Source organism: Zootoca vivipara, chromosome 12 (assembly GCF_965207765.1).
Source record: "Zootoca vivipara chromosome 12, rZooViv2.hap1.1, whole genome shotgun sequence".
NCBI classification, from domain to species: Eukaryota; Metazoa; Chordata; class Lepidosauria; order Squamata; family Lacertidae; genus Zootoca; species Zootoca vivipara.
This window is the reverse complement of record NC_142595.1, coordinates 27,372,891-27,921,214: the sequence shown is the minus strand read 5'-3', so window position 1 is coordinate 27,921,214 and position 548,324 is coordinate 27,372,891. Positions and strand designations below refer to the sequence as shown.

At 41.7% G+C, this 548,324-nt stretch overlaps 52 protein-coding genes, 1 long non-coding RNA gene and 6 pseudogenes across 58 annotated transcripts; 15 read left to right on the top strand and 44 right to left on the bottom strand.

Annotated features, from left to right (window-relative positions):
* Nucleotides 1–9,389: 9,389 nt before the first annotated feature.
* Nucleotides 9,390–10,292, bottom strand: LOC148683861 (vomeronasal type-2 receptor 26-like). The gene has a single exon (XM_088655828.1). The coding sequence runs from the start codon at nucleotides 10,290–10,292 to the stop codon at nucleotides 9,390–9,392; it is 903 nt and encodes a 300-aa protein (XP_088511954.1).
* Nucleotides 10,293–11,655: 1,363 nt separating this feature from the next.
* Nucleotides 11,656–15,935, bottom strand: LOC132593114 (extracellular calcium-sensing receptor-like). The gene is made up of 3 exons (XM_088655827.1): nucleotides 15,087–15,935; nucleotides 12,593–12,820; nucleotides 11,656–11,817 (listed from the first exon to the last, which is right to left on the bottom strand). Exons 1-3 carry the CDS (start codon nucleotides 15,933–15,935, stop codon nucleotides 11,656–11,658), a joined length of 1,239 nt encoding a protein of 412 aa, XP_088511953.1.
* Nucleotides 15,936–33,222: 17,287 nt separating this feature from the next.
* On the bottom strand, nucleotides 33,223–34,125 carry LOC148683860 (vomeronasal type-2 receptor 26-like). The gene has a single exon (XM_088655824.1). It carries the CDS (start codon nucleotides 34,123–34,125, stop codon nucleotides 33,223–33,225), a length of 903 nt encoding a protein of 300 aa, XP_088511950.1.
* A 220-nt stretch (nucleotides 34,126–34,345) lies between these two features.
* LOC132593113 (extracellular calcium-sensing receptor-like) lies at nucleotides 34,346–38,353 on the bottom strand (annotated as a pseudogene).
* Nucleotides 38,354–45,688: 7,335 nt separating this feature from the next.
* On the bottom strand, nucleotides 45,689–46,591 carry LOC148683859 (vomeronasal type-2 receptor 26-like). Its single transcript, XM_088655823.1, has one exon. The coding sequence runs from the start codon at nucleotides 46,589–46,591 to the stop codon at nucleotides 45,689–45,691; it is 903 nt and encodes a 300-aa protein (XP_088511949.1).
* A 5,390-nt stretch (nucleotides 46,592–51,981) lies between these two features.
* On the bottom strand, nucleotides 51,982–55,014 carry LOC148683858 (extracellular calcium-sensing receptor-like). The gene is made up of 3 exons (XM_088655822.1): nucleotides 54,184–55,014; nucleotides 52,579–52,806; nucleotides 51,982–52,263 (listed from the first exon to the last, which is right to left on the bottom strand). Exons 1-3 carry the CDS (start codon nucleotides 55,012–55,014, stop codon nucleotides 51,982–51,984), a joined length of 1,341 nt encoding a protein of 446 aa, XP_088511948.1.
* A 7,176-nt stretch (nucleotides 55,015–62,190) lies between these two features.
* Nucleotides 62,191–63,093, bottom strand: LOC148683857 (vomeronasal type-2 receptor 26-like; annotated as a pseudogene).
* Nucleotides 63,094–64,494: 1,401 nt separating this feature from the next.
* Nucleotides 64,495–67,068, bottom strand: LOC132593111 (extracellular calcium-sensing receptor-like). The gene is made up of 3 exons (XM_088655821.1): nucleotides 66,877–67,068; nucleotides 65,655–66,545; nucleotides 64,495–64,737 (listed from the first exon to the last, which is right to left on the bottom strand). The coding sequence occupies exons 1-3, from the start codon at nucleotides 67,066–67,068 to the stop codon at nucleotides 64,495–64,497; spliced, it is 1,326 nt and encodes a 441-aa protein (XP_088511947.1).
* Nucleotides 67,069–82,732: 15,664 nt separating this feature from the next.
* Nucleotides 82,733–83,635, bottom strand: LOC148683856 (vomeronasal type-2 receptor 26-like). Its single transcript, XM_088655820.1, has one exon. It carries the CDS (start codon nucleotides 83,633–83,635, stop codon nucleotides 82,733–82,735), a length of 903 nt encoding a protein of 300 aa, XP_088511946.1.
* Nucleotides 83,636–86,092: 2,457 nt separating this feature from the next.
* On the bottom strand, nucleotides 86,093–88,661 carry LOC148683855 (extracellular calcium-sensing receptor-like; annotated as a pseudogene).
* A 17,687-nt stretch (nucleotides 88,662–106,348) lies between these two features.
* LOC148683854 (vomeronasal type-2 receptor 26-like) lies at nucleotides 106,349–107,251 on the bottom strand. Its single transcript, XM_088655818.1, has one exon. The coding sequence runs from the start codon at nucleotides 107,249–107,251 to the stop codon at nucleotides 106,349–106,351; it is 903 nt and encodes a 300-aa protein (XP_088511944.1).
* A 220-nt stretch (nucleotides 107,252–107,471) lies between these two features.
* Nucleotides 107,472–110,609, bottom strand: LOC148683853 (vomeronasal type-2 receptor 26-like). Its single transcript, XM_088655817.1, has 3 exons — nucleotides 109,797–110,609; nucleotides 108,688–108,915; nucleotides 107,472–107,681 (listed from the first exon to the last, which is right to left on the bottom strand). Exons 1-3 carry the CDS (start codon nucleotides 110,607–110,609, stop codon nucleotides 107,472–107,474), a joined length of 1,251 nt encoding a protein of 416 aa, XP_088511943.1.
* A 7,308-nt stretch (nucleotides 110,610–117,917) lies between these two features.
* Nucleotides 117,918–118,820, bottom strand: LOC148683852 (vomeronasal type-2 receptor 26-like). Its single transcript, XM_088655816.1, has one exon. The coding sequence runs from the start codon at nucleotides 118,818–118,820 to the stop codon at nucleotides 117,918–117,920; it is 903 nt and encodes a 300-aa protein (XP_088511942.1).
* A 3,088-nt stretch (nucleotides 118,821–121,908) lies between these two features.
* On the bottom strand, nucleotides 121,909–127,262 carry LOC132593112 (vomeronasal type-2 receptor 116-like). Its single transcript, XM_088655815.1, has 4 exons — nucleotides 127,071–127,262; nucleotides 125,861–126,751; nucleotides 124,258–124,485; nucleotides 121,909–121,938 (listed from the first exon to the last, which is right to left on the bottom strand). The coding sequence occupies exons 1-4, from the start codon at nucleotides 127,260–127,262 to the stop codon at nucleotides 121,909–121,911; spliced, it is 1,341 nt and encodes a 446-aa protein (XP_088511941.1).
* Nucleotides 127,263–135,041: 7,779 nt separating this feature from the next.
* LOC118094155 (olfactory receptor 10C1-like) lies at nucleotides 135,042–135,962 on the bottom strand (annotated as a pseudogene).
* A 5,716-nt stretch (nucleotides 135,963–141,678) lies between these two features.
* LOC118094521 (olfactory receptor 10A2-like) lies at nucleotides 141,679–142,632 on the bottom strand. Its single transcript, XM_035135033.3, has one exon. It carries the CDS (start codon nucleotides 142,630–142,632, stop codon nucleotides 141,679–141,681), a length of 954 nt encoding a protein of 317 aa, XP_034990924.3.
* Nucleotides 142,633–151,090: 8,458 nt separating this feature from the next.
* On the top strand, nucleotides 151,091–152,044 carry LOC148683851 (olfactory receptor 10A7-like). The gene has a single exon (XM_088654584.1). It carries the CDS (start codon nucleotides 151,091–151,093, stop codon nucleotides 152,042–152,044), a length of 954 nt encoding a protein of 317 aa, XP_088510710.1.
* Nucleotides 152,045–156,155: 4,111 nt separating this feature from the next.
* On the top strand, nucleotides 156,156–157,109 carry LOC118094158 (olfactory receptor 10A2-like). The gene has a single exon (XM_035134209.3). The coding sequence runs from the start codon at nucleotides 156,156–156,158 to the stop codon at nucleotides 157,107–157,109; it is 954 nt and encodes a 317-aa protein (XP_034990100.3).
* A 4,709-nt stretch (nucleotides 157,110–161,818) lies between these two features.
* LOC118094156 (olfactory receptor 10A2-like) lies at nucleotides 161,819–162,772 on the top strand. Its single transcript, XM_088656348.1, has one exon. The coding sequence runs from the start codon at nucleotides 161,819–161,821 to the stop codon at nucleotides 162,770–162,772; it is 954 nt and encodes a 317-aa protein (XP_088512474.1).
* A 5,668-nt stretch (nucleotides 162,773–168,440) lies between these two features.
* LOC118077558 (olfactory receptor 10A2-like) lies at nucleotides 168,441–169,394 on the top strand. The gene has a single exon (XM_088656404.1). It carries the CDS (start codon nucleotides 168,441–168,443, stop codon nucleotides 169,392–169,394), a length of 954 nt encoding a protein of 317 aa, XP_088512530.1.
* Nucleotides 169,395–181,317: 11,923 nt separating this feature from the next.
* Nucleotides 181,318–182,244, top strand: LOC118094520 (olfactory receptor 10A7-like). The gene has a single exon (XM_060282123.2). It carries the CDS (start codon nucleotides 181,318–181,320, stop codon nucleotides 182,242–182,244), a length of 927 nt encoding a protein of 308 aa, XP_060138106.2.
* A 4,197-nt stretch (nucleotides 182,245–186,441) lies between these two features.
* LOC118094518 (olfactory receptor 10AG1-like) lies at nucleotides 186,442–187,371 on the bottom strand. The gene has a single exon (XM_035135030.3). It carries the CDS (start codon nucleotides 187,369–187,371, stop codon nucleotides 186,442–186,444), a length of 930 nt encoding a protein of 309 aa, XP_034990921.3.
* A 2,562-nt stretch (nucleotides 187,372–189,933) lies between these two features.
* Nucleotides 189,934–190,863, bottom strand: LOC118094517 (olfactory receptor 10AG1-like). The gene has a single exon (XM_035135029.3). It carries the CDS (start codon nucleotides 190,861–190,863, stop codon nucleotides 189,934–189,936), a length of 930 nt encoding a protein of 309 aa, XP_034990920.3.
* A 6,200-nt stretch (nucleotides 190,864–197,063) lies between these two features.
* Nucleotides 197,064–198,005, bottom strand: LOC118094516 (olfactory receptor 1E5-like). Its single transcript, XM_035135028.3, has one exon. It carries the CDS (start codon nucleotides 197,994–197,996, stop codon nucleotides 197,064–197,066), a length of 933 nt encoding a protein of 310 aa, XP_034990919.3. The 5' UTR covers nucleotides 197,997–198,005.
* A 2,392-nt stretch (nucleotides 198,006–200,397) lies between these two features.
* LOC118094515 (olfactory receptor 10A4-like) lies at nucleotides 200,398–201,342 on the bottom strand. The gene has a single exon (XM_035135027.1). It carries the CDS (start codon nucleotides 201,340–201,342, stop codon nucleotides 200,398–200,400), a length of 945 nt encoding a protein of 314 aa, XP_034990918.1.
* A 10,698-nt stretch (nucleotides 201,343–212,040) lies between these two features.
* Nucleotides 212,041–213,030, bottom strand: LOC132593109 (olfactory receptor 5AN6-like). Its single transcript, XM_060282122.2, has one exon. It carries the CDS (start codon nucleotides 213,028–213,030, stop codon nucleotides 212,041–212,043), a length of 990 nt encoding a protein of 329 aa, XP_060138105.2.
* A 2,297-nt stretch (nucleotides 213,031–215,327) lies between these two features.
* On the bottom strand, nucleotides 215,328–216,302 carry LOC132593108 (olfactory receptor 11L1-like). The gene has a single exon (XM_060282120.1). It carries the CDS (start codon nucleotides 216,300–216,302, stop codon nucleotides 215,328–215,330), a length of 975 nt encoding a protein of 324 aa, XP_060138103.1.
* Nucleotides 216,303–219,638: 3,336 nt separating this feature from the next.
* LOC118094514 (olfactory receptor 10A7-like) lies at nucleotides 219,639–220,613 on the bottom strand. The gene has a single exon (XM_035135025.3). The coding sequence runs from the start codon at nucleotides 220,602–220,604 to the stop codon at nucleotides 219,639–219,641; it is 966 nt and encodes a 321-aa protein (XP_034990916.3). The 5' UTR covers nucleotides 220,605–220,613.
* A 5,060-nt stretch (nucleotides 220,614–225,673) lies between these two features.
* Nucleotides 225,674–226,630, bottom strand: LOC148683850 (olfactory receptor 10A7-like). The gene has a single exon (XM_088655813.1). The coding sequence runs from the start codon at nucleotides 226,628–226,630 to the stop codon at nucleotides 225,674–225,676; it is 957 nt and encodes a 318-aa protein (XP_088511939.1).
* A 4,283-nt stretch (nucleotides 226,631–230,913) lies between these two features.
* Nucleotides 230,914–232,606, bottom strand: LOC132593107 (olfactory receptor 10A3-like). The gene has a single exon (XM_060282119.2). It carries the CDS (start codon nucleotides 232,596–232,598, stop codon nucleotides 231,651–231,653), a length of 948 nt encoding a protein of 315 aa, XP_060138102.2. The 5' UTR covers nucleotides 232,599–232,606; the 3' UTR covers nucleotides 230,914–231,650.
* A 6,549-nt stretch (nucleotides 232,607–239,155) lies between these two features.
* LOC132593106 (olfactory receptor 5B21-like) lies at nucleotides 239,156–240,118 on the top strand. Its single transcript, XM_060282118.1, has one exon. It carries the CDS (start codon nucleotides 239,156–239,158, stop codon nucleotides 240,116–240,118), a length of 963 nt encoding a protein of 320 aa, XP_060138101.1.
* A 2,616-nt stretch (nucleotides 240,119–242,734) lies between these two features.
* On the bottom strand, nucleotides 242,735–264,154 carry LOC118094148 (cytosolic phospholipase A2 gamma-like). 2 transcript variants are annotated; one of them, XM_060281540.2, is made up of 17 exons: nucleotides 264,052–264,154; nucleotides 262,019–262,067; nucleotides 260,926–260,969; nucleotides 258,269–258,380; nucleotides 257,028–257,170; nucleotides 255,713–255,915; nucleotides 254,145–254,258; nucleotides 253,148–253,288; nucleotides 252,862–252,915; nucleotides 252,306–252,338; nucleotides 251,374–251,502; nucleotides 249,786–249,911; nucleotides 249,517–249,558; nucleotides 248,241–248,333; nucleotides 247,632–247,786; nucleotides 244,448–244,619; nucleotides 242,735–243,560 (listed from the first exon to the last, which is right to left on the bottom strand). In XM_060281540.2, the coding sequence occupies exons 2-17, from the start codon at nucleotides 262,019–262,021 to the stop codon at nucleotides 243,409–243,411; spliced, it is 1,716 nt and encodes a 571-aa protein (XP_060137523.2). In that variant the 5' UTR covers nucleotides 262,022–262,067; nucleotides 264,052–264,154; the 3' UTR covers nucleotides 242,735–243,408. The 2 variants fall into 2 exon arrangements, with proteins under 2 accessions (XP_060137523.2, XP_060137522.2); XM_060281539.2 differs by lacking the exons at nucleotides 260,926–260,969; nucleotides 262,019–262,067; nucleotides 264,052–264,154 and adding an exon at nucleotides 258,510–258,745.
* Nucleotides 264,155–268,885: 4,731 nt separating this feature from the next.
* LOC118094153 (olfactory receptor 6B1-like) lies at nucleotides 268,886–269,937 on the bottom strand. Its single transcript, XM_035134205.3, has one exon. The coding sequence runs from the start codon at nucleotides 269,864–269,866 to the stop codon at nucleotides 268,916–268,918; it is 951 nt and encodes a 316-aa protein (XP_034990096.3). The 5' UTR covers nucleotides 269,867–269,937; the 3' UTR covers nucleotides 268,886–268,915.
* A 7,691-nt stretch (nucleotides 269,938–277,628) lies between these two features.
* LOC118094151 (olfactory receptor 6B1-like) lies at nucleotides 277,629–278,669 on the bottom strand. The gene has a single exon (XM_035134202.3). It carries the CDS (start codon nucleotides 278,667–278,669, stop codon nucleotides 277,680–277,682), a length of 990 nt encoding a protein of 329 aa, XP_034990093.1. The 3' UTR covers nucleotides 277,629–277,679.
* Nucleotides 278,670–281,999: 3,330 nt separating this feature from the next.
* LOC132593132 (olfactory receptor 6B1-like) lies at nucleotides 282,000–282,983 on the bottom strand (annotated as a pseudogene).
* A 2,825-nt stretch (nucleotides 282,984–285,808) lies between these two features.
* Nucleotides 285,809–291,790, bottom strand: LOC118094160 (uncharacterized). The gene is made up of 3 exons (XR_004693733.3): nucleotides 291,679–291,790; nucleotides 290,475–290,613; nucleotides 285,809–286,855 (listed from the first exon to the last, which is right to left on the bottom strand). It is a non-coding gene; the product is annotated as an uncharacterized LOC118094160 (long non-coding RNA).
* LOC132593085 (olfactory receptor 2AP1-like) lies at nucleotides 288,424–289,407 on the bottom strand. Its single transcript, XM_060282052.1, has one exon. It carries the CDS (start codon nucleotides 289,405–289,407, stop codon nucleotides 288,424–288,426), a length of 984 nt encoding a protein of 327 aa, XP_060138035.1.
* Nucleotides 291,791–294,864: 3,074 nt separating the features above from the next.
* LOC118094159 (alpha-fetoprotein-like) lies at nucleotides 294,865–313,466 on the top strand. Of its 2 annotated transcripts, none has more exons than XM_060281537.2 (15): nucleotides 294,865–294,990; nucleotides 295,527–295,584; nucleotides 296,808–296,943; nucleotides 298,035–298,246; nucleotides 299,381–299,513; nucleotides 301,706–301,803; nucleotides 302,689–302,818; nucleotides 303,529–303,743; nucleotides 306,000–306,132; nucleotides 307,035–307,132; nucleotides 307,733–307,871; nucleotides 309,308–309,531; nucleotides 310,352–310,484; nucleotides 312,213–312,269; nucleotides 313,291–313,466. In XM_060281537.2, exons 1-14 carry the CDS (start codon nucleotides 294,906–294,908, stop codon nucleotides 312,258–312,260), a joined length of 1,842 nt encoding a protein of 613 aa, XP_060137520.1. In that variant the 5' UTR covers nucleotides 294,865–294,905; the 3' UTR covers nucleotides 312,261–312,269; nucleotides 313,291–313,466. The 2 variants fall into 2 exon arrangements, with proteins under 2 accessions (XP_060137520.1, XP_034990101.1); XM_035134210.3 differs by having other exon boundaries at nucleotides 313,286–313,466.
* A 2,534-nt stretch (nucleotides 313,467–316,000) lies between these two features.
* LOC118094150 (olfactory receptor 14A16-like) lies at nucleotides 316,001–318,817 on the top strand. The gene is made up of 2 exons (XM_035134201.3): nucleotides 316,001–316,176; nucleotides 317,659–318,817. Exons 1-2 carry the CDS (start codon nucleotides 316,138–316,140, stop codon nucleotides 318,634–318,636), a joined length of 1,017 nt encoding a protein of 338 aa, XP_034990092.3. The 5' UTR covers nucleotides 316,001–316,137; the 3' UTR covers nucleotides 318,637–318,817.
* Nucleotides 318,818–319,755: 938 nt separating this feature from the next.
* Nucleotides 319,756–342,543, top strand: LOC118094146 (albumin-like). Of its 2 annotated transcripts, none has more exons than XM_035134193.3 (15): nucleotides 319,756–319,871; nucleotides 323,215–323,272; nucleotides 324,983–325,118; nucleotides 327,647–327,858; nucleotides 328,758–328,890; nucleotides 330,542–330,639; nucleotides 331,925–332,054; nucleotides 333,312–333,523; nucleotides 334,454–334,586; nucleotides 335,091–335,188; nucleotides 336,259–336,397; nucleotides 338,199–338,422; nucleotides 338,658–338,790; nucleotides 340,404–340,460; nucleotides 342,401–342,543. In XM_035134193.3, the coding sequence occupies exons 1-14, from the start codon at nucleotides 319,787–319,789 to the stop codon at nucleotides 340,449–340,451; spliced, it is 1,839 nt and encodes a 612-aa protein (XP_034990084.3). In that variant the 5' UTR covers nucleotides 319,756–319,786; the 3' UTR covers nucleotides 340,452–340,460; nucleotides 342,401–342,543. The 2 variants fall into 2 exon arrangements, with proteins under 2 accessions (XP_034990084.3, XP_034990083.3); XM_035134192.3 differs by having other exon boundaries at nucleotides 342,397–342,543.
* Nucleotides 342,544–347,555: 5,012 nt separating this feature from the next.
* LOC148683849 (olfactory receptor 14A16-like) lies at nucleotides 347,556–348,509 on the top strand. The gene has a single exon (XM_088656176.1). It carries the CDS (start codon nucleotides 347,562–347,564, stop codon nucleotides 348,507–348,509), a length of 948 nt encoding a protein of 315 aa, XP_088512302.1. The 5' UTR covers nucleotides 347,556–347,561.
* A 12,390-nt stretch (nucleotides 348,510–360,899) lies between these two features.
* Nucleotides 360,900–361,901, bottom strand: LOC148683848 (olfactory receptor 14A16-like). The gene has a single exon (XM_088655812.1). It carries the CDS (start codon nucleotides 361,899–361,901, stop codon nucleotides 360,900–360,902), a length of 1,002 nt encoding a protein of 333 aa, XP_088511938.1.
* A 5,415-nt stretch (nucleotides 361,902–367,316) lies between these two features.
* LOC132593105 (olfactory receptor 6B1-like) lies at nucleotides 367,317–368,297 on the bottom strand. The gene has a single exon (XM_060282117.2). The coding sequence runs from the start codon at nucleotides 368,295–368,297 to the stop codon at nucleotides 367,317–367,319; it is 981 nt and encodes a 326-aa protein (XP_060138100.2).
* Nucleotides 368,298–371,899: 3,602 nt separating this feature from the next.
* On the bottom strand, nucleotides 371,900–372,862 carry LOC118094513 (olfactory receptor 6B1-like). The gene has a single exon (XM_035135024.3). The coding sequence runs from the start codon at nucleotides 372,860–372,862 to the stop codon at nucleotides 371,900–371,902; it is 963 nt and encodes a 320-aa protein (XP_034990915.3).
* A 5,175-nt stretch (nucleotides 372,863–378,037) lies between these two features.
* LOC132593104 (olfactory receptor 11A1-like) lies at nucleotides 378,038–379,308 on the bottom strand. The gene has a single exon (XM_060282116.2). It carries the CDS (start codon nucleotides 379,291–379,293, stop codon nucleotides 378,307–378,309), a length of 987 nt encoding a protein of 328 aa, XP_060138099.1. The 5' UTR covers nucleotides 379,294–379,308; the 3' UTR covers nucleotides 378,038–378,306.
* A 5,912-nt stretch (nucleotides 379,309–385,220) lies between these two features.
* Nucleotides 385,221–387,438, bottom strand: LOC118094152 (olfactory receptor 8U3-like). Its single transcript, XM_035134203.3, has one exon. It carries the CDS (start codon nucleotides 386,576–386,578, stop codon nucleotides 385,589–385,591), a length of 990 nt encoding a protein of 329 aa, XP_034990094.1. The 5' UTR covers nucleotides 386,579–387,438; the 3' UTR covers nucleotides 385,221–385,588.
* A 1,461-nt stretch (nucleotides 387,439–388,899) lies between these two features.
* LOC118094147 (cytosolic phospholipase A2 gamma) lies at nucleotides 388,900–409,092 on the bottom strand. 2 transcript variants are annotated; one of them, XM_060281533.2, is made up of 16 exons: nucleotides 409,020–409,092; nucleotides 407,538–407,610; nucleotides 406,624–406,743; nucleotides 406,312–406,454; nucleotides 405,302–405,500; nucleotides 403,889–403,997; nucleotides 402,953–403,111; nucleotides 400,940–400,993; nucleotides 399,516–399,581; nucleotides 397,975–398,100; nucleotides 396,693–396,818; nucleotides 395,739–395,783; nucleotides 392,661–392,744; nucleotides 391,568–391,722; nucleotides 390,050–390,215; nucleotides 388,900–389,217 (listed from the first exon to the last, which is right to left on the bottom strand). In XM_060281533.2, the coding sequence occupies exons 2-16, from the start codon at nucleotides 407,559–407,561 to the stop codon at nucleotides 389,054–389,056; spliced, it is 1,740 nt and encodes a 579-aa protein (XP_060137516.1). In that variant the 5' UTR covers nucleotides 407,562–407,610; nucleotides 409,020–409,092; the 3' UTR covers nucleotides 388,900–389,053. The 2 variants fall into 2 exon arrangements, with proteins under 2 accessions (XP_060137516.1, XP_034990086.1); XM_035134195.3 differs by lacking the exon at nucleotides 409,020–409,092 and having other exon boundaries at nucleotides 406,624–406,740; nucleotides 407,538–407,824.
* Nucleotides 409,093–415,279: 6,187 nt separating this feature from the next.
* On the bottom strand, nucleotides 415,280–436,145 carry LOC118094149 (cytosolic phospholipase A2 gamma). Its single transcript, XM_035134200.3, has 14 exons — nucleotides 435,898–436,145; nucleotides 433,439–433,555; nucleotides 431,749–431,891; nucleotides 430,379–430,577; nucleotides 429,789–429,897; nucleotides 423,787–423,927; nucleotides 422,094–422,147; nucleotides 421,194–421,259; nucleotides 419,157–419,285; nucleotides 418,850–418,975; nucleotides 418,133–418,240; nucleotides 417,144–417,298; nucleotides 416,077–416,251; nucleotides 415,280–415,631 (listed from the first exon to the last, which is right to left on the bottom strand). The coding sequence occupies exons 1-14, from the start codon at nucleotides 435,919–435,921 to the stop codon at nucleotides 415,474–415,476; spliced, it is 1,704 nt and encodes a 567-aa protein (XP_034990091.3). The 5' UTR covers nucleotides 435,922–436,145; the 3' UTR covers nucleotides 415,280–415,473.
* Nucleotides 436,146–438,222: 2,077 nt separating this feature from the next.
* Nucleotides 438,223–444,178, top strand: LOC118094646 (72 kDa type IV collagenase-like). The gene is made up of 5 exons (XM_088655811.1): nucleotides 438,223–438,289; nucleotides 440,047–440,193; nucleotides 441,505–441,669; nucleotides 442,395–442,556; nucleotides 443,538–444,178. Exons 1-5 carry the CDS (start codon nucleotides 438,223–438,225, stop codon nucleotides 443,540–443,542), a joined length of 546 nt encoding a protein of 181 aa, XP_088511937.1. The 3' UTR covers nucleotides 443,543–444,178.
* A 7,549-nt stretch (nucleotides 444,179–451,727) lies between these two features.
* Nucleotides 451,728–452,684, top strand: LOC118094645 (olfactory receptor 5AP2-like). The gene has a single exon (XM_035135199.3). The coding sequence runs from the start codon at nucleotides 451,851–451,853 to the stop codon at nucleotides 452,682–452,684; it is 834 nt and encodes a 277-aa protein (XP_034991090.3). The 5' UTR covers nucleotides 451,728–451,850.
* A 1,299-nt stretch (nucleotides 452,685–453,983) lies between these two features.
* On the bottom strand, nucleotides 453,984–459,187 carry LOC148683847 (olfactory receptor 10A7-like). The gene is made up of 2 exons (XM_088655118.1): nucleotides 459,052–459,187; nucleotides 453,984–455,677 (listed from the first exon to the last, which is right to left on the bottom strand). Exons 1-2 carry the CDS (start codon nucleotides 459,106–459,108, stop codon nucleotides 454,709–454,711), a joined length of 1,026 nt encoding a protein of 341 aa, XP_088511244.1. The 5' UTR covers nucleotides 459,109–459,187; the 3' UTR covers nucleotides 453,984–454,708.
* Nucleotides 459,188–464,703: 5,516 nt separating this feature from the next.
* Nucleotides 464,704–465,873, bottom strand: LOC118094378 (olfactory receptor 10A7-like). Its single transcript, XM_035134712.3, has one exon. It carries the CDS (start codon nucleotides 465,835–465,837, stop codon nucleotides 464,899–464,901), a length of 939 nt encoding a protein of 312 aa, XP_034990603.3. The 5' UTR covers nucleotides 465,838–465,873; the 3' UTR covers nucleotides 464,704–464,898.
* A 7,588-nt stretch (nucleotides 465,874–473,461) lies between these two features.
* Nucleotides 473,462–475,551, bottom strand: LOC118095184 (olfactory receptor 1E16-like). Its single transcript, XM_088655002.1, has one exon. The coding sequence runs from the start codon at nucleotides 475,065–475,067 to the stop codon at nucleotides 474,093–474,095; it is 975 nt and encodes a 324-aa protein (XP_088511128.1). The 5' UTR covers nucleotides 475,068–475,551; the 3' UTR covers nucleotides 473,462–474,092.
* A 3,387-nt stretch (nucleotides 475,552–478,938) lies between these two features.
* Nucleotides 478,939–483,309, top strand: LOC118094847 (olfactory receptor 10A7-like). The gene is made up of 2 exons (XM_088655017.1): nucleotides 478,939–479,215; nucleotides 481,597–483,309. Exons 1-2 carry the CDS (start codon nucleotides 479,078–479,080, stop codon nucleotides 482,566–482,568), a joined length of 1,110 nt encoding a protein of 369 aa, XP_088511143.1. The 5' UTR covers nucleotides 478,939–479,077; the 3' UTR covers nucleotides 482,569–483,309.
* Nucleotides 483,310–486,841: 3,532 nt separating this feature from the next.
* LOC148683846 (olfactory receptor 10A7-like) lies at nucleotides 486,842–488,019 on the top strand. The gene has a single exon (XM_088655499.1). It carries the CDS (start codon nucleotides 486,890–486,892, stop codon nucleotides 487,814–487,816), a length of 927 nt encoding a protein of 308 aa, XP_088511625.1. The 5' UTR covers nucleotides 486,842–486,889; the 3' UTR covers nucleotides 487,817–488,019.
* Nucleotides 488,020–492,893: 4,874 nt separating this feature from the next.
* On the bottom strand, nucleotides 492,894–497,218 carry LOC148683845 (olfactory receptor 1f45-like). The gene is made up of 3 exons (XM_088655810.1): nucleotides 496,271–497,218; nucleotides 495,590–495,712; nucleotides 492,894–493,103 (listed from the first exon to the last, which is right to left on the bottom strand). Exons 1-3 carry the CDS (start codon nucleotides 497,216–497,218, stop codon nucleotides 492,894–492,896), a joined length of 1,281 nt encoding a protein of 426 aa, XP_088511936.1.
* A 3,397-nt stretch (nucleotides 497,219–500,615) lies between these two features.
* On the bottom strand, nucleotides 500,616–501,572 carry LOC118094640 (olfactory receptor 1f45-like). The gene has a single exon (XM_035135196.3). The coding sequence runs from the start codon at nucleotides 501,570–501,572 to the stop codon at nucleotides 500,616–500,618; it is 957 nt and encodes a 318-aa protein (XP_034991087.3).
* A 6,986-nt stretch (nucleotides 501,573–508,558) lies between these two features.
* On the top strand, nucleotides 508,559–525,416 carry LOC148683844 (uncharacterized; annotated as a pseudogene).
* Nucleotides 525,417–536,982: 11,566 nt separating this feature from the next.
* LOC118095182 (epididymal sperm-binding protein 1) lies at nucleotides 536,983–547,456 on the bottom strand. 2 transcript variants are annotated; one of them, XM_035136232.3, is made up of 5 exons: nucleotides 547,289–547,456; nucleotides 543,240–543,386; nucleotides 540,660–540,824; nucleotides 539,327–539,386; nucleotides 536,983–537,940 (listed from the first exon to the last, which is right to left on the bottom strand). In XM_035136232.3, the coding sequence occupies exons 1-5, from the start codon at nucleotides 547,359–547,361 to the stop codon at nucleotides 537,795–537,797; spliced, it is 591 nt and encodes a 196-aa protein (XP_034992123.3). In that variant the 5' UTR covers nucleotides 547,362–547,456; the 3' UTR covers nucleotides 536,983–537,794. The 2 variants fall into 2 exon arrangements, with proteins under 2 accessions (XP_034992123.3, XP_088511258.1); XM_088655132.1 differs by having other exon boundaries at nucleotides 536,983–537,943; nucleotides 547,289–547,455.
* Nucleotides 547,457–548,324: the final 868 nt, after the last annotated feature.

Genomic DNA, 548,324 nt, shown 5'->3' with positions numbered 1-548,324 from the left:
ATGCTAAGCAACACCCCAACCCAAGAGTCTATTCAGCAGGTTTTATAGCTGTGGTCAGTCAGTCACTCAGTCAGGGCACTGCCCTCCCAGACCAGAGGGAAAATGCCTGCATGGAAGGGAGCAGATCATCCAGGATTCACAAGCAAGATGGTCTCCGGGCAATGACATGTTTAATTCCTATACTGAATAACTACAAACATATTCAATAACATATATTGATGTTTTGAGAGCTGAGGAGAGGGATACTTCTCACTCTATACATTGTCCTAAATCTGAGCTGTTTAGATCCTTTATTTGGTGGGGGTGGTAGCTTGATTTGTGAAGCAGAATTCAGTATCATAACTTAACTGGGTCCTGCTGTCCATCACTCTTCAACAGCATGAGAATCCTGCTTTGGAAGACAGCATGGTGATGGAGAGAGATGCAAATGGAAAGAGGATGGAAATGCACATAAGTCAAGAAACCAATGTTATAAACACCAGGTGACATTCCAAAGCCCCAGTACATATTCAGTGGATATTTGTATACAGGGAGGTGGAATACAAAATGCCTATAATTAATTAACTGATTTTCCTATTGCACAAAATGAACATATCATTGTCTGGAGGCTGAAAATTTAAGATTCCTGTGGACCTTGCAGCAGCTCTCCCTTGTCTAGTGTGTTCAAAGTTCCTGTTTTAGAATCAGAAAGAAACCAAAGTTCAATCTCTTTATTTTCTGCTGCGGAATGGAATATAGACAGAGACAAAGTAGGAAGGAGAAATGATTCCTTATACAAACATTTTCGGTACTTGTTCCCAATCAGGATGTCTGTTCAATGTAATTGGAGACAGAGAAACGAAACTCTGAAGAACGATGGCTCCATAGGTGAAATCTCCACGTTTATAAAACCTGGGATGAATCGGTTTGGAACGCCACTTTCTACACTGAGCTTCTTGAGCTTTGCATGCTATGTGAGGCAGCAGCAGCAACAAAAAAATTACTAATAACACCATTCTCAATTTAAATCTAAATTCTGCTGATCTATTGATATCTACAATATTACTAATGTCACCACTCTGTGTACAAATCTAACATCAGCACACAGTAAAATTCCTTCCAGTAGCACCTTAGAGACCAACTATCAGCACACAGGTCCCTCTATTTGTATGCTTAGAATCTCCATGATAGCAACAGCCTGACATTAATGACTAATCTGCAGATCTGCTGAAGGCTAACAACCAAAAAAACATATATTGACAGAAATCAATCTATCTTGTGGTTCTCTACTTCCTAGTGCTGGTGTAGAATAAAGGTATATTTACAGCATCCATCACAATGTATGTGATTTATTTTCTTATTGGCCACAGGAATTCCTAGGAGAATTTTTCCATTACAGTCCTCTGGCTAATTGCTGGTACTCTATTGTGTATCCTCTGAGCAATTCTTGAACAAGAACATGTACTTGTTATATCTTAAAAGAAATAATACCTGCATGTGATTTGGATAATAAGGGCCAAAAGCAAGAGCAATAATTAAAGAGGCTTGTCTGGAGCCTAGCAGAACAGGGGAAAGAAAACATATTTTTAGCCCAAGTACCTTTTAGTGTGTGTGCCTCTAATTTTAAAGTTAGTAGGATCCAAATGTGAAATGGGGCTGCTAGGATCAAGCAATGACTCACAAATATGCATTCCATTATCAAATATGAAAGTCAATGAATAGGCATTGGAAATATTCCTATGGATCATTGTCTTGATTCATCTTCCTCTTCATATATCTTTGCATATCTCTAATTTATCTTTAAACTATTATTATTATTATTATTATTATTATTATTATTATTATTATTTAAACCCTGTTAAGAGAGGGATGTTAAGAAAAAGTCAAACGTTGGCACAAGGGGAAATACAAGCACATTTTATGGCAAAGGGAGAACAGCTCAACTCCTACCTGCTATCTATCTTTTCTGACTAAGGTGTGGAAGCAAAAATGGTTGAAATGATGAAAGGAAACGTTTCCGGTCCAATATATGTTAAGAAGTGATATGGGACTTCCGGTCTGTCGCGGCGGAGAGAAGGACGCAGGGACTTCGCGTGCCGAAGTCCCTGGCCTCGCGGAGGGGGGGGGGAGTCCGCAGAGCGAGCGGACTCCCCGTAAAAACACCGGGTAGAGAGTCCCGGTGACTCACGCGCCCAGCGGTTGCTCCGTTTTGCGGATCCCCTGCTGCCCGAGAGCTCAGTAGAGCGATCGAGAGCCGGCGGGGTGGAACCGCGGGAGCCATTTTGGGCTATATCTTACCTCCGAGAAGCGAAGCTCCGAGTCCTGACCCGGCAAGCGGCGGATTCTTCCGAACAAAATTAAAGGTTTCCAGAAAGTAAGTGGAATTTCTATTTGGACTCTAAATTCATCAATTGGAAAAATAGGAGAGACTTTAAAGAAACGGAAGTCGGTCTCTTCCTAATGGCAAATTGGGAGGCGATTTAAATAAACCTATGCCGAAAGACATTAAAGTTTTTGGGACGGTGGACCCGAAAGAAAGAAAAACTTTCTTTCCGGCACCCCTTGAGGTACAGCATTATTAAGGGGGAGAGCGCTTTTGACAGCTGTCAAAAGCTGTCAAACTGCCAAAAGACCGGGTGGATTTACTGCATTGCTGTGAACAGTAAAAACTGATTGAAAATGTGGTAGAACTATTTAAATTGGAGTTAAAAATGGATTTGTGATTGAGTTAAGAACAAAGGAAAAGAACAGCCAAAATGGAGTCGATCGTCTAACAGGAAGGAATTTTCCAGTACCCTTTGTTCCCTATCTCCTGTTTGTCTGCGGTTAAGAGAAGTATGACAACAAAGTATTCTCGAGCCTTCCAGGAGGCTGTGCTGAACTACCTACAAATATGGGAGGACATTTACAAGGAACGTCAACATCCCAATTTATCAACAGTTGAGGCTGAAGTCCAAGTTCAGGACTTAGAGGAAAATTTGGATTTAGAAACTGTTGAGTCTGAGACTATGTGTGAGGAAAAACAACCTGATGAAAATCCTGAAGGGGACTTGGACTATAAAAAATATGTTTGGGATGAAGCAAAGCATGAATTCCAAAAGGAAGAAAAACAAGCAGAGCAAGAAAATGGGAAGCAAAGGAGCATGAAGATCAATGGAATTGAAGACCCTGAAGGGGCTAAAATGTGGGGTGGTGTTATTGAGGGTTGGGAAGGACAGGGGCAGGGGGGGACGGAGGCCTGGAGATGGAATTGGGAAAGAATTGGTGTGGGGTGAAAATTTTAGTTAAAAGATTTTGTTTTGGTTTCTGAAAGACGGTTTTCGAAATTTTGGCTTGTCAATGGAAATGCTGATCCAATTGGGGGAAAAGACTTAGGGAGAGGGGATGGAGTGTAAAAAAAGAAAAAAAAGAAGAGATGCTGTATTTTCTGGAGGGAAGAATGGCTGAGGAAAGAATTTTTAAGTTAATATAAATTTTTGTGAGTTAAGATAGATGTTTAGGCAGAAAGCTGCCTACCCTCCTCTCCTTACTCTGGGATACTCAGTGGCAGGGGGTGCCCAGAGGGGGGAGGAGGGGATATAACGGAACCTTGGAAATGCTGTGCCCTACGGGTTCCTCTTGTGGCAGGAGGGGGCCTGTGGGAGGACAGCATGGAAAAGGAGGAGGATTGAGTTAATATTATAAGAAAAGGATTTTAAACTGGAATAGAAAATTCGCCACAAGCAACTAGAGTTTGTTAGGAAAACCAGGAGGAAGACTATCGAGGGAGTCACTATTATAATGTTAAGATAACAAGAACTGGGAAGTTGTAACTTTTCCCTATTTTTTTGTTGTGTTTGTATCTGTTTAAATATGTCTATGAAAGAGCTGGGGAAAACCAATCCCCAGAACTCCTCCATCCCTGTTCTTTCAGTGGCAGGGGGGGATATGGGGGGAGGAGGGAGGGGGGAGGCTAAACCCAACTTATAATTGGACCCCTTTGATTCTTAAAGCACACCACTGGTGGCAGAAGTGGACCGGTGGGTGGAGGGAAAACGAAGGGACAGTGCTATATTGTATGTTTTGTTTATGTTTGTTTTGTTTGTATAAAATTAATAAAAATTATTATATAAAAAAAAGAAGTGATATGGGAGCACATAGCCACTTAACGAAAGGGTAATTTTGTAGCGATAGGACCATTCCAATTTGCCAAATGCTTTTGTGGCATCAAGTAACACCATTGACAATTAAATGCCCTTTGGATTTGTGTGGTAAATCACATTAAATATTCTATGTTTGTGATCCAAAATTAATCTTTAAAAATCTGATCGACTTTTACATATTTTGGAGTCAGGTTTGCTAAGTAGTTTGCTAGAACAATAGTAAATAATTGAGGATTCACATTAATAAAAGAGAATGCCCTTTATGATTCAAGAAGTTCAGTATCAATGTTGGGTATAGTAATAAAACAAGTTTGGATAATTTCCAAGAGTCTGGAATAAGCCCACCTTGTTGAAAATCCACATCAAATTTATTCAAAACTGGTATATGGAGGCCCTGAATGTCAGGGCTATAATCTCTCCCAGTGCTTTTTTTCTGGGGCAGGCAGGGGTACCCCTAAACATTTTGTTAATATCTGTACTTTTGCCCATTTAGTGTACAGTATTTCTTTTTACTGATTTCAGCTATAAAATGGTGATTTTCTTGAGTCACAATTAGAGTAACCCTAAACATTTATAAAGAGAAAAAGCACTACCCTCTTCTTCCCTGATAAAAATATTGATATTAGGAGTCTTTAGTACCTTTCAGGCTTTATTAACATGTTTTACTTTTTCAAGGGAAATGGGTGTTTGCAAATATTCAAAATGAATATTCTAGGTTTCTTTAAATCCCTGCTTTTGTTAAAACAATAATTGGGTGGAAGAATATGAATTTGAATTAAATGATTTTTTTTCAATATTTCATTTATTTCATAACTTTTCACACTTGCTAAGCTTATTGAAACTATTTCATTTCTCTCTTTTTAAATATTTTTATTGATTTTCTATTTTTAACATATACAGTCACATCTTATTTCCTTTTACATATCTTTTAACTCAACAGAGCTATTCGACTTCCCTCCATCTCCTCATCTCGTTTTCGAATACTTACTTCGTATTTCCACACAATTATATCATCACAATTCTACATTTATCATTTATTTCTCTATTTTCTTTCATGTAAACAATTTACTAATCATAAAGATTGTTTCTGAATATTCTGTGTTTCTCATATTATAAGACACGTCTTATATTTATTTTTTCCTCAAAAAAACACACTATGGCTTATTTTCAAGGGATGTCTTATTTTTTTTCCTCCTCCTCCTGCCGCGGCCGGCATTGCTGCTGCGCCTATCACTATGTCTTATTTTGGAGTATGGCTTATATTCCTTGAATGCTTAAAAATCCTGCTATGGTTTATTTTATGGGTATGTCTTAAAATATGAGAAACGGGGAATAATAATAATAATAATAATAATAATAATAATAACAATAATAATAATAATAATAATTTATTTATACCCCGCCCATCTGGCTGGGTTCCCCCAGCCACTCTGGGCGGCTTCCAACAAAACACTAAAATACAGATATCAAACATTAAAAGCTTCCCTAAACAGAGCTGCCTTGAGATGCCTTCTAAAGGTCTGATAATTGTTGTTCTCTTTGACCTCTGGTGGGAGGGCATTCCACAGGGTGGGTGCCACTACCAAGAAGGCCCTCTGCCTGGTTCCCTGCAACTTGGCTTCTCGTAGTGAGGGAACTGCCAGAAGACTCTCGGCGCTGGACCTCAGTGTCCGGGCAGAACGATGGAGGTGGAGACGCTCCTTCAGGTATACAGGGCCGAGGCTGTTTAGGGCTTTAAAGGTCAACACCAACACTTTGAATTGTGCTCGGAAACGTACTGGGAGCCAATGTACGTCTTTCAGGACCGGTGTTATGTGGTCTCGGCAGCCGCTCCCAGTCACCAGTCTAGCTGCCACATTATGGGTTATTTGTAGTTTCCGGGTCACCTTCAAAGGTAGCCCCACATAGAGCACATTGCAGTAGTCCAAGTGAGAGATAACTAGAGCATGCAGCACTCTGGCGAGACAGTCCGTGGGCAGGTAGGGACTCAGCCTGTGTACCAGATGGAGCTGATAAACAGCTGCCCTTGACACAGAATTGACCTGTGCATCCATGGACAGCTGTGAGTCCAAAATGACTCCCAGGCTGGTCCTTCAGGGGCACAGTTACCCCATTCAGGACCAGGGAGTCCCCCACACCCGCCTGCCTCCTGTCCCCCACAAACAGTACCCCTGTCTTGTCAGGATTCAATCTCAATCTGTTAGCCGCCATCCATCTTCCAACCGCCCCCAGACACTCACACAGGACCTTCACCGCCTTCACTGGTTCTGATTTGAAAGAGAGGTAGAGCTGGGTATCATCCGCATACTGATGAACGCCCAGCCCAAACCCCCTGATGATCTCTCCCAGCGGCTGCATGTAGATGTTAAAAAGCATGGGGGAGAGGACAGAACCCTGAGGCACCCCACAAGTGAGAGCCCACCACCACTTTCTGAACACGGCCCAGGAGGAAGGAGTGGAACCACTGTATGACAGTGCCCCCCAGCTCCCAAGCCCTCTAGACGGTCCAGAAGGATGTTATGGTTGATGGTGTCAAAAGCCGCTGAGAGATCCAGCAGAACTAGGAAACAGCTCTCACCTTTGTCCCTAGCCTGCCGGAGATCATCGACCAGTGCGACCAAGGCAGTTTCAGTCCCATGATGAGGCCTGAATCCCGACTGGAAGGGATTCAAATGGTCCGATTCTTCCAGGCGTGCCTGGAGTTGTTCAGCAACCACTCGCTCAATCACCTTGCCCAAGAATGGAAGATTTGAGACTTGGCGATAGTTGGCCATATTAGCCACATCTAAAGATGGTTTTTAAAGAAGCGGTTTAATGACCGCCTCTTTCAGCGGGTCTGGGACTACTCCCTCATAGAGGGAAGCATTTACTACCCCACGGAGCCCATCGCCCAGCCCTTCCCGGCTCGCTTTTATTAGCCAGGATGGGCAAGGGTCAAGGGGACAGGTGGTTGGTTTCACTCATCCAAGCAGCCTGTCCACATCCTCGGAGGTAACAGATTGGAATTGATCCCACACAACTTGACTAGACAGGACTCTAGCACTCCCCCCCCCAGCCCTGCTGCCATGGTGGAGTCTACCTCTTCCCAAATCTGAGTGACTTTATCTGCAAAAAAAAAACTTTGCAAAATCATTGCAGGAGATCATGTGGCCCGTACTGGACCCGGATGGAGCAGGTGGTTCCGCTAAATTGCGAACCACCTGAAAGAGTCTCCTGCTGCTGTTTTCTGCAGATTCGATGGAAACGGTGAAGAAGGTCCTCTTCACCGTCGCCATTGCCACTTAGTAGGCTCAAAGTTGAGCTCTAGCCCGTGTCCGGTCTGATTCAGAATGAGTTTTTCGCCACCGGCGCTCTAGCCGTCTCAATGACTGTTTCAATGCCCTCAGCTCTGGGGAAAACCACGGGGCTGTCTCGGCTCCATGCAATCGGAGAGGGTGCTTCAGAGCCAGGCAGTCAATAACCCTGGTTAACTCCGCATTCCAGCGGGCCACCAGGGAATCAGCTGAAAGGCCATCAACATGGGAAAAAACATCCCCTACCACTCTCTGGAAGCCAATTGGATCCATTAAGTAGCGGGGGAGGACCATCTGAATCAGTCCCACCTCCCTGCAGTGGGGAAGGGTTTAATTATTGGAATGCCCCAATTTTTTTTGTTATTTTGTTAATTTGAAGGTATTCTGGTCAGCTTTATTTTTGTTAACTATCATAACTCCCATTCCCTTATTATAATTTTTAAAAAGATAAGCGTTACTATAAATACAGGAAAACCACAGTTTGCAATGGGGTTGTTTTCTGGGTCATTGGGTGCTGATTCCAGGTTGCTGTGATGTGTTTGTGCATATGTTTGAAAATGCGTAAATTGTTCATTGCCTGTAATATCTGTTTACCTAGGGTGTGCCTTTTCTGTATGGCATGGTTGTGGTGGGTGTGTTGTGGCTGCCATCAGTGTGGTCAGGGGACAGTCAGCTCAATCCCCCTACCTCTGGGAACTTCTGACAATCACGTGTGGATAGTCGGTGCCCACGGAGCAAAATCAGGACCAGGGGCTTGAGGGCGGGTTGCCCTCTTGGCTGACCTTCAAGGGATTTCCCACCCAGGGCCTACCCAGTGGAGAGCAGGCGTGTTGCATGTTTACCTTGCTATGGTTTACTGGGTCGCCATTGTTGGGGCCATGGAGGAATTTTCTCCTGCAAGCACCTACCTCATAGCAATCATCACAACCTGAAGAGACTCATTTAATTTATATATAATTTTATTAAAGTTTTCATATTTTACAAAAATATATGTGTTGTCTCTTTTTTCAAGTTTTGTTTTCTACAGATCAGTTTCCTTTGTTGTGAGGCATTAGCGTTACAGACCGTGCTAAGTTAGAAGGAAAAGAGGGGGAAAGACAGGGAGGGGAAATGGTAAGTGGGGTGGGGTGGGGTGGTTATGCTTCTATTCTTCTACTTTGTATATATGTGGCCGGGATGGTAAGGGGGGGGGGGTTGCTTCAGTGTTACTTCTTGAACTTTAAAGCCCTAAATGACCTCGGGCCAGTATACCTGAAGGAGAGTCTCCACCCCCATCTTTCAGCCCAGACCCGGAAGTCCAGTGCCGTGGGCTTTCTGGTGGTTCCCTCACTGCAAGAAGGGAAGTTACAGGGAACCAGGCAGAGGGCCTTCTCGGTAGTGTTGCCCGCCCTGAGAAACGCCCTCCGATCAGATGCCAAGGAAATAAACAACTATCTATACTTTTAGAAGACATCTGAAGGCAGCCCTGCTTAGGGAAGTTTTTAATGTCTGGTGTTTTCTTGTATTTTTAGTATTTATTTATTTTTTGAACCCTCCCAGAGTGGAGGTATATGGAGGCCTGCAGAGGCCTCCATGCCAGTTTGTTATCACACAATTAAAGGAACAGACAATAACAGGTATTGTTATTACAGCATTGTACTCCAATGAAGGAGAATCACCTTAAAATAAAACTAAGCTCATTTCCTATCCTTCAACATAACATACCTAACAGTGTTGCTGAGATGGTAACATGGAAAGCAAAATCAATGAATTCTGCCTTGCTCTGTCTAGATGAATGATATGGATAGAAAGTGAATAATGGGGGAAAGAACATTCACAATTATGTCATTTTAAGATATTCTTTGTACAATAAATCCACATCCTAATTTATACTTAAGTCAGAAAAGCTTTGAATGAGCTATAAGTAACAACAACAACAACAACAACAACAACAACAACAACAACAAGCAGCACCTTTTGAGAATAACAATGTTCTTCAGTGTTTTCCTCTCCTTATTAGCTGCTCCCTTTTGTTCAGCTCAGGCCTCAACAAGATAATGTAGCATTTGGGGAAGAAGATGCAAGTCAGCAACCCAGCACTGGAGGCTAAGATGGAGAAGATCTCCACAGCCACCATGTATTTCCCTTTGGTGCTCAAGTAAGTTGGAACAAAGGACAACCAAACACTGCAAAACACCAACATGCTGAAAGTGATGAACTTGGCTTCATTGAAACTGTCAGGCAAGTTCCGGGCAAAGAAAGCTACAGTGAAGCTGGCCATAGCTAGCAAGCCCATATAGCTCAGGACACAGTAAAACATGATTGGGGAAGACTCGTTACATTGCAATACAATCTCCTCAGTCATTGACTGGGCGTCACTATCTGGGAATGGAGGAGAGGTGGAAAGCCACACCAGGCAGATGCCTCCTTGGAGAATGGAGCAAGAAACCACAATGGAGCTGGCCAGGCTTTTCCCCACCCACTTCTTCATCCTGGATCCAGGCTGTGTGGCCATGAAAATGAGAACCACAGTGATGGTTTTGGCCAGCACAGAAGACACAGCCATTGTGAACACAAGGCCAAAGGCAGTTTGGCGCAGAAAACATGTCACCTTGTCAGGTCTGCCGATAAACAGGAGTGCAGAAAGGAAGCAGAGTAGGAGGGAGATGAGGAGAGTGTAGGTCAGGCCCCTGTTGTTGGCTTTAACTATGGGAGTCTCATGATGCCTCAAAAATATTCTTAGCATCAGAACTGTGATAATGGAAAATGAAATGGCAGAAATCGTTAAACTGATACCCAAAGGTTCTTCATAAGATAAGAAGGTTACAGTCTTGGGAATACATGCATTCTGTCTCTTGTTTGCATATTGATCATCCGGACATTTTGAACACACAGGCATATCTGAAATAGAAAACCCCCCCAAAAACTGGTTGGAATTATTTTTAACTCTGTAAGTAACACAAAGTAGCTATAGCTGTTACTCTCAGGCATATGCATAGCAGCTGGCAATGTGCTAGATGGCTCTGGATACTAAGTTTCACAAATATACAGATTCATAGACAGTACCAAATCTCATTTGAAACATGGAAGGCACATAACATTGGAGACCTGGATGCATAAAAGGGCATTGCATACACAGTGCTCATTAATTGCATTCACATAATGTGCCTGTTATTCTTCCTTGTATTTGGCTGTGAAGTATAGACATTCTTCTTCATCTGTATCCTGAAACTCTCACCTTCATGCTCTGATATCCACCCTTGGGGGCAGACAATGCAGTCATAACAGCAGAAGGACTCCCCCTCCTTGCTTTTCTTCCTATAACCGGTCGGGCACTTGGGATTACACAAAGCAACAGGCCGTGTCTATCAACAAATCAAAGAGGGAGATGTTAATCTTCAGGAGAATTGTCTTGGAATCATTAAAGTTCAGGAGAGAATATGCTATACAATGCCGTAGCTTACTAAGCAACATAAAGAACATTTTGAATTGTTTGCTTGTTGAATAAATGTTGAAGTAAATGAGGAAATTATGAGGCCTCATTACACATGGTTCAGATGAACTCCCTTTACACAGAGCAGTGTCTATCAACAAATGAAAGGTTGAGATGTTGATCTTCAGGAGAATCATCTTGGAATCATTAGAATTCGCGACAGAATATGCTATACAGTGGCCTGAGCTTACTAAGCAACATAAAAAAACCATTTGAATATATGTTGAAGTAAACGAGAGGCCTCATTACACGTGGTTCAGATGCACTCCCTTTACCCAGAAAGTGTTCCGATGTTCTCTTCAAGAACATACCTCCCTTGGAGTGTGGTCAACCATCTTTCTATCAGAGGACAGGAGTCCCACCCACTTTGGATTTCAGTTTTTTTCACCTAAAAGCCCATACTCATCATAGGATAGTACAGCATTTTGAATTGTTTACCCATGGAATGTATGTTGAAGGAAATGTGAGAATTACCTTGAAAATGAAACCAGTGCAATGGGCTCCTTTGGGCTGCTGTTGGGCCTTCATGTGGCTGCAATAGGCTCTGAAGGACCCCTTAGAGGGCGTGACAGGCCCTGTTGTGCACACACACTTGCAGCCGACCCAATGTTGAGCGGAACCTTGTATGCTTGGTTTCCCTGCATTTCTCTTTATTTGCTGTGTAGAATTTAGTTACTCAGATTTGTATATGCATTTAAAAAAATTCTGCATGAAAATTCATGAGCCTTTTAGTTTGAATTTTTCGTCGTTTAGGGATGCTTGTATGCAATCAACTATCAGGAGTGCTCCCTGGCCCAACAAGTACAGATACCACTTGTCTAAGCCAGGGGTTGTCAACCTGGTCCCTACCACCCACTATTGGGCATTTCAGCATTTTAGGTGGGTGGTAGGGGGTTCTACGGCCCAAGCTGAATCCTCCATCCATCAAGCACTGGCGGGCAGTAAGGAAAATTTACCATCAAGAAAGATGCATTAGTGGGCAGCAGGTATTAAAAGGTTGACTACCCCTGGTCTAAGCTGACACTTACAATACCCAAATACCCACTGTTGATGGCTCAATTGCAGTAACAGGGGGCCTCACTGCCTTCACCAGCTTCTGAAACTTCCATTTATGGGCTGCATACACACAGCTGGAGACCACGCTTGAATAGTTGCTGTTTTTCCTCTTTCTGCTTCAGTTCTCTTCTGGTTCTGGGAGACTGTGATGCAGATGAGGATAAGGAAGAACCTGACTCTTCACTTCCCTGAACTGCTTCTTCCTCCATTTCCTTAAGTCCTTCGCCCTCCAGCTCTAAAGCTTCCTCCACCTCTTCCCTCCTGGCTGCCCGTCCTTCCCAGTCAGCCTCCAGCCCCACTTCCCCCACTGCACGTTCATCAGTGTCCTGAAACTCCCTGACATCAGCATGATATAGACATTTTTGCAAAGCAATTTCTGTCATTCTAATGTCTTTTACAAATAACATTTTGAAGCAGATACTATGCCCTCTTTCTCTCTGGAATAAATTAGCATAGGACTGCTTTTTACTTTTGCTTAGATGAGAGTAGAATTTTCATGCAACGGGGAACCCTCCATGAAATCTCTCCGCAGAGGGTTGGGATGGTTGTTATATGAGCATAGGCAAGCACAAAATTGTGCAGAGGGTTGGGCTTCAAACAAAAAACTCACCCTCATTGAGAACTGGGACACTTCTGCATTGAGGTCTTACCTGATTGAACCTGCTGGGCCACACTATTGCATCCTCTTTGATGCTCAAGAGTTCGTCAGGAGGAGCTTGGGGATCCATCCTTCCAACTTTCACTTTATTGAAAGATTGGTTTGGATATGTGACCAAATTGATAATGTCATACTTTTGAATGAGCTCCCCATCCTGGTCAAAGGAAATCTTCTCCGCAACAGTGTTGTTAAATGACACAGCTTTCAAAAAATGGTAGAGCTAGAACAAAAACAGAAAAAAAGAATCTACTTAAGAAAATGGTTCAGACCAAAAAAAAACCTGCTTCCATGAAGGCCACTGTGGTGGATATTGTCCTCTTGATATTAATAAAGCTAGATCTATGTCAGATTTTTATTATTTACTAGCTGATGGGGCCACACATTGCTGTGGCTCATCCCTATATTTTCCCCCACCCTGTCCCAACCCATGACCTATTTCGTCCATCCCCCCCATCACCCACCCATGCGAGTCCCCACTTCCATTCGGCCTAGTTTGGCCTAGTTTGTAAAGGCAAGCCGAGGTTCTGTGGAGAGTGTGAAGGTTTTCTAGCTGCAGTACCAGTGTAGCCGCTGATAGAGTGCGATGGTTTTCTAGCTGCAAAAGGGTATGCCATCTGTTCCCTTGTTGTCCAGTGGAGGGCGCTATTTTTTGAGAAAATTCTGTTTTTACCTGGCAAAGTTTTGACATGTGTGGAATCTAAGGTGATGTTGGCACTCACATATTGGTACTGGCCGCTGTGTCCAAATTTGAACACAATTGTTCCAGTGGTTTCCGGGGAAAGTGGAAAGTCCCAAACATGGACCTCTTACATTTATATATATATATATATATATATATATATATATATATATATATATATGGCCAAAAGCTTATGAAAAAACCAAACAGGCTTAAAGGTACAAAACAAATTACAATAACAAAAGCCAAGATTTAAATTATTATTTTTATTAATTTATTTATACCCTGCCTTTTTTTCCTAAGTGGGACTCAGGGCAGAAATTTAAACAATAATATGTATACAATAAAAAAAACCTATGTAAACTTTGTATACAAATAAGAACTAAGGATAAGAATAAGAAGCAGTTTGCAAAAAGGCAATAAAGTAAATAATGAATTCAAACAGGATATCATCATGTCTGTGTACAGCTAGATATGAAACAGTGGTAGAGTAGGGAGGGAATATATCCTTTTAAAAAAGTGAATGGAAAATTAATAAAAACTGAAGGAGGAACACAAATTAATAATAAAAATAAAGCTCTGTTAATACTCTCGTAGATAAGTCCCACCATATACATATTTCACATATACCCTTTTATACTTCCCTTTCTCCATTTCTCTTCCACACATACACACTTCTCCCTCCCTCTCTCTCTCTCTCTCTCTCTCTCTCTCTCCAGATGTAGGCAAACCAAAAGCACAGGATCAATCTAATAAACGTCTCCATCTGTAATGAATCACTGTTGCTTCTACCTTGACCTGGAGATGTAATATTGCTGTTCTTGGTCGGACCAGGGCTCTTCTTCTCCTTCAGAGTATGAAACTGAGGGATACAGCTGGGTCTCCTTTATTAAAGCAGCACCTCACAATGTGGGTGAGACCAGCAATTCGGATGAAGCCGATGCTACTATATAGGACTTATTATCTACTTGTTTCACGCTCAGGCAATGTTAGAGATTTGCCTGCGTCTGAAAACACACACCATGAACATCTCTCAATCATAGCACTCTTTTTCATATGCCCTTTTACATTTCCCTCTCTTCATTTCTCTTTCACACACCATACTTGCACCTATCTCTCTCTCTCTGCCCGAATGAATCTCATCCAATCATGCACATACTCACATCAACACACACACCATATTTGAGCATTCAAACTACCATTCAGAAAAGATGCTGAATGGATGAAAACATGCTGGCTAGCTGCTCCAAATGTGATATGTAGAAATTAGCTTTAGGGATGCAAGGGTCCCTATCGTTCTCTCTTCCCCAAAATATGTTGGGAAACTCTCTACACAGAGCAAATCAAGTTCCCATCAACATCTCCACAGGGGTAGTGGGGAGCAAAGAAGCAAAGAGACTGGGTGCTTCTGTCACCAAAAAAAGGGAATCCCTGAATATAAATCAGAAAACAAACAAACAACCTTCCTAACAAACAATTTGCAATTTGTACAGTTAAATGTCACTGAAAATAATAATAATAATAATAATAATAATAATAATAATAATAATAATAGAACAAACAGCCCCTGATTCAAGTTTGGACTATGTCACCTGCCAAGGCTGATGATTATGAAGGCCCCTTAAACAAAAACAAACACCATATGCCCTTTCTGATTTCCCACTCTTTCTCATATGCCCTTTCACATTTCCCTCTCTTCATTTCTCTTTCACACACCAATTTGCATTCAGGTGTACAGTTAAATGCCACTGGAATTGATAAGAATATTTGAACAAACAGCCCCTAATTCAAGTTTCGACTCTGTCACCTGCCATGGCTCATGATTATGAAGGCTCCATCTTTCTCTCTTCATCCCCAATCTCCTTCTGGATCTGGATGAAATCATGACATGTAAGGCATGAGCCACGATATAGACACTATTGTAAAAGCTGTAGCTCTGGCCTGTTACACTCCTTGGGAAGACGTGCTCAGGAAGGCTCTCGAGTTTCTCCTCTCCAGTGCAAGCTCTCCCAGAGTAATTACCCAATACAAAACGGTCCAGAACAATGTCCTGGGATATACAGCGAAATTGATCTGTCCAGAAATCTTTAATAAAAGTATCTCCTTCAGCATTAGAAGGGTTTCTGTTCTGAATAAATTGTCTGAATCCTTGAAGTTCATTAGACTGAAGTGCAAATGATAAAGCTCCAGAGATATATCGCATATCTAAGATAGGATTGAAGAGGTACGTCTTTAACTCCATCCCGATTGTCAGAATAAAGACTTTTCCTTTTGGATTTTGCATTTGGGCCTTGATTCCTAGGTGTAGAAGATGTCTCCAAAGGCACATATTTCTAGTCTCTCCATGGAAGACCAAGACATTGACTTTGCTGTTCATGATCTTATCAGACAAGTACACTGTACTTCTGATATAATTTCTTTTCTCAATATCATATTCAAAACTGGTGAATGAATCAAGAAATGCAAAACAAATACTATGATTGGAAAATTCTGGTATCATCTTTTGTATGAACCATTGTAAAGTCATTCCATCTGCAGCAAACAATCCAATCCATCTCCATTGGAAATGGTCAAGTAATTTGAGAATCCCCCTGAACTGATCAAGTCTCTTTGGAAGCATTTTGTAGAAGGAAGGGATTTCGCTGTTCTCCAGCATGATTGAAGCAGAATCATATATGAGCTAAACATATATTGCATTTGTGGTGAAAAAAATAGTTTACACCCTGATAAAACATTAGTCCCATTTATTTGAATGAATGTGGTTGATAAATTCAGTGAGGGCATTTGAATACTTTAATCAGCCTTCCTTTGCATAATAGAGTCTATCTTTTGTAATTCTGTTTTCCTTAGCCTTTATGTCTATTATATGAAAACTGTAGCTGCTACCCACAATGCATTCAGATCCCTCATATAGTTTATTTTATGTCTGTTTTGTTCATCAGTCATCTATAATTGTATAATTTTTCGTAACTTTTTTCATTTGAAATTTAATAAAAATATATTTTTTTAAAAAAACTAATTTGGGAGGCACCCAAAACCATGACTGAAATGGAAAGTAGTATTAAATTGTATTTTTTTCCTGTATCTTTACACACATACTGTCTTACCTGAGGAATCTTGTAGATAGCAAATATTTGTGGTATAGGAAAGTAGAAATAAGTAATATCCTCAGTGATAGTCAATAAATTTTCATGGGTCCCACACTTAAAATTGGGGAGAAGTCTGTCCTTTGGTGAAATAAAGTGCATTGCAGCAGGATAGGCCCAGCTAGCATCCAAAGTGTTATCATAAATATTGAATCCCAGTGAAATATTGGGTAAAATCTGGGGGTTTTCGTTAACCTCCTTTGCCGCAAAAGCCAAAGCCAGAAGATGCTGATAGTTCTCTATCACTCTACTAAAAAGAAAGTTGCAAATTGTGTCACAAGTATATTCTGCTCTTTCTGAGGCTATTATTTTCTAAAGTAGCAATCCTATAGCAAGATCCCCTTGGATGAGCATCTTAGAATGCAGCAGATCACTGAATCAGAGGGCTGCTTCCTGTCTCAGCTGGTCCATCCTAGCTGAGCCTTGGCTGAGTTGAGGTTGGCTGAGCTGAGGGTCACTGAGCTGAAGCAGAAAAAATGATCGTTCCAGAGGCATGGGTGGGCAGAAGTTAGGATATTCCACTAAGACACATTACCTGGCAAGCCAAAATAGAAAAATCTTATGTTCGCACTGCCAGGGTAGAGGCAGATTTGGGGCAGCTTAACCAGTTTGGTTCTTCTGCACATGGAGCCTCAGGGTGTGCCATAACTATAAACTAAAAACACCCCAACAAAAAGTACGAAACAAATGCTCCAACCTCCGCACAATTGCACACATTTCACACACTAGCAAGGTTATGCTTAAAATAATACAAGGCAGGCTTAGGCAGTATGTGGACCGAGAACTCCCAGAAGTGCAAGCTGGATTTCGAAGGGGCAGAGGAACCAGAGACCAAATAGCAAACATGCGCTGGATTATGGAGAAAGCTAGAGAGTTCCAGAAAAAGTCTACTTCTGCTTCATTGACTATGCAAAAGCCTTTGACTGTATCGACCACAGCAAACTATGGCAAGTTCTTAAAGAAATGGGAGTGCCTAATCACCTCATCTCTCTCCTGAGAAATCTCTATGTGGGACAAGAATCTACAGTTAGAACTGGATATGGAACAAGTGACTGGTTCAAAAATTGGGAAAGGAGTACGACAAGGTTGTATATTGTCTCCCTGCTTAATTAACTTATATACAGAATTCATCATGCGAAAGGCTGGACTAGATGACTCCCAAGCCGGAATTAAGATTGCTGGAAGAAATATCAACAACCTCAGATATGCAGATGACACAACCTTGATGGCAGAAAGTGAGGAGGAATTTAAGAACCTTTTAATGAGGGTGAAAGAGGAGAACGCAAATAATGGTCTGAAGCTCAACATAAAAAAAAACACCAAGATCATGGCCACTGGTCCCATCATCTTCTGGCAAATAGAAGGGGAAGAAATGGAGGCAGTGAGAGATTTTACCTTCTTGGGCTCCTTGATCACTGCAGATGGTGACAGCAGTCAGGAAATTAAAAGACGCCTGCTTCTTGGGAGAAAAGCAATGACAAACCTAGACAGCATCTTAAAAAGCAGAGACATCACCTTGCCTACAAAGGTCCATATAGTTAAAGCTATGGTTTTCCCAGTAGTGATGTATGGAAGTGAGAGCTGGGCCATCAAGAAGGCTGATCGCCGAAGAATTGATCCTTTTGAATTATGTTGCTGGAGGAGACTCTTGAGAGTCCCATGGACTGCAAGAAGATCAAACCTATCCATTGTGAAGGAAATCAACCCCGAGTGCTCACTGGAAGGACAGATCGTGAAGCTGAGGCTCCAATACTTTGGCCACCTCATGAGAAGAGAAGACTCCCTGGAAAAGACCCTGATGTTGGGAAAGATTGAGGGCACTAGGAGAAGGGGACAACAGAGGACAAGATGGTTGGACAGTGTTCTTGAAGCTACGAACATAAGTTTGACCAAATTGCGGGAGGCAGTGGAAGACAGGAGTGCCTGGCGTGCTATGGTCCATGGGGTCACGAAGAGTCGGACACGACTAAACGACTAAACAACAACAACAAGAGTCTGTTAGCAGATTTTGTAGCTGAAGACAGTCACTCAGTCACTCAGCCAGGGCACTGCCCTCCAAGGCAAGATCGGGAAATGCCTGCATGGAAGGAAGCAGATCATGACTCACAAGCAAGATGGTCTCCAGGCAATGACATATTGAATCCCTATATTGAATAATTACTAACATACGCAATGAATTATAGAAATGTTTTGAGAGCTGAGGAGAGGAATTGTCCTAAATCTGAGCTGTTTTGATCCTTTATTTGATGGGGATGGTAGCTTGATGTGTGAAGAATTCAGTATCATAACTTAACTGGGTAATGCTCTCCATCACTCTTCAATAGCATGAAAATCCTGCTTTGGAAGACAACATGGTGATGGAGAGAGATAAAAATGGAAAGAGGATGGAATTCCACATAAGTCAAGAAAACAATGCTATGAAAGTCAGACATTCCAAAGCGCAGTGCATATTGAGTGGCTATTTGTATATGGGGAGGTGGGATACAAATTCCTATAATTAATTAATAGATTGCAAAAAGGAACATATCATTGTCTGGAGGCTGAAAACCGAAAACCTTCCAGCAGCTCTCCCTTGTCTACTGTGTTCAAAGTTTCTGTTTTAGAATCAGGGTTGCAAGGAGCCAAAGTTCAATCTCTTTATTTTCTGCTGCGGAATTCAATAAAGACAAAGACAAAGTATGAAAGAGAAATGATTAGTTATACAAACATTTTAGGTGCTTGTTCCCAATCAGGATGTCTTTTCATGGTAATTGGAGGCGGATGAAGGACACTCTGAAAAATGATGGCTCCATAGGTGAAATCTCCACGTTTATAAAACCTGGGATGATTTGGTCTGGAACGCCACGTTCTACATTGAACATCTTGAACCTTGCATGCTATGTGAGGCAGCAGCAACAACAACAAAATTACAAATATCACCATTCTCAATGCAAATCTAAATTCAGCTGATCTATTGATATCTACAAAATTAATAATGTCACCATTCTAACATCAAATCTAACACCAGCACACAGTAAAATTCCTTGCAGTAGCAACTTAGAGACCAACTATCAGCACACAGGTCCCTCTATTTGTATGTTTAGAATCTCCATGATAACAACAGCCTGACTTTAATGACTAATCTGCAGATCTGCTGAAGGCTAACAACCAAAATAACATATATTGACAGAAATCAATCTATCTTGTGGTTCTCTATTTCCTAGTGCTGGTGTAGAATAAAGGTATATTTACAGCATCCATCAGAATGTATGTGATTTATTTTCTTATTGGCCACTGGAATTCCTAGGAGAATTTTTCCATTACAGTCCTCTGGCTAATTGCAGGTACTCTATTGTGTATCCTCTGAGCAATTCTTGAACAAGAACATGTACTTGTTAAATCTTAAAAATAATAATACCTGCATGTGATTTGTATAATAAGGGCCAAAAAGAAGAGCAATAATTAAAGAGGCTTGTCTGGAGCGTGGAAGAAAATGGGAAAGAAAACATATTTTTAGCCCAAGACGAAATTAATTCGTTCCACGGGTCAATTCGTGTAAGGAATTTTTCGTCTAGCGAGTCCCAGTTTCCCATAGGAATGCAATGAAACTTAATCAATGCGTTCCTATAGGCTCTGGGGGACTGGCGGCGGCATGTGACGGGGCTTCGGAGAAGGTCTCTGAAGCCCCGTCCGATGCCGGCTGTGTGCGAGGCGGCGGGGGGAGAAGTGTGTGTGTCCCCTAATTTTAAAGTAGTAGGATCCAAATGTGAAATGGGGCTGCTAGGATCAAGCAACGACTCACAAATATGCACTCCATTATCAAATATGAAAGTCAATGAATAGGCATTGGAAATATTCCTATGGATTCATAGGTCTTGATTCATCTTCCATGTCCTCTTCATATATCTTTGCAAATCTCTAATTGATCTTTAAACTATTTTTTTTTTAAAAAAATCCCTGTTAAGAGAGGGATGTTAAGAAAAAGTCAAACGTTGGAACAAGGGGAAATACAAGGACATTTTATGGCAAAGGGAGAACAGCACAACTCCTACTTGCTCTCTACCTTTTCTGACTAAGGTTTGGAAACAAAAATGGTTGAAATGATGAAAGGAAACGTTTCCGGTCCAATATATGTTAAGAAGTGATATGGGAGCACATAGCCACTTAATGAACGGTTAATTTTGAAGCGATAGGACCATTCCAATTTGCCAAATGCTTTTGTGGCATCAAGTAACACCATTGACAATTAAATGCCCTTCGGATTTGTGTGGTAAATCACATTAAATATTCTATGTTTGTGATCCAAAATTAATCTTTAAAAATCTGATCGACTTTTACATATTTTGGAGTCAGGTTTGCTAAGTAGTTTGCTAGAACAATGGTAAATAATTGAGGATTCACATTAATAAAAGAGAATGCCCTTTATGATTCAAGAAGTTCAGTATCAATGTTGGGTATAGTAATAAAACAAGTTTGGATAATTTCCAAGAGTCTGGAATAAGCCCACCTTGTTGAAAATCCACATCAAATTTATTCAAAACTGGTATATGGAGGCCCTGAATGTCAGGGCTATAATCTCTCCCAGTGCTTTTTTTCTGGGGCAGGCAGGGGTACCCCTAAACATTTTGTTAATATCTGTACTTTTGCCCATTTACTGTACAGTATTTCTTTTTACCGATTTCAGCTATAAAATGGTGATTTTCTTGAGTCACAATTAGAGTACCCCTAAACATTTTTAAAGAGAAAAAGCACTACCCTCTTCTTCCCTGATAAAACCATTGATATTAGGAGTCTTTAGTACCTTTCAGGCTTTATTAACGTGTTTTACTTTTTCAAGGGAAATGGGTATTTGCAAATATTCAAAATGAATATTCTAGGTTTCTTTAAATCCCTGCTTTTGTTAAAACAATAATTGGGTGGAAGAATATAAATTTGAATTAAAGGATTATTATTTTTTCAATATTTCATTTATTTCATAACTTTTCACACTTGCTAAGCTTATTGAAACTATTTCATTTCTCTCTTTTTAAATATTTTTATTGATTTTCCATTTTTAACATTCATATACAGTCACATCTTATTTCCTTTTACATATCTTTTAACTCAACAGAGCTACTCGACTTCCCTCCGTCCCGTCATCTGTTTTTCGAATACTTACTTCGTATTTCCACACAATTATATCATCACAATTCTACATTTATCATTTATTTCTCTATTTTCTTTCATGTAAACAATTTACAAATCATATAGATTGTTTCTGAATTCCTAACATTCTCCATTTAGTTATTGTAATGCCCCATTTTTTTTTTGTTATTTTAAAGGTATTCAGGTCAGCTTTATTTTTGTTAACTATTATAATTTTTAAAAAGATAACCATCACTATAAATACAGTCAACCCCCAATTTGCAATGGGGTTGTGTTCTGGGTCATTGGGTGCTGATTCCAGGTTGCTGTGATGTGTTTGTGCATATGTTTGAAAATGCGTAAATTGTTCATTGCCTGTGATATCTGCTTACCCAGGGTGTGCCTTTTCTGTATGGCATGGTTGTGGTGGGTGTGTTGTGGTTGCCATCATCAGTGTGGTCAGGGGAGGGGACAGTCGGCTCAATCCCCCTACCTCTGGGCACTTCTGACAATGAGGTGTGGATAGGCGGTGCCCACGGAGCAAAATCAGGACCAGGGGCTTGAGGGCGGGTTGCCCTCTTGGCTGACCTTCAAGGGATTTACCACCCAGTTTTTGTATGGCCTGCCCAGTGGAGAGCAGGCGCGTTGCATGTTTACCTTGCTATGGTTTACTGGGTCGCCATTGTTGGGGCCATGGAGGAATTTTCTCCTGCAAGCAAATTGGCTGGCTTGCAAGTTTTCACCTACCTCATAGCAATCATCACAACCTGAAGAGACTCATTTAATTTATATATTTATATACGAGTACTGCGCATGCGTCGGCGTGAGTAGACACTCACCCATATCACTCCTGGAACTTTCTTAATTAAAAGCCTGAAAAACAAATAATTTACGGCAAACTGATAACAGACTCAAACTGCTGAGAGCCGGGCTGAAGTCCAAACACTGAAGAGGGGTGAGTCTGTGCTTAAAACGGAGATTAATCTGTCTGTTGAGGAAAACTTGAGAACAGACATAACAAGATGGCTAAATCTATTAAGGAGCTGGGGGAGATGATTCAGCGTTCGGAGAAAAATGTCCGTGCTGATATGCAAGAACTGAAAGCAGAAATGAGAAGAATGACTGCTACAGTAGAAAAAGTTACGAAAATAGCAGAGTATGCAAAAGAGGTAGCAGAATCAAACATAAATAAAATAGAGGTCTTGACAAAAAGAATCTCACAAATGAATGATAGACAACGTAGAAGGAATTCAATAATATTTTCATCATCATCATCACTTTTAATTTGTATACCGCCTTTCTATCATACAATACTCAAAGCGGTTTACAAGCTGAAGAAACAGAATCTCATGAAATACAAAACAACCTTATAACAATCTAATGCAATACATAAATATGATAATAAAACATAGCTTTAAAATAAGCAATCAAATAATGTAACGTTCAACAATCATTACAATAGTACAGAATAATATCAGCATATGAAAATTAAACAGAAACCCACTCTTAACATTTACAATAAATAATTTCAAAACAATCAATAAAACAACAGCAAGCCACAGTGCATAAAACAATACAATACAAATTGAAAAATAGAGACTGGAGGGTGAGGCAAGGCAGGTAGAAGGAGGCCTTGCCTGATGGAGTCTCTCCCCTCACAGTTCTTCCTCCAGGCACAGCTTCCTTATGAGGAGTCCCAGGGCTGGAGGGGATGGGGCAAGGCAGGTGGAAAGAGGCCTTGCCTGATGGAGTCTCTCCCCTCACAGTTCTTCCTCCAGGCACAGCTTCCTTATGAGGAGTCCCAGGGCTGGAGGGGGCGAGGCAAGGCAGGTGGAAAAGCCCCAGACACTTGGAAGCTATCTGAAATAGTAGTAATTGAAAAACCACAAAAGGACCCTACAGAGGTGGGGTCGTATAGACCTATCAGCTTATTAAATCAAGACTATAAGATATTTACCAAGATCCTGGCAAGACGACTGGAACAGATATTACCTAAAATAATCAAGGAAGACCAATATGGATTTGTCAAGGGTAGACCCATAGAACATCCTGTAATAAATGTCTTAAATGTGTTGACAAGCAGGGCCAAAGGTAAACTGGCGGCTTTAAAATTGGATGTGTACAAGGCCTTCAATACAATTAGTCAAAAATTTCTATGGAATATCATGCGGGAGGTAGGATTAGGAGATAAATTTGTGGAAGCAATTCGAGAATTGTATAGGGAAGGGAAGGCAGTAGTCAGAGTGAATGAGGGGGTTTCAGATCAATTCAATATACAAAGAGGAGTCAAGCAAGTTTGCTCACTCTCACCACTACAATTTGTGTTGGGGATGAAATATTTAGCAGACAGCATACGAAATTCAGTAAGGAGAAAAGGGTATAAGAAAGGGAAGGAAGAAATTAAGTTAAACATGTATGCTGATGACATCTTATTATTAATCACCAACCCCCTCGAGGGGATAAGAGAGTTTATGATAATCCTGAAGGATTTTAAAGAGGAGTCGGGATTGGGAGTAAATTTGGAGAAGTCTGAAATTTTATTTTGGGATGTAAATAAAGAGGAGAAGAAGGAAATCGCAAAAATGACAAGGATGGATATCAAGAGGGGGAAAATTAAATACTTGGGGGTGAATATAATTAAAAATATTGCAAGGATCCCGGATGTAAATTACAAAGTGTTGAATGATTGTGTAAAAGTGTCATTATTGTTTTACTGTACCTTTAAGAGTCAGGAAAGATCTAGTGATTGGAGTTCTGCAGCTGTGGAGCAGCTCGACAGGTGTTGCTGTGAAGCTGATGATGCAGGGTATATCAGGGGTGTTGTGTGTTGCCTCTGTGCTGGGCGATTTCCCAGTGTGTTCTTGGTGGGTGGTTTGGTTGTGTGGGTGTTTTGTGTAAGCCTAATTTAATTTTTGTTATTTTTACATTCTCCAATAAACCAAGCATTTGTTTAAGTCTTGGTATGACTCTATGTGTAAGTCCGTCAGCCAGCTCCTGCTGATGCAACTCAATTGCTTCTAACCCTAACACAAAGAGGTATGGAAGAAGATTAAGAAGAATATAAAATCATGGAAAAATAAGAATCTATCTATTCTAGGCAGAGTAAGGGCGGTTAAAATGTTTCTAGTACCGAAATTGTTATACTTATTTCAAGTAATTCCATTACCCATTAGGAAAATATGGTTCAAAACATGGAATAACGCATTTAAAAATTGGATATTTGGGAGCAAAAGAGTGAGAACTCCAGACATAGTAAATTACGCACCACAAGAAGAGATGGGATGGGGAATTCCGAACTTAGAACTTTATTATGAAACATTCCAATTAAAAAAAAATTAATAGATATTGGATATAAAGATGGGATTAAATGGAAAAGGCTGGAAAATGAAATAAACAAAGGAATAGGAAGGGAAGGGATATTCAATAGAGACATCAACACAGCTTGGAAGAAGACAACAGGCCCAAGGAAAACTGGGTTAGGAATATGGAAAAAATGGAACATGAAATGGATGCCAATATATTCAAGGTGGATGCCGTTAAAATATATGCAGAAGGGCCAAAGGGAACTGGGATGGTGGAAGATATTAGAAGACCAGGGACTCTATAATAATGGAGAAAGGGATAGCAGGGATGATATATAAACTGATGATAAGAGGCAAAGACAGATTAACAAGGATAATCCAGAACAAATGGGAGCAGGAAGGTATGATTCATGCAAACACGGTACAAGAAATGATGAAGAATATAAACAATATCAAAATAGAAAAGTATAAGGAACTAAGTAGAATTTTTTTACTAAAATGGTATAGAACCCCGGTACAAATGGCGTATATAGTGAAAGGACTTAGCCCCAGATGCTGGCATTGCGGTCACAAAAAAGGATTCTATTCACACATGTGGTGGGACTGCAATATGGTTAAGTAATATTGGCAGAGGATCAGAAGGGTAATGTCTGGATTATTCCAAATAAACATAGAAATTAATAGGGACTTGTTATTTTCGGGAATATTGGGAAATAATAAAGTAAAAAGTAATAATCAAGAGTTGTATAAAATCATGATTTTAGCCGGAATGGCAGTTATTGCTTTAGGATGGAAAGAAAAAGCTAAATGGAATATGGAAAAATGGAACAATTATGTTTTTGAATATGTACAATCAGAAATATTTGCACAGATAGCAACAGAGGATAGGTGGGAAAATAAATGTCAAAAAATCACAAACAAGTGGGCATTTTATAGGAATTGGGTAGAAAGGGGAGAAGCCAACCGGAATATACAAGAACGAATGAACAGACTGTGTACATGGTTAAAGATATGAAGAAGGAAGGCCCGATCAGGGGGAGGGTGGGAAGGGAGGGGGGAGGAGTGGGGGGAAATAGACAAATTGTAAAGATACGTGGAATGAATTTATGTTTTTGTTATGTAAACCCAGTAAAGTAAATAAAAAATGTAATTTTTTATATATATTTATATATAATTTTATTAAAGATTTCATAGTTTACAAAAATGCATGTGTTGTCTCTTTTTTCAAGTTTTGTTTTCTACAGATCAGTTTCCTTTGTTGTGAGGCATTAGCGTTACAGACCGTGCTAAGTTAGAAGGAAAAGAGGGGGGAAGACAGGGAGGGGAAATGGTACGTGGTGTGGTGTGGTATGGTTATGCTTCTATTCTTCTACTTTGTATATGTGTGGCCGGGACGTTAAGGGGGGGGGGGTTTGCTTCAGTGTTACTTCTTGAACTTTAAAGCCCTAAACGACCTCGGGCCAGTATACCTGAAGGAGAGTCTGCACCCCCATCATTCAGCCCAGACCCTGAGGTCCAGTGCTGAGGGCCTTCTGGTGGTTCCCTCACTGCAAGAAGGGAAGTTACAGGGAACCAGGCAGAGGGCCTTCTCTCTCTCTTTTTTTTTTAAAAAAAATACTTTTTATTAGTTTTTCTATATATGCATTGTCCAAACTGGTAACAGGAACAGATCAGTACATAAACAACGAAGAGAAAAAAAAAGGGAAAAAAAGCGTACAAGACTCAGATAACATCATACCATTTTCAAATAAATTTTGATATTTTGTTTGATATTCTACTCTTGTTCTATTCAATTTAAATCGACCTCCTCCTCTCTCTCTCTCTCTCTTGGTTTTATTCTTTCCATAGCTCAGGTTTGGCGCTTAATAAGATTTTTCCTGTCATCAGTTATCTTTCATCTCGAACATAGGTTTATGACCAGGATTAAATTAGTTCCAGTTACATTTTGTAATGCAAGCCTACCGGCGTATCATATCTTACAGTACTCCTTTTGGTAGTCTACAAATTTTTCCCACTCTTTTTGGAATTTGTGATCCTTCTGGTCCCTTATTCTTACCGGCAGTCTCGCCAGCTCCAGATACTCTAGCATTTTCCCTCTCCAGTCTTCTATAGTCGGTATCTCACTTGTTTTCCACCTTTGTGCCAAAACAACCCTTGCTGCCGTGGTGGCATACATGAAAAGTCTTTGGTCCTCTTTTTTTATATTCCTAGTCAAAATTCCTAATAACATTTCCTCAGGTTTTTTTTGGGAAAGTGTATCTTAATAGCCTTTTCAATTCATTATATATTTGCTCCCAATAAATCTTAATCTTTTTACATAACCACCACATATGATAGTAGTTTCCTTCTTTGCTATTACACTTCCAGCATTTTTTATTATTTGTTTTGTTAATTTCGGCTAATTTAACAGGCGTTAAATGCCATCTAAACAATGCCATCATTTTCACGATGTTCTCCTTTAAAAGAGTGCAGGCCGTAAATTTAATCTGATGTTTCCATAGATTTTGCCATTGATCGATGTTAATATTGTGGCCTAAATCTATTGCCCATTTAATCATGCACTCTTGGGTGGCTTCGTCCTTTGTATACCAGTCTAGAAGAAGGTCGTACATTTTTGTTAGCGATTTATGTTTACTTTGCATTATTTCCTGGAATTTAGATTTAGTAGTCTCAAACCCATAAATTTTATTGTCTTTTTTGAACAAGTCTTGGATCTGGTAGTACTGCAACCATCCAATACCCCTTTCTTTCAGTTGCTCATATGATTTGATTTTCCACCCCTCTTCCGTTTCAACAAGTATATCCTCATAGCATAGCCAGTTCAGCTCCATGTTCGTTTTTTTTATAGTCAAGACTTCTGTTGGGGACAACCACCTTGGAGTTTTTCTTTCCAGAAGGTTCTTATTTCTGGCCCATACTTCATAAAGTGGCTTCCTGATCACATGAGATAGGAAGCCTCTGTGCGATTTAACTTTGTCATGCCACAGGTAGCTGTGCCAAGTAAATCTATTGTTGAACCCTTCAAGGTCTAAAAGATCGGGGTCTTTTAAGGTTACCCATTCTTTCAGCCAGACCATGCAGGAGGCCTCGTAATATAGTTTGAGGTCTGGCAGCGCGAAACCGCCTCTCTCCTTTTTGTCAATTAATATCTTGTGTCTAATTTGTGGTGGTTTCCCCTGCCAAATATATCTGGAGATCTCCTTCCTCCACTGCTCGAATGTGCCGACGCCCTTTATTACTGGGACCATTTGGAACAGGAATAAGAGTCTTGGTAGTATGTTCATTTTCACTGTGGCTATCCTACCCCACAGTGAGAGATGTAAATTTTTCCATGTTTCCAAATCTTTTTTAATGTCACTCCAGGTTTTGATGTAATTGTCATTATACAAGTTTATATTTTTGTCTGACAACCAGATTCCCAGATATTTTACTCTTTTTGCCATTTCGATCCCATATTTCCCCTGAAGCTCTTCCCTTTCCTTTTTTGTCATGTTTTTAACAATCATTTTAGTCTTTTTTTTGTTCATTCTGAACCCTGCCAGGTTTCCAAAATTATTCATTTCCTTCATTAGTTCCTCTAAGCTGGTTTCGGGATCCTCCAGTGTTAATACCAGGTCGTCGGCAAAGGCCTTCTGTTTATATTCTCTCCGACCAACCCTTATTCCCCTTATCCCCTTGTTGTTTCTTATTTTGTTCATAAGGACTTCCAACACCAAAATGAATAACAAGGGTGATAAGGGGCACCCTTGCCTCGTTCCTTTAGAGATATTCAGCTCTTCTGTTAAGGTGTTATTTACTATTAGTTTGGCCTTCTGTCTGGTGTATATCGCCTCAATACATTTTTTGAACCTTTCTCCCATACCTCTTTTTTCTATTAGCCTTTTCATAAATTCCCAAGATATATTGTCGAACGCCTTTTCGGCATCGACAAATATCAATGCAGCTTTTTTGTCAATTTTTAAATCCAACAGTTCAATAATGTCGACCACATTTCTAACATTATTCTTTATTTGGCGCCCTGGTAGGAATCCTGCTTGGTCGTTGTGTATTATTTCAGATAGGACTTTTTAAAGTCTGGTTCCTATGATGTCCGCGAATAATTTGTAATCTAAATTTAAAAGCGATATAGGTCTAAAGTTTTTTACATCTGGCAAGTCTGAATTTTCCTTTGGGATTAGAGTAATGTAAGCTTCCTCCCAGGAAATTGGGATCCTTCCTCCCTCCAGGATCTGATTCATTAGTTTCATTAGTAAGGGTGTAATTTGTTCCTGCAGTTCCTTATAGTATTTGGCTGTCAGCCCATCCGGGCCCGGTGCCTTTCCTAGTTTCATCTTCTTGATTCCCTCCTGCACTTCTTCTGTTGTTATTTGGGCATTTAATAAATTGACCTGATCTGCCGTTAATTTCCCCACTCCGCAATTTTCTAGAAATTTCTCTATTTCCTCTCCTTCTTCCTTCCCTTTCTGGTAGAGTTCTTTGTAAAAGCTCTGGAATGCAGTTCTTATATCTTTTGGGTTTCTTATTACTTTTTTGTCTTTTTGAATTTGATTTATATGGTTTTTTCTTTGCCTTTTTTTAATCTGCAAGGCTAGGAGCTTTCCGCATTTATTTGCATATTCAAAATTCTTTTGCTTGATCCATCTCAATTTCCACTCTACTTCTGAGCTTACCAAAGTTGCATATTCAGCCTTTAATATATTTATTTTTTGTTTTAGCGCTTTGTCTGTCGGGTTCCTAATCAACTGTTTTTCGGTTTCCACCAGCTCTTTCGTTATCTGTCCTATCTTTTTTTCCTTTTCCTTTTTTTGTTACTATTTTGTTTTATTAGGAAACCCCTCATGAATGCTTTACCTGCATCCCAGACCCAGTTGAGTCTGACCCTTCTGTTAAGTTAAAATCTAAATATTCCTTAAATGCTTCTCTGGCTTTGTCTACATTTTTTTGATCGTAAAATAACCCTTCGTTCATTCTCCAGCGGAAGGGAGAAGGTTGCTCACCCAACAATTCTAAATACATCGGATTATGGTCCGAGAGGGTTCTTGGTGGGATATCAATTTTGCTTATTTTAGGTCTTAATTCTCTCGACACCCAGATGTAATCTATCCTTCCTGAGCTCTGATTGGGCTCAGAATAGAATGTGTACTGTTTAGAGGTGGGGTTTTTATCCCTCCAACTATCTATTAAATCCAGCCTTTCTATCATATTAAAGAAGGACTTTGGTAATTTGCAGTCTTTGTTAGTTTTTTTCCTTCCAGCTCTATCTAACACTGGGGCGACCACTCTGTTAAAATCTCCCATTAGGAGCATTTTTTCTTCTATAAATTCTATTAGTCTTTTCTCCAGTTTTTTGTAGAAGGCTGCTTTTCTTTGGTTGGGTGCATACAGTCCTACTACCAATAGCCTCTCTCCTTCTACCATGATTCGGGCTGCAATTACCCTACCATCCTCATCTTTAAATACCAGTTCTGGTTTGAACTTCTGTTTTATATACAATTACCACACCTCTTTTCTTTTCTTCACTTAAAGTAGCAAACTCTATGCCTAATTTTTTGTTCACCAAGATCCGGCAGAGGGCCTTCTCGGTAGTGGCGCCCGCCCTGAGAAACGCCCTCCCTTCAGATGTCAAGGAAATAAACATCTATCTATACTTTTAGAAGACATCTGAAGGCAGCCCTGCTTAGGGAAGTTTTTAATGTCTGGTGTTTTCTTGTATTTTTAGTATTTATTTATTTATTGAACCCTCCCAGAGTGGAGGTAAATGGAGACCTGCATAGGCCTCCATCCCAGTTTGTTATCAAACAATTAAAGGAACAGACCTGAGAGTGTCACTCTTGGATGCCATCTGCAAGGAATTGCAGGTTTTCCCCAATTCATGAATTCTTATCCTTCACTTGTTTCCCAAAGCTTCTTAAAGTCGGTATGGTATTGTTATTACAGCATTGTACTCCAATGAAGGAGACTCACCTTAAAATAAAACTAAGTTCATTTCCTTTTTTTTAAAATAATTTTTATTAATTTTTAGAAAAAGAAAACACATACAAAGTATACAACATAAACTCTGTCCCTTCATTTTCCCTCCACCCACAAGCCCACCTCTGCCACCAGTGAGCCCCATGGGTATTGGGGAACAAAGGGGTCCATTTTAAGCTGGGTTTGACCTCCCCCCTCCTTCCTCCCCCCTCATCCCCCCCCTGCCACTGAGAGGACAAAGGCGGAGGATCTCTGGGGATTGGCTTATCCCCCAGCTATTTCTTCACTGTACTGGAAAAAAGAAAAACAAGGGAAAAAAGGGGGGGAAGCAAAAATATAAAAAGGGGGGAAAAAGGAAAGAAGAAAAAAAAAGGAAAAAGGAAAAATATTAATGGCTTCCACGACTCTCCTCCTCCTGGATTTCCCAACCTCTTTACATAGTTATGGCGGGTTTTCTAATCCAATTCGGAATCTTATTCTTATAATATTAACACAATCCTCCTCCTTCTTCATGCTGTCCTCCTCTGAGCCCCCCCCCCCCCTGCCACTGGGGTAGCCCGAGGAGTCCAGCAGTCAAAAGGTTCCATTTTTGTGTCTGGGTTTCCCTCCACCCCTCGCTCTCCCCTCAAGGCACCCCCTGCGACTGGGTACCAAGATTAAGAAGGGGGAGACAGGCAGTTTTCCACCCAAACACCTCCTGATCACCAAAATTATTCAAAAACAAACTCTAAGCATATTTCCTCAGCCATTCTTTTTACTCCCTCCAGAAAGCTCTTAACCTTAAACTATAAAAGTCTCTCCTCCCCCCCCCCAATGTCCCTCCTCCCAATTGGATCAGCATATCCTTTAACAGGCCAAGATTCCGACACCGTTGTTCATAAACCAAAAAAAAGTACCTTAAACTAAAATTTTTACCCCACACCAATTCTTTCCCACATACACTTCCAGACCTCTGCTCCTCCCTCTCTCTGCCTTTCCCTCCCTTCACTAACACCATTCAACATTTCAGTCTCTCCAGGATTTTCACTTCCATCAATCTTCTCTTCACTTTGCTTCTCCTTGTCGGCCTCATCTCTTTGTTCTGATCTTTGTTTTTCATCATCCAACACATATTTTTTATAGTCTGAATCAGTCTCCAAATTGTCCTCAAATTGTTGCTCCTCACACACAATCTCATAGTCAAAATTGTCCTCTAAATCTTGCTCTTGCACCTCATTCTCCTTTTCTGTTGGATTGAAGCATTGCCTTTCCTTGTAGATATCTTCCCATGTTTGTAGATAGACCAGCACAGCCTCCTGGAAAGCTCGAGAGAATTTTGTTTTCATAGTTCACTTGACCACAGGCAGACCAGAGATAAGGGCAGAAGGGTACTGGAAAATTCCTCTCTACGACGTTGTCGGCTCCATCTTGGCTGTTCTTATCCTTTGTCTTTAACCTCATCAGATTTCAAATTTACAGTCCACTTAAATCCTTTTAAAACCTTTTGAATCAATTTTTCCAATTCACAGGAATAAAATCGTCTTTCTTAGTCCTTTAACAATTTGACAGCTTTTGACAGCTGTCAAAGCGTCCTCCCCCTTGTTGCTGCTGAGCCTCAAGGGGCAACGACACTGGGGGCCGGGGAGGTTTGGAAAAATCTTTCTTTCTCTCGGGTCCGCAATCTTGAAAGAAGTTTTCCCTTTTCGGCTTGGGAATATTTACTGCGCCTCCCGATTGTCCATTTGGAAGAGATCGGCTTCCGTTACTTTAGAATCTCTTCCTATCTTCAAATTTAAAATTTTTAAGATCCGAATGGAGATTTGACTTACTTTGAAGAAGTCTTTTATTTCCTTGGAAGAATCCGCCGCTTGCAGGCTGAGGACTCGGAGCTTCACTTCAAGGAGGTAAGATGAAACCCAAAAATGGCTCCCGCGACTCCTCTCCGCTGGCTCTCGATTGCTCTATTGAGCTCTCGGGCAGCAGAGGATTCGCGTCCGGAGCAAACAGCTGGGCACTATGTCACCGGGACTCTCTACCCGGTGTTTTTTCGGGGAGTCCGCTCGCTCTGCGGACTTCCCCCCCCCTCCACGAAGCCAGGGACTTCGAAGCACGAAGTCCCTGCGTCCAACTTCACCAGCGCGACGAATCGGAAGCCTAAAATAAAACTAAGTTCATTTCCTATCAGTGTTGCTGAGATGGTAATATGCAGAGAAAAATGAATGAATTCTGCCGTGCTCTGTCCAGATGTATGATATGGATAGAAAGTGAATAATGGGGGAAAGAACATTCACAATTATGTCATTTTAAGATATTCTTTGTACAATAAATCCACATCCTAATTTATACTTAAGTCAGAAAAGCTTTGAATGAGCTATAAGTAACAACAACAACAACAACAACAAAAACAACAACAAGCAGCAACTTTTGAGAATAACAATGTTCTTCAGTGTTTTCCTCTCCTTATTAGCTGCTCCCTTTTGTTCAGCTCAGGCCTCAACAAGACAATGTAGCATTTGGGGAAGAAGATGCAAGTCAGCAACCCAGCACTGGAGGCTAAGATGGAGAAGATCTCCACAGCCACCATGTATTTCCCTTTGGTGCTCAAGTAAGTTGGAACAAAGGACAACCAAACACTGCAAAACACCAACATGCTGAAAATGATGAACTTGGCTTCATTGAAAGTGTCAGGCAAGTTCCGGGCAAAGAAAGCTACAGTGAAGCTGGCCATAGCTAGCAAGCCCATATAACTCAGGACACAGTAAAACATGATTGGGGAAGACTCGTTACATTGCAATACAATCTCCTCAGTCATTGACTGGGCGTCACTATCTGGGAATGGAGGAGAGGTGGAAAGCCACACCAGGCAGATGCCTCCTTGGAGAATGGAGCAAGAAAGGACAATGGAGCTGGCCAGGCTTTTCCCCACCCACTTCTTCATACTGGATCCAGGCTGTGTGGCCATGAAAACGAGAACCACAGTGATGGTTTTGGCCAGCACAGAAGACACAGCCATTGTGAACACAAGGCCAAAGGCAGTTTGGCACAGAAAACATGTCACCTTGTCAGGTCTGCCAATAAATAGGAGTGCAGAAAGGAAGCAGAGCAGGAGGGAGATGAGGAGAGTGTAGGTCAGGCCCCTGTTGTTGGCTTTAACTATGGGAGTCTCATGATGCCTCAAAAATATTCTTAGCATCAGAACTGTGATAATGGAAAACGAAATGGCAGAAATCGTTAAACTGATACCCAAAGGTTCTTCATAAGATAAGAAGGTTACAGTCTTGGGAATACATGCATTCTGTCTCTTGTTTGCATATTGATCATCTGGACATTTTGAACACACAGGCATATCTGAAATAGAAAACCCTCCCAAAAACAGGTTGGAATTATTTTTAACTCTGTAAGTAACACAAAGTAGCTATAGCTGTTACTCTCAGGCATATGCATAGCAGCTGGCAATGTGCTAGATGGCTCTGGATACTAAGGTTCACAAATATACAGATTCATAGACAGTACCAAATCTCATTTGAAATATTGAAGGCACATAACATTGAAGACCTGGATTGCATTCACATAATGTGCCCGTTATTCTTCCTTGTATTTGTCTGTGAAGTATAGACATTCTTCTTCATCTGTATCCTGAAACTCTCACCTTCATGCTCCGATATCCACCCTTTGGGGCAGACAATGCAGTCATAACAGCAGAAGGACTCCCCCTCCTTGCTTTTCTTCCTATAACCGGTCGGGCACTTGGGATTGCACAAAGCAACAGGCCGTGTCTATCAACAAATCAAAGGGGGAGATGTTAATCTTCAGGAGAATTGTCTTGGAATCATTAAAGTTCAGGAGAGAATATGCTATACAATGCCGTAGCTTACTAAGCAACATAAAGAACATTTTGAATTGTTTGCCTGTTGAATAAATGTTGAAGTAAATGAGGAAATTATGAGGCCTCATTACACATGGTTCAAAGGAACTCCCTTTACACAGAGCAGTGTCTATCAATAAATGAAAGCTTGAGATGTTGATCTTCAGGAGAATCATCTTGGAATCATTAGAATTCGCGACAGAATATGCTATACAGTGGCCTGAGCTTACTAAGCAACATAAAAAAACAATTTGAATATATGTTGAAGTAAACGAGAGGCCTCATTACACGTGGTTCAGATGCACTCCCTTTACACAGAAAGGGTTCCGATGTTCTCTTCAAGAACATACCTCCCTTGGAGTGTGGTCAACCATCTTTCTATCAGAGGACAGGAGTCCCACCCACTTTGGATTTCAGTTTTTTTCACCTAAAAGCCCATACTCATCATAGGATAGTGCAGCATTTTGAATTGTTTACCCATGGAATGTATGTTGAAGGAAATGTGAGAATTACCTTGAAAATGAAACCAGTGCAATGGGCTCCTTTGGGCTGCTGTTGGGCCTTCATGTGGCTGCAATAGGCTCTGAAGGACCCCTTAGAGGGCGTGACAGGCCCTGTTGTGCACACACACTTGCAGCCGACCCAATGTTGAGCGGAACCTTGTATGCTTGGTTTCCCTGCATTTCTCTTTATTTGCTGTGTAGAATTTAGTTACTCAGATTTGTATATGCATTAAAAAAAAATCTGCATGAAAATTCATGAGCCTTTTTGTTTGAATTTTTCGTCGTTTAGGGATGCTTGTATGCAATCAACTATCAGGAGTGCTCCCTGGCCCAACAAGTACAGATACCACTTGTCTAAGCCAGGGGTTGTCAACCTGGTCCCTACCACCCACTATTGGGCATTTCAGCATTTTAGGTGGGTGGTAGGGGGTTCTACGGCCCAAGCTGAATCCTCCTTCCATCAAGCACTGGCGGGCGGTAAGGAAAATTTACCATCAAGAAAGATGCATTAGTGGGCAGCAGGTATTAAAAGGTTGACTACCCCTGGTCTAAACTGACACTTACAATACCCAAATACCCACTGTTGATGGCTCAATTGCAGTAACAGGGGGCCTCACTGCCTTCACCAGCTTCTGAAACTTCCATTTATGGGCTGCATACACACAGCTGGAGACCACGCTTGCATAGTTGCTGTTTTTCCTCTTTCTGCTTCAGTTCTCTTCTGGTTCTGGGAGACTGTGATGCAGGTGAGGATAGGGAAGAACCTGACTCTTCACTTCCCTGAACTGCTTCTTCCTCCACTTCCTTAAGTCCTTCGCCCTCCAGCTCTAAAGCTTCCTCCACCTCTTGCCTCCTGGCTGCCCGTCCTTCCCAGTCAGCCTCCAGCCCCACTTCCCCCACTGCACGTTCATCAGTGTCCCGAAACTCCCTGACATCAGCATAATATAGACATTTTTGCAAAGCAATTTCTGTCATTCTAATGCCTTTTACAAATAACATTTTGAAGCAGATACTATGCCCTCTTTCTCTCTGGAATGAATTAGCATAGGATTGCTTTTTACTTTTGCTTAGATGAGAGTAGAATTTTCATGCAACGGGGAACCCTCCATGAAATCTCTCCGCAGAGGGTTGGGATGGTTGTTATATGAGCATAGGCAAGCACAAAATTGTGCAGAGGGTTGGGCTTCAAACAAAAAACTCACCCTCATTGAGAACTGGGACACTTCTGCATTGAGGTCCTACCTGATTGAACCTGCTGGGCCAAACTATTGCATCCTCATTGATGCTCAAGAGTTCGTCAGGAGGAGCTTGGGGATCCATCCTTCCAACTTTCACTTTATTGAAAGATTGGTTTGGATATGTGACCAAATTGATAATGTCATACTTTTGAATGAGCTCCCCATCCTGGTCAAAGGAAATCTTCTCCGCAACAGTGTTGTTAAATGACACAGCTTTCAAAAAATGGTAGAGCTAGAACAAAAACAGAAAAAAAGAAGCTACTCAAGAAAATGGTTCAGCCAGACCAAAAAAAAACCCTGCTTCCATGAAGGGCACTGTGGTGGATATTGTCCTCTTGGTGTTAATAAAGCTAGATCTAGGTCAGATTTTTATTATTTACTAGCTGATGTGGCCATGCATTGCTGTGGCTCATCCCTATATTTTCCCCCACGCTGTCCCAACCCATGACCTATTTCGTTTCCCCCCCCCTTCACCAACCCATGCGAGTCCCCACTTCCATTCGGCCTAGTTTGGCCTAGTTTGTAAAGGCAAGCCGAGGTGCTGTGGAGAGTGTGAAGGTTTTCTAGCTGCAAAAGCTGCAAAAGGAGTCCCTATCGTTCTCTCTTCCCCAAAATATGTTGGGAAACTCTCTACACAGAGCAAATCAAGTTCCCATCAACATCTTCACAGGGGTAGTGGGCAACAAAGAAGCAAAGAGACTGGGTGTTTCTGTCAACAAAAAAGGGAATCCCTGAACATAAATCAAAAAACAAAACAAAAAACCTTCCTAACAAACACTTTGCAATTTGTACAGTTAAATGTTACTGAAAATTAATAATAATAATAATAATAATAATAATAATAATAATAATAATAATAATAATAGAACAAACAGCCCCTGATTCAAGTTTCGACTATGTCACCTGCCAAGGCTGATGATTATGAAGGCCTCTTAAACAAAAACAAACACCATGTACATCTCTCAAACATACCACTCTTTCTCATGTGCCCTTTCACATTTCCCTCTCTTCATTTCTCTTTCACACACCAATTTGCATTCAGGTGTACAGTTAAATGTCACTGGAAATGATAAGAAAATTTGAACAAACAGCCCCTAATTCAAGTTTCGACTCTGTCACCTGCCATGGCTCATGATTATGAAGGCTCCATCTTTCTCTCTTCATCCCCAATCTCCTTCTGGATCTGGATGAAATCATGACATGTAAGGCATGAGCCACGATATAGACACTATTGTAAAAGCTGTAGCTCTGGCCTGTTACACTCCTTGGGAAGACGTGCTCAGGAAGGCTCTCGAGTTTCTCCTCTCCAGTGCAAGCTCTCCCAGAGTAATTACCCAATACAAAACGGTCCAGAACAATGTCCTGGGATATACAGCGAAATTGATCTGTCCAGAAATCTTTAATAAAAGTATCTCCTTCAGCATTAGAAGGGTTTCTGTTCTGAATAAATTGTCTGAATCCTTGAAGTTCATTAGACTGAAGTGCAAATGATAAAGCTCCAGAGATATATCACATATCTAAGATAGGATTGAAGAGGTACGTCTTTAACTCCATCCCGATTGTCAGAATAAAGACTTTTCCTTTTGGATTTTGCATTTGGGCCTTGATTCCTAGGTGTAGAAGATGTCTAAAAAAGAGCATATTTCTAGCCTCTCCATGGAAGACCAAGACATTGACTTTGCTGTTCATGATCTTATCAGACAAGTACACTGTACTTCTGATATAATTTCTTTTCTCAATATCATATTCAAAACTGGTGAATGAATCAAGAAATGCAAAACAAATACTATGATTGGAAAATTCTGGTATCATCTTTTGTATGAACCATTGTAAAGTCATTCCATCTGCAGCAAACAATCCAATCCATCTCCATTGGAAATGGTCAAGTAATTTGAGAATCCCCCTGAACTGATCAAGTCTCTTTGGAAGCATTTTGTAGAAGGAAGGGATTTCGCTGTTCTCCAGCATGATTGAAGCAGAATCATATATGAGCTAAACATATATTGCATGTGTGGTGAAAAAAATAGTTTGCATTGGTGGTGCTTCTCTGTGTGTGAGTGTTCAGGGACTGCAAAAACATTTGTACAGTGCTGTATTTCTCAGTAAAACACCACACACATATCTGAATGATTGTTCGTACTTTGTAATGCATTTTTATCTTTAGGTTTTTCAAGATTCAGTAAATTCTCTAATTTTACTCAAATACAATTTTAAATCTCACATGTTATACAGAAAACCTCAATTCACACCACTGTCTTTTCAACTGAAATAACATTAGAAGCAACCTTGCAAATTAAATTGAATTGAGATAATTATGATACTGATTTTTTTAAAAAACCATAAGGGCTTTACGTAAGATTCACCTGAAATTGAAAATCCAAGGCAAATAAGACATATTTGGAAGGACACAGGAGCTGTACAAATCAGGTAAAGGCAACCACATATTTATGCATGTTGTATGACACAAAAAAATAATTGACTTTCTACACGGCTTCAGCCATGAATGCCAGAAGAAGCAAGTCCACCCCCATCATCTGGATACTGGGATCCAGTTCTAAGAGCCTTCTAGTGGTTTCCTCATTGTGAGAAGTGAGGTTCCAGAGAACCAGGGAGGGCCTTCTTGGTTGTGGCAGCAGGCCTGTGTAACACTCTCCTGTCAAATGCCAAAGAAATAAAGAACTATCTGACTTTAGAATACATCTGAAGGAAGTCCTCTATAAGGAATGCTTCAATGTGTAGCATTACTGTGGTTTCATGATTGCTGGAAGCCACACAGAGTAACTGTGGCAAACCAGTCAGATGGGCAGCATATAAATAATAATAATAATGTGGTGGGGCATAACACATGAAGAAAAGCTAGCACTGGAAAGGAAAGCCTTATGGAAACTCTAAGACCTATCCTGATTTCTGGTTGTGTCTTTCAGCGGAAGGTTGGAGCACATTGCGCCAACTCTCCTTCCTGCCTGCGTTAGGATTTACCTCTCTGTGTAGCAGCTTTTCCTGTCTTCTGCTTGGTATTCTTGCAAAAGAACATCCTACAGAATTAGCCCCTCCTTCTGATCAACAGGGGGAGGAATGAGAAAGTCACCTTCCTCTTCCCCCCTCCTAGCAGTATGTCTAATAAGGGTTGAAAACACACCCTGAAAAACATTAGTCCCATTTATTTGAATGAATGTGGTTGATAAATTCAGTGAGGGCATTTGAATACTTTAATCAGCCTTCCTTTGCATAATAGAGTCTATCTTTTGTAATTCTGTTTTCCTTAGCCTTTATGTCTATTATATGAAAAGCTATAGCTGCTACCCACAATGCATTCAGATCCCTGATATAGTTTATTTTATGTCTGTTTTGTTCATCAGTCATCTATAATTGTATAATTTTTCATAACTTTTTTCATTTGAAATTTAATAAAAATATATATTTTTAAAAAAATATTTTGGGATGGATCAAAAACCATGACTGAAATGGAAAGTAGTGTTAAATTGTAAATATTCTTTTTTCTCTATCTTTACACACATACTCTCTTACCTGAGGAATCTTGTAGATAGAAAATATTTGTGGTATAGGAAAGTAGAAATAAGTAACATCCTCAGTGATAGTCAATAAATTTTCATGGGTCCCACACTTAAAATTGGGGAGAAGTCTGTCCTTTGGTGAAATAAAGTGCATTGCAGCAGGATAGGTCCAGCCAGCATCCAAAGTGTTATCATAAATATTGAATCCCAGTGAAATATTGGGTAAAATCTGAGGGTTTTCGTTAACCTCCTTTACCGCAAAGGCCAAAGCCAGAAGATGCTGATAGTTCTCTATCACTCTACTAAAAAGAAAGTTGCAAATTGTGTCACAAGTATATTCTGCTCTTTCTGAGGCTATTATTTTCTAAAGTAGCAATCCTATAGCAAGATCCCCTTGGATGAGCATCTTAGAATGCAGCAGATCTCTGAATCAGAGGACTGCTTCCTGTCTCAGCTGGCCCATCCCAGCTGAGCCTTGGCTGAGTTGAGGTTGGCTGAGCTGAGGGTCACTGAGCTGAAGCAGAAAAAATGATCGTTCCAGAGGCATGGGTGGGCAGAAGTTAGGATATTCCACTAAGACACATTACCTGGCAAGCCAAAATAGAAAAATCTTATGTTCGCACTGCCAGGGTAGAGGCAGATTTGGGGCAGCTTAACCTGTTTGGTTGTTCTGCACATGGAGCCTCAGGGTGTGCCATAACTATGAGCTAAAAACACCCCAACAAAAAAGTACAAAACAATACCCCAGCCCAAGAGTCTGTTCAGCAGATTTTGTAGCTGAAGACAGTCAGTCACTCAGTCACTCAGTCAGTCAGTCAGGGCACTGCCCTCTAAGGCAAGATGGGAAAATGTCTGCATGGAAGGAAGCAAATCATCCAGGACTCACAAGCAAGATGGTATCCGGGCAATGACATATTTAATCCCTATATTGAATAATTACTAACATACCCAATGAAATATATAAATGTTTTGAGAGCTGAGGAGAGGAATTGTCCTAAATCTGAGCTGTTTAGATCCTTTATTTGATGGGGGTGGTAGCTTGATGTGTGAAGGAGAATTCAGTATCATAACTTAACTGGGTACTGCTGTCCATCACTCTTCAATAGCAGGAGAATCCTGCTTTGGAAGACAACATGGTGATGGAGAGAGATACAAATGGAAAGAGGATGGAATTCCACATAAGTCAAGAAAACAATGCTATGAAAGTCAGGTGACATTCCAAAGCGCAGTGCATATTGAGTGGCTATTTGTATATGGGAAGGTGGGATACAAATTCCTATAATTAATTAATAGATTGCAAAAAGGAACATATCATTGTCTGGATGCTGAAAACCTAAAACCTTCCAGCAGCTCTCCCTTGTCTGGTGTGTTCAAAGTTTCTGTTTTAGAATCAGGGTTGCAAAGAACCAAAGTTCAATCTCTTTATTTTCTGCTGCGGAATTCAATATAGACAAAGACAAAGTATGAAGGAGAAATGATTAGTTATACAAACATTTTAGGTGCTTGTTCCCAATCAGGATGTCTGTTCATGGTAATTGGAGACAGAGAAACGGCACTCTGAAAAATGATGGCTCCATAGGTGAAATCTCCACGTTTATAAAACCTGGGATGATTCGGTCTGGAATGCCACGTTCTACATTGAACATCTTGAACCTTGCAAGCTATGTGAGGCAGCAGCAGCAACAACAAAATTACAAATATCACCATTCTCAATGCAAATCTAAATTCAGCTGATCTATTGATATCTACAAAATTAATAATGTCACCATTCTGTGTACAAGTCTAACTTCAGCACACAGATCCCTCTTTTTGTATACACAGGTGGCGCTGTGGGGTAAACCACAGAGCCTAGGGCTTGCTGATCAGAAGGTCGGTGGTTCAAATCCCTGCAACGAGTGAGCTCCCATTGCTCGGTCCCAGCTCCTGCCAACCTTGCAGTTCAAAAGCATGTCAAAGTGCAAGTAGATAAATAGGTACTGCTCCAAGCAGGAAGGTAAACGGCATTTCCGTGTGCTGCTCTGGTTCGCCAGAAGCGGCTTTGTCATGCTGGCCACATGACCTGGAAGCTGTACGCCGGCTCCCTTGGCCAATAACATGAGATGAGCACCGCAACCCCAGAGTCGGTCACGACTGGACCTAATGGTCAGGGGTCCCTATAATTTTACCTTACTGTAGTTTTAGAATCTCCATGATAGCAACAGCCTGACTTTAATGACTAATCTGCAGATCTGCTGAAGGCTAACAACCAAAAAAACATATATTGACAGAAATAAAACTATCTTGTGGTTCTCTACTTCCTGGTGCTGGTGTAGAATAAAGGTATATTTACAGCATCCATCACAATGTAGGTGATTTATTTTCTTATTGGCCACTGGAATTCCTAGGGGATTTTTTCCATTACAGTCCTCTGACTAATTGCAGGTACTCTATTGTGTATCCTCTGATCAATTCTTGAACAAGCACACGTACTTGTTATATCTTAAAAGAAATAATACCTGCATGTGATTTGGATAATAAGGGCCAAAAGCAAGAGAAATAATTAAAGAGGCTTGTCTGGAGCCTGGCAGAAAATGGGAAAGAAAACATATTTTTAGCCCAAGTACCTTTTAGTGTGTGTGTCCCCTAATTTTAAAGTTAGTAGGATCCAAATGTGAAATGGGGCTTCCAGGATCACACAATGACTCACAAGGGGAAATACAAGCACATTTTATGGCAAAGGGAGAACAGCTCAACTCCTACTTGCTCTCTATCTTTTCTGACTAAGGTGTGGAAGCAAAAATGGTTGAAATGATGAAAGGAAACGTTTCCGGTCCAATATATGTTAAGAAGTGATATGGGAGGACATAGCCACTTAATGAACGGTTAATTTTGAAGTGATAGGACCATTCCAATTTGCCAAATGCCTTTGTGGCATGAAGTAACACCGGTGTCAATTAAATGCCCTTCGGATTTGTGTGGTAAATCACATTAAATATTCTAAGTTTGGGATCCAAAATTAATCTTTAAAAATCTGATCTACTTTTACATATTTTGGAGTCAGGTTTGCTAAGCAGTTTGCTAGAACAATAGTAAATAATTGAGGATTCACATTAATAAAAGAGAATGCCCTTTATGATTCAAGAAGTTCAGTATCAATGTTGGGTACAGTAATAAAACAAGTTTGGATAATTTCCAAGAGTCAAGAATAAGCCCACCTTGTTGAAAAGCCACATCTAATTGATTCAAATCAAGTATATGGGGGCCCTGAATGTCGGGGCTATACCCTCTCCCAGTGCTTTCTTGGGCAGGCAGGGGTACCCCTAAACATTTTGTTAATAACTGTACTTTTGCCCATTTACTGAACAGTATTTGTTATTACCAATTTCAGCTATAAAATGGTGATTTTCTTGAGTCACAAGTAGAGTACCCCTAAACATTTTTAAAGAGAAAAAGCACTACCCTCTTCTTCCCTGATAAAACCATTGATATTAGGAATCTTTTGTACCTTTCAGGCTTTATTAATGTGTTTTACTTTTTAAAGGGAAATGGGTATTTGCAAATATTCAAAATGATTTTCTTCTAGGTTTCTTTCATTCCCTGCTTTTGTTAAAAAATAATTGGGTGGAAGAATATAAATTTGAATTAAAGGATTCCCCCCCCCAATATTTCATTTATTTCATAACTTTTCACACTTGCTAAGCTTATTGAAACTATTTCATTTCTCTCTTTTTAAATATTTTTATTGATTCATTTTCCATTTTTAACATTCATATAATATCTTATTTCCTTTTACATAACTTTTAGGTCAACAGAGCCACTCGACTTCCCTCCATCTCGCCATCTGTTTTTCGAATACTCACTTCATATTTCCACACAATTATATCATCACAATTCTACATTTATCATTTATTTCTCTATTTTCTTTCATGTAAACAATTTACAAATCATATAGATTGTTTCTGAATTCCTAACATGCTCCATTTAAATATTGTAATGCCCCATGTTTGTTTGTTTGTTTTGGGAAGGTATTCAGGTCACCTTTATTTTTGGAAACTATTATAATTCCCATTCCCTTATTATAATCTTTTTAAAAGATAACCGTTACTATAAATACAGGAAAACCCCAATTTGCAATGGGGTTGTGTTCTGGGTTATTGGGTGCTGATTCCAGGTTGCTGTGATGTATTTGTGAACATTTTTGAACATGGGTAAATTGTTCATTGCCTGTAATATCTGCTTACCTAGAGATTGGTGTGTGTGCCTTTTCTGCATGGCATGGTTGTGGTGGGTCTGGCATGGCCGCCATCATCAGTGTGGTCAGGGGAGGGGAGCTCGATCCACCTACCTCTGGCCACTTCAGACAATGAGGTGTGGGTGGGTGATGCACAAGGAGCAAATCACGGCAAGAGCCTTGAGGGCGGGTTGCCCTCTTGGCTGACCTTCAAAGGATTTCCTGCCCAGTGGAGAGCAGGCACGTTGCATATTTACCTTGCTATGTTTTACTAGGGCGCCATTTTGGGGGCCATGGAGGAATTTTCTCCTGCAAGCAAATTGGCTTGCAGTTTTTCACCTACTTCATAGCAATCACCACAACCTGATGGGACTCATTTAATTCATATATTTATATATACTTTTATTAAAGATTTCAGAGTTTACAACAATACATGCATTGTCTCTTTTTTCAAGTATTGTTTTCTACAGTTTTGTTTTCTACAGATGTGGCCGGGGCGGGGTGGGGCGGGGCGGGGGGTGTTGCTTCAGTGTTACTTCTTGAAATTTAAAGCCCTAAACGGCCTCGGGTCAATATACCTGAAGGAGCATCTCCACCCCCATTATTCAGCCCGGACACTGAGGTCCAGTGCTGAGGGCCTTCTGGTGGTTCCCTCACTACGAAAAGAGAAGTTACAGGGAACGAGGCAGAGGTCCTTCCCGGTAGTGGCGCCTGCCCTGAGAAATGCCCTCCCATCAGGAAATAAACAACTATCTGACTTTAAGAAGACATCTGAAGGCAGGACTTTTTAGGGAAGTATTTAAGGTATGGTGTTTTATTATATTTTTAGTATTTATTTATTTATTTTTTGAAGCCGCCCAGAGTGGCTTTGGAAACCCAGCTGGACGGGCAGGGTATAAATTATTTATTATTATTATTATTATTATTATTATTATTATTATTATTATCTGCTGCTGGGGAGGTAAATGGAGGCCTGCAGAGGCCTCCATCCCAGTTTGATATCACACAATTAAGGGAGTGCCTGGCGTGCTATGGTCCATGGGGTCACGAAGAGTCGGACACGACTAAACGACTAAACAACAACAAGAGAACAGAAAAGTGGAAGGGGAAGTGAAGTGCTCCTGCAATTGCATTACCTGAGAGTGTCACTCTTGGATGCTGTCTGTAAGGTATTACAGGTTTTCCCCAATTCATGAATTCTTATCCTTCACTTGTTTCCCAAAGCTTCTTAAAGTCGGTATGGTATTGTTATTACAGCATTGTACTCCAATGAAAGAGACTCACCTTAAAATAAAACTTTCATTTCCTATCAGTGTTGCTGAGATGGTAACATTGAGAGAAAAATCAATGAATTCTGCCTTGCTCTGTCCAGATGAATGATATGGATAGAAAGTGATTAACGGGGGGGGGGCAACATTTCGCAAATATGTCATTTTAAGATATTCCTTGCACAATGCAATCCACACCCTAATGCATATTTAAGTCAGAAAAGCTTTGAATGAGCTATAAGTAACAACAACAACAAAAACAAAAACAAAAACAAAAACAAGTAGCAACTTTTGAGAATAACAATGTTCTTCAGTGTTTTCCTCTCCTTATTAACTGCTCCCTTTTGTTCAGCTCAGGCCTCAACAAGATAATGTAGCATTTGGGGAAGAAGATGCAAGTCAGCAACCCAGCACTGGAGGCTAAGATGGAGAAGATCTCCACAGCCACCATGTATTTCCCTTTGGTGCTCAAGTAAGTTGGAACAAAGGACAACCAAACACTGCAAAACACCAACATGCTGAACGTGATGAACTTGGCTTCGTTGAAACTGTCAGGCAAGTTCCGGGCAAAGAAAGCTACAGTGAAGCTGGCCATGGCTAGCAAGCCCATATAGCTCAGGACACAGTAAAACATGATTGGGGAAGACTCGTTACATTGCAGTACAATCTCCTCAGTCATTGACTGGGCGTCACTATCTGGGAATGGAGGAGAGGTGGAAAGCCACACCAGGCAGATGCCTCCTTGGAGAATGGAGCAAGAAACCACAATGCAGCTGGCCAGGCTTTTCCCCACCCACTTCTTCATCCTGGATCCAGGCTGTGTGGCCATGAAAATGAGAACCACAGTGATGGTTTTGGCCAGCACAGAAGACACAGCCATTGTGAACACAAGGCCAAAGGCAGTTTGGCGCAGAAAACATGTCACCTTGTCAGGTCTGCCAATAAATAGGAGTGCAGAAAGGAAGCAGAGCAGGAGGGAGATGAGGAGAGTGTAGGTCAGGTCCCTGTTGTTGGCTTTAACTATGGGAGTCTCATGGTGCTTCAAAAATATTCTTAGCAACAGAACTGTGAGAATGGAAAATGAAACAGCAGAAATAGTTAAACTGATACCCAAAGGTTCTTCATAAGATAAGTAGGTTATAGTCTTGGGAATACATGCATTCTGTCCCTTGTTTGCATACTGATCATCTGGACATTTGGAACACACAGGCATATCTGAAATGGAAAACACAAAAAAACCAGGTTGGAATTATTTTTAACTCTTTAAGTAACACAAAGTAGCTATAGCTGTTACTCTCAGGCATATGCATAGCAGGTGGCACTGTGCTAGAAGGCTCTAGATGCTAAGGTTCACAAACATACAGATTCATAGACAGTACCAAATCTCATTTGAAACATGGAAGGCACATAACATTGGAGACCTGGATGCATAAAAGGGCATTGCATACACAGTGCTCATTAATTGCATTCACATAATGTGCCTGTTATTCTTCCTTGTATTTCGCTGTGAAGTAGAGACATTCTTCTTCATCTGTATCCTGAAACTCTCACCTTCATGCTCTGATATCCACCCTTTGGGGCAGACAATGCAGTCATAGCAGCAGAAGGACTCCCCCTCCTTGCTTTTCTTCCTATAACCGGTCGGGCACTTGGGATTACACAAAGCAACAGGCCGTGTCTATCAACAAATCAAAGGGGGAGATGTTAATCTTCAGGAGAATTGTCTTGGAATCATTAAGATTCAGGAGAGAATATGCTGTACAATGCCATAGCTTACTAAGCAACATAAAGAACATTTTGAATTGTTTGCCTGTTGAATAAATGTTGAAGTAAATTAGGAGATTATGAGGCCTCATTACACATGGTTCAAAGGAGCTCCCTTTACACAGAGCTGTGTCTATCAAAAAATGAAAGGTTGAGATGTTGATCTTCAGGAGAATCATCTTGGAATCATTAAAATTCACGACAGAATATGCTACAAAGTGCATAGCTGCCAAGTTATCCCTTTTTTACAGGGATTTTCCCTTATGCTGAATAGGCTTCCTCGCGAGAAAAGCGAAAACTTGGCAGCTATGCAAAGTGGCCTGAGCTTACTAAGCAACATAAAAAAACAATTTGAATATATGTTGAAGTAAACGAGAGGCCTCATTACACATGGTTCAGATACACTACCTTTACACAGAAATGGTTCCGATGTTCTCTTCAAGAACATACCTCCCTTAGAGTGTGGTCAACCATCGTTCTGCGGTTCAAATATCGGCTCAAGGAGAAAAATTGATGATTGTGGGAATTTATGCACCGAATGAGAATAAAGCAGAATTTTACAAGAATTTGGAGGAAAGATTGACAGAGTTTATGGATCAAAAGATAATTCTAATGGGCGATTTCAACGGAGTGACAGTGCCAGAATTGGATAGGACGAAGTGAAGGAAGAATGAAGGAAAATTACCAAAGTCCTTTTTTGATTTAGTAGAAAACCTGGGCCTAGTGGACGTCTGGAGGTTGAAACACCCGACGACTAAACAGTTTACTTTTTTCTCAGAACCAAATCAAAGCTCGGGGAGGATTGACCATATATGGGTTTCTAAAGAGCTAGTGCCCAGGGTAAATAAGACAGAGATAATACCACGGACATTGTCAGATCATAATTCAATACTTATGGAATTGAAAGGAAAAGACCAAAACTCTTTCAGGTGGAGAATGAATGAAGATCTCTTTGAGGATAAAGAGGTGGTAGCAAAAGCCAAGGAAGTCCTGAAAGATTATTTTCACTGGAATTTACATAAAGACACCAGATTGGACATAGTATGGGATGCAAGTAAAGCAGTGATGAGAGGCTTTCTAATACAGCAAAACAGCTTCCTGAAGCGAAGGAAAGATAAGAAAAAGGAAGAAATTCTGAAATGTCTCATGGAGAATGAGAAAAATCTGATTGAGAAACCTGAGAATCAGCAAATTAAGAATAACATAAAGATGCTACATACACAATTCTCTATGTTGATCAATCAGGAGATTGAGTGGAGAATAAAGCAAATGAGACAAAAAAAATTCGAATCAGCAAACAAAACAGGAAAACTGTTGGCTTGGCAGTTAAGGAAACGTCAAAATCAAAGTATAATAACTAAAATAAAAACAGACGAAGGAGTGATGGAAGAACCAAAGGAAATTAAGAAAGCCTTTCAAAAATTCTATAGAGACTTATACAGCAAAAGGAAAGAGGATGAGAAGAAGATCAGTGATTATTTAGGAAAATATGGTTTGAAATCAATTCCAGAAGAGGAAAGAAAGAAACTAAACAACAGGATAACGACACAAGAAGTACAACAAGCAATAAAAAGAATGAAACAAGGTAAAGCTCCAGGACCAGATGGACTTTCAGCGAAATATTACAAAGCATTAAATGGACAGTTGGTACCAATTTTAGAAGAAGTGATGAATGATATCCTTGCAGGAGGAAAGATCCCAAATACATGGAAGGAGGCGTACATAACATTGATTCCGAAACCTGGTACAGATGGGTTGGAAGTAAGAAATTACAGACCAATATCATTATTGAACAATGATTATAAATTATTCGCAGATATAATGTCTAAGAGGCTGAAAGAAGTCTTGAATGAGATGATACATAAAGACCAAGCTGGTTTTCTTCCTGGTAGACAGTTAAAGGACAATGTTAGACATATAATAGATGTAATAGAGTACCTGGAAACCAAGATAGATAAGCCAGCAGTCTTGATGTTTGTGGATGCAGAGAAAGCCTTTGACAATATATCCTGGCAGTTTATGAAGAGAAATTTGGAATCGATGGGAGGGAAAGGTTCATTCTTGAATGGGATCGAAGCAATATATTCAGAGCAAAGAGCAAGATTGATAATTAATAATACATTAACAGAATATTTCGACATCACAAAAGGAACCAGACAAGGATGTCCTTTATCTCCATTATTATTCATCATGGTCCTGGAAGTATTACTGAATAGACTAAGAGATCTTTCTACAATCAGAGGAATTAAAGTAGGTGCAAAACAATTCAAAGTGAAAGCCTTTGCAGACGATCTAGTTTTGACATTGGAAAACCCCGATGAAAGTGTTGCAGGAGCTATAGAAGAAATCGAGAAATTTGGCCAACTTGCAGGTTTTAAATTAAATAGACAGAAAACAAAGGTTATGGTGATGAATATGACAAAGGAAGAAAAGCAAGAACTACAACAAAAATATGGATTCGACGTGGCAAAAAAAGTACAATACCTGGGAATATGGATGACAGCAAAGAATATCAATTTATATAATGATAATTATGAGTCAGCATGGAGAGAAATAAAGAAAGATTTAGAAAGATGGACTAATATGAAAATGTCATTCTTGGGAAGAATAGCAGCAATTAAGATGAATGTGTTACCTAAGATGTTATTCCTATTCCAAACAATACCTATTGTAAGGGGAACAAGACAATTCAAAGAGTGGCAGAAGATTTTGACGAGATTTGTCTGGCAGGGGAAAAAGCCAAGAATAAAATACAAAATTTTGGTGGATAGAAAAGAAAGAGGCGGATTCTCCTTGCCAGATTTGAGGTTATACTATGAAGTGTCTTGTATGTGTTGGATAAAAGAATGGATAACATTAAAGAATACGGACTTGTTAGATTTGGAAGGTTTTAATAATAGATTTGGATGGCATGCATATTCATGGTATGATAAAAAAATCTCATAAAGGATTTACAAATCATGTGATAAGAAGATCTCTGTACGAGGTGTGGGAAAGAAACAAAATGCTGTTAGAAACTAAAACACCATGGTGGGTATCTCCAGCAGAGGTATTGACGGTTAAGAAAGTAAACATGGAGGGGAGGCGGGCCACGTATGAGGAAATTTTGATAAAAACTGATAAAGGTTGGAGGTTGAAACCATATGAAGAAATTAAAGAGGTGTTAACAGGATGGATACAATATCACCAAATAAATGATGTACTTAGAGAAGATAGGAAACTAGGATTCGAGGATAAAAGGTCCAAATTTCAAATAGAAGTGTTAGAGGGTAAAACAAAGCTTTTGTCAAAAATGTATGATTTGTTGTTAGAATGGTATACAAAAGATGAATTGACAAAAGAGGTGATGATAAAATGGGCAAAGGATTTTGGGCATAATATCGAATATGACGCGTGGTTGAAATTATGGAATCAAACTTTAAGATTCTCAGCATGTACTGCCCTGAAGGAAAATGTATATAAGATGATGTATAGATGATATTTAACTCCAGCAAAACTGGCAAAAATGTATCTAATGAGTGGTAAAGCATGCTGGAAGTGTAAAGAGAAAGATGGTGAATTTTATCATATGTGGTGGACATGCGATAAAGTTAAAAGATTTTGGGAGATGTTATATAATGAATTGAAAAAGATGTTTAAATATACCTTTCCAAAAAAACCGGAGGCATTTTTGTTAGGGATAATGGGAGGAGAGATTAGAAAAGAAGATCAAGTATTGTTTATGTATGCGACAACCACGGCTAGGACATTGTTAGCCCAAAAATGGAAACTTCAGGAATTACCAACAATTGAAGAGTGGCAGATGAAAATGATGGACTATGCTGAATTAGCTAGACTGACTTGCAAGATCTGAGACCAAGGAGAGACAGGGTTCCAAAAAGACTGGAGTAAATATGTGGATTGTATGGAGAAAAACTGTAGAAGTTTAAAAACACTTGCAGGATTGAAATAAATCCTACGAATTGACTGAAAAAAGACAATAAGGAACTGCAAAAAATGGAATTAATAAGAAACCCGCATGAAGGGAGGGGGGGAAGTCATAGCTCGGCAGAGCAAGGTGAAAGAGGAAAATATAAGATGTTTTGTGTAAAAGATTGTTTTTTCTTTTGTTTTATTTTAATTGGTTGTTAATTGGAAAATTGAATAAAATTATTTGGAAAAAAATAGAGTGTGGTCAACCATCTTTCTATCAGACGACAGAAGTCCCACCCACTTTGGATTGCAGTTTTTTCACCTAAAAGCCCATACTCATCATAGAATGCTGAAGGAAATGTGAGAATTACCTTAAAAATGAAACCAGTGCAATGGGCTCCTTTGGGCTGCTGTTGGGCCTTCCTGTGGCTGCAATAGGCTCTGAAGGACCCCTTAGAGGGCGTGACAGGCCCTGTTGTGCACACACCCTTGCTGCCGACCCAATGTTGAGCCGAACCTGGTATGCTTGGTTTCCCTGCATTTCTCTTTATTTGCTGTGTAGAATTTAGTTACCCAGATTTGCATATGCATTAAAAAAAATTCTGCATGAAAATTCAAGAGCCTTTTAGTTTGAATTTCTCGTCATTTAGGGACGCTTGTATGAAATCAAGTATCAGGGGTGCTCCCTGGCTCAACAAGTACAGATACCACTTGTCTAAGCCAGGAGTTGTCAACCTGGTCCCTACCACCCACTATTGGGCATTTCAGGATTCTAGGTGGGCGGTAGGGGGTTCTAGGGCACAAGCTGAGTCCTCCTTCCATCAAGCACTGGTGGGCGGTAAGGAAAATTTACCATCAAGAAAGATGCATTAGTGGACAGCAGGTATTAAAAGGTTGATTACCCCTGGAAGCTTCTGAAACTTCCATTTATGGGCTGCATACACACATCTGGACACCACACTTGAATAGAAGCTCTTTCTGCTCTTTCTGCTTCAATTCTCTCCTGGTTCTGGGAGACTGTAATGCAGGTGAGGATAGGGAAGAACCTGACTCTTCACTTCCCTGACCTGCTTCTTCCTCCACTTCCTTAAGTCCTTCGCCCTCCAGCTCTAAAGCTTCCTCCACCTCTTGCCTCCTGGCTGCCCGTCCTTCCCAGTCAGCCTCCAGCCCCACTTCCCCCACTGCACGTTCATCAGTGTCCTGAAACTCCTTGACATCAGCATAATATAGACATTTTTGCAAAGCAATTTCTGTCATTCTAATGCATTTTACAAATAACATTTTGAAGCAGATTCTATGCCCTCTTTCTCTCTGGAATAAATTTGCATCGGACTGCTTTTTACTTTTGCTTAGATGAGAGTAAAATTTTCATGCAACGGGGAACCCTCCATGAAATCTGTCCGCAGAGGGTTGGGATGGTTGTTATATGAGCATAGGCAAGCGCAAAATTGTGCAGAGGGTTGGGTTTCGAACAAAAGACTCACCTTCATTGAGTATTGGGACACTTCTGCATTGAGGTCTTACCTGATTGAACCTGCTGGGCCACACTATTGCATCCTCATTGATGCTCAAGAGTTCATCAGGAGGAGCTTGGGGATCCATCCTTCCAACTTTCACTTTATTGAAAGATTGGTTTGGATATGTGACCAAATTGATAATGTCATACTTTTGAATGAGATCCCCATTCTGGTCAAAGGAAATCTTCTCCGCAACAGTGTTGTTAAATGACACAGCTTTCAAAAAATGGTAGAGCTAGAACAAAAACAGAAAAAAAGAAGCTACTTAAGAAAATGGTTCAGACCAAAAAAAACCCTGCTTCCATGAAGGCCACTGTGGTGGATATTGTCCTCTTGATGTTAATAAACTAGATCTAGGTCAGATTTTTATTACTTACTAGCTGATGGGGCCACACATTGCTGTGGCTCATCCCTATATTTTCCCCCACCCTGTCCCAACCCATGACCTATTTCGTCCACCCCCCCCATCACCCACCCATGCGAGTCCCCACTTCCATTCGGCCTAGTTTGGCCTAGTTTGTAAAGGCAAGCCGAGGTGCTGTGGAGAGGGAAGGTTTTCTAACTGCAGTACCAGTGTAGCCGCTGATAGAGTGCAAAGGTTTTCTAGCTGCAAAAGGATATGGCATCTGTTCCCTTGTTGTCCAGTGGAGGGCGCTATTTTTTGAGAAAATTCAGTTTTTACCTGGCAAAGTTTTGGCATGTGTGGAATCTAAGGTGATGTTGGCACTCACATATTGGTACTGGACACTGTGTCCAAATTTGAACACAATCGTTCCAGCGGTTTCCGAGAAAAGTGGAAAGTCCCAAACTATATATATATACACACACACACACACACACACACACACACACACACACACACACACACCATATTTGAACATTCAACATTCAAACAACAATTCAGAAAAGATGCTGAATGGATGAAAACATGCTGGCCAGCTGCTCCAAATGTGGTATGTAGAAATTAGCTTTGGGGATGCAATGGCCCTTATCGTTCTCTCTTCCCCAAACTATTTTGGGAAACTCTCTACACCAGTGTTTCTCAACCTTTTTTGGGCCACGGCACACTTGTTCCGTGAAAAAAATCAAGAGGCACACCACCATTAAAAAAGTTTAAAAATTTAACTCTGTGCCGCCCTATATTATAATTATGACTGTAAGAAACACTTGCCAAATATTGCACTGAGCTTTGGGAAAGAGGAGGAGAAATATTGCTTTCCGGTGGGTTAGTGCTGATTATTGGCGGCCGCCAGGCACGTGACAATGCAAATCGCCCTTCTCGTCGCCGCACGTCGTGGCACACCAGCCAGTGTCTCTAGTGTGCCGCGGAACAGCGGTTGAGAAACGCTGCTCTACACAGAGCAAATCAAGTTCCCATCAACATCTCCACAGGGGTAGTGGGCAACAAAGAAGCAAAGAGACTGGGTGCTTCTGTCAGCAAAAAAGGGAATTCCTGAACATGAATCAGAAAAAAAATCCTTCCTAACAAACCATTTGCATTCAGATGTACAGTTAAATGTCACTGAAAATAATAATAATAATAATAATAATAATAATAATAATAATAATAATAATAATAACCAGCCCCTGGTTCAAGTTTGGACTCTGTCACCTGCCATGGCTGATGATTATGAAGGTTCCTTATTTCTGTCTTCATCCCTGCTTTGCTTCTGGATCTGGATGAAATCAAGGCATGTAAGGCATGAGCCACAATATAGACACTATTGTAAAAGCTGTAGCTCTGGCCTGTTACACTCCTTGGGAAGACGTGCTCAGGAAGGCTCTCGAGTTTCTCCTCTCCAGTGCAAGGAGAAGAATAAGTTCTCCCAGAGTAATTACGCTGTAATAAACTCATACTTCCCATAACAGTATCCTGGAATTTGCAGCAAAATTGATCTGTCCAGAAATCTTTAATAAAAGTATCTCCTTCAGCATTAGAAGGGTTTCTGTTCTGAATAAAATGTCGGAATCCTTGAAGTTCATTAGACTGAAGTGCAAATGATAAAGCACCAGAGATATATCGTATATCTAAGATACAATTGAAGAGGTACGTCTTTAACTCCATCCCGATTGTCAGAATGAAGACTTTTCCTTTTGGATTTTGCATTTGGGCCTTGATTCCTAGGTGTAGAATATATCTTAAAAAGATCATATTTGTAGCCTCTCCATGGAAGACCAAGACATTGACTTTGCTGTTCATGATCTTATCAGACAAGTACATTGAACTTTTCACATAACTTCTTTTCTCAATATCGTATTCAAAACTGGTGAATGAATCAAGAAATGCAAAACAAATACTATGATTGGAAAATTCTGGTACCATCTTCTGTATGAACCATTGTAAAGTCATTCCATCTGTAGCAAACAATCCAATCCATCTCCATTGGAAATGGTCAAGTAATTTGAGAATCCCCCTGAACTGATCAAGTCTCTTTGGAACCATTTTGTAGAAGGAAGGGATTTCGCTGTTCTCCGGTATGATTGAAGCAGAATCATATATGAGCTGAATACGTGTGATGAAAAAAAATAGTTTACATTGGTGGTGCTTCTCTGTGTGTGAGTGTTCAGGGACTGCAAAAAACATTTGTACAGTGCTGTATTTCTTAGTGAAACACCACACACATATTTGTATGATTGTTTGTACTTTGTAATGTATTTTTATCTTTAGGTTTTTCAAGATTCAGTAAATTCTCTAATTTTACATCAAATACTATTTTAAATCTCACATGTTATACAGAAAATCTCAATTCAAACCACTGTCTTTTCAACAGAAATCACATTAGAAGCAACCTTGCAAATTAAATTGAATTGAGATAATTATGGTACTGATTCTTTTTTTAAAAAAACAACAACAACAACAACACAAAAACATCAGGGCTTTACGTAAGATTCACCTGAAATTGAAATTCCAAGGCAAATGAGACATATTTGGAAGGACACAGGAGTTGTAGAAATCAGGTAAATGCAACCACATATTTATGCAGGTTGTATGACACAGAAAAATCATTGACTTTCTACATGGCTTCAGCCATGAATGCCAGAAGGAGCAAGTCCACCCCCATCATCTGGATACTGAGATCCAGTTCTAAGAGCTTTCTAGTGGTTCCCTCATTGTGAGAAGTGAGGTTCCAGAGAACCAGGGAGGACCTTCTCGGTTGTGGCAGCAGGCCTGTGTAACACTCTCCTGTCAAATGCCAAAGAAATAAAGAACTATCTGACTTTAGAATACATCTGAAGGAAGTCCTCTATGAGGAACGCTTCAATGTGTGGCATTACTGTGGTTTTATGATTGCTGGAAGCCGCACAGAGAAGCTGTGGCAAACCATTCAGATGGGCAGCATATAAATAATAATGATAATTATAATGTGGTGGAGCGTACTACATGAAGAAAAGCTAGCACTGGGAAGGAAAGCCTTATGGAAACTCTAAGACCTATCCTGATTTTTGGTAGTGTCTTTCAGCAGAAGGTTGGAGCACATTGTGCCAACTCTCCTTCCTGTCTGCATTAGGATTTACCTCTCTATGTAGCAGCTTTTCCTGTCGTCTGCTTGGTATTCTTGCAAAAGAACATCCTACAGAATCAACAGGGGGAGGAATGAGAAAGTCACCTTCCTCTTCCCCCGTCCTAGCAGTATATCTAATAAGGGTTGAAACCACACCCTGATAAAACATTAGTCCCATTTATTTGAATGAATGTGGTTGATAAATTCAGTGAGGGCATTTGAATACTATAATCAGCCTTCCTTTGCATAATAGAGTCTATCTTTTATAATTCTGTTTTCCTTAGCCTTTATGTCTATTATATGAAAAGCTGTAGCTGCTACCCACAATGCATTTGGATCCCTGATTTGGTTTATTTTATGTCTGTTTTCTTCATCAGTCATCTATAATTGTATATTTTTTCATCACTTTTTTCATTTGAAATTTAATTAAATATATATTTAAAAAAAACTAATTTGGGATGCCTCCAAAACCATGACTGATATGGAAAGTAGTATTTTTTCTGTATCTTTACACACATACCGTCTTACCTGAGGAATCTTGTAGATAGCAAATATTTGTGGTATGGGAAAGTAGCGTTTAGTAACATCCGCAGTGATAGTCAATAAATTTTCATGGGTACCACACAAAAAGTTGGGGAGAAATCTGTCCTTTGGTGAAAGAAATTGCATCGCAGCAGCAGAGGACCTGCTAATATCCAATGTGTTATCATAAATATGGAATCCCAGTGTAATATTGGGTAAAATCTGAGGGTTTTCGTTAACCTCCTTTACCGCAAAAGCCAAAGCCAGAGGATGCTGATAGTTCTCTGTCACTCCACTAAAAAGAAAGTTGCAAATTGTGTCACAAGTATATTCTGCTCTTTCTGAGGCTATTATTTTCTAAAGTAGCAATCCTATAGCAAGATCCCCTTGGATGAGCATCTTAGAATGCAGCAGGTCTCTGAATCAGAGGGCTGCTTCCTGTCTCAGCTGGCCCATCCTAGCTGAGACTTGGCTGAGTTTAAGTTGGCTGAGCTGAGGGTCAATGAGCTGAAGCTGGAAAAATGATCGTTCCAGAGACATGGGTGGGCAGAAGTTAGGATATTCCACTAAGACACATTACCTGGCAAGCCAAAATAGAAAAATCTTATGTTCGCACTGCCAGGGCAGAGGCAGATTTGGGGCAGCTTAACCTGTTTGGTTGTTCTGCACATGGAGCCTCAGGGTGTGCCATAACTGTGAACTAAAAAACCCCAACAAAAAGTACGAAACAATACCCCAGCCCAAGAGTCTGTTCAGCAGATTTTGTAGCTGAAGACAGTCAGTCAGTCAGTCAGTCAGTCAGTCAGTCAGGGCACTGCCCTCCAAGGCAAGATGGGAAAATGCCTGCATGGAAAGGAAGCAGATCATCCAGGACTCACAAGCAAGATGGTCTCCGGGCAATGACATATTTAATCCCTATATTGAATAATTACTAACATACTCAATGAAATATAGAAATGTTTTGAGAGTTGAGGAGAGGCATTGTCCTAAATCTGAACTGTTTAGATCCTTTATTTGATGGGAGTGGTAGCTTGATGTGTGAAGGAGAATTCAGTATTAACTTAATTCAGTACTTAACTGGGTACTGCTGTCCATCACTCTTCAATAGCATGAGAATCCTGCTTTGGAAGACAACATGGTGATGGAGAGAGATACAAATGGAAAGAGGATGGAATTCCACATAAGTCAAGAAAACAATGCTATGAAAGTCAGGTGACATTCCAAAGTGCAGTGCATATTGAGTGGCTATTTGTATATGGGGAGGTGGGATACAAATTCCTATAATTAATTAATAGATTGCAAAAAGGAACATATCATTGTCTGGAGGCTGAAAACCTAAAACCTTCCAGCAGCTCTCCCTTGTCTAGTGTGTTCAAAGTTTCTGTTTTAGAATCAGGGTTGCAAGGAGCCAAAGTTCAATCTCTTTATTTTCTGCTGCAGAATTCAATATAGACAAAGACAAAGTATGAAGGAGAAATGATTAGTTATGCAAACATTTTAAGTGCTTGTTCCCAATCAGGATGTCTGTTCATGGTAATTGGAGGCGGATGAAGGGCACTCTGAAAAATGATGGCTCCATAGGTGAAATCTCCACGTTTATAAAACCTGGGATGATTCGGTCTGGAACGCCACGTTCTACATTGAACATCTTGAACCTTGCAAGCTATGTGAGGCAGCAGCAGCAACAACAAAATTACAAATATCACCATTCTCAATGCAAATCTAAATTCAGCTGATCTATTGATATCTACAAAATTAATAATGTCACCATTCTGTTTACAAATCTAACTAATGCACACAGATCCCTCTTTTTGTATACGCAGGTGGCGCTGTGGGGTAAACCACAGAGCCTAGGGCTTGCTGATCAGAAGGTCGGCGGTTCAAATCCCTTCAACAGGTGAGCTCCCATTGCTCGGTCCCAGCTCCTGCCAACCTAGCAGTTTGAAAGCAAAGTGCAAGTAGATAAATTGGTACTGCCCCAAGCAGGAAGGTGAATGGCGTTTCCGTGTGCTGCTCTGGTTCGCCAGAAGCGGCTTTGTCATGCTGGCCATAACCCTTTAACTTTGCCTTACTGTAGATTTAGAATCTCCATGATAGCAACAGCCTGACTTTAATGACTAATCTGCAGATCTGCTGAAGGCTAACCGGGGAAAAAATCTATCTTGTGGTTCTCTACTTCTTAGTGCTGGTGTACAATAAAGGTATATTTACAGCATCCGTCACAATGTATGTGATTTATTTTCTTATTGGCCACTGGAATTCCTAGAAGAATTTTTCCATTACAGTCCTCTGACTAATTGCAGGTACTCTATTGTGTATCCCCTGAGCAATTCTTGAACAAGAACACGTACTTGTTATATCTTAAATGAAATAATACCTGCATGTGATTTGGATAATAAGGGCCAAAAGCAAGAGCAATAATTAAAAAGGCTTGTCTGGAGCACAGCTGAAAATAGGAAAGAAAACATATTTTTAGCCCAAGTATCTTTTAGTGTGTGTGTCCCCTAATTTTAAAGTTAGTAGGATCCAAATGTGAAATGGGGCTGCTAGGATCAAGCAACGACTCACAAATATGCACTCCATTATCAAATATGAAAGTCAATGAAATAGGCATTGGAAATATTCCTATGGATCATTGTCTTGATTCATCTTCCATGTCCTCTTCATATATCTTTGCATATCTCTAATTGATCTTTAAACTATTATTATTATTATTTTAAGGTTTGGAAGCAAAAATGGTTGAAATGATGAAAGGAAACGTTTCCGGTCCAATATATGTTAAGAAGTGATATCGGAGCACATAGCCACTAAATGAACGGTTAATTTTGAAGCGATAGGACCATTCCAATTTGCCAAATGCCTTTGTGGCATCAAGTAACACCATTGACAATTAAATGTCCTTTGGATTTGTGTGGTAAATCACATTAATTATTCTAAGTTAGGGATCCAAAATTAATCTTTTAAAATCTGATCTACTTTTACATATTTTGGAGTCAGGTTCGCTAAGTAGTTTGCTAGAACAATGGTAAATAATTGAGGATTCACATTAATAAAAGAGAATGCCCTTTATGATTCAAGAAGTTCATAAAACAAGTTTGGATAATTTCCAAGAGTCTGGAATAAGCCCACCTTGTTGAAAATCCACATCTAATTTATTCAAAACTGGTATATGGAGGCCCTGAATGTTGGGGCTATACCCTCTCTCAGTGCTTTTTTTCTGGGGCAGGCAGGGGTACCCCTAAACTTTTTGTTAATATCTGCACTTTTGCCCATTTACTGTACAGTATTTCTTTTTACCGATTTCAGCTATAAAATGGTGATTTTCTTGAGTCACAATTAGAGCACCCCTAAACATTTTTAAAGAGAAAAAGCACTACCCTCTTCTTCCCTGATAAAACCATTGATATTAGGAGTCTTTTGTACCTTTCAGGCTTTATTAACGTGTTTTACTTTTTCAAGGGAAATGGGTTTTTGCAAATATTCAAAATGATTTTCTTCTAGGTTTCTTTCATTCCCTGCTTTTGTTAAAAAAATAATTGAGTGGAAGAATATAAATTTGAATTAAGGGATTTTTTTTCAATATTTCATTTATTTCATAACTTTTCACACTTGCTAAGCTTATTGAAACTATTTCATTTCTCTCTTTTTAAATATTTTTTATTGATTTTCCATTTTTAACATTCATATAACAGAACCTTTAAGGTCACAGAACCTTTAAGGTCAACAGAGCCACTCGACTTCCCTCCGTCCCGTCATCTGTTTTTCGAATACTTACTTCGTATTTCCACACAATTATATCATCACAATTCTACATTTATCATTTATTTCTCTATTTTCTTTCATGTAAACAATTTACAAATCATATAGATTGTTTCTGAATTCCTAACATGCTCCATTTAATTATTGTAATGCCCCATTTTTTTTCCCCGAAGGTATTCAGGTCAGCTTTATTTTTGTTAACTATTTTAACTCCCATTCCCTTATTATGATTTTTAAAAAGATAACCGTCACTATGAATACAGGCAACCCCCAATTTGCAATGGGGTTGTGTTCTGGGTCATTGGGTGCTGATTCCAGGTTGCTGTGATGTGTTTGTGCATATGTTTGAATATGCGTAAATTGTTCATTGCCTGTAATATCTGTTTACCCAGGGTGTGCCTTTTCTGTATGGCATGGTTGTGGTGGGTGTGCCGTGGCTGCCATCATCAGTGTGGTCAGGGGAGGGGACAGTCAGCTCGACCCCCCTACCTCCGGCCACTTCAGACAATGAGGTGTGGGTGGGCGATGCACAAGGAGCAAAATCAGGACCAGGGGCTTGAGGGCGGGTTGCCCTCTTGGCTGACCTTCAAGGGATTTCCCACCCAGTTGTTGAAGGGCCTGCCCAGTTGAGAGCAGGCATGTTGCATGTTTACCTTGCTATGGTTTACTGGGGTGCCATTGTTGGGGCCATGGAGGAATTTTCTCCTGCAAGTAAATTGGCTGGCTTGCAGGTTTTCACCTACCTGTACTTCATAGCAATCGCCACAACCTGATGGGACTCATTCAATTTATATATTTATAAATACTTTTATTAAAGATTTCAGAGTTTACAACAATACATGCACTGTCTCTTTTTCAAGTATTGTTTTCTACAGTTTTGTTTTCTACAGATGTGGCCGGGGCGGGGTGGGGCGGGGGGTGTTGCTTCAGTGTTACTTCTTGAAATTTAAAGCTGTAAACGGCTTCGGGCCAGTATACCTGAAGGAGCGTCTCCACCCCCATTATTCAGCCCAGACACTGAGGTCCAGTGCTGAGGGCCTTCTGGTGGTTCCCTCACTGCGAGAAGGGAAGTTACAGGGAACCAGGAAGAGGGCCTTCTCTGTAGTGGCGCCCACCATGAGCAACGCCCTGCCATCTGATGTCTAGGAAATAAACAACTATCTGACTTTTAGAAGACATCAGAAGGCAGCCTCGTTTAGGGAAGTTTTTAATGTCTGGTGTTTTATTGGGTTTTTTTAAAAGTATTTATTTATTTATTGAACCCTCCCAGAGTGGAGGTAAATGGAGGCCTCCATGCCAGTTGGTCGTCACACAATTAAAGGAACAGACAGGTGGAAGGGGAAGTGAACTGCTCCCTCAATTGCATTACCTGAGAGTGTCACTCTAGGATGCTGTCTGTAAGGAATTACAGGTTTTTCCCAATTCATGAATGCTTATCCTTCACTTGTTTCCCAAAGCTTCTTAAAGTCAGTATAGTATTGTTATTACAGCATTGTACTCCAATGAAAGAGACTCGCCTTAAAATAAAACTAAGCTCATTTCCTATCATTCAACATAACATACCTAAGAGTGTTGCTGAAATGGTATAATGGAGAGAGAAATCGATGAATTCTGCCTTCCTCTGTCTAGATGAATGATATGGATAGAAAGTGAATAATGGGGGGAAAGAACATTCACAATCATGTTATTTTAATGTATTCTTTGTACAATGAAATCCACATCCTAATTTATACGTTACTTAAGTCAGAAAAGCTTTGAATGAGCTATAAATAACAACAACAACAACAACAACAAGAACAACAACAACAAGCAACTGTTGAGAATAACAGTGTTCTTCAGTCTTTTCCTCTCCTAATTAGCTGCTCCCTTTTGTTCAGCTCAGGCCTCAACAAGATAATGTAGCATTTGGGGAAGAAGATGCAAGTCAGCAACCCAGCACTGGAGGCTAAGATGGAGAAGATCTCCACAGCCACCATGTATTTCCCTTTGGTGCTCAAGTAAGTTGGAACAAAGGACAACCAAACACTGCAAAACACCAACATGCTGAAAGTGATGAACTTGGCTTCGTTGAAACTGTCAGGCAAGTTCCGGGCAAAGAAAGCTACAGTGAAGCTGGCCATGGCTAGCTAGCCCATATAGCTCAGGACACAGTAAAACATGATTGGGGAAGACTCGTTACATTGCAGTACAATCTCCTCAGTCATTGACTGAGTGTCACTATCTGGGAATGGAGGAGAGGTGGAAAGCCACACCAGGCAGATGCCTCCTTGGAGAATGGAGCAAGAAACCACAATGGAGCTGGCCAGGCTTTTCCCCACCCACTTCTTCATACTGGATCCAGGCTGTGTGGCCATGAAAACAAGAACCACAGTGATGGTTTTGGCCAGCACAGAAGACACAGCCATTGTGAACACAAGGCCAAAGGCAGTTTGGCGCAGAAAACATGTCACCTTGTCAGGTCTGCCAATAAATAGGAGTGCAGAAAGGAAGCAGAGCAGGAGGGAGACGAGGAGAGTGTAGGTCAGGTCCCTGTTGTTGGCTTTAACTATGGGAGTGTCATGGTGCTTCCAAAATATTCTTAGCATCAAAACTGTGATAATGGATAATGAAATAGCAGAAATAGTTAAACTGATACCCAAAGGTTCTTCATAAGATAAGTAGGTTATAGTCTTGGGAATACATGCATTCTGTCCCTTGTTTGCATACTGATCATCTGGACATTTGGAACACACAGGCATATCTGAAATGGAAAACACACAAAAAAACAGGTTACAATGATTTTTAACCCCTTGATTCTCAAGTGACAGGAATACAATAATGAATAAGTAACACACACTAGCTATAGCTGTTCCTCTTGATTATCTACACTGCAGGTGGCACTGTTGTCTAAACCACCCACCAAGCCTCTTGAGCTTGCCAATCACATGGTCGGCAGTTTGAATCCACACAACTGGATGAGTTCCTTTTGCTCAGTCCTAGCTCCTGATCACCTAAGAGTTTGAATGCATACCAGAGTGAGTAGATTAATAGGTGCTGCTGTAGTGGGAACGTAAATAGTGTTTTTGTGGTCTCTGGCTTCCGTCTCTATTTCCTGTTGCACCAGCAACAGTTCAGTCATGCTGGCTGCTGTGCTTGATGGCTCTAGTTTCATAGCCACACAGATTCATAGACACTAACAAATCAAACGTGAGATGAACGTCACAACCCCAGAGTCGGTCATGACTGGACCTAATGGTCAGGGGTCCCTTTACCTTTACCTTTACTCATTAATTGCATTCACATAATGTGTCTGTTATTCTTCCTTGTATTTGCTTGTGAAGTATAGGCATTCTTTTTGCATCTGTATACTGAAACTCTCACCTTCTTGATCTGATATCCACCCTTTGGGGCATACAGTGCATTCATAGCAGCAGAAGGACTCCCCCTCCTTGCTTTTCTTCCTATAACTGGTTGGGCACTTGGGATTACACAAAGCAACAGGCCGTGTCTATCAACAAATCAAAGGGGGAGATGTTACTCTTCAGCAGAATCATCTTGGAATCATTAAGATTCAGGAGACAATATACTTTACAGTGGTCTAGCATCCTAAGAAACATAAACAACATTTTGAATTGTTTAGGCCTACTTGTGGAATGAATGTTCCAATACCCCAATCTTGTTGCCGCTTCATACCCCTCCCTCTAGGAAAATCGCGAAAGAATTCTGCCCAAGGCCTGACACCGCCAAAGTTGTGACGTATTGCTACGGGAAAGGCAAAACCTGCCAATGCAGAAAAATTCCTTACCGACCCTTCAACAGCGGCCGTGATGTAGCATAGCATGTGTACCTGTAGAGAAAAGGTTAACCTGCAAAAGAACATGAATGAGGGTGTGGAGGGTGGAAGAAGCTCTGGAACCAACTGGTGCTTGGAGGTAAGATTCAAATTTTATTGTGTGAGCCAGACAGTCCCTCCCCTTACCTGGCCATCCCCTGGAAACACCTCCCCAGGCAGGGTGGACGCTAGGCTTGGGTGGGTGGAGACCCCTGGTATCCTACATGGGAAGGCGGTGCCAGCCCCGAACTACCAGGGAGTCGCCCTCTGAGATAAGGGGGCTGCGCGCGACCACGCAAAAGTCCCCCCCCATTGATGTGAGGAGCGGTCATTGAGGTCCTACCTGATTAAACCAGCTATGCCAAACTATGGCATCCTCATTGATGCTCAAGAGTTCATCAGGAGGAGCTTGGGGATCCATCCTTCCAACTTTCACTCTATTGAAAGATTGGTTTGGATATGTGACCAAATTAATAATGTCATACTTTTGAAAGAGCTCCCCATTCTGGTCAAAGGAAACCTTCTCTTCAACACTGTTGTTAAATGACACAGCTTTCAAAAAATGGTAGAGCTAGAACAAAAACAGAAAAAGAAGCTACTTAAGAAAATGGTTCAGCCAGACAACAAAAAAAAACCAACAACCCCAAAACACTTCAATGAAAGCCACTGTGGTGGATAATGCCCTCTTGATGGAGATAATGTTGCTAAAGCTAGATCTAGGTCAGACTTTTACTGTATTGACCTGAATATAAGCCTCACTTCCCCCCAAATTCCAACCATGAAAAGTTAAAGTGCAGCTCAAATTCGCAGCCTTACGAAAATTGGCTTTTACGATATCGCTGCTGAAACAGACATGCGGTGAAAAGGAATGGGTATTGGTGCCTGCAGAATTTTAAGGGAGCGGCTTATATCTGAGTATTGTCTTTTTTTATTCCCCCCTATCATTCCCTCTTCTGCAAAAGATGGGAAACACTCTACACAGAACAAAACAAGTTCCCATCAACATCCCCACATGGGCAGTGGGCAACAAGAAGCAGAGAGACTGGGTGCTTATGTCAGCAAAATAACAAATCCCAGAACCTAAATAAGAAAACAAAAAAACCTTCCTAATAAACAATCTTTTGTTCTTAACAAACAAAGGATGTCATATAGAGGGGGGAGAAAGGTTGTTTTCTGCTGCTCCAGAGAAGTGGACACGGAGCAATGGATTCAAACTACAAGAAAGAAGATTCCACCAAAACATTAGGAAGAACTTCCTGACAGTAAGAGCTGTTCGACAGTGGAATTTGCTGCCAAGGAGTCTGGTGGAGTCTCCTTCTTTGGAGGTCTTTAAGCAAAGGCATGACAGCCATATGTCAAGGATGCTTTGATGGTGTTTCCTGCTTGGCAGGGGGTTGGACTGGATGGCCCTTCTGGTCTCTTCCAACTCTATGATTCTATGAATTCAGATGTACAATTAATAATTAATTCAAGTTTGGACTCTGTCACCTGCCATGACTGATGATTGTGAAGGCTTTTTCTTTCTCTCTTCATTCCTGCTTTGGTTCTGGATCTGGATGAAATCAAGGCATGTAAGGCATGAGCCACAATATAGACACTATTGTAAAAGCTGTAGCTCTGGCCTGTTACACTCCTTGGGAAGACATGCTCAGGAAGGCTCTCTAGTTTCTCCTCTCCAGTGCAGGGAGAAGAATAAGCTCTCCCAGAGTAATTACCCTGTAATAAACTCATACTTCCCATAACAGTATCCTGGGATATGCAGCGAAATTGATCTGTCCAGAAATCTTTAATAAAAGTATCTCCTTCAGCATTAGAAGGGTTTCTGTTCTGAATAAAATGTCGGAATCCTTGAAGTTCATTAGACTGAAGTGCAAATGATAAAGCACCAGAGATATATCGTATATCTAAGATACGATTGAAGAGGTACGTCTTTAACTCCATCCCGATTGTCAGAATAAAGACTTTTCCTTTTGGATTTTGCATTTGGGCCTTGATTCCTAGGTGTAGAAGATGTCTAAAAAAGAGCATATTTCTAGCCTCTCCATGGAAGACCAAGACATTGACTTTGCTGTTCATGATCTTATCAGACAAGTACATTGAACTTTTCACATAACTTCTTTTCTCAATATCATATTCAAAACTGGTGAATGAATCAAGAAATGCAAAACAAATACTATGATTGGAAAATTCTGGTACCATCTTCTGTATGAACCATTGTAAAGTCATTCCATCTGTAGCAAACAATCCAATCCATCTCCATTGGAAATGGTCAAGTAATTTGAGAATCCCCCTGAACTGATCCAGTCTCTTTGGAACCATTTTGTAGAAGGAAGGGATTTCGCTGTTCTCCAGTATGATTGAAGCAGAATCATATATGAGCTAAACATATATTGCATGTGTGGTGAAAAAAATAGTTTGCATTGGTGGTGCTTCTGTTTGTGTGAGTGTTCAGGGACTGCAAAAAACATTTGTACAGTGCTGTATTTCTTAGTAAAACACCACACACATATCTGAATGATTGTTTGTACTTTGTAATGAATTTTTATCTTTAGGTTTTTCAAGATTCAGTAAATTCTCTAATTTTACATCAAATACAATTTTTAATCTCACATGTTATACAGAAAACCTCAATTCACACCACTGTCTTTTCAACTGAAATCACATTAGAAGCAACCTTGCAAATTAAATTGAATTGAGATTATTATGATACTGATGAAAAACAGCGAAATTGATCTGTCCAGAAATCTTTAATAAAAGTATCTCCTTCGGCATTAGAAGGGTTTCTGTTCTGAATAAATTGTCGGAATCCTTGAAGTTCATTAGACTGAAGTGCAAATGATAAAGCACCAGAGAAATCTTGGATATCGTACTTATAACTCGAGAGGTAGGTTTTTAACTCCATCCCGATTGTCAGAATGAAGACTTTTCCTTTTGGATTTTGCATTTGGGGCTTGATTCCTTGAAATAGGAAATATCTCAAAAAAATCATTTTTGTAGCCTCTCCATGGAAAACCAACCCAATCCATCTCCATTGGAAATGGTCAAGTAATTTGAGAATCCCCCTGAATTGATCAAGTCTCTTTGGGACCATTTTGTAGAAGGAAGGGAGTTCAGTGTTCTCCAGTATGATTGAAGCAGAATCATATATGAGCTAAACATATTTTGAGGGTGTGGAAATATTTTAGTTTAGTTTAGTTTACATTGGTGGTGCTTCTATGTTTGGGGGGGGACTGCAAACACATTTTTACAGTGCTGTATTTCTTAATAAAACATCATGCATATACCTCAATGATTGTTTGTACTTGGTACTTTTTCCTTGGTAGTTTTTCAAGGTTCAGTAAATTCTCTAATTTTACATAAAACACAATTTTAAATTTTACATGTTATCCAGAAAATCTCAAATCACACCACTGTCTTATTAATTGAAATCACATTAGAAGCAACCTTGCAAATTATGTCGGATTGAGATAATAATGATTCTGATGAAAAACATGATAAAATATAAAAATATATTTTAAAAAACTAATTTGGGATCGATCCGAAACCACTTCTGAAATGAAAAGCAGTAATCACATTATAATTATTTGTTTTGTATCCTTACACACATACACTCTTACCTGAGGAATCTTGTAGATAGCAAATATTTGTGGTATGGGAAAATAGGAATTAGTAACATCCGCAGTGATTGTCAATAAATTGTCATGGATACCACACATAAAGTTGGGGAGAAGTCTGTCCTTTGGTGAAATAAATTGCATTGCAGCAGGAAAGGTCCATCTAGCTTGCAAAGTGTTATCATATATATTGGATCCCAGTGAAATATTGGGTAAAATCTGGGTATTTTCGTTAACCTCCTTTACCGCAAAAGCCACAGCCAGAAGATGCTGATAGTTCTCTGTCAGTCCACTACAAAGGGAGTTGCATATTGTGTCACAAATATATTCTGCTCTTTCTGAAGCTCTTATTTTCTAAAGTGGCAACCCTCTAGCAAGATCCCCTTGGATGAGCATCTTAGAATGCAGCAGATCTCTGAGTCAGAGGGCTGCTTCCTGTCTCAGCTGGCCCATCCTAGCTGAGCCTTGGCTGAAGTGGCCCAGTTGAAGCTCGCTGAGCTGAGCGTCACTGAGCTGGAGCTGAAAAAATTGTCATTCCAGAGGAATGGGAGGGCAGGACCAAAGTGGAGGTGAGTTAGGATATTCCACTAAGACACATTACCTGGCAAGTCGACATACAAAAATATGCTAAACTCTTATGTTCCCACTGCCAGGCCTGAGGCAGAATTGAGGCAGCTCAATTGGTTCACTCGTTCTGCATACAGAACCGGAGGGTGTGCCAGAACTATGAAGTAGAATGGAAGGTGAGAGGCAGAGGGCGCCCATGAAAGATGAGACCCCAAAATCCACCACTGACCAGGCTTAGGCAGAGAAGCAGCAACTGCTTTGCTGCTAAATGTGGCTTGGATGTGGTGTATCTTTACCTCAGCTTAATTCACACTGGCCTGCTCTCATCCAGTTTAGTGTGCATAGGAGTGCCCCCCCCTTTTTAATTATTGTTCTTCATTATTATATATTATGTACTCCAAAACACAAGAGTGAGGCAAAGCTACCCTATCAACACCACCACCATCATTCTATTTGTATGCCTTTCTATAGTTAAAACAATGCTCAAGGCAGCTTACAACATAGAATCCTAGAAGACTAGGAAGGAACCTCGTGTGTAATCTACTCCACAGGCATCTCTGGGTGGGCTCAAACCTACAGGATTCTCGTTAACAGCAAGAGAACTCTAACCCAGACAAAATATTGTTCCAAAACAAATTTATTGAAATGCATTGACTGTAAAGTTTTTAAAGTTAAAGTTAAAAGATGAAAAGGGATTAATGGGGGATATGTAAATAACTTTTTAAAACACAATATAAAGGGAATGAAAAATATTGGAAGCTGAGCATGGGTGAAGGGACGTCATAGTGGTACAAATATGGTACTAGAAAGATGATAGATGATAGATAGATAGATAGATAGATAGATAGATAGAGATATATGAATAGTAAAGGTAAAGGGACCCCTGACCATTAGGTCCAGTCGTGACCGACTTTGGGGTTGTGCGCTCATCTCGCATTATTGGCCGAGGGAGCCGGCGTATAGCTTCCAGGTCATGTGGCCAGCATGACAAAGCTGCTTCTGGCAAACCAGTGCAGCACACGGAAACGCCGTTTACCTTCCCGCTGTAACGGTTCCTATTTATCTACTTGCATTTTGACGTGCTTTCGAACTGCTAGGTTGGCAGGAGCTGGGGCCAAGCAACGGGAGCTCACCCCATCACAGGGATTCGAACCGCCAATCTTCTGATCAGCAAGCCCTAGGCTCAGTGGTTTAACCACAGCGCCACCTGGGTCCCACATATATGAATAGTATGTATTGCAAATAATGATTAAAGATGTAATTGAATGTAATATTGCAAAATAAAATGAGGGTAAAAAAGAAAAAAAAACCTCTAACCCATTGGAGTACTTTTGGCACGAGTCATGACAATATTTACATAATTACAAACATGATAAAAGTCATAATTAATAAATAAAACACATCCAAAAACACAGCCAAACTGAAAGAATTTCCACATAAATCAGAGTAGGATTAAATCCAGAGTAGGATTTAATTCTTAATCAGATATAAAAATGAAAATACAAAGAAAATAAAACAACAACAATGAAACACCCCAACAAAACAAGCTAAGCAATACCCCAACCCAAGAGTCCGATCAGCAGCTTTTATGGCGGAAGTCAGTCAGTCACTCAGTCAGGGCTCTGCCCTCTCAGACCAGACGAAAAATGCCTGCATGATAGGAAGCAGATCATCCAGGATTCACAACCAAGATGGTCTCCGGGCAATGACATGTTTAATTCCTATACTGAATAACTACAAACACACTCAATAAGATATGTTAATGTTTTGAGAGCTGAGGAGAGGGATACTTCTCACTCTATACATTGTCCTAAATCTGAGCTGAGATCCTTCATTTGGTGGGGGTAGTAGCTTGATTTGTGAAGTTGTCATAACTTAACTGTGTACTGCTGTCCATCACTCTTGAATAGCATGAGAATCCTGCTTTGGAAGACAACATGGTGATGGAGAGAGATACAAATGAAAACAGGATGGAAATGCACATAAGTCAAGAAAACAATGTTATAAAAATTCCAAAGCCCCAGTACATATTCAGTGGATATTTGTATATGGGGAGGTGGAACACAAATGCCTATAATTAATTAACTGATTTTCCTATTACACAAAATGAACATATCATTGTCTGGAGGCTGAAAATTTAAGATTCCTGTGGACCTTCCAGCAGCTCTCCCTTGTCTAGTGTGTTCAATGTTTCTGCTTTAGAATCAGTGTTGCAAAGAACCAAAGTTCAATCTCTTTATTTTTTTGCTGCGGAATGTAAAGTAGGAAGGACAAAGTAGGAAGGAGAAATGATTCCTTATACAAACATTTTCGGTACTTGTTCCCAATCAGGATGTCTGTTCACTGTAATTGGAGACAGATCAACGACACTCTGAAGAACAATGGCTCCATAGGTGAAATCTCCATGTTGATAAAACCTGGGATGAATCGGTCTGGAACGCCACTTTCTACACTGAGCTTCTTGAGCTTTGCATGCTATGTGAGGCAGCAGCAGCAACAACAAAATTACTAATAACACCATTCTCAATTTAAATCTAAATTCTGCTGATCTATTGATATCTACAATATTACTAATGTCACCATTCTGTGTACAAATCTAACATCAGCACACAGTAAAATTCCTTCCAGTAGCACCTTAGAGACCAACTATCAGAACGCAGGTCCCTCTATTTGTAAGTTTAGAATCTCCATGATAGCAACAGCCTGACTGTAATGACTAATCTGCAGATCTGCTGAAGGCTAACAACCCCCAAAAAATATATTGAAAGAAATCAATCTATCTTGTGATTCTCTACTTCCTAGTGCTGGTGTAGAATAAAGGTATATTTATAGCATCCATCACAATGTATGTAATTTATTTTCTTATTGGCCACTGAAATTCCTAGGAGAATTTTTCCATTACAGTCCTCTGGCTAATTGCAGGTACTCTATTGTGTATCCTCTGAGCAATTCTTGAACAAGAACACGTACTTGTTAATTCTTAAAAAAAAATAATACCTGCATGTGATTTGTATAATAAGGGCCAAAAAGAAGAGCAATTATTAAAGAGGCTTGTCTGGAGCGTGGCAGAAAATGGGAAAGAAAACATATTTTTAGCCCAAGTACAGTGGTGCCTAGCTAGACGAAATTAATTCGTTCCACGGGTCAATTCGTGTAAGGAATTTTTCGTCTAGCGAGTCCCAGTTTCCCATAGGAATGCATTGAAACTTAATCAATGCATTCCTATAGGCTCTGGGGGACTGGCGGCAGCATGCGACGAGGCTTCGGAGAAGGTCTCCGAAGCCCCGTCCGATGCCGGCTGTGTGCGAGGCGACAGGGGGAGAAGTGTGTGTGTCCCCTAATTTTAAAGTAGTAGGATCCAAATGTGAAATGGGGCTGCTAGGATCAAGCAACGACTCACAAATATGCACTCCATTATCAAATATGAAAGTCAATGAATAGGCATTGGAAATATTCCTATGGATCATTGTCTTGATTCATCTTCCATGTCCTCTTCATATATCTTTGCATATCTCTAATTGATCATTAAACTATTATTATTATTTTTAAAAAATCCCTGTTAAGAGAGGGATGTTAAGAAAAAGTCAAATGTTGGCACAAGGGGTAAATACAAGGACATTTTATGGCAAAGGGAGAACAGCTCAACTCCTACTTGCTCTCTATCTTTTCTGACTAAGGTTTGGAAACAAAAATGGTTGAAATGATTAAAGGAATCGTTTCCGGTCCAATATATGTTAAGAAGTGATATGGGAGCACATAGCCACTAAATGAATGGTTAATTTTGAAGCGATAGGACCATTTCAATTTGCCAAATGCTTTTGTGGCATCAAGTAATGCCAGTGACAATTAAATGCCCTTTGGAATTGTGTGGTAAATCACATTAAATATTCTATGTTTGGGATCCAAAATTAATCTTTAAAAATCTGATCTACTTTTACATATTTTGGAGTCAGGTTTGCTAAGTAGTTTGCTAGAACAATGGTAAATAATTGAGGATTCACATTAATAAAAGAGAATGCCCTTTACGATTCAAGAAGTTCAGTATCAATGTTGGGTATAGCAATAAAACAAGTTTGGATAATTTCCAAGAGTCAGGAATAAGCCCACCTTGTTGAAAACCCACATCTAATTTATTCAAAGCTGGTATATGGAGGCCCTGAATGTCAGGGCTATACCCTCTCCCAGTGCTTTTTTTCTGGGGCAGGCAGGGGTACCCCTAAACATTTTGTTAATATCTGTATTTTTGCCCATTTACTGTACAGTATTTCTTTTTACCGATTTCAGCTATAAATGGTGGTTTCCTTGAGTCACAATTAGAATTAGAGTACCCCTAAACATTTTTAAAGAGAAAAAGCACTACCCTCTTCTTCCCTGATAAAAACCATTGATATTAGAAGTCTTTTGTACCTTTCAGGCTTTATTAACATGTTTTACTTTTTCAAGGGAAATGGGTATTTGCAAATATTCAATATGATTTTCTTCTAGGTTTCTTTAAATTCCTGCTTTTGTTAAAAATAATAATTGGGGGAAGAATATAAATTTGAATTAAAGGATTATTATTTTTCAATATTTCATTTATTTCATAACTTTTCACACTTTCTAAGCTTATTGAAACTATTTCATTTCTCACTTTTTAAATATTTTTATTGATTTTCCATTTTTAACATTCATATAACATCTTATTTCCTTTTACATATCTTTTAGCTCAACAGAGCTACTCGACTTCCCTCCATCTCCTCACCTCATTTTTGAATACTTACTTCGTATTTCCACACAATTATATCATCACAATTCTACATTTATCATTTATTTCTCTATTTTCTTTCATGTAAACAATTTACAAATCATATAGATTGTTTCTGAATTCCTTTTTTTAAAATATTAAAATACTTTATTTCAGGTTCTTAAAATTTACATAATACAAAAGATCTACAGGAAACATGAAAAGAAACTGAAAAACCCAAAGAAAAAACCAAATAATCTATAAACAATATACATGAACCAGAGCTCAAATACGAACATAGGCCAAACCAAACATACAAAAATCATAATAACCAAACATAATAATCAGAAATAACGTGTATATATATATATGTACCTACATGCATATATATACTAACTCAAAAAGCTAACTGATTCGCACATTACCCATCAGGCATAATGCGGAAAAAAAGAAAAAAAGGGAAGAGAAAAAAAAAACACAAAAGATGATACAGAAACCAGAAAATCAGGGAGACACACACACACACACAAAAAGGAAAAAACAAAAACCCAAATACTTCCAATTGTCTGCGTACTGATACCTTGTGTTGTAATTTTATCTGTACTTGTTTTACTCCAACTTTCGCGCCCGGTCACTTCCGGGTAGATTTACCTACTTTAACCTGAAATGTATTGTCCATTTGTACAGATTTTAATTTAAGCAAATCACCAACTCCGATTTTAATCCTTCCTTTGTTAGATATTCCTCTAGTAATTTCCATTCCCTTTGGATTTTTTTGATTTGGGGTGTTTCTTATGTAAGCTGTCATCTTTGCTAAATTCATATACTCTATTAATTTATTTTGCCAATCCCATAATGTCGGTATCTCTTCCCCTTTCCATCTCTGTGCTAAAAGAGTCCTTGCCGCTACCACCGCGTACAGTAAGATGTTCTTCCTGTCACTGGGTATACCCTCGGGTATCATGCTTAACAGGAACAGCTCTGGGGTCTTTCCAAATGTGCACTTTAGCATCCTCTTTAGCTTCTCATAAATCATATTCCAGAACCCTTGAATTTTTTTGCACTGCCACCAGCAGTGCATGTACGATCCTACTTGCACATGGCACTTCCAGCACTTATTTGAGCCTTTTTTATAAATCTTTACTAATTTTTCTGGAGTTAGGTGCCACCTATATACCATCTTCAGAATATTTTCCTTTATCGCTGTGCAGGCTGTGAATCTTATACTTTCTGTCCATAATTTCTCCCACTGTGTACAATCAATAACCCTGTCGAAATCCTGTGCCCACTTTACCATAACAACTTTAACTGTCTCATCTTTTAAATTCCATTCCAATAAAAATTTATATAATGCTGCCAATTGTCTTCCCCCACCTTCAATTAATATCTCTTGTAATTTTGATCTTTTTTCCTGGAAGCCAATTCCCTTATGTTTCATAAACAAACTTTGAATTTGATTGTACTGCAGCCAGCTTGCACAGTGATTCTTGATTTCCTCATATGATTTCAGAATATATTGGTTGTCTATCACTTTTATCAGGTCTTGATATGTTAACCATCTATCTTTATTACCTCCCCCCCCCCAGGGCCGTCATCTCGAGGGGCGATGCCCACCACGGTGTCTTCGGTTCCAACAATTTCCTATACTCCAACCATACTCTAAATATTGAATTTTTAGTCACGTGATCTGAAAATTCCTTATAGATCTTTTCATTTTCTTGTAAGAGATAAGCATGCCAGCCAAGAGAGTTCCTGAAACCTTCTAGATCTAATACTTCTCTATTCTCTAATATAATCCATTCTTTTAGAATGACTGCTACAGTAGAAAAAGTTACGAAAATAGCAGAGTATGCAAAAGAGGTAGCAGAATCAAACATAAATAAAATAGAGGTCTTGACAAAAAGAATCTCACAAATGAATGATAGACAACGTAGAAGGAATTTGAAGTTTTCTGGCAATGTCAGAGGACATTGAGAATAAGGACCTGGAAAAGGCAATGTTTGAATGGCTCAAAGAACAAGAAATTGAAATTGAACAATACGAGATTGAGAGAGCGCACCGATTGTTTAAAGCACGAGGAGGTTCCGGACATCCTAGGGATGTAATTATGGCATTTACAAGAGAGAAGTTAAGAGACCAAATCTATAAATCTCTACGGCAGAAAGCAGACCTGCAGTTCAAGCAACGAAAGGTCATAGTAAGACAGGACTTCTCCTCAGAAACGCTGCAAGAGAGGAAGCGAATGCAGCAGTTTGCACAAGCTCTTTACAACCATAAAATGCTTTTTTCTTGGGCCTACCCCACTACATTGGTGGTCTATAAAGAAGGCAGGAAATATTCGGCCAAGAATCCTGATGATGCAAAATAAATGCTAACTCAACTAGGAGTCGGAACACAAGGACAATTTGAGCAAGAACTCTCTAGTGCGGAAGAACTACATGCAGACCAGCTACAAACAGACCATACAGACTCGAGTGAAGAATCTCCAGTACAGAGACAAGAGAGTAAAAGAAGACGGAAGTTGGGAGAGGAAGGAAACAGCAAGAATTAACAAAAATGAATACCAGAGACATTTAAAATGGGCTTTTGTAAAAAAAAAAATACTTAAGGATATAACCTTTCCAAGAGCGAAGGGAAAGAAGCGTGGTTCTTCCAAGATACCACGAGACAGGGATCATGGAGATGCCTATTTGAGTCTCAAGGGGGAAGGGGGGCTGAATGGGACAGAATTGGAAATATAAAATATGTACACAGAGGGGTTCAAAAAATGAAATGTAGTTGGGATAATGGATAGATCCTTAAAGGTTTTATCCCTTAACGTTAACGGGCTGGCTTCAAATATCAAACGTTACAGGGTATCAGCATTAGCAAGAAAAATGAAAGTGGATATCCTATGCCTGCAGGAGACACATAGAGCCACGACAAATAATAGACCATTGTTAGACTCTCAGCAATGGGGACTAATAGCAGAATCGAAAGCGACAAATAAGGCTAGAGGGGTTGCCATTTTATGTAATGCAAATCTTAGACTGGAGGTTCTGAGCCAAAAAAAGATAATGATGGTAGATTTATATTCTTAAAAATCAAACTGTCACAATTTTTTTTCTACAATAGCTAATATATATAGTCCCAACACAAGACAGAAAAAATTTATAAGGAAAACTTTGAATAAACTGCAGCTCTATGCTGAAGGTGAGGTTATCGTTACAGCAGATTTCAACTGGAATATAAAGAATGATAGCACATTTAAACTAGCCAAATGGGGATTAAAGGATGTTTTTGAGAGGGGAAATCCAAATACTAAACCTACCTTCTTTTCCAACAGACATAAGACATTCTCTTACATTGATTATGTGTTAATTAAAGAAGGGAATGAAATCAGCATTAGAACTGCAAAGAGTATGGGAATATGGATTTCAGACCATGCACCACTATTTGTGGAGCTGGGATTGGAGGAGGAGGGGGAAAGCAGGAGATGGCGGTATAATAACCTAATAATGGCAAAAGAGACTGACAGGGAATATATCAGAAAACAAATTGGTTGGTATTTTAAAGAGAATGATGGGTCAGCCAAGATTCCGGTAGTGTGGGATGCTTTCAAAGCTGTTATCAGAGGACACTGAATATTGAAGGAGAATGCGATTAAGAAGAACTGGTACGCGGGGAGACAGGAAAAAATTAAAGAGATTGAAATTCTGCAACAACAGCAACAGGTTAAATTTCAAAGGAGCAGACAGGAGCAGTTAAGAAAGTTAAAACAGGAATTGGATGAGTTGGATATAGTAGCGGTGTGGAAGAGAGATAATATGATTAAAAATGACTTTCAGAGAATCTCAATAGGATCATATAAGAGACTGGCAAACTATTTAAAGAAAAGAAGAGATAAACAGAGGGTGAAGGCCATCAAGACTAGGAAGAAAATACTTACCCAAAGCTCTAAAGAAATAAGGAAAGAATTTGCAGAATTTTACCAAATCTTATATAAAGAGAAAAATAAAAATATTAATAGGGGAAGCTTGGAGGTTAAAATTGGAGAAAGTGATAGATTAAGATTGAATGAGGAAATCTCATTAGAAGAAATAGTGAATGTAGTTAAATCATTTAAGAGCAGGAAGTCCCCAGGACCAGATGGCATCACTATAGACTTTTATAAAGAAACAATTGATATTTTGGGTTTAGAAATGAAAAAAGTATTCAATAATATTTTAGAAAGGGGGAAAGCCCCAGACACTTGGAAGCTATCTGAAATAGTAGTAATTGAAAAACCACAAAAGGACCCTACAGAGGTGGGGTCGTATAGACCTATCAGCTTATTAAATCAAGACTATAAGATATTTACCAAGATCCTGGCAAGACGACTGGAACAGATATTACCTAAAATAATCAAGGAAGACCAATATGGATTTGTCAAGGGTAGACACATAGAACATCCTATAATAAATGTGTTAAACGTGTTGACAAGCAGGGCCAAAGGTAAACTGGCGGCTTTAAAATTGGATGTGTACAAGGCCTTCGATACAATTAGTCAAAAATTTCTATGGAATATCATGTGGGAGGTAGGATTAGGAGATAAATTTGTGGAAGCAATTCGAGAATTGTATAGGGAAGGGAAGGCAGTAGTCAGAGTGAATGAGGGGGTTTCAGATCAATTCAATATACAAAGAGGAGTCAAGCAAGGTTGCTCACTCTCACCACTACAATTTGTGTTGGGGATGAAATATTTAGCAGACAGGATACGAAATTCAGTAAGGATAAAAGGGTATAAGAAAGGGAAGGAAGACATTAAGTTAAACATGTATGCTGATGACATCTTATTATTAATCACCAACCCCCTCGAGGGGATAAGAGAGTTTATGATAATCCTGAAGGATTTTAAAGAGGAGTCGGGATTGGGAGTAAATTTGGAGAAGTCTGAAATTTTATTTTGGGATGTAAATAAAGAGGAGAAGGAAATCGCAAAAATGACAAGGATGGATATTAAGAGGAAAAAAATTAAATACTTGGGGGTGAATATAATTAAAAATATTGCAAGGATCCCGGATGTAAATTACAAAGAGGTATGGAGGAAGATTAAGAAGAATATAAAATCATGGAAAAATAAGAATCTATCTATTCTAGGCAGAGTAAGGGCGGTTAAAATGTTTCTAGTACCGAAATTGTTATACTTATTTCAAGTAATTCCATTACCCATTAGGAAAATATGGTTCAAAACATGGAATAACGCATTTAAAAATTGGATATTTGGGAGCAAAAGAGTGAGAACTCCAGACATAGTAAATTACGCACCACAAGAAGAGATGGGATGGGGAATTCCGAACTTAGAACTTTATTATGAAACATTCCAATTAAAAAAATTAATAGATATTGGATATAAAGATGGGATTAAATGGATAAGGCTGGAAAATGAAATAAACAAAGGAATAGGAAGGGAAGGGATATTCAATAGAGACATCAACACGGCTTGGAAGAAGACAACAGGCCCAAGGAAAACTGGGTTAGGAATATGGAAAAAATGGAACATGAAATGGATGCCAATATATTCAAGGTGGATGCCGTTAAAATATATGCAGAAGGGCCAAAGGGAACTGGGATGGTGGAAGATATTAGAAGACCAGGGACTCTATAAATTAAAAGATATGTTTGATGAAGAAGGGAATTTAATTACAAAAAAAGATCTTTTAGAAAAAATAGGAAAACAATATTGGCTGAAAGTTGAAGTACTTTATGATTTAATACAGTGGTTCCCAACTGGTGGTCCGCGGACCCCCAGGGGTCCGCGAGCTATGCCAGAGGGGTCCGCAAGACTGGGACTTCCGGCGAGGCAAGATGGCGGCGTGGAGCTCCTAAACTCGACCAACGTGCCAGCGCCGCCAAATCAGCCCCCAAACAAGCAGAAAGCCACCCAAACCGCAGCCGCTGCTGCGTGGGAGCCGAACCCTTCCCCCGCGACCATGGGCATACCCACCGCAGGGCAGTTGCCAGTCCCTAGAAGCAGGGCTGGCACATCCAAGCGAGGAACTGCCATTGAGCACAGTGAGCCAAAACACGCGTAATTACGCATGGGATTGCACCCTGGCTGCCCCTTGCGCCCGGGGCTTTTCTGGGGCCTCGTCGCGCCGCGCGGAAATCACTTCCTGCTCCTCTCCTTCACCGCTCGCCTTGCCGGGACTTGGAGAGCCTGAGTTTCCCCCGCAGGCTCCGGTGGTGCTGTGCGCCGTTTTCAAACACAAAGCCTGCAGCTGCGATTAGAGGGGTGCAAGGAGAAGGCGTCGCCTTTAAACAAACAAAAAAAAAACCCACCCGGCTCTTTGCGCCGCCGATAAACACCAGCTATGGGAAGGTGAGTGTGGCGAGAACAAACAACACTTTGTTTAATATGAGAAGCTGGAAAACCTACAAGTCTGTAATGGAGAGGGGTGGCTTGTCGGGAAGGTCTCCGTTAAGGAGGCTGCAATCTCGTATGCACGTTGAACAAAGTCCCTTTCGAGAAGCCAAGCGGGGGATTACTTGCGAGTAAAATCAGGGATCGCCCTGCGGGAGTCAACTTCTCTCTCGCACCCGCTTGGAAAGCTGGGGGTCGCTGTTTTGAAGCCGTCCCAACCACTGCCCCGCCGCCTATTTGAATCATTGTGGGCATTTACTGGGAAAGATTTAGGGCGGGGGAGGGCAGATCTCCAAAATGCATCGCATCCATAAAGTTCCTCTCCCCCGGTTTCCCCCCCCCCAGTCCCCAAGGCTTTCGCTCCGCTGGCTGTAAAGCAAAAAAAAAAAAAAAAGCAGCAGCAGCAGCAGCCAGGAAAGCACGGAGGGAGAAACGTCCCTCAGTCAGCCGTCTCCCTCTGCTTGGAGCCCCGCGCGCGCACATCGCTCAGAGGCAGCCTTTCTCTCTCTCTCCCTCTTTCCCTCCCCCCCTTGGGTTGAAAAAAGGGCAGGCGGCGGCAGAAGAGGAGCACGGGGTGGGGGAGGAGTGTTTGCAAATACTGTATCTCTCAAAAGATCGCACTGATTGGGGCATTGGGGAAGCGTCCTGGCAGACCTCTGCAGCTCAGCTGCTTTAACGTGAGAGATCTCTCTCTCTCAAAAGATCACGCCGGCAGAGCTCTGCACCTCAGCTTCGTGTGTGTGTGTGTGTGTGTGTGGGAGTGTGTGTGTGTGTGTGAGAGAGAGAGAGAGAGAGAGAGAGATCAAAAGATGGTGGGCTGATTAGGGCAGTGGGAAAGTTTCCCAGACTTCACGTCAACACAGTGATAATGTTTTTACTTATTAAGCAAAATAGAAACATTATCACCCCACCCCACCCTCCCCCCATCTACTTTCCTTCCCCTCTCCTCACCAATGTCTCAACAAATGAAACTGATTTGTAAAAATGCTAAGAGAGACATTGCACATTTCTTTGTAAACCAAGAAAACCCTTAATAAAAAAAACACAGACAGCCCTTGAGTTTATTCAACACCCCCACCCCTCTATTTGATGCCACAGTTGGTATTAAAGTGGTTCGTTAAAACGACAAAGGCCTACAGATGAAGAGGAAGATAATGCATTTGATGTTCAAGCAAGTAAGTCAGTGACTAAGCTTACTGGAAAAATTAGAAAATATAGCTCTGATTACTTGGAAATCGGTTTTACTTTTACTTTTAATTTGGCTCTCACTTTTTAATTTTAGGATTAGGAATTAATGGGGGTCCTTGTCACAATAGCGGCTCGATGAGGGGTCCTCGAGAAAATTTTGTTGGGAACCCCTGATTTAATAAAAACAGGAAGAGCAGAGGAGACAATGAGGACAGAAATGAAAATAGATATGGTGTTGAACAAAAGACTAATAATGGAGAAAGGGATAGCAGGGATGATATATAAACTGATGATAAGAGGCAAAGACAGATTAACAAGGATAATCCAGAACAAATGGGAGCAGGAAGGTATGATTCATGCAAACACGGTACAAGAAATGATGAAGAATATAAACAATATCAAAATAGAAAAGTATAAGGAACTAAGTAGAATTTTTTTACTAAAATGGTATAGAACCCCGGTACAAATGGCGTATATAGTGAAAGGACTTAGCCCCAGATGCTGGCATTGCGGTCACAAAAAAGGATTCTATTCACACATGTGGTGGGACTGCAATATGGTTAAGTAATATTGGCAGAGGATCAGAAGGGTAATGTCTGGATTATTCCAAATAAACATAGAAATTAATAGGGACTTGTTATTTTCGGGAATATTGGGAAATAATAAAATAAAAAGTAATAATCAAGAGTTGTATAAGATCATGATTTTAGCTGGAATGGCAGTTATTGCTTTAGGATGGAAAGAAAAAGCTAAATGGAATATGGAAAATGGAACAATTATGTTTTTGAATATGTACAATCAGAAATATTTGCACAGATAGCAACGGAGGATAGATGGGAAAATAAATGTCAAAAAATCACAAACAAGTGGGCGTTTTATAGGAATTGGGTAGAAAGGGGAGAAGCCAACCCGAATATACAAGAACGAATGAACAGACTGTGTACATGGTTAAAGATATAAAGAAGGAAGGCCCGATCAGGGGGAGGGTGGGAAGGGAGGGGGGAGGAGTGGGGGGAAATAGAGAAATTGTAAAGATACATGGAATGAATTTATGTTTTTGTTATGTAAACCCAGTAAAGTGAAAAAAAAGTAATTTTTTAAAATATATTTATATATAATTTTATTAAAGATTTCATAGTTTACAAAAATACATGTGTTGTCTCTTTTTTCAAGTTTTGTTTTCTACAGATCAGTTTCCTTTGTTGTGAGGCATTAGCGTTACAGACCGTGCTAAGTTAGAAGGAAAAGAGGGGGGAAGACAGGGAGGGGAAATGGTAAGTGGTGTGGTGTGGTATGGTTATGCTTCTATTCTTCTACTTTGTATATGTGTGGCCGGGACGTTAAGGGGTGGTTTGCTTCAGTGTTACTTCTTGAACTTTAAAGCCCTAAACGACCTCGGGCCAGTATACCTGAAGGAGAGTCTGCACCCCCATCATTCAAGGAAATAAACATCTATCTATACTTTTAGAAGACATCTGAAGGCAGCCCTGCTTAGGGAAGTTTTTAATGTCTGGTGTTTTCTTCTATTTTTAGTATTTATTTATTTATTTATTGAACCCTCCCAGAGTGGAGGTAAATGGAGGCCTCCATCCCAGTTTGATATCACACAATTAAAGGAACAGACAAGTGGAAGGGGAAGTGAACTGCTCCTGCAATTGCATTACCTGAGAGTGTCACTCTTGGATGCCATCTGTAAGGAATTGCAGGTTTTCCCCAATTCATGAATTCTCATCCTTCACTTGTTTCCCAAAGCTTCTTAAAGTCGGTATGGTATTGTTATTATAGCATTGTACTCCAATGAAGGAGACTCACCTTAAAATAAAACTAAGTTCATTTCCTATCAGTGTTGCTGAGATGGTAATATGCAGAGAAAAATGAATGAATTCTGCCTTGCTCTGTCCAGATGTATGATGTGGATAGAAAGTGAATAACGGGCGTGATGAACATTCACAATTATGTCCTTTTAAGATATTCTTTGAACAATGAAGTCCACTTAATTTATACTTAAGTCAGAAAAGCTTTGAATGAGCTATAAGTAACAACAACAACAACAACAACAACAGGCAGCGACTTTTGAGAATAACAATGTTCTTCAATGTTTTCCTCTCCTAATTAACTGCTCCTTTTTGTTCAGCTCAGGCCTCAACAAGATAATGTAGCATTTGGGGAAGAAGATGCAAGTCAGCAACCCAGCACTTGAGGATATGATGGAGAAGATCTCCACAGCCACCATGTATTTCCCTTTGGTGCTCAAGTAAGTTGGAACAAAGGACAACCAAACACTGCAAAACACCAACATGCTGAACGTGATGAACTTGGCTTCGTTGAAACTGTCAGGCAAGTTCCGGGCAAAGAAAGCTACAGTGAAGCTGGCCATGGCTAGCAAGCCCATATAGCTCAGGACACAGTAAAACATGATTGGGGAAGACTCGTTACATTGCAGTACAATCTCCTCAGTCATTGACTGGGCGTCACTATCTGGGAATGGAGGAGAGGTGGAAAGCCACACCAGGCAGATGCCTCCTTGGAGAATGGAGCAAGAAAGGACAATGGAGCTGGCCAGGCTTTTCCCCACCCACTTCTTCATCCTGGACCCAGGCTGTGTGGCCATGAAAACGAGAACCACAGTGATGGTTTTGGCCAGCACAGAAGACACAGCCATTGTGAACACAAGGCCAAAGGCAGTTTGGCGCAGAAAACATGTCACCTTGTCAGGTCTGCCAATAAATAGGAGTGCAGAAAGGAAGCAGAGCAGGAGGGAGATGAGGAGAGTGTAGGTCAGGTCCCTGTTGTTGGCTTTAATTATGGGAGTCTCATGGTGCATCAAAAATATTATTAGCATCAAAACTGTGATAATGGATAATGAAACAGCAGAAATCATTAAACTGATACCCAAAGGTTCTTCATAAGATAAGTAGGTTACAGTCTTGGGAATACATGCATTCTGTCTCTTGTTTGCATATTGATCATCTGGACATTTGGAACACTCAGGCATATCTGAAATAGAAAACCAAAAAAAACCAGGTTGGAATTATTTTTAACTCTTTAAGTAACACAAAGTATCTATAGCTGTTACTCTCAGGCATATGCATAGCAGGTGGCACTATGCTAGAAGGCTCTAGATGCTAAGGTTCACAAACATACAGATTCATAGACAGTACCAAATCTCATTTGAAACATGGAAGGCACATAACATTGGAGACCTGGATGCATAAAAGGGCATTGCATACACAGTGCTCATTAATTGCATTCACATAATGTGCCCGTTATTCTTCCTTGTATTTGGCTGTGAAGTATAGACATTCTTCTTCATCTGTATCCTGAAACTCTCACCTTCATGCTCTGATATCCACCCTTTTGGGCATACAATGCAATCGTAGCAGCAGAAGGACTCCCCCTCCTTGCTTTTCTTCCTATAACCAGATGGGCACTTGGGATTACACAAAGCAACAGGCTGTGTCTATCAACAAATGAAAGGTTGAGATGTTGATCTTCAGGAGAATCATATTTGACTTACGTATGGAATGAATGTTGAAGGAAACGTGAAAATTACCTTGAAACTAAAACAAGTGCAATGGGCTCCTTTGGGCTGCTGTTGTGCCTTCCTGTGGCTACAATAGGCTCTGAAAAACCCTTTAGATTGTGTGACAGGCCCTGTCAGGCCCATCCACAGCTGTGGCAAACCGATGTTGTTCATGTGGTTTCCACACACACTCACTGCTGCCCCAATGTTGAGTGGAACATAGTTTGCCTGGTTCCGCTTTCTCTTTCTTTTCTGTGTAAAATTTAGTTACCCAAATTTGTAGATGTATTTAAAAAAATTCTGCATGAAAATTCATAAGCCTGTTAGTTTGAATTTCTCGTCATTTAGGGATGCTTGTATGCAATCAGCTAATATGAGTGGTCCCCGGCCTAACAAGTGCAGATGGCACTTGTCTAAGCTGACACTTACAATACCCAAATATCCCTTATTGATGGCTCAATTGCAGTAACAGGGGGCCTCACTGCCTTCACCAGCTTCTTTCACTTTCATTTATGGGCTGCATTCACACAGCTGGAGATTACACTTGCATGGTAGCTGTTTCTGCTCTTCCACCTTCAATTCTCTCCTGGTTCTGGGAGACGGTGATGTAGGAGATGGTAGGGAAGCACCTGGCTCTTCATTTCCCTGACCTGCTTCTTCCTTCACTTCCTTGAGTCCTTCATCCTCTAGCTCTAAAGCTTCCTCATGTCTGCCTGTTCTTCCCAGTCAGACTCCAGCCCCACTTCCCCTGGTGAACATTCATCAGTGTCCAGAAACTGCTTTTCATTTTTGCTTAAATGAGAGTAAAAATTTCATGCAATGGGGAACGCTCCATCAAATCTCTCCTCAGAGGGTTGGGTGGTTGGAGAATGAGCATAGGCAAGCACAAAATTGGGCTGAGGGTTGGGCTTTGATATCCACCCTTTGGGGCAGACAATGCAGTCATAACAGCAGAAGGACTCCCCCTCCTTGCTTTTCTTCCTATAACCGGTCGGGCACTTGGGATTACACAAAGCAACCGGCCGTGTCTATCAACAAATCAAAGGGGGAGATGTTAATCTTCAGGAGAATTGTCTTGGAATCATTAAAGTTCAGGAGAGAATATGCTATACAGTGGCCTGAGCTTACTAAGCAACATAAAAAAACAATTTGAATATATGTTGAAGTAAACGAGAGGCCTCATTACACATGGTTCAGATACACTACCTTTACACAGAAAGGGTTCCGATGTTCTCTTCAAGAACATACCTCCCTTAGAGTGTGGTCAACCATCTTTCTATCAGAGGACAGGAGTCCCACCCACTTTGGATTTCAGTTTTTTCACCTAAAAGCCCATACTCATGATAGAATGCTGAAGGAAATGTGAGAATTACCTTTAAAATGAAACCAGTGCAATGGGCTCCTTTGGGCTGCTGTTGGGCCTTCCTGTGGCTGCAATAGGCTCTGAAGGACCCCTTAGAGGGCGTGACAGGCCCTGTTGTGCACACACCCTTGCTGCCGACCCAATGTTGAGCGGAACCTGGTATGCTTGGTTTCCCTGCATTTCTCTTTATTTGCTGTGTAGAATTTAGTTACTCAGATTTGTATATGCATTAAAAAAAAATCTGCATGAAAATTCATGAGCCTTTTAGTTTGAATATCTCGTCATTTAGGGACGCTTGTATGCAATCAAGTATCAGGGGTGCTCCCTGGCCCAACAAGTACAGATACCACTTGTCTAAGCCAGGGGTTGTCAACCTGGTCCCTACCACCCACTATTGGGCATTTCAGGATTCTAGGTGGGCGGTAGGGGGTTCTAGGGCACAAGCTGAGTCCTCCTTCCATCAAGCACTGGTGGGCGGTAAGGGAAATTTACCATCAAGAAAGATGTATTAGTGGGCAGCAGGTATTAAAAGGTTGACTACCCCTGGAAGCTTCTGAAACTTCCATTTATGGGCTGCTTACACACATCTGGAGACCACACTTGCATAGAAGCTCTTTCTGCTCTTTCTGCTTCAATTCTCTCCTGGTTCTGGGAGACTGTGATGCAGGTGAGGATAGGGAAGAACCTGACTCTTCACTTCCCTGAACTGCTTCTTCCTCCACTTCCTTAAGTCCTTCGCCCTCCAGCTCTAAAGCTTCCTCCACCTCTTGCCTCCTGGCTGCCCGTCCTTCCCAGTCAGCCTCCAGCCCCACTTCCCCCACTGCACGTTCATCAGTGTCCCGAAACTCCCTGAAATCAGCATAATATAGACATTTTTGCAAAGCAATTTCTGTCATTCTAATGCCTTTTACAAATAAGATTTTGAAGCAGATTCTATGCCCTCTTTCTCTCTGGAATAAATTTGCATAGGACTGCTTTTTACTTTTGCTTAGATGAGAGTAAAATTTTCATGCAACGGGGAACCCTCCATGAAATCTGTCCGCAGAGAGTTGGGATGGTTGGAATATGAGCATAGGCAAGCGCAAAATTGTGCAGAGGGTTGGGCTTCAAACAAAAGACTCACCTTCATTGAGAACTGGGACACTTCTGCATTGAGGTCCTACCTGATTGAACCTGCTGGGCCACACTATGGCACCCTCATTGATGCTCAAGAGTTCGTCAGGAGGAGCTTGGGGATCCATCCTTCCAACTTTCACTTTATTGAAAGATTGGTTTGGATATGTGACCAAATTGATAATGTCATACTTTTGAATGAGCTCCCTATTCTGGTCAAAGGAAATCTTCTCCGCAACAGTGTTGTTAAATGACACAGCCTTCAAAAAATGGTAGAGCTAGAACAAAAACAGAAAAAAAGAATCTACTTAAGAAAATGGTTCAGCCAGACCAAAGAAAACCCTGCTTCCATGAAGGGCACTGTGGTGGATATTGTCCTCTTGATATTAATAAAGCTAGATCTAGGTCAGATTTTTATTATTTACTAGCTGATGTGGCCACACATTGCTGTGGCTCATCCCTATGTTTTCCCCCACCCTGTCCCAACCCATGACCTATTTCGTCCCCCCCCCCCTTCACCAACCCATGCGAGTCCCCACTTCCATTTGGCCTAGTTTGGCCTAGTTTGTAAAGGCAAGCCGAGGTGCTGTGGAGAGTGTGAAGGTTTTCTAGCTGCAAAAGCTGCAAAAGGAGTCCCTATCGTTCTCTCTTCCCCAAAATATGTTGGGAAACTCTCTACACAGAGCAAATTAAGTTCCCATCAACATCTCCACAGGGGTAGTGGGCAACAAAGAAGCAAAGAGACTGGGTGTTTCTGTCAACAAAAAAGGGAATCCCTGAACATAAATCAGAAAACAAAACAAAAAACCTTCCTAACAAACAATTTGCAATTTGTACAGTTAAATGTTACTGAAAATTAATAATAATAATAATAATAATAATAATAATAATAATAATAATAATAATAATAATAATAATAGAACAAACAGCCCCTGATTCAAGTTTCGACTATGTCACCTGCCAAGGCTGATGATTATGAAGGCCTCTTAAACAAAAACAAACACCATGTACATCTCTCAAACATACCACTCTTTCTCATGTGCCCTTTCACATTTCCCTCTCTTCATTTCTCTTTCACACACCAATTTGCATTCAGGTGTACAGTTAAATGTCACTGGAAATGATAAGAAAATTGGAACAAACAGCCCCTAATTCAAGTTTCGACTCTGTCACCTGCCATGGCTCATGATTATGAAGGCTCCATCTTTCTCTCTTCATCCCCAATCTCCTTCTGGATCTGGATGAAATCATGACATGTAAGGCATGAGCCACGATATAGACACTATTGTAAAAGCTGTAGCTCTGGCCTGTTACACTCCTTGGGAAGACGTGCTCAGGAAGGCTCTCGAGTTTCTCCTCTCCAGTGCAAGCTCTCCCAGAGTAATTACCCAATACAAAACGGTCCAGAACAATGTCCTGGGATATACAGCGAAATTGATCTGTCCAGAAATCTTTAATAAAAGTATCTCCTTCAGCATTAGAAGGGTTTCTGTTCTGAATAAATTGTCTGAATCCTTGAAGTTCATTAGACTGAAGTGCAAATGATAAAGCTCCAGAGATATATCACATATCTAAGATAGGATTGAAGAGGTACGTCTTTAACTCCATCCCGATTGTCAGAATAAAGACTTTTCCTTTTGGATTTTGCATTTGGGCCTTGATTCCTAGGTGTAGAAGATGTCTAAAAAAGAGCATATTTCTAGCCTCTCCATGGAAGACCAAGACATTGACTTTGCTGTTCATGATCTTATCAGACAAGTACACTGTACTTCTGATATAATTTCTTTTCTCAATATCATATTCAAAACTGGTGAATGAATCAAGAAATGCAAAACAAATACTATGATTGGAAAATTCTGGTATCATCTTTTGTATGAACCATTGTAAAGTCATTCCATCTGCAGCAAACAATCCAATCCATCTCCATTGGAAATGGTCAAGTAATTTGAGAATCCCCCTGAACTGATCAAGTCTCTTTGGAAGCATTTTGTAGAAGGAAGGGATTTCGCTGTTCTCCAGCATGATTGAAGCAGAATCATATATGAGCTAAACATATATTGCATGTGTGGTGAAAAAAATAGTTTACACCCTGATAAAACATTAGTCCCATTTATTTGAATGAATGTGGTTGATAAATTCAGTGAGGGCATTTGAATACTTTAATCAGCCTTCCTTTGCATAATAGAGTCTATCTTTTGTAATTCTGTTTTCCTTAGCCTTTATGTCTATTATATGAAAACTGTAGCTGCTACCCACAATGCATTCAGATCCCTCATATAGTTTATTTTATGTCTGTTTTGTTCATCAGTCATCTATAATTGTATAATTTTTCGTAACTTTTTTCATTTGAAATTTAATAAAAATATATTTTTTAAAAAAAACTAATTTGGGAGGCACCCAAAACCATGACTGAAATGGAAAGTAGTATTAAATTGTATTTTTTTCCTGTATCTTTACACACATACTGTCTTACCTGAGGAATCTTGTAGATAGCAAATATTTGTGGTATAGGAAAGTAGAAATAAGTAATATCCTCAGTGATAGTCAATAAATTTTCATGGGTCCCACACTTAAAATTGGGGAGAAGTCTGTCCTTTGGTGAAATAAAGTGCATTGCAGCAGGATAGGTCCAGCTAGCATCCAAAGTGTTATCATAAATATTGAATCCCAGTGAAATATTGGGTAAAATCTGGGGGTTTTCGTTAACCTCCTTTGCCGCAAAAGCCAAAGCCAGAATATGCTGATAGTTCTCTATCACTCTACTAAAAAGAAAGTTGCAAATTGTGTCACAAGTATATTCTGCTCTTTCTGAGGCTATTATTTTCTAAAGTAGCAATCCTATAGCAAGATCCCCTTGGATGAGCATCTTAGAATGCAGCAGATCACTGAATCAGAGGGCTGCTTCCTGTCTCAGCTGGTCCATCCTAGCTGAGCCTTGGCTGAGTTGAGGTTGGCTGAGCTGAGGGTCACTGAGCTGAAGCAGAAAAAATGATCGTTCCAGAGGCATGGGTGGGCAGAAGTTAGGATATTCCACTAAGACACATTACCTGGCAAGCCAAAATAGAAAAATCTTATGTTCGCACTGCCAGGGTAGAGGCAGATTTGGGGCAGCTTAACCAGTTTGGTTCTTCTGCACATGGAGCCTCAGGGTGTGCCATAACTATAAACTAAAAACACCCCAACAAAAAGTACGAAACAAATGCTCCAACCTCCGCACAATTGCACACATTTCACACACTAGCAAGGTTATGCTTAAAATAATACAAGGCAGGCTTAGGCAGTATGTGGACCGAGAACTCCCAGAAGTGCAAGCTGGATTTCGAAGGGCCAGAGGAACCAGAGACCAAATAGCAAACATGCGCTGGATTATGGAGAAAGCTAGAGAGTTCCAGAAAAAGTCTACTTCTGCTTCATTGACTATGCAAAAGCCTTTGACTTTATCGACCACAGCAAACTATGGCAAGTTCTTAAAGAAATGGGAGTGCCTAATCACCTCATCTCTCTCCTGAGAAATCTCTATGTGGGACAAGAATCTACAGTTAGAACTGGATATGGAACAAGTGACTGGTTCAAAAATTGGGAAAGGAGTACGACAAGGTTGTATATTGTCTCCCTGCTTAATTAACTTATATACAGAATTCATCATGCGAAAGGCTGGACTAGATGACTCCCAAGCCGGAATTAAGATTGCTGGAAGAAATATCAACAACCTCAGATATCCAGATGACACAACCTTGATGGCAGAAAGTGAGGAGGAATTTAAGAACCTTTTAATGAGGGTGAAAGAGGAGAACGCAAATAATGGTCTGAAGCTCAACATAAAAAAAACACCAAGATCATGGCCACTGGTCCCATCATCTTCTTTCAAATAGTAGGGGAAGAAATGGAGGCAGTGAGAGATTTTACCTTCTTGGGCTCCTTGATCACTGCAGATGGTGACAGCAGTCAGGAAATTAAAAGACGCCTGCTCCTTGGGAGAAAAGCAATGACAAAACTAGACAGCATCTTAAAAAGCAGAGACATCACCTTGCCTACAAAGGTCCATATAGTTAAAGCTATGGTTTTCCCAGTAGTGATGTATGGAAGTGAGAGCTGGACCATCAAGAAGGCTGATCGCCGAAGAATTGATCCTTTTGAATTATGTTGCTGGAGGAGACTCTTGAGAGTCCCATGGACTGCAAGAAGATCAAACCTATCCATTGTGAAGGAAATCAACCCCGAGTGCTCACTGGAAGGACAGATCGTGAAGCTGAGGCTCCAATACTTTGGCCACCTCATGAGAAGAGAAGACTCCCTGGAAAAGACCCTGATGTTGGGAAAGATTGAGGGCACTAGGAGAAGGGGACAACAGAGGACAAGATGGTTGGACAGTGTTCTTGAAGCTACGAACATAAGTTTGACCAAATTGCGGGAGGCAGTGGAAGACAGGAGTGCCTGGCGTGCTATGGTCCATGGGGTCACGAAGAGTCGGACACGACTAAACGACTAAACAACAACAACAAGAGTCTGTTAGCAGATTTTGTAGCTGAAGACAGTCACTCAGTCACTCAGCCAGGGCACTGCCCTCCAAGGCAAGATCGGGAAATGCCTGCATGGAAGGAAGCAGATCATGACTCACAAGCAAGATGGTCTCCGGGCAATGACATATTGAATCCCTATATTGAATAATTACTAACATACGCAATGAATTATAGAAATGTTTTGAGAGCTGAGGAGAGGAATTGTCCTAAATCTGAGCTATTTTGATCCTTTATTTGATGGGGATGGTAGCTTGATGTGTGAAGAATTCAGTATCATAACTTAACTGGGTAATGCTCTCCATCACTCTTCAATAGCATGAAAATCCTGCTTTGGAAGACAACATGGTGATGGAGAGAGATACAAATGGAAAGAGGATGGAATTCCACATAAGTCAAGAAAACAATGCTATGAAAGTCAGACATTCCAAAGCGCAGTGCATATTGAGTGGCTATTTGTATATGGGGAGGTGGGATACAAATTCCTATAATTAATTAATAGATTGCAAAAAGGAACATATCATTGTCTGGAGGCTGAAAACCGAAAACCTTCCAGCAGCTCTCCCTTGTCTACTGTGTTCAAAGTTTCTGTTTTAGAATCAGGGTTGCAAGGAGCCAAAGTTCAATCTCTTTATTTTCTGCTGCGGAATTCAATAAAGACAAAGACAAAGTATGAAAGAGAAATGATTAGTTATACAAACATTTTAGGTGCTTGTTCCCAATCAGGATGTCTGTTCATGGTAATTGGAGGCGGATGAAGGACACTCTGAAAAATGATGGCTCCATAGGTGAAATCTCCACGTTTATAAAACCTGGGATGATTCGGTCTGGAACGCCACGTTCTACATTGAACATCTTGAACCTTGCATGCTATGTGAGGCAGCAGCAACAACAACAAAATTACAAATATCACCATTCTCAATGCAAATCTAAATTCAGCTGATCTATTGATATCTACAAAATTAATAATGTCACCATTCTAACATCAAATCTAACACCAGCACACAGTAAAATTCCTTGCAGTAGCAACTTAGAGACCAACTATCAGCACACAGGTCCCTCTATTTGTATGTTTAGAATCTCCATGATAACAACAGCCTGACTTTAATGACTAATCTGCAGATCTGCTGAAGGCTAACAACCAAAATAACATATATTGACAGAAATCAATCGATCTTGTGGTTCTCTATTTCCTAGTGCTGGTGTCGAATAAAGGTATATTTACAGCATCCATCACAATGTATGTGATTTATTTTCTTATTGGCCACTGGAATTCCTAGGAGAATTTTTCCATTACAGTCCTCTGGCTAATTGCAGCTACTCTATTGTGTATCCTCTGAGCAATTCTTGAACAAGAACATGTACTTGTTAAATCTTAAAAATAATAATACCTGCATGTGATTTGTATAATAAGGGCCAAAAAGAAGAGCAATAATTAAAGAGGCTTGTCTGGAGCGTGGCAGAAAATGGGAAAGAAAACATATTTTTAGCCCAAGACGAAATTAATTCGTTCCACGGGTCAATTCGTGTAAGGAATTTTTCGTCTAGCGAGTCCCAGTTTCCCATAGGAATGCATTGAAACTTAATCAATGCGTTCCTATAGGCTCTGGGGGACTGGCGGCAGCATGTGACGGGGCTTCGGAGAAGGTCTCCGAAGCCCCGTCCGATGCCGGCTGTGTGCGAGGCGGCGGGGGGAGAAGTGTGTGTGTCCCCTAATTTTAAAGTAGTAGGATCCAAATGTGAAATGGGGCTGCTAGGATCAAGCAACGACTCACAAATATGCACTCCATTATCAAATATAAAGGTAAAGGGACCCCTGACCATTAGGTCCAGTCGTGACCGACTCTGGGGTTGCGCGCTCATCTCGCATTATTGGCCGAGGGAGCCAGCGTATAGCTTCCAGGTCATGTGGCCAGCATGACAAAGCCGCTTCTGGCAAACCAGAGCAGCACATGGAAACGCCGTTTACCTTCCCGCTGTAGCGGTTCCTATTTATCTACTTGCATTTTGAGGTGCTTTCGAACTGCTAGGAAAGTCAATGAATAGGCATTGGAAATATTCCTATGGATTCATAGGTCTTGATTCATCTTCCATGTCCTCTTCATATATCTTTGCAAATCTCTAATTGATCTTTAAACTATTTTTTTTTTAAAAAAAATCCCTGTTAAGAGAGGGATGTTAAGAAAAAGTCAAACGTTGGAACAAGGGGAAATACAAGGACATTTTATGGCAAAGGGAGAACAGCACAACTCCTACTTGCTCTCTACCTTTTCTGACTAAGGTTTGGAAACAGAAATGGTTAAAATGATGAAAGGAAACGTTTCCGGTCCAATATATGTTAAGAAGTGATATGGGAGCACATAGCCACTTAACGAAAGGGTAATTTTGTAGCGATAGGACCATTCCAATTTGCCAAATGCTTTTGTGGCATCAAGTAACACCATTGACAATTAAATGCCCTTTGGATTTGTGTGGTAAATTACATTAAATATTCTATGTTTGTGATCCAAAATTAATCTTTAAAAATCTGATCGACTTTTACATATTTTGGAGTCAGGTTTGCTAAGTAGTTTGCTAGAACAATGGTAAATAATTGAGGATTCACATTAATAAAAGATAATGCCCTTTATGATTCAAGAAGTTCAGTATCAATGTTGGGTATAGTAATAAAACAAGTTTGGATAATTTCCAAGAGTCTGGAATAAGCCCACCTTTTTGAAAATCCACATCAAATTTATTCAAAACTGGTATATGGAGGCCCTGAATGTCAGGGCTATAATCTCTCCCAGTGCTTTTTTTCTGGGGCAGGCAGGGGTACCCCTAAACATTTTGTTAATATCTGTACTTTTGCCCATTTACTGTACAGTATTTCTTTTTACCGATTTCAGCTATAAAATGGTGATTTTCTTGAGTCACAATTAGAGTACCCCTAAACATTTATAAAGAGAAAAAGCACTACCCTCTTCTTCCCTGATAAAACCATTGATATTAGGAGTCTTTAGTACCTTTCAGGCTTTATTAACGTGTTTTACTTTTTCAAGGGAAATGGGTATTTGCAAATATTCAATATGAATATTCTAGGTTTCTTTAAATCCCTGCTTTTGTTAAAACAATAATTGGGTGGAAGAATATAAATTTGAATTAAAGGATTTTTTTTTTCAATATTTCATTTATTTCATAACATTTCACACTTGCTAAGCTTATTGAAACTATTTCATTTCTCTCTTTTTAAATATTTTTATTGATTTTCCATTTTTAACATTCATATACAGTCACATCTTATTTCCTTTTACATATCTTTTAACTCATCAGAGCTACTCGACTTCCCTCCGTCCCGTCATCTGTTTTTCGAATACTTACTTCGTATTTCCACACAATTATATCATCACAATTCTACATTTATCATTTATTTCTCTATTTTCTTTCATGTAAACAATTTACAAATCATATAGATTGTTTCTGAATTCCTAACATTCTCCATTTAATTATTGTAATGCCCCATTTTTTTTGTTATTTTAAAGGTATTCAGGTCAGCTTTATTTTTGTTAACTATTATAATTTTTAAAAAGATAACCATCACTATGAATACAGGCAACCCCCAATTTGCAATGGGGTTGTGTTCTGGGTCATTGGGTGCTGATTCCAGGTTGCTGTGATGTGTTTGTGCATATGTTTGAATATGCGTAAATTGTTCATTGCCTGTGATATCTGTTTACCTAGGGTGTGCCTTTTCTGTATGGCATGGTTGTGGTGGGTGTGTTGTGGCTGCCATCATCAGTGTGGTCAGGGGAGGGGACAGTCGGCTCAATCCCCCTACCTCTGGGCACTTCTGACAATGAGGTGTGGATAGGCGGTGCCCACGGAGCAAAATCAGGACCAGGGGCTTGAGGGCGGGTTGCCCTCTTGGCTGACCTTCAAGGGATTTACCACCCAGTTTTTGTATGGCCTGCCCAGTGGAGAGCAGGCGCGTTGCATGTTTACCTTGCTATGGTTTACTGGGTCGCCATTGTTGGGGCCATGGAGGAATTTTCTCCTGCAAGCAAATTGGCTGGCTTGCAAGTTTTCACCTACCTCATAGCAATCATCACAACCTGAAGAGACTCATTTAATTTATATATTTATATACGAGAATTGCGCATGCGTCAGCGTGAGTAGACACTCACCCATATCACTCCTGGAACTTTCTTAATTAAAAGCCTGAAAAACAAATAATTTACGGCAAACTGATAACAGACTCAAACTGCTGAGAGCCGGGCTGAAGTCCAAACACTGAAGAGGGGTGAGTCTGTGCTTAAAACGGAGATTAATCTGTCTGTTGAGGAAAACTTGAGAACAGACATAACAAGATGGCTAAATCTATTAAGGAGCTGGGGGAGATGATTCAGCGTTCGGAGATAAATGTCTGTGCTGATATGCAAGAACTGAAAGCAGAAATGAGAAGAATGACTGCTACAGTAGAAAAAGTTACGAAAATAGCAGAGTATGCAAAAGAGGTAGCAGAATCAAACATAAATAAAATAGAGGTCTTGACAAAAAGAATCTCACAAATGAATGATAGACAACGTAGAAGGAATTCAATAATATTTTCATCATCATCATCACTTTTAATTTGTATACCGCCTTTCTATCATACAATACTCAAAGCGGTTTACAAGCTGAAGAAACAGAATCTCATGAAATACAAAACAACCTTATAACAATCTAATGCAATACATAAATATGATAATAAAACATAGCTTTAAAATAAGCAATCAAATAATGTAACGTTCAACAATCATTACAATAGTACAGAATAATATCAGCATATGAAAATTAAACAGAAACCCACTCTTAACATTTACAATAAATAATTTCAAAACAATCAATAAAACAACAGCAAGCCACAGTGCATAAAACAATACAATACAAATTGAAAAATAGAGACTGGAGGGTGAGGCAAGGCAGGTAGAAGGAGGCCTTGCCTGATGGAGTCTCTCCCCTCACAGTTCTTCCTCCAGGCACAGCTTCCTTATGAGGAGTCCCAGGGCTGGAGGGGATGGGGCAAGGCAGGTGGAAAGAGGCCTTGCCTGATGGAGTCTCTCCCTTCACAGTTCTTCCTCCAGGCACAGCTTCCTTATGAGGAGTCCCAGGGCTGGAGGGGGCGAGGCAAGGCAGGTGGAAAAGCCCCAGACACTTGGAAGCTATCTGAAATAGTAGTAATTGAAAAACCACAAAAGGACCCTACAGAGGTGGGGTCGTATAGACCTATCAGCTTATTAAATCAAGACTATAAGATATTTACCAAGATCCTGGCAAGACGACTGGAACAGATATTACCTAAAATAATCAAGGAAGACCAATATGGATTTGTCAAGGGTAGACCCATAGAACATCCTGTAATAAATGTCTTAAACGTGTTGACAAGCAGGGCCAAAGGTAAACTGGCGGCTTTAAAATTGGATGTGTACAAGGCCTTCAATACAATTAGTCAAAAATTTCTATGGAATATCATGCGGGAGGTAGGATTAGGAGATAAATTTGTGGAAGCAATTCGAGAATTGTATAGGGAAGGGAAGGCAGTAGTCAGAGTGAATGAGGGGGTTTCAGATCAATTCAATATACAAAGAGGAGTCAAGCAAGTTTGCTCACTCTCACCACTACAATTTGTGTTGGGGATGAAATATTTAGCAGACAGCATACGAAATTCAGTAAGGAGAAAAGGGTATAAGAAAGGGAAGGAAGAAATTAAGTTAAACATGTATGCTGATGACATCTTATTATTAATCACCAACCCCCTCGAGGGGATAAGAGAGCTTATGATAATCCTGAAGGATTTTAAAGAGGAGTCGGGATTGGGAGTAAATTTGGAGAAGTCTGAAATTTTATTTTGGGATGTAAATAAAGAGGAGAAGAAGGAAATCGCAAAAATGACAAGGATGGATATCAAGAGGGGGAAAATTAAATACTTGGGGGTGAATATAATTAAAAATATTGCAAGGATCCCGGATGTAAATTACAAAGTGTTGAATGATTGTGTAAAAGTGTCATTATTGTTTTACTGTACCTTTAAGAGTCAGGAAAGATCTAGTGATTGGAGTTCTGCAGCTGTGGAGCAGCTCGACAGGTGTTGCTGTGAAGCTGATGATGCAGGGTATATCAGGGGTGTTGTGTGTTGCCTCTGTGCTGGGCGATTTCCCAGTGTGCTCTTGGTGGGTGGTTTGGTTGTGTGGGTGTTTTGTGTAAGCCTAATTTAATTTTTGTTATTTTTACATTCTCCAATAAACCAAGCATTTGTTTAAGTGCCGGAGGTTTGAGAGTTATTGAGATGTTGCAGCCTGTCTTCCAACGTAGTGTTAGATTCAAACAATGTCTTTACACACAAATCTCAATTCAGTATAACTTCCTTCTACCTTATCCTGAATTCTTTAGTTGACAGACATTCATTTCATTAAAATATGCAGTTCTACAAATTTTCCAACATGTTGCTGTCACAAAAACATATGAAATGGGGTTGCAGGTAGGAGGGTTAAAACCCTTTAAACGTAGTTTGCTTTTAGAAGGACTCAAATGTCTCTTTTTCCCCATTCTTGTAAGTTTCCCCAAAAACTAAAGTCTGCACAGTTCCAACAGGACTTGGGGAAAAGATGTTAATTGTTCAAATAAAATCTATTGTCTCTTGCGTTGTGAACTACTTAAGTACATGATTTTTTCCTTTCCTTTTCTTTTGAAGCCAGCTGAAGCATATGAAAACATTTTCTGAGCACCGTTACTGACATTTTGTCAGTTTCCTGTGCGGCGGTAGCCTCATTTCTAGTGTGGTGAATAGCATTTTAAAGGTTGCAGAGATGATTTTTCTGAACCAATCCTCCGCTGTCTGTTTGTACAGCCCTTTTAGGCATAAAATCAGTCTGATGCTTCTTTTGGCTTTTTGGTGCTGTTTCAAGGATATTTAAAAACAGAATACTGGGTGCCTATGTTTATAACAAAGTCCAACAGGTAACTCCTAGGTCACCTTGACCACGGCTCCTTGCCATGCCTGCCAAGCCAACGAACTCTCTTCTGCTGGGACCCCCTTGTCCCATCTTTCTCCGAACACTCTTCCTTCCTCTTTTACATTGACCGAGACATCTCCGTCCTAGCAACTGACCTTCACCAGTGACCTTTGAACCCCTTCTGGTTCCTCACTGGTCCTTGAGCCATTATTTGTTGCTGTTTAACCACTGCCTTTCTCTTCATCTTCTTTCTCACAATGCCTTTCTTCTCTTTGGGGGAATACTGGTTTGCACCACCTTTTTTCTCTGAACTTGTTGTTGGCAGGACTTGTAAATTAAATTTCTTTTATGGCATTCTGAATTTATCTATCATGAATTCTAGGGAAATCACATTTTTCCCTCCTCTTGACCATACTCCTCCCATTTATGGCCCTGTAAAGTATCCCCTCATTCACAGCACACACTGCAAACTTTGCCACACATACCATGCATTGGACACTTTACCACACTCTACCTCCCAGTTTTTCCTTGTTTCCTAAGTATCTGTTTGTCAAGGGACCTCTTCCCTACTGACTACTAACATACACATTTTCCTCCTCCCTTTGCCTCTTACCCAAAGCGCATGGTTTTCCCAGTTGACCTCTGATTAACTGAGTACTACCAACACGCTGGAGATGTGATCAGGATCTCCCTTCCCCTCATTAAAGGGGGCCAATTCCCTTCAAGGTACCTTTCCCCTTTCTACTTACCCCAGCCGGCTTTTCCTGTTCTTCCCTTCCAACCTCGGTCCTTTTGCCTCTTCGTCCAGGGCACGAAAACTCAAGGGCCACCTCTGATCCTCCGGAAAAAGTCTGCCGGTGTGCACCAGACCAGAGGCGCCGTTAGGAATCTGCGCCCTGTCCAGTGGGGCAAAAGGGGACTGCCTCTGGTTCAGGGAAATGCCCTCATCCGAGTCACGGATGGCACCAGAAATGTAAGGACACCAGAAATGTAATATGGATGATTGGCTTCCCAAATTGACCAGACGAAATCTCAGGCAGTTGTACATATTATAAAACAGATTTATTAAAACATTTATTGCAATAAATGGTGGCAGTGAGAATGAGTTTCTCATTCTGCCCGACCCATGGGCATACACAGAGTGCTTTTATACCTTTTTGACAGAGTGAAGATCAGCCTTTCTGCAGTACTTCATCAACCAATCAAGAGAGAGCACCCCAAGATGCAAAGTCACCCGCCCAACTCTACTAGGTGGCGTTATGTACCTGGTACCTTCATACACGTGTCTATGTGGAATTTTACAGGCACAATTGTGGTTGTGCCCTACTTAGAACTTGCGGTGGGCTGCATCCTCTTGCTCTTGTGGTTTATGCTAGAATTTCTTAGAAGTGCTGTGTGTGGTTAGATCTTTGCATTAGATGTGCAAACATGCTGTGCCTGTTTGCTTTCTATCAGAGGCAGAGAGATTTAGAATTGAATATACAAAATGGAGTTCCTCTTGCTCTTTGGGCCTACGTGGCCTGACCAGGATTATTCTGGCCCTGGTCATTGCCACCCTATATTGGTATGACTCTATGTGTAAGTCCGTCAGCCAGCTCCTGCTGATGCAACTCAATTGCTTCTAACCCTAACACAAAGAGGTATGGAAGAAGATTAAGAAGAATATAAAATCATGGAAAAATAAGAATCTATCTATTCTAGGCAGAGTAAGGGCGGTTAAAATGTTTCTAGTACCGAAATTGTTATACTTATTTCAAGTAATTCCATTACCCATTAGGAAAATATGGTTCAAAACATGGAATAACGCATTTAAAAATTGGATATTTGGGAGCAAAAGAGTGAGAACTCCAGACATAGTAAATTACGCACCACAAGAAGAGATGGGATGGGAACTTTATTATGAAACATTCCAATTAAAAAAAATTAATAGATATTGGATATAAAGATGGGATTAAATGGAAAAGGCTGGAAAATGAAATAAACAAAGGAATAGGAAGGGAAGGGATATTCAATAGAGACATCAACACGGCTTGGAAGAAGACAACAGGCCCAAGGAAAACTGGGTTAGGAATATGGAAAAAATGGAACATGAAATGGATGCCAATATATTCAAGGTGGATGCCGTTAAAATATATGCAGAAGGGCCAAAGGGAACTGGGATGGTGGAAGATATTAGAAGACCAGGGACTCTATAATAATGGAGAAAGGGATAGCAGGGATGATATATAAACTGATGATAAGAGGCAAAGACAGATTAACAAGGATAATCCAGAACAAATGGGAGCAGGAAGGTATGATTCATGCAAACACGGTACAAGAAATGATGAAGAATATAAACAATATCAAAATAGAAAAGTATAAGGAACTAAGTAGAATTTTTTTACTAAAATGGTATAGAACCCCGGTACAAATGGCGTATATAGTGAAAGGACTTAGCCCCAGATGCTGGCATTGCGGTCACAAAAAAGGATTCTATTCACACATGGGGTGGGACTGCAATATGGTTAAGGAATATTGGCAGAGGATCAGAAGGGTAATGTCTGGATTATTCCAAATAAACATAGAAATTAATAGGGACTTGTTATTTTCGGGAATATTGGGAAATAATAAAGTAAAAAGTAATAATCAAGAGTTGTATAAAATCATGATTTTAGCCGGAATGGCAGTTATTGCTTTAGGATGGAAAGAAAAAGCTAAATGGAATATGGAAAAATGGAACAATTATGTTTTTGAATATGTACAATCAGAAATATTTGCACAGATAGCAACAGAGGATAGGTGGGAAAATAAATGTCAAAAAATCACAAACAAGTGGGCATTTTATAGGAATTGGGTAGAAAGGGGAGAAGCCAACCGGAATATACAAGAACGAATGAACAGACTGTGTACATGGTTAAAGATATGAAGAAGGAAGGCCCGATCAGGGGGAGGGTGGGAAGGGAGGGGGGAGGAGTGGGGGGAAATAGACAAATTGTAAAGATACGTGGAATGAATTTATGTTTTTGTTATGTAAACCCAGTAAAGTAAATAAAAAATGTAATTTTTTATATATATTTATATATAATTTTATTAAAGATTTCATAGTTTACAAAAATGCATGTGTTGTCTCTTTTTTCAAGTTTTGTTTTCTACAGATCAGTTTCCTTTGTTGTGAGGCATTAGCGTTACAGACCGTGCTAAGTTAGAAGGAAAAGAGGGGGGAAGACAGGGAGGGGAAATGGTACGTGGTGTGGTGTGGTATGGTTATGCTTCTATTCTTCTACTTTGTATATGTGTGGCCGGGACGTTAAGGGGGGGGTTTGCTTCAGTGTTACTTCTTGAACTTTAAAGCCCTAAACGACCTCGGGCCAGTATACCTGAAGGAGAGTCTGCACCCCCATCATTCAGCCCAGACCCTGAGGTCCAGTGCTGAGGGCCTTCTGGTGGTTCCCTCACTGCAAGAAGGGAAGTTACAGGGAACCAGGCAGAGGGCCTTCTCTCTTTTTTTTTTTAAAAAAAATACTTTTTATTAGTTTTTCTATATATGCATTGTCCAAACTGGTAACAGGAACAGATCAGTACATAAACAACGAAGAGAAAAAAAAAGAAAAAAAAAGCGTACAAGACTCAGATAACATCATACCATTTTCAAATAAATTTAACATAATCTTTTTAGCGATTTGTCAGTCTGGTTTCATATCTTATTTGCTCTGTTCCTTTCCTGTTTGATATTCTACTCTTGTTCTATTCAATTTAAATCGACCTCCTCCTCTCTCTCTCTCTCTTGGTTTTATTCTTTCCATAGCTCAGGTTTGGCGCTTAATAAGATTTTCCCTGTCATCAGTTATCTTTCATCTCGAACATAGGTTTATGACCAGGATTAAATTAGTTCCAGTTACATTTTGTAATGCAAGCCTACCGGCGTATCATATCTTACAGTACTCCTTTGGGTAGTCTACAAATTTTTCCCACTCTTTTTGGAATTTGTGATCCTTCTGGTCCCTTATTCTTCCCGGCAGTCTCGCCAGCTCCAGATACTCTAGCATTTTCCCTCTCCAGTCTTCTATAGTCGGTATCTCACTTGTTTTCCACCTTTGTGCCAAAACAACCCTTGCTGCCGTGGTGGCATACATGAAAAGTCTTTGGTCCTCTTTTTTTATATTCCTAGTCAAAATTCCTAATAACATTTCCTCAGGTTTTTTTTGGGAAAGTGTATCTTAATAGCCTTTTCAATTCATTATATATTTGCTCCCAATAAATCTTAATCTTTTTACATAACCACCACATATGATAGTAGTTTCCTTCTTTGCTATTACACTTCCAGCATTTTTTATTATTTGTTTTGTTAATTTCGGCTAATTTAACAGGCGTTAAATGCCATCTAAACATCATTTTCACGATGTTCTCCTTTAAAAGAGTGCAGGCCGTAAATTTAATCTGATGTTTCCATAGATTTTGCCATTGATCGATGTTAATATTGTGGCCTAAATCTATTGCCCATTTAATCATGCACTCTTGGGTGGCTTCGTCCTTTGTATACCAGTCTAGAAGAAGGTCGTACACTTTTGTTAGCGATTTATGTTTACTTTGCATTATTTCCTGGAATTTAGATTTAGTAGTCTCAAACCCATAAATTTTATTGTCTTTTTTGAACAAGTCTTGGATCTGGTAGTACTGCAACCATCCAATACCCCTTTCTTTCAGTTGCTCATATGATTTGATTTTCCACCCCTCTTCCGTTTCAACAAGTATATCCTCATAGCATAGCCAGTTCAGCTCCATGTTCGTTTTTTTATAGTCAAGACTTCTGTTGGGGACAACCACCTTGGAGTTTTTCTTTCCAGAAGGTTCTTATTTCTGGCCCATACTTCATACAGTGGCTTCCTGATCACATGAGATAGGAAGCCTCTGTGCGATTTAACTTTGTCATGCCACAGGTAGCTGTGCCAAGTAAATCTATTGTTGAACCCTTCGAGGTCTAAAAGATCGGGGTCTTTTAAGGTTACCCATTCTTTCAGCCAGACCATGCAGGAGGCCTCGTAATATAGTTTGAGGTCTGGCAGCGCGAAACCGCCTCTCTCCTTTTTGTCAATTAATATCTTGTGTCTAATTTGTGGTGGTTTCCCCTGCCAAATATATCTGGAGATCTCCTTCCTCCACTGCTCGAATGTGCCGACGCCCTTTATTACTGGGACCATTTGGAACAGGAATAAGAGTCTTGGTAGTATGTTCATTTTCACTGTGGCTATCCTACCCCACAGTGAGAGATGTAAATTTTTCCATGTTTCCAAATCTTTTTTAATGTCACTCCAGGTTTTGATGTAATTGTCATTATACAAGTTTATATTTTTGTCTGACAACCAGATTCCCAGATATTTTACTCTTTTTGCCATTTCGATCCCATATTTCCCCTGAAGCTCTTCCCTTTCCTTTTTGTCATGTTTTTAACAATCATTTTAGTCTTTTTTTTTGTTCATTCTGAACCCTGCCAGGTTTCCAAAATTATTCATTTCCTTCATTAGTTCCTCTAAGCTGGTTTCGGGATCCTCCAGTGTTAATACCAGGTCGTCGGCAAAGGCCTTCTGTTTATATTCTCTCCGACCAACCCTTATTCCCCTTATCCCCTTGTTGTTTCTTATTTTGTCCATAAGGACTTCCAACACCAAAATGAATAACAAGGGTGATAAGGGGCACCCTTGCCTCGTTCCTTTAGAGATATTCAGCTCTTCTGTTAAGGTGTTATTTACTATTAGTTTGGCCTTCTGTCTGGTGTATATCGCCTCAATACATTTTTTGAACCTTTCTCCCATACCTCTTTTTTCTATTAGCCTTTTCATAAATTCCCAAGATATATTGTCGAACGCCTTTTCGGCGTCGACAAATATCAATGCAGCTTTTTTGTCAATTTTTAAATCCAACAGTTCAATAATGTCGACCACATTTCTAACATTATTCTTTATTTGGCGCCCTGGTAGGCATCCTGCTTGGTCGTTGTGTATTATTTCAGATAGGACTTTTTAAAGTCTGGTTCCTATGATGTCCGCGAATAATTTGTAATCTAAATTTAAAAGCGATATAGGTCTAAAGTTTTTTACATCTGGCAAGTCTGAATTTTCCTTTGGGATTAGAGTAATGTAAGCTTCCTCCCAGGAAATTGGGATCCTTCCTCCCTCCAGGATCTGATTCATTAGTTTCATTAGTAAGGGTGTAATTTGTTCCTGCAGTTCCTTATAGTATTTGGCTGTCAGCCCATCCGGGCCCGGTGCCTTTCCTAGTTTCATCTTCTTGATTCCCTCCTGCACCTCTTCTGTTGTTGTTTGGGCATTTAATAAATTGACCTGATCTGCCGTTAATTTCCCCACTCCGCAATTTTCTAGAAATTTCTCTATTTCCTCTCCTTCTTCCTTCCCTTTCTGGTAGAGTTCTTTGTAAAAGCTCTGGAATGCAGTTCTTATATCTTTTGGGTTTCTTATTACTTTTTTGTCTTTTTGAATTTGATTTATATGGTTTTGTCTTTGCCTTTTTTTAATCTGCAAGGCTAGGAGCTTTCCGCATTTATTTGCATATTCAAAATTCTTTTGCTTGATCCATCTCAATTTCCACTCTACTTCTGAGCTTACCAAAGTTGCATATTCAGCCTTTAATATATTTATTTTTTGTTTTAGCGCTTTGTCTGTCGGGTTCCTAATCAACTGTTTTTCGGTTTCCACCAGCTCTTTCGTTATCTGTCCTATCTTTTTTTCCTTTTCCTTTTTTTGTTACTATTTTGTTTTATTAGGAAACCCCTCATGAATGCTTTACCTGCATCCCAGACCCAGTTGAGTTCTGACCCTTCTGTTAAGTTAAAATCTAAATATTCCTTAAATGCTTCTCTGGCTTTGTCTACATTTTTTTGATCGTAAAATAACCCTTCGTTCATTCTCCAGCGGAAGGGAGAAGGTTGCTCACCCAACAATTCTAAATACATCGGATTATGGTCCGAGAGGGTTCTTGGTGGGATATCAATTTTGCTTATTTTAGGTCTTAATTCTCTCGACACCCAGATGTAATCTATCCTTCCTGAGCTCTGATTGGGCTCAGAATAGAATGTGTACTGTTTAGAGGTGGGGTTTTTATCCCTCCAACTATCTATTAAGTCCAGCCTTTCTATCATATTAAAGAAGGACTTTGGTAATTTGCAGTCTTTTAGTTTTTTTCCTTCCAGCTCTATCTAACACTGGGGCGACCACTCTGTTAAAATCTCCCATTAGGAGCATTTTTTCTTCTATATATTCTATTAGTCTTTTCTCCAGTTTTTTGTAGAAGGCTGCTTTTCTTTGGTTGGGTGCATACAGTCCTACTACCAATAGCCTCTCTCCTTCTACCATGATTCGGACTGCAATTACCCTACCATCCTCATCTTTAAATACCAGTTCTGGTTTGAACTTCTGTTTTATATACAATACCACACCTCTTTTCTTTTCTTCACTTAAAGTAGCAAACTCTATGCCTAATTTTTTGTTCACCAAGATCCGGCAGAGGGCCTCCTCGGTAGTGGCGCCCGCCCTGAGAAACGCCCTCCCTTCAGATGTCAAGGAAATAAACATCTATCTATACTTTTAGAAGACATCTGAAGGCAGCCCTGCTTAGGGAAGTTTTTAATGTCTGGTGTTTTCTTGTATTTTTAGTATTTATTTATTTATTTATTGAACCCTCCCAGAGTGGAGGTAAATGGAGACCTGCATAGGCCTCCATCCCAGTTTGTTATCAAACAATTAAAGGAACAGAAAAGTGGAAGGGGAAGTGAACTGCTCCTGCAATTGCATTACCTGAGAGTGTCACTCTTGGATGCCATCTGTAAGGAATTGCAGGTTTTCCCCAATTCATGAATTCTTATCCTTCACTTGTTTCCCAAAGCTTCTTAAAGTCGGTATGGTATTGTTATTATAGCATTGTACTCCAATGAAGGAGACTCACCTTAAAATAAAACTAAGTTCATTTCCTATCAGTGTTGCTGAGATGGTAATATGCAGAGAAAAATGAATGAATTCTGCCGTGCTCTGTCCAGATGTATGATGTGGATAGAAAGTGAATAACGGGCGCGATGAACATTCACAATTATGTCCTTTTAAGATATTCTTTGAACAATGAAATCCACTTAATTTATACTTAAGTCAGAAAAGCTTTGAATGAGCTATAAGTAACAACAACAACAACAGCAGCAGCAGCAACAGGCAGCGACTTTTGAGAATAACAATGATCTTCAATGTTTTCCTCTCCTAATTAACTGCTCCCTTTTGTTCAGCTCAGGCCTCAACAAGATAATGTAGCATTTGGGGAAGAAGATGCAAGTCAGCAACCCAGCACTGGAGGATAAGATGGAGAAGATCTCCACAGCCACCATGTATTTCCCTTTGGTGCTCAAGTAAGTTGGAACAAAGGACAACCAAACACTGCAAAACACCAACATGCTGAACGTGATGAACTTGGCTTCATTGAAACTGTCGGGCAAGTTCCGGGCAAAGAAAGCTACAGTGAAGCTGGCCATAGCTAGCAAGCCCATATAGCTCAGGACACAGTAAAACATGATTGGGGAAGACTCGTTACATTGCAATACAATCTCCTCAGTCATTGACTGGGCGTCACTATCTGGGAATGGAGGAGAGGTGGAAAGCCACACCAGGCAGATGCCTCCTTGGAGAATGGAGCAAGAAACCACAATGCAGCTGGCCAGGCTTTTCCCCACCCACTTCTTCATACTGGATCCAGGCTGTGTGGCCATGAAAACAAGAACCACAGTGATGGTTTTGGCCAGCACAGAAGACACAGCCATTGTGAACACAAGGCCAAAGGCAGTTTGGCGCAGAAAACATGTCACCTTGTCAGGTCTGCCAATAAATAGGAGTGCAGAAAGGAAGCAGAGCAGGAGGGAGATGAGGAGAGTGTAGGTCAGGCCCCTGTTGTTGGCTTTAACTATGGGAGTCTCATGATGCCTCAAAAATATTCTTAGCATCAGAACTGTGATAATGGAAAACGAAATGGCAGAAATCGTTAAACTGATACCCAAAGGTTCTTCATAAGATAAGAAGGTTACAGTCTTGGGAATACATGCATTCTGTCTCTTGTTTGCATATTGATCATCTGGACATTTTGAACACACAGGCATATCTGAAATAGAAAACCCCCCAAAAAACAGGTTGGAATTATTTTTAACTCTGTAAGTAACACAAAGTAGCTATAGCTGTTACTCTCAGGCATATGCATAGCAGCTGGCAATGTGCTAGATGGCTCTGGATACTAAGGTTCACAAATATACAGATTCATAGACAGTACCAAATCTCATTTGAAACATGGAAGGCACATAACATTGGAGACCTGGATTGCATTCACATAATGTGCCCGTTATTCTTCCTTGTATTTGTCTGTGAAGTATAGACATTCTTCTTCATCTGTATCCTGAAACTCTCACCTTCATGCTCCGATATCCACCCTTTGGGGCAGACAATGCAGTCATAACAGCAGAAGGACTCCCCCTCCTTGCTTTTCTTCCTATAACCGGTCGGGCACTTGGGATTACACAAAGCAACAGGCCGTGTCTATCAACAAATCAAAGGGGGAGATGTTAATCTTCAGGAGAATTGTCTTGGAATCATTAAAGTTCAGGAGAGAATATGCTATACAATGCCGTAGCTTACAAAGCAACATAAAGAACATTTTGAATTGTTTGCCTGTTGAATAAATGTTGAAGTAAATGAGGAAATTATGAGGCCTCATTACACATGGTTCAGATGAACTCCCTTTACACAGAGCAGTGTCTATCAATAAATGAAAGGTTGAGATGTTGATCTTCAGGAGAATCATCTTGGAATCATTAGAATTCGCGACAGAATATGCTATACAGTGGCCTGAGCTTACTAAGCAACATAAAAAAACAATTTGAATATATGTTGAAGTAAACGAGAGGCCTCATTACACGTGGTTCAGATGCACTCCCTTTACACAGAAAGGGTTCCGATGTTCTCTTCAAGAACATACCTCCCTTGGAGTGTGGTCAACCATCTTTCTATCAGAGGACAGGAGTCCCACCCACTTTGGATTTCAGTTTTTTTCACCTAAAAGCCCATACTCATCATAGGATAGTACAGCATTTTGAATTGTTTACCCATGGAATGTATGTTGAAGGAAATGTGAGAATTACCTTGAAAATGAAACCAGTGCAATGGGCTCCTTTGGGCTGCTGTTGGGCCTTCATGTGGCTGCAATAGGCTCTGAAGGACCCCTTAGAGGGCGTGACAGGCCCTGTTGTGCACACACACTTGCAGCCGACCCAATGTTGAGCGGAACCTTGTATGCTTGGTTTCCCTGCATTTCTCTTTATTTGCTGTGTAGAATTTAGTTACTCAGATTTGTATATGCATTAAAAAAAAAATCTGCATGAAAATTCATGAGCCTTTTTGTTTACCCTCCATGAAATCTCTCCGCAGAGGGTTGGGATGGTTGGAATATGAGCATAGGCAAGCACAAAATTGTGCAGAGGGTTGGGCTTCAAACAAAAAACTCACCCTCATTGAGAACTGGGACACTTCTGCATTGAGGTCCTACCTGATTGAACCTGCTGGGCCAAACTATTGCATCCTCATTGATGCTCAAGAGTTCGTCAGGAGGAGCTTGGGGATCCATCCTTCCAACTTTCACTTTATTGAAAGATTGGTTTGGATATGTGACCAAATTGATAATGTCATACTTTTGAATGAGCTCCCCATCCTGGTCAAAGGAAATCTTCTCCGCAACAGTGTTGTTAAATGACACAGCTTTCAAAAAATGGTAGAGCTAGAACAAAAACAGAAAAAAAGAAGCTACTTAAGAAAATGGTTCAGCCAGACCAAAAAAAACCCTGCTTCCATGAAGGGCACTGTGGTGGATATTGTCCTCTTGGTGTTAATAAAGCTAGATCTAGGTCAGATTTTTATTATTTACTAGCTGATGTGGCCACGCATTGCTGTGGCTCATCCCTATATTTTCCCCCACGCTGTCCCAACCCATGACCTATTTCGTTCCCCCACCCCCTCACCAACCCATGCGAGTCCCCACTTCCATTCGGCCTAGTTTGGCCTAGTTTTTAAAGGCAAGCCGAGGTGCTGTGGAGAGTGTGAAGGTTTTCTAGCTGCAAAATCTGCAAAAGGAGTCCCTATCGTTCTCTCTTCCCCAAAATATGTTGGGAAACTCTCTACACAGAGCAAATCAAGTTCCCATCAACATCTCCACAGGGGTAGTGGGCAACAAAGAAGCAAAGAGACTGGGTGTTTCTGTCAACAAAAAAGGGAATCCCTGAACATAAATCAGAAAACAAAACAAAAAACCTTCCTAACAAACACTTTGCAATTTGTACAATGTTACTGAAAATTAATAATAATAATAATAATAATAATAATAATAATAATAATAATAATAATAATAGAACAAACAGCCCCTGATTCAAGTTTCGACTATGTCACCTGCCAAGGCTGATGATTATGAAGGCCCCTTAAACAAAAACAAACACCATGTACATCTCTCAAACATACCACTCTTTCTCATGTGCCCTTTCACATTTCCCTCTCTTCATTTCTCTTTCACACACCAATTTGCATTCAGGTGTACAGTTAAATGTCACTGGAAATGATAAGAAAATTGGAACAAACAGCCCCTAATTCAAGTTTCGACTCTGTCACCTGCCATGGCTCATGATTATGAAGGCTCCATCTTTCTCTCTTCATCCCCAATCTCCTTCTGGATCTGGATGAAATCATGACATGTAAGGCATGAGCCACGATATAGACACTATTGTAAAAGCTGTAGCTCTGGCCTGTTACACTCCTTGGGAAGACGTGCTCAGGAAGGCTCTCGAGTTTCTCCTCTCCAGTGCAAGCTCTCCCAGAGTAATTGCCCAATACAAAACGGTCCAGAACAATGTCCTGGGATATACAGCGAAATTGATCTGTCCAGAAATCTTTAATAAAAGTATCTCCTTCAGCATTAGAAGGGTTTCTGTTCTGAATAAATTGTTGGAATCCTTGAAGTTCATTAGACTGAAGTGCAAATGATAAAGCACCAGAGATATATCGCATATCTAAGATAGGATTGAAGAGGTACGTCTTTAACTCCATCCCGATTGTCAGAATAAAGACTTTTCCTTTTGGATTTTGCATTTGGGCCTTGATTCCTAGGTGTAGAAGATGTCTAAAACAGAGCATATTTCTAGCCTCTCCATGGAAGACCAAGACATTGACTTTGCTGTTTATGATCTTATCAGACAAGTACATTGAACTTCTCCTAAAATTTCTTTTCTCAATATCATATTCAAAACTGGTGAATGAATCAAGAAATGCAAAACAAATACTATGATTGGAAAATTCTGGTAACATCTTTTGTATGAACCATTGTAAAGTCATTCCATCTGTAGCAAACAATCCAATCCATCTCCATTGGAAATGGTCAAGTAATTTGAGAATCCCCCTGAACTGATCCAGTCTCTTTGGAACCATTTTGTAGAAGGAAGGGATTTCGCTGTTCTCCAGTATGATTGAAGCAGAATCATATATGAGCTAAACATATATTGCATGTGTGGTGAAAAAAATAGTTTGCATTGGTGGTGCTTCTCTGTGTGTGAGTGTTCAGGGACTGCAAAAACATTTGTACAGTGCTGTATTTCTCAGTAAAACACCACACACATATCTGAATGATTGTTCGTACTTTGTAATGCATTTTTATCTTTAGGTTTTTCAAGATTCAGTAAATTCTCTAATTTTACTCAAATACAATTTTAAATCTCACATGTTATACAGAAAACCTCAATTCACACCACTGTCTTTTCAACTGAAATAACATTAGAAGCAACCTTGCAAATTAAATTGAATTGAGATAATTATGATACTGATTTTTTTAAAAAAACCATAAGGGCTTTACGTAAGATTCACCTGAAATTGAAAATCCAAGGCAAATAAGACATATTTGGAAGGACACAGGAGCTGTACAAATCAGGTAAAGGCAACCACATATTTATGCAGGTTGTATGACACAAAAAAATAATTGACTTTCTACACGGCTTCAGCCATGAATGCCAGAAGGAGCAAGTCCACCCCCATCATCTGGATACTGAGATCCAGTTCTAAGAGCCTTCTAGTGGTTTCCTCATTGTGAGAAGTGAGGTTCCAGAGAACCAGGGAGGGCCTTCTTGGTTGTGGCAGCAGGCCTGTGTAACACTCTCCTGTCAAATGCCAAAGAAATAAAGAACTATCTGACTTTAGAATACATCTGAAGGAAGTCCTCTATAAGGAATGCTTCAATGTGTAGCATTACTGTGGTTTCATGATTGCTGGAAGCCACACAGAGTAACTGTGGCAAACCAGTCAGATGGGCAGCATATAAATAATAATAATAATGTGGTGGGGCATAACACATGAAGAAAAGCTAGCACTGGAAAGGAAAGCCTTATGGAAACTCTAAGACCTATCCTGATTTCTGGTTGTGTCTTTCAGCGGAAGGTTGGAGCACATTGCGCCAACTCTCCTTCCTGCCTGCGTTAGGATTTACCTCTCTGTGTAGCAGCTTTTCCTGTCTTCTGCTTGGTATTCTTGCAAAAGAACATCCTACAGAATTAGCCCCTCCTTCTGATCAACAGGGGGAGGAATGAGAAAGTCACCTTCCTCTTCCCCCCTCCTAGCAGTATGTCTAATAAGGGTTGAAAACACACCCTGAAAAACATTAGTCCCATTTATTTGAATGAATGTGGTTGATAAATTCAGTGAGGGCATTTGAATACTTTAATCAGCCTTCCTTTGCATAATAGAGTCTATCTTTTGTAATTCTGTTTTCCTTAGCCTTTATGTCTATTATATGAAAAGCTATAGCTGCTACCCACAATGCATTCAGATCCCTGATATAGTTTATTTTATGTCTGTTTTGTTCATCAGTCATCTATAATTGTATAATTTTTCATAACTTTTTTCATTTGAAATTTAATAAAAAAATATATTTTTTAAAAAATATTTTGGGATCTATCAAAAACCATGACAGAAATGGAAAGTAGTGTTAAATTGTAAATATTCTTTTTTCTCTATCTTTACACACATACTCTCTTACCTGAGGAATCTTGTAGATAGAAAATATTTGTGGTATAGGAAAGTAGAAATAAGTAACATCCTCAGTGATAGTCAATAAATTTTCATGGGTCCCACACTTAAAATTGGGGAGAAGTCTGTCCTTTGGTGAAATAAAGTGCATTGCAGCAGGATAGGTCCAGCCAGCATCCAAAGTGTTATCATAAATATTGAATCCCAGTGAAATATTGGGTAAAATCTGAGGGTTTTCGTTAACCTCCTTTACCGCAAAGGCCAAAGCCAGAAGATGCTGATAGTTCTCTATCACTCTACTAAAAAGAAAGTTGCAAATTGTGTCACAAGTATATTCTGCTCTTTCTGAGGCTATTATTTTCTAAAGTAGCAATCCTATAGCAAGATCCCCTTGGATGAGCATCTTAGAATGCAGCAGATCTCTGAATCAGAGGACTGCTTCCTGTCTCAGCTGGCCCATCCCAGCTGAGCCTTGGCTGAGTTGAGGTTGGCTGAGCTGAGGGTCACTGAGCTGAAGCAGAAAAAATGATCGTTCCAGAGGCATGGGTGGGCAGAAGTTAGGATATTCCACTAAGACACATTACCTGGCAAGCCAAAATAGAAAAATCTTATGTTCGCACTGCCAGGGTAGAGGCAGATTTGGGGCAGCTTAACCTGTTTGGTTGTTCTGCACATGGAGCCTCAGGGTGTGCCATAACTATGAGCTAAAAACACCCCAACAAAAAAGTACAAAACAATACCCCAGCCCAAGAGTCTGTTCAGCAGATTTTGTAGCTGAAGACAGTCAGTCACTCAGTCACTCAGTCAGTCAGTCAGGGCACTGCCCTCTAAGGCAAGATGGGAAAATGTCTGCATGGAAGGAAGCAAATCATCCAGGACTCACAAGCAAGATGGTTTCCGGGCAATGACATATTTAATCCCTATATTGAATAATTACTAACATACCCAATGAAATATAGAAATGTTTTGAGAGTTGAGGAGAGGAATTGTCCTAAATCTGAGCTGTTTAGATCCTTTATTTGATGGGGGTGGTAGCTTGATGTGTGAAGGAGAATTCAGTATCATAACTTAACTGGGTACTGCTGTCCATCACTCTTCAATAGCAGGAGAATCCTGCTTTGGAAGACAACATGGTGATGGAGAGAGATACAAATGGAAAGAGGATGGAATTCCACATAAGTCAAGAAAACAATGCTATGAAAGTCAGGTGACATTCCAAAGCGCAGTGCATATTGAGTGGCTATTTGTATATGGGAAGGTGGGATACAAATTCCTATAATTAATTAATAGATTGCAAAAAGGAACATATCATTGTCTGGATGCTGAAAACCTAAAACCTTCCAGCAGCTCTCCCTTGTCTGGTGTGTTCAAAGTTTCTGTTTTAGAATCAGGGTTGCAAAGAACCAAAGTTCAATCTCTTTATTTTCTGCTGCGGAATTCAATATAGACAAAGACAAAGTATGAAGGAGAAATGATTAGTTATACAAACATTTTAGGTGCTTGTTCCCAATCAGGATGTCTGTTCATGGTAATTGGAGACAGAGAAACGGCACTCTGAAAAATGATGGCTCCATAGGTGAAATCTCCACGTTTATAAAACCTGGGATGATTCGGTCTGGAATGCCACATTCTACATTGAACATCTTGAACCTTGCAAGCTATGTGAGGCAGCAGCAGCAACAACAAAATTACAAATATCACCATTCTCAATGCAAATCTAAATTCAGCTGATCTATTGATATCTACAAAATTAATAATGTCACCATTCTGTGTACAAATCTAACTTCAGCACACAGATCCCTCTTTTTGTATACACAGGTGGCGCTGTGGGGTAAACCACAGAGCCTAGGGCTTGCTGATCAGAAGGTCGGTGGTTCAAATCCCTGCAACGAGTGAGCTCCCATTGCTCGGTCCCAGCTCCTGCCAACCTTGCAGTTCAAAAGCATGTCAAAGTGCAAGTAGATAAATAGGTACTGCTCCAAGCAGGAAGGTAAACGGCATTTCCGTGTGCTGCTCTGGTTCGCCAGAAGCGGCTTTGTCATGCTGGCCACATGACCTGGAAGCTGTACGCCGGCTCCCTTGGCCAATAACATGAGATGAGCACCGCAACCCCAGAGTCGGTCACGACTGGACCTAATGGTCAGGGGTCCCTATAATTTTACCTTACTGTAGTTTTAGAATCTCCATGATAGCAACAGCCTGACTTTAATGACTAATCTGCAGATCTGCTGAAGGCTAACAACCAAAAAAACATATATTGACAGAAATAAAACTATCTTGTGGTTCTCTACTTCCTGGTGCTGGTGTAGAATAAAGGTATATTTATAGCATCCATCACAATGTAGGTGATTTATTTTCTTATTGGCCACTGGAATTCCTAGGGGATTTTTTCCATTACAGTCCTCTGGCTAATTGCAGGTACTTTATTGTGTATCCTCTGATCAATTCTTGAACAAGCACACGTACTTGTTATATCTTAAAAGAAATAATACCTGCATGTGATTTGGATAATAAGGGCCAAAAGCAAGAGAAATAATTAAAGAGGCTTGTCTGGAGCCTGGCAGAAAATGGGAAAGAAAACATATTTTTAGCCCAAGTACCTTTTAGTGTGTGTGTCCCCTAATTTTAAAGTTAGTAGGATCCAAATGTGAAATGGGGCTGCCAGGATCACACAATGACTCACAAGGGGAAATACAAGCACATTTTATGGCAAAGGGAGAACAGCTCAACTCCTACTTGCTCTCTATCTTTTCTGACTAAGGTGTGGAAGCAAAAATGGTTGAAATGATGAAAGGAAACGTTTCCGGTCCAATATATGTTAAGAAGTGATATGGGAGGACATAGCCACTTAATGAACGGTTAATTTTGAATTGATAGGACCATTCCAATTTGCCAAATGCCTTTGTGGCATGAAGTAACACCAGTGACAATTAAATGCCCTTCGGATTTGTGTGGTAAATCACATTAAATATTCTAAGTTTGGGATCCAAAATTAATCTTTAAAAATCTGATCTACTTTTACATATTTTGGAGTCAGGTTTGCTAAGCAGTTTGCTAGAACAATAGTAAATAATTGAGGATTCACATTAATAAAAGAGAATGCCCTTAATGATTCAAGAAGTTCAGTATCAATGTTGGGTACAGTAATAAAACAAGTTTGGATAATTTCCAAGAGTCAAGAATAAGCCCACCTTGTTGAAAAGCCACATCTAATTGATTCAAATCAAGTATATGGGGGCCCTGAATGTCGGGGCTATACCCTCTCCCAGTGCTTTCTTGGGCAGGCAGGGGTACCCCTAAACATTTTGTTAATAACTGTACTTTTGCCCATTTACTGTACAGTATTTGTTATTACCAATTTCAGCTATAAAATGGTGATTTTCTTGAGTCACAAGAAGAGTACCCCTAAACATTTTTAAAGAGAAAAAGCACTACCCTCTTCTTCCCTGATAAAACCATTGATATTAGGAATCTTTTGTACCTTTCAGGCTTTATTAATGTGTTTTACTTTTTAAAGGGAAATGGGTATTTGCAAATATTCAAAATGATTTTCTTCTAGGTTTCTTTCATTCCCTGCTTTTGTTAAAAAATAATTGGGTGGAAGAATATAAATTTGAATTAAAGGATTCCCCCCCCCAATATTTCATTTATTTCATAACTTTTCACACTTGCTAAGCTTATTGAAACTATTTCATTTCTCTCTTTTTAAATATTTTTATTGATTCATTTTCCATTTTTAACATTCATATAACATCTTATTTCCTTTTACATAACTTTTAGGTCAACAGAGCCACTCGACTTCCCTCCATCTCGTCATCTGTTTTTCGAATACTCACTTCATATTTCCACACAATTATATCATCACAATTCTACATTTATCATTTATTTCTCTATTTTCTTTCATGTAAACAATTTACAAATCATATAGATTGTTTCTGAATTCCTAACATGCTCCATTTAAATATTGTAATGCCCCATGTTTGTTTGTTTGTTTTGGGAAGGTATTCAGGTCAGCTTTATTTTTGGAAACTATTATAATTCCCATTCCCTTATTATAATCTTTTTAAAAGATAACCGTTACTATAAATACAGGAAAACCCCAATTTGCAATGGGGTTGTGTTCTGGGTTATTGGGTGCTGATTCCAGGTTGCTGTGATGTATTTGTGAACATTTTTGAACATGGGTAAATTGTTCATTTCCTGTAATATCTGCTTACCTAGAGATTGGTGTGTGTGCCTTTTCTGCATGGCATGGTTGTGGTGGGTCTGGCATGGCCGCCATCATCAGTGTGGTCAGGGGAGGAGAGCTCGATCCACCTACCTCTGGCCACTTCAGACAATGAGGTGTGGGTGGGTGATGCACAAGGAGCAAATCACGGCAAGAGCCTTGAGGGCGGGTTGCCCTCTTGGCTGACCTTCAAAGGATTTCCTGTCCAGTGGAGAGCAGGCACGTTGCATATTTACCTTGCTATGTTTTACTGGGGCGCCATTTTGGGGGCCATGGAGGAATTTTCTCCTGCAAGCAAATTGGCTTGCAGTTTTTCACCTACTTCATAGCAATCACCACAACCTGATGGGACTCATTTAATTCATATATTTATATATACTTTTATTAAAGATTTCAGAGTTTACAACAATACATGCATTGTCTCTTTTTTCAAGTATTGTTTTCTACAGTTTTGTTTTCTACAGATGTGGCCGGGGCGGGGTGGGGCGGGGCGGGGGGTGTTGCTTCAGTGTTACTTCTTGAAATTTAAAGCCCTAAACGGCCTCGGGTCAATATACCTGAAGGAGCATCTCCACCCCCATTATTCAGCCCGGACACTGAGGTCCAGTGCTGAGGGCCTTCTGGTGGTTCCCTCACTGCGAAAAGAGAAGTTACAGGGAACCAGGCAGAGGTCCTTCCCGGTAGTGGCGCCTGCCCTGAGAAATGCCCTCCCATCAGATGTCAAGGAAATAAACAACTATCTGACTTTAAGAAGACATCTGAAGGCAGGACTTTTTAGGGAAGTATTTAAGGTATAGTGTTTTATTATATTTTTAGTATTTATTTATTTATTTTTTGAAGCCGCCCAGAGTGGCTTTGGAAACCCAGCTGGACGGGCAGGGTATAAATTATTTAATATTATTATTATTATTATTATTATTATTATTATTATTATTATTATCTGCTGCTGAGGAGGTAAATGGAGGCCTGCAGAGGCCTCCATCCCAGTTTGATATCACACAATTAAGGGAACAGAAAAGTGGAAGGGGAAGTGAAGTGCTCCTGCAATTGCATTACCTGAGAGTGTCACTCTTGGATGCTGTCTGTAAGGTATTACAGGTTTTCCCCAATTCATGAATTCTTATCCTTCACTTGTTTCCCAAAGCTTCTTAAAGTCTGTATGGTATTGTTATTACAGCATTGTACTCCAATGAAAGAGACTCACCTTAAAATAAAACTTTCATTTCCTATCACTGTTGCTGAGATGGTAACATTGAGAGAAAAATCAATGAATTCTGCCTTGCTCTGTCCAGATGAATGATATGGATAGAAAGTGATTAACGGGGGGGGGGGGCAACATTCGCAATTATGTCATTTTAAGATATTCCTTGCACAATGAAATCCACACCCTAATTCATATTTAAGTCAGAAAAGCTTTGAATGAGCTATAAGTAACAACAACAACAAAAACAAAAACAAAAACAAGTAGCAACTTTTGAGAATAACAATGTTCTTCAGTGTTTTCCTCTCCTTATTAACTGCTCCCTTTTGTTCAGCTCAGGCCTCAACAAGATAATGTAGCATTTGGGGAAGAAGATGCAAGTCAGCAACCCAGCACTGGAGGCTAAGATGGAGAAGATCTCCACAGCCACCATGTATTTCCCTTTGGTGCTCAAGTAAGTTGGAACAAAGGACAACCAAACACTGCAAAACACCAACATGCTGAACGTGATGAACTTGGCTTCGTTGAAACTGTCAGGCAACTTCCGGGCAAAGAAAGCTACAGTGAAGCTGGCCATGGCTAGCAAGCCCATGTAGCTCAGGACACAGTAAAACATGATTGGGGAAGACTCGTTGCATTGCAGTACAATCTCCTCAGTCATTGACTGGGCGTCACTATCTGGGAATGGAGGAGAGGTGGAAAGCCACACCAGGCAGATGCCTCCTTGGAGAATGGAGCAAGAAACCACAATGCAGCTGGCCAGGCTTTTCCCCACCCACTTCTTGATCCTGGATCCAGGCTGTGTTGCCATGAAAATGAGAACCACAGTGATGGTTTTGGCCAGCACAGAAGACACAGCCATTGTGAACACAAGGCCAAAGGCAGTTTGGCGCAGAAAACATGTCACCTTGTCAGGTCTGCCAATAAATAGGAGTGCAGAAAGGAAGCAGAGCAGGAGGGAGATGAGGAGAGTGTAGGTCAGGTCCCTGTTGTTGGCTTTAACTATGGGAGTCTCATGGTGCTTCAAAAATATTCTTAGCATCAGAAATGTGATAATGGAAAATGAAACAGCAGAAATTGTTAAACTGATACCCAAAGGTTCTTCATAAGATAAGTAGGTTACAGTCTTGGGAATACATGCATTCTGTCTCTTGTTTGCATATTGATCATCTGGACATTTGGAACACACAGGCATATCTGAAATAGAAAACCCAAAAAAACCAGGTTGGAATTATTTTTAACTCTTTAAGTAACAAAAGTATCTATAGCTGTTACTCTCAGGCATATGCATAGCAGGTGGCACTGTGCTAGAAGGCTCTAGATGCTAAGGTTCACAAACATACAGATTCATAGACAGTACCAAATCTCATTTGAAACATGGAAGGCACATAACATTGGAGACCTGGATGCATAAAAGGGCATTGCATACACAGTGCTCATTAATTGCATTCACATAATGTGCCTGTTATTCTTCCTTGTATTTCGCTGTGAAGTAGAGACATTCTTCTTCATCTGTATCCTGAAACTCTCACCTTCATGCTCTGATATCCACCCTTTGGGGCAGACAATGCAGTCATAGCAGCAGAAGGACTCCCCCTCCTTGCTTTTCTTCCTATAACCAGTCGGGCACTTGGGATTACACAAAGCAACAGGCCGTGTCTATCAACAAATCAAAGGGGGAGATGTTAATCTTCAGGAGAATTGTCTTGGAATCATTAAAGTTCAGGAGAGAATATGCTATACAATGCCGTAGCTTACTAAGCAACATAAAGAACATTTTGAATTGTTTGCCTGTTGAATAAATGTTGAAGTATATTAGGAGATTATGAGGCCTCATTACACATGGTTCAGATGAACTCCCTTTACACAGAGCTGTGTCTATCAACAAATGAAAGGTTGAGATGTTGATCTTCAGGTGTATCATCTTGGAATCATTAAAATTCATGACAGAATATGCTACAAAGTGGCCTGAGCTTACTAAGCAACATAAAAAAACAATTTGAATAAATGTTGAAGTAAACGAGAGGCCTCATTACACATGGTTCAGATACACTACCTTTACACAGAAAGGGTTCCGGTGTTCTCTTCAAGAACATACCTCCCTTAGAGTGTGGTCAACCATCTTTCTGCGGTTCAAATATTGGCTCAAGGAGAAAAATTGATGATTGTGGGAATTTATGCACCGAATGAGAATAAAGCAGAATTTTACAAGAATTTGGAGGAAAGATTGACAGAGTTTATGGATCAAAAGATAATTCTAATGGGCGATTTCAACGGAGTGACAGTGCCAGAATTGGATAGGACGAAGCGAAGGAAGAATGAAGGAAAATTACCAAAGTCCTTTTTTGATTTAGTAGAAAACCTGGGTCTAGTGGACGTCTGGAGGTTGAAACACCCGACGACTAAACAGTTTACTTTTTTCTCAGAACCAAATCAAAGCTCGGGGAGGATTGACCATATATGGGTTTCTAAAGAGCTAGTGCCCAGGGTAAATAAGACAGAGATAATACCACGGACATTGTCAGATCATAATTCAATACTTATGGAATTGAAAGGAAAAGACCAAAACTCTTTCAGGTGGAGAATGAATGAAGATCTCTTTGAGGATAAAGAGGTGGTAGCAAAAGCCAAGGAAGTCCTGAAAGATTATTTTCACTGGAATTTACATAAAGACACCGGATTGGACATAGTATGGGATGCAAGTAAAGCAGTGATGAGAGGCTTTCTAATACAGCAAAACAGCTTCCTGAAGCAAAGGAAAGATAAGAAAAAGGAAGAAATTCTGAAATGTCTCATGGATAATGAGAAAAATCTGATTGAGAAACCTGAGAATCAGCAAATTAAGAATAACATAAAGATGCTACATACACAATTCTCTATGTTGATCAATCAGGAGATTGAGTGGAGAATAAAGCAAATGAGACAAAAAAAATTCGAATCAGCAAACAAAACAGGAAAACTGTTGGCTTGGCAGTTAAGGAAACGTCAAAATCAAAGTATAATAACTAAAATAAAAACAGACGAAGGAGTGATGGAAGAACCAAAGGAAATTAAGAAAGCCTTTCAAAAATTCTATAGAGACTTATACAGCAAAAGGAAAGAGGATGAGAAGAAGATCAGTGTTTATTTAGGAAAATATGGTTTGAAATCAATTCCAGAAGAGGAAAGAAAGAAACTAAACAACAGGATAACGACACAAGAAGTACAACAAGCAATAAAAAGAATGAAACAAGGTAAAGCTCCAGGACCAGATGGACTTTCAGCGAAATATTACAAAGCATTAAATGGACAGTTGGTACCAATTTTAGAAGAAATGATGAATGATATCCTTGCAGGAGGAAAGATCCCAAATACATGGAAGGAGGCGTACATAACATTGATTTTGAAACCTGATACAGATGGGTTGGAAGTAAGAAATTACAGACCAATATCATTATTGAACAATGATTATAAATTATTCGCAGATATAATGTCTAAGAGGCTGAAAGAAGTCTTGAATGAGATGATACATAAAGACCAAGCTGGTTTTCTTCCTGGTAGACAGTTAAAGGACAATGTTAGACATATAATAGATGTAATAGAGTACCTGGAAACCAAGATAGATAAGCCAGCAGTCTTGATGTTTGTGGATGCAGAGAAAGCCTTTGACAATATATCCTGGCAGTTTATGAAGAGAAATTTGGAATCGATGGGAGGGAAAGGTTCATTCTTGAATGGGATCGAAGCAATATATTCAGAGCAAAGAGCAAGATTGATAATTAATAATACATTAACAGAATATTTCGACATCACAAAAGGAACCAGACAAGGATGTCCTTTATCTCCATTATTATTCATCATGGTCCTGGAAGTATTACTGAATAGACTAAGAGATCTTTCTACAATCAGAGGAATTAAAGTAGGTGCAAAACAATTCAAAGTGAAAGCCTTTGCAGACGATCTAGTTTTGACATTGGAAAACCCCGATGAAAGTGTTGCAGGAGCTATAGAAGAAATCGAGAAATTTGGCCAACTTGCAGGTTTTAAATTAAATAGACAGAAAACAAAGGTTATGGTGATGAATATGACAAAGGAAGAAAAGCAAGAACTACAACAAAAATATGGATTCGACGTGGCAAAAAAAGTACAATACCTGGGAATATGGATGACAGCAAAGAATATCAATTTATATAATGATAATTATGAGTCAGCATGGAGAGAAATAAAGAAAGATTTAGAAAGATGGACTAATATGAAAATGTCATTCTTGGGAAGAATAGCAGCAATTAAGATGAATGTGTTACCTAAGATGTTATTCCTATTCCAAACAATACCTATTGTAAGGGGAACAAGACAATTCAAAGAGTGGCAGAAGATTTTGACGAGATTTGTCTGGCAGGGGAAAAAGCCAAGAATAAAATACAAAATTTTGGTGGATAGAAAAGAAAGAGGCGGATTCTCCTTGCCAGATTTGAGGTTATACTATGAAGTGTCTTGTATGTGTTGGATAAAAGAATGGATAACATTAAAGAATACGGACTTGTTAGATTTGGAAGGTTTTAATAATAGATTTGGATGGCATGCATATTTATGGTATGATAAAAAAAATCTCATAAAGGATTTACAAATCATGTGATAAGAAGATCTCTGTATGAGGTGTGGGAAAGAAACAAAATGCTGTTAGAAACTAAAACACCATGGTGGGTATCTCCAGCAGAGGTATTGACGGTTAAGAAAGTAAACATGGAGGGGAGGCGGGCCACGTATGAGGAAATTTTGATAAAAACTGATAAAGGTTGGAGGTTGAAACCATATGAAGAAATTAAAGAGGTGTTAACAGGATGGATACAATATCACCAAATAAATGATGTACTTAGAGAAGATAGGAAACTAGGATTCGAGGATAAAAGGTCCAAATTTCAAATAGAAGTGTTAGAGGGTAAAACAAAGCTTTTGTCAAAAATGTTAGAATGGTATACAAAAGATGAATTGACAAAAGAAGTGATGATAAAATGGGCAAAGGATTTTGGGCATAATATCGAATATGACGCGTGGTTGAAATTATGGAATCAAACTTTAAGATTCTCAGCATGTACTGCCCTGAAGGAAAATGTATATAAGATGATGTATAGATGATATTTAACTCCAGCAAAACTGGCAAAAATGTATAGAATGAGTGGTAAAGCATGCTGGAAGGGTAAAGAGAAAGATGGTGAATTTTATCATATGTGGTGGACATGCGATAAAGTTAAAAGATTTTGGGAGATGTTATATAATGAATTGAAAAAGATGTTTAAATATACCTTTCCAAAAAAACCGGAGGCATTTTTGTTAGGGATAATGGGAGGAGAGATTAGAAAAGAAGATCAAGTATTGTTTATGTATGCGACAACCGCGGCTAGGACATTGTTAGCCCAAAAATGGAAACTTCAGGAATTACCAACAATTGAAGAGTGGCAGATGAAAATTATGGACTATGCTGAATTAGCTAGACTGACTTGCAAGATCCGAGACCAAGGAGAGACAGGGTTCCAAAAAGACTGGAGTAAATACGTGGATTATATGGAGAAAAACTGTAGAAGTTTAAAAACACTTGCAGGATTGAAATAAATCCTACGAATTGACTGAAAAAAGACAATAAGGAACTGCAAAAAATGGAATTAATAAGAAACCCGCATGAAGGGAGGGGGGGAAGTCATAGCTCGGCAGAGCAAGGTGAAAGAGGAAAATATAAGATGTTTTGTGTAAAAGATTGTTTTTTCTTTGTTTTATTTTAATTGGTTGTTAATTGGAAAATTGAATAAAATTATTTGGAAAAAAATAGAGTGTGGTCAACCATCTTTCTATCAGAGGACAGGAGTCCCACCCACTTTGGATTTCAGTTTTTTCACCTAAAAGCCCATACTCATCATAGAATGCTGAAGGAAATGTGAGAATTACCGTAAAAATGAAACCAGTGCAATGGGCTCCTTTGGGCTGCTGTTGGGCCTTCCTGTGGCTGCAATAGGCTCTGAAGGACCCCTTAGAGGGCGTGACAGGCCCTGTTGTGCACACACCCTTGCTGCCGACCCAATGTTGAGCGGAACCTTGTATGCTTGGTTTCTCTGCATTTCTCTTTATTTGCTGTGTAGAATTTAGTTACCCAGATTTGTATATGCATTAAAAAAAATTCTGCATGAAAATTCAAGAGCCTTTTAGTTTGAATTTCTCGTCATTTAGGGACGCGTGTATGCAATCAAGTATCAGGGGTGCTCCCTGGCCCAACAAGTACAGATACCACTTGTCTAAGCCAGGAGTTGTCAACCTGGTCCCTACCACCCACTATTGGGCATTTCAGGATTCTAGGTGGGCGGTAGGGGGTTCTAGGGCACAAGCTGAGTCCTCCTTCCATCAAGCACTGGTGGGCGGTAAGGAAAATTTACCATCAAGAAAGATGCATTAGTGGGCAGCAGGTATTAAAAGGTTGATTACCCCTGGAAGCTTCTGAAACTTCCATTTATGGGCTGCATACACACATCTGGACACCACACTTGCATAGAAGCTCTTTCTGCTCTTTCTGCTTCAATTCTCTCCTGGTTCTGGGAGACTGTGATGCAGGTGAGGATAGGGAAGAACCTGACTCTTCACTTCCCTGACCTGCATTGAGGTCTTACCTGATTGAACCTGCTGGGCCAAACTATTGCATCCTCATTGATGCTCAAGAGTTCATCAGGAGGAGCTTGGGGATCCATCCTTCCAACTTTCACTTTATTGAAAGATTGGTTTGGATATGTGACCAAATTGATAATGTCATACTTTTGAATGAGCTCCCCATTCTGGTCAAAGGAAATCTTCTCCGCAACAGTGTTGTTAAATGACACAGCTTTCAAAAAATGGTAGAGCTAGAACAAAAACAGAAAAAGAAGCTACTTAAGAAAATGGTTCAGACCAAAAAAAACCCTGCTTCCATGAAGGCCACTGTGGTGGATATTGTCCTCTTGATGTTAATAAACTAGATCTAGGTCAGATTATTATTATTTACTAGCTGATGGGGCCACACATTGCTGTGGCTCATCCCTATATTTTCCCCCACCCTGTCCCAACCCATGACCTATTTCGTCCGTCCCCCCCATCACCCACCCATGCGAGTCCCCACTTCCATTCGGCCTAGTTTGGCCTAGTTTGTAAAGGCAAGCCGAGGTGCTGTGGAGAGGGAAGGTTTTTTAACTGCAGTACCAGTGTAGCTGCTGATAGAGTGCAAAGGTTTTCTAGCTGCAAAAGGATATGGCATCTGTTCCCTTGTTGTCCAGTGGAGGGCGCTATTTTTTGAGAAAATTCAGTTTTTACCTGGCAAAGTTTTGGCATGTGTGGAATCTAAGCTGATGTTGGCACTCATGTATTGGTACTGGACACTGTGTCCAAATTTGAACACAATTGTTCCAGCGGTTTCCGAGAAAAGTGGAAAGTCCCAAACTATATATATATATATATATATACACAAACACACACACACACACACACACACACACACACACACACACCGTATTTGAACATTCAAACAACCATTCAGAAAAGATGCTGAATGGATGAAAACATGCTGGCCAGCTGCTCCAAATGTGGTATGTAGAAATTAGCTTTGGGGATGCAATGGTCCTTATCGTTCTCTCTTCCCCAAACTATTTTGGGAAACTCTCTACACCAGTGTTTCTCAACCTTTTTTGGGCCACGGCACACTTGTTCCGTGAAAAAAATCAAGAGGCACACCACCATTAAAAAAGTTAAAAAATTTAACTCTGTGCCGCCCTATATTATAATTATGACTGTAAGAAACACTTGCCAAATATTGCACTGAGCTTTGGGAAAGAGGAGGAGAAATATTGCTTTCCGGTGGGTTAGCGATGAGTATTGGCGGCCGCCAGGCACGTGACAATGCAAATCGCCCTTCTCGTCGCCGCATGTCGCGGCACACCAGCCAGTGTCTCTAGTGTGCCGCGGAACAGCGGTTCAGAAACGCTGCTCGACACAGAGCAAATCAAGTTCCCATCATCTCCACAGGGGTAGTGGGCAACAAAGAAGCAAAGAGACTGGGTGCTTCTGTCAACAAAAAAGGGAATCCCTGAACATAAATCAGAAAAAAAATCCTTCCTAACAAACCATTTGCATTCAGATGTACAGTTAAATGTCACTGTAATAATAATAATAATAATAATAATAATAATAATAATAATAATAATAATAATAATAACCAGCCCCTGGTTCAAGTTTGGACTCTGTCACCTGCCATGGCTGATGATTATGAAGGCTCCTTATTTCTGTCTTCATCCCTGCTTTGCTTCTGGATCTGGATGAAATCATAGCATGTAAGGCATGAGCCACGATATAGACACTATTGTAAATACTGTAGCTCTGGCCTGTTACACTCCTTGGGAAGACGTGCTCAGGAAGGCTCTTGAGTTTCTCCTCTCCAGTGCAAGGAGAAGAATAAGTTCTCCCAGAGTAATTACGCTGTAATAAACTCATACTTCCCATAACAGTATCCTGGGATTTGCAGCAAAATTGATCTGTCCAGAAATCTTTAATAAAAGTATCTCCTTCAGCATTAGAAGGGTTTCTGTTCTGAATAAAATGTCGGAATCCTTGAAGTTCATTAGACTGAAGTGCAAATGATAAAGCACCAGAGATATATCGTATATCTAAGATACGATTGAAGAGGTACGTCTTTAACTCCATCCCGATTGTCAGAATGAAGACTTTTCCTTTTGGATTTTGCATTTGGGCCTTGATTCCTAGGTGTAGAATATATCTTAAAAAGATCATATTTGTAGCCTCTCCATGGAAGACCAAGACATTGACTTTGCTGTTCATGATCTTATCAGACAAGTACATTGAACTTTTCACATAACTTCTTTTCTCAATATCATATTCAAAACTGGTGAATGAATCAAGAAATGCAAAACAAATACTATGATTGGAAAATTCTGGTACCATCTTCTGTATGAACCATTGTAAAGTCATTCCATCTGTAGCAAACAATCCAATCCATCTCCATTGGAAATGGTCAAGTAATTTGAGAATCCCCCTGAACTGATCAAGTCTCTTTGGAACCATTTTGTAGAAGGAAGGGATTTCGCTGTTCTCCGGTATGATTGAAGCAGAATCATATATGAGCTGAATACGTGTGATGAAAAAAAATAGTTCACATTGGTGGTGCTTCTCTGTGTGTGAGTGTTCAGGGACTGCAAAAAACATTTGTACAGTGCTGTATTTCTTAGTGAAACACCACACACATATTTGTATGATTGTACTTTGTAATGTATTTTTATCTTTAGGTTTTTCAAGATTCAGTAAATTCTCTAATTTTACATCAAATACAATTTTTAATCTCACATGTTATACAGAAAACCTCAATTCACACCACTGTCTTTTCAACTGAAATCACATTAGAAGCAACCTTGCAAATTAAATTGAATTGAGATTATTATGATACTGATGAAAAACAGCGAAATTGATCTGTCCAGAAATCTTTAATAAAAGTATCTCCTTCGGCATTAGAAGGGTTTCTGTTCTGAATAAATTGTCGGAATCCTTGAAGTTCATTAGACTGAAGTGCAAATGATAAAGCACCAGAGAAATCTTGGATATCGTACTTATAACTCGAGAGGTAGGTTTTTAACTCCATCCCGATTGTCAGAATGAAGACTTTTCCTTTTGGATTTTGCATTTGGGGCTTGATTCCTTGAAATAGAAAATATCTCAAAAAATTCATTTTTGTAGCCTCTCCATGGAAAACCAATCCAATCCATCTCCATTGGAAATGGTCAAGTAATTTGAGAATCCCCCTGAACTGATCAAGTCTCTTTGGGACCATTTTGTAGAAGGAAGGGAGTTCAGTGTTCTCCAGTATGATTGAAGCAGAATCATATATGAGCTAAACATATTTTGAGGGTGTGGAAATATTTTAGTTTAGTTTAGTTTACATTGGTGGTGCTTCTATGTTTGGGGGGGGGGACTGCAAACACATTTTTACAGTGCTGTATTTCTTAATAAAACATCATGCATATACCTCAATGATTGTTTGTACTTGGTACTTTTTCCTTGGTAGTTTTTCAAGGTTCAGTAAATTCTCTAATTTTACATAAAACACAATTTTAATTTTTACATGTTATCCAGAAAATCTCAAATCACACCACTGTCTTATTAATTGAAATCACATTAGAAGCAACCTTGCAAATTATGTCGGATTGAGATAATAATGATTCTGATGAAAAACATGATAAAATATAAAAATATATTTTAAAAAACTAATTTGGGATCGATCCGAAACCACTTCTGAAATGAAAAGCAGTAATCACATTATAATTATTTGTTTTGTATCCTTACACACATACACTCTTACCTGAGGAATCTTGTAGATAGCAAATATTTGTGGTATGGGAAAATAGGAATTAGTAACATCCGCAGTGATTGTCAATAAATTGTCATGGATACCACACATAAAGTTGGGGAGAAGTCTGTCCTTTGGTGAAATAAATTGCATTGCAGCAGGAAAGGTCCATCTAGCTTGCAAAGTGTTATCATATATATTGGATCCCAGTGAAATATTGGGTAAAATCTGGGTATTTTCGTTAACCTCCTTTACCGCAAAAGCCACAGCCAGAAGATGCTGATAGTTCTCTGTCAGTCCACTACAAAGGGAGTTGCATATTGTGTCACAAATATATTCTGCTCTTTCTGAAGCTCTTATTTTCTAAAGTGGCAACCCTCTAGCAAGATCCCCTTGGATGAGCATCTTAGAATGCAGCAGGTCTCTGAGTCAGAGGGCTGCTTCCTGTCTCAGCTGGCCCATCCTAGCTGAGCCTTGGCTGAAGTGGCCCAGTTGAAGCTCGCTGAGCTGAGCGTCACTGAGCTGGAGCTGAAAAAATTGTCATTCCAGAGGAATGGGAGGGCAGGACCAAAGTGGAGGTGAGTTAGGATATTCCACTAAGACACATTACCTGGCAAGTCGACATACAATAGTACATATATTATGTACTCTAGAACACAAGAGTGAGGCAAAGCTACCATATCAACATCACCACCATCACTCTATTAAAAAAAATTCCTTCAGTAGCACCTTAAAGACCAACTAAGTTTTTATTTTGGTATGAGCTTTCGTGTGCATGCACACTTCTTCAGATACACTGAGATGGAAGTATATACCTCTGAATATACATGGTCTTTCAGGTGCTACTGAAGGAATTTTTTAAATTTTGTTTCGACTCAGACCAACACGGCTACCTACCTGTAACTAGAATCATTCTATTTGTATGCCTTTCTACAGATAAAAGCATGCTCAAGGCAGCTTACAACATAGAATCCTAGAAGAGTAGGAAGGAACCTCATGTGTAATCTACTCCACAGGCATCTCTAGGTGGGCTCAAACCACCAGCATTCTGGTTAACAGCCTGAAAACACTCACCCATTGCACTACCTTAAGCACAAGACATGACAAGATTTATATAATCACAAACATGAGGTAAGTCATAATGAACAAATAAAATACTACAAAAACTACAGAAGCGAAACGAAATAATTCCCACATAAATCAGCATAAGATATAATTTATAATCAGATCTAAAAAATGCAAATTCAAAAAGAATAGATAACAACAATGAAACACCCCAACAAAACATACTAAACAATACCCAGCCCAAGAGTCTGTTTAGCAGCTTTTCTAGCTGAAGTCAGTCAGTCAGTCAGTCAGTCAGGGTGTTGCCCTCCAAGGCCAGATAGAAAGATGCCTGCTTGGAAGGTAGCAGATCATCCAGGACTCACAACCAAGATGGTCTCCTGGCAATGACATGTTTAATTCCTATATGCATAGCTGCCAAGTTTTCCCTTTTCTCACGAGGAAGCCTATTCAGCATAAGGGAATTTCCCGTAAAAAAAGGGAGAACTTGGCAGCTATGTATATGTAATAAATACAAACATACCCAATGAGATATATTAATGTTTTGAGAGCTGAGGAGAGGGATGCTCCTCGCTCTATACATGGTGCTGAGGCTGAGCTGTTTAGATTATTTATTTGGTGGAGGTAGTAGCTTTGTTTATGAAGCAGAATTCAATATCATAACTTAACTGGGTCCATCACTCTTCAACAGCATGAGAATCCTGCTTTGGGAGACAACATGGTGATGGAGAGAGATACAAATGGAAAGAGAATGGAAATCCACATAACTCAAGAAAACAATGCTATAAAAGTCAGGTGACATTCCAAAGTCCCAGTGCATATTCAGTGGATATTTGTAACGGGGAGGTGGAATACAAAATGCCTATAATTAATTAATTATAATTTTTATTTTATATAACTATAATTAATAGTTAAACTATAGTTAAACTATAACTTTATTTTATATAACTATAATTAATTAATTTTCCTATTGTACAAAAGAACATGTCATTGTCAGAAGGCTGAAAACTTAAGATTTCTGTGGAACTTCCACTACCTCTCCCTAGTTTAGTCTGTTCAAAGTTTCTGTTCTAGAATCAGGGTTGCAAAGAACCAAAGGTCAGTCTCTATATTTTCTGCTGCAGAATGTAATATAGTCAGGGACAAAGTAGGAAGGAGAAATGATTCCTTATACAAACATTTTTGGTACTTGTTCCCAATCAGGATGTCTGTTCAAGGTAATTGGAGTCAGAGCAACCCCACTCTGAAGAACGATGGCTCCATAGGTGAAATCTCCAGGTTGATAATACCTGGGATGAATTGGTCTGGAACGCCACTTTCTACACTGAACATCTTGAGCCTTGCATGCTATTTGAGGCAACAGCAACAACAAAATTACTAATATCATCATTCTCAATGCAAATCTAAATTCAGTTGATCTGCTTCTATCTTCAAAATGACTAATGACGCCATTCTGTGTACAAATCTAACCTCATCGCACACATCCCTCTATTTGTATCTACTACTGTAGGCTTAGAATCTCTGTGATAGCAAAGGCCTGACTAACATAGACGTGTTGTTTTCTACTCCCTAGTCCTGGTGTTGAATAAGAATATTTATGGCATCCTTCATAATGTATGTGATTTACTTTCTTAGTGGGCACTAGAATTCCTAGGAGAATGTTCCCATTACAGACCTCTGGCTAATTGCAGGTACTCTGTTGTGTATCCTCTGAGCAATTCTTGAAGAACACGTACTTGTTATATCTTAAGAGAAATAATACCTCATGTGATTTGGATAATTAAGGCCAAATACAAGAACAACAATTTAAGAGGTTTGTCTGGAGCCTGGCAGAAAATGAGTTTCATTCATCACAGGGATTGTCATGTCTGATAAAATAATATGATTTCCTCCTCTTCTGCCATTCTAGGAAAGAAAACATATTTTTAGCACAAGCACGCTTCAGTGTGTGTCCCCTAAGTTTAAAGTTAATGTGAAATGGGACTGCTATGCTCAAGCAATGACTCACAAATATGCACTCCATTACCAAATACAGAACGCGGGTGGCACTGTGGGTTAAACCACAGAGCCTAGGGCTTGCCGATCAGAAGGTTGGTGGTTTGAATCCCCGCGACGGGGTGAGCTCCCATTGCTCGGTCCCTGCTCCTGCCAACCTAGCAGTTCGAAAGCACGTCAAAGTGCAAGTAGATAAATAGGTACCGCTCAGGCGGGAAGGTAAACGGTGTTTCCGTGTGCTGCTCTGGTTCGCCAGAAGTGGCTTAGTCATGCTGGCCACATGATCCGGAAGCTGTATGCTGGCTCCCTTGGCCACTAACGTGAGATGAGCACCGCAACCCCCGAGTCGTCCGGGACTGGACCTAATGGTACAGTGTGGTGTAGTGGTTAAGAGTGGTGGACTTGTACTCTAGTGAACTGGGTTCGTTTCCCCACTCCTCCACATGCAGCTGCTGGGTGAACTTGGGCTAGTCACACTTCTCTGAAGTCTCTCAGCCTCACTCACCTCCCAGAGTGATTGTTGTGGGGGAGGAAGGGAGAAGGAGACTCTTTACCTCTACCTTTAATTAAATACAATTAAAAGCATGAAAGCAAAAAATGCTTAAAACTCTAACAAGTGGACCTTCATGGTAGAGACCCATTTCTCCAGCTGGGGGGGAAAGTACACACATACCACGCATTGAGTACGCAAGCATATTCAAAACAGCTACTGTGGGTGAAAACGTGCTTTCCACCAACTTCACATGATACTGGCCAACAATTAGCTTGGGGGGTGAGGTGATCCCCATCACTCCCCCCACCCCTGAAGAAACCCTTCCAAACCAATAATTCACAATCAACGTAATAGCATGGCCTGTGACACTGTTTTGGAAAGAATTAATAAAAATAAAGCAATCCATGCAAGCCAGCTGTCACAAACTCACAGTTCCTGCTGACTTCAGGCACCAGATAATATAGGAACCAGCCCCCAGATTAAATTATGGACTATGTCTTATATAAAACATAATAAAACATCAGACATTAAAAACATCCCTAAACAGGGTTGCCTTCAGATGCCTTCTAAAAGTCAGATAGTTGTTTATTTCCTTGACATCTGATGGGAGGGCGTTCCACAGGGCGAGTGCCCCTACCAAAAAGGCCCCCTGCCTGGTTACCTGTAGCCTCACTTCTCACAGTGAGGGAACCACCAGAAGGCCCTCAAAGTTGGGCCTCAGTGTCCGGGCTGAACGATGGGGGTAGAGATGCTCCTTCAGGAATACTGGGTCAAGGCCGTTTAGGGCTTTGAAGGTCAGCACCAAAGCTTTGAATTGTGCTCGGAAATGTACCGGGAGCCAATGTAGTTCTTTCAGTGTTATATGGTCAAGTGATATTTCAAAATGTCAAAATTGATAAAGTAGCCATTTGTATACAGAGAGAGGCATGCTTCCTTGAAATATACCTTTTAATTAATATTTCCTATTTAAAAATCTAAAATGCCAGTGTCCTAAGACTAAAAGCCTTATTTCTCATCTTTCTATTTGCAAACAATGGATTAAATTGTATAATTCAAGCATCTTCTCATAATCCAGTGTGCATAGCTGCCAAGTTTTCACTTTTCTCGCGAGGAAGCCTATTCAGCATAAGGGAAAATCCCTGTAAAAAAGGGATAACTTGGCAGCTATGCCAGTGTGTTCAAATTTAAATTACTTTTCTGAGTTGGAATCATGGTTGCAAAGTTTCACAGCACCATCTTTTAGTTTTCTGCTAAAGAATATGACACAGAAAGTAACAGATTATTAGAGGGAAATTATTCCATATACAAGCACTTTAGGTAGCTGACACCAGTTGGGATGTCTGGGCCAGGTAATTGGAAACAGATCAGCACTTTGATAAACAATGGCTCCATAGATAATATCTCTGGGATGAATAGGCCTATAATCCCACATTCTTGATTCTGGAATATCTTGATTCTGGAATGCTATGTGAGGCAGCAGCAATAACAACAAAATTACCATTAACACCATTCTGAGTACAAATCTAACTTCAGTTGATTAATTAGTATCGATCGTTCTATGTTTAGAATCTCCATGATTGCAACAGTCTGACTTGAATGACTATTCTATTTGCAGATAGTCCCAAGACTATCAATACACAGCATTTTCATACCTTCCTTTATAATATGCCTTATTTCTGTTATTAATGGGCACTGGAATTCTTGAGAGAATTTTTCAAGCGCCATAACAAATTGCACCTCTTGGTAATTACAGGGCACTCAAATAATTTTTGCATATTCTCTGAGCAATGATTGAAGAATGCACATCTGTTATGTCTTAAGGGAAATATTAGCTCCCTGTGAACTGGAGAATAATGGGCAAAAACAAAACTAACAGGTAAAAAGCTGAGTCCGGGGTCTGACAGAAAACGAGTTTTTTTTATCACAGTGGTAAGCATGTCTGACAATAGGGCACAATTTTCTCAGTCTCTGCCAAGACATTTTTGACACAAGCCCCTTTCAATGTGTACCTATTTAGTATTAATCAGAGGAAGACATAGGCTGGAGCTCTACTGACCTGTTTGATGTTATTAGAATGGTATTAATATATGTGTCCAAATATAAATTTCCTGCTATAAGATTAAGAAGAGTTATTAAGAAGAGTCATATTCTGAAAAGAGTAGCTGTGTGTGTGTGTGTGTGTGTGTGTTTATAATTTTTTATTTGGTTTTTCTAATTAATGTTTCCATTCATAATCAAAAATAAAAACAAACACACAAAGATTCACCCATGGAATCTTGCTCCACCCCTCCATGGGTTCAGCTGCTAATCCTTTTCCACTGCATATTTTAAGTCAATTTTTCATTCTCCAATGTATCCATAATCCTTGTTACCAGTGTTATTACAGTCCTGCTAAAGAGTTCAATTGTTTACAGTGATCTCCCAAATATAATATAAATTTCCCCCATTCTTTATTGAAATTTTGTTCTTCCTGGTTTCTGATTTTCCTGGTCATTTTCTCCATCTTTGCATAGTCCATCAGCTTGGTCTGCCATTCTTATCCGGCAGGGACTTTGCCCTCCTTCCATCTCTGGGCTAAAATCACCCTGGCAGCTGTCATTGCATACATAGTCTTTTCTGCTCCCTCAGTATTTCTGCACCTACAATTCCTAATAAAAAAGTGTCTGGATTTTTAAACAAAAGTTATTTTTATACATATTCCCCCAATTCATTATATATCATTTCCCATAATTCTTTTATTACCTTACAGTTCCACCACATATGATAAAAGGTGCATTTCTTTTTTTTTTTTTACATTTCCAACAGATATCTGAACCTGTCCTATACTTTTTTGCTAGCTTAATCAGAGTTAAGTACCAATGATACATCATTTTCAAAATGCTGAAAATGAAAACTATAAGAGTAGCTATATTTTAATGGCACTAATCATGGCTCTGTGCCGTATCGGCAGGTAGTTCCATGGAGAAGAGCTAGTCAACTAGAAACCCACTGGCTGCTGGGATGTGTACTCTAACTAAAGCTTTAGAAAGTTTTGTGTTTCTGTGGCGGGGTGCACATAGTTACACTGCATATCCACTCATACCTGCCAAGTTTCCCTCAGAAAAATACGGGATCAGCAGCAGCAGCGCAGAACCGGAAGTTGCACCGGAAGTTGTCCGGACGCCATATTGGGGGTGGCTGCATGGCGGCGGCCATCTTAGGGATGGCCATGTGGCCACCTCCAAGAAGGCCACCGCCATGCGGCCACCCCTAAGATGGCAGGCGGGCATGCTTAGAAGCTATTTCCGGCACCAGCGACGGCCATTTTCTGGTGCCCATAGATGGGCAAACCGGCACCAGAAAAATGGCTGCCGGCAGGAGCGGATTTAAGGGAGATTTACAGGAGAGGAGCTCAAACAGGAGACTGCCGGGAAATGGTAAGGAAAAATGGGGGTTTCCCGGGGAATACGGGGTACTTGGCATGTATCCACTGCATATCTTTGTTTTTGCTGATTTTTTTTCTAGTTCAGTGAGAGAAATATTTATTGAATAGTTTCTTTAGGGCTCCTTTGAACTTCTGTTGGATTTCTCAGACTGTAGATGACGGGGTTCAGTAATGGCGTCACAATGGCATAGAAAAAAGATAGCAGTTTGTCAACCGATGGCACATAACTTGATTTTGGCCTTAAGTACATGAATCCTGCTGTGCCATAGAAAAGGGTGACCACCAAGAGGTGGGAAGAACAAGTGGAGAAGACTTTGTATCTGTTCTGCGCTGATGGCATCTTGGAAATGGTGTGGAGGATGCTGCTGTAGGAGAAAATGATCGTCCAAAAAGGCACCATAATTGCCAGCACAGCTACTGCAATGACCTGAACCTCATTGAGAAATGTGTCTCCACAGACTAGTTCAAATAGTGGCTGAATCTCACAAAAAAGTGGTTGATGATGACCCCACAGAATGGCAAGCTGAACATAAATGTGGTATGTCCTAGTGCCACAGCTGTCCCACAGATCCATGAACCCACCACCAGCTGGATGCAACATTTCTTGTTCATGACAACTTGGTAGGTCAACGGTTTACATATGGCCACATACCGATCAATGGACATTGATGCCAAGAGGAAGCACTCAGCCACCCCAAAGAAGAGGAAGAATAACATCTGTGCAGCACATCCCACAAATGAAATGGTTGCTTGCTTCACCAGTAAGTTTTCCAGCATCTTTGGGGTAGTAACTGAGATATAGCCAACTATAAAGAAAGACAAGTGTGTAAGGAAAAAAATACATTGGGGTGTGAAGACTGTGTTCAGTGTTTATTGTTGCAATAGTAAGTCCATTCAATAGAAGGGTCATGATGTAGAATGAAAACAGCACTAGAAAAAGTAACGAGTGGAAACTGGGAACATCAGAGAAACCCATCAGGATGAAGTGACTCACAGCAGTGTGGTTCTCAACAATCATTTCCTGTTTAAGATAGTTTCCCTTCCTTTCACTCGGTTGATACATTGTTGTTTGCTGGTTGCCTGCTCTTGGGAGGCTTCCCCTGCCCTCTTCCATCATGCAGATTGAAAAAGAAAGGCATGGATTCCGAGGACAATAATATAGAGATAAAAAATATGCAGGAAAAAAGATAGCAGAATGTTAAATGACACATAAAATAACAGAAAAGGGAAAATACGCTAAATCAAGAAAAGAAAAAAATGGAATTCGAAAATAGTGAGTTGGATCCAGAGAACTTGTTTTCTATTTACAGTATTTACTTGCTTAGCTAAAAATGAAAACAGAACATTTCCCTTTCCCTTTGTTTTCTCTCCCAGTTATGGGCTGGTTCATGCATACACAATGAGTGCATCATCAAGTGGTGATAAGCCATCATAGACATCACACATTATATTCAAACTGATTTACTTCAGCTCAGACAACTATGAATCTTTTCTTTTCTTTCTTTTCTTTTTTAAGGGAACAAATGATTTAGGGGAGGGTGAATTTGTTGTTTTCATTGGAAAGGGGCATGAAGTAGGGAGTGCTTAACCCCCCTCCCATTTCTTTTTTTTACTGCAGACCCAAACACCCAGTGACAATACACACAAAACTCCATATATATATGTTTACCCTGTCAAATTACATTGGGGCAGAGAGCTTACTTAGGAGAGCTGCAGTGGTAAAATAATGAATCAGCAGAGGGTAAATTCTCATCTTCCAGCATTACGTTTGCTCTCTAAATTTCTCCCTCGCAAAGGGACACCCCTGCTTCTGCCCACCTGCACCCACCCTAGTGATGCACTGTAACAAGGCAATCTATATTTTCTTTCTACTCTTTTGGATTCCCCCTGCCCCCAGCCTTCTTTCTCACAGTGGAATTATTAAACTGGATAAATCTGCACCATGTGCTGAAGATTACTGGAGGGGGGGGGGGATGCTAGCAATTAGAATCACAATAGTCTGATTGTATGTAAAAATTACCCACATATGTATATTATATGTATAATATATAGCAAGCAAGCCCCACACTGTACTATATTTCTGCAGCATAATTTTATACTAATGCATACATACATATATTAATATATATATATATATATATATATATATATATATATATATATGTGTGTGTGTGTGTGTGTGTGTGTGTGTGTGTGTATATGTGTGTGTGTGTGTGTGTGTGTGTATTATGCATATATTTATGCATATATTAATACATCCATATATGCATATAGTTTTATACAGTTTTATGCATTATGAAGTGCATTATGAAGTGCATATCTACATTGTATAGGATGTACATACTATGCATAAAGATATATATGTCTAAATATGCATATAATGATGTAGAGGTGGGATTGCTTCTCATTAAAATTAAAGAGCAAGAGGGGAATGAGTAAAAATCAACACTGCAAATTTGCAAAACAGCAGCAGCAGCAGCAACAACAACAACAACACACCCCTGCCTCAGTTTTAACTATCACTAAAAGACTGTAAGAATTGTGGTACTAGAAAAAACTTCGGCTTGAGACTTCCAGCCATTAGATTGACCTTTGGTCTGCCTCTATTCAAAATAGTTTTGAATACATCATAATCTTTCTAGTTGTCAAATATAGTAGAATGAGCACATGTTAGAACTCTAGTGATATTGCAAATGGTTTACAACAGTGCTGCACAAACAGAATGACATAATATCTGATTATACTCATACCAAAAAGGAGGAAACTGAAGTCAGTGAGGGAGTTGAGCGGTGTGGTTAGGAGAAAAATTGATAAATAGATTTCGCTGCAACGCATTGCTTGCCCGTTTGAGGCCCCTCCTTTCCACAACCTGCACCTCTCTCCCCTCGGTATTGTACCGAAGAAGGCCCCTGGCGAATTTCGCCTTATTCACAATTGTTTACTTGACTTACCAACCACTAGGTAAGTCGGAGCTGGTCCTGACCCAATTGGTCAGATGGAATTGGTCCTGCCCAGCGGGGCAGATGGTATGGTCCTGACCCATTGGTCAGATGGAATTGGTCCTGTCCCTTAGAGTGGACAGAAGGATTAACCAAAGCCTAAGCCAACACTCAGAATTAAATTGTATTTTAAATAAAGTTGTGGCCAAAAATAATGCCCAAAAACCAAACCTAAAATATTGTGTGAGTTGTGAGTTATTGGGATTTCTTGGGGGCCTTGTTACGCAAACAGGTCAACTGATGTTACTAGCCAGCTGGACCACTAAAGTCATTACTGTTTCCCCCAAGAGGGAGATATGTTTGATGATAGATGATAGAGATAGATGATAGATAGATGATAGATAGATGATAGATAGATGATAGATAGATGATAGATAGATAGATAGATAGATAGGCAGGCAGGCAGGCAGGCAGGCAGGCAGGCAGAAAGATAGATATTCTACATGGGCCATTATAAGACTTTGAAAGGAGGCTTGGTTTCACCAATAAAAGTTGTAATTACCACCATTTGGCATAAAACAGTGTTTCTCAACCTTTTTGGGGCCACGGCACACTTGTTCCATGAAAAAAATCACAAGGCACACCACGATTAAAAAAGTTAAAAAATTTAACTCTGTGCCGCCCTATATTGACTATATAATTATGACTGTAAGAAACACTTGCCAATTGCTGTGTTGGTTGCAATCTCCTGTAATAAGGCTTCACAAGCCACTGATTTCTCTGCCAGCACAATCCTTTGCACAGCAAGTTTCAGGTTGAGCTCATCCAGCCAGCTTCTTTAAGTTTGTCTAAAACCACCCTCCAGTCATTTGCACTGAGAAACGCTGTTTTATATGAATTGGCATTTGAAAGACAACCCTCCTCACAAGCTTGGCGGATCAGGAACTGGACCCGATGAGCAAATAATGCTAACTAATCTTTACTTGGACTTCGTTCTTTTAACCCATGTGCAACTGTACTTCGTGCCTATTTTATAGTTTTGTTTTTCATCGTTTAATTTCCATCAGCTGTCATAACTGTTCTGTTTTATATACATTATGAATATTTTTTTAAGCTTTACCTCCCCCCCCCAAAAAAAAAATTACAATAGTTCAGCCAGCTATCTCCCTGTCTTGCTATTTCCCCCCTAGGCATTTTATTTTATTTGAATACGTATAGGCCCCCTATTAAGTAGGAAGGAGGAAATTAATCTCCCTCCCGCCGCCCCATGGGAGGGGAGAAGCCTTCAGACCCCCAATTCTCCTCTCCCGCGGCCCGAAGTGGTACAGTCCAGGCAAGGCTCTGGGCTGAAGGGCGCGCAGGGGAGCTGCGGGGCGGCTCAAAGGCGAAAGGTTACCTTGGCTGCTGCTTGCGAGTAATTCCGGACCGCGAAGCCCAGCGTCCGCTGCGCAGCCATGGCGAAGGACGGGCAAAGGAGGCAGGGGAGGCGGAGCAACCTCGATGCGGCTTAAGGGGGGCCGGCGGATCTGGAGCGCGCCTCCCTAGGGGGCCTCCCTAGACTCTAAAACCACCCTCCAGTCGTTTGCACTGAGCTTTGGGAAAGAGGAGGAGAAATATTGCTTTCCGGCGGGTTAGTGATGGTTATTGGCGGCCGCAAGGCACGTGACAATGCAAATCGCCCTTCTCATCGCCACATGTCGCAGCACACCAGCCAGCGTCTCGCAGCACACTAGTGAGAAACTAGTTGAGAAACGCTGGCATAAAAGGCAAAGCTGGTAAAAGGTACAGTGGAAGGAGTGGGGAGAACTTTTGTTCCCTTCCTTCCACCGCTGTCAATCTGAGTGTAGGTCAGTTATGCCAGAACTAGCAAGTAAGTTGCCCCTCCTCCACCTGCTTAACATGTTCTCCCCCCAAATGGGTGATTTCAGAGGATCCGAGTCAGGTTATGAGGAGGGAAGACACAGAGAGCACCTAGCCTTCCTGGATCTTCTCTGAGCCCAATGTAGCTTTCCTTCTTTGGTAGACCCCATTGCTCCAAAACGTTGTAGACACATAAGTGTAAAATTCCCATTGGGTCCACAGAAATACGCATGGCAACTCACACAGTTATTCTTACGAAGTTTATTAAGAGCTAAGCAGAAAATAAGACAAGAAAAGGAAGGCAGAAAGTTGTTTCAACAAAATATTTTTTTTTAAAAAAAGTCAATAGGTTATTCCATGCCTGCTTATGTATCAGTATCATAGAATTGTCTAGTTGGAAGGGACTCTGAGGGTCAACTGGTTAAACCTCATGCAGTAGCTATGTTACTGCAGCTACGTACATACAGTGTTTGGGTCTCATTCTGTACAAAGTAGCAGCATTGATTGCAGACCCTCCAGAATTTCTTCAATGAAAAGAGGGACATCCTATTCTATTATTTACTATTATTAATTAGTGTTGTTGTTTTTGTTGCTATCATTATCAATCCCCTGCCCATCTGACTTGGTTGCCCCAGTCACTCTGGCTGGCTTCCAACATACCGGTAAATAAAAATTGAACAATTTTTTTTTTAAAAAAATATTCCTTATACAGGGCAACCTTCAAATGTCTTCTAAAGGCTGCATTGTTACTTATCTCCTTGGCTTGGGGGGTTGTCTAACTCCATACCTCCAACATTTCTCCAAAGAAAATAGGGACAGCCTAAGGAAAAGCAGGACATTCCAGGATCAAATCAGAAACTGATACAGTTTCTGTAAATCCAGGACTATCCCTGCAAAAAGGGAAACCTGGAGGGGGGGGGGCTCTGTGATCGTCAGTTAAGGGATGTTGAGATGCAATGGGTTATATGGCAACAGTTCACTTGCAAGAGGTTTAATCCAGGTAGGTCTTTATTGATATCTGGCATTGTCCAGACTATCACAAGGCAGTCAGTAGCCAGGAACATAGAATCATAGAGTTGGAAGAGACCACAAGGGCCATTCAGTCCAACAGAAGCGTACTAGAAGTCCAAAGGGAGGGAATTGTTGAATTGTGATTTCATTTGAAAAAATGTGGGCAGTATACCTGCATATAATCCTTTCCTGTCATTTAAAATGTAGAGCAACATGGTGGTAAAGCAATTAGAACACCACAGTTCTAGAATGCTGCATCTATTGCAGTGCAAAAGGGATGTCAGCAATAGGGACAGAAGCACTAGCATCATAACCGTAAAAACACATACAATAAACCCTACATCTGAATGCAGCTTGGCAGAAGTTCCCCCGAGTTTCAGGAAAAAACCTTTCCCATCCCTGCCTGGACTGAACATGGGACCTTTTGCATACAAAGCATGGAATCTACGCTTGGGCTCCAATGGTAATGGATGAAGGGACAGGAAACTTTCTGTAAGAGAATGACCTTCATGTTAAGTTATATTAGCTTCCAAGCTTAATTGAGGATGATTCCCACTTCCCCCAATATTTTTCCATCCATTACCCAATGCAAATTGTTTAGGAGGAATCCTCAAAGCTCACAGAGATATCTTTTGTGGGGAATTTCTAGTGATTTCATTAGGAGGGAATCACAATCTTTCCCCACACAAATTTATTTACTATAAATTATCTCACTGTTCAAGTCGATACAAGCAAGGTTAGATGACTTAAATTCCCATTTAAATCAAGGATCATATATTGAAGCATATTAACTTAATCCCATTAATATTAATGGGGACCACATTTCAACTAAATCATTCTGGATCCAAGCTAATGCTTCCAGAAATTAGCAGGTACAAGTCCCTACCTCTTTTGGAACTCCCACAATATGTCAATCCATTTTTATCACCCAAAGGGTCTTCTAGCCCAGATTCTTCTAAATGCATGTTTTACCTCTTTATTCCTCAAGCTGTATATGAGGGGGTTCAACATGGGACCAATAACAGTATAGAAAAGTGAGAGAAATTTGTCAGTGTTTGGTGAGTAAGTTGAATTGGGCTTCAAATATGTAATACAAGCAGAACCATAGAACAAGGTCACTACAATGAGGTGTGAAGAGCAGGTGGAGAAGGTCTTCTTCCGACCCTCAGAGGATGAGATCTTCAAAATAGTGGTAATAATGCCAGCATAAGACATCAAGATCAGGATAAAAGGCAAAGACACAAAAATCATAGCCGCCACAAAGACTGCAATTTCAACCCTTGAGGTGTCCCCACAAGCCAATTTCAGCAAAGCAGGGATGTCACAAAAGAAGTGGTTGATCACATTGGAACCACAGTAGGAGAGAGTAAATATCATGCTGGTGTGACCAAAGGACATCAGAAATCCACTTAGCCAAGACGCCACAGCTAAAGTAAAATAAACTTTTTGGCTCATCAGGACGGGGTAGTGCAAGGGCTTACAAATGGCAACATATCGATCATAGGCCATTGAGGCAAAGAGGAAACATTCTGATCCACCAAGGAAGAAATCAAAGTAGGTCTGCAGAGCACATCCAATGAAGGAGATGGATTTATTTCCAGAAAGGAGATTTGCCAGCATCTTAGGAACGATGACCGATGTGTAGCAGATCTCCAGAAAAGACAGGTTTCTTAGGAAGAAATACATGGGGGTGTGGAGGGCAGGGTCCGCCAACGTCAGGAGAATGATGAGAAGGTTTCCTGCCAGAGTGATGATATAGAGTGCCAGGAAAGTGAAGAATAATGTACTTTGCAGGTTGGGGTCATCAGAAAGACCCAGGAGGATGAACTGTGCTGGTGCTGTACTGTTTTGTAGAATGTGTTCTTTTCTGTTCTGCATCCTGAAAAGAGAACATAAAGAACTGATGAATTTAGGATATGATGGCTTGGCTATACACAATCTCTTTATATAGATTATATGTGGAACTCTGTTCAAGAACTGCTAGGTTGATCAGGGAACGATCCAAAGGCACATACTTCAGGGTTTAACTTCATTGGAATCATTAGGATTTAGAAGTGTTCTTATAATAAAAATTCTAAATTCTACCTATAGCTTCTGCGTCTTGTTCATATGGGGAGGTATTTTATTAATAATCATTAAAGAGATTTCTTTGAATTTTCTTTCTGTATAATCATCTTTTTTTATTAAACATAGCAAGTGCTAACCTTGATAGGATTGTTCCTAAATAACATTATTAGAAGGCATCATACTTGAAAAATATTCTTTGTTCAAGAAATAATTTACTGTAGTATCTATCATTCATCAGAAGGAATGTACAAAGTGTTTTCCTTCAGAGTGAAACATGCCAAAGGCTTCAAAAGAAAATAATATGGTACTTACTGAAGCCCTGGAAGGTCACACTCAACTCTCTGTTCCTGATGCTCTTGTTGCACTAGAGGTTTCTCAGCCACAGTTATAGAACCACAGCAGTGTGGTTCTCAACAATCATTTCCTGTTTAAGATAGTTTCCCTTCCTTCCACTCGGTTGATACATTGTTGTTTGCTGGTTGCCTCCTCTTGGGAGGCTTCCCCTGCCCTCTTCCATCATGCAGATTGAAAAAGAAAGGCATGGATTCCGAGGACAATAATATAAAGATAAAAAATATGCAGGAAAAAAGGATAGCAGAATGTTAAATGACACATAAAATAACAGAAAGGGGAAAATACGCTAAATCAAGAAGAAGAAAAATGGAATTTGAAAATAGTGAGTTGGATCCAGAGAACTTTGTTTTCTATTTATTTACTTGCTTAGCTAAAGATGAAAACAGAACATTTCCCTTTCCCTTTGTTTTCTCTCCCAGTTATTGGCTGGTTCATGCATACACAATGAGTGCATCATCAAGTGGTGATAAGCCATCATAGACATCACACATTATATTCAAACTGATTTACTTCAGCTCAGACAACTATGAATCTTTTCTTTTCTTTCTTTTCTTTTTTAAGGGAACAAATGATTTAGGGGAGGGTGAATTTGTGGTTTTCATTGGAAAGGGGCATGAAGTAGGGAGTGCTTAACCCCCCCTCCCATTTCTTTTTTTACTGCAGACCCAAACACCCAGTGACAATACACACAAAACTCCATATATATATGTTTACCCTGTCAAATTACATTGGGGCAGAGAGCTACAGTGGTAAAATAATGAATCAGCAGAGGGTAAATTCTCATCTTCCAGCATTACGTTTGCTCTCTAAATTTCTCCCTCGCAAAGGGATACCCCTGCTTCTGCCCACCTGCACCCACCCTAGTGACGCACTGTAACAAGGCAATCTATATTTTCTTTCTACTCTTTTGGATTCCCCCTGCCCCCAGCCTTCTTTCTCACAGTGGAATTATTAAACTGGATAAATCTGCACCATGTGCTGAAGATTACTGGGGGGGGGGGGATGCTAGCAATTAGAATCACAATAGTCTGATTGTTTGTAAAAATTACCCACATATGTATATTATATGTATAATATATAGCAAGCAAGCCCCACACTGTACTATATTTCTGCAGCATAATTTTATACTAATGCATACATACATATATTAATACTTATATATATATATTATGCATATATTTATGCATATATTAATACATCCATATATGCATACAGTTTTATGCATTATGAAGTGCATATCTACATTGTATAGGATTTACATAATATGCATAAAGATATATATGTCTAAATATGCATATAATGATGTAGAGGTGGGATTGCTTCTCATTAATATTAAAGAGCAAGAGGGGAATGAGTAAAAATCAAAACTGCAAATTTGCAAAACAGCAGCAGCAGCAGCAACAACAACAACAACACACCCCTGCCTCAGTTTTAACTATCACTAAAAGACTGTAAGAATTGTGATACTAGAAAAAACTTCGGCTTGAGACTTCCAGCCATTAGATTGACCTTTGGTCTGCCTCTATTCAAAATAGTTTTGAATACATCGTAATCTTTCTAGTTGTCAAATATAGTAGAATGAGCACATGTTAGAACTCTAGTGATATTGCAAATGGTTTACAACAGTGCTGCACAAACAGAATGACATAATATATGATTATACTCATACCAAAAAGGAGGAAACTGAAGAAGAGTGTCAACTTAAAGTGAAAATCTCACCTGCTCCCAAATCATTTACTGAACTGAAGTTAAGACGATCTGGGCTTGATGAGTTTTGACTCTTCACTGTGGCCTTGGAGGTAAGGAATATTCCCCAAAGTTATTTTTCATTTCCCTTTGCATGGTTTTCTGCAACTCTGGGGATTATGTCATACAAAGCTATTAGGGGAGAAGCAGAAGTAGCACGTGCTCTTTTTAAAAATCCTATTTTCCACTTACCATTTATGTTGGGAGGAAATGTTTCTATATCTGTTTCTTAACAGATGCTAGGTTCTCATAAGGGGAATATAATTTGAGCACTTAATGTGCATAACAACTGGAAAGCCATAAAGATGACTCATGGGACCAAACTTTGGGATGAAGGTTATATTTTTTTGAAATATAACAAAAATTGATGAAGTGCCAATAAATTAACCAAATTCAGAAAGTATAGAGAGGGGAGGATATAATTTAACTCTGGCAGAGAAACATCCCTCCAGGCCCCTGTGCATGCAGCAAAGGATGGAGAGGAAATGACCCCCTCCTTGCTTATGGGAGCCATACCTGCCAAGTTCCTGCTGGAAAAATAAGGGATCGGACTGGAAGTACCAGACCGGAAGTAGCACTGCCGCCATTTTGGAACTGGGCGGAGCATGCTCAGAAGCGACTTTTGATGCTTCTCTGCCCAGTTCCAAAATGGCCGCCACACCAGAAGTCGCGCTGCAGCCATTTTGGAACTGGGCAGAGCAGCATCAAAAGTCGCTTCTGAGCATGCTCCGCCCAGTTCCAAAATGGCCACCGTGCCAGAATAAACCGGGGGGAAACAAAAAAATCCGTTTTTTCGGCTGGGGACAGCTGGAAAAACGGGGGTTTCCCGGAGAATACGGGAGACTTGGCAGCTATGATGGGAGCCTTGAATGAAAAACCCAACATGTACACCCAGAACCCACTGTCCATCATTCACCATAAAGTTCTGACATATTCCTAAAAGGTGTCCTAAACCCAATAATATCCTAATATAGCTACAATTTTACTTTTCACTTCCTCACCTAGGCAGAGGCGGAGCTAGCCACCCATGGGGGGGGCAAACATCCCAGGGGGTGAGTGTCCCAGGGGGCCAGGGCAAATGTCCCGGGGGGGCGGGTCAAGCATCCCAGGGGGCGCCGCCCACGGAGAGTGTCCTGGAGGTGTGTGCCGCCCACCGCGAGTGTCCCGAGGGGCAGGGCGGTGATGTCTACCCCCCTCAGGGATGGCACCCGGGCTGGGCTGCACCCATCGCACCCACCTTGTCTTCCTCTGCACCTGGGTAGGAGTCAGTCACACTCCTTAAGTTATCAATCAAAATAGTCCCAGTAGTGTGGAGTAGGTGGGAAAAGGAGGGAACCTAAGGGCCAATTTGTTGGGATGTGATTAAATGTTAGGGGAGTATATATTGGAAATTATCCTTCCTTCCTCACATCCTCTTCTTTGGCACAGCTGTGTTCACATACTTGAGGCCAAGTTCTAGTTATTCAGCTCCTACAGACAAGTTTCTCTCCCTCACCTATACTGTGGCTCCAGCCATGTTCGATCCTGTTATCTACAGCCTGAGGAACAGACAAAGGAAACATGCCCTGAGAAGTTTGTTACCCAAAAGCAGACAGTTTGTAGGCATAGGAAACATTCATTTTGGTGTCTGACTAATTAGACAACCAATCTTTTTGGAAATGGCTACACAACTCTTAAGGGCCAAATCTCTAGGTTATTCTTGTGATCCAAGAATATCCCTTCAGAAATTGGTGATGCCAGAGCAGGGGTAAGGTATCTTTTGTCCTCTGGTTGCTGTTGGCCTCAGTGGTTAGGAACGATGGGAGCTGCAGTCCAACAACATCCAAAGGACAACAGACTCCTCACCCCTGCACTAGGTTGAGACTGCATTTCTTAGTGCAGAAAATATTGATCTGATGTGTAGAGATCTCTCCTATTCTAATTAATTCAAGAGGGTTCTGGAAGCTTCTCTGTGTGAAAGAAACTTCATGATATTTGGGTTATTCCTTCAGAGAAGCTGAGTACAGCTGGTTTGAACTGGTTCTTTCAAGGTCATGTTGACTGTACAACTAAGGCCTGAAGGAGCCTGGGTTTCACTTTCTCTTTCTATCTCTTTTGCTTCTGGTGTGGTGTTCTATACATAGTATGCTTAGTGTTAAGGTTTACACTTATAAGTTATTGTAAATTTAGGTTAAGTCTCCTGCAGCTGGATTTCTTATGTATTGGATTTGTGACAATTATGCTCATTTGCCTTCAGTAGCAGTAAAGCTCTGCAATTGCCTCTTGTCTATTTTTGGGGAACCCTGCAACATGTTTAAGTTGTTACTCTGCTAACTATACATTGGAATCTACTCTGGATCGATATTGAGTAGAATTACATGACAGAAACATGCAGTTGCAGTTGGAGCTGGCCTACACAGAAGCAGCTATCATGCCACAAAAGAAACAAAAGGGCCTAAATAAAAGATCAAAATTGATATTTTAGTGTGGCAGCACCAACACTTTGGAACTTCCTGCCTGTTGACATCAGGCGGGCACCTTCACTGTAATCTATTTTGTGCCTGCTAAGAAACATTTTCGTTTAGACAAACCTACCCAAACATCTAGGGTGTTGATGTATGTCTTATCTGTTCTTAGTTTACTGCTGATTTCATTTTTTGAATATTTTCAATAGTTGATATTAACTGTTTTTCCTGATAGTTTTATTATCTTTGTTAATGACTTTGAAGTTTGTCTTTACAATCGAGCGATGTATAACTTTTATTAAATAAATAAATTAAATTAAAAAAATACATGATATATTAAATTGCCTGTAAAGTTTTCCTCTCCCTTTAGAAACATCAGCAACTATTCATTAGGTCTGTGCATACGGCCCGCACAGACCCACAATCCTGAACTGAATCAGGACAATCTGGGAAAGCCAATCAAGGCAGCCCTGGATTGCCCCAGGGACTGGTGGACTTCGGGTTCCAAATTTCAGCAGCCAGCTCATAGGGGTTGAGGTCCCTTCAGCCTCCCCAACAAAATATTTGAGGGCCCCCCCCAAAAAAAATGTTGATAGGCATTGCCATTCAAATGGTGTGTGTGTGCCATGCCATGTGATCAATGATGTGGGGCAGGATTTACCTGCCCCCCCATATTTTATTCAAGTTGGTATCCCTGGCAGCACCTAAGTGACAACCCCAGGGTGCAAGCATGGGCAATGTCTATAGCAGTCCAGAATGAATACTCAATAAATAGCTGATGTTGCCTAACCTGGCCATAAATTTTGTACAAAGAAGTCAGGATGAATGCTCCATAAACAGGTCATCTAGAAGTGACCTTACAAGCAAGCTGAGCCACCTGAATCCTTACTTTGTTATTTCAAAAGATTTCTTATAATCTCCATGTGTCTGGGAGATTGTGTGTGTGTGTGTGTGTGTGTGTGTGTGATGACTACATTGGTCATTATAAAGAGCAACAGGGGGTGATTTTCAAGAATGACTTAGACCAGGCTTGGTTTCACCAAGAAAGGGTCTAAGTCATTCGTGAAAATCAATGTTGGCCCAATGTGATATATAAGTCAGTAAGAAGTACAATGGAAACAGGGAAGAACTTAAAATTCTGTTCCTTCCACAACTGCCAGTCTGGATAGCCCAGTCAGGCCAGAGCTATCAGGTAAGCTGCCACCACACCTGCTTAGCACCCTCTGCCCCCAGATAGGGGTCATTTCCCCCAGATAGGTACCTACCCAAGGCAGGTAATGAGGAGGGAAGACCTTACCTTCCCGGATGTACTCTGAGTCCAATGTGGCTTTCTTTTATTCATCATCCCCCAATTTAAACACACATAGCATGACTCCAAAATGGTTTAGACACATTAGAAGAAAATTTCCTTTGAGTTTGGTGGAAATAGACAAAGGAGCTGGAAATAAGAAAAACAAAATATTGCTATGTGATATCAGGAAAGAAACACCCCTAACAATGGGCTGGGTTCCATAGCTGCCAAGTTTTCCCTTTTCTCGCGAGGAAGCCTATTCAGCATAAGGGAAAATCCCTGTAAAAAAGGGATAACTTGGCAGCTATGCTGGGTTCACATCCAATTGCTGTTGCTGGTTTCCATTTTGTTTGTATGGATCACTCAAACTGGTAGGCGAAAATTAAAAGCAAATATTATAAGTCAATACTAAGCAAAAGGGGGGGGGAGAGAAACACTAACAGTGCATTCCAGTGCATTTCTACTCAGAAGTAAATTCCCTTGAGATCAAAAAGGCTCACGTTCAGGTAGGAGGATAAAGGAAGCAAAAAAACCATGCACTAAAGTGGTGACATGCAGCAAACTAGCAAATGTGTCAAGAGACCTGTGCATGTCCATACAGTCGTACGTCCCTTCAAGCAAAGGATTTTAAAAGAACTGTCACAATTGATACCTGAATAACATTCATAATGAATGTGGCCATTCCAGCCATCATTCATTGTGATCTGTTTTGGAGCACAGCTCCCAGAGGGAAGAATATGGGCGAATAAAAAATGGCCATTGTGGCTGGTGAAGAGGCAAATACATTGCCTTCTATCACTGTGGCTGTAAAAATCACTAGTGCCACTGGTGAGTCAAGAGCATAGAGCTGGGTGTGACCTTCCAGGTATTCCGTGAGTACGAGATTATTTTCTTTTGAAGGTTTTGGCATGTTTCACTCCTGGTACACTCCTTCTCATGAGTGATACTAAATTATTTCTTGGACAATGATTATTTTTCATGTTTGATGCAATTTTTATTAAAGAAAATGATGTTTATATGAATGGCATTTTCAGTGAAATCGTTTAATCATGATTAAAATAAAACTTTCCCATATTAAGAAGACATGGAAGCTATAGGCATAGTTTAGAATATTTATTCTAAGATCACTTCTAAATCCAATTGATTTCAGTTGAATATTCTATTCTAGCATTGAAAACAATAGGGCTTAAAACTGATGTGCAGTAGCTAGATTTATAATATAAAATTTACACAAGATATCAGTAGTTAAAAACATTTCATCTACTTATATTCCACTCATTCTTCAAATAGTTCATGAAAGCTTAAATATAATCCATAGAAGGTACAATATGAAGGCAAAGCTAGAACAAGACCTGAGTAACTTCTGTTTTTGAACTACAGTATGCTATTTGACTTTGGATAATTCCCTGATCTGCTAGGCACTCTTATAAGAGAGTTCCACCTATACACTATATAAAAAGATTTTGTAGAACCAATTATATCCTAAATTCATGATCATGTGTGTTCTTTTTTGAGGATGAAGAACAGAAAAGAATCACGTGTGTACCAACAGAGGTACTACCCTTCCACAAACACCCCATATACCCCATGCGGGGGGTTGGATTAGATGACCCTTACGTCCCTTCCAACTCTAAAATCCTATAATTCTGAAGTCTGCACGGCCATATGTCACATAGAACAAAGGATGAATGGCTTTAAAGTGGATAACTCAATAGCTACATTAATGCATCTGCCTGCTCAGTCAGTTATTCATTGTAATCTGTCTTTGAGCACAACTCCCAGAGGGAAGAATCCGGCAGAATAAAACATGGTGAAGAGGCAGGTACACTGAAAGCAGCCTAAGATCACAACCTTCTATAACTGTGGCTGAGAAATCTCTAGTGCAACAAGAGCATCAGGAACAGAGAGTTGAGTGTAACATTCCAGGGCTTCAGTAAGTACCATATTATTATTTTTTAAAAGCCTTTGGCATGTTTCACTCTGAAGGAACACACTTTGTACATTCCTTCTGATGAATGATAGATACTACAGTAAATTATTTCTTGAACAAAGCATATTTTTCAAGTATGAGGCCTTCTAGTAATGTTATTTAGGAACAATCCTATCAAGGTTAGCCCTTGCTATGTTTAATAAAAAAGATGATTATACAGAAAGAAATTTCAAAGAAATCTCTTTAATGATTATTAATAAAATACCTCCCAATATGAACAAGATGCAGAAGCTATAGGTAGAATTTAGAATTTTTATTATAAGAACACTTCTAAATCCTAATGATTCCAATGAAGTTAAACCCTGCAGTATGTGCCTTTGGATCATTCCCTGATCATCTAGGCAGTCCTTGAACAGAGTTCCACATATAATCTATATAAAAAGATTGTGTATAGCCAAACAATCATATCCTAAATTCATCAGTTCCTTATGTTCTCTTTCCAGGATGAGGAACAGAAAAGAACACATTCTACAAAACAGTACAGCACCAGCACAGTTCATCCTCCTGGGTCTTTCTGATGACCCTAACCTGCAAAGTGCATTATTCTACAGTTTCCTTGCACTCTATATCATCACTCTGGCAGGAAACCTTCTCATCATTCTCCTGACGTTGGCTGACCCTGCCCTCCACACTCCCATGTATTTTTTCCTAAGAAACCTGTCTTTTCTGGAGATCTGCTACACATCGGTCAACGTTCCAAAGATGCTGGCAAATCTCCTTTCTGGAAATAAATCCATCTCCTTCATTGGATGTGCTCTGCAGACCTACTTTGATTTCTTCCTTGGTGGATCAGAATGTTTCCTCTTTGCCTCAATGGCCTATGATCGATATGTTGCCATTTGTAAGCCCTTGCACTACCCCGTCCTGATGAGCCGAAAGGTTTATTTTACTTTAGCTGTGGTATCTTGGCTAAGTGGATTTCTGATGTCCTTTGGTCACACCAGCATGGTGTTTACTGTCTCCTACTGTGGTTCCAATGTGATCAACCACTTCTATTGTGACATCCCTCCTTTGCTGAAATTGGCTTGTGGGGACACCTCAAGGGTTGAAATTGCAGTCTTTGTGGCGGCTATGATTTTTGTGTCTTTGCCTTTTATCCTGATCTTGATGTCTTATGCTGGCATTATTACCACTATTTTGAAGATCTCCTCCTCTGAGGGTCGGAAGAAGACCTTCTCCACCTGCTCTTCACACCTCATTGTGGTGACCTTGTTCTATGGTTCTGCTTGTATTACATATTTGAAGCCCAATTCAACTTACTCACCAAACACTGGAAAATTTCTCTCACTTTTCTATACTGTTATTGGTCCCATGTTGAACCCCCTCATATACAGCTTGAGGAATAAAGAGGTAAAACATGCCTTTAGAAGAATTTGGGCTAGAAGACCCTTTGGGTGATAAAAATGGATTGACATATTGTGGGAGTTCCAAAATAGGTAGGGACTTGTACCTGCTAATTTCTGGAAGCATTAGCTTGGATCCAGAATGATTTAGTTGAAATGTGGTCCCCATTAATATTAATGGGATTAAGTTAATTATGCTTATGCTTCAATATATGATCCTTGATTTAAACGGGAATTTGAGTCATCTAACCTTGCTTGTATCGACTTGAACAGTGGGACAATTTCTAGTAAATAAATTTGTGTGGGGAAAGATTGTGATTCCCTCCTAATGAAATCACTAGAAATTCCCCACAAAAGATATCTCTGTGAGCTATGAGGATTCCTCCTAAACAATTTGTATTGGGTAATGGATGGAAAACTATTGGGGGAAGTGGGAATCATCCTCAATTAAGCTTGGAACCTAATATAACTTAACATGAAGGTCATTCTCTTACAGAAAGTTTTCTGTCCCTTTATCCATTGCCATCGAAGCCCAAGCATAGATTCCATGCTTTGTATACAAAAGGTCCCATGTTCAGTCCAGGCAGGGATGGGAAAGGTTTTTTTCTGAAACTCAGGGGAACTTCTGCCAAGCTGCATTCAGATGTAGGGTTTATTGTATATCTTTTTACATTTGTGATGCTAATGCTTCTGTCCCTATTTCTGACATCCCTTTTGCACTGCAATAGATGCTGCATTCTATAACTGTGGTGTTCTAATTGCTTTACCACCATGTTGCTCTACATTTTAAATGACAGGAAAGGATTATATGCAGGGATACTGCCCACATTTTTTTTCAAATGAAATCACAATTCAACAATTCCCTCCCTTTGGATTTCTAGTACGCTTCTGTTCCTGGCTACTGAATTCCCTGTGATTGGCTAGACAATGCCAGATATCATTAAAAACCTACCTGGATCAAACCTCTTGAAAGTGAACTGTTGCCATATAGCCAATTGCATCTCAGCACCCCTCATCTTACCTGACCATCACAGACCCCCCAAGTTTTCCTTTTTTGCAGGGATAGTCCTGGATTTACAGAAACTGTATCAGTTTCTGATTTGATCCTGGAATGTCCTGCTTTTCCTTAGGCTGTCCCTATTTTCTTTGGAGAAATATTGGAGGTATGGAGTTAGGCAACCCCCGAGCCAAGGAGATAAGTAACAATGCAACCTTTAGAAGACATTTGAAGGTTGCCCTGTATAAGGAAGTTTTTTTTAAAAAAAATTATTCAATTCTTATATACCGGTATGTTGGAAGCCATCCAGAGTGACTGGGGCAACCAAGTCAGATGGGCAGGGGATTGATAATGATAGCAGCAGCAGCTGCAGCAGCAGTAGTAGCAGCAGCTACAAGAACAACAACACTAATAAGTAATAATAATAAATAATAGAATAGGATGTCCCTCTTTTCATTGAAGAAATTTTGGAGGGTCTGCAATCAATGCTGCTACTTTGTACAGAATGAGACCCAAACCCTGAATGTAAGTAGCTGCGGTAAGATAGCTACTGCATGAGCTTTAACCAGTTGACCCCCAGGGTCCCTTTCAACTCTACAATTCTATGATACTGATACATAAGCAGGCATGGGATAACCTGTGGGCTGATTTTTGTTGTTGTTATTGTTGAACTACCATTTGCCCTCTTGCTTTCTGACTAGCTCTTAATAAACTTCGTAAGAATGACTGTGTGAGTTGTCGTGAGTATTTCTGTGACGCAATGGAAATTTTCGACTTATGTGTCTACAACGTTTTGGAGCAAAGGGGTCTGCCAAAGAAGGGAAAGCTACATTGGGCTCAGAGAAGATCCAGGAAGGCTAAGTGCTCTCTGTGTCTCCCCTCCTCGTTACCTGACTCGGATCCTCTGAAATCACCCATTTGGGGGAAGAACATGTTAAGCAGGTGGGGGAGGGGCAACTTACTTGCTAGTTCTGGCATAACTGACTTACACCCAGACTGACAGCGGTGGAAGGAAGGGAACAAAAGTCCTCCCCACTCCTTCCACTGTACCTTTTACCAATTTTGCCTTTTATGCCAAATGGTGGTAACTACAACTTTTATTGGTGAAACCAAGCCTCCTTTCAAAGACTTATAAATGCCAATTTAGAATATCTATCTATATCTACCTATCTACCTATCTACCTACCTATCTATCATCTATCTATATCATCAAACATATCTCCCTCTTGGGGAAAAAAGTAAGGATTTTAGTGGTCCAGCTTGCTAGTAACATCAGTTCGAGATGTCCTGTTATTGAGCATTCAAATTGATTTCTTTGTACAAAGTTTGTGGGAAGGTTAGGCAACATTTGTAGGAACCTAGGATCACGCCACCTGTCCCAATTGGCCCAAACAGCCAGGCACAATCCCAGGGTCCAACTGACAAGGCTTGGGCCACACCTAGTAACAACTCACCCCATGGGGGTGGCTTAAGGGGCCTGAGTGCAACCAGAACCCTCAATTTAGGAGGATCCCATTTATTGAGCATTCATACTGATTTCTTTGTACAAAGTTTGTGGCAAGGTTAGGCGTCATCCACACTTATGCTTTCTCCACACTTTCCAGACATGGTTGGAAGTTTAAAGCTTCCTTTCTGAAAGCTTCCACATTGCCTTCCCCAGAGCTTCCTCATGAAAGCCCACTCTTCAAAGTTGAATTGTAGCGATTTTCAAGCCTCAGAAAACTCAAATTGACACTTGCTCTGATTCTGCTAGGAAGTGTGGGTTTTCGTGGTGAAAGCTCTGGTGTGTGTGTGTGTGTGTGTGTGTGTGTGTGTGTGTGCGTGTGTGGGTGTAGATACCCACAAGGACACAGAGATTTGAATCTCGGACCTGTGCTTGGAAAATGTTGGGGAAAAGGTAAGTGTAGATAAACCCATTGACAACACCAGCTATTTGCAGGAGGTTATACAACGTGGTCAAGAAAGTATTTTCTCATTTTATTTGGTGGCTTTAGTCTGCCTCAGGAGATAATGAAACCATTGAACTGGCAGAATTGAAGTGACCTGCCCTTGGCACAAGCCTGCGCAGAGTGTTCTGGGCTGCCCAGATGACAAGGCCCCTTTCTCAACCTCGCTCATGTGGTTGGGAGGAAAGTGGCAGTACATTTGGCACCAGCTTAGCAGCAGGAGTTGTCCTAGAAGACAGCTTCTAGGAACCACAGGTAACAGCTGAGTGCAGGATGAGGACCAAAGGGGAACAAACTACCCCAGAAGAATAAGGTGTTGTACCAACAGAGGTACTACCCCTCTCCACCCCATACACCCCATGCAAGGGGTTGAACTAAATACCCTTGGGTCCCTTCCAACTCTAAATCCTATTATTCTATGTCTGCACAATCTTATGCCCCATAGAAAAAAGGATGAAGGGCTTTAAAGTTATTTCAAAAGAAGTATCACAGTGGATAACTGAATTCCTACATTAATGTATCTGCCTGCTCACTCAGTTATTCATTGTGATCTGTCTTTGAGCACAGCTCCCAGAGGGAAAAACCTGGCAGAATAAAACACCGTGAAGAGGCAAATACACTGAAAGCAGCCTAACATCACTACCTTCTACAACTGTGGCTGGGAAATCTCTAGTGCAACAAGAGCATCAGGAACAGAGAGCTGAGTGTAACCTTCCAGGGCTTCAGTGAGTACCATATTATTTTCCTATGAAGCCTTTGGCATGTTTCACTCTGAAGGAACACACTTTGTACATTCCTTCTCATGAATGATACTAAATTATTTTTGGACAAATATTGTTTTTCAAGTTTGATGCCTTTTAATAGTGTTAATTAGGACCAATCCTACCAAAGGTTAGCTCTTGCTATCTTTAATGAAGGAAATGAGGATTATATAGATAGAAATCTCAGAGAAATCTCTTTAATGATTATTAAAACAATACCTCCCCATATGAACAGGACACAGAAGCTATAGGTAGAATTTAGAATTTTTATTATAAGATCCTTTCTAAATCCTGCTGATTCCATTGAAGTTAAATATTGCTGTAGGTGCCTTTGGATCGTTTCCTGATCAGCCTGGCAGTTCTTGAAAAAGAGTTCCACTTATACAGTAATATATTTAAAGATTCTGTATACCCAAACAATCATATCCAAAATTCATCAGTTCTGTATGCTCTCTTTCCAGGATGCAGAACAGGAAAGAGCACATTATACAAAACTTTACAGCACCAGCACAATTCATCCTCCTGGGTCTTTCTGATGACCCCAACCTGCAAAGTGCATTATTCTTCACTTTTCTGGCACTCTATATCATCACTCTGGCAGGAAACCTTCTCATCATTCTCCTGACGTTGGCTGACCCTGCCCTCCACACTCCCATGTATTTCTTCCTAAGAAACCTGTCTTTTCTGGAGATCTGCTACACATCAGTCAACGTCCCTAAGATGCTGGCAAACCTCCTTTCTGGAAATAAATCCATCTCCTTCATTGGATGTGCTCTGCAGACCTACTTTGTATTCTTCCTTGGTGGATCAGAATGTTTCCTCTTGGCCTCAATGGCCTATGATCGATATGTTGCCATTTGTAAGCCCTTGCACTACCCCGTCCTGATGAGCCAAAAAGTTTATTTTACTTTGGATGTGGCGTCTTGGCTAAGTGGATTTCTGATGTCCTTTGGTCACACCAGCATGATATTTACTCTCTCCTACTGTGGTTCCAATGTGATCAACCACTTCTTTTGTGACATCCCTCCTTTGCTGAAATTGGCTTGTGGGGACACCTCAAGGGTTGAAATTGCAGTCTTTGTGGTGGCTATGATTTTTGTGACCTTGCCTTTTATCCTGATATTGATGTCTTACGTAGGCATTATAACCACTATTTTGAGGATCTCATCCTCTGAGGGTCGGAAAAAGACCTTCTCCACCTGCTCTTCACACCTCATTGTAGTGACCTTGTTCTATGGTTCTGCTTGTATTACATATTTGAAGCCCAATTCAACTTACTCACCAAACACTGACAAATTTCTCTCACTTTTCTATACTGTTATCGGTCCCATGTTGAACCCCCTCATATACAGCTTGAGGAATAAAGAGGTAAAACATGCATTTAGGAGAATCTGGGCTAGAAGACCCTTTGGGTGATAAAAATGGATTGACATATTGTGGGAGTTCCAAAATAGGTTGGGACTTGTACCTGCTAATTTCTGGAAGCATTAGGTTGGATCCAGAATGATTTAGTTGAAATGTGGTCCCCTTAAAATTAATGGGATTAAGTTAATATGCTTTAATATATGATCCTTGATTTAAATGGGAATTTAATTCATCTAACCTTGCTTGTATCGACTTGAACAGTGGGACAATTTCTAGTAAATAAATTTGTGTGGGGAAAGATTGTGATTCCCTCCTAATGAAATCACTAGAAATTCCCCACAAAAGATATCTCTGTGAGCTTTGAGGATTCCTCCTTAACAATTTGTATTGGGTAATGGATGGAAAACTATTGGGGGAAGTGGGAATCATCCTCAATTAAGCTTGGAACCTAATATAACTTAACCTGAAGGTCATTCTCTTACAGAAAGTTTTCTGTCCCTTTATCCATTGCCATCGAAGCCCAAGCATAGATTCCATGCTTTGTATACAAAAGGTCCCATGTTCAGTCCAGGCAGGGATGGGAAAGGTTTTTTTTCTGAAACTCTGGGGAACTTCTGCCAAGCTGCATTCAAATGTAGGGTGTATTGTATATCTTTTTACATTTGTGATGCTAATGCTTCTGTCCCTATTTCTGACATCCCTTTTGCACTGCAATAGATGCTGCATTCTATAACTGTGGTGTTCTAATTGCTATACCACCATGTTGCACTACATTTTAAATGACAGGAAAGGATTATATGCAGGGATACTGCCCACATTTTTTTTCAAATGAAATCACAATTCAACAATTCCCTCCCTTTGGGCTTCTCCTAGTATGCTTCTGTTCCTGGCTACTGAATTCCCTGTGATTGGCTAGACAATGCCAGATATCATTAAAGACCTACCTGGATCAAACCTCTTGAAAGTGAACTGTTGCCATATAGCCAATTGCATCTCAGCACCCCTCATCTTACCTGACCATCACAGACCCCCCAAGTTTCCCTTTTTTGCAGGGATAGTCCTGGATTTACAGAAACTGTATCAGTTTCTGATTTGATCCTGGAATGTCCTGCTTTTCCTTAGGCTGTCTCTATTTTCTTTGGAGAAATATTGGAGGTATGGAGTTAGGCAACCCCCGAGCCAAGGAGATAAGTAACAATGCAGCCTTTAGAAGACGTTTGAAGTTTGCCCTGTATAAGGAAGTTTTTCCCCAATAAAAATATATATTCAGTTTTTATATACCGGTATGTTGGAAGCCAGCCAGAATGGCAGGGGCAACCAAGTCAGATGGGCAGGAGGTTGATAATGATAGCAGCAGCAGCCGTAGCAGCAGCAGCAGTAGCAGCAGCAACAACAACAACACTAATAAATAATAATAATAAATAATAGAATAGGATGTCCCTCTTTTCATTGAAGATATTTTGGAGGGTCTGCAATCAATGCTGCTACCTTGCACAGTTGTTGTTGTTGTTGTTTAGTCGTTTAGTCGTGTCCGACTCTTCGTGACCCCACGGACCATAGCACGCCAGGCACTCCTGTCTTGCACTGCCTCCCGCAGTTTGGTCAAGCTCATGTTCGTAGCTTCGAGAACACTGTCCAACCATCTTGTCCTCTGTCGTCCCCTTCTCCTAGTGCCCTCAATCTTTCCCAACATCAGGGTCTTTTCCAAGGATTCTTCTCTTCTCATGAGGTGGCCAAAGTATTGGAGCCTCAGCTTCACGATCTGTCCTTCCAGGGAGCACTCAGGGCTGATTTCCTTAAGAATGGATAGGTTTGATCTTCTAGCAGTCAATGGGACTCTCAAGAGTCTCCTCCAGCACCATAATTCAAAAGCATCAATTCTTCGGCGATCAGCCTTCTTTATGGTCCAGCTCTCACTTCCATACATCACTACTGGGAAAACCATAGATTTAACTATAAGAACCTTTGTCGGCAAGGTGATGTCTCTGCTTTTTAAGATGCTGTCTAGGTTTGCACAGAATGAGACCCAAAGGCTGAATGTAAGTAGCTGCAGTAAGATAGCTACTGCATGAGGTTTAACCTGTTGACCCCCAGGGTCCCTTTCAACTCCAGAATTCTATGATACTGATACATAGGCAGGCATGGGATAACCTGTGGGCTGATTTTTTATTTTTTTATTTTTTTATTTTTTTAATACTTTCTGGCTTCCTTTTCTCGTCTTACTTTCTCCTTAGCTCTTAATAAACTTCGTAAGAATGACTATGTGAGTTATCATGCGTATTTCTGCTGACCCAAAGGGAATTTTTCATTTACGTGTCTACAACATTTTGGAGCAATGATGCATGGGTTAAGATTGGGGTCTCCCAAAGAAGGAAAAGCTACATTAGGCTCAGAGAAGATCCAGGAAGGCTAGGTGCTCTCTGTGTCTCCCCTCCTCGTTACCTGACTCAGATCCTCTGAAATCACCCATTTGGGGGCTGAGCATGTTAAGCAGGTGGGGGAAGGGCAGCTTACTGGCTAGTTCTGGCATAACTGACTTACACCCAGACTGACAGCGGTGGAAGGAAGGGAACAAAAGTTCTCCCCACTCCTTCCACTGTACCTTTTACCAACTTTGCATTTTATGCCAAACGGTGGTAACTACAACTTTTATTGGTAAAACCAAGACTCCTTGCAAAGACTTATAATGGCCAATGTAGAATATCTATCTATCTATCTATCTATCTGAAATATACTCGGAGTCGAGAGTGAATTTCATGCTCTTTATTCAGCTCATAGTCATCAAGGAGAAGAAGAGAAGAAGAATGGCTCTTTTCCCAAACCATCTGCTTATATACATTTTTTACACAATGGGCCTTGCGTGATTGGCTACTTCAGGGCTACACCTGTGGGCCAATCAGGTTGTGGATTGACTTCTGCCTGCAGCCTGGTTGGCTGCTCCTACAGGCCAATCAGGTTGCAGATTCACTTCTGCCAGCCACCTGATTGGCTGCTCCTGCAGGACAATCAGGTTGCAGGTTCACTTCCACCTGGAGTTGGATTGGGTAGCTCCTGCGGACCAATCAGACTGCTGATTCTGAATCCTATTGTTCTAGGATTCAGCTCAGTACATAACACTATCTATCTATATCATCAAACTTATATCCCTCTTGGGGGAAAAAAGTAAGTATTTTAGTGGTCCAGCTTGCAAGTAACATCAGTTTGAGATGTCCTGATTATTGAACATTCTAACTGATTTCTTTGTACAACTGATTCTAACTGATTTCTTTGAAGCCCACTCTTCAAAGTTGAATTGTATCAATTTTCAAATCTCAGAAAACTCAAATTGATATTTGCTCTGATTGTGCTGGGAAGTGTGGGTTTTCGTGCTGAAAGTTCTGGTGTAGGGAAAAGAAAAATACCCACAAGGACGCAGAGATTAATATCTCGGACCTGTGTTTGGGAAATGTTGGGGGAAAGGTAAGTGTAGACAAACCCATAGACAACACCGGCTATTTACTGAACATTAATTCTTGTTTGTTTGCAAGAGGTTATACAACGTGGTCAAGAAAGTATTTTCTCATTATATTTGTTGGCTTCAGGCTGCCTCAGGAGATAATGAATCCATTGAATTGGCAGAAGTGAAGTGACCTCCCCTGGGCACAGGCCTGAGCAGTGTGTTCTGAGCTGCCCAGATGACAAGACCCCTTTCTCAACCTCACTGATGTGGTTGGGGGGGGGGGAACAGCAGTACATTTGGCACCAGTTTAGCAGCAGGAGATGTCCCAGAAGACAGCTTCTAGGAACCACAGGTAACATCTGAGTGCACGATGGGGACGAAGAGGGAACAAACTACCCCAGATTAATCAGGTGTGTACCAACAGAGGTACTACCCCTCCCCAAACACCCCATACACCCCATGCAGGGGGCTGGACTAGATGACCCTTACGTCCCTTCCGACTCTACAATCCTATAATTCTAAGTCTGCACAACCATATGTCACATAGAAAAAAGGATGAAGGGCTTTAAAGTTATTTTAAAAGAAGTATCACAGTGGATGACTGAATTGCTACATTAATGCATCTGCCTGCTCAGTCAGTTATTCATTGTGATCTGTCTTTGAGCACAGCTCCCAGAGGGAAGAATCTGGCAGAATAAAACACGGTGAAGAGGCAGGTACACTGAAAGCAGCCTAAGATCACAACCTTCTATAAATGTGGCTGAGAAATCTCTAGTGTAACTAGGTCGTCAGGAACAGAGAGCTGGGTGAGAATTTCCAGGGCTTCAGTAAGTACCATATTATTTTCTTTTGAAGCCTTCATCATGTTTCACTATGAAGGAACACACTTTGCACATTCCTTCTCATGAATGATACTAAATTATTTATTAGACAAAGATTATTTTTCAAGTTTGATGACTTTTAATAGTGTTAATTAGGACCAATCCTACCAAAAGTTAGCACTTGCTATGTTTAATTAAAAAATGATGATTATACAGAAGGAAATTTCAGAGAAATCTCTTTAATGATTATTAAAACAATACCTCTCCATGTGAAGAAGACACAGAAGCTATAGGTAGAATTTAGAATTTTTATTATAAGAACACTTCTAAATCCTAATGATTCCAATGAAGTTAAACCCTGCAGTATGTCCCTTTGGATCATTCCCTGATCATCTAGGCAGTCCTTGAACAGAGTTCCACATATAATCTATACAAAAAGATTGCGTATAGCCAAACAATCAGATCCTAAATTCATCAGTTCTTTATGTTCTCTTTTCAGGATGCAGAACAGAAAAGAAGACATTCTACAAAACAGTACAGCACCAGCACAGTTCATCCTCCTGGGTCTTTCTGATGACCCTAACCTGCAAAGTACATTATTCTTCACTTTCCTGGCACTCTATATCATCACTCTGGCAGGAAACCTCCTCATCATTATCCTGACATTGGCTGACCCTGCCCTCCACACTCCCATGTATTTCTTCCTAAGAAACCTGTCTTTTCTGGAGATCTGTTACACAACAGTCAACGTCCCCAAGATGCTGGCAAACCTCCTTTCTGGAAATAAATCCATCTCCTTCATTGGATGTGCTCTGCAGACCTACTTTGTATTCTTCCTTGGTGGGACAGAATGTTTCCTCTTTGCCTCAATGGCCTATGATCGATATGTTGCCATTTGTAAGCCCTTGCACTATCCCATCCTGATGAGCCAAAAAGTTTATTTTACTTTAGCTGTGGCGTCTTGGCTAAGTGGATTTCTGATGTCCTTTGGTCACACCAGCATGATATTTACTCTCTCCTACTGTAGCTCAAATGTGATCAACCACTTCTTTTGTGACATCCCACCTTTGCTGAAATTGGCTTGTGGGGACACTTCAGGGGTTGAAATTGCAGTCTTTGTGGCAACTATGATTTTTGGGACTTTGCCTTTTATCCTGATCTTGATGTCTTATGCTGGCATTATAACCACTATTTTGAAGATCTCGTCCTCTGAGGGTCGGAAGAAGACCTTCTCCACCTGCTCTTCACACCTCATTGTGGTGACCTTGTTCTATGGTTCTGCTTGTATTACGTATTTGAAGCCCAATTCCACTTACTCACCAAACACTGACAAATTTCTCTCACTTTTCTATACTGTTATTGGTCCCATGTTGAACCCCCTCATATACAGCTTGAGGAATAAAGAGGTAAAACATGCATTTAGGAGAATCTGGGCTAGAAGACCCTTTGGGTGATAAAAATGGATTGACATATTGTGGGAGTTCCAAAATAGGTAGGGACTTGTACCTGCTAATTTCTGGAAGCATTAGGTTGGATCCAGAATGATTTACTTGAACTGTGATCCCCTTAAAATTAATGGGATTAAGTTAATTATGCTTTAATATATGATCCTTGATTTAAATGGGAATTTAAGTCATCTAACCTTGCTTGTATCTATCTAACAGTGGGATAATTTATAGTAAATAAATTTGTGTGAGGTAAGATTGTGGTTCCCTCCTAGTGAAATCACCAGAAATTCCCCAAAAGATATCTCTGCGAGCGTTGAGGATTCGTCCTAATCAATTTGTGTTGGGGAATGGATGGAAAACTATTGGGGGGACTGAGAATCATCCTCAATTAAGCTTGGAACCTAATATAACTTAACATGAATGTTTCCTATCCCTTCATCCCCTACCGTCGGAGCCCAAGCGTAGATCACATGCTTTGTATGCAAAAGGTCCCATGTTCAGTCCAGGCAGGGATGGGAAAGTTCCCCCCCCCCCTGAAACTCTGGGGAACTTCTGCCAAGCTGCATTCAGATGTACGGTAGGGTTTATTGCATGAGTTTTTACAGTTATGATGCTAAGTGCTTCTGTCTCAATTTCTGACATCCCCTTTGCACTGCAATTGATGCAGCATTCTAGAACTGTGGTTTTTTAATTGCTATACCACCATGCTGCTCTACATTTTAAATGACAGGAAAGGATTATGTGCAGGGATACTGTCCACATTTTTTCACATGAAATCACTATGTAACAATTCCCTTCCTTTGGACTTCTCCTAGCATACTTCTGTTCCAGAAGTGTTTCCATTTGTCTGTGTCAGCCAGTATACCCAGACCCACCTTTCATCTGCATTGACTTCCAACATTTGCAGAGACTAATTTAGTGCTGATTGGCATTCCCCTGGCTCCTAACCAGCTTGTAATTGTCTGGACAATGCCAGATATCAATCAAGAGCTACCTGAATCTTGCAAGTGATCTGTTGCCATATAGCCCATTGCATCTCAACATCCCTCATGATAAAGTTTTCTTATGCCATCTCACCCCTTGCTTTTTCCTGCAAGACCAATTGCAGTCATTAACAGTCATTAACAGTCATCAACAGGTTTACCACTCCTATCAGCCAATCACCCATTCCCACCACCCTTCTGAGTAATACCCCTCCCCACCTTCTGACTATACATAAGGGTCTGGTGACTTCTGTTTCAGTGTATCTGAAGAAGTGTGCATGCACATGAAAGCTCATACCTATGACAAACTTAGTTGGTCTCGAAGGTGCTTCTGGAAGGAATTTTTTTTTAATTTTTTGTTTCAACTACGTCAGACCAAAACGGCTACCTACCTGTAACATCCCTCATTGGATCTCAACATCCCTCATGTTACCTGACCATCACAGGACCCCCCCCCCCAAAGTTTCCCTTTCTTGCAGGGATTGTCTTGGATTTACAGAAACTGTCTCAGTTTCTGATTTGATCCCAGAATGTCCTGCTTTTCCTTAGGATGTCCCTATTTTCATTGGAGAAATGTTGGAGGTATGGAGTTAGGCAACCCCCAAGCCAAGGAGATAAGTAACAATACAGCCTTTAGAAGACATTTGAAGGTTGCCCTGTATAGGGAAGTTTTAAAACATTTTATTAAGTTTTTATATATGTTGGAAGCCACGAGAGTGGCTGGGGCAACCAAGTCAGATGGCCAGGGGATTGATAATGATAGCAACAACAACAACACTGATAAATAATAATAAACAATAATAGAATAGGTTCTCCCTCTTTTCATTGGAGAAATGTTGGAGGTTCTGTAATCAATGCTGCTACTTTGCACAGGATGAGACCCAAAGGCTGATTGTAAGTAGCTGCAGTAAGATAGGTACTGCATGAGGTTGAATCAGTTGACCCTCCGGGTCCCTTCCAACTCTAAAATTCTGTGATACTATGATAGGCAGACATGGGATAACCTGTGGGCTGATTTTTGTTGTTGTTATTGTTGAACTACCATTTGTCCTCTTGCTTTCTGACTAGCTCTTAATAAACTTCATAAAAATGACTGTGAGAGTTATTGTGGGTATTTCTGTGGACCCAAAGGGAAATTTTCACTTATGTGTCTACAACAATTTGGAGCAATGCTGCATGTGTTAAGATTGGGGTCTGCCAAAGAAGGGGAAAGCTACATTGGGCTCAGAGAAGATCCAGGAAGGCTAGGTGCTCTCTGTGTCTCCCCTCCTCGTTACCTGACTCAGATCCTCTGAAATCACCCATTTGGGGGCAGAGCATGTTAAGCAGGTGGGGGAGTGGCAGCTTACTTGCTAGTTCTGGCATAACTGACCTACACCCAGACTGACAGCAGTGGAAGGAAGGGAACAAAAGTTCTCCCCACTCCTTCCACTGTACCTTTTACCAACTTCGTTTTGTATGCCAAATGGTGGTAACTACAACTTTTATTGGTGAATCCAAGCCTGGTCTCAGTCATTTATGAAAATCACCCCTTTTGCCCTTTCAAAAGACTTATAATGGCCAAAGTAGAATATGTAAATCTATCTGTCTATCTATCATCTATCATCTCTCTCTCTCTCTCTCTCCCTCTCTCTCTCTCTCTCTCTCTCTCTCTCTCTCTCTCTCTCTCTCTCTCTCTCTCTCATATCTATCTATCAGAGCTGTTTCCTAGTTCTCCTGGATCTCTCAGTGGCTATAGACATCATCGACCACATCCTTCTGGACCGTCTAGAGGGGTTGGGAGCTGGAGGCACTGTCATACAGTGGTTCCGCTCCTTCCTCCTGGGCTGTGTTCAGAAAGTGGGGGGGGGGATGAGTGCTCAGACCCTGGGCTCTCACTTGTGGGGTGACTCAGGGTTCTGTCCTCTCCCCCATGCTTTTTAACATCTATATGCAGCCGTTGGGAGAGATCATCAGGGGGGTTGGGCTGGGTGTTCATCAGTATGCGGATGAAACCCAGCTCTACCTCTCTTTCAAATCAGAAGCAGTGAAGGCAGAGAAGGTCCTGTGTGAGTGCCTGGAGGCAGTTGGAGGTTGGATGGCGGCTAACAAATTGAGGTTGAATCCTGACAAGACAGAAGTACTGTTTGTGGGGGACAGGAGGCGGGCAGGTGTGGAGGACTCCCTGGTCCTGAATGGGGTAACTGTGCCCCTGAAGGACCAGGTGCGTAGCCTGGGAGTCATTTTGGACTCACAGCTGTCCATGGAGGCACAGGTTAATTCTGTATCCAGGACAGCTGTTTATCAGCTCCATATGATACGCAGGCTGAGACCCTACCTGCCCGCAGACTGTCTAGCCAGAGTGGTGCATGCTCTAGTTATCTCTCGCTTGGACTACTGCAATGCACTCTGTGTGGGGCTACCTTTGAAGGTGACCCGGAATCTACAATTAATCCAGAATGCGGCAGCTAGACTGGTGACTGGGAGCAGCCACCAAGACCACATAACACCAGTCTTGAAAGACCTACATTGGCTCCCTGTACATTTCCGAGCACAATTCAAAGTATTGGTGCTGACCTTTAAAGCCCTAAATGGCCTCGATCCAGTATCCACCTCCATGGTTCTGCCCGGACACTTAGGTCCAGTGCTGAGGGCCTTCTGGCGGTTCCCTCGCTGTGAGAAGCCAAGTTACAGGGAACCAGGAAGAGGACCTTCTCGGTAGTGGCACCCGCCCTGTGGAACGCCCTCCCACCAGATGTCAAAGAGAAAAACAACTACCAGACTTTTAAAGGACATCTGAAGGCAGCCCTGTTTAGGGAAGCTTTTAATGTTTAATAAATAATTGTATTTTAATTTTTCTGTTGGAAGCAGCCCAGAGTGGCTGAAAAAAACCATCCAGATGGGCGGGTTATAAATAATAAATTATTATTATTATTATTATTATTATCATCATCATCATCATCTTTGTATCATCAAACGCATCACTCTCTTGGGGGGAAAAGTAAGGATTTTAGTGGTCCAGCTTGCTGGTAAAGTCAGTTCTAGATGACCTGTTTATTGACCATTCATACTGATTTCTTTGTCCAAATATGTGGCAATGTAGAGCGTCATCCACACATACCCTTTCTCCACGCTTTCCAGACATGGTCTGCATTTTATAGCTTCCTTTCTGAATGCTTCCACAAAACCTACTCCAGAGCTTCCTCATGAAAACCCACTTTATAAAGAAAACTCCCAGAAAACCCAAACTGACATTTGCTCTGATGTGGGTGACATGGGGGGGGGGGCGCGACCCACAAGGACACAGAGATTTAAATCTCAGATTTGTGTCTGGAAAATGATGGGGAACTGAGCATTAATTCTTGTTTGTTTGAGGTTATGCAATGTGGTCAAGAAAGTGTTATTCCCATTATATTTGTTGGCATCAGTCTGTCTCAGAGGACAATCAAACCACTGAATTGGCAGAAATGAGTGGGTGTTCTGGGCTGCCTAGATGACAAGACCCCTTTCTCAACCTCGCTCATGTGGTTGAGAGGAAAACAGCAATACATTTGGCACCAGCTTAGCTGCAGGAGTTGTCCCAGAAGACAGCTTGTAGGGACCACAGGTAACAACTGAGTGCAGGATGGGGACAAAGGGGGAACAAACTACCCCAGATTAATCAGGTGTGTACCAACAGAGGTACTACCCCTTCCCAAACACCCCATACACCCCATGCAGAGGGCTGGACTAGATGGTCCTTACGTCCCTTCCAACTCTTTGTTGTTGTTGTTGTTTAGTCGTTTAGTCGTGTCCGACTCTTCGTGACCCCATGGACCATAGCACGCCAGGCACTCCTGTCTTGCACTGCCTCCCGCAGTTTGGTCAAACTCATGTTCGTAGCTTCCCTTCCAACTCTACAATCCTGTAATTCTATGTCTGCACAGCCATATGCCACATAGAACAAAGGATGAAGGGCTTTAAAGGTATTTTAAAGGAAATATCACAATTGATAACTGAATAGCTACATTAATGCATCTGCCTGCTCAGTCAGTTATTCATTGTGATCTGTCTTTGAGCACAACTCCCAGAGGGAAGAATCTGGCAGAATAAAACATGGTGAAGAGGCAGGTACACTGAAAGCAGCCTAAGATCACAACCTTCTGTAACTGTGGCTGAGAAATCTCTAGTGCAACAAGAGCATCAGGAACAGAGAGTTGAGTGTAACCTTTCAGGGCTTCAGTAAGTACCATATTATTTTCTTTTGAAGCCTTCATCATGTTTCACTATGAAGGAACACACTTTGTACATTCCTTCTCATGAATGATACTAAATTATTTATTGGACAAAGATTATTTTTCAAGTTTGATGCCTTTTAATAATGTTATTTAGGAACAATCCTACCAAAGGTCAGCACTTGCCTTGTTAAAAAAAAAGATGATTATACAGAAGGAAATTTCAGATAAATCTCTTTAATGATTATTAAAACAATACCTCTCCATATGAACAAGACGCAGAAGCTATATGTATAATTTAGAATTTTTATTATAAGAACACTTCTAAATCCTAATGATTCCAATGAAGTTAAACCCTGCAGTATGTGCCTTTGGATCATTCCCTGATCATCTAGGCAGTTCTTGAACAGAGTTCCACATATAATCTATATAAAAAGATTGTGTATAGCCAAACAATCATATCCTAAATTCATCAGTTCTTTATGTTCTCTTTCCAGGATGAGGAACAGAAAAGAACACATTCTACAAAACAGTACAGCACCAGCACAGTTCATCCTCCTGGGTCTTTCTGATGACCCTAACCTGCAAAGTGCATTATTCTTCACTTTCCTGGCACTCTATATCATCACTCTGGCAGGAAACCTTCTCATCATTCTCCTGACGTTGGCTGACCCTGCCCTCCACACTCCCATGTATTTTTTCCTAAGAAACCTGTCTTTTCTGGAGATCTGCTACACATCAGTCAATGTCCCTAAGATGCTGGCAAACCTCCTTTCTGGAAATAAATCCATCTCCTTCATTGGGTGTGCTCTGCAGACCTACTTTGTATTCTTCCTTGGTGGGACAGAATGTTTCCTCTTCGCCTCAATGGCCTATGATCGATACATTGCCATTTGTAAGCCCTTGCACTATCCCATCCTGATGAGCCAAAAGGTTTATACTACATTAGCTGTTTTGTCTTGGTTAAGTGGGTTTCTGATGTCCTTTGGTCACAGCAGCATGCTGTTTACTCTCTCCTACTGTGGTTCCAATGTGATCAACCACTTTTTTTGTGACATCCCTCCTTTGCTGAAATTGGCTTGTGGGGACACCTCAAGGGTTGAAATTGGACTCTTTGTGGGGGCTATGATTTTTGGGACTTTGCCTTTTATCCTGATCTTGATGTCTTATGCTGGCATTATTACCACCATTTTGAAGATCTCCTCCTCTGAAGGTCGGAAGAAGACCTTCTCCACCTGCTCTTCACACCTCATTGTGGTGACTTTGTTCTATGGTTCTGCTTGTATTACATATTTGAAGCCCAATTCCACTTACTCACCAAACACTGGCAAATATCTCTCACTTTTCTATACTGTTATTGGTCCCATTTTGAACCCCCTCATATACAGCTTGAGGAATAAAGAGGTAAAACGTGCCTTTAAAAGAATGTGGGATAGAAAGGCTTTTGGGTGACAAAAATGAATCGACACATTGTGTGAGATCCAATATAGGTAGGGACTTGCACCTATAATTTCTGAAAGCATTAGCTTGGATCCAGAATGATTTAGTAGAACTGTAGTCCCCTTAAAATTAATGGGATTAGGTTAATTATCCTTTAATCTAAATCTCATTGATTTAAATGGAAACTAATTCATCTAACCTTCCCTGGATCTCTGCTAACAGACTGGCTGAGTCAACCCAGTCGGAGGAGGGGGTACAAATAATAACAATAATTAGGCAGTAGAAAGTTTTTATTGAATAAATTTGTGTGAGGGAGGATTATGTGAGTTCCTCTCCTGCTGTAACCACCAGAAACCCCACAAAGATCTCTCTGCTTTGGGGAATGGATGCAAAACTATGTAAAAGGTCCCATGTTCAGTCCAGGAAAGGCTGGAATAGATTTTTGCCTGAAACCCTGGAGATCTACTGCTAGTCTGCCTTCCGAAGTGGGGTCTCTTGCATGGGTTTTGTGGTTATGTCCCACTTTCTAGCATCCCTTTTATACAGCTATAATGGTTGCATTCCAGATCTGTGACTATCCCACCATGTTGCACTATGTTTTAAATGGCACCGGGGGGGGGATATGCCAGGATACTGTCCCAAATTTTGTCATATGAAATTGCAATGCAAAGCTGTCATGGTTTTCTGAGTCAATGCCAGTGTGGTGTAGCGGTTAAGAGCTGTAATCTGTAATCTGGTGAACCAGGCTCGCTTCCCCGCTCCTCCACATGCAGCTGCTGGGTGACCTTGGGCTAGTCACACTTCTCTAAAGTCTCTCAGCCTCACTCACCTCACAGAGTGTTTGTTGTGGGGGAGGAAGGGAAAGGAGATTGTTAGCCACTTTGGGTAGTGATAAAGCGGCATATAAAATCCAAACTCCTCCTCCTCCTCCTCCTCCTCCTCCTCCTCCTCCTCCTCCTCCTCTCCTTCTCCTTCTTCTATGGGGCTACAAGCACCCCCCCAAAAAACAATTAACACAGGAGTGTCCACTAACATTTCACTAGATTTCCAGAAGTACTTCTCGTGTCGTGTGAACTGTATAATGTGAAAATTAAAAAGTCAGTAAATGCTGGGAAGGTGGAATAAAGTGGCATCTGAATACAGCTCTAGTCAATCTAGACCACACTGAGATAGATGGACCAATATCAGACTCAGTTTCTAGACCCCTGCCCAACATCCTACATTGTTCAGGATAGCCCCCTGACCTTCCAAATAAGGTTTTTAATGTGTCACACGTAGCTACTGCAGTGAGGAAGGAATCAGAAGCATCCCTTCCAAGGACTTTCTTAAAGGAACCTAACTTCAATTCCAAGATTAAAAAAAAATCCATTCACAACAGAAAATTCACCCAATTGCCTCAACAAGTGTGCCCATCCTGAATTTTGCAATGTACTTAATCTCTTCCATAATATTGCATTTTTTTCTAATGGCCCTGGTAACACAAATTGGTGTTGAAGAATAAATTATGTAAATAGAAACTTGTATTCATAGTGTGTTATTGTTATTAGCTTGAAGCTGATCCTGCACTTTGCATGTTCATCACTGTATACTACAAAATACTCTGTGCAATCTATTGAGCTCCCATGGCAAATGACACTCTGGAAGGAAGAACCAAATAGTTGTCTGGACCATATGTAACCCTCTCAGGCCAATTACAACATTTCACCCACCCACCCCAAAAAATGAAAATGTTTGGGTTAGGGGGTAGTTTTGTGAAATCCCCCACCTACCAGTTTGTCTGCTGATTCATCAGTGCATTAACTTGGGAGTAAGAACCACTAAACGCAGTGTGGTTTACTTCTGAGAACAAATTAGAACTGCATTATTAATATCAGATTTGCCCCCTCTTAAAAAAACAAAACAAAAATACACTGCAGTGGGACACCTTTTAAAGCTTTGGGTCTACTTTCAGATTTGGACTTCCTCTCAGTGTTCTCCTGGAACTTTCTTATTTTAAATGTGGGTGTTTTTTTCCAGTTCAGACTTTCCTAGAATTGAAAACCTCTGCATTTCAAGGGGGAAAGGTCCAGGTCAACTCTGGGATAGGGAAGACAGGTCAGGGTACATCCAGTTTTTGTTTCACTGTGTTCAAGTGAGTCCTGGAAGACCTGTTCCCTGTCCTGCAGGCCTTTGTCCACCAGGGCCCTGACTGACTCCAGCTACAAAAGCTGAGGCTGCTGAACAGACTCTTGGACAGGGGTTTTGTTTGCGGGTGTGGGGGTACTGTTATTGATATTAATGTTTTGTTTCTTTATATAGGACGTGGGTGGCACTGTGGGTTAAACCACAGAGCCTAGGGCTTGCCGATCAGAAGGTCGGCGGTTCGAATCCCCGCGACGGGGTGAGCTCCTGTTGTACGGTCCCTGCTCCTGCCAACCTAGCAGTTCAAAAGCATGTCAAAGTGCAAGTAGATAAATAGGTACCGCTACAGTGGGAAGGAAAACGGCGTTTCCGTGTACTGCTCTGGTTCACCAGAAGTGGCTTAGTCATGTTGGCCACATGACCCAGAAGCTGTATGCCAGCTCCCTCAGCCAATAACACGAGATGAGCGCCGCAACCCCAGAGTCGGTCACGACTGGACCTAATGGTCAGGGGTCCCTTTACCTTTACCTATCTTTATATAAGATCTTATTATGATTTATGTGGATATTGTTCAAATTGGTTGTGTATTTTTTGATGTTTTGATTTGTTGTCTATGACTACTTTTGTTATGTTGTGATTATGTATTTTTTTTTCATGCTGTAAGCCACCTTGAGCATAGTTTAAACTATGGAAAGGCAACATACAAATAAATTATGTATATTCTTTATGTATATATATAATGTATATATTTCCTTGAGTGGGAAAGAAAGCAGCTATTTTTAATGCAACAACCACTTTGCATTCTTCGCATTTCAAAAAAGCACCTCAGAACAGTGTTTTCTGGGTTGGGGGTATATTGTGGTTGCCCCAATTCAATTTCCCTTTGAAAGAATGTTACTTCAATCCCAAAATCCAGATGGGTGCAAAGAGAAAGGGGAGTATGAGCACTGCTTAAAATAACGTAATATGGGCCCTGCTGGATCAGACCAAAGACTTCCTGTTCTCACAGTGGCCAACAGTGATGGACAAATATGTCTATTTCAGTTTCTCTGAGTTTCTCATTTTACCTGTCTTAAGTACAGCTCACCATCTTTACACTTCAGTTTCTGGTGTGTGTGTGTGTATGTGTGTATTTATGGAACTTTGTCACCATTTTAGTGCATGTTTATCCTACAATACACATATTCATATGCAATTTTGTCTGATATACACAGTCCAGCAAGCAAAGTCTTAGAATATAATTCCTTTTGTGTGTTTCTTTTCCACTAATATATACATTTAAAACTTTATATATTTTATTAGATTTATACCCACTTTTCTTCCATCTGGGAAACTATTGACCAGAAACAGACCTATTTAGGTTCAACAACGCAGTGGCACTGTGGCCCTTTATATCACCTTTTGAGACTATGGACACCTTCCCCTAATATACATTTTTTTGTATACATTTTTTGGGGGGGAGTGGGGAGTTGGATAAGTGAAAATTTCAAGGACTGGCTATGTTGTGGTTTGCATAATGTTATGAACAGAGCAAATCAGGACAACTTGCATCAGACTGAATATCCTTCCCAACCCTTCGGGTACCCCATTTCTAACATTCCTCCATTGTGAGAATTTCACATTTATTTCTATTTTCTGTTCTTTAACCAATTACTGATACACAAGAGGAACTCTTCTCATATCTCATGACAAATAAACTTATTCATGAGCTTGGACTGAAGGGCATTGTTGAAAAGTTTTTGAAGTACACATTGTCTCTTCAGTCACTCCAACCCATAGAGTGGGAACCTATGTTCTATGGACAGGCTCAAAGAGAGAATCATTCTTCTTCAACAAGACATTCTTATACATGTTTAAATCATTTGATCTTTACTTTCCACCACTTCTCCTGGAATAAATGTTCATCAGCCTGTAATTTCTTGGATTCCCGCTGGATACATTTTAAAAATGGTGTTACATTAGCCACTTTTTCGGGTTTGGAAGGGTGGGTTACATAGCGGAAGGTCACATATTGATTTGGAAGAAGGGGTGGGCCGTGTTTAAAACTGTGCCAGAGATCATGGAGAGTAAAGAATGGGATAATGGAACAGATGGAATTATAGTTTGAATGGCATAATTTAAAGTCACTTTGACATTCAGCCTATTTCCAACCCCTTTTTGTCTTTTACAGTGGTATCTCGGTCTACGAACAGTCCTATTTGGGCAACGAATTCCCCAAAACCGGACGTAGGTGTCCCAGCTAGCGAACATTGCCTTGGAAGACGAATGGAACATAAACAGTGGAAGGGCACCGGCGGCAGGAGGCCTCAGTAGGGAAAGCGCGCCTCAGTTTAAGAACGCTTTGGTTTAAGAATGGACTTCCGGAACAAATTACGTTCGTAGACCGAGGTACCATGTACTTGACTTTTCTCTTCAGCATTCCTTTAAAAAAAGAAGATTATTTTGCTTCAGATTCTGGATTAATCAAATATTTGCACTTTTTCACAGTTTAATACCTGAGCATTATGTATGTGACAGATCTTCAAGACTCCATCCGCACTCAATAAGCATGAAATTTCTTCCAGTAGTGTATACCTCACAGCAGAGGATGAGATTTGTCTCAAATACAAGATCTATCCATCCTAGAGATTTGCAAAGCCTCTAACAGCATCCTTCCCATCCACCTGTGACACCAGATTAGTTAAGCTCTCTGCTTTTATGCATCAATTTCTTTAGGGCTTGCATCACATCTTTATTTCTCAGACTGTATATGAAGGGGCTGAGTGCAGGAGTGATGACTATGTAAAACACAGAGGCTATTTTGACATGCTCCTTTGATGCACTGGATTTTGGTCTCAGATATATTGAAAGGACTGATCCAAAAAAGAGTGTGACCACAGTCAAGTGTGAGGAGCAAGTGGAGAGGGCCTTGCGTGTCCCCATACCAAAATGGCTACCAAGGATGGTGTAGAGTATGCGAGTATAAGACACAAGTATTAACAAAAGAGGTAATATCAAGGTGAACACACAGGAAATAAACATGCACATCTTGGCTTGGTGTGTCCCTCCATAAGCTATACTGACTAAGGCTGGCATTTCACAGAGAAAATGGTCTATCTTGTTATGGTCACCAAAGGATTGTTTCAAAGTGAATGCAGTGTTGATGGCAGAAAAAAAGAAGCCACCCACCCAAGAAGTTGTGGCCATTGCAATACATGCCCGGTTGGTCATGATGAGGCTATAGTGCAGTGGAAAGCAAATGGCAACATGATGGTCATATGACATGACAGTGAGAAGAAAACATTCTGTAATGCCAAATGAAAGGAAGAAATACAGTTGCACAGCACACTGGATCAATGGGATGCTCTTTTTCTCAGCCAGAAGGTGAGATAGCATCTGGGGCACCACAGTTGAAGTGTAGCAAACCTCTAAGATGGAGAAGTTAGATAAGAAGAAATACATCGGTGTGTGAAGGCGAGAATCTGCTTTGACCAACATGACTATGAGCAGGTTGGCAATCATGGCTGCTATGTAAATCACATTGAAAACAGCAAAAAGTGCAACTTTGATTGTAGCGTTGTCTGTAAGCCCCATTAAGATAAATTCCTTCGGCAAAGTAGTCTCATTGCTTTCTTTCATTATATCTAAAAGAAAGATTATCATGGTCTCAATTAGCTATAGTCCAACACAGGTTTAGAGACACCATGAGGCTGCCTGATTGAGAGTAAGCCCCATTTAATTCAGTGGAAGATGCTTCTGAGTAGACCTGTTCTGGTTTGCTCTATAAATGCCCATTATTTTCTGTTGGCTTGTGGTCACCATCTTTATGCTGACATATACCGTGTTTCCCCTATTTTAAGACACCATCTTATATTTATTTTACTCAATAAAATAAGCCTATGGCTTATTTTCGGGGGTGTCTTATTTTTTATTAAGCAATCTACATTTGGACCTCTGGAGCCGGTCCCTTGGGGTGAGATTGACAGCCCCGGCGTTGCGGGTGGTGGTGGTGGGGAAGCGGAGGCGCCTTATTCCCTAAATGTATGGATTTGAAAAGCTCTGGCCTTTTGAACATAAGCTCTCTTTTTTTGTACATAACCCTCTGGAAAGTGGGGCTTCCGCTGCCGCTCCCACCTAGATGCAGAGATATCCCGGGGACTTGAAAGGAAGCCGGTGGATTCAGTGGAGGGAGAAGGAGGGCGAGCACCACGGGAATGGACGGGGAGCGGTCATGCGCGTCGCATACCTTTTCGCGGGCTACGTGCCTGGCAAGTGCGGCCAGAGCCAGGCGCGCACACAACGCCACCCGCGCTCCTCCCGGGGCCACCATGCCCAATTCCCATACCCAGCCAACCCAGAGACCCTCCCCTTATCGCCGCTGACGCCACGGGGCATTCCTTTCCCAAAAAGGAATGCTGCAGCAGCAGCCGCCGCCAGTTCCAAGCACCTGCCTCCTCCTGCCACAGCCTGTGTTGCTGCTGCTGGGTCCCGCTGGCTCAGGGCACTCGGCGCTCTCTTCCGCGTGGCGCTGCTGGGTGCTTTGTTGGCCCCAAGCCAGTGGGACCCAGCAGCAGCAACGCCGGCTGCAACAGGAGGAGGCAGGCACCCAGAACTGGCTGCTGCAACGCCGACAAAACGCCCAGCAACACTGCACGGAAGAGAGCACCGAGCGCCCCGAGCCAGCAGGACCCAGCAGCAGCAATGCCAGCCGCTGCAGCAGCCGGTTCTGGGCGCCTGCCTACTCCTGCTGCGGCCGGCGTTGCTGCTGCTGGGTCCCGCTGGCTCCTACTCGTGCGCCTATCACTATGTCTTATTTTCGGGGTATAGCTTATATTGCACAAATGCTTAAAAATCCTGCTATGGCTTATTTTATGACCACGTCTTAAAATAACGGAAACACGGTAATACCAACATTATACTGATTTACTGTTTCCTGAACAATTTCCACCCCCAGTTCAAAGTGCTTTGCATTTAAATATTTATTATTTAAAGCTCTGAATGGTTTGGGAGCTGGATAGCTAAAGGACCCACCTTTATTCACAAATACTTCTCTCTGTGATTCAGTCTTCAGAGGACTCTCTGCTCTAAGTTTCATCTTCATATGAGATGCTGCTGTTGACCATGAGGAAGGGGGGCATCTCATTGATGATGTCCAGGCTTTGGAATGGTCTTGATGATTCACACTCTTATCTTTAGATATCAGCCAAAAATTATCTTGTTTAGACATACCTTTCACAGACCCTCCAAGTGTCCCTATTTTCCAGGGACAGTCCCGGATTTTCAGTACCCATCCCAGTTTCTGCTTTGAACCCGGAATATCCCACTTTTCCTTAGGATGTCCCTATTTTCATTGGATAAATCTTGGAGGGTATGGAGTTATCTGACCCCCAAAGCCATCTGAAGGCAATACAGTATTAAGGAAGTTGTTTAATGCTTAATGTTTAATTATGTTTTTGTATATGTTGGAAGCCACCCAGAGGCAACCCAGTCAAATGGGTGGGGTATAAATAGGAAGAAGAAGAAGAAGAAGAAGAAGAAGAAGAAGAAGAAGAAGAAGAAGAAGAAGAAGAAGAAGAAGAAGAAGAAATTATTATTATTGAGTAGAGTGTCCCTATTTTAATCAGATAAATGTTGAAGGATATGCTTTCAGTAAGCTACTTTTGGACAATCTGATTTTTGCAATGTTGTTTTAGACACAGCTACTTTTCTTTCTGTTTTTCTTGGTACAGTGGTACCTCGACTTACGAATGACTCGACAACCGATTTTTTTTACTTACGAATGGGGGCAATGGCCGCGTGCTTACAAATGTCTTGACATCCAGAAAAAACCCGTGGCGGTTTTAGATAGGAATTTTTTGACTTACGAATTTTAAGATAGGGTTGCTTCGACTTAAGAATTTTTCCGTTTCCAATGCATTCCTATGGGAAATCGCGTTTCCAATGGCGTTTTTCAACTTATGAATTTTTCGACTTACGAAGGTGCCTTCGGAATGGATTAAATTCGTAAGTCGAGGCACCACTGTATTTAAAAAATGATTATTGTATTAAATTATTATTAGGAGCATAGGAATCTGTGTTACACCAGGCACCAAAATCCCACACCAATACGTCCATCCAGTCCTGACTTTTCTGCTGTCCTGCTTTGCCCCCAACATCAACCAGATAAGCTGCAGCCATGTCAGTGCACCTTGGATTACAAAGGAGTGATTAACAATGCAATCTTAAACATGTCTGCTCAGAAGTTAACCTCTTTCAGTTCAATGGGACTTACTCTCCCTTGTTGGTAGGTATACAGGGTTTCAGCCTAAACATAGCAATAAAGGGGTGCTGCTGTGGACATAGCCTGGATAGGATTGTTTAGCCAAAGCTGTACTAATCTTTATATTCCCTCTGACCAATACAAAGGCCATTCATTCAAATGCAAAGGAAATACAATGCAAATGTGAGGGCGTCATTAATTACATATCATTTGAGGATTGAAAACAAGAATAGCAAATACCGAATGTATTCTCTAACCTGATTTCCTTGCCAAACAGCAATGCTTTCTGATGCATGTGAAACAGAGAAAGGAAATGTTTTATATAAAATAATGTCCCTCACTTGGGATTTGTTTAACACATGAATAATACACACAGGGATAACTCGTAAGGATTTGCTGGGAGGAGATTCACATGAGACATACAACTCTGTCCTGAATTTCTTTGGAAATCACAGTACAATTATTTTGGTGTGTCCTGAGGATTTAAGGTTACTTGTGATTCAAGACAATATCTGTGCATCCATCCATTTATGTATGCTGAAGTATCAATCAATATTGGGTCTCTCCCAATTATTACCTGCATGTTAACAATTTTGCATGGTGTTCTCTTAGGTGTCCTAAGGAACACTTGTAGGTTTGGGTGTTGTCAGGGACTGGGCAGAGGAGGAATGGTGGAGACCGCCTCCCCAGCCTGACCCTTCCAGAGAAGAAGACAGTTCAGAATTACAACCACTTTGAACCGTCATAGCTTCCCTTAAAAATTCCTGGAAACTGTACTTTGTCAAGGACACTGAGAGTTACTAGGAAACCCCCTTTCTCCCACAGAGCTGCAATACTTGAAGGATATATTTTTAAATCATTCTGCCTCATGGAACCTTGGACACAGCTTCCAGGCCCTTGTGAAGCACTGGAAGTCATGTCCCGAGGTCTCGCGGGGCCTCAGGGCTGGTGTCTGTGGTCTCATGGGGCCTCCAGTGTGACTTTCGGGACCTTACGAACCACCAGAGGTTACATCTCAGGCCTTGAGGGGTCTTGGGGGTGGTGTCCTAGGCCTCAGAGGTGGAGTCCAAGGCCATGCGGGGCCTCAGACATGAATTCCAGTACTCCCAGGCACTGATGTGGCATGCATGCCTTAACATAATGCCATCCCATCACATTATGTCATGCACGCCGCTGGGACCCACAATCTGGGGCCCAAGTCGGTGCCCCTGCTCAGTACTCTTAACAAGTTATAGTTGCCAGAATTCTTTCAGTGAAATCATGCCTACTTAAAGTGCTTTACATGTATAGTGTTGATGGGACCTAAGAGTGCTTTAAATGTATGGTGTGAATGTGATATTAAAACACATGCATTCGTATCCACAATTCAATGTGGAGCTAAATTGCAAAAGCCACAACAATTAACTAGTTGTTTATAAATCCTAGGAGAATTACACTTAGAATTCCTCTGGCACAACTGTAGGAGATTTAGGTTGAACCTTTATGGTGGACCAGAACAAAGGCTGTTTGTGTCATTGCAATGTTATGCTTTTAGCTGGTGTTATCTGAGTAGTCTAAGGACAGCTTAGAAAAGTAAAGTCATCCTCAAAAAAGTGAAAGTTCGGTTTATTAAAGATGGATCAGAGCCATCTTATGAACCATGTTCTGCAAGGTAAAACTGTAACACAAGGGTGTATGTTCTTTTAAGAATTCCAGTGGAATAATATTCTTGCACATACTCAGCAGAGTTGAAGCATCAAACAACCACCATTAGGGGCTATGAGCCTGTAGTGAGAAAGGGGGATTATTTTACTGAGAGCAAACCCTGAAAATCCTTGAAGCGGGGCTTTTAAATTTCGTTTTAGTTGTGGAGTTATTGGCACTGGAAACCATTTTAAGAAGACTGCTGGGGAACTAAGGTGAGTGAATAGACAATCTCCCCCTTTGTGGCCAGGAAGGCAGAGGTTTTGGTACTGAGAGTAGCAGCCTAAGATAGAATACTGTTAGAATACTGTTATTGTTTGATGTTTGAGAGTTATAAGCTATTTGTCTCTGTATCATTCCTTTCTTTCCAGTCCCTCTAGAGACCCGGGGGGGGGGGGGGGGATAGTGTACAAAGGCATAAAAGGTTTTTTTTTTTTAATAAAAAAAAGTTGCATAACCATTCAGGATAGCAAAGTGTGATTCCTTTCTGAGAACTCACATCCACCCTGGGTGCTACTGTGATGAACAGTTTGTAAATATTTGTGCATATACAATAATGTACATTGATATAGCTTATTAATTATCAAACTTTTCTATAAGAAAATATCTAATGATAAGTGGAGCAGAGATCTGCACTGATGGATGAAGGGAAACCAGAGACGTGTCAGATATGTTACTGGAGAAGAGTTTGTAAATGGTGTTAGATCTAAAGGAACACCAATGAGGAAATGTTGAATATAATTGGAGAAGGATGAGGACTGATGCATGAAGAGGTGACCTTGGGATGTAAGAAGATAGGCAGCTGTCATATCCTGGGTCAGACCAGCAGTCAATCTATCTCAGTGTTGTCAATATTGACTTGCAGTGGCTGTTGGAGAACAACCTTTACCAAAGGTGTTATGGGTTTTGAAGACACTCGAACTCAGGACGCAAGGAAGAAATGTGCTAAGAGGAAGGCACTCTTGGCAAACCCTCACCGTGATCAACTCCTGCCCCTACGTCCCCACTGTGGAAGGACGTGTGGATCCAGAATTGGCCTCCACAGTCACTTACGGACTCATTGTTAAAACCGTGTATGGAAGACAATCTTACTCAGCTACGAGTGACCGCCAAAGAAAGAAGAAGAGCAGTGGCTTCAGGCAGTGTTACAAACAGGGATCATTCGTGGCCCTTACTGGAGATGCTGGGAAAAAGAAATAACGGAAGAGCACATCTAAAGAAGTGAGATCTGGTCCTGGAATTTTAAAGCAGATGTGTAAGAAAGAAGATGAGAGGGATAGGTTTAGTTATAGAGTGAAGGCATAGGCTGACCTGAAAAACATTTGCACAAGGTAGGAAATGGGAGAGTTGTCAAAGATCAACCTACTTAACTAAAATGTGTTTGTGCACGCGTCAGAGAGAACGGGAGACAGAGAAGCATCCAGTAACCTTATGATATTTTTTAAAGTGTGCATTTAAAAACAAACTTGTGATTGTTGTTTTTATTTTGATTTAGTAACCACCCCTCACTCCAAGGTCATAGGGCCAAATCACAACAGTTAAATATTGTTTTTAAAAATGTATTATTAAAGTTAAAGGTTAAAAAAACAGTCTAAAATAATTGTATTACGCTCACTTGAGTTTTCTTTTTTAGTATGTTTTGAGTGTGCACTGTGTACATGCAATTATTTGTGTGCAGAACTGACTGAGTACAAATGGACTTGGAGAAAGGTGGCTGAACAGGCCTACAGACTTAAGCCCCAGTAAAATGTCACTGATGTAATTAATCTCCAATTCCTTCATTCTCTTACTATTGATTTACATAATGCAGTGCCCCTCCTTACAGGGACAGAAATGTCAAGAAATGTTGTTGTTTCTCTCTCCAGATAAGATCACTCTGGTGATACTGTAAGAATGAATGCAACTTCCACCAGCTATTTCATGTTCCTTGGATTTCCCAGCCATTTGGAGGTGCAGATTCCCATGCTTCTTCTACTTTCTGCTGTCTACGTGGTCACTGTAACTGGGAACTCTTTCATCATTGCCATCACTTTTGCAGACACAAACCTTCATTCCCCGATGTATTTCTTTCTCAGCGTTCTATCACTCCTGGAGATTTGCTATACCACAGTCACCCTCCCCAAGATGCTGCATGACCTTGTTTCAAGAGACAAGTCTATCTCGTTCAGCGGCTGTGCTCTCCAGATGTATTTTCTTTTATTCCTAGGAACAGTAGAGTGCTTCCTCTTGGCTGTGATGTCTTACGACCGGTACCTTGCAATATGCCTCCCTTTGCACTATATGGTTTTGATGTCCAAAGGTGTTTGTGTCCGCCTAACTTTGGCTTCATGGCTGTGTGGCATTCTTCTTCCGCTGGTCAATACAAGCTGGGCATTCAGCTTGCCATACTGTGGCTCTAACAAGATCAACCATTTCTTCTGTGACTTCCCACCAGTTTTGAAGCTAGCCTGTGCTGATACATCTCTGAATGAAGCAGTGATGCTAGTGAGCAGTTTGATCATCACTCTGATACCTTTCGTCTTCATACTCATATCCTATGCCTGTATCCTTGGCACCATATTAAGGGTGCCTTCAGCTACAGGTAGGCAGAAGTTGTTCTCCACCTGTTCTTCACACCTCATCATGGTGACACTTTTCTATGGCACAGCCAGCTTTATGTACTTGCAGCCCAAATCCAATTATTCTTTAGAACGAGATAAATTCCTCTCCCTTTTTTACACTGTTATAACACCAATGCTAAACCCCATCATTTATACCTTGAGGAACACAGAGGTGAAAAAGGCAATGAAGAGAATGACAAAGAGGAAAATATTGTTCTAATTTTTATTATTATTATTTTTAGTGGCTGCTGTGTACTTATTAATCACCCTAAATTTGATATCTTCTTAAAGTTGTGACCTTTGTTGTATATATTACATTGGTATATCATGCAATGAAAGTCATAGATGCATAGAATTGTAGATTTGGAAGGGAACCTGGTGGGCATCTAGTCTGACCCCTCCCACAGTGCAGGAATCTCAACACGTAGTCCTCATCCAATCTGAAACCATACCAGACCCTAGGGAAAGGGGTGGTACACACAGCTGCTTTGTATTCAGTGAGCTTAAGCATGGGTGGCAGCAACCTAGATTGTGACCGTGAGCACAAGGGTATACCCAAAGAAAGCAAAGCCATCCTAATAAAATACGGCAATGAGAAACTGAAGACAGTGTGTATTTCCATTCCATCCCATTGAAGGAGCGACGGGGTCTGTTCAACCTGGCATGTCTCTGCGCCAAGACCGGCAAACTCTAAAGAAGCTCTACAGAGACTCCTTGACCATTTTGCCCAAGCCTGCATGGAGTTTGTCCTCTCTATCAACCTGACAAAAAGAAATCCCCTAGGTCAGGACACTGTCACCAGTACTCCAGGCAGATGGTAGACGATTTTGTCTACCTGGCCTCCAGAATAACCACCAACTTTCCCATTGATGCTGTGTATTGGCAAGTGTATTGGCAAGACAGCAATAGCTCGCCTCTCCAAAAGGGTATGGGAGAATATGATGCTAATGTCCAATACAAAGGTGAAATACAAAGGTGAATACAAAGGCCTGCATGTTGAGTACACTGCTTTATGGAAGTGAATCATAGGCAACTTCCACCAACAGTGGCACCTCAATGTCTTCCATATACATGGTGTCAGGAAGATTTTGGGCATCACATGGCAGGAGAGAGTGTTAAACAAAGATATGCTCTCCTCACCCAGCATTCCCAACATGCTTGCACTTCTCAGTAACATTTACACTATTGAAACAAAAATAAAAAAATCCTTCCAGTAGCACCTTAGAGACCGGAGTATAAGACAACTGGGCGTATAAGATGACCCCCAACTTTCCCAGTTAAAATGTAGAGTTTGGGATATACTCGCCGTATAAGAAATACAACCTGGCGTATAAGATGACCCCCGACTTTTGAGAAGATTTTCCTGGGTTAAAAAGTAGTCTTATACGCAGGAATATACAGTAAGTTTGTCATAGGTATGAGCTTTTGTGTGCTCATGACAAACTTAGTTGGTCTCTAAGGTGCTACTGGAAGGCTTTTTTTATTTTTGTTTTGACTGCATCAGACCAACACGGCTACCTACCTGTAATTTACACTATTGGTCATGTCCGCAGAATGGAAGATGACATGATCCCCAAGGCCATGCTCTACAGCAGGCACCCCCAAACTTCAGCCCTCCAGATGTTTTGGACTACAGTTCCCATCTTCCCTGACCACTGGTCCTGTTAGCTAGGGATAATGGGAGTTGTAGGCCAAAACATCTGGAGGGCCGCAGTTTGGGGATGCCTGCTCTACAGGGAGCTGGCTTCAGATACTAGACCTGTTGGAAGACCAATTGTGCATTACAAAGATGTCTGCAAACATGACATGGCAACATTAACCCTGCCATGTGGGAATCCCTTGCAGATGGTCACAGTGCCTGAGAAAAGTCAGGTCATGGATCCACAGCAGTGACCAGAGGAGGAATGAAGGCTGGGAGGAGCGCAGAAAGAAAAAGTGGCATTGTGCACTTGCAGCAGCGAAACCAGACGCCTTAATTTGTCCATCTGCAATAAAACATCTCTCCCCCATATCTCTACAGTCACAGCATGCACTGTAACCCTCCAATAGTTTAACTTTAATCAACACTGGCTATTTAATGAGCAGTGATTCTGATTTGTTTGCAGGGAGCGTAGCTGATGTTGCATCAAAATGTCTGCCATTTCACACAATTCTCCATCACTTCCATTATTGCATTATAATCTTTTATGGGAATTGCACAAAACCTCCCAAACAATTATAATGAGCACTCACACTTCATAATGTGGGTGCCCTTTGCGGGATCGTGCGCGGGACTACAGTTCCCAAGGAGCTTAGTGGTAAAAGGGGGCTGGCTTGCTTCTCAATGTTATTATTCAGAGGCTTACACCCAGCCTCAGGAGTGAGGCTTCTTACTGGGAGGTTGGGACAGCCCCATTTATAAATAGGGGGTGGAGCTGGCAATAGCCAGGCAGTTGGCTCTGGAGATTCACCCTCCCTTTGTTTAATGTTTCTTGTTTGCAGGTTAACTTTTTCTTCCTGTTTAGCGGGTGCTGCTATGGTCTTTGACTGGTTGCTGCTGAAGGACCGAGAAGAAATTTTCCTGCATTGGCAGGTTTTGTCTTCCCTGTAGCAATTCGTCACAACTTTGGCGATCAAGGCCTTGGGTGGAATCCTTTAGTCTTTTCTTCCCTATATGGGGGGGGGGGCATGAAGTGGTGACTCACAAGGTCCCACTCTTAAAGGGTTTATGTATATAGGTGTCACTGGCCATACACTACTGTGTGGGGGGGGGATATGGGCTGGGCTGCCTGCTACACCCCCATATCCCATTTACCCTGATGAGCCCCAGTTCCCCCTGGCTGGGGGCGGGGAGGGATACACCATGCCAAAGGCCTAAGCCAAGGTCTTCCTACATTTGGAAGTTTAATAAAGTTGTGGCCTAATTTTAATTCCATATAACATTGCCAGAGTCTTTATTCCTTCCTTATGATCCCTGGGGGCTGGGGCTGTCGCCTCCTGGTCACGCAATGATGTCCATTCAATAAACTGGCATAGTTTGCTACCTTTTATTTTCATCCCATTGTATCCAATGGGAGGAAGGCTTCCTTTAAAATCCTCCACTAAATATCAGGAAAGGCGCTTTTGTTTTCATCTTTGCAGCAAGAGTCCAGAAGGATATTGGAGAAGGTAGACAGGCCCCACCCTTCCCCTCATACTTGGACTGCAACCTAAGAAAGCCAACATTTTCAGAAGAAATAAAAAATTCCTTCAGTAGCACCTCAAAGACCAACTAAGTTTTTATTTTGGTATGAGCTTTCGTGTGCATGCACACTTCGTCAGATACACACATTTTCAGAAGAGTTTGCTGCTAATGTTTTCTTTCACCCCACACAAATCATTGTAGAATGTCAAGCCCGCTAATTGTATTTGGTGAAATGCTCCCCTTCCCCTTCACTACTCACAAATAGTATGAATAACTTCAAGATACCCTTTTCCCCTCAACCCTACTTTGACGATTAGAGATACAATTTTTGCATGACCTCAAACACAATACTTTCTAAAGAAGTTATTTTACTGCAAGCCATGACTTGTTGCATAATAGTGTGTTATCAAGTGATGTGTACAGGTGCATGACTTGCTTTATTTTTGAGAATTATTAGGTTAGGGCTTTCATCCCAAATATTGTTGTGCTGTCCTATTGAAGATCCAGAATTCCTCAGATTTTGTATCTGAATGTAAAGTGTGCATGTGTGTCCATCTTTCAGTCAACCCTTAGGTTGGTTTGATTAATGTGTAACAGTTGCTGTGGCTTTCAATACTGAAGGGAGTGCTTGCAGGTTTCAGCCAAGGGAGTTTCATGTATTTTTTTAATGAAAAGACAAAACATTTATTTATTTAGACTGAAATCCTATTTTTTTAAAAAAAAACATATGGGAATAAGTCATAGACTCAAAGAACTACAGAGTTCAAAAGGACCATGAGGGTCATCCATTCCAGCCCCTTGCAATGAAGGAATCTTTTGCCCAGTGTGGGACTTGAACCTGCCACAATCCTGAGATTAAGAGTCTCATGCTCTACCAACATAACTATGCACAGATCTCTAAAGTCTGTTGACCCTAATGAGTTCTACTTCTAAGCAGATATGTATTGTATGGTAAAATTGCAAAGGATTACAGCTGAAAAATGGCTGCATGGAAAACGCAGAACATTGCTGTTTTACAGTGACACTGAAAATTTAAGCACAATGAACTTAATACATTATAATTTGATTCACCTTAGAGGTGGGAATCGCTTTCTCTGTCAAGAGTGACATTTCTTCAGGGGTAATCTGTCATGGCCCCCACACCTATGTTGGAGCCCCCACTTGTTTCCGGAATCTTCTCCTTCAGTATCTGTAATCTCTCCTTGCCATTGGAATGTGTTTGGCGGGAGAAGGCAATACTACTATTTTGTAGTATCACATTTTCCTACCCAACAGTTTTCTCAGGGATACTTTCACTTCCCTGTTTCTCAGGCTATATATGATGGGGTTAAACATAGGAACTAAAATGGTATAGAACAAGGAAAGCAACTTATTAATGTCTTCTGTCTCCTTTGACCTAGGATTCAGATATACAATAGTTGCTGAGCCATAAAATAGAGATACAACAATAAGGTGTGAGGAGCAAGTGGAGAACACTTTCTTCCGACCATCTGCTGAAGGCATCTTCAGAATAGCAGAAATTATTTTCACATAAGAAGCAAAGATAAGGAAAAAAGGGATGATCAAGAAAACTACGGCAGCTGCAAACACAATTAACTGGTTAACATTGGTGTCAGCGCAGGCCAGATCAAGCAGTGGGGGTATATCACAGAATAAGTTATTGATTTCATGAGAGTCACAAAAGGGTAAGGTGAACACTAGATATATTTGCCCCGCATGTATAGACATGTTGACAACCAATGATCCAGTGATGAGTACCAAACAGAATTGCTTGTTCATGATGATCTTATAATACAAAGGGTTACATATGGCCACATATCGATCATAAGCCATGACAGTCAATAGGAAGCACTCTGTGCCTCCTAGTATAAGTAGGAAGTAGATCTGGGCAGCACAGCCAAGGAATGAAATGTTGCTCTTTTCTGCCACTAAATTGGCCGCCATATTCGGCACAGTGACTGAGGTGTAGCAGATCTCCAGGAAAGACAGATTCCTCAAAAAGAAATACATAGGACTGTGAAGGGCAGGGTCAGATATTGTAACATAAATGATTAGTCCATTTCCTATTAGAATGCCTGAATATGTGATAAGGAACACAGAAAATAGCAAACCTTGGAGATCTGGGAGATTTGAGTATCCAAGGAGAATAAAGTCAGAAAATGCCGTGTGATTATCTCGTGCCATATTTGGATCCCTTTAGTCTGAAGACAGGGGGGGAAATCAGTCAGCCCAAACAGAATGGTTTTATAGTTCCCATTATCAACACCTCAGCTACTACAAAATCCATATTTATCAATCGTTGTGTCATGTAAGCCCAGAAACAAAATCCATGCCCACACCCAAATATTTGCTGAAGAAGCTATTCTCTTCATCCTGACATAGGTGCATGCTAGGTTAACCTGCAGTGGTAAAAATGCTTCTTTCTGTAAGTTGTTCATTCCATCCTCCCTATTTTTAGCTCGCATCCCCATGCTATGATTGTGTTTTAGTTAGTTTATCCATATTCTAACTAACACAGAAAAAAGTTTCATTCTCCAGAACAGAACAAAATTTCACATAGACAGTGCTAAGATAAATTACTCAATTATGAGTTTACAAAATGAACATTATTAATATTACATTTCTCTTTATATATTTAAATATTGCAAATATTTATTTTAATTGGCATTTGACCTATGAACAGAATATATGCCTTTGATTATCCATTACTATTCTGTCACTTGCCATCCAAAACAGTGTCTGGGGGTCTGTAGAACATGAGGGGACAGCAGTGGGGTGTTACTTATTCTTGTATCTATTGATTCTGCTGTTCTTTCTTCCCCAGATTCTGTATTTTAGAAAAAATAATAATAAAGTCAAAATAAATAACCCATAATGACAACTAGGTTTTGAATCAATCGCTTCAATCTAGCACTGTTACAGGTGCTACAAAACCCCAATTGTTTTAACTACTTTTTAAAAAGGAATACCATGCTTTTGGCTATGTTCGGTCTTAATTATAGTTCTGGTTTGATTCTGGATTGGATGTTTCTTTCTTTTAATATTTGCTGGAAGACTGTTTCATTAATTTGTTTCTTATTGTATGGCATATTGGTGTTCTATGGAAGATGCCTTAAGAGAGTCTTTTCACTTAAGGGCAGCATATAAATGTTTTAAATATATAGATAAATAAATATTTAGTTCTGTGAGCTCTGCACCCAGACGAATATGCATCAGTTTGGAAGCTTGAAGAACACAACAGGAGGAATCTACTTGTCTATAAGGTATACGAAAGGGAAAAGAAAAGAAAAAGACAGAGTGATTCAAAACACTCCTGAAACCCTGATGCAAATACACAGTTAAGCAGAACAAAAGCATCATCTTACCTGTGTTGTGAATAAAGAGTTTCATTTCAACATTTTATTTCCTTGAGGGTCCATAAGAATGCATCATTTCGCTCAAAGAGAAAAGCAACTCGTTCTAAATGTACATGTTACAAACCAACCATTTAGATATTTTAAATACATTTGACAGTTATGTTAATCCAAAGGGATAAGTTTAAGAAAGCCACTTAAAAATAATATGCAATTATATATTTGTATACATACACATATTTAGAACTGCAATTGTGGGTGTTATCTAGGGAAATTGTTTCAACTGTAATGGACTTTCATTAGAAACTCTAATTAAATTTTGGCAACAGGAAGCGGTTCCTTTAGGCAACTTTTCCTGAAGAAGCTTACTCTGATGTGAGAGATCTAGGAGCATTGATGTAGGTTACTCAGAAGTAAGGGTACACATACGTTTGTTATCATGTCAATTTCCGAAGCAAATTAAATAGGCTTAAAAGAAATGTGCTTCACCTATTCAAACACCCTCCCATCAACTTCCCATGGGAATAATTTCAGGAGAGAGAGGCAGGCAATGACCGCCTCAGAGCTTCCAGCTAAACTGCCTTTCCTCAACAACACACAGGACCATTTACCACCAACTGTCCAGTGAGAATTATTCCAGGAGGCAGAAGGCCACCCCAGAAACTGCTTTGGTGGAACTTCCTTCTCTCCCCCCCCCACAGGTCTATTTCGATAAAATGTTAATTTCCTAGAGTCAAAATGAGAGTACCCCTAAACAATTTTTAATATAAAAAGCACTGAGTAAATCCATCCATCAACCTCCCCCAAATGTCTCCATGAAGGAGATGAATGAGAAAACTGAAAGGGCCCTTTCTGTCCACATCAAACACTGTTTTATTGCAATTCCTCTTTATATTTTAATCAGCAACGATTTTATTTGCTATTGTTCTTTGCTGCCTTAGGAACCTTTGGTGGAAAGCTTACTGAGAAACAATGGGTATGGAAAGGTCACAAATCATATTGCCAGAAGCAGGGAAGTGGTAGAGGCATTGAATGCAAGGGATAGGGGAGTGAAAAACAGTTGCTAAAGGGTGGGGGGGTGAGAAGAAGTATAAATTTCAGGTAGGGCTGCCATATTTTGAAGAGCAAGAATGAGGACACATTGGCCGACTTCTAGTTTTAACTATGGATAGCTATGATGACTCTACCCATGAAAAAGAAGATGTGGCCTGGAAAAAAGAGGACATATGGCAACTCTAATCTTCCTTATTATCATTCTGAAAAAAATATACCATTATTGCTTTCTAAAATTTAGGATGCTCTTAGGATCCATCTTCCCCAGATGATGGAAATTCTATTTTCCGAAACTGTCTTGGCAACAACAAAATATTTCAAGTACATTCAAAACATTGTATCACATTTTTTTGCACAGCAATTTCACCAGGGAAGTCTTCACTTCCCTGTTTCTCAGGCTATATATGATTGGGTTAAACATAGGAACTAAAATGGTATAAAACAAGGAAAGCAACTTATTAATGTCTTCTGTCTCCTTTGACCTAGGACTCAAATATACAATAGTAGCTGAGCCATAGAAGAGAGATACCACAATGATGTGTGAGGAGCAAGTAGAAAACACTTTCATCCGACTTTCCGCTGAAGGCATCTTCAGAATAGCAGAGATTATTTTGACATAAGAGGCAAGGATAAGGAAAAAGGGCATGACTATCAAAACCATGCCAGCTACAAACACACTCACTTTATTAATGTTGGTGCCAGCACAGGCCAACTCAAGCAATGGGGGGATATCGCAGAATAAACTGTTGATTTCACGAGAGTCACAAAAGGGCAAAATGAACACTAGATAGGTCTGCACTACATGTATTGGCATATTGACAGTCAATGCTCCAGCGATGAGCCCTAAACAGAATTGCTTGCTCATGATGAGTTTATAATGTAAAGGGTTACAGATGGCCACATATCGGTCATAAGCCATGGCAGCAAGAAGCAAGCACTCAGTGCCTCCTAGTAAAAGCAAGAAATAGATCTGGGCAGCACAGCCAATGAATGAAATGCTCTTGTTTTCCACAATGAAATTGACCAGCATCTTTGGAAGGGTGACTGAGGTGTAGCAGATCTCCAGAAAAGACAGGTTCTTCAAGAAGAAATACATGGGGGTGTGAAGGGCAAGGTCTGTTACAGTAATGCAGATGATTAGTCCATTTCCTATCAGGATTTCTGTATAGATGAATAGGAACACCAGAAAGAGCAAACCTTGGAGATCTGGGAGATCGGAGTATCCAAGGAGAATGAAGTCAGAAAATGCAGTGTGATTATCTCGTGCCATATTTGGATCCCTTTAGTCTGAAGAGAGATAGTCATGACAGAGAAGACACATTAACCAGTGCAAGCAAAATTTCTATATACTTCCCCTACTCACAAATTGTCTTCTTCGAAGCTGCTAGCACAGGGATGCGGAACCTGTGGCCCTTCAGATGTAATTGTACTACAAGTCCTATCAGCACGAACCACTATGAGCAAATGTCAAGGGAGATGGGAACTGGAGTCCAACAGCATCAAGAGTATGTGTGTGTGTGTGTGCAGCTTTCCCATTCCTTTGCTAGAGGCTCTTCTCCTCATCCTAATGTAAGTGGGTTCTGGATTGTTTTCGAGTCATGAGAAGGACTTTGCTGTAGCTACTTCCTAGTTTTTCATCTCCTCCTCCCCACTGCCTTTTTTATTTATTTTTTTTACCTTCTACTACCCGGCTGGCACTGTGGGTTAAACCACAGAGCCTAGGGCTTGCTGATCAGAAGGTTGGCGGTTCGAATCCCTGTGATGGGGTGAGCTCCCGTTGCTCGGTCCCAGCTCCTGCCAACCTAGCAGTTTGAAAGCACGTCAAAGTGCAAGTAGATAAATAGATACCACTACAGTGGGAAGGTAAACGGCGTTTCCGTGTGCTGCTCTGGTTCGCCAGAAGCGGCTTTTTCATGCTGGCCACATGACCTGGAAGCTGTACGCCGGCTCCCTCAGCCAATAACACAAGATGAGCTCACAACCCCAGAGTCAGTCATGACTGGACCTAATGGTCAGGGGTCCCTTTACCTTTACTACCCGGCTAAGTGAAGAGAATGCAGTTCAGGTGGACTTTTCATTAAGTTTGGTATTTTATGCTGATTCTTTTTTAGTTATCTGCTTGGCTGTTTATGTTTTGGGGAATTTAACTGATCCGTTTATGATTGTTTTACTGTATGTGCGAATTTAGTTACTGACCTCGATCACCATGGTGATAAGAGGCTTTTCTGTAGCCCAATAATGAATGTTGGAAACATTAGGCTTTTATCTGTTAGTGGTCATATTCCCTGAGTCAGGGGCATACCTAGGGGTTGGCTAGGCTGGCCACTGCCAAGGGCGCAGGCCCGGTGTGTGGCAAAATCAAAATATCACAGAACTATAGAATTATCATAGAGTCGGAAGCGACCTTGGGAGTAACCTTGGAGGTCATTTGTTTCAACCTTCTGCTGAGTGCAGGAGGTAGAATGTAGAATGCACAATGAAGGATACAAGTGCAGAATCCCTGAGAGATGGTTGCCCAGACTCTGCTTAAAATGATGACAAAGCTAGATGAAAATGAAGTATATGAGCAAAGACCCAAGAATGCAGTCTGGGAGATGAGGGGCACCAGGACCCACATCCCAGTTCTTATACCTGAGAGTCTGGAGAGGCAAAGTCCAATCAAGTATTGTAAATGGAGCAGGGAAGGAAATGTTGTTGTAGCTACAAGAACAGCCTTGACCCTTTTAGAAATATTCCAGACCCTCTCCCTGAATGTTTAGCTTTAATTTGTAAAATCATGTCTCTGGCCCTTTTACTTTTGGAGATTTAAGGGAAAGCATGTGGGCAGGCAATTACTCCTTAAGAAATTAACTTAGTCCTCCCTTCATGTGTACTGGCCAATGCAAGTGTACTGGCCAAAATGTTCAGGTGGCCACTCACAAAGTTGCTGGCCAGACCTGCCTTGCTTTAGCAAGGTGGTGGACTCATGTGGCTTCGCATCATATCCCAGGAACATAAGCACTTACATATATACTTTGTAAAAAGCTATTTTCCTCCCCCAAAAGTGATCTAGTGAAATTACTTTAAACTTGTTAAACTACATGGATGTTTTGTTCAAAGCTTACTTGTTCCGTCTCTCTCGAGTCTCCAATCTCCACTGGCCCGTCTCACCGCAAGCATTTCCTGTTACAGACTACCCAGGAAGGATCAAAAGTAGCTCTGCTCAAACTGAAGGGAGCAGAAAGTTTGTCAGAGAGTGGGGGCTTTCCTACTCTGCAGTGGAAGGGAGGCAAGGGAGCAAACAGAGAATCAATTTATCCTTGTTCTCATTATATTCATGTTTACTTGATCAAATGGGAGGTGCCATTTAGAAGTAGGAGGGAGTATATCTCTGTTGGTTACATCACCTCTTTCTGTGCTATGCAATCACCACACCATGCACCAATGTCTACCTAGTCAAAAACTCAATGACATTCCTTCTAGAATGCTAGTTACTATATGATTCACTTACATAGGAACATATGAAGCTGCATCACACCAAGTTGGAACATTGGGCACTTTAGCTCACCACAGTCAACACAGACTGGCTGTCCAGGGTCTCAGATAGGAGTCTTTCCCCAGCCCTACCTGGAGATGCTGTGGTTTGAAGCTAGGAGCTTTTGCCTGCATAGCATGGGCACACTGAGAAACAGTCCTTCACTAGCATAGTCTAATATTGCAGACTAGGTTCTATTGTGGGTACATAGCCAATCCTACTCACTCTCTCACACACACCTGCACCTGTATGCACACACATGCATGTGCACACACACACACACACACACACGCACACACACACACAGAGAGAGAGGTGGGGGGCATACATGGACATAGTCGTCTCTGCTTCACAAGATGATCCATGCAAATCAACTGAGAAGGAAGATCTATTGCCCGCACTCCACTCATCAAATGATTTTACCACCACCACCAAATTGGTGGAGTCTTGGGAGACATTAAAAATAATAATGTTTGAGCACCCCAAATGTGCATTACAACCTCTGGGCTATAGAATCATAGTAAAGGAAGTGGTCCCCAAAGTGTTGTCATTTACAAAGAATTGTGTGGTATGGCACTCTAAGGTCTTCCCTGGTCTCCATTCTCACAATCAACCAGTGTATAATTAAGAACAGCTCTGTGACCACCTGAAAGTGGTCATAATGTACAATGACTTCCTGAGGATTTGTATGGGGCGGGGGGTTGGGGGATGGCTGCTGTACCAAGGCATCTTTTTTCCCATACAAGGACACTGTATACACAGTGATGCATCCATCCCAAACTGTGATATCCCATCCCCTCATGTAAACAAAGAAAAAACTCTTAATTCTTTATTATACATATTTATTCACATTGTGATTTAAAATTATTGCAAGCTGCCCTTGTGGGCTAGTAATCTGTATGTAAAACAGGTATGGCTATCCTGTGGCCCATATTTGGCCACCAGGAGGTTTTCATGACCCACAGAGACTAAACCTCCCTCCCCCCCAAAAAACTGGATACTTTACAGCAGCCACTAAAGCAGCAGTGGTGGATTTGGGGAAGTGGGACCAGTTCCACTGCACTGTGCACCAAGCCTAGGGGGCGCCATAGGCTCTTGTAGCTATGATGAACAGAAGACGAAAGGTGCAAAGGGAGCAGGACCAAATTTTAACCACACACAGGGTGCCACTGAATTTGAAAGACCAAAATCCACCATTGACAGCAGCAGGTCAAGCAGCTTTTGCAAAACAAGCCTTGCTGTTTTTAACTTCCACATTGTTTCCAATAACCCTTGAGTGTCTTGCTGCTATTTGGGGGTGATTTCGCCCAAGATCCTTTGGGTTATTTCCCTCCAAAATCAGCGTGCATGACCCTCAATGACACTGTTTATTTTCATGTTCAAAGGCCTCCCATTGCCCTTTGTGAACTCTTATTGTTTGTCTTCAGCCACTAACACAGCTCGATAGTTAGGCATGATGCTTCAGCTGTCAAAGAGAGGTGAATTTAAACATGAGCTACCAAATGCATTATGCATCATTGGAGTGTTCTTGGGACAAACCAACACATTGTATCCTGCAGGTGACACCAGCTTTTACATTAAAATTGAAATGGACTTAGTATTGAGCCATGTTCTCTGTGATATAATTGAGGATCAGTGTTAGAGGAAATGAATGCAGAGGGGAAATGAGAGATATTAAGGATGTGGAAAGGCAATATAAATGGATTGAGTTGACTTCCACGTTGAGTGGGCTTCTGGATTTCTAAGGAATGCTCCTTGCTTTTAAGTAAGAGTAGCTGAAACATAAATTGTTGTATTTTTTTCTTCCCCTCCCTCCCTTTTTGAGTGCTTGCCTTTTCTATAGCTGCTTGCCACTGTATGTTCATTTGTGTGAGAGGGAGTGCAACTCCCCCTTGGAAATTGTTCCAATCTTTGACATTCCTCCATCCCAAGAATAGGGTTGCCAGACTCAGTAGTGGACAGGACTTCTGTGCCTTTAATTGCCCTGCTCTCTTTTTTCTTTTCTTTTTAATAATCTATTTTTATTAATTTTCCAATTAAAACACGATTATATCACATTCATTATTTCAAATTATACAAATACATATCAATTAAACCGAATATTATGCCAAATCATATAATATTTTCTGGAGTTCCCATGCTTCAAAAATTTGGGGATTCCTCGCACCCGTCTACTGCCGTCTTTTTCTAAAGTCCAAATCTTCACTCAAAATCCAAAATAATCCCGATCTTTCCCCACCAGTCACTAAAATATTTTCTTCTTTCATCCGATTTTTTCACAGCTGCTGAAATAAGTATCAAACGAGAGTTCACATATATTCTTCTCCTGTGTGAGTTTTAATCGTCCTGCCCCCCCCCCCATATATCTTCTGTCTGGAATGTCCTGTTGTGTCAGCATTTCAACACGGAGCAGCGCCATCTTAAAAAGCTTAGATCACTTTCGCTTTCTTAAGCTTTTTATTTTTAAAACCAACGATCTTTGTAAAATTTACAGCTTTTCCAGGCAAAGAAACAGCAGTCACATTATGCATAGACTCTTGATAAGTTTGTGGCTCTCCTTGCCCTGTAGCTGAACTTAGCTTCAGATCGCTGTTCAAATTCAAAGTGTGTCACAACCATAAATCCACCGAACGCATTCCAGGGACTCCGACCGTCCAGTTAAAGGGGGGCCTCTCTCTTCAGTAGTTTTACAACTTCAAAGGATATGCTCAATAGAATAGTTTATAATTCATTACTCACTCAGGTATTCTTTATCTCTCATTTGTTCCAAACAAACAAGGACGTCCCATCCGGGAAGGTATGGAGTAACTCGTAGAGTATATGAAAAAAAATAAAAAAAAGTTCGCTTCCCTTCTCGTTACGTCCCCATCAATCTTTCTTCCAGATAAAATACAGCTTTGACTTCTCACCCTCAGCAGCACAAATTCCTTGGCAGTAAACAGAGCTTCTTCCCCTCCTTCCGAAGCATGTCCATGAATACGCCTAATTATCTTCTTTAATCATGGAGATCCCGCTCTGCAAGTTGGCGTCCGGGAGATCCGACATTTCATGAGTGCTCTCAGCCCAGGCCCCCCCCCCACTCCTTGAACAGTCGGAGTGGGTTTGGGGGCATCGCGGGCCCGCGGGCCCTCTCTGTAACCCCCGGAGAGGTAAGGGGGTTGCCTTTAACTCCCCTGGCAACCGCCGAATTCCTCATGAAGGTCGGAGGGATGGAACAAGGGTCAGCCATTCCTGCAGGCGGAAGCGGAACTCCTTGCCCTGCTCTCTTTTGAGTCTGGAAACCTTAAAGAGAAACCAGCAGACCCTTTGCTTGGAAATTAAACAAAGGGTCTGCTGGTTTCTCTTTAAGGTTTCCAGATTCAAAAGAGAGCAGGGCAATTAAAGGCACAGAAGTCCTGTCCACTATTGAGTCTGGCAACCCTACCCAAGAAAGTCCAGGCACTGTGCAGGTGGAAAGGGCAGGCAAGACAGTGATGACAAAGAGTGAGCCCACTAGACATTTACAGCAAGCAATTAATTCCAGCTAGTCATAGGTTTGAGTTTTGTTTGTGTCTGAATGCAATTTCTGTTCTCCTTAATTGATGGAGAATGGTAAAGGGGGGGGGCAGACGCATCAGAATTGTGCTAATGATAGACAGGCCATTCCCTCTTCCAGAGAACCATGGGAATTTCTAGTTCAGTGAGAAGAAATGAAATTTCTAGTAGAAAAGTTCTCTATGGCTTTCGCACCAAACTGCAGTTCCTGTGATTCTTTATGGAAGCCATGACAGAGCACACTTATTTATTTTGTCTAGTCATTCATCCACCTGCTCCGCTCACAGATGGTGGCAGTTATTCAACATCTGAAGGGTGATAGTTTCTTAACAAATGTCTAAGGAAATAATAGAAATCATTAAAACAAACCTTGCATTTACAATGTCTAACTGTTAGAAGGAACAGAAATACAAACAACCTCATCAACGTTCATGCTTGATATTTCTTAGCCTGTCTATTATCGTTTTAAGGGCTCCTTTCACTTCCTTATTTCTCAGACTATAGATAATAGGGTTTAACATTGGGGTCACCACTGTATAGAGAAGGGTAATTAATTTATTATTCCTACTTCCCATTTCTGATGAGGAAGAAGTGTTCCCTAAATACATTGCACTACATGTTCCATAGAACAGAGAGACCACCATCAGGTGGGACGAGCAAGTGGAGAACGCTTTGCGCCTGCCCTCGGCAGAAGGCATTGCAAGAACAGTGGAAATTATATAAATATATGAAATAAGGATCAGCAAGAAAAGGATCATCACTACAAAAGTAGCAATCACTAAAAGTGTAATCTCATTCACAGAGGTGTCCCCACAGGCCAGTTTGATTAATGGCACAACGTCACAGAAAAAGTGGTCAATTGTGTTGGAGTGACAGAAAGTTAACCTGAGCATCAACATGGCGTGTATGAAAGCTACAATGGTCCCACCAAGCCATGAACCAGCTACTAGTCCTATACACACATTCTGGCTCATCGTTAGGAAGTAACGCAAGGGGTGACATATTGCTACATAGCGATCATATGCCATGGCTGTCAAAAGGAAGGACTCAGCAGTTCCTGAAAGAGCAAAGCAGTACATCTGTAGAAGGCATCCAGGGTAGGAGATGCTTCTGGTGTCCAACATGAAGTTAGCCAACATCTTGGGCACAGTGACTGAAGTGTAGCAGACCTCTAGGAAGGACAGGTTTCTGAGAAGAAAATACATAGGGGTGTGTAATGTCGGACAGGCTCCTATTAGAGTAAATATAAGACCATTTCCCATGATAGATACTAAGTAGAAGGCAAATATTGCAGCAATGAGCAACGCCTGAAGTTCTTGGAAATCTGAAAATCCTTGAAGTATAAATTCATTCATCTCTGTGTAATTTTCCCATTGAAATTCTTCAGCATCCTCCATATCTAAAAGAAGCAATCACAAAAAAAGAGAAATACTTGGATGCACTGATTTGAAGCACTGGGTTACTTTTTTGTGATATTCCATTTCTCCACTAATCTGTGCAATGAAAAAAAATTCTGCACAATGTTTGTTTGTTTGTTTAACTCAAAATGCCCATTCTAAAAAAAAATGCTCTCAAAATATGCTTAATAAAATAATAATAATATTTTTTGTGTCAAGAGCTGCATTAGAACTTTTTGCAAGGGTAAAAGCCCGTTACTAACAAGGTTCTGAGCTTCATATTAGTTCTGGACTTGTGGTTTAATGTCAGTTCAGATCAGAATTTGCAAAAATCCTCAAGAATCCCTAAGTTTACAGTAGGATTTATAGATATTGATGGACTTCACAATCCATCAGACCCAGTCAGTATGACCAATGATTTCACAGTATGGGGTTGATGGGATGTGGAGTCCAACAACATACGGGGAGCCACAACTTCCCTATGTACCCCTGATTTATAGAGTCTTTACCCTTTCAGCATTCCTAACATTGACCATATTAACAAACCAGTTTCACTTGAATACTAAAGAGAACATGGATCATGATATCAGGAACATAGAACATTTGTTCATTTGGCTGTATTGTCCATCTAGCTAAGTATTGTCCACACTGACTAGGATTTTAGGCAGAAGCTTTTCCCAGTCCTATCTAGAGATGCCAACAATTGAATCTGGGAATATCTCATTCAAAGCAGATGCTCTACCACTGAACTGTGCCCCTTCCCCTAAATTAACTAAGATAAATGGGAGGCAAACATCCATAGCATATAACACACACACCAAAAAATCTTTCTTAAATCTGACATAAGCTCAGCTTTAGAAGGGATAAAAAACTGACCACTATTGTTTCAGGAATACTTTCCGAAATGTTCTCTCTACCAATCAGAAATAGAAAACAATATTTCATTGACGTCTCCCATTGTGCTCTTAATTACTTACAGCTCATGAAGTAGACTGAGAAATTGGAGGATTCAAATCATCAAATCACATTGAATTTGACTGAATTATGTAGAAATGTCAGATTCCAATTTTCTACCCATCTTCAGCCCTTGAGTCATATGAAGATATGAGATTAAGGTGGGAAGAAAAGAAGTATACTGCAAAGTGAATATTACTATTCTATAGCTTCTACCAGGAAAAAATGAAATAAGGTGTGTTTTTGTATCCCTTATCATTTGCTGTCACTGGAGATTCATTTGTTTAGTTCCAAATCCCTGCACACTTTGTTGTTTAAGTACCTAAATTCCACATGGGAACTGGATGCAAAAATTCAGAGATGTGAACAGAGAGAGAGCAGCAAAACAAAAACACCATATTGAGAGGCATAGGTTATTCTGGATACGTCAAAGATACAGTGTTACACATGCATTTGAGTGTTGCTATTTTTACAATCGAGCAGAATGTAAACTTTATGAAATAAATACCTGCTTACTTTTTTATTTTATTTATTAAATTTGTATACTGCCCTTCATCCAAAGATCTCAGGGTGGTTCACAGCATAAAAATGCAGACTAAAACTACAAAGTACATAATAAAAACAAGAGCAAAAACAAAGCAAAATAATGCCCCCTTTCCCAAACACATTTAAAAGGATATAGACTGTTAGTCAGCCAAAGACCTGATGGAAGAGAAACATTTTTGCTTGGTGCTGAAAGATGCATAATAAAGGTGCCAGCTGAACCTCCCTGGAGAGAGTATTCTGCAAATGGGGAACCATCACAGAAAAGGTCCACTCTCATGTTGCCATCATCTGGACCTCAAATGGAGAAGGCACATAGAGAAGGGCATCAGACGATGACTGGGTTGGTTTACATGAGAGACGGTCTTTGAGGATTTGCCGTTCTGAGCCATTTGAGGCTTTATGGACCCTGAAACTAAATGGCAGCCACTGCAGTTAGGGCAGGATTGGTGTACTATGCTCAAACCATGTTGCTCCAGCGAGCAACCTGGTCGCCTGCACCAACTGAAGTTCCCATACCATCCTCAGAAACAGACCAGTGGAGTTGTTGTAGCGAGAGAGTTGTATATTTCATTTAGAGCACACTGCAGGTAAACCAAATCAAGTTTATGTCTCATTTGTTTAAATGACGTAACAAAACAAAACAAAAAACCAAGCACCTGCGTAACTCTCTGGCTGAAATCAATTTTTATATTTTAAAAACTTTCTCCACCTGGATTCTATCATTGCTTTCAGTGTTGTTTTGTTTGTTTCCTCCTTTCCTTTCCTTTTACAATGTGTATAATTCAGTATACATACAGATACTAAGGACCTACAATACTTAGGTATGACTTAGAATAGTAAAGAAAAGGTAGAATTAACTTTACAATCTAGAAAAAAGCTTTTTCCTGACCATCAGCCTCTTCAGATAATCTTTCACTTCTTTGTTCCTGAGGCTATAGATTAAAGGGTTCATCATAGGGCACACAACAGTGTAAAAAAATGAGAGCACTCTGCCAGTTTCCATTGAATAATCAGACTTAGGTCTTAAATATGTTAAAACTCCAGCTCCATAGAACAGAGTTACCACTGTGATGTGAGAAGAACAAGTGGAGAAGGCTTTGCTTCTGCTGGTGGCAGAGGACATCTTCATGATAGTAAGGAGGATATGGGTGTAGGAGATGAGAATAAGCATAAAGGGTAGCATTATGAAAACTACAGTAACAGTGAACATTATGATCTCATTCTTAAAAGTGTCTGAACAGGCAAGACTCAGAAGTGGTGGAAGGTCACAGAAGAAGTGGTTGATCCTGTTGGGCCCACAGAAAGGTAGGGTGAATATGAATGTTACTGGTACCAAAACCACCAGCACTCCAATGAGCCAGCAGGCCACAGAAATCTTCAGACAAATGGTCTTGTTCATAATGACTGTGTAATGCAAAGGGTGACATATCGCCACGTAGCGATCATATGCCATGGCGGCCAACAAGCAACATTCTGCTATTCCAAGGGAACTAAAGAAATACATTTGTGTGGCACAGCCAATGAATGAGATGCTCATGTCTTCCGACACAAGATTTGAGAGCAATTTGGGGATTATTGTCGAGGTGTAACCAATCTCCAAGAAAGATAAATTCCGAAGGAAGAAGTACATGGGGGAATGAAGAGCAGAATTGGTTAAAGTAGCAACGATGATGAAAGTGTTTCCCATCAAGATCACAAGGTACAAAGTCAGCACCAGCAGGAATAGGAGGATCTTTATAGAATGTACATCAGTTAACGGCTCAAAAATGAATTGAGACACAGACGACTGGTTCCTACCATCCATGTTGATAGTTCAAAGCATTATCATCAAGATCTTTTTCCCTCAATGCAGAAAAACTATCTTTTCCCCCCACAGCAGGTTGCATCTAGATAATTTAAATAAGAAAAGAAAATGTAAATAAACGGTACCCAAATGCATGTTGATAATGAATAATGACAGTAAACTTTGCACCTGGTAGGGGTATGCAGCAGCACTTGGGAGGGGGCTGAAAAATGAAGCAAAGTTGGGTGTTTGAGAGCACTTCAAATTGAAGCCTCAAATTCAAGCCTCTTCAAATTGAAGTCTGATGCCAATACAGTGTCCTGAGTCAGATCAGGTCTCCCACAAAGTCTCTCATCACTGTAGTTTATGCTTTATTTTGCACCTTTTAGCTCTTTCCCCCTATGTCTGTGGGCTTTGGCAAAGCGCTTTATATCATCTAATATAAAGCGGGCTGTGGTAGGGCTGTTAAGAAATTTAATATAGGGTTTGGGCTGGGGCCTAGGCCACAGGTCATGCTGAGTAATGGGGGCGTGGTTATTTAAATGCATGTATTGGGATTGGTGGAGGGGGCCCCCATTTAAGATTGTGTCCTCCATTTTCTGAACACTTTTGCATTGGCGTTCAATCTCCCTCCCACCCGCCGCTTTCTTTTGCAGGTTTTAGCCTGGCATTGCTTTGCCTCTCTAGGGGTCACCTGTATTCAGGGGCCCAGTAGGAATTTTTCCAATTGGCTGATTGGCTTTGCCTCTTGGTTTTCGCCTACTGCTTAGCAAATTGTCACAACTTGTTAGGTTGGTGGTTAGGCTTTTGGTTGGTGAATCGGTTGGAAGAGGGGTGTGGCATCCAGATGCCTACCCCCCCACCTTTGTTGCTCCACATAGACGTATTCCGTTAAAGGAATCTGGGGGCTTACGCTCTCGTCCTTACATCCCCGCCATAGGCGGGATGGAGGGGCCAATTATAAGAGTAAGAGCCTTGGGGAACATTCTTGGAAAAAGAGAGGAGAGAATGCCTCAGCTACCTCCTCTCCCAGGGGTGTTCACTTGACTTCCCTTCAGGAAGTCGTAGCTGGTACTGTCCAAGCGGACAGTGGTGAGTCCTGTCCCAAGTGGACAGATGAAGTGAGTCCTGCCCCAAGAGGGGGCAGATGCTGTGAGTCCTGTCCAAAAGGGGACAGATGATTGAGTCCTGTCCCAAGTGGACAGATGAGTTGAGTCCTGTCCACAATGGACAGATGGAGATGGTCCATCTTAGGGAAGGACGAATGGTTTACCAAAAGCCTAAGCCAACACTCGGATTAAAATTGTATTTAAATAAAGTTGTGGCCTAAATTAATGCCAAAAACCAAACCAAAATTTTCGTGTCTGTTGTGAGTTATTTTAAGGGTAATTTCTGGTAAGCTTCGACACACAAAAAACAAAGCTGTCCAAAACTTTGCCTGCAGAGCACCAAACAGTTCTGGATGATATTGTTGTTAAAGCAGAACAGCAGGATTTTATTAAAAAGCAAAATGCTTCATTTTTAAGAATAATATATAAAAAAGAGACCATTCCTCTGTTTGAAGGAGCTAGGTGTAGGAATTCTCAAGCGCTTTGCAGCACAGGCAATATTCGGTGTAAGCTCACCTTACCAGTCCTAGCGGAAGACTTTCCTTCACTCCAGACACAGACAAGAACAAGAAATCTAAGCTGGTCACGTGAAGCAGCTAATGTTTTAGAAATGCGCAAGCAAAAATACATACCACTTGGCACTTCCTAATGATTTTAAGTTAAGAGGAATAAGATACAAACCCTGCTCCCCATTTAGAAAATATGAAAGTAATGTGTTTTTTGGAGTTTCAATTGAATCGTCATTATTTACATTTATTTGTTGCTTTTTGCCATGACAACTCAAAACAATTTACAGTATTTTAGGGGGGGAACCCCTCAATGCATACTGCGACATGGTACCCCAATCTCTGAAAGGTGCGAGATTCCAGGAGTTCGAGGCACTTACCCAGGATTTGGTTTCCTTGGAATGAGGGACAGCAGAGACGATGGTGGGCTTATTTTCACATACAGTGGTACCTCGGTTTATGAACACAATTGGTTCCGGAAGTCTGTTCATAAACTGAAGCGTTCATAAACTGAAGCGAACTTTCCCATTGAAAGTAATGGAAAGTGGATTAATCTGTTCCAGACGGTCCGCGGAGTACTTAAACTGAAGCGTTCATAAACTGAAGCGAACTTTCCCATTGAAAGTAATGGAAAGTGGATTAATCCGATCCAGACGGGTCTGCGGAGTACTCAACCTGAAGCGTACTTAACCCGAAGCATGGGTGTAATTGGTTCCGGAAGTCTGTTCATAAACTGAAGCGTTCATAAACTGAAGCAAACTTTCCCATTGAAAGTAATGGAAAGTGAATTAATCCGTTCCAGATGGGTCCGCGGTGTTGGTAAACTGAAAATTTATAAACCGAGGTGTTCATAAACCGAGGTTCCACTGTATATACAACCTGAGCCTAAGCACCCTTCTCCCATATTCACAGCCTTGGGATCAAACGGCAAACAAACATGGCTCTCACTCTCTGGCTTTTGTCTGCATCTAGCCCAGCTCATATACAATCAACTGCCCTGGTCTTTGTTTTTCCTCACTACCAGCTGAGGTGAGAGGGAGGCCCATGGGGGGTCCCCCCATGTACTCTCTAGCACAGAGCCACTTCATTTGTTATACTCATTTGTTATCCCCTTCATGGATCAATGCCTTGTCGTGGCGAAGGGGCTTGAATAACTCAGAGAAGCTATGAGCTATGCCATGCAGGGCCACCCAACATGGATAGGTCATAGTGGAGAGTTTTGACTAAACGTGATCCACCTGGAGAAGGACCTGGCAAGCCACTCCAGTATCCCTGCCAAGAAAACTCCATGGACAAATTCTAATGACCATACTCATGGCCAATAACTCAACAAGAATCTTGCATGGCTGATTGAACAGTGCAATTCTCCATTAAATTTTTTAACACTTGCAGGACCCAGAACCCCAGAAACTAGAAGGGACTCAGGCACCAGGCAGGCTAACCCTCCAAGTTCACAACAATACATACATTAAAACCAGCATGGGTCATATGCCTCATGTCCATAACTCTCCCAGGAAGGCTCACCTGGCTATTTAAATAATCTATGGCATTTTAAATGAGGGGTAATTTTTTGTTTGATACTATGGTATATATTGTGTGTTCTTATATTGTATTATATTGAGAGCTGGACCATAAAGAAGGCTGATCGCCGAAGAATTGATGCTTTTGAATTATGGTGCTGGAGGAGACTCTTGAGAGTCCCGTGGACTGCAAGAAGATCAAAGCTATCCAGTCTGAAGGAAATCAGCCCTGAGTGCTCACTGGAAGGACAGATCATGAAGCTGAGGCTCTAATACTTTGGCCACCTCATGAGAAGAGAAGACTCCCTGGAAAAGACCCTGATGTTGGGAAAGATTGAGGGCACCAGGAGAAGGGGATGACAGAGGACGAGATGGTTGGACAGTGTTCTTGAAGCTACTAACATGAGTTTGACCAAACTGTGGGAGGCAGTGCAAGACAGGAGTGCCTGGCGTGCTATGGTCCATGGGTCACAAAGAGTCGGACACAACTAAACAACAACAACAACTACTCTCTGGAAGCCTAATGGATCCATTAACTGGCGGGGCGGACCATCTGATTCGGTCCCACCTTCCTGCAGATCTGACCATGGTACTTCTTTTGTTTCACTTTTACTTAGTGTCAGATCACCAACATCTGTAAACACCAGGTCTAAGGCAACAACAATTGTAAATCACCCTGTGATCCTAAGATGAATGACGGAAAAAGAATTTTGATAAATAATAATAAATAAATACATAAGTAACCAATATTATTTGTTTCACTACCTGACATCATGATGACTGGAAAATACTTACCACAGTGTAAATCCACCAAGAGTGATTAGGCAGAAGAGTGAAGGACAAAATGGTCACAGTTCAGTCAAATGTGTTCCACAGCAGAAACCACTATGTATTCTTGCGTCAGAAATGCTGGCTATTTCCAGGAACTATGTAGGTGTGCATTCCACCTCAGAAACACATAATCCATATAATTTATATCAAGGCTTGAGGGACTCACTAACACTGAAATCCTATGCTTATCTATGCTCACAGGTAAGAGGGTATCAGACTACAGCATTAGCCTATGTCCAAGCCATACAGTCTCCTGCAGTACTCCTGTGTTACCTTCTCCCACTAGTATGCTAGTGGATGTTCCAAGTGGATGTTCCAAGATGAGCTGTGGGAGAAACACAAATACTAAGATACTTGACTTAATTATTTTGGGATTAGTGACATATGAAGAATGAAACAAATGGTGTATTTTCCATTCTAAATAGATAGTTGGGTAGGACACTAAAATAATCTATCAGTACAGACATCTACATTTTCTTAAAAGTCTATGCTACACAACTGAAATCATTGCAGTAGAATATCCTATGTCATATACAACCCAAAATTAACACCCCATGTTGTCTACAAAATAACACCTTTATAAACGCACAGAGCTTTCTGTGCTCCATCTGTTCCTCGCTATTCAAAAATTGATGATATCTATGGTACACCAAGGCAAATGTGGTCAGGAAACCTACTACTAATAAGCTAGAAGGGCAGGGTTATTAAAAATACACCCTAGTGTGAGGATTTCTTCCTTTCCTTTATCAGGGAATGCAGGCTGTTTGGAAGAATCATCACCATATCCTTTCCCATAGTCGCTTTTCAACCTTTCTTGCATCTGTTGAGATTGACCCTCTAGAGAGAGATAACTGTGATTAATTGCTTAGGATAGCCAAGAAAAACCATACATATATATTCCTTTGATGGGTTGGAAAAAAATCATTGATCATCTGCCACATTCAAATCTTCAAATGGCTACAATGGACACTAGAGGCTCCATCCTGTTCTTTTAGTTGCTTACTACTATTCACCATAATTGTTATTAAGTATTATTAGTACTGTTTACAGCAGATACTACTTAATATTTATTCATGTAGGATCAAACAGTTGCTTGTTCTGTTCAGTCTTTCCGCCATATGATCCTCTAGCTATATTCAAGATTACTATGTGAAAAAATGTGTGCATTGTTGATACAGACACTACTGGGGGCTACCACCCTTGCTCGCATTGCTAGCCAACCTGGCCTGCCCCCACCACCATCAAAGCCCCTTTCTTTACACCTTGCCAAAATATGCCATCCCCTCACTGATCAGGTGGCACTGTGGCCTAAAACTCTGAGCCTATTGGGCTTGCTGATCAGAAGGTTGGCAGTTCCTATCCCCACCATGGATTGAGCTCCCATTGCTCTGTCCCAGCTTCTGCCAACCTAGTAGTTCGGAAGCATGCCAGTGCAGGTAGATAAATAGGTACTGCTGCGGCAGGAAGGTGAACAGAGTTTCCGTACGCTTTGGTTTCCGTCACAATGTTCTGTTGCTCCAGAAGTGGTTTTCATGCTGGCCACATGACCTGGAAAGTTGTCTGTGGACAAACACCGGCTCCCTTGGCCTGAAAGCAAGATGAGTGCTGCACCCCATAGTTGCCTTTGACTGGACTTAACTGTCCAGGGGTCATTTACCTTTACCTTTTTGATAACCACCATCTCCTCACAACTCTGTCAACCCTCCGATACCCTTGCAAATCTGTCAATCCCCAGCTCTTGCAGCTCCTTCAGCTCCCCCACCCCTCACTATTCTTTCCATGCCCTCAACCTCTCCAGCCCCTTCAACCCCTATCCCATCAAAGCTCATTCAACTCCCTACACTAACCTACCTGTCAAACTCAATCTTGTGGCCAGGGTTCTTCACTGTTTTAAAGAGCCTGCCCTATCTGTTCTTTACATTAAATATGTGTTAGAAAGCAACAGGCTGGCTTTTATTAGCTAGAGCTCACTGGGACTCAGTTCCGGCACCTCTCAGGTGGGTGCCATTGCCATTCTTAGAGAATGAGGAAGGTGTTCATGGTGAGTTCTGGCACCTGCTTTACTAGAAAAATAGCACTGCCTACAATTTAATATGAACCATTCAAAATGAGCCCTCTCAGCCTGTCAGATGGCTACATGTGTACTATATAAGAGCTAAGCAACTTTCAGGTTACCTTCAGGAGCTAAGTGCAAAATGGCAGCTCAAGGGGCACAACTAATTACCAGCTCAACCACGTAAACTGGTCACTGGGATGGTCTGCATATGCACGTAGAAACCTATGCCCGAGTTATTCCACCTCGGGGACTGCAAAGCAAAATTCTAACAGTGACCAGTGAAGTTGCATAAGTGTCAAAGGCAACCAATTTATACACCTATTTTACAAAATCTTCAGCTCCCAAGGCCAATCAGGTGTGAATAAAAAAAAATCCATCTCTGACAACCAGTCACCAGACATATTACCAGCAAAAGACCTAACCCCAAGGGAGGGTGAATATGGAATTCTTGATTCGAGTAGGGCTACTGTTGTGAATTGGACCACCTTTTATACGCCAGGCAGCCCCACATTCCTCAGAAGTCCAGTGATACTGTGGAGACTTCCAGATAATCCCATGAGGCCTTTGACTACCGGGGTCTAACCACACAGGGCATCCAAAGCACCTTGACCACAGAAGTGGTCAACATAGTGGATTTCTCATAATAACCTTCTGTGACAGGCTACATCTAGACACTGACAAAGTCAGGCCAGTGAACTTTATGGCCAATTGAGGATAGGAATCCAGGTTTTTCTGTAGCCAACGTACAAAGACATAACAATCATTTTCCAGATCACTGTTCTGTGTCTGTTAGCTGACCCTAACAGCTGGACACATTGTGTGATGTACAGCTGTTCTTTAGGATAGACACAGACACACACAGAGAGACAGGCACACACACACCACAAGCATCTGGATCATCATAGTTGCCTGCATTTTAAATTCCCCTTGGGGATGTGGATGGGGGACTGTTATGTCAAGATTCTGTGCTTCAAAGATTTATGATTAAACCACTGATGAAATCAACTTCTTTCTTATGTGTGGATGAATAGATGGATGGATGACCTGGAAAATAATTTTATCGTTTCTTCCAGTTTCATTCAGAATACATTTGTTCATAGCATTTTAATATGTTTAAATGAAAAACAAACAATTCTGTTCCATGTAAACCTAAGAAGAAATCTACTACCTTTGTGCAGGCGGCACAACCTATGTCCTAATCAGCCAATTAAATAAGAAGAGAGCAATTAAGGATTAATTAAGTCAGAAGGTAACAACTTTATGTTGCCACAAACACACAAGGCCCATAACCTCAGAGACTTTGTCAAATAAAGCCCCAAGACACCAATTTCAACAGGCTACACTGGACTCATAATAAACAACTGAATTTGAAGAGTGGAATACAATTGGGAGGGTTTACAATTAAAGGGAGGTTTGCCAATTACTCAGTATGATGAGGATTCGTCCTATAATTAGAAGTTGCAGCTAATCTTACAAACATTTGTTTCTTGTGTAAACTTTTTCCAAATAACTACCAAATATTGTCCTCTTACTTTATGAAAGCATATATTGCTGTAACAGTTCTCCAATGTTCATTTTAATTGTAAAGAAACTGTAATTCCAATTCTCAGTCTTTAATAAACATCTACGCCAACTTCCCAATTGCAAACATCAGCTAATTAAAGGGACTAATAGCAGATTGCTCAAAGGCATAGTTAATGAAGTCCTAGAGTTATAGGCCCCAATACATATACTCATTCCTCATAAAACATGGCCAAAGTTTGTGTGTAAGGCGGACACATTTTATTGCGACCCAGATATCCAGGGTGTGGGGCAATCCAGGTTTCAATCCCATTACTATGAAAGAAAGAAAAAGAATCAATATTGCATATTATGCTTGATATTTATGGGAACTTATTTATCTATGTATTTCTTGTCCAGTTCTTCAAATATTGCCATAGGATTACGCCATTGGTCTATATTTGTAAAGTGTTAGGTCCAGATGTAGCTGTGCTTAGAACAGACCCAAAGAAATAATCCTTAAATATCCTTAAGTTTAGTGGATCTTTTGTAAGCATGACTAAGTTTGGATACAACCCAAAATGTTTCCAGCCATGTTAGACCTTTTGATAGCATTTTATGTAAATAGGCTTGAGATTGTTGGTTTTTGGCCAAGCAGTATACAAGTCTTGTTAAATAAAATCACATTTAAAAAATTAGGAAATCATTGTATTAAGACCAGCTGAAAATTTGCAAAATGTCAAGCTGTGTCAAATTTGAGAAAAGATGGGGGAATCTAATGTCATCATCATCATCATCAATAATCCAGTATGGGTTAGGGAATATATTTCATGTTTGTTCAGTTTCCCATTTGCCAGTCTTCATTTCTCTACATTTCTGAATCAGTTTGTTTTTGCTTTATTATTTTCTAAAGTTGTTATAAAACTTCATTTTGGAAAGTAAAAAAGGATGTGCAGTGAAGTCCTACAGTTTTTGGCAATGCTTCATGTGAACTCATAACCAGTGAGTGAGAAGTGGAGTTACACCTTTTTTATGTCAGCATGGTATTGGGATTAGGTGAGGCAGGGGCAAAGGCTGGGCAACTCTAGATTGGTGGCATCCCACATATATGCACATACTTATTGGATGTTACTGCAAAGCTGGAGTTCCCCTAATTTCTCCACCACACAACTCCATCCCCATCCTGGAGAAACCAGTAGCACCACCACTCTGTCTTGCCCGCCCCATGTTATGGATTCATGAGATTGTTTCAGCCACATCTTGAAAAAGATATGGAAAACATGTATTCCTTCCATCATTTATTTATTTTCATGTGCACATTTGAATGCAACCTTCCTTTGATTAAGTCTCCCAGGGCATCTTTCACCTTTTCATTTCTCAGGGTGTAGATAATAGGGTTGAGGACAGGGGTTATCACCGCTGTCAAGATGATTGCCACTTTCTTGAGATCCAGGGATGGTCCCTTTGATAGCCTCAGATACATGAATATGGCACTTCCGTAGTAGATGTGATGTGGGCACCACAAGTGGAGAAGGCCTTCTTCTTCCCAGTAGCTGATGGGATTCTTAGCACCTCAGTGATGATAGAAATGTAGGACACTGTTGTTAATATCAAAGATCCCAGAAGTACAATTATAACAATTATGAAATCTAGAAACTCAGTATAGTGTGTACTGGAGCAAGAGAGAGCAAGGAGTGGTTCAATATCACAAAAGAAATGATTGATGATGTTAGAGCCACAGAATATTAGTTTTGATATAGCAGAAACAGGCCAAATCACAAAAATGAATCCTGCCAACCAACAAAAAACGACAAGCCATGAGCAGAGCCTGAAGCTCTTGATAGAAGCATAGAGTAGTGGATCACATATTGCTACATAGTGATCAAAGGACAAGACAGCCAGGAGTACGAACTCTGCCACTTCGAGGAAGAAATAGAGGAAGCACTGAGTTATGCAGCCATAAAATGATATTGTTTTTGTTCTTGAGAGGAGGTTAGAAAGTGTGACTGGGGTAATGGATAATGTAAATGCTATCTCAAGGATGGACGAGTTTAAGAGGATGAAGTACATTGGCCTATGAAGACGAGAATCAACTAACACCAGAACCATAATGGCAGGGCCGTCTTAAGCATATCTGGCGCCCTGGTGTGAAGATCCCTCCGGCGCCCGCCCCCCGACAGCCCAGCGCCCTGGCAGCCTGCGCCACCCAGCCTTGCCGTAGGGCCAGCCCTGCGTAATGGTCAAGTTCCCCAACAATGACAAAGCAGAAATCAGTCAAAGCAGATAGAAGAAGATGATCACTAGGTGATTGGGAACTGGGATGCCCAGAATAACAAACTCATCAAATGTGCTGTAGTTTTCTGGATGCATTTAGGTGCAAACTGCAAATAAGAAAGGATCAAAATGTCATGAAACAAAAGCAATTGATGAATTAATACTTTAAAAATAGAAAGTCCCACATCTTATCAGCTCTCTCACAGAATTGACCTGTGCATTCCTGGACAGCTATCCAGGATACAAAAATGACTCCCAGGCTGCGCACCTGGTCCTTCAGGGGCACAGTTGCCCCAATCAGTATTATTTTTTATTGACATCTTTATTGGTTTTTCAATTAGTTTACAGCCATTCTCTGGTTTCATGCCACTGGGATAAGCATTAAGCAATCTTCATAAGTAATTAAATGGGCCAAGGAAATGGAGAAAGCAGGCAATCAATTATATAGAAAAAGGTTTGGAATTTGCCTCTTCTTTATTAACTTTACACCAATAACAGGAAAATGATTTTTAATGTAAAGACAAAATGGTATCATTCACTGGTGAAATGTATTATATTAACATGTTAAGCTTCAAAATGTACTGTATTTGCCTCCACAAAAAAAGGCTTCCTTCACACCCATATTCCTGAAATCGCTGGGGGAAAAATGCTGGGCTGAATTCCATGGTTCTGCTTGATATACCTGGTTGTTTAATGTTGAAAACACACATAACAACCAGCTGCAAATGTTCCTATATAGATCAGCACTGGCTGATCTATTATGGGTGGTCCCCCACATAATTCTAATGCACCTCATTAGTCTCATAAGAACACATACAGATTCCATTGATACATCCTTTCCAAATCTCACAGCAGAACATTTATCCCAAGAAACAAAAGCAAAACATTAAATACGAGAGGTCATCGCAACCACATCTAATTTATCAACTAAATGGTTGCAGTTTTCCAAACTGGATTCTCAAAGGCATTGTGCAAGGTGGGCACCTTGCAAGGATTTTCCCCAAGGCTTCATTTACATCTTTGTTCCTTAGGCTGTATATGAGGGGGTTGACCATTGGAGTGAGGACAGTGTAAAAGAGAGAAAACACTTTGTCAAGATGCCTTAGGATGCTGACTCTCGGGACCATATAGACCATTATGAGTGTTCCATAGAACAGGCTGACCACTGACAGGTGAGAGGAGCAGGTAGAAAATGCCTTTTTCCTTCCAGTAGTGGATGAGATTCTTAGGATTGTGGCTATGATATAAATGTATGAGGTCATGGTGAGCAGGAAAGGAGGCAAAGTGAATGTGCAGGCAAAAACAAAATTTGTGAGCTTCATCCAATAGGTGTCACTGCAGGAGAGCTTTAGCATGGCTTTTAAGTCACATATGTAATGATCTATTTCATTGGGGCCACAGAAGAATAACCATGACATTGAAATGGTTGTAATAGTGCTGACCAGAACCCCACATACCCAAGACCCAGCTGAGAGATGGAAGCACAACTGGCCATTCATGAGGGCTCCATAATGCAGTGGTTTACAAATTGCTAAGTACCTGTCATAAGACATTGCAGAAAGGAGATAACATTCAGTTCCTGCCAGGCAAGCAAATACGTAATACTGCACAAAACAGCCTGCAAATGAAATCTCTTTCAAGCCTGTCAAGAAACTCGCCAGCATTCTTGGGAGAACAGCTGAACTATAGCAGATCTCCAAGCAAGACAGATTCCCCAAGAAGAAGTACATTGGAGTGTGAAGGCGTCGGTCAGTCACAATGAGCACGGTGATGAGAAAGTTCCCACACAGGGTCACCAAGTAAATAATCAGAAATACCAGGAAAAAAAGACCTTGCAGTTTAGGGAGATCCTCAAAACCTAGCAGGATAAATTCTGTGACAGTTGTTTGATTTCTCCATCGTGCTCTTCCCATAGGTTTCTTTCTGTGGGGGGGGGGGTAAAATAAACCATCAGATCTCTTTGAAGAGGAGCAGCAATTTAGTCAACAAAGCTAAGACAATGGAAGCTCAATTTTATCAGTCTCCTTCAACTGCTGCAGAAAGTGCATAGAGAGATTTGCCTCACAGTGGGATATGTCTCTGCCCAGCAATGTTTTTGTTTTGCTTTGTTTTTAAACACAGTCCCAGTCCCCATATCTGTCCCCTTAACCAGGGATGGTGGGCCTTTCCTGTGGGCTTTATGACCAACCTTTCAGTGGCTTCATATCAGTGTGGGACCCAGTCACTAAAAAAAGAACCCGTTCACTAAAAAAAGAACAGAAAAGCACTTACGAGTGTTTAATAAAAGCTGTTATGCTGTCAAAATCCCTGTACTGCAGTTTTCTGGAAAACTAGTGGTTGACATGCAGTTTGGTTTTCCTGTAGGATGTTCTCTTTTAAATCACCCTTAATCTACTCAATCTGCTGCCTGCAGTTCCCACTGAAACCAAGCAATTTACGACTCACACTGTCTCTGGCTGTACTACAATACGCTCTAATGTTGGGAGGAAACTACCAGTACTTAAATAAATGAGCCCATTCCGATCTACAACAAGCAGAATGAAGAAACTCCCTTTACAATACTTCTACAGTGTAATTAGCAGAAGCACTGTAATGATCACTGCCAATTATAGAGATAGAAAAATATTACACGTGTTGTTAAATGGCGGTTTCAGTTGCAAATTTATTAAAGAAAGAAAAGCACAGCAAAAGAAAAAAAATGCAAGGAATAAACGGGGGGGGGGGGGTTGTCAACTTACATTAACAATACAAGAAGCATCAAGTCATCCATCTTAATTTACACATACAGATTGATGCATGCCATCCAAATGTCTCAACAGGAATCCAAACAAAGTTGGTGTTTAAACAAAGTACATTCAAATATAGTAAGGGTGTTCAGTTCTTCAGACCATTGCATAATAGAGGGTGAGTATTTATCATTCTGGGTTCCGAATATAAACCTGAGGTACTAAGGGTACTATAGGAATATAATTCAAAAATTCATTAACATCTGCAAATACTGATGATTTCACCAATAAAAAACTGATATGGACAGCAATAACAAATGAATTATTATTATTAATTTTTTCTCCAAAGAGCTCGAAGTGGCACACATCATTTCCCAACTCCTCATTTAGTACCCACAAAAACCCTGTGAGATAGGCTATGCTGAGAGACAGGGATTGGCCCAAGGTCACCCAATGAGCTTTATGGCTAAGTGGGGATTCAAATCTTGTTTTCCCAGGTCATAAGCCTCAATGAGGTATTTCCAGCATTGCAACTCCAGCATCTATCTGAATTAGACAATGCCTTCTTGTAGGGGCATTGTGGAGTCCAGTACAGACAACCCCTGTTTTAGGTTGCTATAGTAGATGTGGAGCAAGGGTGGCATAGAGCTGGGTGTTTCAATTGCATACAATTTCACACATGCACACAATTACCTGGAAAACAACCCTCACACAAATTGGGAGTTGTCTGTATACCCAAAATATTTTCCTTTTCCTTTTTTTGCTCAATCACTCTCAATTTTAGAACTGAAGAAACATTTTATATAGATTCTAAAGCAAATTCCAATTGTTTAGGGTGTTCATTGTAAACAAATGTAAAATGGTACAAAAATATATCTTAATTTCACATATACAATTCCTGAAAGTCTTTTAAGTGGATATGCCAGGGATAGCACATGGATGGGAACTTTAGCATGCAAGGTGCATGTTCAAGTTATGATTCTTCTCTTAAACTGCTCCCATTGTGTAAAAAGTTTTAGGTCACATTATTAAAGCTAAGAATTCCTAAGCATTCCTGGAATTCCTGCATACTTAGTGGTCCCATGAGCGCTACACACGGGGGAGGTTACTTACACTGTCCCTATGCTGTGAGTGCATTTCAATCACATATCAGCAATTTAACATTGTACAATTAAAGCGAAGTTGATGTTCCTTTATCTTCCTTTTTTATTTGACATCTATAAGCATTTTAAATATACAAACTGTATCAAAATTTGAGATGGATTTTTAAGTAGAACAAAATGATGGCTTACGCCAGGCATAGGAAAACTGATGTTTTGGTACTACAACTCCCACCATTCCTAGCTAACAGGACTAGTGGTCAGGGATGATGGGAGTTGTAATCCCCAAACATCTGGAGGGCCGAGTTTGCCTGTGCCTGGCTTACACATTCAAAATGATGACTTGCACATTCAGTTGGCAACTATTTTCATTGATTCTGATCGTTAAAAAAGTGGATCTGTCATGAAGCTGGTGAACTTCCTCAAACCTTTCGACATGGCTTCCTTCACTTCCTTGTTTCTAAGGCTGTATATGAGGGGATTGACCATAGGGGTCAGGACTGTATAGAAAAGAGAGAAGATTTTCTTCACATATCTCAGATCCCTGGACCGTGGGAGCATATAGACTAGCATCAGCGTTCCATAAAAGAGAGCCACCACAGTGAGGTGAGATGAACAGGTGGAGAAGGCCTTTTGCCTCCCAGTAGTGGAAGGGATTCGTAGGATTGTGACAATGATGAAAATGTAAGATGTTAATGTGAGTAGAAATGGAGGCAGTGTGAAGGCACAGGCAAAGATGAATGCAGTCATTTCTACAACATATGTGTCGCTGCATGAAATTTCTTTGATGACTGGGGACAAATCACAGAGGTAATGATCAATTTCATTAGGGCCACAGAAGGACAATGAAGACACTGAAAGGGTTGTACTTGTGCTCACCAAAACTCCACTTGCCCAAGACACGGCTACCAACTGTAGACATAACCTACCATTCATGAGATTGGCATAGTGCAATGGTTTACATACAGCTAGGTACCTATCGTAAGACATTACAGAGAGGAAGTAGCATTCAGCACCTCCGAGGCAAGCAAATATATAAAACTGCACAAAGCAAGCTTTTATGGATATACTTTTCTCCCCAGTCAAGAGACTTGATAGTATTCTAGGCAGGATTGCCGAGCTGTAGCAACATTCCAAGAAAGAGAGGTTCCCTAGAAAGAAATACATGGGGGTGTGAAGATGCCGATCAGTCACAACCAACAAAACAATGAGAAGGTTCCCAGCCATGGTCACCAAGAAGATCACTAGGAAGAGTAGGAAAAGAAGAAATTCCAATTTATTAAGGTCTCCAAATCCTAAGAGGATGAACTCAGTAATAGTTGTTTGATTTTGCTTCTCTCTCTTTGCCAATGGCATCATCTGGGGAAAATCAAACACAAAATATTTAGCATTACAGTATATCATTATACCGGATTCATTCTCATATCCTTAAACTCTGAAGCTATTATTTCTCCAAAGGTTGAACATCAAGACCTTTTCTTTACTCAGTAGTAAAATGTTAATGACAAGTCACTGTGAGCTTTCAGTATTTTGCAAACTAAAGTTTTGATTGATTGACTGACTGACTGATTGATTGTCTTCTGCTATCTGCTGGCCTTTGACATGTCCTGTGAAACCTCATTACAGATGCAAGAAAATCCAACATTGCTGATATTAGCAGGGATCTTACAGTGGGAAGTATGGATATAGAAGAGAACCAGGCTCTTTGTTTTCATTATATCAGTCTTTATCATCAAATAGATTATTTCTTCGAGAGCACAGGGAACTGCTGCCTGGGGATGCTTGACAAATGCAATTTTTGTGAATTCTGATAAAAAAACTAAGCAGATCCACACAGCCCAGACTAATTTACTGTATTTGCTAGAGTTTAGTAATCCACTTGGTTTCATACTTCCTGAATGTTCAACCCATTTGAAAAGTGTGCCGACATCTATTTTAAATATGTATTTATAGAGAAAACACATTTGAAAATACATACTAAATGCAATTTTCATGTGGCTATTAATATAGGAGAGCACGTGTAAAACTGACAGAGACCAAATGTAGACTGATTTATCCAGCTATATCCCTACTGCTACTAGAAACACAGAAAGCAATGGCTGTTGCATGTGCAGTTCTGCCAACAAATTTCCCTTTGTAGGCTTCCAGTCCAAGAAGCCCCCAATACAACATTAACTCAGTGTTGTGGTGTTGTGAATGGTCCGTTCAGTTTGGGGAAATTATTAGGAATCAAAGTGACTATGAAACAAAATGCTGCAGTGCTGTTTTCGAATATAGTTGGATGGTTGGTTGAAATGCTGCACTCTTCCATGCTCGTCCCCCCATGGTGTCCTATTTCAGGATCACTAACCATCCTCGAGCTTTTTGTTTTTGTTTTTTGGTCTGTTTAAGGTCTTCTCATTAAGGGTCTCCACTCCCTTCCTACAGTGTTGTTTTGTATTTCCACGAATCTTCAGACTCTTACAAGCCTGCTGATCCCTCCCTCTCCATAAGTGAAATCAGGCTGGCTAAATAAGGACCTGAACTCAGAAATCACTATATTGTGGTGTGTAACACCACAACAGCTAGAATAATAATGTATAAATCTATTGTACAGCCATTGTAAGAAAAACTGCAAAGTTCTGGTTAAGTTATCTTATCACATAAGGGACATCATAGAAATGTGTAGAAAACAATTACTGAAATAGTAAATTCTGCTGCTACAATATATGTTGATGGCCACTTACTTAGGCAGCTTTAAAAAGACATCAAGCAAAGTCTTATAGAACAAGGGAGGGGAACCTCTTTCAGCCTGGTCACATTTCCCCCAAGTGTCACATACAAATGGGAAAAGTGGGGAGCACAGCAGATGTGTCTTTTTTCTTTCTACAACTGGTTTTATTCTAAGCTATGTACAGCCTAGAGAGAGATGGTATGGCCTGAAGCAAGGCTAAGGGCTAGATGGAAATCTCTGGAGGGCTGCATTTATCCTCCAGGTTTGAGGTTCCCCTACTGAGATAGTTAGTCAGGGAAAGTGTAAGAGAAGTGCCCACATATGAAAACATTTTTTTTTTACCTTAATGTTGAATTTATATCATGACAGATGGATTTATTCTGTATCTCAAGGCTGCATTGTATTCTTCTGTTCTCTATAGAAATGCTCATGACTTGGTTGATCTTGCTCGAAATTAATCTTCATTGATTCAGCAGAACTTACTTCCAGGACTGCAGTCATTATCTTTCATATCACCCCAGTATATGAGCCCAATAATATATAAATTGATTCTGATATAGTACTTAACACTCCTTCCCCCTTCTGTCTTCCCACACTATTCTGCAGAGTTTTGCTTTGGTAGCTGTGATGTCTACCGGTATGTAGTGTCACAATATGTTGAATGTCTCCATTGGGTGGTTATTTATGGACCGCACAGCAAAAGAATATCCCTTGACTATTCTGCTAATAGGTATATCAGTCTACAGAGGATAATATTTTTTCAGAATGAAATTTTGCATTATCTGAGACAGAGATTCATGTGTAATATATGTGATACTCCAAAACACTGTAGAAACAAATGGGGACCCAACAGCTGTAAACAAAACAAAAGAAAAAGAAAAGAAAATCCATAAAGAGATGTTTTGGGGAAAAATGGAATCTTTTATTCCCCCCATTTTCCATTATATAATTATTCTCAGCTGATGTGTGTGACCTGCTTCGGTAGTTGTCAGTGGTTTGAGACAGGGCCCTTTGAATGCTTGCTTAATTTAAATAATGAATCTAACTGTGAAGAAAGACTTCAGTTCATTGGTCTACCCACCTACCCTTTCCCCCCAAAATAAGACATACCCATAAAATAAGCCATAGCAGGATTTCTAAGCATTTGCGCAATATAAGCCATACCCCGAAAATAAGACATAGTGATAGGCGCAATTCTGGAGGGCGCCAAGGAAGAGGCGAGGCTGGATGCGTAATAAAAAAATAAGACATCCCCTGAAAATTAGCCATAGTTGTCTTCTTGAGGAAAAATAAATATAAGACAGTGTCTTATTTTCAGGGAAACACGGGATATTGAGTCAAGAGAGCAGCTAACGTGGAATTTAGAGTGAAACTGAGGATTCTGTCCTCATGGATCTGGTGTTACCTTTGGCATCAAAGCTAACCTTGTGTATTATTTATCAGTTTTGTTTGATACATGAGCTAGAATCCTTTTTAAAGGGGGGGGGCATGCACCTACATTTATAACCTCCATCTCCAAGTGGATGCTGTGGCCCACCTCTTAGGTGGCATGAAATTTGGGAACATATACAACTAAATGTATGTAGTCACACAGGTTACCAAATGATCCTAAGAACAGTTCAAGGTGCCCGTTTTTGAACTACAAAATCACCTTTGACCTGCAGTGAAGAGAGTATCTCACTCTGCAGCACTCTGTCTATGTTAAACTATGAAGATAATGAAGAGAAATACAAACTTTTGGACCACTTCCCCGTAAACAAATCCATCAATAAAAGAGCAAATAAGGTTTTCATTTTAGTCATAAATTTTAATAGGTGATTGCAGTTCGGGGAAGACAAGCAGGAAATAAATGTGCCTGCATGTTGCAGAAATCAATTGCAGGGATATCAAATATGAAAAAGTGGAAACATCTATCCAACGGATACAATTTATTCACACCGTAATTGATTCTTCAGTTCCATTACAACTTAAAACATGGTGTTCTAAAACGTTGAATAGGCTATGAACTTCCTAATAACTCTTTGCAACGCCTCCTTCACCTCTTTGTTTCTCAAGCTGTATATCAAGGGATTGACCATGGGAGTTAGGACAGTATAGAAGAGAGAAAATATTTTCTTCGTGTATTTGAGTTTCCTTGATCCTGGGAGCATATAAACTAGCATCAGCGTTCCATAAAAGAGGGCCACCACTGTGAGGTGAGATGAGCAGGTAGAGAAGGCCTTTTGTCTTCCAGTGGTAGATGGGATTTTGAGGATTGTAGTGATGATGTAAGCATAGGAGGCCATTGTGAGAACAAAGGGTGGCAGGGTGAAAATGCAAACAAATATGAAGGCAGACAATTCTACTAAGTATGTGTCGGTGCAAGAAATCTCTTTTATGTCTGGTATGACATCACAGAAGTAATGATCAATGATGTTGGGACCACAGAAAGATAACTGTGATACCCTAACAGTTATGCCTGTGCCAACCAGGAGTCCACTAACCCAAGATCCAGCTGCCAACTGCAGGCACAGCCTACTGTTCATGAGAGTGGCATAATGTAATGGTCTGCACACTGCTAAGTACCTGTCATAAGACATCACAGACAAGAGGTAGCATTCAGAACCTCCCAAGCAAGAAAATATAAAAAATTGTGTGAAGCAGGCTTTTATAGATATAGTTCTTTCACCGGTCAGAAATACAGTCAACATCTTGGGCAGAATTGTTGAGCTGTAGCAGGATTCAAGAAAGGAGAGGTTCCCTAGGAAGAAGTACATGGGAGTATGGAGATGTTGGACAGCTATAACCAAAAAAACAATGAGGAGATTCCCAGCCATGGTGGCCAAGTAGATTGTTAAGAAGAGCATGAAGAGAACAACCTGCAGATTGAGGAGATCTCCAAATCCCAAGAGTATGAATTCAGAAACAGTTGTTTGATTTTGTCCCTCTCTGCTTGCCACGGGCTGCATCTGGAGAAAACAGAATGCACCACTTACAACTGCAAGTTGGTGTGTTGTCTTGCAAATCAACATTTTAAACCAGAGGAAACTCTCCACAACACTCTTCACTCATCCTTTTGGTGGAAGTGGTTTTGCACTTCCTCGCCTCATTTTGGACAAAGGAAGATGGGAACAGGTTAACCTAGCCTCCTAATGCTCTGGGAACTTTAGGGGAGGCCAGGATGAATGCCTTTAAAATGTCTGTCACCACATAGCTTATTTCAGGCTACCACAGCACCCCTCCCAGCTCACCTTTCATATGCAGCCATCTTTCTTAGGGTTGAGTAGAAAATGTTTAGCTGTTCTCCTACTGGCTTTGAGTTAATCTCTACTTTTCTGCATAATGAGCGTGACAAATTTGTGTTTTGACTTATTGTGTTAATTTCTTGGTTGCAACATGGAGAAAGTGTGTGGGCTGCATACATTGCATATATTTAATGTACACACAGACCCATGGAAACATCTGGACTTATTGGACTAGATACTTTAATTTAAGTTGCTGTTGTACCTTTCATTTTCCCAAGAAATGACAGGCTAACTGCTATTGTTGCTTACTGCATTTAAAATTATGTTTATTACATGTTGGAAAAAAATACAGTATTTTTGAAGCACAAACACTCAGAAGAATCCTTGGAACACAGCTACAATTCCCAGCACCCTTGACAAGCAGTTTCCAGTTTTTGTGTTTTGAGGGGGTGATGGGCTCTAAATGAATGCAGTCTTAGACTTTAACCGAGGAGCCAAGATAAAGTCTATAGGTAACAAAAGTGATTGAAAACAATGATAATTAATGATGCATTCTATTAGTTTTTAATGGAAAGTAGAAAGAAAATTAAGGCCACAATCCACACCCACGTACCTGAGCATAAGCCCCATATACTTTAGAGTTAACATGGTTAGAATTGCAGCATTATTGCATGCAGCTGGCATCTAGCCACAGAAACTTAAACGAAATCAACAGACACTTTAGAAAAAAAAGCAAAGCCATGAGGAGCCCATCAGAACACTGGGAATTACACATCAATGCCTTTCTAAACAATGCACATTGCAAAGTAATTTATTAAGCTGTTTACATATAATGTATTCTTGTAATCTCCCCATTTTTTTGCTGCAGATAACTAAGGCAAAAAGCATTCATAGCAAAGGTCTGTGCAAGGATGGTGCTTGAATGGGTGGAAAGAAGAAAATCCACTTAATGTCCACTTTTCAATTGATTCCTCTGACTTACTTAGTTATAAGATCTTACTGGTATATGGCATGATGACCGTCCTGGAAAACAGCTATTGCATTCTGGGATTGCACAAAATTTTTGAATCACTTCCTCTATGTCCTGCCTCTATCCCTGTAATAGAAACCTTCTTACCCTGCTGCTTCTTTCAAAGACTCCTGCCTTGTTGCTTGCAAATTCATCAGTCCATAATGAGATGATCTCTATAGAATTATTATTTATAATCTACCCAGCAAGGTAGAAAAAGTCCCTTGGCAGTTCTGATAACAAGTGATATTAATGCATGGATAAAGCAAAGGAACAAAAGGAATCAAAAGTTACAGAGAAGAGGAAATCCATGTTCCCTCGACAACAGAAACCTCCATGATTTGGGCAGTAATACATCTCGGTAGTGGTACCCTCCCTTCACATGTCAAGGAGATGATTGCATAACATTTAGAAGACATATGAGGGCAGCCCTATATCGGGAAGTTTTTAATGTTTGATGTTTTACTATGTTTTATATATGCTGTAAGCCGCCCTGCGGCGGAGCAAGCCGATCAGGTGCCTGGGGCGGTGCACGTGCCCTGCGCCCAGGGGTGGGGCCAGCCACCCATGGGGGTGGTGCCAGCCACCTGAGGGGCTGGATGAGCCAGGGCAAGGACACTCTGCAGGGCCTCTGGAGTCTGCCTGCCTCCTCCCACTCAGCCGCCCTACAGCTGAGGGGGAGGCGGCGGGTGGACCATTTAGGGCAGCATGGAGCCTGAAGGCACCCAAGCCACTGTGTCACTCCCAGGAGAGATGCGTGGCTCGGGTGCGATGCAGGCCCTGCAGTGAGTGCTGCCTGGCATTTTGCCATCTCCCTCAGTGGTGACACCCAGGGTGGACCGCCCCCACCGAACCCCCTTCCTCCGCCCCTGTAGCCGCCCAGAGTGGCTGGGGAAACCCAGCCAGATGGGTGGGGTATAAATAATAAAATGATGATGATGATGTCACAATGACAAGTTTGAAAGGGGTTGTTATAATTCAGTTCTTGTTTCTGTGTATTTCAATTAATTCTGCCTATTTATTAATTATACTTATATACCGTAGCTTTACTCTTTCAATGAAATCCACTTAAATACCCAAGGTTAATACTGACAATTTGATATACTGTATATTGGATTAAAAGTACATTTCATTTTCCTTCTGAGCATGGACAAAAATATCTTATAGCGCAGTGAACAATACTATTAAAATACTAGCTCTGCAGCTTTAAAATGCCCTGTCAAAAGAAAGGAACTTGGTGACATTTTTCTGCTACACATATTAAAATTGATATATGGGGTGGGGGTGGGGGTGGGGCTTTTGCACCCACTGTATTCAGCGTAGCTTCTGAACAAAAGCCCAACAAGTACAAAGTGTTTGTGCATTGGTCCATTTACACAGCTGGGCATTATGGGAAACATATGGACACTTGTCACACGTATATAATGAATGTAGGTTGTTCCAGAAATTAAGCTGAATGCATGTAGGTGGTGGAATAAATGATAGCAGGGGTGATTAACAATTACATGTAGTCATCATAACATTTGGAAAGGGTTTGGGCCGTTAGTCGGTAGCAAAATATCCATCATTTCACAAGATTAATTGTTTTTAGTCTAGAGCTTGGCGCTGAGCGTTGTTGCGATCACTTTGCTGTTGAATCTCACTATAAAGAAAGGCTTCAGTTCATTGGTCTGCCCACCTATATAGAGTTAAGAGGGAAGCTAATGTGGAATTAAAAGTGAGAAACTAATTAAAGTTGATACTGCTTCTTAGAGTTGCTAGAAAAGACAGAATACATACAGCAAACACCAGGACTTAGACAAACACGTTTTATTACAGAACACACACACACACCTTTCCTCTTCAAAACCTCAAAGTTGGAAACATGTCTATCTCAGGTATATTAATTTTCATGTGTCTTCTTGTTCATAAGAAAAGCCTGTGTGAGCATGCCAGTGGTCCATGTAGCCCATCTAATCAGATGCCTGTGGGAAACCTGCAAGCAAACCCAAGTACAACAGCTCTTGCCCCTCCTGCAGTTTCCATCAACTGGTGTTCAGAAGCATAATGCCTCCTGCCATGGAGATAGAGCATAGACATTGAAAGCCTTGTACTTAATCCAATCTAAAAGTCAACATATTTCCAAATTATATGATATACTCCTAGAATGGGAGGTAAAGGAGGAGCAAGTGAAGACAGTGATGGTAAAGTGGGCCCAGGATTTGGGGAAAATATTATGATGAGCCGATGGGAACGGCTGTGGAAAAGAGATATCAAATTTACAGCATGCTATAATTTAAGAGAGAATGTAATGAAAATGCAATAAAGATGGTACCTGACCTTGGCAAAAATCTATAAAAACTGTAGTGATGTCTGTTGGAGATGCAACAACAGGGCAGGAACCTTTCTACACATGTGGTGGGAGTGCAAAGAGATAGTGGGATTCTGGGGAAATATCTATCACGAATTGAAAAAGATGTTTAGGTTTTCATTTGGAAAAAAAACCCAGAATCCTTTCTCTTAGGTATCATGTCAGAGGGAATAAAAAGAGCGGTCAGACCAAAATTTATGTATGCGACTACGGCGGCAAGGTTATTGATGGTCAAAAATTGGAAAAGCAGCAGCGTCCCAACTAAAACAGATTGGTTATCTAAAATGGTGGAATACTTCCATACTGCTGAACTAACAGGGAGGATAAGAGGAGATATGGTACAAAAAGTGAATAAGGAGTGGGCTATCTTTAAGGAATACATCAAAAGTTATGTGGAAAAAGTAGAATTTCTGACAGATATTGAGTGAATCCAGAAAATGATTAGCGTGAAAGGAGAGTAAAGTCAAGACAGAAGAACAGATTAAAGAAACAATGAAATGTGTTTAAGCTAATTGGAAAAATAAAGTAGCGTAACAAGAATGGTTGGAAGTCAAGTCACTTGGTGGGTGTCCCTGTGGGGTAGGTGTGTAGGTATGTTGATATGTATAGTATAGGCAGGTATTATATAGGGTAGGTATGTTTAATGCTTTGGAAATAAGGTGTGTTGTGTATGTGTATTGTGTAAATGTAAATGTATGTGTTTTATATGTTAATTTTTTTAAAAAAAAGCCTTGTCCTCCATGAATTTGTCCAATCCTCCTCTAAAGCCATCCAAGCTGATAACCATTGCTGCCTCCTGCAGGAGTGAGTTCCATAGTTTAGCTAGGGGCTGCCTAAAGAAGCACTGTATTTTATCTACCCTAAGTCTTCCAACATTCAGCTTTATTGGATGGCAATGAGTTCTAGTGTTATGAGTGGGGGATTTTATATATATATATATATATATATATATATATATATATATATATATATATATATCTCCACTTTCTCCATGTTATGTGTAATTTTATAAATGTCTATCATGTCACTTCCTACCTTTTATCAAAACTAAACACTCCCAAATGCTTCACCCATTCTTAATAGGGTAGTTGATCCAAACCCTGGGTCATTTTGGTTGCCCATTTTTCTGAACCTTTTCCAACTCTACAATACCTTTTGTAAGGCGAGGCCACCAGAACTATGGATCATATTCCAAATGTAGTCACACTATTGATTTGTGTAATGGCATTATGATTCTGGCAGTTTTATTTTAAATCATTTCTCCTATGAATCCCTAGCCATTATATATCCATTTCCTAAGCAAAAATCCATTTGGTAAAGGGATCCGTTATGTGTAAAACAATTAGAAAAGAGAAAAAATATTTTTCATAACTGTCTCATAATTTAATTTAGTGAGCATATGCAAGTGTGCCTGTGTGTGTGTGTGTGTCAGTGTCATGCTGTAATGTAGAACAGAACCTTCCTGAAGCCCATTTTCAGGGACTTCTTCACTTCCATGTTTCTCAGGCTGTATATGAGGGGATTGATCATGGGGGTCAAGACTGTGTAGAAGAGAGAGAAGACTTTCTTCATATGTATTAAATCCTTTGACCGAGGGAGCATATAGACAAGCATCAGACTTCCATAATACAAGGCAACCACTATGAGGTGAGAGGAGCAGGTGGAGAAGGCCTTTGTTCTTCCAGTGGTGGATGGGATTCTGAGGATTGTGGCTATGATGGAAATATAGGAGGTTAGGGTGAGGAGGAAAGGAGGTAGGGTGAAAATACAGGTAAATATGAAACCTGATAGTTCAAATAAATAAGTGTCACTACAAGAAATATGTCGTATGCTAGAGCTAACATCACAAAAATAATCATCAATTTCCTTGGGACCACAAAAGGATAACCATGAGAGTGATAAGGTTAAGCTTGTGCTAACCAAAACTCCACTTGCCCAAGACACAACGGATAACTGGAGGCTCACTCTGCCGTTCATTAGAGTAGCATAGTGGAGTGGCTTACAAATTGCCAAGTACCTGTCATAAGACATCATAGCAAGGAGGTAGCATTCAGCACCACCCAGGCAAGAAAAGATGAAAAACTGCAAGAAGCAGGCTTGGACAGATATACTTTCCCCCCCAGTCAGCATGCATGACAACATTTTAGGCAGGATGGTTGAGCTGCTGCAAGACTCCAAGAAGGAGAGATTCCCTAGGAAGAAGTACATGGGGGTGTGAAGATGTCGATCAGTCACAACAAGCACAACAATGAGGAGGTTCCCAGCCATGGTCACCAAATAACACAATAAAAAGAGCAGGAAGAGAAGAATTTGTAGTATAAGTTGATCTCCAAATCCCAAGAGTATGAATTCAGAAATAGTTGTTTGATTTTCCCATACTTTCTTTGCCATGTGTGTTGCATCTGGAGAAAATAGCACAGAGAGTAAAGGTAATGGCTTCACTGTTTTAAAGTAAACTTGAAAGAGTCTCACATTTAAGTTACTTACTTATATAACGAATAGGTTTCTTATTTGACCATTTTTGTTGTCAGACATTATTGTTGTTACTACTACTACTATTATTACTATTATGTCTTATTCACACATCCCATTCACACTTCACACAACTAATGTTGCTTAGAAGGGGAAAAAATACATAAAACACACTGGAGTCCCATTGGTAAACAAAATAAGGTTTCTTACTAACAATAACTGCATATTCACAAGGGTGGTTTTGGATTCACAAGGATGGCTTCATATTTTGCTTAAAACTATTTGTAATGGGATCTATTTTGCTTTATCTTATCAAAGTAAAGCTTTCCACTGTTTTTAAAAAGAGCTATTTTATATCGATCTGCAAAAAAAAGCTTTGAAATACATGTTCCTGCTTCATCTTTCCCCCCCTCCAGCCTTTAGCGTTTCTTCTAACATACATTTTCTTACCTCTCTCTGACCCATCAAAAGAGTTCTGTTTTTGTTTTACTGATGCCAAGGGCTACATTAATCTACAATAAGGTGACTATCTCTATAGAATTGTTTATATTCCACATCATGAAGTTGAAAGTGTCCCCAGACATTTATGATAATGAGCCTTTTACATGTGGGTAGACGAAATGCACTTAAAGAAGCAAGTTTTTCCAAGGGGAGTAGAGCCCTTTCCCCTCAACCACTTCCTTTGGGATATGAGCACATAGGGGAGGCAAAAGGACAATTATTGTTGTTGTTGTTGAAAAAGATGGTTCCACTTAATTTCAGGTTCCATATCTGATTTCTCTTTATCATGCATACAACTTGCTATCACAGGAAGCCGGGATGACCACCAGCTATGATGGTTGAAAAGAGGATTAGATTAATTCAAGGAGGAAAAGGCTATTGAGGCTACCAGACAAGATGGCTATGCCTCACCGCCACATCTGGAGACAGTAATGCTTCTGAATATCAGCTGCTGGAAACAGCAGGAGGTGAGAATGTTCTTGCGATTGGGTCCTCATTGCAGGTTTCAATAGCAAACAGAGCTGTGCACAGCCCCCCAGTCTAACACAGGACTGCAGAAGGTGTTGACCCAGTATGGGCCAAACCAGGAACCACCAACCCGACCCCAGATATGTCCCTGGAAGAAGAAGAAGAAGAAGAAGAAGAAGAAGAAGAAGAAGAAGAAGAAGAAGAAGAGGAGGAGGAGGAGGAGGAGGAGGAGGAGGAGGAGGAGGAGGAGGAGGAGTAGTAGTTTGGATTTGATATCCCGCTTTATCACTACCCGAAAGGAGTCTCAAAGTGGCTAACATTCTCCTTACCCTTCCTCCCCCACAACAAACACTCTGTGAGGTGAGTGGGGCTGAGAGACTTCAAAGAAGTGTGACTAGCCCAAGGTCACCCAGCAGCTGCATGTGGAGGAGCGGAGATGCGAACCTGGTTCCCCAGATTACGAGTCTACCGTTCTTACACTACACCACACTGGAGACAACTGTGGCGCGGCTAATGCTTAGTGATGGTTTTAAAGCTCTAATTACACATACAGTTGAGAGGGCTAAGGTGGGAGATGCAACATATCCTTCATCTATCCCAGCTGAGAGCAGGGCCTGGCTGCAGGGAAGGCTTTTGCAAAGCAGCACCCACAGCATTAAACACCCCCTGTTCTAGGTCAGGAGAGTAAGAAGTGTTTCCCATCCCTCCTTAAGTCTTTTCAAATGTTGCTTTGCAATAGCCTTCCCCAGATTTACTTTAAGAAGCAAAACCCTGAAGTCCACAGAGTTGAATCCTCCACTCAACAGCTGTGGAGCAGACTGCTACAGCCTTCCTCCCAGACACCCTGACAGCCCAGGACAGTCTTGATCTGATTCAGCCCTAGTCCAGATTCACCCCCGCCCCACCCCCAAATGCCCAATTTTTCAGGATGCAGACTTCAGCCAAATGTAGTGCATAGCTGTAGTAATAAGGATTAGGGTTCTTTTTAGGCCTGAAGTGGTTCTCTCCTATTGTTATAGAATAGTAAATGCAGGAAGAAGGGAGAGGTTGACATGATGGAAAATTCAGGAAGTATTCCATTGCCAGGGAATTTCCACAGAGGAATTTCCATGCTCTTGGATGTTTGTTTGTTTTTTGCAGGTGTATTGGCAACATGACATTGATTCAATATTAGCATGGTATTCGTGGATTTACCATACATATCATTACACTTTATTTGCATGTGGAGACCTTTTAACCATTCCCCGAAATAAATTCAGACAAGACTCAAATTTTTGATTCGGTTTCTGGCAGAATTTAGGCCACAACTTTATTGATTACAATCAAGTGAGTGGTTGCATAGTCTCTGGTTCAACTAGTTCCCTGCACCCTTGCAGGCAGTGCTGACCCAGGACACTACCATAGGTCAGCCTTGGGTGAAACCTGGGACAGTGGAAAGCAGGAGCCCTGCTAGTCCTCCACCCAGATGTCTCCTGGACTCAGCTCAGGGTACAGCCCCTCACACGGAAGACCAACCAATGAGTCCATGGATTCGCATAGGGCTGGTGAGACCCTTCTGCCACCCCATCACATGAACCAGAGCCTATCCACAACCTTACAAGTTGTGACGATTTGCTACATGGCAGCCGAAACCCAAATGGCACCAGCCAATCAGACCAGTGGGGAAAATTCCTGCCGTGCCCCTGTCCCAACAGCAGGCGACACACGATGGCATAGCAAGGTCAAGCGCAAGCCCTAAATATAGGGAGAGGTGGGCGGGTGCTCCGATGCACTGAGCCCAAAAGAGGAAGCTCAGGGACACATGCATGGGCTTAAATAGAGGTCCCTCAATGTACTTTTGGTGGCATCCTATTGGCCTGATTTCTCCCAGCATCAAGGGACCTCCAATAGGGTGTTGTGTCTATCCAAACGTTCCCACCCACAACACAGGGTCTGGTTGCCAGGTCCCACTGCAACACATGCCCTCTTGTTAGGGAGGACCCGATTAGTCATTCTTCCCCAATGCTAGTGTATTATTGCTGTTCTGGAGGGGCACTTTTGCACAATGCTAGTGTATTATTGCTGTTCTGGAGGGGCACTTTTGCAACAAAAGTGGGACAAAAATAAATAAAGCCCACCCTGGAGCACACATGCTATGAAAAGTTACAGGATTTCATCAGAATGCTATGGGGCATAAATGGATTCGAAACAAAGCATTTCTATCTAGCCCAAAACAGTGTTGAATATAACTGCAGATTTGAGTATTACCTATAACTGCCCCATGGGCAGAAAACAACATGAATGCACAAATAAAAGGATGTCTAGATGCAGAGTAGTTGGTGAAGAGAGATGTATCTCTGAAGTTAGTGTTGTGTACAGAGATGGACAAATACCAAATTACGAAATGGATGTACACTGTATTGAAATAGAGAAAGAAAGAAGATAGGTTTCAGTGGTGAGGTCAGGTTTCACATCAAAGTTCACAGGCTTGCACTTTTATATATCCAATATTAAACTGCAAATAAGTGTGTTTACCTCAAAGTAATGAAGGATAAATCTTCTTTGTTGTGGTAGTAGACTTCCAGAAGTGATTCTCTACTACCATATATTAAACACCACTCATTCAGTGGCAGAATTTTGGTTAAATATTGATTGCTACAATGATTCCTCTCTGCAGGCTCTTGCAATGTATGTTCAGTGCTAAAGAAATGCATGTTGCATTTCTCTGAAATAATCAATCAGATGGGGTTAGGGATGTAATTTGTATTATTCTCCAGGTTTGTTAACTTTTTTTCCTAGGGAGTCCTAGAAAGAAAGAGAGTCCATCTCACTTCACAGCTATTTCTATTTCATAAACAAATAGCCCTTGTGCTGTGCCATGCTTCACTTTTGGATGATTTTGTAATTGCCTCTGCAGTGTTATAAGTTTGTGCAGAACGTCTGCCTGATGTACCCTTTCTCTCCTCCCCCAACCTACAGTGTGAGTGTGTGTAAGGGGGGGGGGGAGATGGAGAGAAAAAACTAAGGTGTCTTCTTGGAAGGGTATGCAGAGAGAAATAAGCACAGATGGAACCAGGACTCAAGGTTCTGGGGTAAAGATAATCAATCATAGCACAATTCATTCAGAGAATAAAACTCAACTGCATTTTTAAAAAACAAACAAACAAAAAACAGGACAATCACGTGATTCTTAATGGGGTAACTTTTGTTCCAATCCTAAGGCAAGGCTTCTAAAAAGAACACACACACTGCATATATTTCTTTATAACATGTTGTTACATTAAGGAATTCACTTTGTAATACATATGTTACTTCAGAAATGACACGACTGACAAACTAGGAAATCTAATCCTTACCTCATTTTGTGCACTGCTAAAAGGTTAAGATGCTGGCAATTAAACTGCTCACAATCCCATGAGGGGGGAAAATCAATGCATGGAGGGTGATGGTAAGTATGATACAACTGTCCCCCTCCATGCATTGAGATGCATGCAAATATCACATGTCCTAGATTTTGTTTGTATAGGAGAGTGAAAGAGTGCAAAAGTCAGATACCAGATACAGACGTACACAACCGTATTAAAGTGGTACTTTATCGGCATATTATTTTATACAGGTCAGACATCTTAGGCAAGTTAATAGAATGGCATCAGGATTCCTAAGAAGTATGCAAGAGTCAGGGACAGACTTTGGTCTTTCAAATTTCAGTGGCACTCTGTGCAAGGCCAAAATCTGGCACCCCACCTCTTACCTTCCACTCTGCTCAGTTGACTACATCATAGTTTCAATGCCTGTCTCACTGTCCTAAATCTTCCTCTGTGAGAGTCCATGTTCTTCTTCTATAAAATGACAAACTTCTAAGCAAAAATATCCTCTGAAAGGGGCTCAAAACCCCAGACACATATAGGAAGGAACAATAAATATTTCAGTATATTTATGAGTACTGTAAATTGTCAGGTCATTTAATCTACTGTGCAGATTTATATTAATATCATGGTGTGATATAGAATATAAACCCCCTGAAACCCTTTTTCATGGCCTCTTTCACTTCTGTGTTTCTCAAGCTGTATATGAGGGGATTGATCATAGGGGTCAAGACAGTATAGAAGAGAGAAAAGACTTTCTTCATGTGTATTAAGGCTTTTGACCGTGGGAGCATATAGACAAGCATCAGACTTCCATAATACAAGGCAACCACCGTGAGGTGAGAGGAACAGGTGGAGAAGGCCTTCTGTCTCCCAGTTGTGGATGGGATTCTGAGGATGGTGGCTATGATGAAGCCATACGAAGATATGGTGAGGAGAAAGGGAGGTAATGTGAACACACAAGCAAATACAAAGGCTGATAGTTCAAAGAAAGTCGTGTCACTACAAGAAATATACCTTACATTAGAGCTAACATCACAAAAATAATCATCAATTTCATTGGGGCCGCAGAAAGATAGCCATGAAGTTAAAATTGTGCTAGCAAAAAATCCACTAACCCAAGACACAACAGATAATTGGAAGCTCACTCTGCCATTCATAAGAACAACATAATTGAGTGGTTTACAAATGGCTAAGTACCTGTCATAAGACATCATGGCTAGGAGGTAGCATTCAGTTCCAGCCAGAGAAGCAAAGATGAAAAATTGCAAAAAACAGGCTTTTATAGATATACTTTCCCCCCCAGCCAGGATGCTTGACAACATTTTAGGCAGGATTGTTGAACTGTAGCAACATTCCAAGAAGGAAAGGTTTCCCAGGAAGAAGTACATGGGGGTATGAAGATGTCGATCAGTCACAACCAACACAACAATGAGAAGGTTCCCAGCCATGGTCACCACATAGATCACCAAGAATGACAGGAAAAGAAGAACTTGTAGTATAGGTAGATCCCCAAATCCCAAGAGTATGAATTCAAAAACTCTTGTTTGATTTTGCCATACTTTCTTTGCCATGTGTGCCGCATCTGGGGAGAAGGGAAGACAAAATAATACAGTTCATGGCTTCATTGTTTCAAACAAAAATGAAAGAAAGAGACTCACATTCACCTAAACTACCTGCACGATAAGTAGATTTCTTATTTGAATCATTCCTAATTAAACCATTTTAATGGTTTCTGTGACTGTTTCTTGCAAAATGTAAGAAGTATACTGTACTTAAGAAAGTAGACTTCAGATTTTCAACACAATGTTTCACTCAGTGATGGAGAATTGTTGTTTGACTATAATTTCCATTATCCCTAATCCTTGGCCATAATGGACGGAGCAGAAGGGAGAGGCATTTCCACAACATTCTGGAACCAATAAGATTGTAAACCTAATGGGAACAATGAGAAATAAGAAAGAAGCATGCTTGAAGGAACCCCGAGGGTTACTTGAGTACAAAAAGGTATTTTTTTTTAAAAAAAAAAAACCTCTTGAAGAATTTTCTTCAAAAAACACAAAACAGCTCACTAGGTACTGAACACAATTTAAAGCTATGAAATGTACAACAACAGTTTGAAAAGAAAATTGGAAAATGGAGAGGGGGTGGATAGTGGAATTCCCTGCTTATGAAGAATGTTTAGATGGAATTGTGAACAGGAGCATTTGTTTTAGGAGGAAGGGGAAACCACAACAAAGTCATATAAGATAATATTTCTAAGTGGTAGGTCACATGCTGAGTAATATATAAGTGTTAAAAATGAGGGTGCCCCCCCCAAATCCATCTATAATAGGATCTATGTTGCTAGTTTTACCTAGAAATTACTATTTCATTTTCACATTTTGAAGCATGCTCCCATTTTTTTCCTTTTTCTCCAGCCTTTAGAGTTTCTTCTAACAAAGATTTGCTTACCTCTCTCTTCCTCTTTGAAAGAGTTCTGTTTCATGGATACCAAGGTCTGCATTAGTCCAAAATAAGGCGACTACTTATATAGAATTGTTTATATTCCGCATCATGAAGTTGAAAGTGTCCCCAGACATTTATGATAATGAGACTTTTATATAGGGGGAAAGGAAAGGAACTTAAGGAAGCAAGATTTTCCAAGGGGAGTATGGCACTTTGCCCTTGACTGCAATAACTTCCTTTGGGATAAAGCAAATAGAATGTCCCTATTTTCATGCGGAATATTGGAGCAGTCTTATTCCTACCTGATGCTCTTTCCCACCCCCAGGATCTCTCTCCCCTCTCAACAGCTGTTGACAGAAGAGATATAGCAGCATGAGGGTGATAAAGAGAATTGCCCCTGCTCTTTGTGGGTCATCACCCCCCATGCAAGATCTTTCTCCATTTCTCCCCCATCTATATATGTAATTAGGGTTTTAAACACTTAATTAAATATTATTATTATTATTATTATTATTATTATTATTATTATTAATTTATTATTTGTACCCCACCCATGTGGCTGGGTTTCTCCAGCCACTCTGGGCGGCCTCCAACAAAGATTAAAATACATTAAAATGTCACACATTAAAAACTTCCCTAAACGGGGCTGCCCTCAGATGTTTTCTAAATGTCAGGTAGTTGTTTATCTCTTTGACATCTGATGGGGGCATTCCACAGGGTGGGCAGCACTACCAAGAAGGCCCTCTGCCTGGTTCCCTGTAGCTTTGCTTCTCGCAGTGAGGGAACCGCCTGAAGGCCCTCGGCGCTGGACCTCAGTGACTGGGCAAAACGATGGGGGTGGAGACGCTCCTTCAGGTATACTGGGTGGGCCAAGGCCATTTAGGCCGAACTCCCAAACTCCCAAACTTATTCAGGAATGGATACTGAGGGGGAGAGGTGATGGTCCTCAGGTTGACCCACGATGGGTAGGGGTGCCACATTTCAAGAAGTGAAAATCCAAATTGGTTGAGCCACATTTTTTGGGAAATCCAATCACTTCCACCATTGAAATCCCAGTAATTTCCGTAATGGCAGCCCTAACAGTGGGACAACCTGATGTCTCCTAGATTGGAGCTAAGGGTGCTCTGCATAGTCCTAGTCTTTACATAATAATGTCATCATTGTTTCCTTTCATATCGGCTCTTAAAGCAGATATGCTTCATCCTTTCAAGGACTCTATGGGGTTGGGTGCAGCCTCCATCTACCTGAATCTTAACTATGTCCATACCATCAACTGTCCCAGAAAAACCAGAACATACCATTTTTTTTCATTTGAGAGCACGGTGGCCATTTTGGCCACAGAGATCTCACCCTGCAAAAATGATTATTTTGGGGGGTTACGATTTCACATGGGTCACTTCACCCAGGAGCACTGCCCAGAAGACACACAGACCAGTTTCTGGCCTGGACATGTTGGAGGATATGCATGTCTACCAATGGGGTTTACTCCCAGGTAAGCCTTCGAGCATACTGGGCCACTCTTCAGCACAGTGCATAACTATTGTGTGGGCCTCCTCCTGTCGTGTGACATCGCATACATGCTGCCTGGCCCCCATCCAATGTTGGGCGGAACCCGGCACTCCTGCTTCTATTCACTACCTGGGAACAGTGATCTTTTCCCCACTGTCCATGAGCAATTGGGAAATGTGGGCGTAACTCCTTGGAATTGGTGGGCTACATTTGGCTGGTAGGTCATGAGTTCCCTTCCCCTGCCCTAAAGGATGATAAAATATTTCTCACTTCCTTTAAATTTTGAGATGAATTTGTCAGTCTAGCACAGGCTTCCCCAAACTGCAGCCCTCCAGATGTTTTGGCCTACAACTCCCATGATCCCTAGCTAACAGGACCAGTGGTCAGGGATGATGGGAATTGTAGTCCAAAACATCTGGAGGGCCGAAGTTTGGGGGTTCCTGGTCTAGCAGAATTTGAAATAGATGTTAGAGTTCTGTGTCCTACAAATGGGACCAAGGTTTCAACTGCCCTCATACAAACATAATCACTTGTTGCTCCCAACCCATCCAAATGAGACTTGGAGAGATGGAGTCAGTGAGTAACATGCATATACAAAGACTTCTAAGCTCTATATGGCATACAGGACTCAGGGCTCATCCACACCTCCATTTGCCCCACCACTGAATTGGAACAAATGACAATTTGGGTTTTCCGTGGATTGCTGTTTGTTCTGATTTAGTGCTAAAAAGTAGGTTTTCAGGGGGAAAGTGGCAGGGCAAGGGCAAAACTGATTGGACCAATGTCTAGAAAGCATAGGACAATTGGGAAAGGATAGGAAAGAAAGGATATGTGCTGCTTCCTGAAGTCCGGTTCAGCTTGCAGGAATACATAACTGAATCTTCCTGCTAAATACAAAGATTAGTGCTTTGATCTTTTCTGCAACTCTTAGGACCAGAAGTAATGTATGAGATAGGAGATGTACCAGGGTTACAGATAGTTCATAAGTTACTTATTAAACTTATGTCAGCTACACTAATGCCACGATCCATAGAAATGAATCATGTAAGAAGTCCAGACTAGCAGCCATCATTACAGCCCCCTCCACAATACACATGTACCTTTGCATGTCAGGACTATTAAAGAAAAAAATGTTCCATTAGCAGCCCAGAACGTGCTGTTTAGCATTCTCTTATTCCACCAGGGAGGTGAGACTTAACCCATCCACCAAGTATCCTCAAGCAGCTTTTCCTCATGTGTAGAGGAAAAGACAGAAGGGTAAAGGATTATGTATCCATCTTACCCCTGTTGCTACTAGTTCTCTAAATAACACAACTGTGAACAAAAAAATGAAAAATCAAACAGTATTCATTTTTCTTGGATTTGAAGACCTCTGTGAATGGCACATCCACCTCTCCCTACATTTTCAACATGACCAGAAAACTTTCTGGGGCGGAGAACTCACTATTCAATGTACATTTGCAGCCATCAGCCCATGCTGCTTGAAGACATGGGGTGACAGAGAGAGATCCATACAGTCCTGCAATCCTAGAGAGAGCAACCACTTTTGGCTCTGGCTCCATCCATCTTCAGCTCTGGCTTCCCACACCATCAGCTGTGTTGTGTCCTATTGAGTTTCCCCCTGCATTTATGGCCATCCATAGTCAAAAGGTATCCCACAATGGCCATATCCTCTTTCTTCCTTATTCTTTTCCCCACACTTGCTTTCTCCCTTGCACTTGAAATGCTGCTATTGTCAGGAATGTGGCTCACCAGAGCGCAGGGGAGGAGTTAGATTCAGAAATTGAGCAGAGAGAGAGAGAGAGAGAGAGAGAGAGAGAGAGAGAGAGAGAGAGAGAGAGAGAGAGAGAGAGAGAGAGAGACTCTGCAGATGAGAGCTGGCTGACAGAGCCGAGAAGGAGCAGTTTGACCCCCCTTCCCAAAGAAGTCACTGTCAGCTCTCAAGAAGCGGGAGAGTTGGGAGGCAGCCAGAGCATTGCTAGGCAATCAGCAGATAAACGTAGGACTGAGAGTGTGTCGAGTGAAAGTTGGGAGGGGCAAGGGAAGCCTCTCAGCCCCTGTTCTAGGAGACTGGATAAGATCAGAGGACAATGGATGGGAAAGAGGGGAAGGATGGAAATTTGGCGTCCTTCCTGCTGTGGAAGCGGCAGAGTTTTAGACTGACCAATTATCGTCAATGTGAGCAGGCAAGAAGCCGTGCTCTGGATGTGTTGTTTTTGTAAATAAACGTGCATGAAACTGCCTGAGAGTCATTACTTCTTATCAGGGCTTGCTTGTCTGCTTGAGATCATTACAGCGATGACAGAATTGTCAGTTCTAGGTGTACTGGAAACGGCAATCCTTGGAAACTAGTTTCTCACTGACTTTCTCTCAGCAGCATTCTACCCACTGCAGTATTAAAATGCCCTTTACTGATCTGCTAAAAGAACAGACTGTTTCTCATGAGAGGACAAGTAATTAATCCAGATGGGAATTAGTGAAACAATAAGTGAAGCAATGGGAAGTTAGTTGAGGATAAGAACAGTATCAGAACAACAGATAGAGGTGACATCAGAGATGTGAATGGGAAGGGAAGGCGGTTGGCATTGCTTGCTCACTCCCTTTTAGTGGAGGAATAAAAATACATCAGGAGTAGACCTGTTTAAGGTAAAGGTTTTCCTATTCAGTGTATGTTTTATACAATGGCCCAGAGCAGAGAAGAAAGGCATGTCTTGCCTGGATGATGGAGCTTCAGATCTTCAAATCGTAAGGTGCACCAGATATTCAAATAGCCGAGGTCCACCTCCAAGGGTCTTCTGGTGGTTCCTTCACTATGGGATGTGAAGTTACAGGGAACCAGGCAGAGGGTCTTCTCAGCAGTGGTGCACTCCCTGTGGAATGCCCTCCCATCAGATGTCAAGGAGATAGAGAACTAGGCAACCTTTAGGAGACATTTGAAGGCAGCCCTGCATTGGGAGGTTTTTAATGTTTGATGCTGTATTGTGTTTTTGTGTTTTGCTGGAAGCCACCCAGAGTGGCTGGGGAAACCCAGCCAGATGGATGGGGTATAAATAAATTATTAGTAGTGCTAGTATTCGTATTTTAATATTATTACGGTTGGATCCAGAGATGTTCCCCCAGACTGATTAAGCTTCTCAGGATTCAACCCAAGTTAAAGGGGGCTATCAAGATGGTAGAATCCTATGTGTGATGTATAGCTTTTATACAGATGGTATATAGGAAGGAAAGAGTGAAAGCCAGGCAATAACATCAGCTGCAGAGCTCCATAAACCTCTGGGTAGTGGGAATAATGTGTGTAGGAGAAAAAGGCAGCGAGAGACCAGCCATTAGTTCCTAAACATATTTTATTAAATTTATGGCATCCTCCACAGACATAAAGGGTTTTGTTTTGTTTTGTTTGTTTGTTTGTTTGTGGGAGAGGAAGAATACAGATGTCACCCTATCAATGCTTTCTGATCTACAGTATGCATGAGACTGCAAAACTAAAGACTTTTTCAGAGTCCTGGCAGAGTACAGTAGATATTTGTCTGTCTGCGTTCACTATGATACCAAACATTTCTATGTCTGCTGCAAGTAAACATTGCAGGAATGCTGCAGAAACTGCGGCTTGGGTGAAATATATTCAGAGCACAATCACTCTTACTCTAACGAGTCCATCATAGAATCATAGAGTTGGAAGAGACCACAAGGGCCATCCAGTCCAACCCCCTGCCAAGCAGGAAACACCATCAAAGCATTCTTGACATATGCCTGTCAAGCCTCTGCTTAAAGACCTCCAAAGAAGGAGACTCCACCACACTCCTTGGTAGCAAATTCCACTGCCGAACAGCTCTTACTGTCAGGAAGTTCTTCCTAATGTTTAGGTGGAATCTTCTTTCTTGTTTAGGTGGAATCTTCTTTCTTGTATTAATTATATGAAATTCTTAGACCATCAACAATACTGTGATGATGTGGAGCAATACATCCAAATCACTTTATGCCGTCATCCACCTGAAAATGATAGTTCATAACTTCTCTCTGTATTTGAAATGAATGAAATGGGGGCAAAGAATGGATTGGATTCTGACTTTAGTCCCATTTATTTCAGTGGGAACTAAGTGGAACTACTTTAAGCATATATGTTTGTAATTATTTTTGGATTCTCTTTGCACTTACTGTTTCCCTAGGTAATTTTATGAGAGACAGGAAAATGAAAAACCAAACAGAGGTTGCAGAATTTATTCTTCTTGGATTCGGAGATCTCCGGGATCTGCAGATTCCCCTCTTCATGTTCTTCTTTTTAATCTACATTGTGACCATGGCTGGAAACATTCTCATCATTGTACTGGTTGTTGTTGATCGACGTCTTCACACCCCCATGTATTTCTTCTTAGGGAACTTGTCATGCCTAGAGGTTTGCTATAGTTCAACCATCCTGCCCAGGTTGCTGGCCAGTTTCCTTTCTGGCAATAAAATCATTCCTTTTAAGGGTTGCATGATACAATATTTCTTCTTTGGTGGCTTGGCTGGCACTGAATGCTGTCTTCTCTCTGCAATGTCTTATGACCGTTACTTAGCAATATGCAAACCCTTGCAATATGCAGCACTTATGAATAGCACGGTCTGTCGACAGCTGGCTTGTGGATCTTGGTTCAATGGCTTTCTTGCCAGTGCCATAGTAACATTGTTTATGTCACAATTAACTTTCTGTGGCCCCAATATACTCAACCATTTCTTCTGTGACTCTTATACAATTCTAAAACTCTCCTGCAGTAATGCACAACTTATTTTTACACTAATATTCCTTCTGTGTTCTGCGTTCACTCTTCCTCCTTTTCTTCTAACTTTGACTTCGTATATCTGCATCATTTCCAAAATTGTGAGAATTTCATCTGTTGCAGGAAGACAAAAGACCTTCTCAACATGTTCTTCTCACCTCACTGTTGTGACCATTTTTTATGGGACACTCATAATTGTGTACATGTTGCCAGAAACCAATGACCTGGTAGACTTGAACAAAGTATTTTCTATGGGTTACACTATTCTTACACCCTTGGTGAACCCTCTCATCTACAGTCTGAGGAACCAAGAGGTCAAGGTGTCAATGAGAAGGGTTCTTCATAAGTGTTGGGTACAGCATAGGTTGAATAAAAACTGATTTCAAAAACACCACACTGGGTATTCTGACCATTTTTTTTTGCAATGCTTTGTATTGATATGTTTAAGATGAATTGTGGTTCAAATTTAACTACCACCAGGAGTTCAGTTTGTGGTCTTTGGGAAACTAAGTCTTAGCACTTGTGACATCCCCCCTTTAAGTTGTGGAACTGGGTTTTGGAACTCTTTTCAATTTTATTATTGTTGTTGTTGTTGTTAATTTAATTATACCTCGCCCATATGGCTGGGTTTTCCCAGCCACTCTGGGATGAGAAAATAGTTTTGTCAATTACATACCTAACTTATGATTCCAGGTAGGGCTTTTTTCCCCCAGCCAGAAATCAATGGAACTCAGTTTCAGCACCTCTCATGTGCAGGGGCATAGGAAGGAGGGTGAGGGAGATGCTGCCCGCTCCAGGTGTCACCCCTGAGGGGGTTACAAAATGACACACCATGGGGGTGGTGCTTACCGCGGGGCCTGGCCTGCAGTACGCCCGAGCCATGTGTTTCTCCTGGGAGTGACATGGTGGCTCCGGCCCTGTGCTGCCCGAAGCGGTAGCACGGGGCTTGCGTCCACCAGGTGGACTCCGTGGCCAGCTCACCACGACGCCCCTGTGCGCGGATCGCCGTGGCGCCCCCGCGGGCCGCTCACCACGGAGCCCCCATGGGCTGCTCACCGCACCCCCACCGCTCCGGGTGCTGGAGCAGCTAGCTACACTTCTGCTTAGGTGGGCACTTATTGCCATTCTAAGAGAACGAGGGAGATGTTCATGGTGAGTTCCAATACCTCTTTTTCTAGAAAAATAGCACTGATTCCAGAAATATGAAGTGATTTGGTCCTCTCTCCCTGTTAGCCCCCAAATCTCCTTGCCCTCAGTTGTCATAACAGACAGAGTTTCTGATTGTGAGGAGACTTTTAAGAAACTGGTGCAAGGCATGCAAGTGTAATTAAGCCAGCGTAAAGTTACAGATCCAAACCTCATTGAGCAGCAAGGCTGCTGCTGCTGCTGTGCTTGACAGAGGGAAAACAATTATTTAAGACTATTTGCCAGGTAATGTGAATGAGCCTAAGATCCAGCCAAAAACCCCACTCTCTGGTCTCACCCGCCTTTGGGGGACTTACACCAGCATTGGCTCAGCCAGCTAAGCCCGAATGAACAAGCAGAGTACAGTGGCACTTCGGGTTACAGACTCCACTAACCCAGAAGTAGTACCTCGGGTTAAGAACTTTACCTCAGGACGAGAACAGAAATCACGTGGTGGTGGTATGGTGGCAGCAGGAGGCCCCATTAGCTAAAGTGGTACCTCAGGTTAAGGATGGTTTCAGGTTAAGAACGGACTTCCAGAACAAATCAGGTTTGTAACCAGAGGTACCACTGTACCTGCGGCTGAGCCAGGGTTGGGAACTTAACCCTAGTTGAACCCCACTGAACCAGGAATCAGCTGGCTGATCCAGAGATCTGCTACCTCCTCCGCTGCTCATCCTGGCAGACCTCGCCATAGGACTACCCCCAAAGAAACTCACTTCAGTTAAGTGTTTATATGGCTTTTGAAGACGAAGCTGTTTAAAAATGAAAAATGAGAATGAGCTGTCAATTTAGCAAGTACTCTGTAGTACTACTTGCTGTCGAAGGCAGAAACTAAGCCATAGGTGATGATTTTGTTGCCATCCAGTGGTCAATCATGAGATAGTTGCCTATTGAATTGTACCAAAAATCAGGGTTCCTTTGCATTGTTTTCTCATCAGCTCAGCAACAGATTGTGTGGATTAGAAACTTTATTTGCATTAGTAATAATAATAATAATTTATTATTTATACCCCGCCCATCTGGCTGGGTTTCCCCAGCCACTCTGGGCGGCTTCCAACAGAAATATTAAAATACACTAATTAGCCACTACCCATGTCAATAAGATAAAATATACTGGGGATAGAGCTAAATAAAGGGAAAGGGACCCCTGACCGTTAAGTCCAGTCGTAGACGACTCTGGGGTTGCGGCTCTCATCTCGCTTTACAGGCCAATGGAGCCGGCATTTGTCTGCAGACAGCTTCCGGGTCATGTGGCCAGCATGACTAAGCTGCTTCTGGCAAACCAGAGCAGCACACGGAAACGCCATTTACCTTCCCACCAGAGCAGTACCTATTTATCTACTTGCACTTTGGCATGCTTTCGAACTGCTAGGTTGGCAGGAGCTGGGACTGAGCAACGGGAGCTCACCCCATCGTGGGCATTCAAACCACCGACCTTCTGATCGGCAAACCCTAGACCACAGTGCCACCCGTGTCCCTAGAGCTAAATAGTCAGCTGTTAAAACTATATACTCTGGAGGTTTACATCAATACAAATGGCAGAACTGATACAGTACATGATCCTTTAGCCACAGATTGTGTGAGATGGTAAATTACTTGTGTAACTGTCCTCACATACCACTGCTGATGGGAGAGACAAGACAGCAATAGATATTTGCTTATTGAAAGTTGGAGTTTTAAAATTGTAATCGAAAAATTATGTATTTTGATATAATCAGACTTCTGTATAAGCTCTGTGGAAGCAAACATGAATGCTCAGGAAATAGGTCATTTGAGCATGCACAAAATTGCAATGAACAAGAATTCTTCGTTCCTTCTGTTTATTTTGCATATGGTACACAATTTTTGTTCGCCTGGTGCAATAGGAAGAAATTAATCAGCAAATTCTAATTAGTACTTAAAACAGAAAAATTATACTTAACAGAAAAGTACATCTACAAGATAATATATACTTTCCTTCCCATAACAACTGGGTGAAAATTATTAAATTTCATAAAGCAAAATATTACCTTTTAATTTTAAAGTCCATTTTTGAAATCTACTCTCTGTATGCTTTTAAAAACATCAGAAAAGCTTTTGTATGTTATAAATGTCTTTTTGTAATTCATGTTCCCTGTATCCTTGATGAACTGTTGTCATCAATGTTGTTGAAAAACTTTAATTTTTAATAATATGGTTGTTGTTTTTTTACAAAGAAAAGGTTAGGATTAAGAAAAGTGGGGGGAAAGTATACTCTTTATAATACAAAGAAGAATGTGTTTTAAAATGTGAAGCAACTGAGAAGAAAAAGGCAACATTCATGGCAAAATACAGTAGCCATGGGGGGGGGGACTTTATCTTTAGAAAATATTCTTTTCTAGAGGAGACATTAGAAGCATGCGGCAAAGAATCATGTGGTACTGAGTATAACTCCCACTTAGAAAAGAGGCGAAAGGAAAATGTTGACCAGAACCTCCAAACTCAAAATTGGAATGAAAAGCTGTTAAGGAACCTGCATGCTTTTCATCGCCTGCAGGATTCTTCCTCTGTTATTCCTCACGTTTGCTTTTGCTGCTTCTAGAAGGTTTTTGACCTCCTGCTCCTTGTAAGAAACTTTGAGGGTGGAATATTGTTCTCTCCATTCAGCTACTTTACCTTTAAAAGAAAGAGGATGTACATAAGCAAGTGCCTTGCTATTCACTTGGAAACACTTAACCACACATGTTCTTCAAAGCACCCATTACATGAATGGATGGGGCGGGGACATGTCCAGTTTATATTATATAGGGTGAGCTATTGACTGTGGAGCTAGTAAGAACGCCAACGTTAATCCCAGCTATCTTAAAAACAAAACAAAACAAAACCTCTTTTTTTCCAGTAGAACTTGAACATGGAATCTCCCCTCCCCCTCAACTTATGAATTGAGTTGTATTATTCTTTTGCTGGTCTTTGACCATATTAAAATTTTAATTTACTTTTTTTCCTCCCCTCCCCCTCAGTTTTATAGGAACGAAAGATTCCTGCTCGATCAGGCCAAAAGGTCTTTCTAGTTCAGCATCCTGCTCCCAGGGTGACCAATTATAACAATTATTGGGTGAGCCACAGGTAGGTAGCCGTGTTGGTCTGAGTCGAAGCAAAATAAAAAAAATTCCTTCAGTAGCACCTTAAAGACCAACTAAGTTTATATTTTGGTATGAGCTTTCGTGTGCATGCACACTTCTTCAGATACGAAAGCTCATACCAAAATATAAACTTAGTTGGTCTTTAAGGTGCTACTGAAGGAATTTTTTTATTGGGTGAGCCAATTTCACAAGGTAGCAATTTGGCCAGAGTTGCCAGATTTATCTTCCAGGGATCAATCAGGTCCAAGGAGATCATTAGCCCTCGCTAAACAATGAAATTTGTTTTTAATTGTCTGTAATGAGCTTCCTAATGCTGTAACCTGCCCTGGGACCTTAGAGTAAAGGTCGGACAATAAATAAATTATCAACAACAATAATAAATGCATGCCCCTTTCTATGCAATCCCCAAACACAATATACCTTTGCAGTTCACCGTATTGAAGAGTGGGAAATGCATGACAGTTGGAGAATCATATCCTTGGAAAATGTAGCAGTCATATGGACTGTCTTTACTCTTGTCCAACTCTGACACATCAATATCAGGAAAAGGAAGATGATTTTTCTTGCAATACAGGGCTGCTTCTTTGACAGTCTATGAAGAGAAGAAAATGCAGGAAAGGAATGTGGAAATTGTTGCCTGAGCAGGACACCCCACTGGTGGTTGCCCAGGAGAAAAATTGTTAGGGGCATAAAATGTCAACACATGGTGCTGCCCCAATACTTCTGTCACTGGGCTCCGTTGAAAATGGCTTCTCCATGTGAACCAGGAAGTGACCTCTCCAAACAATGGAACAACTCTTCTTTTCTTATCTCTGCAGCTGCAATCTCGTGGGTGATGTGCATGCCGGTAGGCAGCTGGATGCATATGTGTGCTCCATCCATTTACCTCCCACAACTTCAGATGCTGGCAACCCACGCTACACCACTGGGGCACCATGGATGATTTGGCTCTGCAGAGAGATGTCACCTCTACACAGAAAGCCGCTTCCGCATTCTACGGCGGCAGAGTTGTGGGCAGCCCGACTGAACCATCGCGTAGGGGCTGCGAGCTCAGCCCCTGCGTGGTGGAGGGTTCCCGCCTGCGTCATCCCCGGGCCGACCAATAAGGTCGGCTGGGGCGGGGCTTGGCAATTTAAAGCCCCCTGCAGGCGGGAACTCAGCCTCTTTCATCCCTGTTTGCCGGAGCGAACAATTCACCCACCCATCCCTCCTTTAGGCTAGGGGACGCTGCTATGGACGTCAGTTGGTTGCCTGGTTAGTCAGGGGCTGGGTAGGACTTTTCCCACTTGGACTAGCCGGGACGGGTTTTTTGCCTACCTCATAGCAATTCGTCACAACTTTGGTTTGGCGGTTAGGTGTTGGAAATTTGCATAACAACAAGATGAAGGAGGGGGCAGGTTACGTCATCAACTGCCCAAATCCGTTAAAGGATTTCCGGGGGCGGGGCTTGGTCCAGAGCCTGGAGACGCCAGGGCCATAAGGCACGCCCCTCCGGTGGTCACAGGAGGAGTTCCGGTAGATGTACATCACTGGACTCCTTACTGGTGATTAACTTCTCACGGACTTCAACACACGGGTTGGAGTCGGATATAGTTTGATAGGTTCCAACGCCTAAGCCAATACCGCTCATCATCCTTAATCAATAAAGTTGTGGCCTTAACCACCCAATTTATAACTTAATTCTTGTGTCTGGTGTTTTTATTTCTGGGAAGGAGGGACATTGCCACTCAAAGGTTTCTGATCTTTCCACTTACAAAGAAGTAGGCGCAGATGCCTGGCCGCAACGCCGCCCACCAGAAAAAGTGAGTGGACATACCAGCAATATCCAGGCATAGCAATTGCCTGGTTGTCTAGACTAAAAGCACCCTTACTCAAATTCTGGCAACCCATCAGAGGCCCAGTAGCCTTGAGTCACCTGTGTGGCTTATTACATTTGTTTCTTCTTTCCACGCCTGGAGCAACACTATACCTGCTGTACTAGCCAACTAACAGTGACTGTACTAGCCAACTAACAGTGACAGTGTCCATCAATATGTAGATGATACCCAGCTCTACCTCTCTTTTAAATTGGAACCAGTGAGGGCAGTGAAGGTCCTGTGTGAGTGCCTGGAGGCGGTTGGAGGATGGATGGCAGCTAATGGATTAAGGTTGAATCCTGACAAGACAGAACTACTGTTCTTGGGGGACAGGGGGCGGGCAGGTGTGGAGGACTCCCTGGTCCTGAATGGGGTAACTGCCCCTGAAGGACCAGGTGCGCAGCCTGGGAGTCATTTTGGACTCACAGCTATCCATGGAGGTGCAGGTCAACTCTGTATCCCGGGCAGCTGTTTATCAGCTCCATCTGGTACGCAGGTTGAGACCCTACCTGCCTGCGGACTGTCTCGCCAGTGTGGTGCATGCTTTAGTTATCTCCCGCTTGGACTACTGCAATGCACTCTACGTGGGGCTACGTGGGGAAACTACACCTAATCCAGAATGCGGCAGCTACACTGGTGACTGGGAGCAGCCGCTGAGACCACATAACACCGGTCTTGAAAGATCTACATTGGCTCCCAGTACGTTTCCAAGCACAATTCAAAGTGTTGGTGCTGACCTTTAAAGCCCTAAACGGCCTCGGCCCAGTATACCTGAAGGAGCGTCCCCACCCCCATTGTTCGGCCCGGACACTGAGGTCCAGTGCCGAGGGCCTTCTGCCAGTTCCCTCACTGCGAGAAGCAAAGCTACAGGGACCCAGACAGAGGGCCTTCTGGGTAGTGGCGCCCACTCTATGGAACGCCTTCCCATCAGATGTCAAAGAGATAAACAACTACCTGATATTTAGAAGACATCTGAAGGCAGCCCTGTTTAGAGAAGTTTTTAATGTGTGGCATTTTAATGTATTTTTAATCTTTGTTGGAAGCTGCCCAGAGTGGCTGGGTGAACCCAGCCAGATGGGTGGGGTACAAATAACTTGCTGCTGCTGCTGCTGTTGTTGCTGTTTCTGTTTTTTCGGATCTCTCTATCTGGCATTTGCGAATCCACCCCTTTGGCATGTTCTTTATTGTCTGGCAAGAATGCTTCCCTTAAAGTCTGACAATGCTTCTGGCTTGACTTGATGGAGGCTGGAGAAGGGTGTGTGTGTGTGTGTGTGTGTGTGTGTGGGAAAAAAGCTTTACTATGCAAAGACAAAATTAATGTTTCTCATTCCACTTTTGCTACTGAAATCTGCTCACTTGCCTTTTGGCAAGTTGTTGCAGGGAGGGGGTAGTCCTACTGGGCTGGTGGCAGCTACTAAGTGTAGTGGTTGTAAAGCATGTGGCCCCTGAAATGTTTTCTAGAAGGCTATTTATAACCTGAGCTGTAAAAAAGAAAAGTTCACCACCTCATTTAAATTGAATAAGGGAGGAAGAAATAGGGAGCAGTGTGGATGGGAGGCAGAGAGGTTAGGGATTGTCAGTCAGGAATTATTCTCCAGCTGAGATATAATGGGCAGTATTCACTTTGTCTTTGAGGTGAGCATTACAAGCCTTTGCATCTCACCACCAATCCTGAGTCCAGTGAGCTTTGCTGCCAGCACTGATAATTAAAAATGAAATCTCATCATGACCCAACACAACAAACCTACCTCAAAAGGATTTCCACTACTGAAGTCAAAGGAAAGAATGAGTTTCACTTCCCGTTCAGGACGGAGTACCAGTGGATAAGCAGAATTCATGGCTATACCAGCATCGGCCAAACGAAGTTCTTTCTTGCCTGTGAGATTCTTGTCTTTAAGGCTGGCTAAGGGGAGAGAGTCAGGTGTTACCTTGATAATTTGTTTTCAGGAGTTGTTTCATATGCATGCATTCCCTGCCATCTGGAGAGGTGGCAGGGCAAACTAGACGCAGTGTGTGAAAACCTCTTGCACAGATTCTGGCCAAGGCTATACAACCCCGCCCTCCCCCAATGACCTGCCAGCCCTATTTCCATTTTGTAGTGGATATTTATTCATTTTTGGCTGTTAAGTAGATAGGCTAATGCTTGCTGGGTCCCCCCGCCCCACTTACTCCATTTCTTTCTATTCTGTCCTCCAAGAAATTCAAGGGCCGTTTCTGGTTCTTCCCCTCCAAATGAGTTTTCATAAGTTGCTTTGAGGCATTTTTGTAGAAAGTGATTAATAAATGCAAAATAATTACAAATAAATACTAACACCACCATCATCACAATCATTAAGGGCATGTGTGGTTTTCCTTACGGTATTTGTAAATATAGTTGGAGATGGTCCCCCATTTCCATTTGAAGAGGCAATAAACAGTTTTTGACAGTATTCTCAATGTATCCCATATACCTGCAAAGTAAAAACTAGATTAGAAATGAACACAATGATGTCTGAGAATTTAATATTATTAATAATAATACTTTTAAGACACATTGAAAGTGTGCCCCCCTTCAAAGAATTGTGAGCACTGTAATTTACACCTTAAAAAGGTAAAGGTAAAGGACGCCTGGCAGTTAAGTCCAGTCGCAAGTGACTCTGGGGTTGCGGCGCTCATCTCGCTCTATAGGCCGAGGGAGCTTACATTTGTCCGCAGAGTGTTTCCGGGTCTTGTGGCCAGCATGACTAAGCCGCTTCTGGCAAACCAGAGCAGTGCACGGAAATGCTGTTTACCTTCCCGCCAGAGTGGTACCTATTTATCTACTTGTACTTTGAAGTGTTTTCGAACTGCTAGGTTGGCAGGAGCTGAGACCGAGCAGCGGGAGCTCACTCTGTCACAGGGATTTGAACTGCCGACCTTCCAATCGGCAAGCTCAGTGATTGCCGGACCGCCCGTGGGCCGGATTGAGAAGGTGATTGGGCCACATCCGGCCCATGGGCCTATAGTTGCCTACCCCTCGTATAGGCTCAGACAATGAGACAGACACAGAAATGCAGGGCATGCCACCTCCAGAATCTAGTAGATTCTGGTAACTGTGCTATCTGAGGGTGACAGAGATTAGCAGAGCTCCAACCGGGGCTTTTTAAATTGCCTAATAAATCTGAAATAATTAACTGTCAGAGTCATCTTGCGTGTGTGGGAGAGACCCAAGCCTTACATGCATCATGATTCATTCACCTAATGGTCCCAAAACACTACACCAATTGTAGGAGGTTGTGGGAATGCTGATCCCTGTGGTAAGTATATCATGTAGCCCAGTTTTATATGATTGGCAAAGGTGAAGGGTGACACTCAGTCCTATTTTGATGCTAATATTGTGTATAATACATATTGTACTGATAAATGTGCGGTCATTCAATGATGTTTTGATTATTTTTATTGTACATGGAATTAATAATTTAACGAGTTGGTGGTTTATAAAGGCCCTTATAAATAAATATTAATAAAATTAAAAGTGAATGGATATAAAACAATCTGTATACTTTATAATCTTATTTTCATATCTGCAGATTCTCATCACAAACCTTTGTGATATACAAATAATTTGCAAAACGTTTGTTGGAAAATGATGTATAAAATGTGTGAATTACTTACTTCTCTTTGTTTCTTCATGATGTGTGAATGGAGATGTCCTAGCTGTCAAAAGCAAAGCATCATAGCATTAGACTAAGGGATAAAATGCAATAAAATGGGTGCACTATAAGGCATCTAAACTGTAAGGTGGTTACAATATGCTTCTTGTAAATGGAGTAGAAGTTGATTAGGGTTCCAGTCCTTCACATATTTGTAGGATCAAACTCCATATCTAAGACTGCTGTTTAAGAGAGTTCTTTGGAAGTTTTGAAATTCATAGCTACACTTACCTGAAAATTCTTGAGTAAACATGTCAGCCAGTGTCAAAAACTGTGCCACTCTTTCAGGCTTGTCTAGAGTGTTGCGTTTACCCTTCAATGAACTTAGGAAGTTGCAGATATTGCTGCCTTCTTGATCTATCAAAGAATGTAAGGTGAGATTGGAATAATGAAAAAAGCATATCCATCTGGTCTAACCAGATTAAAATTATTTTCACGAAACTAAAACCTTTGTAACGCTTGTATTTCACATTTTTGAGATTTCAGCCTTCATTCTCAAATACTACCCCTCCAATTATATTTGGAGGAATTCCAGTATAGCAGGTATGTCCAACAGGTAGATCGTGATCTACCGGTAGATCACTGGACATCTGCGGTAGATCAATGGTAGATCATTGCCCCCCCCCAAGAAGCTGAACATCTGTGGCTCCCCTAAAGAAAGCTCAACATTTTACCTCCTTCATGAAAAAACTCAACAACTCTGACCCCAACCCCCCAAAATGGGCCTTCCTCCTTCCTAAAAAAGGGGGTTAGATCACTGCCACTTTTTAACTCTGTGAGTAGATCACAGTCTCTTAGGAGTTGGCCACCCCTGCAGTAAAGGGAAGAATTGCACTGCCACTTGAAGTGAAGGAACAAGACAGTTGTATGGTATCAGGGGTACCAACCTGAATAAAATATTGAGGGGGCCCAAGCAAGCCCCACCCCACATAATTGATCACCTGAATGTCAATTGATCATTTGAATGACAATGTCCATCAAATTTGGGGAGGGTGGCCCCCGCATATATTTTATTGAGGGGCCTATAGAGCAGGGGTATCAATTAACCTATAGAGCAGGGGTAGGGAGTCAGCAGCCTTCCAAATATTGTTGGAATCTTACTCCCATGATTCCTGACCCTTGGCCAGTCTGCCTGAGGCTTTGAGGAGCTAGGGTCCAACAACACCTGGAGGGCCATAGTTTCACCACTTTGGTTATACAGTGATCAAACTTACTAAAGACTCAGCTACCTGCAGGCAACTCCTCCCTGTATCTCCTCACCTGGGCAACGCCACCCAGAAATGGGCCTGATGTGGGTTTTCTATTGCCAACTTACCATGAAGATGAACGGAGGGGACTCACACACACATACATAGATGTCAGCATTTGGCAGAACAAAGATCCCAGGTCCCAAGAGCACCTGTCAACACATACCCTCTTGAGCTGGGCGGCAATGCAAGGTTGGTATCTCAAGAACCCCCTACTTAATTGGTGCCTACAGCGAACCTTGCAGGGGAAAAAAAATTCTTTGCCTGCATGGTTTGAAACACAGACCAGGGGAAATGCTTCACCTGACACCTTGGCTTTACCAAGTGATTGCCAGGTGTCAGGTGGTTGTCCCGGCCCACCTGCCAAAGTGTCCCTTGGGTGTCGAAGGAGATCTGAATCTGGCTGGTTAGTAAGATTCAATTCTCTATCCTTGGTCTAAGTCATGGGTACAATTTGCTGCCATAATCATATTCCTAATCTCACACACATTATACACTTTGAAGGGGTTGCTGGGAGCATGAAGATCTGTGTAGGAAAAATAGACACCAGTCATTCCTCAGCTTCCTCTTACCTTTAAGAAGTTCCATGATGTTTGTGATGTTTTCATCCTGATGTTCACGTGTCGTCCCTTCCATGGCATGAATCAGGAGCTTTATTGCATGTGAAGCAGCCTGACAATATTTATAGTGAGAACTGGAAGCTTCAAAAGGAGCCCCAAAATGCAAGCAACAAGAAAGGAATAAAGCTTACAAACAGGGAATCGGTGGTTGGATTATTCCAATAGTTAGGATGCAACATATTGTAGAGAATGTCTCAGTGCTGATAAAAATGGGCAGGGCAGGGCAGGCCAGGCTTCAAAATACAGAGAGAATAACATGCTAAATGAGATATGCCTGATTTATTGGATCAACCCCCCCCCCCACACACACACTAGATGCCCCATCCTTATGTCACTGCTGGAATAAATGTATTGCCTATAAGAGAGGTGAGCCTTGACATCATAGACAAATTTCTTCCTTTGGAAGTAAAGGTAGCAATACAAGACACCTCAATTCAAAAAGTTATGCAAATGCACCTTAAATCCATTTCTTTCTGCAACCTTTTCTAACTACCCTCCTCTAAACCTTTGATAGCTATGGGAAATGCAGAACTTGTCAGGGTTTCTATAGTATTGGATAACCCTTGCTGAAATACGGCCATAAGTCAAATGCACTCCCCACCTGCTTTTGCACAATACTTCAGGAGATAGCAATACTTATCTTCCAGCCCAACAAATCTTTCCTGATAACAGAATGTTTTCCTAACTTAAATAGTAGCTTGGGCTGCTTCCTCACAGGCTGACCTTCCTACCTTTGACCCTTTGGTCTGAAACTACTTTCCATTTTGCATAGAGCAAACATGGGCATATAGGTTTGCAAAGCTCCTGAATAAAGAAGGCATCAACAGATGTATCCTTTTGAGAGGGACTGATGGCAAAAAATTCAAGCAATGTCAAGGACTTACCTGAAGCTTGTTCTCCCAGGCGTTTGATATAACCTGAAAATGTGAGAAGTACATTATATTTCCCTAGCTATAGGAATATTAATATTTCCATAGCTATAGGAATATTTTATTAGATGGGGAATCTGTGTTACTCCAGATGTTAACTGGGCTGTATTTTCCATTACCCATAATCATTGGCTATGCTAGCTGGGGCTGGTGGGTGTTTGATCAACATCAGGAGGCCCACAGGATTCCCATCCCTGTGGTAGAGAGAAAAATTGTGGACAGGGTGAAGTGGCCCAGAGCAGCAGGGGACCATGGACCTAACCACTCCCCTCAAAAAAAAAAAGTGTTGCTTTGTACAAGTACAAGTTGTCAAGTGTTGGTAAATTAAGTGAGGGCAGTCTGGCCACAGTATCAAGTTAGTGTTGGAAGGACATAGAAGACCAGATTTTCTTCAGGGTTCCACATAAGCTACACAACCACTTCCACGTGTGCACACATGGGCTGTGCCTTCGGAATCCATACCAGGAAGGAACTTTCCCTAGCTGGGTCCAATAGGCTAAACATACAAAACCTTCTATTTCCTTGATGTTTTCTTTGTGATGTGCAAATGAACTTGCCCATAAGCCTGAAAGAGAAAGAAGGAAATGGAAATGGCATTGTCTATGAAATTTGCAGGACAGCACTATGTTTAGTGGCATACATGAATCATAATTGTATACCACTAAATATAGCAGAGGGAACATGCTTGGTTCAGTGCGGGAAGGTGGGGAATCACTGAGCATGTGAACTGGTCTGAAGTTTAGATACTGCATGAATCAATTGTGTTGCTGCCTCTTCCCCCTGTAAGTCAGCACTACCTCTCAAGTAAGAAATGCTTTTTTCATTCTTCAGTTTTCTCAGCACACCGTTCTCAAATGTGCTGCCCAACAGTCTCATGTCAACAAATGCACCAGGGTGAAAGAATCCAGCATCATGGGGAGTGAATTCAAACCAGATACCTTTAAAAACAAAACAAAAATAAAATCAGTGTCAGAAAGTGTGGGAAACAATTGTTTGCACACACAGACTTCTTTTGCTGTATCAGCTTCTGTATTTGTCGTGTTCCTTTTCGACCACGTCTCACAAACTATTGTTTATAGAAATTCATATTTAGTTAATTGGCTTGCTATGTTCTGCCTCCATTCTTGGAGGCAGGGCTGTCTTAAGCTGGGGTGCAAAGATGCACCCAGTTGCCCAGTCCCAGGCGTGCAGGAGGGTGGACCTGGCCAGCCGGCCGTCTCAGCATCTCGCTGGCTTGGATGCCCCTGAACTCGCGGCGCAGAGCTGCTCACAGCAGAAGAGCCCATCGTGGTGCTCCACCGGCGGGTGGGCTCTTCCCTGGACTCAACTCTCAGGCCCCGGACTCTCAACCTGGGACTCCTGAGAGCCCTGCATCCAGGTGCCCCACACCCCTTGCGCCTATGGATAAGACGGCCCTGCTTGGAGGCATCTGTTCAGCCACTGTGAGAACAGGATGCTGTTCCAGGTAGTCCTTGCAGAAGGACTCATCTAATGTTCTTATGTTAGTTCAGCCCACTGTCTGTCAATTGCATTGATCCAAGGGCAGCCTCCAATAACAGTTGCACGTGATCCTTGGATAAGTTTAACACACATAGAGATTATTGTTCAAGTTGGGTTATAGGCAATGTTAATTAGGCTCCAAGGAGACCCAATGGACAGAGATTTCAAACACAGAGAAGACCCATGAACATATGGATAAGATCCAGGCCCTTTTAAGTTGTATTGATTTCAATGGGAACATTAGGCATCATGAAAAATGGCCATATATAGTTGCTGATTTGTTTTGTTTCTTACCTGGATGGGTTTTACTGGTGTCATCTAATTTGTTTGAATCCACTGCTGCATAGATGGGGTAAGGAACTGCCCCATTAAAAGAGGCCATCCTTTCCTTGGACAAATGACGATAATCTAGCTGTAGAGAAGGTGACTCATTAGTGAGGGAGAATATCATCCCAATTAAGAGATAGGATTTTTCCCAGTTCCAAGCAAGGAAGGCAAGTGTTAAGTTCCTCCTCTGTACCTGCTGCGATTTTGCTAAGTTATAAGCCCTGCCAGCTGATGCTATTAGCGTTTAACAATAAACAAATAACATTTTGAAAGCAAATACATTTTCGATCTCATCTGTAGCTTGACACACACAGCTGGTGAGTGCTAGAAGGATTATAGCCTGCTGAGTTGCTATTCCTACTGAGTATGTTACATTTAGAACAGCAAAACTGATCACTTGGGTACTTCTGCTATGTACCAAGATGAATCAAAAGGCTCTGGACTACCGTGGCTTACCTCTAGTGTAGTGATTCAATATTTAAACCCCACCCCCCACCCGCATCCCCGCTGCCAACTGCACAGTTTCTGGAATTTGATTGTGTTTGATTTGTTTATTTGATAACATGGCTGATATTGTCCAAAGGTCATTGTCTACATTACAAAAAAATGAAATCTGATTATAGCCAAAACAGAGCTACTAAGAAACAAGAAGGAAGTATCAACATACTCAGGGTTTCCTCAAGGTTTTCAGAAGTACATTAAAAAAAAAACCAACAACAACAACAACTAAGTATCCCCTACAGAACACACACCAACAAAACAGAACCCAGTAAATATTTAGAATGCCAGACATCTGGGGGAGGGTGGGGGGGGGTATCCTGAAAAGAAGTATTCCACACTGCAATTTTTGTTTTGTTTTGTTTGTTTTTCACCGTCCAGGTGCTCAGCTTGGCCCAAAGCCCCATGCCCGTGGTGGTGGGCTCATGACCTTAGCACAGGGGGGCTAAAGCAGAGCCCCTAACATCCCCAGACTCATCTCTGCACTATTTTGTTGCAGGTTCTACTTATTCTAATTAAATCACAACACAAATTCTGCTTGTAATGGAAATACCAAGTCACCATTATGCTTATTACTATGGAGATCACTTATATCCATTATCATCATTATCATAATTTTATTATTTATTTTTGTAGAGTAAATATATACGTTGTTTGCCATTTTTGGTGGAATGATGGGAAATCTCCACAAGGCTTCCTGTAAGCAGTGCCTTGCTGACAAGCTGCACCATAAACTGCATCTGGGTCTTCCTGCAGCTCTAAATCAGTTTATTATGTGATCTGTAAGTGGTTGTGTTGCAATTGTGGTTTCTCGGTCAGGAAAAAGGAACATGAGATGTACAAAGAGAGTTGCACAGTTGTTTGGACTGTGACATAGGTGTGTATGTTTTTTAAAAAGCTTTTTAAAAGCTTATACAATACTTTTCAAGTCTCCCTCCCAAACAACAACAACAATAACAACAACAACAACAACAACAACAACAACAACAACAAATTCTGTGCAACCACGAAGTATCTGTGGAAAGGAGGTAGTATACTTGCCTCGTGCAATATTGCATAGAGAATGACACTGCCCCAGAAATCGGTCAATGAGTATGCCTTCTCTTTACTTGGTTCTACAAGGGCATCCAGGGATTTGCTGGGATCCCATGATTTATTTACAAGATTGTCACACATCTTTGTTTCCAAAATAGGGAGCTTTCCCATCCATTCCTCATGTTCATAGATGAATGACATACACCTTGGAGAAAAGACAAAGCATCGTGAACAAATCCTTGAAGAAAGACTTTTGCTGGATGATCATTGCCAATCACTGTAGATAATGCTGAGAAGAAGAAGAAGAAGAAGAAGAAGAAGAAGAAGAAGAAGAAGAAGAAGAAGAAGAAGGAGGAGGAGGAGGAGGAGGAGGAGGAGGAGGAGGAGGAGGAGGAGGAGGAGGAGGAGGAGGAGGAGGAGGAGGAGGAGGAGGAGAGGAGTTTGGATTTGATATCCCGCTTTATCACTACCCGAAGGAGTCTCAAAGCGGCTAACATTTTCCTTTCCCTTCCCTCCCACAACAAACACTCTGTGAGGTGAGTGGAGCCGAGAGACTTCAAAGAAGTGTGACTAGCCCAAGGTCACCCAGCAGCTGCATGTGGAGGAGCGGAGACGTGAACCCGGTTTGTCAGAGGTTCTTGCGGCTACTCTTGAGTAACGACGCTCCACACCTGCTTGTCTTTAAGGTGTTTTTTATTGTGCATTCTATTTACAGTGCAAAGTTCTGGAAAACATGTCTGCTTAGTCTGAGTCAGAACCTCGCAATGGCTTCTTTCTGTTTCACACCCAACATAACAGCTTGGGAACCCCAAAGCGCCTCCCTCTTGTCCTACGGGGTGCCGTGCACCTCAATTCAGGCGTCGGGGGGAAGGGACGTCCTTCTGACTGCTCTCCCATCATTTCCTCCCCAGCTGCCTCCCTCTCCACTCGGTGTTGATGCTCTTTGACGCTGCTAGAGCCTTGTCCCTCCCTCTCTGCTTCCTGACTCCTGTAATCTGATCCGCTACTGGACTTACTGCTCTGAGAGGAACTCAATCTGATAGGGGGTGGGGCTGTTCCCTATAACCCTTCCTCTTACACGGTTCCCCAGATTACGAGTCTACCGCTCTTAGCCACTACACCACACTAGCTCTCATATGGATACACCAAAGACCTGAGTCAATATAAAACAGTTTATGACGTTCCTATGTTGGACAGAGCTCTCTTTATCAAATCCATTAGCCATTAGAGACAACCTAGGTTCTTACTTCTTCAAATGGTTATGCCAGTCATCACTGAATATGGTTTATATGGTTTATATGGTTTATGTCCACTTACCAGGTAGAACCTGATACTCCACAGAGATACATCACAGCACCCAACAAATCCTCTTTCTGAAGTTCTCCCAGAACCCCTTGAAGTGCAATCATGGCCCGCAACCCTCCACCAGATGCTAACAGGGCAACATTAGGAACAGAACTCTAGAGAAGAGAGGAAAGACAAATAACTGTCATATTTTGAAATGTGTCATCACAAAAACTTTTTACAACGTAACACCAAGCAGTAAAACTAGAAACAGATGGTGCATGGTAGCAGAAGACATGGCACTATATATGGAATGGAATTAATACAATTCATTTCATTTTATTTTGCCCAATTTTATTCTGCTGTATGATGTATATTATTTTGTGTTGGCATCTAAATATGGGCCCATGGCTGTAATAAAGTATTTGATTTGATTTGATTTGATTTGATTTGGTGTTCTGCTAACCTGCTAACAAGAGGTAGAGTGGGAGGGGCAAGCTGGCAGCAAGAGCCACCCCTCTCTAGCCACCTGTAAGCAAAAGCAATTTGATCAACAGGGAGTCAGGTGACTGCTGCCATCCCAACCTGAGGTCTGCTACTGGAGAAATTAAGTTCTGTAGGGAACAATATATTCTCTTCCTTCATGAAATATTGATTGATTGTGTAGCTTACGGGAGAACAATGGGAATTCAATTACTGTTAGTTATTGCAATTTAAGCTTTCATAACTCAACTCTAAAGGTAAAGGTAAAGGGACCCCTGACCATTAGGTCCAGTCGTGACCGACTCTGGGGTTGCGTGCTCATCTCGCATTATTGGCCGACGGAGCTGGGGTACAGCTTCCGGGTCATGTGGCCAGCATGACAAAGCCGCTTCTGGCAATCCAGAGCAGCACATGGAAACGGCGTTTACCTTCCCGCTATAGCGGTTCCTATTTATCTACTTGCATTTTGCCAACTCAACTCTACTGTATCTCTAATTTCCTCTCCAAATTCTGCTTCCCGCCATCCTCTCTCCCAGCCTCCCACGTTTTAGCCACCCAGACACTCACTTTGCCTTTTCTCTCTTAATTTTTTCAAGCCCCTTTGCCTTGGTCATTTGCCTTCCTTGTCCATTTTACAGCACCTGAGCAGCTCAGCCAATGACAGGCTGCCCCTTTCCCAAAAATATCAAGGCTTTATGTACATCACTGCCAGCGATTGTGTCGCTATTACCCAAAGTGCGAGCACCGCCGCATCCCTTAAGCATATTGCAATATAAGCCATGAAACTTTACCATGGAGACGTTGACCCCAAGCTTCAGAAAAGAATTATGCACTTTGATTTTTCTTCTGCCAACAGCTGTTTTTTCTTCATAAGATATATCTCTGGAAATCCGGATCACATCACTAGTTTAAAAATAAAAATCAACCATTTCAAAGTTGCTCATTCAAGTGGGAGTCTCCACCCCAGTCATTTGTGGAGCACATACAGACATTTTGTGCTTCGAGTTTCATAGAAACATAAAGTCCACTCACTCTTTCCAGGTGACCTGAAGATTGTGGCCCCTTGCCAACCCTGCCTCCATCCTCAGTAATCTTCCCAGGGGCCCTGCAAAATCTGGAGCTGGGCCTGTTTAAAAGCATGCTCTTTGGACACCAGCAAGAGCATGTTTGAAGCTACTTTCTGAGACAGCTGTATATTTTTCATGCCCCCCCAATATTTACAAGAGTGTCAGACAAAGTTAGTGGACCCTTCTGCTACATCTCATGCTAGAGAACAGTTCTGAAGCTAGGAAACATTTCTGCAATCTTCTGGGGTTTCCCCATTGTTTTTCACAAAGGCAGCCCTCAGTTTCTTCACACAACCATTGGTTTTGCAAGAGCAGTTCTGGTAATCGTTAGTTAGCAAACAACATTTGGATAAATATAACCTTTGGTTTGACCCAGGCATACATAACCTGTGACCTTTCGAGCTGAGTGCAGTTCAATAGACATGCTTGACAGTTCAGAAAGGCTATATTGGCTGCCTGTGTGGGGCTGCAGAAAGTGGATTTAAGCACTCAGAAGTCCGCATTACTTGAGGAAGCACCATGGCTCAGTAACAGAGCATCTGCATCTCCTGTATACCCAGCATCTCCTGAAAGGGCTTGGAAAGAGAACCCTCTCTAAAAAGTCTGGAGAATCACAAGTTGCTCAGTGGAGACGGTACCAGATTAAATCCTGTGGAGGCTTCTAGGCAATCAAAATCTTGGGGGGGGGGGCGCTCACAAATTATCTCTTAATACTGCAATTACAAATACTGTAATACTGCAATACAAATTATCTCTTAATACTGCAATTAATCCAGAATGTGGCAGCTAGACTAGTGACTGGAGTGGCCGTTGGGACCACATAACACCGGTCCTGAGAGATCTACACTGGCTCCCAGTACGTTTCTGAGCACAATTCAAAGTGTTGGTACTGACCATTAAAGCCCTAAACGGCCTCGGTCCTGTATACCTGAAGGAGCGTCTCCACCCCCATCATTCAGCCCGGACACTGAGATCCAGCGCCGAGGTTCCCTCATTGCGAGAAGTGAGGTTACAGGGAACCAGACAGAGGGCCTTCTTGGTAGTGGCACCTGCCCTGTGGAACGCCCTCCCAGCAGATGTCAAGGCAATAAGCAACTATTTTACTTTTAGAAGACAACTGAAGGTGGCCCTGTTTAGGGAAGTTTTTAATGTTTGATGCTGTACTGTTTTTAATATTCAGTTGGAAGCTGCCCAGAGTGGCTGGGGAAACCCAGCCAGATGGGCGGGGTATAAATAATACATTATTATTATTATTATTATTATTATTATTATTATTATTATTATTACTACTACTACATTTTTTGTTTTACCAAGCAACAATTTTAATAAACCAATTTCAAGATCAAATCCATATTATTGTGATCTGTTGATGCGGGGCCCCTAAATGATGTGGGGCCCATAGGCCGATGACAACTCTGCCTATCCGGCACTGTACTAAGCTAGATGGACAAATGGTTTGATTCAGTAGGAGGCAACTTGCTATGTTCCTATCACTGACTGGTGAGCTGTGTTCTGCTTGATAGGACCCACGTTGTACTAGCCATGCACCATCCACTGTTACACAGTTTCCTGTTTTAAACGTTGGTGCATGCATAATGAAAGTAGGAGGCTCCAACCCAAATATACAGGTGAAACTCGGAAAATTAGAATATCGTCGAAAAGTGTTTATTTCAATAACACAATTTAAAAGGTGAAATCAATATATGAGATAGATGCTTGACATGCAAAGCAAGATACGCCAAGCCTTTATTTGTTGTAATTGTAAATATTTGTCGTTGGGCAGGTCAATGATAAATGGAATGTAATTAATGAAATGTAATAGCGATGTTTATTTTTGTTTATTTTTGTAACTATTTGTTTTATTACTCGTGGAATTTCCAAAAGAAAGCATTTGTAAAAATTAAAAGAAAAAGAAAAAATAATAAGTTGCATTACTGAAATAAATGCACTTTTCGACGATATTCTAATTTTCTGAGTTTCACCTGTATGCAGGTCGACTGCAGAGCCAGAAAAAATCTCCCACACACAAACCACAGCTGAATGCACAGAGGGAATACTCTCTGACTGATGACATGCATGAGTAGAGCCAGTTCAGAGGAGCTTTCATGCCATTTGATCGTGCCCATGACATCCTGTGGGCTCCCCAGTATCAGCACCCATCCTCAGTGGGATCACCAGGAATGGTGGCAGCCAAGCAGAAGTGCTACGAGCTGCAAGGGAGGGAGGCTATGATCCACCCAGCTTTCTCTGCTTCCCAAGCAGACCTTTTCTTGCAGCTCTTCACTGCAAGGTAAACTGCAACGAGTGGGCCCAAACCAGACAATATGTCAACACTGGCTGACCTTCAGCACCTGCAATGAATTTGAACTGTTTTGCCTTACCTTTGCTTAAGAGACAAGCTTTCTCCATTAATAGCCTCGTTTTCCTTTAACAAAGGAAGAAACAGAAAGAAAATGTGAGTCTATAATGTTTCGAAATCAGGGTGTGGGACATCAGGTCCTGAGGCCTCAATGTGGCTCCCCAGGCCTCTCCCTTGACCCCAAGCTATACCCCACTCCTTAGCCACCCTTGCTCTTCAGACACAACCCTCACTGCCCTCCTTTAGGTGGTTATTGCCTTGCTGGACTGTGTCATTAACTCTGATAGGGCCTCTCGCTTGCCTGGAGGACGGAGAGGGGTTGTGTGCAGAAACGAGCCACTGTACGAAGGCGCAAATTGAAATGTGTTGCTATTTTGTCTCTGGCCCTACCTACCACTGTCATGTGGCCCCCAGAAAGTTACCTCAAAAGGAATGTGGCTTCAGGTCCCATCCCCCCATATACTTCGTTTCACCAACCCTTCTTGTGCATTGACAGTGCCATGTTTATTTCTTCAGGACTGGCATCCTGCTAATGAATTTGCTGTTGTAAAATAGGATTCGTTGTTGCTTTTGTCTCTCCTTAGTTGGTCCGCTACCCAGGTTTTGCTCACTTGCTCTGTATTTCATTGTTACAGATAAAATATGATTTCATGTTTTTTAAGGTGTTATGTACTGAGCTGAATCCTAGAACAATAGGATTCAGAATCAGCGGGAGCTACCCAATCCAACTCCAGGTGGAAGTGAATCCGCAACCTGATTGGCCTGCTGGAGCAGCCAATCAGGCGGCTGGCAGAAGTGAATCTGCTACCTGATTGGCCTGTAGGAGCAGCCAATCAGGCTGCAGGCAGAAGTCAATCCACAATATATATGGCCCACAGGTGTAGCCCTGAAGTAGCCAATCACGCAAGGCCCATTGTGTAAATAATGTATATAAGCAGATGGTTTTGGGAAAAGAGCGATTCGTCTTCTCTTCTCCTCCTTGATGACTATGAGCTGAATAAAGAGCATGAAATTCACTCTCGACTCCGAGTATATTTCATAAGGTCTCTAACAATTCAACTGATTTGGAAAACAAGAGGGAGAGGAGAATGTTCTATAATGGATAGATTTCTTACCATTTCTCTTCCTGCTTTATTTATTGGGTAACCCACATTTCAATGTTTTCTGCAACAAAGAAACAATTTCACAAAGTCTTCAGCATTTGTCTTACAGGATGTTTTCAGATGACCAATTTATTAAACATTCTTACTCATTTGTTTTCATGGAAATTAGACCATGGCTTGGCACTGGCTTGTTCCCTCATTAATTTAGAGGTGTCCGCACGACATCTTCCTCCTCCCATTATTGTCCCATACCATTCCCCCTTTAACTGCAGACATTTTTGCTCATTGGAAACTACCAAAATAGCTAGGTAATGCACACTGGTGATTAGGACAGGGGGTGTTGGTGATGGTTTTGCCCTGATTTTCTTTTGGCAGCTCTTACTTCCCATTATTTTATATTAAGTCAGTCATCATGTAAATTTCCAGCAAGGGGCTGCTTCTGAAGGCTTTTGCTCTGGTCTTCTGATTTACGCTAAACTAATCAAGAGTTGAAATGTCTATTGCACACACTTTGTTGGATATATAAAAAGAAAATGGAAGATAGAGAAGGGGATTCAAGTCAGCTGCTTTTTAAGGTAAAAGTAAAGGGACCCCTGACCATTAGGTCCAGTCGTGACCGACTCTGGGGTTGCGGCGCTCATCTCGCTCTATTGTCTGAGGGAGCCGACGTACAGCTTCCAGGTCATGACTAAGCCGCTTCTGGCGAACCAGAGCAGCACACGGAAACGCCGTTTACCTTCCCACTGGAGTGGTACCTATTTATCTACTTGTACATTGATGTGCTTTCGAACTGCTAGGTTGGCAGGAGCAGGGACCAAGCAATGGGAGCTCACCCTGTCGCAGGGATTCGAACCGCCGACCTTCTGATTGGCAAGCCCTAGGGTCTGTGGTTTAACCCACAATGCCACCTGTGTCCCTCAGCTGTTTTTTAGCCATTGCCAAAGCTTGGAACGTGAAAAGGGAGATAAATGTCCTTCTGGGCTCTGCAAGCACTAAAGAACTTTTTATTTAAAGCTTCTCTCCTCCTGCTGCCTTAAAAAAAAAAAGTGAACTAATTTGTGCACAATTGGCATTGAGTTGAGTATGTGAATGTGTCCTTCTTTCATATATTAGCAAGCTGAAAAATTGCTGCAAGAAAACATGGGGACTAGAAGCAGGAGGATGGGTGAATGGGTTAGCTGGTAGTTGGAGATAAAAATATGAAAGTAAACTGTCAAAATGTCTCTTGCTCTTCCACTGCTACTCAAATGGCTGAAAAGCAGCTGGTCACAAGAAGTGGGAGGGAGGGAAAAGGACATGAGGTTGGAAATGGGGAAGGGAATGGATCTGGAAAAAGGAACAGCAGTAGTCACCCAGCCATATCACCCCAGCCCTAAAACCTTTGGGGTGATTGTGTAGAAATAAAATGACGTTGCAGCTGCTACCAAAGCAGCAGTGCTTCTCAGCCTCGGTATTTTATTAGGAGAATCTTGCAAAAATGTACACTTTAGTCAAAACTGCAGACAAAAATGTGCTTATTAGAAAAAAATCCACACTTAAACGCTGAAGCATTTCATGAGGGTTTTTTTAATCATCATAAATTGCTGTGGAAATGCAGTGAACTAAATTTAACATTGGAATAACTGGAAACTGAAAGAACTTAATTTGACAAAGAACGTGAGAAAAGACATCTTGTATCCAGTCAATCCTTCTTCCCACAGTTGTCATCCAGGTGTCTCTTGGAAGCTCACAAGCAAAGTGTGAAGGCCCCACTGATGCTCACCCATAATCTGTAAAAACTCATTGGGTGATGACCCTGGGACTAGCTCTCTGCATTAAGAACCTTACAGATTGGTGGTGGGATATAATAACAAACACACAAGCATGCAGGAGGAATTTGTGTGAGAGTCTAACAGCACACTTGTAATCTCTGTGGTGGCAGCTGCTCTCTTATTATAAGAGATTTTTTTATAAAAAAACTCCTATTGCATATGATTGTGTAAAATCCTCTATTTGCTTGAATCTATTCATGAGGAAAGACAGCAATCAGAAAGAGCTGTACTTACATTTCTGTCCTTTGGAGACTGAGAGTTGGATGGACCACGGTGTCCACCTGGGGTTCAGTGCAATGATTCTCCACCCGGCCTGGATAGGTGTTGTGGAACAAGGAAGATATGTGATTGCATAGAGGACCTGAGTCATTTCATGTCTCCAATGGCAGTAGTTTCTTTACATATAAGGTAAGAAGTTTTGCAATGGTTTCTGAAGAGTTACAAGCTATGTGCATATTCATGCATCTTTTCCATCAGCACTTATTTACAAGGGGCAGCCCCTTTTTTTCCTGGTACCTGTCTTTTCAGGTAACTGCAGTTTCTTACATGTCCTTTTCTATCTCTGGAAATTAGTTGGGGATTATAGAGTTTGACCTTGAAGTTATATCTTTAAGGTGTGTGTATTAAGGTGGGTTGCATCTTGTTCTTTGCATGTATACATATAAACTAGCAGCCACCATTTCTCCCCAGAGGCCCATCAGAATGATGCTACAGCATGATATTCCAGTGTTGATGTCATGTTGTCCCAATGGCTTGGGGGAGGCAGGAAGTATGACAGCCACAAATGGGCAACTGGCAGGAGAAAACACCACCACTACCAACAGTAAGCTCCCCATCTTTTTTAAAAAAATTTTTACTCTCCACTCTTTTGGCTCCCTCAGCCTAAAAGCGGAGATGAGCACCACACCCCATAGTTGAATTTGACTGGACTTAACCGTCCAGGGGTCCTTTACATTTTTACCTTTACTCCCCCCTCCAATCAATTAAAGGTACTCAGTATTTGCAATCTGAGAACTGTGTCGTAAATTAGATAGAGGACTTGTTTCAACACTTTTACAGTATATGTGTGTATTATCTAAAAGAAATAAATCATTTTTCTTTCAAATGATTGATTTTCTTTCATTGAGATTGAAGTATTAATAAACAAAAACGCATATGGATAATGAGTTAACTATGTGCAACTTTATTCAAAAAGTAAATCACAGCTCTTTCAATAGGACTTACTTCCTAGTAAGTATACACAGTGTTGTGAGTTGGGGGTGGGGTGGGGGGTAGGGAGGCTGTATGCCTGAGTAACTTCAATTGCTGGAATTGGTAATGGCCCCTAAGTATGGTTTGTTAAGGTAACAAAGGAAGTGGCTCTGTGCCGTAGGCTAATTGGGTATACCCTCTCCCTCAATTCTGTGGTAGTTAGAAGGACAAAATGCCAGAGTTGAGTCATGAGAGCTAGAAGCTAGAAATTAGAAACAGCCTGGGCAGCTGAGAGATGGAGCCATGTCTGATTCCTGCTATAATCCAAAGCTGTGGCTATGGGAAAAGCAAGCACTTCTTGGGGTGTTAATCCTGGGAGCCCCTCCATCATAGGCTCAGGTTGTATATATCTAATAATAATAATAATTTATTTATACCCTGCCCATATATCATATACCATATATCATAAAAACACCAGCCTTCACTGTTCCTCATTACAAAAGGAAGCACTGATCTTGGAACGCCTGAAATCTCGTACCACTCAGAGATAGGGGTAGTGTGCAACAATAGGATTGTAACATGGTTGCTGTAATCAGATGGCTATTTTTCCATCCATGTCATATTGAGGACACATTGGAGGGTGCATCTAACTGAACAATAGCAGATAAAGGTAAGTGGGTTTCCTTATCTGAAAGCATGGCAAGAGAAAGTGGGATGAAATATCTACTATCAACTGTGCAGTGGGAAGGATTCCAGGAGAGGAGATGTCAAATGAAGACCACCTCAGGGCCTGCTCCACCGGCCCCCACCCCTATTCTACCCTGGATTCTGTATCAACTGTGCTGTTAGAAGGCTTCAATGGGAGAATGAAAGGTCTGGTAGGAGGGGGTAGTATCTGGAGAAGGCCCTAGCTTTCTCATATTCTATTCCTGTAGGAAGGATCCTGATAACTTTTAAATGTGTTAATATTGTTTACTGCTTGGTTTGTTTTAAAAACGCAGTTTTAATTTACCTTGTTCACTGGCTTGGAAGTATCTGTATCCTGAACATCAGGTCATATATTAATTTTTAACAAAGTAATAATGGATAATATAATAATATATTTGCAAGGGGGTAAAGCAAAGTGAATGGGGAGGAAGCAATCTGCAATTATGTCAAAGGCAAGTGTAGTATGGATCTTGATGGGGGTGGTAGAATTGGAGGGGAATGAATATGGAAGCAAATATTGTTTATTGTGAAAAAATTCTACCTGGCTTTTTATCTATAATAATCAGGAGGCAAGATGTGATACATCAGGCAAAGAAGCAGCAGCATACACGTTCAGTAATAAACCATCACATTTTTATAGGCACACAATCTGAGCACTTTCCATCCTTCCCACTTAAAACTTTGCCACGAAAGGTACAGTATTAGAGGAGCTCAGGATTTAGTGCCTGGGGGGCAATAAGCCATGAAAGAGTGGTGTTTTCCTGCTACAATCTTGACTTCAAGAGTGTGTGTGTGTGTGTGTGTGTGTGTGTGTGTGTGTGTGTGTAAATGCAGGATTGCAGCTCCTTTACTTCTGATGCAATAGTTCACATGTTGGTTACTTCATATGTAGTATCCTGCACTAACCACAACAGTGGTATACTTCAGTAGCACCTTAAAGACCAACTAAGTTTTTATTTTGGTATGAGCTTTCGTGTGCATGCACACTTCTTCAGATACAGTGAAATGGAAGTTTCCAGGCACTTATGTAGAGAAGGGGTGGGGAGGGGTGGGGATGGGGGATCACTCAGAAGGGTGGTGGAAATGGGTGATTGACTGACTGATAGCTGTTGATGACCGCAAACGACTGCAAATGGTTTTGCATGAAAAAGCAAGGGTTGAGATGGCTGAAGATCGCTTATCATGTATAATGAGATAAGAATCCGATATCTCTGTTCAAACCAGGTCCCTCCATGGTTTTGAGCTTGGTGATAAGTTGCAATTCAGCAACTTCTCTTTCCAGTCTATTTCTGAAATTCTTTTGTAGTAAGACGGCTACTTTGAGATCTTGTATAGAATGTCCTGGGAGATTGAAGTGTTCTCCTACTGGTTTTTCTGTCTTCTGGTTCCTGATGTCAGATTTATGTCCATTTATCCTTTGGCGTAGGGTTTGGCCTGTTTGTCCAATATAGAGAGCTGAAGGGCACTGTTGGCATTTGATGGCATACACAATGTTAGAGGATGAGCAATTAAATAGTCCTGAGATGGTATGTTGGATGTTGTTGGGGCCAGTAATGGTGTTGTCTGGGTGTATGTGGCAGCAAAGTTGGCATCTGGGTTTATTGCAGGCTCTGGTACCAGTGTCCATGTTAAGTCTGGTGGTTGTATTATTGTGGGTGAGGAGTTGTTTAAGATTGGGTGGCTGTCTGTAGGCAATGAAAGGTCTTCCTCCCAGAGCTTGAGAAAGGGAGCTGTCATTGTCCAGGAGAGGCTGTAGATCTCTGATGATGCGTTGTACTGTTTTAACTTGGGAGCTGTATGTGATGACTAGTGGTGTTCTGTTATTTTCTTTTTTGGGTCTGTCTTGCAGCAGGTTCTCTCTAGGTATCTGTCTGGCTCTGTTGATCTGTTGTTTAACTTCATCAGGTGGATATTTTAGAGATCTACAGCAAACCTTTTTAGAACTAAAATATCCACCTGATGAAGTTAAACAACAGATCAACAGAGCCAGACAGATACCTAGAGAGAACCTGCTGCAAGACAGACCCAAAAAAGAAAATAACAGAACACCACTAGTCATCACATACAGCTCCCAAGTTAAAACAGTACAACGCATCATCAGAGATCTACAGCCTCTCCTGGACAATGACAGCTCCCTTTCTCAAGCTCTGGGAGGAAGACCTTTCATTGCCTACAGACAGCCACCCAATCTTAAACAACTCCTCACCCACAATAATACAACCACCAGACTTAACATGGACACTGGTACCAGAGCCTGCAATAAACCCAGATGCCAACTTTGCTGCCACATACACCCAGACAACACCATTACTGGCCCCAACAACATCCAACATACCATCTCAGGACTATTTAATTGCTCATCCTCTAACATTGTGTATGCCATCAAATGCCAACAGTGCCCTTCAGCTCTCTATATTGGACAAACAGGCCAAACCCTACGCCAAAGGATAAATGGACATAAATCTGACATCAGGAACCAGAAGACAGAAAAACCAGTAGGAGAACACTTCAATCTCCCAGGACATTCTATACAAGATCTCAAAGTAGCTGTCTTACTACAAAAGAATTTCAGAAATAGACTGGAAAGAGAAGTTGCTGAATTGCAACTTATCACCAAGCTCAAAACCATGGAGGGACCTGGTTTGAACAGAGATATCGGATTCTTATCTCATTATACATGATAAGCGATCTTCAGCCATCTCAACCCTTGCTTTTTCATGCAAAACCATTTGCAGTCGTTTCCGGTCATCAACAGCTATCAGTCAGTCAATCACCCATTTCCACCACCCTTCTGAGTGATCCCCCATCCCCACCCCTCCCCACCCCTTCTCTACATAAGTGCCTGGAAACTTCCATTTCACTGTATCTGAAGAAGTGTGCATGCACACGAAAGCTCATACCAAAATAAAAACTTAGTTGGTCTTTAAGGTGCTACTGAAGGAATTTTTTTTATTTTACTTCGACCCAGACCAACACGGCTACCTACCTGTAACCAGTGGTATACTTGACAGTGCATAGGATGTGGTTTGTTGCATTACTGTCGGTGACGCCACAGCCTGGCCACTTCCACATTTTTGAAACAATCAACAATAACATCCGTACACTTAGTGCTTCTGTTGAAAGCCGTGTTGGTCTGACGTAGTCAAAACAAAATAAAAAAATTCCTTCCACCAGCACCTTAAAGACCAACTAAGTTTAATTAGTTTGGTATGAACTTTTGTGTGCATGCACACTTCTTCAGAATTTCTTTAAACTCTCTGTTCCTCAGGCTGTAGATATAGGGGTTGAACATGGGAGTCAGGATAGTGTAGAAAACAGAGAAGACTTTGTACAGATCCTTCAGTGTGTCAGTCTTTGGTAATATGTACACTATGATAAGGGTACCATAGAAAATGGTGACCACAATAAGATGAGAGGAGCAGGTAGAAAATGCTTTCTTCTTGCCACTGTTTGAAGGGATTTTCAAAATGGTGCTGATGATGCAAACATATGAAGCGAAGGTCAATATCATTGGTGGCATGGTGCATGCCGATCCCAAGACTGACATCAACATTTCTGTCTGATGAGTTTCACTACAGGAGAGCATTAACAATGGTGAGTAATCACAAAAGTAATGGTCAATTACATTGGGGCCACAAAAATTCAGCTGGGATGCAAAGAATGTTGTAAACACAGTAAGCACAGCACCAAGTATCCAAGGAGCAAAGGATAGGAGAACGCATAACCTACTCTTCATGATGGTTACATAATGCAGTGGTTTACATATTGCTACATACCTGTCATAAGACATCACTGATAAGAGATAACACTCAGTACAAGCACAGGTACCAACGAAATAGAACTGCAGAAAACACCCGCTAAAAGAAATCCCATGATAGCCACTAATCAAGCTAGCCAAAAGCCTAGGGAGGAGTGTTGAGGTGTAGCAGGTCTCTAAAACAGACAAGTTCCCCAGGAAAAAGTACATGGGCTTGTGGAGATGGTGATTGGCTAGGACTGCTGCAGCTATAAGGAGGTTTCCAGCAACTGTCACCAGGTAGATTGCTAAAAACACAACAAAGAGGAGGGTCTGCCATTCAGGAGGAGAACTGAATTCCAGGAGGATGAATTCTGTCACTGTCGTTTGATTATACTTTTGCATTTTTGCCATGAGTTATTTCATCTAGAGACAACGTATTTTCTAAAACAGAAATCACAAATGTAAACATGATGTGAGTGCCACCTGCTAATCCATATATTTAATACTATATATCTATCTAACACATTGTGTAACAATTCTCTCTGATGAAGTTATGAAAGCTGAACTGAGCCATTATTAGAAATATTTTGCTGCTCTATGTCGGGTCAAAATAATGATATAGATACCAGACAGAACGATAAAAATGGCTATGTTGTTGAACATAATCAAAATGTATGTGAGCAGAAGTAGGGAACGTAAACAGAAAATGGCAACATCACTCTGAACACATTTCCTGCTGTTGCAGTTCACTTATTTATAATTTTTATGCCTGATGACATCAGAAGGTCAACACTCTATATAATCCTCATTCGATTTTAGTGAAAAGGCAACTTAGCAATGCCCTCTATAATATTTCTTTATTTGCTCTTGTTATACCAGTGAAATTGGCTTAATTCCTACAACCTTAACACAAACAAACATGCACACAGGGGGTGTGGAGAGACAGATTTATCAGTCACTGTTTCCTATTATTAGGGCTGTTACGCCATATGAAGAAGTTTACAAAATGAGGACAAACCACAAATTAGTTAATGGTTGCTATATATTTTTTTTAAAGGAAAGTGTCTAGGAGGAAATGCATGTGGAGACAGAGATTTATCAAATATGAACATACCTGATAGCATTTGCTTATGTAAATACATGCATTTAAGGCAGTGGAAGTCAACCTTTTTTCGCAAGAGCTATGCATCAAATCCGAAGTGCACACTACAAATATAGTTCCTAGTGTTTGGCAGAAAGTTTTGACCATCAGAGCTGCAACATAAGATTTGTACACGTCTGATGTATTTACAAACTCCTGAAAAATGAAATGAAAGTTTGACAGATTAAACTTCTTGGTATCATCTCTGACTGTTGGTATCTTTCGAAGACTTTACTTCCCATTGCTTCTACGAATCAATGGGAGTTCACTCAGGTATGCTGTATAGGGATTTCAGACCAAGAGGCATATTATGCAGTGGAAATATGCAAACAACAAAGTAAGGCTTAGATAAACATCAGGAAACATCAGCTGCTGCTACAAGTTTTATGAGACTAGATCAAGCACAAAACCAAATAAGAAAGGAGAGAAAACTTTTATGCCTTACAGAACAGAGCCATGAACACCTAAAACAGAATACACCACAGGAACACTAATATCACATTGCTTCAGACTATTGAACAGTCCAGCCCAGTCTAATTGTCAGTAGCTCTTGAGCACCTCAGGTGGGTTGGGGGTGGGGACTGTCTCTGCTCTGTCACTTGAAAATTTTCACCTGTAGACTGAATCTTGCAACGTCTACAATCCTGAGTTATATCCAATCATACAGGGGTGCCAACTTGAATAAAATATTGGGGGGGGGCAGGTAAGCCCCACCCAGCATAATCAATCACATGATGCAGTGCATGCACACCATTTGAATAGCAACAGTCATCAACACTGGGGGGGGCAGCCCTCTCAAATATTCTCGTGGGGGGCAAAGACCCACTTTTTACCTAGGAGTTGGCTCCTATGCGATGATAGTTCTACTCAGAGTTGACACATTGAAAATAATAGCCATGAGTACGGTTAAACAATTTAGGTACTTAATTAAATTGGGTATATTCTGAGTAAAACTAAGTTGAACACAACCCTTTGTCCCTTGCCTCATAGTGAATGAGTACCCATATTTTGCAATGTTTAACCAGTACCATAAATGATCTCCTAACCCCTGTGGTATAAAATAGCAGAATATTTGCAGCAGCTACTGAGAGAGGTCAACACTCCATCAAATAGTAGAATTGGAAGGGACCCTGAATGTCATCTAGTCCAACCCCCTGCAATGCAGGAATCTCAACTAAAGCATCCATGATACATGGTCATCTAATCTCTGCTTAAAAACCTCCAATGAAGGAGAGTCTACCACCTTCTGAGGGAATCCGCTCCACTGTCAAACAGCTTTTGTAATATCCCTATAAATCTCCCTCTCTTTCAACCTCTCACACACAAACCTTTGAACCTTCAAAGTTGTTCTCCCCATCAGTGCTTTGACCTCTTCTTTCAAAGTATCAGGGCAGCTGGATATAGATCCTTTGGTACTTTTCCATTTCTTTCCTCAAACAAAATGTGTGACTACAATAAAGGTCTGCACACAGTATTCCAACCTATTTTTTTTCTCTGACTACATCTGGCAGTTCTTTATTTTTACTCTGTGAATATGTAAATTCTCTGGGCAGTTCTGCCAAAGGGAGTTCCAAGTCAAGTCTCTAGTGAAAGTTCCTTTCAGATAACAAAAGGACAAAGGGGACCTTTCATTGGAATGTATTAATTTCTCACACTTCCCTCCTTCCCTTCTACAGAATGGAAATAAGCATCATGGGGAAGAAGAAAAAACATGCCCCATTATGTGTGACACATGAGGCACTGCATCTACCAAGGAGATTGCAGGCCTACTGCAGGCCTGGCAGAGTAGGATGGGGGGGGGGAAACAACTTGAAAACTTTGTAAACGAGGAAAATCTTTAATAAAAAGACAATATGTGGCAGATGCCTGTGAACTCACTAACTTGCATCCTTCCTGCAAGGTGCATAAGTGTACCCTGGATAGCAACTTTGTGGATGCTTTCACTCTTCTAAGGTTGTGGCTTTGGGGTGGGGGTCACGGTGTTACGAGACAGGGGTAGGTTCTATTGGCGACATAGCCTCAAGAGGAACATCAGGAGATCCTCTGATAACTGGGTGCAGGGTTATCAGGCGTTCCAGAGCATTTTCCAGGTGGCCTACTCCAAACGAGACTACTGGCACGTCAACAACCACATGGGTATTTTTCTCAAGCCTCAGGTCCTGGCTGGGGGTGCTGTAGCTATTGTCTTTGATGAGGTATGTTGCCAGCAGGCGCACCACAATCAGAATTCATAATGGGACCTCCATAATAACATGCTCTGACTTGTTGGATCCAAAATGTACTCAGAGCCCTTTCTTTCTCAACTCTATCTCTACCAGCTCAGCATATTTCTTAGAGTCTCCATCCATGATTTCCTTCCCCTTCTCCAACATCATAACTCCACAATTGGGTTGCTTCACTCCTCCAGGAAACACTGTGGAGGTCCTCTCGATTTCATTATCTATTGCCTCCAGCTTTACCATTCCATTTTCCTGTTCTGAAAATCCTCCATCAGTATTTTTTCCAGGTACTCTCTAACTTCTCCAGCCTCAACTTGTCCTCAACTTTTTATTCACCATTGTATGCATCTCTGCAGTCAGTGGGAAGTTTTTCAGTATTTTCACCATACTGAGTGCCTTCTTTGAGATCCACACAGTCCTTGCTTGTCAAAAGTACATTCCTAGCATTCTTCTTCCACAGCAGCATGGCCATGTAGTTTCATATTACAACCAGCAGATTCACCAGTGAAGTGGAGGAGCAAAAATAAAGTGAAATAAAATCAAAACAACTCAGAGCTCCTCTTAGCTGTTCAGAAACTTTCTTAGGTGCATATATTTAAATACAGTGGTGCCTCGCTAGACGAAATTAATTCGTTCCATGGGTCTTTTCTTATAGCGAAAAATTCGTCTAGTGAATCCCATAGGAATGCATTGAATTTTTTTTAAATTTCTTTTTGCCCATAGGAACACATTAATTGAATTTCAATGCATTCCTATGGGAAACCGTGATTCGCTAGATGAATTTTTCGTAAAACGCATTCGTCTAGCGAGGCAAGCTCTGCTCGAAAAATCCTTTCGTTAAGCGGAAATTTCGTTAAGCAGGGCATTCGTTAAGCGAGGCACCACTGTAATGCTTTTTGTTCTATTTGCTTTTCAGCCCTCTAGTGTCATCTCCTCTTAAGTCGAGCAGTCAGGACTTATTTCAGATGAGCTGTTTAACCAGCAGACAGAAAACCTCAGTCATAATTTATAGCAGTTTCAGAAGTAGTTGAAGAAAGGGAGGTTCAGTCAATCTTTGCCCAAGGACTGACCCCCTAGGGCTATTAAGTGGGGTTTGGACAAGATTGCAGTTCTTCTGCTCACCCAAACAGCTTCATTGAAGGTTCCTCAGTCCCAAAGTGAGAGAGCAGCCCTTCTAGAACACTGGAAGTTAATCCCTGTTATCTCTGTTCCTCAGAGATGATATGAAATCTAATGGCTATCATAAATCACCACCGAATTATCTTTGTCAATGGAGTCTCAAGAGGAGATGTGTAATGAGCCATGATTCCTCCCCAGAAATCTGACCTGATTTTCACCCAACACTGGGGTCTGTCTAAATTATTTCTGCTGCACTCACAATCCACAAAATGCACCTTTCAGGCTCAAAAAATCCAACACTGGTGATGTCTAAATCCTAAAGAGAAATCTAGTGTGACATCTCTGGAGAAGTTGCTCTGCAAGGGAGTGCGGAATGGACCTGGGAGTCTATCTGTTGTATGAGTTCTCAGATATCAGGTTGATACCTGAGATTCCTCTGAGGCAAAGGGTGCACACATTCGGGCTCCAACCCATGGGCGTACCCAGCGAGGGACAGGGGGAGGCAGCTGCTCCCCCTAGAAGCATTTTTTTTAAAAAATGGTTATAAAGTGATGAAACGAAACAAAATTATGTAGGGCGATGGCAAATAATCAGTTGTTTACCACACTGAAATGGTGTAAAAACCGAGACATATCTAGAGCCACCTAGCGACTGGTAGAGGAATCTATTTCAGCGCTGGATAAGGAGTGAAAGAAGCGGGACAGAGCGAATGGTTGAGGTGGCATGCACCTTTCCTGCTGTGTGAGATGCCCGCTTTGCCTCTATCAGGAGGAGACGACGGCATTAAGGGCTGCCACAGAGCAGATGCAGCCGACCACGACCTCGCTCCTTCTGGGCTGTCCGTGCGCACACACGCGCACCGACTTGTACACGTCCAATTCTCCCCAGTTGCTTTATTTCCATTCGCTGGTTTATTTTATCTCTGAACCTCCTTTCCAAAAAGAAAAGTAAGCCAGAGTTGCTTGTCCTATAACTATTTATAAAAAGGCAAGTAAAGGGGCCCCTGACCATCAGGTCCAGTCGTGTCCGACTCTGGGGTTGCGGCCCTCATCTCGCTCTATAGGCCAAGGGAGCCGGCGTTTGTCCGCAGACAGCTTCCGGGTCATGTGGCCAGCATGACAAAGCTGCTTCTGGCGAACCAGAGCAGCGCACAGAAATGCCGTTTACCTTCCCGCCGGAGCCGTCCCTATTTATCTACTTGCACTTTGATGTGCTTTCGAACTGCTAGGTGGGCAGGAACTGGGACCGAGCAACGGGAGCTCACCCCATTGCAGGGATTCGAACCGCCGGCCTTCTGATCAGCAAGCCCTAGACTCTGTGGTTTAAGTTTTCTTAAAATTTTGATTTCATTCGCCTTTTCCGTCCTGAATGACCATGGCTTGCCCCCCCCCCCAGTTTTGATCCTGGGTATGCCCCTGCTCCAACCCCATGAATTCCCCTCACCTCCCCCCCCCTGCCCCCATTTGCTACAAGTCTAAGGTTGTGCCAAATAGCAGTATTTCCTCTGTTGGGTGCTTTTCTCAAACATAGGAGCCAACTCTGAGGGCCAAGCGGCCTTCACCCCGCCCCACTGTACGAAAAGCTAAGAGACTTTGGATTCTCCCCACAGGCCTTGATAGCTTCAGGCTACGAGAAAGCAAGAGCAAAAATCTGCCAACGTGTTTGGGATGTGGAACTGCAACGCCATGTGAACGAGATGAATAAACACCCAGCCATAAAAGATAATGGGAGAAGATTTCGCCCAGCAAAGTATTTGTCAAAATAACAAATACCTAAATACAGACAGGCATTTACCCTTTACTGCCATCTGCTTTACTGCAGGGAAGATTCGCAGGTAAACCATATGTGGAACGAGTCTGCCCCTGTGGTATGTCGGAGGTAGAAACTGCCTCCCACATATTATTACGCTGGCGTTTCTACAGTGACATATGCCGGGTTTTCATTTCCCCTGTTATGCAAAATTTCTCGAATGAATCCGAATCCCAATGCCTAAAATTCCTTGTAGAAGATAAGGACCCTGAGATTACGATAAAAGTAGCCAAATTTTGTGCAACTGCTATAAAACTCAGGGAACAAGCGGTGTCACCACAATGATTAAGGCCCCCCAAGGGCAACTTTAGGCTATATTTTAGCGACCCAGTTTTAATTTACATATTCTAAATGCTGTAATAAATACACGTGTACTGTCCCTGCCATGTAAATTTTAATGCTACACCATTGAGTTTTATGATTTTTGATTCTGTATGTGAGCTGGTCTGTGACCGTAAATAAAATTGAATTGAATTGGGCCTTCACCCCCCCATAAAATATATGAGGGGGCAGCCCCCCCCCAAGTTAATAGCCATTGCCATTCAAATGGTGAGTGTGCAATGCATCATGCCCTTCACCCCCTCAAAAAACATTTCATCAATTTGGGAGTCCTGATTTAAAAAATAATGTTTGAAACAGAAGACCTGGAAGAGTGGGATTATATGCTGCAATAATTTAAGCAATCTGCCCATAGAGATGGGTGAATAAATTGTGGTAGTCTCACAGGACTGCATATGCCAGCTATGTCCCCATTGGCTCCACCCCAGACTTCATTCATTGAGGCAAAAGATCTGAAAGAGAGTATTCACTGCAACTGGGAACCCTGTAAAGTCAGTGCTCTCTACTGTACAAAGGATTCTTTTCCTTCTTTTTTATAAAAAAAATTATTGATATGTGAACAAAAAATTGCAAACATAACAATAAGTAAGAAGTTAAAGAAAAAGAAATTGAAACCATAATGCATCAGAGCCTGGAAGGACAAAAGTAGAAAGATATTTTGTGGTTCAAAAGAGATAATCAAGTATTAATACATACAAGAATCCCCTTTACAAAGTATACATCAGCTGTTGGTTCCATCATTATTAATAATAAATATTTTATATAATCTTAAATGAGCCAGACATTTGCATACAATGGTGGCACTGAGTGAACATGTTCCTCATTATTTTTATAAGAAATAAAATCAAGACACAAAATAAACAGCTCTGCCTTTTAGATATTTAAGTTTATGAGCTATCTTTTCAAGAATGGCCATTTGACAAACTCTTGAGTACCAGCAATAAATAGTATATGGATTGGTAAACAAAATAAATGGCAGCATGGTGGATCAGATTTATGGATGAGCACATGCAAAACTGACACAGGATCAAAACTGAATGATACATCTCTAGTTAGGACACCCTTTAATGGCACATCTTCCTCCAATGCAACAATTTCAATGACAGTTCATGGCAGGGTGGGGAGATATAATCTGCAGCCCCCGACAGTCAAAAGTTGTGGGACCTGTCTTGCATGAGGAATTCAACAGTTGTGAGAAGTTGACACATGTTAATGGTGCCTTGCCATTGTTAGGTATGCAGGCTTCCAGAATCACAACAAAATCTAAACCCTGCAATTCAGGCAGAGCCTTAAATCCAAGGAGGTTAAATTTCTGTCACAGTTGCTGGATTAACCCCATTTCTTCTTCCTATGGTTCATTTTATTCAGTTCTGTAGTCCCAGCAGACTACAAAGGGTGGAATACTAGGTTTTGGAAATGTCTCCACTCTTCTGAGTGACATTATACATGTATATGCTCTGCATCTTTTTTTTTTAAAGCCATCAATATTGTTAGTTTAATTAATTTCACTGGTGGATTTTTGAAATTGCAAGTCACAAACCACTTACTCCAAAGTGCTTCTATTGTTTTCAGTTTGTCTCCTCAGTTACAGAAGCATTTAATTTTGCTGCATTTGGTTTTCTTCCATTGTTCTCCCAGGCACAAATTTGCTGAAGGCTTTTGTGAGCGCTTGCTTGAAGTCTCTGTTCCTCAGGCTGTAGATGAAGGGATTGAACATGGGAGTCAGGATGGTGTAGCAAAGAGAAAAGATTTTGTTCAGATCCCTCAGTGTGTCGGTGTTTGGTAACATGTACACTATGATAAGGGTACCATAGAAAATGGTGACCACGATAAGATGAGAGGAGCAGGTAGAAAAAGCTTTTTTCCTGCCACTGTTTGAAGGGATTTTCAAAATGGTGTTGATAATGCAAGCATAGGAGGTCAAGGTCAGTATCAATGGTGGCATGATGCCTGCGAATCCCACCACTGTCATCAACATTTCTGCCTGCTGAGTTTCACCACAGGAGAGCATTAACAATGGTGTATAATCACAAAAGAAATGGTCGATTTCATTGGGGCCACAGAAATTCAGATGTGACGCACAGAATGCCGTAATTGCAGTAAGTACAGCACCAATAATCCAAGGCGCAACTGATAACTGAACACATAGTCTCCTGTTCATGATGGTTACATAATGTAATGGTTTACATATGGCTGCATACCTGTCATATGACATCACAGATAATAGGTAACACTCAGTGCAAGCAAAACAGCCAAAGAAATAGAACTGGAGGAAACACCCACTAAAGGAAATCCCATGATAGTCACTCAACAAGCTAGCCAAAAGTTTTGGAAGGGTTGTTGAGATGTAGCAGATCTCTAAAATTGACAGGTTCCCCAGGAAGAAGTACATGGGCTTGTGAAGTTGATGATCAGCGAGGACTGCTGTGGCTATAAGAATGTTTCCAGTAACTGTCACCGTGTAGATTGCTAGAAATATAACGAAGAGTGGAGCCTGCAGTTCAGGAAGTGTCTTGAATCCTAGAAGGATAAATTCTGTGACAACTGTTTCATTATCCCTTTCATTTTTTGTCACAAATTGTTCCATTCTGAGACTAAATAAGAGCTGGAACAGAAAGCACAGATTTAAACATTTTCTGAGTGCCATCTGCTTAACTCCATGAATAGAATACATCTATCTATCAACCAACAAACACCCTCTAGATAAGTCACATAGTATATAACTTCTTAGTGATGTAGCTATGAAAGCTAACCAAATTATTATAAATATTCTATGTCTGTATCCTGGATTAACAATTCCTTTTAAAAATATGGAGACTAAGTTAATGTAGAATGAATGACAATGTTGAACAAACTCAAAACATATCTCAGAAGAGATGGGAAACATAAACTGCCATTGGCAGAAAATAAATTCTATCACTCACAATATGTTTTGTGTTACTTAATTCACTTCTTTCTAGCACTTGCATCTGATGACATTAGAAGGCCAACGCCCTATATAATCTCTAATTTTTTTTAGCCAAAGGACTGTGAAGAGCTCCTGAAGTCATCATTTTGGTTGCTATTACTAATTCATATCCATCTTACTGGAAATAGTCCCCCCCCCCCCGGTCTATTCCCAGATATAAATGATCTGAACCTAAAATCTTAATAGATTGGTTATGTTGATACACAAACATAAGGCCATGAATAAGTTAGATCCTTAATTACAATGAGCATACTCTGAGTAGAACGTAGTCGGATGCAGCCCTATATCCCTTGCCTCATAGTGAATGAGGACCCTCAGAACATATTTATCTAACCAGTTCCATAAAATATCTCTTCACCATCACTCCTGCTAGACCCATCACTGTGCTACAAATTCAATACAAAATGTGTAGCAGGTCCTGAGAGAGGAGAGGTCAACACTCCGTCTGATATATATATATATACATACACACACACACACACACACACACACACACATATACCGCTGAAACTGCCCCCCCATCTTCTACATTGATTTGCAGAGACCTTTTTACCTTGAAACATGCTCTCCAAATCACTGCTTTGACCTCTTTCAAAATATCAGAACAGCAGCATATAGATCCTATCGCACTTCTCCATTTCCTCAAACAAAACATCTGTCTACAATACAGGTTTGTGCGCAGCATTCCGGCCTATTTAGTTTGATCCTATCATGCATTTATATATATATTTTCTCTAACACAATGTAAATTCCCTGGGCAATTCAGCCACAGGGAGTTCCAAGCTGATGCTGATTTCACATAACAAAAGGGCAAAGGGGACCTTTCAGTGGGATAAATTTATGCCTCCTCCCCTCTATAGAATAGAAATAAGCATTATGGTAAACACACATGAAATTCCACAAAGAGGAAACGTCAATTCGAAAGATTGCAGCATCTGGTATGGTGCTGTAGATATGACTTTTTTTAATTGAGCAGGTCCTCAGCCTCCAACTGCCTCCTGCCTCGGACTGGTCAGCCTCTTTGATTCTGCAACCCACTCCATATCTGAATATCTTTTTTTTATCCAACATTAATTTCATGCAAACTGCTATGTATTGGTTCGACATAACACAAACCTTGCGTGACCAGGTGGCGACAGCCCCAGCCCCCAGGGATTAAAAATGAAGGAATAAAGACTCTGACAACATTATATGGAATTAAAATTAGGCCACAACTTTATTAAACTTCCCAATGTAACTTTATTAAACTTCCCAATGTAACTTTATTAAACTTCCCAGAAAAAACTTGATTACTGAGGCTGGGCCTGAACCTCCAAAAATTAACACTGAGAGGCCCGTTTGCCAGTAAGCTCCCTGGGAACTGTAGCGCCATGCGTGATCCAGCAAAGGGCACCCACAATGTAAAGTATGAGTGTTCATTAATGAAAAAGATAGTGTGCCGTCTATTGGGAAGGGTGAAAGATTGGCTTTCACATTGGGTGAAAGATTCTTGCATTGCAGGCAGTTGAACATCAAATTACAAAACTAAACACCTCCTCCACACACAAAAATACAGAAATGGTCGCAGAAAAAAACCTTAAAATAATACAGTGGTACCTCAGGTTACAAATGCTTCAGGTTACAAACGCTTCAGGTTACAGACTCCGCTAACCCAAAAATAGTACCTCAGGTTAAGAACTTTGCTTCAGGATGAGAACAGAAATTGTGTGGCGGCAGCTTGGCGGCAGCAGGAGGCCCCATTAGCTAAAGTGGTGCTTCAGGTTAAGAACAGTTTCAGGTTAAGAACGGACCTCCAGAACAAATTAAGGTCTTAACCAGAGGTACCACTGTATAGCTAACACAAAGGGAGAGATAGAAAGCTGGGCCATTCCCATCAGCTCTCTTGAGAGACTACCTTCATTAAGCTTCTCCTTTCTTGGAATTATTGTAATATCATCTGGCCACCATACTAACTACTACAGCAATGTGCAGCCTGAAAAAGAACACAGAGTGCCCTGTTCCAGCAAGGTTAAATATCAGTTCTTGAACTGATCCATTGGAGCAATTCCATACAAAGTGTGTTCTCCTTCATGGAGAGCACGTGTTGCGGTGGGGGCAAACAAGACATACCTCTGTTGCTGGGCGGATTAGTTTGGATGTCCACGAATCTTATTGGGGGACCTCTTGGTCGTTGGGGAGAATTTGATGTTGCAATTTATGATTGACGGCCAAGGGGATATTTATTCCCTGCATGCAGCGTTGAGCTGCCTCTTTCCGCTGCATGCATCGGATCACCCGCCCATTTGGCTGATTGGCCGGTGCCATTTGGTTTTTTTTGCCTACTGCATAGCAAAATCGTCACAACTTGTAAGGTTGCGGTTAGGCATTGGTTAAATTTGGTTGGTGGAGGGGGCATGGTTGACTCTGCCTGCCCCTCCAATGCTGCTGCTGCAAGAGTATTCCATTAAAGGAATCCAAGGGCTCGCCATGCTCTTGTCTGAACCCCTGTCAAAGGGCTAGGGCCACGCAAGTGCCCCTGGGAGCATTTGGGGAGAGAATTTGATGGGACATTGAGTGTTTTTTGCATTTATTTTCTAAGGGTACAATGCTACTAGTTTTTAAAAATCCTTCCACCCTTCTAAGTGCCATATTGCTCAACTGGTAGGGCATGAAACTCTCAATCTCAGGGTCATGAGTTCAAGCCCCAGACTGGGCATAAGATTCCTGTATTGCAAGCCATTGGAGTATCTGACTTGTGGTCCCTTCCAACTCTATGATTCTATGCAAATATATGGACATTCTTTCCTTTTTTAAGTCAATTGCATTTCTTTCTGTAATTATATTTCCATTTTCATTAAATTACAAGTCACAAATTACATACGCAAAAGTGCTTCTATTGATTTCAGCTGGTCTTCTCAAAAGGAAAGTGGTTGGGGGTTGCCGCTTACATCATTACAAAAGCATTTAGTTCTACTGCATTTAGATTCCTTGAATTCTTCTCATAGGTACAAGTTTGCTGAAGACTTCTCTAACAATGTCCTTAAATGCTCTGTTCCTCAGGCTGTAGATGAAGGGATTGAACATGGGAATCAGGATGGTGTAACAAAGAGAAAAGATTTTATTCAGATCCCTCAGTGTGTCAGTGTTTGGTAACATGTACACCATAGTTAGGGTCCCATAGAAAATGGTGACTACGATAAGATGAGAGGAGCAGGTAGAAAATGCTTTCTTCTTGCCACTGATTGAAGGGATTTTCAAAATGGTACAGATTATGCAAATGTAGGAAGTAAAGGTCAGGATCAATGGTGGCATGATGCATGACGATCCCAGGACTGACATCAGTGCTTCTGCCTGTCGGGTATCGCTACATGAGAGCATTAACAATGGTGTGTAATCACAAAAGAAATGGTCAATTACGTTGGGGCCACAAAATTTCAGCTGAGATGCAAGGAAGGTTGTAAATGCAGGAAGCACAGCACCAAGTATCCAAGGAGCAGAGGATAGTTGAACACATAACTTACTCTTCATGATAGCAACATAATGCAGTGGTTTACATATTGCTACATACCTGTCATAAGACATCACTGATAAGAGATAACACTCAGTGCAAGCAAAAGAACCAAAGAAATAGAGCTGAAGGAAACACCCGCTAAAGGAAATCCCATGATAGCCACTCATAAAACTTACCAAGATTCTAGGGAGGATTGTTGAGGTGTAGCAGATCTCTAAAACAGACAAATTTCCCAGGAAAAAGTACATAGGCTTGTGAAGATGATTATTGGTTAGGACTATTGCAGTTATAAGAATATTTCCAAGCATTGTCACTATGTAGATTGCTAAAAATATAACAAGGAGGAGAGCCTGCCATTCAGGAAGCGTCTTGAATCCTAAGAGGATAAATTCTGTCACCTCCGTTTTATTTACTATTTCTTCTTTTGCCATGAATTATTCCATTCAACAACTAAATAATTATTGAAACAGAAACCACAATTGCCAATGCTATATGAGTGCCACCTATTTATAAATATATAATCTTTCTATCCGCAAAATAGTTTGTTAAAAATGCTAAACTGGTCCAAAATTTCAATTCACATTCATTTTACTGTAAAGGGTTCTGTTCAGTTTATTTTCAGAAACAGATGAGCTGAATTTGAACATAAAACCTTAAGAGACACAGGAAAATACAGAAGGAGGGAGGGAGGGAGGGAGGGAGGGAGGAGAGAGAGAGAGAGAGAGAGAGAGAGAGAGAGAGAGAGAGAGAGAGAGAGAGAGAGAGAGAGAGTTGTCACAATTGTTGTATACTATTCTAGGAGCATGTACAGTAGTTGTTTTATCTTTGTTTTTAAAAAAATGGGGGAAGAATTAGCATATATGAAAATACATGATAGCATTTGGTTATGTTAATACACACATGTAAGGCAGTTGTGGTGCAGCTTTTTTGGCAAGAGTGTCACAAATCAAGTCAAAGTTCATAGTACAAATGTAGTTCATAGCAGCTTGGGGAATGTTTGACTATCAGCTCCCCAACCTACAATTCCTACAATCCTGCCATGTTCACATACTTTAAAAACTGAAAACTGAAATGAATGTTTGGCAGATTACAGATCTTAGCAACAGCTTTGACCATTAATATAGAGAAATGTTTACCTTTGTTTCAGGGAGGTGAGAACTGAGCCTCCAGAAAATATGCCTTTGTTCATTTGCTTACAGAAGTCTACAACTTTATTGAGGTGTACTATCTGGTGGAATATTGCAGTTGAAAGAAGCTCTGCTATGTAAGGTTCAAATAAACCCTAGGAAAGATCAGCAACTGCCACAAGTTTCATGAGACTAGTTCATGTGCAAAACCAAAAACAAGCATAAGGCGAGAAAGCCTTGATGTATTCCAGATCACAGCCTTGGACACCTAAAGCACATTACATCACAAGAAAACTAATAACAAGTTGCCTTAGACCGCTGATCAGCCCAGTCCATTCTGATTGAGGATTTGAGCTCTTGAGGACCTCAGGAAGACAAGCTTTCTCTGCTGTATCACATGAAGTCCTATTACTTGGGGACTGAATATTGGAAAGTCTGCATACATGATTTATAGCCAATGCTAGTTCTAATTCATTGACATGACTGATAGAGGACTATCATAGGTCTTTTATTTCAACTGGTTTACCCTAAGTCCCTTTCCCTGAGAACATATTTTCAATTATTTTAGTTCCATAAAGGATCTCTTCCTTATCATTCCTGCTAATAATATCGCCAGAGCTCCATCACCGTGCTATAAAATCACTAGAATATCTGCAGCAGGTCCTGACAGGCACCATCACTCCATCTGATGATTTTGTAATATCCCTAGAACTGCCCCCTTGTTTCACTCTTACACACACAGACCTTTGTAACTCTAAGCATGCTCTCCCCATCAGTGCTTTGACCTCTTCTTTCAAAGTAGCAGGACACCTAGATATAGATACTATGGTACTTTTCCATTTCTTTCCTCGAACAAAACATGACTATAATAAAGGCCTGTACAATACATTCTAGCCTATTTTCTCTAACTACATCTTGCAGTTCTTTATTTTTCCTCTGAGATGATGTAAATTCTCTGGGCAAAACTGCCACAGGGAGTTCCAAATTAAGTCTTTAGCTTGTTTCAGATAATGAACACTTACTTGCCTTGCTGGTGAGCAACGTTTGCAGCCCGATGCTGTACCTCCTATGCAGACACACCACACCATTTGGGCTATGTACATTCTCCTCGGCCACCACGAAGGCTCACGGATTCCTGCCAAAACCAGTTTTCAAATCGGGCCAATCTGCAGTGGCCTAGGGGGGATGTGGTTTGGTGAGCGGACCTGAGTTGAGCAGGCTTCACTCAGGTCCACCTCCGCCCCCAGATATATATCCCAGCCAACACTGTGCTCTTCATCCAGTCGGCTGGACAGGTCACTCACCCTTTCCCTCCTCACATTAATTCTTGCTGCTTTAACCTTTTTTCCTTACAGCTAGGAGGGCTTTGCTTTGGTCTTATGATGGTTGCTGTATTCGGGGCCGGGAAGGAATTTCCCCTGCGCTGCAGGTTTCGCCTTCCCTTCAGCACTAGTCACAACTTGGTGTTTTAGGCCTTGGGCAGAATCTTATGGTTTTCATCCAATCGGGGTGTGGTGAAGTAGTGACTCACCCACCCCCCTGGTCTCACTGGGGGCGATAACAGGGTAACCGGTTAGAGGGGTTTGGAGGGAAATCTCTGACCAAAGAGCCAGTTGCTTAGGGCCAGTGGGCCATAGAGCTTCCCTCAGCATTTGGGGGCCCATCTGCGTAAACCTGCGCTTTGCAATGGACCCACCCTCGAATAGACCCTGCCATTCCTCAGTTCCCCAACAGGTGGCTGAGAGGAAATATATGCTCAATGCCTATGCCAAGGCTTCTCACATCTGAAATCAATAAAGTTGTGGCCATTTTAAATCCCAGACGGTTGTTGTGTCCATTCATTTACCCCCCTAGGTGTGCTGGGTGGGGGGACTATGCAGCTGGGCATGCATTATAAGGACAAAGGGGACCTTGTGATGGAATATTTCTTCTAAAATTGGTAGCAAAGCTTTCTTGCCTCTTCCCCTCTATAGATTGGAATGCAGTCTTATAGAAAAGGCACATTAAATTCTCCAATGAAAACATGTCAGTGGGTAAAATGAATAAAAGTTGGAAATCTAAATGAGAGCTAAAATAAACCCCAACCTAGCTCATGAGGTCACAGAATAGAATTGATGGCAACAGACTCAGCACACAAGTATAATTGTTTAATCTCTTTTATATTGTTGTAGCCAGTCTTGGGACCTTATGGTGGGGGGCTGGTTAAGAAATCTAATTGCTACTGCTACTAAATAACAAGAACAAGAGCAACAAGAAAAACAACAACATTTCACAATGTCTAGAATTAGATTCAAGAGGCAATAGTGATGGACACTGGCTTGGATGTTTTTAAAGGGGAATGTGGCAATTCTTCAGGGGAGCACACTCTATCTGTCAGAATGTCTGGTTTTAATAATTATTTTAACTGTATAATGCATTTTATTTTGTTTTCATTCTATTTAATGTATTTTATCTTTTGTAAAAACTTTTGCTAGACTGAATGAATGAATGCATTTATACCTCTCCAATGAATTCAACACAACATCCAATGCCATCCCATTTCCCCCCTTAAAACAACACAGTTACAGACTGGTAAGAAGCTGTTCCACCAGAAGGGATACACAATGTGTGATATGTATGTGTGATATGTGATTCTGTGTATGTTTCTGAACCACCCCAGACATGTTTTGTTATCTCTTCTTTCATTACCACATGAAAATTCTCTTCCTCCCCATAGTAGAATGAAAATCTTTGGTCTCTGCTGCCTACCAGAGGAGAGGACAGTTCAACAATGAAAAGAACTGCCTAGGGAAAGGGAGGGGGATCTCAAGCACTGGGGATCTTCTAATAGTCTGTACAGCAATTTGCTGGTGATGCTCTAGCTCTGGATTCCCTTCATTGAGAAGGTGGTTCGATCGGATGGAGTACAACCCCAGGCTCCCCCTCTCATCTATGTCTTTTGTTTATCCAACACGGATTATATGTAAACCTTAATGAGAAAGATATCCATTGAGAAGTTGCTCTGCATGGTGATGAGGAATGGAGGTCAGTGGAGGAATCTATCTGCTGCATGAGTTCTCTCATACAGTTCCATGGGTTGAATCCTGAAATTCCCCTGAGGTCTGAGCCCATTGCCATTTGCTGGAAGGAGATTGCTACAAATCTAAGGTTGTGCCAAATAACAGCATCCACTCCATCAGGTTCATGATCTGAAACAAAACGAAATGAAAAATGAAGTAGGGGATCTAGAAGGGTGAGATGGTATAATCCAATAACTTGGACAAATAAATTCTGATGTCATCTTGTCCAGTGCAAAGGACACTCTCTCAAAATATATTGTTTATTTCAATTATGTAGATGAGAAAGAGAGCAATGGGTAGAGAAATATTGTCTGTGTGGTGGTTCTCCAAGGTGGTTCTGTTAATCCCATTGTATCTTCTCTGGAGCAAACAATGCTTGTATCTTGCAGTTTAAGATTATCCATGAGGCCTAATCTAAGCATGCAGTAGAATTTGGAAGCAGACTTATTCCCCAGTCCTTGGAAGAGCACAATTTGCAAAGACCAGCATGGCCAGTGTGAATGAGCAGCTGTAAGGACTTTGCTTTCATCCTCTCTTCCTAAAAGAATATGTAAAGTCAAGTGTCCTTTGTTGAAGTGAGGGGAAGGAAATGCTTGTCTCTGCCACTGGTTACAGGAACAAGACCTATTGAATATATATATATCTCCCTATATTCATAAAAAGGTAAGGCTACTGTCACGTTGCAGTTCATCCAGCTGCCAAAGAGTAAACTGTTCAGTGAAACACTTCCCTCCCCTCAAACATGGCTGCATCAAGGTTTAGCAGGGGGGAGGTGCTTCAAAGAGAGTTTTAGAAAACTGCTCTGTGAAGGCTTTCACTTTTTATTAATCATAGTTGCAGTGAGATTTAATGGAGGGGAGAGACTCTTCAGAAAACTGCTGTCTGAAGTTCCTCCTCCCTTCTTTAAAAGTGGGTAGTGGTTGTAATGAGCTGTGAGGGGTGAGGAAAGGGCTTGGAGAGGGAATAGGGATAGAGATTGGAGAGGTGTAAAGGGAAGGGGTTTCGCCAGGTGTAAATGGTTAGCAGAGAGGTGGATTGGCAAAGGGATTGGCTGGCAGAGGGACAATGGGCAGCAGCCCCTGGTCTCTCTCTCTCTCTCTCTCTCTCTCTCTCTCTCTCTCTCTCTCTCTCTCTCTCTCTCTCTGCATGTGTGTGTAATGCTCTTTTAATTATTCTTCATTTTTTAAAAAATTAAAAGGGCCCTATGAATCTGCAAATAAAATAATAATAATAAATGTGGAAGACTGAGGTGGTACAGTAGGCTTTACCATATCAACCTGAAGATTGGAGGTGTGATGGGTTGCTGTTTGTTCGTTGAGGAACATTCAGTAATGCATCACACCTCCAATCTTCAGGTTGATATGGTAAAGGATGCGTTACTGAATGTTCCTCAATGAACAAACAGCAACCCTGCAAGTTAAAAGAAATGTGAATATGGTTCAACCACCTTCAACACCCTGTTGTTGTTTTCTGTTTCTACGTGACAGGGGGGGGGGAGAGATGCATGCAGTGGAACATTAAAATGTGATATCCTGGGCCTACAGTCTAGAGTGGTACAGTGTCTCCCAGTTTATTCCCATTCATTAGGCTGCATGGATATATTTTGGCTGATTTCATTGGTCTTTTTATTAGAAAGAAAGGTCTGCAAGCTGCAGATCACTACTGAAGAGTTCTACTGGTGTTTTGTTTTTATTTTTTCACTGAGGCTGGATTCCCTGAGTTCTACTCAATGGCACAAAATGGTTGATGGTTGTCCTAAGGGCTTCCTTGAACTCTCTGTTCCTCAGGCTGTAGATGAAGGGATTGAACATGGGAGTCAGGATTGTGTAGAAAACAGAGAAGACTTTGTTCAGATCCCTCAGTGTGTCAGTCTTTGGTAATATGTACACTATGATTAGGGTCCCATAGAAAATGGTGACCACAATAAGATGAGAGGAGCAGGTAGAAAATGCTTTACTCCTGCCACTGTTTGAAGGGATTTGCAAAATGGTGCTGATGATGCAAACATATGAAGCGAAGGTCAGTATCATTGGTGGCATGGTGCATGCCGATCCCAAGACTGACATCACAATTTCTGTATGCTGAGTTTCACTACAGGAGAGCATTAACAATGGTTCATAATCACAAAAGAAATGGTCAATTTCATTGGGGCCACAAAAGGTTAGCTGCGAAGCAAAAAATGTTGTAAATGCACTAGCCACAATGCCAGTCACCCAAGAAGCTAGAGACAACTGAACACACAACCTATTGTTCATGAGAGTCACATAATGTAGTGGTTTGCATATGGCTAAATACCTGTCATAAGACATTGCAGATAAAAGATAGCTTTCTGCTCCAGCCAAGAAAGCAAAGAAATAGAACTGGAGGAAACACCCACTAAAGGAAATTCTATGGTAGTCATTTATAATACTAGCCAAGATTCTAGGGAGGATTGTTGAGGTGTAGCAGGTGTCTAAAACAGACAGGTTCCCCAGGAAAAAGTACATGGGCTTGTGAAGATGATGATTGATTAGGACGACTGCAGCTATAAGGAGGTTTCCAACCATTGTCACCATGTAGATTGCTAAAAATGTAATAAAGAATAGAGTCTGCAGTTCAGGAAATGACTTGAACCCTAGGAGGATAAATTCTGTCACTGTTGTTTCATTATCATTTTCTCTTTTTTCCATGAGTTGCTTCATCCAATAACTAAAAAAGATAAAAAACGGAAAAAGCCAATAGTTGAAAAAAATTGAATGAACGAGAGTTTCACAACTCCCCCCCCCCCGTATGTTTACATTTGGTTACCACTCCAAACTGATGCCAGGTAAGTTGCATTGCAAATGGCCAGTTAAGTTGCATTGTGTGTGAGTTCCTCTTATGAAAGCTCATTGGAACCTTTATTAACACCCCTGGATACTTAGCATGTAGAGAATGAAAAATTCTGTTGCTCAGTATTATAAGCGTCTGTTATGTGATGGAGAGATGGGAAAGTTAAACAGCCACTGGCCACATGCTGTTAGAGATCATGTCTTTCTAGAGCTTATGTTGAATGCAACATTGGAAGAAGAATGGCCCAGATAATCTTCCTACGTGATTCCTGCGGTCATACAATTGACCCATTAGCATCATAGGAGAGATGCATCACAATTAATTGTAAAGTTTACCTATGATGTGCATCATCGACATACAAATATTTCATGAAAGAAAGGTCATTTCATTTTTTATGATATAGATACAAAATTTCACTAGACACATATCATGGTAAAGATGTTCCAGCTGTGCACCTCCACTTCTGGAACCAATGTAGCTTTTAGACATTTTACTGAAAAGCATTATTGTTTAGTCTGATTCCAGGAACAGAGGCAGTAAATTGGAATTTATGAGACTTATGTATGAACATATGAAAATCTCAGCTGATCAGTGGTCCATCTAGGCCAGCATCCCATTTTCCTTCGTGACCAAACAAATGTCTCTAGGAAGTCCACGAGCAGAAATAAGATAGTTATAAATTAACATATCTGGTGGGATATCATCATGTCACTGCATTCATGTGAACAAGAGGTTGTCACCCTTTTCTGGCAACTATAGAAGGACTGAATTTGGAAATATACAAATATAATCCACGATAGAATGGCTCTAGAATGTTCAAAATGCTATTCACACAGTGCTGTTCTTTTCAAACGTAATCATGACCAAAATGAACACTTCACAAATCAAACTTATTGGCAGTATAATTGTCTCCCAACCCCACCCCGGTAGACTTTACCTTCACTTTGAGAAGATGTGGATTGAGCTTTCTGACAATGTGTCATCCATATTTTGTTTCCAGAAGTCAGTAAAACCCCATTATAGCATGCTGCCATGGGATTGCCAGCTAACTACCATATTAAGCTGGAGGAGGAGCTCTGCAAGGCACAAAGAAATAAGGCATAGCAACTGTCTTGAGATCTTATCAGAATCTAGTTCCTGTGCAAAGCAATTATAAGATACAGCAGTGAGGAATGAGAGAGAATTGAATTCAGTTCACATTTAAAGGCAAATGTACATGATTGACAGTTTCCAAAATAATACACAATCTGAAACACATCCATCCTTCAGAATTTGTAGTTAATTTTGCAGTGCAGTTTACCAGCCAAGTAATGTACACAAAAATGCATGTTCTTAGCTAAAATATGTGCTTAAATGCATATATAATTGAAAATAGAATACCAAAATGCATTACATATGGGGAAATTACTTTCCGAAAATGAACATGAGACAAAATTGCATATTAAAATTGTATATTTTGATAAACTTTTACAGGATTTCTGGTAAAAAGTGCAAATTGATGTGGAAATGTGGAGAACAGAATTTAAGACTGAAGAAAAATGAGAAATTGTGAGAACTGAAATGGTCAGATTCACCCATTTTTTTATGGTAGCTATTTGCAAACCAATAATGATTACAACCAAGACAGGAGTCCTTGGCGTGCTATGGTCCATGGGGTCACGAAGAGTCGGACACGACTAAACGACTAAACAACAACAACAAATGATTACAACACATATTTTAAAGCAGCCTCGAGCCACTGATCTTTCTAGTCCCTTCTGACTCTCAAATATAACAACCAGTGGACTTCTATATCTCTATCACCCGAGATCCTTTTCTTTGGAAAATGCTAGATTAAACTTAAGCACTTGTGTCCTTCAACAACATGCAATGGGACCTCACATAATGAGATAGAACTCCCTTAAGTGTGATTCTATTCTGTATTATGTAAACAGTTCTATAAACGTTCTCATTGGCACTCTTTTCTTTGCTGTAAAATCAACAGAATAATTGCAAACGGTTCTGAGAGGTCAAGATCCCAACATGATAATTTTGTAATACCTCTAGAACTCTCTCTACTCTTCTCTCTTTCACACACACACACACACACACACACAGAGAGAGAGAGAGAGAGAGAGAGAGAGAGAGAGAGACTTTTGTACCTTCAAACAAGATTCCTCCTCTCTCAGCATGTCAGTAACCCAGTATATATGGATCTTATGGTATATTTTCATTTCACAAAATGTCTGCCTATGTGATAAGCAACAAAGTGAGATGTTCCAGCCTACACTCTCTGACTACCTCTTGTGGCTATTTATCTTTTTTTTTTCCTGAGAAAATGCTATGTCTTTGGAGACCTCTGTGCCACAGAGGACACTGTTCAGCTTTTGGGACACTCATTTTAGAAAATAAAAATATCTAGTGGGGAAAATTGACTAAAAAACTCATTATTAGAGAAGCAGTGTGTTCATGTTTTTTGTGTACCTTTTAAAATTATGGATTTGAAATGTAGCATGGTAAACTCACATAAAATCACCTGATGAGAATACGGCAATGCAGAAAGAATTACACCAGGAGTCAAAGTGTGATATCTCTGATCTTATAACACTAGGTGATGTGCTCAAATTATTGGCAATAGCATTATTGGAACAGATCACTTTATAGAATTCCGGGTTAGAAGTTGATTCCATACGAAATAGTTAATGGGGATTTGTGCTACACTCCCAGCAGAGGTTTCCCTCTCAATGCATTTTTAAACTTGCCTTTTATCAGAGGAAATCAGGGCAGCATACATGCCCTCTTGAAATGATTTGTTTTATTATGAATAGAGAAAAACATGGATGCAGCTTTGTTGTTACAATCTTTGGTTACACAGTACTTGCATAATAAACACCAAGATTGCTACATATCTTTTAAATGTAGATGGAGTACAGCACAAGTGGAAGTGTGAATGAACCACAAGAATTTGGAGTACAAGGGAGCACGTGGTGAAAGGGGATGGACTGCCCCTGCGACCTGGCAACCAAACCCTGTGTTGTGGGTGGGAATGTTTGGATGGCCACGACACCCTATTGGAGGTCCCTTGATCCAGGGTGTAATTGGACCAATGGGATGCCAATCAAATAGATTAAGGAACCTCTACTTAAGCCGATGCACGTGTCCCTGAGCTTCCTCTTTTGGGCTCAGAACATCGGAACACCCGCCCACCTCTCCCTATATTTAGGGCTTGTGCTTGACCTTGCTATGCCATCGTGTGTCACCTGTGGCTGGGACAGGGTTACGGCAGGAATTTTCCCCACTTGGCTGATTGGCTGGTGCCATTTGGGTTTCGCCTGCCATGTAGCAAATCGTCACAACCTGTAAGGTTGCGGATAGGCTCTGGTTCAGGTGACGGGGTGGCAGTACGCCTAGCCATCCCTATGCGTTGGGTATTCCGCTAAAGGAACCCACAGACTCATGGCTGGTCTTCCCTTTGAGGGGTTGTCCCCAGAGCCTGAGTCCAGGGGACATCTGGGTGGAGGTCTAGCAGGGCTCCTGCTTGTCTCTGTCCCAGGTGTTCACCTGAGGCTGACTTATGGTTGGTGCCCAGGCTCAGCACTACCTGCAAGGGTGCAGGGAGCTAGTCGAACCAGAGCCTATACAACCACTCACTTGATTGTAATCAGTAAAGTTGTGGCCTAAATTCTGCCAAAAACCAAACCAAAAATTTGAGTCTTGTCTGAATATTTTTTGGGGGGTGGTTAAAAGGTCTACACATGCAAATGTTCCTTATGTGCAAGCATATCAGTTTCCCAGATGGAATGAGCTCTGCTCCCCCTTGTTCTGGGTGATCTCCTAGCAATACCTCCTGAACCAAAAAACACCAAATAAATAAACAACACACTGAGAATTTCCTTTAAAATGTAAAAATCCCCCCTCCTGTATGAATACATTGGCCTCCCAAAAGAGGACATGTCCAGGATTTCCTAGATGTATCGCAACCCTATCTGAGCACCCCGACAAACCAACATCACCCTCCTTTCCATATGGTTCATAGTTCAGCTGGAGAGATGCTGCCATATCTCCCTCATCATGGCTCAGTCAGGACCATACCTGCCAAGTCTCCCGCTGAAAAATACGGGATCAGCGGCGGCGCAGCACCGGAAGTTGCGTAGAAGCAACTTCCGGGGCCGCTCTTCCCATGTGGGCACTGGAAATAGGGCAGAGCAGCACCGGAAGTCGCTTCTACACATGCCGGCAGCCATCTTGGTGGTGGCCGTATGGTGGCGGCCCTCTTGGTGACGGCTGCCGCCATGTGGCCACCACCAAGATGGCCACTGGGCATGCGTAGAAGTGACTTCCGGTGCTGCTCTGCCCGATTTCCGGTGCCCACACAAGAGCAGGACCCAAAATGGAGGCTCCCTGGCAGGTAGGAAATCCGGGGGATTTCTGGGATTTTTCTCCATTTGGGAGAACAGCGGGAAATGGATTAAAATCAGGGGGTTTCCCGTGAAAAACCGGATACTTGGCAGCTAAGGTCAGGACCCAGACCGCTAACTTGAGCCTGGCAGATCTTAAGCTGGCATAAGCCATAAAAAGGGAGAATCCTGGGGAATCAGAGAGAATGGACCCTAAACCCATACATCTGGCCTGACAACCCCACATAAATTAAGCCAACAAATAGGGTGGCCTAACACAAACAATATTTGAAAGATTGTTTCCCCTCTGCCATGCTTCCCATGTATGGGATTTCTCCCTATCTTTAAATTTAATTTTAATACACATTAAAGAGTGTAGGTTCATATATTTTACTAGGTCTGCTCTACGTAAAACTTAATTGGATACAACATATTATCAAATTTGGAAAAGTTTTCCAGATATCCCTGGATAGGTGGATAAGACTCCAGTCTGAGTTTTCAGACTCTGTTGCAAAAGATCAAATGTTTACCTTTCAGCAGCCTTGGAAATTAACGTCAGAGACGCACAGCTCTGAACATGCACTCTTTAATTTGACAAAGAGCCAAAGGCCCACTTGGATCAATTCAATTCACCTTTGGACAACATATTGAGAGGGGAAAAGGTTGGTATATGAGTTATAGGGTAACCCAGAGGGCAGTTTGCTTAAATTCTTTGAAGTACGATAAGGCCAATGTCTATTTGTGCTGATTCTGGGGTGGAGGAATAACTTTGGCAGACTTTGTATGACAAGATACCCCCTTGACAAATATAATGTGTAAATATTTTATTAATGTAATTATTAGCAGGGATATTTATTGTGTCCTAACCAAGTATACGACCGTGAGGTGGGTTCTCATTAACCCAACATGCATGTGATAAAGTATAAAAGCTCCTCTACCCCTTTGCTCTTTCTACCTTTCACATCATCAAAGCCCCTAAACAATTCGGAACCATGAAGTGGGTAACATTCATTTCTTTTCTTTTCTTGGCAAGCTTGGCCGAGTCAAAGCACCTACCCAGACGGTACCGGCATGCAGGTAATATGTCGTTTTATGTCATACGATGCCATAAACCAGTTTGTTTTGGTTGGTAAGATTAGCGTTGCCTTTGTGATTTTTTTTTTTTAAATGTGCGGGTTGAACCTTATTTTTAATAGTGATAGAAAAGTAAGTCAAGTGCACGATAAACACAGGGATTACTAATACATACTAAAGTCTCAACGAGTGCAGTCCCATGGTCCATAGGAGGGTGCCCAAGGTCCATAGGATCAGCAGGATTTCCCACTCTTAAGGGTGCAGAGAAAGGAAGGTGCAGCAGCCAATGTCTCCTCCCTCCAAGGAGGGGCCCACTGCTACTTCATTTCTGATACTGAAGTATTGGGCAAGGCTCATGCATCCCAGAGGCATGATGGATGCCTGCATTCTCTTTTTAACTCAATATGGCTGGAATTCTATACCCATTTACCACTGTGTAAAGTCTACCCAACTCAATAGTGTTTTGGTCTGATGATACGTGCAAATGCTTGCACTACTAGAAGCACTGAGTGAAATTTTGATTATTGTATTCTTTACAGGACATCAGGACACCATAGCGCAAGCTACCGAAGTGACAGCTGATGAGTTTCGAGGGATGTAAGTCTTTTAAGGAAATTTCTTTCCAAATGACCTGAGCAGATACAGAGGCTATGAACTACTACTAGCTTAATATTCTGGACTGTCAATAACAAAATTGTATGAAGCTATTATCAAATGAAGCTAGGCACATTGGTAAACATTATAATCCAATATTTATTTGACGAATCAGATTAATTGATTTAAAATCACTTGATAAATAAATCGGGTTGCCCTTCAATTAATTTTTCAACAATTCTAATTATTTATCAAATAGGGCCTTACTATTAAAAACAATAACCCGCAGAGGGTAAGAACTGTCTTAGAAAGGTCACTCCCCATTGTCTCTGATGACCCTAAGGACAGGCTTGGTGTCACCAGTAGGCCCCTTTGGGAAACTGCCAATACCTTACCATCTCTGTGGAGCCCACAATTGTTGGTGTCTTTCATAAGCACACCTGCATTGATCGGCTGTGTCTGAGAAGCTTCTTTTTTTAAGATTTCAGAAAATCTGTGGTGTATTATGCGGTGTCGGGGGAATTTAAAATGGCAGCTTTCCCACCATTACGACCACTTCAGCAAAGAAAGTCTTCTCAACAAGCCTAGAACAATATCTTCCTAAGGCATAACTGTTTAAAGTTATCTTAGTTTAAAGTTTAAAGTTATCACAATCATTTTTATTTAAATGCTACTGTATGCACTACTAGTCAATTAATCTGCACAAACTCATATAATGAATCTGGAGGACTTATTAAATAGTGCAATAATCCTGGCTTGACTTATTCTCCATCAATAACTGGCCAATTACATAAATACTTACATAAATAATACATTAAATAATTACATAATTACATAATTACATAAATACTGGCCAATTACATAAATAAGGTCAGCTCCTTCCTAAAGACTGTTTAATTTCTCTGTCTCATGAGGCCCCTATTTTCCCTCTAATATTTCTCGTTGTATATTTTGAAAACCAGAGCTCGGGTGCATTCCCATTCCTGGTCTGTTACAAACTGAGACCCTATCCATATAGATATGAAGTTAGGATTCCTTGCCCCAATATATATAATGGAATCTTTGCTTACATTGAATTGTATAAATGTCATTTTAATGTCCATCTACCCAGTTGTGCCATTTGGTTTTAACCACTCAAAAGAATGTGCTTGCTCTTAGAAGTCATGTAGATTATTGTTATCACAGAGGTAACATTTTTAAAAATAAATCATGTATGCATTTTCTAGTGCTTTAGTCCTGTACTCTCAAGTCCTGCAACAAGCAACATTTGAAGAGGTGTCAAAAGTAATGAACGATATTGTAGAACTTCAAAAGAAATGTGTCGCTGATGAAAAATCAGACCCAGAATGTACAAAGCCTTTGGTAAGTGTTTGGGAGCTGAATTTAGAGAACATAGAAATGAAACTGTAGAGAGAAAGCAAATATATTGGGAACTGATCTATGCAGATATGTAGCCCTCTAAAATGGGGAACTTATTAGTTTTAATAGCAGGTTACGTTTCTTGTTGGAACATATCCAGGTTTACTATCTGATATTCAGGGATCTAGTAAAATACATGTTACAGTATTTTGCTTTTAGATTATTTTTAACGTTTTATGTTTTTATTTTATGGTTTCTATCATTTTAATGTTGTCACCTGCTTTGGTAGGGGCAGTGCAGCAGACTTTGAAGGAAGGCAGGAGATGACAGATGGCCATCCAACTTCTGCTTAAAAACCCCCAAGGAGGGACAGCCTATGTTTTCAGTTTCTGTCTCCTGGCTCAAAATATCTCCCTCTCCATGTTCACTGGCAGGAACATTTTGAGTCATAGGTTATTGAAAATATTTGTAGACCCCACCACATACCAGGGCAACGTACAACAAAGTTTCCATGTACAAAATGTACAAAGTACAATAACAAGAATATGGAACAATTATAAAGATGACTAGTTCATCTTTTAAAAATTTCAGCAGAATAGACCTACCAACACAAAAATGTCTTCAAGAAATGTCTGATGATTAGCAGCAAGGATGCCTGCTAAATTTCTGCTGCAATAGTATTCCACAACATGGGATCCATGACCCTATATGTCCAACTTATACTTGGAGCTAATCAGGCTTTTGAAAACTAGAGGGCAACTCTTCCAGATGATCTCAGTGGTCAAACAGGAAAATAAGGGCTCATGCATAAAAAATAACTTTATCAAACAAAGAGTCTATCAAGAAATTTGGTATGGGTATTCCAGCGGTTTATAAACCAACTTAACTTTTCAATAGATCTGTCTGCTGACTGTCCTTTAAACCATGTGTAATATAGAAACTTAATTCTATTGACAACTGCCAGTTTAACATTTAACAGGCTTATATGGATTTCCCCCCCCCCCCCAAAAAATGATGTTTTGTTTATGTGGACTAAGCAAGCAGGCGACTGCAAGTGCAATCAATTGAGAGAACACTTTGCTTCCCTCAACCAGGGTACCGTTTTTGTGGATGAATTTTGCCATGAGCAAGAAATTATTGAGAAATATGGATTTTCTGACTGTTGTGCTAAAGCTGACCCAGATAGACAAGCCTGTATTCTGGCCCATAAAAATGCAACTCAAGGATTCATTCCTCCCTTTCAAAAACCATCTTCAGAGGAAGGCTGCAAAGCATTTGAAGCAGACCCACGTCAAACCCTGGGAAGGTAAGTAGAATGATTCTATGCTGTAACTTTGAAGATTTGGTTGCCCTTTGTGAGACGAATGAAACGCAGATAAGATGTACAAGTTTCTGTTTCAAATCATCTAACAGATAATTGCAAATTCTGACTGCTACTTCATGCAAGCTGTCAAAAATGAAAGATAACCTCACCTCTAGGTAGCAGTGCTCCTTCATCAGTGTCCTAGCCAGCCAGTCTGCAATTTATCCCCACCTTCTCCTGGCCAGGGTTCTAGCTTGCTGACCAGACACACTCTCATCTAGGATTTGCCATTCCAGTCTCACTCATCTCCTCCTTTTCTTTCCCAACTAACACTTGATATGCTGTGGCAGCTGAGTATGCCCAGTCCTTACCGAGCTGGTGTGTGGTGGGATATCTGGCATTGTGTGTGTGTGTGTTTAATAGGTAAAGGTAAAGGGGCCCCTGACCATCAGGTCCAGTTGTGTCCGACTCTGGGGTTGCGGCGCTCATCTCGCTCTATAGGCCGAGGGAGCCAGCGTTTGTACGTAGACAACTTCCGGGTCATGTGGCCAGCATGACAAAGCTGCTTCTGGCGAACCAGAGCAGTGCACGGAAACGCCATTTACCTTCCCGCTGGAGCGGTCCCTATTTATGTACTTGCACTTTGATGTGCTTTTGAACTGCTAGGTGGGCAGGAGCTGGGACCGAGCAACGGGAGCTCACCCCGTTGCAGGGATTTGAACCACCGACCTTCTGATCAGCAAGCCCTAGACTCTGTGGTTTAACCCACAGCGCCACCTGCAAATCTTGGTGGCATGCCCATGCTTCTCAATGGTTTTGTTTGGGCTCCATAGACATCTGAATGGATTGCTTGAGTTTGTTATTGGAGGAAGTGATGTGGAATACTACAAATTGACAAATCTCCTGCATTGAAATCTCTTGGATTTAAGTAGCCCAATTGTGTGCACAGTTGCAGCCCGGGGCTCCATTGTGGGAATTTGAATTTATTTGTTTTTCCTTCTTCTTAGTAGTCTTGGATAAATGATTGCCCTCCCTCTGCTTTATATCATCATCTTAATTTATAAAGGTGCTCACTACCACATTTTTTCATGCAAGAAAGTGCAGTTCGTGTTATTGAAAGGCAACTTTTTATCCTAGGTATGCCTATGAAATTGCCAGAAGATACCCTTTCTCAAAGACCTCCACCATCTTTGCAGGAACTGCAAAATATAAGGCGGTACTGACAACTTGCTGCCAGGAAGCTGACAAAGACGCCTGCTTTGCAGAAAAGGTATTCCGTTATCATCCAGATAATGTAGCTGATGGTTAAGGAATTCACCTCTGCTAGGTTCTTAGGATATTTTTTCCTACCTGCTCAGACTACTGGTCAATCTAACCAAATCTTGTCTACTCCTGGGATTCACACACTAGTTGTTGTGGTTGTTTTTTCCTTCCCTGCACCAATCTGAACATTTAGACGCAGAGACCTCCACCCCTAAATAAAGACACACTTGACTCATTTTAGTTTGGTTTTTGGAAGAATTTAGGCCACAACTTTATTGAATACAGAAAGTGAGTGGTTGCATAGGCTCTGGTTTGACTCGTTCCCTGCACCCTTGCAGGTAGCGCTGGCCAAGGCACCAGCATAGGTCAGCCAAGGGTGAACACCTGGCTAGGCGAAAAGCCGGGAATAGGCTATGTTCAACCCCCCCCCCCCGATGCTCCCCTGGACTCAGGCATGGGCACAACCCCCTCTCAGGGGTTGACCAAACCAGTTGAGTCCCTGGATTCCTTTAACAGTGATACCCTTCACATAGGGATGGTGAAACCATTCTCCCATCCCTATCACCTGAACCAGTGCCTATCCGCAACCTTTCAAGTTGTGACAATTTGCTACGCGGCAGGCGAAACCCAAAAGGCAACAGCCAATCAGTCAAGTGGGGAAAATTCCTGCCATGCCCCTGTCCCAATGACAGAAGACACACGACAATATAGCAAGGTCAATTGCAAAATGCCCTAAAAGTAGGGAGAGGTGGGTGGGTGATCCGAATGCACGAGCCAAAAGAGGAAGCTCTGGGTCACGTGCATGGGTATATATAGGTCCTTCGATCCATTTGGTCTGCGCCCCATTGGCCAGATTGAACCCCACAGCAAGGGACCTACTAATTGGGTGTTGTGGCTGTCCAATCTTACCCATCGACAACACAGTTGGTCAGTCTCCAGGTCTCACCACAACACGTGCCCTCTTTCAGGGAGGACACGATTTTATTTCTAAATGCCAAGGATTGGAACCCAAAGCCTTCAGCCTATAAAGCAGGTGTTTTATCCCTCTCATAATTCTTCCTCAGACTTTAGCATTCCCCTGTATGGGGGGAATAACAGAACGCAAACTGTTAGAACCTATGGTACTTCCTGGTTTTTGTGAAAGCTAAGTAACTTGTAATTTACTTATTTTTAAATAAACTTATTAAAAATTCCTTTTGCAATAAAAAAAGCATTGGCCCTGATTAACTGGGACACCCTCCCTCAATATAAATGCTCCAACCTCTAAGCCAGCCCAATGCAAGTCAAAATTCTCTCTCATGCTCTCTCCCACTCTTTCCTGGCCTTCTCTTGCCATAATTGCTCCTTGGTCACTCACTGCAGGCAAAACTAAGTCTTCCAGCCCTTATACTAATACAAGCTTATACAATATTGAATGCTACGTACCAATCTGTCCAGTATAATTTGGTGCTAGAAGCAGTTGTCAATTACCATTCCTATCCAGCTATGTTAGTTGCTCATTTGGCTCCCACTAATGTCACTAGAAGGGAAGGAGATGAAAGAGATAGATAGATGATAGATAGACAGACAGACAGACTGATAGATTCTAATTGAATTAAATGAAACTTAAAAGTGTTTTAACTTGTCCAATAGTATTGCAATGGATGTTGTTGTGGCACTATTATTATTATTATTATTATTATTATTATTATTTTAAAAAACTTTGCATTTCCACCTATCCTAACTTTTTTGGAATGAAAAATAAAAAAATTCCTTCAGTAGCACCTTAAAGACCAACTAAGTTTTTATTTTGGTATGAGCTTTCGTGTGCATGCACACTTCGTCAGATACCCTGAAACAGAAGTAAGCAGACCCTTATGTATATTCGGGGGGGGGGGTTGATGGGAATGGGTGATGGGCTGATAGGAGTGGTAAACCTGTTGATGGCTTTAAACGACTGCTGATGACTGCAATAGGTCCTGCAGGGGGAAAGCAAGGGCTGAGGTGCCGAAGAAAGCTTAATCATGCATAATGAGATAAGAATCCGATGTCTTTGTTCATCCCAGGTGGCTCCATGGTTTTAAGCTTGGAAATTTTTTGGAATGAGTCAAACACATTTTCCTTCTGATTTCCGTTTTTGTTCTTGTCATCATCATTATTGATGTTAAAGTGTTATTATTATTATTATTATTATTATTATTATTATTATTATTATTACAGGCAACAGAAGTCTCAAAGTATCTGAGAAAAGACTTTGCTCGACAAAAGCAGATATGTTCTGTCCGCAGGAAGCTTGGAGAACTGCCCCTGCGGGCTCTGTAAGTTTAGCTGCATCGGGGGTGAGGTGGGGCAGAGTGAATTACCTACCGTGTTTCCCCTAAAATAAGACACTGTCTTATATTTATTTTCTTCAAATAAATAAGCCTATGGCTTATTTTTTTGGGGGGGGCCTTACTTTTATTAAGCTCCTGGGTTCTGTTGGCTCGGGGTGCTCGGCGCTCTCCTTCTGTACGGCGCTGCTGTGCACTTTGTTGGTGCTGTAGCAGCAGCCAGTTCCGGGTGCCTGCCTCCTCCTGCCGCGGCTGGCATTGCTGCTGCTGGGTCCTGATAGCTCGGGGCGCTCCTACTCACCCGCCTATCACTATGTCTTATTTTCGGGGTATGGCTTATATTGCGCAAATGCTTTAAAAACATTCTGCGGCTTATTTTATGACTACGTCTTATTTTAGGGGAAACATGGAACATAGATTAAGTGTTCCTGAGAAAGACAAAAACAAGACTGAAATATATCAATGCAAAGCATGTGCCAATTGCACTTGTTTCTCAGATAGCATCCTTTTGAGGTGTTCATAGTATTATAGCATTAGGAAAGAGCAATGTGGACATCAGAAAAGTTCCTGGGACATGGCACTTTATCTAGCAACAAGAAAGGAAGGAAGAATATGGGGGATTCTCAGGATGCTAAATTTTGTACCCAATGCTCGATTTTGGAGCTTTTATCTGTTTGTGTGGAGCCATTGAAAGCAACACACACAAGCACACAGCCCAGATAGGCAGCATTTCTAACAAAACACACACACACACAACCCACGTTTGATTGTAGGGCACAATATGTTTATCCTACTGATAATACTAGAATTAAATTGTAGATACCATGCATCTCTCTTGGCATAATCACAACATTTTGTATATTTTCTTTTCAGAAAAGTTGCTCAGCTCAGTCAAAAGTTTCCAAAGGCAGATCTTCCCACAGTTCTCAAGCTTTCTGAGGATATTGTACATGCCTACGCAGAATGCTGCAAGGGTGATACTCTGGAGTGCTTGCTTGATAGGGTAAGTTTTGTCAATTTCAATGTAATTGACTTCAACCCAGCAATACATTATTGCTCAGAAAAGCCAGTTGCTTGCCATTTACTGAATTTAGAACAGAGTTGGGTCAGGCAGACATAAGGCTTATAGGACCTATTCTTTTCTGTGCTTATGTGTGCTCATTTATGCACATCATCATCATCATTATTGTATTTATTTTTATTTTGTCTTTTCCCCTGGCTGGGACTCACAGCAGCTTACTGATAAAATAGTAACAGAAAAAAGCATGTGGTGGTGGTGGGGAATCAATAATTAAAAACAACAATGAAACATTCATAAAGTTAAAACTGTACATATATCAGTCAGTTTCCCAAAGCTTGTGGGAATAGAAAAGTAGTCTTTGTCTTTATAAACTCTGCTGTGAAAGAATCGGGTGCAAGAAAATTAACTGCATTTGAATCTTTGTGTTTACTGACCAGAAGCAATAACAAGTTTCATTCCTGTGCCCATTCCGCCTTGGTACCAGTGAGGCCAATGTAAAAGTGATGAATTTATTCCAGTTGAAATAAGTTTATTTCAATTATGGTTTTGTGACTTGCATTAATATCCAGGATAACAATTGTTATATTGCACAATAATAGTGATACGACGACAGCTACTAACTTTCCAAGCCAGGTCCGCCAGATCACTGCCATAAATATTGACCAGATGCTTTTGAACCTCCTTCCTTACAGGCTGACGTGTCAAAGTACATCTGTTCACATCAAGCCACTATATCTTCTAAAGTGCACGACTGCTGTGAAAAGAGCTTGCTGGAACAAGGAGATTGCCTAGCCCATGCAGAAAATGATGACAAGCCTGCAGATCTCTCTCCCACTGTCAGAGAGTTCATTGATAACAAAGAAGTGTGCCAACACTATGCTGACAACCAGAATCTTCATAAGGCAAAGTATGCCAGGGAAATCCCACACAATCTTTCATTCACCCCTACAGGGAGTTTTGAGTTTCAGCTAAACAAACAAACAAACAAACAAACAAACAGGGTGTTGAAGTATGACTGGGGGGAAAATGAGAGACAGTTGGATATAACTATCTGAGCAAATAAATCTCCCCAAACAATGACTGGAACAAAGTTTCAGGAAGACAAGAGGGAGAAGGCATGAAAGAGAGAGTAGAGAAGGAGCAGGCTGGGGCAGGGAAGAGGAAAGCTAAGTTGCTACAGAAGCAAGTACAGAAATTATTCCTCCACTCTGTACACTCAGGGAGAGCAGTGCACAGACTAGGACTTCTGTATGATCACGGTAGTTTTCTGGGAGGGATGAGAGCTCAGATAGTATTTGCTGTTGTTGACAGCAGTAGTAGTTTTTGTAGTTGTTCTTGATATCATTATGAGTCATCTTTCCAAGGCTAATGTGGCAAAATTCAGTAGGGGAGAGGGGTCCAACAGTGACACCTGTATTTTCCCCATATAATATTCCTGGAAGCAACACAATGTGATCACTCTGCAAAATCTCCTCTGTTGTGTAAAATACTGTCCTTGATTTGGATCAGGAGTGTCTGAAACATTCTCTCTCTCTCTCTCTCTCTCTCTCTCTCTCTCTCTCTCTCTCTCTCTCTCTCTCTCTCTCTCACACACACACACACACACACACCCCTCTGAATATTAATTGGGATTTTCATATCTAATGTACATGAAAGTTGAAGTATTGCTGAGATATATTTGAAGTTCTTTGACTTCAAATATATATATTTGACTTCAAATATATATATATATATATATATATATATATATATATATATATATATATATATATATATTTGAACCTCAGACCCGGAATCAAATGTGACCTGCACAGCCTCCATACTGCACCAGATTGGCTAGGGCAATCTGGCAAAAAGGAAGAGGAAGAGGAAGAGGAAGAGGAAGAGGAAGAGGAAGAAGAAGAAGAAGAAAGACTCTACACAGGCCTCACCCCTTACTAGCATCATTTCACTTCTTCCTTCAAGGACTTTTGCCTGGAAGGAATGTGTCCTTTAACTCAATAATACTTTTAGCTTGCTTATTTAATTTATATGCAGAATTCATCATGCAAAAGGCTGGACTAGATGAATCCCAAGCCGGAATTAAGATTGCCAGAAGAAATATCAACAACCTCAGATATGCAGGTGACACAACCTTGATGGCAGAAAGTAAGGAGGAATTAAAGAACCTTTTAAGGAGGGTGAAAGAGCAGAGTACAAAATATGGTCTGAAGCTCAACATCAAAAAAACCAAGATCATGGCCACTGGTCCCATCACCTCCTGGCAAAAAGAAGGGGAAGAAATGGAGGCAGTGAGAGATTTTACTTTCTTGGGCTCCTTGATCACTGCAGATGGTGACAACAGTCACGAAATTAAAAGACGCCTGCTTCTTGGGAGAAAAGCAATGACAAACCCAGACAGCATGTTAAAAAGCAGAGACATCACCTTGCCGACAAAGGTCCGTATAGTGAAAGCTATGGTTTTCCTAGTAGTGATGTATGGAAGTGAGAGCTGGACCATAAAGAAGGCTGATCGCCAAAGAATTGATGCTTTTGAATTATGGTGCTGGAAGAGACTCTTGAGAGTTCCATGGACTGCAAGAAGATCAAACCTATCAATTCTGAAGGAAATCAGCCCTGAGTGCTCACTGGAAGGACAGATCGTGAAGCTGAGGCTCCAATACTTTGGCCACCTCATGAGAAGAGAAGACTTCCTGGAAAAAAACCCTGATGTTGGGAAAGATGGAGGGCACAAGGAGAAGGGGACAACAGAGGACGAGATGGTTGGACAGTGTTCTCGAAGCTACGAACATGAGTTTGACCAAACTGCGGGAGGCAGTGGAAGACAGGAGTGCCTGGTGTGCTCTGCTCCATGGGGTCACGAAGAGTCGGACACAACTAAACGACTAAACAACAACAACAGTTGTATAGAAATGGGTTTGTGAGTTGTGCATAGTGACTAGTTTACTGTACAAATGTACAATTCACATTTATTGCTGCAATTATTTTTGACTCTAGCCCTATACACCCCTGGCAGTGCCTCCCCTCCCTCCCACCCACTGAAGGTTGCTGAGAAGGGAATGTAGCCCTTAGGCTGAAAAGTGTTTCCTTTCAATGTTTATTTCCGTTGGTGTTGTCATCCTCATCTTCATACTTTGTTAATGGGATATTTCCTGTGTTTCAGGTTTGTGTATGAATATTCCAGGAGACACCCAGAGTTATCTCCAGAGTTGCTTGTGAGACTTGGCAAAGGCTACGGGGATTTGTTGGATAAGTGCTGCCCTCTTGAGAATACTGTGGAGTGCCTTGGCCATGGGGTGGGTTATGATTCATCTCCATACAAAGGATATTTGCTTGTTTTGTGATACCCAGAAGACAGGTTGTGAACATTTTGTAGGACAGGTAGAACTAGCGCTTACAAGGCAGGGATCTTTCCTAGGACTACCTAGGATGGAAAGGGTTGGACCTGGGAACTTTAGGATGGCAAAGATGTGCTTTTCAATCCTCAAGTTTTGGGCCTTCTTCTTCCATGTTCCCTTTTGTAGGTGGCTTGCCCCTGTTGGTTTAAGCATGCTGCTGCTAAGCAGTCTCACACAGCCTCATATTCAAAGGCCTGTGCTTGAGAATACCAAAATCCAGTGCAGATATACACCAACTCTTGCAAAGCAACCATTTGGTGTCAGGCATTGCCTATGTTCAGATAACAGAAAGAAAATTTCCTGAGGTGCATGTTTTTAAGCAAAATGATATAATTCACTCCTCTCAGAATAATGCATAGAACTAAATGTAATCATCCTGTGGATTTCACATTTCTCTGAATTGTTTGATCCTGTACCAAAAATGTACAAAAAGGAGCTTTAGAAATGTAAATGTTAAGATAAAATTTGCACTTGAAGACATATTTTGCCATAAATATGACTTTCCTTTGTCGCCTCATAATAGGCTATTGCCACCCTTTATCTCCCTCAAATGGATTCTTCTGGTGTTGCCACTTACATTGTAGGAAATGATGCTGTGAAATTTCATATTTAGCCATTTGTATGTTTTTAAAAATGCCTTTGTCAATCCTCATCTATGTTTACCTTCAAGAAAGCTCTTGTCTTCTTTTGCATCAAAGGCATGTTACAGGGCCTGTTCAAGCTTCCTCTCAAAGCTGCATCTTTTCTTATAGTTCTGTTCTTAAAAATATACATATATCAGAAATTCTCCTTTCTTTCAGGAAGAAGAGCTCAAAAAACACATTTCTGACACCGTGGAAACGATGAAGAAAAACTGTGCTCTGCATGCAACAACAGGAGACTACCTCTTCCAAAATGAGTATGTTTTTTTATTGTCATAAGATTTCCAGCTTGTGAAAAGGGGCAAGATGCTCAACAATTCAAGTGACCTCAGGATGCAAAAAAACCTTTCTGAGACAAAAGAACTTCAATGATTGCCCCCTCATCTATTGAAGAGTAAGAGTTCTAGTTGTTGCTCATATCTCTCTCAGGAATTCACCATCAGCTAAGTAATATGATGTCCTACTAGCTGTGTAACAAAAATCAGGGTAAAAACTATCTGTGTGTTTGCTTAGGTAGAAACAGAAGATGTTGTGGGGATGGGAAGAACTCTTGAAATGAAACTCCTTTTCCCATAGTCCCACCATAGTCCTTAAAAGAAGCCTCACTTGTCTTCTCCAACTTGTGGAAGACAATGAAATTTCCTCATTACTGCAAGGCATGGTTTTTTAAAAGCCAGAACTCGCTGGAACTGAGTTCCAGCACCTCTCAGGTGGGCGCCCTTGCCATTCTAAGAAAACGAAGGAGGCATTCATGGTGCGTGTCCGGCACCTCTTTTTCTAGAAAAATAGCACTGTTGCAAGCCCACCTCAGATGAGCATGGCATCCCAAATGTCCTCTGACTAAGATCTCTTTGCAGAATGCTGGTCCTCTACACCAAGAGAGCACCCGAGCTGACATTTGACGAACTGTACGAGTACACCAAGGGACTCACGAAAGCTGCTTCCAAATGCTGCAACGAAGATGAAGCCCACAAACTGCCATGTGCTGAGAAATATGTGAGCATTTTCTTCTCCATATTTGCCTCTCTGTCTGTCCTTGCCCCTTTCCTTCCCACCCACCACCCCAGAATTCCATTAAGTGTCCTGGGCCCAAACTGTTTGGGGATTTAAATGTAATGACAGTCTATTGGAATCGAGCTGAGAAGTACAGAACAGCCATGATCAGCCCAAGATACTGCAATGTCTCTGGTGAAGTACAAAATGACATCCCTCTTATTCCATTTACGAATGCCCCTCACAATGGCATCAGGCTCTTGCTGGTAACAGGATAGCATTGTCCACTGCATCTAAGGGCACAGGTTAGCTAAGAGGCCATAGAGACAGAGCTGTGCCCATTGCCTGTCCCTCATCACTTGCTTCCTAGGTATGGGCCAGCTAGAAGAGCAACAAATGCTGGAGCATCATGCTCCACACCATGAGACCCTCATGTCCAGTATACCTGAAGGAGCGTCTCCACCCCTATCGCTCCACCCCCCATCATGCTGCCCGGACACTGAGGTCCAGTACCGAGGGCCTTCTGGCGGTTCCCTCGTTGCGAGAAGGCAAGTTGCAGGGAACCAGGCAGAGGGCCTTCTTGGTGGTGGCGCCCGCCCTATGGAACGCCCTCCTATCAGATGTCAAAGAGAAAAACAGCTACCAGATTTTTAGAAGACCTCTGAAGGCAGCCCTGTTTAGGGAGGCCTTTAATGTTTAATAGATTATTTTATTTCATTTTTCTGTTGGAAGCTGTCCAGAGTGGCTGGGGTATAAATAAATAAATAAATAAATAAATAAATAAATAAATAAATCTGCCCCCCCCCATAAAATCCCTTCCTACATTGAGCATATTGCAAAAATCTAATCTACATGTGACATATTACTACTACTACTACTACTACTACTACTACTACTACTACTACTACTTTACTCTGCCAATCTGACTGGGTTTCCCCAGCCATTCTGGGTGGCTTACAGAACATATAAAAGCATAGTACAATGTCAAACATTTCAGGCTGGGTGTGGACTTCATGTCAATGGTGGCTATGGCCCAAGGCGACACCTTTCACAAATTTGCAAGATACACGCACAGAGCATTCGCACATGTGCAGTACAAAATTAGACACATTTGCCATGCACTGCATTACAGTGAGAATGCATATCTGATTATTAAGCTAATGACTGGGAGGGGCAATTTCTATCCCCATCATGACAAAGGACTTTTTGGAGAGGTCGAATGCCCAGCTCAGGGTCAGGATACAGATGAAAATAACTCTACCCTACAGGTACTCTTCACACATCCCCTTCCACAGAGCTAGATTATCACCCCCCCCCCCAAATGATATATACTTCAATTTGCTTGCCTTTTCCCCCTAAACTAAAATGCAGTCTTTCTTCATAGGGGCGTTGTTCAGCTTTTTGACCCCTTTGGTTACTGTTTTCTGAAACTCTTCCAGGTCTCCTTTGTGCTTGGAGAGATATGTCGACGACATGAAGAACATCACATCAACAAACAAGTGTGCAAATGCTGTAGTGACTCCTTAACTTTCCGTCGGGAATGTTTCAGTAGTTTAGGACCGGATCCAGAATATGTCCCTATACCATTTTCTCCCGACCTGTTCACCTTCAATGCAGATTTATGCACAGCTGATGCAGAAGTTCTGAAGCGCAAGAAGCAAAAGTAAGAAACCAGAAGCATGCAGCCCAATATTTGGCTGGTTATTTCAAATCAGTTAGTGTTTATGGACTTTAGCTTTCTTCACCACTTTAACTTCTGACCAAATGCACCTTGCTGCCTACACACTGCCACCCTCTTTGGCTTCTCAGAAAGTTCTCCTATTTGAACGCCCATTCCTTTATCCTATTGTCTTCTCAGCCCTCCTCCCTCAATATTTCCTGGGTTTTTGCCTTTCCTGCCCCTCTGTTCCCTAGGACCTTTCACCTTCCATTTCAGAGGGGAAGCATTGTCTCCTGCCTTGTAACATCATTTCCAACCCTATAATATCCCTAAAGGTACCCCTGACCGTTAGGTCCAGTCGCAGACAACTCTGGGGTTGTGGCGCTCATCTCGCTCTATAGGCCAAGGGAGACGGTGTTTGTCCACAGACAGCTTCCACGTCATGTGGCCAGCATGACGAAGCCGCTTCTGGCAAACCAGAGCAGCATACAGAAACGGTGTTTACCTATTGATCTACTTGCACTTTGACGTGCTTTCAAACTGCTAGGTGGGCAGGAGCTGGGACCGAGCAACGGGAACTCACCCCGCCGCAGGGATTCAAACTGCCAACCTTCTGATCGGCAAGCCCTAGGCTCTGTGGTTTAGACCACAGCGCCACCCGTGTCCCACATAATATCCCTAGTGGTGACCTAAAGTGATCATAATGGCCCATTTTTGAAGTGATGTTTTGAAGATAGGAAATGCTTGGCCTGCTTTTACTTTCTCATCACTTTTCATGAGGCTAACGATTCCATCCTCCAACTTACTCTTGTTGTCATTGCAGGCAGCTTGTCGACTTGATAAAGCACAAGCCCACAATCACCGATGAACAACTAGCGAGCCTGATTGTAGATTTCCAAGGCATGATGACACAGTGCTGCGAAGAGGCTGAGCATGATACATGTTTTGCAAAAGAGGTATTTAAAAAAAAGAAGAAGACAAGTATCCATATCATTTTTTTCTTTCACTGGCAGTGTGACAAGGCTGTGGGCATGTGGTGGAAGATGAATGTGTGGCCCTGAACTCCTAGTCAGTGATGTGTGGCAAACAGGCATTTCTGCAGCTCTCTGAGAAGACACACCTCAGAAGATGTCTTCATTAAAGGGATGCAACTAGTGGGATTGCCTGTTGGAAGCAGCACCATGAGTAGAAGGCATGGGAGACTAGATTAGAGATAATCCACGTGACTTAAATTTCCGCTGAGTATACTCAGTGCTATTTTTTTTCCAGAAAAAGAGGTGCCAGAACTCACCTTGAACACCTCCCTTATTCTTTCATAATGGCAATGGCACCCACCTGAGAGGTGCCAGAACTGAGTTCCAGTTAGAAAAAGTCCTGAGTATACTAATTCAGAATCAAGACTGTGAGTAGATGTCCTTAGGACTGCACTGAATACAAGGCAGAGAAAGGATCAAGTGCAGAAGTATCGTCCAGAATGAAAGAACAGAATACTCAAATGGGGAAAGGGGGAATACATTCTAGCTCAGATGCTTTTGTGTATGGGAAGCATGTGATGGTATACGGTTGTGTTCAACACACACACACACACACACACACACCAACAACAACAACAACCGTTGGCTACAAAATGGTAGGTTACTATTAAACTGGGTTGCTACAGAGAAGACTGAGAGCTACCAAAGCAGTAGACAACAGGGCTGTTCATAGACAGCTCTGACCCATCCTGTGGTCCCAATCTACAACCCCTAGATCAGGCCAACCTACCCTGTGCTGCTCTGTGAACCACTTATCCCACCCTGGATCTGTTCCCACAGTAATTTAGGAGCAGAGCAGACAGTAAGGAAGGGGCAGGAGAAGCTAGGAGCTGTTGCATCTCCTTCTTTCCCCCTCCAGTTGGACTTAATCCTGTGGGGTGCTGCACCTTGTTGAGTGACTTCTCTGCACACAAGGAGGCTGCTTGAGAAGGAACAGCAAAAGTTTTGTTGCTGCTCCACGAGTGGCCTCCCTGCAAGAAAGGGAAGCCACTTGTGAAGGAGTAGCAACCTGTACTGCACAGCTGGCAAGTGGGAGGATCTGACCCTGTGGGGTGCTGCTTTGGGGGACAGGAAGAAGGAAGAGTCTGACAGGAAGGAGAGGCAGGATAGGATTGGCACCCACCCACTCCTACCTTTCCCCACAAAGACATAACTGTCTATTAGGTCACTCCTTTTCATACTTTCTCCGTCTTCCTGCCTCTGGCAGCCCCAGTTCTCTCTGGACAGTCCACATTGCAGCCATTTGGGGCCTGGGTCAACCAAGGCCCAGATTTTCCTGAATCACTTCAATGCAGTTCTGTTTGTCCAAATCTAGTAGACAAGTATTTGGCAATGAGTTTCCCAGAAACCAGGGCCTGGGTCTGAAGGTTAAGGTGTGAGCAAGAGAACAAAAAAAGATATGTTTCTTTGTTTGGATGTGGTGCTCTGGACAAATGGAGTTGTAATAGCTGTTTTTGCTGAACAATTAAAGTGAGACTGTGGGTGATGAGACAGAGTTTTAAGCTCCTTGCTTATGTAGAACTGACTCTCCATATAATTTATGAGAGGCTGTTAAACTAGCATGATTAACTATTCATCCAGTGAAAGAACTATGAGGAATACTTTCCTTAACAATGTCTGAGGGAATCGTGTGGTTTTTTTTCCTTCCAGGGTCCCAAACTGATTGAGAGGACCCGAGCTGCTTTTGGAGAAAACTAAACATCTCAGGTGAGCAGATGTGGAAGAGAGGCTTGTGTGAGGGTGTCTCAGTGATTTTGTACTGATGGAAAGCCCTAAGAAGGGATGTAATCAATAGCTACCTGGTACCTGCTGTGGATGCAGTTATGCACGGGGGTCCATGATTGCATTGAAAGTTAGTGGATTGTTCTTTGTATTTCCAGAATCATTTAGTTCTCTATTGTTTTAGCTACATGCCTGATACATAGCCGTAGCCAAACATGACATTATGGATGTTCGTGTTACATTATACGAGCACACAATCTGCATACAATATCTGTGTTCACAAATAACTGGGGCAAACCCAGTTTGTATCACTCAACAGTCTGTGCACCTGTATAGACAATAACTGAGCTACACAAAGAAGTGTACGCTCTTTCACACAAACATATGAACATTTTACATGTGTAGACACAACTGGTACATGTATACAGTTTAATGCATAATTATGCTATGGCAGAAGGCTGCATATCTGAATCATTTAGTAAGCATGCCTTCCAGATTCATGTAATACACTCCCATTGGAGATACAGAGAAATGCATCTTCTGAGATATTAAAAGATTTTATTATTTCACAGTTCTGAAAGGGAACCAAGGTTTGTAGGGTCTATTGCATCCACCACACATACATGGTTGCAAACACACATTGTTCCTACATGTTGCAGTTAACTGTTTACATTATCAAGTGGACAATCTGAACTCAAGTAACCTGCCCAGCCCCCACATTTTCAACCTGATATTCAGACTTGGAATGGTAGAAGAAGATCCCCCCCCCAAACTCACATCTGAGTCTCCCTGGAATTTATCTTCCCTCATTATGAGTGGAACGTTCTCAAGTGGGAAGAATCAACTCCGTCTTACCGGACGATCTTTAGGTAACTAATATAATGGGACTGTGTGAATTGAGTGAGGTAGCTTTTTATTTTCTAAAATGTTCTGCAGGTTAGCCTTGGGACTTGTTCTCGCTTACTGCTGCAAACCATTTATTGGTTCTTATTTTCTTCTAGCCCAGCAATGGAAGAATCCTGGAGATAAAGTCCAAATATGCTCAAGCGCCCTCGAATGCTTGCTTCATTGTTAAATGTCCCCCTTCTAATTCAAAGGAAATGAGGATGTGATTCTTCCATAATCTTCATCTCTCATGACAGTCGTACTGTTGAGAATGAATAAAGTCTTTAAACAAATACATCCCCTTTGCAGTCCAGTGATTCATTTAATCAGAGCTAAAACAAATGTGCTGTGATTTTGTGCATGGATGCTGTATTAGTGTGGGGGAGTGGGGTGGGTGTAGGACCTTTGGGGGCACTCTGTAACTATGTGTGTATAGAGCAATTCAGCAGGCCAAATTACCTGCTTCTCACCTTCACCCACCAATTCTAGAGCTCCCACCAACATAGATGTGCCAGTTCCTTTACCATTATCTTGTCCCAGGTTCCTTAAGCATGTTTGCAGCCCGACTCCCATCTGGGATGTTCACCATGTATGGATGAATGGAAAAATATTTAGGTGTTCTTGCCCTTCCTAGCTAAGTAAGGCACACCTCTGATAGTTAAGTCTTTATTGACAAGAAAAGCATGTACAGTAGCTTCCACAGTGCTCCGGATACACACTCATACACACTTCTAGCCTCAAGGCGGATGTCCACAGGTCCAGGCCCTGTGGACTAGTTGCAGCAACAGGAAGACTCCATCCTCCACTGCCAGCCTCCAAACCCCGTCCTGATGGGTTGTGTGCCTGCAACCTGAGATTTCTCCTGCGTGGAAGCCGCTGCTTCAAGACCTTCCCGGTTCTAGGAGACAGCAGAATGGGGGAAGGTGGGGAGTCTACTGACCCATCTGTTGGCTCAACAGCCTCTTCTTCTGCTACATATGGCACACTTTCCTCCATCTCAGGCTGCCCTGACTCTCCGTCTCTCCTGGCTCCTGCCTTGCAGGTGGTGTAAAACCCCACAAATCACCTCTCCTGGTTATCTGTCCTGGTCCCTGCCTCCACCCCACACTCTTTGGAGTGCTACCAGTCCTTGACAGTAGGTCAGTTCTACTCATTGTCTCATGTCAGGTTATAGATTGAAAGGGTGGGACTGGATTGTATGCAATAAGATTTCAGGGATAATGTTCTTGTAACGCAAGAAAACCCCTCCCTTCATGAAAACAGCTAGCACTTGAAGCTGAAGGTTCTGCAAATCCATTTTTTCCTGGTCTGAACATTTTCTAAACATATAGCAATTTTATAAGTGTGGAAGCATTCAATAAAACTATCTTCTCCCTTTAGTAAGGGAAAGGAAAGCAGCCCATAATCTCTGCCTTCTGACTCAATTTTCTTATTTTCTCCATCTTGGTCGTAGCAGGATATGAGCTTCTGTTTTCACTGTTTCACATTTCTACACAATATGAAAATATCACAGACAAACTGCAGAATAATTCAAGTGTGCCAAAACATGTGAACAAAGGGCTTTTAAGCCATAAGAGCAAGAGTTGGCACCAGACACAAGCCTGTAGAGAATATTCTGCAAAATGACTCCTTTTTTTGGCTGGGTAGGAACAGGCTGGGAGGATGTTATAGCTCTACCCAAGGGCCATGCAATGCTTCCCTGCCCCTCATATGAGTAAAATAAACTTCTGCGACCATGAGCCCAGTATATCCATGAAAGCTTCCCATGCAGTTGAGATTCTGTGTGGTAGAAGACTACTCACACAAGGGCCTAAGGGCACAGAAGAGTCATATGGTCAATAGTGCATCCCACATTTGAGGTGTAAAATGGATCGGCTGGATGCTGAAAGGAATGCACATGCTAAGAAGGGCACTTGGGATCTTAAGACACATAGTTAAAAAAAAGGAACAAGATAGAGGGAACTCAGATGCTGAGATATTAAGAGATGTTATTATTTCACAGTTCTGAAAGGGAACCAAGGCTTGTAGGGTCTATGCAGGCTTGTAGGGTCTATGAAATCCCCACCATCCTTGACCACTGGTCCTGTTAGCTAGGGATGATGGGAGTTGTGGTCCCAAAGCATCTGGAGGGCCAAGTTTGGCCATGCCTGGCATTGCATCCATCACACATTTGCTTCACTATGAACAAGATTGTCAGGATTTTGGATTACTTCAAAGGCTTCCCAAATTTGTTGGATGAGGGGCGTCAATGGAAGAAAAAACAGGTGTTTTTATTTCGTATGAGCCAAATTTCCTCTTTTAATAGTCTCTATGGACATAACAAACACTCTTGTTGTAGGGATGATTCTGAAAAGCAGTTACCTCGATGGCATTTATTTACATTATTCAGTGGCAAACCCAAGACTGTTAATGGCAAAGGAACAAGAAAGAGAGAAACCCCATGTGACATTGTGATTATTGCTTGAATTTATATCATCTGGTACTCCATGGAATCTTTTTACAATGGAACCTCGGTTTATGAACACGTCGATTTACGAATTTTCGGTTTGCGAACGCCGCGGACCCATCTGGAACGGATTAATTCACTTTCCATTACTTTCAATGGGAAAGTTCGCTTCAGTTTATGAACGCTTCAGTTTATGAACAGACTTCCGGAACCAATTGTGTTCATAAACCGAGGTACCACTGTACATGTAAACAGTAAAACACATACAAACATACCACATACCCATGAGTCTTTTCTTTTGAGTTTGATTAGACTCCTGGGAGGGATGGAAATGAATATGGATAAAATTCATTGCAGCATCTCCTTTTTCTTTCTGCCGGTACAGAGAAAAGTAAGAGAGATCGCCTCTCAAACAGCTGTGGAGAGAAAAGGATATGATACATAGATGAAAAGGCGAATCACAGTGGCTACCCAGAAAGAAAACACAGATCACAATCAGGCAGGAAAAAGAAAAATGTAAACATGCATGAAAATACCCAAGATCTACCTGTAAACAGCTTGGTAAGTCAATCTCATGGGATACTTTTCAGTCTGTTTACTGGCGACCTGATTAATAAAAAGCAAATTTTATTCCAATTTTATTCCAATATTTATGGATTCTCTAGTCAAAAAGTCTGCAAAGTTTAGATATGCAGAAATGTCGCCATATCACCAAGAATGGTACCATTCCATTCAATAAAGAGAATATTCTTTCCAGTGCTTCCTTATTCCCATTGAAGAGACATTGAAGAGAATGAGTCAGTCTAAGTCCCTCTTTGTTTATGCATACTGGAAACCTGACATGGGCAAAGACATACAGGGATTGCCCCCAAAGCCTGCCACTACCCCTTCTTTGTGCATAGTTGCTGTGGGATTATTCAAATACCTTTTTTCAGTTTTGGCTGGTATAATAATAGTGGCCCTGCTTGCACTGGGATAGTTTAGCCAGAGTTGTTGAGGCAATGATACTCCAGTAATGTAATTCCCTTTTAGATCTCTCATCCCCAGCAAATTGAAAGGTGCTCAGCACCAAGTTCCCTGGATCTATTTGTCAGAAATCTGGAAGGTTTCTTACCAAGGAGTACCTCTCTCATGTAGGCTATTTTCTAACCGTTTTCCAAAAAACATTATCCTTCTGAAATTTGGCAGAAATAGTGGCTTAAGGGTCACCTTGTTCAGAACAAAATCCACCTCTGCCTAACTAACTAACTAACTAACTAACACACACAAAAACTAACACAAAGCTGCCCATCACAAAAGATCCTGAATCATTTTCTTGTAATTTGGGATATATATATATACTATGTATACTATGTGAGATTTTCCTTGTGTCTGGTACAAAAACTACAGTTAGGACAGTATGCTGCAGCATCATTGCTAACAAGAGTGAGATTATGTGGGCACATTGCACCTTTGCTCAAATAAGTGTACCAGCTGCCAATTCCTTACTATGCCAAGTTTAAGGAGTTACTGTTAACATATAAAGCCCTAAATAGGTTGGGGTCAGTTTATCTGAAGACTTGCTTGGCCTCACACATTCAAACTCTATAGCTCCAACCTGTGGCACTTCGTAGTTGTACCAATGCCATGTGAACTTTGTTCTTAATCAGGGATGAAATATTCAGAGTAGCACCAATATTTATAACTCCTTGCTTTGAACATCAAATAGAATCTCTCTTTGGACTGTTTAAAATGTTTCCTAAAACATTCTTTCTGTTGACAAGTTAACCCACACATGGAATTTTATGAAGTCTACTAGTTTTAATTTTTTCTTGTTTTATCTGGGGGGGTTTTCCAGGAGGGAATACAATACTCTATATCAAACACTTACATTTTTAACAGACTATGCATTTTGTTGAATAAATAAACAATAATTATTTCTTAAACAAGCAATGGTTAATTGGCGATCTAAGTCAACCTACTTGTTCCATTGGGGAGCATGCATCAAAACATTTTTCTCCTCTTCCTCCTCCTTTCTAAAATGGTTGTGCCCTCTCTTTGCAGGTACTACACAGCCGTACAATGTTCAACCAGTCATCTAGAGTGGTGGAATTCCTTCTGCATGGATTCTCTGATACTCAGGAATTGAAGACATTTCATTTCATTACATTCTTGATCATTTATCTGATTGCTGTCACTGAAAACCTCCTCATCATCACAGTCATAATTTTCAGTCCTCAGCTTCACAAACCCATGTACTTTTTTCTAGCCAATCTGGCATCCCAAGACCTTGGCTCCATATCTGTCTCAGTTCCCAAATCCTTGGCAAATTCGCTGATGAACACCAAGACCATTTCATACAATGGATGCATCTGCCAGGTTTTCTACCTTATCTTCTTCACTGTATCTCATTTTGTCCTCCTTGGCATCATGGCATATGACCGCTACTTTGCTATCTGCAATCCTCTGCACTATGAGACTGTGATGAACAGGAAAGCATGTGTCAAAATGGCAATCAGTGCATGGATTACAGGGCTTATCTATTCCACAGTATATACTGGCAGTACATTCACAATTGAGTTCTGTTCAAATGACATTAATATGTTTTTCTGTGAAATTCCACAGCTATTCAAAATTGCTTGCTCTGACTCATATCTCATTGCATTTTGGGTTCTTTGTGTTGGTGCCTCTCTGGCCTTTATCTTCCTTGCTCTAATAGTTTATGCATACGTTAAAATCTTCAGTGCAGTTCTAAAAATTCCTTCTGCCCAGGGAAAGGGAAAAGCCTTCTCAACTTGCTTGCCACATCTTATTGTAATATCTTTATATTTGGTTAGCGGTTCATTTGTCTATCTGAAGCAAAGCTCTGTGTCACTATCATCAAGTGACACAGAGCTTTTGGATCTTGTTGCTTCTATGTTCTATTGCATGTTTCCACCAGTTATGAACCCATTAATCTATAGCATTAGGAATAAGGAATTGAAAACAGCATTATGGAAGTTGAATACAAATCTCTTCTCCCAATGCTCCCCCAATTTCTAATGGCCAGAAAATGGATTACCTTATATTTTCATTTTAAAAAACCTGTAAATAATTTATAAACATTTATTATACATAAATCACTATTTGCATACCAAATGTAAACCTTTGGAGAACAAACTTTCTAAATAACAACAATTTCTGTATTTGTTTTCTTGTGTTAAAAAGTGGAAACATTTTTGTCAATTTGCTTACTTTGTACTTATTTTCTCACACTGTTTTATGTTTGTTCTGCTGCATTGTGTCAGATTCATGGTAAGTCAGAACTATGTTTTTCAGCTTGATTATATGCATGCCTTTGCAGATGTGGGTCCATATTGGCCTAATAAGCAGATTTCCACCAGCAAGATCCGTGTATCATTGAGTGGGTGTAGTTGTCTTTAGACTCATGTGAGTTGATGGAGACAGCCCCATGAAAAGTGGTGTTTCTGGATTCACAAAGTTGCAAAGATTCTGGCAAAGGAGCTACAAACTACCCACCAAGTCCAATTTTTGCTGTAGAATTGGTAGACCATACCAGAGAAGGGAATATCTGTTTTAGCCTGGAAAGGCAAGAAGGAATCTCCTTTTTTTAACTGAGGACACATTATACCAAATTCTATACTTGATCATCGCCTGCACCTCTTACTAAATCCACTCTTCTAACATAATATAAAATACAGTGAAACATCAGTGTGGGATGGGAACAAAATAAAAATAGAAGGGTTTCTGTCATCAGAAGACAGTTGGTATGGAAATCTCTAGCTCCACTAGACATATCTTTTCTGACTTTCATAGATTAATGAATAAGATTCCAGTCTGAATTTTCAGCCCCTGTTGTGAAAGGGTAAATGTTTACTCTTCAACAGCCTTGAGAACAAATGTCACACACGACACCATTGAACTTAAGCTCTTTAAATTGACGAGGCCCGCTCACATCAATTCAATTCACCTTTGGACAGCATATTGATGGGGGGAAAGGTTGATCTAAGAGTTATCAGGTAACAAACAAAGTTTGCTTTACCCCCTGGGACTCTGATAATTATTAGCAGCAGTATTTCTGAGATTCTAACTGGGAATGTGACAGTAACCCAACATGCATGCACAAAAGTATAAAAAGCTCATCTACCCATTTGCTGCTTTCCACATCCCAGCCCCTCAATAATTTGAAACTATGAAGTGGGTAACATTAATTTCTTGTCTTTTTTTGATAAGCCTGGCTGAGTCTAAACAGCTGCCCAGAAGGTACCGGGATGTAGGTATGTTGTGGGGGGTTTGTGATTTGTTTGTTTTTTAAACTTATTAATTTTGTGCTTATGTATAATATATGCATATTTCTATATCTATCTTTCTAGTTAGTTAGCTGGCTAGCTATTTGGAATGGTCAGAATATTGCTCGCTTCATCATACTATTTTTTAAAAAAGACTAGGGGCTCAGTCCATTGTGAGGTTTTCCTGTGCAGAACTCATTCATTTTTATATGTATATTAAAAAATCCTATTAATTTTAACATTTATCAATTTAAAAGTATCATTGATTCATGAAAAATTGCACAATAAATATGGTGTTTAATAATACATAATAAAGTCATTAAGGCTAAAAGGCCTCCATCCTTTAAGGGTGTCTCTGCCTGGTACCTTTATAATCCTTTTTAGCTCCCTGTCTGTAAAGCACCAGAGAGTTCCACAGTCAGTTCCTCTCCAAACTATGAGTTAGTGACTTTGGGCAGGGCAAAGAGTAAGCATTCTGGGGGCATGTTGCAATATTGCCTTCTCTTAACTCACTAGAGCCAATATCCTATATACCAATCATTTATTGTATTTAACTAAAAGCCATTGCATGGAGCCCAGACAGACCCGTGGTTTTCCACGGAACTGAGGGCAATGAAACAATCGCTGAGATGGCTAGAGCACTGGTTGTGGGTAACTCATTCTGAAGCTGACCGGACACAGGTTAGAGCTCAATGTTGAGCCTACCAAGTGGTGGTAGTGATGGCGAAGAAGATTTTCTTCACCGCCTCTATTGCATCTTCAGAAAACAGCAGCAGGAGACTCTGTCAGATGGTTCACAATTTAATGGAACCACCTGCTCCATCAGGGCCCAGTACGGGCCACATGATCTCCTGCAATGATTTTGCAACAATTTTTGCAGATAAAGTTGCTCAGATTCGGGAAGAGGTAGACTGTTACCTCCAATCTGTTACCTCCAAGGATGTGGACAGGCTGCTTGGACGAGTGAAACCAACCACCTGTCTCCTTGATCCTTGCCCATCCTGGCTTATAAAAGCTAGCCGGGAAGGGCTGGGCGATGGGCTTCACGGGTTGGTGAATGCTTCTTTAAAAACCATCTTTAGATGTGGCCAATATGGCCAACTATCGCCCAGTCTCAAATCTTCCATTCTTGGGCAAGGTGATTGAGCGAGTGGTTGCTGAACAACTCCAGGCACACCTGGAAGAAGCGGACCATTTGGATCCCTTCCAGTCAGGGTTCAGACCTCATCATGGGACTGAAACTGCCTTGGTTGCACTGGACGATGATCTCCAGCAGCCTGGGGCAAAGGTGAGAGCTGTTTCCTGCTGGATCTCTCAGCAGCTTTTGACACCATCGACCATAACATCCTTCTCGACCATCTAGAGGGGTTGGGAGCTGGGGCACTGTCATACAGTGGTTCTGCTCCTTCCTCCTGGGCCATGTTCAGAAAGTGGGGGAGGGGTTGAGTTTTCAGACCCCTGGACTCTCACTTGTGGGGTGCCTCAGGGTTCTGTCCTCTCCCCCATGCTTTTCAACATCTAAATGAAGCCGCTGGGAGTGATCATCAGGGGGTTTGGGCTGGGTGTTCATCAGTATGCGGATGATACCCAGCTCTACCTCTCTTTCAAATCAGAACCAGGGAAGGCAGTGAAGGTCCTGTGTGAGTGTCTGGAGGTGGTTGGAGGATGGATGGCGGCTAACAGATTGAGGTTGAATCCTGACAAGACAGAAGTACTGTTTGTGGGTGATAGGAGGCGGGCAGGTGTGGAGGACTCCCTGGTCCTGAATGGGGTAACTGTGCCCCTGAAGGACCAGGTGCGCAGCCTGGGAGTCATTTTGGACTCACAGCTGTCCATGGAGGTGTAGGTTAATTCTGTGTCCAGGGCAGCTGTTTATCAGCTCCATCTGGTATGCAGGCTGAGACCCTACCTGCCCGCAGACTGTCTCGCCAGAGTGGTGCATGCTCTAGTTACCTCTTGCTTGGACAACTGCAATGCGCTCTATGTGGGGCTACCTTTGAAGGTGACCCAGAAACTACAACTAATCCAGAATGTGGCAGCTAGACTGGTGACTGGGAGAGGCCGTTGAGTCCACATAACACCGGTCTTGAAAGACCTACATTGGCTCCCAGTACATTTCCGGCCTCGGTCCAGTATACCTGAAGGAGCGTCTCCACCCCCATTGTTCTGCCCAAACACTGAGGTCCAGTGCCGAGGGCCTTCTGGCGGTTCCCTCGCTGCAAGAAGCCAAGTTACAGGGAACCAGGCAGAAGTGGCATCCGCCTTGTGGTACACCCTCCCACCAGATGTCAAAGAAAAAAATATCTACCAGACTTTTAGAAGACATCTGAAGGCAGCCCTGTTTAGGGAAGTTTTTGATGTTTAATAGATTTGTTGTATTTTAATATTCTGTTGGAAGCCGCCTAGAGTGGCTGGGGAAACCCAGCCAGATGGGCGGGGTATTTATTATTATTATTATTATTATTATTATTATTATTATTATTATTATCATTACAAAAATATCCTATATACCCCAAAACCTGCTAGCAAACCTTTGTGGATTTGTTGGCTGTTATCATATGAATAGATATTCATATGTATAGGACTGTTGTGTGTAAAAAACACTTCTGTATATATAATAAGGATAAGCACCAGCCTCATGATTAAGCTTGTATATGGATATTTCACTTCAGGAAGTCATCCACCTTCTTCTGAAATTTGCCTCTGGATTCAGATCCGAATCTGCTTCCTGAAAACTGAAGCACATTTTTCTCCATTCACTATTATGGGGATTCAAAACAAATATAAAATACCTTCTCCCTCTGACCACCCTCTTCCACGCCATAGTGTGCTATTGACCTTATACAGCGGAACCTTGGTTTTCAAATGCAATCCATTCCGGAAGACCATTTGACTTACAAAATGTTCGAAAACCGTGGATCAATGGGCGGTTGGCAAAATCCATTGAAAAACATGAGAATCGCTCCCCGGAAGCCTTTCGACTTCCGAGGCACATTCAGAAACAGAAGCAATTACTGGAACTTCTGGGTTTTCGGTGTTCGGGTTCTGAATCGTTCGGCTTCCAAGACTCTTGAAAAGCGAGGTACCACTGTATGGTAAACTGACTTTAACTTTGCACGAATGCCCTGTTTTTAAACTTTTTTCCCCTATCCATGTCCAACTCAATTCAGGAAGACACATCTCATTTGGGGCAAACGTTGCTCTCACTTCTGCATCCTGCTCTGACTCATGACTCTGGCTTTGTATGAAGCTGCTGCCTGCCTCTCAGTAGATAAATGCCAATGGTGTGAGATGCCTCAAATTGAAAATTTGATTTTTGTATTCTTCACAGGACGCCATGACACCTTCAGACATTTCATTAAAATAGCAGAGGGTCAGTTTCCAGGCATGTAAGTCTTTTCAGATGGTTTCCCTTGATATGACCTCCAGTCTTCACATGCAAAAGCAAAAAGTAGTAATAAATACGAAGGCTATTAAAGGGTTAATACAGGCATTTCTCCCACTTACGAGGGTGTCACATTCCTGGACTCCACACGTATATGTGGAATTGTGTAAAATCAGGAGGGGGTTGTTGAGGGAGACTCTGGAGTAACATGGGGGGGGCTGTGGGGACTGGGGTCCTGGGCACAGCTGGTGCAGCCACAGCGGGCTCCCTCTATGCCCCTCCCATCCACCTCACCCCCTGCATGCCCACCCCGGGTGGCACTAGCATACGGTCCATCGCTGATTAAGAGTACATTCTCAACAATGGTCTATTCGTGTTTGTTTTAATTTGCTTTTGCTTTTAACTTGCTCTTATCTTTTTTACTTTATTGTTTGGTTTTTTTGTATATGTATGTATATGTATATGTATGTATAAATTTTCAATTACAGTCCAATCATAGCCTCGTTATAACCAAATTATTATACAATTACTAATATCAATCATTCAAATACCGAATATACTTTTGGTGCCCCCCCCCCCGCGCATACTAGATTTGATGGTTTGATTATTTCTTTATTTCTGCATTCCAACATCTTATTAATTTCAATTACATTCCAGTCAAAATATTAATCCTTTATACAACAGCTGCAATATTAATAACTTCTATTCATGTTAACACATTAAATGAACCACAAGTGAGGCACTCAAATATATTCTTGTTCTTCCTGTGTGTGGCAATTATTTTGTCCATGGTGTTTCTTCCTGTCCTTGTAAAATGCTATGTCTATCTTTTGCACAGAATAAAGTCTTCTCTCAAGTTCAAACCTTAATGACTTTGCAGCTGGTACTGTTCCACCGTTTATGATCTCATCTCTTCCAGCACGTGTCTATTGTTGTTGTTGTTGTTGTTTAGTCGTTTAGTCGTGTCCGACTCTTCGTGACCCCATGGACCATAGCACGCCAGGCACTCCTGTCTTCCACTGCCTCCCGCAGTTTGGTCAAACTCATGTTCGTAGCTTTGAGAACACTGTCCAACCATCTCGTCCTCTGTCATCCCCTTCTCCTAGTGCCCTCCATCTTTCCCAACATCAGGGTCTTTTCCAAGGATTCTTCTCTTCTCATGAGGTGGCCAAAGTATTGGAGCCTCAGCTTCACGATCTGTCATTCCAGTGAGCACTCAGGGCTGATTTCCTTAAGAATGGATAGGTTTGATCTTCTTGCAGTCCATGGGACTCTCAAGAGTCTCCTCCAGCACCATAATTCAAAAGCATCAAATGTGCCTATATTTTACTTCAAATTAAGCTCTAATTAACAGGAGAACCTCTGCTTCTTAATGGTGGCGTAGGATGGTTATCGGCAGGCAAAGTGCTTTTGCACTCAGTACCTCCCTGCCTCCCACATCCCATGCCAGAGTGAGAGCCAAGTACTGAGATGAACTGCAAATGAAGCCCCTGTCCCTGGGGTGAACTAGGAAGATAACCCTCAATCATCCTTGTTTTTCCTTCACCAACGATCTCCTGCTGTCATGGAGCTGCCTCCATTAAGGCAAACTGGAACCGGAAGCTGCTTTTATGTTTTTATATTGTAAACTGCTGTGATGTATATTTTTATGATACAGTGGTAAATAAATATTCCTATCTATAAATAAATAAATAAAATAAATGTGTTTTCCCAGCATCATCGGCTTGTTCTCGCAGAATCTGCAGAGAGCTTCATATGATGAGGTGGCTAAACTGAATGACAATCTTGTAGAGCTCGCCAAGAAATGTTCTAGTGATGAACAAGCAGCCCCAGACTGTGAAAAGCCTTTGGTAAGCCTTGGGACCTAAATTTGGAGGTTATGATTTGAAATATTGGTATGTTGCATAGTCTGGAGTCCTGGGCCATCTTCTGATGGATTATGAAATTAAGTGACCAAACCTGGAACTTTAGACAGAAAACATTTCACTTATAAAGAAACTAGTTTATGTATAGATGCATACAACAGTCATAAATTGGGGGAGTTCCGGTTCCGGTCGCAGGAATGGCTGACCCTTTTTCCATCTCTCCGACCTTCATAAGGAATTTGGCGGTTGCTAGGGGAGTAAATGGCAACCTCCCCACCTCTCCGGGGGTTACGGAGAGGGCCGCAGGCCCGCAGATGCCCCTAAACCCACCCCGACTGTTCAAGGGGCGGGGGGGCCAGGGCTGAAAGCACTTATGGAGGAGCGGTGCTCCCCGGACGCCGACCTGCGTAGCGGGATCTCCATGATCAAAGAAGATAATTGGGCTTAAATTCATGGACGTGCTTCAAAAAGGAAGGGCAGAAGCTCTGTTTATTGCCAAGGAATTTTCGCTGCTGAGCGTGAGGAGTGAGGGAGTATATCATCGGCAAGAAAGATTGATTGGGACGCCACGAGAAGGGAAGTGAGTCTTCTTTATTCTTTCATACACTCTACGAGTTATTTTATACCTTCCCGGACGTGATGTCCTGTTTGTTTGGAACAAATGAGAAATGGAACTTAACTGTGTGAGTTAGACTCTATAAAACTATTGATATGATATGGTTAGAAGCTGTAAAACTGTTGAAGAGAGGGCCCCCCCCCTCCAACTGGACAATCGGAGTGCGGCTGGAAGCGTTTGGATTTATGAGGTGTGACGCACTTGGAATTTGAACAGCGATCTGAAGTTAAGTTCAGCTATAGGGCAAGGAGAGCTATAAATCTGTTAAGAGTTTCTACATAATGTGACAGCTGTGCCTATGCCCGGAAAGCTGTAAATTTTACTATGATCGTCTGCAAAAAAACGTCGAGAAGGAAACGAAAGTGATCTGAGCTTTTCAAGATGGCGCTGTTTTGTGTTGAAAGACCTACGCAAGAAGAAAGCACTCCAGACAAAGAGGATTTATGGGGATTTAGGGGGAGGCCGGACTGATTAAAACTCACACAGGAGAATGAATATATGGGAAATCTCATTTGATGCTTATTTCAGCAGCGGTGGAAAAATCGGATGAATGGATGAAAGAAGAAAATATTTTAGTGATTGCAGGGGAAGATCGGGATTATCATGGATTATGAGTGACTATTTGGATTTTAGAATAAAGACGGCAGTAAGCAGTTGCGAGAAAACCCCAATTTTTTGAAGCATGGGAACTCCAAAATTGTATATGATTTGGTATAATATTCGGTTTAATTGATATGGATTTGTATAATTTGGAATAATGGATGTGATATAGTTGTATTTTAATTGGAAAATTAATAAAAATAGATTGCAAACACACACACAAAAAAAAAACAGTCATAAATTGGGGACATACCGGGTTTAAAAGCACAGAGCTAGGCATATTGGATAAGACAAAAGTCTGCCTAGTATACCTGGTTGGCATATTGGTAGCAAATGTGCATATTGATGATAATATGGCTCACTGCTGAGCTAAGTTCCCTCCTGACAACCTGCCACACTTAATTACATTTTTTTTTTATGCAGGGCAGTGCCTTCCATAACATGTAGCAGTGGAGAAATAGTAATTAATTCCCCATTGGTTCTCTCTCCTGTCCTCGAGAAGTCCTTGCCTGGGATAAAGAAGACTCGCCTTTAATGACAGATGGATTTGCAGGACACACCACTGTGTGGATGCAGGTCCCTAACTGAAAGAGAGACACCCAGGGAGGGGGAAATGGCACTGTTAGACTTGGCTGATCTTGTTTCCTGGGTGAAGGGTGTTTGAGGATGGAGCTTTTTTCTGTCTCCCTATTCTTCAGTTACCGCCTTAGATAAGCCCAGGGCTGTTTTCCTTGGAATAAGATGGCAGAAGAATTTGAAGATGGGTGGAGATCCCCTAAAGAGGAAGTGGCACACAAGAATTCAACAAATGTACAATATGTGCACTTGTGAATTGTACCACAATTGTACAAATCAAGATGTACACTCTTTTACCCAGAGGTGTTCACACATGTGTAACATGTGTATCTGTGTACACAAATAGTTGAGCAAGTACAGTTTATCACATGTAATTTTCAATGACTGCCTTGTCTGTGAACATAGTAGTTGAGTTGCACACTGTTTCCCACAAACACTTATACATGTGCAGAGGAACTTGTAGCTGGTTTCAGTGTAATATGTGAACAAACATAAAGTTGTCTTTGGTCCTATGCATGAAATGTTGTACTCCTGAGGTTTATAAACTAAACTTGAATTTTCCATAAAAGTATCTGGAAATGGTCCTTCTTTAAATCTCTTATAAAATGTAAACTTCCTCATATAAACACTCACAACAGCTTGCAATTTAAGACAACTATACAAATGTACAAATGTCCCTAAAAACATGTGATATTTGATATATTTTGCATCTCTCCTTCAGCATATTGTTTTTCTGGATGAAATTTGTCATGAAGAAGGTCTTGCAGAGAAATATGGATTTACTGAGTGTTGTGGCAAAGTTGATCCAGAAAGAAATGAATGTTTTCTAACCCATAAAAATGAAACTTCTGGATTCATTCCTCCTGTTGTAATGCCAGATGGAGAGAACGTCTGCAAAGCATACCAAGATACAAGAGCTAAATTTCTGGCCAGGTAAGTAAATTGAGTTGATGTACAGTGGAACCTCGGTTTATGAACACCTTGGTTTATGAATTTTCAGTTTATGAATGCCGCAGACCCATCTGGAACGGATTAATTCACTTTCCATTACTTTCAATGGGAAAGTTTGCTTCAGTTTATGAATGCTTCAGTTTATGAACAGACTTCTGGAAACAATTGCACCCATGCTTCGGGTTAAGTACGCTTCAGGTTGAGTACTCCACGGACCCGTCTGGAACGGATTAATCCACTTTCCATTACTTTCAATGGGAAAGTTCGCTTCAGTTTATGAATGCTTCAGTTTATGAACAGACTTCCGGAACCAATTGTGTTCATAAACCGAGGTACCACTGTAGTCATTTTGCTGAACTGGTTCTCCTTTGGGGAAGAATGAAATTAATGTGAAATATATGACTTTCTCCTGCAAATCAGACGCTTGCAAATACTCTCACCTATTTCATGTAAGATGTCAAAAATTAGGTTGGAGCTGCAATAAAATACTTGGTGCCTCTCTCTTCCTTCTCACTGCCTCCATTTTGAGACCATAGCTATCTAGACACAGTGTTTGGGTTTGCAATTAGAGGAAATGACACGTAATGCTACCCATATATATGCTGTCAAATTTCTTACATTGAGGCCAATGGTTAAGCGGCCTAACTGAGTGTAAGATTGCAGCCTGAGTATCCTGTGTGGCAACCGGAATTTTTTTGCCTTGCCATTCTTTTCAGTAACAGGTTGAATAATTGTCCTCCCTCTCCTTAACAACAGCTTTAATTATAAAGGATCTCTTCTTTCTTTCTTTCTTTCTTTCTTTCTTTCTTTCTTTCTTTCTTTCTTTCTTTCTTTTTGAGTAATTGTAGTCCAGATTAATGAAAGTTTCCTTTTTGACCCAGTTACTACTATGAGCTTTCCAGAAGACATCCTGTTGCAAAGGTTGCCATACTCTATAATACAGTTAAAGAGTTTGAAAAGGTACTGCAAACTTGCTGTCCGGAAACTGACAAGGATGCCTGCTTCAAAGAAAAGGTATTTCCTTTTAGCCTACATAACACCTCAATATTTTATTTAAAGGCACATACAGAATGTATTTCATACCCTCTAACATTTCTCTGATGAAAATTGTTGTTGTTTAGTCGTTTAGTCGTGTCCGACTCTTTGTGACCCCATGGACCAGAGCACACCAGGCACTCCTGTCTTCCACTGCCTCCCACAGTTTGGTCAGACTCATGTTCATAGCTTCGAGAACACTGTCCAACCATCTCGTCCTCTGTCGTCCCCTTCTCCTTGTGCCCTCAATCTTTCCCAACATCAGGGTCTTTTCCAAGGATTCTTCTCTTCTCATGAGGTGGCCAAAGTATTGGAGCCTCAGCTTCACGATCTGTCCTTCCAGTGAGCACTCAGGGCTGATTTCCTTAAGAATTGATAGGTTTGATCTTCTTGCAGTCCATGGGACTCTCAAGAGTCTCCTCCAGCACCATAATTCAAAGCACCATCATCATCATCAACAACAACAACAACAACAACAACAACAACAACAACAACACTTCTATTATTTATACCCTGCTTATTTGACTGGGGTGTCCAAGTTACTCTGGGCGGCTTCCAACACATATAAAAACATAATAAAACTATACAGTGCGGCCTTCAGAAGCTTCCTAAAGGTTGTATAGTTACTTATCTCATTGGCTCAGGGATCGTATAACTCCATACCCTCCAACATCTCTCTGATGAAAATAGGGATGTCCTGTCACACCCTCCAACATTTATTTGATGAAAACAGGGACGTCTTAAGGAAGAGTGGAACATTATGGGATCAGATCAGAAATCAGAATGGCTTCTGTAAATCCAGGACTGTCCCTGGAAAATAGGGACACTTGGTGGGTCTGGTATTTCTGCTACATTCATAGGGAGCTGTTTTACATCTTCTTAGAGCACTGGTCCAGGGTGGGATCCTTCAGTCCCTGAAGCTGACTGTGACCCTCCAAGCTTCTCCATCTTGCCCTCAGACTTCTCCCCATGGTACAGACACTCCCCAGCCACCATCACCCTACTGGCTCTGTTTCACAGTGGCTGAAATGTGCCCTTGAATTCCAATAATGCCTCTCACTTCCCAAGATGAAGAATGGAGGTGTGTGTGTGTGTGTGTGTGTGCAGAAAGTAGCCCACTGTACAAAGGAAAAACTCACATTCATTGTTCCACCCACATTGGCATGCCCCCCATAGTTGCCAGAAGGGAAACTGGCCCTTGCCTAAAAACATTTACCCACTCCTGATCAAACAAAATACCACCTACTTTGACAGTTACTTTTCCAGGTTTCAATTAGAGTCTTTCCCTTCCTCTGTTCCATCTATCTACTGTAGAAATGGCAAACAATGAGCCTGAAAATACAGTATAAGGCAGGTGCTTTCTCACTTAAGTGCAATTCCTCCCACAATTCTTTCCGAGACTTTACTGGATATGTTTATCAGAGCAGAAATCAGAATTCTGAAAGCTTGGATTCAACACAAGGGGAATGAAGGAATGAATTCAGTTCAATTAGCTGTAAACCAACTGTAGCTTGGGTTGCCCGTTACTGGTCGGGCCACTATCAGAAACCCTTTGTTTTGCTTTTTCTCCAGCTTGCTCTTTGCCATGAACTAATTTCCATTGCTTTATATATGTTGTTTTCTCTGACAGTTGCCAGCTGTGAGAGAGCAAAAGAATTATGCCATCGGATTGCAGAAGCACACCTGTTCCATCCTGAAAGAGTTTGGGAAAAGATCCCTGAAGTTTCAGTGAGTCTGGGTGCTTTCTCTTTGGGGGTGGGGTGGGGGTGTGACATTAGCTACATGGATGATCAAGTCAGAAGTATTCTTGAGAATGACAGGGACCTTTGAGCACACACACACACACACACACACACACACACACACACACACATATATATATATATATATATATATATATATATATATATATATATATATATATATATCCCTGCTCAGCATCTCTTGTACCCAGCAGTTTTTGGAAGGCCTGTATGGGTTGTGAGATGCTCATAGAATTGTAGCATTGGGAAAGAGCAAAATGCATTTTATTTAACACACACAAAACATATTGCCAGGTAAGCCTCTGCAATCAAAACCATGATGTGCTATAATAAGAGGGCAGAAGCATCTGCTCACATCCATCCCATTCATTTAACGCACACTGAAAGCATGTTCCTTCCCCCACAAAGAACCACAGAAATGTCAGATCAGAAAAGAGCAAAACAAAAACCAAAAACCCAATATTTAACATTCCGCACAGGAATTTAGATTGTGGTGTGCTACTAAAAGGTGCCTGGGGATATAAAAAAAATATATAGTTCTGATGTTTCAGGCAGCAAATTCAATTCACACGTTTTAAACCCTCCTAGGTTTTGTTTTCTCTTTATTTGTTTATTACGTTTGCATCAAATTTATTAGTTTGTGATAGTTTATTAGATTGTGATTCAGCCATTCAGTTTGCACTGGTTTATTAGATTGTGATTCAGCCATTCAAACGTAAATGTAGCCAGTGATATAAATAGGGTCATATGTACACTCTGGTTAAAGGATAACAATCCCCAAACTCTATGCCATAACATTCCAGGATCTCGATTGAGAATTAGGCAGCTTTTCCAAAATTTCCATAGTATGGTCTGCTTTCTGCTAGTGATAAAAAAAAAAGTGTAATGTGTCATGTATGACACTGAACATGACCAGGAGTAAAATTCCTGGGTCCTGGCTTTGTCTACTCACATTAACCAATAAGTGATAAAAAACTTTCTTTCCAGGAAAAAAATGTGATTATCAGGGCACTGAATTACGCAGCCCGTGCCAATTTCTGCAGCTTTTATCTGCTTGTATGAAATAGAAGGAAAGAAACACAAAGCCTTGAATGCAACTGTTCAGAAGTGTGGTACTGCAGGTGTATAGTGGACTATAGGACACAATATGAATAAACTGCCAATGTTGCTGGGAATAAATTCTAGATTTATTTATTTATTTTTGCGTCTGTCTTGAAACAATCTCAACATTTTGTTTGCCTTCTTTCCAGGGAAGTTGCTGAGCTGAGCCGGAAGTTCCCAAAGGCAGATTTTCCTACCGTTCTCAAGCTTGCTGATGATAGTGTACACATCCATGAAGTGTGCTGCAAGGGTGATACTCTGGAGTGTTTGCTTGACATTGTAAGTTTTGTTAATTTTAATGTAATTTACTTCATACCAAGAATAATATGGGTGCTGGCATTGTCTACTCACAATCCCCAGATTGGCCCAAAGCCTTATGGGAAGGATTTTGGCCAGGAAGCAAATTGGGGGCTGTGCATAGCCTTAGTTAAATGACTTAGAGCAGCGAAGAACGGAGGGCTCACAGAATACAAAAGTGTCCTCTGGTGAAAACACCATGAGTCTCAAACAGAGAGTCCTGTTGGGGTGCTCCCTTGCTTTTTTTCTATACTACTTCTTCCTCTTTCTTCTTCTTTGGCGATCACTCGTAGCCGAGTAAGATTGTCTTCCATAAACACGGTTTTAACAAAGGGTCCATAAGTGACTGTGGAGGCCAATTCTGGATCCACACATCCTTCCACAGTGGGGACATTGGTTTCCAGGCGGGAGTTGATCACAGTGTGGATTTGCCAAGTGTGCCTTCCTCTTAGCACGTTTCTCCCTTGCATCCTGAGTTCAAGTTTCTTCAAAGCCCATGACACATTTGGTAAAGGCTGTTCTCCAACTGGAGCGCTTGCAGGCCAGGGTTTCCCAGTTGTCAGTGTTTATACTACATTTTTTAAAGATTTGCCTTGAGACAGTCTTTAAACCTCTTTTGTTGACCACCAGCATTACGCTTTCCATTTTAAAGTTTGGAATAGAGTAGTTGCTTTGGAAGACGATCATCAGGCATCCGCACAACATGACCAGTCCAACGAAGTTGATGTTGAAGAATCATTGCTTCAACAATGGTGATCTTTGCTTCTTCTAGTACACTGATATTAGTTCGCCTGTCTTCCCAAGTGATGTGTAAATATTTTCGGAGACGCCGTTGATGGAATCTTTTGAGGATTCTATTCTATACTACACTGGTTGTTTGACAGAAGATGGAGCTGCTGACCTACTCCTTGCTTCATTTCACTTAAGAGTACTCTAATTCGCCAAAGAATACTATTCTTTCTTCTACCCCAGCTGGGGTCAGGTGGCACCAGGGGCAAATCGGATTCCATTTGAGTGTATACAGCTGTGGGTTAATGCGAGCATTTCAGTGATCAGGCACACCGAGCTGCTATTTGCCTGTCAGCTTGAAAGCTCCTGCCTTAAAATAACCAGTTACAGGTAGGTAGCCGTGTTGGTCTGACGCAGTCAAAATAAAAACTTAGTTGGTCTCTAAGGTGCTACTGGAAGGATTTTTTTTTAAAAAAATAACCAGTTATTTCTGAGCCTCTTTTCTTACAGGCAGATATGATAGAGTATATTTGCACCCACCAAGACACTATATCTACTAAAGTGAAGGACTGTTGCGACAGGGAACTGCTGGATCGTGAAGAATGTCTCATAAAAGTGGGAAATGACGACAAACCTGCCGATTTGCCTCCCACTTTCAAGGAGTTTGTGGTTAAGGAAACATGCCAAAATTTCATGGAGAACAAGGCTACTCTTCTAGAAAAGTATGGTATACAGAATTCAGAATGATCTCAAGTAAACCTCTTAAAGCATACTGGGTTGCCAAGCATTCTGAGGGCATGAGGGCAAGAAGAATGCATATGGTATCAGAAGGGAAAGAGGAAACATAACTTCATTATCATGTGATGGATACTTTGTAACCCACAATTAAAAACCAATCTGATTGCTTCCCATGATTTGCCCCCCTCTGAGGGGAGAGCAAAGTACTTAATAAAAACAAAGTACCTTGAACAGCTAGGTGCACAGTTCCTGTTGTGCTCTTTCCAAATAGGCCAAGAAGAATGGCCCTGGAAGTGACACCATGTGATCATGTAGCATTATTTTCAAAGCAATTCTGCAGAGAAAATAATGGCTGTCCCATGCAATGGTGCCAACTTGGGCCCCAGACTGTTGGTTTCCCAGCGTGGGGGCAGTGGATCTCAACAGAGGCCTGTCCCAGTTGCTGCCACAGCTCTGGCATGCCAGAGGTGGGCAACAGGCAGCGGCAGTTGGCAGTGGAGGCCGGGAACCCACAGCAAAAATTTTGTGGGTGCCCAGGCTCCCAGGGCCCTCTGAAAATGGTGCCAGTGGCCCCATGGGTCTATGAGAGACAGTCACCCCCCTGCCTCCATACAGTGCACCTAAAAACCATGCTACCATATCACTTTGCAAACATTCATAAATTTTGTGGAGATGGATGCTTGAAGTCTAGTCCTGATTTTAATTTGCAGCCCTTGAACCTCGTTTTAGTTTGCAGCTCTCCTGTGGCTGCAATATAGAAGTTATATTGATAAATGAACAAACAGCAGCAATAAATAAATAAATTAAATACCCAACTTACAGCGTTTGCCTAATGAATTGCTATGTTGATGTATTTGAAGTACTTTCAACACTTTAACATCGCAATCACCATGTGTTTCTTCCCTGTGTTGCAGGTTTGTTTATGAGACTGGAAGGAGAAACCCTGAGTTTTCTAAGCAGCTGCTGTTGAGAGTTGGCAGTAAATATGAGGGTTTGTTGGAAAAGTGCTGCGAAACTGAGAATCCTGAAGAGTGCTTTCATCAAGGGGTGAGTTACCAGTATGTTTCATCTCCATGCAATTAATACCGGTAATTCCAGTGAACAAACAGATCCAAGTCCCAGATTTGTCAGTTCACATGGAGGATTGTTATTATTGTTATTGTTGTTGTTGTTATTACTATTATTATTATTATTATTATTATTATTATTATTTTGCAACTGAAGCTTTTATGAAGCTGAAGCTACCATTCCCTATTAAAAGTGATCACCTTAAATACAGGTAACTCATAACGTACACACATTTAACTTGTGTGCATTCAGCTTTACGTGCTTGACAAATCTCTCTCTCTCTCTCTCTCTCTCTCTCTCTCTCTCACACACACACACACACACACACACACAGGGGTGGAAAGGGCATATGGGAAAAAAGACTTTGACAATCCCACCTGCCATTGAACCCAGTGTGTTTTAACTGTATGAGATAGAACCTAACCCCAGCATAAGTTGAGAATCACCGTACAAACATTAAATAGCAGTTCTATTTTCCTTCAGGAAGGACAGCTAAGACAACACGCTGACTATACCCTGGAAACACTTAAGATGCGCTGCAATTTGTACGAGAAAGCAGGAGACCACGGCTTCCAAAATGAGTATGCTCTATTGTTTTCAGATTATAGCTTGTGAATAGGGGTCAGTTTAGCTCGGCTAATTTAGTTTTAGATAACGCTGTGGGTTAAAGCACTGAGCCTAGGGCTTGCCGATCAGAAGGTCGGCGGTTCGAATCCCCGCGACGGGGTGAGCTCCCGTTGCTCGGTCCCTGCTCCTGCCAACCCAGCAGTTTGGAAGCACGTCAAAGTGCAAGTAGATAAATAGGTACCACTACAGCGGGAAGGTAAATGGCATTTCCGTGCGCTGCTCTGGTTCACCAGAAGTGGCTTAGTCATGCTGGCCACATGACCTGGAAGCTGTACGCTGGCTCCCTCGGCCAATAAAGCAAGATGAGCGCCGCAACCCCAGAGTCGGTCATGATTGAACCTAATGGTCAGGGGTCCCTTTACCTTTACCTTTTTGTAGAGACAGAATGCAGCAGATGAAAACTTTTATTAGAGCCAATAAAAAATAGCTTTAGAGTTCTTGAGAACAATTCATCTGAATGGATGTTAACCCAAAAGATGTGGGGTGGGAAGGAGAATCTGGGCATCATGGAAGAGGCGCAAAGTCTATAGCTCGTATAACTTGACACGAGGATGGCGTGGAGTTTAGGCAGACCTAATTAGAGGAATCTGTGCTACGCAGAAAATGGAATGAGTCTGAAGCGAAGTCTGCTGGCCCAAAGATACAACAATGGCTGCCTCCTACCCCCATTTTGAAGGAAAGGAAAAAACCAGTGGTTAACTGTGTTCTGTCTGCACATGCAACATCAGCTAAGTTATATGAACTTCCAGCAGCTGTGTATCAAATCCAGGATAGTGATTAAATTGTTTGTTTGCATAGGCACACAATACTTTGTCAAGATGGGGAGAACTCTTAAATTGAAGCTCCAATGGTCCCACCAGTGGCAGCCCTAAAAGTGATTTGACGTGTTCTAATAACCTGTCAACTTGTGGAAGACAATGGAGTTGTCTGAGTCCTTGAGCATTACTGCAACCCTCGCCCCCCGACAAGGGTTGCACCCCAAATTCTCATTGACTAAAATCTTCTCGGTTATGGTTCTTTGCAGAATCCTTGTCCATTATACCAAGAGAGCTCCCCAGATGACATTTGAAGAATTGTATCAGTACACAATGAAATTTGCAGGTGTTGTTGCCAAATGCTGTAAGGAGAATGATGCACACATACTGGTGTGTGCAGAAGAGAAAGTGAGTATTTTCTCCTCCATATTGGCCTCTTTCCTCCCTCCACATTTCTTTCTCTTTCAGCAGGGTTTATTAAATACTATTTTAAATGTAACGCCTTTGAATTGGGCTCAGATAAAAACAAGCAAACAAATATGCAATAACTAATACTGGAATAATTAGGAATGGGGGAAGGAATCCATTTCAAATTGATTTTTTTACATGGAATTTGACAGTTCTGAACATGTTCTAAAACTTATTTCCCATAATGTAACTTGAATGTGACCTAAAGGACAGGGATGTTTGACAATGGCTTAGATTTGACCTCTTCCGGTATGTCTACAGCTGACCCACTTACATATATGTTGAATGTTTCTTGGCTGGAGAACCACACCCACCCTTGGGAATCCTCCAGGGTCTACATGCCTGTAGTGGGTGTGGCCACCCTGCACACATACCTCTTCCACACAAACATACAGGACAAAGGGTACACACACACACACACACACAGCTCCTCTGCTGATCAGTGAAGATCAGTTGAGGAGAGAAGATATTCCCTGCACATCTGAGAATCTACGAAAGTAGAAATCAGCCCTTGCATTCATATCAAATGTTTAATAGGAGTAGAAGGTCAATTTCATTCCCATTGCGGCTATGTGCTTTTTGAAGAGCTTGAAACCTTTCTGCCCATCCGAGTGCCACAGTGAGGGTGAGATTCACTCTATACCCCTTAGGGCTCTCCACAGTTTATTTTCTAAGGGCCATGTTGCAGCAGACAGAAAACTGGATGGGTGTCAGGCTTCGGGGAATCAGATCCCTCCCCTGGTGGCAGTAAATAAGCAGATCAGATGAAAAGAGCGTTCTTACCAGTTAGTTTCTTTAATAATCAAAGCAAGAGACAAAGGAATGTATATCTCTCTAAAAATGGTGCTGCTCCCAGTTAAGGTTCACCCCCTCCATCCCCATTAATTTACGTCACTCCTATGTCGGGTAATGTGGGCTTGTTGCCACTGAGCTCTCTGTTCTATCACTCTCAAAGCCTAGTCTAGTCTTAGGCGAAGGGGGTCAAGAATGCTGTCCAAGGACACTGAAGTTGCCAGCTGTCTCTCTCTCCTGGCGTTTCCTTTTCTAGCTGTTCCTCACCCAATATCCCCCAGCTTCCCCCCTCTGGACTATGCCCCACTACAAACCACTGTTCCAAATCAATACTGTCCTCCTGCTCTTGGGAAGGTTCAAGAGAAGGGGGGGGGCATCTCCAACCATTCCTCCTCAGTCCAGCCCCTGACAATGGGGGATGTTGAGTTACTAAGGAAAGTTTGGTAGCTTAGTTCACCACTCTGTGCTAGCCAAAACTGTGAAAAAGCATTCAAGACCTCAACAGCCTGTCAACTAGCTTACCATTGTGTAGCTGATCCTTCAGTAAGTGTGCTACCTTATCCAGAACAGGCTGACATGCATACTGGATTGGTTGAAAATATAGAACTTCAGGTGTGTGTTGTGTGATGAAGTCTGTTCATTATTGAATTTGTTCTGTAGTTGTCAGTGCAGCTCCATTAGACTCCTCCCCCCCACCTCCCCCAATTTCATTGATAATCTTCCTATTATTTTTATTCACTTGGCGTCATTTTATAAAATTGAAATAAATTCAATGCATGTGGCAATATGGGATTGTTCAACCTTTTAGCATTTCATAAGCACCGTGTCTTCAAAAGTTACATCACTTGCATTCATTGTATTGAAATAGTGCTTGATTTATGTGGCAAGCAAGTTGCTTTGATCGCTCTTCAGTTAATCAAAGGTCAACATGTTGTCTCTCTTTCTCTAGACAGACCTTTTACTAGGAGAAGTATGCCAGCGACATGAAGTTAAACCACTAAACAAACAAATGCACAATTGCTGTGAAGATTCCTATGAGTTCCGCCGGGGCTGCATTAGCAATTTAGGAGTAGATCCAGATTATGTCCCTGTACCATTCTCTTCCGAACTCTTCACCTCCCACCAAGATCTATGCTCGGCCACCCCAGATGAATTGCTCCTAAGGAAGCAAAAGTAAGAAATCAGCCCAATAATTAGCTGGCTACTTCAAAGCAATCCAATAAATTTAGCCTTCCTCACCTCTGTTCCTAGCCACAAAGACCTGTCCTTTCTTCAGTCTCTACACATATTGCTATCCTGAAACTCTCCACCTTGCTGAAATCAAGAAGGAAACAACACTCAGTTTCACTAGGATGAGAGATACACGCAGCTTATACTGCCAACCTATCATTCACTGTTCTCATTGCAGGCAGCTTGTCCACTTAATAAAACACCAACCCAATAGCACCGCTGAGCAAATAGCAGAAATGACTGGATATTTCTCTGCCATGGTGACACAATGCTGCGAAGCCGAAAACCATGAGGAATGCTTTACGACAGAGGTAAACTTCTTAGAAGGACAAATGTCTGGGACAGTTTCTTCTTCTTCACTGATATCCCAATCAAGTGCTTGATTGGGATATGAGTACCTAGGCCTGGACTCCTCCTCAGTGACAAGAGTGGCAAGTAGCTCTCAGGGTTGTGGGTTGTGGTGGGGACAAAAGAAATGAAGAAGAGAAGCTCCATGTTTTGAAAGTGGGGCTCTGGAAATATAGCGTTGCAATTGCTATTTGTCACTTTTTAAAAATAGAATGAGGCCATGGGTGGAGGAAGAGTATGCTGAAGTATGCTCTGGCATCCAGAGACATGTGTGACACTGACGTCACACACATGCAACGTAAGATGCCACCCCCACCCCCACCCCAGTCTTAGGGGCAACCCAACACCTCTGGTCCAGGAGGATACTATTGTTAGTGGTAACAAAAGCCTATGAAAAGTCTAGTAAGAGCAACGGTGTCATGCTCTTCTGGTTCCTCTACCAACATAGGCCATTTGTCAGGGCAACCGAGGCAGATTCAGTTTCAAACCTGGGTCTGAACCCAAATTGAAATGGGTCTAGATTTCCTCTGGGAATGCCTGCAGCTGCTTTGTCATTACTCCCTTGAGTACCTTGCTGCCAAAGGGGGTATTTGCAACCAGGCAGTAGTTGCTCAATACCGTGTAAATACTGTCATAAGAAAAAAAGAAGCATCCTGATCAAGCTTTCTAGAGAATGTGATGGAAAAGGAGATTTCACCAGTTACAGTCCAATATATTTTGTTGCCTGAAGTTTGCTTGCCTCCAGCATTCATAGCTGTCAAGTTTTCCCTTTTCTCACAAGGAAACCTATTCAGCATAAGGGAATTTCCCTTTAAAAAGGGGAGAACTTGACAGCTATGCCAGCATTACAACCCCCCTAACCCCCCCCCAACTCCCCTAAGGTTTCACAGCACTATTCAAACACCAGTTCCTGCCCTCTTCTCAGCGCCGTCTTAAGCACCTCTGGCACCCTGGCGCCATGGTGCGACGGATCCCTCTGGCACACACACACCCCCGTTTTTCAACGTGGCAGGCAGCTGGGCAGCCAGGCTTGGTGCGTAGCATGGCTGCCGAGGGCGCTGCTGCACAACGGGTGGGCGGCGGGTGGGCTTAGCGCACAGCGCTGCTGCCGAGGCTTAGCGCACAGCGGAGTGGCCGGCCCTGCCTCTTCTATTCCCCCCTGGCAGAACCAAGTCAGAATTTCTCTCTTGAAGAAAAAGAGAAACCGGTATCGCATGTGAAAAGTATGCCCGCCTACATAGGAAGGGATGTAGTTAGGATGGGGTGGTGTGTTTAGCAATGCAAGGCCAAGTTTGGAGGATGAGGTGGGAGCAGCAGGGGCTTAGGAATAAAACATGGTTGTATTTGAATGCACTGCTTTAGAAATATATAATTGCAATTGCCTTTTTTGCTATAAAATTAGAGGGAGGCTGTGGGTGGAGGTTTTTAAGTTTCTTCAAGGTGCCAGAATGACCCCCTGTATCATTCACAATAGGCTACTAGAATTAAAGTGACACAATTTTTCAATGCAGAGATCTATAGTCAGCTCGGAGCTCTTTCTCTAGGAATCTCAAAGGATGTTTGTCATTTCTTCCAGGGTCCAAAACTGGTTGAGCGCAGCAGAGCTGTTTTTGGAGAGCAGTAATAATCTCAGGTGAGCTGATGTGCAAGCATGGTTTGTGTGAAAAGGTTTAACTGATTCTACATTGACAATGCAGGATTAATGTTTTCTGCCACTACCTGCAGTGAAAGTATTACGTATGAAGGGCCTTGCTTAACCTCTGTTCTTATTTATGTTATATCACTACCCAAGGTCTGGAGTATCTATTTATAGCCAGAACATGGTATTATGACAAAATCATGGATATTTGAACCACACTCAGTATGCATGTTTTCATGGTTAACACTTCCTCCTCTAGGATACAGAGAGACTCAGTTTCTGGGGACCCATTTTATTATCTCAGATATCTCAAAGGGGATCATGTCCTGGAGGTTCTATTGCATCTATCACATATTTACCTCCAACAAATAAAACTTTCAGAGTTTTGAATTATATCAGAAGCTTGCACCCAGTTGAGATATACGTGCCAGCTCCTAGAAGTCGAGACGGTTTCAGGCCCCCATGTTTTTCTTTTAGGAGTCCAGGCCCCCTCAATGTTCAGAGGGCTTTTGGCTCTTCCCCCTGACTCCTCGCGATGTTGCATACACAATGTCTGGACGTTGCACAATGTTGCACATGTGACATCATGTGCTTCTGGGTCCCCTCAATCAAGGGGGGGGAGGACGCCTCTTGAGAAGATAGTGCCTCTATTGAGAGGTGTATGCATGTGTGTGTGTGTGTGTGTGTGTGTGTGTGTGTGTATATATATATACAGTCATACTTTGGTTTTTGAATGCCTTGGCTCCCAAACACCACAAACCCGGAAGTGAGAGTTCCAGTTTGCGACCTTTTTTTGGAAGCCGAACGTCCGACGTGGCATCCGCAGCTTCCGATTGAGCGCAGGAATCTCCTGCAGCCAATCGGAAGCCACGCCTTGGTTTTCGGAAGTTGAACGGACTTCAGGAGCAGATTCCGTTCAAGAACCAATGTACGACTGTACACACAATAGGAACCAATGCCTTTCTGAACATCTGAAGGCAGCCCTGTTTTAATGTTTAATAGATTACTGTATTTTATTTTTCTGTTGGAAGCCGCCCAGAGTGGCTGGGGAAACCCAGCCAGATGGGCGGGGTGTAAATAATAAATAAATTATTATTATTATTATTATTATTATTATTATTATTATTATTATTATTATTTCTCATCCCTCCCCTTTTATTATGTCTACAGCCATAGGGAGGCTTCTCCAAACCAAATACTTAAAGGGCCTCTTATTATGCAGTGGCAAACACACATTTGCCAACAAACATAGACTCACAGGTAATCCAAGTATAATACACAGAAACAAAGAGAAACATAGTTCACACTTTACATTTTCAAGTGTACATTCTGGTCTTACCTCCCTCTCAAATTTTCTACCCGGTTGTCAGTAGGGCTGAAAGAAATTTGATTTGGGGCTTTCTAAAACATACCACTTCAGGCTGAATTGCTCTGTAGGTTGCTTAGTTCAGTTTGTCTGTCCAACTATATTTATTCCCAATTCACTGCTTTTTTATGCTTTATATCCTCTCCCTGCCCTTGGAGTACCTTTCATTCTTAAGGCATGAATCCTGGGAAATTTCAGAATAATAGAAGCAGGGGTTTTTTCCCAGAAGGGCATGCCAAATTCTCCCCTTCATTATTAGTAAAAAACAAAACAAAACAAAACCCAGCTATCACTTCTTTTTCTTTTGACATAAATGGATGGAATTTCCCTTATAGTTGTCCATCCAGGGTGAATTTAGTCTGCCAACTTACAAGAAAGTACATCAAGTGTGTGTGTGTGCTGGGTGCCTTTAAATTAAAATTATTGTTGTTTCAAAATAATGGGACTCTGTGGACTGACCACTAGATATCAAATGAGAGGTATCTCATTTTCTCTAAAATGTTCTGCTTGTTCTTATTTGCTTGCTGCAAATAATTAATTGCTGTTATTTTCTTCTCGCTCAAGAAAGGAAGAACACTGGAAATAAAGCCCAAATAAGCTCAAGCATCCTTGGTTGCTTCTTCACTTGTGACACACCACCTTTCTGATTCACAGGAAAAAAGGATTTGATTCTTCCATAAAAGTGTTTAAATAAAATCTTCCCCTGTTGCAGTTGTCTTTTAGTCTTTTAGTTGTGTCCGACTCTTCGTGACCCCATGGACCAGAGCATGCCAGGCACTCCTGTCTTCCACTGCCTCCCGCAGTTTGGTCATACTCATGTTGGTAGCTTCGAGAACACTGTCCAACCATCTCATCCTCTGTCGTCCCCGTCTCCTTGTGCCCTCAATCTTTCCCAACATCAGGGTCTTTTCCAGGGAGTCTTCTCTTCTCATGAGGTGGCCAAAGTATTTGAAAATATATTTTGCTGCTATTCAAACACTAGGACTAAAAAGTTAAATGCCCTTCCTTATCCAACTGTTTTGCCCAGTTTACTTATTTCCTTTATAACATTTCCATTTATCACTCATCAAATAGCAATAGTTTTTGAACTCTGTACAAAACAAAGCAGATTAACAACCACATTACCAATCACGCAAGAATGAAGCAGCATGGAAAACAAATGCAAGTCCCATTCTGAATATGTCTTGTGCGAGGGGGGCGGGCATCTTTCCCAGCAGCATGGCAGCTCTGATGGGAGTGGGAGATGTGGTTTTGTGCCCCATGATGCCACTGTGAAATCCAATATTGGATTTCCATGAGGCCTTCAGGAACATTTTGCCCCATCAGCTTCAGGGGAATTATCTCCTTTCATTGTTTGTTTGGTAGGCATGGCATAGGCCCCCTGGTGGTCTCCTGCCCACGGGGCATACAGCCTTCTACACTTCATCAACTACCTGGATGACTTTCTGTTTATAGGGTAAAAGTGGAAGACACCGACTGCCAGGACCTGCTGTCAGTCTTCCAACAGCTTAGTACCTGGAATGTAGTGCTAAAGGCAGGTTTCCATGAGACCTACAATGGCCTGTCATTCTCAAAAGTATGCTCACCTTCCTTGGTGGGTGCTGTTGTGGGCTGATGCTCCCTCCTTGTCTGTGATCCAAGGAGGGAGACCGCTGGGACTGCTTCTTGGGCAGCAAAGGAAGTCCCTGGGCCAAGCTTTCTGCCTGAGAAGCAGATCCTGCCCATTCACTCAATTTGCCAATCCTGAGCAAGCCAGGGTGCAAGCTGCAACAAACCCCCTCGCCGACGTTGCCGATAGATTATGAGACAAAAGGGTACAGGGGTAAAGCAATCCCCACTTAATTCCTTATGCCTTAAAATAAACCCCTCAATTCTGGGCTTCTCAGTAAAGAGAGTCTGATTCCAGCTTTCGTGGCCTGATCTCACAAACACTCAGGGCTATTTGAATGAACAACCTCCTGCCTACAGAACAGGGACTCCCTCAACTCAGATCCCCACCGTATCAGTCTGCCATATCGCCCAGGCAAACTTGCGGCACTCTAGGTTTTCACCATACTGCCACACCATTCCTGTGTGACTCTAGGACACAAACTATCCCCTTTTCCTTAGGTAAGTCTTGCCCTTTTCTGAGTCTCCACCTCTGTGAGTGAGTTCTAATACGCTGCTAGAATAACCAAGACGATACTCTTAGGCACAAAAAGAAGATGAATTTTATTTTTTTGAGAACATAGGTTTTTCTTTTCTTAACGATGCATAAGTTTACAAGCTTAATTACAGTTATACATTAACTCTGTCAGACTTTAACTTCAAGTTACCCTAAGTCTAACCTAAACCACCACTATCCTGGCCCCACACCATTCTTCTTCCCTCTTTGTCCCCACACTCCCTCTCTCCCTCTTCCAACTGCCAAAATGGTTATTCCCTCCTTTTTAAACCAGGCACCATCCCGCCTCCTAAAGATGCGCTGTCAGTTAAACTGGATTAACTAATCCAGGGTGTAATAAATTTTCCATCCTGGGGCTAATCCGTTACACAAACCACTCCCAGTAGGTGGGCTCAGCCCACTTCCCAGGGATATAAGGAAGGCCCATGGCTTGCCCACGCCAGCCACTTCATTAAAAAAAAACTTGTTTGGACACGGAGTTTTAAAACAGTGACTTGCACCTGGAATGTGCAGCACAAAAGGAAGTCTACATTTTCTATTAACGTTATCATGGCATTTCCCAAGGGCAGCAATGTGGCTAAGATACAACTAGAGAAACACCTCCACATATATGGAAATGACAGACAACCAGCATTATTCCTCTCAGGGGTCACCTGGGGTTTGGGGGACTCCGCCTGTCCACACAATACATACACACCTGGATCTTCAGTGCAGATCTAAGAATTCACTCTTTTCAGGCGGAACAAAAAACCCTTTCAACCTGCTTGCCACACATTTTGTAATATCCTTATATCTTCTCAGTGGTTCATTAGTCTATCTAAAGCCAACTTCTAGGTCTGTATCATCAATGGATCTTGTGCTTTCAGTGTTTTAGTGCATGTTGCCACCAGTCATGAACCCATTAATTTATAGCATTTAGGAATAGGGAACTGAAAATGGCATTCTGGAGGTTAATTGTCAAACATTTCCCACAGTTCTTCTCCAATCCAGTGCATGGAAAATAGAACCAACATTTTATTAATATTTTATTAAAAGCGATAATAAAACAATAATATTGTCATCATCCTACTCTTATTATTAAAAACGTGTTTGGACCTGAGCATTATCTGTAATAATTATGTGTCCTGGCAAAAGTAGGCAGTTAAAAAACCCACTTGCTAATCAGAAGCTATTTCGTGTTCTTCTGTTGAACTGACCCAAATTCTGTAATCATCATCTGAGGCCTTACTTTGCGCAGTCAGGCGGAGTCCCCCCCCCCAGTCCCCAGGGCAGCCCCGAGTGGAATAATGACACAAGACCACGTTTTATGGGATTAAAATTGGCCACAACTTTATTAAAATTCAGGTGTAGGAAGACCTTGGTGCAGGCATTGGGCGTATATCCCTCCCAGCCCCCAGCCAGGGGTGGGGTGATCTTCAGGGCTGTCCAGCATGTGTGGGGGTTGGGCTAACTCTGGAGAACATATGTTCAAGCAGATAGCCCGCCCCCCTCGATCGCCGCCACTGGCAGGGGAGGGCAATAACAGCCAACTGGCATCGCCAAATGCCCCCCCCGGTGCCCCGTTTACGGGAACCCTGTTATCGCCGTCGCAATAGGGCAGGGGGGTCACCGCCCCCACGCCCCTCCCCTTTATGTAAATGACTAAAGGATTCCACCCAAGGCCTGCATCCGCCAAAGTTGTGACGAATTGCTACGGGAAAGGCGAAACCTGCCAATGCAGGGAAATTCCTTTCCAGCCCTTTAACAGCAGCCGGTCGTAGCAGTGCCTGCATATGTGTACACCTGTGGAAGTAAAAACCTGTAAAGCAAGCAGCCTGTGGAAGTAAATAACCTGTAAATCAAGCATAAAATTAGGGAGTGGAAGCTGGGAAAGCTCTGAATCCGTCGGCTGCTTCCCAGGAATGGCTCCTCTTGTTTGTGTGCAGGTAAGCCTACCTGAATCTACCTGGCCAATTCCCCTGGCACGCCTCCCCTTGGCTGGATTTGTCGGCTAACTGAGTGGGCGGCGACTGCAGCCTGCAGCCTCAGGTAGGCAGTGCCAGCTTCCAATCTCCAGAACTGCCCCAGGGATCCCAGGGGGGCTGCACACGACTCTGCAAAATGCGCCTCCCCTTTATGTTGGGGAAACAGTCATTGTGTGCCCCCTCCCATCTGAAATGCTTGAACTTTTTCTCATTGGGTATTCAGTAGAATATGTTTAAACAACAGAAGACACATAATCACTTCTAAATATTTGTTTCAGTGCTTGATTAGACCCATGGGAGTAAAGGTACCAAATATAAACTTCATCACCATTTCTCTTTCATTTCTGCCAATGCAAAGAGCAATTAGATAGATCATCTTTGAAACAGATATAGTGAGAAAAACATGGTAAATGGAGGAAACAGCAGCTCACATTTGGTGGATGAATTGCATGATCAGCGATGGAGAGAGAGAAATAAAATAAGATTAAGTAACCCAGAATATACCCATGCATAGCTAGGTAAGTTCATGTGGTATTTTCAGTTATCTTATTTGTTAACACTTTTATTGATTGTATCAGAAGTTAATTATACTTTGGATACTCTGAAGAAATATCTGCAGGGGTTAGGTGTGCATAAAGCCACCATCTAAACTGGGGCTTTGATAAAGAAAATGTTTCTACCAGTGCACACTCATTTCTCAAAAAGCATTGAAGAAAGCAGGACAGTGGCAGCAATTCAGCATTTCTTCTTTGTTGGTGCATGTCAGAACTATAAGGAATAGACTGACCAGGCTCACAGGGTTTAGAAGGATTGTGATGGGATCTGATGGGGTGGGATCTGATGTTGTTGCTTCTGGAATTAAAAAGTGGCAGTGGTGCCATCAGCACAGGGCTCTGAGACAAAACTCCAGGCTTCCATGTAGAAGAATGAACAGAAGGGCCTTCAAACCATGTAGTGCTGAATGCACCACTTTGGGGTGATATATTATACATTTTCCATCTAAAAAGCTGCACCTCATAAGAACACTGAACAAAATATTAAATTACCCGTACCTAGCTACATCACTGGAAAGGGATACATGAATTACAGTCGTGTTCAACTCTGCTTTTCATTCTGAGAATGACTTGTTTCAGAACAGTGCTCTTGGTCAGATGTGACAACCAACTCACAGCTCTGTTGACGCAAAGTAGTGCTATAATGAGAAATGTTGTCAACCTTTTCAAAACTTGTGTAGCATATCTTAAAATTCCAATTATTTGGAAAGGAAAACATAATTTCATTCTGAATTCATGTATCAACTACCAACTTACACTACCTCTGTTGGGAATAGTGCAGAAGGAACAGCCACTTAGGATCTAGTTCACCCTGCAATGGCTAATTCCTGAGCAAGAATTCCAAAATAGGTATCCCCAGGTCTAATGATAGTTGCTTGACCACTTAGGGGACTTCCTTCTTCTCTAAGGCACTAAGTTCTCAGCAAGAGCCTAATATCCTAATTCAATCTACTTGAGCACTTTGGCATGTCTCTATCAGCACGTTTTCCATCTTCTCTTTTCTAAAATGGATATGTCTTCTTTTCACAGCCACCGAAGAAGCAGACAATGCATAACCAATCATCAAGAGTGACGGAATTTGTTCTGCATGCATTCTCTGATGATCAGAAGTTGCAGACATTTCATTTCACTGCTTTCTTAGCCATTTATTTGATGGCCGCCATTGAAAATCTTTTTATCGTTACAGTCACCATTTACAGTCATGACCTTCACAAACCCATGTACTTCTTTCTGGCCAATCTGGCATTACAAGACCTTGGCTCCATATCTGTCACAGTTCCCAAATCCATGGCAAATTCCCTGATGAAGACCAAGACCATTTCTTACAATGGCTGCATCTGTCAAGTTTTCTTCCTTGTCTTTTTTACTGCATCTCACATTTTCCTCCTTGGCATCATGGCGTATGATCGCTATATTGCCATCTGTAATCCACTGCAATACGAGACTGTGATGAATGGGACAGCATGCATCCAAATGGCAATCAGTGTATGGAGCATTGGGCTTCTTTATTCCACAATATACACTGGGAGTACATTCACAATAGAGTTCTGTACCAATAATATCAATCAATTCTTCTGTGAAATTCCACAGCTATTCAAAATTGCTTGCTTTGACTCACATATCATTGCATTTTTGGCTATCTGGGTTGGAACTTTTGTGGCCTTTATTTACCTTACATTAATAGTTTTTTCTTATGTTCAGATTTTCAGGGTAGTTTTAAAAATTCCTTCTGCTGAGGGGAAGAAAAAAGCCTTCTCAACTTGCTTGCCACACCTTGTTGTAATATCCTTATATTTTATAAGTGGTTCCTTTGCCTATCTAAAGCCAACATCGAGGTCCCTATCAACCATGGATCTTGTGGCTTCATTGTTCTATTGTGTGTTGCCACCTCTTATGAACCCATTAATCTATTGCTTTAGAAATAAGGAACTAAAAATGGCATTCTGGAAGTTGACCGCCAATCTTTCCACTGAGTTCCTATCCGGTTGTCATTGACTAGTGGACAGGTCTTAGTATATGCAAAGTTCCCTCAATGTTATTGAAATGTTTCTAAAATTATAAATATCATCATCATCATCATCATCATCATTATTAAGCTGGGCACCATTTCTCCTCTACATATCAAAAGATTTTGGAACTTGTCACTTGTCTGAAATCTTGCAACTAAATCTTCAGAAAATACACTTCTTTCTTAGAATTTTTTTCACTTGATTACATTTGTGGGGGTAAAATAACTATATAGGGATTCAGTCCAAATCATTTCAGCCAATAGAAAGAAGAATAAATGTGATGACCTCCCAAACAAATGTGGAGAGAGGAACATGTGATAAATGGAGAAAATGACAAATCCCACTGTATTGCTAGAAACCAACAGAACAATGAGAGATGTAAAAGGAACAAATATAATGAATGAATCTATAATCCATGGCCCGTACTAACCCTTCTTTAATTGTTGTTGTTGTTGTTTAGCCATTTAGTTGTGTCCGACTCTTTGTGACCCCATGGACCAGAGCAGTCCAGGCACTCCTGTCTTCCACTGCCTCCCACAGTTTGGTCAAACTCATATTAGGAGCTTCAAGAACACTGTCCAACCATCTCATCCTCTGTTGTCCCCTTCTCCTAGTGCCCTCAATCTTTCCCAACATCAGGGTCTTTTCCAGGGAGTCTTCTCTTCTCATGAGGTGGCCAAAGTATTGGAGCCTCAGCTTCAGGACCTGTCCTTCCAGTGAGCACTCAGGGCTGATTTCCTTCAGAATGGAGAGGTTTGATCTTCTTGCAGTCCATGGAACTCTCAAGAGTCTCCTCCAGCACCATAATTCAATTGTTCAGCAATCAGCCTTCTTTACGGTCAAGCTCTCACTTCCATACATCACAACTGGGGAAATCATAGCTTTAACTATACAGACCTTTGTCGGCAAGATGATGTCTCTGCTTTGTAAGATGCTGTCTAGGTTTGTCCTCCTTCTTTAATGGTTGCTCTTATGTCCATATCTTAAGGATAGTTCAAAGAATTCCTTCTGCACATAGGTGAATGCAATCAGTGTGTAGACTGCAGAGCTTCTCCATTCCACTACATACATGGGAAATAGTCTGAAAAAAGTTATGTGTCAATAATAGTATGTGGAATTCCACAGTGATTCAAAATTGCTTTAGCTGATTCATATCACATTAAATTATGTGTTGTCTGAATTGGCGGGTCTGTGGAATGTTCTTGTTCTAATCAAAATGCCATTGAAAATTGCTTGCCACACTAGGGTGATGACTTTTTCATTTTTCCCCTCAAAAATTATTTCCTGTAGCACAAATGGATGAACCTTTGCCTATTAATGACTAAAATGAGGTATATTCCATTGAAATATTTAAAAAGGTTACGCACAAACCATTTAAAATTTTTGTGTGTGCCGTTTTACCATTTCATAAAATTGTATTAACAATTCTATATATATTTCGTATCAAATTTGGACACAACACCACATTTCACAACGGGGAGTGTTCTTAGCAACATAGGGTATACAAATGTCACACCTGCACAAGGTAAAGCCCCTATTTGGGACCTCAAAACTCAGCCAGCCGTCCCTGCCAGGCATGCTGGGAAAAGAACCTACAGGAGAGGTAGCAAAACATTGTCCTCTAGCGGCATCTATACTGTTACTGCAGCTAAAAAAAGCTTCCTTGCGTGTTTGATGACCCTATATAATGTTGTATATATGTGAATCTAACGCTTGGGTTCAATTTTACATCTGCTTACAGGGACTTTAAAAATGGTCAAAAAACTGATAAATAAAATTTTTAAAATCATTTTGTGTGTGAGTTTTTTTTATCAAATCTCTTCTAAAGTAAGATTTTATCTAATCTTTAATGAAAGCTCATCAAATTATGATACAGGGAAATGAGGTTGTAAAAAAGTCATCACCCTATTGTCACACCTTATTTCATAAGTGGTTCATTTGCCTAGCCCACACCTGGGTCTTTATAAACAATGGCACTCATGATTTCTGTGTCCCATTGCATGTTTCCACCAGTAATGAACCTATTGATTATTAAGAATAAGGAACTGAAAATGGCATTCTGGAATTTGATGGCTAGTATTTTCCCCAAATTCTTAGCCAGCTATTATTCAGCAAGCCTCCATATTTGACCCTGTTTTGGCAAAGGCACACTCACCTAACCAGGGCCGGTGTGTCCATTTAGGTGAACTAGGCAGTTGCCTAGGGCTTCAAAATGGGGGGGGGGCGCTGGCCAGCCTGCCGGGGGGGGGGAGGAAGCCTGCTCTTGCGAGAGGCGGTGGCGGGATGAGTGCCCCGAAAGGAGCGCTTTCGGGGCGCTGATCCTGTCACCACCTCTCGCTGGGGCGGGCTGCCGCGTCTCTCTTCTCCCCAGCTCACTGCGGGGCGGGGGGAGGGAAAGTGGCCCAGATGGAGCCCTCCCTCGCCGCTCGCCCCAAAGCAAGTGGGCGGCGAGGGAGGGCTCTGTCTGGGCCACTTTCCCTCCCCCCGCCCCACAGGAGCTGGGGAGAAGGGAGACACAGCTGCCCCTGCAAGAGGTGGCGACAGGATCAGTGCCTCGAAAGCGCTCCTTTCGGGGCACTCATCCCGCTGCCGCCTCTCGCAAGAGCAGGCTCCCCCCTTCTCTCTCTCTCTCTCTCTCTCTCTCTCTCTCTCTCTCTCTCTCTCTCTCTCTCTCTCTCTCTCTCTCTCCCACCCCTTCCTTCCTTCCTTCCTTCCTTCCTTCCTTCCTTCCTTCCTTCCTTTCTTCCTTCCTTCTCTCTTCCCTCCCTCCCTCTCTCTCACTATTTCCCTCTCACCCGCTCCTCCCTCCTTCCCACCCTTACGCGCTCTCTCTCTCTCCCTCTCACCCCCTGGGGGGCGCCAGAAGGTGATCTGCCTAGGGCACAAAAAACCCTAGCACCGGCCCTGCAACTAACCTACATCTAACCTCAGATATGACTTGACGGGTAGAAATCTTGCTCAGCTGCAAGGGGTTTTTCGAAGGTGGCCTGCAAAGCATTATGAAAGGTAATGCTGTCAGATAATCAAAAGCCCATTTCAAGTTTTTGTGCAAGATACCATGTTGAAAGGGGAGTCTGCAAGACCCTTGCAGGCAAAAAAGGGGTCACCGCATGCCATTGAGATTGCCAGATGAGAAGATGATTGACAGATGGGAAGCTCTGTCTTGGAGCATGATGGGAGGGGGAGATAGCATGTCTGGCACACCATCCAGATCCCCTTTCCTGGATTGTAGGGGGGGGGGACTTGACATTTACTTAATATTTTATTAAAACCATTACAGAATAAATACTTTTTTTAATAAAACCAAACATTTCTGGGTTTTGTCCACTTAAGTTTTATAAATGTGTCTGAAACTGAACGTTATTTTTAGTCATTGTTTCTTCTGACAAAGATGCAAGTGGTTAGAAAACACACTTCCTAATTAGAAACTACCAGTTTTCATGTTCTTCTAATGAATCCCTTTGGTGAATGTTTGTATCCACAATAATTTTGCTTAACTCCTTGAGGGATGTGTGTCCCTCATGAAATTAATTAAAAAGGAATAGCACTTTGCTTTGAAAATTAAGGTTTAAGATGTAGTAATTTTCTGTGTTGATGACTTAGCTGTGTGCTTTTTGGTTACTGTCGGTTCTCTGACTGTTGCTATCTGCTGCCACCTGCTTGTTATTGTTACATGTTTATTTATTACTAGGGACTTTGCTCTTGCACTCAGATCTTAAAGTGCTCTGATTGAGCAGTCCATAGCTCTTCAGAACCCAGCTGTTAGCATTCTAGGTGAAACTAACATAAATTATGAAGCAAAGTGAATCCCTTTTAGTTTCTGCACAAAAAGCTTTGGGACCAAAGTGTTGGCAATCTGGTGGTCTTAATCCACCCTGAACAGGCCACTGTGTTTGTAAAATTCATCCAGGGAAAAGGCTATATTCCCCATTATATTGAATGGAGAACAAACAGATTCATTTTAAACATAGTGGCTTGGAAATCAATACACAGATCAATGTGGAGAGAGTTCAGGGTAACTCAGAAACAGTTTGAAAACAAAACAAAACAAAACAAAACAAAACAAAACAAAACAAAACAAAACAAAACAAAACAAAACAAAACAAAACAAAACAAAACAAAACAAAACAAAACAAAACAAAACAAAACAAAACACACAGTGAAATGACAAATCTTGGGGCCTGTGTACAGTGGTGGAGAGCAGGCGGGGGTGGTGGTGCATGTCCTGGGGGCATGGCATGCCACCTGTGGGGGCATGGCGCCCAGCACGGGTGGGGGGCAGCCGTGATGGCACCCCACCAGGACATAGCTGCCAAGTTTACCCTTTTCTCGCGAGGAAGCCTATTCAGCATAAGGGAATTTTCCTTTAAAAAGGGAGAACTTGACAGCTATGCACCGGGATCGTACTGCCGGGGGTGTTGCGCTCCCCCAACTCCTCTTCCTCCACCAGTGCTTGTGTACATCCCATATGTAGCTCATAGAATTGTAGAGCTGGAAGGGACCCGGAGAATCATCCAGGATGAACCTGAAACCTTGGCATTATCAGCACCACACTCTAACCAACTGTTAAAGGGGAAATGGCCACTATTTATGTATGCTACAACAGTGGCTAGAATTTTAATAGCCCAAAATTGGAAGACTGGAGAAGTACCATCAAAAGAACAAGTCATTTTGAAAAAGAATGGGAACCTTTTACAGTATATTTGCAGAAACAAAAAAAAATGGACTCGTTGGCAGGATTTAAATAAACATTTACAATTTTATTTACAGAGAACAAGAAGTATAACAATGTGATAACATATTATTATATACTAGCTGGCCCGACCACGCGTTGCTGTGGGTCATCCCTGTGATTCCCCCCACCCTGTCCCGATCCATGACGTATCCCACCCCTCCTCCCTCCAACCCCCTGGCTCATCCCTGTGTTTTGGTAGGACACCCTTCTCTCTGTTTTCCCCGGGGAATGTTGTCCCCTCCCCCCTGTATCGCCATACATTGGCCCCTGCACACACATCATGAACATTTTTATACATGTACATTTCTTATTTTATTTTATACATGAACATTTCTTATTTTCTTATTTTTGAAATAAGAACATGAGAAGCAGAAGTTATTATTGTTTAATTTTATTTTGGGGGTTGTCATTTATTTTGGTGGGTATTGTATGATTTGGGTGTTGTTGTGTGTTTTGGTTTGTGTGTGTGTCTGTGTGTGTTTTGTTATTTGGATTTTCTAGTTTTGGAGTAGGTGACCCAGAGAACCTAGAGAACTACTTTAATAATCCCGACCGGGGGCGGGAATCAAATAGCGAAGTCCCATAGCCCCGTAGCAACAGAAGGCGAGTTCCAAAGCACCCGAGCTGTTCGGTTCCATAAAAAACCCAGGAAGTGGCAAGGGGAAGGTAGGACTTAAACTGGGGAGAGAAAGTGCATGGTTGTTGTTTTTTAAAAGACGCGGAGGCTTGCAATCAGTCATAGTATAAAGCGTAGGTTAAAAGGGGCATGACTGCCCTTACTTAAAACCCCTTGCCGTGCCCCCAAGTGCATTCCTGTGGGTTATCCTCCCCCGGGCCTAGTCGGGGCCTGGGGGCCTGGCAGGGGTCTACATAAAACAAAGGCCGTGCTGCGGCCTGCGATCTATGCACTTGCCCTCCCCCCCCAGGTCTAGTGGGGGCTTGGCAGCCTGACAGGGGCCTACATAAAACAAAGGCTGTGCTGCGACCTGCGACCTGGGCGCTCGTCCTCTCCCCCCCCCCCGGGCCTAGTGGGGGCCTAACAGCCTGGCAGGGGCCTAGGGGTCTGGTAATGGCCACCTTGGTGGTTTCAGTTGTTTGGTTGATGATGTCATTATTTGGTTTGTTGTGTGGTGTAGATTTCACAGGAAGGGAGGGGGTGTACTGTGGGAGGAATTCCACTTGATGGCGCTGTTTTACTTGGTGGAAAAGCAGGTTTCTACCTGCGCAAGTGTGAGATTTGAGGGATTTTTTTCCTGCAAACACTTGGGGAGTGGCATGGATCATTGTGTCCAAATTTCAGGACGATTGGTCAAGCGGTTAGAGAGAAAGGTGGAGCCCACACTTTCACAATTTTTACTTTTTTATATATATAGATAAACAGCAGAATGTATCATTTGATGTAACAAACCAGAAATGGAAGCTGAGGGAAGTCAATAGGGAGGGGGAAAATTGGAAAATGAATGTTTAGTAAGGATATTGGATATTTATTATGAGTAGAGAAAATCAACAAAAATTATTTTTGTTAAAAAAAATATAAAAAATTTTGAATACTCTACACAGGTGATCAATAACTGTTTTCTACCCTACAAACGTTTATGAGTCCAGATGGTAAAATAACATAGAATATGTGATATCTGAAGAATTTTCAAACTTGTTGAAGTGGTTTTTAAATAAGAGGGGGGCAGGAATCTGCTTCCTTCCTAGTAGACAAAAAGCTGTTGCAGCTTTGAATAATATTAGCTTTTTTGCGGCTGTTGCATAAAACTGTTGACTCATGTCATAGGAGCTAACACTAGGGGCTGAGGTCCTTTCACCACCACCCCATAAAATATGGGAGGCCCCCCAAAAAATTAATGGCCATTGCCATTCAAAAGGTGTGTGGATGTTGCATCATGTGATTGATTATGTGGGGTGGGGCTTATTTGCCTTGCACCCACAATACTTTATTCAAGTGTTGGGTTCCTCCTTAATCTGGAATATTGACATTAATCAAAAGGCACTCCTGGAACAACATATGATAATGGGCTGCAATCAATCAGCTGCCGAAAAGCCTGGGTCTGGTTCTTTGAAGATATTTGAATTTTGTTGTTGTTTTCTGAAGCTTGAGAATCCTCACACAGCTGGAAAAGGAAGGAGGAGGAAAAGCTGCTTTGTGCTTTCATTGTGTTGTTGTTGTTTAGTCGTTTAGTCGTGTCCGACTCTTCGTGACCTCACGGACCATAACACGCCAGGCACTCCTGTCTTGCACTGCCTCCCGCAGTTTGGTCAAACTCATGTTCGTAGCTTCAAGAACACTGTCCAACCATCTCGTCCTCTGTCGTCCCCTTCTCCTAGTGCCCTCAATCTTTCCCAACATCAGGGTCTTTTCCAAGGATTCTTCTCTTCTCATGAGGTGGCCAAAGTATTGGAGCCTCAGCTTCACGATCTGTCCTTCCAGGGAGCACTCAGGGCTGATTTCCTTAAGAATGGATAGGTTTGATCTTCTTGCAGTCCATGGGACTCTCAAGAGTCTCCTCCAGCGCCATAATTCAAAAGCATCAATTCTTCGGCGATCAGCCTTCTTTATGGTCCAGCTCTCACTTCCATACATCACTACTGGGAAAACCATAGCTTTAACTATACGGACCTTTGTCGGCAAGGTGATGTCTCTGCTTTTTAAGATGCTGTCTAGGTTTGTCATTGCTTTTCTCCCAAGAAGCAGGCGTCTTTTAATTTCGTGACTGCTGTCACCATCTGCAGTGATCAAGGAGCCCAAGAAAGTAAAATCTCTCACTGCTTCCATTTCTTCCTCTTCTATTTGCCAGGAGGTGATGGGACCAGTGGTCATGATCTTGGTTTTTTTGATGTTGAGCTTCAGACCATATTTTGCGCTCTCCTCTTTCACCCTCATTAAAAGGTTCTTAAATTCCTCCTCGCTTTCTGCCATCAAGGTTGTGTCATCTGCATATCTGAGGTTGTTGATATTTCTTCCGGCAATCTTAATTCCTGTTTGGGATTTATCTAGTCCAGCCTTTCGCATGATGAATTCTGCATATAAGTTAAATAAGCAGGGAGACAATATACAACCTTGTTCTACTCCTTTCCCAATTTTGAACCAATCAGTTGTTCCATATCCAGTTCTAACTGTAGCTTCTTGTCCCACATAGAGATTTCTCAGGAGACAGATGAGGTGATCAGGCACTCCCATTTCTTTAAGAACTTGCCATAGTTTGCTGTGGTCGACACAGTCAAAGGCTTTTGCATAGTCAATGAAGCAGAAGTAGACGTTTTTCTGGAACTCTCTAGCTTTCTCCATAATCCAGCACATGTTTGCTATTTGGTCTCTGGTTCCTCTGCCCTTTCGAAATCCAGCTTGCACTTCTGGGAGTTCTCGGTCCACATACTGCTTAAGCCTGCCTTGTAGAATTTTAAGCATAACCTTGCTAGCGTGTGAAATGAGCGCAATTGTGCGGTAGTTGCAGCATTCTTTGGCACTGCCCTTCTTTGGAATTGGGATGTAGACTGATCTTCTCCAATCCTCTGGCCATTGCTGAGTTTTCCAAACTTGCTGGCATATTGGGTGTAGCACCTTAACAGCATCATCTTTTAAAATTTTAAATAGTTCAGCTGGAATATCATCACTTCCACTGGCCTTGTTATTAGCAGTGCTTTCTAAGGCCCATTTGACTTCACTCTCCAAGATGTCTGGCTCAAGGTCAGCAGCCACACTACCTGGGGTGTACGAGACCTCCATATCTTTCTGGTATAATTCCTCTGTGTATTCTTGCCACCTCTTCTTGATGTCTTCTGCTTCTGTTAGGTCCTTACCACTTTTGTCCTTGATTATGGTAATCTTTGTACGAAATGTTCCTTTCATATCTCCAATTTTCTTGAACAGATCTCTGGTTTTCCCCATTCTATTGTTTTCCTCTATTTCTTTGCATTGTTCATTTAAAAAGACCCTCTTGTCTCTCCTTGCTGTTTTTTGGAAATCTGCATTCAGTTTCCTGTATCTTTCCCTATCTCCCTTACATTTTGCTTGCCTCCTCTCCTCCGCTATTTGTAAGGCTTCGTTGGACAGCCATTTTGCTTCCTTGCATTTCCTTTTCCTTGGGATGGTTTTCATTGCTGCCTCCTGTATAATGTTACGAGCCTCCATCCATAGTTCTTCAGGCACTCTGTCCACCAAATCTAAATCCTTAAACCTGTTCCTCACTTCCACTGTGTATTCATAAGGGATTTGATTCAGATTGTATCTTACTGGCCCAGTGGTTTTTCCAACTTTCTTCAGTTTAAGCTGGAATTTTGCTATAAGAAGCTGATGATCTGAGTTACAGTCAGCTCCAGGTCTTGTTTTTGCTGACTGTATAGAGCTTCTCCATCTTTGGCTGCAGAGAATATAATCAATCTGATTTCGATGCTGCCCATTTGGTGATATCCATGTGTAGAGTCGTCTCTTGTGTTGTTGGAAGAGAGTGTTTGTGATGACCAGCTTGTTCTCTTGACAGAACTCTATTAGCCTTTGTCCTGCTTCATTTTGAACTCCAAGGCCAAACTTGCCAGTTGTTCCTTTTATCTCTTGATTCCCTACTTTAGCATTCCAATCCCCTGTAATGAGAAGAACATCCTTCTTTGGTGTCATTTCTAGAAGGTGTTGTAGGTCTTCATAGAATTGGTCAATTTCACTTTCTTCAGCACCGGTAGTTGGTGCATAAACTTGGATTACTGTGATGTTAAAAGGTCTGCCTTGGATTCGTATCGAGATCATTCTGTCATTTTTGAGATTGCATCCCATTACAGCTTTTGCCACTCTTTTGTTGACTATGAGGGCCACTCCATTTCTTCTACGAGAGTCATGCCCACAGTAGTAGATATGATAGTCACCTGAAGTGAATTCGCCCATTCCCTTCCATTTTAGTTCACTGATGCCCAGGATGTCGATATTTATTCTTGTCATCTCATTTTTGACCACATCCAGCTTACCTCCATTCATGGTTCTTACATTCCAGGTTCCTATGCAATATTTTTCTTTACAGCATCGGACTTTCCTTTCGCTTCCAGGCATATCCGCAACTGAGCGTCCTTTCGGCTTTGGCCCAGCCGCTTCATCAGCTCTGAATCTACTTGTACTTGTCCTCCGCTCTTCCTCAGTAGCATGTTGGACGCCTTCCGACCTGAGGGGCTCATCTTCCAGCGTCATAATTTTTATATGCCTGTTGTCTTTGTCCATGGAGTTTTCTTGGCAGGGATACTGGAGTGGCTTGCCAGTTCCTTCTCCAGGTGGATCACGTTTAGTCAAAACTCTCCACTATGACCTGTCCATCTTGGGTGGCCCTGCATGGCATAGCTCATAGCTTCTCTGAGTTATTCAAGCCCCTTCGCCACGACAAGGCATTGATCCATGAAGGGGGCATTGATCCATGAAGGGATCAATGTGCTTTCATATGGTTATCAAATGGTCTCTTTTTTTGCCCTTGTCTTCCCCTGCAAAATGAAAGAGACATGTGTAGCCATGGTTATGTGATTCTGTCTGTCACCATGGAAAGAGGTGGGAGACTTTTGATTTATGCTCAACAAGGAATGTAACAGGATTTTATTATGCCCTCCCCCCTCGACCAAGATTGTATGGACTTTATTTAAAATTATCTTTGGACTAGATCAAGAGTGTGAGGGAGCATTGCAGAGCAAGTCGAATGAACGGCTGCTGAAAGATCTATCGAGAGGTTGAATTTGAGAAAGAATTCTGGTTTAGGCTGTGTACCGAGGAAGAACTCCAGAGCTGAATTTTAATGGTGGAGACTGCACATGTACTCTGTGAGTTATTTATAGCCACAGCCTGTACGCTTGCTGGTGAACAGTGGAAGGAATGGAATGTGACCTTGTAACATCTAGATAAACACTGCAAGAACTGAATGAAGGGGGGGGGGGGTCAGGTTTCCCGCTCGTGCAGAATTCAGTGGTTCTGAGTATATTCTTAAGAGATGCAGCAGAAAATTCTGTGATGTCTCCCTGAAGCAAAAGAAAAGAAAGAAGAGTTCAAAAGAAAGACCATCTCCAAGGGGAAAGAAAAATCAGCATAGGGAAGGGACATGCCACACGCCCTGTTCTGCTCAGATTTGAGTGCACAGTTTTTGCATGAGAAGCGAAGTGAGAAAAGCAACGTCTTACTACCTTACTGTGAAGGTTCTTCAGAGAGAGAAAACATCTTTCTGCTATGGCAACAAGCATTTTATATCCAAGTTGAGGCTAAATTATTTTTAAAAAAACATTAAATATCATTTCTTCTTGATATTTATATCAATACATATCAATTATATAATAATACAGGGTATTAAAAAGATTTGGAAAGGGTGCAAGCCTCAAAAAGCTTGTTCTAAATACAGTCGTAGCTCAGAAGTCGAAGAGAATCCAGTCCAGAAGTCCATTTGGCTTCCAAAACATGTGGAAACCAAGGTGCCACTTCCAATTGGCTGTAGGAAGCTCCTGTAGCCAATTCAAAGCTGTGGAAGCCATGCCAGACGTTTGGTTTCTGGGTTTGCGGCATTCAGGAGCCAAAGCATTCGACTCCCAAGGTGTTTGGGATCCAAAGTATGACTGTATTTGAGAAATAAAAATTAAATATTGTCCAGTAGCACCTTACAGACCAGCTAAGTTTTTTCTGAGTATAAGCTTTCGCATGCATGCACACTTCTGAAGCTTATACTCAGAACAAACTTAGTTGGTCTTTAAGGTGCTACCGGACAATTTTTTTCTTTATTTCGACTGTGCCAGACTAACACAGCTACCTACCCAAATCTTGTATCTGAGAATCTTGTACCGCTCAACTTTTTCTGGTAGGCGGTGTTGCGGCCAGGCATCGGGGGCCCTGCAGTGATCTGGTGGGGTGGAGATTGATGCTCCCCTCATTGCTGTCTGGGCCTCATCACTGGTGCTCGATGGGGCCCCACCCAGGGGTGGCCCCGCTGTCCAATCAAGACCTGTGGGAAGCGTGGCTGTGGGTAATGAAGACCACAGCGCATCCAGGGAGCCCTGCTCTCTTAGCCTTCGCTGGATCTCCCAACCCACCTGCCCTCTTTTTTATGCTTTGCTATGCCTCAAAAGTAAAAAACTGGACTTGGTGGGTGGTTTGTAGCTCATTTCCCAAAATGTTTGCAACTCTGTGAATCCAGAAAGTCCACTTCCCAAGGCGTCATCTCCACTAACTTACATGCGTCTGAGGACAATCACATACAGTCAATGAAGGAGGTGTTCTACTTGCGGAAATCTGCTGAATAGAGATTTATTAGGCCAAAGTGGGCCCACACCTGCAAAGTCACACATACAGTCAAGCTGAAAGCATAGTTCTGACTTGCCATGGACCTGACACAATTCAGAAGAACCAACATAAAAATATGTGTGAAAATAAGTACAAAACAAGTAAATTAACTAAAAAAAAATTCCACTCTGCAACAGAGCATGAAAATAGTAAGATCTATTGCTGAACCTATATAACAGTTTATGAATTGTTAATATTTCCACTATCTAATGGAGCACAGGAATTAAAGATCAATTTCTGGATCTATATAACGCCACATTAATTGCTGTTAATTAAGCAAGTGTGTTCTCAAAAGATTTGGAACTGAAATGAAAATAGTGATTTCAACATAGGTTTTATCTGTATGTTTAAAAATGTTTTACTATATTTTTACAGGAAGAGAAACGTAATCCATGTGGTGGCCATAGCAAATTGGGGAAGAATTGGGTGGGAAAAATTGCAGTCAACTTCCACAATGCCGATTTCAGTTCCCTATTCCGTATACTATAGATTATTGGGTTCATAACTGGAGGCATCATGCAATAGAACATAGAAAGCACAAGATCCATGACTGATGGGGACCCAGATGATGGCTTTAGATAAGCAAATGAACCACTGGCAAAAAATAAGGATATTACAATAAGATGTGGCAAGCAAGTTGAGAAGGCTTTTTCCTTTCCCTGGGTAGAAGGAATTTTGAGAACTGCCCTGAAGATCTGAACATAAGAATAAACTATCAGAGCAACGTAAGTAATGGCTAGAGATATACCAACACAAACAACCCAAAATGCAATGAGATGTGAATCAGAACAAGCAATTTGGAATAACTGTGGGATTTCACAGAAGAACTGGTTGATTTCATTGCAACAGAACTCAAGTGTGAACGTGCTTCCAGTGTATGTTGTAGAATACAGAAGCCCACCAACCCATGCACAGATTGCCATTTGGATGCATCTCTTTCTATTCATGATAGTCTCATAGTGGAGTGGGCAGCAGATGGCAATGTAGCGGTCATATGCCATAATTCCAAGGATGAGCAAATGAGATCCAGTAAAAAGGATGAGGAAGAAAACCTGGCAGACACATCCATTGTATGAAATAGTCTTGGTGTTCATCAGGGAATTTGCCAAGGATTTGGGAACTGTGACAGATATTGAGCCAAGGTCTTGGAAGGCCAGATTGGCCAAAAAGAAGTACATAGGTTTGTGAAGTTGAGGACTGTAAGAAATGACTGTGATGATGAGAAGGTTTTCAATGAGAGCCAACAAATAAATAAGTAGAAAAGCAATGAAACGGAATGTCTCGATCTCCTGAGTATCAGAGAATCCATGCAAAATGAATTCTGTCAGTCCTGATGATTGGTTGAACATTGTGTGGGTATTTGGTACCTGCAAAGAGAAAACAAAGCCATGTTAGAAAGGAGAAGAGTAAACACTCTTTCATTAAACATTTGTTTCTTGCTCATCTTAAAATAAAAAGTATACACCTTTTAAAAAGTGAAATCTCTAAGTGGTTAGTATTACATATTATAAAAATATATAAAGATAAAACCTATAAAAAGTTATTTTATATACAGATAAAAACAATTAAAGATTAAAACTCCTAGACAAAAAAACCCTACCTGTTTGGTTAGCCTTGATGAAAGAAAAATGTTTTCCGTGTTCATACCCAGAGACTTCCCCACTAAATAAAAACACAGTTGACTCAATTTTTAGTTTTGGTTTTTGGCAGAATTTAGGCCACAACTTACATGGTTACATCAAAGTGAGTGGTTGCATAGGCTCTGGTTTGACTAGCTCCCTACACCATTGCAGGTAGCGCTGACCCAGGGCACCAGCATAGGTCAGCCAAGGGTGAACACCTGAGGTGGTGAAGAGCCTGGGCATGGACTCTATCCACTCCCCCAGATGTTCCCCTGGACTCAGGCACAGGCCCAACCCCCTCTTGGGGGTTGACCAAACCAAGTTGAGTCCCTGGATTCCTTTAACGGAATACCCTTCACATAGGGATGGTGAGACCGTTCCCCCATCCCTATCACATGAACCAGTGCCTATCCACAACCTTACAAGTTGTGACTATTTGCTACGTGGCAGGCAAACCCCAAATGGCAACAGCCAATCAGCCAAGTGGGGAAAATTCCTGCCGTGCCCCTGTCCCAACGATGGCATAGCAAGGTCAATAGCAAAAATACCCTAAATATAGGGAGAGGTGGGTGGATGTTCCATTTGTACTAGCAGAAAGAGAAGCGCTGGATCACATGCAAGGGATTAAACAGGTCCCTCGAACTATTTGGACTGCGCCCTATTGGCCAGATTTCACCCAGCAACGAGGGACCTACCAATCGGGTGTTGTGGCTATCCAATAGACCCACCCACAAACGGGAGGTCAGTCTCCAGGTCTCACCACAAACTCTTTTTAGGGAGGACACGATTTAGCCGACATCTAATACAATCCAGCAATGGCCCCTGCCTAATGTTCATAAAGACCCTGGAAAAGACCCTGATGTTGGGAAAGATGGAGGGCACAAGGAGAAGGGGACGACAGAAGACGAGATGGCTGGACAGTGTTCTTGAAGCTACAAACATGAGTTTGACCAAACTGCGGGAGGCAGTGGAAGACAGGAGTTCCTGGCGTGCTATGGTCCATGGGGTCATGAAGAGTCAGACACAACTAAATGACTAAACAACAATGTTCATAGAGCAGGAGTTCAGAGCTTGAAATATAGGCTTAAAGCACTATTATATTACTTGAAACCATCATGAGTCTGATGGAGAGGCTAATTGGATCAGGACTGAGGGTAGGAAGAGCTTCCTGCTGACAACCCTGTAGAGGGGCCCAGGGTGTTAGGGCAGACTGTATTTGGGGCTGAAGAGGCAGAGACGTCACCCTGATTTAGTATTATAGATGAGGAGTCAGATTCCAGGGAGAGTCCCAAATCAAGGCATCCTGGACCGGCTGTTTAGTAGTGGCTACACCACTGCCTCTCTCAATTGGAGAGGGACTATTCCTTCATGCAACAAAGTGTTGAACATGCTCCAGACCCAGGTAGTCAAATTTCTTCTGCTCAGTTTAATAAACCAAGAGGCTCAAGAGGCCATCCTTAGAGTTGAAAGCACCTTTTCCACATCACCAGACTGCATATACTGAATGAATGAATGAATGAATCTTTATTTGCATCAGCCATCAGCCATAGCAACAAAACAACAATGTGATATACAAAGAACAGAAATAAAAAGTTAGTGATATAAAATACACTTTAGGGTCTTGAATCAGCAGTCAAATAGTGGACCTTATTCTGATTGCCCCAGCTAAAAACCTTGCAACCTTTGCTGTCATCTGGTCATCTTGATCTGCCAAGAGAAAGGACACTGTGGCAGTGGTTGGGCGACCCAGAATGGACAATAAAAGAGTGGTCATAATCTCATTCCTCAAGTCTTTATAAAGAGTGTGAGCCAGAAGGGCACGCACCACTGATTTGGTACTGCCATCTCCACAGGGACATAAGCGTTTTTCGTATGGAATCTGTTGGAATTGTCCCTCAAGTACAGCCGAGGGCAATACATTCAATCTTGCGAGGCTAAAAGCTCGTCTATATTTTGGAATTGCTAGGTTATGGAGGTAGGGTGCCAGAGATTCGAAATGGGAAGGTGGAAAATAGTCAGACCATGGGCAAAATTTCCTTATTGTGTCCAAGTTGTTCTGACGCTCCATATCATTTAGGTGCTGACAAATTAGACTGTTTGCTTTACTAATCTCACAAGCAATCTTCAAAGTAGCACTGTGGATGGGGCCCCTCCCTCAACTTGTGGCTAGTTAGAAGGACAAAGGCATAGTTGAGAGCAGAGAGTGAGCTAGACGCAAAGCAGCAAGCTGGGATACCAGAGAATCAGAGCAATGTTTGATGTCTGTTTGAAACATAGGCTGTGGTTCCAGAGAACCTTTGTCCTCTTGAGGTGTTAATGCTGTGTGCCCCTCCATCGTAGGCTTAGGTTGAATATATTAATGGAGCCTGGACAGCTCAGATGGTTAGAGTGTGGTGCTGATAATGACAAGGTTGCAGTTTTGATCCCTATATGGGACAACTGCATAGTCCTGTATTGCAGCAGTTTGGACTGGATGATCCTCAGGGTCCCTTCCATCTCTACAATTCTATGATGTGTATAAATAAAACATGCATCATAAAGACGCCATAGTCTCCGCTGAGCCTCATTCAGAAAGAAACAGAATCCCTGGGGAAGTGCTTGGAGCCCCTGGAAACTTGCACTGCTTGGAGATTGGGGTGGCATGCAACAATGCACACACACACACACACACACACACACACACACACACACACACACAAGTTTCATTATCTGGATAGGCCAGTTTCTGGTTCAGTTTCCACAGGGACAGAAGAGAGACATAAATGCTCCTCAGTGGAGGCATGAAAGGATTAAATGAAACTAGTGAACACAAACCAGCACCCAAAGTTGGGGTGGCCACTGAAGGGGGAATCATGTGGAAAACAGTTCAAGGACTATTTAGGAAGCTCATTGAGCATGGAATGCTGACTGACTGTTGGAAAGAAACAGAGAAACTGAGGTGAGAGGGAATGGAAGGCAGCTGCTGCCTCCCAGAGCCAGAAACACTCCACAAGCCATCTTGCTGCAGGGCTTTCCTGCTGAATACAGTGCCAAAAACATTCAAACATTAGTCTCAAGACATTTCACTGAATCAGATTGTTTGTTCTAAAGAGTCTCAGGCTTCAATGAGTGTTTCCTGCAACAACCATTCAGTAGAGATGGTGTAAGTCAGGCATGCCCAACAGGTAGATCGTAATCTACCGGTAGATCACTGGACGTCTGTGGTAGATCACTGGTAGATCATTGGCTCCCCCCAAAGAAGCTGAACAACTGTGGCTCCCCTTAAAAAAGCTCAACATTTTACCTTCTCCCTGAAAAAACTCAACAACTTTGACCCGACCCCCCCCCCAAATGGGCCTTCTTCCTTCCTAAAAAAAGCTCAACAACTAACTTTGACCTGAACCCCCCAAAAGAGGGTAGATCACTGCCAGTTTTCTATTCTGTGAGTAGATCGCATTCTCTTGGGAGTTGGTCACCCCTGGTCTAAGTTAACCAGTCTAACACTATGAAAGTGGCAACTATTCATTCTGTTTCTTCCACTGGAGCATTGATCTACTTTGGAGCAGCTGCGAGTGGGAGATCACATCTGAAATCATTCCTCCCAGAATGATGCAGTTAGAAAATTTGCAGCTCCACTAAGTGCCTTAAGGGGTGGAGCTCTTGATGTGGTAAATTTACCTCTAGGAGTGGTGCATCAGTCCTGGCTGGGGTGCTGGTTTTTTTGGGGGGAGGGTGCATTTGCTCACACTGCTGAGTGGAGGCACGAAATTCTGACCTGAGAACCTGCTTGTTTGGTAGTACTGTCCTTTTCCACTGTCAGGGGTATGTGTGTGGAAAGCAGGCATCAATTCCCATCATAATCCAAGAGACCACAGTGGTCCCCATCATTCGATGCCTTTTTCCATGTCGTGGGTTTCCAGCATGCTCCAGCAAAAGGAATCTGCAGCTGCTACACACTCTTCAGTGCTCTGTGTGAAATGAGAGTGTGTGTGATGGAACATGCAAATTATTGAAAATATCGAAACAGATATCGGTAACATGTTAACTTCTCAGCACACCTGAACCTTAAAGGTTTGCCCAGAATTGCCCTCAGTATAATTAACTTGTGATAAATTGGTTTTTTATCAAGTTGATAGTAGATAAGCTACTTGAGAAGTAATCCATAAAAACTGACTTACCAAACTATTCATGGGCAGATCCTGGAGAATTTAATACGATTTTATGTGGTGGTGTTTGTTGTTGTCGTTGCTTTATGCCTGCTCATTCTCTGCTTTTTCTGATCTCCCAGTATGATTTGTCTATTCCTTGATTTATCACATCTTTAGCTCTCCATTACTGTTTGAGAGGTGATCTCTCTTACAGTTTTCCGCACTAACTAATGTAATAAAGGAGATGAAGTAATTACTTTTATTTATATTCCGTTTCTCTATTCCCAGGGGTCTAATAAACTCAGAAGAAAATTATCGGGTGTATATGAGGAATGCATGTGTATTTTACTGCTTATGTGTAAAAGTGTTCTATAGAATACCAAATGATAAAAGTTTCAAGGAAGAATCACTACGTCACATGGGATTTCACCTGATATACACTAGACTGAGTGGCAATACAGTATGTGGAGGTACATACATCACTTGGTTCCTTTTTCATTCAGTTTTAAATATTTCCATTATAACACTAAGATCCTTAAAAAATATTTGCAATGTTATATACCAGAAACTTTAGATTGCCATCTATCATGTTCCTTGTTCTTTATTTTTTATTTCTCTTATCTTATTATCTTAGCATAATATCTATTGCTGATTCTTTTAATTTCAACTATTGTATGATACACTACACTAGGTTGCTGGAAAATGGCTTTGATTTTTTTTTATTAAAAAATGTTTGCTTCCACAATCTTTGAATAGAACAGGCCATTGGATATTTTGTATACAGAACCAGACAAAAAGAGACAAGACATATAGACAGATCTTGTGGAGGAAGAAGTAGCAGTGGGGATGAGTCTCCATGGCATTTTGCATTTGTTTTACGGTTGTAATTTTATTATTGATTTATTGCTGTTTACCACCATCATTATTTTTTCTTAAGGTTCGCAGGATACAATTTTTTAAAACTTAAAAATAAATGACCAAGTGTAGCACAGCTCCAGAACCAACTTGATAGGAATTAGCGTATGAATTTGAAAACAGAATTTAATGAACTCATACAGTTAGCATATTTGTTGACTGCTCTCCTTAAGGCCTCCTTCACCTCTTTATTCCTCAGGCTGTATATAAGGGGATTAACCAGAGGTGTCAAGATGGTATAAAAGATAGAGAATACCTTATTGAGTGTTCTCAGTTGATTGTTGTCTTGTAAAAGATACACAGTGGTGAGAGAGCCATAGAAAATGGTCACCACAATGAGATGGGAAGAGCAAGTAGAGAAAGCCTTTTGCCTTCCTGTGGCGGATGGGATGCCAAGAATGGCAGTGATGATGTACACGTATGATGCTATAGTCAGAACGAATGGTGGCAGGGTAGAGATAGAAGTCAGAACAGCCGATACCAGTTTCACCCGACTTGCATCACTGCAGGCCAGGTTCATCATTGGAATGAAATCGCAAAAGAAATGCTCAATCACATTGTGGCCACAGAAGGTTACCTGTAGTATAAAACCTAACAATATTGTGTCTATGAGAAAACTGCCAATCCAAGACCCGGCTACCAGCTGGAGGCAAACCTTGAAATTCATGAGGACAGAATAATGCAAGGGGCGGCATATTGCTATGTAACGGTCATAAGACATTGCTGCCAAAAGATAGCACTCAGTTACTGCTAATAATACAAATGCCCATAATTGCACAATGCAGCCATTAACGGATACACCTGGGTTTTTGCTTAATAAACTGGTCAGCATTCTGGGGAGGATGGTTGAGCTATAGCAGGTCTCCAAGCAAGACAAGTTGCCCAGGAAGAAATACATGGGGGTGTGGAGGTGCTGATCAGTCACAACCAATGTGACAATGATCAGGTTCCCAGCCATAGTCATGATGTAGATAATTAGAAACAGTATGAAGAGAAGAATATGTAACTCCTGGAGCTCTCCAAAGCCACGAAGGACAAATTCTGTAATGATGGTTTCATTTCTCCTCTCCAATGTCAACATCCTTTTTAATCTGTCGAAGGGGAAGAAGAACAATTTGTGCAATCAATATTACTCTCCCCTCATGTTATTCCAGTATTTGCCCCCATCTGAATTAAAGGGATCTTGCCCCGGATTCAAGTCTCCCAATAGTCCTATTCAGGTAGAGTCATACCTCGGTTTAAGTACGCTTCGGTTTGAGTACTTTCAGTTTAAGTACTCCGCGGACCCATCTGGAACGGATTAATCCACTTTCCATTACTTTCAATGGGAAAGTTCGCTTCAGGTTAAGTACGCTTCAGGTTAAGTACAGATTTCCGGAACCAATTGTGTACTTAAACCGAGGTACCACTGTATTTGTTCCTCCAAGTCTCACTTAAATTATTCCCATGGTATAAGAAAAACTGGTTCACAGAGGTGAACTGTTTAGAATTTGAGTGCTTAGATTAACCTGCCTTCTTTTTCTGGAAATAAGGCATCCCTAGGTGAGCTTTATATAATGGCTGAGGGAGCTACTCAGTGGACAGAAACCCGTAATGCAAAGATTGCTGCCTTTCTGCTATTGCAAGCATATTAAGATTTTTGGCATAAAAGCTATACAAATGATAGCATCCTTCTTCCTAATAAGCATAGCTGTCAAGTTTTCTGTTTTCTCACAAGGAATCCTATTTGGCATAAGGGGATTTCCCTTTAAAAAAGGGAGAACTTGATAGCTATGCTAATAAGGTAGCCTGAGACCAACTTGAATGCTTTCAAGTATCAACCAGACAATCATGGCTCCAGAATTTTAGTGAACCCTCTCGCCCTGGATCAGTCAGGAAATGCAACCATGCTGCCACAACTAAAGAACATGAGAAACAAAATAACTTTGTCTTTTGGATGATTCCGAATTGTGTCGGGGTGAAACCACATTAATTTATTGATGTAAGAAATATGTCAAAATATGTGGTTATAAATTGGGTTGGTCAAGTGAGGCAAGGTATTTATTATTTTATTTAACAGGTTTTATATACCATTTAAACATCAAAAACTCTGTGATGGCTGCAAGAAATAGTTATCCTCTGAAATGCAATGCCACCAATAATCTGAATAATCAGAACATGCATAAATTACCAACAGACGCAGTGAAATAATTCAAATAACTCAAATATTTGCACTTGTGGATCAGTGAACTGTCAGCTGTTACCCAGCTTTAGCAAGTGACTATTAAAAGCTTGCACTTACATCAACATAATTTTTTATGCTATATAGCATCTACTTTCTCTCTTACCTTCCAGATATATCCAGATCCAGATGTATCTAAGCAAACACTGCCTTATCATTTATCCACTGAGATTTAGGTGACTGAAGAGGCAGATTGGATATTGGTCCATTTTGGAAGGATAGGAATGGGGAACCTTTGATCCTCCAGATGTTGTTCAACTCCCATCAGCTCCTACCAACATCAGGTTGATGGGAGCTGTAGACCATCAACATTGGAGACCCAAAGCTTCCCCATTTCTACCTTAGAGTTCCTAGATAGGAAGAGAAAAAGGCTCTTGTAGCAATTGGGTCCCTCTATAAATCCTGGTGGTGCTCTAAGGTTGATTGTATACAAAGGAGTACAGGGCTCTTGCATTTTCACAAGGCGTCAACCAAGAAGGAATTGTGATGCCACTGCTGAGCATGTCACAATGCTAAATGGATGATCAAAATCACACCTGAGTCTGACAGCAAATAGGTCATCATGGTGCACTTGCCTTTATATCACAGTGATGGGAATAATCATGCACATAGCTGCCAAGTTTTCCCTTTTCTCACCAGGAAGCCTATTCAGCATAAGGGAATTTCCCTTTTAAAAAAGGGAGAACTTGGAAGCTATGATCATGCATTCAACCTGTGCATGTAATTCAAGGCAGTCAAAAGGCAGACTATGGCTGCTTGATTGCTTTTCAAAGTCATGTTCCTTAGATATTGAGATTCTAAGATTCACCAGTCAATCTCATGGATCAGCTGAATTTAAAACCAGATCAGCTCTTTATGCTCAAAGCTTATTATTTAGGCTACGGCTGCCAAGGGGATGTGTGAGAAGCAGTAGGCATTATGCCCTAATTAGTCTCTTAAGAAAAGTTTGTTTTTAAACACCGTGTTGATTGAGTATCTCTTTGAGGAATAGCTCAATGAAGCACATCTCATCAGGAATGATAATCTGAACATTTCTTAGAACAGACCCAACATTTCTCAGAAGACATTTTTCTGAGAATTGGTTTGAACATTTTTTTTAATCACATGCTGAACCTGACTATCCAAAGAGGGGTTTAAAGCAAAATTACCTGAAATGGCGTATTCTTAGAAGAAAAACTATTCCAGTCATTAGTATGCGCTAAAAATATACGGTATGCATTGCGGTGTAAACTAATGTCCTCCCAATCTTCCTCCCAACTAATCTTCCTCCCAATATTGGCATCTGCGGTTTTGGGGGTTTTTTTTTTTTAATGAGAAACATTACATTTTCAACACACCACCATAGCACAAAAAGGGCATATGAATAGACTGGAAAATGTGAATAGATGTCTGAATCTATGTGAATAGATGTCTGATTTGCTATCCTGAGTACACCCAGCCTGAGGAGAATAAACCAAACTTACAAGTCCTTATAGGTCCTGAGTTGCACTAAACATGCACACAAACATTTCACGTGGCTAGATAGCTGCCACCCCTCCACAGGCTTGTTCTCCAAGCTGGACTGTTGCAGCAATAGGTGGTCACACCTACATTCAACCTTAGGTACCATTATCTGATGGCATGAGCGCAGCCAGCCTGCAACTTCTACTTTTTATTATTCTTATTCTTATTTTCCATTTCCCCCAATATTGCTTCATAACATACTGTATAACAGTGATGGGCAACCTTTTGAGCTTGGTGTGTCAATAAAATAAAACAAAACAAAACATTAACATGAGAAGAAACTGCTGGATTAGTCTATCGAGTGCAGCATCCTGTTGTCACAGTGGCCAACCAGACACCTACGGGAAGGTAGCAAGCAGGAAATAAGCACAAAAGCACTCTAACTGATATTCAGAGGCTTACTGTCTCCAACAGTGGAGCTAGAACATAGCCATCTTGTTTCATTTCAGTGGTGCAGCAATAAAGCTACTAGCACATTTGCAAAGCTAAGCAGGGTCCGGTATGGTTTCAAATTGGGTGGAGGACCGCATGTTGTGGTACCTGCATTGCAAGGGGTTGAACTACATGACTTCTCCCAATTCTATGATTCCATGTTTCATTTGGCTGGTCAGAACAGTAGTCCATTGAAGTCACACTGCAGATGCTTAACAAACACCAGTTCAACCTCCATATAGCATGAAAGGAATAACAATTAGTTCAAAGCAATGTATGTACACAGTGTTTAGTGGTTGCATAACATGTATTTTTCAACACTTAGAAAGATTTGCGTTCATATTGTTCTATTTAGATCCAAATCTTTAAACAGAGAGCTGAAAGTTGAGTGCATGAGAGTCCCCTGAGAATGTTCCATTCAGTTACTTCCAAGGTTTGCACTTCTTTAGTTCAGAAGAAGACCTACATCCAGTACAAAATGAGTTGTAATAGAAAAGGGCTTCATCATTCAGTTTGAAATCATGGCTTTAATAAACTCTTATATGTGCATATTTGTAAGCTACTTTCCTCAAGGCTTCCTTCACCTCTTTGTTCCTCAAACTATATATTAGAGGATTGAGCAGAGGTGTCAATATTGTGTAAAAGACAGAGAAGACTTTGTTCAGCTCTCTCAGTTGCTTGGTGTCTGGCAAAATGTACACAGCGATGATGGTGCCGTAGAAAATGGTCACCACAATGAGATGAGAAGAGCAGGTAGAGAAGGCCTTTTGCCTTCCTGTGGAGGATGGGATGCCAAGAATGGTATTAATGATGCACCCATAGGATACTATTGTTATACTGAATGGTGGCAGTGTGCAGATGGAGGTCAGAGCAAGTGACAGAACTTTTATTTGATGCGTGTCACTGCAGGCAACATTCACTATTGGAATGAAGTCACAAAAGAAATGATCAATAACACGGTAGCCGCAGAAGGTTAACTGCAGTATAAAAATTAACAAGGTCATGTTTACCACAAAACTGCCAATCCAAGAACCAGCCACCAGCTGGAGGCAGATTTTGAAATTCATAAGAAATGGATAATGCAAGGGCCTGCATATTGCAACATAGCGATCGTAGGACATTGCTGTCAGGAGGTAGCACTCTGCTGCTATCAAGAAACCAAAAACCCACAATTGCACAATGCACCCATTCACCGAAACACTTTGGTTCTTTGTTAAGAAACTGGCCAGCATTCTGGGGAGGATAGTTGAGCTGTAGCAGGTCTCCAAGCAAGACAGATTCCCAAGGAAGAAATACATGGGTGTATGTAAGCTTTGGTCAAGCACAACCAGTACAACAATGAGGATGTTCCCAACCATGGTCATAATGTATATAATTAGAAACAGCATGAATAGAAAAATCTGCAGCTCCTGGATGTCTCCAAAACCAAGAAGGATGAATCCTGCCATGTTGGTTTCATTTCTCTCCTCCTCTTTCTTCATGGTTTTCATCTGGTGGAATAGAAAAAATGAGGTGGGGTGTGATAATTGTTTTGTTTGTTTTGCAAGTACAAATACAAACAGGAACAATCATCAGGAGAGTCAATATCACATAAGCAAGGGCTGTATAGCTGAAGTTATAATATCATTTCACAGAAGGGAATACAAGAGTCTTGTTTATTCACCAGGACCGTCTTTCTATGGATTCTTATGCATCCATGATAGAATATACAGTTTGTGGAAACAATGTTATCCTTTCTCATCAATTGTAAGCAACAGCCATTAAATCACAACCTCCTACAGGTAGTTAAGAGGGATGTATACTGCCTTCAGGATCAAAGGCAGTATGCCCATGAATACGAGTCACAGGGAAAGGACAAGAGGAGGTGACTGTTGCACTCATATGCTGTTTGTGGGCTTCCCAGAGACATCTTGTTGGCCATTATGAGAAACTAGACACTGACTAGTCACTAGATAGACCTTTAGTAAGATTCATCAGAGATATCCATATGCTATTGTGCTCTTATTTAACCCCTCTGATGCTAGTTGACAACCCAAAGCTCTCACTGCTAGACATCACCATGAGCTAAACAATTTGGGTAGGGGGCAGGAAGACATTGGAACTTGGAATTTTGTTAATATGTTATTATTAGCAGTGTTCAGGTTATACACGGAGAAGTTATGTATAGAGTATAAATGTGTGTTCAAGCTTCTTGATTTGAGATAAAATAATGGTCCCTTTGTGGTCAACCTATGTAAAAGAAGCAAGATATGGGCAAGACAAGTAAATTCAAAGGTTTCAATAGGTTATTAAGGGCCATTTCTGGAAGATAGCAATGTCAGGCATTTACCATGACCAGCAAAGGGCCAATGCCCCAACAATGTCCTCATTCTTGTGTGTAAACAGAGCCCCCAAGATGGTCAGACGAAGCAGGAGAGAACTCTTGATTTGCACACCCCACTTCAAAGCCCACTCACCAGTTTTATGGGAGGTGGGACAAGTCATCCTCCCATGCATGTCTCCCGAGTTCTTTCCTCCCTTGTGTGAGGCTCCTTTGAATTTCTTCTCCCATGCCTTTTGGACACTCCTGCTTGCTAGTTTACCAGGTGAAGGGGACATACAGTGGCAGGATTTAGGAGCAAATGAAAAGAGAGGACCCAAACAATTACTGCCCAGTCAGCCTGACATCAATACCAGGAAAGATTCTAGAGCAGATCATTAAGCAAACGGTCTGTGAGCACCTAGAAAGAAACGCTGTGATCACTAAAAGTCAGCATAGGTTTCTGAAAAATAAGTCATGTCAGACTAATCTGATCTCATTTTTTGACAGAATTACAAGCCTGTTAGATGAAGGGAATGCTGTGGATGTAGCCTATCTTGATTTCAGCAAGGCCTTTGACAAGGTGCCCCCCTGATATTCTTGTAAAGAAGCTGGTAAAATGCAGGCTAGACAATGCTACCATTCAGTGGATTTGTAACTGGCTGACTGACCGAACTCAAAGGTTGCTCATCAATGGCTCCTCCTCATCCTGGAGAGTAGTGACTAGTGGGGTGCCACAGGGTTCTGTCTTGGGCCCAGTCTTATTCAACATCTTTATCAATGACTTGGATGATGGGCTTGAGGGCATCCTGAGCAAGTTTGCAGATGACACCAAATTGGGAGGGGTGGCTAATACCCCAGAGGACAGGATCACACTTCAAAATGACCTTAACAGATTAGACAACTGGGCCAAAGGAAACAAGATTAATTTTAACAAGGAGAAATGTAAAGTACTACACTTGGGCAAAAATAATGAAAGGCAAAAATACAGGATGGGAGGCACCTGGCTTGAGAGCAGTACATGTGAAAAGGATATAGGAGTCTTGGTAGACCACAAACTTGACATGAGTCAACAGTGTGATGCAGCATCTAAAAAAGACAATGCAACTCTGGGCTGCATAAATAGAAGTATAGCATCTAGATCAAGGGAAGTAATAGTACCACTGTATTCTGCTCTGGTCAGACCTCACCTGGAGTACTGTGTCCAGTTCTAGGCACCACAGTTCAAGAGGATACTGACAAGCTGGAATGTGTCCAGAAGAGGGCAACCAAAATGGTCAAAGGCCTGGAAACGATGCCTTATGAGGAACGGCTTAGGGAGCTGGGTATGTTTAGCCTGGAGAAGAGAAGGTTAAGAGATGATATGATAGCCATGTTCAAATATATAAAACGATGTCATATAGAGGAGGGAGAAAGATTGTTTTCTGCTGCTCCAGAGAAGCGGACATGGAGCAATGGATTCAAACTACAAGAAAGAAGATTCCACCTAAACATTAGGAAGAACTTCCTGACAGTAAGAGCTGTTGGAATTTGCTACCAAGGAGTGTGGTGGAGTCTCCTTCTTTGGAGGTCTTTAAGCAGAGGCTTGACAGGCATATGTCAAGAATGCTTTGATGGTGTTTCCTGCTTGGCAGGGGGTTGGACTGGATGGCCCTCGTGGTCTCTTCCAACTCTATGATTCTATGGTAGGCATTAGTCAGAAGCACATTGTGGTGGATCTATCTTCCTAACACCTACATCACTTCAGCTAATCCAGATTGGGGGGAGGCAGGGCAGCTGTAAGGATGGCTCTCTGGCACAGACTCAGCTGCTCCTGGTGTTTCTCCTCTTACAGTTGGCCAAGTTGGGGGGGGGGGTTGCATTGTCTTGTACAGAATCATTTCCCTGTGCTCAGCAAGTGTTCTAGGTGGTCCCAAGTGGCATCCTTTGTATGATTTCTTCAAAAATCCTCTACTCATTAAGGATTAATAAGCATTGTCCACACAGTAATTATTGTGACTGCTTTCCCACTGAATGTCTTGAAATGAAATTCTGCAAATCTGTTTCACAAAGAGACATTTTGGTATTTAAAACTACCAGGTGTAAGCTTAGAGAAGCCCCTATTTAAATCCCAACAGACCTCCAATTGATTAGATGTGAAAGAGGGCATGGTCGCTTCTACCATGAACATTTCTCAAAAAAAGAATTTGTAATGGGCACAACCAAGCATGTACTAATACTGAAATGTTGCTGGGTAGTGATAAAGTGGGATATCAAATCACCTTGAGAAGAAGAGGAGTTTGGATTTGATATCCCACTTTATCACTACCCTAAGGAGTCTCAAAGCAGCTAACAATCTCCTTTCCCTTCCTCCCCCACAACAAACACTCTGTAAGGTGAGTGGGGCTGAGAGACTTCAGAGAAGTGTGACTAGCCCAATATCCAACAAAGAGGAAAACGTCAACTACTTACCAGTGGTTTCTAATCTTTAGACAGGAACAGTATACGATTGATAACTTTTTTGCAAAGGTATTTTGCTTTATTATGAAATTCCCATTCTTCAGGTAATGAGATGAAGATTTCACTGATCGTACTGATGGATCAGTTACAGTGACAATGGCTGATTCTCTGTCAGAGTCAGTGCTTCTTATCTAGACTGTAATTACATATGAAGAAAGCAAAAAGAAGACACTCACTGGCTAATCTGGCTAATTAACCTCTTGGGATATGCCCATGCTGGAGTGGGGATAAGTTTGAAAAAGGAGGAGGAGCATCACTAAACACTCAACTTCCAAAAAGTCTAAGAGAAACCAACATTATTTATAATAACATTAGAGAAATGTCGGGGGGGGCACACACCATCTCAAGGTTGTACTTGGATGGTGAGTTTGATGAGGTTCAATCCCAAAATAAAAAAATAAATCAAATAGAAAGGGAGAAGAATAAGGAAATGCATTTCAAATATTTAGACTATCCTGTGGTGCAATAGGTCAGTGCATCTGGCCTTTAACCATAAGTTCTTGTTACAGGTAGGTAGCCGTGTTGGTCTGCCTTAGTCAAAACAAAATTAAAAAAAATTCATTCCAGTAGCACCTTAGAGACCAACTAAATTTGTCATTGGTATGAGCTTCCGTGTGCATGCACACTTCTTCAGATGGTTAACCAGAAGGTTAGTAGTTCGAGCCCACCCAGCAACAGCTGTAGACAGGATTTCTGAATTGCAGTGGTTGGACTAGATGACCCTTGGAGTCCCTTCTGACTCTACAATTCTATGATTCTATGTTTTATTTGAAATAGTTCTATCTTAACTGAGGAGCTGAATGTAATTTTAACCTTTAAAGTTCTAAAATGTTTGAGACCAAGGCAACTGAAGGATTATGTCATATTGGTCTAGTTCCCACCCCATGAATGGTGATCTTTACATCTGACCCACCTAACTTGGTCACTCAAGATTCCCTTGGTTCAGAGTTCAGAAGCTATGGTTCTCCCTACCAGTCGGTGGATGGGGGTCTGCTGGGTCTGCATACCCTCCAACCATCCCAATTTGACTGGGACACCCCAGAATTACAGAAACCATCCCTGCTTCTGATTGGATCCCAGAATGTCCCATTTCTGGTCCTGTATTCTCACACAAGTTAGCTGCCTCCTGCAAGAGTGTGGGACCAAAAGATGTGTAGATGCAAACTGAAACACAAATATCATTTGAAACCCACACTTCACTGAATTTTATAAAGCAGTTCTCCTGTGATCTAGTGTGTAAAAAAAAACCCCACAAAAATATGTGCATACTGTATGTGTGTGTACATATGCATGTGAGTAGGCTTGGTGGTAGAGTGGGGATGACCACATTCATTTTTACCAAGCCTACATTTGTCTTGGTCATGTGAGTAATGGGGCTTGGTCAATGGGGCTTGTGTGTGAGAAAGAAGGAGTAGCACTTGAGTCGGTGTGTGGAAAGGTTTAACATTGTATTTAGAGGGAGTGGAGAGGGATATGTAACTAGTAAGAAGAAGTGCATGTGGAAATGATGTGCTTTTATTTATTTATTTATTTATTTATTTCCCGCCCATCTGGCTGGGTTTCCCCAGCCACTCTGGGCGGCTTCCAACAAATACCAAAATACATTAAAATATCACAGATTAAAAACTTCCCTGAACAGGGCTGCCTTTAGGTGTTTTCTAAATGTCAGGTAGTTGTTTATCTCCTTGACCTCCAATGGAAGGGCGTTCCACAGGGCGGGCGCCACTACCAAGAAGGCCCTCTGCCTGGTTCCCTGTAGCTTTGCTTCTCGCAGTGAGGGAACCGCCAGAAGACCCTATGCATTACGTGACTGGGATGTGTTCGACACAGGGGAGCATAATCTGTTTAGGGGCAGAGCAATGGGAATGTTAGAAAGGGGGTTTCATGAATGGTATGAGTATGTGATTAATTGTGTGGCCATTAGGAATGGCTGCAAAAAGGTATTGCAATTGATTTGTCATATGTGGCTTACGATGTTCACCTATAATTTTCATTAGCTACAATACAGAGGGCTCTGTAACATATCTCCAAGGTCTTAGAACATAGCCTAAATGACTTTTGAATGTTGCCTTTCTTAGTGTGTATGAGGTTCACAAACTCCAGATTGTTCCCTTTTTTCTAGCTATGGAAATCTAGTTACCTTACGCAACATCTAAAGATTTGAAGGCCAGAGTTGAATGCCCATTTGCACATATGGATGCCTGCTCTCCTCAGGGCTTCCTTCACCTCCTTGTTCCTCAGGCTGTATATGAGGGGATTGACTAGAGGTGTCAAGATAGTGTAAAAAACAGAGAATAATTTGTTCAGCGCTTTCAGTTCATTGGTATCTGGCAAAACATATACAATGATGAGAGTGCCATAGAAAATGGTCACCACAATGAGGTGAGAAGAACAAGTAGAGAAGGCCTTTTGCCTTCCTGTGTTGGATGGAATTTGAAGAATGGTTGCAATGATGTACATGTATGATGCTAAGGTCAGAATGAATGGTGGCAGAGTAGCTATTGAAGTCAGAACAGTTGATATGAGTTTAACCTGCCGTGTGTCACTGCAGGCCAGATTAATCAATGGAGTGAAATCACAAAAGAAATGCTGAATGACATTGTGGCCACAGAATGTTAATTGCAATACAAATATAAATACTGTTGTGTCCATCACAAAGCTGCTAATCCAAGATCCAACCACCAGCAGGAGGCAAACCTTTGCATTCATATGTGTGGAATAATGCAGTGGTCGACATATCGCCAAGCAGCGATCATAAGACATTGCTGCCAGGAGATAGCATTCTGTTCCTGCTAAAATCCCAAAAGCCCAGAATTGGACCAAGCAACTATGAATAGGCACACTATCGTTATGTGTTAATAAACTGGCCAGCATTCTGGGTAGGATGGTTGAGCTGTAACAGGTCTCTAAGCAAGACAAATTTCCAAGGAAGAAATACATGGGTGTATGTAAGTGCCGATCAGTCACAACTAGTCCAACAATGATCAAGTTCCCAAGCATGGTCATGATGTAGATCATTAGAAACACAGTGAAGAGAAGAATTTGTAGGTCATGGAAGTCTCCAAAACCACGAAGGATGAATTCTGTAATGATGGTTTCATTACGCCCTGCAGGTTTCTGCATCTTTTTCAGTTGAAGGGGGGGAATGGAATTCGTCCAATCAATTTGTTCACTTAAAGAAAGAAAGGAAAAAATAGGGAGGTAGTCAACAGGAAGAAAGAATACAGTATATTTTATATTTTGAAATTTCTTAATTTAAAAGCAGAGCTTAAAATCATGAAAGTATCCATATAAGAGTATATAAAACAATGTAGGGGGCTCAAGCACATATACCTGTAACTGGGTAAAATCTTATGCTTCAGGGAAAACCAGAGCATCGTGATACAGTAAGTCTTTACAAGATATCTGAAGCTACTGATAGCTCCAGCTTCACATTTGGCACAGGGAAGGCCGTTACATAATACAAGGGCAAGAGCAGAAAATATCATATATATTTTTGTCTCTACCCTATGATACTGTGTAGGGTGCACTGCCATGACTAGAAGCTCCCTAGATGATCTAAGTGCTCTTACTGTCCCATGCAGAAGCAAGCAGTCTTTCAGGTAACCTGGTCTTGAATTCTTCAAGGCTTTCTGTGTTAAGATATTGAACAGGGCCCGGTAGCTGATTGTCAGGCATTGCCATTCCTTCAACTCAAGTGCAATAGCACCACTTGCGCTTCTGGAACAATTCCAATAAAAGTTCCACATAAAAGAGTGTTACAATAGTCAAGGCATGAATCAGAGTGACCAAGGAAAGGGCATTGTGGGCATCCCACCCTAAGCCAATAATAAGTGCTGCACATCACAGAGGCCACTTGGCCATCCAGTGACAAAGGCGGATTGAGGATCATTCACCAACTACACACCAACTGTTTATTCAGATGGTGTGGAACCTTGTGTCTCTATCTTGACAAGATTCAGCTTCTGTTTGTTGGTTCTCCTCCACTCAACCACTGCAGCTAGGCACCAGTTGAAAATAGTCGCAGCCTCTCCTGATTCAGATGTAACAGAGAAATGGAGCTGGGAGTCCTCACCATACAGATGATGCCATGCTATGATCTGGCAGCAAATCACTGCTCCAGCATTACATGTCTCACCAAGAATATTGTGTGTGGTCATACAATGTTGAAGTGCTGAAGTGTATGGACAGATGTTTCCACAAGTCAGCTGGTGAGTAGAGTTTGGATTTGATATCCCGCTTTATCACTACCCAAAGGAGTCTCAAAGCAGCTAACATTCTCCTTTCCCTTCCTCCCCCACAACAAACACTCTGTGAGGTGAGTGGAGCTGAGAGATTTCAGAGAAGTGTGACTAGCCCAAGGTCACCCAGCAGCTGCATGTGGAGGAGCAGAGATGCAAACCCGGTTCTCCAGATTAGGAGTCTACAGCTCTCAACCACTACACCACACTGGCTCTTTATTGTTGGAACCACATACCAAATAAGGAAGCTTTGTATGTTCATGTGATCACTGCATTCACAGAGCCCAGAATTAACTCTGTTGCAACTGCATTAAGAGGTTAGGCTTTCCATAATTTAAGAAATACTAAAGTGGTATTATGAACTGTGAATGACCAAAGAACTCAGTTCGTTCCATAGGTGTACCCTTGCAGCCAAAAACTCACTGCCACCATGTCCTTCCCCCCACTCAGATAAACTGCAGTGACACCAGTTTTGGGAGGGCAGCCACCATTGCACTATGCAAAACCATCAGCATCTACTGGTTTTTCTCCTTTCATAACTGGCCACATTAAATTAACTCGCTCTGTCCAGAAAAGTTATCCCTGTGCCCACCAAGATTGAAAATTGGGTCCAAACTGCTCTATAAACTCTCTATAAGCCTTCCTACTGGGTGGCTGGTCAATAAGCATTGGTCACCCAGTAAATGAGTGACTGATATCACACTGAATTTGTTCCACCAAAATTCTGCAAGCCGGTTGCACTAACATTTCCCTACTTAAAGCTGAAAGATGAAAGAAGCTCCTTTTTAATTTGTGACAAAGTTCTTGGCTGATTAGATGCAAATGAGGATAGGACTCCTGTCAAAAAAATGAAGTTGTCCAATAAAAACAGCTGAGCATGTCACAATAGTGTGGGCTGGAGAGAAGACAGAATGCTGCTTCTACACAAGAATTAAAGAGCACAGAAGCCCTGTCCTCTTTGCATCTGATCACCATAGGGAACTTGTTTTTATAGCATGCTGGTTGGAATAAGCATGTGTTCAGTATGTGCTGGAAATTCAAAACTGGAATCTAAAGCAATAGATAACTTGGACTACTCACCTTTGATTTATAATCTAGAGTCACTCTTTAGAACTGATCAGAAAAGGTCTTTTGGTTTGTTATCAATTCCATAATTTTAAGTGGTGAGATGAGTCACGTTGCTGGATCAGTTTCAGTGACAATGGCTGATTCCCCTTCATGCTCAGAATAATTTCTTATGAAGAAGAAACAGGCACTTATTGGCTAATTGACCTCTTGGGATATTCTAATGTTGTAGTGGAGTAATGTTTGAAAAACATCACTGATAATCTATTTGAGGAGCATCATTGTAAAATCAACTTCCAAAGAATTTCAATTGAAGCCCAAACCATTTATGATAGATAATATTAGAGAAATTACTCAAGGGGGCCCCATGCGCTCTCCAGGATGTCCCTGGATAGTGAGTTTGTTCAGCTTCAATCCCAAAATCAAAATCAAGCAAAGTAGAAGAGTAGAAAAGTATGTATTTTTATTTGAAACAGTTGTATTTTAACTGAGGTGCTATTGTAATCTTAACCTTCGAAGCCCTAAGGAGCTTGAGATCAAGATTCATGAAGGAATATCTTATCCTGATCTAAGCTCCCACCCATGGGTGGTGCTCTTTCTACTGAACCCACTTAGCTTGGTCACCCAAGATTCCCTTGGCTCGGTGTGTGTTTATTTCAAGAGCACTGTCACTCTTTTCATGCCTGCCATTCTCTTTATCACAAAAAATATAATATTTTTAACATTTAGATGACAGTTAAATTTCTGTGGCCACAATGTCACTGAGCATTTATTTTGTGATTTCATTCTAATGATGAACCTGGCCTGTAATGATGCACATCAGGTAAAACTCCTATCAGCCGTTCTCACCTCCATTGTAACCCTGCCACCCATTCATTCTGACTATGACATCAAATGCGTACATAATGTCTGCCATTCTTGGCATCCCGTCCACCACAGGCCTTCTCTACCTGCTCTTCCCATCAGCATCTCAGTCAAGGGTCTTTTAAATAAAGAAATAAAAACATGTACTTCAAAAGCATTTTCTTATTATGCCCCAAAGGTGACTGGAAGCATAGCAAAATGCATAAGGGAGAGGAGTAACTAAGGCTGCAATCCTATGAACCAGGAGTGGGGAGCAATTGACCAGTGAGCCAGATGCAATCTCCAGAAGTTTCTCATTTGGCCTAAAGTGCCTCCCCACACCCTGAAAGAATCAAGTTTTTGACTATACAAAAAGCTTTTGACCATTCATAAATGCTTCCCTCAAGCCTAATTGCAGGAGTGGGACTTTTTACAGGGTTCCAACTGGGACACTGGGCATTGCAAGCTCTCCAAACCACAATTTGACTTGATAAAAAAGCTTGCTACTGAAGTCTTGAGCCTAATTGCTATGGTTGGAGGCAATATTCTGGAGAAAGTAGCTGGGAGGGGAGGGTTATTGTATGTGAGCATTTATGTGATGTGGTTGTATCCATTTAAATTAAGGGATCTAAGTTGGCCATGTCCATTATTTACAATGGGTCCATTCTGAGCACAACTAGCATATAGTACATTCCACAGAGCATGTGTATTTGCATCAATGCTCTGTTTGAGTGTGTGATTTATATGGGGGTGGCTATACCTATCTGGTCTTGCCTGCTTTTGTCTTGGCCATTAAAGTAATATATGAAAGGGGTTTGTGACCAAGAAAGATGGGGCAGCACTTTAACCAGCTGTGCAAGAAGTGTGTACATTGTATTTGTGGGAAACAGGGAGGGGTATGTAACCAGTAAGAAGAATATATGCCAGAGTCATGTGATACAGTATGCTGATTTATTATATTGGGGATGTGGTGTGTTAGACCCAGGGAAGAATTATTATTGTGATTATTTATACTTTTAATTTTATTAATATTATCATGGATTAAATTTCTATACTGCTGTTCATCTGAGGATTATAGGGCAGTTTACAATATAAAAACACAAAAATACATAACATAGTTAGAAACCAAAACAAGAACATCCACCCACACGGTTTAAAAGGCCATAAATTGTTTAATTTGCCAAAGGCCTGGGAGAAGAGGAATAATAATAATAATAATAATAATAATAATAATAATAATAATAATAATAATAATAATAATAATATATTTATTCATTCATTCATACCCTGCCCATCTGGCTGGGTTTCCCCAGCCACTCTGGGCGGTACACAACAGAATATTAAAAACACGATAAAACATCAAACATTAAAAAGTTCCCTAAACAGGGCTCCCTTCAGATGTCTTCTAAAAGTCAGGTAGTTGTTTATTTCCTTGACATCTGATGGTAGGGCGTTCCACAGGACGGGCGCCACAACCGAGAAGGCCCTCTGCCTGGTTCCCTGTAACCTCACTTCTTGCAGTGAGGGAACCGCCAAAACACCCACAGAGCTGGACCTCAGCTGAACGATGGGGTTGGAGATGCTCCTTCAGGTACACTGGGCAGAGGTCATTTAGGGCTTTAAAGGTCAGCACCAACACTTTGAATTGTGCTCGGAAACGTACTGGGATCCAATGTAGGTCTTTCAGGACCGGTGTTATATGGTCTCAGCGGCCACTCTCAGTCACCAGTCTAGCTGCTGGGTTCTGAATGTTTTTGCCTGGTTCCTAAACATATTATATGAAGGCGCCAGGGGAGCCTCCCTGGGGAGAGCATTCTGCAAGAGGGAAACCACTGCAGAAAAGGTACGTTCTTGTGTTGCTGACCTCTCACAGAGAAGGCACATGAAGAAGGAACTCAGGTGATGATTGCGGGGTCTGAGGTTTATAAAAAATAGTCTTAAAGTGACTTAACAAGACAAAATGCAAACAAGTAAAACCATTAAAAAGCCATAAAATTTAAAATTAATGTACAATACAAAATGTTCTAGATGGCCATCCAAGGACACAGCAAGGAGATATCCTATCCCACCAGATGAACACCACAGTAGAAGCTACTTTTTCTACGAAAGCTCTGGGTAAAAATAAGTGTCTTTTTTATAAAAAAGATAATCTTTATTTATTGACTTAAATCCATACATAATTTTTGGTACATACACATATATGACATCTTATTCTTCTTTATACTTAATTGACATAGTAACAAACTAATAACTACAATACTTTATCTTCCAGTAAATTAAATCATATAAAAATTAAACATTAACTCAAATTAGAAACAAAAACATAAACAACTTCCCGTCAATTCCCAATGTAATTAACTTTTGCAATATTGAAAGTACTTACACTCTTATCTTATTCTTACTGCAATTTTTTGGTACTTTCTTATATCGTACCCTATTCCTTTCTTTATTAGTATATTGTTTATTGTTTATAGTTTATCCATATCTATGCGGCCATAGAGATTATATCATTGTCACAGTCATTTAAAAATAAGTGTCTTAGCCTGGCACCTAAAAAACACCAATGATGGAACCAGATGCACTTCCCTGGCCAGAATATTCCACAAATGGGGGTCCACTACTGAAAAGGCCTGTAATCACATGGCCAGCCACTGCATGAAACATACAAAGAATGTGTCAGAGTAATGTGATTCAGGACTGAGTGATGATAATATTAAAAGAGGGATAGGTGATAAGTGTGACTAAGTGTGTGAACATTAGGAGAAGGTATTGCAAAAAGAAAGTTGATTTGTTATACTGTATGTGATTCATGATATCCATCTCTGATGTTCATTGGCCAAAATGTAGAGGGTACTGGAAGGAGTACCCAAGGCGTTTGATGCAGCCAAAACAAAAGCAGAATCCTTTTAAGTGTTTTAATTTCTTGAAGAAGAAGCCCTCTCATTCCACTTACAATTTATCTTGAAACAAACATCGACTTTCAAAATAATTGAACTGGAAAGGACCAAGGAAAGTCAAATACTGGTAACTTCCTTGGAAGTTGTGTATGTACAAGAACAAAATTCAATTATCAATTTTCATCTGTATTAATTCATATATTGCGGTTCCTCTGGAAAGCTCCAAATGTGATATATGAGATTCACTATTAATCTCCAATCCAGATGGTACCCTGCTGTATCCCTCCTTAGCTATACAGGGAGAATATTCTGAGTGATGTTAGAATTCAACATGATCAAGCCTCCTTGTGCTTAAATTGTTTAGAAACATCATCATAAGATTTGAAAACAAGAGGTCAATGCACTCTTATGTGAATTACAAAATTGGCTGCCTGACTTTCTCAGGGCTTCTTTCACCTCTTTGTTCCTCAGGCTGTATATGAGGGGATTGACCAAAGGTGTCAAGATGGTGTAAAAAACAGAGAACACTTTGTTCAGCTCTTTCAGTTCATTGGTATCTGGCAAAACATACACAATGGTGAGGGTGCCATAGAAAATGGTCACCACAATGAGGTGAGCGGAGCAGGTAGAGAAGGCCTTTTGCCTTCCTGTGGTGGAGGGGATTCGAAGAATGGCAGCAATGATGTACACATATGATGTTACGGTCAGAATGAATGGTGGCAGGGTGGCAAAAGAAGCCAGAACGGCTGATACCAGTTTAACTTGTCGTGCGCCACTGCAGGCCAGATTAATCAATGGAGTGAAATCACAAAAGAAATGTTCAATGACATTGTGGCCACAAAAGGATAACTGTGATATAAAGAGAAAAGAGGCTGTGTTTATCACGAAGCTGCCGATCCAAGATCCAGCAACAAGCTGAAGGCAAATCTTGAGATTCATAAGTGTGGAGTAGTACAGGGGTCGACAAATTGCCAAGTAGCGATCATAAGACATTGCTGCCAGGAGGTAGCATTCTACAGCCGCAAAAACCGCAAAAGCCCATAACTGAAGAAAACAGCTATAAATAGACACAGTTTGGTTCCGAGTTAAGAAACTGTCCAGCATTCTAGGGAGGATGGTTGAGCTGTAACAAATCTCCAAGCAAGACAAATTGCCCAAGAAGAAATACATGGGGGTATGGAGGTGCTGATCTCTCACAACTAGTACAACAATGATCAGGTTCCCAACTATAGTCATGATGTAAATAACTAAAAACACCACAAAGAGAGGAATTTGCAGATCACGTAGGTCTCCAAAGCCATGAAGGATGAATTCTGTAATGATGGTTTCATTACTCTCCTCTAGTTTCTGCATCCTCTTCATCAGCTTAGCAGCAGAAATGCAATCTGTTTGATTAGCATCGCATAAGGAGCATTACACGAGAAGGAGGCAAACAGGAAGGAATGCACTCTGATTCGATAGAAGAATTGGGCAGCTTCAGGAGGAGTCGGGAGTTAATGTTCCATAGGGTAATACACAAACAGTTCATATCAACCCTGCAACAACAAACCCTGAAAATTTGCCACCTCTTTCAGAGTCTGAGCATACAAGAAAGTATGTTCCGTTTGTTAACTCACCTTCTGCAAATATTAGTAGACAAATAGTTTCCTATCATTAATCCACTTAGGAGATGATAGGTTGAAGATGATAAATGAAAACAGGTATCCAGGAAAATATATCACAATATGCTTATATGGTAAGGAGTGTTCTGTGAGAAAAAACATAAAGCTGTATGTGGTCTGTTTTGATTTTTCAAAGTCTTATTCTTTAAGCAGAGATATGATGTTTCTTCATAGAGCTCTCAGGGATCAGAGCAGTGACAGTACTTGACTCCCTCTTAGTACCCAGGGCTTCTTATATCAGGCTTAAGAAGAATGTGAGAAGCAGCAGGCATTCATGTCCTAATTAATGTCTTAGGAAATGTTTGAGGGATTCTTTGTTTCTGAATAAGTAATAAAAAGTATTGCTTGTAAATCTCTTTGGGGAATGTCAAAGTAGACAAAACAAAGGGTTTCAAGGGAAGGCAAAAGTGTTTGACTACCAGAATTTCTCATGGGATTCCCACACCCTCCCTAGACTGCCACTGAATTTCAGCTGAAGTGAAATTCATGTGCGACCTCTTAAAAGCCGAAGTCAACAGGAGTAGGGTGTGTACACATGCCTGCAATGCCCCCTGCATGCTGCACACCAATGTACCAGCACTGAATTGGAATGTCTGCAGGCATTTTCTAAGTACATTTTGGTGAACATGTTTAGACACCACTGTGCAGTGAGGAAACATTCAAAGCAAGATGGTCAGTATGGAGCACACAGGGAAGCCATGGTTACTATTCTTTATTCAGGCATAGTGTCTGAACATTAATAAGTTGTATCAAACCCATTCACAAAATTAATCATAATAAGAAGCTCAAGAGAGTCAGAAAAACATGCAAATTACCAGGAGGGGGAGAGACTTCAAGAGAAACTAAAATGTGTGGATTTAAAAGTAAAAATAATATGGCTGTGCACCTCCCCTCCATTCCATCAACACTCCCTGGGTTAACTTGGGGACCACCTACTACACGCCGAGTCCAGTCCCAAAGTAGTTTGGAGGGTGGTGTTTATGTTTAATGAATGTCTAATGCCTAGTTAAACATACAGATGAGAGGGGGAGGGGGAAGTAGATGTTGCTCTCCACCCCACTCCCAACTGACAGCAGGGCGGCAAGCTCAATTTTGCAGGAGGCTCTTTGGAAATGACTTCTTTGCAGAGGCAAGGAAAGGAGAGGGTGTGTGTACAGTATAGTAAGCCTGCAATTTACATGAGGCTTCAATTCCCAGGAACCACACACAACCACAAAAACACATAAAGTGGTACCTCGGTTTAAGTACACAATTGGTTCCAGAAGTTTGTACTTAACCTGAAGCGAACTTTCGCATTGAAAGAAATGGAAAGTGGATTAATCCATTCCAGACAGGATTAAACTGAAAGTACTCAAACCGAAACGTACTTAAACCGAGGTATGGCTGTAAAGTCAGGAAGGCTCAGATCATCTTCTCTTCACTCAGATGACCTCCACTTGCTCTCCATGCTCTTGCTAGGCGCTATCTCACTCTCCAACTCTCTGACAATACTCGAATACTCTCCCAGGGTGAGTGCAATAGTAACCTATTCCGGTACTTCCGGGTTTGCCACAGACGTTGGATGAAATGGACCCTAAACGGGGCTGACGCAAAAGGAGGTACAACTGTAGAAGTAGCTTAATCTGAATCTTTTCATACATATCACTCTTAGTACTACACCATTCTATTTAATCCATATAACACATTAACCAGAGAGTGTTATATCTACAATGATATGCAATATGAACTTGTTTGGTCAACAGTATTATGCATGTAATTTTTATCATAATCATTATATATTTCATTATTAGTACTGTACCATCTAGAACAGGCATGATGAACCTGTGGCCCTCCAGATGTTGTTGGACTCCATCTCTGATCAGTCTCAGCTTGCATGGCCAATGATCAGGTATGCTGGAAGTTGCATTCCAAACAACATCTGGAGGATCAAAGTTCCACATTCTTGAAGCAGAGAATCCCATATGTATTAATAGAAAATGCTTGAAACACACATTCAAAAAGAAAAGGAATTCTTCCTGAGCATATGTTTTATATTTAATGCACATTACAGTTTTGCACCCAACCAATACCCAAAAGTGATTTTAAGTTCTCCAGGCAAACAAAATCTTATGAGGAGAGCCAGCTTTTTGAGGCTCGTCACAAGTTAGAAGGCCTGTAAAAATGTTATAACATTTGATTAAGGCCTTTGAGGAGAACCCATAATATCCTTGATCTCATCCAGAATCTTTTGATGATTATTTGCTACATTCATCTTTGCTGCAGTGAGTAGCTTTTCAATTTCTTCATCCGAATACTTCAACTTGAAGGTTGAAAACGTTGAAGTGTATTCATCAATTTTACCTGAAAAACAGGCACATTGGAGGGTGACTATAAAATATCCCATTACTGATGAGTTTGAGAATATTGCATGTATTGGAAAGAGAATTAATACAAAATAAGATAAAAGTGAGGGGACGCGGGTGGCGCTGTGGGTTAAACCACAGAGCCTAGGGCTTCCCGATCAGAAGGTCGGCGGTTCAAATCCCCGCAACGGGGTGAGCTCCCGTTGCTCGGTCCCAGCTCCTGCCGACCTAGCAGTTCGAAAGCACGTCAAAGTGCAAGTAGATAAATACAGCGGGAAGGTAAATGGCAGAAGCGGCTTTGTCATGCTGGACACATGACCTGGAAGCTGTACGCTGGCTCCCTCGGCCAATAAAGTGAGATGAGCGCTGCAACCCCAGAATCGGTCATGACTTGACCTAATGGTCAGGGGTCCCTTTACCTTTACCTTTAAGATAAAAGTAATATCTAGGGTGTATGGAACCTTACTGGAATGGGACGTGAAAGACAAACAAGTAACGGAAGTGATGGTGAGATGGGCAATAGATATAGGTAAACCTATTCAATTAGCAGCATGGGGAAAATTGTGGAAAGAGAATTGGAGATTGACGGCATGTGAGGCAATTAAAGAAAAGGAACCTTAAGGAACACAATGTTCAGCAGTCAGGAAAGGGGAAATGTCTCAGAAAGAAAGGAATAAGGAAGATGAGTTTAAACATGAGGGTGAATGTGCTACCAGAGCAATTTAATGTTGGGAGGAAATGACCCACTGAATTCTTACTTCTCATAATTTTAATCTCTGATCATTAAAAACAAAACAAAAAACCCCAAATGAGCCCCATTCTCAAGTTACCTGGGCAGTTGACCCTGTTGAATAGTGGGAAATGCATGATAGTTAGGCCCTCTCCTTTGAAGATATAGCAATCCAGCGGGTTGTCTTTCTCTTGCTGATCTTTCTCATCTATCTTGGGGAATTTGATTCCATTGACTTTGCAGTAGTCAGCAGCTTTTGTGATGGTCTGTGCCAAAAGGAAGAGAAAACTATTTAATGCATTGACAAATCCACTTGGAAAAATAGCTGCCACTTTGCTTCCTGTGTTGCTTTTAGGGTCTCACAGGGACATAGGAAGCTGGCTTTTATCAAGTCAGATCAACAGCGCATCTAGCTCAGTATTGTCTTCACCTCTTGGCAATATCTAGGATTGAAGGCATGGAATCTTTCTCAGCTCTACCAGAAGATGCAAGGGGTTGTCCCTGGGGCCTTCTGCATGAAAAATGGTGTTCTGCCACTAAGCTTCTATATGTCTCTTTCCTAAACATCTCCCCCCCCCCTAACATTACCTCAGCAACTTGAGAAGTGATGTAACATTGCTCCCTCCTCCAGTGCTCTGTTAACATCAGATTCTCAGTGTTGCATGCATTGATACTTGCCAGCACAGGAGTATAATGACTGTGGCAGATGAAGCCCACCCCCCACCCCCCACCCCGAGAATGGTACAGGAAACTGGTATTGGGTTGAATTAGGCCACAAGTTTATTGATTACAGAAAATAGTAGGTTTGGCTAAGGCTTTGGGCCAGCCTGCTACCTGGAAGAAACCTGATGGGTTCAAACTTGTGCTCAGGAGTGACCCACAACATGGATTGAATGCTATGACCCCACACAGGCTGCCATTTATAGTGGTGCATTGCCCATTGGTCCCCCCATGGACTCCCAGACAGAGTCAGCCCTCCTATACCCCTCTAATGGGGTACCCCTGTGACTAAGGATCCAGCTCAATGCTTTATTTGCCACTTGATCTGGCCCAGCCAGCCATGAGGGCAGCCAACACCTGTCTGCCCCCTTAAATAGGCTGGGGGCAGGCTTCTGTCTTTGATTGGCTAAGCAAGCACTGCCCACCTTTACCTGAGGGTCCGATGTAGCTGGAGGTGGGCAGTGCCAGCCATCACCTCCTCCAGCCACACTGGAATATGGCAGCCTCCTATGTAGAACTACCATGGCCATGCTATGCTGCAATAGCTGCCCACCCAGAGTCCCAGGTGAGTGGATATTCCCAAGCGATGTCATCTATGGAAAACTGGGATAATGCTTGAGAAAAGGCTGCATCATAGTTACCGGTATTTCACAGAGAGAGGGGGTGTTTCTGACAACAATTCATTGGTCTGGAAATGAGTCAAAGAGTTGTTTCCAACTAAGTTAAATTCAGAGTAGTCTCACTGAATTTAATGGTCATAAGTTAGTCACATCCATTACAAGCTTTCACTTCATCATCCTACTCTGAATTCCTGTTGCCAAGAAAAATTAGAAAGGGAGACAAGACATATTTTAGCCTTGTATGCCTATCTGTCTGCCCCTTTCATACAATGAATTACCTGAAAAGGGTCCCCAGAACTGTAGTCAAAAGACAGGATCAGCTTCACATTTCTCTCAGGGTAGAGAATAAGTGGGTAAGCAGTATTTATTGCCAGGCCAGCATCAATCAGAGACACGACATCTTTCCCTTTGAGCGCTGGGACTTTAACATCAGCTAAGAACACAAAACTTTAGTGTAAATGTTTGAACCAACACAAACCTACTGGTGGTTGATTTTTAATAAAGCTCTGGAGAAAGATCATGCAAATATCTTTTGCAAGGCAACTCTGTTCCAGTGTGTTCCAAGGTGAAGCATACTGTTCCTGAGGATTTCATTTTTTCCCCTTCTTAATTTGAAATATAGCTAAAGCTGCCACATGAACTTCTAAGTTCTCCATTAATGGAAAATGCCAGTGGAGAGGAGGAGGTTTGGCTCTATGACTTGTTAGCTGAATCTACCAATTCAAGAATTACTTTACCAGGACTCTCCTTTTTACTTTAAATAAAAGGTCTTATTTGGAAAGGAGTTGGAAGTAGTATTTTACTTTTAAATGCTGTTTGCTAGCTGACTCTCTTAGGAGCAGGAATGCATAACATAGGAAGCGGTCTCACAATGAGCCCCTCTAATAGGTATGACCCATCCCCTTCTGCAAAGTGAGATAATTTGTCTTTGGGGGAGGAGACACGGCCGTCACCACTTGATTCTTTCCATGACAAGTCAACCAATAGTTGACCATCCTTAGTCCAAATCCTTGCCCCATCTCTAAACATATCCCTATTCGACAGTATCCCCATGGCATGATGATGTGGCAGTCGCAGTCCAGTTTTTGAGTGTCTCAGAAGTTGAACGTTTCGGCTTTCAAACACCAAAAACCCGGAAGTAAATGCTTCCATTTTTGAATGCTTTTCAGAAGCCAAACGTGCCACACAGCTTCCATATTGAGTTTCCGGACGTAATTGCATCCGGAAATGCATGCTTCAGTTTTTGAACGTTTTGGAAATTAAACGGTCTTCCGGAACGGATTACGTTCGAAAACCGAGGTTCCACTGTAAAATATAAAAACTTGCAATTATGAGTAAACAATTATGAATGTGATTGCAATACAATCTTACGGTCGTTGTGAAAGAAGTTGTCGGTGCTTCCCCAAGTCCACTTCAGAATACATACATTGGTTTTGTAGATGAGCATGATCCAGTCTAAATTAAATGAGATTCAGAGCTAAGAATGCCACATAAATAAATAACAAAAAATAGCATTTGATAAGGCTTCCTGAAAACCAAAGAAAAGCAGAAGAAAATTATATAAGCAAATACAACTGAACAGTTCACACAGAAGCAAAGAGTGCAGAAAAGATTGGATAAAGCATACACCTTTCAATTATCTTTGAAGAAGTTTCTTCTGTTACAGCACAGGTGATACAACCTGGTCCGAGGCTAGCTTTATTAAATCTGTTTATAGATGATGATAAGTATTTATTCTTTAAGCACCTACTAATCATTGTTTGCAGCTAGAAATAGAATTACACAAAATTGGGAAGCAGCAACTAATTTAATTCCGGAGGCATTGTGGGATAGAATAAAGAACATATCCCTTTATGGAGAAATTAAAAAAGCATCTGAGAGTGTTCAGGAACACAAATATGAAATGTGATTTTGAAACTGTATGGTACTTATTGAGTTCACTGAAAAGGGCAATGCTGCCCTCTCACTACCAGTTACCCATGGCTCACGTTGGGACAATCTGCTAAAACAGGGAGTACATTCAATTCTAAGCTACGGTACTTACAAACTTCATGTTTGACTGTATAATTTACATTTTATATCCATGGAATGTTTCTTGGGGGGTGGAAGTATATGAGGATTTCTTATTGTTCAGTTTCTAAAAATACATATAACAAGTAGGTTTAAAAAAAAATACACCTTTCAAACATATAAAGCTCATTACTATTTCACCTCTCAAACTACCCGGGACAAGACATTACAAAGGATGGGTGCTATTAACCAAGAAGATCTGCTTCTATGTTGACATGAGGTTTTATGCAACACATTTCCTGTTTCAACACAATGGTAATGAAATAGAACAGGCATAGGCAAACTCAGCCCTCCAGATGTTTTGGGACTACAATTCCCATCATCCCTGACCACTGGTCCTGCTAGCTAGGGATCATGGGAGTTGTAGGCCAAAAACATCTGGAGGGCCGAGTTCGCCTATGCCTGAAATAGAACAACAATCATGAACACATCTGCCCCAAATAGAGAAGCACAGCATGAGTTAGGAAGCAGTCAGACAGCTGGGAGTAGTTGGCTGTCTCCACAGTCACTTACGGACTCATTGTTAAAACTGTGTTTATGGAAGACAATGTTACTTGGCTACGAGTGATCACAGAAGAAGAACTCCCCATTCCCCTAACACAGAATGGAATGCTGATAAGACGTTAGCAAAGAGCGGGATGGAGAGAAGCCAACTTGCTCAAGAAGCACAAGCAGGCTTAGAAAGCAGGAGGGGGAGCATTTCCTCACCGGAAGAGGAGGAAATTAATCCCCTGAGCCCAAGGAGTAGACATATGGGAAAGGTATTAGACAGGAAACAAACCCAGAAACGTAAGGAATAGGATATTCTGCAGAACCAGGAAGCACTCCTCAGAAAGGTCAACTTCCTGGAAGCTCTGATAGAGTGTCCGAAACTGATGGTTTGTTTTGCAATAAATCTTCTAGCTAATTATTACTTGCATGCTGTGTTATCAAGGCAGCAGCCTGAGCTCTTGACAACAACCACTCCACTTGTTTCCAGTTGAAATGGAACTGCATTAGTAAGAGGCTTCCTGGATAGAGTCTCATAAGTTATTTTTAGCTCATGCACTTTGAGTAAATAAAGACATATGAAAAATAAATTTCAGGCACTTCCATAGGGATGTTTCAGAGAACAGATGGTCATTGCTACTACTTGATAGCATTCTTGATTTGTTAAGAGCTTAATAGCCTTTGCAGTGCTCATCAGTACCAACCTCATGCTGATATTCTTAATTCTACTTAGAGGTGCAAAGTTGAGAGACAGTGGTTCTCCCAAAGGCACATAATGGAACATTGCTAACTCCAGAAGGTACTTTCTGTTCACATAAGCACAGTTTTGTGCTTTGTTCTAGAGTAGGGATAGGGAAATGCAGATATTATTGGACGGTGTCTCCCATTATTTCTGACTGTTGGCAATACAGCTGATGAGATGCAGGATCTAACAACATTGAGAAGGTCACACATTCCCCATCCCTCTGCCAGAGCATTCTAAGAGAAAAAATGAAATTAAAGCGAAACATGTTGAAGAGTTTTGCACTTGCCCAATGTAAGCATGAAACAGAATCTCTTGTACTGGTGCTTGTGGAACACTGCCAGCAGCTGTTTTCTTTCTGTTCATAGTTCTTTGGATCCAACTCAATGAGTCTAAAATGGGGCTTTATTTCGGCATTAAAGATCCAAATCTAACTCTATGTTAGAAGGGGAAGAAATGGAGGCAGTGACAGATTTTACCTTCTTGGGTTCCATGATCACTGCAGGTGGTGACAGCAGTCACAAAATTAAAAGACGCCTGCTTCTTGGGGGAAAAGCAATGACAAACCTAGACAGCATCTTAAAAAGCAGAGACATCACCTTGCCGACAAAGGTCCGTATAGTTAAAGCTATGGTTTTCCCAGGAGTGATGTATGGAAGTGAGAGCTGGACCATAAAGAAGGCTGGTCGCCGAAGAATTGATGCTTTTGAATTATGGTGCTGGAGGAGACTCTTGAGAGTCCCATGGACTGCAAGAAGATCAAACCTATCCATTCTTAAGGAAATCAGCCCTGAGTGCTCACTGGAAGGACAGATCGTGAAGCTGAGGCTCCAATACTTTGGCCACCTCATGAGAAGAGAAGACTCCCTGGAAAAGGCCCTGATGTTGGGAAAGATGGAGGGCACAAGGAGAAGGGGACGACAGAGGATGAGATGGTTGGACAGTGTACTCGAAGCCACCAACATGAGTCTGACCAAACTGTGGGAGGCAGTAGAAGACAGGAGTGCCTGCCGTGCTCTGGTCCATGGGGTCACGAAGAGTCGGACATGACTAAACAACTAAACAACAACAAACTCTATGTCTATCTTCTAAATGGCACTGGCTACAGAGAATAGAAAGGCAATGGAAATAAAAAAGCAATTACTTACTTTTAATGGCTTGAAAAGGGCTGATAGATATCACTTTTATAACTCCTGTTTTGGGAAGGAAAACAACCATTTGAGAACTATAGACCATCTCAACAAGCAGCTTGAAGACACCGCAGGGAGATAAGACATATCTTCAGCTTCTTAAATTCCCATGGACACATTTTTTGGAGGTGGGGGTGTTAGAAGAGAAGCAACATGGCTGTTTATTTCACCAACATATGCACTTTTCTGTGAATTTGACAGGTTCAACTTTTAATTGCAAAGTGAACTGAATTCCTCCTCCATCCCAACTCAAAAGTAAGTTCCATTTCATTGAATGGGACTCACTCTCTAAAAAGTTGAACAATGTCCTGTCCCTGCAACATTTGTTAGATTGGCTTAAAAATAAGCTGATCCATGTCCCTCTAAATAGGAAGCTGTGTGGTTTATTGGAGAAAATCCAATTACACCCTCTTAACACCCCCAGCCCCACCTAGCTCCAAAATTGTGGTTTCCAGACAGGGATTGTGAAAGCTTACAAACATCCACCATCTTTGATTGCCAGTGATATGTTTGTGTGACAGGAGAGGTCATCACATGGCTGGCAGAATGACACATTTCTGAGCCTTTGAATTGGCTCAGGATTTCTCTGGGATTTTCAAAAATGAAACAATTTTCATGTGGAGTGGGAAGTTCACTTCTAAGCAACACACACACACACACACACACACACACACACACATGCTTGTGTACATGTGTATTTTTTGCAAACTCCATACTGGTATCTCTCTCTCTTAAGTGTATTTTGTCTGGGTGCAATAGTGTTAGCACTTGTCACCTGAGTTTGCTATTAGGATAATTCTTATACAAATAATAAAGTGAGAACTAGCATAGATTATATTACCAAAACCCGATTCCCTAAACGTTGTAGCGAACCCCTATTAGAAGGCAATATATGGGCATTATGGCACTCACCTCCAAAATCCTTGTGCAAAGCTTCCCACAATTTCAAACACGCTTCCTCTTTTGCTTTTTCATCTGCTGTCTTCCAGGACTGACGCATCTCTTTCAGCGCCTCATAGCTTTTGCTGGTACTATGGACTTCACGGAAAATAGAGAGACATGGTGTATCTGAAGAAGTGTGCATGCACACGAAAGCTCATACCAAAATAAAAACTTAGTTGGTCTTTAAGGTGCTGCTGGAAGGAATTTTTTTTATGGTGAATAAAGGCAGGATGAAAAACTAAGCAACAAAGGGGAAAGAATGGGTTATTTACTCCCAATGGATAGCTACCTGTAATATACAGTGTGTGTGCGTGTGTGTAAGATTCTATTATATAATGAAGGATTGTGAAAGAATCGATTATCAAAACTTGGGAAATATATAAATATAATAATATTAATCACTCTTCTCAGAGTAAGAGAAGGAATACAGTCTCATAATTGCTTTGTAGAGAAGTGGAGCATGCTCATAACATAATGGTGCAATGGAGTGCAGGAAACCACAAGTTTAAATATACTTTTAGGGGTGTTGTAAGTCACTTAAGGTGTGGCGCGCAGGTGGCGCTGTGAGTTAAACCACAGAGCCTAGGGCTTGCCGATCAGAAGGTCAGCGGTTCGAATCCCCGCAACGGGGTGAGCTCCCGTTGCTGGGTCCTAGCTCCCACCTACCTAGCAGTTCAAAAGCACATCAAAGTGCAAGTAGATAAATAGGAACCACTACAGCGGGAAGGTAAACGGCGTTTCCGTGTGCTGCTCTGGTTCGCCAGAAACGGCTTAGTCATGCTGGCCACATGACCTGGAAGCTGTACGCCGGCTCCCTCGGCCAATAACGTGAGATGAGCGCCACAATCCCAGAGTCGGTCACGAGTGGACCTAATGGTCAGGGGTCCCTTTACCTTTAAATCACTTAAGTAATGGTATATATTCTGTTTGGAAAGTAGCGTTGTTGCTTTTCTTGCAATCTGTTTTTATTTAAGCCATACTTAGTTATAACATTAACATTTCTCTTCCCCACACGTTTTGTTGTAATTATATTTTGGCAAACTTGAATTTTGATGGATGGTAACAACAACAACAACAACAACAACAACAACAACAACAACAACAACAAAGAAAATTAAAAAGTTAATGGGCATATCTAACTTAGATTCATTAATTTCAGGGGGCCTACTTTGAACTAGTGCCCAGCAGTTCATTCACAAAGCACCATACTGCTTTCAAAAGGAAGAAAATATGTTGCTTAGAAATCACTTACCTTTCAGGAGGTTCTCCAAAAGATCAAAAAATCCAATTGCTGCTGTTGCTGAAGCATCTAATATAGACAGTTGCAACTCCAAAATATACTCATACGCCTTGCAAAGAAAACTAAGTGCCTGGTACTCTTGAGAATGAAACACAACAGGAAAGTTGGTTACAAAGGCTGGCCTGCTCTCTATTTATTTTAAATGAGTTTTTTGTTCAGATGTCCAGCAACTGCCATCCCCCCACCTCATAAACACAACAGAACTTTGTGGGGAAGGGGTGGCCCCTTTTTCATTCTTTGCCTTTAACATTTCCTCAGATCTCCATAGGTCAATAAGACCCAGGACCAGCCCATTCTATATTTCTCCCTTAGAACAACAAATGGCATGAAAAGCAGACAATAGGTATCTGTACAGGGATGTGAAAGAATGGGAGGAATGACCGCTCCCCACATCAAATGGGGGGTGACTTTTGCACACAGCCCTCCGATCCCAGAGCGGCTCCCTGTTTGTTCGGAGCTGGCACTACCTTCTTAGGCAGGCTACCTGGGTCCCCACCTACCCCAGCCACTCGTCCAATCCTGCCTGGGGAGGTGTTGCCAGGGGCCTGGCCAGGTAAGGGTAGGGACTGTCCAGCTCACACAATAGCATTTGAATCTCGTCTGCCAAGCACCAGTCAGCTCCAGAGCTTCTCCCACCCTCCACACCCTCATCAAAGTTTTCTTTTGCAGGTTAACCTCTTTTCCACAGGTATGCAGGTGCTGCTACCTCAAGGTCACTGTTGAAAGGCTGGAAAGGAATTTTCCTGCATTGGCAGGTTTAGCCTTTCCCGTAGCAATACGTCACAACTTTGGCAGTTTCAGGCCTTGGGCGGAATCCTTTAGGCTATCTTCCTGAAGGAAGGAGCATGAGGCGGTGACATCACCCCCTTTGTGGCAACAAGATTGGGGTCCCCCCGTTAAAGGGGTATTGGGAGGAGGCATTGACCGTACACCAAGAGGTTGTCATTGCTCTCCCCCTCCAGTGGCGATGAACAGGGGGCAGGCTCTCTCTGCTTGAACATATGTTCTCCAGAGCCAGCCCAACCCCCCCATACATTCTGGATAACCCCGAAGCCTCCCGAACTCTGGCTGGGGACTGGGAAGGACAAACGCCCAAGGCCTGAGCCAAGGTCTCCCTACATCTGAATCTTAATAAAGTTGTGGCCAATTTTAATCCCATAGCACGTTGTCTTGAGTCATTATTCCACTCAGGGGGTCGCCTGGGGTTTGGGGGACTCCGCCTGTCCACGCAAAAGAAAGGAGATGGGTGAGAGAGAAACAAAAAGGTGTCCATTGTTGTCTCTCTGTATTCCCTGGTTTGTTGATCTCCCTCCGTGTGGTGAAGGGGTGACAGAGGAAGAAAGTGTGTGTCCCCCCCCCCCAACAACAACCATTTTACCCAAAGAGAATGTCATTCTTTGGCCCTCAAAATATTGTCCACCCCTGGTTTATGGTGATGACTGGGATATCATAAAGATGAGGAAAGAAAACTGATGAATGGAAATGGGAGTTACCTGGATTCAATTCACGGGCTTTAAAATAAGCTTCTTTGTCCTTTTTTAGCAAATCCAGTAAAGCACCTTGAAAGACAAATCCCTATGTTAACACACATGTAAGGCTTACCTTCTCGTATATATTAGTGTTTCATTTAATATATTATTAAAGTTCTACCCTGCACTTCCTCCCAAAGGAGACCCAGAGTAGCTTTACTACAAGATGTCAGGGACTGGGCAGAGGCGGAGGAATGGTGGAGGAGGAAGACAGTATAGATTTACAAAAGGGGTTTGAGCTCAGAGGCAGATGAGGGGGAAAGCTGGAAAATCATGGGACAGCTGAAACAACACCCGGCTGACACATTGTCATTAGAAAGCATTCCAGACCCTCTATCTCCCAGAACCCAGCTAGCCTCAGAAGTGCTCAGGTGCTCAGTGAAACAAATATTGTGGGAGGCATCTAGTTAAATAGATCTGCTAGTACAAGGACTTTTGGCTGTGCAAAGGATTTTCTGTCAACTCTTCTCTCTCTGCATACTCCCCATGCTCCTATACAGTGGTACCTCGGTTTATGAACACAATTGGTTCCGGAAGTCTGTTCATAAACTGAAGCGTTCATAAACTGAAGCAAACTTTCCCATTGAAAGTTATGGAAAGTGGATTAATCTGTTCCAGGCGGTCCGCAGAGTACTTAAACTGAAACGTTCATAAACCGAGGTGTTCATAAACCGAGGTTCCACTGTATATCTGTTCTGGCCAGCCCCCCAGCCCTCTGGAGTGCATTTGGAGAGGGTGCAGGGGAGGAAGCAAGCAGAAATCCTTGTGCTAGTGCAGGCATCCCCAAAGTGCGGACCTCCAGATGTTTTGGCCTACAACTCCCATGATCCCTAGCTAACAGGACCAGTGGTCAGGGATGATGGGAATTATAGTCCAAAACATCTGGAGGGCCGAAGTTTGGGGATGCCTGTGCTAGTGGATCTATTTAGTTACATACCACCCTATGTTTAAATTTAAGATAAATTATGTGTGCTGTTTAGGAGAACAAATAGATTATTGTGATTTCATGGCAAAGATCTGAGTTTAGTACCTGGTAAATGCTGTTTCATCATCATTGGTTCCTTTAATAGTCTGACATGGGTTTTATTATAATTATTTAATTATCAAACCACCCTTCATCCAAGGATCATAGGGGTGGCTTACGGTATAAAAAGGGTTTAAGCCTTCAGGAAAGCTATTTTTTGTCATGTGTTTTAAAGATTTTTGGACCATGAAGACTTTCCACAGCATGCATGCAACTCAAGATATGTTTTTAAGAATCATAGTACTATTGTTGTCTGTTTCTGTCTATAGCTCCTGAACAAGGAGCTCTTAACTCAGAAATGTGTTGAGTCACAATGAAGAATTTTGCTTCATTGAGCAACAGAGGCAAAAATGTAGCAACTTACCAAGGATTTCCTTCTTAATTTCTCGCTCGCTTGCAAGGGCACTTCCCCATAAACCTGAAAATCAGGAAGAGATGGCTTTTTAACAGTCTTTGGCAGTACTTTTTTTTCTAAAAAATATTCAGGGGTACTCTATTTTTTCTACACATATTGAAATACTGCCCCTCAATGAGGCCAAGCTTAAATTTGCAAGATGTTTAGGGGTATGCATACCCCGACTTCCCCCCAGAAAAGAAAAACACACTGGTCTTTGGTGTAAGTCTAAATGTCCAAACCTGATGTTTAATGCTCATACAGATTAGCATTTAACTAGCCATGTTTGAAATGGCTCCATCCTTTGAAAGATTATAAAGATAACAATGCACACATTATATTCTCCTTGGTTATACATTTTCTCATTTTGTCTGCTCAAGGACATGTTGCTGCATGAGCTCCTCTTACGTACCCCATAAACCTAGCATGTTTCGACATTATAGTGTTGTAAATATGCATGTTAAGGCTACAGTTCCAAACACAGTCCCTAGCAAGTTCCAGATGAACTTACTTCTGAGTAAGCATGGATAGAATTCCACTGCTAAACCTCACAATTGATCACCCACCCACTCTATATTACTATTATTTAATCATGCAAAAAGAGAGTAAGGGCCATGGCACATGTTTTGCATGCAGACTGTCCCAATTTCAATCCTTGCCGTCTCCAGGTAAAGCTGAGGGGGGAAAGACTCCTGTCTGAAACCTTGAAGAGCTGTAGCCAATCAGTATAAACCAGGGATGGGGAACCTCTAACCATCCAGATCATCATAGAAAGAACTCTCACTAGCCACGTCCAGCATAGGCAATGTTTGGAGATACAGTGGTAGCTCTGGTTAAGAAGTTAATTCATTCCGGAGGTCCGTTCTTAACCTGAAGCACCACTTTAACCCAGGTGGCGCTGTGGGTTAAACCACAGAGTCTAGGGCTTGTTCGAATCCCTGCAACGGGGTGAGCTCCCGTTGCTCGCTCCCAGCTCCAGCCCACCTAGCAGTTCGAAAGCACATCAAAGTGCAAGTAGATAAATAGGGACAGCTCCGGCGGGAAGGTAAACGGCGTTTCTGTGTGCTGCTCTGGTTCGCCAGAAGTGGCTTTGTCATGCTGGCCACATGACCTGGAAGCTGTACGCTGGCTCCCTCAGCCAATAATGCGAGATGAGCGCGCAACCCCAGAGTCGGTCATGACTGGACCTAATGGTCAGGGGTCCCTTTACCTTTAAGCACACAAACGGTTGCTGCCTTTAAAAAACAATTCCTAAGCTTGACTTGTAGCCACAATACTTACTCAGAGCCATATGGAAGAGTTATGTGTGCTGATTTGATGGATCAGCCAAGGATGCGCACAAACCTTATACTTGTGAGTGTGCAGTACAGTGCACTGGTTAAGAACTTAATTCATTCCGGAGGTCCGTTCTTAACCTGAAACTGTATTTAACCTGAAGCACCACTTTAGCTAATGGGGCTTCCTGCTGCCACCACGCCGCCACCGCACAATTTCTGTTCTCATCCTGAAGCAAAGTTCTTAACCTGGGGTACTATTTCTGGGTCGGCGGAGTCTGTAACCTGAAGCATTTGTAACCCAAAGCGTTTGTAACCCGAGGTACCACTGTAATTGGAGTTGAAAGCCTGTGACATCTGGGGACCCAGATTGCTAGAGGAGGAGATAGTACTGAGCTGAAACAGCATTAAGCTAAATGATGTTAAGTTGCTTCTTGTACATCTTTAGAACACCTTCAGAGCAGAGGAGGCTAGCATGAATAGAGGACTGTCCATCAACCTCAAAATAGACTCAACCCGCCCCCATCTGCCTGCTGTCTTGCCACCAGTTGGGTGGTAGTCCTGACAGTCATTGGATCCAGCTTCATTTACTGCTGGTGCCTCTGCCCTCCACCCCACCTGTCCCAGCCACCACTGGTTCAGAGGAGGTTATTCTACTTGGCATTATGAGAACAACAGGCTTCAAATAAGCAAAATTAGGTTGGCAAACCTTGAAGGTAGGTAATATCTTTCTCCTTTTTTTTCTTGCTTAGTTCTCCATTTCTAAATAGACTCCCAAAGTGTTTGGTGTCGACATATCCTGCTGTACCATGACCCCCACCTACGCCAGGAGCCCCAGATTCGTGTGGGGTAAATTCAAACCAGCTGCCTGGGAGTAAAGAAAAGAAAAGAAAATTAGAAAGAGAGATATGAGGGGGGAAATCCCCGAAGTGCTAATGAGAACAGAATGCCCAGAAGACAAATGAAGGGGAAACAAATCAGCAAAGAAAGAGCTGCCAAGAAATTCCATCTAAAGCAGAATGCAAAGCGATTTGGAAGGCGCTGTGCAGGGGAAACACTTGGAGGGATTTCGAGGTGAAGTTGAAAGGAAGTTAGCAATATCCATGAAATTCTTTGGGCAAGCAGGGACATGCTAATATCCAATTGCTCAGATGAACTTGCTAATCTCTGCTTCAATATCAGGGTGGGTAGTTTTACCCACAGAAATACACAGCAATCTGAGTGTAACCCTTGGGGCTGCAAAGTCCCCCCCCCCCATGGTGATGCTAGGGATTTTGGTAACCATTCTCAGTTTCCCCAGGGACAGATCTTCAATGTAACCTCACAGACAAGGTCATCTCGATTGTTTTGCCCATGTGGGTATATTGAAGAGCTGCCCTCTGGAAAATTTGAATTCATTTTGCTGCTAGTCTTGATTGATTGATTGATTGTTGATTTACTTCTTTATTTTGGCAGGGAGGGAGGTGGATCAGCTCATTTTAAAATCAAATCTGATGTGGTCCTGGGTAAGCTGGCAGAGTTTTAGCACTCACTGGTAGCCAGCTGGCTAACACTGTAGGGTGGGGCAAGTGGAGAAAGGCCTTAGTGAATAATACCAATGGGTGGGAGAAAATAATAAGAGAAAATGATATCGTCAAATTATTACCTATGTGGTATCCTTCGTATCTGTGCTTGTCCACAGCTGCATAGATGGGATAAGGATTTTTACCATTCTCACATGATCTCTTGTGGTCAGTCAAGTTGCGTTCATCAAGCTGAAAAGGCATGGGTTTAGTTAATTGAATTTGCTACTCTACCTGTTCCCAGTTCTCAGGGTTTACTTGTGTGTAACATTCAGGAATGGGGGAGAAATTTGATTCAGTTTGCATTTGAAGCTGAATTGATCAAATCTGCACTTTCTGAGTGCAACATGAGAACCAAACCACACACACACAAAATTCACACTTGTCCGAATTTTGCAATGCACCTCTTCAATAACAAATGCTCACAAAAATGAGGTAGAACTGTGCATAAAAATGAATATATATAAGTGAAAATATCATGCAGAATGCATGATACAGTGAAACCTTGGTTTATGAACACCTTGGTTTACGAATTTTCGGTTTACGAACGCCGCGGACCCATCTGGAACGGATTAATTCACTTTCCATTACTTTCAATGGGAAAGTTCGCTTCAGTTTATAAACGCTTCAGTTTATGAACAGACTTCCGGAACCAATTACACCCATGCTTCAGGTTAAGTACGCTTCTGGTTGAGTACTCCGCGGACCCGTCTGGAATGGATTAATCCACTTTTCATTACTTTCAATGGGAAAGTTCACTTCAGTTTATGAACGCTTCAGTTTAAGTACTCTGCGGACTGGACTGTCTGGAACAGATTAATCCACTTTCCATTGCTTTCAATGGGAAAGTTCGCTGCAGTTTATGAACGCTTCAGTTTATGAACAGACTTCCGGAACCAATTGTGTTCATAAACTGCGGTACCACTGTATTAGGATGCATTGCTTGCAAAAATGTATGCATTAGTCAAAACTCCATACAAAAATTATGAGGAGAAATCTGCATTAAAATGCTGAAGAATTTTCATAAGGTTACTGACCACTCTAAGTAGAGAGTGAATCCACATGGTTCTAGATTAAGAAGCTGTAATGACACTGCTTGTCACATAGGGAAGTGGTCAGCGGTTCCTGACACCAACCCACACTTGACTCTCATTCATTCTTCCTGTGGATGCATCAGATCATGGCTGGCCACCTTGCAGGCAAAATCTCTTCTTCAAACCCTTCCTGTCTAGCTCCAGACAACACCTTACCACATAATAATCCGGGGATGAAAACAAAATTATCTACCTAATTTTAGTGCTTCTGAATACTGTATACGAATGGATTTATATGTTTCATATGATATATAAGAGATAATGGTAGGGCCTTGAGGGGGAAAATACTGTCCTGGTTACTTTGGGTAATCGCTAACTTTCTTTATAGTCTTGTTCAGTTTAGGTTCGGTTTAGGTCTCATGTGGTTTTGGATTCAACCTTTAAAAAAAAATCTCCACCTACCTCCTTTAGCATTTTATACACAATAAAATAGGACCAGAAATCAGTCAAAGAGTAATGTTCATCTTTTGAGGCCTCCAGTGCAGCTTCTGTTGCCTTCTTCACATCCCATTTGCCATTTACAAGTGTTTCCTTCTGAAGTTTTTCCAAGGCCTCTATTTTTTCAGCCCAGTCTTCATTTTTGTAGAGAGCTGACATGCACCTTTTCATGAAACAGTATAAATATTATCATGAGTTTCTGGAGGGGGTTAGGCTGTATGTCTGGGGGCCCCATCTAATTCCTGGGTGGATTCAATTCCTGGACTAGGCAGGCTAGCTTCCTGTGAGGTCATGGCCCTCTAAGTATGAGTCATTAAGATAACAAAAAAGTGGCTCTGGGTCAGATAACAAATGGGTGGGGACCCCTTCCTCAACCCGCTGGTAGGTAGAAAAATAAAGGCAGAGTTGAGACTTGAGTGATGTGTGCTAGAAGCTTGGCAGCTGGAAGAAATAGACCCATGCCTGATTTCTGTTGGGATAGAAGGCTGCAGCTATGGGAGAAGCAAGACTCTTGTTATTTCTCTGTGTTGCAGGATGTTTCTGTAGAATGGCTCCCTATATGCCAGGATAGTGAAAACTAATTTTTCACTATGCCAACACCACCCATTCTTTCTTGTGGGGAGGAATGTGTGCCTTTTGTCTTGCACAAATGATTTGTGAAGCCTCTATATCTTGCATTTCCAAGATCCTTTGCCCATGAATAGAACCTGTTCTATTCTGTGTTGTGGGATAGCTGTCTTTTCTGTAATTTAACATGTGAATTACAACCGCTTGTCATTACCAACTGAGTCTGGTGAAAAATGTAGCTATTTTTCTTAGGCATGTTGCTTTTGCCTTGCTGCCATGGGCTGGGTTTGAGCTTGTAAATGTTGATGGCACACAGATTTTTATCAGTTGTGATAAGGTGTCAGATATTGCAGCTTTTACCACATGCCACAGCTTGCTGTTCTCATTAACCATTTACATTCACTTACCAGGTTGAACCTGATACCCCAGCCAAGTACATAATACAGCCCAGGAGATCATATTTCTTCAGCTCTGCCAGTGTCCCATAAAGGGCAATCATGGCCCTCAGTCCTCCTCCTGACCCCAGGACAGCAATATTTGGGATTTTGTCCTGGTGGAAGAAAAGGGAGGGGACTTAACAAATCTCTGTTTAATCAAGGAATGAAATAATAAAGTGTGTGTTTTCAATACACAAAGCATACTTGTGTTACATAGCCTGATTAAGCTTCTGTTTGAGCATTACAATTAATTGTTATTACTAATAATTAATGAACCCCTACCACATCATGTGGAATCCCAAGCTTGGCAAGGCATTTCTTCACTGTTTCTTTTCTAGAAGCGACAGCTGCTTGTTCACCCTTTGAGAGAGTTTGAGTGATCTGGACTTCAGATTTTTCCTGCTGAAAAATGAAATGGGGGGGGGGGAGTTTCTCATGCTAGGACAATGCAATGATGCCATCTTTTGACTATGAAAACCAAACCATCACTTGGGAAAATTGTTTCAGTGGCTCTAGTTTCTCAGGCCAGTATAACGGTCTCATCAGTGGATTAAGTCAAACCAAACTGGGCTAGTTCAGATACATCAGTTGATCTTTCTGGTAGTGAGCACATTCTTGCACATTCCCTGCACTTCCTCCTTCCTTCCAATGGTCCAATTCAGAACTTTATACTGAATTGGACCATTGGACTATCTAGCTCACCATTGTCTCCACTGATGGCTCTCTAGAGTTGCAGGCAGGAAAGTTTCCCAGCCCTACCTGGAGAAACTAGAGATTGAACCTGGGAGCTACAGCATACAATACTTACCACTGAACTATGTCCCTTCCCCAAGTGACAAGATAACCTCCCTGAAATTGAAATCTTAATCCATTGGACCAGATAGCAGAGTTTTGTTTTTTCTTGCATTATTAAAAGAGGGAGAGGGAATCTGGCTTCCCTCTCTTCAGCCTTCAAGCTTCTCAGTTCATCATTTTGCATTATATCTAAATGGACTTACCCTTTCTTAGATAATCTGAGATGCTTTGGTCTTAACTTCCCCTTGCCATGTTTGAGGCACAGCAAAGAATAGTATAGACGAATTGTTGCTTGTAGCTTAGCATGCATTAGAATTAGAGGACTGTTACCGAGTAGAATTTATTTTTGTTTGGAGCAGAAACCATCAGGCACTGTTGATTGTAAGGTAGATATCACTTACCGTCCTAGGTGGAAAGATGTTCATCTCCTCTTCTTTACTGATGCTCAAAATGAGGAAGCAAAAGCAGGGGGTCCTGAATATGGTGAAAACAAAAGCACCTCTTGTTTCCTGCTGTTTATGCTTTTCTCCAGTTACTTTAGGGCAACAAACAGCTACTTGGTGAGACAAGAGGAAACCGTTCAGTAACTCATCTCCTGTTACTAAATAGCACTGGATGCCAAATGGGCAGGAAGGAACCTGCTGTTGGGTTATAAGTTGGGCTGGGCTGAATGTTCAGTCCAGCCCAATTTAAGAGATTTCAGGAGTGGGTGTGGGTGAAAACCTTTCTGAAGATCAGGAGGGAGGGCAATGTTCAGGTGGGTTGGCACTGTGGGGTGTGGAATCTTACTGGCTTTTTATGAGGTGGCGATGTTCACATTTATCTTTCCTTCTCCAGAGCAGATAATGAGACAAAGCCTATAGAAACAGAGCTGTCAAATGTCACACAAAGCTGGCTTGTCCTTGCTTTCTAATATTTATGTAAATAGAAGTGAAGAAAGAAGACCCTTCATCACCTCACAAAACCCCAGTAAAAAACACTCCCTTCCCCCACAAACATCAGCTGAATCCCACCTTCAAAGTCGTTCCCTTCAAGGGAGACTGAGGGCACTTTCCCATGGCATCTTATTGTGGATTCAAATTATTTATTAGCTAATTTCTCCCAGCATCCACACACAATCATCCTCATCAAAATACAATGCCATTTCCCCCTCTCCATTTAATCCAGATTTACTGTTGCTGCAAGTATTTATTCATTCAATTACTGGATTTTTCATTAAAACAATAAATGTAAATTAAATGGGGAAATAATATAGGGTGGCATGTTGGCGATAGTATAATGTAGACACTTCACAAGCTTCCCATGCACAAGGGGCACTGAGTCCACAATAAGCTGCTGTATGGAACTACCCTGAGACTCTAGAAAAGGAAGAGGGCTTCATCCTGGCAGTTATGGTAATATCCCTTAAGCATTTCTGCTGTTCTTGGCTTTCAAATCTCACAACTAGATGGCTTAATGCACTGTTCAAAAACTTCAGCTGGTGCAGAGATCCCAGTTTGGCTTGGCATGCTGTCTGAAGAACAGGCTAGGGTTCAAGGTAAGGGCTTATATGATGGAGGAGTTCGGAGCAGAGAGTTTAATTTGTGCCAGCCTCACCCCAGAACCTCTCTCACTATCACCAGGAGAATACCCCCAGACTTTGCTAAATATTAACTTGTTTCAGAGGATGTGCAGGACTCCTTATTTCACCAATACAAATTCCAACATAAAACGTTGGGAGGTGGAGATGTAGAAACACTGATATTCTGAATCCTCTTCTTAAAAAAAGAAAAGAAGTACTACTGGTACTTTGCAGAGGTATGGAAGGTTGAGCCTGAACTAGAAAGGGCAGCTAACTGTGGAGAGTGGAGACAAGAGAGAAAGCAAGTTGAAATGTAACTTACCCATTTATTGACCAGCCACAGAAAACTTCAACCACGCACAGAGGATTCTGTCAGTTGTGTCTCTTGAAGGGCTTAAAACCAAGGAATTTTAATAGAGGGCGGGGACACAGAAGTTGGCAAGAAAAAGTTAAGTCCCTGTCACAAGGGCAATCATGGGGTAAACTCTACCAAGGCAATTGATAATCGCTCCTGTTGTGCACTGGTGTCAAGCATATGTGCTGCTGTAATGCTATGAGCACATATTTTTGCTATGGGAGAGGGCAGGAAGAGCTTAGTGGGCAGGAAGAGTTTGTGGCAGAGAACAGTCCAGAACCAGAGGCAGAAGAGGAGGCTTGAGAGAAGGGGGCCCAAGAGGCAGCAGTGAGTCAGGCTAATGAGGAAGCCAGGCTGTCTCCCCATCCTGTGATGGGCAGCTACCCTCCTCCCTTGTCTTCTACAACATGAAGTGGTATGAAGATGGCAGAGCAAAGATAAGCAAGATGAAGGAGCCTCAAATTGATTCAGAAGGAACCAGGGGAGTTTCACTCCTCACAGTTGCCTAATTCGGGAAAGATCTGCTGGGAAGAATTGTTGTGCTCATTAGGCCTGGCCTCAGGAGCTGTTTTCTTCCTTTGAATAATACTGTGTGAGTTATTGCTGACTTGTTCCTAAAGGTAAAGGTAAAGGGACCCCTGACCATTAGGTCCAGTCGTGACCGACTCTGGGGTTGCGCGCTCATCTCGCATTATTGGCCGAGGGAGCCGGCGTATAGCTTCCAAGTCATGTGGCCAGCATGACAAAGCCGCTTCTGGCAAACCAGAGCAGCACATGGAAACGCCGTTTACCTTCCCGCTGTAGCGGTTCCTATTTATCTACTTGCATTTTGACGTGCTTTCGAACTGCTAGGTTGGCAGGAGCTGGGACCAAGCAACGGGAGCTCACCCCGTCACAGGGATTCGAACCGCCAACCTTCTGATCGGCAAGCCCTAGGCTCAGTGGTTTAACCACAGCGCCACCTGGGTCCCACCTGTTCCTAATACACCACAAATCCAACTCAATGGTGTAACATTGGAAAATGTTGATCACATCTCCTACCTAGGCAGGACAAGGGCCAACATTGATGCCAAAATCCAGCATCGCCTGAGCTCTGCAAGTGCGGCTTTCTCCCGATTGAAGTGCAGAGTGTTTGAGGACCAGGACAATCGCAGGGAAACCAAAACGCTTGTACAAAGCTATTGTACTACCAACCTTACTATATGCTTGTAAAACATGGACCACTTATAAACACCATCTCCAACTCTCCAGCTCCTCAAAAGATTCCATCAACAGTGTCTCCAAAAAAAATTGCACATCACTTGGGAAGGCAGGTGAACTAATATTAGTGTATTGGAAGAAGCAAAGATCACCATTGTTGAAGCAATGATTCTTCAACATCAACTTCGTTGGACTGGCCATGTTGTGTGGATGCCTGGTGATCATCTTCCAAAGCAACTACTTTATTCTGAACTTAAAAATGGAAAGCGTAATGCTGGTGGTCAACAAAAGAGGTTGAAAGACTGTCTCAAGGCAAATCTTTAAAAATGTAGTATAAACACTGACAACTGGGAAACACTGGCCTGTGAGCGCTCCAGTTGGAGAATAGCCTTTACCAAAGGTGTCATGGGCTTTGAAGACACTCAAACTCAGGACGCAAGGGAGAAACATGCTAAGAGGAAGGCACTCTTGGCAAATCCACACCGTGATCAACTCCCCCCGGAAACCAATGTCCCCACTGTGGAAGGACATGTGGATCTAGAATTGGCTTCCACAGTCACTTAGAGACTTATTGTTAAAACCGTGTTTATGGAAGACAATCTTACTTGGCTACGAGTGATCGCCAAAGAAGAGGAAGAAGACCAATTTGTCCCTGATACCCATTCCATTGCAAGTGTTGAAATAAGCTTCAACTGTTAACCCAGACAGCTTTTGTATGTGGATTGTGTGCCTGTCAATGTAGATTAATGTCATTTAGCCATCCTAAATAGTTACTGTACCAAGGCTGGTGTGGCTTAAAATAAATGGCCTAACTGAAAATCTACGGGGTTAATGAAAATTGGATCTGAATGAATGATTCAGCAAAAGTAGATGTCAGAGAGACAAACAGCTCTGTGTTTACAACGATTTAACTGTTCTGTTGATGCATGATTTGTCACAGGACCATGCAAAAATGTATTTATCAGGGTTTTGCCCCTGTGGTTCCTGGCAGGGCTACTCTCTGTGACACACACACACACACACACACACACCACCTTTAGGAGATTATTTGTTCAAACCAGGGGTAGCCAGATGTTTTTGAATACAATTTATCCCTCAGCCAGAATGGCCAATGATCAGGGACAATGGAGGACACCTTATTGGCCACCCCTGGTCTATGCAGAAACACCTCTGAGATAGGTGCTTAGCAAAATGCATTGTATAAAGCCATGATATGCATATTTATCTCAGACTCTTATATGCTACTCTTCAAAAACTTTCCCAAGGTAACCTACACTAGAAATACACTAAATATGTGTGTGCTTGTGTTTCTCTCTGTGTGTAATACAATTTACCATAATAAAAGCAGATAACGAAAAGAACAATGGAGTTTAAAAGTAGCAGTTTGTACAAACATCATAAAAAGCAACAATTGGATATTTAAATCCACAATTTAAAGACCTGATAAGATAAAATAAAATAGACTACTATTCAGTGTTTAAAAGGCAACAAAGGGAACATCAGCCAAACCTGTGTGCCATAAAAGAGTGATTTTCTACAAGGTCTTAAGTATGGTTGACCAGAAATAATGGGATGGATCAGGAGAATACATTAGACTTGAATATATTAGAGACAGAATATCTGTTTATTGTGTAGGAGTGAGGAGCCTGGACTTCCAGATGTTTCAGGAATCCAATTTCCATCAACCCCAGCCAGCAATGGTCTGGGATGACGGGAGAATAGCAACTTCAGTTTGGCCGCCCACGATCTAGTCCCATTGAAATCAATAGGATTTAGGTTAGTATTTGCTTTGAGAAATTTGACTCCTATAAATTTATAATTGAACTTGCCCAGGCCACACATCCCCGATCAATTCTTGGGCAGGACTTCATTTTTAAAATACCCTTCTGAATTCTGAACATACCAATACAGCTCTTTAAATTCTGACCTGAGGTTACATACCAAATAAATACAGATGCAATCATCACACATTCTCACGGAAGTAAATTGTTTTAAATATTGTTTTATGTTTTATTTTGTAAACAGCTTTGAGGTATTTTCTTTTTCAATCAAGTGGTGTATGAATTTTCATGAAATAAATAATAAGTAGATAACTGCTGTTCCAAAATTTCATCCACACGCTTGGGCTGCAGAGGTTAGGAGGCATGCTCTGCTTAGATGGGATTAGGCTTGTGAAGGGAAAACAGAGGGAGTTGTTTGGGGACTTTGACAAAAGGATTGCAACACTTCTGCAGTTTCTTGCTCCACAATGCATTGCTCTGAGGAAAGATTCTGTGCAGTCATGCAAGGTGAGGCATTGTGCACCAGAGAGTCATAGGGGCACTTCTGACAATTTCCTACAGCAGCAATATGCTGCTGTATTGAAGAGAAGTTGTGTTTTTATAGTTTATAAAAACAGAAAGGGGAAATGGAGGGAAAAGCACTTGGTGCCAAGAACCGCCAATGGGGAAGAACAGCGGCATGCACTTAGCCTTCCAGCTCCTGCATTGCTGTGGCTTGTTATGTGAAAGAGTGAAGCGGCAGGGAGGTAGACAGATGTTTGTGAATGTGAACTTATGATATGGTTTACCTCTGCAGATCATGACATATGTAGGGGATCAAAAGGACCCCTGGTCAGTTAAGTTCAGTCGCAGATGACTCTGGAGTTGTGGTGCTCATCTCGCTTTATAGGCCAAGGGAGCCGGCGTTTGTCCACAGTTTTTCCAGGTCATGTGGCCAGCATGACTAAGCTGCTTTTTGCGCAACAGAACACCAAAACCGGAGCAGCACATGCAAACGCTGTTTACCTTCCTGCCGGAGCGGTACCTATTTATCTACTTGCATTTTGGGGTGTGCCTTCAAACTGCTAGGTTGGCAGGAGCTGGGACCAAGCAACGGGAGCTCACCCCATCACGGGGATTCGACCCGCCAACCTTCTGGTTGGCAAGCCCAAGAGGCTCAGTGGTTTAGACCACAGCACCACCCGCGTCCCTAGGGTGTACGATATCAACATAGTTTTAATATGACAACAGATGCCCCACTTTGAACCTTCCAGTGACCTTGCTATAAGTCCAACCCCAGCCTAGTCTCCTGAAAGCCATTTAAGCATATCCTGAGCTCCTCACACTTTGAAAAGGTCAACAAAAGTGCCAGGTTTACTTTGCCTGTGCCTCCATACAGCATTCACCTCCCCACTGTCTCACCCATTCCTCTCTCCATCCTGGTAAGCCACACCAACTCCAGTATGGGGAAACAGGGGCACACCACAATCCCTCCCTGCTGGCCGCTCCTGCTCATCACTGTGTAAGTATCCTCCCACCCCAAAATGTTTGCCCCATCCCAAATCCTCAAGCCTTTCCCCAAACTTAGGTTTTCGACATCACCACTAATGGAAACCCTCAAATTTCAGAGGGAAAGCCCTAGGCAACAATTTTTAGTCCAGATGCAGTCCAAATTTGCAGCTCTCAACAATAAACTTCAGTGCCTAGAAAATGTGTTTGATTAAATTACTAATGAAATCAATTGCCATATCTCCTGAGGGTCCACTCCAGCTGGTTGTTTCAGATATCCCAGGATGGTGGTGAAAACACAACTTTCCAGTGGAAAATGTGTTCAATGTTTGATAGTGTTAAACTTGTACATCAAAGAACTCTTTTCTTTTTTGCTTAAACAGCATGTCATTTGTTTGTGGATGAATTGATGTTGATATGTTCCACAACGTAACTTTAAGATTCTTCACATTTTTTGCTCTTTCTCTCCCCCATTAAACGTTCGGCAAATTATTTGTTTAAAAATGCTTGCTTTTTGTTATAGTACTGGTGCTTAATTAAGAGTGTGACAAGAAAAAAAAACTGTAACCACAAGGAGTCTTTGTCTAACTCAGTCACATGCTGGCTGGGTGCATGCTTGAGTTATGAGGAGCATATTTCCTTGCAAACATTGTCCTTAACTTTTGAATGGCAAGGGGTAGCCTGAGTTCATGGGGGGAGGTGAGTGTATGTAGTGGTATACATGAATAGCAAAGTCCTTATTCACATGCTACTCCTATGTAGCATATGAATATTTCCCCCAATCAGGACAACCAGTTATGCAGGTCTCCCAGTCATGTGGGAGTCACGAGCAGGTATTCACACATCGCAGAGAAAGCTCAAACACACACTGCACATGGTTCTTGCAGTATTGACGTAAAGGCAAGGCTAAAAGCATGGTCCTGCTGCTCCTTCAACACAGCAAAGCCCTACATGTGAGTGATGTGTGAATAGAGCACATGTGATGTTATATATCTGAGTGAGACTGAGGTATAGCTTTTGGTCCAAATGTATCTGTCCACTACTGCCAGTCCTTCATTGTGAACTAGAGATGTAAGAAGGCAGTCATTTTCGTTCCAACCTGTATTCATCACAATCTGTGTTTCCATCTCGCTGTGGTTCAGTTACCACCAAATACTCATTTACTCATCTCACAATCACTATTTCATGTAACTATGTAACTCATGTAACTTATATCACACTAAATGAAAGGATACATCAAAACAATTTGTTAAAGGTATTTCATTACACATCATTTGAGGACTTAAAGACAAAAATGAATGCCAATTTTATTTGATTGATTTCCATTTCCTCACCACAGATGGATCGTAAATGGCAATTTGAGATGTTCTTTTTTCCCTGAACCACAGTGGTACCACGTGCTACAAACTGTGCCCCTTATGAATTCTTCGGGTTACGCGCTCCGCTAACACGGAAGTAGATGTCCCTTGTTGCAAACTTTGCCCCATGATGCGAGTGGAAATCACGCTCCAGCGGTGCGGCAGCAGTGGGAGGCGACATTAGCGGAAGCGTGCCTCATGTTATGAGCAGTTTCCGGTTCTGAATGGATTAAGTTCATAACCAGAGGTACAGCTGTATAGGTACTAACCACAGTTTGTAGTTTCAGAAATAATAAACTGAAGTTAGTTCAATATTGGGTCCCCTCCTAACTGCAATAAATCCCAACGTTTGTTAATTTAATTTCAAGTCAAACTTCAGCATTGTGTCCAAATGAGGCCATTGTTATATGCTATGTTTTTATTGATCAGTAATATATATACTGATCAGATACTTTTAGAATAGTGGATACAAATTGAGCCGATAATAACAATGATGCTAACAAAAGTTAGAACTCTAGCAGAGGAAAAATCCTTGTTATGTGAACTTTGTTTTCAAGCAAATGTTGAAGAGGGAAAAAACTTTACTTAAGCCTTTTATGAAGGAGGACATACAACATTCTTGATCTCTTCCAAGATCTTTTCGTGAACATTTGCTACATTTTGCTTTGCTGCAGTGAGCAACTTTTCAATCTCCTCCTTGGAATAGCTCATCTTGAATGTAGAAAACTGTTCTCTGTATTCATGAATTTTATCTGAAAATGAGAGTTGTTATGTATTAATGAATTAGAAGGAATTGAAAACACAACCCATTAACTGTAGGGAAAAAATACAACGCCGAGCAAGACTTCTTCTGGTTCCAGTGATCCTAGGAAGTGTTCATATTCTAATTCTGAATTTGCTCCCCACCATCACTAATGAAAATTGGAGTTTTGCTGAGCCAAATAAAATTAAATCTGTTTGGTGGGTCAAAGAGTTGTATGAATCTGGAGAAAGGAAGATGGTGTGGGAAATTCAAATGTTGGAACTGTAGAAACCTTGCTAGCAAAAGGAAGTAAACACTACAGGGAGATTGGTTCAGTTTAAGCATAAGGAAGGAATTCAGCACTAGAAGTATCCAATTATTTTGTCTTGGTAATTTTTTAACTCCACTATCTGATCAACTGCACACTTCCCAAATGGATCTCATCGACACATTACCTGAACAGTTGACTTTGTTGAACAGCGGACAGTGCACGACAGTTGGGACACATTCTGCATCTCCTCTGAAGATATAGCAATCCTTCAAATCATCCGTGTCCTGCAGCTGTTTCTCATCTATCTTGGGAAACGGGATTCCATGTTCCTCACAGTATTTAATGGCTTTCTTAATGGTCTGAACCGAAGGAGGAAGTCTGCAGTTAATTGTCATATCCACTTGGGTAAATAGCAGTTGGCTGAAAAGAATACTCATGGCTACTTCCTGGGTAGCAGTTAGGGACCCTTCAGACATTATCATCATGACATGGGAAGTGATACAGTTAGGCTCCCTCCTAAGCTGCTTTAGGAAGTCCCACTCTGGGTGGCTTTCAGCACATATAAAAACATAATGAAATGTCAAACATTAAAAAACATCCTGGTACAGGGCTGCCTTCAGATGTCTTCTAAAAGTTGTGCAGTTCTTTATCTCCTTGACATCTGATGGGAGGGCACTTCTGATATCACAGAGTGGCATGAAAAGGAGTAATGCTGTGGTCGACACTGGTAAGGAATCTTCAGAAGGAAGTTTTAGATAACAACATAATAGAATCAAAGAATTGAAGAGATGGAAGAGATGCCCAATGGTTATGAGGTCTGACCTCCTGCAATACAGGCACAGCAACTAAAGAGCCCCTGACAGACAGCCATCCATGCTCTGTTTAAAAACTTCCAATGAAGGTAGAGTACATCTTCTGAGGTAGTCCATTCTACTGTGGAACAGCTCTTACCATTATAAAGTTATTCCTAATGTTTTGTTGGAATCCCTTTCGTGTAATTTGAATCCAATGGTTCAAGTCCTACCCTCTGGAGCAGCAGCATGCAAACTTGCTCCATCTTCCATGTAACAGTCCTTCAGATATTTGAAGATGACTACCAACATCCCCCTCTCCTATCTAAGTTTATTTTATTTAAACCTAAAACATGGATACCAAAGTTTATGTAATATTGCTTAATGAATCCTAACAGAATTATCCTTTGACCAGAATTTTAGCCATGTTTGATTGCCCCTTTAAATTAAATGAATTTACCAGAAAAGGATCTCCGGCACTAAAGTCAAAGGAGAGGATCAGCTTCACTTTCCTCTGAGACTGAAGAAGTGATGGGTAAGCAGTGTTTATCAGCAGGCCGGCATCAATCAGAGAGACAACCTGTTTACTTGTCAAGTCAGGACATTCAACATCCGCTATGAAGTGAAACAGAGCATCGATATAAAGCTTTGGAATCAATATAAATCTGCTGCCTACAGTAGTTAGTTAGTAAGTTAGTTATTAAGAAGCCATACCAATATTACTACTGCTTACAGATGGACAAATCTGTCAATTTCAGTTTCCCCCACCCCAAGTCTTCAGTTTGTCACATTTCTGCATCGGAAATGTCTACACCCAACACCTTACAGGCTGATGAAAGGTGGTGAGTGGATTGAGCCCATGTAAAAGATTTGAGATCTGGGCCAAGTACACAAGTCCTACTAACATGCCATCAGCATCCCAGATCAAGTCCACTCATCTATAGTAAAGGTACCTCCGACACAGATGCAATGAGTGGGCAACTTCTCAAACCATAACCCTTTGCCTGTGCTTTCCTTGGGGGCCATGAGCGATGTGTGCAATGAGCTGTGCTTATCCATGATACAGATTTCAATATCATTCCATGATATTCATGGAGCTATGAGCTCACAACTCTGGAAATTCAGGCAAAAAGTGGCAGGTGTGAATAAGTGGCTGGTACATGTAAGTGCCAAGGCCTTGACTGGTTCACATAATTATAGCTAAGTACCTAGTTGCTTACTGAACTAAGTACCTAGTTACTTACTGAACTAAGTACCTAGACATGAATGAATGAATGAATGAATATTATCAGGAAATGCTCCAGGAAGCAGCTATATATGACCACAAGCTGTCTCTTCCTGGGTAGCCATATTGGGGGCAGGGGGAGATTGCTGCAGCCCAAGAGCGTAACATTCAGAACAGTGGTATCCATATATAAAAATAACAATATCAATGCAACATATGCTTACAGCAGTGGTACAGGAAGTTATTAGTGCTTCCCCATGTCCAGTTCAAAAGGCACAAATACGTCTTTCTCACCACATCATGTAAAACATGGAGGGAATCACTGGCAAAACCTAAAATGGAATAAAATCCAGAGTCAAGAATAAATAATTTCACCAGTTTAATAATTTTGGAAAGGCAGTATCCAAACAAAATGACTGACTGGTTGATTTAACATGGAATGAATATATTTTAAACCAATCAAGTGGTCATCCCAGATTCTGTCTGAGATTTTAGTTCCTCGGATCGTTTGGTTCTATAGCAGGGATAGCCAACATGGCACCCTCCAGATGTTATGGACCACAACTCCCATCATGCCCTCACCATTAGCCATCCTGGCTCAGGCTAACAGCATCTGGAATCTAAAAACTTATGGAGGGCACCATGTTCAATTCTCTCAATTGCAAATCTTTTCACTCATTACAACTCTTTGGTGGTAAAATGGATTTCCAAGATCCAAAGAGTAGCAGATTTTTTGAACCCCATGCCATGCACATAAACCCCCACTGTTATTGTGGATAAGTTTTAAAACAAGGAAAAATGGACACTTGGGCATAAAAGGATGAAGAATAAAGAGAGGCACTCCTCCAGATTACATTGCACTACCAAACTGAGATATCTTTGAGGAAACTTTGGGGAAGAACAGCTGCTCAAAGGCAACACATGGTTGCTATTACACTTACCTCCAAAATCCAGGTCCAATGCTTGACACAGTCTCATACAGTCTTTCTTTCTTGTTTCTGCATTAGCAGAAAACCAGGTCTTGCAGATCTCTCTAAGCAATTCAAAGCTTCTGCTGGTACCGTGGCCTTTTTTGCAGATAAAATGACATGGAATGTTAAGGCAGGAAAAGAAAAATGAGCAATAGCTAAGGGTACATGAAATACTTTTACTTCACCAAAGCTTTATTAGGCATTACAAATATAATATATTAAACAAACTCATCTTAATTTGCAGCAATATTTGGGATTTTGTCTGACGTTCACTTACTTTTCAAAATGTTGCGGAGGTGGTCAAAATGCTTATCTGCTGCCCTTCCACCTGATGTTTCACAGAGGTGAAGCTCTAGAACGGACTGATAACCCTCATAGAGTGCCTTAAGTTTCTGGTCATCTTGATCTTGGCAATAAAAGAGCGTACAAAAGAGAGTTACAAATACTCAGGTCTGGCTCAAGGCATATTGCTGCTCGAGGCAGAACAGCATATGCAACTCTACTCCAAGTCTAGTGCATACTCTCTAAGACTGACCAAATTATTTTGGCACCTGCTTTAGATCTGGTTTAGCGATGCCCATTAGCTTAGAACTGCAGAGCCACTGAAGCCTCTCTGCTGCCACCTGCTGATAAAGTTACTCCTCCACCACCTCCTCTCAACTTCTGTGTCTAGAACAGGCACCCCCAAATTTGGCCCTCCAGATGTTTTGGGACTACAATTCCCATCATCCCTGACCACTGGTCCTGTTAGCTAGGTATGATGGGAGTTGTAGTCCCAAAACATCTGGAGGGCCAAGTTTGGGGATGCCTGGTCTAGAAGAACCCCACTCATTGATTGCACCCCAAAACAGACTTTGAGTAAGGCCTAAGGGCACAAACAACAAATAGTATAGCTGAACCTTGGGAGGAAATGGGACATTTCTAGACTAAAATCTATTTGTGTACCGTTTGATTCAGTGCTGTTAGTTGAAAACATACCATTGCTTGCACATGGGGTGGCTGTGCATTGTGGGACGGCTGCTACTCACACACCTTTTTCATGTCGTAAACCACCTTGCACATGGCTTATACTTTGGAAAGGTGGCATACAAATAAAATGATGTATGTATGTAGAGCCCATCAAACTCAGTGTGATTTACTTATGAGCAGACATGTATAGGATTGTACCGTAAAGCAGAAGAATACTCATATAATACAAAATACTTCTATAGAATCATAGAATTGTAGAGTTGGAAGGACCCCAAGGGCCATCTCGTTCAACCTATATATGATAGTCCATGCAGGAATTGCAGCTAAAGCATCCATGACAGATGGCCACCCAACCTCTGCTTAATACCTCCAATGAAGGAGAGTTCACCACCTCCTGAGGGAGTCCATTTGAACATCGAACAGCTCTTGCCGTCAGAAAGGTTATTCCTGATGTTTAGTCAGGAACATTGCTTTTTTTCTGGGGGACGCAGGGGTACGCATTTTGTGAATCTAAGATTGACCTCATCGAGGGGCAATGTTTCAATGAGAAGGAAAATGAGAGTACCCCTAAACATTTTTTAAAGGAAAAAAAGCACTGCTCAGGAATATTACTATATTTATTAAACATTAATCCTTTTCTGATCCCATGATTAGGTGGAGGAGGGGCATGGGAAATGCTTTACAGTTGTCCTAGCAATGCTTCACCAAGTTTGGAGGCTGATGCTTTTGTTTCATCCTTGATGGAGCAGACACTAATGTAGTACATGTAAAGGACCCCTGGGTGGTTAGGTCCAGTCTAAGGCAATTATGGGGTTGCAGCACTTTTAGGCCCAGGGAGTCACCATTTGTCCACAGACAGCTTTCTGGGTTATGTGGCCAGCATGACTAGTCTGCTTCTGGCGCAACAGAACACTGTGATGTTATCCAGAGCGCACGGAAATGCTGTTTACCTTCCCGCCACAGCAGTACTTATTTATCTACCTGCACTGGCATGCTTTTGAACTAGGTTTGAGCTAGGTTGGCAGGAGCTGGGACAGAGCAACGGGAGCTCACCCCATCATGAGAATTCGAACCGCCGACCTACAGATCGGCAAGCCCAAGAGGCTCAGTGGTTTAGAGCACAGTGCCACCAGCATCCTTACCTTTACCTTAGTACTTGTGCACCCTGTAACACTCTCTACATGTGGGTGGATAGCAACACAGTCTTATGCATGAGAAAAGCACAAACAAAAATCAGGAAGATTGCAACACTATGAGTTATAGATATTAACACACACAGTTGAACTTGAAATCAAATGCAACTACAAGGGAGACCAGGATATTAATGTCGGTTGCAACATCTTACCTAAGGTTGTTGAAGTTGAGGAAGACTCTCCTGATCTCTTTTGTTTTAGATAATTCAGCAAAGAATCTTGAAAAAGAAATGTGCATGTTCACACACATGAGAAGAGCCAAAGGGTCTTCTGATCCAGCATCCTGTTCTCACATTGGCCAACCAACCTGATGTCTAAGTGTTGGCTTGGGATATCTGCTTGCAATAGCACTCTCCCTACTCATGGTTCTCAACAACTGGTACACGGAGTCAAACTGCCTCTAAATGGTAGGAAAGGCCATCTTTCTCAAATGCAACAAGTAGCAAAATAGCTGGCAATATTCAGATTTCAAAAAGGGAGGGGACAACCATAACATTGTTCAGAGTTTGATTTTTTCCATTTCCATTTTGACAAAATATGGCGCCTCCTTACAACAATACCGTAATCACTAGTCAGCCTTTGTTCACCTAGAGCAGGCATCCCCAAACTTCGGCCCTCCAGATGTTTTGGACTACAATTCCCATCATCCCTGACCACTAGTCCTCTTAGCTAGGGATCATGGGAGTTGTAGGCCAAAACATCTGGAGGGCCGCAGTTTGGGGATGCCTGACCTAGAGCCTAGGTCCTATAGACAAGATACAGGTTTAAAGATACTGCATTCACCACTTCTAATACTAAGTGAAGCTTTGAATCACTGCAAAGGGCTAGTGTCCTCAAGATTTCCTTCTTCTTTGGCCAAAGTGAATGAAATATGCAGGCACCAGCCCACCTCCAGAGTGAATTAAACCTGCAAAATTGTATGCAGATGCACCACAGGTTTTCATGCAGGAAACCTTCCAAAAAACCCAAACCCTGATTCACTTTATAATTCAGAGTACACAGAGAGCCAATGCACACCCCATATATAAAAAAAGAAGATAAAAGAGCAATACCTATTATAGTCCTATAGAGTTCCTGTTCGCTTCCAAGGGCACTTCCCCATAAACCTAAAAGTAAGAAAGCTGTGGCATTAACAATCATGTGTTGCACCTGGTGGCAGTAAAAGTAACGACAAAGTTAATATTTTATTTTCTTATGACATAGTATCAACACAGAAAGGGAAGGTTATGAATGTAATCACACACAGACCAAGCCCATTTTTGTGCAGATTGTTAGCACCAGGGCTTTCTGCTGTAACCCATCCCACTAGGGATAGACAAATCTGCTAAATTTGATTTCTCACAATTTCCCTTTTTCCAATGTTAAGCTCGGTTTGCCCATTTTTGCATACATTGTTGTTGTTGCTGCTGCTACTGCATTTTTAAATTTACAGATATACATCATCATTTCTTCTTCATTTACGTACATAATCTGTTTACTCTTCTAAACTTGTTCATTGTCATAATACAATTATTTGACTTCCCCCTACTTCTTTACAGCTTCATCAACTCTCTTTATTTCATTTTCCTTTGTACTGTGTTCTAGTATTCTTTCAACCTTCTCTTTATGTAGGATATCTCATCCAGCTATATATTTATTTGGTGAAATTTAATCTAGGCACATCCAAGTTTTTATTTGGGAACCATGTTTAAACAGAATTTTTTTAAAAAAAAATCCCATTCTTTTTTAAAACCTTACATTCGAGTGATTTCTTATTGCTTGTGTCATTTTGGCTAAATCTACATATTTACACAATTTCATTTGCCACTCTTCCTTAGTGGTATTGAATCCCCTTTCCAATATTTGGCAATTAACACTCTAGCAGCCATTGTTGCATATAGAAATACTCTTTTGCTTTGGGATGTTTATCGTCGTAATGCCCAGTAAGGCGGCTTCTGGTCTCTTAATAAATGTTTATTTTTTTAAAAAATAAAGGATTTGCAAGAATATTTGTATGCATTCTCATGCACATTAATGCTACCATACCCAATTTTTAAACACAATTTTGTTTATTATGTGTATGTTTGTGTGCACATTTCATTAGTGCATGTACTTTTGTATGCATTGTTTAGTTGGGGAACTGTGTCACAAAAATCGGAAAGGGGCCAATTCCAAAGGATAGATGTGTTTTGTTTCATGAAGTACAAATTTGTTAGGTTCACATTAGCATGAGAACTGAACAGATTTGGAATAATAGAATAGAATAATTTATTACAGTGGTACCTCGGGTTACGAACGCGATCCGTTCCAGGTTGCAGTTCGTAACCCGAAAAGTTCGTAACCCGAAAATGCCATTTTGCGCATGCGCAAAGCACTATTTTTGCTATTTTCGCGCTTTGCGCATGCGCAAATGCATGTGGCGCTTCTGCGCACGCGCGCGGGGCGAAAATACTTCTGGGTTTGCGCAGTTCGTAACCCGAGTTGTTCGTAACCCGAGGTGTTCGCAACCCGAGGTACGACTGTATTGGCCAAGTACATTTTCCAACATACTTGGAATTTGTTTTGGCTACATTACATTTGTCCTCCATCTGTAGTCCTCACACACATCTGATGAAGGAGTGGCTGGTACATAGCTTATTTGTTTGATCTAGAAATTCAGGAGCCTCCTCTACATTCCTATTCATTGGCCATGATAACACAGAATCTGCTTGGAGTTTGGCATTCTGGGAATGGCATGCTCTTAAGATGCTGGAGGAGGTCAGGTACCTTGCAAATAACAGATATTTCTTTTCTTCTTTTCTTCAGTCAATTGCCCATTTTCAAATATGCTCCCAAAGTGCTTCATATCTACATATGCTCCCAGGCCAGGAACCCCAGCTTCGTGTGGGGTGAATTCAAACCAGGTGCCTGGAAAACAAACAAAAGATTGGAGGAAAATATATGAGAAGGGCTGGGTGCCCAGGGGACATATGATCAAACCTGCCACCAACATCTCCCTTACAGCAACAAGAGAAACATCTGTTGGGATTTTGAAAGAAGTAGAAACAAATTTCAGTAAGATTAGTAACCTCCCTCAGGGTGGTGAGTAAAGACTTCTCACATCTAAATGGTGAAATAGGAAGAGATGTGCTACTTTAACATTTACATCAGGAAGAGGCAGAATGACAGCTTACAGCACAATTCTAACCATGTCCACTCTAACCATGTCCTGTTGAAATCAGTTGACCTTGCTCCTGGAATGTGGGTTGTCCTTCATGGAGAGCACGTGTTGTGGTGGGGGCCTAACAAACTACCCCTGAGTTGCTGGAGTTGGGGCTATGAGTTGGCCTGGTTCTGATTGGACCCAGGCTGTTGTTGGGGAGAAAAGCATGTTTCAATTTCTGATGGACAGCCAGGGGTATAAAAGGCAAGCGTTCTTCGGATCATCCTCCCTCCCTCCCTATGTTTAGGCCTCTGTGTTGACCTTGCTGTGCCTATCATGGGGTCGTCTGCTTGGCAGGGGCCTGGTAGCAATTTTTCCATTTGGCTGATTGGCTGGTGCCATCTGGTTTTTGCCTACTGCATAGCAAATAGTCACAACTTGTAAGGCTGGCAGTTAGGCATTGGTTATTTTGGTTGTATGAGGGGTCTTGTCGACTGTGTTGGCCCCTCAGGTTAATGCCTGAGTGTTGGGAAAATTCCAGTCAGGAATACAGGTGCTCGATATGCAGTGTCCGTAACCTCCGGTCGGGGGCCAGGGAGGCCCTGGGAGCCTGAGGGGAGAGGGGAGGGCCAAGCACCCGGCTCCCTGTCTCTCCTTGTAGGGTTTCCCCTTGTTGACAAGGCTAGTTTAGTTCTGTCGTTAGGGGACAGTTGGAGAACCAATGTGTTATGTACTGAGCTGAATCCTAGAACAATAGGATTCAGAATCAGCGGGAGCTACCCAATCCAACTCCAGGTGGAAGTGAATCCGCAACCTGATTGGCCTGCTGGAGCAGCCAATCAGGCGGCTGGCAGAAGTGAATCTGCTACCTGATTGGCCTGTAGGAGCAGCCAATCAGGCTGCAGGCAGAAGTCAATCCATAATATAATTGGCCCACAGGTGTAGCCCTGAAGTAGCCAATCACGCAAGGCCCATTGTGTAAATAATGTATATAAGCAGATGGTTTGGGGAAAAGAGCCATTCGTCTTCTCTTCTCCTCCTTGATGACTATGAGCTGAATAAAGAGCATGAAATTCACTCTTGACTCCGAGTATATTTCACTGGCGACGAAGGTGGGATCCTGCTGAGCTGACCGCCACCACGCACTGCACCGCAGCATCGCCACCTGCTGCACCGCTGCATCGCACCGTGCATCCAGGCTTCAGCTCCAGGACCCAAGGAACCCAGAATGGCAACCGACAGCAGCTTCTCGCCATTCAAACCAGCATCAGGAGACTGGGAAGGGTACGCCGCCCGTTTCAACTTCCTCCTGCAAGCGAAAGAAGTCACCAACGATGCCATGAAGAGGGCGACATTCTTCAGCGTCTGTGGAGAGGAGACGTTTGAAATCGCCCGGGCTCTCCTTGCACCTAGAGATGTCGCTACCGTCTCTTACAAAACAATAATGGAACGGCTGAAGGAGCACTTCTCACCACAGCCCTCGGTGGTAGCTTGCCGAAATGCCTTCTACGCAAAGCGGCAAGCCCCGGGGGAAACCATAACTGGGTTTGTGACCTCCCTCCGCCAAGCCGCCCGGTTATGCAACTTCTCAGAATTGGAGAACATGCTTCGTGACCGCCTCGTCGGTGGCCTGAGGGACGAGATGTTGCAACGACGCCTCTACGCCAAAAAAGACCTCACGTTCCAGATTGCCCTGGAGGAAGCCCTGGCAACCGAAGCCGCCGAGAGGTCAACGCAAGAGGCACGACCGGCCCCGCCATCCCAACCGAGGGTCTACCACGAAGACCTCACCGACGAATCCGAATCTGACAGGGAGGAAGTACACCGAGTACAGCGGCGCACTCAAGCAGCACACACACCACAGCAGCCTCGACGAGAAGGAGGGAACTGTGCAAGCTGCGGGGAGAACCACGAGAGGAGGACCTGTCGTTTCCGCAACGCAGAGTGCAGGCAGTGCAGAAAATTGGGACACATCGCCCGGGTGTGTCGGGCTCGACTCACCCGTCGACAAGCATCAGATGACCGACCCAGGAGCCCCAGGTCACACGGCACCATGCACCAAGGCAACTCGACGGAGATCACGGACTACCAGGTATTCCAGTTGCCCCATCCCAGCACAGAGAAAATTTATATAGAGGTACAGATAGAGGGAGCCCCATGCCGCATGGAGCTGGACACGGGTTCAACTCTATCCATAATCTCGGCCCGAACATTAAGGGAACTGTGCCCTAATGGGGGTCCCAAACTAAGGCCGGCCCCATTCACCCTCCGGAACTTCCAGAAATGTAAGGTCCCTACTATGGGGGTGGGGACCTTCAGGGTGCAATATCGAGGGCGAAAGCAACAATTGGACTTGCTGGTAGTTAAGGGCCCCTACGTTAGCTTACTGGGACTGGCATGGTTTGGACCTCTGGGGCTAGCCGTTACCGGGGTGAACCACACTAGCTTACAAGTGGACGTGGACGCCATATGCAAAGAGTTTCCAGGGGTTTCGATGGGGCATTGGGACGATATACAGGACCCCCCATTGCCCTACAGCTGGACCCCGCTGTACGACCCATCAGGCACAAGGCCCGCCGGGTCCCGTTCGCCCTGAAACCCCGCATAGACGAGGAATTGGACCGGCTCGTGGAGCAAGGAGTGCTGGAGCCGGTGCCCAACGCCCCCTGGGAAACTCCAATTGTCACACCCGTCAAGCCTAACGGTTCGGTCCGCATCTGTGCAGACTACAAATGCACCATAAACAAGGCTCTCACGGCCCATGCATACCCAGTGCCAGTGGTCAGCCATGTCCTCGCCACCCTGGCTGGGTCAAAAATCTTTGGCAAACTGGACTTGGCCCAAGCGTATCAACAGTTGCCTGTGGACGAAGCCACAGCAGAGGCTCAGACGATTGTGACGCACAGAGGGGCATTCAGAGTTAAGCGGCTGCAATTTGGCGTTAGCGTGGCACCAGGCATATTCCAGAATCTAATGGACTCTCTCCTTAAAGGGATTCCTGGCGTCACCCCCTTCTTCGATGATGTACTGATCGCCGGGCCCACACCAGAGGAATTTGAGGACCGCCTCCGCTCCGCCCTGCACCGTTTCCAGACGGCGGGCCTCAAGGTGAAGCGGGAAAAGTGTTTACTGGGAGTGCCGCAGGTGGACTTTCTGGGATTTAAGGTGGACGCAGAAGGGGTCCATCCAACCGGTGACAAGGTACGGGCCATTTGTGAGGCCCCAGCGCCCAAGAGCAAGCCCGAACTTCAGTCATTCTTGGGACTATTGAACTTTTACCATGCCTTCCTTCCCCATAAGGCAGCGGTAGCGGAGCCCCTACACAGACTCCTAGATAAAAGGGCCCCTTGGGTGTGGGGCCAGCGACAAAGGGCCGCATTCCAGGCAGTCAAGGACTTGCTCGTCTCGAACTCGGTCTTAGCACACTTCGACGAGAGGCTGCCAGTGGTGCTGGCATGCGACGCCTCTCCCTATGGCATCGGCGCTGTCCTGGGACACCAACTCCCGGATGGAAGAGAGGTGCCGGTGGCATACTTCTCCCAGACGCTTGCTGCAGCCGAACGAAACTACTCACAGATTGACAAGGAGGGTCTGGCAATCGTGAAGGGCGTAAAAAAATTCCATGATTTCTTGTACGGGCGGCCCTTTACCATAGTGACTGACCACAAGCCGTTGCTTGGCCTGTTTGCCCCTGAGAAGCAGACCCCCCAAGTGTTGTCTCCACGTGTCCTCAGGTGGTCAATTTTCCTTGCCGGCTACCAGTATGCACTAATCCACCGCCCTGGGAAGGCGATGGGCCACGCAGACGCCCTCAGCAGGCTACCACTACCAGAAACAGGCCCCGACCCAGCGCCTGCGCAAGAGGTTATGACCCTGGAGCTGCTTCCCGACCGACCCATTCAGGCACAAGAAGTTGCGCACCATTCCACAAAAGATAGGGTCATCTCCCGGGTCCTGGACTGGGTGTGGCGAGGATGGCCCAGCAGCAGCCCCGGGCCAGAATTCGCTGGCTACACAAACCGCAAACATGAACTGTCGGCCCACAAGGGGTGCCTGTTATGGGGAAGCAGGGTCGTTGTTCCCCAGCCCCTCCGCAAAAGGGTCCTCACAGCCCTACACGAGACACACCCAGGGGTAGTGAGGATGAAGGCCCTTGCCAGGAGTTATGTGTGGTGGCCGGGGATTGACAGAGAGATAGAGGCCTGGGTCCAACACTGCCAGACCTGCCAAGAATCCCGCCCGGATCCCCCAAGGGCCCCAGTCCAGCCCTGGGAGTCCGCCCGACATCCATGGTCACGCTTGCACGTGGACTTCGCTGGCCCCTTCCAGGGAAAAACATTCTTCATAGTGGTGGATTCCTACACCAAATGGCTGGAGGTCGCACTGGTACCATCCACTTCTACGGCGGCAGCCATCCGGGTACTACGTAAGCTGTTTGCGACTCACGGGCTCCCTGACACCCTCGTCTCGGACAATGGAACCGCATTCACGTCAGAGGAGTTCCAGACCTTCACAGCGCAGAACGCCATCCGCCACATCCGCTCAGCACCATTCCACCCTGCCACCAATGGCCAAGCGGAGCGCATGGTGCGGACCACCAAGGACAGCCTCCGCCGCATGACACAAGGGGACTGGGAATACCGCCTTGCCGCATTTCTTCTAGCACAGCACAGCACCCCAAGCACAACGACGGGCCGGAGCCCAGCTGAATTACTAATGGGCCGGCGCCTTGCAACTAGACTGGACCGACTTCACCCCGACAGAGCTCAGGATGAGGTAGTGGTGGGGAAAGGCAGGTACCCCCGGACATTTGTGGCCCAGGACCCAGTGTATGCAAAGAATTTTGGGGCAGGCCCAGCATGGGTACCCGCCACAGTCACCAAGGTGACCGGTCCCGTGTCGTACGAGGTACTAACGGAAGGGGGGCAATGTTGGCGCCGCCACTGCGACCAGCTACGGCGACGATTCCCAGGAGGAACCCGGGAGGAGAGCGGGACAGAGTGGTCCCAAGGGGACAGCAGCGCAGTGAGGCCTGTAGAGCGAGAGGGGTGGGCAGGGGAAGCAGAAATATACTCGGAGTCAAGAGTGAATTTCACAATGCCTACGCAACCACTCACATATTTTGTATTTTAATAAAGTTGTGGCCAAATTCATGCCAAAAACCCAAAACAAAATTCTGTCTGTGGTGTGAATTATTTTGAGGGGTGGTTTTGGGGGGACCTCAACATGCAAATCAGCCATTTTAACACTCAGCAATTAGGTAAAATTGTTTTCTGTCCTGAAACATTTGGCTATTTGCGGAACAAACATTTGGGTGTTGGGTAGATACGTAGTTATGGCCTCATCTGCACTATACATTTAAAGCAGTATCATACCACTTTAAAAAGTTATGGCTTCCCCCAAGAATCATGGGAACCATAGTTTGTCAAGGGTGCTGAGAGTTAAGATACCTCTATTCTCTTCACAGAGCTACAATTATAGAAACATAGATGAACGAGAGTTTGGAGATCATCTTGTTCAAGCCCCTGTTCAATGCAGGACACAACTGCTATCTTCTCTGACAAATGGCCACCTGCCTGTTTCAATTTTCTTTGACACATATGTATGTCTGAATAGATATAATTACCTGCATGTTGTTGCTCATAGCTTTGCTTGTCCACAGCAGTATATATCGGGTAAGGATTTTTCCCATTCTCACAAGCTCCCCTGTGCACAGACAGTTCAGAGTCATCAAGCTGAAATGCAGGCATTTGGTTAAATTAATTAATTTAATACCTAAATGGCTTCCAAACTACCCCTGGCCCTCTTTAAAGGGAGCTTCAACCTGGTCTTCCAAGAAAGCTATGTATAACACAGCCTCAAACCACTTCTACCCACATGGGTGAAATAATATACTAATACTACTACTAATAATAATAATATATACACATATCCCTTCAATCCTTCCTAGGGATCTGGTCTTTCCACAAGCCACACCCCTCAGCAGCCACTCCCCCACCCCCAAGTGCTTTTGCCATGCTGGGATGTGACCCTGAACTGTGATAGAGCCTCTCGTATTTGTTGCTTCACCCAGTTTTGGCTTTGGTCCTGCCCATCATTGGCATGTAGCGATGGAAATGTGAACACCCACCCCTGTAGAAGAACACGTGGTGTGTGTGTGTGTGTGTGTGTGTGTGTGTGTGTGTGTGTGTGTGTGTGTTACTGTTCTCCACTCACCTCGTTTAGCAGTTTATGCACAAGGAAATAGGACCAGAAATCAGTCAAAGAGTAACATTCGTCTTCCGCAGCCCCAATCACAGCTTTCATTGCCTTCTGAAATTCCCACTGGCCTTTGACAAGGGTTTCACGCTGACTTTTTTCTAAGGCCTCCATTTTTTCTGTCCAGTCTTCATGTTTGTAGAGAGCCGAAATACACCTTTTAATGAAGCAGAACATTTATGTTGCAAAACATGCAAAGGATTTCTATGATAGTCATTTGGAGTGTATTCAGCGCCATTTAGAGGTGGTTTAGAAGTAAAATGGCTGAAATGCACCTTTTAATGAAATAGAACTTTTATGTTGGGAAAAATGGAAGGATTTCAGATGTGGTGACCCTTATTAGGAATATATTTTGAAGGAATTTGTATGACCGGGCAATGAGAACGCTGTTGTCATGTGGTAAAACCAGCTTGTTGGCACATTAGCTTCTGTCAGTCACTGTGTAAGGTTGATTTCTTCCTGCAACACTGGAATTGCAAAACCACCCCAAGCCATAGCAGAACAGCATCTTGTTCTTACACTGGCCATCCAGATGTCTACGGGAAGACCATATATAGGATATGTTGCAATAGCAACTCTCTACTCCACCCTGGATCCTCGGCAACTGTTATTCAGAGACTTTGGACTTCTGATACTGGAAATAGTGTTTAGCTACTGATAAGCTTATCCTTCATGAATCTGTTTAAAAGCCGCCCAAAGTGGTGGTAGCGACTGCACCTTTTGATAGAGAATTCCATAGTATGTGCAGTATTAAGAAGTACTTCCTTTTATCTGTCCTGAATCTCCCCACATTGGATGATCCTGGATTCTAGCATTATGCAAAAAAGAAAAAGAAAAAAAGATCTATATGAATTCTTAAACCTTAAACAACCCTATCATTTACCAAAAGCTACCAAAAGACAGAGTCTTCTTGGTAGTGGAACGCCCTCCGATCAGATGTCAAGGAAATACTCTCTGACTTTTAGAAGACACCTGAAGGCTGCCCTGTTTAGGGAAGTTTTAAATGTGTGATATTTTATTACTTTGTTTATTCTGTTGGGAACCTCCCAGAGTGGCTGGGGTATTATTATTATTATTATTATTATTATTATTATTATTATTATTATTATTATTATTATTGGAGTAGCTGGAGCTGTCAGGAGTTGTAGTTCAAAATAACTGCAGGGCACTGGGCTGTGAAAGGTGAGGCAAAACATATTTATGTATTTATAAATGTAACAGTTACTTGCCAAGATGGCTTCTAGCTTGGTTTGATCTAGCTAGCAAGGCAAATGATTCTACCTTCTTAAGTCCTGTGTTTGCTCTCCCCTCTACCACTCTGCACTTACCAGGTGGAACCTGACACCCCGCCCAAGTACATCACACAGTCCAAGAGATTGTATTTCTTCAGCTCCGCTAGTGTCCCATAGAGAGCAATCATGGCCCGCACAGCTCCACCTGATCCCAGGACAGCAATGTTTGGGATTTGGTCCTAATGGAAGGAATGAAGATATACTCAGTAGGTAACCTCTGTAGGTCTAAATATTGTTTGACATCAACTTTGATGTCTTTGAATTAAATACGGGGTGATTAATAATGAAGTATACAGTTTCCAGATGCTGTAAAACAGTAACAAGCGATGACACGGACCACAACTGTGAACCGTGAGGTAGATGTACTCATAAAGTTTGTCTTCCACTACTGAGGGAAGTGACGTAGGCGATAGTGCGCGTATCACATGACTAATCAGGCAAAATGGCTGTGTCTGCAGTGGAGAAGGCGTGTTGTGTTCTTGAGCTGAGCAGAATGGAAGCGGTAACTGTTGTGCAACGGCATTTTCGATCCCGATTCGGGGAAAACCTCCAAGCAGAAAATGTATCTGTGACTGTTTCTAAAAAAACTTTAAACATTTCCCTACAATTCTGTTACAGGTAACATAAGATATTCTTTTTTTATAGTGTGTTGAAACTGTATACTTCATTATGAATCAAGGTTTTGAGACAATTGATCTTTTCACAGTATAGTGGTACCTCCGGTTGCTAACGGAATCCGTTCCGGAGGTCCGGCCACATTCTGAGAAATTCGCAACCATTTTAATGCTTCTGTGAATGCGCAAGCGAAACCCGGAAAAATACTTCCGGGTTTGGCGCATTTGCATCCCGAAGTTTACATATCCAGAGGGATACGTAAGCGGATGTACGACTGTATTTGGCAGGTAACAGTCAATGGCATTTAGTGTTTCCAATATCAGATGCCTTACATACTAACGTATTTACAGTTTAATACCAGAGAGAGATTGCAAAAAGTCTGAAGCTGCAACCATATACAAACTTGTATGAGAATAAGCCCCATTGAACTCCTTTCCTTTGAGGCAGACACACAATGACCGTTTCCCCACATAAAGGGGAGGCGTATTATGCGCAGTCGCGCGCAGCCCCCTGAGATCCTTGAGGCAGCCCTGGAAGTTTGGAAGCCGGCACTGCCTACCTGGGCTGGATACTGGTGTTCTCCGCCCACTCAGTTAGCCGTCCAATCCAGCTCAGGGAGGCGTGCCAGGGGGATTGGCCAGGTAGGAACAGGCAACATTACCTTGCACACTCAAAGGTGAGCCATTCGTGGGAAGCAGCCGACGCGTTCAGAGCTCTCCCACCCTCCACTCCCTAATTTAATATTTGCATTACAGGTTATTTCCTTCCACAGGTGTACACACACACAGGCGCTGCTACGACAAGGCTGCTGTTGAAGGGCCGGAAAGGAATTTCCCTGCATTGGCAGGTTTCGCCTTTCCCGTAGCAATTCGTTGCAACTTGGCAGATGCAGGCCTTGGGCTGGACAACCCTGGAAATTACCCCACCTCCGGCTGGGGACTGGGAGGGATATACGCCCAATGCCTGCGCCAAGGTCTCCCTACATCTGAAGTATTAATAAAGTTGTGGCCAATTTTAATCCCATCAAAACGTGGTCTTGTGTCATTATTCTGCTCGGGGGCTGCCCGGGGTTTTGGGGGACTCCGCCTGACTGCGCAAAACGAATTCCTACCTCATTATATGGAATCCCAAGCTTGCCAAGGCCTTTCTTCACCTCTTCCTTCCTGGCAGCTGTAGCTGCTTTTTCACCCTCTGAGAGTGTTTTAGAAATACGGACCTTAGCTTCTCCCTGCCAAAAAAATACAAAACAGATCCAACAATACACTTACAGTCACATGCCAACACGTACAAAGCAGAGCACTTGATACCATGTGTTGGCCTTCAACCAAGAATGCAATGTCTTAATTTGAAGCAATGATATCTGTGGCTGTGTTCCCCAGCTCTGCATAGTGGTATCCACGGGGTATTTCCCACCACACTGTTCATTATTTGGGAGGTGTGAGATGCTTCCATTCAAATATCTGCTTTGCCATGTGGGAACAGTAGCAAATGAAGGTGTACACCAACCCTTGATTGAGTCTTCTATAATATACCGGTTCGGTTTTGCTGTTTGCCCAGCTCTCATCAGCCTTAGCCAGCATAGTCAATAGTCTAGGATAACAGGAGATATAGACCAATAACATTGGTCTCCCCCCCCCACACACACAATTTGAGCAGAATTGCTGTAGAGAAGTATTCCTGTAGAAAAGTATAGAGGTGGCAACAGGTAGTTAGGGTTACAAATGTGGGACTTTCCAAAATTCCCTTTTTTTAATAGTAGGGAGAAAACATTTTCTTCTTAAAAAACCATCTTTAGATCCGGCCAATATGGCCAACTATCGCCCAGTCTCAAATCTTCCATTCTTGGGCAAGGTGATTGAGCGAGTGGTTGCTGAACAACTTCAGGCACGCCTGGAAGAAGCGGACCATTTGGATCCCTTCCAGTCAGGATTCAGGCCTCATCATGGGACTGAAACTGCCTTGGTCGCACTGGTCGATGATCTCCGGCGGGCTAGGGACAAAGGTAAGAGCTGTTTCCTTGTTCTGCTGGATCTCTCAGCGGCTTTTGACACCATCGACCATAACATCCTTCTGGACCGTCTAGAGGGCTTGGGAGCTGGGGGCACTGTCATGCAGTGGTTCCGCTCCTTCCTCCTGGGCCGTGTTCAGAAAGTGGTGGTGGGGGATGAGTGTTCAGACCCCTGGGCTCTCACTTGTGGGGTGCCTCAGGGTTCTGTCCTCTCCCCCATGCTTTTTAACATCTATATGCAGCCGCTGGGAGAGATCATCAGGGGGTTTGGGCTGGGTGTCCATCAGTATGCTGATGATACCCAGCTCTACCTCTCTTTTAAATCAGAACCAGTGAAGGCGGCGAAGGTCCTGTGTGAGTGCTTGGAGGCGGTTGGAGGATGGATGGCGGCTAACAGATTGAGATTGAATCCTGACAAGACAGAAGTACTGTTTGTGGGGGACAGGAGGCGGGCGGGTGTGGAGGACTCCCTGGTCCTGAATGGGGTAACTGTGCCCCTGAAAGACCAGGTGCGCAGCCTGGGAGTCATCTTAGACTCACAGCTGTCCATGGAGGCACAGGTCAACTCCGTGTCCAGGGCAGCTGTTTATCAGCTCCATCTGGTACGCAGGCTGAGTCCCTACCTGCCCACTGACTGTCTCTCCAGAGTGGTGCATGCTCTAGTTATCTCTCGCTTGGACTACTGCAATGCGCTCTACGTGGGGCTACCTTTGAAGGTGACCCGGAAACTACAACTAATCCAGAATGCGGCAGCTAGACTGGTGACTGGGAGCGGCCGCCGAGACCACATAACACCGGTCCTGAAAGACCTACATTGGCTCCCAGTACGTTTCCGAGCACAATTCAAAGTGTTGGTGTTGACCTTTAAAGCCCTAAACGGCCTCGGTCCGGTATACCTGAAGGAGCGTCTCCACCTCCATCGTTCTGCCCGGACACTGAGGTCCAGCTCCGAGGGCCTTCTGGCGGTTCCCTCACTACGAGAAGCCAAGTTACAGGGAACCAGGCAGAGGGCCTTCTCGGTAGTGGCACCCACCCTGTGGAATGCCCTCCCACTAGAGGTCAAAGAGAACAACAATTACCAGACCTTTAGAAGGCATCTCAAGGCAGCCCTGTTTAGGGAAGCTTTTAATGTTTAATGGATTTCTGTATTTTAATGTTTGATGGATTTCTGTATTTTAGAATTTCTGTTTTGTTGGAAGCCGCCCAGAGTGGCTGGGGGAACCCGGCCAGATGGGCGGGGTATAAATAATAAATTATTATTATTATTATTATTATTGTTGGCAGTTGATGGGAATTATGCTACATTTTTTTCTATGTTTGCTTTAGCAGGCCAACTGATGAAGACAAAACATCAATAAACAACATTGTTCTGGCAACAACATATATATGTGTGACAGCTATTAACAAATAAAATGGACTGACAGACAACAACTACCCAGATCCCTGCTTATGGGCTAAGCTGGTTGGGGTTGATGGGAGTCTGAGTTCAACAACATTTTGAGGGTACCATGATGGCTGTCACAGAGACAGGTGCACTGCTAATTCTCAGAGGTATAGCTTACCTTCCCAGTTGCATTACTTGCCATCTCCTCTTCCCTATTTCTTCAAGGTCAGTTCAGTGCCTTTACACTCAAATGACGGCGTAGCCAAGGGGCTTCCTCTAAATGTCAGAGTTTTAAATTTCTGGCAGGCACTGAGCCTGCGGCGTTCCTCTTTTATTCACATTAAGCTGACTTCCTGCACGAGATTCATCATTCCACAGTTCTGCCCGGACTCTGCTACTGGCCAGTACTGAATGACTCAAGAGAGTGGGAGGGAATGTGTTTAGAAGTAATACGATCCCTTCAATCTTTGCCTTACAGCTGCTGCTCCAGGCTTTCTATTTGCAAGGCTGACAGATCTTACTAGGGTTGCCAGACTCAATAGAGGACAGGACTTCTGTGCCTTTAATTGCCCTGCTCTCTTTTTGTTTAATTTCCAAGCAAAGGGTCTGCTGGTTTCTCTTTAAGGTTTCCAGACTCAAAAGAGAGCAGGGCAATTAAAGGCACAGAAGTCCTGTCCTCTATTGAGTCTGGCAACCCTAGATGTAACTATCTGAAAGCTTCAGCTGTTGCAGTGATCCCAATTTTGCTGGTGTGGGTGTGTTTGAGAGGACTGCTATAGTTTGTTGGCTCATTTTCTTTGGCGTGCCACATTCTGATCCATGGGAAATCAGCATGGGCAAAATAGCTCCTCCATACTTTCTTGAAGCTACGAACATGAGTTTGACCAAACTGCGGGAGGCAGTGGAAGACAGGAGTGCCTGGCGTGCTCTGGTCCATGGGGTCATGAAGAGTCAGACACGACTAAACGACTAAACAACAACAACTTTCTTGGAACTATTAGTCTCCCTTAAATATGGTGGCAGGGAATATCGGTTACTTTCAGGGGCAGGGACCGTCCTTGGTCGGGACAATCATCTGTCACCCAGGCATTACTGCACACAATGCATCCCTGTACAGGCTTGATGGGGTTCATCTGTCTGTAGCTGGGAATGATTTATGGCTGACCTCCGTGTCAGTGGGGCTAAGAGATTGGTTACAGATGTGAGTGGTTGGTGGAGAGCACGGGTGCTCTCGTGGTGGATAGGCTCTGGTTCAGGTGATAGGAATGGGGGGAACGCTCTCCCCATACCTATGTGAAGGGTATTCTGTTAAAGGAAACCAGGGACTCAATGGTTTTGTCAACCCTGAGAGGGGTTGTGCCTGTGTCTGAGTCTAGGGGGGCATATGGGTGGTGGACATAGCATGTCCCTGGCTTTCTGCCATTCCAGGTGTTCACCCTAGACTGATCTATGCTGGTGCCCTGGGTCAGTGCTACCTGCAATGGTGCAGGGAGCTAGTCGAACCAGAGCCTATGCAACCACTCACCTGATGTAATCAATAAAGTTGTGGCCTAAATTCTGACAAAAACCAAACCGAAATTTGAGTCTTGTCTGAATTTATTTACTGTATAGGGGGAGGTTTAAAGGTCTAACACACAACAAAGAGTTTATTGATTACACATTTTTGAAATGATGGGCATCCAAAAGCAGGCACACCCAAGTTCAGTAAAACACGAGCATATATTTCCTCCAACCAAGCACAAGGTCCCTCTCCTGCCTCCCCGTTGGTTGGAGGCATACAGGGTTCACAGCCTATCACAACTGCCTAATTAAAATACTAAATTCTCTGCCTCTGTTGACATCCCCCATTCCTCTGAATTCAGAGACCATCACCCTTAATTACTTTTGGCCAAATAAGGAAGTGTGTTCCTATGCTCTTACACAATTACCCAAGTGATAAAGCCACTTCCCGACTGCCCCTTAAGCGGACATGAGTTCTGCACTGCTGAATCAGGCTGAAATGTCCAGATAAACCACATTCTAGCAACAAACTGCCTGTTTCCAGGCATTCTAACCCCATGCCAGTAAAGGTAAGCTTCTAAGCAAGGTTGTGGTTACTTAGCTGTCACAACCTTTTCCTTAGCTATTGCAACTTGCGACCTTTGGGCCTTTTATGAAAAAGTGACATTTTCATTCCTTACATCCACCCCCCACAAAATTGCTCAAAACCTCTTGCATCTTTGCATGTTGTGGACAGGGTGGTGAAGCAGTGTGTGTGTGTGTGTGTCTGTGTGTGTGTTGCCTCATCATGTAGCTTAATGCCCACTGAACTGGTAGTCTGGAACGTACATGAATATCAATGGGGGAGTTAGGTATGCATATATCGTTTACTCAGTCCCTGTCCAATGTGCAAAAACCAGGTGTTTGTAGTCGTGGGAGGAAGGAGTGGCCAAGACGGGCTTATAAAGAGGGTAAATGAGGCCACTCAGCATTCCTATGCCTGTCAAGCTGCCATAAAGAGCTAATGGCTTCCATTATAACCTGCCTCTTGTACAGTTGGGTTCTCCTACATTCGCTCACAGCAAGTGACGGTAAGGAATGCTCCATGTATAATTTTTGGTTCGTTCAACCTGAATTACTATATTGGTGATCTCCAATTCAGCAGATTTTATATAGACCTGGCTTGCATAAGCTATGTTCCCATTCTAGGCTGGAAACTCAGTGAGGTAATTCCTCCCCGTGGCATTTTAAACCACAATTGTGGCAGTTTTTCACATCAGAGAGAGGATGGGTATGTCTGGACCTGACACACACCATTTTTAGCTGTGATTTCTGCATTTCAGAGGATTGAACTAGATGAGCTTTTGAGTCCCTTCCAATTCTACAGTTCTGTGAATCTACGGTTCCCCTGTCCCAGCAACCCCACCTGTGCCTGTATGATGGCTGTTAGGGTGTATTGACATTAACATTGACTCTGCATGCAGTTTGCTAATCAGAATGAAGTTGGTCTGAGAAAAAACATACATTGAACCAGAAGATTGTGGCTAATATTTTGTGAATGCAGAAACAGGAGCACAGAGCAATTCGGAGCAATTCTGATTTAGCTGCAATTCTATCAAAGAAAAAACCAGCTGGTGAAAACCCAAATTGATGTATGCTGTGAATAAGTGTTAAAGAGAGGCTTTCTCTGGGGGAAGCAATAGTACAAGAGAAAGTGTGGATAGGCCCTAAGTGCAGTGTATATGTGCACTCTACATTTTGTGTGGTTCGGCCATTTACCTTTAAAATGTGACCTTCTAAACATGTTTCTTAAAAAGCGCTTTATATCATATAATATAAAGCGGATTGTGGTAGGGCTGTTAGGAAATTTAGCTTAGGGTTTGGTTTGTGTAAGGCCACAGCTCATGCTGAGTAATGGGGGCGTGAGTATGCAAATCCCGCGGATCTGATTGGTTGGGGGGCCCCCTCTTAAAGCCTCGTCCTCCATTTTAGAGTCACATTTTTGCCTGGCGTTTGAATCCCCTCCCACCCGCCCTTTTTTATTGCAGGTTAGCACGACATTGCTATTGCCTTCGGGGCCGCCTGTATTCAGGGGTCAGTAGGAATTTTTCCAATTGGCTGATTGGCTTTGCCTCTTGGTTTTCGCCTACTGCGCTAGCAAATTGTCACAACTTGTTAGGTTGGCGGTTAGGCTTTTGGTTGGTTAATCGGTTGGTAGAGGGGGTGGCACACAGATGCCTACCCTCACCTCCGTTTGCTCCATATAGAAGTATTCCGTTAAAGGAATCTCGGGGCTTACACTCTTGTCCTTACCATCCCGCCATTGGCGGGAATGGTGGGCCCAATTTTAAGAGTAAGAGCCTTGAGGAACATTCTTGGTGAAAGTGAGGAGGGAATGACTGGGCGCAGCCACCTCCTCACTCCCAGGTATGTTTACTTGACTTCCCTTCAGGAAGTCGGAGCAGGAACTGTCCAAGCGGACAGTGGTGAGTCCTGTCCTATGGTGACAGCTGATGTGAGTCCTGCCCCAACTGGGCAGATGGGGATAGTCCTTCTTTAGGAAGGATGAGTGAATAACCAAAAGCCTAAGCCAACACTCGGATTAAAAAATTGTGTATTTAATAAAGTTGTGGCCCTAAATTATTTGCCAAAAACCAAACCATAATTCTGTTGTCAGTTGTGAGTTATTTAAGGTAATTTCTGGGAAGCCTTGACACACAAACAGCAAGATACATTTATTCCAGGATGTTCACTTACAATACTGTTTCTCCTACTTCAGAATTTCCACCCATCTCTCTTAATGCAGCTTCTGAATTGCTTCTACCACTATTTTTTGTTCCCTCCACAGAACCCCTCCCTTGCAAATTCCCCTTCATTTACAACAAGAAATCCTACTCTGCATGTACCAGGGACGGAGCTGGTGATAACACATTGTGGTGTAGCACGACGGATAACTATGACAGGGACAGTAAATGGAAGGCCTGCGCCATTCAAGGTACGTTAACTGGGAACACGGGTGGCACTGTGGTCTAAACCACTGAATCTCTTGGTCTTGGTGATTGGAAGGTCGGAGGTTCGAATCCCCACGATGGGTGAGCTCCCATTGCTGTGTCCCAGCTCCTGTCAACCTAGCAGTTTGAAAGCATACCAGTGCAAGTAGATAAATAGGTACCGCTCCGGCAGGAAGATAAATGGCATTGACACACGTTCTAGAATACGTCACGGTGTTCCGTTGTGCCAGAAGCAATTTAGTCATATAGGCCCCATGACCCAGAAAGCTTTCTGTGGACAAATGATGGCTCCCTCGGCCTTAAAACTAGATGAGCACCGCAACCCCATAGTCGCCTTTGACCAGACTTAACTGTACAGGGGTCCTTTACCTTTACCTATCTGGTGCAAGAATTTCCTTGTGAACTGCTTCCTGGGCAACAGCCAGGTGTGCAAGAAGGCAATGAATTCCATTTTGTCCTGTGTCTGCCACAATTAACAGCTGTTTCCATTCTGCTGCAGTTCAGTTTCTATCAAATGCTACATCATTTTCCTCACTGTCTTGAATCTAACGTAATTAAGGTGAGTTAGAAATTGAATATAATTTGAGGGTGTAATGCTTTCCGCAATATTCCTTTCAATGTAAAGGAAACATTGAAGTAATAATAAAGAGAAAGTTACTCCTTTTTCGAAATAATTCTCCACAATTTGCAAGCAGCTAAAGGACATACTTCAAGGGACTGATTGTTTGCAAATTAGCATGACTTTATTGTATTTGCAAATAAGATGCCCATACCAACACTGTCCCTCCTGTTTGTTAGAGATTTTGTGAAAGTACATTTAGGGGGGCATACGATTGTTATATTTCAGTAATTGGGAAACAATTAAGTTTACTCTCCATTCCTTCCTTCCTTCCTTCATTTATTTATTTGCAAGTTTATATGTGAATTCCTCAGTCTAAAGAAAAGCCTACATGGAAAAAATATTCTTATTGTCTTTTCCTACGATATCTTATGTTACATATGCTTACATGATGCACTTTTTAAAAAGAATTTTAATATGTAACGCCATTAATTTAATTTGATATCACTTGTGGGTTTTTCAAAAAAGAAGGTTTTGAGCAATGACCGATTTCATTTGCCAGATTGATACCGATGATGTTAGCTGTATTTGTGTTCTGAAGCAAGGATGAAAATGCAAACAGGGGCAATCATGCCTCATTTTCTGCTTTTAACAGAATTTTCCAACCATATGTCTATGAATCTACCAATATTTCTTAATGTCTATCCATTTACTTTTGTGTTCTCCACACCTCCAGAATACGGAGGGAACTCCAATGGCCAGCCCTGTGTATTCCCCTTTGCTTACAAGGACCGCACATTTTATACCTGCACCAATGAGGATGATCCACGTGGGAGCTTCTGGTGTGCCACTACGGGGAGCTATGATAAGCTCCAGAAGTGGAGCTATTGCGCTGATACAAGTAGGAATTCTTATAGATTTTTATTGTGTTCACCAAGCAAGTAGTTAGTAGACCAAGCAGAATGACCATGTAGGTTGTTGAGAAGTTGTAAACAGAAACTGGAGTGGAACCTTACATTGTGCAGAAAGGTAGAGAGAGCATAGCACATGTGGTAGAGCACATAGGTTAAATGCCTCGTGTGCCAATTTCAGCCTGTCTCTTTTGCAGCTAATTTTTCCTTTAGGGAGCAGGGTTCAAAAAGACCATGGAGAGCCACAACTATGCTGGAATAGGCAATGTTGGGCTCAGTGAATCAATGGTCCATCTCTGTATATGACAGCTCCATCTCTACATAGTGCATTAAATAATGTCATTCATGCTCATAACCAATAGTAGAATCACTTCTTTGGAGTTGCACTAGCTTCCAATTACACAAAACTCTAAAACTGACCACTATTTTACAGGTGAGAATACTGTGAGGCTGTAACCTCAATTTAGCCATGGGGGTTTAGTTCTTTAAAAAAAATTGAAATTGGTATTACAGGTATTAAGCAATTGAAATCTGAGACATCTGCAGATCTACTGCAAATAGCCTACAAATTTATCGATAGATCTTGGTCTCTGTTCTGACCCGCTTTGAATTACAAGGGAGGAGACAGCAGAGTATTTAGTTTCTCTGAACGAGAATTATTATTACAGGATTCCCGTCTTTTCTGACCTACCCTGATTTCATCTTTTCCATCCAGGACTGAGTACAAAACCTACAGGGCCATGTGTGTTTCCTTTCATCTACAAAGGAAAATCCTATACATCTTGCACAACAGATGGGGAATCCGATGGAAAACTCTGGTGCTCTCTGACCAGCAACTATGATGAAGACCCAAAATGGACATACTGTGATCCTTCAGGTATGGGAAAAACAGAGAGGAGGGGAAGTTAGCCACACTTTTCGGTAGGTTATTCCCTGGTGTTTGGAACTCATATGGATCAGAAGAACAAGAGGATGGGACAGGCTGATTTAGTATGATGGATGAAAAATATCTCTTATTTTCTGGCCCTAGTGTTCAGAATGCCAGATGGTTTCATAGAAATACATTTGTCGCAGATTGTCAGACTGGGGGAAGGACTGAGACATGGGTGAAATGTATATAGCACTGCACATTACTAATGCTAAATAAATGTATAGTATTAGCAATAATAAAAGTGATGGGAGTGGGAAGCTTCTTGCCTCTCCCCCATAGCTACTATTCGCTAAATCACATCTTTATAATGTCTTCAATGGCATCTACCTTTCCTCTGAACCTTGGGAGACGAAGTAAATCCTATAATATTTCCAAATCTTAGCTTTCTGTATGAGGAACTTGGGATTCTCAAATGTAAAAGCAGAATCTGGACTAGGGTAGGAAGCTCCAGCTGCAATTCTGCACACCTATGTGCCTCTGTTGAATAGGGCTTTAAATTGCAGTAGAAATACAAGAAGGTCAATAGTCTTTTAGTATTTCAACTGCAATTGCTTTTAAAAATTCTTATAAAAGAAATACAATTTATAAATTTAACGAACATTTCTAAACTAATGAGTTGCTTTCAAGTGTCTTCATGTGTTGTGAATTTCCAACACTATGTAAAAATAAATAAAAATGCTTTGTATAGAGGAAACGAACATATCTATGAGAAAGGTTATACCATTTCATGTAAAATGGGGGGTGGGTGTTCTAAAAAATAAAATCAAACAAACAAATGTGGCAAAGCATTCAAAACATACAAAATTCAACTTGTATTACCAAGTGGAACAGTGCTGATAGGACCATATTGGCTTTGTGACTGTCAGTGGGAGGAGAAGGAAAAAGTCACTAGCATCCTAAACTAACACTAATCAAATTGCATTTCAGATTGACGTTGAGATTCATCTGTAAACAGCATTAGGAGGAAATCAGTCAAGCCCTACAACATTTCTCCTTCTGGAATTTGGCAATCTCCTTGGGTTGTGAATTCTCCTCTCCCTTTTATTCCTTGCAATCTATGCTTTGTCTCTTGTTGGAAACCTCCTAATTGTTTTACTCGTTGCAGTTGACCAGCATCTTCATACTCCCATGTATTTCTTCCTCATGAACTTGTCCTGCTTGGAGACTTGCTACATTTCAACCATTGTACCCAGGATGTTGGCTAGTTTCTTTAATGGGGATAGGTCCATATCCATTAAAGGGTGCATCACACAATACTATTTCTTTGGTTTCTGTGCAGCCACAGAATGCTATCTTTTGGCCCTGATGTCTTATGATCGGTATTTGGCAATATGCAAACCTCTGCACTACTCAACCATTATGAATGGTAGACTCTGCCTCTACCATCCTAATGGACATGTCATGGGTATTACAAGGAACAAGTGAGACCTGCAAAAAACAAACAAACACTGTGGGGGTGCCCCTGTTCATGATTTTAGCTAGTCACCCACAACTTCTATCAGAATACCCGAATTCATTCCCTCCCACCCTCAGTTTTTCATCCAGCTCAATAAATTTTGACATTCCTCATTGGACTGTTTGGGTGATTTCTTACGTCCTGTACTGGTTTTTCCTCGACATTTTTGTGTTTCTACAATCTCCCTTAAGTCTCCTTATACCTCTCTCTTGTGTGTGAAAGTTGCCATTTCGACTAAGCAAAGTCACACACTTTTAAGAATGTGTTTGCTGTTCGAAGAAGAACCACATACCTTCCAAGGAAGTGGTGAATGGGGCCTAACCTGGCCCCACAGAGACGAGGTAGGAACATGGCACCTTCATACGTCACACATGCCTGTTTGTTTCGGCTTCAGCCGGCCACGGGGAGTGGGGGTGGGGTGACAGGATAGTTTGCCATGTTTTAAATTTAAATTGGCCAATAGTGGTTTGGGTGTGGGACAGGGTTTCAGTGGAAGACCAGAGAAACACAGGCTTCACTCTGGTCTGCCACTGGGGTATTTAAGCCGGCTGCACTGGGAGCCAGCAGCGTGATCAGCAGCTGGTCATCTCTCCCTCCCATCCACCCTACATATTGGCATTGCCTTTGAGGTAAGTGGGCTCTGCATATGGAGGGTTAAGCTGCATCTTGAGGTGACCCTAAACCCAGGCATGACCCTGTTCAGCGTTAGTCATCCAGCAGGAGACTGACCCAGTATATATACCCAGTGCTTAAGCCAATGCATACTAACATCTGTAATCAATATAGTTGTGGTCATTTTCAATTCCAGAACCTTGTTGTGTCAGTTTATTCTTATGTTTCACCACCCCTTCCTGGCTTCCTGGGGGCTCACTGCGCATGGGCCTACAAGTATGAGATTATAGTGGCGGAAATTATCATTTCTATGATCAAGTAGGTAAAGCTTGCACCAGTTCATCTTCCTCCCCAGGGAAAATAGGAATATTCCGGGATCAAATCAGAAGCTGGGATGGCTTTTGTGATTCCAGGGAGGCAGCATGGTGTAGTGGTTAAGAGTGGTGGACTCGTAATCTGGTGAACTGGGTTCGCGTCTCCGCTCCTCCACATGCAGCTGCTGGGTGACCTTGGGCTAGTCACACTTCTCTGAAGTCTCTCAGCCCCACTCACCTCACAGAATGTTTGTTGTGGGAGAGGAAGGGAAAGGAGATTGTTAGTCGCTTTGAGACTCCTTAAGGGGAGTGAAAGGCGAGATATCAAGTCCAAACTACTACTCCTTCTCCTTCTCCTTCTCCTCCTCCTCCTCCTTCTTCTTCTTCTTCTCTTACATACCCTCCAACATTCCTCCGATGAAAACATTTCTCCCTGCCAACTGACCCTCCTCAACCACCCATTTATTTCACCCCACATCATTTCCTATCAGAAGAAGGGCGAGCGCCACCACTAATACACCAATGGGACACAGCGCATACACCCTCTACTGTCCTGAGAACACTCCTCAATCCCAATTTTATTTTATTCTTTTGTAGATTTACAACAAAGAAAACACACAGCAATAATAAATAAATTTTAGAAAGAGGCAAGATTAGATGCTGACCCACAAAGCATTTTTTTTTTTAAAAAAAAAATCAAGATCCCACTCCCCCTTTCTTCCTACCCAGGGCAGCCCTACCTTCTACCTGCCCCTAAGAGCCCGAGCGTTGTACGGGTCTGGGCCTCATCAGCGGCAACCTCTCCTCCTCCTTGCCTGCTCTCCAGCAGCTGCTATGAGCTGCCCGAGGGAGGAGCCAGCGGCCATGGCCATGGAGGAGCAACGGGATGCTCTCCTGTAGCTGGAACTGCCTTCATCTCCATCACTCAGGACAAGCACCGGTTCATCTTCCTCCCAAGGGAAAATAGGGATATTCCGGGATCAAATTAGAAGCTGGGATGGCTTTTGTGATTCCATGATGTCCCTGGAAATTCGGAAGACTTGAAGGGTAGGCATAAAGTGAGCTGTGGGTGTGTGAACTGACTAGTGCCAGCCACCCCTGTTGTTCTGCAGGTGGTGCATGTCAGGTCCCTAGAGCACCAAATCAACCAGCCTCCCAAGCTGGCCAACAATAGGAAGGGATTAGTGAAGTGTCCTTCACCCAGTCTGCCTCAGGGTGCACTGCTGACCATGCTCTAAGTCCCTTACCTGCCTGCACTAAATACCAATGAGCTTGGAAGGATCCCTCCCCAGCCCAACCCAGCTGCACTGCTTTTCACCTGCAAGACTGCTGGGTGGTTTTCCATGGTGAGAAGAGAAAGCATGTCGTAAAGCAAAGTACTATCCAAAATAGGTAAACTAAAATTCTTTTTCAATAAAAATGAAAGATCTTATAGAAAAGCCACCATAGGTTACAGCTGGATTCTGATAAGATTGTAAGAGTGGGTGATTAGCTTTTTTCCATTTGTACAGACAATTGCAAACACATTAAACCTTCACACCTGTGTGAGAGGCAATTGCCCTCTAAGGACACCATCCCTATGGTGTGTTTTTTTCCTCCTTGAAGGAATGCCATTTCTCTCTCTCATTACTTCTTTAAGAGGCTTAACCCCAAAAGTGCTGCACTTAAAAGAAAATCTTGCCTACACAATACTTTCTGCTTTCAAGTAGCTGACGACATTGCTTAGCTTTTAAATGCAGGTGTGAAGATTTCAGAGAAGGAGAATAGGAGGGAGAGAGAGAGAGAACGAAATATTTGGGAGATGTTGTTATATGCTATTACTCAGCTAAGATTCCCAAGGTCCAGTATAGTCAACGTACTGCTCTTTTGAAGATTAGCTGGAGTGCATAAAGGATTGTACATGGTGATCTCCAAACCCAGAAATGGGTGAAGAAAGTACACACAGCAATCACCCCCCAGATGGAATCAACTTTGAGGTAAAGCAATTTTGTGCAATAGTTCTTCCTCCTCCCCCAACCTGTGGAGAGTGAGATTCCCTTTTCTATATATTTGAGAGAGTGCAACCATCACACCAAAGGACTTGTACTTGTACCTAATGGCACCTTTTGTTTTGACAGTGACCATCTGAGTCCTGTACCAAAGCATATAATCAAATTGTTTAAACAGCAGCAACTGTGCTTTTGGATGTCTAATTGGCAGCCCATAAACAAGTAACATCCATTGTGATGCCCTCAATATATTATGGACCATAACGCCGATCAGCCCCAGCCAGTTTGGTCATGGGTCAGGATGGTGGGATTTGTAGCCCACAACATCTGGAGGGCACTATAAGGGGCTACCCTTGCCACAAATAATTTGTACCAAAAAATTCTTAAAAAGAAAGAAAATGCCCACTACTTGCTATCAAAGTTACCGGTATATACTGCAATGGAGAAAGAAGCCACATTTGTATGGGCAGTCACCCTCTCTTTGATATTCTATGTAATACTGTGTTGATAGATAGTTGGACTTCATGAAAGAGCTTGTTCAAATCTGGGACTGATCATGGTTTATTTCAGAACACATTTCTAACCTGCAAACCCTTTATCTAGAAAACAATAGTGGCCTTCAAAATCTGCTATGTAATCATTTGCAATATGGTTTTTAACCTATTCATATGTACTGTACCTGCAAGCCACTGTGCTAGAGAAGGAGGATGGAATTCTGCATACAAATTGCTTGCATGCAATTGAAATAGGTTGATGGTATCCAGATATATCCATGTTAAGAGTACACCCATTCATATCAATAGGAATTAAAGTTATTGTTGCCATGATATCCTTACCCAGTTCTTTGTAATGACTTGCAATAACATAACCTTCAATATTTATCCAATGGAAATAGGGACATCCCGTTCCATATTGATAATTTTACTATTTATACCCCAGACAACATATTGGTTTTCCCCATCACTCTGGGCAGATTCCAACATATATAAAACCGTAATAAAACATTTAAAAAGCTTCCCTATACAGGATTACCTTCAGATGGCTTGGGGGTTGGATAACTCCATACCCTCCAAAATTTATCCAATGAAAATAGGGATCTCCTAAGGAAAAGGGGACATTCCGGGATCAAATCAGAAACCAGGACAACTTCTCTAAACAGGGATGTTCCTGGAAAATAGGGACACTTGGAAGGTCTTTTTTTTCAAATATATTTATTATTTTGTAACAAACAAAGACAAAAAGAATAGACAAAGTACAAAATACAAAAAATACAAAAGACAAAAAGACAAAAAAAGAAAAACAAAATTCCAAAACTTCCATTTATATCAATTCTAGTGGATGTGACTTCCTCATGTCCCTTCCAAGTGTGTTACATTGTAAATCCTCTGTAGTAATTTCTAAACTTGGAAGGTCTGCAGTAATGGTTGTTCCTGACATAGCAATGCAAGCATGCTAATCTCAGTCAGCTCTGGACACTAGCTCAGTTGCAAAGAATGTGATGTTGCACCACTTCTGCCTTTGATGTTGACCTCTCTTGATTCTCAAGCTAAAGTTCTGGACAGTAATCTGCTTTAATCTCATTGATTTCATGGGACTCTAAGCAACCTGTGTGCACAGGGCTGCATCCCCATTCTCTAGCAGTGTGGATCTCAAGAAGAGCCCATAGGAACAAAATAGACCTTATTGCTAATGGTTGCCTCAAAAAATCCAATAGTTAATCTCCAACATAGTAAATTCTACAGAGTTTTCATTTCCAGTGAGAAATTAAGTGGAACTAACACAAGGAATATGGGACCCAGGTGGCGCTGTGGGTTAAACCACAGAGCCTAGGGCTTGCTGATCAGAAGGTCAGCGTTTCAAATCCCTGCGACGGGGTGAGCTCCCGTTGCTCGGTCCCAGCTCCTGCCAACCTAGCAGTTCAAAAGCACGTCAAAGTGCAAGTAGATAAATAGGGACCACTACTGTCGGAAGGTAAACGGCGTTTCTGTGTGCTGCTCTGGTTTGCCAGAAGTGGCTTTGTCATGCTGGCCACATGACCTGGAAAGCTGTACGCTGGCTCCCTCGGCCAATAACGCGAGATGAGCGCGCAACCCCAGAGTCGGTCAGGGGTCCCTTTACATTTTTTTAACACAAGGAATACCAATAGTGTTGAAAGGGGGAAATCACCAGAGAGGAATTCAAACAAATAGCCAGCACGTGTAGAGACAAAGTCAGAAAAGCTAAAGCACATAATGAACTCAAGCTTGCTAGAGAGGTTAAAAGCAACAAAAAAGGCTTTTATGGGTATGTCCGTAGCAAAAGGAAGAACAAGAAACAGTGGGGTCACTTAGAGGAGAAGATGGTGAAATGCGAACAGGGGACAGAGAAAGGGCAGAACTCCTCAATGCCTTCTTTGCCTTAGTCTTCTCCAAAAAAGAAAACAATGCCCAACCTGAAGAATATGGAGCAGATGATTCAGCAGGGGAAACATAGCCCAGAATAAGTAAGGAGGTAATACAAAACTACTTGGCTAATTTAGATGTATTCAAGACTCCAGGGCCAGATGAACTACATCCAAGAGTATTAAAAGAACTGGCAGAGGTGATTTCAGAACCGCTGGCAATAATCTTTGAGAATTCCTGGAGAACAGGCGAAGTCCCAGCAGACTGGAGGAGGGCAAATGTTGTCCCTATTTTGAAAAAGGGGGAAAGGGAGGACCCAAACAATTACCGCCCAGTCAGCCTGACATCAATACCAGGAAATATTCTAGAGCAGATCATTAAGCAAACGGTCTGTGAGCACCTAGAAAGGAACGCTGTGATCACTAAAAGTCAGCATGGGTTTCTGAAAAATAAGTCATGTCAGACTAATCTGATCTAATTTTTTGACAGAATTACAAGCCTGGTAGATGAAGGGAATGCTGTGGATATAGCCTATCTTGATTTCAGCAAGGGCTAGACAATGCTACCATTCAGTGGATTTGTAACTGGCTGACTGACCGAACCCAAAGGATGCTCATCAATGGCTCCTCTTCATCCTGGAGAGAAGTGACTAGTGGGGTGCCACAGGGTTCTGTCTTGGGCCCAGTCTTATTCAACATCTTCATCAATGACTTGGATGATGGGCTTGAGGGCATCCTGATCAAGTTTGCAGATGACACCAAATTGGGAGGGGTGGCTAATACCCCAGAGGACAGAATCACACTTCAGAATGACCTTAACAGATTAGACAACTGGGCCAAAGCAAACAAGATGAATTTTAACAAGGAGAAACGTAAAGTACAACACTTGGGCAAAAAAAAAAAAAATGAAAGGCACAAATACAGGATGGGAGACACCTGGCTTGAGAGCAGTACATGTGAAAAGGATCTAGGAGTCCTGGTAGACCACAAACTTGACATGCAGCAGCTAAAAAAGCCAATGCGATTCTGGGCTGCATCAATAGGAGTATAACATCTAGATCAAGGGAAGTAATAGTACCACTGTATTCTGCTCTGGTCAGACCTCACCTGGAGTACTGTGTCCAGTTCTGGGCACCACAGTTCAAGAAGGATACTGACAAGCTGGAACGTGTCCAGAAGAGGGCAACCAAAATGGTCAAAGGCTTGGAAACAATGCCTTATGAGGAACAGCTTAGGGAGCTGGGTATATTTAGCCTGGAGAAAGAAGGTTAAGGGATGATATGATAGCCATGTTCAAATATATAAAAGGATGCCATATAGAGGAGGGAGAAAGATTGTTTTCTGCTGCTCCAGAGAAGCGGACACAGAGCAATGGATTCAAACTACAAGAAAGAAGATTCCACCTAACCATTAGGAAGAACTTCCTGACAGTAAGAGCTGTTCGACAGTGGAATTTGCTGCCAAGAAGTGTGGTGGAGTCTCCTTCTTTGGAGGTCTTTAAGCAGAGGCTTAACAGCCATAAGTCAAGAATGCTTTGATGATGTTTCCTGCTTGGCAGGGGGTTGGACTGGATGGCCCTTGTGGTCTCTTCTAACTCTATGATTCTATTATTCAATAGCTAATAGTTTGACACACACACCCTGAGGGGGTGGGGCATAATGGAATTCCCATATGAAGCAGAACCTTTAGTTCATATGAATAAGAATTGCCTTGCTAGAGCAGACCATCTCAACCATCACTTTATTTCCAAGATTGGACAATCAGATGCTTCTTTAAGCTCTCAGAAGGAAGGAATGTGATGATGACCACCACCTGTTTGTGATGTCTCTAATATCCTGTTACCAGGGCTTTTATATATCTACAGTATATACAGATAATTCTCAGCAAATAAAAAATAAAAAAATCCTTGCATTTCAGAGAAAATTATAGTATTTACAGATTCACTATGGACATAGTAGATTAAGGCCATGGAAGCAGTAAATACACATTATATTGAAAATATAGCTAACATAATACCTACCCTTCAGATGTAGGAGACTACAAGTCCTTGGGCACCTTCCAAAATTGTCAGTGGTCAGGGATGATGAGTGCCAGATTTCTGTTGAAAAGGGTGTGGAGCCACCTGCAACATCTAGCTTGACATGAAGTAGGTCCTCTATTATTCTATTGTTAGTGCTGCTCTTTTACTTTTGCTGCTGTTTTCCATTTCATTATTTTGTGTTTTAATTCTTGGTTTATTGGTGCTGTCATATTTACTTTTTATTTGTAAGCTGCTTTGAGCAGAAAAGCAGGATATACGAATCATATGAATCAATGAATAGTTATAAATCTGCTCTTTGTTTCATAACCTCCTTTCTTTCCTTGCAGCAACTGCAAAACAGAACAAATCAAACTACCATTGCCAACTTCATTCTTCTTGGATTGGTTGATCATTACCCAGAACTGCAGCCTCTTCTCTTCCTGGCATTCCTGGCAATCTACTTTATTACCATGGCTGGGAATCTCCTCCTTGTTGTGCTAGTTCTGGCTGACCTTCACCTCCACACTCCCATGTACTTCTTCCTAGGGAACCTGTCTTGCTTGGAGATCTGTTACACATCAACCATTCTTCCCCGGATGCTTTTCAGTCTTCTAACAGGAGAGAGATCCATATCTGCTAATGGCTGCATTGCACAATACTATTTCTTTGGTTCCTTAGCATCTACTGAATGCTATCTCCTGGCTGTGATGTCGTACGATCGATATTTAGCCATCTGCAAGCCACTGCGCTACACCTCTCTCATGAATGGCAGGTTCTGCCTATGGCTTATTTGTGGCTCCTGGATAAGTGGTTTTCTAAGTAACACCATCATAACCTCTCTAGAGTTGCAGCTGTCATTCTGTGGCCCAAACAAAATTGACCATTTCTTTTGTGATCTGGCCCCAGTGCTGAAGCTTTCCTGTAGTGACACCCATGTGGTGGAACTTGCAACTCTCATCCTGGCATCCATGGATACCATACCCCCATTTTTACTTACCTTGATCTCATACATGCTTATCATCATCAATATCCTCCAGATCCCATCCAAAGTCACGAGGCAAAAAGCCTTCTCCACTTGTTCCTCCCATCTCATTGTAGTGACCCTCTTCTTTGGGTCTCTCATCAGCGTCTACATGGCTCCCACAACTGACATACTGAAGGAACTTCATCAATACTTCTCTCTCTTTTATACTGTCTTAACCCCCATGGTCAATCCCCTCATATACAGCCTGAGAAATAGAGATGTCAAGGAGGCCCTATACCGAACTGTCAGGAAAGCTATCAATTTGGCTCAGTTACCTTAACCCAGGGGTAGGCAATATAAGGCCCGTGGGTCAGATGCGGCCCAATCGCCTTCTCAATCTGGCCCACGGACGGTCCGGGAATTGTGTTTTTACCTGAGTAGAATGTGTCCTTTTCTTTAAAATGCATCTCTGGGTTATTTGTGGGGCATAGGAATTCGTTTATTCCCCCCCCCCAAAAAAAAATAGTCGTGGCCACCACATGGGCTGAGGGACGGTGGACCAGCTGAAAAAGGTTGCTGACCCCTGCCTTAACCTATACTGGGTGGCTATTTATGTCTGTTTCCACTAACAGGGAAGTAAGGAGCCGCAGCAAAATCTTTGCACAGCATGACAGTATTACATAGGAAGCTGCCATATACTGAGTCAAACTACTGGTCTGTTTAACTCAGTATTTCCTACACTGAGTGGCAGTGACTCTCCAGGGTTTCAGACACTACCAAGCTTACCTGGAGATGCCTGGGGTTGAACCTGGGACCACCTGCATGCATTGCATTCCCACGTACCCCTCTTTGTACAGTAAGTCACCATGGAAGCTGTTGAAAGTAATGGTATAATTTACTAAAACAAATTTTAAAAAAATACTTCTTGTGAGTGCTTGTCCCACAGCTAGAGAAGTTGAAGAATTACAATGGAATTCCATTGCCTTTTTCTAAAAATTTATTTATTGTTGTGTGCTATCCTTGTTGTAAATCTACAAAAGAATAAAATAGGTTTGGGATTAAGGATTTCTCTCAGGGCAGTGGAGGGTGTATGTGCTGTGTACCATTGGTGTATTGGTGGTGTGGCCCTCACCCTTCTTATGACAGGAAATAATGTTGGGGGGGGGGCTAGGCCTCATTCACCACTTCCCTGGAAGGTAAGTGGTTCTTCTTCTAACAGCAAACACATTCTTAAAATGTGGGACTTTGCTTAGTCAAAATGGCAACTTTCACACACAAGGGGGATGCATTAGCATACTTAAGGGAAGAGGAGGAGGAGGAGGAGTTTGGATTTGATATCCCACTTTATCACTACCCTAAGGAGTCTCAAAGCGGCTAACATTCTTCTTTCCCTTCCTCCCCCACAACAAACACTCTGTGAGGTGAGTGAGGCTGAGAGACTTCAGAGAAGTGTGACTAGCCCAAGGTCACCCAGCAGCTGCATGTGGAGGAGTGGGGACGTGAATCCGGTTCCCCTGATTACGAGTCCACCACTCTTAACCACTACACCACACTGGAAAAATGCAGAAACACAAAAATGGGGGGGGGGGGGGTTAATAATGTTTATTGGTTTTCAATGACATTCCAATTATAGCCTCATTATAACAATGCCAAATTATAATACAATTACTAATACCAACCATTCAAATACCAAATTATATAATTCAGGTGCCTCCCCCCAACATGCTAGAATTGATGGTTTGATTATTTAATTTCTGCATTCCAGAATCTTATTAATTTCAATTACACTGCAGTCAAAATAACGATTCCTTATACAACAACTACAATATTAACAACTTCCATTCTTATTGACACATTAAATAATATATAAATCTACAAGTGAGGCACTCAAACTGTATCCTTGTTCTTCCTGTGTGTGACAATCTTTCTGTCCGTGATGTTTCTTCCTGTCCTTGTAAAATATTATGTCTATCTTTTCCTGGTTGTTGCTGTTTTCCATCATGCCTTGGGTAGAGCTAATATCCCATTGTTGTTTCACAAATTCTCCATTGCTCTGTCCCATGGTTCACTGTTTTGCAACTTTAACAGCAGCTGCAAAAATCACACACATACACACACACACAATTAAACATTTAATAACTTCCCTATAAAGGGCTGCCTTCAGATGTCTTCTAAATGTTGTATATTTACTTATCTCCTTGGCATAACTCCATATACCCTCCAACATTTCTCTGATGAAAACAGGGCCACCCTAAAGGAAAGCAGGATATTTCAGGATCAAATCAGAAACCAGAGTGGCTTCTGTAAATTGGGACAGTCCCTGGAAAATAGGGACATTTGGAAGGTCTGTTATTCTTTGTGAACCTATGAAACCCTGTTGCTGAATCTTCTGACAGTTTTGAACAGTGCTTCTTTCACTTCTCTGTTTCTCAAACTATATATCAGCGGGTTAAGGGTGGGTGTCAGGACGGTGTAGAAAAGGGAGAAGGTTTTATGTAGTTCACTCGGAGTTACTGATTCAGGAACTATATAGACAAGGAATATTGACCCATAGAAAAGTGTCACAACAATCAGATGGGAAGAGCAGGTGGCAAAGGCTTTCTGCTGACCAGCTTTGGATTTAATTTGCAGGACAGTGAGAAGTATGCAGATGTAGGAGGCTATAGTTAGTAGAAAAGGGGGACCTGTTCCCATAAGCCCTAGAATAAATGTTACAAGTTTTACTTGGTGGGTATTGCTGCATGAGAGGTTTGCCACTGGATATATGTCACAAAAGAAATGATCAATTTCATTGGGTCCACAGAATGTGAGCTCTAACATAAAAGAAGTAATTATAGTATTGGTCACTAGGCCACACATCCAAGACGTGAATGCTAACTGGAGGCAGAGTCTACCATTCATAATGGTTGAGTAGTGCAGAGGTTTGCATATTGCCAAATACCGATCATAAGACATCATGGCCAAAAGATAGCATTCTGTGGCTGCACAGAAACCAAAGAAATAGTATTGTGTGATGCACCCCTTAATGGATATGGACCTATCCCCATTAAAGAAACTAGCCAACATCCTGGGTACAATGGTTGAAATGTAGCAAGTCTCCAAGCAGGACAAGTTCATGAGGAAGAAATACATGGGAGTATGAAGATGCTGGTCAACTGCAACGAGTAAAACAATTAGGAGGTTTCCAACAAGAGACAAAGCATAGATTGCAAGGAATAAAAGGGAGAGGAGAATTCGCAACCCAATGAGATTGCCAAATCCCAGAAGGACGAATGTTGTAGGGCTTGACTGATTTCCTCCCAATGCTGTTTGCAGGTGAATATCAACGTCATTCTGAAATGCAATTTGATTAGTGTTAGTTTAGGATGCTAGTGACTTTTTCTTTCCCTCCCGTTGACAGTCACAAAGCCAGCCACCCAATATGGTCCTATCAGCACTGTTCCACTTAGTGATGCAAGTTGAGTTTTGAATGCTCTGCCACATTTGTTTGTTTGTTCTTGTTTTTAAAACTCAACCCTACTTCACACGTGGTTGTATAACACCATGATAGGAAGCCTTCTCATAAATATGCTAGTTCCCTCTGTACAAAGCATTTTTTAATGGGGAGAGGCAAGAAGCCTCCCACTATCATCACTTTTATTATTGCTGCTACTTTTATTTACTACACTTTTATTTAGCATTAGTAATGTCCAGTGCTGTATACATTTCACCAATGTCTCAGTCCTTTCCCCAGTCTGAGACTTTGCAACAAATAAAATACAGTGATGAATGGAAGCAACAGGAAGTAGATAATGCAGGATATGTTTGGATCAGGAAAAGGATGATGATGTTTTTGATGATGATGATATAGCATAAGGACATAATAAGAGCCCTGCTTCATAAGACCTAAGGTTGATGAACAATCCCAACCCAAACATATCTGCTGTGAGGTCAGTCTCACTGTATTCAACTGGGCTTATTTCCAGGCAAGTAAGCATAGGGCTGCATCCTTAGCCCAGTACCCAAGATTCACCAGCTGTCAACCATTGGGAAGCTGTTAAGCAAGTCATAGGGGCAATAGTCATCTCCTGTTGTTGCTCTCCAGCAGCTGACTGTCAGTGACCTACTACCTCTTGAAACCATGAAGACAAGAACATATGAAGAGCCTTCCTGGATCAGGCCAAAGGCCCATCTAGTTCAGCATCCTATTTTCACAGGGTCCAGCCAGATACCTAGGAGAATTCCATAAGTAGCACATGAGCACAACAGCACTTTTTCCACTTAGGATTCCCAGGCAGCAACTAAAATTCGTGATATACATTGCTTCACACATTCTCCTAACTGTCATGACTAGTAGTCACTGATAAAAAGAAAATTCTCCATGAATTTGTCTAATTCCATTTTAAAGCCATTTCATCTAATGGCCATCACCATATTAACTCAAGACGCTGAACTCCTTACATTAAATGTATGTTGTACGACTAAGTGCTTTTTTCTTCCTATCCTGAATCTCCTCCCCATCATTTCAATAGATGATGAAACATTCTCATTTTAGAAATCGTGCTGTGCTGAATCCTGCCCCCCAAATTCCTAGATAGTCTTTGCCAAGTCAAAAGAGGTGGTATGTTTGATTTCCTGCTTTTTTCTCCAGGTGCTTGAGAAATTCTTCTGTATTTCATTTTAACAGTTCACATTTACTTACAAGGTAGGTGCTGGGTGCATGATCAGTGGAGGCTGGTTTATTAGAGCTAAAGGGTCATTGCCTGAAGAACCTTAGTCTGCCCTAGGCAGTGTTCAGCGACACTCCTCCTAACTTACATCCTACTTAGTCTGTGTAGTGTTGTCTTTATAACAGCAGGAAGGTGAATGGGAACAAAACTAGAATTAGCTGGCTCTCTCTGTTGCTGGCTCTGTCTGCCCCTACTCTCTGCTTTCTGCCCTACCAGTCTCAATTGGCAGCAGCCACCACTGTGTGCGAGTGAATGTCTCCTTCCATTCTACAGTCACTTATTGCGTGTCTTCAGCCTTACCAGCCGGCACTTCCTCAAAACCCTAGGATACTCTTGGCTAAGATTTCCTGTAATTGCAGCCACCCTGGAAGTTTGCAAAATGCAGGCCAAGAGATACAGTAGGTGATTTATAAAATGAAATAAAGGACATTCTCAGACACCTCTGAGAAAGTAAACAGGTAAAAAGAAAAAAGCATCCCACCCATAAGAATTACAATAAAATTCTCAATCCTTTGATAATTATCAAATGATATTTATTTTTCTCTATGCAGTTTTGAGGTTATAACCCACTATTATAGTTGCTATGTTTGTAAACTAAAAAATACCTTGGGCACATAAATCATGCCTGCTGGCTCTAGAGAGGGAGGCTATTAGTGCATTTTTTTTATTTAAAAAAACCCAAAATATACCAGATTATAGTGGGCTATGCAACACATTCATTCACATTCTCTGAACTTAACAGAGGCATATCCAGTTTGTTGTGTAAATTGGTCCTTTTGCATCAGATAATAGACATATTTTCCAGTTGAGGGAGTAAGCTTCAAATGTTGCCTTTTCCTCCAGAATGATATCACTGAGGCCACATCTACACAATTCATTTAAAGCAGTATTACACTGAGGAACCCACCCACCCCCCACAAGAATCCTGGGAACTGTAGTTTGTTAAGTATGCTGTGAGTTGCTAGGAGAGCCATATTCCCCTCACAGAACTACAATTCCAGGAATTCTGTGGGAAGAGGGATTAACTTTTAAACCACTCTGAAATTGTAGCTCTGTGAGGGGGGTGGCATCTCCTAAAAACTCAGCACATTTAACAAACTACAGTTCCCAGGATTCATAGGGAAGTCATGACCATTTAAGGCGGTCATAAGGAGCATAAGAGTGATTTAAATGCATGGTGTGAGTATTGCCTGAGTTCTACAGAACACTGTTTCCTCCTTGTTATATAAATTAAACTATGGATTAATATAAGCAGCTGTGCTTAATCAATGTTTGGCAGACATTGCAAGTTTTCAGATGGCCTCAAGTTAAATGTTTGGCGTTTTAATCCTAGTTATATATATAAATATTATAATCCAGAATATTTGGAGTTAAAGTGGCTCCTTGATTTCTGAAACCCCTCTGAGATTTCTCAGTTCTGCTGCACTTCTGAGAAATCCAAAAGACTGATACATTTATTCTTGTCCCAGGACATGGTCTGAGAGTAGATGGTGAAGCTAAGCAGATCTATGTCTGATCAGTGCCTGGATGGGAGCCCTTCTGCTTTGGGTTACATGGTGGAAGAAAGGTGGGATGTAAAATGTAATAAATAATACATTTTCTCTCTGAACAGCTTGCAAAATCCAAAAACTTGCTCCCAGAATTCTGAACATTGCAAAATTAATCGGCCCAGGAAAACATGTCAGTACGTGTATTGTATGCATTCTTGCCAAATCTATACCTTCCTCATAAACCATTAAACTGATGTTTCAAATGAAGACAGGACAGATCCTGTGAACATCATAAGTCTTATCTGTCTGGAAACAGATCAGATCATATTTGCAGAGCAGACCTTTCACTTCCAATCAGCCAGTGACAAGGTTTACCAAGAAAGCAGCAGAGTTCGTTTGTGTACTTATGAAACATTTAAAACTCACATGAAATAAAAATGAAATACCCTGCCCCAAATATAGCTGATGGGGATGAAAAGCTACTATGATAGATAACATGAATATTTACCTCTAAAATGATTATATTTCCAGGTGGAATCTCTGATGTGTTCCCTCTGGGTTCCATCTGTAAAATAAGGGTTTCTTCAGTGCCTTCTCTATATTCTCCACCTGTTTTAGATTATGGCATCTTGTCTCATCTTGCTTCCATTCAGTAGCAAAAGATTCAATGTACGATTGATTAAAGGGTTTTGCTTACATTCAATAGCAAAACATCACCATGCCTACTTATTTAAACTAAAACTGATCAAGGAGGATAGCGTCAATTCAGCAGCAAAATATCACTATGTACGTTTAGCTAAACAATAAGTGCTCTGGTGGAAACTCTTTCTACAGATGGATATTCACAATGACTTGGGGGGCGGGGAGGAACTAAGCAGTCCTGCATGTGTTTGTCTTTCTATGCAGAAGTAAGGAAACCCACATTTTCACTGTTGGTAGAAGAGGAGGAGTGGGAAAGAAGAGAACCTTTAACCTCAAGGACCCTGTTGCAATCTCAACTGGCAGTTGTTGGGGTTTTGAGATACTTATAATACTGACCAGGTCTGAGAAAGAGAGAGCAAGAACAACAGCAAGAATCATGTGGGTTAGGTGGCATTCTATTTCAGAAATCTGTTCCACTTGGAATCTTTTAGTGCTTATGGTCTGGGGAGCTAAGGCTCTGCAAAGTCGCGCCAAATCCGATGCCTATCTTGTTCTTTTAAGATTCAAAATATCACATATTAAAGAAGTGCTGGATCCGTGATATTGATGGCAATCTTCCAGGTTCAGTCCCTTGATAAGAACAAACTTTTCAAAATGATGTAAAGTGTGACTCCGTAGTTTGGAACTCAATGTATCTACCCCTCCCTGCCTCACTCCCCCTTCCCCAGTTGTTGTTTTTTTAGCTTAACTGTTTGTTTGGTTAGCTTTCTATTGTCAAGCAAATCAATTGTGACTGATTTTGAATTATTAAAAACACATAATGTGGGTGAGGGTGGCGAGGAAGGTTTCTTTCTTATTTTTAGTGAGTGAGAATAATTTCCCCAAAGGATGGATTCCCCCCCCACACACACACAGTTATGAGCCAACCTTCCAGCACATTATTTGTACCCAAATGCCATAGTGTGAGGCTTGACCAGTGCATTAACTGGAAAATGCTAAGAATTGTGAAAGGTATCACACACATCTTAAACATTTTGTATCGTTATAGTATTGTCAACACAATCAGAGATCAATGATATTATAGAAACAAAGTTCTCAAATAGGAAAATTCACTCACTTCAAGTATCTGTTCCCTTCCTGGTACAGTGGAAACAAAAATTACTTTCCCACGTTGCTAGACACTAGCAACAATGGAATCGTTTTCTTAGATGTTCCAGCCAGAGTGGGAAGAGGGATTTTTTCTCTCTGATCATAACCCTCCCCATAACACAATGGACTGTATGCCCAGTATATATTCTTTTTTATAATATATTTATTAAGGCTTTTCTCAAACAGCAAAACATACAAAAGTACAAAACACAAAATGAGATTACAAAAAAACAGAAAATACAACAATGCAAGAAAAAATATAAAAAATACAAGAAACAAAAATTCTAACTTATGGTCCTTATTATCAATCTATTGACTTCCTCATTCCTCCTCCTTCTGCGATTCTTTACATATCATCCGTAGTAAACTCTAAATCTTATATAATTTCTAATTATTACTTTAATATAATCTTATTTCTCTATCTCTTGCATCTTATCCTTTTATATTGTATCCAAATCTTACTTCTTAATTATCATTTACTTCTAACAATACTTATTTCACAACATTGTATTATCTACAACCTCTATTTTATCTCCCTCACTTCCAATAATTCTAGTCTATTATATGCTTATTCTTTAAATAAATTTTAAATTTCTTCCAATCTTCTTCCACTTCTGCTTCACTTCGATCCCGGAGTCTCCCGGTCAGCTCAAACAGTTCCATATATTCTATCAACTTCTGCCATTCGTCCACTGTTGGTATTTCTTCATTCTTCCAGTTCTTTGCAAGTAGAATTCTTGCTGCTGTTGTGGAATACAAAAAAAAGTAACATCCTTCCTAGGTATATCATCCCCCGTTATTGCATGCCCAGTATATCCCCATGCACACGGATGTAATTATGAAGGGGGGGGGAGCTGAATTAAAAATGAAATAATTCTGCACCGCACGAGGTCTTTACTACCAGATGGGGGATGCCAAATAGTAAGATCAAACAGCTGCAGATAAATAAAATACCCCATGGAGGAGCTTAATGTTGATATGAACATATAAAATTTATTGTGGGTGCCTAGAAGCAAAATATATAACCACATAGATATATGCATACACCTGTGTGGCCTGGCTTTTGTTACTTGAGTTCAATATTTTTGGGACCCACCTTATTTCTGTGATTGTTGGATGTTTTAAGCTGCTTTTAATATTGTGTTTTATCATGGCTTTTCAAAAGAGTTTGCTTTAAAGTGTAGAAGAGTAGCTAGGTGCTGATCTTCAAGACATCTCCTATAGCCTTGTTAATAGACGATGAAATATCTAATTTAGGACTAACTTAAACCGCCTTTGGAAACCACTTTGAGGTGTCTTCTACATTCAAACAGAAATAAATAAATAAATAATAAACGTAAGGTAACTTCAGGTAACTTCAAACTTTGGAAAGAAGAGATAATAGGAATTCATCAGGCCTGGGATCGGATTCAAAATTATGAGCTGGCAATGGGAAGAATGAAGACAGCCCCACCTATCTTTCAGAATCTTCACATAAGATCTCACTTGAGCAACAATCTGTAGGTCTGCAGATCTGGCATTTTTACAAGTCCCACGAAATGTTTGTTCTGTATTTGCAGCAGTTTTGAAACACTGATTAAATATGCCATTCACATACCCTCCAATATTTCTCTGATGAAAATAGGGATGTCCTATTCCATCATGATTATGATGGCGATGTTTATATATTTATACCCTACTCATTTGACTGGGTTGCCCCAGCCACTCTGGGTGGCCTTCAACATATATAAAGACATAATAAAACATTCAACATTAAAAAAAAACTTCCCCATACAGGGCTGTCTTCAGGTGGCTCAGGGGTTACGTAACTCCATACCCTCCAACATTTCTCTGATGAAAATAGAGACGTCCTAAGGAAAAGCAGGACATTCCAGGATCAAATAAGAAACTGGGGTGCCTTCTCTAAATCATGGACTGTCCCTGGAAAATAGGGACACTTGGAGGGTCTGCATTTGGGGCAGGGGGGTTGCTGTGTCTCCTCCTTCCCATACCCCACTCTTGATAGACACATGTTAAATAGGTTTTAAACCCTAATTAAAGATTAGGACTAGCCCCCAAATCAATTAAGAGCCTGGATCTTGGCCAGGTCATTCCCAGATCAGCCCAGGTCAGAGCCTCTCCAAAGTCCCAGATTGGGCCCAATCAGATTGCAGCACAATTACGATTAATTTCTGGGGAAGAACTGCAGGAGAGGGCTCTTTTCCCTCATGTCCTGCTTGTGGTTTCCCAGGTACATCTGGTTGGCCACTGTGCAGGGGTGCCAACTGGAACAAAATATTGGAGTGGGCCCAGGTAAGCCCCGCCCTCCATAATCGATCACAGGATGCAGGGCACACACACCATGTGAATGGCAATGCCTAGCAAAGGTAAATAAAATGCAAAGGTCCCCTGGACGGTTAAGTCCAGCCAAAGGCGACTATGGGGTTGTGGTGCTCATCTCACTTTCAGGCCGAGGGAGCCGGTGTTTGTCCATAGACAGCTTTCCAGGTCATGTGGCCAGCATGACTAAACTGCTTCTGGTGCAACGGAACACCGTGAAGGAAACCAGAGCACACGGAAACGCCATTTAGCTTCCCGTCGCAGCGGTACCTATTTATCTACTTGCACTGGCATGCTTTTCAAACTGCTAGGTAGGCAGGAGCTGGGACAGAGCAACAGGAGCTCACCCCGTCGTGAGAATTCGAACCGCCAACCTTCTAATCGGCAAGCCCAAGAGGCTCAGTGGTTTAGACCACAGCTCCACCCGTATCCCTAATGCCTATCAACATAATAATAATAATAATAATAATAATAATAATAATAATAATAATAATTTATTTATACCCCGTGCATCTGGCTGGGTTTCCCCAGCCACTCTGGGTGGCTTCCAACAGAAAAATGAAATAAAATAATCTGTTAAACATTAAAAGCCTCCCTAAACAGGGATGCCTTCAGATGTCTTCTAAAAATCTGGTAGCTGTTTTTCTCTTTGACATCTGATGGGAGGGCGTTCCACAGGGCGGGCGCCACCACCGAGAAGGCCCTCTGCCTGGTTCCCTGCAACTTGGCTTCTTGCAATGAGGGAACCACCAGAAGGCCCTCGGTACTGGACCTCAGTGTCCAGGCAGAACGATGGGGGTGGAGACGCTCCTTCAGGTATACTGGACCGAGGCCATTAGGGTGGGGGAGGGGACCCCTCAAATATTTTATTGTGAGGGCCAAAGGGACCTTGGGGCGTAGGAGTTGGCAGCTGTGCCACAGTGTGTGAGACACTGTCCTTCCACTGCAATATCACTATTGAGGAAGGCAAAGATTACAAAGGAATCCTGTAAAATTGACCCTCAATGGATTTCAAAGCAGACTGATCTAAATAGCACATTCCAACTAAATTATCTTCCTGGTCTCACTAGTCTCCATAGCTGACAATACAAATATGGTTCTTAATAATAATAATAATAATAATAATAAGGACACAAATATATTAAAATGTGTTTGTTTCTTTTTTAATCGTTTTGGAAATGGCGACTTGGGCTCCTAGGGTGGAAGGTGCAGACTTGATTTATATGTCTATGTGTAAAAAAGTTCCTGCTGCTGTTCCCACTGTATGGAAGGGAAGGCAGAGTATTGTTTGAGGGTGGGGCTGGCATGGCAGGACTTCGTGTCCTTGTGGAATGTCCTTTTTTCTTTTCCTCAGCTCACTTTAGCCAGTGCCAATGCAACTCCCAAACTTAATGGAGCCCTGAAAAGAACATTCTTGTTAGGTGACACAGATCTTTTTTTTAAAAAAAAAATCCTTGCAGGTTTCTGCTTGCTTGTTCTTCTTCTTGTTAACGTTATCGTTAACGTTATCAGTGCCATTGGCACTTTGAGTATCATCCTATAGAAAATGAATCCCAGGCCAAAAGAGTGTTAATCATTTCTCAGTGATGAGAGATAGGCAAGCCTGTTAATGGGAAGTTTTACACTTTTGCATGTTTTTCCATCCATACTTCCATTCCATTTTCACATTGCTTTGAAAAACATTTCTTTTTTAAAAAAAATCATCACACAAAAGGAATTTAAATATATCTTGAAAATGTATTGTTTCCTGAATATCTGCTTTCATTCATGTACTTCTAATGGCTGAGAACTGCATCACAACAACAAGAGCTGTACAACACCTATTGAATACTTAATTCAAATAAGAACATTAGCCTGAGAAGTTTAGATAAAGTTTTTTTCATTGAGGAATATAAGAAGATTGAATGCAACAAGCAGTTGATGACAAAATCATTCTCAAAACTTAATTACAGCACTTTATGCCAACCTAGCAGTTCGAAAGCATGTCAAAATGCAAGTAGATAAATAGGAACCGCTACAGCAGGAAGGTAAACGGCGTTTCCATGTGCTGCTCTGGTTTGCCAGAAGCGGCTTTGTCATGCTGGCCACATGACCTGGAAGCTATACGCCGGCTTCCTCGGCCAATAATGCGAGATGAGCGCGCAACCCCAGAGTCGGTCACGACTGGACCTAATGGTCAGGGGTCCCTTTACCTTTACCTTTATGTTTTTGCATATTTTACCAGCTCCATGTAGAAACCATGAAACTATGAAACCCTATTTCTGAATTTTCTGACAGATTTGAAGAGAGCTTCCTTCACCTCTCTGTTTCTCAAGCTGTATATGAGGGGGTTCAATATGGGAGTCAAGACGGTGTAGAAGAAAGAGAACATTTTATGAAGTTCCTTTGAGGTTTCTGTTTCAGGGACTACATAGACTAAGAATAATGAACCATAGAAAAGTGTCACAACAATCAGATGGGAAGAACAAGTGGTGAAGGCTTTCTGCTGAGAAGCTTTGGATTTGATTCGCAAGACGTTGAAAATAATGCGAACATAGGAAGCCAAAGTCAGTAGAAAAGGGAAACCTATTCCCATATACCCGAGAATAGAAGTTGCAAGTTTTACTAGGTGGGTATTGCTGCATGAAAGGTTTGCTAATGGATATACATCACAAAAGAAATCATCGATTTCATTGGGTCCACAGAAAGTTAGTTGTACTAAAAAAGAAGTTATGATAGTGTTGGTCATCAGGCCACACATCCAAGAAGTGAATGCTAACTGGAGGCAGAGTTTACCATTCATAATGGATGTGTAGTGCAGAGGTTTGCATATAGCCAAATACCGATCAAAAGACATCATGGCCAAAAGATAGCATTCTGTGGCTACAAAGAAACCAAAGAAATAGTATTGTGTGATGCACCCTTTAATGGATATGGACCTATCCCCAGTAAGGAAACTGACCAGCATCCTGGGCAGGATGGTTGAAATGTAGCAGGTCTCCAACCCTGATAAGTTCATGAGGAAGAAATACATGGGAGTATGAAGATGCTGGCCAACTGCAACCAGTAAAACAATTAGGAGGTTCCCAACAAGAGACAAAGCATAGATGGCAAAAAACAATACAAAGAGGAGTATTCGCAATGCAAGGAGATTGCCAAATCCCAGAAGGGTGAATGTTGCAGGGCTTGACAGGTTTTTCTTCATTTCTGTTTGGTGTTGAATCTCAGCATCATTCTGAAATACAATTTTAAAAACATTACTGAGCTTGGAAATCCATCTCATTATTATTATTATTATTTTCCTCTGATTGATTTTGGAAGTCGCATGGGACATCCACCCTGGACCTCTGCATTCTATACTACTGAATAATTGAACATTTTTGGGAATAAGAGCCATACCTCAGTAGCAGAACATTTTGGTTTTCATCTCCAGATAGAACTGGGAGAGAACCTTGCCTGGATCCATGCAAAGCCACAGGCAGTCCGTATACAGGATACTAAGCTAGATAGACTGACTGTGGCTGACCTCATATAAGGCAGAGGCTCATATACTTAAATTAGGGTTATGACCTGGATTTCTGTAGGGTCTGAATAATGAGGCAGATCAGGGTGATGCAGGGGTCTTTAACCCCATGCAGTTCACAGTGTGACAGGGGAGCTGACCCAGGTTATGGGTTCCCAGTATGCATGCACACACTCCACCCTACCCCGACCTCAGAACCTGACTTTGAGACCTCAGAAGTCGCATGGGGCCCTGTGGTGTGGGTGCTTTTTGTGGATGCTCAGGCATCCAGAGCCCCCTAAAGCTGGTGCTCCTGCACTGTGCTGTTAATAAATCTTGTGTTGGATCAGATCCTCCGGTTGTTCTATTGTTGCTGCTGTACTTTTCAGTTCTACAGAGCTCTAGCTTTTCCTAGCTCTCTATGTTTCTTTAGACCCCTGGGCACTGCAACAAATGAGCCCATCCCAACGGTTGTCTTTCAATCACTAAGGAGCTCTGGATTTTATTATATTTTTCTTTCATCACAGTAGTTGAGGGTTTGTTTTATAAGTTGAAAACTTCATTTAAGGTGTGTGTGTGTGTGTGTGTGTGTGTGTGTGTGTGTGTGTGTGTATCCTACACTGCTCTGATTTAACAAAAACACCCACGTCCGCTTCAGAACCCCACAGGCAGAATTCTAGATAGTCTCATGTTATAACCTCAGGCTTGAAAACTCTGTTGAAGGGCACAAACAAGCACTGAAGAGGCCATTATGAAGCTGTGGAATTTTTAAAATGTAAGAACCAAGTATACATAACACTTGGCCACTCTTAACCAACTTAAGAAAAGTAAGAACATAGGACAACCACCCCCCAACATGCACATCCAATAAGGAAATACGGAGGAAGATTATTCCTTTTTACTCCACAGGAAGAAGCTCTTGGACCTATTTGCCTGCAGTTTGGGAAACTTAAATTCATTTGGGTGGGACTTCTGCACCTTTAACATTCATTCAGGTTGACTGAAAGGCGGGGGGAGGGAGAGAGAGAGAGTTAGAGCTGGTTTTTCAGATTCCCCATTGCAGTAAATGGGGAAGGCAGAGCATCTTATTATACAAAGCAGATTAAAAGCTTAAACACAGATCAAAGTGTAGGAGGCACAGAGCAATTCACAAACAGATTGAAATTTGCAAATAATGCATAGATACAAAATCAAGGGGAACCTTGAGAACAGTGAAGACCACAAATTTAAAACTCTTCCATGTTTTTTTTAAACACAAGCTCCTTATACATGGCAGCACACAGCACCTATAAAAACTCCAGCCAAGGATCTGGCTAGTTAACTAAGGGCAGAAGTAACAATTTTGTTTGCATTTTTTTCAGAAACATTGAGTGCTACTGCTCCCCTGAAAGGAGAATTGGAGAGGGATGATTTGCAGAACAGAAGCAGAAGGAGAGAGGAAGAGTGATTAACCCTTTCTGATTTCTTGGTTTCTAGTGCTGCTTACCCCACCCTCCAAGATGTGGTCCCAGACCTGTGGTGCTAGAATATGGTGCTAGAATCCTGAGCTGGCAGAGTGGGTGTTCCTAGTTTTGTAAAAAAAAATTGCAGCTTGTACCAATGAAAAAAAGCTCAATACTATTCTAGTTTTCTACTTTCAATTCATTTTTTTTAATGAAGTGGTCCCTGACTAGCATTTAGTTCTCTTCTACATGCTTACTACTCTACTGCATTAACAAAGACTATTATAGCCAAGTCCTTCAATACTTGTACTGCTTCTTTTGTTTGCAATAATTTTTTAAGTATTCAAAAAATGTAATTCCCCCAACTGAAGTCTTAAGTAGCATCCTTGAACCTACCACCTCAGCATTTGACCACCTTATTGAGCTTCACACACCAGGGCTTCTAGTCCATACGTAGTAAAAAGTGTTCAATGGCACCAGGCACTTGTTCCTGATTATAAAATGTGCGTACATGCACACATACACACCCAGATAGTTGTGAAACTGTGAAAATGATTTTTGTGCAATTTTCTCTCCCACACACGCTAATGGGCACATTCTCCAATGAGGGACAGAGCTTCATGTAAACATTTATTTTCCTTCCAGAATTATCTCAATAAATCAAAGAGGAGAACTTCAGAGAAACAGTACAACTTTCCACCATATTATGTGAAGGGTGCTGTTTATGAAAATAGGCAGCTGAACTTAGTCAATGCTTGGTACCTTAATAGCATGTGAGTTCTCAGAGGAACTTGTTTTAAAAAGTTCAATATTGGGAGGTACAAACCCAGTTGAGCCAAAATGTTTTGATTTAAGCTGGCTCCTTGACATTACTGTTTTCTGAAACCTCCGACAGTTTTCTCAGTTCTATAGTACTTGTAAGAAATCAAAAATATTAATAAATTGGCAGGAGCTTTATTATTGACTCAAGGCATGAAAAGAGGGCATGCTGAAGTTAAATCAGGTCGGGTGTCTGAATGAGGGACATCTGGGAACCACTTGTACACCAGTGTTGGGGGGGATGGGATAAAGATATAGTACATTCAATGAATAATAGAATTTCGTCTTTCTTAATGTATTCTGTGAACTCCAAAAAGTTAATCCTAGGATCCCAAATATCCTAAAATAATTTGGCTCAGTGAAAAAAATATGGTATTTCTCTCTCTCTCTCTCTCATTCTTTTTGGTATGCATATCATAAAAAATTACCAGTTTCCTCATAAAGCTTGAGAGTGACCTATGGAAGGAGGAAGACCAATATCAGATAGGTTAGATTTACAAAGCCCAATTTCCAATTCCTATCATCCAGTTTACCAAGAAAGTGGTTTTCTTAATTGGTGTACAGTGCATACATACCATTTGAAACCCTCATAAAAACAGAAAACCATGCCTATATGTAGTACATAGAGACAAAACACTAACAGGATGGATTTATAAACACTTACCTCTAAAATGAAAATACTTCCAGGTGGAAAATCTGATGTATTCCATTCGGGCTCCATAAATAGGATGCAAGTTTCTCTTCCCTACCCCTGTTCAGTTCCAATCATGTCATTCCAATGTTGGCTCTGGAAACTTGTTTCCAGTTAGCTAACTGTTAGTCTGCTCACTTACTGTATTTAAAGTATAAATGATCAAGTTGCCATGCTTTTATTCAGCAGCAAAATATCAGCAGGTAACCTTACTTCAACATGACTAAATGGTCAAGGACGTACCGTTTCTACAAATTAATATTTCACTATGTCTAGGGGCAAGTGATAAGCAGTTTGGCAGGATTTGGCTTTCTATATTACAACTTATAGGAGTAATGTGAAGCATCATAAACTATTACCATAGTTAGGCTCACATAATGGGACATCAGTAACATTACAGACAAACATGCTGGAGAAAAGTTCCCAAACCCTGAAAGCTATATGCTCACTCATGCCTTGGGGAAGTCATTAGACTCTTCCAAAGTCAAGGCTCTTAATTAATACTATCTCTTCAGTGCTATGAAGGTACTCACAGCCTGTCCTCAACATCCTGAACAAGAAATGCCGCCTTCCTTTACTGAAGTTTTATTTATTAAGTATAGAGATATTAAAATAAAGGAGATAGGGTTTGGACATATTGTAGACTTAGACCCCAGTGGTCATCTAGTACAACTCCCTGCAATGCAGGAATCTCAACTAGATAACCATCCAACCTCTGAGGAACGAGACTCCACAACCTCCCGATTCTGTTCCACTATCTAATGGCTCTTACTGTCAGAAAGTTCTTCCTGATATTTAGTCAAATTATCCTTTCTTGCAATCTGAAGGCATTGGTTCAAGTTCTACCCTCCAGGGCAGGAGAAAACAAGCTTGCTCCATCTTCCATGTGATAGCCCTTTAGAAAGTTGAAGATGGCTAGCATATCCCCTCTCAGTCTCCTCTTCTCTGTGCTAAACATACCCAGCTCCCTCAACCATTCCTCATAAGGCTTGGTTTCCAGACTCCTGATCATCTTGGTTGCCCTCCTCTGCACATGTTCCAGCTTGTCAATATCCTTCTTAAATTGTTGTTTCCAGAACTGGACCTAGTATTCCAGGTGTGGTATGATTTTCAGAAAAATATTTTGTGTCAGGATATCAGTCTACCATTTGATTGTTGAGTTTATCCCCTCCCCCCTCCCCCGCTCCAGAGGGCCCCCCGCCACCAGAGAGCTCCAGAACAACAAGGAAGAAAGAAGGAGTGTACCCACCCAACTATTTATCCAAATATCCAGGCAGAAGCAGGGGTATATAAGGAGAAGCAGGCAGTCAGAAGGGGAGTTGAGTTGAGGGGAGTTGATGGGAGTTGATGAGAGAGGTGGAGAGGATTTTGAAATGGAGAGAGGGTTAGAGAAGCTAGTGAGGTGAGCTGTGGTGCAGAATCTGTGAGAGTAATAAGAAGGGAACTTCAGTCAGGGAGGAAAAGGGGGGGAACTAATACTAAAGGTTAAGTTTAAGGAAAAGTACTTGAGAAACCAATAAGAATTTATATGCTTGTAAGATCATCACCTAAATAAACTTAATTGTTTTGTTTACTTTACACCTGACTGGAATCCAACATTTGTGTCCCAGTACACAGACTTACTGGTGGGTGGCAGCAAGAGAAGAATATAGGCGAGGGAGGTACTGGGTCAAAAGACAGTTAAATGTCCGGGGGCCCTTTACCAGTGTATCTTGCCACAGGTACACACAGGTACAAATAATGCAGACATAAGAAGCTAAAGTTAGGAGAAAAGGGGACCCTATTCCCATGAACCCCAAAATAAAAGTTGCAAGTTTTACTAAGCGGGTACTGCTGCATGAGAGGTTTGCTAATGGATAAACATCACAAAAGAAATCATCAATTTCATTGGATCCACAGAAAGTTAGTTGTACTAAAAAAGAAGTTATGTTAGTGTTGGTCATCAGGCCACACATCCAAGAAGTGAATGCTAACTGGAGGCAGAGTTTACCATTCATAATGGATGTGTAGTGCAGAGGTTTGCATATAGCCAAATACCGATCAAAAGACATCATTGCCAAAAGATAACATTCTGTGGCTACAAAGAAACCAAAGAAATAGTATTGTGTTATGCACCCCTTAATGGATATGGACCTATCCCCAGTAAGGAAACTGACCAGCATCCTGGGCAGGATGGTTGAAATGTAGCAGGTCTCCAACCCTGACAGTTTCATGAGGAAGAAATACATGGGAGTATGAAGATGCTGGTCAACTGCAACCAGTTAAACAATTAAGAGGTTCCCAACAAGCGACAAAGCATAGATGGCAAGGAACAAGTCAGGGCCGTCTTAAGTATATTTGGTGCCCTGACGCCGTGGTGCGACGGATCCCTCCGGCGCCTCCGCCCCGTTTCCCAGCGGGGCAGGCGGGCGGAGCTGCACGGCCGGGCCAGCAAGCGGGTGGGCGGGCACAGCGCACAGCGCGACTCCCGGGGGGCAGCTCTGCGGCGGGTGGGCAGGCGCAGCTCCGTGGCGGGCGGGCACCCTGGCGCCCTGCACCACCCAGCCTTGCCGTAGGGCTGGCCCTGGAACAAGTCAAAGAGGAGGGTTTGCAGTTCAAAGTCATTGCCAAATCCCAGAAGGATGAATGTTGAAGGGGCTGACAGATCCCCCCCATTGGTTTTTGCTGCTGAATCTCAACTTCATTCTGAAATACAATTTGAAAATTTTAGTGAGCTCAGCAACCTGCCCCATTTCTGTTTCCCCTCCCATGGATGTTTGTGACTAATGTGGACAGTCACAAGAGACTGTGAGGGACGATTTGCAGAGGAAAAGCAGGAGGAGAGGCAAAGAGCTCTTGGTTCTTACCAACCTTTTCGTTTATCCCTGCTCTTTACCCCACTTCACCCACCAATTTGTGGTTCCAAACCTGTGTAACTGCAAAATCCATGACATCACAGAAATGTAGAACTGCAGATACAGAAGAATTGAAAGTGCTGGCGGGGAATTTAGTACTTCTGACTGTAGCAGGTGTTCCCTATTTTGTAAAAAGAAAACAAAAAACCAAACAAACACACACAAAAAGCACAGGTTATATAGGAAAATAAATTATCTCTTTACTATCCTAGTTTTCCGCTTGCAAAGAGGTGTTTTATGAAGATGTGGTCCTTGATAGGCAGTTAGTTTTCTACTACTAGCTACTACTAGCTTAGTTGAGTGTCTGGATATGGAATGTCAAGGAGCCCACAATGAAATGAAGATGAGCTGTAAATGCACTAACTTAAATAAATAATAGCACCTATTTTCCCTGAACATATTCTGTGAAATCCAAAAAAGGTTGACCCTGCAATGTCAAAGATCCTTTAAAAAAAATATGTCCAGTGATAAAATATGTCATTTAAATTCTTTTGTGCCTGCAAGCTAACAACCTACCTTTTCTCTCACAAAACATTAGACTGGCCTACAGAAAGAGGAAGCATGGGATCAGATTAGTCAGATTTACAAAACCCAACTTTCCCTTCTTATCAGCCACTATCAGTGCATATAAACCATTTAAAACCTTTGTAAGAATGAAATACCATGCCACAGATATAGTACATGGAGACAAAAGGTTAATAGCATGATTGATAAATATTTACTTCTGAAACTGTTACAGTGATACCTCAGGTTACAGACACTTCAGTTTACAGATGCTTCAGGTTACAGACTCTGCTAACCCAGAAATAATACCTTGGGTTAAGAACTTTACTTCAGGATGAGAACAGAAATTGTGTGGTGGCGGCAGCAGCAGCAGCAGCAGCAGGAGGAGGCCCCATTAGCTAAAGTGGTACCTCAGGTTAAGAAAAGTTTCAGGTTAAGAATGGACCTCCAGTTCTTAACCCGAGGCACCACTGTATATTCCTAGTTTCCATATGTAGGATGGAAGCTTCTCTTCTCTATCCCTGTTCAGGTCCAAACATTTCATTCCAGTGGTGACTCTGGTGTCTGGTGCTCATTTGGTAGCAAAATATTACTGTACTCACTTATTTAATGTACAAATGATCAAGTAGCCTTGCCGTTTATTCAGCAGCAAAATATGAGAATGTAAACTTATTTACCAGAGAGAAAGCCTCATAGGATTTAATTTTGAATAGACGTATTTAGGATTGCACTGCATGGCTGCAATTTGTTGCGAACATCCGTATGAATAAGGCTCATTGAACAAAACATGACTTACATCTGCAGGGTTCGATTGTAAATGAAAACAACTGAAAGGGTTGCAACTGAGATTTGAGCAATTTATTTATTTGAGTAATTTATTTCAGGGGTTTATTGAGACGATATTTTTCTTGCTGCGGTGGAATACATAATCATTATTTTATTCCAAAATATTCATTTTCAATGTGAAGGCAACAATGTAAATTGGAAGGGAAGTAATCAATTGCACATTATTTGCAGACTGAAAACAAGAACAGCTGCATTTTGGCACTAGGGCCTGAGATTCTCCGCCTTTTTTAAATCATTTATATTCCAGAGTTACATTTTCAAAACTTTGCTTTTTAGCCAGTGGATCCCATGTTGTGGAACAGAAACCTGGGATACAAACATCTCAACATATCAACAAACTTTTCCAACTGCTTCTAGTACAATACCTTATACTTCCACAATATTGATTCAGAAAGTACTACTGCTTGTAAGCTCCACAACTCCTTTCATGGGAAACTTGTATCCTTCCAGAGGCTGTTGGACTCCAACTCCATGCCATTCAGGTGGAGCTGATGTGCTAGAGAAGGATTTGGGTGTAGAGCCTCAGGGGCATTGCGTGAGCGGCAGAAGGGGCGCCGAATTTTGGCATCACACAGGGAGCTGCTGAAAATTTAGATCCCAAGATCCGCCACTGGATTTGTGATGGACTTCAGCAACTTCTGGAAGACCATTGGTGCCCCATCCCTACTGTATTCTCTTGAAGGAAATGTATTGTGTACAATAAAGTGCATCACACACTGTAGAAACTGTTAGGCAAAACAGGGATTCATTTATTGAAATCAGTTAGGACAGTACATTTTTCGGCATCCTTGCAAAATGCGTCACCTTACTGCAAATTCTTCTTAGGGCTCTATGTACTTCTTTATTTCTTAAACTGTAGATTAAAGGATTGACGAGAGGTGTCAAGACCGTATAGAAGATGGAGAAGACTTTATTGAGGTCTCTCAGAGTAGGTGTATCTGGCAGCATGTAGACAATTATTATTGTGCCATAAAAAATGCAGACAACAATCAGATGAGAGGAGCAAGTCGAAAAGGCCTTTTGCCGTCGAGTGGTGGATGGTATCTTTAGGATGGTGGTGATGATGCAAACATAGGATGTGAGGGTCAGTAGAAATGGGGTGATGGTGAAAATGAAGGTTGAAAGAAAGGTGACAAGTTCAATCATGCTTGTATCACTGCAGGAGAGTTTTTCAAGCGGGGTGAAGTCACAAAAGTAATGATCCATGACATTTGGGCCACAGAAGGATAACTGGGCCATCAGATATAATATTACACAATTAGCCAGCAAGGAGTCGACCCATGCACCAACGTTGAGCTGAACACAGAGCTTTACATGCATGATAGAAGTGTAGTGTAAAGGTTTACATATCGCCAGGTAGCGGTCATAGGACATCGCTGCCAGGAGATATGTCTCTATACCTACACAAGAACCAAACAAATAAAATTGGGACAGACATCCACTAAAAGAAATGGACTTCTTGCCACTTATCAAATTGGTCAACATTTTGGGCAAGATAATAGAGCTATAGCAGGTCTCCAGGCAAGACAAATTGGCCAGGAAGAAGTACATGGGGGTGTGGAGGTGTCGATCAGAAACAACTAGCAAAAGGATAAGGAGATTCCCAGTTACTGTCATAATGTAAATCACTAGGAACAGTACAAAAAGATGGGGCTGGAGATCAGGGAGATTCCCAAATCCCGAGAGGATGAATTCTGTGATGATAACTGTCTGGTTTTCCTTCTCTGTGTTCCACATTGATTTAATCAACTGCAGGTCACATCAACCCTAGAAAATAAAACCAGAAGAAGATGCATTTTGATATAAAGACATCCATCAAGTTTTAAAAGACCCCCCCCCCCCAATATCAGCAGCACTGGGAAGCTGTTTTGCAATAGGAGTAGCTCAAGCAAAGTTTAGTGGATTATAGTATGTGGGACAGATTTTGCTTACCATCTCTGTTGCAGCTTCCAGTATGATTACAATCCTCATATTACAGTCCTACCTATTAAAACCGGTCCCGCAGTACCACTACGTAGCATCATCACAAAGCCAATTCAGAATGAGGGTGGTGCTTCTTGCTATCACTATGGCACCTTGTGATTAAGCATCTGGATGCTCAGAAAACAACTGTGGTCTTTTCCTGTCCTAACTTCATGCACCAGCTCTGCATAGTCCTGAGAAGATGAGACCCGGCCACTGTAAGCTATGCCTTTGCAACATGCATGAACACCTGTGTTTTTATTATTAATGGTTTCTTATCTGAGTAACACTAATTTTAAAATTTGCAGTGCAGAGTCTGCTTCTATTTTTACTGCTGTTGCTTTTAAGTGGTGTAAACCCCCCACCCACCCGACCCACCCCAGGCAATGTAAATGCTTTGGAAGGGTGGAGTATAGTTTTTTTAAACCCAATCAGTTAATAAATTCCAAGCACGCTTAGTCAGACGTTCACTCCACTGTTACCACTGGAACAAAGTACTTTCCCAAGCAAGTGCGTGCAGGATTTCAGCCTAAGGCAATGTGAGTGCTGCAATGCTAAGCGAAAACACAACATGAGTATCTTTGTCCCAAAATGAGCTGAGCTTTCTTTTTCCAGTTGGAGTAGTGAATGAAAAGGGGAGTTTGACATAGAAATGTTTTGATGAACTGGGTGAATTTGGGAAGGCGGTTGCCATTTCTCCCCATTTGTCTTCCTGACTAAGTGTAGAGATGGGAGACCAATTCAATTCAGATAGCATTTAAAGGTGATTCTACCTACCTTACACATTCCAGAATGATATGTGAACCGAAATACAGCCATTCCCTAGAATCTTATTTCAGCACTCCTGGTGGGACATCCTCCACAGTACCAGAAGACAGGAGGCTAACTAAGGTAAGGTTAACAGATGTCCCCGTTTCCCGGGGACAGTTCCCAGATTTACAAATCGGTCCCCATACGAAATCCATTGAAGTTGCAAAGTGTCCCCGGATTCATTGAAAAAAAATCTGGTAACCTTAAACTAAGGGAACTCGGAGGGGGGAGTGCCCCCCCAACAGCATCTGCCACCAGAGGCAGCTGTCTCGTGGCAGGATCCTCTGTATGTATTTCGTCCTTGAACTTACATTGATATAATGGGTTATATCAGGGTTGATTAGTCCAGCTGAAGGATTAGTAAAATAAATGTGGAAATTAATTATTTAACTTGACATGGCCTTTCCAGAAACATCCACAAAGGTAGTTTGGACCATGCATTTGAATTAACAGAACTTCACATACAACTGGAAAGAAGAGAAACGGAGAAATTTTTTTATTGACCTATCCTAACACTGGTAAAAACAAACTATCGTTTAGAAAAGCTCTTGAAATATGGTACCTCACCAACAAAAGAATAGCATCATATGAGATTAGCACTTGCCTTCAACCAATTTCTTTGATGCGCAATGATATTCCAGGATTCAAAACCTGTAGTAAAAAACATTAAGGAAACGCAATAGGCCCTGAGCAAGCGGGAACTGCCACATTTACACAGAACTGTTAGTGATAATGTTTATAACCCTAATGGGTTTACATCCTTCTCCCTTAAAATAAGTAATCCTGGGGGACTTTGCTGCAGATTGGCTACCTGGGGAGGGGGGGGGCATTTATCTTGCAACTGACTTCCTAAACCCTAAGGGGATTCTTGTATTAATTATTGCTTTATGGGATTGCTTTCCTGTCTGGGTGAAACATATGACTGGAATTTTACAGCCTTCTGGTTTCAAGTTCAGTTGTGTGGGGCAGGGACGGATGAAGGGGGTGCGGTGGGGATGGACCGCCCCGGGTGTCTTCACTGAGGGGGTGACATTTGGCGCGCCACCCTTCTGTGACTCCCAAGCCTATCCTGAGTCGTTGGGGTAAGGGGGGAGCGGCACTGTTTTGCTGGCAGCATTCCCCCCTTCCCCCTTTGTTTTGACAGCTTGGGGGAGGCTTGGGAGTCTCAGGCGGGCGGGCGGTGCGCCAAATGTCTGCCATCGGCAGCTCACTCCGCCCCTGTGGGTGCCTTGCTCCACCCCCGGCTGCAGGGCGTGAGCACCGCTCTGTGCACCCAAGTGGCTATCTTGCGCCTGGGAGGGCACCCTCCATCCCTCGTGCCCCTTGGGAGCATACTGGTGGCACAGGCACATGCTCTACCACTGGTGTGGGGCGTATGATTTTATAAACAAAATCATAACAAGATACCTGTTTTAAGACAATTGATTTATATACAGTGGTCCCTCGACTTACGAATTCCTCGACATCCATAGGTTTCGACTTACGAATGGGACAAATGGCCGCACGCTGACGAATTTTTCTACATCTACATCCGAACGGAAACCGTTATAAACAATAATGGAAAAATAGAAGGCTTTTCGCTGTGATGTTTATTTTTAAAAAGTATATTGGCAATGCCACATTTATGATTTCACAAAATGAGAATCCGGTTATTTTGTTTGTTTGTTTTAGTGATGGACAACGCCCTCATGACTTGATTTGAAATCAACTAAGTATTTATGAACTTTCTCATAGTACTCTCAAGGTGATGAAAGCTCACCTAGGAGTGCTCTGAGACCAGGGCAGTCTCGAGCAGGTCATGTGCCCTGGTGCTGAGGGGCGGAGGTCGCTCCGGCGCCCCCGCCCTCGCAGGGCGCAGCATGGTTTCCGCACGGATTTGCTGCGCGGCGCCCAGCCTACCGGCCCGGCGCCCTGCCACACCGCACCACTGGGGGGCTACCTAGAGCCGGCCCTGTCTGAGACAGCTCAGAATGTCATCACATATGTACAGGATATTATTATTTATCCAGTTCTGCTCCAACTGTCTACCAATGACATTATACCGATGCTTTCATTTGCTCTGGGGAAAGGTGAATAAACTGAGGCTCAGTCCAGAGAAGAGACAGGTGGTGATTGGCGGGGGGGACTACTCAGCAGGGGTTTAGATTAATTTAACATGCTTCAATTGGAACTGTCCTTAAAAGTTCACTTAATTCAGAATGCAGAGACTGCAATAGTCATGATTAGAATAGACCCATTAAAACCAATGGGAGTTATAATGTTAAGAAATCCAGTCTTTTCTCATGCCTTATGCCTGTTAGAGTTTGCTCTCAATAGAGCAGTTTGGGCACAATCCTTAGTGTAAAGATTATAAGATCAGTAAATAAGTTCCATTGATTCCAATGGGATTACTCTAAATATGGCAGTGGATCCAGCTCTCAAGTATGATATATTTTTTCAGAAAATCCACAAGGACACCATGATCCAACTTTATTTCATTCATTCATTTATACTCCTACACTTGAAAATTAAAGTCTCAATGTAGCTTGGCTATTCTACTTCATCCTGTTGAGACAGTGTGTGTGTATGTTAATATCCGTTTGGTGCCATTAATTAAATAGACATGGCCTTGGAAGAGGACGGAAAATTCCTCTTGACATGAGTGAGCATCTAACTTTCCCTGTTTGAGAACTTCCCCCCTCTTTGTCTGCAATATTGACATCCCATTATGTGAGGTAATAGTTTAACAGCTAATGCTAATAGTTTAAGACTCTTGGCATAACTCCCAGAATAACAAATATAGGTAGCCAAACACAGGCAGAAACTGCTTAGTGATTTCTCCCACTCATTGCAAACATCTAGTGACTGAAGCACTTGTATTTGATTATTTAACTGTGTTTTAATAAGTGTACCTACTGATATTTTGCTACTAAATGAAAGTCAGACTTCTTGAACATTTGAACTTTAATAAGTGCACATTGATATTTTGTTAGTGGATGGGAGCAAGATTGGAACAAGACTCCACAACATCCACCTGGAACAAAACTTGGAAGCACAATAAGGAATCAGAAGAGTTGTGCATCCTAAGAATGGAAACTGAGCTGAACACATCTAGAAACACAATAATTTTGGAGGTAAATATGCAGTGTTTCTCATCCCCATGTGCTATCCTTGGAACAGGGTTTTTTTATTTCATGAGAATTTAATATGGTTTATATAGGCACCATACTTCTATCAGGTGTGTACAGATACCATTTCAAACTCATGGCAACTCTTATCAATTTCATGGTGAACTGTGAAAGGTGGGTTTAGTAAGTCTGATCTGATTTCTGTTTAGATTGTTCAAAAATTGAATGTTATTTTTTCTAGAAAAATAGGTGCTGGTACTCACCATGAAATTGTTACTGTAAGTGTCACACTTATCAACAACAAAAAGAGGTGCCAGTACAGCATAGTTTTGAGTACCCCCTGGAAAAACGCACTGGTTCAGATCAATTGCATTTATTTAAGTTGCCTTCCTCTTTATAGGTCAGTCACAAGGTTTATTAGGAAAACATGCATACAATGTATGAAAAGCCATCTTTTACTGGACAGATCAATTTTAGACTCTTCAGATGACCGGGGATAACATGTTGGCTTTCTCAATCCAATGCTAGGTACTCATAGTTTAAATAATATTTCATGACATTTGAATATTTTGAATGTACTGCAGTTCTGGCTCAACTGAGTTTGTAGTTTTGACAGTTACATTCTTCATCTTCATTTGGAATCTCACAATCAATGAAGTTTCCAAGCTGCTGATTTTTACCCAGAATTCTGTTCACTTAATATAGGTAATAAGGATCTGGAGCTACCTTGTTTGATTCAGTGAGACTGTTCTGGAAGAAAAATCAAAATCTAGATGTAGTTTGCTTTGGGATTGGAGAATGTTTCCTAAGCTAGTGTAATAAAAATATTGATGATTTTTACAACAATCAAGGTATTGGTTCAGCTACTTTTCTCTCTCCCCTCCCCATTTCATTTATTAATCACTTCACATGAAATATCCTGGATAATTAACCATAAAACTCCATAGAAGGATGAGATTGTGTGGATCATTTTTTAAATTGGCATATTTTTGCTCTCTGTAGTGAGGAAGGGGAGGAAGCAAATGTCCAGTCACCACTAAACACACACACAAACCCTCTCTATCTCCTTCAACTGTATCCAGTAATCTCACTTTCAGGTCCTTTCATCCTTCATATTTTCCTGTAGTGTAGGAATAGATCATGTGGGGCTCTCCAGATATTGTGGACCACAACTCTCATTATCCCTGACCCTTGGTCATATGTACAGGGGTGAGGGATACATGAGTCTTTCCATTTCAGTTTCTCTCGGTTTTTCATTTTTATACTCTTAAATTTAGTTCTCAACATTTCCATAGCAATTTGTGAATTTTTATCATGACATTTATTTAATATTTTTCTAGAAACATATTTTTCGGAGGGGGGGGTGAGGAATGAATGCAGTTTTAACAAAGATGCTCATGCCGTGACACTTTCCTTTTAATATACTGTATTACTTGGTATGAGAACCATATTGCAAAATATGGAGAAGTGTGAACTTTGAAGGACAGTTGTGTTTTTGTTGTGTGTGTGTGTGTGTGTTAAATTAGGTAGTTTCTCATTAAAATCAATTTTCTCCTCCATCTCTAAATGGGGCTGATAAGAATTGTAGCCCCAAACCTCTGGTGGACAACACATTGTCTACATCAGGATTTATTGCTATGATGTGCTTTAGAACAGCCCCCCTTTCTATGGTCAGCAAGTTTCTTTCATGTGATCAGGTTCTTGGAGTGTTTAACCTATACCAGTGCCCTGCATATGGGCTTCCATATAGCTGAAGCATTGCACTGGACTAGGGCTACAATTGTGTGTCCTCTAACCCATTTAGTTCCATTTCAGACTGCAGCTGTAGAAATCATATTAGGAAGAATTGCATTGAACAACAATAATAGAATCAGCATACCATACAAAGGCCATGTTTGGAAATAGAGATGTGATGGGTGTCTTCAACCGTCTGCATGGTTATATCCTTAAACACCCTTTGCAAAAAATAAACAAAATCCATTATTCCATACTAGTTAGGGGTGTGGACTTTAAGGTAACTCCCAACTCTACAGTTCTGAGATTCTCTGTTGTGTTAGATTTCTTTATTGGGGGGACATACAAAGCAATATCCCATACATATAATATGTATGGGATTCCCCAATCTTATTCTCATGATTCCATTTCTGTAACTATTGGGAAGAGAAATAGCATGGGTTTCAAATCCAAGATGCTGCGATCATGATTGGGTTGGGGGAGGAAACATGAGAAAGGAGCAGGTAGGAAAAGGTCCAGCACCCTTCTTTCCAGCTGCTTCTCCACCACAGATCTACCCTTCCCAAAGCCATTGTGGAGGTGCAGATATCTCTTTAAATACAAATACAAATGTGGCAACATTAGTTTGCTAATTTTTTAAAATTGTGTTTTAGAATGATGTTGACAGTCATCACCAGCAAACAGCAGTGGGAGGAAATCAATCAAGTCCTTCAGCATTCATCCTTCTAGGATTTGGCAATCTACTTGAACTGCGAATTCTCCTGTTCATATTGTTGCTTGCAGTCTATGCTTTATCTCTAGTCATGAACTTCCTGATTATTTTTCTGGTTGTGGTTGACCAGCATCTTCAAACTCCCATGTATTTCTTCATCATGAACCTGTCCTTCTTGGAGACTTGCTACATTTCAACCATCCTCCCCAGGATGCTGGCCAGTTTTCTTACTGGGGATAGGTCCATATCCATTATGGGATGTATCACACAATACTATTTCTTTGGTTTCTTGGCAGCCACAGAATGCTATCTTCTGGCAATGATGTCCTATGATCGGTATTTGTCAATATGCAAACCTCTGCACTACACATCCATTATGAATGGTAGCTTCTGCATCCGACTGGTGATCACTTCTTGGATGTGTGGCTTGTTGACCAACACTATTGTCACTTTACTTATGCTAAAGCTCACATTCTGTGGGCCCAATGAAATTGATCATTTCTTTTGTGATGTATATCCAGTGGCAAATCTCTCCTGTAACAATGCTTATCTTGTAAAACTTGCAACATTTATTTTAGGAGTGATAGGAACAGGTCCCCCTTTCCTACTAACTTTGGCATCCTATGCCTTTATTATTTTCACTGTCTTACAAATTAAGTGTAAAGCTGCCCAGTGGAAGACCTTCACCACTTGCTCTTCTCATCTAATTGTGGTGACACTCTTCTATGGATCATTATTCCTTGCCTATATAGTACCTGAAACAGAAACACTGAAAAGACTACGCAAAACCCTCTCTCTGTTCTACACCATCCTGACTCCCATGCTAAACCCCCTCATATACGGTTTGAGAAACAGAGAGATGAAGGAAGCTCTGCTTAAATCTGTCAGAAAATTCAGCAATAGAGTTTCATAGCTCCAAAATGACTTGATAAAGAAGTTGAAGGATACAGAAACGTGGGGGAAGTCCTGAGAAAGAATTTGACATTATCAAGGATGTTTGATGATGTCTGAGGAAACTATATGTGCCAAATTCATCATTAAGATTTCCTGATTCAAACCGTTCAAGTCTAATGTGTCAATTGTGGTTTAGCTGTTTACCAGTTTTCCCCACTTCTCCAGTTGTTGTGGCATTATTCCAAGTAGATGGATCTGATGGATGTCTTCATGGATCTGGTGAAGCATACAGAAAGATTTTGTAATTGTGAAACACTTGTAGCCTGTTGTGACATGGACCCATAATTTTTACAAATGTGAACTTTGTATTGCACCATGATTGCTATCGACAACAAATGACTGGGACAAAGCAATGGGAGTTAACCCATTGCACAGATTCAAACTGCCAGCTTTATGATTGGCAAGCCCAAGAGGCTCAGTAGTTTAGACCACAGTGCCACCTGCGTCACTGGGGAGAGGATGCAAATGGACAGCAGAAGCAGATTCTGGAAACTCTTATGCTGGATCAGACACCTATATTTCAAGGTTGGAAGGACAAACATCCAACATCTTCAGTGATCTGAAGACCTCATTGCCCCTTTTATGATTGAGCACAAAGCTTCTAACTGTCAGTCTTGTTTAGATACCTTTTTGGACACATGGATTGTGTATGTTAATCTATATGTTTATATTAGGATTGGTGTAATATGCTTATTGTCAATGTCAGATCCTGCTATCTTTATTTTTTACTTCTATTCATGTTGTTATATTTGCATAAAATAAAAATAAAGAAAACAAATCTGTTTGGTAACATCAAGACCAGGCTTTGGAAGAGTAACATGTAATCAATAAAATGAATTCCCCCTGGCATAAGTGAACCTGTAACTTTCCCCATCTGAGAACGTTTTTCTAGTTCATTTGGTTGGACTAGCGTTGATATCCTATTATGTGAGCCTTACCATGCTAATAGTTTTAGATGTTTGGCGTAACTCCCAGAATTACTGATACATAGAGCCAAGCATAGAAAAAAATTGATCAGTGCCATCCCCCCAGTAACTGCAAGTATCCATCTGCAGAGATAAATGTGCTTGATTATTTAACCATATTTGAATAAGTTCATCTGCTGATACTTTTCTAATAAATAGAAGCAAGGCAAATTAGGAGCTTGTAGAAGAGCACACTGATATTCTGATACTGTAAGGAAGCAAGACTCCATAACATCCACCTGAAGCAAAGATTGTTAGGCTAGAGAAGCAGCAAAACAGAGACTTGTCTTTTAGCAATGGAACCTGAATCTAACACACCAGAAATTCCACCTAGAAATATAATCATTTTTGAGGTAAATATTTATGCATTAGCTTTTCATCCCTATGTGCTGTATTTGGAACTGTGGAGCTGTCTGATGGGAAGTGAAAAATGTGCTCCATGAATCTGTTTGTTCTCATTTTTGTTCAGATTGACATTTACTCAATGTACCTTCCCCTTTCTTTCTTTCTTTCTTTCTTTCTTTCTCCCTTTATTATTTTACAAAATATAGTGTATATTATACAATAGTGTTGCTCAGTCCTAAAGTTTATTAAGAAAGCCATAGAGTTGGCAAGCATATGAAATGAGATATTTTACTGAAGCAATTAATTTTAAACTCTTTGCAATATTGGAGGCAACACTTTGAATTTCACAGAAAATAACTCCAGGACTAGGTGCTCAGAGTTAAAATAATGAAAATAATGTAAATGTTAATACAATAGTGATTGTATTAATAGAGATGACAGCAGTGGGACTTCACTGATTACCAGAGTCCCCCCCCCCAATGGCTGCATCACACCAGGCCCATTTTCTTTCATTCTCCAATTCCAGCCAAAAAAGAAGAGGTTGGCTATTGCCTGGCTACTGTATGTTTAACACTCACTCCAAGTGATTGACTAGAAATCCTGTAGTGCACATGTGGTTGAATGCTGCCTGAAAAAGAAAAAGAAAGCAGGGAATATGTGATAGCTCTCTTCAAATGTTTAAAGGTATAACACAGAGACGAGGGAGCAGAATTGTTCTCCGTTGTTCCAAAATGTAGGACCAGAAGTAATAGAAATTACAGGGAAGAAGATTTTAGCTAAACATGAGAAGAAACTGTGAAATAAGAGCTGTTTCATAGTGGAACATATGTACCAACTTGAATATTTAGCTTTGTGGAATGTGCACTGTTGAAGGTGCTAAAGAACATGTGTTCCATACTTGTAAGAAATCAATATTGTAAAAAAATATAGAGCAGCGGCTATACTTTGGAATGCACAACCTACTTATATCTGACAGGTATCTGTGCTATACTCTTTTCAATGCCTGCCTAAAATTTCTTTATTTAGCCAAGCCTCCTCAGATATGTAGCAAAAAAAGTGTCTTCTTTTTTAGCTATTGATGATTTCAGTCATCTTTACACTGTTTTTAAATACCTGCTTTTAGCTGTTTTACAGATAATCTTAATGTTTTATTTCATGCTTTTGTAAACTGCTAAGAGGTTGTCTTACAATCAAGCAGTATGCAAAGCCTATTATTGATTGATTGATTGATTGATTGGAAAATTTAAAAACAAACAGACTGCCATGGGAAATCCTGCTCTATCCTGTATTTTTTAAGCACAGACTGGGCATACATCTGTTGTCAGTGCTGTGCTTGCATCCTGTGTAACAGTGTGTGTCCTAATACTTACTGTGAATATCAGCACACTGTTACCAGCAAAGTTTGATTACAACATCCTGTAGGAAAGTATGGTGTTCCACAGAGAAAACACTCCCTTATTCCAAGGTAAACTTGTGATTCAGGAAACATAGGTAGCAAGTTAGTCATTTCTCACTAGGGTCATGTCCTTTCAACTACCAACTGGCCAGGGTAAACTAATGAAACTGTCCCTTTCATTTCATGCAATAAACCAACCTTTCTTCATTCCTCTGGTGCATGAACATCTTGGGGTATACAGTTAAGGGTAGAAACACATATTCACAGCAAAATCATATTTTAACTTCAACAGAAGATCCTAAACCTCTTTGGGGTGTATGTTGGAAAACATATGAGTGCTGGGAACACATGTGAGTTCGGACACACACTTTGTAACATCTGCATTGCAGATCTTTCCCTGATTGAAGGGGTGGTGGTGGACTAGGTGATCCGCAAGGCAATCTTTACAACAGGCATGACCAAAATTGGCCCTCCAGATGTTTTGGGACTACAACTCTCATCATCCCTGACCACTGGTCCTGTTAGCTAGGGATGATGGGAGTTGTAGTCCCAGAACATCTGGAGGGCCAAGTTTGGCCATGCCTGCTTTACAAGCTGGTGATTTCCCATTGTCTACTTCCAGGGAAAATATTTTGTATTATCTGGAAGCACCAAAACAGTACACACACCCCCTCATACTTTTGAAGGAGATACCACCCCTTATCAGGATTGTACAGTCTTACTTTCTCATTACACCACTATCCCTAGTGGGAAGGGTAGCAACATAGGTCTGGAATCCCAGCTTTGGGAATATTGCCTAGTTTCAGGGAGGAAACAGGGGAAAGCCACAGGTAGGGAATGATTAAGCAGGAGTGTAGGAAGATAGGGGCAGTAGGGGCGGGCCGCCCCGAGCGGCAGGCTCCAAGGGGTGCCATCGCAGGTGCCCGCCCCATCTCCAAAATGTTCGCCCCCACCCCAGAACGCGTGTCACGCCCCTCCGGGAGGCGTGCCATGCCCCGGAATGTACGCTACGGCCCTCCGGGAGGCGCGCCCCCCCGGAACGTGCGCCACGGCCATGAAACGCGTGCCCTGCCCCTTCAGGAGGCACGCTCCACCCCGGATTGTGCACTACGCCCCTCCGGGAGGCGCGCCCCACCCCTGGAACGCATGCCCCATCCCTCCAGGAGGCGCGCCCCGCTCCCAAAATGGGCACCAGCCCCGTCCCTGCCCCCGGGGCCAGAGCATGAAGCTCCACCACTGTTGTTAAGCACTATCCTTCTCTCCAAATGCCTCACCTCTACAAATCAGCCCTTCTTACTGGCCCTAACTCTAACCATTTCTGTGCGAGAAGTACTTCAAAGTAAAAGAAGTAGGGTCATGACAGAGCTTTTAAAACATATGATACTCCATGACCATTATTTTTAAATAATACAGCCTGTGTAAACCATATTGGATGCCTGTATCCTGCCAACTTTAGATCCAAACATCAGTGGATGGTGAAACGGGAGGGGTTGGTGTCCAAACTCACTAAAACTTGTCAAATTTTATTTCAGGATGATGTTGAAATTGATCATCAAAAAGAAATAAAGAAAAATATGTCAAGCACTACAACATTCATCCTTCTGGGATTTGGTAATCTCCTTGAACTGCGATTCTTCCTCTTTGCATTGTTTTTTGCCATCTATGCTTTGTCTCTTGTTGCAAACCTCCTAATTGTTTTTCTGGTTGTGGTTGACCAGCAACTTCAAACCCCCATGTACTTCTTCATCATGAACCTGTCCTTCTTGGAGACCTGCTACATTTCAACCATCCTCCCCAGGATGCTGGTCAGTTTCCTTACTGGGGATAGGTCCATATCCATTAAAGGGTGCATCACACAATACTATTTCTTTGGTTTCTTGGCAGCTACGGAATGTTATCTTCTGGCCATGATGTCCTATGACCGGTATTTGGCAATATGCAAACCTCTGCACTACTCAACCATTATGAATGGTAGACTTTGCCTCCAGTTAGCATTCACTTCTTGGATAAGTGGCCTGTTAACCAACACTATCATAACATCTCTCATGGTAGAGCTCACATTCTGTGGGCCCAATGAAATTGATGATTTCTTTTGTGATGTGTATCCTGTGGCAAACCTGTCTTGTAGCAATACCCACATAGTAAGAACTGCAGTTTTTATACTAGGGCTGATTGTGACATTACCCCCTTTTCTACTAACATTGGCTTCCTACAGCTGCATTATTTCCACTGTCTTGCGAATGAAATCCAAGGTAGCGCAGCAAAAGGCCTTCTCCACCTGCTCTTCTCATCTGATTGTTGTGTCACTTTTCTATGGGTCAATATTCCTTGTCTATATAGTCCCTGAAACAGAAACACTGAAGAAACTACACAAAATGTTTTCTCTGTTCTACACCATCCTGATTCCCATGCTGAACCCCCTCGTATACAGCTTGAGAAATAGGGAGGTGAAGCAAGCTCTGTTCAGATCTGTCAGAAAATTCAGCAGCAGAGTTTTGTAGCTTTGCAATGCTGTGCCGGAGCTGGTGAAGTATGCAGAAATACACATAGTTGAAGGGTTGAGAAAGGATTTGCCATTAATGGGGATGTGAGGATCTCACATTTGCAAATACCTCTGAGCTCCTCACATTAATGTGCATATTACAATTCAGTTCTTCAGCATATATTTTTTTCCACTTCTGCAGTTGTTGTGGCACACTTTTCAGCAGGTGGATCTGATGGGTATTTTCATGGACCTGTTGATCCATAATCAAAATTATTATGGAATAATTGTACGGTAGCTCGTGAAGATATGAAATCAACCATGGTTTTTTAAATTGTAGAATGTGTATTTGCCATGGCTGTTAATAGAACAACACCAAATTACTTGCATTAACCTACCATGCCTGCCAAGTTGCCTGCTGAAAAATGTGGGATCAGCAGCGGCGCGGCACCAGAAGTTGCGTAGAAGCAACTTCCGGGGCCGCTCTACCCATGTGTGGGCACCGGAAATCGGGCAGAGCAGCACCGGAAGTCACTTCTACGCATGCCCAGCAGCCATCTTGGTGGTGGCCGCATGGCGGCGGCCATCTTGGTGACGGCCGCCGCCATGCAGCCGTCACCAAGATGGCTGCCGGGCATGCGTAGAAGCGACTTCCAGTGCCGCTCTGCCCGATTTCCTGTGCCCTAGCGGCACCCAAATTGGAGGCTCCCTGGCAGGTAGGACATTCGGGGGATTTCCGGGATTTTTCTCTATTCGGGAGAACAGTGGGAAATGGATTAAAATCTGGGGGTTTCCCATGAAAAACGGGATACTTGGCAGCTAAGTTACCTACTGAATTGGCCTCCATCTCTATCAATGCTAAAGGACAGTGGCTCTCTAGATATTGTTGACCAATATGGTCTCGAATTGGAAGGGTTTTAGTCCAACAACATCTAATGGGTCATTCATACCCTACCACTGAACTAAACCAATATGAAAAATTTCAAATGCCAGCCTAAAAGGCCATATCTGTGTGCCATTTCAATCTCTCGTTCAACCCTTATTCATCCCCACTATGTGGTTATGTTCTCTGTTATCATGACTGCAATCTTGTGCCAACTTACCTCAGAGTAATCTCCGCTGAATTCAATGGAAATAACTTCTCTACTCATTTGTAAGACCTCCTGGCATACACATGCATAGGATTGTTCTGGAAGGATCCAATCCTGTGCACACTTTCCTGGGAATAAGTCCCCTTAAAGTCATTGGGGATTTTGATTATATCAATATATTAATAATATTTTTAGTATATTTATTTATATCCTGCCTTTTCCCCTGACAAAGACTCAAGGTGGCTTACAGATAAAATAATAACAGCTAAAAACATAGGTGAGGGAGAACAATTTTTTTTAAAAAAAAAACATTACTAAGATTAAAATTATATCTGGCACGTCTGTGCTCATGTCTGTTCGTGTGTGTGTATTTTAATCAACACATATTGGCACATTTCTATGGAAAGCCAGAGTAGTGTTTGCTTTTTACAAGAAGACAGAGAGATTTGACATGCAGAGTTTGATTTTGCAGGATTTCCTCCAATATTTCCTGAGTATTCTCAGGTAGAAGCAATAAATTTCACATGGTTCAAGAACATTCACTATACATTATACACTGAATGGATGGGATTTAATCTGAAAGGGAGGGTGAAAGCTGAATTGCAATTTGGGCTAGCCAAGTTACTTGATTGTGTAGGTCTAGGTGGTCCTCCATCTGCACTTCACACCTTTCTCTGAAACTTGTCTCTTTGGAATATGTTGCCATGTATTGAATGCTGTAATAGGCATAGTGATCTAATCCTCCTCCCTTCCATTTAAAGCTGTTGCTTGTCCCAATTTATAGTCCTCAGCACAAGAAATACTGCTGGGCTCCATCTCACCTAGAGAAAATTATGTTAATAGGTTTCCCACTTTTAATTAATTAAATTTGTATACTGCCCTATACCCATAGATCTCAGGGTGGTTCACAACATAACATTTCAACAAAAGTATGACTCTGAAAGGCAAAGATGAAATGTCTAATGAATGCAAGCTTGTTTGTCCTCTAATTGCAGGCAACATGTGCTGCAGTTCTGGGGCAGTCTGCCATGTGCAGCGCTTAAGTAGCAGTCCCTCAAACTGCTTTGACTGGCGTCCCACTAGCCCAATTGCTCCCAGATTCGAGGGAACAGCATTAGGGTGTTGTTGGTGCTCTAATGATCCCACCCACAACACAAGGCCTGATTGCCGGGTTCCACCGCAATGCATGCCCTCTGTTTAGGGAGGACCCAATTTGCCTGGCAGTGGAAGGTAGAGTGAGCTAACATGAGGCAGAAGATTAAACTGCTGAATGAAGCTCCAATGTTAATGTGAATGTTGGGATATACAAGCCCAGACAGACCCTCCTTTTGTTCATTTACACATATTACAGCAATCTACTCAGGGCTACAAAGATAAGATGGGATCCAGGATTTGTTCCTTATAACACAGATGACCTACATTCTATTGGTTTTATACATAAAACCAACACTTTGTTGCTCAGCCAAAAGTCATAACACAAGAGCTAGTAAGAAATAAGAAATGAAGGTACAGTCAGATAAACTAGTGGACTCACAACATGCGATAATGCTAGCAACGCATATTGAGTCAAAGGAAATGAATGGAGTAGTTTGGCACGTATGCCTCACAACTTTTGACCAGCTTTTAAACGTAAGGAAAGGAATTGAGTCAGGTGAATTCTTGCAATAAATAGTAACATGCTATGAACAGCTCTTAGGGTTTTGTGAGGAGATTCCTCAAGGGAGTCAGGACAGTGCAGAATACTTTACTAAGCTTTCTCAGATCTGGGATGTTGGGTAACATGTGAAAAATTATTACAGTGCGATAAAAAATGCAAGCCGAAATGAGAAGAGCAGTCCAAAAAAGGGTTTTGCCTCCCAAGTGAAGATCGGTATTTATTTAGGCTGATGGAACTTTTCTTCTGTAAACAGCCTTGCTGTAAACACTCCATTACACAGCCTCTCACATCTTACTCTCATAAGCCATGGCCAAGGGTCTTCAATGGCTGGTGAACTTAAAGGATGGAGGTAAGCAAAGTCTTGAATGAACTGTTAATCTACCAAATACAGTCTTTAAGGCTTTGTGAACTTCTTTGTTTCTCGAAGTGTAGGTGAGAGGATTGATTAAGGGATTTAGGATGGTGTAGAAGAGTGAAAATACTTTATTGAGATCTCTCAGAATCGGGGCAACATGTACACAATTATTAGTGACCCATAAAAAATGCAAACCACCATGAGATGAGAGGCAGGTCAAAAACACTTTTTGTCTCCCAACAGCAGGTGGAATCTTCAGGAGGGTGGTGATAATGCAAACATAGGATATGAAAGTCAGCAGGAATGGGGTAAAGAGGTAAAGGAAGGCCAAGAAAAAGGTGAAGAGCTCAGTCCTGCTAGTGTCACTGCAAGAGTTTCTCAATTGGGGCAAGGTCACATAAGTAATGATAAATGACATTGGGCCCACAAAAGTATAACTGAACCAGGAGGCATACTAATATGCAGTTAAAGGACAGACCGTTTCTCCATGTCCCAGCCATAAGCTGACAACATAGTTTTCCATTCATGATGGAAGCATAAAGCAAAGGTCTACATATTGCCACATAGTCATAACAACAACAACAACAACAATTTATTTATACCCCACCCATCTGGCTGGGTTTCCCCGGCCACTCCAACAGAATAATAATAATAATAATAATAATAATAATAATAATAATAATAATAATAAATTAAAGATTAAAAGCCTCTCTAAAGAGGGCTGCCTTCAGATGTCTTCTAAAAATCTGGTAGCTGTTTTTCTCTTTGATATCTGATGGGAGGGTGTTCCACAGGGCGGGCGCCACTACCGAGAAGGCCCTCTGACTGGTTCCCTGCAACTTGACTTCTCGCAATGAGGGAACCACCAGAAGGCCCTCAGCACTAGACCTCAGTGTCCGGGCATAACGATGGGGGTGGAGATGCTCCTTCAGGTATACTGGACCGAGGCCATTTAGGGCTTTAAAGGTCAGCACCAGCACTTTGAATTGTGCTCGGAAACGTACTGGGAGCCAATGTAGATATTTCAAGACCGGTGTTATGTGGTCTTGGCGGCCGCTCCCAGTCACCAGTCTAGCTGCCACATTCTGGATTAGTTGTAGTTTCCAGGTCACCTTCAAAGGTAGCCCTACATAGAGAGCATTGCAGTAGTCCAAGCAGGAGATAACTAGAGCATGCACCACTCTGGCAAGACATTTTGCAGGCAGGTAGGGTCTCAGCCTGCGGAACAGATGGAGCTGATAGACAGCTGCCCTGGACACAGAATTAACCTATGCCTCCATGGACAGCTGTGAGTCCAAAATGACTCCCAGGCTGCGCACCTGGTCCTTCAGGGGCACAGTTACCCCATCCAGGCTCAGGGAGTCCTCCACATCTGCCCGCCTCCTGTCCCCCAAAACAGTACTTCTGTCTTGTCAGGATTCAACCTCAACCTGTTAGCTGCCATCCATCCTCCAACCGCCTCGAGGCACTCACACAGGACCTCCACCGCCTTCACTGGTTCTGATTTGAAAGAGAGGTAGAGCTGGGTATCATCTGCATACTGATGAACACACAGCCCAACCCCCTGATGATCTCTCCCAGCGGCTGCATGTAGATGTTAAAAAGCATGGGGGAGAGGACAGAAAAATAAGGGATCGGCAGACTGGAAGTAGCGCTGCCACCATTTTGGAACTGGGCAGAGCAGCATCGAAAGTCGCTTCTGAGCATGCTCTGCCCAGTTCCAAAATGGCCGCCGTGCTGGAAGTCGCGCTGTGGCCATTTTGGAACTGAGCAGAGCAGCATTGAAAGTCGCTTCTAAGCATGCTCTGCCCAGTTCCAAAATGGCCGCCACGCCAGAAATAGCTTCTGCGCATGTCCAGAGACTCCAGACATGCGCAGAAGGAACTTCCCCCGGCCGGTAAGTAAACCGGGGGGGGAACAAAAAAATGTGTTTTTCCAGCTGGGAACAGCTGGAAAAACGGGGGTTTCCCGGGGAATACGGGGGAATTGGCAGCTATGGAAGGTGCTGATCAGCCACAACTTGCAAAATGATGAGGAAATTCCCTGTTAGCGTCAAGACATAAATCATGAGGAAGAGGGACAAAAGCAAAGGCTGAAGCTCAGGCTGATCCCCATATCCCAAAAGGATGAATTCTTTGACTGCTGTCTGGTTTCCTTCTTCATTCATCCACATTGTCTTTATCCAATTGAGGTCAAGCCAGCCCTATAACATAATCAGAGCACTGATATTAATACAGAGGTGCACATTGAGAGTGAAATCCATGGGTGGAGGGTAGGAATGGCGTGGAAATTTGATTCGTTTCACATTCAATGCTAAATTTATCAAATTCACACTTTCTGGTATAATATGAAAATCAACACATAGCCATCCTCCCATACCATCCAAATTTTGTGATGTGGTTATCCAAACGGTGTTCACAAATATGCACGTATTATGGTAAAGTGTGCAAAAAATAATAATGTAGATTTGTGGAAGTACCATACACAATTGCATTATATTGCTGGCTGAAATGTGTCTATAAGAAATAGACACAAAAATGCAGAACAATCTTCATTGGGATTTTTCTTAAGAAATACAGATTGCTGCAGATATGTGGTGAACTGAATGTAAAAGTGGAAAAATTAGAAGCTGAGAAAACCAAATTAGACAGATTCTTCCATCCTTAGCAGTGTCTAGCCACTCCTGCTTCCATCCAAATTTTGCCCCCCTCCCCCATAATTGTTGCTCCAATATCAGACAAAGCAAAAAAGGAGGGCTTCTGGAGTCGTGTTGGAAATGGATCAGGCTAAACTCTGGTTCCAAAGTCCTCCCATTCCCCTGAAGTATAGGTACACAAAATACAAACACATTGCCCTGGATGCAAGTACAAGCTATTTCTACACATGTACAGGTGTTTGTGTGAAAAAGTGTACACTTGTTAATTTTGTACAGCTCGTGTACAAACATGTGTACATGTGGATAACTGTATATGTTTTCAATTGTTGTTTGCACACACACATAGGTTGTATAGTCAATGAATCTGTATCTGCACTCCCCAACACTCACATCAGAACTGGGAGGAAAGCACATCAGTCTTCGAACTGGTTTATGTATTTTCCTTACTATTGAAACCATTGGGGAGGAGAACTTTTTATTAAAACAGCTCCCCAAAAGGGGAACAATGCCATGCACATGATCTTCCACCCTGTATATAATTGCACCCTAAATTAACAGGAGCCACATTCCACTTCTGCTATCTTTTCCAAAAATTTTGGATTTTGGTTCTGAATGTTAGTCAGGGTTTTGAAAGATAATTAAGATAAAGTGTGCAGATATAGTACTTCCCTTATTATCTGCATTCAATGATTAGTACCAGGATTAGTACAGGTACCGTAGGAGAGGATTTCTCTGAATTTGTGTTGAAAAACAACGAGCTGTAACTTCATTGTCTCAGCTGCAAAATGAGTGCCTCTGAAGCAGCTTCTTTCAATAGCTTAAAAGAAGCAAGTCTGGGGACGTGCTTCTGATTTTCTGGTTGTGTAGAAAACATTTATGATGCAACCAACCTTTTAAACCCAAAGGAAATCCTGATATTAATTCTTCCTCCATGAGACTGCAGTCACCTTTCCCCTGTACTCCAGAGTTTGATGCACTTGGGATCTCTGTGTCTTTTCATCTACCTTTAAGTCTTACACACAAATTGCCTTCCGCTCCTCCTAGCGGTCACTTCTCTCACTTGCATGCATCTTATTAGCTGCTCCCTTTAAAATTCAGCTACTATGTATTATAGCTGGGCATCAGTTTGTACTATGAGACCAAGGTAGGGCAGGAAGATGAGGATATTGTTGGTAGCTGGTATGGGAATAGAAGCAGCAAAAAATACAAATGGAGATTGAGTCTTGTATTGGACAGGAGGTTCTGGGGGCAGAGAGAGGCTATCCTTTCTTTATTGTTGTTTAACAAATTTATATCCTGTCTTTCCAGAGAAACACATCCAAGACAAGCAAATACAAATAATCAATTTTAATAAAAGATATCATAATATAAAAGATAAGTATAATATATATAATATAATATAATATAATATATAATATAATATAGATCAATTTCAATAAAATATATAATAATATTAATAAAAAGAATCACATCCATGAATGCAGCAGCTAGATTAAAATAATAATAATAATAATGAAGGGATACAAAGCAAGAAAAAGCTCATCATACGAATTATAAACATGGTTAGCTTGTCATTCAAAAAACAACAACAATGCTCACACCATAATGAACCCTAAAAACACATGTCTGTAAAACATCAATATGCAAGAGAAAAGATGGCAGGTACTATCACTGACACTGATAAACTTGGCAGATCAAATGTCTTGTAGGTAAGAAAAGTCATTACATAACACTGGAAGGCCAAGTAGCAGAGGAAAGAATGAACTTCCCCAGGGAAGGAATGTTAAAGCTTGGACATAACTGGGAAGTTTCTCTGCCATATTCGTGTCCCAGTCCAATGGAACTCAGAAGTTAGTAAGGCACGAAGGAGAGAACTTTGAAGGGTATATGGGTCACCTAAGTCATGGTTGTGTGCCGCATATAGGAAAGAGGTAAGAAGACACGCACACACCAGACTACAGAAGGAAGCTGCACCAGTTGTTGATAGACCAGGTTGAGAACTCTTATTCTTTTCCTATATACCTGGGGGTTACCACCTTTTCCTTCTCCTTGAGACTGATGATTTCCCATTCACTTTTCTCTAAGTGATCACTGAACCCCAAGTCACAGAAGAGCTCAAGAAACTGCAGAATTGCAAATATCAGGAACACCAGTTCCTGAAAGAAAATGATCATGACAAAAAAATGGACTTGAACCCAACATTAGTTCTGAGAAGAAATATATTAAAATTAATGAATCTGACAGACTTACATCCATTAATTTCAGTGGATCTATTCTGAGTAGAACTTGGTTGGATTCAGCCCATTAAAAAGACTGCAAAATATGGGAGTACATATAGACAAACAGGGATATGACTTGAGTGTGCATTTCTGTGAAAAAGAAATGATCTTTTTTTAAAAAACCACCTAAATAAAACTAACAGCGAACCTAGATCTGATGTATATTACATAATTTGCTTTTGTTGAGTAGTTGATAATTCTTTAACAAATAGCTAGCCAGACAGGAAAATGGAGAGCAGAAGATCAGGACCAGAGGATGATGTGAAGGAATCCGAATTTGCTCCTGCACTGATCCTAATTATAATTCACACACACACACACACACACACACTATTCACGGTAAGAAGAAAGTTCCCACTGGAGCCAGGTTTCTGCATACATGAATACTTTGACTAGCTGATAAATTTAATGGAAAGGAAAGAGTTCAGATCATGCCTTCCAAGAGATGGTCAATTTCTTCCAAACTCGTCTTAGGGCTCTGTGAACTTCTTGGTTTCTCAAGCTGTAGATGAGAGGGTTGACCAAAGGATTCAAGATGGTATAGAAAATAGAGAAGACTTTATTCAGACCTCTCAGAGTCGGGGAGTCAGGCAACATGTAGACAATGATTAAAGTGCCATAAAATATGCAAACCACAATTAGATGAGAGGAGCAGGTGGAGAAGGCCTTTTTCCTTCCAGTGGTGGATGGGATCTTTAGGATGGTGGCAATGATGCAAACATAGGATGTGAGAGTCAATAAGAATGGGGCAACATTAAAATTGAAATTAAAGAAAAGGGCGGTGATTTCAACCATGCTTGTGTCACTGCAGGACAGTTTTACAATTGGGATGAAGTCACAGAAGTAATGATCTATGACATTGGGACCACAGAAGGATAGCTGAGCCATCATGATGATCACAATGAAGTTAGCCAGCAAAGAATTAACCCATGTTGCAGCCATGAGCTGAACACAGAACCTTCCATGCATAATGGTGCTGTAGTGAAAAGGTCTACATATAGCCAGGTAGCGGTCATAGGACATTGCTGCCAGGAGATAGGTTTCTATAGCAGCACACAAACCAAAGAAATAAAATTGGGCTATGCACCCACGGACAGAAATGCTTCTCTCTCCAATTATCAAACTGGCCAACATTTTGGGTAAGATAATCAAGCTGTAGCAAGTCTCCATGCCGGATAAATTTCCAATGAAGAAGTACATGGGAGTGTGAAGTTGCTGATCAGCCACAATAAGCAAAACGATCAGGAGGTTCCCAGTTAGTGACATAATAAAGACAATCAGGAAGAGGACAAAAAGAAGAGGCTGCAGTTCAGGGAGATTCCCAAATCCCAAGAGAATGAATTCTGTGATGGCTGTCTGGTTTTCTTCTTCTCTATCCAACATGGGTCTTGTGTCAAACAAATGAGACATCAACTATAAAATATAATCTGAAATACAGACATTTTAGGAGAACCATGAATTATATTTTGTGCATGCAATTTTCTTGTAAACGCAACAGGGATGTCAGTGAAATCCATCAAAAGTGAACAATGAAATGGATTTATTTCAGTCTGTTTGATCCCTAGCTTGGCACAGATGGTTGCTATAAATGTGTTTTGTTTTGTTTTTTCTATTTTTCTCCAGCATAAAGTTGTTTGGTTAGTTTGACACGAGCCCATTACCCCCAAATAGATATGTACTTTATTTTGAAAATTTTGTTATTTACATATCATCTGCTGTATAATAACTGTTCTCCCAAATTCACAACGGAGGCCACGCTGCTGCTCTCACATCTTCTCCTATGGTGGGTTCATTGCTTATGTGCTGGCAGAGGCAAGCAGTGGGACTGGCTAGGGGTGGACATTTGCAATGCTAGAGTGAACTAGGAAATGTTGCACCTGTTCAGTTACCCCCTCCCCAAGCTAATCACAATGATTCTAGGCAGTGTTCCTCCTCTACCTCAGAGAATCTGTTAGGGAGAGAAACACCCATCCACCCTGCAGGATGTGCAGAGGGAGAGCTGTGAGCCACAGTGATAAAGAGTTCTGAACTTTGTGTGCAGCAGTTAGCAGGAGCCAGAAGCAGATAGTGGACTTGAAGCAACTGCATTGTAGTTAGAAGCTGATGGGATGGAAGGGGGGGAGTTTGTGCAGGTGGGAGGGCACCACCCCATTTTGCCCTAATGCCTACATCCATGGCCAGTCCTTCTTGACACCCTCCTGTTGTTGGCATGCCACCAAGGGATCCGGGGGCAATTGGCAGGCCCCCAGCTTAGGCATTAGATGTCTGAGCATGCTATCTCAGCAGAAGAAGAGTTTGGATTTGATATCCCGCTTTATCACTACCCAAAGGAGTCTCAAAGCAGCTAACATTCTCCTTTCACTTCCTCCCCCACAACAAACACTCTGTGAGGTGAGTGGGGCTGAGAGACTTCACAAGTGTAACTAGCCCAAGGTCACCCAGCAGCTGCATGTGGAGGAGCAGAGACGGGAACCCGGTCCCCCAGATTACGAGTCCACCGCTCTTAACCACTACACCACACTGGAGCACTGTGCAGCAGAAACCAGCACGAGAGGCTTGTGAGAGCTTATTTACAAGCAGTTTATTAAGCATTAGTGAGGACAAAAGGAAAACATGTCCAATCTCCTTCTTCTCCAAGCAAAAACAGAAAATATACACAAACGGAAGTTCCCAGCATGCAATGCTGGTGTGTGTTTCAAACATGTGACACGCAACAGTCTCACATCTGCCTTAAGGTGGAACGGAATATCCAAACACTTTACCCTTTCTTTCTGATTCAAATGTGTGCTTAAACCCTGATGATGCTTTTTGCTTCTGGACCCCTACAGCGTTGCCCAAAATAAAATGTGACCTTTAGAATGAAAAAGTTTCCCTACTCCTGGTGTAGATAAAATCCAATATAACAAAAGCATCATGAATGCAACCCAAAGATATACATTTAGTTCTATTATAAGTCTGCATTATTCAAGCTCTCAATAGGACAACATGGAATATTTTGCCAAAAATGAGCTCCACTTTTCTAAATTGGGAGTAGGAGGGAGAATTGGATTGAGATATGAAAACATGTTAGTCGATTGCCTTCACCTCAGAGCTAGACTCCATATTTGCTACTGATGTTCATCCAAATATCCTTGAATTAATGAACTAATGTGTCCCAAAGACATATAAGAGTTTTAAAAATAGCATCACGCTGCAGAGAATAGCAGTGTTGGAAAATTTACCTGCAGGAAATCTTTGTTATATTCAAGGATATCCTAAGTGTCTGTAGCATCATTTGTCCAGATCATGCTAAAAAACTGAAGTCTTCTGAGCTATGAAGAAAGAGTGATCTTGAAACAGCTCCACATAAGCATTTGAAAGAAATGATCCTGGGAGAGTTGCTGCTGGTTAATAATGCAGTGAGCCTCCTAAACCCAAGAGAGGTGCTTACATTACTTCTTTCTTCATTGGATAGTCTCCATTGTACAATAGGGCAGTTCATATATATATATATATATATATATATATATAGTTCATATATATATATATATATATATATATATATATATATATATATATATATATATATATATATATATATATAACCCTTTTTTTAAAATAAAAAAAGCCTGCTCCAAAGGACTTATCTTACTGCACTAGGGATTATATAGCTATATATGAAATTTCATGCATATCAGTTAATATCTTGACCCTCCTCCATGAAAATAGCTGTTTACTTGGCCGTTTTCCTATGTCATGAAGGCTGAAATTTCAATTCAGTGGAGCAGGATCAAGCTATTAACTGATATGCATGAAATTTCATATATAGCTATATAATCCCTAGTGCAGTAAGATAAGACCTTTAGAGTAGGCATTTTTTTTAAAAAAAATTGTTTTTATGAACCGCCCTACTGTACAAAGCATCACTCATCTCCAGCTAATGCATATTCTTCTAAAACTTCCTTGGAGAAAATCCAGTGTTGTAGAGTGGTTAGAGCATATCTCCCTGACCTGGTTCCATGAAGAGGATTTGGACTGAAGTTCTCATCAGCCCCAGCCAACACAGTGCTCCAATGGGAGTGGGTTTAGAGCATGATGCTTATGCAGAGGATACCTGGATTTAAATTTCCACTCAATCCTAAAGTTCAGCAGATGACTTTAAAATGGGAGACCTCGCAGAACAAAGAAAATAAAAGCTGCATGGGTGATTTATATACCTGAATGGGAACTGTTACACTTTTCCTAAGTGCCTGGAAATCTGCGCCTTTTCTTCTTCTTGTGACTAGTGGCTTCCCATATGCCAATATCTAAGTGTGCCACTTACCCCAAGTCACACAGCAGCTCAAGAAACTGCAGAAATGGGAGGCCAGTTCTTGGAGGAAAATCATTAAGACAAAAGTTATTGGCAACATCAGCTCTATTCAGAGTGAACCCATGGAAAGCTACGAATATGACTAACTGAGGTCCAATAATTTCAATGTTTCTGTTCTGGGTAGAACTATATCTAACTGATTCAGCACATGAAGAAGACCAGAAAATATGATGCTTTCAATCCCTGGGGGTTACAATTATGCCACCCCACCCTGGACAAACCTGGGGACCATCACCATACCTCAATTATATTCCTGAATTCGTTCAGGAGCAGAATTTATCTTTAATCATAGTATAAAAAACCCCAACACCTCTAATTATAATCCCCCTGCCATTCACGGTGAGAGGAAAGATCCTAGTGGACCCAGGGTTTTGCAGACATGGATACTTGAACTACCTGATAAACATAAAGAAAATGGAAGAGTTCAAATCACTCATTTGAAAAAGAAAGTGTCAGTTTCTTCCAAACTCGTCTTAGGGCTCTGTGAACTTCTTGGTTTCTCAAGCTGTAGATGAGAGGGTTGACCAAAGGAGTCAAGATGGTATAGAAAATGGAGAAGACTTTATTCAGACCTCTCAGAGTCGGGGAGTCAGGCAACATGTAGACAATGATTAAAGTGCCATAAAATATGCAAACCACAATTAGATGAGAGGAGCAGGTGGAGAAGGCCTTTTTCCTTCCAGTGGTGGATGGGATCTTTAGGATGTTGGCAATGATGCAAACATAGGATGTGAGAGTCAATAAGAATGGGGCAACAGTAAAAATGAAATTAAAGAAAAAGGTGGTGATTTCAACCACACTTGTGTCACTGCAGGACAGTTTTACAATTGGGATGAAGTCACAAAAGTAATGATCTATGACATTGGGACCACAGAAGGATAGCTGAGCCATCATGATGATCACAATAAAGTTAGCCAGCAAAGAATTAACCCATGTTGCAGCCATGAGCTGAACACAGAACCTTCCATGCATAATGCTGCTGTAGTGTAAAGGTCTACATATAGCCAGGTAGCGGTCATAGGACATTGCTGCCAGGAGATAGGTTTCTATACCAGCACAAGAACCAAAGAAATAAAATTGGGCTATGCACCCATGGACAGAAATGCTTCTCTCTCCAATTATCAAACTGGCCAACATTTTGGGTAAGATAATCAAACTGTAGCAAGTCTCCATGCCAGATAAATTTCCCAGGAAGAAGTACATGGGAGTGTGAAGTTGCTGATCAGCCGCAATGAGCAAAACGATCAGGAGGTTCCCAGTTAGTGACATAATAAAAACAATCAGGAAGAGGACAAAAAGAAGAGGCTGCAGTTGAGGGAGATTCCCAAATCCCAAGAGAATGAATTCTGTGATGGCTGTCTGGTTTTCTTCTTCTCTATCCAACATGGGTCTTGTGTCAAACAAATGAGACATCAACTATAAAATATAAGCTGAAATACAGACATTTTAATGTAGGAGAGCCATGAATATTTTGTGCATGCAATTTTCTTGTAAACGAAACAGGGATTTCAAATCCATTAAAAGTGAACAATGAAATGGATTTATTTCAGTCTGTTTGATCCCTAGCTTGGCACAGATGGTTGCTATAAATGTTTTTTATAATGAGAGGAGCAGGTTGAAAAGGCCTTTTTCCTTCCAGTGGTGGATGGGGTCTTTAAGATTGTGGCGATGACGCACAAGTAAGACATGAGAGTCAATAGAAACAGAACAGTGACAAAAATGAAAATAAGGGAAAGGACGAGGAGTTCAATCATGCTTGTGTCACTGCATGACTTTATTCCAATGGGAAATAATCACATAAGTAATGATCTATGACACGGGGTCCACAGAAGGATAGCTGAACCATGGAAATCAGCACAATCCAATTAACCATCAAACCATTTATCCATGCTCCTGCCATGAGCTGAAAACATAGTTTTCTATGCATAGTAGTGGCATAGAGCAAAGGACTGCATATTGCCAGGTATCGGTCATAGGACATTGCTGCCAAGAGAAAACTTTCTATTGCTACACAGCAGCCAAAGAAATAAAACTGGGCTATGCATCCACTAACAGAGATGGAACCGACACCACTTAGCAAATCGGCCAATATTTTGGGCATGATGATTGAGCTATAGCAAATCTCCAGGTAGGACACATTCCCCAGGAAGAAGTACATGAGGGTGTGCAGGTGCTGATCTGCCACAACCAGAAAACAGATCAGCAGGTTCCCAGCTGTTGTCACAATAAAAACCATCAGGAAGAGCAAGAAAAGAACAGACTGCAGCTCAGGGAGATTGCCAAATCCCAAGAGGATGAATTCCGTGATGACTGTTTGGTTTCCTTCTTCTACCGTGTTTCTCATATTATAAGACACGTCTTATATTTATTTTTTCCTCAAAAAAACACACTATGGCTTATTTTCAAGGGATGTCTTATTTTTTTCCTCCTCCTCCTGCCGCGGCCAGCATTGCTGCTGCTCCTATCACTATGTCTTATTTTCGGGGTATGGCTTATATTCCTTGAATGCTTAAAAATCCTGCTATGGCTTATTTTATGGGGATGCCTTAAAATATGAGAAACAGGGTATATCCAACACTGTCTTTTTATCCAACAAATGTCACACCAACTTTAAAATCTAACCGGGAGGACATACATTTTAGTGCAGGAGAAACATCAATAGCATTTTGTACATGAGCTCCAATTGTAACTGCACAGTTAGGTTAGTCAATTTTGTTCCCTGAACTAGGAATGAAACTATAGAATGTGATTGGTGTGAAGGTCACAGCTTGGTTTAAATATGAAGACCTGCAGTTGAAGTCAGCAATTGAAAGTACAGGCATCCTTAACTTGTCCCCTAGGGAAGGAGAAGGGTATTTATATCTACAACAAAATATTGCAGTGTGGAATTCTCCTGTTCCATGTTCTAACCAGCCATTCCATGCCTTGTTTCAAGATACTGAATTCCCTCCCCATGGTTTCCCATTCACCATCACCAACGGGCAGTCAGCATTCTAAGGCCACTGAATGAGTCAGGTCAAATATAAGGAGAGCATATATTTGTTTTCAAATGATTCAGCCTTATTATCAGGGTAAAGCACATTCCAAGGTGGCATAGAATCAAATCAGTGGCTTGGATCTAAACCTAAGGATAGTATTGTGTCTTACTCAGAGTAGACCCAGGGAAACCATGGACTAGGTTGTGCCCACTCCAATGGCTCTACTGAGGGAATGACTTAGTTGGATATAATCCAAAATTAGTGGGACTTCATTCCCACTGAAGCTGAGACTCCAATACTTTGGCCACCTCATGAGAAGAGAAGACTCCCTGGAAAAGACCCTGATGTTGGGAAAGATGAAGGGCACAAGGAGAAGGGGAGGACAGAGGATGAGATGGTTGGACAGTGTTCTCGAAGCAACGAACATGAGTCTGACCAAACTGCGGGAGGCACGAATGCCTGGCGTGCTATGGTTCATGGGGTCACGAAGAGTCGGACACGACTAAACAACTAAACAACAATATTCCCATATAAATCATTGGGTCTTAGTTAAATCATGACTGCGTTTTTCATGGATTTCAAAAAGCAACTTAGTCTATAATAGATGCAATCCATTATGATAAAAATAACATTAAAGACCTGTGTGTTCATCATAAGTCTTCATCATTCATGCTCTCTATATGATGATATTTTGTCAAAAAATGAGCTCAACCTTTTTAATTGGGATAAAAAGGGAGGAAAGCAACACAGTAAACTACATTAGCTTGAGAGCATAGTCTTCACTTTTTTTTTTTACTGACAGTCAATTTAAAAATCATTGAATTAATAAATTTGTTTGCCTTAAAGTCAAAGAGGGCCTTGAAAGATAGTACAATGCTATCAAGAATAGCAGCATTCTAGAATTACCTGTAGTAATAGGTCATTTTAAGGACGGGATTTTTTTTTTTTGCGAATTTGCTCAATGAGGGGTTCTAAAAATATGTTATTGCACATGAGGAATCCAAATCTGCAATTATTTTTATGATTGGTTGATGATTAGCTTGGTAAATTGAGATCTGTTTGAAATACACTTTTTAAAAAAGCCAAAAACCCGCATTTTGAAGCGAAGTTAAAGTTTTTAATCATTTTATACAAGCGAAAATATAAAGAAATTTTGTTTCCAGCTGTAACAACATATCATTACTTTATCTTATAACGTCCTATTATAGTAAAAAAAAATAAAAGAATAATAAATGAACAACTTCAAGGGCTGGTGTCACATGATCATGTATCTGCTGAGGGCCCACATCTGAGCAGGAAAGCCAATGGCAGAAACCCCCTGGACCATGCTCTTCAAAAGAAGTGTTCACTGTTAAAATTTGATTCCTGTAGAATCTAAAGGCCTGCTCTTGATCCTCACAAAGATGGTGTCAGACTTAGAGAAAACATATTCCATGCAGGTCAAGACTTCTGTTCATTTAATGGTTCTGAAGCAGGAGAATATATAGTATTTCCATCCTTCCATCACTGTGATAGAAGGGTTACCATAATGCTTATTATCCATGCTACTATTGAAGGAACTAAAATCTTGTCTTTCTTAAAATGTGGCAATCCTTCTCTTAAGATTGGGTGCCTGTCCAACAGCCTGAATCCTACACTATCAGAATGCTGTTTTCGCACCCCCAATTTATCCAATATGGAAAGACCGTCACTCAACTGAACTTTGGTAGCTCTACTTTACAGTGTATTTTTAACACCTCCAAGTAGTTTATCCAGTCCTCTGCATAGACTTCATTATCGTGTTTATCATCATAGCTATTCTTCAAAGAAAACATGCTTTTCTCCTTCATGGGAATAAAATTCTGTTCGCAAAGGGTGGGAGTGAGCAACAAAGGGACACAATTCTCTGCTGAATATAGTATATATCTATAGAGTATAGTATAGTATAATAAAATGATGTTGGTGGGTGAGGATCCCAGCTCCTTTGATGACCACACAATTGTTCTGGTACCAGAGATGCTCTGTAACATATTCAAGCAAGACCCCAGCCCCCAGTCTCCAATGCAACACAGAAGACACTTGCTAGGGCTGGTTAGATGTCCTCATGCCACCCCATTCTGTCTATCTCGAATAGACGATAAATCTACTTGTCAGAGCATTTCAGCTTTGAAACCCCAACGACCTCAGTGGGTGGACTGGTGGTAGAAAGCAAAGAAGATATCACATACTGTTGTATAATATTAATATTAATAGTACAGATAACTACAATACATATATAAGAGAACTACAATACAGTGGTACCCCACAAGATGAATGCCTCATGCAATGAGTAACTCACAAGATGAAAGAGTTTTGCGTTGCGCGAGGTGACTCGCAAGACAAAGTTTCCTATGACCGTGCTTCACAAGATGAATAGGAACGCATTAACTAAATGGGTAGACCGGGTAAACCAGGAAAATTTTAAACCATACTTCACAAGATGAATTTTTTGCTATACAAAGCAACTCACAGAATGAATTATTTTCATCTTGCAAGGTACCACTGTATCTTATAATCAATTTTAGGCACTTATCAACATCGGTTTTCATCAAAATTGGGGAATAACCTTTAAATGACAGAATTTTTTTTAAAAAATGTCAAAAACTTTTCACATAGAGATTTGCCAAGCAAGACCTCAATATTTACAAGGAACCAAAATAGATTTCAAATTACCTCATCATACCACAACTTTTTAACACCCCTCAAATCAGGATTTTTAAAGGTGGGAAATTCAACACGCCCTACTGTAGTAAGTCGCTGTCACAATCACAGATGTCCCAGGATTCATTCGCACCATTTCTCCAGATCCTTTATAAAGAAATTGACATATCCTCACCTATTGTGAATGAGTGTTCATAAAACAGCTTCTCATAAGCACTTAAAGGAAATGATCCTGGGAGAGGGAATGCTAATTTTTCTGGCTTTCTGAGCTTTCTGAATGATGCAACCAGCCTCCTAAACCCAAGAGAGATGCCTGGATGTTTTGCTGTGCCATGGGATTGCTACATTGCCCAAAGCCTAGCACTTCTGAGGGCTGGGCTTAAAATCTCCAGGAACTCAATTCTGGGGGGTCATAATGTCTGATTTATACAGAGATTATAATGTACGAACTAGGGTGAATATTGCAAAAAGGACCCTCAGAGATGGATGTGTCCCCAGCTTAATACAGAGGCCCCAATTGGAGCCCCAATTGGAGCACAGTGCTCCTTGAGGAGGAGCATCTCACACTGGAGATTACCCCACTAGACGCGCAACCATCCACTGCCAGTTCCTCTTGTACCTTCTGTCTCCCTTTCAGAAATGGGGGGATGTATTTGGGGGGAGAATGTAGCAGGTGGCAGAGGATGCTAACTGCCACAAGTCAGTGGCAAGTGACAAATGGAATATATTTTTTCCTGTTAAACTGTGTAAACGGGCCACACAAAGCCTTTCACCTTCATCCCTAAACAGGATTTGACTAGATATCCAAATACATAAAATGGTTTTAGTTAAAATTATTCATTTATGGGATATTAATATTTACACTGAGCTGGATATGTTTTTGGCATTACAGTCAAACCTTGGTTTTCGAACATCTTGGCTGCTGAACGATTCAGAAGCCGAACACCAAAAACCCAGAAGTGAATGGTATTTCCCCCCATTGACTTTGCAGCCAGTCCTTTCATCCGCAGTTTTCGAACGTTTCGGAAGTCAAACAGACTTCCAGAACAGATTACGTTCGATAATCGAGGTTCCACTGTATTATTGTTTCTTATCTAGGCATGGACAGAAAAATATATCCGCCACCAGTGTTTACATGGGGCAGCCATGTTTTTGCCATACAATTCCCCCTGACAGTGACACAATGGCATCAAGTCCCATCTATCCCAGGGTGATTGCTCTATGAGTAAGTGTGTGGCAGCAAGGACCACCACGTGATGGCTGCCTAGATAGATCTGTGGACAGATAGATATTCTTATTTTAAAGTGTTAAAGGGAAAAGGGGATAAGGATGAAGGCAGTGAGAAAACCACTGAGCCACCTGGTAAAGTCATCCACTATACCACAGATTCTGAATGGCCAAATGATCTGTTCCATGTTGTGATTGATCCTGTTTGGATCAACTGTGTCTTCTTTGAATTTGAGAAAGGTGGATTCCTCCTCCATCCCTCTTCTTATCTGCTCTTACCTATTATAATTATTATAATATTTTGGGAAGGGTTGTTTTAAAGCTGAGATAAATGTTTTTAAATGCATTGTCATATAGTTTGGGAAGAAAGTCTTAAGGACCTAGATTTTAAAAAAAAACTTTTCCAAAATTATTTTTCTGAGAAGTCCCAACAGAGAGGCTAGAAGCAGAAGTGTTGCCCAGCTGCCACCGAGTGGGCCCAGAGGTGCATCCGGAGTGCAGTGGCCAAGAAGGTTTTGTTGCCAAACAAAACTGCCAGAGTGCAATTGCCAAGAAGGACGGTTATATATTCAGTAAGTAAAAAAAAAACCTAGTTTCTTTCTGCATGAGGATATTTTTAGCTTGTTCTACAGGACCCAAATATGTCCAAATTACAAAAAAGGTCAGGTCCTTATCTGAATGAGATGCTTCAATAAATTGTTGTACTAGAGGAGCATCTTTCACATTGTTTCTAATCCTAGAACGGTGCCCTGATATTCTTACCTTTATAGGTCTGAGAGTATGACCGACATATAACAAACCACAGGGACACCAAATTACGTAAATTACACATGGATAGCACATTTGGCAAATGCCTGTAAAACAAACTTAAAACCTTCTTTATTGGAAAACTCTTTTACCTGTAGAGCATATTTACAAGGGGTACAATGCCCACATCTAAAAAAAACCACGTGGAGGACTGGACAACGTACGTTGTGTGAGTGTGGATTTTAAATCCGTATGCACCAATATATATTTAAATGACTTTGTGCATCGTTTGGCAAAGAGAGGGATGTTATCACACCCCAGGATATCCATAAGATTATGCCAATGATGCATAATGATTTTCTCAATTTCAAAAGTCATATGGTTATATTCTAGGGAAGCGTAAATACACAAAAATCTTGTATTAACATGTGGAACAGATGTAAGAAGGGTCGACCTCTCTCTTACGTGTGTTTTTTGGATGGCAGTTGTTATGACTGAGTTTGGATAACCTCAAGGTAATAAGGATGCAGAAAGTATTTTTGAATGGGCTTTAAAGTCTTGTGGGCCCAATGAATTGTGTTTTAATCTTAGAAACTGACCTAAGGGAAGGTTATCACGGAGATGTTTGGGATGGTTAGATCTGTAATGTAACAAGGAGTTTCTATCTGTGCTTTTCTTATAGAATCGCACTTTAATTCTTAATTCATCCACAAATATTTCTAGATCAAGGAAAGGTAAACAATGTGGACTCGATGTACCTTCAAAGGTCAAGTGTGGACTCGCACTATTAACCCAACGGTTGAACGGTTAGAAAATATCCTCCGAAAATATAAATATCAAGTCATCTATATACGGGTCATAAAACAGGATGTATTCACTGAATGGGTTATTATGAGTAATATGTTCTAAATCAAAATTTCTCATAAAGATATTGAGCACACTGGGAGCACATTTAGAGCCCACGGCAACACCTTGTTTTTGAATGAAGTCCAATGAACCAAACCCTTATAAAACATGCCCTTGCTCTTTCTCCCGCTCTTGCCCTCCCCTTCCACCCCCCATGGTTAACTGTTAGGGGGAAGTCTGTGCTGGGGGAAAAGGAGAGAGGAGGGGGCCATCTGGATTTAGGAGAGGATGCACACTGGGGAGAGGGGCAGGACTGGACAACAGGGCAGGCGCCACCACTGAGAAGGCCCTCTGCCTAGTTGGCAGACTGTCTCTCCAGAGTGGTGCATGCTCTAGTTATCTCTCGCTTGGACTACTGCAATGCGCTCTACGTGGGCGCTACCATTGAAGGTGACCCAGAAATTGCAATTAATCCAGATGTGGCAGCTAGACTAGTGACTGGGAGTGGCCACCGGCCACATAACACCAGCCCTGAGAGATCTACACTGGCTCCCAGTACGATTCCGAGCACAATTCAAAGTGTTAGTACTGACCTTTAAAGCCCTGTATACCTGAAGGAGCGTCTCCACCCCCATCATTCAGCCCGGATACCGAGATCCAGCAACAAGGACCTTCTGGCGGTTCCCTCATTGCAAGAAGTGAGGTTACAGGGAACCAGACAGAGGGCCTTCTCGGTAGTGGCACTCTCCCTGTGGAACGCCCTCCCAGCAGATGTCAAGGCAATAAGCAACTATTTTACTTTTAGAAGACAACTGAAGGCAGCCCTGTTTAGGGAAGTTTTTAATGTTTGATGCAGACCAATACCAATAATGTTTTATTGCCTGACCAATAATGAATGGAGTACAGTGGTACATCAGGTTACAGACACTTCAGGTTACAGACTCCGTGAACGCAGAAATAGTACCTCGGGTTAAGAACTTTGCATCAGGATGAGAACAGAAATCGTGCTCCGGCAGCGTGGCGGCAGCGGGAGGCCCCATTAGCTAAAGTGGTACCTCAGGTTAAGAATGGACCTCCAGAACGAATTAAGTTCATAACACGAGGTACCGCTGTATGCTGAATCAGGCTTGGTCTGATCCAGCAGTGGTCATTTTATGTTTTGTATGCACTATGATTTGCAAATGTCCAAAATAAAAAGTCAAATGTCATGCAATCTTCTGCCTTAACAGGTCTCTTTGCCATCCCCTCCTACCGTACCATGCAGGGGGAACTTCGTGTGGGGCACTGGCATGGCACTGTCCTCACAGTGACTGCTGCTTTTTCGTCCTTCTCCTCTTCAGTCACTTCTCACTCAAGAAGGCAGTGGATGGGGATGAGAAGAAACAGAGCAGAGAGTGTACCTATATGGGCCACCAAAGGAACCGGAAGGAATGGGTCAAGGAGATACAACATGGTTCCTCAGAAGCCACACCTGTCAAGCTCAGTAGCAAAAGAGACATTGCCTCCTCAGCCCATAGCACCACTATTCAGCATTACATAACACTTCCTGCTCAGTATTGCCCTGATTCTTCTTTCAACTTTGCTCACTGGCCTTGTTCCACTGCCCTGGCAAGGAAAGCATCTTCTGTACCTAAAACAAATGCTTCTTTTCCACTTCTACCCTATATATACTAACAGTACAATCCTATGCAATCTTACTCAATAGTAAACCTCACTAAATCCCCCAATAAACAGATGAGAACATGATGTTGCTCTTTTTTTAAAAAAAAAAATTGATACTCCATATGACTGAGTGCCACCAGGAAAAAAATAATTGCTTCTGAGTCAGCATGTTCTCCACAGCTTCTCTCACAGGACAGGAGCTTCCAATCTTAAAGTAAAGAAGCGGAAGGAGGGAGATAGTTCCTGCTGTGCAGTGTTGGGGAGGCAGAAAGAAATTCTTACCTGGACGGGCTGCACTGAAGGGTAAAAACAGGACCCAGGTACAAACTAGGAGTTGAGTGATGAACCACATAGTCGCTGATCACTCCAGAGTTTGAAATCCCTGTGCTTCTTTGTGGTGTCCTCTTTTTAGCACAGTCTCCACACACCGTTAATTACGGTTGCAAAACACTGCACTCCATAAATAGGCATGACACTCATACCAGACAAAGGAATCTCAAATACTAAATATAGTGGTGCCTTGCTTAACGAATGCCCTGCTTAACAAAATTTCCGCTTAACAAAAGGTTTTTTCGAGCGGAGGTTGCATCGCTTAACGAATGGTTTTTCCCCCGGCTGCGACTCGCTTGACGAATTTTGTCCCTTATTTTCCCCGGCACGGAGCGCAACTTCAGAGACCTCCGAAGTTGCATTCCGTGTCAGGGGAGGCAGGCGAGAGGCAGCGGCGGGAGAAGGTCTTCCCCGCCCCCACCTCTGGCCCCACACCCCGGCATGGAGCGCAACTTCAGAGACCTTCGGAGGCAGGCAAGAGGCGGCAGCAGGAGAAGGTCTTCCCCCGCCCCCGCCTCTGGCCCCACACCCTGGCACGGAGCGCAACTTCGGACGTCTCCGAAGTTGCGTTCCGTGGGGAGGGAGGCGGGCGAGAGGCAGCGGTGGGAAAAGGTCTTCCCCCGCCCCCGCCTCTGGCCCCGCACCCCCGGCATGGAGCACAACTTCGGAGACCTCCGAAGTTGCGTTCCGTGACGGGGGAGGCAGGCGAGAGCCGAAGCGCACCGATATGGGGGCTGGAGCCAAAGCGCGCCGATACGGGGGCGGTTTTGCCGGCTGCCTCCCCCTTGGCTTGGGGAAGGCAGACAGCGAAAATGTCCCCACACCGGCGCGCTTCGGTCCCATCACCCAGAGCCGACGTGCGCCGATTTGGGGACGTTTTCGCTGGCTGCCTTTCCCAAGCCAAGGGGAAGGCAGCCAGCAAAACCCTCCCCGCACCGGCGCACTTCGGCACAGTCACCGGGATCCGAAGCATGCCAATTTGGGGACGTTTTCGCTGGCTGCCTTCCCCTTGGCTTAGGGAAGGCAGCCAGCGAAAATGTCCCCAAATCGGCGCACGTCGGCCCCATCACCCGGAGCCGATTTGGGGACGTTTTCACTGGCTGCCTTCCCCAAGCCAAGGGGAAGGCAGCCGGCAAAACACCCCCGCACCGGCGCACTTCAGCCCAGTCACCGGGAGCCGAAGCGCGCCGCTGTAGGGACTTTTCGCTGGCTGCCAAAAGCCGTGCTTTCCCCTCACCCCGCTGGACACAGCGCAGATTGGAGGAGGCTTCTCCTCCGCTCCGCCCTGTGTCCGGTGGGGTGGGTGGAAAGCTGTCGGCGGCAGGGGGAGAGGAAGGAAGAGAAAGGGCTGCTTTCTCTTCCTTCGTTCCTCTCCCCCCCCCCTGCCCAACAGAGCCCGCATCTGACAGGGGTTCGGAAGCCCTGTCAAATGCCAGCTCTGTCAGGCGAGGCGGTGGCACACACCTCTCTTGGCTCGGGGAAGGCAGGCAGGCAAGAGAACAAGCACCTGCCTGCCTTCCCCGAGCCAAGAGAGCAAGTACCGCTGTCGCCGCCAGGCCCCCGGAGCCCATAGGAACGCATTAATTGACTTTTAATGCGTTCCTATGGAAAACGGTGCCTCGCTACACGAAATTTTCGTAGCACCAATTGAGTCCTGGAACAAATTAATTTCGTCTAGCGACGCACCACTGTACTGGGAGAAGAAACTCAAGAGAGGTGTGTATGTGCCAATCAGCTAGGCTGGGCTATGAAAAATTAGCTCTGGTCATTTCTCCCCTTTCCTGTATCCCTGCACTGCTTTGGCATGGGATTTCCCACATACGTAGTAATTCTGAAATTGCAATGAGCAAATCATTATTGTTAGGTCTGAGCTCTAATTCATTGCTTCCTGCAAAGTCCTGAAGGCAACACCTCAGCTTCAGAAGCACCTCATTGTCATTCTGAATTGGGAGTGGGGAGTAGGGCCTTTTTAAAAAACTGGAAATCACCCAGGTGGGCGCCAATACCAATATAAGAGAACAAAGGAGATGTTCCTTGTGATTTCCAGCACCTCTTTTTTTAGAAAAACAGCACCGGTGAGGGTGGGGGGTGGGTTATATTCCTGACAAACTGACTCTCCACACTCCCTTCAAAGACCTCTATCATTGCTGAAAACTATTAGCAATTCCAAGACATGTAACCATGGGTGTAGTCAGGGTGGGGGGTGGAGGGTACCACTCCTAAATTAAGTAAAATTAGAAATCATCAGAATATTTGAAATTGAAATGCTTGCTGAAGTCACTTGGATGATCTTGTGGCGCATTCTAACAACATAACTGGCAACACAACTGAGAGATAGGGCATGGTTTCCACCAACTGATGGAAATATTTTCTGCTTCCATTTAAAAAAAAAAGATTCTGCTCGTCTCTGGGGTTGCTACATTTCAAAAAGTAAAAACCAGGACACCAGTGTAATTGAAAATGGGAACAGGGTCCAATTTTGTTCTCAGAGCACCCTAGTGGAATGAAGTGAAGCTTGGAAAAGCAAACAGCAGGAGAGATTTGTGTCTGGTTCTGTAAAAGTGTCTGAAAAATGAACAATTCCCTGCCCCTGGAAATGCAGGCTCTCTGAAACCATTTAATTGACTCATGCAACAGTTCCTGCTAATCTTGTTGATCAACAACAAATTAATCCTTGTTATTAATCTATGGGCTGTGTCACATATTACATTCTGTAGGTGCACATTTAAAAAGTTTTACATTCATATATACAAATATAAAGTAGGAATGCAATAAACATATGAGTCATAACCTGGGAGCCAGGACTAGCACGGTTCCAAGTTGACAATAAACTCAATATGCTACAAGTTCTATGAAATGTTCTTTCTATTCATGATGGTTAGTCACAAATATGTGCAAATGAGAAACTATTATACATACTGCGCATATGGTATTTTTGCCACCAACATTTCTCATAGTGAAAGAAGTAAATGTTGAGGTTTTTATCATCAACCATGAAATCCTTCGAAAGTGGCTGTCCAAGTTAGGAGTGGATGAAACCATCAGCCTGCATTTTTTAGTACAATACAGTATTGATTTGATGAGTTTGCATGAAGTTCTATCCAAGGAGAGGAGCTGAGAAGGCAGAAGGAAGTGACAACAGTTGAATGGGGTGGCAGGACTGTCCCCTTCAGGGCTGAGGGCATTGGCTGGGCATGAGAGCTTTGCTTGGTTGATGCTGGCTTTAACTAGGATATCTCTGAATACTGAATCATACTCAGTTTATCTACTACAGATATTTCTTTGACATGAACCAGTGAAAGCTAAAGACCACTTGGGAAGCTTTTGGATGTTTGGGTGAAGTGTGTGATAGAACACACAAACTCTCACATACAACCAGCCACATGTACATATTTTCATTCATCCTATGAAGACTATGCAATCTCATTCATGCAGTTGCAAAAACTTTCTCCCGCACTCATCATATTTCATAGTGATCACTCGTCATACATTTTTTTATGCTGCCCAGAAATGTTTTATTTTTGTAGCACAAAGATACAGTTTGACAAAGATTAATAATCTCCCACTGTCACATATTATTTATATTTAGGCCACCTCACAGGGTAAAGGCCTCCCAAGACTTCATATATCGGTAGCAGGGTCATCATTCTTATAAATTATTTGAAGCACAACCCACTTAGCAAGGCTTCTAGTCGGCACACCCAATGATCTTTCTTTTACCCCCTCCACCTGATGTTATCCAAAAAGGGAAACTGGAATCGCGGTCTTTCATTCAGGTAGACGCCACTTGGAATTCCTGGAAAACAAGAACAGAGTAGTCAAAATATCATTAATGTTGAACAGTTCCAATGAAACCTATAGCCTAAATTATTTAAAAAATAGAAAGGATTCTTCCAACTAACAAGTTCTGGGAAGTACAATAGATTTACTTCATAACTCTGAATTTATATCTTCAGCAAACCTGTGGAAACTGTGACCCAGAATTCTCTCCCCATGCTAAACATCAGTGACTCATCATAGCCTTGCCTTTTAGCATTTCCAAAACTTGCTTTAGAGTCATATTGGAAGCACCATACATAAAGTTTTAAGCATTTGTGGAGATTGGGCTTTTCCCAGAGCCATCCCAGTTTGATCAACTGACATCTACTGAATGCTCAATACTCACTGTACATTGTCAACTCATTTCTACAAATGTTAGTCATGCTCAGAGTTGACCCACTGAAATTAATGGGCTTGGCTAATTTCAGTGGGTATACTCAAAGTACATGTCAGTGGAATATGACCCACTGCACTACTAGATGCATTTATACATAAAATCTTGAACAATGAAGAGAATTTTGGCACTATTAGCCATAGCCCACATACAATTATGTCACCACAAGGCCTAAATTGTTGGTTTCTATTCCTCTCACTGTGTTTATAAATTCAAGCAAAGATTGTTGGAATCACAGGAGCTAATGTCTGCTGTATTCTGTTTTTTAAGGAAATCATTAGTTTACACCAGGCGTACTATTGGGACGACCCTGTTTTCTGAGCATGTTCTGAAAGTTGGGCAATAGGGGCAGTACAGGATTCCTTTTGGTGTACAGACCTCCCTGCTGCACCAAGGATTCCCTGCCTAAGCTGCTTCAGGCCATGGCGGATGTGCTCCTGGAGACCCCTAGTTTGGTTGTCCTGGGGGATTTTAACATCCTTGCCGACACAAAATTACAAGAGGCTGCTTGGGACTTCATGGAAAGCATGGCCTCCATGGGGCTACCCCTGAATAAGTTTGGTCCAACTCATAGCTGTGGACATGCCTTAGACCTGGTGTTTACCTCTACAGATGTTGGAGATGTGAAACTAAGTAAAAGTGAAACAAAACAAGTGCCATGGACAGTTCACTTCCTGGTGCAACTGGACTTCTCCACGACCCTTCCTTTCTGCAGGGAGGTGGGACCGATTCGGATGGTCCGTCCCTGCCACTTAATGGATCCAATTGGCTTCCAGAGAGTGGTAGGGGATGTTTTATCCCATGTTGATGGCCTGTCAGCTGATTCCATGGGGGCCTGCTGGAATGCAGAGTTAACCAGGGCTATTGACTGTTTGACTCCGAAGCGCCCTCTCCCACTTCATGGAGCCCAGACAGCTTCATGGTTTGCTCTGGAGCTGAGGGCAATGAAACAATTGTTGAGATGGCTAGAGCACTAGTGGTGGAAAACTCATTCTGAATCAGACCAGACACAGGCTAGAGCTCAATGTCAAGCCTACCCAGAGACAATGGTGTTGGCGAAAAGGACCTTCTTCACTGCCTCTATTGCATCTGTTGAAAACAGCAGCAGGAGACTCTTTCAGGTGGTTCACAGTCTATCGGAACCACCTTAGTCACCGGGGCCTGGTAGGGACCCCAAGATCTCCTACAATGCTTTTGCAAAGTGTTGGTTTGTTTTTTTTTCAGATAAAGTCGCTCAGATTCAGAAGGAGGTAGGCTCCACAGTGGGAGCAGGGCCAGGGCGGGAGAGTGCTAGAGTCCTGTCTAGTCATGTTATATGGGATCAATTCCAAACTGTTACCTCCGAGGATGTGGACAGGGTGCTTGGACGAGTGAAACCGACCACCTGTCTCCTTGATCCTTGCCCATCCTGGCTAATAAATGTGAGCCAGGAAGGGCTGGGTGATACGCTCTGCAGGGTGATGAATGCTTCCCTCTGTGAGGGAGCCTTCCCAGACCCGCTGAAAGAGGTGGTCATTAAACCACTTCTTTAACAAACATCTTTAGACCTGGCCACTATGGCCAACAATCGCCCAGTCTCAAATCTACCATTCTTGGGCAAGGTGATTGAACGGGTGGTTGCTGAACAACTCCAAGCACACCTGGAGGATGCGGACTATTTGGATCCCTTCCAATTGGGATTCAGGCCTCACCATGGGAATGAAACTGCCTTGGTTGCACTGGTCAATGATCTCTGGCAGCTAGGGACTAAAGTGAGAGCTGTTTCCTAGTTCTGCTGAATCTCTCAGCAGCCTTTGACACCACTGACCATAACATCCTTCTTGACCGGCTAGAGCAGGCACCCCCAAACTTCGGCCCTCCAGATGTTTTGGACTACAATTCCCATCATCCCTGACCACTGGTCCTGTTAGCTAGGGATCATGGGAGTTGTAGGCCAAAACATCTGGAGGGCCGCAGTTTGGGGATGCCTGGGCTAGAGGGGCTGGGAGATGGTTCCGTTCCTTTCTCCTGGGCCATGTCCAAAAAGTGGTTTTGGGGGATTGGTGTTCTCACTTGTGGGGTGCCTGATGGTCCTGTCCTCTCCCCCGTGCTTTTTAATATCTATATGAAGCCGCTAGGAGGGATCTTCAGGGGGTTTGGGCTGGGTGTTCATCAATATGCAGATGATACCCAGCTCTACCTCTCTTTCAAATCCGAACCAGGGAAGGCAGTGAAAGTCCTTTGTGAGTGTCTGGAGGTGGTTGGAAGATGGATGGCGGCTAACAGGTTGAGGTTGAATCCTGACAAGACAGAAGTACTGTTTGTGGGGGATAGTTGGTGGGCAGGTGTGGAGGACTCCCTGGTTTTGAATGGGGTAACTGTGCCCCTGAAGGACCAGCCTGGGAGTCATTTTGGTGCTCCATGGGCAGCTGGGAGCTGTCCATGGAGGCTCATTTTAATTCTGTGTCCAGGGCGGCTGTCTACCAGCTCCATCTGGTACGCAGGCTGGGACCCTACCTGCTCGTGGACTGTCTCACCAGAGTGGTGCATGCTCTGGTTATCTCCCGCTTGGACTACTGCAATGCGCTCTACGTGGGACTACCTTTGAAGGTGACCCGGAAACTGCAATTAATACTGAATGCGGCAGCTAGACTGGTGACTGGGAGTGGCCACTGGGACCATATAACACCAGTCATGAGAGCTCTGCATTGGCTCCCAGTACGTTTCCAAGCACAATTCAAAGTGTTGGTGCTGACCTTTAAAGCCCTAAACAGCCTCTGTCCTGTATACCTGAAAGAGCGTCTCCACCCCCATCGTTCAGCTCGGACACTGAGATCCAGCGCAGAGGGCCTACTGATGGTTCCCTCATTGCGAGAAGTGAGGTTACAGGTAACCAGACATAGGGCCTTCTCGGTAATGGCACCCGCCCTGTGGAACGCCCTCCCATCCGATGTCAAAGAAATAAACAGCTATCCTAATTTTAAAGGACTTCTGAAGGCAGCCCTGTTTAGAGAACTTTTTAATATTTAATACTGTATTGTTTATAACACTCAATTGGGAGACGCCCAGAGTGGCTGGGGAAACTCAGCTTGATGGGTGGGGCACAAATATATTATTATTATTATTATTATTATTATTACACTGTCTTTTGACTAATGTAGCTGAATCCAATATCATTTCTTTTTCTATAACTTCTACCGCACCACTTATTCTCATATAAGCTCACAAAGCTATTATATACTGTGCACCAAGCTATTACATATTACATGTCTACCACTCTTAACCACTACACCACAGAAAGCTGACATAGGCTGGATCAATACACAGGGGGGAAATGCTATAAACAAGTCATAAATAAATTCATTATGACAAAAGAGGAAAAACTATGTAAAATTGCACAAAGTTTTGTGCTCCACAAAGCCAACTGGTGTCACATGCTTATAATGCAGTTATTGCATTATAACATGAGCAATGTAGCTGAGTCCAACCTGAGTAGGATGCTAGATCCATCTAGCTTGGTGTTGTCTACTCTGACTGGCAAGGACTCTCTTCCAGCCCTACCTGGAGATTAAGGGGAATGAAATTTTGATGTTTTGCATGAGAAGCAAGTGCCCCCAAGGTGGGGCTTTGAGGTGTTTCACATCAGTCTTCCCCCAACAAGTATGTCCACTGGTCAGTGGTTATAAGAACTGAGGTTTAAAATGTCTGGAGAGCACCAGATTGGGGAATACTGAATTTCCCTCTCACTCTCACTTTAAACTGACTTATGTGGGGGAGGGAGACAGTGGTCCTGAAGGTAGGAGTCTATCAAATGCTGAAGATGATCATCCAAATGTCAAGGACCAAATGGAGCAAAGAGCACGCAGACCTAGTGGTGGGAGGAAAATATCCTTAAATAAGAGACATGGGGGAATGATCAATGGTCTTCAATGTCTGTATACTAATGCACAGAGCATGGGAAATAAACAAGATGAACTCGAGCTCTTGGTACAGCAAACTAAATATGACATAATAGGCATCACTGAAACCTGGTGGGATGAGTCTCATGATTGGAATGTAGTAATAGAGGGATACAATCTATTTCAGAGAAATAGACCAAACAGGAAAGGAGGAGTAATAGTGTTATATGTCAGGGATGTGTATACCTGTGAAGAGATCCAGGATTTAAAACTTCAAAGCCAAGTTGGGAGTATCTGGGTCAAAATCAAGGGAGAGAAAAATAACGGTGATCTCATTGTGAGAGTTTACTATAGATCCCCAAGCCAAACTGAGGACACAGATGATGCCATCCTGGAACTGATGGCCAAGCATTCAAAAGGAAGTGAGATAGTAGAAATGGGGGATTTCAACTAGCCTGATATTTGTTGGATGTTAAACTCAGCCAAGAGCATAAGGTCGAACAGATTCCTCACTGGCCTTGCAGACAATTTCATTGTCCAGAAAGTGGGAGAAGCAACAAGAGGATCAGCCATTTTAGATCTGGTCCTAACCAATAGTGATGACCTGGTTAGTGGGGTGGAAGTGACCATGCTCTTCTGGACTTTATTATACAGCGGAAAGGAGCAAGCAAGCATACTAAGACTCAAATTCTAGACTTTAAGAAAGCTGACTTCAGAAAACTTAGGGAAGCACTGGGTGAAATCCCATGGACAGTAATACTAAAAGGGAAGGGAGTTCATGATGGTTGGGAGTTTGTTAAAAGGGAGATATTAAAAGCACAACTTCAGGCAATACCAATGAGACAGAAACATGGAAGGTGCCTAAAGAAGCCAGGGTGACTATCTAAAGAACTTTTAACTGACTTAAGATTTAAAAGGGATATGTACCAAAAATTGAAAAGGGGGGAAATCACCAGAGAGGAATTCAAACAAATAGCCAGCACGTGCAGAGACAAAGTCAGAAAAGCTAAAGCACAGAATGAACTCAGGCTTGTTAGAGAGGTTAAAAGCATCAATAAGGGCTTTTATGGGTGTGTCCGTAGCAAAAGGAAGAAAAAGGAAACAGTGGGGTCACTCAGAGGAGAAGATGGTGAAATGCAAACAGGGGACAGAGAAAGTGCAGAAATCCTCAATGCCTTCTTTGCCTCAGTCTTCTCCAAAAAGAAAACAATGCCCAACCTGAAGAATATGGAGCAGATGATTCAGCAGGGGAAACACAGCCCAGAATAAGTAAGGAGGTAATACAGGAATGCTTGGCTAGTTTAGATGTATTCAAGCCTCCAGAGCCAGATGAATTACATCCAAGAGTATTAAAAGAACTGAGAGAGGTGATTTCAGAACCACTGGCAATAATCTTTGAGAATTCCTGGAGAACAGGCGAAGTCCCAGCAGACTGGGGGAGGGCAAATGTTGTCGCTATTTTCAAAAAGATGGAAAGAGAGGACCCAAACAATTACCGCCCAGTCAGCCTGACATAAATACCAGGAAAGATTCTAGAGCAGATCATTAAGCAAACGGTCTCTGAGCACCTAGAAAGGAACGCTGTGATCACTAAAAGTCAGCATGGGTTTCTGAAAAATAAGTCATGTCAGACTAATCTGATCTCATTTTTTGACAGAATTAGAAGCCTGGTAGATGAAGGGAATGCTGTGGATATAGCCTATCTTGATTTCAGCAAGGCCTTTGACAAGGTGCCCCATGATATTCTTGTAAAGAAGCTGGAAAAATGTGGGCTAGACAATGCTACCATTCAGTGGATTTGTAACTGGCTGACTGACCGAACCCAAAGGGTGCTCATCAATAGCTCCTCTTCATCCTGGAGAAAAGTGACTAGTGGGGTGCCACAGGGTTCTGTCTTGGGCCCAGTCGTATTCAACATCTTCATCAATGACTTGGATGATGGACTTGAGGGCATCCTGATCAAGTTTGCAGATAACACCAAATTGGGAGGGGTGACAGAATCACACTTCAAAATGACCTTAACAGATTAGACAACTGGGCCAAAGCAAACAAGATGAATTTTAACAAGGCGAAATGTAAAGTACTACACTTGGGCAAAATAAAAATGAAAATGAAAGGCACAAATATAGGATGGGTGACACCTGGCTTGACAGTAGTACATGTGAAAAGGATCTAGGAGTCCTGGTAGACCACAAACTTGACATGGGTCAACAGTGTGATGCAGCAGCTAAAAAAAGCCAATGCAATTCTGGGCTGCATCAATAGGAGTATAGCGTCTAGATCAAGGGAAGTAATAGTACCACTGTATTCTGCTCTGGTCAGACCTCACCTGGAGTACTGTGTCCAGTTCTGGGCACCACAGTTCAAGAAGATTACTGACAAGCTGGAACGTGTCCAGAAGAGGGCAACCAAAATGGTCAAAGGCTTGGAAACAATGCCTTATGAGGAAAATCCATTAGAAAAAGAGTTCACCTTTTTCTCGGACTCGCAAAAGTCAGGAAGTAGAGTGGACTACATTTGGATTACAAAGGACTTATGTCCAAAAGTGACAAAAAGCGAGATATGCCCTAGAACGTATTCAGACCACAACGCAGTTTTAATGGAGTTAAAACAGTACTTGCAGGGTTCTTTTAGATGGAGGATGAATGACTCTTTATTGAGAAATGAACAGATAAATAATAAGGCCCAGAAGACGTTGAAAGATTATTTTGAATTAAATTTGAATAAAGGACAGGATATTACAATGGTTTGGGATGCCAGCAAAGCAGTAATGAGAGGATTTTTGATTCAACAGAATACAATTTGGAAGAAGAAGAGGAATGAAAAGAAGCAAAAGATTTTGGACAAAATGAAAGAAAAAGAAAAAAAATTGAGGGATAATCCAAAAAGCCAGGAAATCCAAAAAGAGATAAAAGCTTTGCAGGTGCAGTATTCCCAAATTATAAATGAAGAAATCGAATGGAAAATTAGAAGAATGAAGCAAAGATCTTTCGAATCGGCTAACAAATGTGGGAAATTGCTGGCCTGGCAATTGAAGAAAAGACAAAAAGAGAATACAATTATAAAGATTATGGATGAAGGAAAATCTATTGAGAACCCTGCTGAGATACGGAAATGCTTTATGAAATATTACAAGCAGTTATATAAAAGGGAAAAAGAAGATTTAGATGTAATTGAGAAATTCATAAAAGAAAATGGGTTGCAGAAAATTCCAGCACAACAAAAGAGCCTACTGAATGGACTGATTACAAGACAAGAGGTTGAAACCGCAATTCAAGAATTGAAAAATGACAAAGCCCCAGGTCCTGATGGACTTACCTCCAAGTACTACAAAACATTAAAAAACTGGTTGATACAACCATTGATGGAGGTTGCAAATGAGATTTTAGGGGGGGGGCAAAGCACCAGAGACTTGGAAAGAAGCTTTTATCTCTCTGATACCAAAACCGGATGTGGATAAGACTCAGGTTAAAAACTATAGACCAATCTCCTTATTAAATGTGGATTATAAGATATTTGCTAGCATTTTGGCATCAAGATTGAAAAGGGTGTTGAAAGATTTAATTCATAAAGACCAGGCAGGATTCCTGCCTGGTAGACATATGAAAGACAATGTGAGAATTATAATAGATATTCTTGAGAGGTTGGAAGTAAAAATAAACACCAAAGCAATGCTAATTTTCATAGATGCCGAAAAAGCTTTTGATAATATTTCTTGGAATTTTATGAAAAGAAATTTTGCAAAAATGGAGGTTGGCCAAAATTTTGTTAATGGGATTAATGGCATTTATTCTGAGCAAAGAGCTAGGATCATTGTAAATAATGTGGTCTCAGAAGAGATAAGAATTGAGAAAGGAACAAGACAAGGGTGCCCACTCTCCCCCCTGCTATTTATTTCTGTCCTGGAGGTTTTGTTGAATATGATAAGGAACGATGATGGTGTTAAAGGAGTTACAGTGGGTACAAAACAATATAAGTTAAAAGCCTTTGCAGATGATTTGGTACTGACTCTACAGAACCCTGAACAGAGTACGGTGAGAGCACTGCAGATAATTCAAGAGTTTGGCAGTGTGGCAGGCTTTAAGCTAAATAAAGAAAAAACTAAGGTATTAGATAAAAACTTGACATTGCAAGAGAGACAAAACATGGAGGACTGCACAGGACTGAAGTGTGTAAAAAAAGTGAAATACCTAGGAGTTAATATGACGTCAAAAAATTTGAACTTGTATAAAGACAATTATGAAAAATTATGGAAAGAAATCCAAAGAGACTTGGAAACATGGACAAGGTTGAAATTGTCTTTAATGGGAAGAATAGCAACTGTTAAAATGAATGTATTGCCGAGAATGTTGTTTTTATTTCAGGCCCTACCAATAGTTGATAAGATGAAATGTTTTCAAGAGTGGCAGAAGATATTGTCTAAATTTGTCTGGCAGGGGAAGAAACCTAGGATTAAATATAAACTTCTGACTGATGTAAAAGAAAGAGGAGGATTCTCCTTGCCAGACTTAAAGATTTATTTCGAAGCCGCAGCTTTTTGTTGATTAAAGGAATGGTTTCTGTTAGATAATGATGACTTGTTGGATCTAGAGGGCCATGATAATGCGTTTGGTTGGCATGCATATTTATGGTATGATAAAGTAAAATTGCATAAAGGTTTTAAAAACCATATAATTAGAAAATCATTGTTTAATGTTTGGATTAGATACAAAGATTTATTGGAAAGAAAAACCCCTAGGTGGATTTCACCACTTGAGGCAAAGAAACCTAAAAGGACAAATATGGATGAGAATAGGCTGAAATACAAAGATATTTTGATGGAGGTGGGAAACCACCTTAAGTTAAGGCCATATGACCAATTGAAAGATAAGTTGAGTGATTGGTTTCAGTATGTACAGATAAATGAAGTATTCAAGTTAGATAAAAAATTAGGATTCCAAACAGAAAAGTCGAAATTAGAAATGGAATTATTAGAGACAGACCATAAGAATTTGTCCAGAATGTATAATTTGTTACTAGAATGGCAGTTGAAAGATGAGCAAACAAAATCAGTTATGATTGAATGGGCCAAAGATTTGGGCCACAATGTGATGATGTCGGAGTGGGAAAAATTGTGGAAGAAGGGAATGAAATTTACGGCTTGTACTGTGTTGAAGGAGAATTTGATGAAAATGATGTACAGATGGTATTTGACGCCGGTTAAATTAGCTAAAATGTACCACAAAAGCGATAACAAATGTTGGAAATGCAAGCAGGATGTTGGCTCATTCTACCATATGTGGTGGACATGCCCTAAGATAAAAGGCTTCTGGGAAATGATTTATAATGAGTTGAAAAAGATGTTTAAAAACACATTTTTGAAAAAACCGGAAGCCTTTTTGCTTGGAATAATTGGGGAAGAAATTCCCAAAGATGATGTTAATTTGTTTATGTATGCCACCACAGCTGCTAGGATTTTAATAGCAAAATACTGGAAAAAAGAGGAATTGCCTTTGAAGCAGGAATGGGAAATGAAAATGATGGACTATATGGAATTGGCAGAATTGACAGGAAGACTCCGGGACCAAACAAATGACAAAGTTTTAAAAGATTGGAAGAAATTCAAATTATATATAGGCAATGTATTTGTTAATTAGATTTTGAACATCCAGGAAAATAAAGAAGATAAGGCAATAGGGAGATAATAGAAGATTGAAAGGGAGAAATTATGGTGGATGATATAAGATGAAATTTTGAAGTGTTAAGGAGATTATATGATGGGTAAGAAAGATGATTTAGAAACTGCTACAGAAGTTTATAAAAATGAAAATCAATTAGTGGGGAACTGGGGAAGCCAGAAGATAATGAATATTAAAATGGATTCGGGATGATATATATATATATTTTCTTGTGTGTTGTGGATGTTGTTTTTTGTTTTTTGTTGTATTTGTATTTGTATTTTTGCACTATGTATTGTTTTTGTATTAAGTGTGTTGATAAAATGTTTAATAAAAAATATAATTAAAAAAAAAACAATGCCTTATGAGGAACGGCTTAGGAAGCTGGGTATGTTTAGCTTGGGGAAGAGAAGGTTAAGGGGTGATATGATAGCCATGTTCAAATATATAAAAGGATGTTATATGGAGGAGGGTGAAAGGTTGTTTTCTGCTGCTCCAGAGAAGCGGACACGGAGCAATGGATTCAAACTACAAGAAGGAAGGAAGCTTCCACCTAAACATTAGGAAGAACTTCCTGACAGTAAGAGCTGTTCGACAGTGGAATTTGCTGCCAAGAAGTGTGGTGGAGTCTCCTTCTTTGGAGGTCTTTAAGCGGAGACTTGACAGCCATATGTCAAGAATGCTTTGATGGTGTTTCCTGCTTGGCAGGGGGTTGGACAGGATGGCCCTTGTGGTCTCTTCCAACTCTATGATTCTATGATTCTCCCTGTCATACAAAGTGCCTTGACTAATTATTCATCCATCCAACCACTTCTGTTATTCCAGGCCCCAGCATCATGCTCACCGATATCAGGACAGTAGCTCCATTTCTTGTCCTTGTCATAGCTCCCTGTTGTCGCACACCAGGAGAAAATTATCTGCGAATTATCATTGATGCAGGTATGGAAAGTTTGGCCCTTGTACACAAAGGGGAAGAAACAGGGTCGTCCACCATCATTACCTCCATACTCTAGAACCAAACAGTGTTAGATTTTATGCATTGAAACATATTAGTGCTGATCACAAAATACAAAAAAATAAATAAAACAAAAAGAGCACAGAAAGAGTTCTACTGCATCAGACCAAAGGCCCATCTAATCCAACATCAGATGCCAATGGAAAACCCACATCTAGCTTTGAATTCATGAGGAGGATCTATTTACTTTATTTGCGTAAAATGGCTATGCATATGTGTGACATAGGAAACCAGAAATAGAAGAAAAAACAGGTCACCTCGAACTGTACAATGTTTCCAGCCATTCATCCTTCTTGTGCCATGGTCAACTGATGTGGCACACCACGGTTCAATATGATGATCCATGGGGCAAGTGTAATAAGTTACACCATGGTAAACAAATGGGAAGACACAGATATTTTGAACTGAAATGGAAACAGGTATAAGAATAAGAACTACAAGTCATCAACTGGAAACGGTGCAGTTATCATCCATGCAACAGCTGTCTCAATTTCCACTTAATCAGCATTCAGTTTTCTAGTCAAATTGAAGCTGGTTTAAGAAAACCACACACCAAACAGCAGAAACTACAACATCAATGTGGATTGTGGCTAATACCATGTGAATGTGGCTTCAGAAACTAGCAGTGAGTGAGCATTCCCCCCCTGCCCAGCGTGCCAAAGACTGGTACCATATGTAGTCACTGGAGCATCCCGCCCAACCTGGGCTGTGGTAGAGGCAATTGCGACCAGCAGCCATGCTTTCTCAATCCAAGCCTGAGTGCTTTTATTTATTTATTTATTTTGCCCACCACTTTCCCCGGAAAACCCAATCTTCATCACTGAATCGGTTCGAATTGCAATTCGGGTTTTCCATGGATTGCCATTTGCTCCAATTCAGCGGTAAAGAGTGGGTTTTGAGGGATGCCAGCTCCAAAAACAAGCAGGCAGATGTGGACCTGGAAAGCCGGGACCTGTGCCTAGAAATGTGGAGCAAAGGTAGGTATTGCTGAGCCTATTATTATTATTATTATTATTATTATTATTATTATTATTAACACTGTTTTTTTACTAATGCAGCTGAGTCCTATATCATTTGCTTTTCTATAAATTCTACAACACCACTTATTCTCATATAAACTCACAAAGCAATTATATACTGTGCACCAAGCTCTTAGATAATGTGTGACTAGTGGTTCATCAAACTAATCCTTTTTTCACTGTTCTGAAGCCTATTTACTCAGTTCTCTATGGTCCTATCCAAACCTGTCATCTCAGACGTCCTGGTCTGAACCTGGAACTGTGCTCAGGAATGCTAAGACTAAGCAAACTTTTCATCAGAAGATAGAAAGCTGACATAGGCTGGATCAACACACAGGAGGGAAAATGCTATAAAGGCATAAATAAAATCATTATAACAAAAATGAAAAAATTATGTGAAATTGCACAAAGTTTTGTGCTTTATAGAGCCAACTGGTGTCACATGTTTATAATGCAGTTATAACATAACATGAGCAATGCAGCTGAGTCCAAACTGAGTCAGACGCTAGATCTATCTAGCTTGGGGTTGTCTACTCTGACTGGCAAGGACTCTCTTCCAGCCCAACCTGGAGATTCTGAGGAATGAAATTTTGATGTTTTGCATCCAAAGCAAGTGCTCCCAACGTGGGGCCTTCCAGCTGTTTCACACCAGTCTTCCAAAAAAAAACCCAACTATGGCCACTGGACAGTGGTGATGGGTACTGCAGTTTAAAATGTCTGGAGGGCACCAGATTGGGGGATACTGAATTTCCCTCTTACTCTCCCTGGCCTACAAAGTGCCTTGACTAATTATTCATGCAGCCAACCACTCCTGTTATTCCAGGCCCCAGCATCATACTCACTGGTATCAGCACAGTAGCTCCATTTCCCGTCCTTGTCAAAGTTCCCTGTTGTCGCACACCAGTAGTCCTTCTGCCTCGCATCTTGCTGGGTGCAGGTATAGTGAATTTTGCCCTTGTACACAAAGGGGAAGACACAGGGTAATGAACCATCATTACCTCCATTCTCTAAACCCAAACAGAGTGAGATTATATGCATTGAAACATACTAGTGATGATCAGATGATACAAAAATAAAAATAAAACAAAATGGTGAACAAGTCACATATATATACACCTTGCCAGGGATCTCCTTTGCAGAGGCTTAGAAAGAAAGCTACAAACCAAGGACAAAAGAATTGGTCAGGAGCCTGTGACAGCAAGTGACAATTCCTCAATTGACAATAATGTTAAAGAAACAAGAAACTATAAAGAAAGATTAAGTGACTGAATTCAGTTATACTAGATATAAAACAAGACATGAGGATAGCTGGCATTTATGCCACTGTAATATCAGTAATATTAGAAAAGATGGCATGTGACTTTTATGGTCTATGCAATCTATCAATTATTAATGGGAAATATTTGTATAAAAGCGCCTCTTAGGTAAATAGTCAATAATGCGAGATGAGCGCGCAACCCCAGAGTCGGTCACAACTGGACCTAATGGTCAGGGGTCCCTTTACCTTTACCTTTAATACATAAGTAATGTTAGAAAAGATGACATGTGACTTCTATGGTCTATGCAACCTTTATCAATTATTAGGAGGAAATATTTGCACAAAAGCGCCTCTTAGGTACATAGTTTTAACCATATTTTCAAATTAACATACTGGTGATTTGTTTCCTTTCTTCAGAGATCTTGTTGCTTGAATAAAATTTTATCCAATCATTGGAAGCAGATTTGTAATAGTTCGGGCATAAGGAAGATCTATACAAGCTACAGATGGTAGTCCCAAACCTGTTTAAGAGCACAGAAAGAGTTCTGCTCTATCAGACCAAAGGCCCATCTAATCCAACATCTTGTTTCCACGATGTCCAATCAGATGCCTATGGAAAACCCACATCTAGCTTTAAAGTTCATGAGGAGGATCTGTTTACTTTATTTCAGTAAAATAGAAGAAAATACAGGTCACCTGTAAAGTCACATGATCTCCAGCTCTTCATTTCTTTCGTGCCCATGTGAACTGATGTGGCACACCACATCTGATAATAGTGATCCTTGGTACAAGAGTGATACAATTTACCCTTGTACTTAAATGGGAAGACACAGGGATAACCAACTGAAATGGAAACAGGGGACAAAGGTGTAAGAATAAGAAGTGCAATTCATTAACTGGAAACAGTGTAGTTATCATCCATGCATGTGCGACCCCTGTCTCAATTTCCATTCAATCAGCATTCAGTTTTCTAGTCAAATTGAAGCTGCTTTAAGAAAACCACACACCAAACAGTAGAAACTACAGCATCAATATGGATCGTGGCTAATACCATTTGAATGTGGCTTCAGAAACTAGCAGCGATCGAGCAGGGGATACGGAGCAAGCCACTGCTTCTCATTCTGTCTCCTGTGGTGGGCTGGCATTCCCCCCTCCCCAGTGTGCCAAAGACTGGTACCATATGTAGTCACTGGAGCATCCCACCCAGCCTGGGCTGTGGTAGAGGCACTTAGGACCAGCAGCCATGCTTTCTCAGTCCATGTCTGAGTGCTTTTATTTTTTTTATTTTTTGTGCCCACCTGTTTCCAAGGGAAACCCAGTCTTTACCGCTGAATTGGATCAAATGGCAATTTGGGATTTCCATGGACTGCCATTTGCTCCAATTCAGCGGTAAAGAGTGGGTTTCCAAATATGCCAGGTCCAAAAATAAGCAATCAGATGTGGACCTGGAAAGCCCGGACCTCTGCCTAAAAATGTGGAGCAAGGGTAAGTATGGGTGACCCTATTATTATTATTATTATTATTATTATTATTATTATTATTATTAATACCTCACACATCTGTCTGGGTTTCCCCAGCCACTCTGGGTGGCTCACATCACATACTAAAACATCAAACGTTAAAAACTTCCCTAAACACGCTGTCTGCAGATGTCTCCTAAAAGCAGCAGAAAACCATGCCCCATTTTTTTCAAGCAAATGATGTGGTGGTTTTTAAGGGGAAGGAATTTCAGTCTACCCTTAGTTATACATGCCTGAGGTTTAGTTTAAGGGCTATAGAACCTCTATGAAGGCTGCAATCCTGTGCACACTTACCTGTGAGTAAGGCCCAGGGTTGTTTTTTCAGCCGGAACTCTCCAGAACTCAGTTCCAGCACCTCTCAGGTAGGTGCCATTGCTATTATAACAGAAGAAGGGAGCTGTTCATGTTGAGTTCCAGCACCTCTTTTTCTAGAAAAAATAGCACTGGTAAACCCATTAACTCAGTGGGACTTACTGATGGGTGGACAGACTGTAAGTCATCTTTTCCCCACTAAGACAGGACCATATCTAAACAGATGTTTATGCAAGTGATTGCTAGCTGTCAGAGATCCTTTGAAAGCAGAGATCAATGATCCACTAGCCTCATTAAGATGAATCAGAAACAATTCATGGAATATTTCTTACCCACAGCTTCAGGTAACAATAGTAAGAGACCACAGGTGAGCAAGTAGAATGCCATGATGGAGCCCATCTCTTCTCTAAGGGACTCTGACAGGCATAATGCGGGACAGGTACCCTTTTTTTAAGCCCCACTTTGCCCTTCCTTCCTCCAACTACAGGTGTCTGATGTTGGCACAACCACAAGAATTGGCATATGTTTATATTTCCCAACAGCAGCTCAATGTACCTCATTATTTTTTGCATCCTCTTTGTACACAATGCCAAGACCAAAGGGAAGTGGATCTTATCTTGCAATGAGTAAATCAGGAGGCTTCCTTAGAAAAGGATTACATCTGACCTGAAATCGAGAATTATTCCTTCTATGCTCCAGGAATGATGTATCAACAGACAGACAAATATGTGTTCCATTAGTCATCCTGCCACATCTTGCAGAATTAAGCGGCCCTTTCGAGGGGCAAGGAGAGGATCCCAGCAGGAACAGAAGGCAGCCTCTCCTCAAGCAGTTTCTCCACAAGGAGTTTCTATCTGTGCTTTTCTTATAGGGTCTCACTTTAATTCTTAATACATCCACAAAGATTTCTAGAGCAAGGAAAGCTAAACAATGTGGACTCGATGTACCTTCACAGTTCAAGTGTAGACTCACACTATTGATCCAATGGTTGAATGGTTCAAAAATATCCTCCAAAAATATAAATATCAAATCATCTATATACCGGCCATAAAACAGGATGTATTCACTGAATGGGCTATTATGAGCAATATGTTCTAAATCAAAATTTCTCATAAAGATATTGGCCACACTGGGAGCACATTTAGAGCCCATGGCTTTTGAATGAAGTACTTTGAACCAAACCTGAAAAAATTAGATAAAACTAAATCCAGAATCTCCATTAAAAATTGTACTGGTGGTGAAGAGTGATTATGATCCATTAGCAGTTCTTGGATTTGAGATTTTACTGTATCCTGAGGTGCATTAGTAGATAGGGATGACACATCCCATGTAGCAATTATACTAAGTGGAGTACCATGCAAATTTTCAATAAGGGTTTTTATATGTTTTGTATCCTTAATGTAAGACTGGTTTTTTTTAGTGAAGGGGTGTAGAAATGTGTCAATATATTGTGCACAATTTTCCAACAATGATCCTAACGCGGATACAATAGGTCTACCCGGTGGTGGGAGCACATTTTTGTGTATTTTTGGAAGTGTGTAGAATATTGGCACCCTAGTGTGATCGGGACATTAAAAATCCACTAAACTTTCATTTATATAGCCTAAGGACACAGCTTCATTAAGAATGATCTGTAATATTTTTTTTAACTGATGTGGTATGGTCACTAGGTATAGTTAAGTAGAAATTTGGATTACTTAGTTGTTTCTGGATTACTTAGTTGTTGATATAGTCCAGGCATCCCCAAACTTCAGCCCTCCAGATGTTTTGGACTACAATCCCCATCATCCCTGACCACTGGTCCTGTTAGCTAGGGATCATGGGAGTTGTAGGCCAAAACATCTGGAGGGCTGCAGTTTGGGGATGCCTGATATAGTCGATCTTATTCATTAGTACAATGGTTCTTCCTTTGTCCGCTGGTATTATAATTAGATTTTTTTCAGCAGTAAGTATGTTCAGGATTAAAAAATCCTGCTTACTCAAATTGTACTGCCTGCTACTCCTTAACTTCTTCTCTCTAATTTTTAGGTCATGGTGTACTAAATGTTGAAATGTTCTAATAGGGTGGTTGTGAGAAACTGGAATGAAGGTACTTCCATTTCATGCGGCTCAATGTGGTGCCTTCCATAGTTCTAGTTACAGGTAGGTAGCCGTGTTGGTCTGAGTCGAAGCAAAATAAAAAAATTCCTTCAGTAGCACCTTAAAGACCAACTAAGTGGTGTATCTGAAGAAGTGTGCATGCACACGAAAGCTCATACCAAAATATAAACTTAGTTGGTCTTTAAGGTCTTAGTTGGTCTTTAAGGTGCTACTGAAGGAATTTTTTTATTTTGGAATGAAGGTAGATATTCGTTTAAAAGGTTCTGGCATCCAAGAAGTGTTGCCAAAAAAATCTTTTCATTTGATCTGACAAATTAGTTTAAATAAATCTATTCTGGTTTGAAATGCGGAGGACTTGGGAGTAGGAACAAAACCTAGACCTAATTTTAATACTCGAGATTCTTCTCGTGTCAATGTCTTGTCAAATAAATTAACCACTAAAGTGGTATCTTGATGTTCAGGATGATTTCCTCCGGTAGGGGCATCTGGTGCGCCATGTGGAAAAAGACTGGTACATCTGACCAGATCTAAACCTAAGTTCTCAGTCTTCATCCCACCCGTTGGCACTAGATAGGCTAGAGTGCTCAAAATCAGTAGGAGTGGTTGAAAGGTAAGATACAGTGGAACACAAAATGTAAGCATTTAGTACAATTTATACCTAAGTAATTAAGTATAATGTGATGTTTTGAAGCAACACATAATATGAGTGGTGTTTTATTGTTTATTGTTTATGTTTACTTGTTTAGTACACCGTTTGCTTAATTGTTCCATATAATTTGTTCAAAACCATTGGTTTTTCATGTAAATTATCAACATGTTTTATCTTAAATAAATAAATATTGCAGAAAATAATAGTATGCAACTATTATTGCTCTACATAAAATCTAAAATTTATGTTTATTAGTTCACAATGTAACATACTGAGAATAAATGAGTCAAATTCCTATGTTTTCATCACTCGTAGTGAGGCAAAATTTCAATCTGTAGGAGCAGGGTCTAAATATTAACCGATTTGTCCCAAATTTGAAATTTGAGTATGTTTATACCATACGCCTGATATAAGATCAAGGGAGGAAACATTTTCCAAAAAAAGTTTTTTATGACCCACCCTACTGTCCACAGACACAGAACTCTCAACCATTTATTTGGAAAACTGAAAGTTTAACTTAACTGGGAAGCTCAACTGGGACTGACTCAATGGGACTTATTTCTCTTTCTTTCCTTCTCCCTCCCTCTGACTTCCTTCCTTTCTTCTTTCTCGCTTTCCTTCTCCCTCCCTGAGAGATCCCTGCCCCCTCCTGCTTCCAGGCAAGTAGCAGTTTTGATCAGGGCTGCTCCGATAGGCAGCATGAAGCCTCCCTCCACAGCACTGGGATCAGGGAAGGTGGAGGCAGACCGGAAGCTCCATCTTAGAGCCCCTGCACCACCATCATATGGCGACTTCCCATTGCCTTGGCCACCTCCTCCTCCTCCCCCTTCCCCCTCCGTCCTTTATGATCTTTCTGCAAGACCTGGACATTCAAGAAGGGGAGTGTGTGTGTTTTGGGTTTTTTTGCATTGCACAGAGCGCACTTCTCTGGGTCCCCCCCCCAAAAAAAATCAGCCTTCATGATTTTGGTTTATTATTTCATTACATGATCGACGCTCGCCCTCCTCCTTCCCCAGCTGCTGCTGCCACCGCCACTGTAAACACATTCTTTTCCAAGCCCCCTCCCCTCACTGTGCCTTTTTCCTCTTTATCAATCATCATCTCGCACTGTACAAGAGCTCGGCTGCTGCCCATTTTGCAAACATGCCCTTGCTCTTTCTCCCGCTCTTGCCCTCCCCTCCCCCCCCCCATGGTTAACTGTTAAGGGGAAGTCTGTGCTGGGGGGAAAGGAGAGAGGAGGGGGCCATCTGGGTTGGGAGAGGATGCACACTGGGGAGAGGGGTGGGACTGGACGACAGCGGGGAAGAGAGATATTATTTGCAAAGTACAAGTTCCCTGAGAGCACCAAAAGAAGGGAAAAGCCCAACTTCGCTTCTGAAAAGTGCCTGCTGGAAAATTTCCACATAGAAAAAAGGGGGGGCGGAGGAAACAGAAAAATGGCGGGCGGTGGTTTGCCCCGCCCCGGGTGCAATTTAGCCTTCGATCGTCACTGTCTCAGCCCATAGCTGCCAACCCTCCCCCCCCTTTTTTTGCAGGAAACTCCCTTATTCCAAGCCACAACTGTCAACTTTCCCTTTTTTTGCTGGAATTCCCTTATTCCAGCGCCGTTTCCCGCTGCTATCCTAGATTGTTAGATATAGCGTAGATTGTCCCCAGGACAGGTGAGGCTGCTGATCCCTTATTTTCAAATCTGAAAGTTGACAGCTATGGTCTCAGCCTAGCGCCCTTCAAAGCTCGGTGCCCTGGCGCCTTGAGCCACTTGAACCAGCGGGTAGAGACTTCCCTGAATTCAACCATTTTTTATTTAAAGTACTGGTAGTTCCATTGAAATTAATGAGCCTGAGTTAGTCATGGTGATTAATTTTAATGGGTCTACTCAGAATAAAAAATAGATAAGTGCAATCCACTGCTTTTTAAACTTCTCATTATTCTGTCTGCAAAAGAGGTCCTTGGAACTTTCATGTCTGCATAATGACGAAAGGAAACTTCTCATTTCCACTGTGGATTATACTTCACCTCTGGTCTTTTGCTGTGTGAAGGAGGCCTGGGGAGATTTGTTTCCCTCACTATGTAATTTAAATTAAGCAGAGTAAAAAATAAATCCATGGGGAGCTTTGCATCCTTAACTACAACCTTGGAGAACTACTTGCTCAACATGATGTCTTATACAGACTGCCAGGAGACACTATACTGCAGCCTTCGCCAATGGCTGGGGCTAATGAGAACTGTAGTCCAAAACACCTGGCAGGAACCACATTGAAGAAGGCTGCTTTACAGCTTGTTGTTGTTGTTTAGTCGTTTAGTCGTGTCCGACTCTTCGTGACCCCATGGACCATAGCACGCCAGGCACTCCTGTCTCGCACTGCCTCCCGCAGTTTGGTCAAACTCATGTTCGTAGCTTCGAGAACACTGTCCAACCATCTTGTCCTCTGTCGTCCCCTTCTCCTAGTGCCCTCAATCTTTCCCAACATCAGGGTCTTTTCCAAGGATTCTTCTCTTCTCATGAGGTGGCCAAAGTATTGGAGCCTCAGCTTCACGATCTGTCCTTCCAGGGAGCACTCAGGGCTGATTTCCTTAAGAATGGATAGGTTTGATCTTCTTGCAGTCCATGGGACTCTCAAGAGTCTCCTCCAGCACCATAATTCAAAAGCATCAATTCTTCGGCGATCAGCCTTCTTTATGGTCCAACTCTCACTTCCATACATCACTACTGGGAAAACCATAGCTTTAACTATACGGACCTTTGTCGGCAAGGTGATGTCTCTGCTTTTTAAGATGCTGTCTAGGTTTGTCATTGCTTTTCTCCCAAGAAGCAGGCGTCTTTTAATTTCGTGACTGCTGTCACCATCTGCAGTGATCAAGGAGCCCAAGAAAGTAAAATCTCTCACTGCCTCCATTTCTTCCCCTTCTATTTGCCAGGAGGTGATGGGACCAGTGGCCATGATCTTGGTTTTTTTGATGTTGAGCTTCAGACCATATTTTGCGCTCTCCTCTTTCACCCTCATTAAAAGGTTCTTTAATTCCTCCTCGCTTTCTGCCATCAAGGTTGTGTCATCTGCATATCTGAGGTTGTTGATATTTTTACAGCTAATGAGAAGTAAATCTCCTCTGTTCTGTTCATTCCTTGGGGCAGATTTGAACAATCATTCACACACACACACTCCAATCTGTTCAGCAAGAGATTCCTCAAAACTCTTCCTCTTCCACCCAGCACCACTTCTGCTTCTATGCATGGGAAGAAATTGTCTGACAACATGTGTTTTAACTGTGCAATCCTAGATTTCCAGTATGCATTTGAATCCGTTCCACAAAATACACATGTTGTGAAGGTAACCCAGGTCTTTTCAGGAAAGGAAGAAAAGCCATATACAGTGGTACCTCGGTTTTCAAACATAATACGTTCCAGAAGGCCGTTCTACTTCTTAAACGTTTGAAAACCAAGGAGCAGAAAATTCAGAAAAATACAGTGCGTACACTCTGCAGAAACCATTTGACTTCTGAGGCACGTTCGAAAACGGAAGCATTTACTTCCAGGTTTTTGGCGTTTGGCATTTGGGTTTGCGTTTGGGTTCTGAAACGTTCGGCAACGGAGATGTTCGAAAACCGAGATACCACTGTATTCAAATTTCAACACAAGCTTTTTGGGGGCACAATAAACTGCAACCCCAACCTGCTCAGGGCCTGTTGAAATGAATGGGAATTTGTGAAAGTATGGCACAGTTCCAGCTCAATTTGATTAGGTTTGTTTCAAGAGAAACTCGTGGTAGCTTGAAAGAAATAGGACACACATTTATCAGGTATTAATCAACAGAGTTATTGAAGGGATTTCTGGCATTAGAGATACAGGCTGAGGACTAGTGAAATGGCTGGAGGGCTAGCCTTGGATTGGACATATCTGAGTTCAAATTTGTCCTCAGCTCTAAAGATTACTTTGGCATATCATTCTCTCTTAGCCTGATCCACTCTACAGTGTAGCTGTGAGGATACATTTGTGTGTGTTTGGGTGGGTCCCTTGACTCCTCTAAATTACTGGGTCTAGTGGGTGTTGGTGTTTAATTTCTGCTTGGAGTACTGAGATTGGCTACCACACACTGAATTTAGCAGTGTCAAAATACAGGCCAAACCAGTTTCTCCATACTCAGGAAATCATCATGGAGAACAAAAGGAAGGTAATGGGAGATTAATCAAGCAGATACTCTGTGTCTGGCAGTAGATGGGTGTGACAGATAGCAGAGTCAAAGCACAGATGGCTAGCCTGTGGGCTAGAGAGAAAAAGTGTCAGCCTGTTAAAGCCAGCAAGTTGAGCAGGGGGACAGAGAGCCATGTTTGATTTCTTTATGGATCCAAGGCTGAATCAATGGGAGAAACAACACCCTATTGGAGTGCAATGCTTTGAACCCCTCCGCCATACGCTCAGGCTGCATATATGTGTAAAAAAAAGCCATACATAATAAATACACTACCATCTCCGCTATGCTTCATTCCCAAAGGAAACACAAAACATGACTAAGTGTCTAGACCCCTGGAATTTTGCACTGCTCTGAGATTGGGGTGGCATGTAATGCACGCACATAGTTGCCTTGAGCTGCATGGATGAACAATGAGATACAGATGAGACAGACTGATGGTTAGAATCCAGTGGTCATCAGCAGCTTGCAAATCACTACAAAACCACATAAGAGAAACTGAAGACACTTTGCCAAGATGCCAAAAGATGTTTTATGCACTGCATTTTTGTTAGTTCATTTTAAGTATATAAAAGTAATTAAAATTGTTGTAACACTGATAACACAGCTGACAAATGGGGCTTAAATCTCGCTCAGTTTTCTGGAAAGAGATGCACAGAGCCATAGCAAGGAGATCCCTTTTTGCTAAACATCAGCTAGGTGAACGAAAGCAGGGACTTCTCCATTCCCCTGATAAGAACCTGGCCCACTGAATCAAAAATATTCCCCACTGATCCAGGAGAGACATGTTTTGTTGCAGCTGGGGCAGATGAAGGAGTCTGGGTGTGCTACTGTACTGTGGAAGAACTAATAAAACAATCCAGTATAGACCCACTACTAATGCACTATGATTATTACACCAACAACATGCTGCAGAATACACCGGTCTGGTGAGGCCCAAAGATTGCTTGTAGGTTGCAGCCTATATCAGCAATATGACCCTCATTCTATGTTTTCTTGAGGTGCACAGAATCACCACCCACTGGCGGACGAAGGTGAGGCGGGGGGAGTGGGCCGCCCCAGGTGCCATTCCGGGCGGGTGACATCGCAGCAGCGCCGCCCCCCCAGGATGCCCGACGCTCGCCACGCACCCCCAGCATGTGTGCCACATGCCCCCTGCCCCACGACGCACAACGCGTGCCCCCACGATGCACACCAGTCACGCCCCTGCCTGTTCGCCGCTCCGGGTGCTGGAGAATGTTGCTTCACCACTGTCCCCACCACCACCACCACAACTTTTCTGCTAATTTGAAAGCTCCATACTGACAGCCAGCAAAGGAGCTTGAGAAGAATCAGAAGGATGAGGCAGGATCTTGGATTGTCATTTCTTGATCCTTTTCATGATCTTCATCTCTACTGTATTCTTTGGGCAGGATGTTTCCATGCTTTCCATTATCTAACCTTTTCAGCCCCCTGGAAGCTACAAGGCAATGAGGATCTGCTGGGAAAGAAGAAGCAAAATGTTAGACTCGTGATTTATTGATTTATTCATTTGGTCTCTTTGTTATTCATTGGTGTGTTGAAAGTTTGAGAGAATGCTTAGACCAGGGGTAGGCAACCTAAGGCCCGTGGGCCAGATGCAGCCCAATTGCCTTCTCAATCCAGCCCACGGATGTTCCGGGAATCAGTGTGTTTTTACATAAGTAGAATGTGTCCTTTTATTTAAAATGCACCTCTGAGTTATTTGTGGGGGCTGCCTGGTGTTTTTACATTAGTAAAATATGTGCTTTTATTTAAAATGCATCTCTGGGTTATTTGTGGGGCATAGGAATTCTCCCCCCCCCAAAAAAAAAAAAAATTAGTCCGGCCCACGAAATGGTCTGAGGGACGGTGGACCGGCCCATGGCTGAAAAAGGTTGCTGACCCCTGGCTTAGACAGAGGAGGAATTTTTTCACCAGAAGACCAGAGTGTGTGAACAAATTCCTGGAGGACAGAGCAGAGATGACTATGAGGCAACAGGAGGCAGCCACATTGGATGGAAGAATCTGGGCATCAGGAAAGAGATTTTTTGTTGTTGTTATCTGTATTTTTCACCTTCTGTCTCTTAAATTTACTATAACCTACCAAGACAATTTCTGTGGTGAAAGACTGTGCTACATGATACACACTTGCCAGTTAAGAATAATGCTCCATGCACCAGTTAGAGTCAAGTTTATGGAAATTCATGTCATAATTAATTTGTCATTCCTTAAAATGTCTCAGGACTCTTAGCTGTTTCTGTTTTTTGCTGTAGCAGGCTACTGCTCTTACACTGTAAGTACATTTTTATCAAATACCACATTATTATTAAATTTTATTCCAAATGGTTTAAATTATAAATGTAGCTCAAAAGTATTTTCCAAATGTTTTTTTTTGTATTTTCCAAATGTTGTTATCCAGTTTCCTTGTTATATTCTGAAAATATCTCCAAAATATAAAAATTCCTTGGTATCTGAAGAAGTGTGCATGCACACGAAAGCTCATACCAATAACAAACTTAGCTGGTCTATAAGGTGCTGTTGGAAGGAATTTTTTTTATTTTGTTTCGACAATGGCAGACCTACACAGCTACCTACCTTTTTCTCCAAAGTATATCATTTCATAGATTTCTGTCCTTTTCTGAACTTTGCTCCCTGATTCTGTTTTGAGACGTGCACAGCCTGAGAATAAGATACTGGAGCCAGTCACAGCTCACAGCTATAAACAATCTGGATCCAATAGCTGGGATAGTGGAAGCACGCTGGGCTTTTCAATTAATTTCTTGCATAAGAGGAACTCTGCTGAGTCAAATCAAAAGCCTATCTAATCTAGTTTCCCAAAGCAGCCATGCTTTCATGTTCTTACCTGCAGGGTCACAGTAAGCCCTTTCCTGAGTCACATCAGATTTAGACTTCCCAATAACTACTAAAAATGAAAGAAAGAGATCAACAACAACAACAGCAACAGCAACAGCAACAACAAATTTATTTGTACCCCGCCTTCCCCAACCAGAGCCAGGCTCAGAGCAGCTAACATCATATAAATAACACAGGATACATAAAAACAGGCATCAATTAATTAAAATACATCTTAAAATTAATTCAGACAAATTAAAATCTGGACAAATGGCAGTTATCAGGTTAAGATTGAGAGAGGTTAATACTTTCCAGGACCAACTGTTTTCACTGATCATATAAGGACCTGTGAACAGGCTGGGAAGCCTCCTTCATGCTTGTTCTTATACAAAGGAAAATATCAAAGGCCAGGATGAGAGATATTTAAAGGGAAGAGATATTTAAGGGATAAGATATATTTAAAGGGAACGACCTGTATGACCACAACGTAGTTTCTGCCTTATCATCTTAATGTACAAGATGGGTTGAAACGGTTGAAAAGAACTTTGTTTTTTTATTTAAAATATTTCATCCTGTTTTTCATTCCAAGATCTCAGGGTGAGGAAGAATAAAACCTCATCGCTGGCTGGGAGCAGCAGCATGTCCCTTAAATCACCATGAACTCATAATAAAAGGAAACCAAATAAGCATTAGTTTGGGGTGTCCTTCAGATATGGTTGGGCTCCAAATCTTATCTTCTCCAGCCAACATTGCCAATGCTCAGGGATGATGTGAGTTGTATCCCAACAACTGTGTGTGTGTGTGTGTGTGTGTGTGTGTGTGTGTGTGTGTGATAGGTTGCTTAAAGGTAAAGGTAAAGGGACCCCTGACCATTAGGTCCAGTCGTGACCGACTCTGGGGTTGCGCACTCATCTCGCATTATTGGCCGAGGGAGCCGGCGTACAGCTTCCAGGTCATGTGGCCAGCATGACAAAGCCGCTTCTGGCAAACCAGAGCAGCACATGGAAATGCCGTTTACCTTCCCGGTGTAGCGGTTCCTATTTATCTACTTGCATTTTGACGTGCTTTTGAACTGCTAGGTTGGCAGGAGCTGGGACCAAGCAACAGGAGCTCATCCTGTCACAGGGATTCGAACCGCTGACCTTCTGATCAGCAAGCCCTAGGCGCTGGTTTAGCCCACAGCGCCACCTGGGTCCCACGCCTTCTTTCTAGGCATATGCTATATCTTGCTGGTCTTACTTAGACCAGCAGTTACCATCTGCTGCTTGTTGCTTTGCTTTGCTTCCACTCTAGTAGTGCAGAAGGTTCCTAACCATGAAGCTGGTTATTGTGGGCAGGCTTACTAGTATCAGCACAGTAGCTCCATTTTCCATCTATGTCATAGCTCCTCGTTGTTGCACACCAAAATTTCCTGGGCATGACTTCTTCATCTGTGCAAGTATAGAACAGCCTCCCCTTGTAAACAAAGGGGAATACGCAGGGCTTTCCATGAGAGTTGCCACCATACTCTGTTTGGAGAAAAGAATTATATGAGGCAAATGTTATGACACCAGTTTAATGCAGAGTCTATGTGCTTCACAACACACTGGGACAAACAGATTTCAGCATATTTAGGACTGTGCTGAATTATGACTACAAATGTTTCATTGGTAGTTTGGCATAAACTGTAGACTGAGATGGGTTCATAGTTGCACCCAACATTCATAGATAGCTAAGCTGGGAGGACCATTACACATAATATTCTCCAAGAGAGGGCTGATGTTCTCCAAATTCTCCAAAAGATTAGGCAGAAGTTGAAAAATAATATATTCTAAAATTGACCAGACTTTTCCCCCGAGAAATTTCAACTCAGATCTAGGTAATTGTGGTGGTTCACTCCACCTGCACAGAACCCCCAGACGTTTGACGGTCCGTTGGTGCCTGCACCAACCACTGATCAATTACCCGCTGCCACTAACTAGCATATGCCTGATAATCTCTTCATTCACTCCAGTCAGGGATAATGTTAGAACCGACTGTGTTTATTGAAGTTCAGTACATAAGCATGTGGTTTCCAAATGAATAGTTCTTATTATCTTTAATAATAAGTCTTATACTGGCCTATACCGACAGTTTTTAATCAATCACAGTTCCAGACTATCTCTCCCTTCTTCTTACCTCACTACCTCTCTCTCCCCTCAGACTCTCTCCCCCTGCCCCTCTCAGAACTCCCTGCCACCCTTCCTCAAACCTCCAAAAAACCAAAAATAACCCTCCTCTTCCCAGGGTGGGTTTATATAGTCCTCCTAACTCCGCCCCCATGGGTTCTAACTGGCTAATCCCTTTAACTCCTTCTATGCTGTCCCTAAATTTGGGGGTGATCGTCACAGTAATACCTTGTGTATCTTCTGCTAACTCCTTGGATATGTTAACTGAGATTGCTAAAAGATATAGTTGTAAACAAGCAATGGGAACTGATAGTAATCTTATTACTTCTGCCAGAGATGAATTAGCATACAAATGAAATAGTATGGAAGATTTGCAGATAGATATCTGCTTAAAATGCCTGTTGGGTACATGTTACAATGAAGCTCAAAACACTGTGGCCTGGTTCTCACAAAAAGCAAACAGTAAGCCTGTTTATTGGCTGTACCACTTCAGACTAGAATGCCAACAATAGAATGCCAACAATATACTTGCATTTTGACATGCTTTCGAACTGCTAGGTTGGCAGGAGCTGGGACCAAGCAACGGGAACTCACCCCGTCACAGGGATTCGAACCGCCGACCTTCTGATCAGCAAGCCCTAGGCTCAGTGATTTAACCCACAGCGCCACCTGGGTCCCTTCAGACTAACTTCAGACTAATTGAGCCCAAATTACATCATACTAAAATTAACCAAAGTCATCCAGCAAATTGCAGAAACCAGACTTGCATAGAAAGTTCCATTCTTGGGCAAGTTCTTCTGAACTTACATTGGATTCTCAAACCAAAGTGTTTCTGGATGATATAAAACTAAATATAATTAAACAAGCCCCTCTCTCTAATGGCTGTCTGCAACACTACAAACACCACTTGCTTTCCAAAAATCTTGGTCACACCACCAGCCTAATCTGACTGTTAATTATCTTGATGCTGCTCTTATCCTATTCATAAAATTAGCTTTTGTTTAATATATTTTTATCACATTGTTTCACATTGTTTTGAGGTTGCTTTGTTCCATTTGTTGTGGGTGAAACAAGAGGAGAGGAGGAGAGCAGTTCTATGCACACTTAGCAGATCACTTTGCTCTGCAGTAGAGGGTGTACTGCAGATACCATCTCATCAGGACTTCCTTTCCATATGGTATAGAAACCAGGCCTTTAGGGGAGTGATACCTATCCTTTGGAACTCTTCTCTTGTGAAATATTGGACTGCTGTCATCTCTATTGTCTTTCTGCTGCCTATCGAAGTGATTGTCTTTATCTGTATCAAAACGTGTCTCTCTCATATTGGTCTCCAGAGCCATAGCAGGCACCGTAAGCTCTCCCAACGGTTTGACTTCATCCCTGAATTCATGGTGTCTTCCATGGACTCACGAGACAGACGAATGCCAACAATAAAAATCTGCATTAGATTTCAAATGGTTCTTAAATATATGGAACAGTTTTAAATTATTTGTATAAATGAAATTGTATTTGCATTTGTATAAATGAAATTGTTTGTACATACAGAATTGTTTTTAATTGTTGGTTATTTTTATTTGAAATTGCTTCAAGATCTTTTTAGGGAAGCTGCCTGATGGGCAGAGTATAAATCGTAGTAGTAGTAGTAGTAGTAGTAATTCAAAAATGAAGTCAAATAAATAAATCCCATTGAATTCAGTAGAATTTACTTCTTAGTAAATATGTGTGTGTGCATACGCTTCCTTCACTGAGTTTTTCACACTCTGGCGATGTGCTTACCTGTCTCATAGCAAGACTTCCAGTGGTGGTCTTTGTCATAGGAACTGGTTGTGGCACACCACAACCGATGGAGCTTGGATCCATCCTTGGTGCAGGTATGATATGTCTTGTTTTTATAGATAAACGGGAAGACACAGGATGAAACGTCTGAAACAGTTGAAGAAAATGGGTAAAGACCATTGTGATTTAAATTTAGTAGGTCCTATTATTTTAATGGTGTTTTCCACAACTTTGTAACCCGCAAAAAAAGAGTATGGTGTTGAATTCCAGATATTAAAGAATTTTTGTAACTGGCCCTTGAACGTCAGTATCATTTTTACTGAACCCTGAATAATTCCTTCCTCTTCAAAAATTGGAAAAAAACACCATGAAACATACAATGTAAACTTAGGAAGTCACAAGCATTTTGGGGGGGGGGGAGTTCACTGACTTTGGGAAGATAAGAAGCTGTTACACTGCACTGAGCCAGACCACAGTTGCATCTAGCTCAGCACTGACTAGTAGTCTCTCTCAAGGATTCCAGGTGCAGATTTCTCCCTGATCTACCTGGAGATACTGGAGTCTGGACTCAGAACCTTCTGCGTGCAAATCAGATGCTTTACGGCTGAGCTATGACCCTTCCCAAATGACATTTCTCACAATTAATTAATATTGGAGCTGTGGGGTAGTAAGCAGCATTTGTATACCAATATATACAATATATTGTATATATTATTGTATATATTAAAGGTAAAGGTAAAGGGACCCCTGACCATTAGGTCCAGTCGTGACCGACTCTGGGGTTGCGCGCTCATCTCGCATTATTGGCCGAGGGAGCCGGCGTATAGCTTCCAGGTCATGTGGCCAGCATGACAAAGCTGCTTCTGGAGAACCAGAGTAGCACATGGAAACGCCGTTTACCTTCCCGCTGTAGCGGTTCCTATTTATCTACTTGCACTTTGACATGCTTTCGAACTGCTAGGTTGGCAGGAGCTGGGACCAAGCAACAGGAGCTCACCCCGTTACAGGGATTCGAACCGCCGACCTTCTGATCAGCAAGCCCTAGGCTCAGTGGTTTAACCACAGCGCCACCTGGGTCCCTCAATTAATTGTAGATAACAATTAATTAATTGTAGATAACAATTAATTAATTGTAGATAACAATTAATTGTATATATTAATTAATCGTATAAATTAATTAATTGTAGATAACAATTAATTGTATATATTACTCAGTGCTTTTTGTCGGGGGGAGGGGGGACACAGGGGGACTCATACCCCTAAACATTTTGTGATTCTAACAGGAGAAGAAACTAAAATATATATATATTGTTTCTTCTCTAGCACGGTGAATCATCAGTTCCTTTGCTACTCCCAATGGTTGCTTCATTTCCTTTCCTGGAGTTTCCTGAGTCTCAGATGGAAGTGAGCATTTAATGTATGAGCAGTGTGGAATGTGAATGTGTGGTGTTTTACTGATGAAAGTCAGGAAGATGTTAATGTACACAACCTCATGCCAATGTGGAAGTTACTATGAACTGTCAGCTGTGTAATATGAGGAAATGCAGGTTCTTTGTACTTCTGTCCATTTACTGTATTTATTTTTCCCAATTTGAACTATAAAATGGTGGTTTTCTTGAGTCACAATGAGAATATCCCTAATTTTTTTAAAAAAGAAAAAAAACACTGGGTCTACTGACGGTAACTTGCCAGGCTTAGGGTCATGACAGGAGGAACAATGAACGTGTCCATTCAGAGCACAAAACCAGTGTAAATCCCACACTAGACATGACTAGGAAAACTACATAAACATAAGAGCCATTATCATAAGATATGATAGCCATCTCTAAAGGGCTGTCAGGGAAGGTGGAACAAGCCTGTTTTCTCCTGCTCCGAAGGGCAGGACCTGAACCAATGGGTTCAATAGAGGAGATTCTGATGAAACATCAGGAATAACTTTCCGACAGTAAGAGTTATTTGACAGAGCTAGCTGCCCCCGGCCCCCAGGCTGTGTACTCAGGGGGCGGGGCTAGCCATCTGTGGAGGCGGGGCTAGCTGCCAGCAGGGGCGCCCCCCACGGCAAGCCATGAGCGTCTATGGGGTGCCGCCCGTGGTAAGCATCCCAGGGGGGCGGGGGCAATGTCACCCCCTCTCAGGGATGACACCTGGGGCGGCCCACACCCACCGCAACCCCCTTCCTCTGCCAGTGCTCCCTGGGAAGGTGATGGACTCTCCTTCATTGGAGATTTTTAAGCAGAGGCAAGATGGCTCATGGTTGAGATTCCTGCAATGCAGAGAATTGGACTAGAATACCTTCAGCTCTGTTCCAGCTCTACAATTCTATGATCCAATGAATGCCTTCTCATAAAGCTATGGTATAACTGCATTTGCATATAGTATCAAAAATGATATTGTGGAAAAGTTATTGGTGGACTCCAAAAAAGAAGTCCAAGAATTCAGAGGATTCTACATTTTTATTTTGATTATTATGTATGTGTGAATGTAAAATCAAATGGTAAGATGGAAAAAATATATAAAATAAAATAAAAAATGATATTGTGGACCTGGGAAAGGTATGGGAAAGTGCCTGCAAAACTATCCTTGGGGAGGGGGGACCCCTAAGTGTTTGGAGACCTTGAGACAACAAAGAAGGAGATATAGTAAACATTATGTAGAATGTGGAAACACAGGATAGAGAGCAGTTTTAAATCTCTCCTGTATAATGCTACGTAATACTCAGGGTCATCCAATGAAAGTGATTGGCAGGTGTTTCAGGACAGATAAAAGATAGCACATCATTATATCAAGCATAATTAATTTTACAAGGTGATAGCCATTAACTTCAATGACTTTAACAGGAGATTAGACAAAGGTGATGGAGGGAAGCACCACCAACTACTTTTAGCCATAACAATTAAATGGTGGGGAGTACATGGATGAGAAAAGGGGGCTCTCTGCATGTTCCACCCATTGCCTTATGAAAAACAATTGCCTGACCAATACTGAATGGAGTACAGTGGTACCTCGGGTTACAGACGCTTCAGGTTACAGACTCTGCGAATCCAGAAATAGTACCTTGGGTTAAGAACTTTGTTTCAGGATGAGAACAGCAATCGTGCTCCGGCAGCGTGGCAGCAGCAGGAGGCCCCATTAGCTAAAGTGGTACCTCAGGTTAAGAACGGACCTCCAGAACGAATTAAGTTCTTAACACGAGGTACTGCTGTATGCTGAATCAGACTTGGTCTGATCCAGCAGTGGTCATTTTATGTTTTTCATGCACTATCATTTGCAAATCAGCAAAATAAAAAGTCAAATGCCATGCATCCTTCTGCCTTAACCGGTCTCTTTGCCATCCCCTCCTACCATACCATGCAGGGGGAACTTCGTGTGGGGCACTGGCATGGCACTGTCCTCACAGTGACTGCTGCTTTTTAGTCCTTCTCCTCTTCAGTCACTTCTCACTCAAGAAGGCAGTGGATGGGGATGAGAAGAAACAGAGCAGAGAGTGTACCTATATGGGCCACCAAAGGAACTGGAAGGAATGGGTCAAGGAGATACAACATGGTTCCTCAGAAGCCACACCTGTCAAGCTCAGTAGCAAAAGAGACATTGCCTCCTCAGCCCATAGCACCACTATTCAGCATTACATAACACTTCCTGCTCAGTATTGCCCTGATTCTTCTTTCAACTTTGCTCACTGGCCTTGTTCCACAGCCCAGGCAAGGAAAGCATCTTCTGTACCTAAAACAAATGCTTCTTTTCCACTTCTACCCTATATATACTAACAGTACAATCCTATGCAATCTTACTCAATAGTAAACCTCACTAAATCCCCCAATAAACAGATGAGAACATGATGTTGCTCTTTTTTTAAAAAAAAGTTTTGATACTCCATACGACTGAGTGCCACCAGGAAAAAGGCCATTGCTTCTGAGTCAGCATGTTCTCCACAGCTTCTCTCACAGGACAGGAGCTTCCAATCTTAAAGTAAAGAAGCAGGAAAGAAGAAAACGGAAGGAGGGAGATAGTTCCTGCTGTGCAGTGTTGGGGAGGCAGAAAGAAATTCTTACCTGGACGGGCTGCACTGAAGGAGGGTAAAAACAGGACCCAGGTACAAACTAGGAGTTGAGTAATGAACCACATAGTTGCTGATCACTCCAGAGTTTGAAATCCCTGTGATTCTTTGTGGTGTCCTCTTTTTAGCACAGTCTCCACACACCCTTAATTACGGTTGCAAAACACTGCACTCCATAAATAGGCATGACACTCATACCAGACAAAGGTATGAATCAAATACTAAACACTGGGACAAGAAACTCAAGAGAGGTGTGTATGTGCCAATCAGCTGGGCTGGGCCATGACAAATTAGCTCTGGTCTTTTCTCCCCTTTCCTGTATCCCTGCACTGCTTTGGCATGGGATTTCCCACATACGTAATACTTCTGAAATTGCAATGAGCAAATAATTAATGTTAGGTCTGAGCTATAATTCATTGCTAGCTGCAAAGCCCTGAAGGCAACACCTCAGCTTCAGAAGTATGGCACTGCCATTGAGAATTAGCAGTTTTGTTCTGGGAGTGGGGAGTAGGGCCTTTTTAAAAAACTGGAACTCACCGGAACTGAGTTGCAGCACCTCCCAGGTGGGCGCCAATGCTAATATAAGAGAACAAAGGAGATGTTCCTTGTGATTTCCAGCACCTCTTTTTTTGTGGAAAAATAGCACCGGTGGGGGTGGGGGTGTGTTATATTCCTGACAAACTGACTCTCCACACTCCCTTCAAAGACCTCTATCATTGCTGAAAACTATTAGCAATTCCAAGACATGTAACCATGGGTGTAGCCGGGGTGGGGGGTAGCACTCCTAAATTAACTAAACAAAAACACTTAACTAAAATTAGAAATCATCAGAATATTTGAAATTGAAATGCTTGCTGAAGTCACTTGGATGATGTTGTGGCGCATTCTAACAACACAACTGGCAACACAATTGAGAGATAGGGCGTGGTTTCCACGAACTGATGGAAATATTTTCTGCTTCCATTAAAAAAAAAAAAAGATTCTGCTCGTCTCTGGGGTTGCTATATTTCAAAAAGTAAAAACCAGGACAC

What these genes read in the sequence shown, in the direction of transcription:
- LOC118095182 (XM_088655132.1), bottom strand. Translation starts at nt 547,361, where the DNA reads ATGTGGTTCATTACTCAACTCCTAGTTTGTACCTGGGTCCTGTTTTTA. An exon ending in CTTCAGTGCAGCCCGTCCAG is followed by an intron (nt 543,387 to 547,288) that starts GTAAGAATTTCT and finishes CAACTGTTTCAG; the next exon opens with ACGTTTCATCCTGTGTCTTC. An exon ending in GGCTTACTGTGACCCTGCAG is followed by an intron (nt 537,944 to 539,326) that starts GTAAGAACATGA and finishes CTTCTTTCCCAG; the next exon opens with CAGATCCTCATTGCCTTGTA.
- LOC118094516 (XM_035135028.3), bottom strand. Translation starts at nt 197,996, where the DNA reads ATGAATGAATTTATACTTCAAGGATTTTCAGATTTCCAAGAACTTCAG.
- LOC132593107 (XM_060282119.2), bottom strand. Translation starts at nt 232,598, where the DNA reads ATGGCAAAGAAAGTATGGCAAAATCAAACAAGAGTTTTTGAATTCATA.
- LOC148683852 (XM_088655816.1), bottom strand. Translation starts at nt 118,820, where the DNA reads ATGCCTGTGTGTTCCAAATGTCCAGATGATCAATATGCAAACAAGAGA.
- LOC132593108 (XM_060282120.1), bottom strand. Translation starts at nt 216,302, where the DNA reads ATGATGCCATTGGCAAAGAGAGAGAAGCAAAATCAAACAACTATTACT.
- LOC148683853 (XM_088655817.1), bottom strand. Translation starts at nt 110,609, where the DNA reads ATGGTTCCAAAGAGACTGGATCAGTTCAGGGGGATTCTCAAATTACTT. An exon ending in ATAATCATGAGCCATGGCAG is followed by an intron (nt 108,916 to 109,796) that starts GTGACAGAGTCG and finishes TTTTTGTTCTAG; the next exon opens with CTCTACCATTTTTTGAAAGC. An exon ending in GGCCCAGCAGGTTCAATCAG is followed by an intron (nt 107,682 to 108,687) that starts GTAGGACCTCAA and finishes ATTTGTTGATAG; the next exon opens with ACACGGCCTGTTGCTTTGTG.
- LOC118094518 (XM_035135030.3), bottom strand. Translation starts at nt 187,371, where the DNA reads ATGGCACGAGATAATCACACGGCATTTTCTGACTTTATTCTCCTTGGA.
- LOC118094150 (XM_035134201.3), top strand. Translation starts at nt 316,138, where the DNA reads ATGCATGAAAATACCCAAGATCTACCTGTAAACAGCTTG. An exon ending in ATCTACCTGTAAACAGCTTG is followed by an intron (nt 316,177 to 317,658) that starts GTAAGTCAATCT and finishes CTCTCTTTGCAG; the next exon opens with GTACTACACAGCCGTACAAT.
- LOC148683858 (XM_088655822.1), bottom strand. Translation starts at nt 55,014, where the DNA reads ATGGTTCCAAAGAGACTTGATCAGTTCAGGGGGATTCTCAAATTACTT. An exon ending in ATAATCATCAGCCATGGCAG is followed by an intron (nt 52,807 to 54,183) that starts GTGACAGAGTCC and finishes TTTTTGTTCTAG; the next exon opens with CTCTACCATTTTTTGAAAGC. An exon ending in GGCCCAGCAGGTTCAATCAG is followed by an intron (nt 52,264 to 52,578) that starts GTAAGACCTCAA and finishes GCTGATGTCAAG; the next exon opens with GAGTTTCAGGACACTGATGA.
- LOC118094158 (XM_035134209.3), top strand. Translation starts at nt 156,156, where the DNA reads ATGCAGAACAGGAAAGAGCACATTATACAAAACTTTACAGCACCAGCA.
- LOC118094147 (XM_060281533.2), bottom strand. Translation starts at nt 407,561, where the DNA reads ATGAACATCTTTCCACCTAGGACG. An exon ending in CCCTTTTCAAGCCATTAAAA is followed by an intron (nt 392,745 to 395,738) that starts GTAAGTAATTGC and finishes CATTTAATTTAG; the next exon opens with ACTGGATCATGCTCATCTAC. An exon ending in CAACAGGGTCAACTGCCCAG is followed by an intron (nt 389,218 to 390,049) that starts GTAACTTGAGAA and finishes CCTGTTTTTCAG; the next exon opens with GTAAAATTGATGAATACACT.
- LOC118094514 (XM_035135025.3), bottom strand. Translation starts at nt 220,604, where the DNA reads ATGCAGCCCGTGGCAAGCAGAGAGGGACAAAATCAAACAACTGTTTCT.
- LOC132593109 (XM_060282122.2), bottom strand. Translation starts at nt 213,030, where the DNA reads ATGGGAAGAGCACGATGGAGAAATCAAACAACTGTCACAGAATTTATC.
- LOC118094156 (XM_088656348.1), top strand. Translation starts at nt 161,819, where the DNA reads ATGCAGAACAGAAAAGAAGACATTCTACAAAACAGTACAGCACCAGCA.
- LOC118094515 (XM_035135027.1), bottom strand. Translation starts at nt 201,342, where the DNA reads ATGGATGGTAGGAACCAGTCGTCTGTGTCTCAATTCATTTTTGAGCCG.
- LOC148683860 (XM_088655824.1), bottom strand. Translation starts at nt 34,125, where the DNA reads ATGCCTGTGTGTTCAAAATGTCCAGATGATCAATATGCAAACAAGAGA.
- LOC148683847 (XM_088655118.1), bottom strand. Translation starts at nt 459,108, where the DNA reads ATGGAACCCAGAGGGAACACATCAGAGATTCCACCTGGAAATATAATC. An exon ending in GAAATATAATCATTTTAGAG is followed by an intron (nt 455,678 to 459,051) that starts GTAAATATTCAT and finishes ATTGCATTTCAG; the next exon opens with AATGACGTTGATATTCACCT.
- LOC118094513 (XM_035135024.3), bottom strand. Translation starts at nt 372,862, where the DNA reads ATGAAAACCATGAAGAAAGAGGAGGAGAGAAATGAAACCAACATGGCA.
- LOC132593112 (XM_088655815.1), bottom strand. Translation starts at nt 127,262, where the DNA reads ATGGAGTTAAAAACCTACCTCTCGAGTTATAAGTACGATATCCAAGAT. An exon ending in ATAATCATCAGCCATGGCAG is followed by an intron (nt 124,486 to 125,860) that starts GTGACAGAGTCC and finishes TTTTTGTTCTAG; the next exon opens with CTCTACCATTTTTTGAAAGC. An exon ending in GGCCCAGCAGGTTCAATCAG is followed by an intron (nt 121,939 to 124,257) that starts GTAAGACCTCAA and finishes CCCTTACAATAG; the next exon opens with GTATTGTTTGGAATAGGAAT.
- LOC132593105 (XM_060282117.2), bottom strand. Translation starts at nt 368,297, where the DNA reads ATGTTGACATTGGAGAGGAGAAATGAAACCATCATTACAGAATTTGTC.
- LOC132593106 (XM_060282118.1), top strand. Translation starts at nt 239,156, where the DNA reads ATGAGAGACAGGAAAATGAAAAACCAAACAGAGGTTGCAGAATTTATT.
- LOC118094149 (XM_035134200.3), bottom strand. Translation starts at nt 435,921, where the DNA reads ATGGCAAGTAATGCAACTGGGAAG. An exon ending in CTATGAGCAACAACATGCAG is followed by an intron (nt 423,928 to 429,788) that starts GTAATTATATCT and finishes TTTGTTTTCCAG; the next exon opens with GCACCTGGTTTGAATTCACC. An exon ending in TAACTTCCTGTACCACTGCT is followed by an intron (nt 417,299 to 418,132) that starts GTAAGCATATGT and finishes TTCACTTCATAG; the next exon opens with CGGATGTTGAATGTCCTGAC.
- LOC132593111 (XM_088655821.1), bottom strand. Translation starts at nt 67,068, where the DNA reads ATGGAGTTAAAAACCTACCTCTCGAGTTATAAGTACGATATCCAAGAT. An exon ending in AATTTCGCTGTTTTTCATCA is followed by an intron (nt 66,546 to 66,876) that starts GTATCATAATAA and finishes ATATATGTTTAG; the next exon opens with CTCATATATGATTCTGCTTC. An exon ending in ACAATCATCAGTCATGGCAG is followed by an intron (nt 64,738 to 65,654) that starts GTGACAGAGTCC and finishes TTTTTGTTCTAG; the next exon opens with CTCTACCATTTTTTGAAAGC.
- LOC118077558 (XM_088656404.1), top strand. Translation starts at nt 168,441, where the DNA reads ATGAGGAACAGAAAAGAACACATTCTACAAAACAGTACAGCACCAGCA.
- LOC148683859 (XM_088655823.1), bottom strand. Translation starts at nt 46,591, where the DNA reads ATGCCTGTGTGTTCCAAATGTCCAGATGATCAGTATGCAAACAAGGGA.
- LOC118094847 (XM_088655017.1), top strand. Translation starts at nt 479,078, where the DNA reads ATGGGAGCAAGATTGGAACAAGACTCCACAACATCCACCTGGAACAAA. An exon ending in GAAACACAATAATTTTGGAG is followed by an intron (nt 479,216 to 481,596) that starts GTAAATATGCAG and finishes ATTGTGTTTTAG; the next exon opens with AATGATGTTGACAGTCATCA.
- LOC132593085 (XM_060282052.1), bottom strand. Translation starts at nt 289,407, where the DNA reads ATGAAGCAACTCATGGAAAAAAGAGAAAATGATAATGAAACAACAGTG.
- LOC118094645 (XM_035135199.3), top strand. Translation starts at nt 451,851, where the DNA reads ATGGCTGGGAATCTCCTCCTTGTTGTGCTAGTTCTGGCTGACCTTCAC.
- LOC118094159 (XM_060281537.2), top strand. Translation starts at nt 294,906, where the DNA reads ATGAAGTGGGTAACATTCATTTCTTTTCTTTTCTTGGCAAGCTTGGCC. An exon ending in GCTGATGAGTTTCGAGGGAT is followed by an intron (nt 295,585 to 296,807) that starts GTAAGTCTTTTA and finishes TGCATTTTCTAG; the next exon opens with TGCTTTAGTCCTGTACTCTC. An exon ending in GAACTGCCCCTGCGGGCTCT is followed by an intron (nt 301,804 to 302,688) that starts GTAAGTTTAGCT and finishes TTTTCTTTTCAG; the next exon opens with AAAAGTTGCTCAGCTCAGTC.
- LOC148683846 (XM_088655499.1), top strand. Translation starts at nt 486,890, where the DNA reads ATGTCAAGCACTACAACATTCATCCTTCTGGGATTTGGTAATCTCCTT.
- LOC132593114 (XM_088655827.1), bottom strand. Translation starts at nt 15,935, where the DNA reads ATGCTGGAGAACAGCGAAATCCCTTCCTTCTACAAAATGCTTCCAAAG. An exon ending in ATAATCATGAGCCATGGCAG is followed by an intron (nt 12,821 to 15,086) that starts GTGACAGAGTCG and finishes TTTTTGTTCTAG; the next exon opens with CTCTACCATTTTTTGAAAGC. An exon ending in GGCCCAGCAGGTTCAATCAG is followed by an intron (nt 11,818 to 12,592) that starts GTAAGACCTCAA and finishes ACTGCCCGCCAG; the next exon opens with TGCTTGATGGATGGAGGATT.
- LOC132593104 (XM_060282116.2), bottom strand. Translation starts at nt 379,293, where the DNA reads ATGCAGAAACCTGCAGGGCGTAATGAAACCATCATTACAGAATTCATC.
- LOC148683856 (XM_088655820.1), bottom strand. Translation starts at nt 83,635, where the DNA reads ATGCCTGAGTGTTCCAAATGTCCAGATGATCAATATGCAAACAAGAGA.
- LOC118094152 (XM_035134203.3), bottom strand. Translation starts at nt 386,578, where the DNA reads ATGAAGAGGATGCAGAAACTAGAGGAGAGTAATGAAACCATCATTACA.
- LOC118094521 (XM_035135033.3), bottom strand. Translation starts at nt 142,632, where the DNA reads ATGCAGAACAGAAAAGAACACATTCTACAAAACAGTACAGCACCAGCA.
- LOC148683845 (XM_088655810.1), bottom strand. Translation starts at nt 497,218, where the DNA reads ATGTTGGATAGAGAAGAAGAAAACCAGACAGCCATCACAGAATTCATT. An exon ending in AATTGACCATCTCTTGGAAG is followed by an intron (nt 495,713 to 496,270) that starts GCATGATCTGAA and finishes ATTTTCTTTCAG; the next exon opens with GAACTGGTGTTCCTGATATT. An exon ending in TCAAGGAGAAGGAAAAGGTG is followed by an intron (nt 493,104 to 495,589) that starts GTAACCCCCAGG and finishes ATTATGTTATAG; the next exon opens with GGCTGGCTTGACCTCAATTG.
- LOC148683849 (XM_088656176.1), top strand. Translation starts at nt 347,562, where the DNA reads ATGCATAACCAATCATCAAGAGTGACGGAATTTGTTCTGCATGCATTC.
- LOC118094378 (XM_035134712.3), bottom strand. Translation starts at nt 465,837, where the DNA reads ATGAAGAAAAACCTGTCAAGCCCTGCAACATTCACCCTTCTGGGATTT.
- LOC148683854 (XM_088655818.1), bottom strand. Translation starts at nt 107,251, where the DNA reads ATGCCTGTGTGTTCAAAATGTCCAGATGATCAATATGCAAACAAGAGA.
- LOC118094151 (XM_035134202.3), bottom strand. Translation starts at nt 278,669, where the DNA reads ATGGAACAATTTGTGACAAAAAATGAAAGGGATAATGAAACAGTTGTC.
- LOC118094153 (XM_035134205.3), bottom strand. Translation starts at nt 269,866, where the DNA reads ATGGCAAAAATGCAAAAGTATAATCAAACGACAGTGACAGAATTCATC.
- LOC118094640 (XM_035135196.3), bottom strand. Translation starts at nt 501,572, where the DNA reads ATGTTGGATAGAGAAGAAGAAAACCAGACAGCCATCACAGAATTCATT.
- LOC118094517 (XM_035135029.3), bottom strand. Translation starts at nt 190,863, where the DNA reads ATGGCACGAGATAATCACACTGCATTTTCTGACTTCATTCTCCTTGGA.
- LOC118094520 (XM_060282123.2), top strand. Translation starts at nt 181,318, where the DNA reads ATGAATGCAACTTCCACCAGCTATTTCATGTTCCTTGGATTTCCCAGC.
- LOC148683848 (XM_088655812.1), bottom strand. Translation starts at nt 361,901, where the DNA reads ATGTTCAACCAATCATCAGGACTGACAGAATTCATTTTGCATGGATTC.
- LOC148683861 (XM_088655828.1), bottom strand. Translation starts at nt 10,292, where the DNA reads ATGCCTGTGTGTTCAAAATGTCCGGATGATCAATATGCAAACAAGAGA.
- LOC148683851 (XM_088654584.1), top strand. Translation starts at nt 151,091, where the DNA reads ATGAGGAACAGAAAAGAACACATTCTACAAAACAGTACAGCACCAGCA.
- LOC118095184 (XM_088655002.1), bottom strand. Translation starts at nt 475,067, where the DNA reads ATGTGGAACACAGAGAAGGAAAACCAGACAGTTATCATCACAGAATTC.
- LOC118094148 (XM_060281539.2), bottom strand. Translation starts at nt 258,559, where the DNA reads ATGGAGGCAGGGTTGGCAAGGGGCCACAATCTTCAGGTCACCTGGAAA. An exon ending in AAACATCAAGGAAATAGAAG is followed by an intron (nt 252,339 to 252,861) that starts GTTTTGTATGTT and finishes TCACATTTTCAG; the next exon opens with GTTATATCAAACGCCTGGGA. An exon ending in TCATGAAGAAACAAAGAGAA is followed by an intron (nt 248,334 to 249,516) that starts GTAAGTAATTCA and finishes TTTACTTTGCAG; the next exon opens with GTATATGGGATACATTGAGA.
- LOC118094646 (XM_088655811.1), top strand. Translation starts at nt 438,223, where the DNA reads ATGGCTTCCATTATAACCTGCCTCTTGTACAGTTGGGTTCTCCTACAT. An exon ending in TTCGCTCACAGCAAGTGACG is followed by an intron (nt 438,290 to 440,046) that starts GTAAGGAATGCT and finishes TTCCCTCCACAG; the next exon opens with AACCCCTCCCTTGCAAATTC. An exon ending in GAAGGCCTGCGCCATTCAAG is followed by an intron (nt 440,194 to 441,504) that starts GTACGTTAACTG and finishes CCACACCTCCAG; the next exon opens with AATACGGAGGGAACTCCAAT.
- LOC118094146 (XM_035134193.3), top strand. Translation starts at nt 319,787, where the DNA reads ATGAAGTGGGTAACATTAATTTCTTGTCTTTTTTTGATAAGCCTGGCT. An exon ending in AGAGCTAAATTTCTGGCCAG is followed by an intron (nt 327,859 to 328,757) that starts GTAAGTAAATTG and finishes TTTTTGACCCAG; the next exon opens with TTACTACTATGAGCTTTCCA. An exon ending in GACCACGGCTTCCAAAATGA is followed by an intron (nt 335,189 to 336,258) that starts GTATGCTCTATT and finishes GGTTCTTTGCAG; the next exon opens with AATCCTTGTCCATTATACCA.
- LOC148683850 (XM_088655813.1), bottom strand. Translation starts at nt 226,630, where the DNA reads ATGGCAAAGAAAGTATGGGAAAATCAAACAACTATTTCTGAATTCATA.